Source organism: Puma concolor, chromosome B4, assembly GCF_028749965.1.
Source record: "Puma concolor isolate L17-30 chromosome B4, mPumCon1.1.hap2, whole genome shotgun sequence".
In the NCBI taxonomy this organism is placed as follows: domain Eukaryota; kingdom Metazoa; phylum Chordata; class Mammalia; order Carnivora; family Felidae; genus Puma; species Puma concolor.
Window position 1 is genome coordinate 123,008,686 of NC_141673.1, and position 536,708 is coordinate 123,545,393.

A 536,708-nucleotide genomic window follows, 5' to 3' on the forward strand; every position below is an offset into this window, starting at 1 on the left:
AGCAGGGTGCTCGGGGCGGGGCCGGTTTGGCCACAGGTCCCAGGAGGAGGCCCCTTTATAGACTGTAAAGGCGGTGGGTGGTGGCATGGGTCTGTCACGCAAACATGCGGAGGCGGCTCTTTCTTTTCAGCCGCTTGTGGCAGTAAACGGCCCGGCTTCCCCTGCGGGAGTCACACGCCGCTCCACCTGTAGCTCGGGGGGTCACCGCGGGGCTGGCCTGGAAGCCACCCCACTGTCTTGGCAACAGTCCCAGTCTCCTGTCTGAGCAAACGACTTGGCCTTCAGCCTCGGACTTTATTCACTGGGGAGCTAAATTAACACGCTGTAAAACTGAGCGGCTACGAGTATTTTCCTCGGGTGGGGGGCGGGGGGGAAGAGCGGCTTCATGCAGAACAGAAACAGGGCAATCACTCCATCAATGTGACTCCCAGGCGGAAACTCCTAGTGCCTCAAACAGCAGGGGTCCTAAAGGGAGCTGAGGCCCAGCATTGTGCCCTCCCCCACCACTGGGGGGTGGGGCGGACTCCCGCCTCCTTCCGGTCCCTGCACCTTGCGCTGCTCCTGGATCGAAGCCCATCCCCACATCCCGCTCCCTGCCTCGGACCCTCTGTGTATCCTCACAGCTATTCCAGGAGTGGAGGGAAAACACACAGTTGTTTCCCTCTTGCCTTCGCGACCTGTAACAAACAAGCCAGGTGTGTAAGGGTCCCCGGGGCGGTGTCTCCTGAAGTATTACAGGAGTTTAACTCAGTCAAGCCCATCTTCAGTCACCGCCATTTAAACCGAATCCTAAGTCTGGCAAAATGAAATGGACCAAGATGGGAGTGGCAGTGAGGGAGTCTTTCTCTTACTCGGTAGGTCTCGAGTTATAAAGGAAATGAACAGTCGGTTAGGTTTTGTTTTCCACCATTATTTAAAAAAAAATTTTTTTTAATTGGAAAATTTGAGATAGTATTGAATTGTTTATTCCAAATTATGTTAGTTCCAATCTGTTTCACGAAGGAAGATGTTACTGCAAACCAAGAGTAGATGTCTCTAGATATCAGCAGCTTGTCTCCCTAAGAGGCTTGGCTGAAGAAATTCCTATCCGAGGGGTGCCTGCGACCGACTTCGGCTCAGGTCATGATCTCACCGTTTGTGAGTTTGAGCCTCGCATCGGGCTCTGTGCTGAGACAGCCAGGAACCAACTTGAGATTCTCTCTCTCCCTCTCTCTCTCCGCCCCTCCCCTGCTCACTCTCTTTTTCTCTCAAAATAAATAAATAAACTTAAAAAATAAAAAGGAAATGCCTACTGGAAATCTCTTGGGTGAAGAGGAGATCTATCCTGTTATGTTAAAACTGGCATTTAAGAATTAGATGTGGACATCTTTGCCTGGGGTGGTCTAACCAGGAGGGGGCAGGGAAGATTCTGGTCGAAGGTGGGACAGGAAGGCAGGCAGTGGGAGGTACCGGTGACAGTGAACCCAAACTGGTTTTGATCCTCAAACTGTTGGGCCCCCCCACCCTCCACCTCCTCAGCACCCAAGAAACCTGCTCATTTCCAGCAAGCTACAGGGGGCCTGGGGACACGCCACCCTCCCTAAGAGCAAAGCCTGTGGGCGGGCAAGGGCAGGGTCACGGGCCACACCCCTGCCGAGGTGCGTGTCTCTAAGCCTGTTTGGTATCATTTTCCTGGTCTTGGGTTGGACATTGATTCCAAAAGCCAAACCCAAAACAGAGCTGCAGTAAGTTCTGATGGAGGAGTAAATGAAGGTCAGAAATCAAAAGAAGGAAACTTCCAAGAACCTAGGAAGTGGCAAAGCAGCAGGGCAGGGGAGGGCGGGGGCGGGCCGGCCCATGCTCCATGAGGTGGTCGCACCCACCACAGAGCTTGAGGCCAGCCAAGGGACACTCAGTCCCGCAGCAAAATCCAAGACTGAGCGTTTGTGTCTGTGATTACAACATCAAAGCTTCACGTCGGAAAGAGCGACAAGGCCCCCTGATTTGCAGCTGGGAGGACAGGCTCTCCAGCACCATGCCAGTTCTCGGGCGCGCCAAGTCCCACGGACAGGAACGTCCCTCCACAAGGCTCCAACCATGAGCCCCGAAGGAGGCGGGAGTTCCCAAGAGAGGCCGGGAAGGGGCAGGACAGCAGCCTGATGGCCAGTGGCACCCATAAGGGGGGCAGGGTCAGCAGGACCAGACTGCTGGAGTCCTCAGTCCTGGCTGCACGCTGGGCTGGCCCGGACGTCTGCAGCCGCCCCAAGGGCTCCGATTTTCCTGGTCCCGGCTCCAGAGAGCATGCTCAGGGTCCTAATCCTCAGGCGATCCCGCGGCTCCCGCAGGAGGAGAGCCACTGCATTTTGCAAAGCGGATGTACACCTTATTTTGGTCAAGAGTCCTCTGTACTCAGTCGACTGAGTCGACTACAGTCGAGCTGCAGAAGACACCTGTCCGTGCTTGCTCTGGGAGAGACCAGGAGAACCAGATAGTTGCGAGGGGAGCGGCAGCGATGCCAAAAATGTAAAATCTCCTAATTAATCCGTCTGCTTGCTAAGTGAGCCAAGTGAAAAAACACCAGATGCATCAATCAGAATTTAAGGGGAATCAAATTAACTTGATCAGCAAAAAAGTCAATTTCCTTTTCTAAACTTCACAAGGCACAATCAAAATCAGAATGCCGTGAGTTAGCTTCTTCATCGGTGGCTTCACCCTTGGCCGGGCCATCACCCGCCCTCCCTACCCCCCCCCCCCCCCCCCAACACACACACCCTGGGGCTTCGGGTCATGTCAACTCTGCCCGGGGTCATGTACTTTCAGGTGTGATCTCACGGTGCCTTTCAACCGCGGCGAGGCCTCCAAGTCCTTCTGGAAGAAGCGCATGTAAATAAATAAACCGGGGCGCTCCCTGGCTCGTCCCCAGATTCCTGTGCAAGTGACCCGAGGGCTCCAGGGTTCCCGGTTCCAGACCCGGCCGGGCGCCGGGCCACCGCTCCCCCGAGGTCAGACCCGGTGGAAGAGTCGGGGGTCTCCGGCCCCTCGCTCGCAAAGGAGGGGTTCAGTCCGCACCCCCGCGCCCGCCCCAGTCGAGAAGCAAGACCAGGCATACGAATCTCTGGCCTTCCTTCCCCAGCTCCCGGGTCCTGTCCCACAGCCACCAGCCTGGCGTGGCCCGCGTGTCGGGGAGGCGGAGTGACGACGGGCCTGTGTGCCCTGCGCGCTCCCGTGAAGCTGGGTCACACCCCGTCATTCCGCAGGGGATTTGGGGGGCGGTGGAGGAGCACCCTCTTTTCCGGGGTGATGCTGAAGTGCTTCCTACCTTACTCGCCTGGCTGTGTGTGCGTGGGGCCGGCTCACCCTGCGCCGCCCCAGGTGCCTTCCCTGCCGTGTGGACAGGGGCTCGCCGCCCGCCCTCGGGTCCGCGGGGGTGGCCTCGCTGACGCGCCCCCCAACTCCCACCCACGCCGGGCGGGTCGCCCCGGGAGCTGATCCCCGCCCGCCCCAGGCCTTCGGAAACCCTGAGTGTCGAGAGCCGTGAACTCCAGTCACTTGAAGCCGCTCGGGGGTCCGAGACTTTGCAGTGGAGGACGCACCCGTGAAGACGCGACCTGGCGGCGTGGGTTAAAGAGCCTGCTACCTCCTGACCGGATCCGGAAACGGGACGTTTGCCCTTCCGACTTGCACCTCCCGGCCCCCTCAACATCCGGTGATGTGCGTCTTGTGACCGTGTGACCGTGGGCTCCAGCGCCTCTCCAGGAGCCCACAGCACCTTTCCAGCTCGTGTTCTGGGCCCGTTCAATACCGTCCGAAAAGCTCACGCCCTCCTGTTTTCCACGGCACCGCACGGTCCGCCTACAGCCGCCTCTCTGTCCTGCCTCGTCCCCTCCCCTGAGCCCCGGACACCCTTCCCTGAAACAGAGGAAATCACCCACCCGTAGGGAGCTCCTGCTATGACATCCACTCTGGTAAAAAGGCCCGCCACCCCCTTCCCGCCTGCGCCGTAAATCCCCAGATGGTGTCAGGAGAAGGCCTTGGCCAAAAGCGATGGCTTTCCTTTTGAAGATTTGCTAATAATATTGAGGGTTTTGAGCTGTGGGCCCAAGAAACTGGTCATCAGAAAACACCCTTTCAAGAAACTCGTCATCAGAAAATACCCATAAAGACGACGCGCTGACATTTGTTGAATGGGACGCAGGTCAGGGGAAACTGCACATCTGACCCAGAAAATTACTGAGTTACAGCAGATACAAAATACAAAATTGACTTTCTGAAATGTTTCAAGTGTCACTTTTTACTTAAGTGACAAAACCAGGCCACAAAATTATGCATCGACTATGATTCAACTATGTCAAAAGAGTACACATAAAAATAGATCGGACTGGGGCGCCTGGGTGGCGCAGTCGGATAAGCGTCCGACTTCAGCCAGGTCACGATCTCGCGGTCTGTGAGTTCGAGCCCCGCATCAGGCTCTGGGCTGATGGCTCAGAGCCTGGAGCCTGTTTCCGATTCTGTGTCTCCCTCTCTCTCTGCCCCTCCCCCGTTCATGCTCTGTCTCTCTCTGTCCCAAAAATAAATAAACGTTGAAAAAAAAAATTAAAAAAAAAAAATAGATCGGACTGTTGGCTACCTGTGTATATTTTAATATAAAAATTGCCAGTAGAAGGATGGACTAAATAGGGCATTTCTTTCTTTTTCTAGTTTTCAAAGTTTTGACAAAGTGGTCATGATAACTTCTGTAATTTAGAAAATACTTTGGGGCGCCTGGCTGGCTCAGTCCGAAGAGCGTGAGACTCTTGATCTCCGGATAGTGAGTTCAAGCCCCACGGTTGGGTGTGGAGATTAAATATTTTTAGAAATATTTGTTACTGGGGCGCCAGGGTGGCTCGGTCGGTTAAGCGTCTGACTTCGGCTCAGGTGTGGGTTCGAGCCCCACATCAGGCTCTGTGCTGACAGCTCAGAGCCTGGACCCTGTTTCAGATTCTATGTCTCCCTCTCTCTCTCCCCCTCCCCTGCTTGCGCTCTGTCTCTGTCTCAGAAATAAACAAACATCAAAAAAAACTTTTTAAAAAATATATGTTACTGCTAGCACTTAACAGTGTTACAAGCACCCAGAAGGGATTTTCACGCTTGGACCCAACAGCTTGTCTGCTCCCCAGCTTGAGGCTTGGGACTTCCAGCAGGAAGCAGAGGGGGAGCAGAGCACCAGTGAGGATGCGTGTGAGGGTCCGTTCCTCAGACAGACCTGTGGAACCTGAGCTGTGACCAAAGTCCCCATCAAAGGAAACTCACATTTTGCTGTAAACTTCACTGTACTTATAGGACTGTAAACATTCAATTATCAGTATGAAGGCTTTTTTTTTTTTTTTTTTTTTTGGTGCCAATAACAAGATGAGGAATGGGACTAGAAGGGGAGTAACAGTTGGCATGACTTTTTAACAAGGTAAAACTACTTAAAGATATACGAGCTTCCAAATGTTTACAAAAGTTCACAACTACTTCACTTAATTTCTACAAAAAGATTGGTGCCATCACTGTAGGTTTTCATTAGTAAATAAAACTAAGGCTAATAGTACTGTTCTCATTGAGAGTTCTAAAATCCAGAGCAAAAGCCCATCCCCTACTTTAAAAAACAGAATTACAGGTCACTGGAAGGCAACCTTTTGCCTACAATTCCAGGGGCCTCTCCTGTCTACTTCAGAGAGAGTCTGGATACAGCGACTGTCGCATCTTTTGCCTGGTTGACAGGGAGCTTAAGACAAGTTGGCAACTTGCTTTTCTTGGCATTCATTCCAGTGCTTCCCTCTGGACCCTGACACCGATCACACACCCACAGGACTTATGGAACCCACTGATGGAAACCCATGTCCCCGCAGAGCAGCCTTTTCCAAGGGTCAAGGCCTGGGGGAAGGCTGGGGGGCAGCAGCTCCTCAGCAACTTCTCAGAGCAGAGAATCAGCCAACACCAGGGAACCACAGAGCAGCAACCCGGAAACCCAGGTGTGCTTCCTAGTGGAGGTGATGAAGCCACCCAGGGCCTCCAGGGAGTTAGAAACCTACGAAAGCAAGTGCAGCTACACTGAGATACTACTATTCAGATCAACAGCCAAGGCGAGAACGTGCATGGCCAAGTACTGTTCGGTTCAGAGTTGATTCTCAGAGAGTGAGTCATCTGTCGTGTTAGAGGAGCGACCTTCCCTAGTCCTTCGGGAGACAAGACTCTCCAGAATCAGGTATTTTCCATTTGTATATAGAAAAGTCTCTCCGGGAACCTAAACTTAACTCTTTAGTAACGTTAAAAGCCTATAGAACCAGTTTTCCTTGTTTCTCAACTCTTAATCACTAGGAGCAAATTACCCAGATCCCCAAATTCTGAAGTCTGAGCATTTGCAAAGCCCCACAGGTGATTCTGATGGAAACCAAGACCCGAGAGCCGTGAAGTATGCTTAAATTTGTTTCATTTAACTTTACCAAGTATGAATACTACTTTATTAATGTCCTATAATTAATAATCTCACCTGGAATGTATTTTCCTTTTATTTCCACTGTAATTATTTTCCTCTTCTTTGCATGACAGCAGTTTTCAGAGGGCACTCTCTCTGATTACCTAAGATTTGAACACAAGGTCCGTTTGCTCTGCAGAGTTTCTCACGCTGTGTCAAGTTTACTCATGAGCAAACTTTAGAGAACCCCCAAGATGAACTTCTACCGGTAAAGCACAGGCAGAAACTACCAGAAAACACTGGCACCTGAGGCACCCCACTCCCCAGGGCCTTCATTCTCCCCAAACAAGAAAGGCACAGAGTGAGGTCGCCAAGCTGGTGACATAGGTCATTCCTGACTTCACTCCCACCTCACAAAACAACTAACAATTACTCAAGACACCATTAAGAGAAGCCCAGAATGTGGGGGTGAGGCTGAAGTACCCTCAGGGACTGAGAGAGTCTGCATGGAAGGTCAGAGAAGCAGCCACGCGCGGGCGGCATCACCCCACGCAAGCACCCCCCCGCCAGAACAGCACAGCCCCGAGGCCTCCCCCGAGCCTGCCGCTCCCCCAGGGTGGAGAGCCCCGGGGGAGCACCCGGCCCCGGCCCCAGCACTGCGGGTCGCTTCATGGAAACGCATACCCTGGTTCCAACCCACGGGGACTGCAGAGGAATCTGCGGGGCTCGACCACCGGGAATCTGACAGAGAAGCGGGGAGGCACTTGGAAAACACCCAGCATTTGGATCTTGCCAGACGGAGTTCCTACCTGCAGCGCCCGAACAGTCCGAACCAGCATCTCTGCTGTCCGCAGAGCCACGAGACCGTGACCTGGGACCTCGGTGGGGTGCCGGTCCGCCCACCCTCCGGCAATGGAGCTATCACACAACTCCAGCCACTGCTGAGCGTGGCAGGTCTCTCCTCTGCTCGGGAGAGGCTGGGAACACCGGGAAGAGCAACTGGAGCCCAGGCAGGAGCGCGCCTTCACAGGCCCGCCCACTGCTAATTACGGCTCCCAGTCACCTGGCCAGAGGGCCCGGAAGCTGTGTAGGAAATCCTACAGGCAGAGCTGATCATCTGCAGGGCAGAGGGTGGCCCCGTTCAGCCAGGGAACGTGGGGAGCGGGCAGGCTTGGAGTCAAGACCACAAAGAGCCTTGACGAGCCTGAAGTCCATCCCCTGACTCTGCCCAGGCAGGGGAGCGAATTCTTAGCCCCACCTGTGGCCCAGAGTAGCTCCTGGCCCTTCCCAGCTGTGGGGAACACCTGGGAGGGGGCCTGGGACCCGCACTCCAGTCCTGCCCAGGCAGGGGAGCTAATTCATAGGCCCGCCCGGACCGAAGTACAGCCCCAGGCCCCCACCTGAACAGAGACCCTGGTCAGAACACCTGGAAAGCTGCATAGCACAGCAACACTCCATTCGGCCAGAGAACTTGGGGCAGGAGATGGCTTGGGTCAAGACCAGGGGTCCTGCCGGTCTTGGAGCCAGGTCTCCCACCCTACCCAGGTGGGGAGACTCACTGGTTGCCTTGCCCATTGCTGAACACAGCCTGCACACTGCCCAACCAGGGAGCCTAACCAGAGTGCACAGCCCTACTTCCGGTGTGGCCCCTCAATATGAGGGCACAGCCTGTGGTTTCCCCGCCCACTGGGCAAAACCAGTAGCCCTGTCTGGCCAGAGAATTCAGTGCCTAATCTTGCCTGATCAGGTTTCCCAGTGACCATGCGGGCCGTGGGGTCCATTCTGCTGCCCTGCGAGGTCAGGGAAGCTAACTCAGAGCCCCACCGACTACTGAGCATAGCACCCAGTCCTGACTGTCTAGGAAGCCGAACCAAAGAACCCAGGCAACAGTGGAGCCCATCCTCCAGCATCCCCCGCCCCTCACTCAGACCTAAGGCAACAGCCTCACCCAAAAATGACCCCACCCTGCCCGGTAGCAGGGCCCACAGCTGGACATTCCCAGCAGACACATTCAGAAATCCAAAGTAAGCTGACTGATGAACGGTCTCTGCCTAAGCAAACCTGCAAAACCTGGGAAAAGAAGACTACTTACTCATATGCATAGATACCAGTATAAAAAATGAACGATCACAAAACTCAGGAAACCATGAGGCTACCAAAGTAAACTAATAAAACTTTAATGACTGACCCTAAAAAAATAGAGATCTATGATCTGTCAAAGAATTCAGAATAATACCCAAACTTTAGTCAACTACAAGAAACACAGACCCCAAATGAAATTAGGAAGACAACGCATGAACAAAATGAAAAGTTCAACAAAGAAACTATTAAAAAACATTGGGGTGCCTGGGTGGCTCATTCGGTTAAGTGTCCGACTTCGGCTCAGGTCATGATCTCATGGTTCATGAATTTGAGCCCCACATCAGGCTCTCTGCTGTCAGCTCAGCGCCTGGAGCCTGCTTTGGATTCTGTGTCTCCTCGCTCTCTGCCCCGCTCCCACTTGCACTCGGTCTCTCTCTCAAAAATAAAAACATTTAAAAAATTTGTTTTTAAATAAAAAATAAAAAATAATAACATCAACAGGGGCACCTGGGTGGCTCAGTAGGGTAAGTGTTCCACTTCAGCTCAAGTCATGATCTCGTGGTTCGTAGGTTGTAGCCCTGTGTCGGGCTCCGTGCTGACAGCTCAGAGCCCAGAGCCTGCTTCAGCTTCTGTGTCTCCCTCTCTCTCTCTGCCCCTCCCCTGCTTGCACTTTGTCTCTGTCTCTCAAAAATAACAAACATTAAAAAAAAATTTATATAAAAAAAAACATCAACAGAAATCTTAGAGCTTAAAAATATGATGACTGAAGAACTCAATGGAGAGCTTTCAAAAGCAGACTTAACTAAGCAGAAGAAAGTTATCAGTGACCTAGAGGACAGGACATTTGAAATTATTCAGTCAGAGAAACAAAAAGAAAGAGTAAAGAACGCCTATGGGATTTATGGAACACCATCAAAAGAAACAATAATCACATTATGAGAATTCTGGAAGGAGAAAAGAAAGAGAAAAGGTCAGAATGTATAATTAAAGCAGTAATGGTAACAACTGAAACTTCCCAAACCTGGGGAGAGAAATGGACATCCAGTTCCATGAGGCCCAAAGGACCCCAAATCGGTTGAACATGAATAGGGCTACACCAAAACACATTATAATTAAATTGTTAGAACTGAAACACAAAGAATTCTGAAAGCAATAAAAGAGGAGAGAGCAATTACACACAGGTAAACTCCCTAAGACCATAGGCAGATTTCTCAAAGGAAACATTTCAGGCCAGGGGGGACTAGGATGACACAGTCGAAATATTAAAATAAATGTCAACCAGGAATTCTATACTCGGTGAAGTTGTCCTTCAGAAATGAAGGAGAGATAAAGACTCTCCAGAAAAACAAAAAGCTGAGGGAGTGCATCACCACTTGTAAGACCAGCCTTCTTTGAGCGGAAGTAAAAGGACACTAATTAACATCATAGAAACATTAAAAGGTAGTATAAAACTCACTGGAAATGGTAAATACCTAATCAAAGATTCTGTAATATGGGAACAGTGGTGTAAAATTCACTTACAACTGTAGGTGAAAAGTTAAAAAGCAAACAGTAAAAGTAACCATGACTATAATAAACTTATTACTGAATACACAATACAAAAAACATGTAAACTATAACATCAATAACCTAAACTGTATTAAACACAAATGAATTAAATTCTACAAAGTAAGTAAAATGGCTGAATGGACTCAAAAGCAAGTTACAACTACATGCTGTTTACAAGACTCACTTCAGCCTTAAAGACACACACACAGACTGAGTGAAGAGATGGAAAAAGACCTTTCAAGAAATGATAACAAAAAAAAAAAAAAAAAAAAAAGAGGAGCTGTACCTTTATCAGACAAGACAGACCTTAAAAATGGTAAAAAGAAACAAAGAAGGTCATTAAATAGTGACAAAGGGGTCAATCCACCAAGTTGATATAACAACTGCAAATATTTATGCATCCAACATCAGACAACCTAAATATATAAAGCAAAAGCTAACAGAGCTAAAAGGAGAAATAAACAGCAGTACAAAAACAATTGGGGACTTTAATATCCCACTCTCAAATCAACACGGATAAACAATTCAGACAGAATCAATAAGGGAAACAGCAGATTTGAACAACACAATGGAACAAATGGACCTAACAGACACAAAGAAATTTCTGACAGTAGCAGAATACACCTTCGTCTCAAGCACACACACAACATTTTCTAGCACACAAAATATGTTGAGCCACAAAACAAGCCTTGGCAAATTCAACAAGACTGATTATCATACCAAGTATCTTTTCCAAACACAGTGGTATGAAACTAGAAAATAACAGGAAAGAAATTGGAAACCTCACAAATAAATGGAAATTATACAATACTTTCCTGAACAACCAATGGTGTGAAAGAGAAATTCAAGAGGAAATTAAAGCAGCTTGAAATAAAAATGGAAACAAAACATACCAAAACTTATAGGATGTAGCTAAAGCAGTTCTAAGAGGAAAGTTCATAGCAATAAACACCCACATTAGGAAACAAAGATCTCAAATAAACCACCTAACTCTGTGCTTCAAAGAAGTAGAAAAAGAAGAACAAACTAAGCCCAAAGTTAGCAGAAGAAAGGAAAGAACAAACATTAGGGCAGAAATAAATGACATAGAGAACAGGAAAGTAACAGAAAAAAAATTAACAAAACTAAAAGTTGGTTCTTGGATAAGATAAAATTGACAAATTTTTATCTAGACTAACCGAGGAGAAAAGAGAGAAGACCCAATCCAATAAAATAATAAATGAAAAAGAAGACATTATAGTTGACACCACAGAAATACAAAGGATCATAGGAACCTACTATGAACCAACAAACAGGGCAAGAAGAAGAAACAGAAAAATTCTTAGAAACATAAAGCCTACCAACACTGAATTAGGAAGAAATAAAAAAACCTGAACAGCCCAATTACTGGTAAGATTGACTCGGTAATCAAAAATCTCTCAGCAAAGAAAAAAGCCCAGGGCCAGTTGGCTTCCCTGGCGTCCCCAAATATTTAAAGAATTAACAACAATCCTTCTCAAAGTCTTCCCAAAAAATCAAATAGGAAGGAATGCCCCAAACTCATTTTATGAGGCCAGCACTACCCTAATACCAAAGCCAGAAACAACACTCCAAAAACAAAACTACAGGCCAATATCCCTGATAAATACAGATGTAAAAATTCTCAATAAAATACTAGCAAACCTAATTCAGCAGCACATTAAAAAGATCACTCCTATGGAAGCCAGTTTGACAATAAATTATATTTAAAAAAAAACAGACCGGGGCGCCTGGTTGGCTCAGTAAATTGAGCAGCCGACTTCAGCTCAGGTCATGATCTTGCGGTCCATGAGTTCGAGCCCCACGTCAGGCTCTGTGCTGACAGCTCAGAGCCTGGAGCCTGTTTCAGATTCTGTGTCTCCCTCTCTCTGACCCTCCCCTGTTCATGCTCTGTCTCTCCCTGTCTCAAAAATAAATAAAAACGTTTAAAAAAATTAAAAAAAAAAAAAAAAAAACACCATTCACCATGATCAAGTGGGATGGTTCAACATACACACATCAATGTGATACATCACATTCACACAACGAAAAAAATCAGATCACCATCTCAACAATGCAGAACAAGCATTTGACAAAATTTAACACCCATTCGTGATTAAGAATTCTTAACCAATTCAGTATAAAAGAAATGTATCTAGGAGCACCTGGGTGGCTCAGTCAGCTGATCATCCTATATTAGCTCAGGTCATGATCTCATGGTTCATGAGTTCGAGCCCTGTGTTGGGCTCTGTGTAGACAAGCTCAGAGCCTGGAGCCTACTTCGAATTCTGTGTCTCCCTCTCTCTCTGCCCTCCCCTGCTTGTGCTCTCTCTCGCTCTTGAAAGTTTAAAAAAAAAATTTTTTTTTTAAATAAAAAAAAATTTGAAATGTGGGTGCCTGGGTGGCTCAGTCAGTTGAGCAACTGACTTCAGCTTGGGTCATGATCTCCCAGTTTATGGGTTCGAGCCCCACGTCAGGCTCTGTGTGGACAAGCTCGGAGCCTGGAGCCTGCTTCGGATTCTGTGTCTCCTTCTCTCTCTGCCCCTCCCCCACTCACATTCTGTCTCTCTCTCTCTCTCAAAAATAAACATTTAAAAAATGTTTTAAAAAAAGAAATGTACCTCAACTGAATAAAGGCCATACATGACAAGCCCACAGCTAAACTCACATTCAATGGCAACAGGTTGAAAGCTTTTCTTCTAAGATTAGGAACAGGACAAAGATGCCCACTCTCACCACCCCTATTCAACCTAGTATTGAAAATCCTAGACTCCACCAAAAACAGACCAAATCAATGAATTCAATAAAGTTAAGGATACAAAATTAACATACAAAAATTAGTAGTATTTCTATACAGTAACAATGAATTCTCTGAAAAAGAAATAAAGAAAATGATCCTATTTACAACAGCATCAAAAACAAGGAAATACTTAGGCATAAACTTAATGAAGGAAGTAAAAGATCTCTAACCTGCAAACTACAGTGATGAAAGAAATTGAAGACACAAAGGGAAAGGTATCCCACATTCATGGATTGGAAGAATATTGTTAAAATGTCCTACTACCCAACCACCATATATAGAATCGGTGTAATCCGTATCAAGATTCCAACGGCATTTTTTATGGAAGTAGGAAAAAAAAAACAATTCTAAAATCTGTATTTAACCACAAAGGCCCCTGAGCAGCCAAAATAATCTTGAGAAAGAACAAAGTGGGAAGCATCACACTTCCTGATTTCAAGCTACATTATTAAGCCATAGTTATTAAAACAGTCTGATTGGCCTAAAAACAGATACATAGACTAATGGACCAGAATCAAGAGCCCAGAAATAAATCTGTGCATGTGTGGTCAACTAGTATTTCACAAAGGAGCCAAGAATACTCAATAAAGACAAGACAGTCTCTTCAATAATGCCCAGCGCTGGGGAAACTGGACAGTCGCATGTAAAAGAGTGAAACTGAATGCCTATCTTACACAACTCACAAGAATTAACTTGAAATGAATTAAACACTTAAATGTAAGACTTGAAACTGTAAAACTCCTAGAAGAAAACATAGGGAAAAAAACTCCTGGACATGGGTCTTGGCAATGATTTTTTGGGTATGAAACCCAAAGCACAAGCAACAAAATAAAAAATAAGTATGTGAGACTCTGTCAAATTAAAAAGCTTCTGCACAGCAAAAGAAACCATCAGCAAAATGGAAAGACCTATGAAATGGGATTTGCAAACCACATACCAGATAAGGAGTTAATATCCAAAATATATAAAGAACTCATACCACTCAAAACACACGTGCACGCGTGCGCGTGCACACACACACACACACACTAAAAACCCAAATAATCCAATTTTAAAAACAGGTAAAGGACCCAAACAGACATTTTTCCAAAGATACACGTGGCCAACAGGTACATAAGAAAGTCCTCAACATCACTAATTAACAGGGAAATTCAAAACAAAACCGTAACAAGATATCGCCTCACACCTGTTAGAATGGCCATCATTAAGAAGACAAGAGGTAACAAATGCTGGTGAGGAAATGGAGAACAGGAAACCCTTGTGCACTGTTGGTGGGACTGTAAAATGGTGCAGCCACTGTGAAGAACAGGATGGAGGTTCCTCAAAAGTTAAAAATAGAACCACCATATGATTCAGCATTCCTACCTTTGGTAACGTATCTAAAGGAAACAAAAACACTATGTCAAAGAGCTTTCTGCACCCCATGTTCACTGAGCATTAGTCACAAAAGCCAAGACATGGAAACAACCCAAGTGTCCATTGACAGGTGAATGGATAAAGAGGCTGTGGTATACACACTCTCTCTCTCTCTCTCTCTCTCTCTCTCTGTCTCTCCCCCCCCCCACACACACACATGGTATGAAATATGTATATTACACACATATAACATGGAATAGTACTCAACCATAAGGAAGAAGGAAATCCTGCTGTTTGTGACTCATGGATGGAATTCGAGGGCATTATGCTAAGTGAAATAAGCCAGACAGACATAGAGAAATACTGCATGATCTCATACATGCCATCTACAATCTATTAAAAAAGAGCCCAAGAGTGAGAGAGCGATAGACAAACTAACTCATAAAGATCAGATTTGTGGTTACCAGAGGAAGGGGCTTGGATGAGAGAATTGGATGAATGTGGTCAAAAGGTAAAAATGTCCAATTTGTCTAGAATAAATCAGTACCAGGGAGGTACTGCACAGCACGATGACAGTTAACACTACGGCAGGACCACGTGAAAGTCGTTAAGAGAGTAAATACTAAGAGTTCTAATCACAAAGACAAAACTGTTTTCGTTCTCTTATTTTTGTACCTGCAGGAGACGACAGATGGTAACTAAATTTATTGTGGTGATCATTTCACAATACATAGAAGTCAAGTTATTGTACTGTATACCTGGGGCTTACCCAGTACTGTATGTCAATTATATCTTAATAAAACTGGGAAAAGGAAATGACACAGAGTTATAAACATTATTAAATTTTATTAACAAAAACTTTGTACATTTTCTTTAATACATGTGGAATTTTACATCTAGGTAAAATAACAACACATTCAAAATTTACCATTTATACAAATTGTTACAGAATAACAACCAGTGGGTTAAATAAGTAAAATAAACCACACCGATTTTTTTAATTATCTACAAAAGATTTGACTTTCTTTAAAATTCCCCTGAACATATAAAAATAAATTAATTTTACTTTTCAATTAAATCTACCAATTAGAAATATTACAAATCAAAATATCAATGTTATGAATTTTTCACAATACAAAACAGATTCACAAAACCTTATTTACAGAAATGAGGTAAGAACTGTGCAATGTTTAACCAAGAGACATATTGCAGAATTAACATGTTCTTCCAGCTAAGTACACAGTGGAGGTCTAATTACAGCTGGGTCTTTTCCACTAATAATTCACACATTTGAGAACAGTTCAGTGATTACATCCCCAATTGTTTAATTTCTACTCTGCCATACCGTCACCCCAGGGGCGTGGCTACCCCAAGTGTAAGGACTGTAAATACAGATTTCACCTGTTTCAGGAACTGCAGTTGTTCGGTCTGTTTGAAATCACTGTCAGTAAACGGGAAGTTGTTTAAATTAACAACAACAACAAAAAAAAACAAAGTAAAAAAAATAAACTATAAACCTTACCAAATCCACTCATTTTTCTTGTGACTCATTAGTGGATAAACACCCAGGTAATAGTTTTGCCTGAGCTATCTACAGTGGCATAGAAAGTTTTCAATCAAGGCAGAAGCACGGGGAAGGCTGCTGTGCGGCACCGACTGCTCCCACTACTCACAGGACTGACGACGCTGCAGGCTCGGCTGTCCAGAGCCGTTTCAACACAACGGAGGTACGAACAGGCACTTGATTCAGGCCAAACCCTGCCAGCAGTTTCCAGAGTGGCCCCTCTTTCTGAAAGAAATCTTTCACTTTGAATTGATCTGGTTCCCCCAGCAGCCTTAGAACTCACTTAACTCAAAATATGAGTAGTTAACTTTAAAACACGAGTAGGTCTAAGCACTTTAAAAAAAAAAAAAAAAAGTGTTTAGCAAAAGAAAATTACCTTTAGCAGAAGCAGACATTACCAGCCTAACTTGATTACCAAAATTGGCCAAATCCCAACATAAAGAAAAATTTTAGAACAAAGATTGCCAAGTCTCAGTTGATGACCTATTAATTTGCAATATTTAACCAACAAAACTCCAATAGAAGAAATTGGGACAGTTCCTTAAAATCTGTCTTAAGATCGGACTCACAGAGCAAGCATACTGTAACCCAAACAAAAGACTGTATTTCATATTCCAACTTGTACAACAAAATCAAAGTTTATAATGGAACACGTCTTTAGTTTTGCTGTTCATCTCTCCAATTTATAACAAAATGAGTTGTGCACCAACTATATTAAATTTCTCTTAGGTTGATAAATTCATTGCATGTAAATTATTTCATTGACAAAAGTTAGTTATTAAATTTTTTTCTCAAAGTTCAAAAAAATCTGGGTTGAGGGATGGGGGGCATGGAAATTCCATTTCAGTGCAACAAAGCAACAAGAAAATTAATCAAAGCCTTACAAGAATGTCCTTGTGGCAATTAATCCTTTGCTGTGCAGTTCATTTCTTGTCGCATTTCTTCATAGGTGTAGGAGGGCTGCAATGGCAGCCAGATCAAGTGCTAGAGCAGCAGGAGAGGCAATTTCTAGAGGTTTCTCAAGTGTCAACTTTTCTCTTGAGTGACAGGCCCAGTTTTATCACTAAGTCTCTGCAGTTAAACAAAATCAAAGGCATTAGCTAAACGAATTTGTGGCCCACACTTGAGGTAACCTTCTCTTAAACTGGGATTAAAACTGAGATAAATGGTGGTACATATGGTTATTCCAATCTTCTACAAGTTGGCATGACTACTTCTCCGCACAATATAAAGACATGAATTTACTGATAAACATTATTGGCTGCTTTATATTAACTTCAGCAGGGCACAAAGACAGAAGTGCCCACCTGAAGGTCAGAAGTAGAGAACGGATGTAAATATCATCCCCCAAATTGACTTTTTCCACAAAAGTAGTAACACGGTGTTGTAGAAAATGAACGAAGAAAGTCATAGTTCTGATCCCACATGTCCTATTTGTCCCTTAAGCTTTAATCTCTTTGAGTCTCCTTTTTACGATCTATAAAAAAATGTTAAAGTCTTCAAAGACTGAAATCACATATACTATTGCATCTAACGGAGATAACATTACAACACAGAGTAGGGTACTCAGAAATATTATTTCCCAGCCTTGCTTTTCTCCCATTAGGTCATACTGCTTATTTTCCTTATTTACTATTGTGGTTTTCCATTATTTTAAAACCAAAAGCTTTTCCATTAAAATATGCATTCCATTAGAAAATGCATCCCGGTACAACTCAGGAAAGGGCAGCTTATAAATCCACGCGCACCTCGTTTTGTTGCGCTTCGCTTTATTGCGCCCCCCCCCCCCCCTCAAACTGAAGGTCTGTAGCAACCTTGTGTCAACCAAGTCTGTTGCTGCTATTTTCCAACAGCATTTGCTCAATTCGTATCTCTGTGCCACATTTTAGTAATTCTTGCAGTATTTCAAACTTTCTCATTATTATTATAATCGTCAAGGGGGTCTGTGATCAGTGATTACAACTTGCCGAAAGCTCAGATGTTAGCACTTTTCCAGCAATGAAAAGCAGTTTCGATTTAAGGTATGTACTTTGTTCTCTTAGACATAATGCTGCCGCACACCTAACAGACTACGGTACAGTGTAATTTTTATATGCCCTGGGAGCAAAACAATTCATTTGACTCACTTTGTTATTGTTACAGTATTTGCTTTGTTGCAGTGGTTAACAGTGGCACTGAACTCCCACTACCTTCAGGGTAAACCCGTAATTTGCTTTTTTAACACAAGAAAAAATTGAGAAAGGAGAAAAACGGTGTAAGAAGTTCCTACATGAATACAGAATCACTGAAATTTCCCACGTCTGGGAAACACTGGAGAGGTGACTAGGTTTGTGATAATGACAGTATTCACCATCAGGAAGTCAGAGAAACAGTGGGGCAAAGGCACCGAAGAGTTGATGACAACCAATAAACCTGTATTTTGAACCAACTCTTGTTCACTAAAGACAGACTAAAGCTTCTGAGGACGAACAACACAGTAAACAGCAAGCTTTCAAAGTGACAGAAAAGAGCAAACATGGTGACTTTCCACACCGTTATCTGCCAAGTGTCCCACCTCATTGTTTCCCTTCTTCCTTTTCCTGACGTCCAGTCTCCATTCTCTATCCCAATATCCTTCCTCTAACACGGCTCTGCCCTGAACTCGAATTTAGGGGAAACATTTATACTCCAGTAAAGTAGACCTGATTGAAGGGGGGAATTAATAGAAAGAAACAGCCTCTAAATGTGTGCTGCTATATGGACAGTACACTGTCCCTGCATTTATTTTTAATTTATCTTCACGTGTACGGTGAAAGGGTAAGATGCTGTCAGTTAAAGGAAATTAATAAAAAATTTAAATTCCATTACAAGTGTGATTATGATTTACTTTCTTTTTAAAATTCATCTGGCAGAGTAACTGGAGTGCCCTAAAATTTATGCATTAATCTTATTATAAATATAATTCAGTTTTAGAAAGTACTTTAAAGCAAAATAGGGGCGCCTGGGTGGCGCAGTCGGTTAAGCGTCCGACTTCAGCCAGGTCACGATCTCGCGGTCCGTGAGTTCGAGCCCCGCGTTGGGCTCTGGGCTGATGGCTCAGAGCCTGGAGCCTGTTTCCGATTCTGTGTCTCCCTCTCTCTCTGCCCCTCCCCCGTTCATGCTCTGTCTCTCTCTGTCCCAAAAATAAATAAACGTTGAAAAAAAAAAATTTAAAAAAAAAAAAAAAAAGCAAAATAATAAAAATATTCCAAAATTATCTAGACTGGTTTTATAATTACAGATTAATTAGACAGAGATCCTCAAAAAACCCCAACTATTAACTTTTGAATGGACTGTCCCATACCACTTACTACATAGCTAAAATACATTTTCATTTTCAAATTGCTAAATTATAAAACGTCCTTCAAACCATATGCACAAATTTAAACCAATATACTCAGGGGACATAGAAACTGGCTTGGGTCCTTCATGTTTACACTGGCCAGCTGCTGAAACAACTGGTTTTAAGATGAAATTATCAGGGGAATAATACGTCTAAAAAACAGTAAGAGAGGAAAACTAGAGACAGTCATCTCTGATTAATCAATACAATTCTTTTCCTAATTCCACGAGACAGAATAAAGCAAAGACACTTACCGTTACTTTCTGACTTGCACCGTCGCCGTGGATGGTGAGGAAGGGGTTGGTGGTCGCGGGGTGAAGCGGCGGCGCCTGGGTGCCCGCGAGCAGGTTGTTGATCGGTATTTGCGTGGGCCCAGGCATCTGGAGCTGCTGTAGCTCAGGCTGGTGGTGCTGCTGGTGGTGGTGCTGTTGCATCAACTGATACAGAAGGGCCTGATGTTGTTCCTTAGGGAAGAACACGTGTGACAAGATGAGTTCCCAGGCACAGAATTCAGCAGGCAGTGAAGCCTGATTTTCTGTTTTCTTCTTTACATTAGATAATACTAGATATTTAAATAGAGGTCACATTCATACTACTAAGAAAGAAAACGAGCATCTCATCCAGAAAAATACACTGCACTAGGTAATAACCATCTGCTATAAAATGTCTGTATTATTAGCGAATGGCGTATTTTCAAAACAGGGCAAACCAATATAGGAGATCTCTATTCAAATTAGGTTATCCATGATAATGAAGGGCAGCAGCAGCCTAGAAGTCACAAGTTATCTGGATCTGACTTCAGAAGGTGGGCCATTCTCATTCTCAATTCTGGGAACCTAAAGACACTTTCCAATTTCTCATTCATGTCAACAGAGAGTGCTCTCTTGCTGTAGTTATGAGACTATTCTTTGCAGCAAATATGTATTTTATTTCTCGAGTGTTTTACTATGTGCCAGCCAATGTTTTGAGACATATCAGTGGGGGGAAAAAAATCTCTGCCCTCTGTGTCTCAGCCTGGTGGGGGGAAGAGGGAGAGACAAACAAAAATGTTACCATGTGATTATTGGTAAGGATCCGGGTAAACAGGAGGGTAAGACAGTACAGCAGGGGTGAAAGTCTGAAACACACTGGTCAGGGCAGTTCGCACTTAGACAAGGACTTGGGAGGCAAGGAGGGAATTCGCTACGTGGGTATGGGGGAAGGGAGGGGACTTCTAGGCCGATGAAGCAGCCAGTGCTAAGGGGCGATGTGGGGGTATACCCAGTGTGATCAGGGAACAGCCAGGGGCCCGGGGGCAGGCAAGAGACAAGTGCACAAGTAGGACACGTGGGAAATGTGGGCCTCACGGTGGTAGGCCGTGAACACTCTGGCTTCTGCTCAGAGGAATATGGGAAGCCGAGGAGGGATGCAGTCTGACTTGGGACTTCTTGATGGATTCAATGTGAGGCATCAGACAAGAATGAAGGAGGACTGCAAGGTTTTTGGCTTGAGCAGCTACAAGTACGGTGCTGGCTTTGGCTAAGGTAGGCAAAACTATGGGTGGAGCAGGTTTGTAATAGATCAGCAGTGCAGTGTTGGACGTGTTATGCTTGAAATGTCCGTTAAAATACCCAAGTGGAGATCTCAAATAAGCAGCTGGATACAGGAGTCTGAAATTCCAGAGAGGGGCCTGGGCTGACGAGGGAACATCCACACATATTTCAAGCTGGAATGCAGGATGGGATTTAAGTTCTTTGACTGGAGGAGGAGATCACTGAAATCTAGGATACTCTTAAAACTGAGAGGCTGAGGTGAAGAGGAGGAGGACCCAGGAAAGGAGGCTAAAAAGGAATGAATGGTTAGGTAGGAAGAACACCGAGATAATGTGGTATCCTGAAGGCTAAGGGAAGAAAGTTTGCAAGGAGCAGGGAGTGATCAACTCTGTCAAATGCTGTTGCCAGACCAAGTAGGAAGAAGAACGACAACTGTCCACTGGACTTAGCAGTACAAAGGCCATTCTGGCAAGCAGAAAAACGGGGCAGCAGTTGGTAGGGCTGGGGAATGGCCAAGCAAGAGTTTTTCTTAAAATGAGAGAAGTAAGTATGCCTTAAAATAAAATGTGATGCCTGTAAATGAACAAATGTCACCCCACAACCTTGGCCGACAAAGAAAAGGTAGAGTTTAAACCACTTCGGTTCTTGTGGCCTCTAAGCAACAGTATGCTAAAACCTCCTAATCAACCATGTTCTAGAAATGAGACTATTATAATCTTGATGAACAGGAAGAACCCCCAATAAACTGAATTTTAGTACTTCACATTAAGATGAGAAAGAGATAAGAAAACAAGGCCACAATTTAGTGCAGCCATTAAAGAAGAATTTATATACGATCTCTCTTTTTACCACCGTAAGAACAGTAACAGTGAAAATGATGATCCAGAATCAAAACAAGTATTTTCAATATATTTTTGACTAAAGCAAAAAGTGGGTAGATACATTTTATTTTCAAAGATTTTAATTTTTTTAAGAAGATTTAAAAATATGTTTTTAAGTTTATTTATTTTGAGATAGAGTGTGCATGAGCAAGTGGGGGAGGGGCAGAGAGTGAGAGGGGGAGAGAGAGAATCCCAAGCAGGCTCTGCACTGTCAGTGCAGAGCCCAATGCAGGGCTCAAACCCAGGAACTGGGAGATCATGACCTGAGCCGAAGTCAGACGCTTAACTGACTGAACCACCCGGGCGCCCCACTTTTTTCTTTTTAAGTAGGCTTCACGCTTAGCACAGAGCCCACAGCGGGGCCTGAACTCACAAATCCAAGATCAAGAGTCTGACACTTAAGTGACTGAGCCACCCAGGCACCACCCCCACTCCACCCAGGCAGTAGATACAATTTAGAAAAAAATTACAAAGGCTAAAATTCTGAGTTAATTAAATAGTGCATTCTCCAAGCAGTCCAACTCAATGAAGTACGCTAAGGAAATAGAGCTGGACAGTCACTGACCACATCTAACCCCGTCTCGCTTTAAGTTTATCACTGCACAGGGCCAGAGTTCCTTGCATGTGAGCCACACACTTCCAATCTTTTTTTTTTCTTTTTTTAAACACTTTGTTTTTAAGTAAATCTCTACACCCAACACGGGGCTCGAACTTACAACCCCAAGATCAGCAGTCATATGCTCTACCAACTGAGCCAGCCAGGCACACCCTTCCCCCCCCCCCCCCCCCCCCCCCGGCACACACACACACTTCCAATCTTGGTCAATTCTTCCTCTCTTCTTCAAGACACCTATTCCACGTTTACTTCTCACCAAAAGCACAACTGCCAAAAACCTCTAGACAGCCAAATCCAGTGGTCAGTTCTTGTCCTCCCAGAAACATTTTACACAACTTGAGTCTTACCTTTGTTCAGATATTTATATTTCTGCATCCTTTCCTTGGACTCCAGACTCCTACAACTGTCCAGTCCACATCTCACCTGAACACCTAAACACCCGTGGCAAACTCGGCCTGCCTGTAACAGAACTTCCGTTTTCTCGGCAAAACCTGCTGCTCCTCCGAGTCTTCCAAATCTCAGGAAGACTCAACACCCAACTGTTTAGGACTCCTCTTTACCTTGAATGTCTGACAAACAAGTCCTGTTGGTTCTATCTTCAAAATACACAATCCCCGACAGTCGCCTGCCCTTACTTACACTGTTCTACGACACCACATCTTGTCTGCGAACTACTCCAATAGCCTCCCTGTTTCTTCTTTTGCCACCATCTCCCCTCCCGACACATACAGACCATCTCCCACGCAACAGCTACGCCGATCTTTTAAAAATGTGAATTGTTATATCACTGTTATTCTGTTCACATCCTCCAATTAATTCTTTAAAATAATCCTCCAAGGAAAAGTGAGGCTATACGCAACAAGATTTTAAAAGGTGAGATACTTACTAAAACGAGGTGATTAGTACACTATATACTATTTTGACACATTTGACAATTTCCACAATAGACAAGCTTAAAAAAACGCGAATGGCTTTTCATCATACTTAACATCTAAATTTCCTGCCCCGGACGGCCAAACAAGGCCCACCTGTGACCTCCTTTCCTCTGCACCAGCCTCTCTCTCATTCTGCAGTCATGCCGGCCTTTCTAGTGTTCACAACATAAACACATGCAGTCTTTCACAACTGTCTCCCTTCCATTCACCCATGCCCCAAATTCACGCTCTTTCAACTGTTAATTCAGGTCTGTACTCAAAAGTCACATACGCGAAGAGGCAAGACTCTCTTATGTAGAAAGGCCCCCGTCCCACTGTTCCTCTGTCCCCTCATCTTCCTTTATTTTTCTTCTCAGTACCTCACTACCAAAAGCTATACATGTATTTATCGTCCATCTCCACTGTCAGAGCGAAACTCCGTGAAAATACAAAGTCGCCCTCATCACATCACCATGGTCTCCAAGAGGACCACGCTACATGGTCTAATATTCGTAAATGAATAGGTAATAATGTCGCCACAGGTACCACAGACTATACCAAATGGCAAGAACAAACTGTTTTTGGGTGACGCATCCCATAATGCTGTTCACAAAGTGGATAACCTATACCCACACTGAACGCCTATTACAACTTGGGTCACTTGCTCCTAATAAAAATCAAGTATTATCAAAATGCAGAACTTACTGGCGTGAGCTGCTGAGAATTTAACAACTGCTGAAACTGCTGTTGGTGAAGATATATCTGTCTTTGCTGGTCAGAAAGTAATCCTAGTCCTGAGGCACTGAAAAACGATTACAATTCTTACTTTCTACTAGATACCTTTAATGGTTTTTAACATGTAAAATGAAAGACAACTTTACAACTTGACGTTCAATAAGTTAGCAAAGTCAAATTTTTAAACACAACACTTTCTGATCACAAAATCATGTACAAATATCTTATTTCCCTTTCTCTCTGTATACAGATAAACAAGAATTCACATTGTCAAGAAACGTTTTGTTTTCCTTCTTATTATAAACCAAGAAGGCACTAAGTAGTTTATGGAATAGAAATTTAAATGTGTTTGTAACATGCATGTAATAATTTTTATTTGTTTAAGGAGAATTTAACCCATACTAAGTAAGACATATGTAAAACAAAGAAAGAATTTCAACTACTAATTGACTTGACCTAACCTTTTTTTTTTAATGGTCCCAATGGTCAGTAAAATTAAGCACCAATCAAAAGGGAGCCAGAAGAAATAGTTTACTAGTATCCCCTGCAATCCATTTAAAATGATTTATTCCTCAAAAGTATGTTCGTTAACAACATGGCTTTAGCCTCCCTATTTTGAAGTCAAATGGAATGCCAGTACAATGAAACAGTTTCACCCACTGGAAATTCAAGATAAATATTTGACCTTCACCGGTACCAAAAGCTTTGATTATAAAATTAGCAAAATTGCATAGCTCAATTTTAAGAAATCAATATTCATATGTGATCTCATTACAATACTGGTTTTCTTCGGAATTTATGAAACATGACGGTATTGTAAGGGGATGAAGTACAAGGGGAGAGAACACAGATCAAGAATGAAATTTTTCGCACAGAATATATTTCATGCTTTGCTACTAACAGTGATTTCTTTTTGTTTTAATCTGAATGACTTAAGTTTCAAAAACAGTTCTCGCAATAACACAGTTGGCCTAGAAGTTTGCTGGATTTTAATTTCTTTGACTGCATCTACAAGAAGCACATTAAAACTCCCAATCTAACGCATGGACAGCACTAGTACTGTGTGGCACGGAAAAACCCAAAGTATAATTAAGTGGAGTTTCTTACCTGTTAGTCAGTGTGGCTGGCATTGGATGTGTTGCATTAGGTGGTACAGTGGTGTGGGTGAGGGGGGTAGGGTTCTGTGATATTGTGACAGGGGTCTGAATAACCCCATTTAAAGCTCCTACAATGCCATTAATTGCCAGTTGGTTACCTGGCAAAGCTCCAATTATTCCACCCACTCCAGGCACTGCAGGAATGGTGGATGTTACAGTCTGCATTCCACCAGCCAGTGCCCCCACTGTCACACCATTGACCTGCTGAACTCCGCTAACGCCTGAGCCCGGCTGCGCTGGACTCTGCCCAGCGGGAGGTGGGGTAGAAAGAGCAGAAGAGCTGCTGGTGCTCTGTCCACTGGAGGTCAAGTCCTAATGCAAGAAGGAACAGAAACTTAAGTGTGGAAGAACACAGCAGAACTGTGTAATATCATTTGAAGCCATTCAATGGGATCTACTATTGTTCATCAGAAAAACACAGAAACTAACCACACCCAAATTACCTGATTTAACACAGGAAGAGAATTATCAGGTAAAAAGCTGTTTCCCAGATGAGGGCTCTTACTGCTGTTCAAGGAATCAGTAGTAGGAGCTAGAATAATAAAAGACAAAAAGAAACCTATTTACCCTGTTAAATTACGTCATGTGTAAGATGAAAGGCTTATCTAAAAAGCTTATCCTGAAGCCCATATTAAAAACACTTAAATATTAAGTCTTGCTATTTCTAATACCAGTTTAAATGGGAAAATCTATACCTCTATTGAAGACTATGGCTTTAAATCAATAGAGATCACTACACATTTAAATAACTATTATCGTTAAATTATGTACTAAAGAAGTCAGAGCAAATTCAAGTCGATCACTTAACAGATTCTTCACGTTCTCTGAGAATAAGCTATCATTCCTTCTCTTAACCATCTTCATGTAACTGGTAACCAGTTATTATTCACTTATTATGAAAAAGATATTGAGAGTCTATCCTACTTTCCCTTAGATACAAAATAAAACAAACAAAATTTCACACTTACCATTCTGTGCTGAAAATGCATGCATTTGATGAGATGGGCTAGGATTTGTCGTTATTGTTGGAAAAGGCACTGAGAGCTGTGCATTCAGTAACTGAAGACGTTCTTTTTTGGCTGTCAAGTTTTTAATCTGTTCTTCTAATCTTCGATTTTCAACTTGAAGTTGATGTAATGACTTCAGCATTCCTAAAACTAGCAAACATTTGGATGGCTTTAATAAGGACAAGTTCCCACACACGACTAAGTATTTTACAGACCTAAGTGTCAATAACTTTAGAAATAAGTTAAAATAGGAAAGCGGAAATTCTGTAAAGCACTTTTATATTACTAGGTTTTATTTCTAAATTTCCTTTTATTTCTAAATTTATATGTAGATATAAATTGGGAAATAAGTAAATACAGCATAACGTATGTGTGTGTATGTAAGCATAAAGGGATAGTGGGCCTGGATAATACCTTCTGGAAACTTTGTTGCCACGTATCAAAAAAATCCGCCCACCTGGTTCAGGTAATTTCCATTTCTCAAACAAAACTGATAGGACGTTTACGTTTTATTCTCGCCAAAATAAAAACCTAATCACAAAGTCCAAGTGCCTGCCCCAATCTTTCATTCAAATCGTAGTTCAGATGGGAAAGAATCCCTCCAATATCCCTCACCGCAATCAAGAGCGCAAGTGCGTGCGCGCTGCTCGGTTCCGCTCAGCGAGGGCGAGCCGCCCGGCCTGCTGCTGCTGCACACGTTGCCCAGCAGGGAGCAGTGTGCGCGCACCGCAGCCCACATCTCAACTCCCACAGGAAGGCGTGTGCTGTCTGTAAACGAGGCCGTTTCCATCCGGCCTCGTCACCTCAAATACAGTTTCGATTCCTTCCACAACTTGGACGTCTCGACTGACAACACAGAGTAGTTATGGCAGGGTGATGGACGCTTTAAAAGTTCTATGTACGTATTAAAAGTTGTATTTGTTTAACATGCCCTCAGGGCCTTCGGAAGACACAACTGTACTGGTACAGCCGTCTGTGGTCATTTCCCAAGGATTTAACTTTTATCCCTCCTCTTCAAAATCCCACAAAGAAGCCCTTAGTGTACCCAAATGAGATGCAATAAGACTAAGCTAAACCTGTCCTCCAGCTATCATGTTTAAAGGATTATCCCGGCATGAATTTCCTCACAATTAGCATTTTTTGTCAAGGCACCATTCACAAAAAAAAAAAAAAAAAAAAAAAAAAAAAACCAAACAAACAACAAAAAAAAACAATTTATGGCACTTGTCTACTAACAAGAAGCAAAATGTTTTGTTTTAATATAATAAAGCAGCAAAAGTTTATATTCCCAAATGATAAAAAACCATCTATTTTTTCCCCCAAAAATATATATCTTTAACACTATCCCAGCTTCTCCAGCTACCTACCACTTACAGGAACTTTGCTTTTTTGGCTTTTTTCACCCATGGCCCTCCATAATACTTAGCACTGGAAATACTAAATATGTATACAAAGATATATATATGGGTATAGATATAGATACATGATACAACTTAATAAGTGAATATTTAATGAATGAAAATTGTATGTAATTTAGTAATCGTTATTCTTGCTCATCTAAATTGTAAAATTAGGAAGACAGCTTGCCATACTTGACTATATGCATTTTTAAAAATGAATTCTCTAGAGGTAAGCAAGTTTTCTTCCAACAAGTGAAGAGAAGATGTAACTCACGTGTTTTAGTAAAATGTGAAAACTGGTAAGAACAAAGTACCAACGTTAAACTAATTCAAAAGAGTAATAATAACCACTCAACAGATAAGTGCTTACTATGAGCTAGGCAATGTTCTTCACATTTTTTATGCCATTTAATCCTCAAAACAACACTATGATATAGGTACATTATTATTCCCATTCTACAAATGGGAGATTAAAGCATACTGACATCAAGAAATTTGCCCAAGATCATATTGTTAAGAACAGGTAAAGTGAAGTCCAGTAGTAAAACTGTAGAATCCCTATTAAACCACCACTCTATACTTTCTCACCATATTACAGAAAACATATTTCATAATTTCACTGCTACTCCTGATGAAGTGTGTCTGTTACATCCATCCATCTGTCTGTCTGTCCATCTATCTTTCTGTAAAGACATGAAAAGAATACTTACTGTCACTAGGAGTACCCTGTTCTAATAAAAACTGCTGTCCTTCACTCCACTGCCTCTCCAAAAGCTGTTCTATGCTGGCTGCTACTGGAGGCAGATTTTCCAAACTGCTGTTGACTGGTTGATCATAGCGAATCTGTAAGCTGCTTACAGGAGATCTGTTGAAAATATTAACTCTCAGGTTAAACAGAAAGAGAGTGCATTTACGCTTCTTACCTTATGCTGGCCCGTTTCCTGTACAAGTTTTCTAACTCTAGGCTGCCTATGCTGGAAGAATGATAAAACCATTATCCACCCTAAAATTGAGTAATTACCATTCTTCCTCCCCAAATTATAAAAATCACAGGAATAGCTGGCTAGAGTCAGTAATTAAAAACCACTAGAACACATAAACACAACACCAATAATCTCTGAAATAAGCTGTAAAAGAACTTGATACAGCCTTAGACAAAGGAGGGAAAGATAGTATTAGAAAACTTTAAAATAATTAGCCAGAAAAGAAGAGTTCCACAATTCTGCTTTAATATGCAAAACACCAGAGGAACACTGTACAATTATAATAATGTAGAAAGCATTTTAATACACAATCAACAGAATCTCAAATATCAGTAAAAAGAAATTTTTAATGATTTTGAAGGAACCCTTTGTTTTAAAGTAAAAAATACTTATTTTCTAGTATTTTCAGGATTAAGGAGCATTAGCAAGACCAAAGTAAATTTTTATTTGAGCCCTTTATACACATTTTTCTAAAACGTCTTAGAACTGTACTTCAAATGGTAATAACTTAACTCTTTCAAAGCAAATATTACTTATATTAAGATAAATATATAATGTTCTCTCGTCCACTTTTTGTCTTAAATTAGTAAGCATGCCCATTTCTGGTCTCCAGCCTCTACACTAACATAATATATTAGTAAAGGGCTTTGGAGTTTCCAAAGTGTTTCCATGTAATTATCTCATATGATCGTCACAACGAGAGAGAGAGAGAGAGAGAGAGAGAGAGAGAGAGAAAGTCAAAAGCGTGGCTTATTGGTTCCATTTCTACAGGAGGAAACAAGATGGGGCTTTAGTGACTTGTCCAAAGACACACTGCCAGTAAATGGCAGAGCTGGGGCCACAACTCAGGTCTCTTAACAACCACCGGTGTTCTGCCACTGCCTCAGTATGCTTCTCTATAAAAATCTCTTTGAACAACAAGTTAGACAAATGAGGTTTTTTATTCTACACATAAACATCACATGCTACATATAGTTGACCATCCCTCTTCAAATAATACATTATGCCAGGATACTTTAGGCTATTACATGTCAGGCTGATTTTTAAAGGATAACATAAAGTTGGAAATATATGCTAAAAATAATTTAGTATGATTTATTGTTGGAAATTCCATTTAGCTAATGAAAACCTGAGAACTACTGTGCTAAGCAAAATAGCACTAAGGGATCTCGCAGAATTTCTGGGTAGTTTCTAGGATATTTTAAGAGGGGAACATGGACATGCTTCCTCCACTAAACACACGAGCAAAAGTCCGCCTAGTTTTCTACTTTGAAAAGAAGAATAATAGAATAGTACAGAAGTAATCACAGCATAAAATTACAAATTAGTCGGTTGATGTTATCGTGTGCTTCTGATTCCTAGTTTCAAAAGAAGAAATATTTCATTTCCTATAGTGCTCAATTATGAAAAATACTACTACTTTTAGGTCATCCAAGAATTTTATAGGAAAAGACACACCTAGTGGTACCACTAGAAAATAGCAAAATTCGACGTTACTGAACTAATCTACTGATAAAGATGTTCCTTAACAGACTTTACCAATATATCAGCAATACAACAACAGATACTAACAGTATCATCGCATGAAAAATTTAATTTTTAATAGAATTTTTAAGTTTGCATAGTTGAAAAAAAAAAAAAAAGACTCCAGAATGGGCTTTTCCCTCCTTCTGTTCTCCATTCTCACCAAGTCTAACCATGCTTGAGGCACAGTTTACAAAATTAGACAGCAGAGAGAGAGCAAACAAACTAGAAGAAGGTATAGAAGTTAAAAGTTGTATATAATTAATAAAAAGAGAGCTAGGGCCTAAAGTTCGACTGTTTTCCATAAGCTGGCACAATATTCCCTTCTGCCATTCTCCCCACTGAGAACAGAAGATGTGGGCATTTAGACTGTGCTCAGAAAAATTCAACCATTTCAGTAGAACTTTGCTAAGAGTGTCCTGCTAACTTCTTTATCTCCTATCAGAGATATTTAAGGCACCTAAGTTCGTTCAGATAATATCTAAGACAATTTTACAGAACGAATGTAAAACACTTATTATACTTTGATTCAAACAATTTTAGGAACTGGAGGGATTTTACTTTATTTTATTTAGTTTATTTTTTTTAGGCATCTCTACACCGAATGTAGGGCTCGAACTTACGACCCCAAGATCTAGAGTCCCATGCTCTTCCGACTGAGCTACCCAGGAGCCCCGAGAAGTAGAGGGAATTCAGAAATGAGCCCCAAGAACTAGGAACCAGAGATGAAAGGGTTCAAGTGCATTGCCTACAACAGAGCTAAAACTGGAACCCTAAGTTGAAAGCCTGGAGTCGGTAGCTTCAAGAGGTTTTAAAGACTATCTCATAACCAAAAAGAATTAGCCAAATTAACGTATTTAACAGTACCAGTCGCTAAATGTACAAATGATAAAAACAAGAGAGTTCAAATTGACTGGAAATCTAAGAAAAGGTAGGTCCTTCTAAAAGCTTAAAGTCTAACCATGTGTTTAAATTAATATTCAAATTAATTGAGAATCATTTTTCTTGACTGTCCAGACATGCTTCTTATCTACAGAATGCTTTTACAGCCTCACAAATGTGTGCTCTGATAGGAGATAAAGTAGTTTCCAAATCTCCAAACGTCTCCTTTGCCTCGCCTCTGCAGAGTAAACAGCGCTTACCGCGGTGAGAGACTTCCTCGGGGTGAGCTTCCTCTGCCAGCAAGGCTGCGGCCATTGTCTCCGAGATCTTGATCTGCAGTGTAAATATTTCATAGCTGATAAAGTGACTCTCACTAGATAAGAGGTTTTAAGCTCTTGCCCTGATTTTCCCTAAAACGTACATAAAACCTTTACCACTACTTTGCAGTTACTCTGAAAGTAGATCTAGTATGTTGCTAGTTCAGAATTGCTGAACTGTGGCATGTAAGGCGTTGTCCCTACACGTTTTTGTGGGTGTAGAAGGCCATGGATTATGTTCCGTTCTTTCATTCCTTTCAATTTTACAGCACAGAAGCGTGGTTTGCATTTGCAGTACCCTCCCCTCAGCCACTTTTAATTTCTACGGTTAAAGTAATGAATCACAGCTGTGGACAGCTAATCTGTATGCTTATCACAGCAAATCCTTATGCTTTGTATTTTTTAACACTTTGCATCCCAAGACAAGTCATCAAGTACATAGTGTACGACATAAAGCCACACACCATAACTAAAATTACACATATTACACGGATCCTCACACCAAGAATAAAGTTAAACATAACACTAAATATTTAAATTGACAAAAACAAGTAGGAAGATAGCATGCTGGACTTAAAAGGAAAAAATTAATTTCTTCAAAATAATTCTTAGGTAACACCAAATATCTCTGCTTGACAAGTAACCTGTGTCTCCCCTACAGTCAGTTCCTTATAAAATCACCCTATCTGGCCTCTTTCAAGGTTGTCCTCCCCTTATTCTGAGTCAGGTAACCTCTGACCTGAAAGGGTAAAGACATGACTGATCCATTCTTGGTGAACTGCTAAACCCATTCCCTTCCCCCAAACAGGCATGACTATTTGGACATGTCAACAAATCCTTAAGGATGGAATGAAACAAAGCAAATCCAGTGGCTCATTAAAACAGTACAAGAGGCAAATGCTACAAAATGTCAACTGGTAAAAATTCACAGGATTACTAAACACTGTAGAAATTCTCTAACAGGATTTTTTTTTAACCAAGTTTGTGTAATGCAATTTCATGAATTATGCAAATAAAGGTTTAGGCTATTCACAGGAAAGCCCAGTGTTATGTTACTTTCATTGCACAGAACTGAGAACTGAACACATCAATCACAAAAGTCACAGGAGACATTGTTGCATTCCTGCCTGCTGATGGCTCTGCTTAAACATTTACATTTCAGACAGTAAAAAAAAGCACATCACTATTTTGCAGCACCGCACACTATTTACTTCCAACTGTGACTCTTTTGGTTGGGGGTGGGGGGTGGGCACAATCCTGTATTAACCACACCTTTAGACTTTTCAAAGAAAATGAGCCAAAGGCAGGGATTGGGGGGGGGGGGGGATTTATGCTGGGGAAAGGCTGAAAAATTCTGGAAAACTTACCTGTTTGACTGTTTTCAGACTGAACTATAAGAGCTGCCATTGATGAATTTGGATTTAATCTATTGCCATACATATGAGATGGTGCCTGACTAAGAGAAGATCCAGATAGGGTATTTGCCTAAATGAAAAGAATTACAAAAATAAATGAATGATATTAGAAAATATCTTCACGCTTTTCCTAATAGACCTAGCAACTGTTTTCTCTAACCTAAGAATATAAGCAGACATTCCTGACTTTCTAAAGAGCAAATTTTATTCTTTCTTGTTTTACCATTCCAACATTTCAACTTTTTTGAAATAATTCCAAATAAAAAAAACAAAGACTGGCACATTCAAAGTTAACTACGCTAACTTTAATTTCAAAGTATCTAGTCACTAACAAAACCCAGTGGCATGGTAACCATGTGAACATATGACTAATTATTTAATCTTATTAAACCATTTACAAAATAAAGGCAGGTAGACAACAGATGTCTAACAAATGCTTCAGTCCCTTACATCACAGGCTGGCTAAGGAGGTCAAAAGGGCCAATTTCTACTTTTAGTATTTTAACTACACAGAGCTATATTTCCATTGCTTAACTCTGTCATTAGTAAAACCTGCACACTATTCTGTTACTTCCTATTTTGATAGACTTGGAAGCCTGCTGCTTTTTCTGTTTTGTTTTGTTTTTATTTTAAAAGAAAGCAAACAGGCATCACAAGTATGTTTTCTATACAATGCAGAGCTCAACGAATCACAGCTTTGCCCTGACCCCATATAAGGCACTGTCTTTTTGGCAGGAAGCCAGCTCCACTAACTGAAGAGCTGGTCCAAAGTTTGTAATTCATTCATGTTGCTAACCACAATTCTGAGGGCCTCTACTGGGCCTTGTGCCAAACAAGGGAAAATGAACCCTTAAACAGATGACGCTACGGAGGCTGGCCAAAGTCTTGCGTAATCCAATGTAATAAAAATGCCTTCTTTGATGTGAATACCTTCTCCCACTTTCTAAGAATATTATAACCTTAAAATGTGGCATTCTGGGAGCGAATCTCCTGTACACAAAATACTGTTACTCTAAGAAGGCTATTCCTAGCCTCAATACTTTTGAGATTTAACATAACCATAGATTTAAAGCAGACTTCTTATTCTTCTTCATGAATGAGATCAAACTTAACCTTTTATAAAATGAAATTATTGTATAGTTATTTCATAACAGAATTCTGGAAAAGAATTTCAAAGGCTTGAAGCAATTCGAATATAAAGAGGCTAAGTAATCGCAGGACAAAAGATGTGGGATGTTCTACCACACGTACAACTAACTACACACAGGAGACCAAGACATGTCGACACGGTAGTTATAAAAAGCAAAATATTACAGAAAATAAACTGGGTTTCTGGGAAGATTCAGACCCTGACATTATATATGGCTTCTGGCCAACTTACTGGGCATGAAAACTGGACTTTACAATTCACAGAAGTAGCCTGTGAGATAGAATCCTGTCCTTGCTTTCCACTGTTTCAAAGGGTATATTTCCTAGTTCATTCTTCAAGGTCTAAGTTTAATTGGTCAATTTCTGGGTTTCATTTTTCTTCTTATTAAAGATGTGTATACAAAGCCAATAAATTTATACCATAAAGTCTTGCTTAACAATCAATTAGCCCTCAGGAAAAGGTAAGTCATAATTTTAACTTCAAGATCATACTAGATGCTTACCAGGTATTTAGTAGTGTAGCATACTAAAATATACAATTCATAAATGGAAATATAGCTAGGTGTTTTTTTGTTTTTTTACCTCTTGGTTACTCATAAAATAACTTAGGGTAAGAAAAACCACCAAACAGACAAACAGAAAAGTACAGATGTTACTAGTCCCATATGTTAACATCTCAGGTACCTTACACTTAAAAATATCCTTTGCAGAGCCGATTTGCTCTTACTCTAGATACAATTCTAAGAAGATCATCTAAGCATATAAAAGATTAGAAAGTGGAAAATTCACTAGAAAGAGGAAGAAAAGTCATTTCTTGAGACATCTGCTGGCAGCAGGAATCAACAGCTGACAGGAGGAGAAGAAAGAGAAAAAGAGGAGTGAGGTGACGCTCAAAGAACATGGACATCTAGATGCCTTAAACCTGCATCTCAGCCTTCTGGCTCTCCTGTTTCGTGCAGTCGTCGTAACGGTTGAAACTTAACTAACGTTACACCAGTTGGGTTATCAGTTTTATGAGCTGCCTTAGTCTCTTGATAAGAATCAAAAGATCCTACTCCAATCAGAAATACCCTTTTTCAGGAAGAATTCTTCCTGCAAGGGCTTTATATTTATCCTTATTAGCTTTCAAATTTTTTGATACAGTCTTCAAATTATCTTAGTGTCTCTATCACACATTAGGCCCACCATACTACAGGATCAAAATGCAGAGCAGTACTGCATAATAACTGATTTGCATAATGACTAACATCAAGAAGAAGATAAATCATCTTTAGCATAATTCCAAAAGAAGAAAGTAGGTATTTTATAAAGGTGGCAGACAAAAGTAAAGTTAATAAAATAAAAACCTAAAATGGGAATACATTTTTCATCTTCCTAAATGATCAATTTCCCAAATTCCCTGAATGAGTAAAAATTACCTGGTAGTTTGTTTTTAAAGAATTATTGCATTTATTGAAACCAGAAACTTTGGAATGAGATTACAAGTTATTAACATTATCAGGTAGCATTTTATGGTGTATTAAAACATCTAAACCACTCTACATTAAAACTCAAGTCATTAACGTCATTTTAAGCGGTAACAAGAGTTATGAATCCACAAATGTCTGACACTGCTTAGCCAATACTTCTGAAATGATGTTTAGAATGGTTAATGTTGGGAACCCATGATAAGCTTGTTGCCTCCTCTGGGCCAAGAAACCCTCATCAGTTTAGTGAAAAGATTCTACAAGTTAGTAGCAATAAGAAGGGTGAGTGAGGTGGGCAGGGGCAACTTACTTAGGAGAGCATACATATAATGTTGGACATTCTGTAGACTCAAAATTTTCTGTTGTCTTTAACAAGTGAAAGCACTAAGATTCTGGAGGACAGAAGGAAGTTCATGTGAACCTAAAGAAACACTGGTAAAGAAACATAAAGGGCACTTGAAAGCTTTCATTGTAAAAGAAATCTGGAATAAAGAAAACAACATACACATACTTCTCCCACAGCGTATGTCAGATGGGAATTTTTAAAAGAGCATCAAAAGCCAATGATGCACACACCAGAAGTCTGCTTCAGGAGACCTGGGATAAAAGACAGGCAATTCTTTTTGGAGAGAACTACCCACCTTAGGACATTTCAATTTTATCTTGCCCAAGTAAGCGGAAGGGCTACTAGGGACAGAGATCCTCCTTGAATCTACTGGCACTATAAGAATAGCTGTTAACTCTGCGGAGGCCGAAGGAAGGAAATCTAAGATATATGTGAACTCTACTACTTTTGCAACTTTTCTATATACTGTACATCTATAATGATTTCAAAGTAAGAAGTTAAGGCATGCTTGGATGGATGGCTCAGTCAGTTAAGTGACCTACTCTTGATCTCAGCTCAGGTCATGATCTCTGCACTGACAGCACTGAGACTGCTTGGGATTCTCTCTCTCCCTCTCTCTGCCCCTCCCTTGCTCACGCTTGTGCGCGCGCACTCTCTGTCTCTCTCTCTCTCTCAAAATAGGTAAACTTAAAATAAAACAAAACCAAAATTAGAAGTTAAAACAAAACAAAAAAATGATAAGACAAACTAGTTAATAGTGTCTCGCTGAAATCATATCATCTAATCAACAGTGTTAATCGAAATAGTTAGATTAGATCAAGATAAAAATATTTAGTAAATATTTTAAGTTCATATTGCCATAATAAACTTTTTTTTTTAAGTTCGTTTATTTTAAGGGGGGGAGGGAACGGGAAGGAGGGGCAGAGAGGGAGAGAGATAGAGAATCCCATGCCGACTCTGTGTTCCCCAACTCGACATGGGGCTTGATCTGACGAACCATGAGATCATGACCTGAGTTGAAACCAAGAGTCTGAGGCTTAACCCACTGAGCCAGCCAGGTGCCTCGCCGTAATAAACTTCTGCTTTCATTTCCAATATATGATACCTCAGAGTTTTTGTTCCCTCCCCAAGATTAATTGAAAGGAACCACTTCCACCCAAGATGTTACAGAACACTTATTCTAATACTCTAGTAATAAAGCCTCAGTAAGAGAGGTATTTTACCAGATGGACCCAAAGGCAAGTAGAGGAAGAATAAATTGAATAATTATTGAGGAAAATTCAAGCTACTTTGAAAAAAAAAAGAGTATGTTTAGGTGCCTGAGTCAAAGAACCCTAAGCAAATTTAGAATAAGTTATACTAAAACACCTAGAAAGACACACAGGTCTCTACCAAGGCAGTATTCCAACTCAAAGCAAATGAAATCAAAGAAATTTATTGTTTCATAAGTAGACTCACGGACCATATTAAAATATTAACAAGATTAAAATGACATTTCAGCTTGAAATTGCCCCTGCTGTCAATAGTTCACCTCCTATATTTCAAATGTCTGCTTATGACCACGGAGAAATTTTAAAAGAACTCTAGCTGCAAAGCAACGCTACCCAATTCCTAGGCACTTGGCTCCTTCTAAAAGAGTCAGATTATGAAGGAAAAAAGTCAGACTAAGCCTACTCAATTATTTGAATATCAGACAAAAATGGATGCTGTTTTGTTAGGGCTTTTTTCCTCCCAAATGTTGGTAAAGGCAGAATAATACAGAATAAACAACAAAAATTCAGTTTGAGAGAACAGAACCTATAAAAACTTCACTTTTGGAACGTATCATAGCAATACCTAGAGGTGGATATGAAACTTTATACTTTGATCATACAGGAAAGGGTTATAGTAAGCTTTTTTAAATGCACAATTAACCTGTCAATAAACATTAAAATCACATGATTCAAACAAGCTCAAAACACAGTAGAGCTTCTTCAAGCATTCCAACCCTGACATATGATATAAAATATATTCTTTCAAAATCTTGTCGGATTCACTAAATTGAATATTACTTTTAAAAATTTCTATCTCATATATACATCCTTAGAAGAGAATACTTTTATCACTATATCTGCCATAAATCAAGCTTTCTCACCGAGGGCAAGGTACTAGAACCTCTCTGTCCTCAATTTCCAGTTGGAAGCACGGAGATAATGAGAGTACCCACCCTCATAAGAATACTGTGAGAATTAACTGAGTTAGTATACAGGGCTTATAAAGAATCCGTGGCACATGGTAAGCAAACTTTAACTTGTTATTTTAAAAATTATTTTCATAAGCTATTACGGCTTCCATTTTTCCATTAACTTCATTAGAGAATATAATATATCAATTATATTTTGATACTAATATGGCTAGACTTCAAAGATTAAAACATATTTCCTTAAGAAAAACTAGATGGTATAAATGTCTCATTATGCAATAATATTGTAATCTATGTATTCTTTGGTAATAATATAGCAATAGTGCAGGGGTGCCTGGGTGGCTCAGTCGGTTGGGCAGCTGACTACAGCTCAGGTCACGATCTCGTGGTCTGTGAGTCTGAGACCCACATCGGGCTCTGTGCTGACAGCTCAGAGCCTGGAGCCTGTTTCCGATTCTGTGTCTCCCTCTCTCTCTGCCCCTTCCCTGCTTGCTCTCTGTCTCTCTCTCTCTCAAAAATAATAAACATTAAAAAAAAAATTTTAATAGTATAGCAATACCGCAAATATAATAAAATTCAAATATTTTAATGATAATTTATACATCTTTTCAATTTGCAAACACAACTTGACCAGAAAAGTTTCCAGGAAAAATTAGAGAACAACGGAAAGTTTCAGATATTCTCCAACTCAATTCAAACTTTGCACTATGAAACATATTCTGATAACAGACCCCATTTCTGTGTCAGCTCCCACCAGTAAGGCTTTAATACTCAGCGTGTGATGAGAGATGAAACCAAGTGTGAACAACTTTCAGGTCCCATGAGTAGGCTGACTGTTAAAGCTGTCAGGTTCAATTGCATCATTCCACATTATTCAATGCCTCAAACTGCTCCCTAATTGTTAGGAGCTTAACGTATTCAAAACCATTGTTTAGGCTAATACTGAAATGCCCCACAATTGAGTTTCTATAAAGTAGTGGGAGGGATTAAATTATAGTTAAACCATCACTGAACACTCATGATTGGACAAGAGGATGGCAGAATAACCAACCAACTCTAAGCAGGTTTCCTAATTGGTTAATACCTAATCAATACATCACCCAACTTTAGGGGAAAAAATTTAGTCCCCAAGGACTAAAGCAGCTATTGAAATAATTTAAGAACTGGAAAAACCTCAGTCAACAGCTGAACCTAAAATGACTAAAATTCATATACCTATGTTAACATGGAATTATAAATCTTAACAAAAATTTTTAATACTATTTTTAGTAAGGGAAGTGCTTCTGTACAATTTATCTCACTGGTAAACAGGCTGTTTCTGTAACAGCCAAAATTAAGTCCTATAAAAATTGTAACATCAGTGTAATAACCTTTAATTCCAAAGTACTTTATGGTCTAGAAAGTATTCTCATTTGAACTTCATAATGTACCTGTCCCTATAGCCGGTAGGACAGGTATTTAAAGTATTTTATTTTACACATGAGAAAAACTGACACCCACAAATTTAAAAAGCCCCGCCCATAGTTATACTCGTGAGTAGGAAAGCTCCTGGAACCATGGATTTCTGACTCAAATTTCTGCTGTTTGGCATTATGGCACACAAATGGACACAGTAACATTCCTAACAATGTTTTTCAAAGAGATACCTCTTGACACAGAGGCACATCGCTGGGAAATTCATTTTTATGGGAGGGAGGGATTCAGTAAACCAGACAGCAGCCTCCAGAGGCAGACTGCCTGGCTTCCAAACTTAGTTCCCCCACTTCCCAGACAACCAACGCTGCACGGTTACTGAACCTGTACATCGCCCAATGGCAAGTGACATCACAAAGCACTTATAAAAACTTATTTTGCTCAGAATGTTAATGTCCTTGAAATTACACGTCATTATGAAACTATTTAAAATATAAAAGGTGAAACTTTCATTCTGACCCATCAAGTCAAAGATCTTCTGAAGTCACATCTATCTGCCTGGGAAACTGAGCCATTTTCTCAAACAGAATGGAAATGTCATATCAGACAGACATCATCTGAAAGGAAATTGAGGACTACACCTAAGACAACTCACACACACACACACACACACACACACACACACACACACACACCACAAAGTTATCATATTGGAAAACAAAGTATTCAAAGCTGCCTGAAATAAAAGTCTCACAGAAACGTGCGAAATATTAGTCCTTAAATTAACTGTACCTTAAAAATACTTAAACACCTGCATTTACTAAGTATCACATTAATAAAGCTTGAAAGTTCCTTCATCTAAAATTATTTAAATTTATTGTTTATGATAGTAAATACAGAGTTATCAAGAAACCAGGATTATATTTATGAAGTGTGTGCCCAAAAGCAAAACCCAGAATGCAGAAAATACAACTACTTTTCATTACATTGTCTTAAAATTTGTTTATTAAAGGAATCATCCTTCAAACAAAAGCACTTGAATTTTCCCAAAAGACAAACAGAATGAATGTAGAACTAGGACAGAGAGTGGAATTTGAAAGGCAAAATGAAAAATTAATGACACACCTACAGAAACTAATTTATACCTCTACTCATGATACAACAAGGGCAGAGCACATCATTTAAAATAAATCATATGAACAGTAGTTCTATCTTCCAATAATGTTAAAAACTATTAACTATATTGTTATCTGAAAGAATAATTACTCTAAAAACAAATAAATAAAACAAAAGGATTTAACACTGAAGAATATAAAACTAGCTGATCAAACATTTTTAAAAGGTGTTTTCAAATTAGGGCTGCTAAGCATCACATTTTCCCCTACAATTTTACAAGTGTCTCCTTTTTCCCCCATTAAGGCACAATTCTATTCTCAGTTTTTAATTTCTATTAAGCTCTTCCTGATCTTACCTCCCTGACCACTTTCCAAGGAACAATTCTTAAGACAGCAAATAAGCCAAACAAGAGGCCTGTCTATCTTACTTAAAAAACCGAGGCCAGAAAGATCAAGAATGACCCCTGGATTTTTATCCTGCTGGCACCAGGCCAGTCACTAAAAACTACTACCTTCATTAAATTTGGCAGGGGGGATGGGGGGGAGCAGGGCATTATTCAAATTTAACATTTCCATTATCTGTTTATATTTTCTAAAATACTTACTTGCTAGTGTGATGTTACAATTGTAACAAGACTTCCATAATCACATTTTAAATATCGGTAATTTTAATTAACCCACTTACAGCATTGCTAATCAGCTACCTGTAAAGAAACCCTAAATAACAGACTACGATTTGATTACCTAAACACAATGAATTGTGCAATTTGAAAACAAACAGGGCCCATATAAAAGTTAACCAGAAATAAACTTGTCAATTTGAAGAGAGGATTCAATCACCAAGTACATCCCAATTTGTCAGAGTCCTAGCTAAACGTTCCCTTTATTCTAAATATTTTTGTACCCTTTCCCTCACACATTGCCTAGAAAATTCACATTTTGCACATTCAATACCAATACTATGGTCTCAGGCAGCTAAATTGAAGTAGTTCTGCACTCAGTTCAACTGAGAGGTCAATGTGCCTCAGTTGCCTGGAGACTGATGGTTGCTACAGCAGCACAGATAAGCCAGGCTAAATAAGCTTCAGCTTGAAGGCAGAAAGCATTTACTGCCGGACAGAATCATAGATGCAGTTGTCTCAGCATGCAGCATTTGAGTCTAACTAGATGATCATATTTATAAGAGACCCATCTTACTGAACATGGAAAGAGGATAAACAGTAAGGATTTTAATTGGACTGAATCCTGGATTACTTGCAACTATGATTTCTTTGTTCTTCAGTTGAGTCATATGTTAAGTGGAATTTTCCCTCTAGCTATAAATTTCTCTTCACCACCACTTCCCCCATCTACCTCCCTAATGCCAACCCCCAAAACCACAAACATAATGAATGAGAAGAAATGAGATTTTTGCTTAATTCAGCCTGGAATTAACCAGAGAGTAATTAAAACAGACTTTTATAAAGAAAGAAAAGAAAAACGCACACTGGAAATGTTCATGTGAGACTTTGTCCAAGGATAGAAAGCTATCAACAGCATATGGCTACACTTAATTAAAAGAGATGAAACTATTTACAAGAACCATTCTCTCATTTATCCTTTCACCCTCTCTAACCCCACACCCCTGTTATGCTGCCTATCTCACCAGGGCTAGTGAAATGAGCTACAAAAAACTCTCCCAAATTAGTCAAACTCCCCTTATTCAGGTTGAGAGGTTCACCACATAGTTAACTTTCATTTTCAAACATGATACCACTAATCACACCACTGGTTTTCTGTGCTGAACTGTCTGTTGTTTATTCTAATACCTGATCTAATTATAATGGTGACTGCGCTGAGCCATTACGTATTTTTAAAAATAACTAAGGCTGTACTCTCATGTACAGCTTACAGAAAATACTTAAAAAGTGTGTATATATTTTTTTAACTCTTGTTTAATATTTATTTTTGAGAGAGAGAGAAGAGAGAGAGAGAGAGAGAGAGAGAGAGAGATGGAATGCAAGTGGAGGAGGGGCAGAGAGAGACACACACACAGAATCTGAAGCAGGCTCCAGGCTCCGAGCTATCAGCACAGAGCCCAACACAGGGCTCGAACTCACAAACTGAGAGAGCATGACCTGAACCGAAGTCGGACGCTTAACCAATTGAGCCACTCAGGTGCTCCAAAAAGTACATATATATTCTAAAGGCCTGGACAATGGAAATTATGAACACATATGGAAAGCATAAATTTATAGCAACTTACAAACAACTAGCTCATAGTTTGTAATTAGAAATTTGTCTATATGGGGCGTCTGGGTGGCCCAGTTGGTTAAGCGTCCAACTTCTGCTTAAGTCGTGATCTCATCATGGCTCATGGGTTCGAGCCCCGCATCAGGCTCTGTGCTGACAGCTCGGAACCTGTAGCCTGCTTTGAATTCTGTGTGTCTCTCTCCCTGTCCCTCCCCCGCTCACGCTCTGTCTCTTTCCTTCAAAAATAAACAAACATTTAAAAACAATTTTTTTAAAGGAATTTGTCTTTTATAAATTTCTCTAAATACTAAGATTTACTTCTAGAAGCTTGGATAAAATTAAAGTAAAATTATAAAGAATTCCAAATAAAAATATCTATATATACTTTAGGAATTTTAAATTATTACACCTTTGGTGAGGTGGTGGGGGAGAGGGAGTAGGTATGTGTGTACAGCTTTGCCAATTTACTGTCCTATTTATAAATACAAGATTATGGTTTTTCTGATTTGACTCTTGCTTTTAAGGATTCCTGAAGACTACTGGCCTATCAAGTTACAGGTCTAAAGTGAAGGAAAGGGATAAATTTATGCACAATCACCAACAGAGTCACTTATTTATAATATTCATGTACATTCTTTCCTCTCCCACTAGGAAGAAAACAATATAGTACTCAAAGGGATCGATCACTCTTTAACCTATATTCTCCTACACTGGTTTTTGAAAATTTAGACAGCAGACAATCATATATTATTTCTGTGATTTTTAAAATTATAAAAGGAATTTTTAAAACCACAAAATCGGTTCACACTTTTGAAGTCCTATTTTTAATTTTTTTAATTTTTATTTTTTAAGTTTATTTATTTATTTTGAAAGAGAGAGTGAGACAGGGGCAGAGAGAAAGAAGGAGGGAATCTCAAGCAGGCTCCGGTTTGTCAGCACAGAGCCCAGCGTGGGGTTCGAACCCATGAACCACGAGATCATGACCTGAACCGAAACCAAGAATCAGACGCTTAACCAACTGAGCCACCCGTGCACCCCAAGTCCTACTTTTTAAAAGAAAGAGTAAAAGTCCCCACCAAGTTACCAGTTTACATTAGGACAAAATTAGAAACTCAGAAACTGAAAAGAGTCAGTTGAAGACAACATATTCCTTTGTCGTCTCTCATAAATACCACGTAAATATGTCTATTATTTCCACTAACATGTCAAAACAAATTGAGGCATTTTAGAAATTCCTATAGGAAGCCCTATTTTCTTTCTTTCCTCTCCAATGGAATTCGCTTTCAGAAACGACAAACCCACCTACAGGTCACTTCACAGCACTGCAATAATTTACCTGAGTTGTAGCAACAGCTGGGGCTGCAGATGATGCTGCTGATGGGGAGAGAGCTCCCACTTGTTGCAAATGCCCAGAAGATTGCTGAGGTAAATGAGAACTGGAGACAGGAGTACTAGATCCTGAGCCAGATACTACATTTGGAAAGGATACTGCTACATCATTGCTGTTATAAATACCTGAAAGAAAAAAAATTATTTAAATACTTTGCAACTTAGCTGTCAAATTTGTCACAGGTACTTAATATTAACCATTAAGTCAGAACACCCACATTTCTTCCTGATCCCTCCCCTCAATGATAAATTTTATTGGTGGTGATAAAAAAAATGTATTAATAACTGACTAAATACTGACTTGTCATAAAACACTTGTTTAAAAAGAACCTAAGTCGTTTTTAATTTGTAACAAAAATGGCTCTGCCATGTGACTGGGATCACATCAGGAAGTGCCTCGTAAAAATAACAGTTAGTATTTTAGGAATCCCTAAGAGCAAAGAAATGTTTCTTAAAAAGGAGAATGAAGCAATTAGAGTTGCTTAAAAATCACCTGGTAAGCTTTTCAAAACGCAGATACTAGAGCCCCAGAATTCACGATTTAGAGAGAGGTCTGACATGGATGACTATGTTTTAGAATGGTCACCCAGTTTACAATATAGAAAATAGAAGAGAACTAGACTTGAGATTCAAAGATCAGTAAGTGGATTCTAGAAATATTCAAGAGGAAGAATGAACAGACTTTATGACTGAATGGGGCGGATGAGTAGGGGTAGGGATGGACGGGGAGAGAGGATTAAAACATGGTGGTGGTAGGGGTCACTTCAAGGACACAGGAAAAAGGATGGAGGCACGAAAGCACTTTCAGAAAGCATCATGGAGTTGGAAGAGAAAGAAAAAAAGGAAGGAAAGGAAAAGGAAAAGGAAAAGGAAAAGGAAAAGGAAAAGGAAAAGGAAAAGGAAAGAAAAGAGAAAGGAAGGGAGGACTGGGTGAAAGCAATCCATTCTGAAAAGCGGATGGGAAGAGGAAGGAGAGAGATGATGAGCAAAAGTTAAGGGGAAAGAGGAGTGACTAGAAAAAGATGTTGATTTTTTAAAGATGGGAGATCATGCTCATATGCTCCACAGGAGAGGCTCTTTGAGGATAAAGGTGAGAGATGGGAATATCAATAAACCAATAGGGTTCTCAATCAGGGATGATTTCTGCTCCACAGAGACATGTGATAATGTCTGAAGATATTTTTAGTTGTCAAAACTAGGGGGCACTACTGACATACAGTAGGTAGAGGCCTGGGATGATACTAAACATCTTAAAATGTACACGGCAGCTCCTCACAGCTAAGAATTATCTGTATTACAGTGTCAGCAGTGCAGAAGCTGAGAAATCTTGATATAAACCAAGGCTCCTGGGAGGGTGGGAGAAAATAAGACCCCGAGATCCTAAGAATTTGACACTGTAACAAGAGGAAAGCAAGAGAAAAATGAACCTAAGTGGGATGTAGTAAAAAAAAAAAAAAGAAAGAAAAGAAAGAGAGAGAAAGAAAGAAAGATTAGAAACTATAGCCCTTGCAAGCGACAATTATTTACATTAACAGTACAATGTATTTTGTTCTAGAGAACATAAGTATTATTGATTCATAATAAATAGAAGTACTCATAATCCTCAAACAAGAAAAATAAGGGAATTGTGACATTTGTAAAGGCCTTACAACTATAATTGAGGGTCCTAAGATCCTTTTTCTACAATTTCTCCAGGAAAAAAAGATAATTTATTCATTCACCAAATGCATCCATTCCGCAAACATCTGAGAGCTCACTGTTTGCCAGACATTATTCTAAGCCCTGGAGATACAAAGCCATTCAAGTAATGTGGTCTCCGCCTTCAAGAAGCTTAGTGGAAAAAAGAGACTATTACAAAAGACTGTGAAGAGTGCTATGATAGAGACATCCTCAGGGGCTCTGAGCACATGAAAAGGGGTATATAACCCAGACCTGAGGTGAGAGGATGAGGGTCAAAAAACTTACTGGAAGCGATGGATGCCTTTAGAGCTCATTTCTAAAGGAGCTGTAGAACCGAGGTGAAGGGTGGTTTGAGGAAGAAACAGAAGAACATGTAAGTACCATCTGGGTAGTCGAAGCAAGAAATGAGGCTAAAAAATGAGCAGGAATCAGATCAAGAACATTAAAAGCTAAAATGCTGGAAATCTGGAAACAAGAGGACGCCACTGAAGGACTGTAAGCAGAAGCATGGTGTGATCAGACTGAAGTTTAAGCAAGACATCAATCCATGACCCAAGTGGAGAACAGACTGGGGAGGGGATTTAAAGAGAGACTGAGAAAGCTGTTTAAGGGTTGCTACAATAATACCGATGGGCAAAAAAGGAGATTAAACTACAGTAATAGTAGTAAAGATACATTCTAAAGGCAGAGTTGATAGGACTGGTACCTAATAGGACCTCAAGAAGAAATAAGAGGGAAGAGTCGAGGATGACTCTTCAGTAGCAGTAAGTGGGCGTGTGGTGATACCACTCACTGAAACAGGGATAGCAACTGGGAGCATCTAGTACTGTACGTGGTTACTATATGCAGGTCACTGTGCTGGCGTAATAGCCCAATGAGGTAGATATTACTCCCATTTCACACAACAGCAAGCAGAAGTTTAAAGAAATAATCTGCTGGGGCATCTGGGTGGCCCAGTCGGGTGAGCGTCCAACTCTTGGTTTCAGCTCAGGTCATGGTCTCACAGTTTGTGAGTTTGAGCCCCGTGGGACTTTCTCTCTCTCCCTCTCTCTCTGCCCCTCACCCGCTTGCACTCCTCTCTCTCTCTCTCAAAATAAATAAATAAACTTTAAAAAAAATAATAAAGAAATAATTTGCTTAGTGACCTAACAGATGGTAGAATCGGGATTCAAACTCGCAGCTGCCTGATTCTAAAACTGCAAGCACTTTGTAAGACAAGACTGAAGTACAGGTTGATCATTCATGGTCTCTGACATGCCTGTGGAACACAGAACTCCCTCCTCTATAGTCTAGAACAGAACAGGATCAGCCTGGAGCTCAGCAGGAAAATCAGGTGTGGAGATACAAACCCAGGAGTCAGAAGAATAATAAAGTTAGCGTAAGTAAACATGAAAACTCAAAAAGGCTTTCTGTTGGCTTGCACTGTTTGAAATCTTAAACTAGTTCATATTTAGAAACGCTGAAACTTCACGTTTCAAAGCGAATTCTAATTTCTCCTGAAAAACTGAAGGTCTGTCAATATTGGACACCAAGTTCTGAAATAGCAATAATCTGCTGGAACTTTGGTCAGGGTATAGATTCTTTAACCCACCAGAGTCCTGTCATTCCTTATTCTTCATCTCTTCACTCATTTACATCACCTACCTGGCCCCTGTGAATATGTGATTTACAACTCCTGATATGGAAGCTGGTCAAAGCCAAGGAACAGAAAAATGAAATCACCTAGACAAAATTCTCAGCATGATCAAGAGGACCAAAGACAGAATCCTACAGAACATTACCACTGGAAGAGTAAACAACAAAAAATAGACCACAAAGAACAAAATAAGAAAACTAAGAGAATCTTAGGAACCACTAGAGAATTTCAAAGGAATAGGTCAAATGATTCCACTGGTCATTTAAAGTCAGGCCAGAAAAAGGAGTCACCAAATATGACAATAAATCTTGGCAAAAGTAACTGTTTTAAGAGGTTTGGCTGTGAAAGAAAGAAAAAAAGGTAGCATGTAAATGGAGCTTATAAACCTTACATTCCAAAAGACATGCACCTGAGAAATACAAGTTTTTAAAAAGTTTGTTATCTCATAATTCATTTAACAAATATTTATTGAGGTTCTTATTATTAAAAAACAAAAAAGGCACTGAAGATAACAAAGAACAGAAAGGAATTTTGCCTTCAAAGAACTAATAGTCTCATAGCAGAACTAGTAAGTGTTCATAAGCTAAAAAAATGCTAGGTACCATAAGGACACAGGACCTGAGGGATGACTGAGTTCAGAGGAAGAGACTAGGGGAGGTAGTTCCAGAGAGAAGCACTTGAACTCAGCCTTTGCCGCAAAGTACCTTAAAGGCAGAATGATAATAATCTAATTTTTTAGTGATGGAAAGCATACATGGAATCTCCAACTCTTTTTTTTTCTTTTTTTTTTTTCTTTTTTTTTTTTCAACGTTTATTTATTTTTGGGACAGAGAGAGACAGAGCATGAACGGGGGAGGGGCAGAGAGAGAGAAGGAGACACAGAATCGGAAACAGGCTCCAGGCTCTGAGCCATCAGCCCAGAGCCCGACGCGGGGCTCCAACTCATGGACCGCGAGATCGTGACCTGGCTGAAGTCGGACGCTTAACCGACTGCGCCACCCAGGCGCCCCAATCTCCAACTCTTAAAACTAAGATAACTGGAGACAGCATGCTAAAAAAAACAAAAAACAAACAAACAAACAAAAAAAACGGAACAAGTGTTTGAGACAGAAATCCTGGCTCTCTCAACTATGTGATCTGAATCAAATTACTTAACCTTTCTGAGCCTCCATATTTTTCTCTAGAAAATCAAGTAATCACTGGGGCGCCTGGCTGGCTCAGTTGGTTAAGCGTCCGACTTCAGCTCAGGTCATGATCTCACAGTCCTTGAGTTCGAGCCCCACATCGGGCTCTGTGCTGATAGCTCTGAGTCTGGAGCCTGCTTCAGATTCTGTCTCCCTCTCTCTCTGCCCTTCTCCCATTCATGCTCTGTCTCTCAAAAATAAATAAAAACATTTAAAAAAATTTTTTAAAAAACAACAAGTAATCACTACCTTAGAGCCTTTTATTTGAGAACATCCATGTAAAGGGTCTAGGAGTAAGTAAGTCTCCATAAGGGTAGCCATAACTATTTTAGAGTTATTGCTCTAATAAAAATTTTAGGTTTAAGTCAGCAAAGAACAGTATTAATTACCAGGCCCTCTAATGTCCCTAATACTCTTTCAAAATTGAAAATACCATTGCCACATGCAATAATATATCCTAAAAGTGTAATGCTGAGAAGCAAAACTGTGGTGACTGAGGACCTCCAATATCTAAACTTGTATCTGTTTTTACATTGCATTAGAGCATACTTAAATAGGAAAGTGCACAACTAAATATGCAATGTGGTGAACACAACTTTGAAACTGTGTCTGGTACTCGGGTTACTACTATAAATAGAACAGATAAAATTATCTTTTCTTATCCAGGCAGGGCAGTATAAATACCCAAATCTTTTTTTGAGTATGAGGATCACTGACTCTCCTAAACTTCCTCATACCTCATGAACCAACAGTTTACTAAGACCTCTAGAACTTTCAAAAGTTAAATGATCCTCCTTAAATTGTTCTGTGCCTGCTTTCTAACTTACTCTATTTCCATCTTTCACAAATTATATGTTATTTTTTAAAACTTTTTTTTTTAAAGGCTGTTTATTTTGGGGGGGGGGGGAGACTGCAAGGGGGGGAGGAGCAGACAGAGAGGGAGAAACAGAATCTGAAGCAGGCTCCAGGCTCTGAGCTGTCAGCATGGAGCCCAACATGGGGCTCAAACTCACAAACCATGAGATCATGGCCTGAGCCAAAGTCAGACGCTTAACCAACTGAGCTACTCAGGCACCCCTATGTTATTTTAATCTAAATCAAGGTGATATTCATGGAATTAAATAGAACTGAATCCTGTAATGCATAAACTCTAGGAAAATACCTGAAATTCATCTGTTCAGGATAAAGGGTAGGCACAAAGATATAGAATGATACAGAGGTTGGCAATGATGTACTGATCCATCCACCCAGCCATCCATCCACCCAATATTTATTGTGTGCCTACTAGAAGATAGGCACTGTGCTAGGAGCAGGGAAAGTAGGGAACATGACAGACAAGACAGACAAGATCTCGGCTCTCCAAGAGTTTACAAGTTAATTAGGGAGGCAAACAATAAAACAAACACATAACTATAAATTGTGACAAGTGTTGTGACTGAAGAGAAAGTACCATGAGAATGACAAATTAGGAAGCCGAAAGTATCTATCTGAAGAAAAGATACGTAAGCCAAAACCTAAAGCTCACACAAGTAGACGTTAAGTGAACAGAGTGAAGTAGAAAAGCTTGTTCAAACTTGACAATGAAATAGAAAAAAGAGGGAAAAAAAAGGTAATATGGATAAAGCATAGTGGAGAGAGTGGTGGAAGACAAAGCTGGAGAGAAGGGAAGGAACAGATTACACACGACCTTGCAAGCCATGTAGAGGTGTTGAGAATTTACACTAAGATCAATGGGAAGACACCAAAGGCAAATACAGCATGACTTGGTTTTCCAGAAGATCATCCTTCTAAATGTAGTAAATGAATTGAAAAGAGGAAGAGTGGAAACAAAAAGGTCATCTAGGAAGCTATTCCACAATCTAGATCAAAGATTATGTTCCTCAGGACCAAGGTGGTAGTGGTATGGAAACACTTGGAATGATATGGATCTAGAAGTCAGATGCACTCAACTTGATAGTTAGCTACATTTGATAGATAAAGTATTATGAATGAACTGGCTAGTGGTTACAAGTACCATTCACTGAGGCGGTGAAAAAAGGGAAAGTGCATTTTTGCTTATAAAAGAGGAAAACATCGGTCTAGGACTAAGTCCTGAAGACCTCCAACATTTCAAGGAGGGTTAATGGAAGAGGAATCAGTACAGAAAATTGGTATCAGTGAGGTAAGAAGAACACCATGAGTGCAGCATCACTGAAGTCAAGAAAAGGATCTAAAGAAAGGGCACATAGATGGTTATCAACTGATTCTGAATGGCTAATTAAGAGACAGACTGAAAACGTCCATTGGATTTGAAATATGGAGACAAATGGTGATCTTAGTGAGAACAGGATAGGGTGGGCAGAGCCAAGAAAACACTGCTGAGACTAAGCTTTTATTAGTGTGCCCATGGCAATGATATAAAAACAACATATAAGACAGAACTATACATGACCAGCGACATAAATATTAGTGTTCACCAACCAGAGTTCCTGACTCCCAATTTCAAACTGCCTAGGAGGCCAAATCAGTGCCACATCAGGTTGTTTGTCCAGCACTGAACCAGAGTAAATGAATGGGACAGTCTTGAGGAATATTTAAGCTAGTAAATGACTAAACCTGTTAAGTTATCCCTAACCCATATCCTATGACTGAATAGTCTTTCTGGAGGTTAATATGGTGTGAAAGTAGTTAAGTCCAAATCCTGCTCCCTCATGCAAATAACCTCTCTGGACCTAGTACACCTCATCTGTAAAGTGAGAATGGCACCAATATTTCACAGGGCTGGTGTAAGGATTGGCTAATACATGTACTAATACTATTAGTATGCTCTCCTACCACATAGAAAGCATTTGATAAACAGTAGCCATATTATTATAAAGGAGCGGTATCTATCTCCATGATAAAAGAAGTAAACAGAATCATATACACAACAATAGAAGATTCCATTGTAAATGTTCCACTGTAAATGTTAACATCCTTTCCCTTTGGCAACTAATGCATAACAGGATTATTTTGGTTTTCCCTTTCCCTTTGGTTTTAGATTGTGAAATTTATCTCTATATGATTAACACCTTCATTATTCAGAGAGGGTAAAATAAAATTTAGAAAAAGAGCTTTCTTTCCTGAGACTCTTGGCCACCTTGATGGAATACAGGTGTTCCAAAATCTCATTAGGCAAGCATTAACTATTTCTTAGGCTGCTCTATTTTTACAGAGATCTGAACAATTCTGTATTGCTTCTTTTGACTTTACCTATAAAAATACTACATACTAATTATTAAAAATCTTAAGTAGATGGCAAAGTAGGGAAAAATTCATCCACAAACACTGTTGACATTTTTATGTATTTTCAAATTTTTTGGTATATAGTTTATGGTTTTGTTTAGCTTTATATAGCTGCCTATGTATGAAACTAAACATTTTTAATCCTTGTATACTTAACGTATTTTCCTATTCCATTATAAAATCTTTACAAATGTTTTGAATGTTATTTTGACATAATCAATTAAATATTGCATAATTGATTCTGTTTTCCAATATTCTACAATTATTTATTGCCTAATGTACCCAGACAAAATACTAGATGAAGATACTACAAAAAACAAAAACAGGTATCACCCTTGCATACATGGTTCTTAAAATGAAGGAACCAGATATTAAGTAAGCACACAGATACCAGTGCGATGATGAAAAAGCAGAATGTACTGTGACCAAATCTAAGGGATAACTTAATTAAGATCAGCAGAGTAGGCTGCAGTGAAGAAGTGACACATAAACTAAAAGGAAGAGAGACCACTTCTATTGTTTTTACCTGCCCATAATTCTTTCCCGTTTTGTGTCCAAATAACATCCTATTTTCTGTCAGGGAAGTACCCTCCTCCATTTCATACACTCTCAGCCCAGAGATAAACATGTGACCCAAGCTGTAATAGTCTCTCCTGGGAATTAGTATCTTGAAGGCATACACACCAGGGCAGAAAATGGTCAGACCTGTTAGTCTAATGGTAGTAATATTAGGATTCTATTAATCCTTCTTTACCCAGCCCTTGAATCTACCCTATTTCTGTCCTCTCAGAGGTCTGGGAAGGGGTTTTTTCCTTTAGTTCTCTAAATAACTGTACCTATCCAACAAATTCTTTTTTTGTTTAATTTGACAGAATCCACTCTGTGACTTACATACAAAGATATAGCCAGTGTAGTATAATAAGCAAAGAAAAAAAATGCTTAAGATAAAGCTAGAAGTCAGTCCAAGAGCCAGCTCATGTGGAACCTTGCAGGTCATAGAGGACTCTCCACTTTCATCCTACTGGAAAGCCATTGAAGCATTTTAAGCAAGAGAGTGGCATGATTAGAACTTTACTTTTAAAAAGATCATTTTGGATACAATGTGAACAATGCCCTGAAAGACAATGGAAGAGTTGAATCAGGGAGATAATTTAAGTAGTTACTGTAATACGGTAGACAAAAGATTTTAAGCAGCTTAAATATGGTGAGAATTTTAGAGAAAAGGAGAGGCTCAGATTTAGCCCCAAGGAATTTCAACACTAAATTAGGATAAAGGTGAAGTAAAAACAAACAAAAAACTAGTTAAGAAATAGTCAAAACTGCAGGATAACCAAGTTAAGTATTAATGTTAGAAGAGAAGGGGGAGGGGAGGGGAAGGGAGGGGAGGAGAGGAGAGAAGGGATGGGATGGGAACAGGATGGGATGGGAACAGGATGGGAAGGGAGAGAAGGGATGGGAACAGGATGAGAGGGGAAAGGAGGGACAGGAACAGGAGAGGAGCTTCCAGTAGCAGGAAGTCCTGAACAAAAATAAATATGCTAAAAAGTCATCTAGGCTAAAGACGGAAAAGTAGCCACTTGATTTGGCAACGTGAAAACTACTTGTAGGCCGAGTAGAGTAGTAGTTGTAGAGCCAGTATGGGGGGTTTGAAAAATAAATCAGTAGGAGAATTTCTGTTTCTGGCAATGAGGCAGACCAGATAACCTAAAAACCTCCCCAATTAAAATGACCTCAAAATGAATAGCTGAGCCCATAGGACAGTGAGGGACATCCTTATGAATGAGGAGGGAAAAGCTTTAATAGGCTGCCCTGGAGGAGTCAGCCTGTGTCAGTAACCCTGGAGCTTGGGCTTCAGCGCCCACAAGAAAAAGAGACAACACATTGGGCCTCCAATGGCTGTAAAGTTAAAAGTGGTAAGACTTTGGTTATATAGATTGGACCTTCCAAGAGCTACATTTCTGGGGAAAGACAGACCAGCCCTTTCCCCCACTACCCCCACCAAAACCCTACAAAACCATCAAAACACAGAAATTACAGCACAGAGACAGGACAAGGAAGCTCATCCAATTAGATTTAAGCTCTGGATAGGGGATGAAAAGTCTGCACTTAGAATTTAGAGCCATAGCTTTGCCTTCAAATAGCTTTTTGAGTTTGATTTTTTTTTTTTTAATTTTAGAGAGAGAACGAGAGCGAGTGAGCTAGGGAGAGGGGTAGAGGGAGAGAAAGAACCTTAAGCAGGCTCCATGCTCAGTGCAGAGCCCGAGGCAAGGCTTGAGCCCGTGACACTGGGATTATGACCTGAGCCGAAATCAGAAGTCAAACACTCCTGAGTGAGCCATCCAGGTGCCCCAGGTTTTGGGGCATATGTGCCTAGTCTGATAGATCCCAAACATTAAATTAACGTAAGACGGGGCCAGCTGGTACTGTCACTTGAGTACACAGCGGAAGCAAACACAAAACCTCTCTGAAGCGATATAACCTCAATTCAGGCTATAAAATGAGTTCACAATCCACAATTAGAAAACACAGATGAAAACAATCCCCTTGATCACAAACTAGCAGACACAAACATTATTTGACTGTTATTCCAAGAACCTTAGAAAGAAAATAGAGCAAATAAAGATAAGACAAATATTTCAAATGACTAAGAAACTAAATGACTAAGCCAAGGACTCACAAGTGTAAGAAAGAAACAACACTCTGTCTATAAAAAAAGGTACCTGACATATCCTGCTGTGCTAGGCAGAATTCTAATGATGTCCACCCTCCATCCCAAGGTTCCCTTAATCAAGGCACTACTGTGAAGAGACTTGGCAGATTAAATTAAGGTACTGATTAGCTGACCTTAAAACGGGTGGATTATTTTGGATTATGTAGGTAGGCCCAGAGTAATCACATGAACCCTTAAAAATAGAAGACAAAGGCCAAAAGAGTCAGTGAGAGATGTAATAGCTGAGAAAAAAAGAGAGATACAACAGAAGAGGGAGTCAGAGCGATTCTAAGCGTGCAAAGGATTCAACTCACCTTTGCCGACTCTAAAATGTAGGGACATGTGAAAGGATGGGATAGAAGCCTCGAGGAGCTAAGGGAGACCCTCAGCTGTCAGTCAGAAAGGAAATGATGACCTCAGTCCTGCAACTGCAAGGAAAAATCTGAATTCTGCCAACAACCTAAATGAGCTTCTTGGAAGTGAATGAATTCCAGAGTCTCCTGATAGTAAGAGCCCAGCTGGCCAACACCTTGATTTTAGCCTTGTGCGACTCTAACAGAGCAACCAGATAACCAAACCCAGACATCTATGTGCTAATAAATCTGAGTGCCTGTAAGTTGCTAATTTTGTGGTAATTTGTTATGGCAGCAACAGAAGACTAATATACTTGCAATGCCAGAAAATAAGTGTTCAAAGAATAATGAATGGGGACAAATGTGCCAGCTTAAAGGGGCTCCCACTAGCTAAACTGTGAACAATTTGAGCATCACAATAAATACATCATACCCCCACACAAATCTGTAAATCCACACTGATACAAATTAAAAGTATGATGAGGAATGGGATATTTGTAGTCTCATACTTAATTCCACAATATACATAATTACAAAGAGGAAAAGAAAACCTTTTCATTGGAAATGCCTGATTATGTGTCATCTGATAGATGCAATGGAAAGATCACATCTATGATATCCTGCTCCAAAATAAATAAATAAATAACACAGCTCTAATAATGAAAAAAAATGAACCAAACCCAAAAATAACTAACCTGTAAAATTCTGAGACAACAGTCAAAATGTGAATGGCCATCTGACGAGTAGATGGTAGTAATATGGTGATATTAATTTCCTGTTCTTGATCACTGTATTGTGATTTTACAGTAAAATGTCCTTGTCTATAAAAACTAAAGTATTCTGGGCACCTCGGTGGCTCAGTCGGTTAAGTGTCTGACTTCAGCTCAGGTCATGATCTCCCGGTTCACAAGTTCTAGCCCTGCATCAAGCTCTGTGCTGAAGCCTGCTTCAGATTCTATGTCTCCCTCTATCTCTGTCCCTCCCCTGCTCATGCTCTCTCTCTCTCTCAAAAATAAACATTACAAAAATAACAATAAAATTAAAAAAATTTTTTTTTTTCAATGTTTATTTATTTTTGGGACAGAGAGAGACAGAGCATGAACGGGGGAGGGGCAGAGGGAGAGGGAGACACAGAATCGGAAATAGGCTCCAGGCTCTGAGCCATCAGCCCAGAGCCCGACGTGGGGCTCGAACTCACGGACCGCGAGATCGTGACCTGGCTGAAGTCGGACGCTTAACCGACTGCGCCACCCAGGCGCCCCGTAAAATTTTAAAAATAAAGACTGAAGTATTCAGGGCTAATGTGGCACTGTATCTGCAACTTATTCTCAAATACTCTGGGAACATACAGTTCTGTATATTATACTCTATGTAACTTTTCTGTAAGTTTGAGACTGTTTGAAAATAAAAATATTTTACATGTGAGAAAAGTGCTACATGTTCTTAAAAACAAGAAAGAGAAAAACAAAACCAGACCAGATCCATTTTAGAAAGGACCAAAAAGAATTCTAAAAATTGAGGGGCGCCCGGGTGGCTCAGTCGGTTAAGCGTCCGACCTCAGCTCAGGTCATGATCTCACGGTTTGTGAGTTCAAGCCCTGCGTCGGGCTCTGTGCTGACAGCTCAGAGCCTGGAGCCTGCTTCTGATTCTGTGTCTCCCTCTCTCTGCCCCTTCCCTGCTCATGCTCTCTTTTTGCCTCTCAAAAATGAATAAACGTTAAAAAAAAATTTTTTTTTAAAGAATTCTAAAAATTGAAAAGCACATTCACTAAAAATCTTTACCCATTAGGCAGGTAAAATTATAAATCAGTATAGCTGAAGAGATGATGAGTGAATATAAAAGATCAAAAGAAATTATCCAGGGGCGCCTGAGTGGATGGTTGGTTAAGCGTCAAGACTCTCGATTTCAGCTCAGGTCATGATCTCACGGTTCCTGAAATCGAGCCCCACGTCAGGCTCTGCACTAATAGTGCAGAGCCTGCTTGGGATTCTCTCTTGGACTCTCTCAGCCCCTCCCCTGCTCACTCTCTGTCTCTCTCTCTCCCTCAAAATAAATTAATAAAACCTAAAAACTACTATCCTGCTAGAGCACAGAGAGATTGATAAATGGAAATTATAAAAGAAAGGTTAAGGGACATGGAAGACAGAATCAAAGTCCAAATATGTCTAACAAAAGTTACTGAACAACAGAAAGAATAGGGAGGATCAATATTTTAAATGGCCATAGGAGCACCTAGGTGGTTCAGTTGGTTGAACTTCCGACTCCTGAGTTGGGTTCAGGTCATGACCCCAGGTTCATGGGATGAAGCCCCACATTGGGCTCCACACTAAGCACTGGAGCCTGCTTAAGAGTCTCTCTCTCTCTCTCTGTCTCTCTCTCTCTCTCTCTGCCCCTCTCCCCCTGCTTGCATGTGCTCTCTCTACAATAAAAATAAAAATAATAAAAATAAAAATATAAAAATACTTTAAAATGTAATGGCTAGAGTTGTGTCCAGAACTGACAAAAGACATGAATTCTCTTGGGGCACCTGGGTGGGTTCAGTGGGTTAAGTGTCTGACTTTGGCTCAGGTCATGATCTGAACCCACAGGTCATGGGTTTGAGCTCTGTGTCAGGCTCTGTGCTGACAGCTCAGAGCCTGGAGCCTGCTTTGGATTCTGTGTCTCCCTCGCTTTCTGCCCCTCCCCCATTCTCACTCTCTCAAAAATAAACATTAAAAAAAAAAAAAAATGAATTCTCTCAATTAGGAAGCAAAGAGGTCCTAAGAAGAATAAAATCACATCTAGACATACCACCCAGAACAAAGAGAAAATCTTAAACGAGTGAGTGAAGGTAGAACAGTTTAAGGGGTAGGCACATGAACAGCAATGTGTGATTAAAGGAGTTTGGGTTCTTTTGTTCAGGAGGACGGACAGGAGAGAATGCTTAGATGTAGATGGGAAAGAAAAGTGAGGGTGAAAGGGTAAGGAAACTAACATGACAAGGCCTCTGAGAGGGCACAGAAGGGTGAGATGTGGAGCACAAGTACAGACTAGCCTTGCACTGCAAGCAGGACTGGAGAGAAAGAAAAGAGGATGGATACAAACCAAGTAGGTTTGCAGAATTGGGGGACTAAAAGATGCAATTTTAACTGGCAGTAAAAGTTTTAAAATACAAACAATCATGGCAAAAAGAGAGTTTCCTAGAGATTCGTATTAACACTGCCAAGCAATTTAAATGTCAGTGAAGGCTAGTATCACAAATCTATAATGATATGCATGTGTACATGACGTAAATTGTATTCTCTAGAAACACTCAGCTCAGATGAAGGATAAAAATATAGGTGGTCAGGTTAATGAAGGACATATTTCAACTAAGAAGAAAACAGACTTACTGAAGTTATTATCAATCATAAGCCCAGATAACAAACATCATTGAGTACGTTACACAGTGATTTTTTTTTTTTTTTTTTTTTGTTTCTTTAGCTTAAGAAAATTGAAAGCGAGGCTTAGTAGGAAAAAATAAATTGCTAATTAAAATGAAGAACATAATCTTATTAGATGTGGCAGCTATTAAAACCATTTCCCATTTTTCATTAAAGGTTATCTATGATTTAAATAAAAACATACAAGTAATGACCATAATCAATTTTTTAAAATGAAGACAAGAAAAAAACTACTCTCAAACCTATTCTTTTAACATAATCGCCATGATAATTTTGCCTAACTTTTTATTCTGCAATTATTCATTTATATTTCTGACTCTTCCAATAGAATTTGAGCACCATGAAAACAGAATAAGAAATTGATAATCCTTTGTGCCATGTATACATTATTTTATACACAGTATACATACAATTTGTTGGGGTCAGGGAAAACCTATCACGGATATATTTCCAACTTGTTAGGTAAGCTACCTAAATACCATTTAATAATTGAATCCAGGAGGTGCTACAAGAAATGTAACTGTAATCTTTATACTCCCAGTATCTTCAATTATTTTTCCTATGATAATTAGCTCTGTTAAATCTAGACATTTCATATCTTGCACCACCTCCTTAGAACTGAAGTTATTTTTATGTAGTCTCCAAGAAAGACTTCATCTTAATAGTCCATGTTTTAGAATCCTTTCCTTGTCTGTGAGATTTTAAAATTTCCCCTATAATGTATCTAGATGAGAATTTTTCCTTCACTCTTTTTTCTTAGGCCCACTATGTGCCACTTCAAACTAAGATATCTCATCTTTTTTTTTTTTTTTTTTTAAATGAAATTTATTTCCATTATTTCTTCAGGTTATTTCCTCCTCTCCATTTTTCTCTCTCTCCCTTTCTGGAGCTCCTGTTACCTGGATTCTACTTCTATCCTCCATACTATATAGTTTTTATTTTAAATATGTATAAAACCCATTAATTATTTTGTTGTTCACTGTATCCACTGTTATTTGTCCTATCTATTGTGTTCTTTACTTTGACTATTACAGTTTTCCATACCTAAAATTTCTACTTGTTTTTTGTATCATTATTTTTTAGAGAGAGAGCAAATGGGGGAGGGGCACAGAGGAGGAGAGAGAGAATCCCAAGCATGCTCTGTGCTGGAGCCAATGTGGGGCTTGATCCCTCGAACCGTGAGATCATGACCTGAGCTGAAATCAAGAGTCAGACGCTTAACGGACAGAGCCATTCAGGTGCCCCTCTACTTGCTTTTAAAGATCTACTTTGTTTCAAATTATTATCTTCCCTCATGTCTTTCCTATCTTCTTTACACTGATTTATTTTCTTTCTATAATTTCTTTAGGACCTGGTCTGTAGGAAATCAGATTTCCTATTACTGCCAACATGGATTAAAAATTTTTGGTCTCTGGGATACCTCAGTCGATTAAGTGTCCGACTTATGCTCTGGTCATGATCTCACAGTTCGTGGGTTCGAGCCCCACGTCAGGCTCTGTGCTGACAGCTCAGAGCCTGGAGCCTGCTTCAGGTTCTATGTCTCCCTCTCTCTGTGCCCCTTCCTGCCTCTCTCTCTCTCTCTGTCTCTTTATCTCTCTCTCTCAAAAATAAATAAATATTAGAAAAAAAATTTTTTTTAATTTTGGTCTCCTAAATCTTGACACATCCAACAACTTTGAATATAATTTTTTATACATCTTTTTTTTTTTAATTTTTTTTTTCAACGTTTATTTATTTTTGGGACAGAGAGAGACAGAGCATGAACGGGGGAGGGGCAGAGAGAGAGGGAGACACAGAATCGGAAACAGGCTCCAGGCTCTGAGCCATCAGCCCAGAGCCCGACGCGGGGCTCGAACTCACGGACCGCGAGATCGTGACCTGGCTGAAGTTGGACACTTAACCGACTGCGCCACCCAGGCACCCCTTTTATACATCTTTTGAATGAATATATTAGTTTCTCCTAACATTACAAGCATAATGCCAAACAGTCTGAGAAGTATAATTCCAAATACCTAGTGATTATTATACAAAAATACCACCTGTCAATAGTCACATACATACACCCACAGATCCTTAAATAAAATGACCCTCTGAGTGTGAAACAAGTAATACAGGCCATCTATAGAAAGGGCTCACCATAAGACATGGTTTCTTTTTTTTTTAATTTTTTTTTACGTTTATTTATTGTTGAGACAGAGAGAGACAGAGCATGAACGGGGGAGGGGCAGAGAGAGAGAGGGAGACACAGAATCGGAAGCAGGCTCCAGGCTCCGAGCCATCAGCCCAGAGCCCGACACGGGGCTCGAACTCACGGACCGCGAGATCGTGACCTGAGCTGAACTCGGACGCTCAACCAACTGAGCCACCCAGGCGCCCCCATAAGACATGGTTTCTAACTCCAAGTTTAGTCATCAAGGTAACTGGGACATAGTTCCTGCAAACACAGGACTAGAAATTAATGTGGAAGGAAGCTGCTAAGAAAGCAATCAACTGCATTATACAGAAAGAAAAAGAACATTATCAAGATGGTGATAATCTTTTTTTTTTTTTTTTTTTTTTTTTGAGAGACAGGGTGAGTGCCTGCACACAAGAGCAGGGGAGGGGCAGTGAGAGAGAGAGAATCTTAAACTGGGCGTGGAGTCCTACACCAGGCTTGATATCATGACCTAGATCTCATGACCCTGAGGATCACGACCTGAGAAGAAATCAAGAGTTGGAAGCTGAGCTGCCTAAGCCACCCAGGTGCCCCAACATGGTGATAATCTTTAACATGACCTAACTAATTGTCCTTGTTCTGATGTCAGGTTCACTAATGAAGTAACTTTACAATTATAACTCGTTTTCCCAAGATTACTTTAAGGAAAAGTAAGATAAGCAATTCTGGGCAATTCTTGACAGTAATGTTTTAATCATAAATGATTAAATGACATTCATTTCTGCCATACTGGCTTGAGTTAGCCCACCTGATCAATTCCAGGTATACTGACAAAACCAAAAGGAGACATACAATAATGTGTGAAAGAAATGATAAGGATCTGTATCAACCTACAGCTGTGAGAAGGTGGGATTTTGAAAATAATAAATTAGATATAAAAAGTCATGTTTAGCTACCTTCAAATTAGAAGGTACCACTTGGTGACTAATTCAGTTGGGAGCAGGCAGAGAACAGAATCAAAGATGCACACAAGAGGAAAGGAGATAACTTCTCAGGAAACCCTGAGAATTACAAAATAAAGTCTTTACATATACAGGTATCATTATCACTATTATGTAATCATTAAAACATTTTTCTCAAGTACACTAACAGGACAACTTTTGAAAACACTCTCAAGTTACTAACGTGTACCTGAAAGTAATCATTTGTTTTGGAGAGAAAACCTACTTCTAAAATTATCTAATTCAAAAAAAAAAAAGGGGCGCCTGGGTGGCGCAGTTGGTTAAGCGTCCGACTTCAGCCAGGTCACGATCTCGCGGTCCGTGAGTTCGAGCCCCGCGTCGGGCTCTGGGCTGATGGCTCAGAGCCTGGAGCCTGTTTCCGATTCTGTGTCTCCCTCTCTCTCTGCCCCTCCCCCGTTCATGCTCTGTCTCTCTCTGTCCCAAAAATAAATAAACGTTGAAAAAAAAAATTTTAAAAATAAATAAATAAATAAAATTATCTAATTCATTAATTAACATTCATTAACCCCAAATTGTGGAGGTTAATTTTTTTCTTTTATACTCCATGTTTCCACAGCTATTCTGTCTTCCTTCAAGTTACTCTTCTACTTGTTCATCTATCCAGTTTCTTTGATTCATGAAATAGTCTTCTCTTGCATCTTAACCCTTTATCTCTCTAGAGTCTTCCTTTCCACTTATTAATACTTTTCTATTTTAAAATAAACCTGATCCAACCTGTCTTCTCTACCAACCTTGCTCAGCCATGACCAATTTCAGAGTTTATATTCACCCCCTATATGAATTTACTTCCAATTCTGTTTCACTCTACCCTCATCTGTTCATTTGCATGCTAAACATCTATACCTAAACATCTTGTTGGTAAATGAATACCCATCCTCCCCCAGCTACTGCCATTCAATTTACTGACAATTATTACCAGTTCTTCTTGAGTAACAGATGTCCCACTAGTCTGACTTCCATTGCCCTCACTCAGACCCTTAACACATTCAGCTAGATTACAAAAAAATCTAATTGGTTTCTCTGTTCTCTAGCTCCTTTCAATATTCTTATATGCTACAGCCAGATGAACCTTCCTGAACAACAGGTTTTATTTTTTTCCCCAACTCAAACTATTTCCCAACTACCAACTATTTTCAACTCCTTTGGCTAATACGTAAGGTTACTATTTTTCATACATTTCATATCAAATATCGTATCACCATCACTTTACACACCTATGTTCCACTGCTTGTGCTATCTGTAATTCCAGGGACTGGAGTCTACCCCTGATCCCTATCTCCATATAGCTCCATTTTACATATTCCTTAAGCATCAGGTAAAATGTTACATTCTCTGGACATCTCATTTCCTCAGCTGAAAGTAGTTTTCCCTGCCCTGAATTCTTTTTATACTGTAGATCATTAAAGAAGTTATAATTCTATGTCTTGAAATTATTATTTATGCACATATTTATCCTTTTAGATTTTACTGCTCCTGAAAGGATCCATTTGCAGTATAGAATTATTTCCCCAAAGAAAATGACCAGGATTTTTAGATACAGAAAGAACTTTATACTTTTCAAATGAAAAAAGACTAAGACACTTTTTAGAAGGAAAAGTTCCATAGTGCAGGTAATCACACCCACAAGATTAGTTTTATAAATATGTGAAACTGAGGTTTTTGGGGGAGGGAGTAGCTGCATACATTAACTGGTTAAGAATACTGGATTCAGAATGCACATGCTCACTCTCAACTGATCCAGAAGTATTTGAAAAGTACATCACAGAATTAGAAAAGTATTATAAATCACAAAATATGGTCTCAGATTCTTCTTTCCCTCAGTGAGACAGAGGGGTCACAGATGTACAAAGTGGTCTAGGCATCTAGATCCTGACAGGTAAATAACTTTAGAAACCCTAAAATCCACCTTACCATGTCTTAGGCAATAGGACAAATCCAAACAAGTACAACAAGAACATGATAACAGTCATCCCATCAACCACCCAGAATTATGGAGAATTCCTTTCGGTTATCATTTCTGAGACTACAGATCCCCATTACTGCTTTATATAGGAAGGTTTCTAAGCTTCGTTAGGATTAATTAACTTGACACTATTACCCTTTAAAATCATGCTTGAACTTGGTACATACCTATGAATTTAAGTTCCTGCTTTGTTAGTGTAGAACTGTCATCTCTGTCTAAAGAAAAGACACACTTTAATTTAAAATTTTTAATAACCAGTTCCTAAAAACTACCATGATAAGAAGTTGAGAAACTTAAAACACTGGGGGGGGGGGGGGGGGGGAGAAGGAGGGGACAGGAATCAGTAGGGTTAAAGTAAAACAAAACAACAAAAAAAAAACTGTGGAAAATTTAAATTATAAATTTGTTTTTGCTAAAATAAAAAGGCAGCACTCTAAATAAAGAGACTGTTAATGGCATTACCATTTAATTAATTTAAAAGTAATTCTTACAAATTCATTAGCATTTATACTAATCCCTTCCCTTTTCAGGTTCTCTCTTATAGTTTCAATGAAACTCCTGTAAGTTCATTTTGCTTTGTAGTAGTTAACATGCATACTGAAAATTACGTTTTCTTCCCAGTACTGATTCACCATCCAAATGTTAATATCCTTCTGTGTTTATCACTTAAGATGAAGCCTATCTTCCAGAAGCTTAGAAGTGATCCAAGAGATAAATACCTTGGCTGATTTGAAATGGAAAAAACCGTACCATCTTATGGACAGTATATGTCTTCTACTACTTAGCAAGGCTATATAGTATTAGCCAAATTCCTTCCAGCATAGGAACAAACACTGGAACAAACAGTAGCATTTGCTGCATCCTGGAATGTAACAATGTACTGTATAAAAATAAAGAATACGGCCTTCTACATCACGTAAAAAGGAAAAACAAGTCTACTGTGATTAAAAAGAAATGAGATCTAGAATCATCTAGATCTATGGTTCTCAATCTCCCTACTGTTCACAGCAACACCTCCTCCTATCACTAATACCTCATTATGTGCAGTGAATCTCAAATGATTAATAGGCTGTGGTGATGTCTGAAAATTGCTCATCTCTGTTCTCAGATCCCTACACCTTCTTAATGCTTCCCTGAAATGAAAAGGGGGCACATGTAAACAGCAAAGATCTAGTTTCCCACAAACTATTATGACAAACCTCAGTAGGATTCCATTCTTGAGGAAGAACGTTCATTCCTAAAATCAATTAGCATTCATGCTTATTCTAAATCCTATAGCAGATATTTATGAATAATTGGTTGACATTACTTTGCCTCCTCCATCAAATGAGATTTGTTTAATGAGCATGGTCATGACAAACCAGAAGTACCATAATTAAAGAAAATTTAAAAGCATAGTAAATGGGGCACAGAAATCAATTAGCAATATACTGCTGTGAAAACAGATCTAAGCACTTTAGCTACTTTAATCTACTATTTCAAAATTATATTAAAAATAGGAATTGCCAAGATAAACAAATGAAGCAAATGCATTATTGTAGGAAGAACCAAGTTACTACTCTTGAGAGAAACAAGACTGCCTAATGTAAAGTTTAATTTCCAAAGAAAATGAACATATTACCAAGAATATATGAAAACTCTTCCAGGACTATGTAGCAACTGACAATGATTTATTCATTCAATATTTATGGAGCATCAAGTAGATGATGAGCTAAATACCAATGAAATAAAGATGAATAAAACCCAACCCCTACTGTAAATGAGTTTATAGTCTAGTAAGAAAAACTTGTAAATAAATAAATTGTTAAACAACCTAAAAAGCACTAGAGTAAAATCACACCTGAAACAGAACAATTAGAACCAGGCAGATGAGATGTTAGTTTGCAACTGGACTATGAAAAGCAAACCATAATCCCCATATTCATATCATTTGTTTTATCATTTTAAATACACCTACTAGATGAAACCAAGAAGTCACACTTACACTTTAGAGGCATCATGAAATCTAAATTCTCCTAGTCAAGCTGGCTAGCTCCCAGGCACCACCATAAAACCAAATGTCACAAAACATAAGGCACTTCACTCCACGGGCACACCTATTTAAAGTTTACCTTCCATACAGTGTTCTTTAAAATATTTAAATGACTATTTTGTCTTTCCAAATTGTTGTAAAAGTTCCCAAAATGTGCTAGCAGAGTTTTACGTTTTATCTTTCTCCTACCGGTTCTCTTTTTCCTTTATTGAGACAGTAATTTTAATATTATTTCTCCTAAATTTCTCTGGTCACATAAAATTCATCCCACTGTGCCTAATTTGTTTTTTGGTTTTTATTTAGACTGGTTGAAGTGTTTTCCTAAATGTGTTTTTCTCTGTATTGATGATAATATTTCCTTATCAGAAAGTGCCAATTTTGGGGCACGTGGGTGGCTCAGTCAGCTAAGCGTCTGACTGGCTCAGGTCATGATCTCACGGTTCATGGGTTCGAACACCGCATCAGGCTCTGTGCTCTGTGCTGACAGTCTGGAGACTGCCTGCTTCAGAGCCTTTCTCTATTTCTTTCAAAAATAAAAACATTAAAAAAAATTTTTTTTCAAAAGTTTATGGAATAATTATACACACACACCCAGAAGAGCAACCACCATTAAGTCCTAGGTTCCTCTCTGAGAAATACTAAATTAAGACGTAGCTTAACACATAATGCCCACGACTATTAATTGATACACAATATTTCCTACAATATTAGCTACAAGTATGTTATACTAATGCAGCATAAAGTTGGAAAGAAGAGATAAGGCAGATTATGAAAAACTCCACGTGCCATGCTGAAAAATATTAATTTTTTTTTTTTTTAATTTTTTTTTCAACGTTTTTATTTATTTTTGGGACAGAGAGAGACAGAGCATGAACAGGGGAGGGGCAGAGAGAGAGGGAGACACAGAATCGGAAACAGTCTCCAGGCTCCGAGCCATCAGCCCAGAGCCTGACGCGGGGCTCGAACTCACGGACCGCGAGATCGTGACCTGGCTGAAGTCGGACGCTTAACCGACTGCGCCACCCAGGCGCCCCTGAAAAATATTAATTTTATCTCAAAAATACCAGATAATTCTTTGAGGATTTAAGTAAGACAGTGACACAATCCGATTTGCATTAGAAAAATTTTTTAATGTTTATTTTTGAGAGAGAGAGAGAGACAGAGACAGAGACAGAGACAGAGTGTGAGCGGGAGAAGGGGAGAGAGACAGGGAGACACAGAATCTGAAGCAGGTGCCAGGCTCTGAGCTGTCAGCATAGAGCCCAACCCAGGGCTAGAACTCACACACCATGAGATCATGACCTGAGCCGAAGTTGGACACTTAAACAACTGAGCCACCCAGGTGCCCCTGATTTGCATTTTTAAATTTTTTTTTTAAGTTTATTTATTTTTGAGACAGAGAGAGACAGAGCATGAACAGAGGAGGGTCAGAGAGAGGGAGACACAGAATCTGAAACAGGCTCCAGGCTCTGAGCTGTCAGCACAGAGCCCGACACGGGGCTCGAACTCAGGGACCATGAAATCATGACCTGAGCTGAAGACGGCCGCTTAACTGACTGAGCCACCCAGGTGCCCCTGATTTGCATTTTTAAGTAGGCCACTGATTCTAGCAGCAGCTAATGAATGAATTAGATAATGACATGAAGTTCAGGAAGCTGCTGAAAGAGTTCATATGACCCAAGTAGGGGCAGGGAAAACATAAAGGTAAAAAAAAGCGATATATAACAGGAAAAACTTTTTTTTTAATTTTTTTTTAATGTTTATTTATTTTTGAGACAGAGAGAGACAGAGCATGAACGAGGGAGGGTCAGCGAGAGGGAGACATAGAATCTGAAGCAGGCTCCAGGCTCTGAGCTGTCAGCACAGAGCCCAACGTGGGGCTCGAACTCACGGACTGTGAGATCATGACCTAAGCCGAAGTCGGCCGCTCAACCAACTGAGCCACCCAGGCGCCCCATGAAAAACTTTTAAAAATAAAATGATAACCAAGAAAATGAGAAGTCACGATGAGCTTAGTTTAACTCCGTAGCATAACAGATTTAGGTGGCTAAATCCCATACAGAGATAAGGAACACAAAAGAAGGAGCAGGCTTTGAATGGGAATGTAAGAGGAACAGAGATTTATTAATTTGTTGGAAATGGACTTGGAACTCAAGAGATAATTCGATATTTAGATGAACAGATTTGGGAATCTAATGAGCATCAATGATCGCTAAAGCTATAGATATGTGTTACAACATTTTCTAAGAGAATATGTGCAGGAGGAGAAGTAAAAAAAAAAAGAGAGAGAGAGAGAGAAAAGAGAAAAGAGAATACTGGGAATACAACAAAGAATACTCAAAATCATAAAAGATACCCATATGCCCTCATAAAGAAAGCTATAGCTGTAAAGGCCTATTAAAAAAAAAACAAAAAAAAACCTAGGGGTGCCCAGGTGGCTCGGCTGGTTAGCACCTCAGGTCATGACCTCATGGTTTGTGAGTTGGGAGCCCAGCTTTGGGGTTGCTGCTGTTAGCCCAGACCCCGCTTCATATCCTCTGTCCTCCTCTCTCTTTGCCCCTCCCATGTTTGTGCACTCTCTCCTTCTCTCTCAAAAATGAATAAACATTTTAAGAAATTAAAAAATAAATAAAATTTTAAATCAATAATCCTCCGGTTTAGAAACTAGGAAAAAAAGCAAACTAAACAGAAGCAAGCAGAAGGATGGAAATAATAAACAGCAGAAATGGAATAAAAACAGGAACACTTTAGAGAAAATGTTAAATGTTAAAAGCTGGTTTGAAAGATGAACAGAACTGACCAATCTTTCAGAATGACAAAGAAAACAGAAGACTCAAATTACTGAAATCAGGAATGAAAGGGGATTGTAAGGATATTCACCTTATCAAATTAAAAAGATTATAAAGAGAATACTATGATAACTGTATGCAAACAAATTAAAAAATGCAGGTGAAATGGGCAAATTCTTTGGGGGGGGGAAAGACTCCTAAAAACATAAAATTTTCAAGAACGGACACACAGAAAATAGAAATAGTCATTTCTCCAAAGAAGATCTAGAAATGGCCAAATAAGAGCATGAAAAGATGTTAATATCATTAGTCATTAGGAAAAAGCAATTCAAAACCACAATGAGACACCACACCAGCTTGGATAGCTATGATTAAAAAAAGAAAGGGGGCGCCTGGGTGGCGCAGTCGGTTAAGCGTCCGACTTCAGCCAGGTCACGATCTCGCGGTCCGTGAGTTCGAGCCCCGCGTCAGGCTCTGGGCTGATGGCTCAGAGCCTGGAGCCTGTTTCCGATTCTGTGTCTCCCTCTCTCTGCCCCTCCCCCGTTCATGCTCTGTCTCTCTCTGTCGCAAAAATAAATAAACGTTGAAAAAAAAAAAAAAAAGAAAGAAAGAAAATAACAAATCTTGGTGAGGACTGAAGAAGTTGGAACCCTCATAGATTGCTAATAGGAATGTAAAATATACAAATGCTATGGGAAACAGTATTGCAGTTTCTAAAACGTTAAATATACAGAGTTACCATATGACCTAGCAAGTATACTCCCAAGAATATACCCAAGACAAATAAAAACACATATCCACACCAAAACTTGTACATGAATGTTCACAGCAGCATCTTTCATACTATCCAAGAAGTACAAACAACAATGTCCACCAACCAATGAACAGATAAAATATGGAATATTCATACAATGTGTTATTCAGTCATAAATGAAGAATGAAGTACGGATGCATGCTACAACACAGATAAACCGTATGCTTAAATGGCCCCCTGCTGTACAATTCCCTCTATATGAAATGTCCAGAACAGGCAAATCCATAGAGACAGAAAGTAGAGTAGTGATTCCTGGGTGATTTTGCAGGGAAGAGGGGCTTGGGGGTATATATGATTTCTTTTTGGTTTGATGAAAATGTTCTGGAATTAGTGGTGACAGTTAATACAACATTGTGAATATACTAAAAATGTCCGAATTGTATACTTTTAAACAGCTTAAAATGGTAACTTTTATGTTATGTGAATTTTATCTCATTAAAAATTTAGGGGGGAAATGAGATAATGAGATAATGGAGAAGTAGAAGAACCACCATTTACTCTGACACAGCAAAGAATGAAACAGGGTAAGGGAATGTGCTTTTTATACATGCACACTTTCAGAATAGAGCAGAGGAATGATAAATGTAAAACTCAGGACAGTAGTTAAACTTTGGGGAATACAGTGGTAAAGAGCATGCACTAGGTTCAACAACATTAGTAACATTCTATTTCTTAAATTGGTGAAAGGTTCCTGAGTATTTATTATTGCATGCTACAGAGCTTACACATATTGCTTAAAATGTATCAAATATTTCATAAATTGGAAAAGGATCTATGAAAATATGGCAAAATATTAAGATGTTAAATTAGTAATAAATTCATGATGTGTATCAGTCTCTGTACTTTACGTAATTCTGAAATATTTTATTTAAAAGAAAGAGGAGACTGTTGTAGTGTATACAAAAAGGTTCAAAACAGAGTGGCCAACAATTATTCTGCAAGGAATTGGCAACTGAACTAGTCACTAGCAGTTTAAGAGAGAAAAGTTAACAAAAAGGGTACTAAAGCCAAAAATACTTCATAAATGCCACGTGCTAATGAAACCTAATTTTGGAAACAATTTATGTAATACCTTCTGGCATACTGATTTTGCATCCTGCAACTATACTGAATTTGCTTATTAGTTCTAACAGTTTTCTGATGAAGTCTTCAGGGTTTTCTATATATAATATGTCATCTGAAAATAGTTTAACTTCTTTTTCCATCTGGGTGCCTTTTATTTCTTTTACTTGCTTAACTGCTTTGGTTAGGACTCCCAGTACTATGCTGAATAAAAGTGGTGAGTGGACGTTCTTGTCTTGTTCCTGATCTTAGAGGAAAATCTTTCGGTTTTTCACTGTCAAGTATGATGCCGGCTGTGAGCTTGTCACATATGGCTTTTATTATGTTGAGGTATATTACCCTTTTATACCCATTTCGTTGATAGTTTTTATCATAACTGGATGTTGACTTTTGTAAAGTACTTTTTATCTACTTAGATGACCGTATAATTCTGTCCTTCATGTTGTTATGTGGTGTGTCTCACATGAACTGATTTGCAGGTGTTGAACCATCCTTGCATCCCTGGAATAAATCCCATTTGATCATGGTGTATGGTACATTTTAAAAAAATGTTTATTTATTTTCAAAGAGTATACATGTGTGTAAGTGGGAAAGGGGCAGGGAGAGGAGAGGGAGAATCCCAAGCAGGCTTTGGAGCCTGGTGTGGGGCTTGATCTCAGAAACCGTGAGATCATGACCCAAGCCTAAATCAAGAGTTGGATGCTTAACTGACTGAGCCACCCAGGCGCCCCACTGCACAATAGTTATAATGCGTTACTGAATTTGTTTTGCTGATATTTTGTTGAGGATTCTTACATCTATGTTCATCAGGGATACAGGCCTGTAATTCCCTTTTTTTGTGGTGCCCTTGTCTGGTTTTGGTATCAGGGTAATGCTGGCCTAGTAAAATGAGTTTGGAAGAGTTTTGCCACTTCTATCTTTTGGAAAAGTGTGAGAAAGACTGATCTTACTTCTTCTTTGAATGTCTGGTAGAATTCACCAGTGTAGCCATCTGATCACGGAATTTTGTTTGTTGGGAGGTTTTTGATTACTGATTCAACTTCATTACTAGTAATCAGTCTATTCAGATTTCTCATTTCATCATGATTCAGTCTTAGAAGGTAATATGCTTCTAGGAATCCACCCATTTCTTCTAGGTTATCCATTTTGTTGGTATGTATAATTGTTCACAGTGCTCTCTTATGACCCTTTGTATTTCTGTGGTATCAGCTGTAATCTCCTCTTCCATTTCTGATTTTAAGTCCTCTTTTGTCTTGATTGAGTCAAAAGGTTTGTCAATCTTCTTTATCTTTTCAAAGAACCAGATCTTAGTTTCACTGATCTTTTCTATTGTCTTTTTAAGTCTCTATTTCTGTTCTAATTTTCGTTATTTCCCTCCTACGAACTCAAGACGTCATTTGTTTTTCTTTTTCTAGTGTCTTGAGGTATAAAGCTACATTGCAGTTTTTGTTTCTTGAGGTAGGCATTAATTGCTATGAACTTTCCTCTTAGTACTGTTTTTGCTGCAACCAATAATTTTGGTATGTTACATTTCCATTTTTATCTCAAGGCGTCTTTTTATTTCTCTTTTGATTTTTTTCTCTAACCCATTAATTAATTATTCAGTAACAATGTTGTTCAATCTTGACATATTTGTGAATGTTCCAGTTTTCTGCTTGCGATTAATTTCTAGTTCCATATCATTGTGTTCAGAATAGATGTGTGATAGAATTTCAATCTTCTTAAATTTATTAAGACTTGTTTAATGGTTTAACATATCATATGTCCTGGAATACATTCCATGTGCACTTGAGAAGAATGTACATTCTTGTGTTTTTAAATGGATGTTCTATAAATTATCTGTGCAAGTCCATCCTGTCTACTGTGCTGCTTACGGTTGGTATTTCTTTATTGACTTTCTGTTTCAGTGATCTATCCAATGATGTAATGAGGTGTTAAAGTCCCCTATTATTATTGTATTGCTGTTTCTCCCGTTAGGCATTAATATTTCTTTTACATACTTGGTTGCTCCTATATTGGGTACATAAATATTTATACATGTTATATCTTCTTGTTAGATTAAGCAGTAATACTTACTTGTAATAAGGCAGTTAAATAACCATGAAGCAGATATGGTAGGCAGATAATACCTCCCCCCACCCCAAAGATAAACCTGTGAGTATGTTACCTTAAATAGCAAAAGGGACTAAACAAATGTATTTAAATTAAGAACGCTGAGAAAGACAGATTATCCTAGACTGTCTGAGAGAGCCCAATCAAATCATCCAAGTTGTCATAAAATTTGAATCTGAGAATCAGACAGGCATGAGCATAAGACAGACTCTACCCAACACTGATGGCTTTCAAGACAGAGGATGAGGCCGTTATGCAAAATAAGCAGGCAGCTTCTAGAAGTTGAAAATGGTAAGGAAACAGATTCTCTCCTATTACCTTAAAAAAAAAGAACAAAGCCTGCCAATGCCCTGATTTTAACCCAGCAAGTCCATGTCAGACTTCTAACCTACAGACTGTAAGATAATAAACGTATACTGTTTGACCATAGAAAATGACTGAATAAGATAAAACATAAATTCTTTTTTTATTCCTCTCTAACAAGTTTCAAGCTTTTTATTGCTTGATACTCAATTAATAAAGAAATAAAATATGTAAAGTCTAACATTTAACACCTCACACCCAGTAGTGTGGTTACTATAAAAAACAAACAAATGAGCAAAATAATAGGATGTGGAAAAATTGGAACCCTTGTGCACTGGTGGCAGGAATGTAAAATGGTGCACCCACTGTGGAAACCAGTATGACACTCTGTTTTAAAACAGAACTACCATATGATCTAGCAATTGCATTTCTGGGTAAAATGGAGATTCAAAGAGATTACTTGCACATCTACATTCAAAGCAGCTTATTCATAATAATCAAAAGGTAGAAGAAATCTAATGTCTCTCAACAGATAAATGAATAAAGAAAATGACAGTATATACACACAATGGAATATTATTTAGCCTTAAAAAAGGAAATTCGGATACATGCTATTACATGGATAAACCTGAAAGGCATTACTGCTAAGGGAAATAAGCCATTCACAAAAAGACAAATACTGTATGATTCTATTCTTATGACATATCTAGAACAGTCAAATAGATACAAACAGAGAGAACTGTAGTTGCTCTTGGCAGGGTGGAGAGAGAAAAGGAAAGCTGTTGTTTAATAACTACAGAGTGCCAGTTTTACAAGATTAAAAACTCCTGGAGACTGGTTGTACAACAATGTGAATATAACACTCAAAAATGGTTAAAACGGCAAATTTTATGTGTATTTTACAATTTAAAAAAATAAGCTAACACTTAAAAAAAAAGTGAGAGAGAGAGAGAGAACACAAACATGGATTTTCCCAACTAAATCCAGGTATTTCTCCCTCAAATCCTCATTAGGTTAAAATACCACTTCACCAGGCATCACTACTATTCTTCTCTTTGCAATAAAAAATATTAAGTCCAGAGCAACTATCAAGAAGAAGGAATTAAAACCATCCAAATTGAAATGGAAGAAGTAAAACTGTCACTATTTCCAGATGACATATTATTTATAGAAAACCCTAAAGATTCCACCAGTTAGAACTAATAAACAAATTCAGTAAAGTTGCAGGATAAAAAACCAACATACAAAAATCTGTTGTGTTTTTATACACTAAAAACAATCTACCAGAAAGAGAAATTAAGAAAACAATCCCATTTACAATTACATCAAAAAATAAAATATTGGGGCGCCTGGGTGGCTCAGTAGGTTAAGTGGCCAACTTCGGTTCAGGTCATGATCTCACGGTCAGTGAGTTCAAGCCCCGCGTCGGGCTCTGACAGCTGACAGCTCAGAGCCTGGAGCCTGTCTCAGATTCTGTGTCTCCCTCTCTCTGACCCTCCCCTGTTCATGCTCTGTCTCTCTCTGTCTTAAAAATAAATAAACGTTAAAAAAAATTTTTTAAATAAATAAAAATAAAATAAAATAAAATAAAATATCTAGGAATAAATTTAATTAAGGGGGTGAAAGATCTGTATACTGAGAACTAGAAGACATCAACGAAACAAACTGAAGACACAAATAAATGGAAAGATATTCCATGTTTATGGATCAGAATAGTATCGTTTAAATGTCCATACTACTCAAAGCACTCTACAGATTCAGTGCAATCCCCTATCAAAATTCTAATAGTATTTCACAAAAGTAGAATAAACCCCAAATTTGTATGAAACCACAAAAGACCTTGAATAGCCAAAACAATTTTGAGAACAAAGAACAAAGCTGGATCCTTCATGCTCCCTGATTTCAAACTACATTACAAAGCCATAACAATCAAAACAATATGATATCAGCATAAGAACAGACACACAGATCAATGAATACAATGGAAAGCCCAGGAAAAAAACACATGCATGTAGAGTCAAGTTATTTACAAGGAGCCAAGAATATACAATGGGGAAAGGACAGTCTCTGATAAATGATGCTGGGAAAACTGAACTACATGCAAAAGAATGAAATTGGTCCACTACCTTACACTGTACACAAAAATTAACTCAAAATGGATTGCAGACTTGAATATAAGACCCTGAGCCATAAAACTTCTAGAAGAAAACATAGGCGGTAAGCTCCTTAACATGAATTATGATATTCTGGATTTGACCAAAGCCAAAAAAACCCCTCAAGTACATCAAACTAAAATGGCACTGCACAGCAAAGGAAACCATCAACAAAATAAAAAGGCAGTGCACTGAATGGGAGAAAATATTTGCAAATCATATGTCTGATAATATCCATGTATTGTTGGTTTGTTTTTTTTTTAAGAGAGAGAGAGAGAGAGACAGTGGGAGTGAGGGAGGGGGCAGAGGAAGAGAGGGAGGGAGGGAGGAACTAAAAGAAAGTGAAAGAGGGAGGGAGGAAGAGAAAGCGAAAGAGGGAGGAAGAAAGGGAGGGAGGGAAGGAGGGAGGGAGACAGAGAGAGAGAGTGAATGAATGAATCTTAAGCAGGTTCCACAATCAGCATGGAACCCAGCATGGGGCTCAATCTTACCACCTTACAGTCCTGACTTGAGCCAAAAACAAGAGTGGGCCGTTCAACTGACTGAGCCACCAGGCACCCCCAAAACATACTTTAAAAACCTCACATAATTCAATAAGAAAAAAATCCTAAAACCATCTGGTTTTGATGGATATTTTTCCAAAGACAATGTACAGGTGGCCAAAAGACACATGAAAAGATGCTTAACATCACTAATCATCAGGGAAATGCAAATCAAAATCACACTGAGTTATCACCTCACATCTGTTAGAACTGCTATTATCAAAAAGTTAAGAAATCATAGGATGCGGAGAAAAGGGAACCCTTGTGTACTGTTGGTGGGAATGTAAAATGGTGGAGCCACTATGGAAAAGTTTGAAGTTCTTCAAAACATTAAAAGTTGAACATATATCCAGTAATTCCACTTCTGGATATTTATCCAAAGAAAATGAAAACACTAATTTGAGAAAATACGTGCACCCCATGTTCACTGCAACATTATTTACAAATAGCCAAGACATGGAAACAACCTAAATGTCCATCAATGGGTGAACAGTAATGAAAATGTGCTTTATATACATACAACAGAGTATTATTTAGCTATAAAAATGAACAAAATTTTGCCATTTGTGACAAAGTGATGGACCTTGATGGCATTATGCCAAGTGAAGTTAAGTCAGATAGAAAAGAAAAAGATAAATACTATATGATCTCAAATATGGAATCTAAAACAAAACAAAATCCAAAATACTCCAGGCTCATGAATATAGAAAACAGACTGGTGGTTGCTTAGGTAAACAGAAGCAAGAGAGGAGGCAAAAGGGGTGAAGGAGGTCAAGAGGTACAAACTTCTAGATATAAAATAAAATAAAGGAAGATATAAAAAAAAAAACATTATTTATTTCATGTTTCAAAATCATGTGACTAAGAACACACAAATATCTGACTATACTACCACAGTTTTCTCTCTCAAACACAATCTTTTAAAGAAACACAAAATTTTAAAGAAAACCTGTGTTCATTCTATTAATCCCAGGACATTAATTTCATTCACCTATAGAGAAAAACATGACAACTGTCCCATTAAATTGACATATTCCAGTACTTTGTTGGCCAACAATGGCAAAGGATTAATGTGACAATTCATTCTCAATCGCTCCCCACAAAATCTACTTTCTTATTATTCCAAGTATATGCTTTTCAAACTTTCTTTATGTCTCTAAAACTCTAATATTCCAAAATTAGACAGCCAAGTTTATGCAAACTGAAAAAGATGTTAAACCTCTTCTGTTTTTATGCTTCCCTACCAAAGAAGAGTAACATATTTAGTTTATTTTCAGGAATGCTTCCAATCCCTTTTTCCTCTAGATACCTAAAGTTCAAGAGTTCCATGTTATCTGGAGAATTCACTAAGAGTCTGCAATTCCGGTTACACAGGGAAGCAAAGATTATAAATAAAGATACTCATTAATAAAATGATCATTTGTAAAATGGGTTTCCCATCCTGACCACCCCAACCCTCAGAATCAACACAAATGTCTATGCCTTTTCATCATGCCATTGGTTTCTTGCTATAGATTTGTAAACATCTGACAATATACTCCAAATACAACACAAAGCGACTTGCAAATTAAGCTACATTATCAAAATATGCAAGATTTCATGAAGTTAATAAAAGTGTGCTCAAAAACCTCTTAGAATTACATAAACTATCTTGAGCAGGTAAGTTATGTCAGTTAATAACTGAAAACAAGCAACAAAGAGGACACTAGATTCAAAAGAGTTTTTTTGAACACTAAATTTTCTTCAAAACCAAAGAATCACTCAAACATTACTGCAAACGTGACTCTCATTATAATTACGCTGCAATACTGAAAAAAGCTAGCATTTGCCTCATGTCCTGATTTTAGAACCCAATTCTGCAGAAGATGCAGCTCCCCTGTAAAAACCTGGTTCCAAATTAAGCATCATTTAAAAGGCTATCTTCCATTTATTCAGTATATAAAATATAGGGGCAATGCAGTAAAAGTATTCTACACAGTAACTTTTTTAAATCCCAACAACAAAATTCACATTTCAAGTTGTGGAAGAAGCAGCTAATTCTTGACCTAAGTACCAATTACTAACTGCACTGCCACAAGAGAGCTCAAAAGAACTAGAAAAACTATTTACAAAAATAGAAAAAAAGAGTTTCATAAAGTTAGAACAACACTATTATCATTTTGCGTTCCAGAGAGAGACAATAAAAGCGAAACCGATGAACTATATTGACCTAGCATCCTCCTGTAGGCAATCTACAGAAAGTTCTCACTGAGGGGCTGAACAATTGCCTCACTGCAGAGCTGGGTTTCATTGTATCAATACAACATGCAAGCTTTCAACCCAGGTTCTCTATAAAAGGCAACCTTTGTGATAAATGAACCACTAGAGAAGATTCTAATAAAACTTACCATTGTGTATTGCATTCAGCAACTCTGAGAAAGCTTTTAAGTAAGGAAAAAAGGACTTCAGGTTAAGATCATTCTCAAACACACAAAAGAAATACATAGGCATAGACTGAAACAGTATAATAAAATCTCAGTAAGTATCATGTATCATTGTTTGAATCATTAAAACTGTAAGTTTGGCTCAGTTTTTATATGGTATAAATTTCTAAATATTGTATTTCATTTGTCAATCTATCACCTAATAAACTTAATATGTTAGATATATTGTCATAATAGTGACAAATTTTCTTAATAATACATATATAAAATTACTTTTAAAAAGATGTTTCATAGTCTGTGTAATGTCTTTCTTGCTAAAGTATCTGTAGGATTCAATTCTGTAAAGGTAAATCGATCACAACAAATTCTACACTCAGCAGTATTTATTATAAAGAAAAACTTCATTTTATCATCTAACCCAATCAAAAATTCTCATTTCCTAGACTTCAGTATAATAGTCTCGACATATATAGAGGTCAAAGCAAGAATTCTATCTAATGTCAACATACAAATATTAAAAAATTATATTAACATTAAGATTAGTGGGAACCAAATTCTAAAAATATTACTTCAACAGGGAACAGAAGTCACAAGAAACACCATATTAAAAAGCCAACAATACTTAAAATTTGGTCGCAATTGGACTAATATGGATCCTGACCACAAGACAAGCAGCAAGTTAAGATACCTCTGTAGGAGAAAAAAAAACCCAATTAAGAACCAACTGCATTATGGAAAATTAAAACTTAAAGAGGTTCAGGGGTGGCATTATATAATAGGAAAAAAAAACACTAAAGTAGAAGTCAAAAAGCCTGGGTTACCAACCCAGTTCGACAACTTACTAGCTGTTGGACAAGCTCCATCATGCCGATACTGCATGGAAATTTCTGTTGGGAGGGAGGAGAAAGGAATCAGGAGAAGTTGCCAGTGATTCGAGGGTAGAAAAAGAAAATAGGCCAGAAAAACAAGGAAACATTCACCTCAAAGTCTAGCTGAGAAGGGCAAACAGAAGTGTGGGAATAGAAATTATAAACCAGTATCTGGCATGTGATAATGTGATGGGAAGAAGGACCAAACACGATGGAATTCTCACAACTCTTTGATGGGATAGTGCGGGAATGTGTACACGTGCATGTGTATACAAAGAATGAGGAAAAGGGGCGCCTGGGTGGTTCAGCTGGCCAATTTAGGGTAAGGTCATGATCTCACGGTTCGCGGGTTTGAGTCCCATGTCGGGCTCTGTGCTGACAGGTCAGAGCCTGGAGCCTGTATCTGATTCTGCGTCTCTGTCTCTCTCTGCCCCTCCCCCACTCACACTCTGTCTCTGTCTCTCTCTCTGTCTCTCTCTCTAGGATAAATAAACATTAAAAACAATTTTTTTTTAATTTTTAAATGTTTATTTATTATTGAGATACAGAGAGAGACAGAGCATGAGCATGGGATGAGCAGAGAGAAAGAGGGAGACACAGAATCCAAAGCAGGCCCCAGGCTCTGAGCTGTTAGCACAAAGCCTGACACGGGGCTTGAATTCACAAACCTTGTGATCATGACCTGAGCCAAAGTCGGACGCTTAACCAAATGAGCCACCTAGGCGCCCCAACATTAAAAAACCTTTTAAAAAAAAGAGGAAAAGACATAAGGGCTTACAAATTAATCTGTGAAACAAGCGTGTAAAAAAAAATGGATTCATAATAAGAGGGAGTATAGTCAGCAATGTGATAAACTAATGTGTTTTATATAATTCATTAGACGAGAACAATTTGTCAAAAACATCTGAATTCTGTGGTCAATTAGACATTACAATTCAAGTACAAAAAATTAGTTTATATATGAGCAGAAATCTATGATTTTAATATAAAACTTGTCAAAACTACACCCAGCTTACTTTCTTGTACTTTTCTTTCATTTTTGATGGCGATAATGAATGAATAAGCCATCACTCTTATTCTTCTGCTCCACCCAAATGAAGAGAACAAGCAGAGGATGACAAGGCAATGAAACACTGCTAAAAGCAAAAGCTCCTGAGAAAATGAAAAATAAATTTCTGTATGGCATTCCAAAGGAAAAGCTAACTGACACAGGACTAAGTCTGTGACTCAAAGGACCTGGCCTGCTAACCAGGGAAACAACAGGTATTCCTCTGTGGATAACACAGTTGGGCTTTTTTAAAAAGAATATCTGGAAATTCTCTGGAATTACTTAACCAAAAATATGACTTCTAGGAATCATGTGTACAACGGAGTCTTCTAGGCAACCATCACTCACACATCTACACATATGCATATCTCAGAAGTCAAGTCCAATTATGGGCACCCTCCAAATAACTTGAAATAAGAAAGACAAAGCAAGGCAGAGGCAAGCGAGCACTCACTTTTAATCGTTCTAATGTTTTTTAAAAAAAGGAAAAAAACCTTCACATTAGCTACTGTTGAAAAACCAAACTTCTGATGAGTTTAATGAAGTCCTTTCCAGATGATACTCAAAAACTGAGACATGGTGGAAGAATTTGACATCTTTAATGCTCATTAACAAATTCAAGTGAGATTTAAAAAAAGAGAGTGAGGGCTACTGAAAAGATTGAAATGGTAAATTATAGAGAAATGGTAGTTGTCTGGAATGGTGCAGAAAAAGAACCAAAGGACACTCATAGCACCAAAAGGATTTTCTCTGGGGGGGGAAATAAACAGAATACGGCTATTCTGGCCTTTGATCTGGTACTTTTGCAAAAAGACCTACATGGTACAGGGCCAGCAAATTTTCAAATCATCAAAGACGAAAACAAAAATCAGAGGATTTTCTGAGGAAGCAAATTTCAAGGTATATTCTGGTCTTAGCAGCATCCAATATCCTATGATTTTCGTTTATGACCCAACATAATCAATATATATAAAACCATGAACTTGAGTCATTAAGATGGGTTTGAAGTATGTTCAAAAACTGTTAAGTCTACTCTTGTGAATTTATTAGATTATTTGTATCTTTATGATTCCCTTGTTTACAGAATCAGACTATTCCTAATTAAAATATTTTACCAGGAAAAGACTTCTCAATTTCATTTTAGTAACCTAAGTAGGATATAACATAAATAAGCATATATTTAACACAAACCCATTCATAGTTACATGGGCTCAAGTTAAACTTTCATAACCTTCACTTTTCAGTAGAAGTCAGAACAAACTTTTTTCTTTTAAAATTTTTAATGTTTTATTTATTGATTAATTTTTGAGAGACAGACAGAGCGTGAGGGAGGGGCAGAGAGAGAAGGAGACACAGAATCCGAAGCAGGCTCCAGGCTCTGAGCTGTCAGCGCAAAGCCGGACACGGGGCTCAAACTCGTGAACCGCAAGATCTTGACCTGAGCCAAAGTCGTCCACTTACCTGACTGAGCCACACAGGCGCCACAAGAACAAACTTCTCTTAAAGTGATCTATTCATATTAATAACTCATCTCCATGAAACCTCAAGACTTCATGACTAAGTACTCAAGGTCAGAATCAAACAACTGCCTTCCTAGAATCTCCTTTTACAGCATTTATCACCACTAAAGAATTCCATCACTAAAATACATTTCAAGTACCTTAACTTGCAAAGCTATGGCAGCGTCATATTAAAGAACTAGAGACTAAGATTTTTAAAAACAGGGGGGAGGGGGCACCCGGGTGGCTAGGTCAGTTAAGTAACCAACTCTCGGTTTTGGCTCAGGTCATGATCTCACAGTTCATGAGTTCGAGCCCCACATCAGGCTTTCCGTGGACAGCGTGGTGCCTGCTTGGGATTCATTCTCTCTCTCTCTCTCTCTCTCTCTCTCTCTCTCTCTCTCTCTCACCCCGCCCCCCCGCTCCTGCTCTCTCAAAATAAATAAATAAACTTTAAAAATAAATACAATTCAAAAATAAAATAAAAAACAGAGAAACTTTGAAAGGATGCTCAAAGAAAATAAGTTAATGCTAAACCATCAACTACTTATCATTTAATGAAAACCAGAATTTTCTCAAATGAGATGTTAACTTTTATGAAGAAAAAAATGTTAACTTTCACTTTAGTAAATCACAAACTCTTGCAATGTGGTTAAGATAAATAGGAAAAAAGGACAAATACAACAGGTCAACTTTTCCACATGCTGTATTAATTTTCAATGTTTCAAAAGCTCTACTTGTCTAGAATACATATAGGAAAAAAAAAAGGTTAACACAGGGGCACCTGGGTGGCTTGGTCGGTTGGGTGTCCGACTTCAGCTCAGGTCATGACCTCACTGTCCGTGAGTTCCAGCCCTGCATCGGGGTCTCTGCTGACAGCTCAGAGCCTGAAGCCTGCTTCAGATTGTGTGTCTCCTCCTCTCTCTGACCCTCCCCCCACTCACAGTGTCTGTCTCTCTCAAAAATAAAATAAAAACATTAAAAAAAAAAAAAAAAAAGGCTTAACATAATCTATACACCCAAACTTACAACCTTTAGTAGCCACTTAAAACAACACACTGATTTCCCATTTTGTACAAGTCACTATAACAGTAAATCACTTATCAAGATGTACTTCAACTTACAATAAAAATCTTACAATCCAAACCCTTGATCAGACAAGGAGCTTACAGATATTTTCTGGATTTCTACTCTGACAGGATCTGAAGTTCCTAGAAGAAATATTTTGCTACATACATGCTACTATAATTTGAATATGTCATGATAAAACTTTGATTACTATTAAGTCAATGCTTCTAACAATTTTAAGACAATCACATTACAAGGATCTGATTCTACTTCTGCTATATATCCTAGTTGTGGTAAAATCAGAGAAAATACAACAACGATAATAGCAGCTGCCCTATTTCACAAGGTTGTTCTTAGGAACAAGTAAGATACTAATTAAGAGTTCTTTGGAAACTGTTAGGTGCTTTCAAATATAGGACATTAACGATTACCGCAAGCTGATGGAAGCAATGTATTTTTTTCTGTCAATGAAGTTCTTTTAACAGGAAGTTGCCAGAATTAAGTCCAGGATGTCTATTCTAAGACCAGCCTGGAAGTTGGATTTCTTCGGCCTGACCTTCAACTTCCCACAAACTCATCCTGTCCTACTTAGTCCACATTACCTCCACCTATCCCACAAACACAAGTTTCTTGTTTCAATTAGGTTTATCCTTCAAATACAACTTTACTTTCTTTTCTGATACTGCTGTGGGCATTTCTCTGCCTACTCCGAAGTGTAATTCAAATCCCAACTTCTCTATGGTCTTTTCCAACTTCATTAACACATCCTAAACTGGTCTGTAATACTATATGATAAATAAATAAATAATTTCACTTGCAACCTGGCTATAAACACTTAGAAGTTAAAAATCACACAGGTACTACTAACCACATGACGTATTCTCGGTAATTACTAATAGTATTCATTCATTTAAAAAAAAATATGTTTACAATCTATTATATACAAAGCACTGTGCTGGCAGTGAGGAGACAGCGATGAACATGACAAACAGACCCCCTTGCCCCATGAAGCTAGGATTATATAGAGCATGTTATAGTCTAACAGCATAGCCAACAAGTGCTTACAAAGGTCACCTTCATCATTACTAAATTATCAACTTGTCGTGAGAGCAAACAAATCTTTTGAAAAGGTCATCATGCAAAAACAATTCTGGATAACACAGTATACAGTATACATTTCTCCCTCCTACTTACTTATATGGGAAAAAAGTTTCCCGGTTTTAAAACTACAAAACTACTAACTTCTCAATCTAAAATTAGTTCAAAGAAAATTTAGCATTTTCATACTAGTAAGACATTTAACTTTGCAAGTGAAATTACTGGCTCAAATTTTCTCACTGATTCCGCTGCTTAAAGTATGACTGACACTATATACTAGCTAGTGTGGTTTTAGACCTTCATCAGTAAACACCTCTTGAATATTATAATCGAGGGTCTCTCGAATCAAGGAAAATGCATGCATGGTTCCACCATACAGAGCTGTGAAAATTGCTTCCACTTCTTTACAATGAGTAATAACACTCAATTTCTATCAAGTGCTTAGACAACGTGTAGGGGGCACCTGGCTGGCTCAGTCGGTTAGGCAGCCTGACTTCGGCTCAGGTCATGATCGCAGTTCACGAGTTTGAGTTCCACCTTGGGCTCTGTGCTGACAGCTTAGAGCCTGGAGCCTGGTTTGGATTCTGTCTCCCTTTCTCTCTGCCCCTCCCTCCCCTCTCGCTCTGTTTCTCTCTTTCTCAAAAAAATAAACATTGAAAAACAAAAAGAAAACAAAAAGACATCGTGTAGTACATACTATGTGTCAACAGCGGTTAACAATTCTTAACTTACGATTTAGAGGGCATAATTCCTAAATATCCCTGGTATTTAGCCAGGTTCTTCTAAGTAAGGAATAGACTTTTTAGTAGTGAGCTTATCAATAAGGGTATGCTCTGATCTAGTCATAAAACTTTTATTAAAATGTATACTAAGGATATATTATCTCAAATCATTTTAAGTAATCTTAGTCCATGATTATAGCTTTAACAAAACATAAATCTTCAGTTATTTTTAAACACAATTTTAAGAAAAAAAAAATCTTGGCAAGTCTAAATTTACACCATTTACTTTAATGAAATAATATTTATGGGAGTTTCTCCCTAAATTTCTTTACCTAACGGTGAGGTTAAAAAGGCACAAATTCATGCTTTTCTCCCATAGATATACCACAGACATTGCCCTCAGAAAGTAATTATTGTGAAAAGAACACAATCTCCCATGGCTAAAATCTCCCTAAATCTGTAACAGGTAGGAAAATCTTTTCAGAGATGTAAATCGAGATTTAACTCCATTAACTTGAGGATGTGTATTTCAAACAGCATCTATTCGAATCAATGCAATTTCTGAAATGCAGTAATATTCAGACTATGCTTCTATGTATATAGGAAATCAGTGAGGATCTCTTCACAAAAGCAAATTCAGGCTTAATTTTCTCAGTAAGTTATTCACCTGATTACTTATGTCTCTTGCTAAAAAATGAGTATGAACTCCATTTTTTAAGTAAATTGTCTAAATTTATTTTGTTGTGACTAGGGGTTAATCCTAGCTGCTAAGCCCTTTGGTCTAAAAGAACACATATAAATAAAATGTATATTCAGATGTGCAATATAAATTTTTTCAATGGATTTCTTTCTCATTACAATTTGAATTATTCCCCTCTAAAATAGTGGGTTTAGATTTTGCACCCTTCCCCCAACATTTTTTGATGGTCACTACGGAGGGGTGAAGGGGAACTTTGGATGCTACTGGCATCTAGTGGGTAGAGGCTGGGGATCCTGATAAATGCCCTACAATGCACAGGACAGGACTGCACAGTAAGGAATTGTCCCGGCCAAAACGTCAACAGTGCCAAGATTGAGAAATCATGCTCTAAATCCATCCTTAATGCTTCTAATGAAACAACCCTGTCACGGTTTCTACTCATTCCTCAAAAACAAACAGATCCACTGTGGCAATGAAGCTGGCTAAGAAAAACGGAAAGAACGAGATTGCCCGTTGTGATCTTGGGCAATTTATTTTACCTATCTAAGCCTTGGGATTACCAGCTGTAAAAGGGGGAAATAAATAGCCCATCTTTTGTAAAACTTGTGTAGGGATTAAATAAGATAATAAACATAAAGCATTAACAGACCCTAGCACAAAGGATACTTATGGTTAATAATTTTCACTTCTGACATTTACATATGCTCTTTACTCCCTTAGAATGGGAGCAAATTCCCATTTACCTCAAATTGAAGAACAATTTAAAAGACAGATGTTGGCATTTAGGTAATATCTAAACTGTTAAGTTTTTGTCTAAAAACATGAACCTTAAAATCTGTAAGAACTGAAAATATTCATAATGCAAAGTATAGGTTAAACAGGCATCCCAATGATGTAACAACATATATAAAATTCATTCATACTACAGTAAAGTCAATGGTAAAAAAAAAAAAAAAAAAAAACAAAACTGCTAAACATACTTGACAACAAAATGAACATAAATCATTTCAGATATCTCCTGAAATAAAATATGACTGTTAAAGTCCATTTTTCAAATCATTTATTACTGATTAAAAAATATTCCAGATGGAGTACTTCAAGTAGAATTTGTGTGAGGAACTGAGAAAACTAAAACAATGTAAACTTTAGAGAACGGAAGCCCCAAAACAAGCACCAATCAAAAACAGTGCAAAACTATGCAAAACTCTCACACCTCAATTGTGAATTCTGAGTTGGTTTTAAAATACTTGCAAGTAAAGCAAAAACAAAAATGGGAAATTAATTCCAGGTATTTCATAAGAACTGAATGACCTGGGGCGCCTGGGTGGCGCAGTCGGTTAAGCGTCCGACTTCAGCCAGGTCACGATCTCGCGGTCTGTGAGTTCGAGCCCCGCGTCGGGCTCTGGGCTGATGGCTCAGAGCCTGGAGCCTGTTTCCAATTCTGTGTCTCCCTCTCTCTCTGCCCCTCCCCCGTTCATGCTCTGTCTCTCCCTGTCCCAAAAATAAATAAACGTTGAAAAAAAAAAAATTTAAAAAAAAAAAAAAAAAAAAAAAAAAAAAAAAAAAAGAACTGAATGACCAATAAATAAACTATTCAGCCTATTTTTAGTTAAGCAAACTATCAGATTAGTGCCAAACATCTTGTCCAAATACCGAACTAAGATCTTACATAACACAATTTTCTTTTCATTCAGACAAGTAAATGTCATTCAGCAACTCAAAGTATTAACATAATAATAGCTTAATTTCCCTTTTGGGGTACAAGAAAGGGGACGGGGGCATAAGTAAAAAAAAAAAAGGGGGGGGGGCCCAAATCCCTACCTGAACCAACTGGAGACGAGCCAACACTAAGACTTTGTAAACTTCCATTCCTGAGCAAGGTAGGAGATTTCTGAAGACTAGAGCTGGTTACACTTCCTGCAGCTGATGCTACCGATGATGTTGGTGAAGCAGAAGAAACTGAGAGATGAGAAACATTCTCTTGATTTTTGTTTCCTTTAGGTCTACCAGGCCCATGCTTACTTTGTTTACTTCCTTTTCTTTTCTTTTCCTTTACAGTTTCTTCTTCTATGCCAGAAGTTTGAGCCCGTTTATATCCTGCTGTAGGAAGGCTGGAATTACCCAAATCTCCAGGTGAATTTTCAAAGCTTTTAGGCTGTGAAATAACAGCTGAGGTCGAAGGGAGACCCATTATGGAACTAAAACTATTTACCCCCCCTTCCTGGCTTCCAGACTCTCCTTTATGTACATCTTTGGTTGATGATGACTGTTGGGAGTGAGTATAACTGTCATTACGCAGATCTGAGTCTGTAAAGCTCAAGAAATCCTGGGGAGACTGTACTGAACTTCCCGAAGATGATTTTACACTGCCTGGAGTTCCTGAAAAACTGCCTGTAGTAAAATAAAAAAGGGGGGGGGGGGATAGGAAAAGAAAAAAATTGGATGCAAAAGTTCCCATGAGCAATAGAAATGATACAATCATCAAAAAGAGATGGAGAAGAAAAAACTAACTATAAAACTTAGGACAACACTATGTAACAAAGTAGAGTTTAAAAAAGGTGATTATGAAATCAAGTTTATCTATAAAACTTTCTTTAAAAAATATTTGTCATTTCATAGTTATTAAACTGAGTATTAACTCTTAAATTGTAAGCTATTACTTCTACAATGACCAAGATAAAAGATGTGCTTTATTCGACCTACCTTTTGCTATGGCAACATTCCTCAGTGTTTCCCCAAATACCTGTGTATGCTGGAGGAAGGACTGAAGAACAGCAATTCTCAAAGAGAGTTTGACAAGACTACTACTGTTAATCTGAATAACTGGGAGAACTTCCTCTTTTTCAATTACTGAAGATTTAAATGTTCCCAACACACACCCAGAACCAGAAGACGTTGCTTAGATTTTAAGTTCCGAGTTTTAACTTCAAGACAGTGTTAGTGAGTATTGCTATTCAGTTCATCTACCCCACCAAAACATGGACTTGATAAAATAATAATGATCACATGGAACCCTAATCTATGTACCTTACATTCTCCCAGTCCACTTCCTCTGCAGCTGCATAAAGAAATCAGCCACTAACACTGTGCGATTGCTTTTATGAAAGTAAAATCATAAGAGAGGCACCCTAAGGAATCCCTTTCACAACTGCTTTTTCTCTCCTCACTCTTTAAAGAACATTAGTAGCCCACTATGCCATTGTAAAATAAAGGTTCTTAGTTACTTGGCAGAAAAACAATATGGCTGGGATGAAACAATAGTTTGGTCCACCATCCCAATTCACCAAACTGTCTCTAGGCTCACCAGACTCAGTTGTGACCACACATCTAATAACGTTTCATAAAACTTACACTGTATCATATTTTAATTAATGTCTTAAAAACAAAAGCTCAAAATAAAGTGTTGCATCAGAATGGAAGGGAAATTTCAAGCTAAGGGTTAAATTTTATTGCAGAGCACATTAAAATATAATCACACATAAATCCACCTAAATATTTACAACAGTATTTTCCCACACACACAAGAATTTCTTTTTAACTAAAGTTTCAAGGTTTTGAATTTTAAATCTTAAGCTCTTCTGAAATGGCTTATAAAGGAAGAACATTAATAGGTCTAAAATTTAACTCTTTGAAGAGAATATCCATTTTATTCACTTACAAAATTATTTGTACCTATGTGAGCATTTTCAAGTTATATCTGTATAGAAAAACATACATATTAAGAAGCCATTTACATTACATCAATCATTTAAGGATAACTAATTTGCCACTTAATTAGCAACTATAAAGAAATTCTTTATTATCCATTCTGATCTGTCACCATCTGTCTTTTTTCCACACATTTTTGTTTTTACAGCTGGTGTTAAAAGCTCACTACAGTGTAGCAAATACTTTCAAACATTTAGTATATGCAATACTTTAACATATATTTTCTAAAATTCACATATTGCCCACAATGAAAAAAATAAAACCAAGCATCTTAAATACCCTATCTTTAAATTTCAACTTTTAAAACTTTTATTGAATATTACCTCAGATATGAAAACATAACATCATTCTACCATGTCTCAACAGAGGCAGGAAAAGACTCTTCAACATTATAAACTTCAAGAAAATGAGGTGTTTCTTTTCTAAATGGATTAGTACTTCAAAGATTAAAAACCAAAAAATGCAATTTTTAACAGTGGAAAATAATAGAAAAGAGATAACTGAATTCGCTAATATCACATTCAAAATGTAAATAGTTACATTAAAAATAATTAAGGTTTTACTACTTATTTCCCACAGTGGAATAAAAATAACAACAAATATAAAGTAAATGTATTAAACTAAAACAGCAGGTTTGGCATTTTATTTCTTTTTCTACTTGTCTGAATTTTTTGTAATATATGGCAAAAATTAAAAAAAAAAAAATCTAGGACTTGAAAATCCTGAAGCCCAAAATAATTTACTTTAAAATATATAAACTTTTTGGGGAGCCTGGGTGGCGCAGTCGGTTAAGTGGCCGACTTCAGCCAGGTCACGATCTCGCGGTCCGTGAGTTCGAGCCCCGCGTCGGGCTCTGGGCTGATGGCTCAGAGCCTGGAGCCTGTTTCTGATTCTGTGTCTCCCTCTCTCTCTGCCCCTCCCCCGTTCATGCTCTGTCTCTCTCTGTCCCAAAAAAATAAATAAACGTTAAAAAAAAAAAAAATTAAAATAAATAAATAAATAAATAAATAAAATAAACTTTTTAATGAAAGATCAGCACTTAGCCGTCTCTCTACATATTCAAATTTTTATTAACAGCAAAAGCTGAAAGTAAAGAAAAAGACAACTTGTCCCCTCTCGTTTATTCCTAGGGGGCAAAAACTGGGGGAAGGAGGTATATATATATTGTACACTTCACTAATACATTTATCTCCAACAGTTTTTAACATTTATATTTCTCAAAATATTTATGTTCAAGTTAAAAATTAACACAAAATAGGGGCGCCTGGGTCACTCAGTCACTTAGGCATCCAACTTCATCTCAGGTCATGATCTCATCGCTCATGGGTTCGAGCCCCGCGCTGGGCTCTGTGCTGACAGCTTGGGGCTGGAGCCTGGAGCCTGCTTCGGATTCTGTGTCTCACTCTCTCTCTGCCCCTCCCCTGCTTGCGCGCGTGCGCGCCTTCTCTCTCTCTCAAAAATAAACAAACATTAAAAAAAATTTCTTAAAGATTAACACAAGATAAAAACCTAGAACATAGGGTTAATGGATTGTAAAGTTTAGCTGCGTTATTCTGTTCTCCATAAAATAGGGTTATCATATAGAATACAACATGCCCAGTTAATTTTGAATTTTAGTTAAGGAACAGATTATTTTTTCAGTATAAATATATTCCATGCATTTCTTTGAGACATACTGAAAAATAATGTTGTTAAACTAAAATTCAAAATGAAATGGGCATCTTGTTATAGTAGCCTTACTAAAAGAATATGCAAACTTAGCAAAATTCTACTTTAAACTTCAAACTTTGTAATAAATGCATTAATAATCAACAGCTACTATTTTCTGAGAACTATTTAGGTTCCCTACAAATTACCCAGTATTTGTTTACTTACTAAAAATATATGCTTTAACTATTCTAGTGTTTAATTAGGAAAGATAAATGATAACAATTTATTAAAAACAAAGACTGTTCTATAGAGCAGAAAGGAAAACTCCAGCTTTTATTCTTTTTTCTCCCCAAACTTAAACTTTATTCCACATCTATTTAAACATTAAAATTTACAATTCAGCTTTGGAAGCACATGTCATAACATAAAAGGTCCCAGAAACATTTTAACAAGGAAGACTAGTCTTAAGTAATCTCACTACAGCAACTATTCGTAAAATAATCTCCAATTATCCATTAGTTATAAAGAAAAAATAAATTATTTTACAAAACTTAACTGCTACTGATCATCGCAAGAACAATTATGTTAACTAAAACATCATAATTAATACCTTGCTGGAAAGGACTAGCTGCTGACACAGTCGTTCCTGGATTTCGGCCACCAGGCTTTCTTCCCCTTTGACCTGAGCTGTGAGCTGAAGATTTCTTCCCTTTTCCCTCTGACCCTCTAGCCTCTGAAACATCTTTTCCACTAGTTGTGTGCGCAGAGACTTCCTGGAAGTTTGCATTTGTAAATCGAGCTGCAGTATCTTCCAAACGCTTCAATGATCCAGATATAGAGTTGCTGCTAGTGCTTGTATAAGTCTAACATTTTGATTGAGAAAGGAAGTTGAAAGAAAAAAAGAACAGATTAGATTTTAGCTATAGGTGGGCGGAGGGAGAGGCATATTAATAATAATAAATAATTGTTCAGCTTCTAAGATAAACATATTAAAGTTTCAGTTATAAAGTGAGACCACCTGGGGCGCCTGGGTGGCGCAGTCGGTTAAGCATCCGACTTCAGCCAGGTCACGATCTCGCGGTCCGTGAGTTCGAGCCCCGTGTCAGGCTCTGGGCTGATGGCTCAGAGCCTGGAGCCTGTTTCCGATTCTGTGTCTCCCTCTCTTTCTGCCCCTCCCCCGTTCATGCTCTGTCTCCCTCTGTCCCAAAAATAAATAAACGTTGAAAAAAAAAAAATTTAAAAAAAATAAAAATAAATAAAGTGAGACCACCTAAGAAAATCACATGAAAACAATTATTTTAGTCTATTGCAAATATTTATAAATTGCAACAATAAGTTAAAGTACATATTAGTTATAGTTCTTCAGCAACACAGTTTTAGTATTGAAGGTACTTGCTTCTCAAGCAACACAATTTTCAATAAGAAAAAACTACTTCCTAGTCATGAAATTACCATCAGCTTTAACGTTCAGCACAAAGGCAACAATGAGCAAGAAATAAAGTGCTACAAATTCATTAGAGAGTAGATCCATGAGATTATAAGGCTTCAGCACAGGTCAGAGCAAGAATCTTTAATTCAGGTGAAGGCTACCTTCCAAAACAGAAAGATTAAAGCCTTTAAAACACAAACCATTTCTTCCAAGTATTAAGATGAAGGAACTGTTATACTTTGCAGTTAAGATTTTTAAAAATTAAAAGTATTGGGGTGCCTGGGTAGCTTATTCAGTGAAGCGTCCAACTCTTAATTTTAGCTCAGGTCATGATCTCAAGGTCGTAGGAATGTGCCTGGCATGGGGTTCTGCACTGAGCATGGAGCCTACTTGGGATTCTTTCTCTCCATCTCTCCCTCTTCCTCGCCTCCCCGAAAATAAATAAACATTAAAAAAAAATTGAAAGAAAGTATTATATACCCTAAAACGGATCTGTAATCACCCCCATGATCTAGATATGTTTAGGAAAAATACAAAATAAAGACCTGTCTAAACAATTAGTTTCCAATCATTTCCAATTAGTTTAACAATCATTTGTAAGACAAGGTATATGCAAATAATAGTAAATTAAATGACTATGAAAGGTGAGAACGTGTTCTAACAGATGTATATTAATCAGCATGCTTCAAACTAAAAGGTTTGGGGTGCCTGGGTGGCTAAGTCCGTTGAGCACCCAACTCTTGATTTCAGGCCAAGTCATGAGCTCACAGTTCATAGGATCAAGCCCCACGTCAGGCTCTACACTGACAGCATAGAGCCTACTTGGGATTCTCTCCCCACACCTGCTCCTCCCCTGCTCACGCTCTAACAAAATAAATAAATAAACATTTAAAAAAGAAAAAAGAAGTATAAGGTTTGTAAGTCCAATGGGTCAGGATTTTTGTTGTCCCTGTTTACGTTCACTAAATGCCTGAAAGACAAACAGCCCTAAATTTCTGCTGAATAAATAAATGAATAAATATTTTTCTGAATCATCTATCTAAAATCTCTGATGCAGGGGCGCCTGGGTCAGTTAAGCATCTGACTTTGGCTCAGGTCATGATCTCACAGTTCGTGTGTTAGAGCCCCTGCATCAGGCTCTGTGCTGACAGCCCAGAGCGTGGAGCCTGCTTCAGATTCCGTGTCTCCCTCTCTCTCTGCCCCTCCTCTGCATGCTTGCTCGCTTGTGCTCTCTCTCTCTCTCAAAAATAAACAAACATGAAATAAATTAATTAATTAAAAAAAAATAAAATCTCTGCTGTAATACAAACCACTCAATACAAACCATCAGATAAATGTGAAAAACAAGAAAGGGATGCTAAAATCAGGTGTCAAAATAGTCGGCATTTGTAGCAAAATCAACGTTCAAAATGCAGAAAGAAAGAAGACTTCAAATGCTCTGCAAATCAAACATTCTTCACTACTACTTGTCTGCTACTTGCCTCTTGATATTGTCCTCACTCCACATCATCACACTGTCAAACAGATTTTCATCAAGTACAAGAGACGTTATCTCATAAAAACAAACCAATCACTATTCTAATAACAGAGACTCCACAAATGAGAAAGAAAGGTCCCAGAGTAAGTTTTAGGAGAAAGTCAATCATGTTTAGGCTTATTAAACTTCATGGATTGCTTTATGTCCAACTTCGGCTCAGGTCAAGATCTCACGGTCCGTGAGTCTGAGGCCCGCGTCAGGCTCTGTGCTGGCAGCGAGGAGCCTGCTTGGGATGCTTTCTCTCTCCACCCTTCTCCTGCTTGCACACTCTCAAAATAAATAAATAAACTTTAAAAGGTGGGGGGGAGGGCTAGGTGGCTCAGTTGGTCAAGCATGTGACTGCAGCTCAGATCACAATCTCCTGGTCAATGAGTTCAAACCCCGCATCTGGCTCCGTGCTGCCAGTGCGGAGCCTGTTTGGGATTCTCTCTCTCCCCATCCCCCCGACCCGCCCCTCTCCTGCTTGCATACTCTCTCTCAAAATAAATAAATAAACTTACAAAAACAAACTTCATGGATTACTTTAGAAACATGAATGTTTCCATGCTGGGCAGGGTCACTTTGGGAACCACCTACTTTACTTTTCAAATACTTTTTTCTAATAACGAGTTGAGGTTCTCCATCCCATTCACATACAAGCCTAATGAAGTTTAAAAGTCATCTAAAGAGAACACAGTGATGTTCTTCATTCATGTACTTTGACCATGTACCAAATAAGCAAAGAAGAAAAAACTGGGTGGAGAACCAAACACAAAAAATACTATTTCCACATACCAACCTAAACTAGCGTTGGTCAATTTTCCCACTCATTTAATAGAATATCCTTGCTTACCCTTGAAGTATAAATATGTCCATAAACCCAATGAAAATATGCCACATGGAAGAAAAGGTATTACAAAGAAAGCAATGAATACAAATTAAGCAAATTTCACTGACAAAAGTCATACTAAACAAAATCGTAACATTTCTTTTTAAACGTTTTTTTTTTATTATTGAGAGACAGACAGAGACAGAGCATGAGCATGAGCATAGGAGGGGCAGAGAGAGGGAGAGACACAGAATCTGAAGCAGGCTCCAGGCTCTGAGCAGCCAGCACAGAGCCCAACCCGGGGCTTGAACTCACAGAGCACGAGATCATGACCTGAGCTGAAGTCAAATGCCTAACCGACTAAAGGCGCTCCCATAACATTTTCTTTTTTAAAAAGTTATTTCTAAGTTTTAAAAATTATCAAAGATTTAAGAAAATTTTTAGTTATTATATATTTTTGAGAGACAGTGCATGTGAACAGGGTAGGGACAGACAGAGTGAGACAGAGAATCCAAGTAGGCTCCACGCTGTCACAGTGCAAAGCCCAACGTGGGGCTCAAATCCAGGAACTGTGAGATCATGACCTGAGCCAAAGTTGGATGCTCAACCAACTGAGCCACCCAGGTGCCCCCCGAAATATCAGATGTTTTAACAAGAAAAATATAAAACTTTAGCTAAAGATTCTAACAGCTCTTTTTAAAAATTACACATAACAACAAGAGGGAAAAATCTGTATGATTTTACTCAAAAAGAAATCTCCACCTTAACTCCACCTTTCTAAGTTAATTCAAGAGTATCTGTTCCAGGGGCACCTGGGTGGCTCAGCTGGTTAAGCATCCAACTTCAGCTCAGGTCATGATCTCACAGTTCGCGAGTTTGAGCCCCGTGTCAGGTTCTTTACAGACAGCTCGAGGCCTGGAGCCTGCTTTGGATTCTGTGTCTCCCTCTCCCTCTCTGCCCCTCTCCTGCTTGTGCTCTCTCTCTCTCAAAAACAAACATTTAAAAAATTTTTTTTAATTAAAAAAAAAAAAAGGCGTATCTGTTCCATAATACACAGTTTAAATAATATGGAATGGTGGAATTCCATTACAAATACACAATCTAATCAAAATCAAGAAGTGGAAAAGAAGTAAGAGAGGGCAGTGGGGAGGAGCTGAGACACAAGGAGTAACCTAATGCCACAAATCTACTCTTTCCTTAGTTTCTCAACCTAAATAACTCTCGTTGCATGGCATCTCACTGCTCTGAGAGCAATTCTAGTGCTTAAAAATACACATCTTCCATGTAAATTAACCCATAAAATACAAACTACTTCATTTGGAACTTGTCTGAATAAAATACGGTCTTTTTTTTCCCCCTTTTCCACTGGAGATAAAACTGCATATTTGGTCTTATTGAGAGTCTCTAAGGAAATGCATACATATTTCGGTTTATGTTGTGATTTACATAATCACAACTTAATTAATCTTTTAAATATTTAGAACATGTGTGATTTTTTTGTTTTATGGCTAGCTACAATTGTTAGTCCTCAGATAAGATGCAATTGGTATACCTACTAAACAGTATTCACTGGAGCCAAAAATACATCCAACTTCAAAAAATTTTAAATTAGACTCACAAGTCAACAATGATTCTGTAACAGGCTAACCAAAAAAACAGATATTTTCAAAACATTGGTTGCCTGTAATCCACCTTTGGGAGAAAGAGGCAGAGGGAAAAGAAACAACCAACAGTTGTATGTCTTCTACCAACATGATCCAATGTAATAATGCTGGCTAAAATATTTTTTTAATTATGTAGTATTCAAGTGTCTGATAAAAGCCACAAATTTTTCACACACACAAGTCTAAGAACAAAGCACAGGAACTATCAAAAATGAAGCACAGAAGGGAATGAAGACTTTAAAAGGGAGTTTGGTGGTACAGGGATGAATCAGTGAGCTGTGGGACAAGATTAAGCAGCCTATGTCACTGGAGTACCCAAAGGAAAGTAGGAGGGAAAAAATGTGAAGAAGCAGGAAAAAAATTATAAAATTTGATGAAAACTATAAAATCTACTACTGATCAACTAACTCCAAGCGCAAGAAACATGAAGAAAAATCCACAAATCCACATCACAATCAAACTACTTATCATTAAGAACCAACAATAACAAGAAAATGGTAAGAACAGCCAGGGAGTTTTAAAAAAGAAAAAAAAATGCTTTATCTGCTAAGAAACAAAGTTAAGAATGAAAACAGATTTCTCATGGAAATAATGCAAGTTAGAAAACAAGAGTAAATAAAAAATTTTCAAAGACCAAAGAAACAGGGCCACCTGCATGGCTCAGTTGGTTAAGCATCTGCCTCTTGATTTTCAGCTCAGGTCATGATCTTACAGTTTGTGAGCTGCAGCCCAGCATCAGGCTCTGCACTGACAGCAGGGAGCCTGCTTGGGATTCTCTCTCTCCCTGTCTCTCTGCTCTTCCCCCACTTGTGCATACTTTCTTTCTCTTTCTCAACATACATGAACTTAAAAAAAAAAAAAAAAAAAAAACTTTTAACCTAGAATTCTATACCAAGCTAAAATATTTTTTCAAAAGCAAAGGCAAAATATATAGCTGACCCTTAAACAACACCAGTTTCAACTGTATGACTTCATTTATACAATTTTTTCAATAAATACAAAACACCACTGTGAATGTATTTGCTTTTCCATATCACTTTCTTAAAAACATTTTCTTTTCCCCACCTTATATTATTGTGAGAACACAGTATATAATACATATACAAAATATGTGTTAATTGACTGTTTACGTTATCAGTAAAACTTCTAGGTCAACAGCAGACTATTAGAAGTTAAGTTTTAGGGAAGTCAAAAATTATATGCAGATTTTGTACTATGCGGGGGGTCCTAACCACTACACTCTTCAAAGGTCAACTTTAATTGCCTTCCAGATTTTAAACAAACAAACAAACAAACAAACAAACAAAAAAAGCTAAAAGAACTAATCAGCAAAGCAAGACTACAATAAATGCTAAAGGCTGTCTTTTAGGCAGAAAGAAAACAACAAAAGAAATGTGGATCTACACAAAGTAATTAGGAACACTAGAAACAGTAATTACATGGGTAAATATAAAAGACTTCTTCGGGGTGCCTGGAGAGCTCAGTCAGTTAAACGACTGACTCTTGATTTCAGGGATGCTCTCTCTCTCCCTCTCTCTGCCCCTCCCATGCTTATGCTATCTCAAGATAAATAAATAAAGTTTTGGGGGGAAAAAAGACTTTTTAAATATTTAATCTCTTTATAACTGAAGGCTTAGAGTAAAATTAGTAACAATTGTGAGGTTTAATAATACATATATAAATTTTAAATATGACAAAAATAGCACAGAACCAAAAAAGGTAGAATTACAAGTTTCTTGAGAGAGAGAAAAAACACATGTACATGCATAAGCAGGGGAGAGGGGCAGAAGGAGAGAGAAAATCTTATGTAGACTCTACACTCAGTGCAGAGCCAGACCCAGGGCTCAATCCCATGCCTGGGAGCCCAAATTAAGAGTCAAACACTCAACTGACTGAGCCACCCAGGCAACCCTGAATTGTATATGCTTACACAATATGTGAAATGGCATAATATCATTTGAAGGCAGATTTTGATAAATTAAAACATGTATGACATAAACCCCAAAGCGATCAATAAATAAAATAACAAAGAATCATTACTAAGCAGCCAAAATGGAATCATAAAAAATATTCAATGACAAAGACAGAAAAAAAAGATGAAACAGGCCAATAATAAGGATTAGCAAATGATAGCTTTAAATACAAGAATATCAATAATCATATGGTAATTAAGTAAACACTCCAGTGAAAGGCAGAGATTAGAACACTGAAAAAAGAAACTCAAGACTATATGCTGCCTATAAGAAAACCACTTTGGGGCGCCTGGGTGGCACAGTCGGTTAAACATCCGACTTCAGCCAGGTCACGATCTCGCGGCCTGTGGGTTCGAGCCCCGCGTCAGGCTCTGGGCTGATGGCTCAGAGCCTGGAGCCTGCTTCCGATTCTGTGTCTCCCTCTCTCTCTGCCCCTCCCCCGTTCATGCTCTGTCTCTCTCTGTCCCAAAAATAAATAAACGTTGAAAAAAAAAATTAAAAAAAAAAGAAAACCACTTTAAGGGTGGCTCAGTTAGGGGAGTGTCAGACCCTTGATTATGGCTCAGTCCACGATTCCACAGTTCCTGAGATTGTGCCCCGCGACGGGGTCTGCACTGACAGTGCAGAGCCTGCCTGGGATGCTCTCTCTCCGTCTCTCTGTCCCTCCTCTGCTTGCTCTCTCTCTCTCAAAGTAAATAAATAAACTTTTTTTTTAATGTAAATATAAAGACACAAAGATATCAAAAGTGCAAGTGTGGGAAAAGAAATATCAATTTAACACTAAATAAAAGAAGGCTGAATTCACAACATTAGTACAAACAAAATAAATTTCAGAACAAGGAATATTACCAGGATAAAGAGACCTATTTATCAAGAGGATAAAAAATCCTAAACGCTTTTGCACCTAATAAGAGACCTTCAAAATAAATTAAAACTGACAGAAAAAGAAAAGGGGAAAAATAATAAAATCCATAACTACAGTAAGAGAGATCCAAAGCCTCTTCTCAGTAATTGAACAAGTACACAGAAAATATAAGTAAGCATATGGAGACCTTAAACAGTATAAATCAACTTGACCTCACATTTATAGAAAAACTCCATATACGAGGAGCAGAGTGAATACACATTCTTTTTAAAAGCACACAGGACATTACACACAATAATCCATATTGTGTGTCATTTTTTTTAATCTTAAAAAACTTAAGGGGCGCCTGGGTAGCGCAGTCGGTTAAGCGTCCGACTTCAGCCAGGTCACGATCTCGCGGTCCGTGAGTTCGAGCCCCGCGTCGGGCTCTGGGCTGATGGCTCGGAGCCTGGAGCCTGTTTCCGATTCTGTGTCTCCCTCTCTCTCTGCCCCTCCCCCGTTCATGCTCTGTCTCTCTCTGTCCCCAAAAAAATAAATAAATGTTGGAAAAAAAAAAAATTAAAAAAAAAAACTTAAAAGAAATTATATAACACAAAGATATTAGAAATCAGTATAAAAAAATATGTGAAAAGTTTCCAAATGTTTCAAAAGTAAATAATCTACTTGTAAATAACACATGGATCAATGAGAAATCAAAAGGAAACCACAAGGTATTGTTCAACTCAATAAAAACGAAAATACAACATACCAAAATTCATGAGTAGTGCTTAGAACAAAGTCTGTAGTATTAAATGCCTATATTAACACTTCTGGGATTCTGGTCCAGCATGTAAAAAAACTTAAGAGGACAGAAGAGATGGGAAGAGAAGAGGGGGGGAGGGGAGAGGAGGGGAACTTACGGGAGGGGACAGGAGAACAGAGATGCAATATTTCAATCAAAAAAGACTACAAATTTCCCAAATTAGTGTCAGAAACCATACCACAAATCCAGGAAGCTCTGAGACTACCAAGTAAGACACGTGTCAAAAAAATACACCTAGGTATGTATATCACAAACTACAAGAAATCAGAGATAATACACACACACACACACACACACACACACACACACACACACACGTACTGAAAGAAGCTGGAAGGGGAAAAAGCCTTATCCATGAAGTAGCAAAGATAAGAATTACATCTGACTTCTCAGAAATAATACAACCAAGAAGAGAATGATATGAAATAATGTGTTGAGAGGGGGAAAAGACCTAGCATTCTGTACACTGCAAAATCATCCTTCAAAAGTGAAAACAAAGACTTTCTCAAACAAACAGAAATTGAGGGAAGTTGTTACCACAGGTCTACCTTGCAGGAAATGTGAAAAATTCTTCAGAGAGAAGGAAATGATACAGCTCAGACATTTGGATTTATATAAAGAAGAGCATCAGAGAATGAATCAACGAAGGTAAAATTAAAACTCTGATTTTTCTTAAACTTACTTGATCTAACAGTGTTCAAAGTAATGATAGCAACAATATGTTTGTATAGTCTTAAGCACATATACGCTTACATGTGCTTCTGTATAACTGAAATGAATGACAGCATTTACAGAAAAGATGGGAGGGAGGAATTTAGGAATATTTTGTCATTATAAGGTACAGGTACTAACTGTGAAGTGGTGTAGAATAATTTGAAAGTGAACTTGGATTAGTTCTATATTTATATATACTGCAAACAGTAGAGCAACTATGAAAAAAGTATAATTGATATATTAAGAAATGAAAGAAAATGGAACCATTTAAAAAAAACTCAAAATCCTTAGGAGGAGGGTCACCTCTCCCCTTCCTCTCGCTGACAGATAACGGGGAAGTTGTACTTGCTCTGCTGCTTTCCCTCTCCCACAATATATCCGCTCTTCCCTTTCCAACCAGGGCCCGGCAGAATGGCTCCCTCAAAGAAGCCTGGCAAGAAGAAAGGCCATTATGGGACACCTGGGTGGCTCAGTCGGTTAAGCATCTGACTCTGGCTCAGGTCATGATCTCACGGTTCTTGAGTTCGAGCCCCTCATCAGGCTCTGTGCTGACAGCTCTGAGCCTGGAGCCTGCTTCAGATTCTGTCTCCCTCTCTCTCTGCCCCTCTTCTCTCTCTCTCTCTCTCTCAAATATAAAATTAAAACATTTTTTAAAAGTGGGGGGGGGGGGGGAGGGCATTCTGCCATTAATGAGGTACTGACCAGCTCAGAGCCTGGAGCCTGCTCTGGATTCTGTGTCTCCCTCTCTCTCTGCCCCTTGCCCACTCACACTCTGTTTCTCTATCAAAATTAACACTAAAAACAATTTTTTAAACTGAAAGAAAAACAAAAACCCTGATAAGTAGAAAACATTTGGAAGACAAAAACAGTACCAAAGATCTAGAGCAACAAATAGAAAACAGTTACAAATCTGGGAAATATTAACCTAACTGTATCAATAATTACCTTAAACATAAATAGTTTAAATATACCAATTAAAAGAACTGATCAAAAACAAGACTCATTTATGGGGCATCTGGGTGGCTCAGTTGGTTGAGCGTCTGATTTTGGCTCAGGTCATGATCTCACAGATCACAGGTTTGAGCCCCATGTCGGGCTCTGTGCTGACAGCTCAGAGCCTGGAGCCTGCTTTGGATTCTGTGTCTCCCTCTGTCTCTGGCCACTGGTGCTCGCTCTCTCTCTCTCTCTCTCTCTTACTCTCTATCTGTCACTCAAAAATAAATAAAAACATTTTTAAAAAACTTAAAAAAAAGACTCATTTATAGGCTATCTACAAGAAACACTTTAAATATGAAGACACTCATTGATTAAATATCAATGAATGGAGGGGTACCTGGGTTGCTTAGTTGGTTAAGCACCTGACTCTTGATTTCAGCTCAGGTCATAATCTCATGGTCATGAGATGGAGCCCCGAGACAGGATCTTACGGTTCGTGGGACTGAGCCCAGCTTCAGGCTCTGCACTGACAACAGGGAGCCTGCTTGGGATTCTCTGTCTCCCCTTCCCCTGATCATGCACATTCTCCTTCTCTCTCAAAATAAATAATCTTCAAACAAATTAATGTAATCCATCACATCAACAAGATAAAAAAAATCATACATCATATCAACAGTTGTAGAAAAGGGGCGCATGGGGGGCTCAGTCAGTTAAGCGTCCAACTTTGGCTCAGGTTACGATCTCACAGTCCGTGAGTTCGAGCCCTGCATTGAGCTCTGTTTCAGATTCTGTGTCTCCCTCTCTCTCTGCCCCTCCCCTGCGGGTTGCAGAAAAAGCATGTGACAAAGTACAATACCCATTCACAATGGGTGAAGTTTAAAAACTCTCAGAAAACTAGGAATAAAAGGGGAACTTCCTCAACTTGGTAAAGTTGGTTAACTTACAGCTAACATCATGCTTAATGGTGAGAAACTAGGTTTCCCACTAATATCAGGAACCACTCCATTACAACATCATACTGGAAGTCCTAGTTTATGTAAAAAGACAAGAAAAGGAAATAAAATATAAACTGATTGAGAAGGAAGAAGTGAAAGTGTGGTTTTTCATAGAGAACATGGCTGTCCATGTAGAAAATCCAAAATTACTGACCAAAAAATTCCTGGAACTAATAAACAATTACGTAAAGACTGCAAAACCAAGGTTAAATGAAAGAGAGAAACTGCTTTCACATATACTCACAAGGAACAAGTGGAATTTTGAATTAAAAACACAATACCATGTATAAAAGCACCTCCAAAAATTAAATACTTAAAGTTTTAATCTAACAATATGTATGAGGTCTACATGAGAAAAGCAACAAAACTTGTATAAACAAAATTAAAGAACTATATAAATGAAGAGATATCCCAACTTCATAGACAGCAAAACTTAATATGGTCAAGATGTCAGTTCCTCCAAATTGATCTATAGATTCAATACAATTTCAATCAAAATCCCAGCCAATTTTTGCAGATACTGACAAATTGATGCTAAGGCACATACGAAAAGGTAAAAAGATACAGGATAGCCAACACAAAAGTGAAGGACAAGAATAAAGCTGGAGTAGTGACATTACTCAATTTCAGACTTGCTTAAAAGCTACAGCAACTAAAAAAAAAAAAAAAAAAAAAAAACCCTCCAGTAATTAAGATAGTGTAGTGCTGTTGAAAGAATAGACAAACAGATCAATGGAACTGATTAAAAAAAAACTTCAGAAACAGACCCACATAACTACAGTCAACTAACCTTTGATAAAGGTGCAAAAGCACTACAATGGAACAAACACAAGCTTTTCAACAACTAGGGCTAGAACTGGTTATCCCCATGCAAAAAATGAATCTAGACATAAATTCATTTACACCCTTCACAAAAATTAACTCAAAATTGATCACAGATCTAAATGTAAAACACAGAACTACAAAACTCCTAAAAGATAACATAGGAGAAAATAGGATAACCTTAGGTTTGGCAATGACTTTTCAGATATAACACCAAAAACACAATCCATGAAAGAAAAAAATGGTAAGCCGAACTTCATTAAAATTAAAAACTTTTGTTTGGGGCTCCTGAGTGGCTCAGTCGGTTGAGTGTCCGACTTCGGCTCAGGTCATGGTCCTGAGGTTTGTGAGTTAGAGTCCCACATTGGGCTCAGTGCTGACAACTCGGAGCCTGAAGCCTGCTTCAGATTCTGTGTCTCCCTCTCTCTCTGCCCCTCCCCCAGCCATGCTCTTTCTCTCTCTCTCCTTCAAAATTAAATAAACATTTTAAAAACTAGTAATGAAATAAAATAAACTTTTGCTCTACCAAAGACATCATCCAGAAAATGAAAACATCAGCCACAGGCTGAGAAAATACTTAAAGAAGACATACTTGACATTTTTCACAAAACTAGAATAATACCAACATCCATATTGAAACACAAATACCCCAAATAGCCCAAGCAATCTTGAAAAAGAAGAACAAAGCTGGAAGTTTCACAATTCCAGATCTCAAGATACACTACCAAAGCTGTCATAATCACAACACTACAATGCTGAACAAAAACAGGCACATACATCAACAAAACAGGGGACACAGAAATAAACCCACACTTGTGTTTATGTGGTCAATTAACTCCATGACAAAGGAAGTCAAGAATATACATACAATGGGGAAAAGAAAGTCGCTTCAATAAATGGTGCTGAAACTGGACAGTGACATGCAAAAGGATGAAACTGGACCACTTTCTTACACCATACCTAAAAATAAGCCTAAATGTGAGACCTGAAACCAGGACGAAAACCTAGACGAAAAACATCTTTAACACTGGCCATAGAAACACTTTTCTAAATATGTCTCCCCAGGCAAGGAAAATAAAAGAAAAAATAAACTGTCAGGGCTACATCAAAATAAAAGTTTTGCACAGCAAAGGAAATCATCAACAAAACAAAAAGGCAACCCACTGCGGAAGAGTAGGTATCTGCTGGATCAGAGGGGTGGCTCAGTTGGTTGAGCTTCTGACTTCAGCTAGGGTCATCATCTTATGGTTCCTGAGTTCCATCCCTGCATCAGGCTCACTGCTATCGGTGCAGAGCCTGCTTCAGATCCTCTGTCCCCCTCTCTCTCTGCCCCTCCCCTGCTCACACTCTCTCAAAAAATAAATAAACATTAAAAAAAAAAAAAAAAAAAGAGTAGGTATCTGTTAATGATATATCTGACAAAGGGTTAATATCCAAAATATGTTAAGAATTTATACAACTGAACACAAAATAAAAGTGACTGCAGGGGCGCCTGGGTGGTGCAGTCGGTTAAGCGTCCGACTTCAGCCAGGTCACGATCTCGCGGTCCGTGAGTTCGAGCCCCGCGTCAGGCTCTGGGCTGATGGCTCAGAGCCTGGAGCCTGTTTCCGATTCTGTGTCTCCCTCTCTCTCTGCCCCTCCCCCGTTCATGCTCTGTCTCTCTCTGTCCCAAAAATAAATAAATGTTGAAAAAAAAATTTAAAAAAAAAAAAAAAAGTGACTGCAAAATGGACAAGAGGACCTGAATAAACATTTTTAAAAGAAGACATACAGATGGCAGACACACACGTGAAAAGATGCCAAATATCACTAATCATGACAAATATGCAAATCAAAACAGTATCACCTCACACCCATCAGAATGGCTAAAATCAAAAAGACGATAAACAAGTGTTGACAAAGATGTGGAGAAAAAGGGATCTTTGTGCACTGTTGTTAAGAATGTAAATTGTTACAGCCACAGTGGAAGATAGTATGGAAGTTCCTTGACAAACTAAAAATAGAATTCAGAAGATAACTAAATAACCCTTTTATTTACATGCAATAAAGTTTTCTATTCCTCAAAAAAATATAAAAATAGAAATACCATATGATCCAATAATTCCACTACTGGGTATTTGCTACCCAAAGAAAACAAACACACTAATCTGAAAAGACACATGCACATTCTATTCTTACAGCAGCTTTATTTACAATAGCCAAAGTACAGAAGCTATCAAGCGTCCACTGATGGCTGAATAAAGAAGATGTGATTATATATATATGGAATGCGATGGAATACACAACAGAGTATTGTGCAGCCATATAAAAGGATGAGATCTTGCCATTTGCAACAGGAATTAACCTAGGGTATTACACTAAGTGAAATAAGTCAGACAAATACAAATACCATATGATTTCCTTACGTGTAGAATCTAAAAAACAAATGAATCAACAAGCAAAAAGCAGAATCAGACCTAATGAATACAAGGAACAAAATGATGGTTGCAAGAGAAGAAGGGTATGGGGGGGATGAGCAAAATGCATAAAGGAGAGTGGGAAACACACGCTTCCAATTATGGAAGGAATAAGTTATAGGAGTTAAAAGATACAGCATAGGGCATACAGTCGATGGCATTTTCGGGACTATTATATGGTGATAGATGGTAACTACACTTGTGGTGAGCGTAACATGATATATAGAGTTGTTGAATCACTATGTTGTACAGCTGAAACTAATCTAACATAGTGTGTCAGCTGTACTCAAATTAAAAAAAAAGAGGGTGCCTGGGAGGCTCAGTCAGTTAAGTGTCTGACTCTTGGTTTCAGCTCAGGCTGTGATCTCATAGTTTGTGGCATTAAGCCCGGTGTCAGGCCCTGTGCTGACAGCACAGAACCTGCTTGGGATTCTCTCTCTCCCCTCTCTCTACCCCTCTCACACTTGTGCACGTGCATGCACTCTCTCTCAAAACAAATAAATACACTTATAAAAAAAAGGACATACCTGATAAGAAGACTTATCTAAAATATATAAAGAATCCTTCATAAAACAATAGCAAATGAACTGATTTTTAAAAGGACCAGAAATTCTGAAACCTCACCAAAGACGATATACAGATAGCAAGTAAGCACAAGAAAAGAAACTCCACATCCTATGGCAGCAGAGAAATGAAAATTTAAACAATGACATGCCACTCTACACCTATTAGGATGGCCAATATCCAAAAAACCAACAGCACCAGACGCTGGAGAGAACGTAGAGAAAAAGGAACTCTCAACTCATTGTTGGTGGAAATGCCAAATGATTCAGCCACTTTAGAAAACAGTTCGGCTGTTTCCTACAAAATTCAACATACTCCTACACTGTATTATCCCACAATTACATTCCTTGGTATTTACCCAGAAGAAGTGAAAAATTACATCGACACAAAAACCTGCACACAGATGTTTATAGCAGCTTTACTCATAATTGCCAAAACCTGGAAGCAACCAAGATGTCCTTTTGGATAAACAAACTGGTATATCCAGTCAATGGCTTATTATTCAGTCCTAGAAAGAAATCAGTTATCAAGCCTCAAAAAGATATAGAAGAATCTTACATTCATATTACTAAGTGAAAAAAGCCAGTCCAAAAAGGCTACATACTATGATTCCAACTTACGACATTTTGAAAAAGTCAAAATTATGGACACGGTGAAAAGATCAGTGGTTGCCAGGGGCTAGAGAGGGTGGGAGGGATGAATAGCTGGAAAACAGGACTTTTTAGGGCAGTGAAACTATGCTGTATGATCCTATCATAGTGGATACGTGTGTCACCATACGTTTGTCCAACCCATAGAACACACAACACCAAGAGTGAATCCTAACATCAACTATGAACTTTGGGTGATAATTAAGAGTCAATGTAGGTTCACCAGCAGTAACAAATTTACCACTTTTCTGAAGGATGTTGATAACAGGGGAGGCTATAAATGTGTGGGAATAGGGAAAAAAGGGATATACGGGATATCCTAGTACCTTCCTCTCAATTTTGCTCTGGACCTGCAACTACTCTAAAAAAAAATAACATCTTAAAAATATTAAGAAAAAGACGTGGAGGAAACTTTAAAGCATAAAACCACATGAAAGAAGTCAATATGAATAAGCTACACACTGTGTGATTCCAATTTTATACGACATTTTGGAAAAGTTAAACTACGGCGACCACTAAAAAGACTAGTGGTTGTTGGGGTTTGAAAGGAAGGAGAAATAAATTGGCAGAACACTGAGAAGTTTCAGGGGAGTAAAAGTTTTGTAGGATACTATAGTGATGGATACGTGTCCTCAAATAGTTACTCACAGAACCAAACATACAACACCAAGAGTGAACCCCAATATCAACTATGGACTTTGGGCAATAATGGTGTTTCAGTGTAGATTCACATATTATAATAAATGTATCACTCTGATAGTGGGGGAAGATGAATATGGGACAGAGGGTACACTGGAAATCTCTGTAATTTCCACTCAATTTTGCTGCGATTCTAAAACTGCTCTAAAAAATAAATGTGGGTATTGTCAGAGGCAAGGGAGGCACTGGGGGATTTGAAAAAAAATGGATGAACCGCTTTTGTTTTGATTTAAATTCAAATAAGCTGCATTAAAAAAAAGAAAAGAGCTATTTGTCTGCCACTAGATTGCAAGGCAAAATTTCCCCACCCACACGGCATTTAAATCTACCCATTTATCTATTCCTTAATTTTTATGCATGGAAACTTCCAAAGTTCCTTTATAAAAATGTCAGTGCAAAACAGGTATTATTTGTAGATTCTACACTAGAAAGTATGATTCCATTCTTACTAAAAATTTAATTTAAAAAATCAAAAAAATTAATTTAAGTTTATTATTTTGAGGGGGGAGTGCCTGGGTGGCTCAGCCGGGTAAGCATCTGACTTCAGTTCAGGTCATGATCTCACAGTTAGTGGGTTGGAGCCTCGCGTTGGGCTCTGCACTGACGGGAGCCCGGAGCCTGCTTCAGATTCTGTCCTCCTCCCTCTCTCTGCCCCTCCCCCATTCACAATGTGTCTCTGTCTCTTGAAAATAAATAAATGTCAAAAAAAATTTTTTTAAGTTTATTTTTTTGAACTGCTATATCAAAAAAAGGCCTCAAATAAATTAAATCATCTTATACCTTAAAAAATTAGAAAAAAAAAGAATGAAGTAAAGCCAAACCAAGCAGTAGGAAGGAAAAAATAAAATCAGAACAGAAAATAAAAACCTAAAACTACTAAAAACTAAAATACAAAACCTTAAGATCATTAGAAAAAAAAAAAAATCAGATTCCAAAAGCTAATAATTTAAGATCAATAAACTTCATAAACCTCTATCCAGCCTGGATTAGAAAAAAAAGATACAAACTGCCAAAAGTACCTCAAGAAGAACAGCCTAAATAGTTCTCTATCTATTAAAGAAATGGAATTATAGTTTTAAAAAAACTTCCCAAGAAAAACTCTATGCCCAGATGGCTTCAGAATTCTACCAGGGGCAGCCAGGGGGCTCAGTCAGTTAAGCGTCCGACTTGATCTTGGTTCACGTCATGATCTCATGGTTCATCATGATCTCATGGTTCGTGAGTTTGAGCCCTGCATCAGGCTCCACACTGACAGCTTGGAATTCTCTCTCTCCCTCTCCCCACCTCCCTCCCCCCCACCTACCCCCTCTCAAAATAAACAAACTTAAAAAAAAAAAAAAAAAAGAGGAAACTCTATAAAACACTAAGAAATAATACCAAATTTAGACAAACTCTTCCAGAAAACTGAACAAGAGTGAACATTTGGCAACTCATTCTGAGTCTAGCATTATTTTTTAACCAAATCCAAAGACATTCTACAAAAAAAACTATAGGCCAGTATCTCTCATGAATGCAGATGCAAAAATGTCTTCACATTTCAAAAATCTGAATTCAGTAATGTACACAACTGGTAATATATCAAGACAAAGTGGCATTTATCTGGCTTAACAGCAGGAAAAAAAAATCAACCAATGAATGTACTTCATCATATTAACAGATTAAAAAAAGAAAAACATCCATCATATTAATGTATCTATTAAAATATATAGAAAAATTATTTGACAAAATCTAATATCCATGGCCAATTAAAAACTCCACAAACTAGGAACAGAAGTAAACTTCAACATCATATACAATGTTAGAAGATTACTTTCCCCCTAATTTCAAGAATAAAGCAAAGATGCTCACTCTCACCACTTGTAGTTAACAATATAATAAGAAATACGGGGCATCCAGACCAGAAAGGATGAAGTACAACTGTCTTATTTGTAGTTGGCCTGATCATCTATGAAGAAAATCCCACGGAATCAATAAGCTACTGGAAATAAGAATTTTCAGCAAGTTTGCAGGACACCACATAAACATACAAAACTACAAAAATGTATTTCTATACACTAGTAAGAAACAATCAGAAATTTACACCTTAAAAAAGATTATAACAGCACCAAAAAACATCAAACATTTAGGAACAGAGCTGAAAAAAGATTTATAAAACCTGTATACTTGTTACTGAGATTAAAATACATTAAAGAGATATACTGTGTTCGTGAATCAGAAGAGTCAATATTGTTAAAGACATTAATTCTCCCTCAAAATGATTTGTAGATTCAATGCAGTTTGAATCAAAATACAGGCAGTTTTATTTCAACAACTTGACAATCTGATTCTAAAACTCACATAAAAACTGAACCTAGAATAGTCAAAATGACTTTGAAAGAGAAGAACAAAGTTGGAAAGTGGATCCTACCTGACCTAACTGGTTATTATAAAGCTACAGTAATCAAGATAGTGTGGTATTAAATGTAAAAGACAGGGGCACCTAGGTGGCTCAGTCAGTTGAGCATCCAAGAATTGATTTCTGCTCATGTCATGATCCCAGCATTGTGGGAATCAAACCCCACGTTGGGCTGTGCGTTGAGCATGGAGTCTGCTTAAGATTCCCTCTCTCTCTCTCTCTCTCTCTCTCTCTCTCTCTCTCTCTCTCTCTCCCCCTCCCTCCCTCCCTCCCTCCCTCTCCATTCCTCTCTCACACTCATGCACTCGCACACATAAATAAATAATGAATGAATGAATGAATGAATGAATGAATACTAGTTTAAAAAATGTAAAAGCAGACAAACAGATCAACAGAGAACAGATTCCAAAAAGAGACCAATATATATATGGTCAAGTGGGATTCAACAAATGTGGGTAAAGGCAATTCAGTGGAGAAAGAACAGTCTGTCTCACAAGTGATCCAGAAAAACTGGGTATCTATAATTCGAATAAGTGGACTCTGATGTATAAGTCACATAAGCAAAAATTAACTCAAAAGGGTAAATGTGAAAGATGAAAATATAAAACTTCTAGAAGAAAACATATTTAAAAAATGTATATACTAACCATTTAATTAAGATGTCTGCTTAAGGAGCGCTTGAGTGGCTTAGTCAGTTACCATCTGACTTCAGCTCAGGTCATGATCTTGCAGTTCACAAGTTCGAGCCCCGCGTCGGGCTCTGTGCTGACAGCTTGGGGCTGGAGCCTGGAGCCTGCTTTGGATTCTGTGTCTCCCTCTCTCTCTGCCCCTCCCCCTGCTCCTGTTCTGTCTCTATTAAAAATGAATAAACATTAAAAAAAAAAAAAAAGAAGAAGAAGAACGTCTGCTTAAGCCACTGAGTGGGAAAAATACCTGCAAATAATGTACCCGATAAGGGACTTGCATCTAGAACACATGTTGTCTCACAAAATTCAGAAAACAAACCAAGTCAATAAAAAAAGACAGGTGATGAACAAATCTGAGCAGACCTTCACCAAAGAAAATAAAGAAATGGCAAATACACACATGGAAAGACATTCAACATAATTTAATCATTAAAGAAATGCAAACTGAAACTTCAATGAGAAAGTACCCCACACCCACTAGAAACGCCAAAATTAAACCATACCAAGTAGTGCAGAGAATGTAGAGGAACAGACCCCTGATACACTGCTGGCAGAATCATTGAATGGTACAACTATTTTGGAAAATAGTTTGATAGTGTCTTTAAAACTTAAGGCTACACCTACCAGGTAACCCAGCTATTCCATTCCTTGGTATTTATGCAAGAAAAATCTGTCCATATAAAGATTTGTATTATATTCCTAGTAGCTTTGTTAATAGCCAAAAATTGGAAAACAATCTGAATGTCCATCAATTACTGAATGGATAATCATTATGGTATGTCCAGACAATAGAAAGTACTCAGCAACTGGGGCGCCTGGGTGGCTCAGTCGGTTAAGCAGCCGACTTCGGCTCAGGTCATATCTCACGGTCCGTGAGTTAAAGCCCCGCGTCGGGCTCTGTGCTGACAGCTCAGAGCCTGGAGCCTGTTTCGGATTCTGTGTCTCCCTGTCTCTGACCCTCCCCATTCATGCTCTGTCTCTCTGTGTCTCAAAAACAAATAAACGTTAAAAAAAATTAAAAAAAAAAAAAGAAAGAAAGTAGTCAGCAATAAAAAGAACGTACTGATACACACAACATGGATGAATTTCAAAGTATGCCGAGTGAAAGAAGACAAAGTGTAAAATATTGTATGTTTCCATTTTTAACATTCTAGAAAGTTCAAACTAGAACTTTCAGATTACCATGTAACTAAATATGATAGCTAGTCCTTATATTATTATGACACAGTTAACTTCTTTTTTTTCCTTTTCTTTAACTTCACTTCCAGCATATTCACATCTTCTTTGTGTTCTTCCAAACTCTGGCCCTCTTCTCAGTCTTATTTGCTAGTTTCACCTCTGCTCCAAGACCTTTCAATACTGGCAGCCGTAGGGTGTCCTAAGGCCTCTTGTCCTCACCACCTGCACTCACTCCTCCACTGGCACCCACTCTCATGGCTTTACGTAAACTCTTTATGCACACAGGTGCCAAAATTATACCCATAGTCTGGACCTATTTTCCAAATGCTACACTATGCATGCCACTGGTTAATTAACATTTCTACCTGGGTGTCTAATAAATATTTCAACCCTAAAGTAGGCAAAACAGCCCAGCCAAGATGTCCACATCCTAATCCCTAAAACATGTGATAAGTTATGTTACATGGCAAAAGGGTCTTTGCTAATTTAAGTAAGGCTACAGACTTTAAAATAAGAAAATTATTCTGGATTTTTCAGGCAGACCCATTCTAATCTCATGAACCCTTAAAAGAAGAGAACTTTCTGTGGGCAGAAGCAGAAAAGGTGCAGCAGAGAAGAAGTCAGAGAGATCCCAAGTATGGGAAGGACTCAATAGGCTAGTGCTGGCTCTGAGACGGATGGACATACGTGTAAGGGCTGAAGAGAGCCTCTAGAAGCTAAGGGCAGACCGCAGCTGAGAGCCAGAAATAAAATGGACATAAATTAACAACTTGGGGGTGCCTAGGTGGCTCAGTCGGTAAGCGTCCGACTTCGGCTCAGGTCATGATCTCGCAGTTTGTGAGTTCGAGCCCCGTGTCGTATTCTGTGCTGAACGCTCAGAGCCTGGAGCCTGCTTCAGATTCTGTGTCTCCCTCTCTCTCTGCTCCTCCCTCACTCATACTCTGTCTCTCTCTCAAGAAAAAATAAACATTAAAAATTTTTTTTTTGTAAATCAACAACTTGAATGAGCTTAGAAGCTCCTGCTCCCAGATAAGAACCCAGGCCAGCTTTGAGAGATCCAGAGGAACCAGCTGAGCCCACCAGTCTTCCAGCCTCCAGAACAGGGAGATAACACTTTTATATTGTTTTAAATTGCTACATTTGTTCTGGAAGCAAGAGAGCACTTATACCATATCCAAAACTGAATTCCTCATCTTGTCCTCAACCTAACACACCCCACCCACAGTCTTTCCCATCTTTGTTAACAGCAATTGCATTTTTCTAGTTATCTGGTCCAACACCCTTTGACTCTTCCTTGGATCCTCTCTTTCTCTCACACATCTCATCTTCTTTCTGAGAAAGCTACGTGGGTTCTACATTTAAATAAATTCAAATTCTCATAACCTCTCACCACCTCCCCTATTACCACCATCTCTCTCTGCATTATTATAATAATCTCCTAAGGGCTTCCCAGCTTCCATCCTTGACTCTCTAGTCTATCCAGAACAAAGCAGCCAGAGATCCTAATAAAACCTAAGTCAGATGGTATGCACCAATGGCTGGCTTTTGAATCAAACTCAAAAACCAAGTCCTTGCACTGGTTTGCACAGCCCTACGTGATTGGCCCCTTGGCCAGTATCACCTTCTGTGGTTCTCCCCGCTCCTTGCTCATTATGTCCCAGCACCTTTCCCTGTCCACACTTGTTTTCACATTAGGCACATATAACATTTACTATAATACTTCCTATGAACCAGATACTGTTGTAATTGTTTTACATATATTATCTTATTCAATTCCAATAATTATTTCACCCATTTTACAGATGATCAAACAAAGTTACAAAGAGGTTAATTAACACTCAGTGGTGATGCCAGAATTCAAAATCACAGGTGAACAAAGCCCACTCTATAGCCTAAATTCTTAATCTCAATGATGCCCCCCAAGTTGTTAGCCTTACTTACTATTTTTCAGAACTGAGTATAAACAGAATGTAAAATAAAAGACTAAGAAATGGGAATCCTAAAGTGTTTAACGTAGGGTTAAAGAGGGAAGAAAAGTTAAAGGGAACCAGGACACTGAGAACGATATTACTTCTTAAAGGTAAAAGAAAGCACATAACTAGTTATTATATAAAACAAAATATGGCACTTAAAACTTACTTTTTCTGTGGTAACAGTCAAAGAAGGAACCAACGCAGGTGATGGCTCTGGTTGCTTCTTGTGTTTTTGTTTGTGTTTGTCCTTTTCTTTATATTTCTAGAAACGCACAGAAATAAAATCCAATTTAAATTTAAATCATAAACCATGTATATAAAGATTAGATTCTTTCATAATTCTGTTTAGTAACTCAAAATGTTAATGAATACTTGACAAATAATAAAACATTACTTCCTCTGATTGTATTCATGTTATTTGATAAACAATACTAGTAAAATAGTATTATAAATACATTAAGATGTATAGTAACACGGGTAAAAATTATTTTAAGTGATTTCAGCTCCCTTATTCTTGACCAACCTAAAATAATATATAAACAACTGAAGTCTATAATTATTTGATACATTTATATCAGGCAACCTATATTTTTTCCTACCTAAAAACACCAAAGGGGTTCCTCAGTAGCTCAGTCGGTTAAGCATCCGACTCTGGATTTCAGCTCAGGTCAGGTTCCTACACTCATGAGACCAAGCCCCACATTGGGCTCTGTGCTGAGCATGGACCCTATTTATGATACTCTCTCTCTCCCTCTCTCCCTTCGCCCACCTCAACTCTCTCAAAATAAATAAACACTTAAAACAAAACAAAGGGGCGCCTGGGTGGCGCAGTCGGTTAAGCGTCCGACTTCAGCCAGGTCACGATCTCGCGGTCCGTGAGTTCGAGCCCCGCGTCAGGCTCTGGGCTGATGGCTCAGAGCCTGGAGCCTGTTTCCAATTCTGTGTCTCCCTCTCTCTCTGCCCCTCCCCCGTTCATGCTCTGTCTCTCTCTGTCCCAAAAATAAATAAACGTTGAAAAAAAAAATTTAAAACAAAACAAAAAAACATCAAATACTTTTGGTATATTTTATACACTGCACTTTAAAACTTCATAGCACTTTGACATACACTATCACATTAGAATAGTGTCAGATTCTACATCACTATGCATTAAATTGTATGGCCCACAAACTGGAAACCAGGCCACAGAAACTTAGGTTAAGAAATTTTTTCCTAGGTTTACTCAGAAAAATGTATGAATCAGCTATCTCAAACAAAAATAATTTAGGAGTGCATGGGTAGCTCTGTCAGTTAAGCATCCGATTCTTAATTTCGGCTCAGATCATGATCTCAGTCCACACTGACAGTATGGAACCTGCTTGAGATTCTCTCTGTCCCTCTGTCTCTGCCCTACCCCACTTGCACTTTCTCTCTCTCCGAAAATAAACTTAAAAAAATTTTTTAATCATTTAAAGTTTTGGTGTGCTACTTGCAATTTAAAGTACTAAAACTGATTAATTAAATATAAAAAGAATTCAATTAAATTAGAAATTAATTACATATTAGGAGACCAACTTTATTTAATGACAAAAAATTTAAACAAATTGTTTTCAATTGTATTGAAAGAATTGAAACTGAATTGAAAAAATCGGGATCGGGAGTAAAACTTACTATTATTTAAAGAGTTACATTTTAAGGATGCCTGGGTGGCTCAGTGGGTTAAGCGGCCGACTTCGGCTCAGGTCATGATCTCAGGGTTCATGAGTTTGAGCCCTATGTGGGGCTCTGTGCTGACCGCTCAGAGCCTGGAGCCTGCTTCAGATTCTGTGTCTCCCTCTCTCTCTCTGCCCCTCCCCCACTCGCACTGGCTCTCTCTGTCAAAAATAAACATTTTAAAATAAAAAAAAAAGAATATATAGAGTTACGTTTTCATTGCAACAGATCTTAGTAATGACCACCAAGGAATCCTGCCTCTGTTTCTTTGTAGCAGGATGTCACTGCTCCTCCCATCATAACATGCCCCCTTCTCCACCGCCCCCACCCCCCCATGAACCTACATTAGCTTTGTGATTTGCTTTGGCCAAGAGAATGTGCACAGCGACGTACAAGTTCAGGAGCCCAAAGCTTTACAAAAGTCTTAGATGGCTGCCACCTTTGCCCCTTTGATTCCAGTCACCATGTAAGTAACCACTTCAAGCTTTCTGATAACAGACAGCTTGAGAATGAGTAGAGAAGTAGAGAATGAGACCCTGTGGTGAAAAACTGAAGTACCCCAGCCCATAGCCAGCAGCATCTAACACCAGACATGTGGATAAGACTACCTTGCTGGAATAATTTAGTGAAAGTAAAATGACTTAAAATGTCAAAAGAATAAAAACAAACAAAACGCCTATCTTACACTACCCTGCCAGCCACCAGCTGAATATAGTCTCATAGGGAAACCCAGCTGATAACATGTGGAAGCAAGATGAATTGTTCCTGCTGAGCACTGCCTGTTATAAGCCACTACAAGTTGTGGGGTGGTTTACCAAGCAACAGTAGCTAACTGTAACAAGACTAGAATACACAATTGGGTAGTGAGAGTTAAAGAAAGTATAAATTACAGTATAACTTATAAATATGAGGTTCAAATGATCCCAGGTCTTTAAGTTCTGTATCAATATTTTTCTCCCATAAAGTTAATGAAGAAGCTTTTTTATCCTTCATGTTCTCCTTCGCATACTGGGTTTTATTCTTCAAGGGTTTTACTCTACAAGAGATGGGATGATTTAATAGTAAATAACCCTGACTAACAACAAGGTAGACAAACTCTTAAAATGTGGAAACTGCTTGGGAGTAAAAGGCAAAGAATGCACATGTACATGTATGAAAATACAAACATACAGAAATCATCATGGAATTACACAGAATTCTGGTTCTATGTGGTACATCAGGAAAGGTATCCTGACATGAGGATTGCAAGTGTTCAGTGGAAACAGACTGTGAACAGATTATATCACTAGTCTGTAAGATATGAATCAAAACAGTCCAATTATATTCACTAAAGAGATAGGCTGATTTTACTCCAGAAAACAATATGGAGTTTTCTCAAAAAGTTAAAAAACAGAACTACCCTGGGGAGTCTGGTGTCAGTATCCAGTATCCCACTCTTAATCTCAGGGTCTTGAGTTCAAGCCCCACGCTGGGGTTTAACTTAAAAAACAAACAAACAAACAAAAATAGAGCTACCCTATAATCCAGCAATTGGCCCTACCAGGTATTTACCCAAAGGAAACAAAAATAATGATTCTAAGGGATATACATGCACCCCAATGTTTACAGCAGCATTATCAACAATAGCCAAATTATGAAAAGAGCCCAAATTTCCATCAACTGGTAAGTGGCTAAAGATGTGGCATATATACACAATGGAATATTAGTCATCAAAAAGCATAACATCTTGCCATTTGCAATGATATGGATGGAGCTAGAGAGTATTATGCTAAGCAAAGTAAGTCAGAGAAAGACCAACACCACAGGATTTCACTCATATGTGGAATTTCAGAACCAAAACAAATGCACATGGGGCAAGAAGAAAAAAAAAAAAAAAAAGAGGGGGGACAAACCGAGAAACAGACTCTTAACTATAGAGAACTGAGGGTTACTGGAGGGGAGGACAGTAGGGGGATGGATTAGGTATGTGACAGGGATTAAGGAGGGCACTTGTTTTGATGACCACTAGGCTTCTATGTAAGCGATGAGCAACTAAATTCTACATCTGAAACTAATGTTACACTGTATGTTAACTAACTGGAATTTAAATAAAAATTTGGAATAAGATTTAAAAAAGAAAAGGGTGCCTGGGTGGCTCAATTGGTTGAGCGTCCGAGTCTTGATTTCGGCTCAGGTCGTGGATCTCCACATTCACGAGCTTGAGCCCCGCATCAGGTTCTGTACTGCCAGCACAGAGCCTGCTTGGGATTCTGAGTCTCCTTCTCTCTCTGCCCCTCCTCTGCTTGCACTCTCTCAAAAGTAAATAAACATTAAAATGAATAAAAATTTAAAAAGAGAGAGGCTGATTTTAATAGATCAACACAACAAGAGGAAACTGTAGAACAAGATTCAGTTATATGTAAACATTTAGCATATGATAAGGAAGGGTTCCAAATTTGCAAGGAAAGACTAAAATTACCTAGTACTGGTACTAGAAAAACTGGTTAATAACTTGAGCAAAAGTACATTATTCAAAGTATAATAAAATCCAGATGGATTATTTTAAAGAGTTAAATAATAATTAAAACAACCTAAATGGATGGGAAGACAGTATTTTTGAAATCTTTAACTTTTAAAAAGAAAAGACTCTTTTCTACATATAAAAACAAAGCAAAAATTATAAAGGGAAAAAGCAGGTTTAGCTACTGACATTTGAAATGCTTCTACATTAATTTAAAAACCTTTCAAAAGCAAAAATTTGGAAAATGAGTAAAATAAATATGTTCTACATTTTCAGCACTGTTTAATTTTTTTTACAAATCACTGAGCATATATACACATAAATGCCACAGAACAATGTAAAAAGGACAACTCACAAAAGACACAGAGTCAGTAAATAACAAACAATGTGAAACTCAACCTTTAAAGAATTAAAGGTAGTATTCTGCTCTCACTAGTAATCAAAATTGTTGAGTTTTGCTTTTTGTAAGACCCAATGTTGCTCAGGTTATGGTGAAATGAGCGCTTGCATATATTAGAGACAGTATAAATTGGGAAGGACAATTTTAAAAGAATTAGAAACCATAGAAACGTTCTCTGTCCTAGAAATTTCACCTCTAGGAGGTGAACAAAGGATTAAATACTGTTTATTACAGTACTATTTGCCATGAGAAAAACCTGCAAACAATCTGAGTATGCAACAACAGAGATGTGACTGAAAAAATCATTATAAAACCATACAATGGCCATTAAAATTAGTATGTTCTGAAGAAATGCTTAGAGATTTAGGAAAGTGGTTAATATATGCATGAATAAGAAACAACCAGAAGGAAATAAACCAGTATTGGATATTTTTTATATAAAGCCATAGGTCAGAACCAGTGTCACTCCCAACTGAATCAGTGAGCACAACTAACAATAAAAATAATCAGAACCATACAAATACATATATCTCATTTAATCCTTAAAAGAGCCCTGTGAGGACCTATTTTTATAAACCAAGTCACTTAATCACAGAGTAGACTCTTTTATCCACACCCTCAAAGAAACTTAAAAGAAACTTTTAAAAAGCAGACTTTTTTTAATTTAAAGAAAAAACAAATGGACAAGTTGGCTATGATGAGAAATTTTTACATGGAAAGGTCAAAGAGTGGAGAAAGGAAGGAAAAGATGAAAAGAAGGGAGAAAAAATTTTCAATTTTAAAGTAGCTTTAGTTCCAGAATGAACTATTTTTAAGGACAATGATACAGGAGTTTTTAACCTATGTTTAGAGTTCTTGTGTGCAAAGTGGAATGGGTAAAGAAATTCCTGATGGAAAATTAAGGGGCACCCAGATGGCTCAGTTGGTTAAGTGTCCAACTTCGGCTCAGGTCACGATCTCACAGTTAGTTAGTGAGTTCGAGCCCCACAGTGGGCTTTGTGCTGACAGTTCAGACCTTAAAGCCTGCTTCGGATTCTGTGTCTCCTTCTCTCTGCTCCTCCCCTGCTCCCTCTCTCAAAAATAAGTAAACATTAAAAAAAATTTTTTAAGGAAAATTAAAGTACACAACAATAGATAACCCTTAAAATAAACTCATGTGTTTAGACCCAAAAGAATCAGAGAGATCTTAGAGAATTTTGAAAGTACACATATAATCAGTGAACCACTGACAGAAATGTTTGGTGTAAGTTAAAAAGTGAATTCTAGAAGGAATGCATTATCAGGCGGGAGGTTACTTTCCAGAAAAAAATCTAAATTTTTAACAAAGGTTCACTGGTATGTAGCAAAGAATTTCATTATTACTAAGTGCCAAGAAGAGTTCACCAGGAAGCCGAATATTAGAAAGTAATTGTGTAGCCATAACAACATAAGAAAGAAAACGGGGGCACTGGGTGGCTCAGCTGGTTAAGCTTCTGACTTAGGCTTAGGTTATGAACTTGGAGTTCACAAGTTTGAGCCCTGTGTCAGGCTCTGTGCTGACAGCTCAGATTCTGTGTCTTCTGATTCTGTGTCTCCCTTGCTCTCTGCCCCTCCCCCGCTTGTGCTGTCTCTCTCTCTCTCAAAAATAAATAAAAACATTTAAAAAAATTAAAAAAGAAAGGAAATGAATATGAGTTATTTTAATATAACATAATTCTGTATTGGAACGGAGTGAATTTCTATTAAGTTGCCTATGTTCAACTAACTCTCAAGTGCTTAAAAATTAGGTGATGTAAAATCCCACCAAAATTTCCAACGTTAACCAAGTTAAAAACAAATGAACAAACAAAAACCAGTAGAAAAAAAGAAATGAAACAACAAACCCAACAGTAACTGAAACTGAGGAGACGACAAAAGCAGATAATAATGCATTAACAGGGGCGCCTGGGTGGCTCAGGCTGGTTACCTAGTTACCTATCCAACTCTTGATTTCAGCTCAGGTCATGATCTCACGGTTCCCTGCTGACAGCACAGAGACTGCTTGGGACTCTCTTTCGGTCCCTCCCAACACACGCACGCTCCCTCCCTCTCCCTCTAAATAAATAAATAAATAAATAAATAAATAAATAAATAAATAAATATTTTAAGTTATGATAATACTTCTATGTAAGAAAATAATAATGCATTAAACAAAAACTGGCAACCAGCAATAAAACAGAAAATTTTAGAAATAAGAGCAGAAACTGTCCCAGTCTGAGGTATAGAATTCAGCTCTTCATCCTGCTTCCAATTCCTTAGAATTCTGAGAATATCACAAAAACTCCCAAATCTGGAAAGAAGAGATCTTTTTATCTTTTTGCTTTCCTGCCCCCTTAATTTGTTATTTTTCTGCCTAAAGAGTAATACCAGCTTCAGGGCAGAAAAAGGAACAAGTAGGATACAAAAACAGGAAGAGTGAAGAGGTGCTGACTCTTTGGAAGTCAAGGAAGGATCTAGGCTAAGAATGAATTGTATAAAATCAGGGTATTCTCCCATAGGAATGAGACATCCCACATAGTTGACAGATTAAAACCTAGTACAAGGCATTTAATCAAGCATTAAAAAAGAGAGCTGAATCTGGGGTTTTACAAAAAAACTTATACCGCCCTAGCTGAAATTTTACACTGTACCCTTGCCATTCCCTCTGGCTTCCAAAAGAAGCAAAAATACTTATTAGCCCTCACCTACCTCAATATAATAAAGGCTTTATATGAAAAACGCACAGCCCATATCACACTCAATGGTGAAGAACTGAGAGCTTTTCCCCCAAGGTCAGGAAAAAGATGAGATGTTCAGTCTCACCACTTTTATTCAACACAGTACAGGAAGTCCTAGCCACATAAAACAACATAAGGAAACAAAAGACATTCAAACTGGTAAGGAAGAAGTAAAACTCTATTTGTAGATGGCATGATAACTACATATAGAAAACTCAAAGACTCCACCGAAAAACCACCAGAGGATAACAGCATACAAAATCAAGCATTGTACAGAAATCTGTGGCATTCCTATACACTAAAATTGGAGTAGCAGAAAGTGAAATTAAGAAAACAAGTCCATTTATAACTGCACCAAAATTAATAAAATATCTAGAAATAAACTTAACCAAAAGGTGAAAGACCTGTACTCTGAAAAACTATAAAACACTGATGAAAGAAAATCACAACAATGTAAAGAAACGGGTCAGAAGAACAAATATTGTTAAATTTTTTTTAAATGTTTTTATTTATTTTTGAGACAAAGAGACACACAGCATGAGCAGGGGAGGAGCAGAGAGAGAGGGAGACACAGAATCTGAAGCAGGCTCCAGGCTCTGGGCTGTCAGCACAGAGCCCGACGCGGGGCTCAAACTCATGGAGTGTGAGATCATGACCTGAGCTGAAGTCAGACACTCAACCGACTGAGCCACCCAGGCGCCCAGAACAAATACTGTTAAAATGTCTATACTACCCAAAGCAATCTACACATTTAATGCAATCCTTATCAAAATATCAACATTTTTCACAGAACTAGAACAAACAATTCTAAAATTTATATGGAACCACAAAACACCTTGAATAGCCAAAGCAATTGTGAAAAGGAAAAACAAAACTGGAGGTATCACAAATTCCAGATTTCAAGTTATATTCCAAACCAGTAGTAATTAAAACAGTACGGTACTGACATTAAAAACAGGGGCATCTGGGTAGCTCAGTCTAAGCATCCAACTCTTGGTTTCAGCTCAGATCATGATCTCACAGTTTCGTGAGTCTGAGCCCCAGGTCAGGCTCCATGCTGACCATGTGGAGCCTGCTTGGGATTCTCTGTCTCCCTCTCTCTCTGCCCCTCCCCCACTTGTGCTATCTCTCTCTCACTCTAAATAAATAAATAAACTTTTAAAAAGTTTAAAAAAAAAAGGGAGGGGTGCCTGGGTGGTTCAGTCTGTTAAGCGGCTGACTTCAGCTCAGGTCATGATCTCACAGTCTGTGAGTTCGAGCCCCACGTCGGGCTCTGTGCTGACAGCTCAGAGTCTGGAGCCTGCTTCCGATTCTGTGTCTTCCTCTCTCTCTGCCCCTTTCCTACTTGCTCTGTCTCTCTCTCTCTCTCTTTCTCAAAAATAGTAAGCATTAAAAAAAAAAAAAACTCTTTTTTAAGTTAAAAGAATTTTTTTTTTTTAAGTTAAAAAAAAAATCTTTTTAAAACAGACACACAGGGGCACTTGGGTGGCTCAGTAGGTTGAATGTCCGATTTCAGCTCAGGTAATGATCTCAGGGTTTGTGAGTTCGAGCCCCATATCAAGTTCACTGTTGTCAGCACAGAACCCACTTCGGATCCTCTGCCCCCCTTTCTCTACCCCTCCCCAGCTTATACTCTCTCTCAAATAAATAAACATTAAAAAAAAAAAAAAAAGACACATAGATCAATGGAAAAAAACAGAAAACCCAGAAATAAATCCACAATTATATGGTCAACTAATCATTAACAAAAGAGGAATGAATATACTATGGGGAAAAGACAGTCTCTCCAACAAATGGTGTTGGGAAAACTGGACAGCTACATGCAAAAGAATGAAACTGGACCACTTTCTTTCACCATACACAAAAATAAACTCAAAACGGGTTAAAGACCAAAATGTGAGACCTGAAACCATAAAAATCCTTCAAGAGAACATAGGCAGACGTTTCTGTGACATCAGCCATAGCAACATTTTTCTAGATATGTCTCTTGAGGCAAGGGAAATAAAAGCAAAAATAAACTATTAGGACTACATCAAAATAAAAAGCTTCTGCACAGTGAAGGAAACAAAACTAAAAAGCAACCTATAGAATGGAAGAAGAATTCTAAAGTTAAGGCAGGAATGATTTCCCATTATGAAAAAATTCAAGAGAATACAGGCTGTAAGAACTTATTTTTGAAAAAACTTGACAATAAAACTCAATCAATTTAACAGATGATATAAAAAACTTACTGGAGAAACTGTGGTAAGAGGCCTGGTAGTGACCATCTAACAAACTGAATACAGAACTCTGAGGAAGTGATTATGTTTTTACAAACCTGAAAAATGTAACATGAAAATTTTTTTTAAACATTGGATAGCAGAAATGGGGTTGCTAAGGTTTTTATAGCAGAACTCAATATAGATTTTGAAGCATTTAGTCAGAAACATAATAGTTTGCCACCAAACAGTAATTACACATAAATCCCTTCCTTGTAGAAGGGATTTTCTTTGGCTAATCACTCTCTCATATACTGATAAAAGTGGCCTCATACTCTAACCCAGACAGGGAACATGGGTGTGTCTGAGTCAATTAAGATAAATCTATTCTCCTTAGCCACTGACTGCTTTAGGTCTGGGATAGGTTTGGGTTGGGATAATAAAACAGAAGGGGACATTTTCTGTGAGATGACTATGAACTGAACATCCCATTCTTAAAAAGGTACTCCCTTCCTGCTTTGGGATGTTCAAGTATTAGGTCAAGATCCTGGGAATAACTGCAGCGACCTGGCAATCATGCCCAGAAAAGCCAAAAGAACCACAAAAACACAATGCCCTGCCACTCTTGGACCGACTACTGTGAAATTAACAATCTAGAAAAGTCTAGCCTCTGAACTTCTTATGCCAAATAATAAATTTCCTGTTCCTTTAGCAATATTCTCTAACAGCTGAGAGCATCTAAACTGGAAAGATAATGGTGTTTGTTTTTATAATATCCATTATTAAACTTAAAGTTATATTTACGGAAATAATATCCTTTGTGATAAGGAAATTTTATTTGAAGTTCAATTGTGGTATCTATTTTGCTTCACTTTTCCTTCTATGTACCTAAATCTGACTTTAATATTTTTTAAGTATTAACAGCATTACATCATCTTAACAAAATAACTTTTATCAACCTAACCATCCTTTTTAATGTTTCTACATGTATGTATAAAAATGACATCTAGAATGTTTTACTTAGTAAGAATGATGACTATTTCTGGATGGCAGATTCAGGAGTGGGTTTTGGGTTTTTTTATTATTATTAACTTGAAATGGTTAAAATGTTCTCTAGTTTTTGTAATTACCTATGACTTAACAAAAAGAATGGGCTAAAATGAGGTATGCCAGCTATCCACCAAACCCATCTCTTTATCTTCCTGAGACTATATATAACTAGACACTTCCCTCAGTTTCTTTTGCAGTTATATGCAGTTATAGAACTTTTGGGTTCTAGCCAAATGCAATCTGAATGAAAAAGCATGGAAGTCACCTCTGGGCATGGTCCTTAACAGCCCCCAACAATTAAGTGTCCATGCTCCTTCCTCTTCCAGAGATTAATGCAAATGACCATGGCAGCCATCAAAGCAACACAGAAAAGAAGGCTAAATCATAAGATGGAAAGAACCTAATTTCCCGATTCATGACCTGGAAGAAAGCTGTCTGCCAATCAAGATCACCGGTTTTGGACTTAGCTGTGAATGAAAAATTAACACTCTATTAAGCCAACTCATAATTTGAGAACTGTTAAGTGTTGGGAGACAATTCTATAGGAGTCTCTACTGTTTTCTCTGCATGTCTTAGGAGAGAGGCAATGCCTTAACCCATTGTTTTAGACTATCTTTTCAAGGTTGTATAATGAACAGAATCGTAAGACAGAGTGTCTACCTTAGGAGCAAAGGGCAGCCATGCTTACTGTCCATTAGAAAAGATTCAGATGCCCTAAACTCCAGGTTTTTCTACTACAATGCAACAGATGGCATAAGCAGATGTCACGTGGCCCTCTCTGTGTTGCCTTATGGAAACTGGGTCTTGGGGGAATGGTACAAAAATACTGATACTCTGGCCTGTGACTCATGTAAGTAACAAACTGGCCTTCATCCCTGACCCAGAATTCTTCTGTCTCCTAAGCAGTTACAAGTAGGGTAATCATGGACCTCTTTCACAGCGCCTGACAGCTTGGTGATGAGAACACGATGCCATTAGAGAGAGACAGGGGCTTCTGGAAAAGTAAGGATAAGGGTGCCACAGGCCAATTAATGGGATCCAAGAGAAGTCTACGGGAACGGGTAACAAACCTATCAAGTAAATTATGTGGGCAATCAGGCAGTAAATAAACCGTCCTCCATTTTATTGTTTTATAAGGAGAAGGATTTGAGGAGATGGTTGCAGGTTGAGAACTGGGAAATACAAAGAGAGCTGTCCAAATGATGTTCTGGTGGTTGCTAAACCTTCTCCAGAGAGAAAGACTTCCTTGACAATACACCAGTTGGCTTCAGTTCCATCCAATTTTAACAGTAAGATTCATTCATAGGTTCTATGATCTATTGATATAGATTCATCCTTGGAGGACAAAATGCTCCAACCCTCTTGAGGTAACAGTTACAGAGACACTGACCTCTACTGAATAGGAAAGGAGGAAAGCTGGCATGCAACCATAGTGGACAGAAAAGAGGCAAATCTTTAAAACTCTGATTCACTTGAAGGAAGAACGGCATCAGCAAAACTGTAGCAAAACACCTCCTGCAGGCTATCCTGCCAACTTGATTTTCATTTAGAGATGACAGTAAAAGATCTCAGTGGGTCCTGGCTGTTTAAAGGCAGTTCCAGTCCTCTCAGGGAGATTTTCCAGAGATAAACCAATTCCCATGGAAAATTACATTTGAGACCTTGACTAGTATTCAGGCTCTTAATGCCCCAGATTGGATTTAAAATGCTAACAGAGCATTTACAGTGTGATACAGGTCACCACTGGATAATGAGAAATCTAGCTAAATTCTTACCAGTTGGCAAAGCCACCCTGAAACACTCTCCCAGCCCTTATGAAACTACCACCTTACTGAAAGTAGGTGAAAACCTGAGAAGCTACTTTAGTAATGGGGTGGCAGATATTCCAGATTAAGGCAAGCTCTCCAAAAGAGGTCCCCACTATGTTAAGCCAAGATCTAGTCAACCAAAGGGTAGAATCTGGCTGCTAAGTCAAGGGGTTCCAAGGGTTGAAATAAATGGCATCGATCACAAGGACATCACTTAATAGGGCATTGTAAGTTCTGAAAAGATGGGAAATTTATTTGAGTGACTCATGAGCAGTCACCATGCCTTTCAAAATTGAAAGTAAATACAAAGGCATATTTAATGGTACAGAGCCACTCTCTAACCCCACAACCTCTCACTCTTCCCCAACCTCCTCATCCTTTAAGGCAACACCAGTTTTGTGAAGAAGAAAAATGATTAGAGATGGCGATGAGGTTTCCCTGTCACCAAGAAGGAATCAATCAATGACCATATATAACCATTCAAGTATGCTGAGGAATGTGGAGAGAAGATACCCAGATCACTATCTTATCTGGGCCATTAAAGAAAAAGGCACTAGGATTCAGTGGACAGATTCAGTAGGGCAAGGATGCTAACATGACTTTGTAGGCCAAGCCTTTGGGTAATTAACTATTCTTGTGCTGCTTATATACCTAAAAGTGTAGCAGGAATTGATATGACACCCAACCTAGCAATAATCTTTGTATTTTTAAAGAACTGTTAAAAATGGTAGGGGGTGGAGGTGGGGAGAGGGAATATGTGACAGAGGCTGTATGTGATCTGCGAAGGCTAAAATATTTACTATCTGGTTCTTTACAGAAAAAGTTTACAAACCCCTGTGTTATATGCTTGTCATTACCCACCTGTAAGTGCCAAACAGTATTCCCCCAATCAGGAAGTGCTAATGGAACATAAAAATAGTTTCCCAAACCATTTCCTTTCCCTCAGTGGCCCAAGAGAAATGGAACAGAAATTCCAGGAGGACAAAGGGAAACCACAACCTTGATTAAAGACTTACAGTAACAGATGTGCTACCTCAACACAAAAACCTTGCAAGGCCACTGGAAAAAAAAAAAAAGGTGAACAGGAGCTAGAGACTTAACAATAGTAAATTACTGTCAACTGAGTTAGTTATTGCTCTCACAGTCACAGCTGCTACAGACTTAATCTATTACAAGGACTGATGGTACTTGCTAAGTTGTCCTGGACACTGCCAATGCCTTCTTTGCCATACCACTTATAACCAGAGGATCAAGTCAGTTCATGTGCATACTGCAAGGCCTCCGATAGAAGTCTGCAGCGCTTCCTCAGGACAATCTAAATCCCCTTGCCAAATGTCACACCAACAGGTATGCCAGGATGTAGTGTCTCTCTATCCTCTGATTTCCAAAGCTTTCGCTATGGGCTGTTGAGTCAGCAGCATCACTCTCAACACTCTTCCTTCAATGTTATCACACCTCTCCCACCAAGGCCAGGTGAAAAACCACAATAAAATTCAGGGACCTGCTCAACAAGTGAAGTTATTTGGAACTATGTGAGCAGATTTACAATGTCTGATCCGTCATAGGTCTCGATACCCTACCCCACTATCAAAAAGGAGACTAGGCATCTTGTTGAACTTTTTAGGTATTAAAGCCTCTATATGATTCACTGGCATTTTACTTGTTCCTTTATATCAGCTCTCCTGCAAATATGCATTCTTTGAGAGGAGCCCAAACCAACAGGTTGTGCTGGAATCTGTGCAGCAAGCTATATTCTCTACCTTTAGGGCCCCTCATTATGCATTTGACCTAGAAGTTTCTGTGACTGATGATTTTGCCATTTTCAATCTCTGGCAAAGCACGCACATTGAGGTTTTAGACTTGTTGCTGTCCTGACACAGCTATCAGTGCACCGAACTATATGCACTTAAGAATGGTTAAGATAGGGGCGCCTGGGTGGCTCAGTCAGTTAAGCTTCTGACTTTGGCTCAGGTCATGATCTCACGGCTCATGGGTTCAAGCACTTCGTCGGGCTTTGCACTGACAGCACAGAGCCTGCTTTGAATTCTCTGTGTCCCTCTCTCTTTCTGCTCCTCCCTCACTTGTGCTCTCTCGCTCTTTCTCTCAAAAATGAACGAACATTAAAAAAATTGGAGTGCCTGGGTGGCGCAGTCAGTTAAGCATCAACTTTGGCTCGGGTAATGATCTCATGGGTCATGAGTTCAAGCCCTGCTTTAGCTAAGCTGGAGCCCCACTTTGGGTGAGCTAGAGCCCCACTTCAGACTCTGCACTCTCTCTCCCTCTCTCTGCCCCTCATGGGATTCTCTCTCTGCCACTCTCTCTCTCTCTCTCTCTCATGCTCTGTCTCTCAAAAAAAATAATAATAATAATAATTAAAAAAGAATTAGAGGATTGTCTAAAACAACAAACTTAAAAAAAATCTTGAGATGCTCCATTAAAAAAAAATGGTTCAGGGGCGCCTGGGTGGCGCAGTCGGTTAAGCGTCCGACTTCAGCCAGGTCACGATCTCGCGCTCCGTGAGTTCGAGCCCCACGTCGGGCTCTGGGCTGATGGCTCAGAGCCTGGAGCCTGTTTCCGATTCTGTGTCTCCCTCTCTCTCTGCCCCTCCCCCATTCATGCTCTGTCTCTCTCTGTCCCAAAAAATAAATAAATGTTGAAAAAAAAAAATTAAAAAAAAAAATGGTTCAGATAGTAAATGTTACATGTATTTTATCATAATAAACAGAATTAGGAGTTAGAACTACTATGGAGAGAGAAATATAGGGCCCAAGGCATTATCATTATCATAGGAGAAGCAAAATAAGCTTGTACAGAGAAGTACAAGTGGCTGGAGAGCTACCCCAAACTGCTTTTATTAAAATGTTCTGGGGCGCCTGGGTGGCGCAGTCGGTTAAGCGTCCGACTTCAGCCAGGTCACGATCTCACGGTCCGTGAGTTCGAGCCCCGCGTCGGGCTCTGGGCTGATGGCTCAGAGCCTGGAGCCTGTTTCCGATTCTGTGTCTCCCTCTCTCTCTGCCCCTCCCCCGTTCATGCTCTGTCTCTCTCTGTCCCAAAAATAAATAAACGTTGAAAAAAAAAAAAAATTTAAAATGTTCTGTCTATATGCTACATACTTCTTTTCCATACATTCTCCCCTCTTAAATGAAATGCTATAACTAAAAGTTTCAGATCAATTTGTTTCTGATACTGCCTATTTGTGAAGTGAAAAACAACAACAAAAATCACTTGCTTTTAAGATACAGCTATTATGACACAAAAGATCTGATAACACACTAAGGTATTGTAAAACTACTTTGTACTACTTCTGTCACAAATTATCACTTGAGGTTAATACCCCCTTTAAAATTTTAAGTGAATCAGGGGCGCCTGGGTGGCTCAGTCGGTTAGGCGTCCAACTTCAGCTCAGGTCTTGATCTCATGGTTCATGAGTTCAAGCCCTGCATCAGGCTCTGTGCTGACAGCTCGGAGCCTGGAGCCTGCTTTGGAATCTGTGACTTCCCCTCTCTCTCTGTCCCCTCCCCAGCTCATGCTCCGTCTCTGTCTCTCAAAAAATAAACGTTTCAAAAAAATTTTTTAATAAAATAAAATTTTACGTGAACCAATGATAGCGTGAACTATCAGTGATAAAAATACCTCACATGATACAATAAGGTAGTAGCATATAAAATTAACATATAAAAATCTATAGTCTTTATACATACAGATGATAAAATTACACAAGTAGAAAACTCCTTTTAAAATAAGAAAAAATAAAATAGTAAGAAAGGGAATTTGGTGGCAGCATATAGCATACAGTTTCCCAATCTGAGTCCCCACATAAAAAGAAACAGCTTAAACAAGAAAACCAAAATCCGTGGACTAACATTTACAACAAAACCAATTGTTCAAAATATCGCCATGAACTCCAAAATACAAGCAGGTTGGGACAAAGCCCTACAGACATGCATGGTAACAGTATTTGTGAGGGGAGAAGGAAGTAGCAAGTAAACCCCCAAATCAACAGTCTCCACTGGAAAGCACTGGGGGCCAGTGTGAGAACAGCATCTGAGACAAGGGTTTTGTCCTTGCCAATACTGGTCAAATGCAAGAGGCCTACAGAGAAGAAGGACTGATCTAAGTCTCAAATCACCCTTCCAGGCAGGGGTCCATTGGAAAACAGGGACACACGCCAAACAGAACTGGCTTCTAAATACCATCCCCAGTAAAAGAATATGATATGATGATATTTTCTTTTAAAGGAGGTGATGCACTATGAACAACACACCCCTTATGTGGTAATTCTATCAAATATATTTAACCTGGATCTAATCAGGAGGTGTAAATAAATAAGAAAAATCCCTGGAGAAGGATAATCTGTGAAACAAATGGTCTGGACTCTTGAAAAATATCAATGTCAAAAAGACAGAAAAGCCTGGAGACTGTTTTTAGATTATAGCAAATTAAAGAAAAATAACTAAATGCAATATCTGATACTTCACTCTATCCTGAGTCAATTTTTCAAATCAGCTATTAAAGTAAAGCTATTACTGGGACAAAAAGAGATATTTGGATATGGACTATGTATTAAATAGTGGTTATATTTCATAATTAATTATGTTTTATTTCCTAAGTATTTAATGTTATATCAAAGTGGTATTATATTATATTACACTAATATATTAAATATAATCATAGGTGATCATTTATAACATTAATAATTAATGAATAATATAATACATGACTTTCTACTACATTAATGTTATGTTTCTTAAGTAAGATAGTTACATTGCAGCAATGTAGAAGAATGTCCTTAGGAGATGCATGCCTATTTAGAGATGAAGTGTCACCATGTAAGCAATTAATTCTCAAATGGATACACAAGGTTTTTTAAATGTCTCTGTATTTTATGCATATGTATAAAGATAAATCAAATGTGGTGTAAAATGTCAACAATTGTTGAATCTAGGTTAAACCTACATAGCTGTTCATTGTACTATTCATACAAATTTCTTGTAATATTAAAATCTTTTAAAATAGAAAGGTAAGGGGTACCTGGGTAGCTCAGTCAGTTGAGCATCTGACTTTGGCTCAGGTCATGATCTCACATTCCATGAGTTCGAGCCCCACCTCTGGCTCTGTGCTGACAGCTCAGAGCCTGGAGCCTACTTCTGATTCTGTGTCTCCCTCTCTGTCTGCCCTTCCCCTGCTCATGTTCATGCATGCTCTCTCTCACGCTCACTCACTCTCTCACTCTCTCTCCTTCTCAAAAATAAACATTTAAAAAACTTAAACAAAAAATAGAAACGTAAAAATAACCTGGTATATAAGTTATTTAAAAACGAACTAAACAATATTTAGGAAATAGTCTTAAAAAAAAAAGCTAAATATAGTAGAGCTATCATGGTTAACACCTATTGACTTTTCTTCCAGTCTTTTATAAATAAAATTATTAAGCAAAATTAGGAATAAAATTTTTTTAATTAAAACAATTTTTAATTAAAGGGGTGCCTGGGTGGTTCAGTCAGTTAAGCATCTGACTTCAGCTCAGGTCATGATCTCACGGTTCCTGGATTTGAGCCCCGCATCGGGCTCTGTGCTGACAGCTCAGAGCCTGGAGCCTGCTTTGGATTTTGTGTCTCCCTCTCTGTCTCTATCCCTCCCCTGTCTTGTGCTGTGTTGAAAATAAATAAACATTTTTAAAAATTTATTTAAAAAGTGTTTTTAACTAAAAAAAATTTAAGTGCATATTGCATCTTTTGTATATATACTGCATCTTTTACTCCTATTAAAAGGCCCTTCCCCCATTATTTGTCTTTTAAAATCATGGATTTTAAATATAATAATATTAATAATATTAACTAACACTTAAGATGTCTTTCAGTTTTCTGCACGGACAACCAGATTTCCAACTAGCACTTCTAAGACATGCCAAGGCAGGGGTGGCACCTGGGTAGCCCAATCAACTGAGCATTGGACTTTGGCTCAGATCATGATCTCACAGTTGGTGGGTTCGAGCCCGACATTGGGCTCTGCGCTGATTGTGTGGGGCCTGCTTGGGATCCTCTGTTCCTCTCTCTCTGCCCTTCCTCACTCTCTCTCTCAAAAATAAACAAATCCTAAAAAAAAAATTTTTTTAAGAAGTGCCAAGGCATTTTTAGATGCATTAATTCACTTAATTTTTACAACAATCCTATGAGATTAAATACTAATATCACCTAGACACAATGAGAAATGTGAGGCACACATATCCCACTCCACACGAGTCATAACTTTTCGTTTATTCTTGGCCATTTATATCATTTCTAAAAATTAGGTGCTATAAGTAGCTAAATAGTGATAAATAACCATTTTATATATACACCTTAAAGTAATTATCTAATACTTATTTGGGGGAAAGAATATGAACTTTAAGCTCCTGACATGCCATATTTAACAGATTCTAAGTAACTTATTTAAACCTATAAAATGGACACGTATATTACGGTGATCCTATGTCACAATTTACTCGGCATCCTTTTTTCTTTCTTAGTGGTATGTATCAATCAGTGACAAGTCAAATTAGATGAAATACAGTAAACATCTTTTCATAAAACTTCACCTATTTACTCAACACTCTCACGGCTTGTAGCTCCATTTCTAAAACATACACAAGTCAAATGAACAGAGCACAAAAGTTTAAAAATATAAACTGAGCTTTCTCACTATTATGCTCCCAAGTGTATAACTTTGGACAAACTGTTTAATATCAATGAGACGCTCTACATTTTTAATTTGTTTTCCTAGGAAATGAGCATGGTGTCTGAAATTCAGTAGATGCTTCATAAACGTTTATCAATTAAACATGCATGTCCTTATTTCTTCAACTATGAAAAAGGAAATTAAACTAGTTTAACATAGATAATATATTGACAAATATTTGTATTATAATAGTAAAACAATTCCTTATAGTCACTTAATCTCCATAATGCTATGGTTTTTAGATAGCTGGAATATAACCCTAAACACCTAAATGTATGTAAGCATTTGAGTCTTTATGTCTTGTGGAATCTCAACCTTACGAAAAATAATAACTCTATAGACTAAAGAACTTAGCCTTCAACCAATTCAATTAGTCACAAAAGCCCATTTCATGGACATGCCATTTAATTGATGCACACTGTATTAATGTTTGTCTTCAACATCTAAATTCAAGAAAAATTTCAAAAAGGTTATTCACACCAACTTGTAATTTTCACTTGTCATCCATCCTCTTTGACAAGGTATCTATCCCTTCTAAGCTACACACTCTTTATAAATCCCTTCTCCCAAACATTTACTAGGCTAAATAACAACCTCCTGAAACACTGTATAAGATTCATAAGGAAGGGGCGCCTGGGTGGCGCAGTCGGTTAAGCGTCCGACTTCAGCCAGGTCACGATCTCGCGGTCTGTGAGTTCGAGCCCCGCGTCGGGCTCTGGGCTGATGGCTCAGAGCCTGGAGCCTGCTTCCGATTCTGTGTCTCCCTCTCTCTCTGCCCCTCCCCCGTTCATGCTCTGTCTCTCTCTCTGTCTCAAAAATAAATAAACGTTAAAAAAAAAAATTTGTTTAAAAAAGATTCATAAGGAAAAAAAAGATTCCCAAGATTCTTTGCACTAGCATTCTTTTTAGAACATGAAAAAACTTCACCATGTGTACTCATACAAAAGAAAAGTTTTGTAATATATCTGATTTATCTAACTTTTAAAGAAATGTGATTATTAAACCTCCAAGAAAAAGACAGGAAGATATATGAAAAATAATCCATGGACTTTGGGGTCAGGCATACTTGGTCTTAAATCCTGGCTCTGTCATTTACTAGTAGGTATCTCTTGTTTTTGTCTGCCCATGATTTTTCTTTAGGTAATTCTTCCCTACTCCATGTAAGACCTTCAACCACAGTATCCCAACAGCCCTGACCACAAGACCACAATTAGCCAAAATAAGGTTAATCCTAGGTAGACAAATCTCACAATTCCCGAACATCCTCAATTCCAATAGCATTCACTTAAATTCTCTCTTCTTCAATATGCGTATAATAACATCTTGTGCCAGAAATTACAAAGGGTCTACTATCCTATTTAACAAGTGAGCTGCCAGCTTCATGGATGCTGCAAAAAGATACTAGAGTCCTGGTTATACACAAAGGGCTTTATTACTCACAACAACAGGAGTAGCCAGAAATGTCAGCATTTCCACGGTTCCCCAAGTCCCAGTTTTAACACGATGACGTGAAAAGTGTCAAATGATGCTTGCATACATAGTGGGTTTCATTACAGGAGAGGAACTTTGGGCTTAGGAAACCCAATTCTGAACAGTAAGCAGGCCTACTGCCAAATACCCCCGAAAAAGATATTATCTCTGTATATTTTCCATGGCTATAAGCAAATCTGCCCTTTGCTCTTGATGACGGTGCCTCCATTTTCCAAGACTGTTCATTACGTAAACAACTCTGAAAAGATAACCTGGAACAAAGGCAGTCAAGGCCTCTATTCATAAGATGTGTACGAATCTGAGAGACCCATGGAGACCTGTCTCGCAATAACTGATGTCAGAACGACCAGTGAAATATTAAACCACTATGATCTATAGTTTCTCCATAACTTTGCGTTGATTCACACTCTTACTTGTTCTTGGACCTCACTGAGTCTTCCAGACCCTTGCTCCAACATTTTGTCCAAATCTATGTGACCCTGTCCCCTAGTTTCACTTCCATCTATTTATCCAACTTGGATCCCATGACTTACTACTTTAAACACTTCTGACAACAACTCACTTGTTCCTTTTCCTTATATTTACACCCAATCTGCATAGCAATATCTCCCTTAGGATTCTGTCCATACCTATTTTCTCTGCTTCATTATCCAGGTGACCAAGTTAAGGATCTAAATGACTCTTTCCTTCCTCCTCCCACAATACAGGAAGACAAAGTATTCTTCTTGTTCACTACTACACCTTAGTATCATGTATTCCTCCGGTTATTGCCCTATTTCCTCCCTCTTATTGACATCCAAGATTCTTTTAAAAGAGTTAAATACTCTATTTACATTTCCTCATATTTACTCTATTCATCTACCAACTTCAATTAGCTTCTCCTCTGACCATTACACTGAGACTGTCTCAAGAACTTCTTCAGCATTAAATCCAAAAGACATATACTTGCTTTATATTAGTTGATCTCTCAAATGCATCTAATTGCTGAGCACTAACTTTCTTAAAATATTCACATACCAGATCTCTCCTAATTTTCTTCCTGTATCTATGGCTACTTCCTTTATAGAATCCTCCCTTCCCCATTACTGATGAAAAACAAGAGAAAGGGAGGGAAGCTCTAATTTACAGAATACCAACTAATTAATGGATATAGAATGAATTATGGAAAATTATTTTCTGTCAAACACTATTTCAGGTAGAAGCATCAATGGATGCTAAAACCTGTAAGTGAAAAATTTAATAGGAAACAGGGTATCTGCCCAATTCTCAAGGTGGAATAGCCAGCCTCCAAGAATATCCCATGATCTTTGCCCATAGGTAGTATCCAAATACACTGAATAGGTTGCTCTGTGTAACCAACAGAATATTGCAAAAATGAAGTGTCTTAAAAGTGGTTAAAATGGCAAATGCTATTTTATATATATTTTACCACCAAAAAAAAAGTTAAAAAAAAAAGTCATTCAACAAGGGGGGTGGGAAGGCAACATGTAACATGCGAGGCTAGGTCACAAAAAACTGCAGCTTTCAGGGTGTCTGGGTGGCTCAGTCAGTTAAGTGTCCGACTTCAGCTCAGGTCATGATCTAGCAGTTCCTGAGTTCAAGCCCCACATCGGGCTCTGTGCTGACAGCTCAGAGCCCGGAGCCTGCTCTGGATTCTGTGTCTCCTCTCTCTGCCCCTCCCCTGCTTGTGCTCACTCGCTCTCTCAAAAATAAACGGTAAAAAAAAAAAAAAAATCTGCAGCTTTCACCTTGCTCTTAGATCACTCACCCTGGGGAAAACTAGGTGCCCTGTCACACAGCACCTAAGCAGCCCTAATGAAATACCCGCGCAGCCAGAAAGTGAGGTTCTTACTCAGCCAGCACCAACGTGCTAGCCATGGGACTAAGCCACCTTGGAAGCACATCCTCCAGCCTGAATCAAGCTTCAAGCTACTGTATTCCTGCCAAAATCCTGACCGCAATCGGATGAGAGACCCTGAGCTAGAAAAACCATAAGTCCAAATTCCAGACCCACAGAAACTGTGAGACAATAAATGTTTATTATAGTAAAGCTACTCAACTTTAGGGAAATTTATTGTGCTGCAATAGGTAACTGATTCAGATTTTGTTATGAGGCGTGGTACACTACCATCACAAAAAACCCTAAGATGGGGGAGTGGCATGGAATTAAGCAATGGGCAAAAGCTAAAAGGACTTTCAGGAGATTATGAGGAAAGACTAATGAATACTGAAGAGACTATTACTTGAAACCTTCTGGCCTTTCAGGAAGGCTGCTATCCAGAGCATAAAACAAAGTGAGAGAAATTTAATTGTATATTAGAGGAAAAGGGGTCCTTGTTATATAGAAGCTGAAAGTTTAACAACATTGTTGCCTGTGGTAACACAGAAAGTAGAAAGTGTATTTAATGAATTGGATGATTTAACTAAGGCGATTTTTTAAGTAGTATGTTGCAAGTGCAATCTGATTTTTTGTTTAAAAAAATAAAGGAATACAGAGATAAACTAAATCAGGAAAGGTTATTTGGTGGTCCTGAAAATTCATATACTATGCAAAAAGCAGACAATATAAAAGTAAAGAATGGCTTCCAGACAAAGATAAACAGTACCACTTTTTCATGAACAACTCAACTATATAAATGGCAATCTATGAGTATCAGTGTATGATGAAGAAAATTAATCAGCTGACTAGAAGTTGAGTATACAAAAATTAATGTCTACATAAAATTGGTAACACACTTTTAAAAGGAAACCAATTTCTGAAGAGTAACAAGGTACTGAAGAGTACTCTCAGAAAACCATTCCAGGAAGAGTAAAACAAGGGTGTGACCATAAAATCCACTGTTAAGATCAAAGCAATGTCTCCAAGAACCTGAAACAGGGCTTCATAGTCATCAAGGTCATGAAAGACAAAGAATTAAGGAAATATTCCAGAAGGAACAGACTGAAAAGCTGAGGAGACATGACAACTAAACGTGATCCTGGATTGGATTCTGACCCAGAAAAAGTTTCCCCTGTCAGTATGGAGGATATCAGTGGGGGAAATTTGAATGGGATGTGCAGATTAGCTAATGGTTCTGTAAAAAATGTTAATTTACTGATTCTGATAATTGTACTATAATCATGTAGGAAATCCCCCTTTTTATTAAAACTACACACTGAGTAGTATACTTAGGCTAAAGGGGTATTACGTTTCTAATTTATTCTCTAGTAATGCAGATAAAGAATATACAGAGTGAAAAAGAGGGACAGCAAAGAGGGGAGGGGAGGGACGACATGATAAAGCTTAAAACGTCAACATTTTGAAAATTTGGGTGAGTGGTACAGAGAAATGTGTAGTATTTTTCAACTTTTCTCAGAGTCTAAAATTATTGCAAAATCAGAAGTCAACAAAATTTTAATCCTTCTGGCTGGCTGCCCAACACCTCAGGATGAAGGATCAAACAAGCATCACTTATAAAATCCTCAGGAACTGCCCTTTTTTGACCAAGTGGTCTCCTGTCACTCTTCAGCCCCACCAAACACACACCCCAGGCATTCTTAACTGCTGTTCCTGAAAAGACCTTGCCCTCTCTTAACTCTTTGCACATGTAGAAGCTTAAAGCTTTAACTTGAGTGGAAGATTTCCAAAAGGAAAGTACACAAAAAAGGAAAGGGGATGACAGGTAGCTCTCAATGCTGAAAACTTTTAAAAAGATACAGAAAAGTAATGACAACTCTGTGAATGAGAGTTTGTCCTCTGAGAGCCACAGAAGTAGCCCAGTTCTCTTCAAAGAAATGAGTATTCCTGCAAAACGGTAAGTCAATATCTGTGGTTCACAAAACACTAACTGCAAACCTACCTCCCACAAACACCCAGCATACACTAACAATATTTACGTTGGCAAAAGCTCCTTTATCTATCGCCAATTGTTAGTAACAGTAAAGTAGAGCAAGTAAGGGGGGTGGAGAACATCCCTCATAGCTACAGTAGGGGACAGAACAATTTTCTAGGAAACCTACATGGAAATGAGCGCATTTCCACATAATACATTGTCACTAATGGTGACTTTGCTGCAAAGTATTGTTAAGTATAATACCACACTTTTAACACATCATGGATTAGTTAACATTAATGAGTAGGGAGAGGATGTGTCTGAGCATCATTTGAACTGCATTATCTCAATGCATTAAATAACCACAGATTTCTAAATAAAGACCCACAAATTAACTTTCAGAAAAAAATCCTTTCTGAAGCTGGGAACCTCACAATACAACCACGTACTGCCATGTCTGATACCCCTTCTCCATTTCCTAGCCTTGGCCCACAATCTCACTTCTGTAAACATAAAAATATTAGGCTTAAAAGAAAATTCTGTTTTATAATGAACATTAATAGTCTTAGAGGGTAGGGGCGCCGGGGTGGCTCAGTCGGTTAAGCATCCGACTTCGGCTCAGGTCATGATCTCGCGGTCCGTGAGTTCGAGCCCCGCATCAGGCTCTGTGCTGACGGCTCAGAGCCTGGAGCCTGTTTCGGATTCTGTGTCTCCCTCTCTCTGACCCTCCCCCGTTCATGCTGTCTCTCCCTGTCTCAAAAATAAACAAACATTAAAGAAAAAAAAAATTAAAAAAAAAAATAGTCTTAGAGGGTATTCTTCTTAAACAATACTTAAAGATACAAACTGTGTAATGACTGAATTAAACCCCTCCTATACATAGTTTCAATTCATTTCAAACACGTACTTTTGTTCCTTTAAAAATACATATATATGCCAACTTTTCCATTTGTATGGAAACTGTCCTTTATTCAAAGTTGTAACTCACTATTAATTTTCCTTTCTCACAGTTAATATCTAACCAGTATTAATATATCTTGGGTCACACATAAATTCTCTGAAAAGCAAAAACTATGCACTTTTTTATGTTCTCATAGTTACATAAAAAGGTAATTTATAAACTGTTGATTTCATTTTCAAATAAGGGATCTGGATAGCACAACAATCAGTATGAAATATTCTTTATGACCACTTAGTTATAACTTAATACAAAATATTTAAAATAGATTTTAAAATATATACCAGTATGAAGGTAGATAAAAAAATTCGAAGGGAGAGTGACTCCAACATACCTCATGAATAAGACCAAAATTCACCTCACAATATACAGTATTCTAAAATCAGAATGGATTGTGAGTGCTACCGTTCAATGCAACATTTTATAACAGGGTAAGAATATACTAGATAAACCTACTAGATATTAAAATCTTAAAAGAGATAAAGAGGGATAGAGGATGACACAGTCTATAACACCCAGTCTTTACAGCTGTATTATCATTTAGCATCATACCATAATAAAAAAAGTCCCTTCCCAAATATTCCCAAGGCAAGCAACCACGTCCAACAATAATAAATGTATACTATGTGTACCTCCTAGCCTTTATAGATTATCAGAAAAACTATTACAAAATAAAATGTAGAAATGATTTTAAGTTTGACAACAAAATCAAGTTATACTAATCTTACATATGCCAAAAACAAAATGCAAATAGTATTCATATACTAATGAAAATACCAACTGCTAAAATTCATAGCTAAACAGTTTGACTAAATACAATGTTGTTAACCTAGTATTCAACTGTAAAAACACTCATAAAATGAAAATCTCATTCCTACAACAAAAAAGATAAATATAGTCATTAGCACTGTATTTATTAAACACTGTACTACATTTAATAACTGACCATTAAAAACAACCATGACGGGCATATATTAGGATAAACATGGTCATACCACAAACACTTCTTTAAACAAGATAATGCTCATGAAATGGCTGAAGAGAAGAGTATCATCAGTAAGACTTCCCTCTTCATAATTTACAATGAGCCCTACCTATATCCCTCATTCGTGGATTAAAATAAGCTTACAAAAAATCTCACAGCGCTTCTTAGTAAAACTGCTAATTAAACCCAATCTGCCATTTTCCCATCAGTAATCCAAACAAGACAGCAAAATAGAACCCTATAATTGTCACTATCACAAAACCACCTCATTAAAGAAATCAAGATGAATATGTATACTTGCTGCCTATAAGGTCTATAAAACATATATATAAACCTAACAAATGCTATAAAGGCAAATACAAAGTTATAATTATTTCACTCATAACTGAAAACCCAAGTTCAAAATTAAAAATTTAAGCTTTAAAAATGTTTACCTTAAAAAAAGACACACACATAAATTCAAATCAAATCTGTTCCCAAATCCTAAGAATTTACAGACATGAAAAGGTTCCAAACTAGTTTATACCAAATGTTTAAGAGTAGTATTACTTTCCAATTGAAGATGTCTTTTTTATCCTCACTTCATTAAAAACAATTCACAGTAGTATCCTTTTCCTATGTTGGCAATATAACCTATGAATGATTCTACTGTACTTATTATTACTTCACTAAAAATTACTCATATCCTATCCTTTAAAATAAATAAAAACGTAAGCAGAAAAAAGGTAAGTCAGAAAAAGACAGATTAGTATCAGGCAAGCTTTTAGTGCTTTATTAAAAGATAAAATATTCTCAAATGATATTACATTTGGCCATTAAAAAAATAATAATAATAAACCATTAGCAGCACCACTGGGGGAGAAAAAGTCAAGAATATACAGAACTTCAAAACTGTTCCATTATAAAGTGAAAAAGATGATGAGATTTTTACTTACATGTGAAATAGTCAGTTAATAATGTATAGCCACAAATGCTGAAGTCACCTAAAGATTTCACAAGATGACCACAGTAACACATGCAAGAAATCTCTCTCATGCTTTCGGTCAAGCTGTATTTCAAATTTTCAGTTGAAACAGGTACATACAAACATATTCACAAATATGGCATTATTTTAAACCTACTCTTTGACTTTATACTCTCAATTAGTCAAAAATTTTCAGTATTTCCATGTCTCAATCCAGCTATCAAGAACTTAATTTTATATAAAAAAGGGAAAAAAAAACTATTAAGTAGATGTGCTACATACATAGCAACAACAAATCCACTTACTTTTTTCTCTTTCTCATGATGTTTATCCTGAGAGTGAGAGGAAGAATCACTTAAACTTTGATCATATGACCTATTAGATCCCCGTTTGCTCTTTTTCTAAAAAAGAAAATATATATACATACATGTATATGTATATAAAAATTTTTTAAATAATCTTTCTGTTAGGCTTAAACCAATTCAAGTGTGCAGTATTTAAAAATGTCTACTGAAGTAAAAACAAAAACAAAAAAACAAAACAAAAAAAAAAACCACCTTGCTATTTCAAACTATATAATCCAGTTTAGACACCATCTATATGCTGTCTATTGCATTATAAAGGAAAATCTAAACCTAAATTCAACATTAATGCCATATTTTTGTACATATATGAAAATGTGTGAAAATAGATTATATTTTCAAATAAGCAGGAGCTTATTTGTCACTTTATCACAAAACCACCTCTTAAAAGAAATCAACTATAATTTTTCATTGTCTTCTTTAAAAAAGAAAAGGAGTTCCAACCAAAATAGAGAATGCCATACTGAGGAAGGATGCCAAGACTAGAAGAAAAGAAAAGAAAATATTTGAAGAGTTACTTTTCTGCCACACTAGAAAAAGCAAGAAGCCTTTATATCTCATACTTTCAGTATTAGGGCATAGTTTTCTAAAAACTTGTCTCTGCAATTCATTAAGAAAAAAATTAAAGGAAATGTCAGCATTAGACCCATGCATTTCTCAAAGCAATAAAAGTATGCACATTTCTGTTTAAAATACTTAAACAATTTCATAATAAAGTATGACAGTGAGAGTTATTTGAGGTATTTAAAACTGGGTGGTACCATAACTAGTTCAAATTAGACAAAAATGACTATGAAAGGCATTCAAATTCTATGCAAATGTAGGTTAAATAATCTTATTAAATTATTAGACTTTTCCTCCCTAACTAGCAAATGGGACAACAACATGTCAATAACTAGCAATGAGAAAATTCAATTTACAGACTCTCATAATCCATTTTCATTATTTCTGAATTTTGATCTATATCATCTTCCATTTAGAAAACTAAGATTCCAAAATGCTTTTAACATCTAGAAAGCAAAATTTTCAATTTTACTATCTCAAAATTACTCTTAAAACACTTCAATATTCTTTGTCCTTAAAATAAAAGTTTTTGATAGCAAGCAATATATTTATACAATCTAAGTATTTTATAGGCATGAACCAGAAGAGAATCATGAGCTGATTTCATGAGTAAGAGGCCCTTACTATTTACCTAAAAGAAAGGAATAAAAAAATAGCCCCATTCACAAGGGAAAGTTAATAAAAATATAAACAAGACATTAAAAACAAAGAAAATTTAAACTTTCGTGTACAAATCTGTCATCATTGAAGACTAAAAAAAATAGACACTTAGGACATTAAATATCGATCCTTCAAAGGAAAACGGACACAATATATGTAACAACTAACCAAATTTTACCAACTCAATCATCTATGCTATTATGTAACAGTAAAAATTGGCAAAAATCTAAAATATTCCCAAAGTTGTATTTAAATACATTTTTCTCAACATCTTCAACCAAGAAGTTACAAAACAGCTTTGTTTCAATTTTACTATCTCCTAGTAAATAAAAATGAAAATAATAGTAATATAGCAAAATAGTAATATAGCAAAAAAGATGACTAACAAGTGAGAAAAATCACCAGAGTTAGATTATAGAGTTCTTTATACATGCTTTTTCTACTAAATGTATCCTAACATTTACTATTAATTAATAGAACTTATTTTATAATATTCATCATTATAAATGAACCAAAGCAAAGCAAAATCTTTAACAATTACTAGATCTTTTACATCCCAGGAGAGACCATGAAATTGCAAACAATTTCACACAAAAATCAAGAGAAAAGCAACAGCTATTATGCCTTTTTTATAAAACAGAATTTTGCAAGTTCAAGATAAATTCTTACCAGCTTGCTAAAATGGTATTTACAGTAGCCACAGTATTGGACATTATCTGCACCATTACCTTCTTCTTCACAAAGTAGTCCAGCAAACTGAGCACTGAAAATAAAAGCCAAAAAATATATATAAAAATATAATACGTATACATTAAATCTCAAACTACAGTTATGTATATATAAATAAATTAAAACTCACTTCCAAGCATGTAAGGTTTGTAATTAAACCTTATACATCTAAGAGTAAAGGGGGCAAATGTAAAGCTTTATTCTTACTGTGATCAAGTACATATTTTTTAAGTTATATTTGTAGCTTATAATAAACTTTTGATCCATCTACCTCTAGTAAGAATGAAGATTTATGTATGTTTTAAACATGCATATATATAAATGTTTAACATTACCAAATAGACATTAAATTGTTTTAAGATACCCCCCACCCATTTTACTTCTTCACTCTATTATCACAGGTACTAACAGAAAGGCCAGGCTTCTAAAGGACTGAAATGACTTGGGATGGGATGTGCCCCATAGATGCAGATTACGTACTGTTACAAGGAAATGCTTCAGTTCACAGAACCATACAGGAGGCAAGATAAACATAAGCTGTGTTTTCCAGTCAAAAACAATAGAAGAAATGGAATCGAATCCTAAAGTTATGATATTCATTTAAAAAAAAACCCACAAAGTGCTAAAGTTTATAATCATTATCTTGTCAATTTGGCCTTCCACTTTTAACATTCCAAAGTTACAGTAGTATTAGCATATATCTTTACCCAAGAAAGAATTTTCATCTTAGAAAAATTAAGTTCATTAATTACAGAATTTATACAACCAAAAGTCTTTTCCATTCCCCAAAATTAATCTAAAATGGACTTCTTAAATGCATACACTAAAAGCTCAGGAAATAAAGCATGTGTCTATACTGGCTGCTAAATATAGACTATTTCCTAAAAGTAACAAGTCCTTGGATTATTCCCAAACTTTAATTTTGAACTGTTGTCTATCATGTTGAATATTTTATTTTAGGATAATTTTTACTCTTGAAATTTTATGCCAAAAAAGGATCTTAAGTAACTTCTTAAGAAGTAGCCACCAGAATACTGAGAATATGATAGTGACTGCTTTCCCCCTCTCCCCCACCTTCAAACATGCAGTGAAGAAACACGATCATTAATTAAAATCCTTACTAATATTGCAGGCACCGCACTAAGTTTACCTACATCAGCTCTTTCAGTCCTAACAACAAATCAAAGGTTAGGTAACAAACACCGATATTTTAAACAAAATGAAACTAAATAAAACATGAGAACCAGAATCCACCTATTGAAAATCTGCTCTGGTAAATTCAATTATTAGAATCATCTTTATTAGAAGAAACTCTAAACACAGAAATCATCCCAATAAAATTTACTGTAAATATTTGAGTACCTAAGCCTTTAATTTACAAGGTATTTCCTTGTACGAAGCACAAGAATTTCGGTTTTGTACAACGACAGAAGCATACTTACCACGTCACGTGGAAAGCCTGCCGACATCCGTGTTTATTACATGTCATGCAAGCACCGGTAGCTGCTTTGCTTTCTCGTCCTTGTTCATCACAAATGTAGCAAGTCTTAGGATAGAAAAAATAAACAAAATTAAGCAAAAACCTTACAAGTGTTTTTATAGCAATGAATCTTAGGGGCACGTGGGTGGCTCAGTCGGTCGAGTGGCCGACTTCAGCTCAGGTCATGATCTCATGGCTTGTGGGTTTGAGCCCCACGTCGGGCTCTGTGCTGACCGCTCAGAGCCTGGAGCCTGCTTTGGATTCTGTCTCTCTCTCTCTCTCTGCCCCTCCCCTGCTTGTTCTCTCTCAAAATAAACATTAAAAAAAAAAAAATGAGTTTTACAATTATCTTCATAAGTCAAGATTAGGTTTACTGTCTAACCTACTTTACTTCAAAACATGAATTCATTTTTTCTGTCAGTAATCTGATTTTCACCAACATGCAGACATAAACAAGGATAGGTAAACAGTACTAGTGGAACTTCACAAAGACCCAGTCTTCCTTAGGCTCAAATACCCTGCACAGCAGCGAGAATCTTCACAGGCACCAAGGCCAGGGGCCAGGACATAGCCTACGACACCTTGGTCTTAAAACTTAGTCACCAATATTCAACTGATTTCTGGGACAAGAGTGTAAAAAAAGATTCGTCTTTTCCTCTGCTGGAAGTAAGCATATCTACGGGAGTTTGACACAAGGAGTTGGGACCTAAGAGATGAAGCATGGTCCTGGATGAGGAGCGAAATTTAGGCCATTTCGTCTCTTCACAAGAATCCTACTTGAGCTGCCATTCAGCCTGCCAACCTGACAGACTGAGCCTGCGGGGAAGACATTTTCGCTAAGGAGGTCAGAGATGCCCCCAGGAGACACTGACCAATAAACACTGCCACCGACTTTGACTTACATCTGGTCCTTTTCCCGGGTAAAAATAGCTGATAAACAGTACCACCTTTTCATGAACAACTCAACTATATAAATGGCAATCTATGAGTATCAGTGTATAATGAAGAAAATTAATCAGCTGACTAGAAGTTGAGTATACAAAAATTAATGTCTACATAAAATCGGTAACACTTTTAAAAGGAAACCAATTTCTGAAGAGTAACAAGGTATAAGCTAGCCAACTTCAGTGGGACCACATATATTTTTAAACTTAGAGAGCTTTCCTCCATTATGCACTGTGGTGCCAGAATAACACAATTCAACAATATTTACAAGAACACAGTTCTCAAAAAAGCCTAGTATCTAGTCAGGTAAGTTAATTTAAACTCCTCTGTTGAAATACAAGGATTCAGACTGAGAAAAATTATTTTTTTAAGATTATTTTATTTTTGGGGGTGCCTGGGTGGCTCAGTCGGTTAAGCATCCAACTTCAGCTCAGGTCATGATCTTGAGGTCCATGGGTTTGAGCCCCTCGTTGGGCTCTGTGCAGACAGCTTGGAGCCTGGAGCCTGCTTCTGATTCTGTCTCCCTCTCTCTGCCCCTCAACTGCTTGTGCTCTCTCTCTCTCTTAAAACTAAATAAACATTAAAAAAATTTTTTAAAAGATTGTTTTATTTTTGAAAGAGAGCACATGGGAGGGGCAGAGAGAGAGGGAGGAAGGGAGGGATGGAGGAAGAGAGAGGGAGAATGGAGGGGGGAAGAGAGAGAGAGAGAGAGAGAGAGAAATATTCCAAGCAGGCTTGGCACTGTTAGGGCGGAGACTGATATGGGGCTCGAACTCACAAACCGTGAGATCATGACCTGAGCCAAAATCAAGAGTCAGACACTTAACCGAGTAACCCACCCAGGTGTCCCTAAAATAATTTTTGTAGGGGCACCTGGGTGGCTCAGTCGGTTAAGCATCCGACTTCGGCTCAGGTCACCATCTCACCATTCGTGGGTTGGGACCCCACATTGGGCTCCTTGCTGACAGCTCAGAGCCTGGAGCCTGCTTCGGATTCTGTGTCTCCCTCTCTCTCTCAAAAATAAAATAAACATTAAAAAATTCTTAATTATTTTATACCTCTAACAAGTAAAATCCCAAGTTACAACAAAACCAAACCAGACACAGTGAATAAGAGCATCTCTATCCGTTCAAATTACAAAAACAAAGTATCAAACAATACAATGGGAAACTGTAACATACATTTTTTTAACCTACAAATGATCAAGAAGATTAAAAAAAGAAAAGACAGAGCAGACTGAAACAGTAACATTTTATATAGCAAAATTCATGGAAAATATGCAAGTGGGCCTTAAAGAATCTCTCAGTTAACTTCCAAAACAGTGAAAAGACACCACCTTTTGACAATTCAATAAAACTAAAAAAAATTATGATGAATATTAAAAAGAGAGAGAGAGAGGGGCGCCTGGGTGGCTCAGTCGGTTAAGCGTCCGACTTCAGCTCGGGTCACGATCTCGCGGTCCGTGAGTTCGAGCCCCGCATCGGGCTCTGGGCTGATGGCTCAGAGCCTGGAGCCTGCTTCCGATTCTGTGTCTCCCTCTCTCTCTGCCCCTCCCCCATTCATGCTCTGTCTCTCTCTGTCTCAAAATTAAATAAACGTTAAAAAAAATTAAAAAAAAAAAAAAAAGAGAGAGAGAGAGAGAGAGAGAAGGACTTCCAGACTCCTGGAATGGTGAAGTGAGAGCTCCATGGATCCCCTCTCCACTTCCAAGATTTGGAGGGCACTGGGGAGAGAGTCTCTGAAAATTATCCTAAAGACATGTAACAAACAGTGGAAAATTTGTTTTTTGAAAAAGTGTACTGAATCTCACTAAGAACAGTGAGAGTCTAGAATTTGAGGCATGATCTGCTCCCATCACCACCCTACCACACACACAGCTTCTTGTGATGGAAATTCCCCTCTGGGTGGGTGTGGCCGAGAAGATAAGGCTCCCTCTCCCCTCGGCTCCTAGTCTGAAGCTATCGTTTTACCCTAGAAGAACCAGTCTCCAGTGACTCTCATCCTACTTACAGCTGGTAGCTCTCACTCATAGAATCCCACCCTAACAACAGGCCACGGGTCCTGAGGCCATTATCATCCCTCCCCCTTTTGCTAGTAGAATGGAAGTTCCATGAGAGGAGGAAATGGGTTGAGAAAACCAGGGGGCTACTATACCCTTTCTTCCTCCCAGCACACTGCTGGAGTACCTGTGTCTCTTCAGGAGAAGCAGAGTGCTATCCCCATCCCCAGTTCCAGAGCAGTAATGTAGAGATTCTCAGAAAGGCACATGGGTATGGAACATCTTCAGAACAAAGAGCCCAACAGCTTTGCCTGAGAGGACTGACTATGTGGAGAAGCTTAAGGACACTGTCAAACAAAAACACCCTGGCAGAGGGGCGCCTGGGTGGCTTAATTGGTTAAGAGTCCAACTTCGGCTCAGGTCATGATCTCACTGCTCACGAGTTCGAGCCCCGAGTCAGGCTCTGTGCTGACAGCTCGGAGACTGGAGCCTGCTTCAGACTCTGTGTCTCCCTCTTTCTCTCTGTCCCTCTACCTCTCTCTCTCTCTCAAAAATAAACATTAAAAATAATCAATCACTCTGGTGGCAAGCAATTAAGACAGGACTGGTAGCTCCAAGGTACTAATAGAAACAAGTAAAACCAGCCTGAAATTTAACAGAGAGAATGAGAGAAAGACAAGAAATCAGGGCCCTCCTAGGATCACATTCATCCCTGGGGGTATAGAAGGCTATGTACATGAACTAAGTTGCACCCACTCAGGAAAAATCCAAGTGGGACTCGAGGCCGATGTAAAAGCATTCCCTAAAGCCACACACAGATCCATCAGCCAATAAGGCTCATAAGGCTTTAGTACAACCTATGACCAAAAACTGGCTGAAAAGTAAGTTACTGTGACCCAGAGGCAACTCCTGCGAATCTAGACTTGAAAATAAAATCACACTCACACGTGATGGTCTGAAAGATTGCATGCATGCTTAAGGCTGCACATGTTCGAGAACAACCGACAGAGAGAACCTCAGATCTCCTTAGAAAATAATCTCTAAATCACATACATATTAAGTGATAAAGGGTGAAAAATGTAACTAGCTAAAGGGGCTTAATTTAAACACAATCTTTGACTAATAAGTGGTTTATGTTGATCCACAGGCAACCCTAAGAAGTCAGGCCTTTTTTTTTTTTCCCCAGGACATTTGAGCAGGGCCACCTGAAGTTACACACTGTTGGGTAAACAGACATAAGAAAATTAGTCCAGCCAAGTCATTAAACAAATAAATGACAAAACAAACAACATGACCCATAAGAAGGAAGGATCATTCTCCAGAGTGACTATATTATCTAAAATGTCCATTTCAACAAAAAATTATAAGACGTGCAAAGAAACAGGTCAGTGTGACCTACACACAAGAATAAAAGTAGACATTAGAAACTGTCTTTGAGGAGGGACCCAGATGTTAGACTTGGAAGACAAAGACTTCAATCAAATGGAAATACTTGAGTTTAAAAAATTCATTAAAGAGGCTCAACAGTAGATTTGAGTTGGCAGTCAGAAAACAATCAACAGACTTAAAAACAGATCAATAAATGGGGCGCCTGGGTGGCTCAGTCGGTTAAGTGGCCAACTTTGGCTCAGGTCATGATCTCTCTCGGTCAGTGAGTTCGAGCCCCACGTCAGGCTCTGTGCTGACAGCTCAGAGCCTGGATCCTGCTTCGGATTCTGTGTCTCCCTCTCCCTCTGCCCCTCCCCCATTCGCGTTCTGTCTCTTGCTGCCTTTCAAAAATGAATAAATATTAAAAAAAAAAAAAATTAAAAAAAAAAACAGATCAATAAAGGTGTGCCTGGCTGGCTGAGGGGAGAGCATGTGACTCTTGATCTTGGGGTCATTAGTTCGAGCCCCATACTGGGTGTACAAATTACTTAAAAATAAACCTAAAAAAAAATATAGATCAATAAAGATTATACAATCTGAAGAAGGGACTTCTTTAGATTATACTACCTGAAGTACAATTTCCAAAAAATGTGGGACACCATTAAGTACACCAGCATACGTATGAGAAAACAAAGAGATGAAAGAAAGGGACAGAAACTGAATCTAAAGAAATAATGGCTGAAAATTTCCCAAATCTGGTTAAAACCAATAATCTACAATTCTAAAAATCTTGATAAACACTAAGAGATCCACACTCAAATTGGTCAAAGCCAAAACACACAAACAAACAAAGATATCTTGAAAGCAACAAGAGAAAAATGGTTCATCACAAGCAAGGAAAACTACAATACAATTAACACCTGAAGTCTCAAAGGAAACAATGGAGGGCAGAAGGCAGCAGGATAAGATATTCAAAAAGCTTAAAGAACAAAACTATCAACCAGGAGTCCAATATCCAGGAAAGCTATATTGCATAAATAAAGATGCAATAAGGACATTCCCAAACAAACAAAAACAGATATTTTGTTGCTCCAATCCTGACTAACAAGAAATACTAAAGGAAGTTCTTTAGGCTAAAATCAAGTGACACTACACAACAATTACAACACACAAACACACACACACACACACACACACACACACACACACACACACACACACACAGTCTAAGAGCTCCAGTCAATTTTACCTCAATAGAGCTGAAATCTTTAAAAAATAAATCTAACAGGCCAATTAATAAACACACATAAAAGGCTCTAACAAAGGTAATTATACAGAAAAAGATAAAAGACAGTATGATTAAATATTTCTCATTCTTCTCTTAATTCAAAAGGCAAAAGCATAAAACAATGCCCATAAATTGTATTGTTGGGCCTATAACAGAGAAATGTAATATATTTCACAATGACAACACAATTAAAGAGGGTGGGAATAAAGATATATTGGAGTAAGAAACACCAGATGGTAACTTGAACCCACATGAAGAAATGAAGAGAAACACAAATGGCAAATGGTATCTAGCAACACACACACACTATATAAATATATCTGTGGTCTTCTTCTCTTAGCTTTAAAAGATAAGGGGAGGCCTCAGTGGCTCACATGATTAAGTGTCCAACTCTAGATTACAGCTCAGGTCATGATCTCATGGTTCATGGGTTCAAGACCCGTGTCAGGCTCTGCACTGTCAGAGCCTGCTTGCAATTCTGTTTTCCTCTCTCTCTCTCTCTCTCTCAAAATAAATAAACATTTTTTTTAATGTGTATTTTAAAAAAGACTATACAGAGCAATCATTATGTTTTAATTTGAGAAAGAGACTCAGAGCACACAAGCAGGGGAGGGGCAGGGGCAGGAAGAAGGGAGAAATGAGAGGGAGAGGGAAAGGGGGAGGGGGAGGGAGAGAATGAATATGAATATGAATATGAATATGAATATGAATATGAATATCCCAAGCAAGCTCTACACTCAGCATGGAACCCGAACGGGGACTTGATCCCACAATCCTGGGATTATGACCTGGGCTGAAATCAAGAGTCAGACACTCAACTGACCAAGCCACCCGGGTGCCCTAACAGAGCAATAATTTTAACAATATATTATTGTTTGTAGTTTATACAAACATAATATCTCTACTAATAATAGCACAAAAAGGGGAAAGGAATGGAGACATATAGGAATGAATTTTCTATATCTTACTGGAGTTAAGTAGATTCTGATAAGATAAATATTGCAAACCCTAGAGCAACCACTAAGAAAATAACCCCAAAAAATATAATTTAAAAATCATGAAAGGAATGAAAAAGGTACACTAGAAAATATCCACTTAAGGTAAAAGAAGGTACTATAAAAGAAAAAGAGAGGACCAAAGCAGCCATAAGACAATGCAAACAAAAAGTAAAATGGCGGGCATAAAACCAACCATATTAATGATAGCATTGAATATGAATGTATTCCAATCAAAAGGCAGAGATTAATAGACCAGATTAAAAAAAAGAAAGTTCCATACACTGTCTGCAAGAGGAATACTTTAGATTTGATAGTACAAGTAAGTTAAAAAGATTAAAAAAAAAAAAAAAGATATAGTACGCAAAGAGCAAGTATCAGATGGCTGGAGTAGCTATCATTATATCGGACAAAAACAAAAAACAAAAAGAAAAAAATAGACTCTTGAAACAAAACATTACTAAAGATAAAGAGGAATATTTTATAACGATAACAGTCAATCCATCAGGAAGATACAATTATAAGCGTAAATGTGTGTATATACATGTACATATACAGAGAGAGAGGGAGAACAAGAGAGCCCCAAGACACATGAATCAAAGTAGAAAAAAGTAATTTGATTATTTTATTTTTTTAAATGACTTGGGCTGAAACCAAGAGTCGGATGCTCAACCAACTGAGCCATACTAGCACCCTAATATTTTGATTATTTTTAAATATTAGCTATTAGATTAAGAAGAAAATATGCAAAATAACTGAGGATTATTGAAAAATTGTTCCCAAACAAAATCATATCTAAATAAAATGTGAAGTATGTGAATAAAGCTATACTCAAGAGGCAAATTCATAGCCTAAAAAGTTTTCCGTTTTAGAAAATATTTTAACCGAACTATTTATTTTTTTAGTATGACAGAACATTTAATTACATCAGTTTCCCATCAATACACTAGTCATTTAATGATGATTACATAGGCCATTTCCACTGGTTGGCAGGAGGCTCTTCCACTAAAGGCTCCAATGGTTTTCATTATATCATTTTTCCTGCCAGACTTAATTCATTTTCAGCTTGAAGAGTCACCTCTTCCAGTTGCCCACCCTGAAGTTGGTCTAACTGCTTAACATCTGATTCCACTGTAACCATACACATACAAACACATTTGTAATCTGTTCTGTATATTTCCTATATGCTGCATTTTTAGGAATTTGCTCAAGAACATCAAGAATCTTTGTGTCCAATATTCTTAACCTCTCGTGTGGACTCTCACATACAGCCAATCCCACAAGGCCAGGGGTCTTCTTCAGCAAATCTGCCATGACAGTGCCAGTAGGCTCGGGACACACAGCCCTTTGAACCTAATTTTTTAAATTAAAGAAACAGGCCTCATATCAAAAGGATTCTGGGGCCAAATTCCAACCCCACCTAAGAAGTAGCTGAAAGCATCACTCCAAATATAACTTGAACAAGCCAGTTAAACTACAAAAATACAGCTCTTCTTGTAACTGAAAGATGTGCTGTTGTGAGGCAACCAAGTAGCCTGAAATCCAAGAGATGACATATTCTCCCCCCAACTTCCTAAGAAGCACAAAATGTTCAGACTCTCCACCACTGATACAGCAAGAAAGGGAAGACATGGAGAAAGACATGCATGTAAGAAGAAATCAGCTAAAATTTTAATACATTGTTGTTAAAGGCTGATTGAGGGCTAATATGATACTGCAGAACCACTAGAACCACTGATAAAAGAGTTCTCACTCACTCACAGGCTCTACTACATGAACTTTTATGAGGGGTTCACGGGGAAGACTGATACCAAGGAGACAAAACCACCAGAAAAAATCTCCCTTGAGGTTCAGGCATGAAGAAGAGGATCAGACTCTACTGATGGTAAGATATGAAATCCTACCTCTCACCCAAACACTCCTTTCAAAAGCATTTGGGGGACTGGAGCAAGCCCTGTCACATCCAAGACATGGGTAAGGCCCACCATGACTAGGAATACAAAGGAAAAACTCTTTACACCTAGGCAAGGGGCAGGAAAAATTCTCAAACCCAAATTCCCAACCCTGTTAGTAATAAAATTAAGAGGTCTTCTAGTGCTGGGGGTAGAAGCAGAAAGTTCTCTTCCTCACAAGTCTTTCCAAAGACACAAATATAAGTCTGCCATGGTGAGGAGGAAAGGAACGGTGAAACTGTGAGGCCCAGACATACAGGGCCTACCAAAGAGAGAGGGTGGACCAAAACAACAGAGAAATCCCAAGCCCAAAACATCAAATAACAAACAACGGCAATCTAACACTAAAGGAGAAGAAACAAAAGCATACCAGGAAGAAACTTAGCGTGTCTGACTCAATATTGTTTCTATTTCCCTTGCTGCCATGACCTAAAACAGAAACTTCTGCTTAGCCCTGCACATAGGAATGTTACAGCTAAGATTTGAAAAAAACTGCTTTTTAAAATCCAAAATCTACCTCACCCGAGGAGACAGAGGAGATAAGGAAGTACATAAATGACTATGCTGTGTTTAAGATTTACAGGAACAACATGACCAGATTCCTATACACAACAACAAACTGACCAAGAACAATGAAGTTACCTGACCTTCCTTGATGTCTACAGGTATCAGTCGCCTTTGACTCCAACTCCCTCCTACTTTCCCCCTCTTCTTAACATAAAAGAAGCTCAAATCTCTAGCTGAGGAACTGGCTCTTTGGGACAATAGTCTGCCATCTCTTTGGTCTGCTGGCGTTCAGTATCAAGTCTCTTCTCTACATCCACATCTTGCCTCTTCACTCACTGGCCTGTCACACAGCAAGCAGAACAAACTTGGGACTTAAAAATGTGGTAAAGAAACCACCCTCTGTGGCACTGGTGAACAGATACAGCTAAACGCTGGGGGTGGAACACAAACACTGTGAAAGCAAAGAACCTAATACTCCAGGGCTCCTGGGTGGCTCAGTCAGTTAAGCATCTGATTCTTGATTTCACCTCAGGTCATGCTCTCGCAGTTCATGAGTTCGAGTCCCTTAGGGTGAGCCCCACTTTGGGTGAACCCCGCTTCTCTCTCTCCCTCCCTCCCCTCCAAAAAAAACCCCTAATACTCTGGCCTTCCACCTAAACTTATAGTATCATTAGAAGACGACCAAGGGGCAAGGCCACCCCAATGGGCTCAGAGGACAGAGCATCAAGCCACGCAGAATTATTCTCAATCTTAGAACCTAAAAACTGTCCTGTTGAGTTACAAACCTGCTTTGCTTTAGTCCAGTAACCCCTTTTTGCCTTCTAACTTCTCCCTTTTAAAATGGGACTATCTATACTACACCTATCCTACCACTGTATCTTAGAAGCAGACACCTTTCCTATATTTCACAGGGTCACAGATGGAAAGGAATTTTGCCTCAGGATTGACCATACCCAGAATTTCACCCACATCTGATTTACATGATTCAGAATGAGATTTGGAACAATCTCATTGAGATTATTAATACTTAGATAAAATTCTGAATTTAAGAGTTGATGCTAGAATCAATTAACTTTGAGAAATCACAGGATGAAATAAAAGTATTTTGCACGTGGTAAGAACATGAAGGCAGGAAGATTACTATGTGTTGAACTGTGTCCCTGAAAAAAGGTATGTGAAGTCCTAATAACCCCAGTAACTCAGAATGTGACCTTATTTGGAAAAAGGGTCACTGCAGATATAATTAGTTAAGATGAGGTCACACTGGGGTAGGACAGGCCTCTAACTGAATATGACTGGTCCTTATAAGAAGATGGCCACTTGAGGACACAGAGGCAATGAAAGAACAGTGGGGTCAAAAAGCAGAGACTGGGGTGATAAATCCATAATCCAACGAATGCCAAGGATTTCCTGTCACCACAACAGGCTGGAAGACAGGCACAGAACTGATGCTCCCTCACAATTCTCAGGAGGAACCAATGCCAATAACTTAATTTCAGACTTCTAGCTTCCATAACTGTGAGAGAATGAACTTCTGTTGTTTTAAGCCACCCAATTTGTGGTACTTTCTTAAGGCAGCCCTAGGAAACCAATAACAGAGGCTGTATGAAAAACTGGCTAGGAGTTGGTTATGTTTTGCAGTTGGGTGATGAACTAGGAGGGATGGGAAGTAGTTTCATTCTATTATTATTTTCTACATATGACAATTTCCAAACCAAATACTTATATTGTTATAATATGTAGAATAAAAACGAAAACTTCATGTAAGCATAATTTAAAAAGTTAGAAAACATTAGAATAATAAAATTAGACATAAAGCCTAAAACTGTTCTTTATTATTAGGCACAAAACAGATCCATCAAGAGCTTAGATAAAGGTAAAAACCCCAATGAAATGTTTATGTGAAGAAAACCCAAAAGAAATGAGGTGACACAAAAAGTATTCAACACATTCAAAAAAGTAAATTAATTTGTAAAGAAAGCATCAAAATTATTTTATACTGTTATAAAGATCTATATGCCCCCAGTATCACACAGCACACCGATTTAGTAGCCTACTTTGAAACCAGACTTTTTGCAGCTAAGATATATTGCTTTGTTACCTCATCCTTGTGGAGGAGAGGAGGTAGATACAAAAGGTACCTGGCTTATCCCCTAAAAAAAAAAAAAAAAAAAAAAAAAGGTCACATGCTGTGTTAACTGGGGATTTGGGTAGTCACAATTTCAAAGCAGGCCAATGCTTTGAACTTTCAAAGGGAAAAACAAATCAGACCCATCATGGATTTAAAAAAATGGCAAACTGTATTCTACAACTTTGTACCTAGAGAAAAATCCCCCCCAGCAATAGTAACCTGATGACAATCAGAACTTGTTGCTAGGCACTCTACTTCTCTTTGACACTATTTCATGGTTTCCTATTACCTGGCGCTGCTGACATTACCGTTGGGTGATGAAATCTCATTATTCTAATTTCAGACCCAAATGTATCCTTATCATTTTCTTCTTAGATGTCTTGTTTTTTCCTGTATCTGGCATCTCTGATCATCTTATTACTCCTTGTAATTATAAATATGTACATGATATTTATATGATCCTGTAAAATAAAACTTCAAGTTTTCCTTCTCTTAAAATACTACTATAAGCTATGGGTCTCCCAACTTACATGACCTCCCCATTTCCATCCTCTCTCTTTGAACCTGCATATTCTACTGTCACCTTGCCATTTCCCTTTCTAACAATAAATTTTAACTTGCACTGAATATAATTTGGTCTAATAAAAATATTTCTGACAGAATAGAAGCCTGATCCAGCAGTAGGGAAGATAACCATGAAAAAGCCTCCATGCTGCAGGATGGATGAAGGCAGAGACCAGTCTGCTATAGTACGATACAATACGATATGACGCGATACGATACAATATAATATCAGTTTTTCCATAGCTGTGGAAAAAATACTGTCAACATATCCAGATATGCAATTCAACCATTCTTTCCTTCATGAAAAAAGAATGGACCATGTGAGTACTCTTGCACAAAAGACATTCACTTCTGACGATCCTTACATATTTTAATTTCAACGTTTTGGTTTTTAGTTTCCCTCTTAACAGACAGTCTTTGACAATGAGCAAAGTCATTTTCATCCTACATGTAACTTTGAAAACTGCAAGAGAAGTTGTATCACTTTGCCTTATAGGTCTCACAACATGCAGAAAATAATTAGATTTTAACCACCTATGGAGAAAGAGCCAGAGTAAAGGGTTACTCTGTCCATTTTCTGGAGCTTGCTGAATGATTTTGTAAATGTGATGTGTACCTTCCTTAGTCCCAGGTAGCTGCTCTGTGCCCAAGTGTAGAGATTAGTGTATAAAACAAGAGTAACAGGGGCGCCTGGGTGGCTCAGTCGGTTAAGCGGCCGACTTCGGCTCAGGTCACGATCTCGCGGTTCGTGAGTTCGAGCCCCGCGTCGGGCTCTGGGCTGATGGCTCAGAGCCTGGAGCCTGCTTCCGATTCTGTGTCTCCCTCTCTCTCTGCCCCTCCCCCGTTCATGCTCTGTCTCTCCCTGTCTCAAAAATAAATAAAACGTTAAAAAAAAAAAAAATTTTTTTTAAACAAGAGTAATACTGTTAATTGGTGCATACTCTATACAGCTGACCCTTGAACAACAAGGGGACTAGAAGCATCGATGATCCCCCATGCAGGTGCAGGTATAACTTCTGACTCCCCAAAAACTTAACTACTAACAGCCTACTGTTGACCAGAAGCCTTACCAATAACATAAAGAGCAGATTAACACATATTTTGCATGGCGTACGTATTACATACTGTATTCTTATAATAAAGTAAGCCAGATGAAAAGTGTTATTTAAAAAAATCATAAGAAGGGGGGCCTGGGTGGCTCAGCAGGTTAAGCATCTAACTTCGGCTCAGGTCGTGATCTCATGGCTGGTGAGTTCAAGCCCTGCATCAGGCTCTGTGCTGACAGTTTAGCCTGGAGCCGGCTTTGGATTCTGTGTCTTCCTCTCTCTCTCTTCCCCTTCCACACTTGTGCTTTCTCTCTCAAAATATGAATAAACATTAAAAAAAAAAACTTTTTTCAAAAACTCACAAGAGAAAATACATTTAGGTGCTGTACCGTACCATGCTGATCGGACGAAGTCTGCATGTAAGTGGACCTGCAGAGTTCACACCTGTGTTACTCAAGGATCGGCTCTAACCCTATATACCTTAATTACTTTGCAAAGATCCCATTTTTAATGACCTTGTTTACTGCCACCCCAAAAAAAACTACAAGGTGCAACTGCGTATCTATGAATATTTTATGGCACCAAAATGAAGACAAAGTGAAAAAAATACTTGTGGTATATACAAACAAAAATTTGTTATCACTATTTAAAGAGGTCATAACTTTAGAGGCTCCTGGGCAGCTCAGTGGGTTAAGTGTCCGACTCTGGGTTTCACTCAGGTCATGATCTCACAGTTCTTGAGTTTGAGCCCCACATCAGGCTCTGTGCTGACAGTGCAGACCCTGCTTGAGATTCTTCCTCTCCCTCTCTCTCTGCCCCTCCCCAGCGCACACTGTCTCTGTCTCTCTCAAAATAAGTAAACCTAAAAAAAATAAAAAGAGTACATAACTTTAGAATGCCTAACAGTTTAAGAGCTAAATGGGCAAAAACAGACACAAAAAGAAATATTATTCTGACAACCTGACAAGTAATCAAAAATTCAAATAACTGGATATCATTTATTATCAAACTGGCAAATGTAGAATATGATTTTAAAAATGAATACAGACAATGGTGTGGTAAAAATGGCATTTTCATAAATTATTAGCTATATAAATGTGGAAAACAAACAGGCAATCTTATCAGAACCTTACAAACAGGTATAATCTATAACACAGTAATTCTAACTCTAGAGTTCTAGCCAAAGGAAATCAATCTAAACACAGAATAAAAGGGTTGGTGAAGCAAGATTCTTGTCATGCTTTAAATTACAACAGAAAAATAGCCAGGTAATGTGGGAATGGTTAGGAAAATTATGACATAAACATCGAGTCATCCAGGGGCACCTGGGTGGCTCAGTTGGTTAAGCATCCAACTTCGACTCAGGTCATGATCTCACAGTTCATGGGTTTGAGCCCCACATCGGGCTCTGTGCTGACAGCTCAGAGCCTGGAGCCTGCTTCAGATTCTGTCTCTCCCTCTCTCTCTCTGCCCCTACCCCGCTCACGCTCTGTCTCTCAAAAATAATAAACATTAAAGAAAAAAAGAAAAAAAAAGTCATCCAAAGAGCCAAGAATAAAATCTGTATATTTGGCATTATTATAACTCATACTTACAGATTTTTTAAATGCCAAATATTTAAAAATGTTTATACATTTAAAATGTATTATTTTTAAATACATCAATTATTAAATCAATCATTTAATTATTTATTATTCAAGGTAATCTAAAATTTGGTAATCCTATGACAGGGAAGCAGAGAATTTGAGTATCAAGAAGTATTCTTATAATCCTTCAGAAAGTATATGTAAAACATTTTGTTATAATTCAGATGTATATTACTCTGTAGAAAGAATTCTTACATTTTATCAGAATCCCGAAGACCCAAAAAATGTAAAGAAGCACTAGTTTAGAAAAATCAGACATGCCTTCAAAGTGTCTTCCTGGACACCTGGTACACTTTGCTAAGATTTACTATTTTAAAATCAAGCAACTCAGGGGCATCTGGGTGGCTCAGTTGGTCAAGCATCCAACTCTTGATTTCGACTTAGGTCATGATCTCACAGTAAGTGAGCCTCACATCCAGCTCGTGCTGACAGTGCAGAGCCTGATTGGGATTCTCTCTCTGCCCCCTCCCCTGCTCTCTCTCTGAAAAAAAAATAAACTAAAAAACAAAAGTTAGAAACAAACAAACAAACAACTCAAAGAGATCAGTTTACTCAGTTTTATTCAGCATGATTCCATGCTGTCATAGAGTATACTAACAGTTTATGCCGTAATTCCATATGCTAGTGTTATATAATGAAAAAAAACATCCCAACATACAATTGTCCCTGGATCTGTTTTTTACGAAGTCATCAGGTGACCTTAAATCATCTCTTTTTAAACCTGGTCAAAACTCCTTTCTTTTTTAAAATTTATTTATTTATTTGGGGAGGGGGTGTTATTTGGGGAGGAAGGGGGGGGAGAAGAGAGACAGAGAGAGAGAGAGAGAGAGAGAGAGAGAGAGAGAGAGAGAGAATGAATGCCAAGCAGGTTCTGCGCTGTGAGCAAGACAGGGGGCTCAATTCCACAGACCTGAGAGATCATCACCTGAGGTGAAACCAAGAGTCATATGTATAAATTAAATGACTGAGCCACCCAGGCCCTCCGGCCAAAAACTCCTTTGTGAACTCCTTTTGAAAAAAAAAGACAGAAATTCTCAAGAAGGTTATGCAGAACACTACACTATTTTATAAAATTAAAGAATTAGCATATGCAATTTGGCACAGGTACATCAGGAACAGTTTATAGGCTTTTTTACCTAGTTGTTTAAATAGAATATTTACGAGGGGCGCCTGGGTGGTGCAGTCGGTTAAGCGTCCGACTTCAGCCAGGTCACGATCTCGCGGTCCGGGAGTTCGAGCCCTGCGTCAGGCTCTGGGCTGATGGCTCAGAGCCTGGAGCCTGCTTCCGATTCTGTGTCTCCCTCTCTCTCTGCCCCTCCCCCGTTCATGCTCTGTCTCTCTCTGTCCCAAAAATAAATAAACGTTGAAAAAAAAATTTTTTTTTTAAATAGAATATTTACGAGACATGAAGGTAAACAAGAGCACCTAAACTCCGGCGTCTTTTGTAGAAACTAACTGTGCTCAATTGTTTTTAATTTTTTATTATTATTTTTCTTTTTTAAGTTTATTTTTGAGAGAGCAAGAGAGACAGAGACACCACACATGAGCAGTAGAGGGGCGGGGGGGGGGGGAGGGAGGGAGGGAGGGGGAGAGAGAGAGAACCCCAACAGCCTCCATGTTGATAGTGTGGAGCCTGAAGGGGTTCAATCAAAAAACCATGAGATTGTGATCTGAGCCAAAATCAAGAGTCCAATGCTCAACTGACTGAGCCAAGTGCTCCTATTATTTTTCTTATTTTAGAGAGAGACAAGGTGTGAGAGTGGGGGAAAGGGACAGAGGGGAAGACAGAAGGAGAGAAAGAAGAGAGAGAGGAAGAGAGAGAGAAGAAGAGAAGAGGAGAGGAGAGGAGAGGAGAGGAGAGGAGAGGAGAGGAGAGGAGAGGAGAGGAGAGGAGAGGAGAAGAGAAGAGAAGAGAAGAGAAGAGAAGAGAAGAGAAGAGAAGAGAAGAGAAGAGAAGAGAAGAGAAGAGAAGAGAAGAGAAGAGAATCTTAAGCAGGCTCCACACCCAGCATGGTGCCAGATGCCACCAATGCTGGGATTCACAACCTGAGCCAGTATCAAGAGTTGGACACTCAACCGACTGAGCCACCCAGGCTAATGATGGAATGGTAACTAGGCATCTATGTTTTTCTAGGTGAAAATGGCTTCGAAGCCCAAGTACCTAGACCATACTTACTCTGTTAAAAATTTAGAACTTGGACACTGAGTCAAGTTACCTGTAGGAAACTCAGATAAAATGAGACACGGAATTAGGAGATGATGTGGAAACAAGAACAGACCACAGACAGAAAAGAGACCGTAGGACCCTCACCACAGTTGGAATGGATGGTAGTCAGCCTGTGACTTTCTAGTTCCAGGTCCAACTCCCCACATATGTTGCAGGAATACCTACTGTACTGGCCTTACAGCCAACCCTATTTGTACTTTAGCTAGTTTCAGTCAATTTAATTTCTGACTAGGATAAAGTTTTTGATCTTAACTCTAACCCTGTTATCATTTATTTTCCTATGAATAAACCAAATTTCTCAAGTATGACTTGCCTTGCTTTAAACTACTGCCTAGCAATGTAATTTCCCTTTAAGTACAGATGTTAACAGAATCTTATCCTAGCAGATTATACCACAGAAGCATCTATCATCTAGGAGTGCCCAAGACACCAAACAAACATGAAAAAAACCTGATACTGGCAATCTGTATGTTGGTGAGATTATTAAGTTTACTTCCATGAACAATTTTAACTTAGCCACTGTCTACTGGCATTTCCAGTTTAGACTGGACTGCTGCCTTGAAAAGAGGAGGGAAGAAATAACGGTGAAAGAAAGTACACTGCCATTCTTCCACAGTCCTTAATAAACCCTGCTTAATAAAACTGCCTCTGAGCCTCGGAGTTGAAAGAAGGCAATGAAGAATGAGGCTGAACACGAAAGCACAAATACACGAAAAGCAAATAAGAAGAAAAATAATTTACTATCCCCTGAGAAAATGAGAAACAATACCAAACAAAACAGAATACGTATACATGGGTGTACTGGCAAGCGGGGGAGAGACACAAACACTACAATACAGAGAAGCCTAATAGGGAAAGTGAGAATCAGCAGAGGTGCAAAAAAGGGCAAAAAGATTTTTCTATAGAGACGGTTACAAGATTGTTTTCCTTTTCCAAACGACACAAATGTCCACAAAAGAAAAAAAAAATTACGTGTTCATTTGAGTAACTAGGATACAAGTGCCAAGCAAAAACAAATATGTATTATATTAGATATATACAAAAGCAAATATTCAATGCTTCAGCAGAAATGTGAATTTTATCTTGGAGTCTTATAATCATATTGTTAATGTATGCTGGCAAACAACTTGTAGACTCAAGATTTGTTCTACAAACAAAGTAGTAAGTCCCACCAACATCTGCCAAGAATTTAAAGCTTAGTGTCTTTGTTCTAAGAAATGAGTCAATTAACTTGATGACTCTATATAGACTCTATCTCAGGTGATGATGATGTGCCCAGTACTTAAGTTCTTGAAACTGAAAGGCCAGTCTGATTTTTTCTTCCTCCCTCATCTGTGTGTCATCACACCCAGTCAATCAAACCTCTCATATGTTACCAAAAGATCTGCCCCTTCTTCCTTCCTAGTACTACTCTCCTACTTCAGGCCCTCATTATTACCTCTGGAACACTGCAAAAGCTTAAATAGTGTCTAAGTAACTCTTGTCTCTTCTACACTCCCTCTCCCAATCTTCCTTTCACTATCCTTTAGATGGTAGACCTGAGTACATCCCTCCCCAAGTAAATCTAAAAACCCTTTATGGAAATAGAACTCAAACTCCTTAACAGGACACAGGAGGCCCTTGAGAATCTCTCAGCATTTTACATATCACACTCAAACTCCTAGCAATAGTGCCCTTCTCCCTCACTACTATACTACTCTCACTCCCTCACCCTCTCCCTCTCAACCCTCCCTATTTCCCACTTCAGAGCTTTTATGCTCCTCCAGTCTGTAAAATTAATAGCTACTGTCGCACTCCCTCCTCTTTCCTCTCCTCACAGCCAACACCCAGAGACTTCTCACTCTTCAAAATTCAGAGAAGCTACAATCTTTTCTAAGATATACCTTCCCTCTCTTCAGCACTGTTACACTACACTAAGTAAACGTTCTCTGTGTTCTCTAATCCTCGCACATACTACACTAACAATCATTGATGTGTACATATCTATCCTACCACGTAGGAGCTTTATGTATTCCTTATGCTTCCAGCAGTGCCTGATAACAGGGCATGCCATACATAAACGTTGGCCCAATAAATGGATAGATATATGGAATGTTTAGCTCCACTCTCTGAAACCTAGCTTTTTAAATGGTACTAATGAGGAATCCCCCAATCAGAGAGCATATTTAGTCCTTTCAAACTTTCCCACCAGATGCTAAATATATTGATCAACACTTCTCTTGACAGCTATTTCACCACTACTCCTTTCAAAAAAGATTGAAGGGAAGTCGGGCTAGCAATTTCTAAGTATTCCTCCACCTTTAAGCTTCTATAGTTAAATGACACCATGCTTTTATCTTGTTTTTTGTTTCTCTGTTTGGTCTATTATGGTCCTACCTATACTTACATTCATTTCTTCGTGGTCATCGATAAATAAAGACTCTTCAAAAGCATATATATAGACAGAACACATGTATCATTTACCAACTATTCTCTGGAAATTGTAGCTTTCTAAAATAAATGCTTCCTGATGTGACACGATCTCGGGGTTGTAAGTTCAAACACCAGGTTGGGTGTAGAGATTACTTAAAAGTAAAATCTTTAGAGGCGCCTGGGTGGCTCAGTTGGTTAGGCGTCTGCCTCTTAATTTCAGCTCAGGTTATGATCCCATGGGATCAAGCCCCAAGTTAGGCTCAGTGCTGGGTGTAGAACCTGCCTGTGATTCTCTTTCTCTCTCTCAAAATAAACATATAAACATAAATAAATAAATAAATAAATAAATAAATAAATAAATAAATAAATAAATAAATAAAATCTTTAAAAATAAAAAAAATTGAAATTAAATTAAATAAAGGATTCCTTGACTCTGAATACAAGTCTCTATCCCCGAAAACTTCAAAAACAGCTCAAAAAAATCTGTTTCTTCAAAACTATTACAATTCTTCACATTTCTTCAAAATTATTAAGAGGTAACTTAAAGGTGACATATGCCACTCATTATTTTATTAACAAAATGTATATGTCAGTGAAATGAGGAACTGATTGCTACAATATGAGGTCAAAAAATAAAAACAAGGATCTGGTGACAAAATAATAGAAAAACTGGCCATTATGTATTTAATGACATGTAGAAAACTTAACAACATAATAAGTCAACACGATGAGTTCTCTGAAATTTAGATATACTACACAGATATTCTAGAAAATTTCCTTTCCTATCACTCACAAAATTTCCTTCGTGGTTTTTTTTTTTCCTTTCCTAAATCCCACTATGTTCCAGCCACACGGGATTATTTATTATTCTGTGAACTGCCTACCACCTTTCCTTTGCACTTACTATATTAGTTTATGTTACTTTCTCTGAGTGGAATTATCATACGATCCTTTTTTCCACAGGTCAAATTCCTAGTTATTCTGCAAAGTCCCTATAATCCCTTTTTATGTTTTACTCAACTCCTTAGGCAAAGGTAATCCCTCCTTTCCTTATGTTCCATAACACTCCACTCACATTTTTTATTATGACAGATATCTCCCATTTTTCGAAAGTCTGTGTTATGCCACTTTGATTTGACAAAAGGCTTACATTAATAACTGTTTTTGCTAACTGAAAGAAATCCGAAAAGAATTTTTGCTTTTACGAAAAAAGGTGAAAAGTGAAAGCGATGTTCAGCATCTGCTTTGCCACGAAGCCGTCACAGTGTCAATGTGCACCCAGAGCAGCAAGAGCGGCGCTGCCCAGCTCCTTCCCCAGGAAGTACCCTGAGCATCCATCTCAGCACCAGACCTCCAGAGCTTTGAACTATGTCTGGAAGCATCTGTGCTTTGTCTCGGTTTATTTCATGCGCTTGTTAGCAAGATGGGTCCTAAGTTATCAGAAAAGCCTAAGAAAGGTTATTTTTTCAGACTGGAAACACTCAAAACCTTTTCCACATAGAGTAATGGTAACTGCTTCCTCAGCTTTACACCAATTTCAGCTTACGAAAAGTTTCACAAGAATGCTTTCTACTTTTGGATAGCTGCAGAAACCTGTACTTATATATTATTTTTATACACTGTAATTACATTATTTACTCTTCTTTCTAATTGAGAGTGTCACATGAAGAAAAATCCTGCATTTTATACATCTTTGAATTCCCAGTGTCTAGCACAATGCTTGATATAAAGTAGGTCCACAGTATGAGCCCAGTATATTAATAAATGTTCTTCAATGCTCTTTACTACCATCCATTAAAAAGTGATATCTTCCAAAACTCAACAATCCATTTTCCAATTGTTCCTATCATTTCAGAATTACATGCCTCATATTAGCCACACTGAATAATCATGAAGAGAGTATTATTAAGCTTTCAAGGTTAACTATACAAATCGACATCCATAAAAATCCAAGAAACATAAACAAGAGAGTTGACCCATGACCACCATGAGTTTGAACTGCGCCTAATTATATGTGTGATACAGTACAGTATTGTAAGTGTACTCTCCTGTGATTTTTTAAAAAATTTTTTTAATTTTTTACTTATTTAAATTCAAGTTTCTTAACATATAGTGTAGTACTGGTTTTAGGAGAATTTAGTGATTCATCACTTACATATAACACCCAGTGATCATCCCAACAAGTGCCCTCCTTAATGTCCATCACCCATTTAGGCCAACCCCCACCTACCTCCCCTTCAGCAACCCTCGGGATGATTTTCTTAAGAATATTTTCTTTTCTCTACATTACTTTACTATAAGAATACAGTATCTAATACATATACAAAATATGTATTTATTCACTTTATTTTTTTAGTAAGGTCAACAGTAGACTATCAGTAATTAAGTTTTGGGGGGAATCAAAAGTTATACATGGATTTTCAACTGTGCAAGGAGTCAGCACCCATAACCCCTGCATTGTTCAAGGGTCAACTGTACAGCACCCCCATATAAGGAAAACTACAAAAAACAAAAAACAAAAAACAAAAAACAACTTGATGGAGAGAGACACCAAGTTTCTAGAAGTAAATATTCAATATTATAAAAAGATCAATTCTTCTAGGGGCGCCTGGGTGGCTCAGTTAAGCGTCCGACTTCGGCTCAGGTCATGATCTCGCAGTTTGTGAGTTCAAGCCCCGCGTCGGGCTCTGTGCTGACAGCTCAGAGCCTGGATCCTGCTTCGGATTCTGTGTCTCCGTCTCCCTCTGCCCCTCCCCTGCTCACACTCTGACTCTGTCTTTCAATAATAAATAAACATTTAAAAAAAAAATCAATTCTTCCTCAAAATAGTATTTCATTGTAATACTAATATAATCACAATTGTATTTTGTTAGTCCTAATGTTAATCTGGAAAAAGAAATCCATAACAATACTTGTTCTACCATGTACTATGGTGTATATAAAGCCACAATAATTTAGAATAGGTTTTAGGAAAAGAATAGACAGATGCAACAATGGAACAGAAAAAAAGTGTTCACAACATCCAAGAATTTAACAATGATTCAAACAGTATTTCATTTCTTTCTTTCTTTCTTTTTTTTTTTTTCCCAACGTTTTTTTATTTATTTTTGGGACAGAGAGAGACAGAGCATGAACGGGGGAGGGGCAGAGAGAGAGGGAGACACAGAATCGGAAACAGGCTCCAGGCTCTGAGCCATCAGCCCAGAGCCTGACGTGGGGCTCGAACTCACGGACCGCGAGATCGTGACCTGGCTGAAGTCGGACGCTTAACCGACTGCGCCACCCAGGCGCCCCTCTTTTTTTTTTTTAAAGTAACCTCTACGCCCAATGTGGGGCTCAAACTCACAACCCTGAGATCAAGAGTCTCAGGCTCTTCTGACTGAGCCAGCCAGGTGGCCCAAAACAGTATTTCAAATCACTGTGTAAAACACAGATCATTCACTAGTGTTGAAAACTGGACTATGTGGTAGGGGAAAAGTTAGACACATACCTCACCATATTATAAAATGAACTCTAAATGGATAAAAGATTTATACCTAAATAATCCTTCCTTCTTCCCTCCCTCTCTTACTCCTTGAATACATTAGTCTTAAAGCCTTAAGGTGGGTCCAGGCATGGCAGCATCCATGCCAGGGAAGGGAGAAGTCCAACACAGGTGTCAAAGCCCCAGCAGAGCTGGCTCCCACCGGGGTTTTGGAGGTAGAGGGGAAGGCAGTGCCACACCCTGAGCAAGGTGACGAGACCAACTATTTGAGGGATGAGGGAAGAGTGGTGGCCTGGAGCTGAGTGTCAAATACCACAACTAATACAAAGGGCAGCCGGTGCAGGGAAGCAACAGCAACCCAGAGTGATGTGTGGAATCCAAACCAAGTTAGGGTGGTCATTGCATTAGGGGATGGGAGCAACGTTAATACAAGAGAGATTGATCAAATAAGCAAACACACTGAGGATAATGGGAGTCAGATTTCTCACTGTTGGCGTGAGAGTCATAAACATAAAAAAGTTTATGTTTATGTTAAATTTGTGTTCGTAAACTTGGAAAATCCTGCATTGCTGGATTGGATTTGGAGAAATTACTAAGAGTTTATGGTTCTCTATATATACAGAAATACATATGTGTATAATGTATACCCATACACTGAATCGGAAGTATCACTGTGACTTAACAGTCTTCAATATATAGAGATAATCATTGAAAAAATACAGATGTGCATGTGCATATATCTCTGTATCTGTATATACACATATATTTCCGGAGAGGGCCAGGGAATAGCAATATCCCAATAACAACAAGCACACTTAGTGCCCACTTTGGTTTCTAAAAGGAATCAATACTCCTTGGATAAATGGTGATGATTCATGGCTAGCTGGGTCAAAAATGATCCAAGATGAGCCTGAACATACTGTAGTGTCAAAACTAAAGAGCTCACAACCTTATTAAAACACAAAGCCAGTCTGAAGGGAGTCCCAGCAGACAAACCTGAGACAAAATGATCATTAAAATAAATGGCAGTAACAGGGAATGACCCATTAAAATAAAATAGTTAACACAGAAGTCCATGTTAGTCCACACTTATATAAATGGGGACTGGAACAAGTTATTCCTTTAAGTGAACGACCAACTAAAAAAAATAAAAATAAAAGTGGAGTGTCAACCGATGAATGTAAAATAAATGATGGAAACAGAAAACCACTACTTGCTATCAATTACAGTAATAAACTAATTAAGCCAAGAAACAACAATGGATGCTAAAATCAGTGGGTTAAAGGCACAAGGAACAAGATATTTACATACAAAGCACTTCCTCCAAAATGCTTATTTATTACAAAGGGAAAGAAGATTAACTTCCCAGTGAAGAAACCTTACAGATACCACCTTAACCAAGTGATCAAGGTAACATCAAGTAATGGGGAAATCATGTACCACCTGACAGGACGCAATGAGAACACAGCATCACTTCTGTGACATTCCTGCCAAAATACAAGATCTAAAACTTAATCATGAGGAAACATCAGAAAAAGCCAAATCGTGGAATATTCTACAAAATAACTGGCCTGTAATCTTCAGAAGTATCAAAGTTATGAAAGTTAAGGAAAACTGAGTTACTATTTGAGATTACAAGACAAAATGCAATCTGTGATCCTTTTGCTATGAACGGCTTAACTGGGAAATGGAAACATGAATGAAAGTTAGGGAAATGATGAAGTCTGTGGATTAGACAGTAATAATGCATGAATTCTGATGGCTGTATTCTGGTCATGCAGGAGAAAGTACTTTCTTACAGGAAATGCATGTTAAAGCATCTGGGGTCTGAGTATAAAATGATAAATAACTCTGAAATGGTTTAGGAGAGGAAGAGCTCTTTACACTATTAATGCAACCTTTAAGTTTGAAGTTACTTGAAAATTGAAAGGAAAACCAAGTATTTAAAAACATGAACTTAGGTGCACTTGTGTGGCTTGGTTAAAAGGCCACTTTGGCTCAAGTCATGATCTCACAGTTTGAGTTTGGGCTCTGCGTGGGGCTCTGTGCTGACAGCTCAGAGCCTAGAGGCTGCTTCAGGTTCTGTGTCTCTCTCTCTGTCTCTCTCTCTCTCTGCCCTTCCCTCACTTGCAGGGGTGCGCGCACGCTCGCGCTCTCTCTCTCAAAAATGAATAAACAGGGGCACCTGGGTGGCTCAGTCGGTTAAGCGGCCGACTTCGGCTCAGGTCATGATCTCACACTCCGTGAGTTCGAGCCCTGCGTCGGGCTCTGTGCTGACAGCTCAGAGCCTGGAGCCTGTTTCAGATTCTGTGTCTCCCTCTCTCTGACCCTCCCCCATTCATGCTCTGTCTCTCTCTGTCTCAAAAATAAATAAACGTTAAAAAAAAAAAATTAAAAAAAAAAATGAATAAACATTTTTTTTTTAAAAAACACGAACTGGGGGCGCCTGGGTGGCGCAGTCGGTTAAGCGTCCGGCTTCAGCCAGGTCACGATCTCACGGTCCGTGAGTTCGAGCCCCACGTCAGGCTCTGGGCTGATGGCTCGGAGCCTGGAGCCTGTTTCCGATTCTGTGTCTCCCTCTCTCTCTGCCCCTCCCCCGTTCATGCTCTGTCTCTCTCTGTCCCAAAAATAAATAAAAACGTTGAAAAAAAAAATTAAAAAAAAAAAAACCACGAACTTGAAAGCACTAAAAAAAAAGTCTTATACAGTAACATAAAGATTTTCTTTGGAAGCATCTGACTTTAGCTCAGGTTATGATCTCGCAGTTTGTGAGTTCGAGCCCTAGGTTGGGCTCTGTGCTGACAGCTCAGAGCCTGGAGCCTGCTTCGGATTCTGTGTCTCCCTCTCTCTGCCCCTCCCCTGCTCATGCTGTGTCTCTCTCAAAAATAAATAATTTTTTTTTTTTTAAAAGAAAGATTTTCTTTGTATGGTGTCAAAAGCAGAAACAATAGAAGATAGTTGTGTAAATTATATAAAAATGTTAAACTTCTCAACTAGAAAAAACCCGCTAGAGTACCAACAATAATTTTTAAAAAATGAAGACATAATGAAAGTTAAAAAGCAAATGTTGAATTATGGGCAAAAGCATACACAGCAAGTACATAAGACAAATGAAAGAAACCTCTAATATAAAAAACACTTTGGAGGCACCTAGGTGGCTCAGTCAGCGTCTGACTACTGATTTCTGCTCAGGTTATGATCTCACGATTCATGAGTTCCAGCCCCATGTCTGGCTCTCCACTGACAGCGGAGAGCCTGCTTGAGGTTGTCAGTCTCCCTTTCCCTCTCCCTCTCACAAAAATAAACAAACATTTAAAAAAAAAAAAAAACACTTTGTTAAAAAATAAATAAAAACAGGGCTCCTGGGTGGCTCTGTCAGTTAAGTGTCTGACTTCGACTCAGGTCATGATCTCACGGTTCCTGAGTTTGAGACCCACATCGGGCTCTGCACTGACAGTGCAGAACCTGCTGGGGATTCTCTCTCTCCCTCTCTCTGCCCCTGTCCCAGCCTCTCTCTCTCTCAAAATAAATAAATAAACTTTAAAAAAATAAATAAAGCTCTACGGAAGAGAGCAAATTTTACAAGAAAAAATAGAAGTGCCTGGGTGGCTGAGTCAGTTCAGCGTCCAACTTTGGCTCAGGTCAAGATTTCATGGTTCGTGGGTTCGAGCACCATTTTAGGCTCTGTGCTGACAGCTCAGAGCCTGGAGCCTGCTTCTGATTCTGGGTCTCCCTCTCTCTGCCCCTCCCCTGCTTGCTCGCGCACGTGCGTGCACTCTCCCTCTCAAAAATAAGTAAAACAGTAAAAAAAAGAAGGAAAAAGAAAAAAGAAAAACATTACAATATTAAAACAAACAAAGAGCTTTTCAAGGTCAACAAACATGAAAGGCTTTTTTTAAAAACTGTAGGGGCGCCTGGGTGGCTCAGTCAGTTAAACGGCCAACTTTGGCTCAGGTCATGATCTCACGGTCCATGGGTTCGAGCCCCGCCGTCGGGCTCTGTGCTGACAGCTCGGAGCCTGGAGCCTGTTTCGAATTCTGTGTCTCCTTCTCTCTGACCCTCCCCGATCATGCTCTGTCTCTCTCTGTCTCAAAAATAAATAAACGTTAAAAAAAAATTTTTTTAAGTGTAAAATATTTAACCTTACTGTTTACTCAGAAAAAAATCAGACACTAATATTTTTCACTAAAAACAATAGCGAAGATTTTTTTAATGGTAATATATAGTGCACTTACCAGGATATAAGGTTATTAGCACTGTCACCTATTACTCATGTAGCATAAATTAGAAACTGCATTCCACAGTACAATTTCATACAATATATTTATGGAAGCTTACAAAACATTCGCACCCCTTTACACAGAGATTCTATTGCTACGTACAAGCCAAAGCCAAAGCCAAACCCAATCAAGGCCCTTCAACAGTTAGACATTCCTTAACCAGTTTATCAAAACTAATAATACTGTATATTACATGCTAACTATCCACTAAAAATAATGTCAAAAACGTAACTGATACAAAAAGATGTTCAGGGTTGATAAATTTCAAAAACAAACAAACCAGTATAAGCAATATAATCCAATTTTAATAAATATGTATTACATATAAAAATGTACACACACACAAAAATCTAAGAAGATCAGAAAGAGAAGATTAGGATGACTTCTGTCTTGCACTTTTCTATTGGTTTCCTGTATTTTTCAATTTTAAAAATAAATATTAATAACCTATATTGTAAAATGTTTAACACAAAAATATTTGTGTTAGAATTGGTGGTAGTGATAATTTCTCCCCACAAATGAAATAAAGTAACAGTACCTTAAATTAATGGTGACACCATACCTAAAGACACATTGGGTGAAAGAAAAATCATCTAACGTACAAAAAGAGAATGAAGCAATAATACATATATATGTACTATAAATCAAGAAAAAGATATGGGGGAGCAAAGCAAAGAAAATATTAACTAAGTTGTTAAGAAAAAGCTAACAACAAAAATCCTATCTTGGGGATAGAAAAGAACTGGGGAAAGGAAAAGAAGCACGTAGTATTCTGTAATAGGGTTATTTTTCAAGAAAGGATGTATAGTATCAAAACAAATGTTATACCAAATAATGATTAATTCGAATTTAATAGAACCTTTATGTTTGAAAGAACCTAAAAAGCCAGTAATTCTTAAAGGACAAATCTATATAAGGACGGAAATGTCACATAAACGTTAAAATGCTAAATACATAGGTGAGTATAAAAGGTAATATATTTTTGTTTGTGTTGTACTCCTGTGACTTTACAACATATTTTAATAAATGTAGTTTACCATTTAGTAATTATACTTTTTTCAAATCTCTCTGGAATCTGGAGGCCTATGATTTAAATTTTTTTAATGAAAGCCTATAATAAAACAAAATACAAAAAAAAAATCCTTTTACATTTCCCAGTTTTAGAACAAAAAAGTTGTATTTAAACATCAATAAAATAACATCCACTGTACCTTATTGTAACGATCATGTGGAACAGACTGTAAAACAATTGGTTCCATTGTAGAAACATTGGCAAACTGTACCTCTGGAATATACAGGGCACAAACCACATGAGCCCAACCTAAAAATAAATAAAAATAATGTCATTTTCCAGTTTTCAATAAAACTTTTTCAAAGATAAACAAAATCATTAACTTCCTAAAGAGATCCCTTCAAAGCCTAGTTAAGCAAAAGTACAACAAAAAGATGAACAAATTCTCATTACTGACTATAAATAGTCAAACCACTACTGATAAAGCACTCCATCATTTCTCCAGCACAACGGCACAAACAAAAGAACATTCTTAAAATGCAAATGCTAGCACGGACACTTCTTATAAGAGCACACTAAATGATTTGAGTCAACACTACTTCTGAGAACCACTATGAGAAAATAAGAAAGCTTTAGAGGCGCCTGGGTGGCTCAGTCAGTTAAGTGTACGACTTCGGCTCAGGGCATGATCTCACAGTTTGTGGATTCAAGCCCCCCTTCGGGCTCTGCGCTGACAGTGTGGACCCAGTTTAGGATTCTCTCTGCCTCCCACCGCCACTCACGCTTATTCTCTTTCTCAAAATAAATAAACTTTAAATTAAAAAGTAAGAAGCTTTATAGTTGAATACCTAAAATTAAAATTTTAATCTTAAATGTCAATTATTAAAATTTTAACTTTTATATTAATATTGATACTTTAAATACTAGTACTAACATTCATTATTTTACTGTTTCAATATTTAACTTAAAATATTTTAGTAGTTAATAAATATTAATGTTTGGGGGCACCAGGTGGCTTGAGTGAGTTAAGCATCCAACTCTTGGTTTCAGCTCAGGTCATCATCTCATAGTTCATGACTTCGAGCCCCACATCGGGCTCTGGGCTGATAGCACGGAGCCTGCCTGGGATTCACTCTCTCCCTCTCTCTCTGCCCCCTCCCCTGCTTGCTCTCTCAAAATAAATAAACTTAAAACAATTTTTTTAATAATAATAAATAAATAAGTATTGATGTTTTAGTTTTTGAAATGTGGCTGAAACTATCAAAGAACTGTGATAATGAGGAAATACTGAGCCAAAATTGGAAAATAATGAAAGTCCAAGGAGGTGAGTACAGCTTTTGGCCACTTTTGCCCCCCCACTGCCTATTTCACAGAAAGCAGGTAAAAAAGGTGGTTTTGACAAACTCAGAAGGCTGGAAATACAGGGATCTATGTCCACAGACAACTGAAGGAGAAGGGGGAGGAGTAAGCCCCTCCCTTCCTTCCAGCTGAGACACTGAAGGCTGCAAGCCAGAATAATCCAAGCACACAGGCCCTCAAAGAGATTGCACCTAGGCTTTAAGTTCATCTCAAACTCTGAAACTGGACTCATGTTATACTAAATTACAAGTGCCCCCAGGCACCAGACAGAAGCAAATTATACATCCTCTCTGGAGGAAAACAATGTAATCTTGACTACAAATAACTTCTACTATTGGTTCATTATCATTTTCAGCACAATAAAAGTACCAAACACATGAAAGACACAACATAAATGAAAACCAGCAGAAACAAGAAAGTCAAACCAGATCTATATTTTGGAGTTTTAGCCACAGACATTAAAATAAGTATACTTATTATGCTCAAATACAACACAAAGTTGAAAATTTTTTCAAAGAACTGAAAACTATAATAATAAATAAAAAATTCTAGAAGTAAAAACAAAAATTTGTTCAAAATCAATGGATGGGATCAACAACGGTTTAGACATAGATGAAAACAGAATTAGAAGGCAACAACAAAATAGGTCAGAAGAAAATGTCCAGAATGTTAGCACAAAACACAAAAGTGTGAAAAATACAGTAACAGGACAAGAAGCATGAAGAATATAATCAGCAGGTCTTACACACATGTAATTAGAATCCCAGAGAAATGTGAGAGACAAAGTAGCACAAAAGCAAAATTTCAAATGATAATACCTAAAAACTTTCCAGAACAGAACACAGCAAATCATGGACAGAAGAAACGCAGTAAATCTCAGAATAAATAAAAACAAATCCATACCTAGGCCAATTAGTAAACCTATAGAAAACCAAAAGAAAGAGATAAAAATCTTCATACAACCAAAAGGCAAGTTATCATCAAAAGAACAACTGGATATCAGAGTAGCTAAAATGAACAAATCAGGAGACTATAGATGCTGGACAGGATGTGGAGAAACAGGAACCCTCTTGCACTGTTGGTGGCAATACAAACTGGCGTAGCCACTCTGGAAAACAGTGTGGAGGTTCCTCAAAAAAATTAAAAATAGATCTACCCTATGACCCAGCAATAGCACTGCTAGGAATTTACCCAAGGAACACAGGAGTGCTGACGCGTAGGGGCACTCGTACCCCAATGTTTATAGCAGCACTTTCAACAATAGCCAAATTATGGAAAGAGCCTAATTGTCCATCAGTTGATAAATGGATAAAGAAGTTGTGGTTTATATATACACTGGAATACTACTTGGCAATGAGAAAGAATGAAATATGGCCTTTTGTAGCAACGTGGATGGAACTAGAGAGTGTTATGCTAAGTGAAAGCAGTCATACAGAGAAAGAGAGATACCATATGTTTTCATTCTTATGCGTATGCTGAGAAACTTACCAGAAGACCATGGGGGGGGGGGGGGAGGGAAAAAAAAAAAGAAAAAGGTTAGAGTGGGAGAGAGCCAAAGTATAAGAGACCCTTAAAAACTGAGAACAAACTGAGGGTTGATGGGGGGTGGCAAAGAGGGGAGGGTGGGTGATGGGTATTGAGGAGGGCACCTTTTCGGATGAGCACTGGGTGTTGTATGCAAACCAATCTGACAATAAATTTTGTGTTTAAATAAATAAACAAACGAACAACTGGATAAATAAAGTCCAAAACTATCTTTAAACAGATTTCAATTAAAGGGAACACTAAGTAATTTTCCTCAGGCAATGGAAAAATGAGCCAAGAAGAAAGCTCCAAGATGAAGTAAAAAAATGATAAGCATGTAGGTACTTTTAATGGCTAATGACTAGATAAAACAACAATATTCTCTTCCATGAAAATACATGACTGCTTACATCACAAGTTAAAAGTTGATCTGGTAAAGTTTTCAGTGTATATAAATTTAACACATATTAAAACTACAGTAAAGACTGGAGAAGAAGGTAAAAGAGATCTATATGGTTTCAGTGTTTTTACATTTTGTGTGAAGCAGTACACAGAGTAGTCTAAAATTATTAGTATGAGAACTGTAATCCCAAGAGCAACTACTATATACATAAATACGGCCAAAAAGGTAATTTAATGCAATTAATTAAATTTAAATGCAACGCTAAGTGCATTACTAAACTGATTAAATGCAATGCTAAAAAATATTCAAATAATCACAAAGAAGGGGGAAAAAAGGGAAGAAAGGAATAAAGTAAAAATCAAAGTTAAAGAATAGGTGGCACCTAGCTGTCTAGGTCAGAAGAGCATGAGGCTCTTGATCTCAGGGTCATGAGTTCAAGCCCCATGTTGGGTGTAGAGATACAAAAAATAAATAAACTTTTTTTAAAAAAGAAAAAAATAGCAGACTTCTTCTGGTCAAGATGGAGAAACAGGGACCATATTTGGCTTCTTGCATGAACAATACATATTTCCCATGGCAAAAAAAGAATAAAAAGATAAAATAATTGAGACAATGGTTTTCAAGACGCTGTGTATCAGATAACGACGATAGTAATCCCAAAGGAACAATAAACAAATAAGATGAGCTCTCAGTTTGCCCAGTTTAACATCTTGAGAATTCTTCCAGGCCAAGGCACAGGGAGAGAAGCTAAGGCCAAGCCCAGAACACTCCCAAAGTTCACATCAGGTAAGACCAAGGCAGCTAAAACTGTAAGGACAAAGCACCAGAAATGAAAACTCTTTACAGAGAGAACAAATGCTCACAGAGAGATACAGAGAACACCATTTGAATATTAAAGGACTGAACATATGAGAGAAGAAATTACCTGAGGTTGAAAAAAGAACCATCCAAAAAGAAGTAAAGGAAACTGTATCCAGCAGACAGGAAGAGCTAGGAACATTGCCTGGTCTCCTTAGCCAGACTGAAAAACCTCAACTCTCAGGACATTGGGTATCTGAATACTCAGAAAGATCTTGCCTCCATAGTGGGAAATAATTACCCCTAGACCAAGTACTGCTCCTAATAAATCATAAGAGCAGGACCTGACAGGATCTAACTATTTCTAAGGAAACTAACTGTATTTCAGAACAAACCTGAAGAAGATATAAAGGAAGGCAAAATTCCCAGACTTCCATCAGCCACAATAGTGGAGTAGGAAGCTCCAAGAGTACCTTCCACCATGGAAATATCACAAAATCACGCAGGAACCGTCAGAACCAATTCTGTTAGCACTCTGGAAAAGAGAATGAAAGATTTGCAGCAACCAAACACTAAACCAAGAAAAGGGCAACTTAAAAATGGCAGGAAAGCTTTGGGCATTTTTACTTTCCTATAACCCATGCCCACCCTACGTTTAGCAGAGGTCTTGAAGACAGCACTGAGTTTGAGTTTTCAATGCGGAACCCTAGTTCTTTCTCCATTCCGAAAGTTCAGAAAGTTAAGTACAGACACAAAAGATACAAAAAAGATCCACAGTAAACAACTGTTTAAACAAAAATACTGGGAATTTGTTGTGGGGTTTATAACAAAAATAAATGCATGACAACAATTGCATAAAGGCCAAAAAAAAGAGAAATGGAATTACATTATTTTGAGGATCTTATACTATATGAGTAGTAGTATAATAATAACACTTGATGGTAAACTCTACTGAGACAAAGATGTAAACTTTAAGCCCTAAGACAATGACTAACGTAACACAACAAAATTCATGGCTAATAACACAACAAAGTAGACAAGATGGAATCATAAACATTTCAAAAGAAGGCCAGAAAAGAAAAAAAGAGAACAAAAACAAATGGAGCAAATAAAAAACAAGTATCAGGGCACCCAGCTGGCTCACTCAGCAGAGCATGCAACTCTTGACCTTGGGGTTGAGTTCGAACCCCACACTGGGTGTAGACATTACTTAAAAATATAAAATCTTGGGGCACCTGGGTGGCTCAGTCAGTTAAGCAGCCGACTTCAGCTCAGGTCATGATCTCGCGGTCCGTGAGTTCGAGCCCAGCGTCGGGCTCTGTGCTGACAGCTCAGAGCCTGGAGCCTGTTACAGATTCTGTGTCTCCCTCTCTCTGACCCTCCCCCATTCATGCTCTGTCTCTCTCTGTCTCAAAAATAAATAAACATTGGGGCGCCTGGGTGGCTCAGTCGGTTGAGCATCCGACTTCGGCTCAGGTCATGATCTCGCGGTCCGTGAGTTCAAGCCCCGCGTCAGGCTCTGTGCTGACCGCGCAGAGCCTGGAGCCTGTTTCAGATTCTGTGTCTCCCTCTCTCTCTGACCCTCCCCCATTCATGCTCTGTCTCTCTCAGTCTCAAAAATAAATAAACATTAAAAAAAATTTTTTTAATAAAAAATAAAAATAAACATTAAAATAAATAAATAAAATCTTTAAAAAATAAACAAAAAAACAAGTATCAAGATGGTAGACCCAAATCTAACCATATCATTAGTCACACTAAATGTAAATTAACCAACCACCTCAATTAAAAAGCATAAATTGTTGGAATGAAAATAACAAGTGGTCAATAAGCACATGAAAAGATACTAGTCATTAGAGAAATGAAAATCAAAAACAAACTGAAATACCCTTCATATCCACCAGGATGGCTAAAACCAAAAGGACAAACATTAGCAAGTATTGACAAGGATGTGGAAAAATTGGACAACTAATGCACTACAAGTAGAAATGTAAAATGGTACCTCCACTTTGGAAAACAGACCAGCAATTTCTCAAAAGGATAACAGTTAACATGTGACCCAGGAAATACACTCCCAAGAATAATCCAAAAAATTAAAACATATTTCTGCAAAAAAATTGTAAATGCATGTTCACAGCAGTATTATTCGTTCACAGCAGTATTCAAAATAATCAAGTGAAAACAACCCAAATATCCATCAACTTTTGAATGGTTAAGGAACACATGGTATATCCATACACTGGAATATCAACTGGCAATTAAGTGGATTACTTAGACATGCTGCAACATGGGTGAATGTGGGAAATAGTGTGCTAGGTTAAAGAACCCAGTCACAAAAGACCACATATTGTATGATTCTAGCTATATGAAATATCTAGAACAGGGCAAATGGACACAGAATAGGTTAATTATTGCCTCGGGTGGAGGTGTTGAAGGGAAACAGGAAGTGAATGCTAATAATGGTGACAGTGTATCTTATGAAAATGTTCTAAAGTCGACTGTGATGATGGTCACACAAGTCTTTGAATATTTTTAAAACCAATGAATTGTGTGCTTTAAATCAATCAATTGTATGATGTGTAAAGGTATTATATCTAAACAACTAACAATAAGAAAAAATTCAATTTTTTAAATGGGCATTTGATTTGAACACACACATCACCAAAGAAGATACAACAATGTCAAATAACCACGTGAAAAAGAGCTGAAATTTTCTACTCATTACCAAAATGAAAATTAAAAGCAGAAGGATACCACTACATAACTATTAGAATGGCAACAACTAAAAAGAGTGATCATACCAAGTGTTGAAGAGGATGTAGAGCAACTGGAACTCTCATACGCAGCTGGTGGGAATGTAAAATGTTACAACCACTTTAGAAAATAGTTTGTCAGTTCCTTGAAGAATTAAACATGTGAAGTGAAATAAGTCAGAGAAAGATAAATACCATATGATTTCACTCATATGTGGAATTTAAGAAACAAACAGACACAGGGGACGAGGGGGAAAAGAGAGAGAAGCAAACCATAAGAGACTTTTTTTTTTTTTTAAATATTTGCTTGGGTTTTTTTGAGAAAGACAGAGAGAGAGCGAGCGAGCATGAGCGGGGTAGGAGCAGAGAGTAAGTGAGCGAGTGAGATACCGAGGATTCAAAGCGGGCTCTGCACTGACAGGAGAGAGCTCAATGTGGGTCTCAGACTCACGAACCATGAGATCACCTGAGCCGAAGTCTGACACTTACCCCTACCGGAATGAGCCACCCAGGCACCCCAAGAGAGTCTTAACTATAGAAAACAAACTGAGGGTTGATGGAGGGAGGGAGGTGGGGGGATGGGCTAAATGGGTAGGTGGTGGGTATTATCATGGTGATGAGCACTGGGTGTTACATGAAAGTGATGAATCACTAAGTTCTACATCTGAAACCAATTTTACCATATATGTTAACTAACTAGAATTTAAATTAGAACTTAAAAAAAAGAATTAAGCATGCACTTATTATTATAAACTAGCCATTTCATGCCTAAGTATTTACCCAAGACAAAAAAAGACTATGATTATAGAGAACATGTACTCAAATATTAACAGGATCTTAATTTGCAACACATAATACTAGAAACAATCTATCTACAGGTAAATAAACTGCTAGATCCATACAGGGGAAAAACAGTGAACCAAAAAGGGAATAAAATATTAATGCATGTCACAACAAGAATCTCAAATATTTATACTGATGGAAATAAGCCAGACAAAAATAGTGTCTGTATTACTATAAACCCATTTGAGTGTCTAGACACACAAGCACATACATTCCACTTAAAACACAAGAAAATACAAATTAATCTATAGTAATGGAAAGCAGATGAATGGTTACCTGGGACAAGGCTGGGGAGGAGATGGGTTGGTACAAAAGAGATACAGTACAAAAGAATAAGAGGCAAGTTTTAAAAGCGATGGATATGTTCACTGCCTTAATTATGTTGATTTCATGGGTACATAGTCAGAACTTAACAAGTTGTTCACTTTAAATATAGACAGTATACGGAATGTCAATCACAACTGAATAAAGCTGTTTTAAATACTTTTTTAAAGAACAAAAAGATCTCAATCCTAATTTCAATTCATACTAAATGTTAGTCATTTATATACAACAGGTAAGGGAGAGATTAAGAGGGCCAGAGTCAATTAAAATTTTAAAAAGACCATACTACCATATGCTGTCTGTAAGAGACACACTTTTAATAAAAAATGCTAAGTTTAGGGGCGCCTTGGGCTGTTCAGTCAGTTAAGCATCTAATTTCAGCTCAGGTCATGATCTCACAGTTCATGAGTTCAAGTCCCTCATCGGGCTCTCTGCTATCAACCCACTTTGGATCCTCTGTCCCCTTCTCTCTGTGCCCCTCTCCTGATCCTGTGTGTGTGCTCGCTCGCTTGCTCTCTCTCAAAAAAATGAAAAACAAATTTTTTAAAACCTTTAAAAAAATACTGGTAAGTTTAAAGCAAATAAAGCAAATGTATGGAAAATAATATATAATGCTAACAGTAAGAATACAAAGGCTGACATGACTATTTTGATGTCGTAGCACACTATGAAGCAAATACTCCATAGCTAAAAGGGGACATTTTCCTAATGATAAATAATTCATTACAAAAATCAACAATTAGAAAAGTATCTACACCTAATAAAAACACTTTAAAATACATAAAACACTTAACACTATTAAAGGAAGAAACAGACGATGTTCCAATCGTTACAGATGTTTAACACACCAGACTCAGTAACTAACAGATGAAGTAGACCTCCCCCCAAAAAATCAGTTAAGACTAATAAAAGAGCTTGAGTTCAACTACCTTATTCAACCAAAGAATATACATTCCTTTTCAAATGCATATGGTACATTCAACACAAACCATATGCTAATACCTAAAATAAGACTCAGTGAATTTTAAAGGATTAAAATCATCTAGAGTGTAATGAGTAACCACAATGAAATTAAATTAGCAACTAATAATAGATAGCTACAAAAACCCCTAATATATGGAAAATAATAAACTTCTAAATAATTTAAAAATCTAACACAAAATCACAAGGGAAACTGGAAAACATTTGAACTGAATGGCAACAATTCAACAATATGCCAAATTTTGAGACATGCTGCAAAAGCAGTCCTAGCAGGGAAACATATCTTTATATACTTTTACTAGAAAAGAATGTCCCAATTCAAAGATCTAAGGTGCTACCTTAAGAAGTTAACAAAGAACAAAATATACAAAAAGTAACTAAAAGTAAGGAAACTATACTAAAAGTAACTAAAAGTAAGGAAAGTGAAGATAAAAGGAGAAATCAATAAAATAGAAAACAGGCATATAACTTTAAAAATTAACAAAGCCAAGGGGCACCTGGGTGGCTCAGTCAGTTTAGCGTGCGAAACTTGATTTTGGCTCAGGTCCTAATCCCAGGGTCAAGGGATCAAGCCCCGAGTTGCACTCTGTGCTGGATATGGAGCCTGCTTGAGATTCTCTCTCTCTCCCTGTCTGCTCCTCCCCTGCTCTCACACTCAAGCACTCACTCTCTCTCCCTCTTTCAAATTAAACAAATAAACTTTAAAAAATAAACTTAAAAAGGTTTCTCAAATAAAAAAAAAAAAAGAAACAAAAGAACAAAACTGCAACTACCAACATAATTGAAAGTGAAATTTCAACACGATCCCTCTCAAGTGGAGAAGAAATAATGGCCTACAATCATCACTTCTATTTAGTGTTGTGCTGTAAGTCTTAGTCAATGTAGTTAAGGCAAAAAAATCATATACATTCATTTTTATTGTGAGTTTTTTAAAAAGCACATAACATAAAATCCACTACCCTAAATGTACAGTTCAGAACAATTAAGTATATTCACATTGTGAAAGAGAACTCCAGAACTTTTTTCATCATGCAATCTGAAACTCTATACCCAGTAAACAATCACTCCTTTTTGCCTGTCTCCTCAACTCCTATAACCACTATACTGTCTGTCTCTACAAATCTGACCACTAAGTACCTCATATGAGTGGAATCATAAAGTATTTGTCCTTTTGTGATTGGCTTATTTCATTTAACACAACATCCTCAAGATTCAACCATGCTGTGGCATATTGCAACATATTCAGCTTTTTAAAGATGGATAATATTCCAATGTATGTACAGACAACATTTTGCTTATCCATTCATCCACTTAAGACATTTGGGTTGCTTACACTTCTTGGCTATTGTGAATAGTGCTGCCATAAACATGAGTGTACAAGTATCTCTTGGAGACCATGCTTTTAATACTTTGGGATACATAACCAGAAGCAGAATTGCTGGATCATAGGGTAGTTGTTTTTAACTTTTTCAGGAACCTCCATACTGTCTTCCATAACTGCTACACCATTTTTCAATCCCACCAACAGTGCACAGGGGTTCCACATCAATACTTGTCATTTTCTGGGATGGGTTTTGTTTGTATGGGGTGGGGGTGGATTGATAGTAACCATTCTGCATGGGTGAGCACTGATTTCATTGTGGTTTTGATTTGCATTTCTATGATGATTAGTAACGTAGAGCATCTTTTCACATGCCTGTTGATCACCTGCATATTATCTTTGGAGAAAAGTTTATTGGTGTTCTTTGCCCATTTTTAAATCGGGTTATTTGATACTTTTGCTGTTGAGTACTAAGAGTTCTTTATATATTATCTCCCATTCTATTGCCTTTTCAATCTGTTGATTGGGTTCTCTGATGCACAAAAGTTTGTAAGCTTGTGTATGGTCCCACTTGTCTATTTTTTTCTTTTTCGTTCTTTTTTTAATTTTTTTATGTTTTATTTTATTTTTGAGAGAGAGAGAACGAATAAGTGGGAGAGGGGCAGAGAGAGAGGGAGACACAGAATCTGAAGCAGGCTCCAGGCTCTGAGCTGTCAGCACAGAGCTCGACGTGGGGCTTGAACTCACAGACTCCAAGATCATGACCTGAGCTGAAGTTGGATGCCCAACCGACTGAGCCACCCAGGCGCCGCCCCCTCCCCCTTTTGGGGGGGGGGGGGGGTCTATGCATTTGGTGTCATACCTGAAAAATCATTTCCAAACCCAAAGTCGTGAAGCTTTTCCCATGTTTTCTTCTAGAAATTTTACAATTTGAGTCTTACGTACCTAAATCTTTGATCTACTGTGAGTTAATATTTGTATATGGTGTAAGATAAGGGTCCAACTTCATTCTTTGGCATGTGGCTATCCCATTTTGCCAACACCATTTGTTGAAGAGACTGTCCTTGGGGCGCCTGGGTGGCGCAGTCGGTTAAGCGTCCGGCTTCAGCCAGGTCACGATCTCGCGGTCCGTGAGTTCAAGCCCCGCGTCAGGCTCTGGGCTGATGGCTCAGAGCCTGGAGCCTGTTTCCGATTCTGTGTCTCCCTCTCTCTCTGCCCCTCCCCCATTCATGCTCTGTCTCTCTCTGTCCCAAAAATAAATAAACGTTGAAAAAAAAAAATTAAAAAAAAAAAAGAAGAGACTGTCCTTTCCTCAATGAGTTGTCCTGGCACTCTTATCAAGGATCATATTTAAAAAAAAAAGGGGGGGGGGGTCATTTGACTAACATACAGAAGAGTTTATTTGTAGGCTCTCTATCCTATGCCATTGGTCTATTTGTTGTTATGCCAGTACCACCCTGTCTTGATTACTGTGGCTGTGTAACATGTTTTGAAATCCAGAAGTATGAGTCCTCCAACTTTGTTCTGCATTTTCATAATTGTTTTGGCCATTCATGGACTCTTGAGATTCCCCATAAATTTTAAGGTTAATTTTAGCATTTGCACAAAAAATGCTTTCAGGATTCTGAAAGGGATTATGTTCAATACATAGATCACTTTAAGTACTATAGACATAAGATAGTTTTCCATTTATTTATGCCTTCTTTCATTTCCTTCAAGAACGTTTTGTAGTTTTCAGTGTACAAGTCTTTCCTTCCTTGATTAGGTTTATTCCTAAGTGTTTCATTATTTTTTTTACACCTTTTCAAATTATTTATTGTCACTGTATAAAAACAGCTAATTTGGGGGGGGGGGGTGCCTGGCTGGCTCAGTCAGCGTAACGTGCAACTCTTGATCCTGGGGTTGTCGTTTTGAGCCTCAAGTTGTGTGTAGAGATTACTTAAAACTAAAATCTCAACAGCAACAACAAAAAGATAAATTATGCTTATTTTTTTAGTGCTAATAGTTTCTGTGGATTTGTTTGTTTTTGTTTGTTTTGTTTTTGGGTTTTTTTGGTGGGATCCTTAGGGTTTTCAACATACTGGATCATGTCATCTGCAAACACAGATCATTTTACTTCTTCCTTTTCAAACTGGGTGCTTTCTACTTCCTTTTCTTCCCTACCTAAGTACTCTGGCTAAGACTCCAATAATACACTGAATAGTGGTGAGGTGAGCAGACATTCTTGCCTTGTTCCTTGTCTTAAAGGAAAATCTTGTCTTTACTGAGTATGATATTAGCTATGGGTTTTTCATATATGGCCTTTGCATATATGTTGTACTTTCCTTCTAATTCAAGTCTGATGGGTTCATTTAACACAAACAGGTGTTGAATTTTGTTAACTGTTTTTTCTGCATCAATGGAGATGAGATTATCACATGGGTTTTGTCCTTCATTTTGCTATTATGGTATATTATGCATTGATCGACTTTCATATGCTGAACTATTCTTACATTCCAGGAATAAATAAGTCATATATGATCCTTTTAATATGCTGAATTCAGTTTGCTAGTATTTTGCTGAGGACTTTTACATCAATATGTATCAGTGATACTGGTCTGTAGTTTTCTGTTCTGCTTGTAATGTCTTTGTCTGGCTTTTGTTTTCAGAATAATGCTGGCCTCATAAAATGAGTTTCAATGACCTCCTCTTCAATTTTTTAGAAGAGTTTCCAGAGAATCAATTCTCTGGCAAAACCATCTGGATGTGGACTTTTCTTTGTTAGATTTGTAAATACTGAGTCAATCTCCTTACTAGTTGTTGGTCTCTTCAGATTTTTTATTTCTTCATGACTTAGTCTTGGTAGGTTGTGTGTTTCTAGAACTTTATCCGTTCTTCTAGGTTATTCAAGTGTTATCAAATTATTATTAAATTCTCTAATAATTCTTTTCATTTCTGTGGCATCAGCTGTAATGTTCCCCTTTTTCATTTCTAATTTTAATAATTTGTATACTTTTTTTCTTAATTTAGCTAACAGTATGGAATCTAAAACACAAAACAAATGAATAAACAAAAAAAGCAGAATTGGACCTATAAAATACAAAGAGCTAACAGCTGCCAAAGGGAAGGGAATGGGATAACAGGCAAAATGGGTGAAGGGGAAAGGGAGATACAGGCTTCCAGTTATGGAATGAGTAAGTCACAGGAAAAGGGTACCGAATAAAGAATATGGTCAGCTATATGGTGACAGATGGTAACTTACAAAGAAGTTCAATCACTGCATTATACACTTGAAACTAATGTAACATTGTGTGTCAATTATACTCAAATAATAAAATAAATGAAATAAATGTCACTCATGCCATAAAAAAATCTGTCAATTTTGTTCATTAAAAAAAGCTCTTAATTTCACTGCTTTTTTTCTGATTTCCTATTCTCTATTTCATTTATCTTTCAACTAATGTTTATTTCCTTCCTTCAGTTCACTTTGTTTTGTTTGTTCTTTTTCATCTAGTATTTTGAGTTCAATTAAGTTGTTGATTTGAGATCTTTATAACATATGCAAGAAAAAGGCAAAGGAGTGTAAGGTACAAAAAGGTGACAAATGTTATAATATTAATTATGGAGGGACTGGCAGAGGTAGGTTCACTTAGTGTTGCAGACAGTTGGAGAGGTGAAGCTGCCTTTAACTGAAATAGGCAGGGTAACAAAATGGAATGAGAAGGTCAAGTTCAGATAGCCATGGGGTTTGTTTGTTTTTGCTTCTATAGTATCTTTTTTAAATTGAAACACAGTTGACACATCATGTTACATCAGTTTCAGGTATACAACACAGTGATTCCACAACTCTATACCAAATGTCCATGTTGAGTTTATGTACCCATCACACAAGCAGATGATGTATAAGCAACTAGATATTTATGAGTCCAGAGTTCAAGAGAAAAGGCTGGAGATATATATTTGGATGCTATCCATGTATACATCACAGATGTTATTCAAATCCGTAATACTCAAAAAGTTCATTCTGGAAGTAAGTGTAGAAGGCCTACACTCTGAAGCACTCTATGTTTAGAGATAAATGTCCATAAGGGAAGAATGCAGAAAAATAAAAGGGGTAATCAATAAGGTCAAAATAAAAGACTGCTGTCCCAGCAACAAAATGAAGTGCTCAAGAAAGAATGATCAAATGTGTCACATGTTGCTACAAGATGAACTAACAAAGAACTTGAAAACTGGTTCAGCCACAGGGACAGCACAGATTACTTTACCAAGAACAGGCTTTGGTGGCTTGGTGGGGAAAAGCCGGACTAGAATAAACTCAAGAGTAAAAGAGATGTAAAAATAAGAAATGAAGTGGAGGAAACAAAATTGTGATTTATATACATTATCACTGTCTATATAGAAAATACAGAATACCAATTTCAACAACTTGCATAGACTATAACTAGTTCTTCATGTTTTTCATTTTAAATTTTTAACTCTTACCTTTAATGTAGAGTTTACTATGCCCAGGCCTTGTTCTACAACCTTCACATAGATTAACTCATTTAACTCTCATTCAATACAGTACATATTATTAAACACATTTTACAGACTTAGAGAAAACTGGACCATAAAGAAATGAATACAATTCTAAAATTTATATGTAAAAATGATGTTCTAAGACTACGCAAGACCCGCCTGAAGAATAACAAAGAGGCTCCTAGCCTGGAGACTTGAGAGCTTATTATAAAGTTGATTTCCAACACAGCAGCCACAGTGATCATGTTTAAAAACTTGCTTTAATCAAGCACCCCTCAGCTCAAATCACCCCAGTGGTTTAGCAACTTACCCTATGTGACACCAAATTATTACAGTGATTTCACAAACCCTACAAGACTTATGCCCACCCCCTCCTCCAATTCATTAATCTCAGGTCCCTTTTCAAACGTCACTTCTTCAATGGAGTCTTCCCTTATCACCCTACTTAAAGCTTCAAAAGCACATTTCAGATTTCGCTCTGCACCTCTTCTTTATTTTGTTCCATAATACACGTCATGCTACAAATTTTATTTACCTATCTCATTTATTGCCCAACTTCCCTCACCAAAATGTAAGTAAACCCTGAAAGGGCATGGATTATTAGCCTATTTTGCTCAATGCTGTATCTAGACCACTGCCTGTACATCGGAGGCACACAATAAATATCTTGTTTGAAAACTGTCAATTTTCCCTAAGCTAACCTATAAATTTAAGACAAGCATCATAAAAATACCAAAGGGATTTTTAAAACTTAGCCTGACAATATCATTCATCAGTGATGTCTCATGGACAGTTTTATACTCCCTGATACGACAAAATAAGAAACAGACTTAACCTCAGCGGTACTTTTTCCCAAAATCTATTAACCCAAGCTAATTATGAGAAAATATCAAGAGAAACCCAGACTTGGGGGAAGGGGGGCCAGTGAACATGTATCTGGCCAATATTCCTCAAGACTGCCAAGGTCATGAAAAACAAGAAAAGACGGAGAAACTCTTTCAAACCAGAGGAGACATGGAGACATGGCAATTAAATACAAAAGGGCATTAAAGAAAAAAATTGGTGAAATCCAACCCTTCCCCCCCCCCCCACCCATACAACCAATCATCTGGTGGGGAAAATGTCCAGCAATTCATACCACAAAGGACTAACTTCCCTAAAACATCAAGAGCTCCTACACAACAATCCAAAAATGTACCTCGAGGAATTTGCCAAGGGAAAACCGAGGTAAGAATATGAATGAATACTTCACATAATGGAAATATAAATAGCTTTAAGCATATGAAAAAAAAGGTGAAAAACTTCTCTCACAACAGACATACAAATGAAAGCTATACTGACATAATTTTTATCTACCAGATTGGCAAATATAAAAAGATCCTTAACAATGATGGATGGAAAGGGTTAAGAGCTAGACTCAGAATCCCTCCTTCAGGCTCTTGAGGAAAATATGGTAGTTGAACTTCCTGCAACATCAACCCTGAAGACAGATGACCGTACTCGGGGTCTGCCATGTACTAGTAACTTATCCAAGATGCTCTTTAGCCTGTTGCACTTGGTTGTCAGGAGTCTACATTATAGGAGTTATAACTTATAGTCCACAGCTACATTAAAACAGGATAGCTAGCCACTTACAAATACAGAGGATGTATAGCTAGCAGGCATTTTTAAGCTGAGGGTACACAAACCTGGTGTCTTCCCATGCTAAAGTGACCTGCATTCACATTAGCTTCTTGTCAACCTTACAACCAAACACTGAAGACATTAAGACTTGCATCAGAGTCTGGAGGTCTCTGAACGATTCCAACTGTATTATGCTTTTCCTTTATTAAGTATATCTGGTGTGGCATAAACCAACTGTGACTTGTGAGTTTGATGAATAATCCAAAATTGAAACCCACTCAGATGGTTGTGTGACCGTGCTGAGATTAAGCATGCTATACACAGTTTCTTCTCATGTATTGTGAATAAAGCATGAATTACTGCAATCTCAACAGAGGAGGATTTGGGGAAATCCACTAAAATTACAGATGTACATACCCTCTGATCCAGCATTTCCACTTGCAGAACTTTTGCCTATAACTAACGACCCAGTGTATCTATGATTACATACAGTAACTGATCACAGTCAGTTACTACAGTACTCTTGGTTAAAAAGGAAAAAAAAAGAGTACAGACAGAACAGAGAAGCCAACCTGAGAAGTAAAAGATGAAGCCCTCGATGCCTCAAAAACAGGAAACAAAATCCCAGGCAAGTGACACATATGTCTTGGGAGCAAACCTGCCCTGGAAATACAAGGCAATACCTCCAGATCCATGGACTAAAAGAGAGATCCTGGAGTGTGCTTCAGATTCTGGCTGTATTCCCAGAATTTCCATTTCCATGTGGCATATCTTTATGCTCACTTTGAGCATCCCAGTGCCCAGCTTATTGCTGGCTAGAGATACCTGAAAGGAGCTGGCATGGTAAAGAACGAAAAGAGAGCAATGCATTGTTTGAGACAAGCCTCCAAGGAGGACCATCCCTGTGATTCCTTTAACCTTGCAGTAGAAAAACTGATTAGGTCCATAGAAGTAGGCCTATTGTTTCAGGAAGCCAGTACCACCTTAAAGACAAGATGAAGGAGGCTAGTAATGCTTACACCATTCCTGTTGAAACTGGCTGAATCCTGTATTTCCCTATAAAATCCCCCAGCCCCTTCCTCGGGGAGGGCTTGCAGTTTTTCAAGGCCACAGCCTGCTGCAGTAATAAAGCTATGTTCCTCTTTATCACCAACTGACACCCCCCCCCACACACACACAAAAAAGTCTGACAGTAACTAACTTTCCATCAATAAGAAAGACACTGGTGAAATAAATTATGGTTCATTTACACAATTAAATATCAATATCACACACATGTATATGAGACAAAAGGAGAGCTCTTTATTATTATGCCCATGATATTCAACACATAATATTAAATAAAGAAGCAATTCATAAGGCATTGTACCCTACATTTGTTTAAAAGAGTGTTTACGCAGAAAATAACTGTGGACAAATATCAGGAATGCGGAGGCCTCCCAGGAAGGAAACCACATGACAAAGATGCAGGAAAGAGCTAAAAGCTGTACTATATCCAATGCCTACTGACATATATAATATTTGTCTATCTCACCATCACCTTAAACTCCACACACAACAAGTACATCTTGGGGCACCTGGGTGGCTCAGTCGGTTAAGCGTCCAACTTTGGCACAAGTCATAATCTCATGGTTCATCATTTCAAGCCCCCACATCAGGCCCTGTGCTGACAGCTCGGAGCCTGGAACCTGCTTCAGATTCTGCGTCTCCCACCCTCTCTGCCCCTCCCCTCTGGGACCTTGTCTCTATCTCAAAAATAAACATTTAAAAAAAAAAAAAGTACATCTCAACATTCTCTATTCTGCATATAACATCCTCTAATGCAAGTTAAGACCATCTACATTAACCTATCCACACAGGAAATCTGAGCAGCTCTTCTTCCTCATCTGGGCCCACATCCATTAAGTCATATGATACTATTGTAGATAGCCAAGATTTAAGCATGTTCAGTGATTAGTTTGTCTTCTTGCTAGAACACCACTCCTGAAAAGACTCTGTTAGTGGCTCTAGTTACTCCAAAAAGCTAGCTGCCTGATTTTCCCTGTAAGTCTGTGAGTTTATCATACCCTTCCATACACTTTTTGTTTAAGTTATCCAGATCTATTTCTGTTACTGACAACACCAAATAGTATGCTGCATTTTAAAAACTGGCAAATAAACGTTAAGAATAAAACATGTGAGGGCACCTGGGTGGCTCAATCAGTTTAGTGTCTGACTCTTAATTTTGGCTCAGGTCACGGTGTCAGGGTCATGAGATCGAGCCCCACGTTGAGCTCTGCACTGAGCATGGAACCTACTTAAAATCCTCTCTCTCTCTCTCTCTCTCCCCCTTTTGCCTCTTCCCTGCTGGAACACACATGAGTGCTCTCTCTCCCTCAAATAAAAAAGGGGGGGGGAACAGAGGAAGAAAAAGAATAAAGCATATGGAGTGATAGTAACTCCAAGTGCCTATCCTATTATAGAAACACTGAAATAGAGTAGAAAATGTCAGGATCAACTATGACAGAACCCCTGAAAATAGTTTAAAAATTATAGCAACCAAAAAATAATAATAATAAAACCTAACTTTACACCTAAAAAAACTAGAAAAAGCAAAGTTAGAAGTAAATAATAATACATAAAACCTTAAAGACTCCACCAAAAAAAAAAAAAAACTATTATAACTAATAAATGAATTCAGTAAAGTCACAGCATACAAAATTAACATACAGAAATCAGTTGCCTTTCTATACACTAATAACAAACTATAAGAGAAATTAAGAAAACCTCATTTATAATTGCATCAAAAAAGAATGAAATACCTGGAAATAAACTTAATCAAGGAGGTAAAAGACCAGTACTTCAAAATTATCACACATTCATGGAAGAAACTGAAGACAACATAAATAACAGCAAGATATACCATGCTCATGGATTAGAAGAATTAATATTTTTTAAATGTTGATACTACCCAAAGTGATCTACAGCTTCGGTGCAATCCCAATCAAAATACTAACAGAATTTTTCACAGAACTGGAACTAAGAATCCTAAAATTCGTATGGAAGAACAAAGTCCCTAAACGGTCAAAGCAATTTTGAGAAAAAACAAATCAGGAGGTAATCACATCCCCTGTTTTCAAACTATATTACAAAGCTAGAGTGATCAAGTATGCTATAGTACCAGCACAAAAACAGCCATATATATCAGTGGAATACAGCAGACAACCCAGAAATAAACCCACACATATATAATCAATTAACCTATGACAAAAGAGGCAAAAATATACAATGGTACTGGGAATGCTAAACAACTACATGCAGAAGAATGAAAATGGACCACTATCTTACACCATCTACAGAAATTAATCCAAAATGGATTAGAGAATGCAGGAAGTAATCTCTTTGAGATCTGTCATACAAACATTTTTCTAGATAAGTCTCCTCAGGCAAAAAAAAAAAAAAAAAAAAGAGAGAGAGAGAGAGAGAAAAGGCAAAAATGAACTAGTAGGACTACACAAAATAAAAAGGCTTTTGCACAGCAAAGAAAACCATCAACAAAATGAAAAGGCAACTGAATAGGAAAAGATATCTGTAAATGACTTATCCGATAGTAAGGTTAATATCCAAAATATATAAAGAACTTCTACAACTGAGGGTGCCTAGGTGGCTCAGTCAGGGCATTTGACTTCGGCTCAAGTGATGACCTCACAGTTCATGAGTTCGAGCCCTGCATCAGGCTCACTGCTATCAAGTGCAAAGCCCACTTCAGAACCTGTCTCCTTCTCACCCTTCCCCTACCCCACTTGTGCGCTTGCGCGCGCGCGCACTCTCTCTCTCTCTCAAAAATAAATAAAACATTAAAAACAAAAGGTATACAATCAACATCAAAAAACAATCCCATTAAAAAGTGGGCAGTCAAAGCATAAGAGACTCTTAAAAACTGAGAACAAACTGAGGGTTGATGGGGGGTGGGAGGGAGGAGAGGGTGGGTGATGGGTATTGAGGAGGGCACCTTTTGGGATGAGCACTGGGTGTTGTATGGAAACCAATTTGACAATAAATTTCACATATTGAAAAAAAAAAAAAGTGGGCAGAGAACCTGAATAGACAGTTTCCCAAAGAAGACATACAGATGGAGGCACATGAAAAGATACTCAGTATCACAAATCATCAGGGATATGCAACTCAAAATGACAATAGGTATCACCTTACACGTCACGCTGGCTATAACCAAAAAGAGAAAAAAGAACAAGTGTTCACAAGAATGTGGAGAAAAAATAACCTTCATATGCTATTAGTGTGAATATAGAGTGGTGCGGACACTAAGGAAAATGGTATGAAAGTTCCTCAGAAAGTTAAAAACAGAACTACTATACAATCCAGGAATTCCACTTCTGTGAATTTATCCAAAGACAATGAAAATACCAATTCAAAGAGATACACGCACCCCTACTGTCTTTTCGGCATTATTTACGATACCCAAGATACGGAAGCAACCTAAGTGTCCACGAAGAGATGAATGGATAAAGATGATGTGGTACACGGGTGCACACACACACACTACACAATGAGCTACCTCTCAGCTATAAAACAGAATGGAAACTTGCCATCTGCAACAACGTGAATGGACCTAATGTGTATTATGCCAAGGAAAGTAAGTCAGATGGAGGAAGACAAATACGGTATGATTTCACTTACATGTAGAACCTAAAAAATGAACCAAACAAGCAAACAAAAGGGAAACAGACTCATAAATACAGGAAACTGTTGGTTACCTTAGAGGGGAAAGGCTGGGGAAGATGGTGGGTAAAATAGGGGAGTAGGAGGTACAAAACTCCACCTCCAAATAGTATCATGGTGATGTAATGTAGCGCACAGAAACAACATTGGGGTTATTTTGTAACATAAGCAAATACCAAATCACTATGAAATACACATGAAACTAAGAGGATACTGCATATCATCCGTCCTTCCTTTTAAAAGGTTAATAGCTGGGGCACCTGACTAGCTCTGTCAGCACAACATACAACTCTTGATCTCAGGTCCTGGGGCTGACAGCGCTGAGCCCGCTTGGGATTCTGTCCCTTCCCCCTTCTCTCTGGCCCTCCCACTCTCACTCTTGCTCTCACCAAAAAAAGAAATAAAAACAAAAACCACAATGAGATACCACCTCACAACTTCAGAATGGCTAAAATCAAAACTCCAAGAAGCAGCAAGTGTTGGCAAGGATGTGGGGAGAAAGGAACTCTGACGAGAATGCAAACTGGTGCAGCCACTAAGGAAAACAGTAGGGAGTTTTCTCAAAAAACCAAAAATAGAACTACCCTAAAATCCAGCAATAGCACTACTCACTGTTGAGTATTTACCCAAAGAATTCATTCATTTGAAAGGATATATGCACCCCTATGTTTACTGCAGCATTATTTACAACAGCCAAATTACGGAAGCAGCCCAAGCATCCATCCAAGATGAAAGAATAAAGAAGATGTGGTATATTTACACAATGGAATATTATTCAGCCATGAAAAAGAATGAAAGCTATCTGCAACAACATGTAGGGATCCAGAGGGTATAATGCTAAGTGAAATAAGACAGTCAGTGAAAGACGAATAAAATATGATTTTACTCATGTAGAATTTAAGAAAGAAAACAAATCAACAAGAAAAAAGAGACAAAAAAAATCCAGACTCTTAACTACGAATACCAGAGGGAGGTGGGGGCGGGAGATAGGTAAAGGGGATCACGAAGACACTTATTTTGACGAGCACTGAGTACAGAATTCTCAAATCATTATGTCCACCTGAAGCTAATACAACACTGTATGTTAACTATACTAGAATTAAAATTTTGTAATTAAAAAAAAAGTTCTTAAACAAAAAAGTGTACAGCAACCAATTAAATAGTCAATGTGAGGCTCAAACTCACCACCCCAAAATCAAGAGTTGCATGCTCTACCAACAGAGTCAGCCAAATGACCCAACAGGCAACTTAAAAACAGTCAGTTTTGGGCTCCAGGAGTTAAGACTGAGGAAGTAGGAGGAGGACCTCGATTTTCCTCATCCCTCAAACACAGCTGTATTGAAATCAGATTACTTGGAACAGCCAGGAGATAGATCTGCAGAGCAGCAGAAGTATCTCCAGTGGGAGGGAGACAGCTTGGCAGGATCAAGGTGCATGTAGGTGAGCTGGGGGAGATAAAGCGGCAGGCCCATGGAGGAGATGGAACCCTTTCTGTGGAGGGACACAAGGCAGACAAAGAGATAGGGGTTGTGAAGGTGTGGCATCGAGTTAGCAACAAGAGACACAGACTAGGTAGCAAGAAGCACTGAGGATGCCAGCTCTTTTTGGAAACAGCCTTTGGAGCCAAAACACTGACCTTTTAAATTTTTTCTATTTACTGTTTATTTTTGAGAGAGAGAACAAGTAAGTGGGAGAGGGGCAGAGAGAGAGGGAGACACAGAGTCCGAAGCAGGCTCCAGGCTCTGAGCTGTCAGCACAGAGCCCAAAACGGGGCTCAAACCCACAAGCTGTGAGATCATGACCTGAGCTGAAGTCGGACACCCAACTGACTGAGCCACCCAGATGCCCCTGAAATGGTGAGGTTTTGGAACTGTGTGACTTTCTCTGGAGCAAAACCACAGCCCATGCTCCTGGGGAAGTGGGAGCTGGCCCCGGAGGGCACAGTGTGGTGTAGTGATCTCACAGGCACACTGGGAGAGAACAATCCCATTCCTGGAGTACTCTGGGAAGAGGGTTTATTGCCTCGCCAAGGACAAAATTCCTGGCATGTGCCCACCAAAGGCCTTTCATCAGCAGGGTGGCAAGGCTCTACTCCAGAGAGGAGATCCCCACTGTGCTGGGTCCTTTAAGACGCTGGGTTTGGAATCCCAGCCACACCTTGAGTTCCGGGTCCTTGAAGACTCCGGGTTTTGGGGCACCTGGGTGCCAGGCGTTTAGCATCCAACACTTGATCTCGGCTCCGTTCATGATCTCATAGTTCATGAGTTAAGAGCCCCACGTCAGGCTATCAGCACAGAGCCTGCTTGTGCGCTCTCTTTCAAAATAAGTAAGTAAGACATTGAAGAAAAAAGACGACTTCGGATTTTGAATCCCAGCTGCGTGCCAGAGAAAAAAACAGCAAGAGAGTTTGGGTGCAGGACAAGCTGGCTTCCCTCACTAATCTGCGAGGCCTGCCTGAACAGCAGGGGTTGAGATACCTGGTCACAGGACAAGAAACTGGGGTGGTGCCATCACCGCCCCCCAACACCAACATGGTGGGATTTCAGAGAGCAATACAGTGGCCGCCACTGGTGGCAAGGCCTGCTTACCCCAAACCCTGCCCAACCCTGCCTGGCAAATGCTCACTTACTGGGGCAAGAGAAACACTAAGCCAAGACAGCCAGCCTCTCCTCCTGACAAGCACAGCCACCAGCATAGCATCCAGGCATCCAGGCACTTTTTTCTTAGAATCTAATGTATACTTTTGATTCTCTGTTTTTTGTTATTGTTGTTCCTTTTCTCATTTTATAGGCTCCAGCTCCCTGTTCCCCGTTATTTTTTTTCCAGACTTACTTCAACAACAACAAAAAAAATCAAAGCACACCCGGTTAAAGGTCCAAACACTTCACCACTGCAAGCAAGGAGGAGCTCTCCAGAAGACTGACCAGTGGGAAAGAGCAGCCAAATCACAACAGCACAGTGCACACAGCATACACCAGAAGCACTCTGTGGAGTGCCAGGCCCTCGTCGGTGTATGACCCCTTTTTAATATAGTTGTACTCTCAGGTGCAGGAAACATAAGATTTAAATACACACAAAAGATGGAAATTTGGCCAAAAGGACAAGACGCAGGAATTCTCCACAAAAGAAAAATCAAAAATAAATCACAGCCAGGGACTTGCTCAAAACAGATATTAAAAATATATATATGAACAAGATTTTGAACCAAAGTCATAACCCTACTAGCTAGGCTTGAAAAAACGCATAGGGGAGGTGGGGGGAGGTAGGTTAAATGGGTGACGGGCATTAAGGAGGGCACTTGTTGGGATGAGCACTGGGGGTTATAGGTAAGTCATGAATCACTGGGTTATACTCGTGAAGCCAAGACTACGCTGTATCACTCTGTGTTAACTAACTAGAGAATTAAAAAAAAAAACAACAAAAAACATAGAAGACACCAGAGAAACTTTTGCTGCAGAGATCAAAGATCAAAGAACTAGTTAGGATAAATTTAAAAATGCTATAACTGAGATGCAAAACAAACAGGATACAGGGACAGCGAGGACCAATGAAACAGAGGAGAGAACAGGTGAAATAGAAGATAAAATTATGGAAAATAATGAAGGTTTAAAAAAGAGGGAAATGGGGCGCCTGGGTGGCTCAGTCGGTTAAGTGGCTGACTTTGGCTCAGGTCATGATCTCGCGGTCCGTGAGTTCGAGCCCCGCATCAGGTTCTGTGCTGACAGCTCAGAGCCTGGAGCCTGTTTCAGATTCTGTGTCTCCCTCTCTCTGACCCTCCCCCGTTCATGCTTTGTCTCTCTCTGTCTCAAAAATAAATAAACGTTAAAGAAAAATTTTTTTAAAAAAGAGGGAAAGGAAGTAGCTAGATCATGAAGAGAGACTTTAGAAAACGAAGTGATTCCATGAAATGAAATAATATTCATATCATAGGAGTCTCAGGAAGAGTGAGAAAAAGGGACAGAAAGTTTATTTGAACAAATTCTAGCTAAGAACTTCCCTAATCTGGGGAAGGAAACAGGCACCCAAGGACAAGAGGCACAGGGAACTTCCTTCAAAGCCATCAAAAACAGGACAACATCACGAGTTCTCATAGTGAAACTTACAATATACAAAGATAAACAGAGAATTCTGAAAGCAGCTAGGGACAAAACGTCCTTAATCTACAACAACAGACACATAAGGTTAATAGCAGACCTGTCCAAAGAAACTTGGCAAACCAGGAGGGAGTGATGGGAAATATTCAATATGCTGAATACAAAAAATGTGCAGCCAAGAATCCTTAATCCAGCAAGGCTGTCATTCAGAATAGAAGGAGAGATAAAGACCTTCCCAGACAAACAAAAACTAAAGGGGTTTGTGACCACTAAACTAGTCCTGCAGGAAATTTTAAGGGGGAGTCTGGGTGGAAGATGTTTAAAAAAAAACAAAGACCAAACATCAAAGACCACAGAGAACATCACCAGAAACACTAAACCTACGTATAACACAATGGCACTAAATTCGTATCATTCAACAATCACTCTGAATGTAAATAGACTAAATGCTCCAATTAAAAGACACAAGCTATCAGAATAGATAAAAAAATAAGATCCATCTATATGCTGTCTACAACAGACTCGTTTTAGACCTAAGGACACCAACAGATTGAAAGTGAGGGGATAGAGAATCACCTATCACACTAATGGAGATCAAAAGAAAGTGGGAATAGCCATACTTATATCAAACAAACTAGATTTTATTTTGTTTTTTTAAATGTTTATTTATTCATTTTTGAGAGAGAGTGTGCACAAGAGCACAAGTGGGGGAGGGGCAGAGAGAGAAGAGGAAACAGAATCTGAGGCAGGCTCAGAAACTGTGAGATCATGACCTGAGCCAAAGTCAGACACTTAACCAACTGAGCCATCTGGGTGCTCCCACACAAACTAGATTTTAAAACAAAGACTGTAGGAGCAGCTGGCTCAGTCAGTTAAGCGTCTGACTTCAGCCCAGGTCATGATCTCGTGGTTCATGGGTTCATGGGCTCGAGCCCCGCGTCGTGTCGGGCTCTGTGCTGACAGCTCAGAGCCTGGAACATGCTTGGGATTCTGTCTCTCCCTCTCTCTCTCTCCCCCACTCGCACTCTGTTTCACTCAAAAAAAAAAAAGAATAAACATTAAAAAAATTTTTTTAAACAAAGACTGTAATAAGAGACAAAAAAGATCATTATAACATAATTAGTGGGTATATCCATCAAGAACACCTAATCATTGTAAATATTTATGCCCCCAACATGAGAGCATATAAATCAGTTAATCGCCAACATAAAGAAACTCATAGATAATAATATCACAATAGTAGGAGACTTTAATACCCCACCTACAGCAATGGAAAAATCATCTAAGCAGAAAATCAACAAAGAAGCAATGTCTTTCAATGACACACTGGGCCAGATGGTCTTAACAGATATACTCAGAACATTTCATCATAGAGCAGCAGAATGCACATTCTTCTCCAATGCACATGGAACATTCTCCAGAACAAATCACATACTGGATCACAAATCAGCCCTCAACAGGTACAAAAAGACTGAGATCATACCATGAATATATTCAGATCACAACACTATGAATCTTTAAATCAACCAGAATAAAAAATTTAGAAAGCCCTCAAATACATGGAGGTTAAAGAACATCCTAATAAAGAATGAATGGGTCAACCAGGAAACTAAAGAAATTTAAAAATACATGAGAGCAAATTACAATGAAAACACGACATTCCAGACTTATCAAAAAGAAAGGAGAGAGGACCCAAATAGATAAAATCACCAATGATGGAGGAGAGAACACAACCAACACCACAGAAATGCAATTATAAGAGAACACTATGAAAAATTATATGCCAACCAACTAGACAATCTGAAAGAAATAAATTCCCAGGCACTTAGACACTACCAAAACTCAAACAAGAAAAAACAGAAAATTTGAACAGGCCCACAACCAGCAAAGAAATTGAATGAGTTATCAAAAATCTCCCAACATATAAGAATCCTGAGCCAGATGGCTTCCCAGGAGAATTCTATCAGACACTGAAAGAATACCTATTCTCAAACTGTTCCAAAAAGCAGAAATGGAAGGAAAGCTTCCAAACTCATTCTATGAAGCCAGCATTACCTTGATTCCCAAACCAGACAAACACCCCACTAAAAAGGAGAATTACAGGCCAATCAATATCCCAGATAAACATGGATGGAAAAATTTTCAACAACATACTAGCAAACTGAATTCAAAAGGACATTAAAAGAATTATTCACCATGATCAAGTGGGTTCCTGGGCTGCAGGGCTGGTTCAATATTCACAAATCAATCAGTATGATGCACCACATTAATAAAAGAAAAAGAACCGTATGATCCTTTCAATAGATGCAGAAAAGGCTTTTGACAAAACACAACATCCTTTCGTGATAAAAACCCTCAAGAAGTAGGGATGGAAGGAACATGCCTCGACATCATAAAAGCCATATATATATGAAAGGCCCACAGCTAATATCATCCTCAATGAGGAAAAACTGAGAGCTGTCCCCTGACAGTCAGGAACACAAAAGGGATGTCAACTCTCGCGACTGTTGTTCAACATAGTACTGAAGTCCTAGCCTCAGCAATCAAACGAAATAAAAGGCATACAAATTGGCAAAGAAAAAGTCAAACTTTCACTCTTCACAGAGGACATAATATTCTACAAGGAAAGATTCCACCAAAAAACAGCTAGAACTGATACATGAATTCAGCAAAGTCTCAGGATATGAAATCCATGTACAGAAATCAGGTACATTTTTGCACACCAATAATGAAAGAGCAGAAAGAGAAATCACAGAATCGATCCCAATTGCACCAAAAACCGTAAGAAACCTTGAAATAAACCTAATCAAAGAGGTAAAAGATCTGTACTCTGAAAAGTACAGAAAGCTTAAGAAATTGAAGAAGACACAAAGAAATGGAGAAACATTCCATGCTCACAAAAGGGAGAACAAATATTGTTAAAATGTCCATACTACCCAAAGCAATCTACACATTCAACGCAAACCCTACCAAAATAATACCAGCATTCTTCTAAGAGCTAGAACAAACAATCCTAAAATTTGTATGGAACAACAGAAGACCCCAAATAGCCAAAGTAATGTTGAAAAAGAAAACCAAACCAGGAGGCATCACAATCCCAGACTTCAAGCTATATTACAAAGCTGTGATCATCAAGACAGTATGGTACTGGCACAAAAACAGACACAAAGATCCATGGAACAGAATAGAGAACACAGAAATGGACCCACAAACGTATGGTCAACTAAACTTTGACAAAGCAGGAAAGAATATCCAATGGAATAAAGACAGTCTCTTCAGCAAATGGTGCTGGGAAAACTGGACAGCGACATGTAGAAGAATGAATCTGGACCACTTTGTTACACCATACACAGAAATAAATTCAAGATGGATGAAAGACCTAAACATGAGGCAGAAAACCATCAAAATTCTAGAGAAAGCAGGCAACAACCTCTTTCACCTTGGCCACAGTAACCTCTTACTAGAAATGTCTCAGAAGGCACGGGAAACAAAAGCAAAAATGAACTATCGGGACCTCATCAAGATGAAAAGCTTCTGCACAGCTAAGGAAATAATCAACAAAACTAAAAGGCAACTGACTTTTTAGAATGGGAGAAGATATTTGCAAATGACATACTGGATACAGGTTAGTATTCAAAATCTATAAAGAACTTATCGGGCTCCTGGGTGGCTCAGTTGGTTAAGCATCTGACTTCGGCTCAGGTTATGATGTCATGGTTCGGGAGTCCGAGCCCCACTTCATGTAAACGCGAGCCGGGCTTCGGGTGAGCCACTTGTCTAGCTCTGCCCCTCATGGGATTATCTCTCTGTCTCTGCCTCTCACTCACTAGCATCCTCTCTCTCTCTTTAAAAAAAAAAGAAAGAAAGAAAGAACTTCTCAAACTCAACACCCAAAAAGCAAATAATCCAGTGAAGAAATGGGCAGAAGACATGAATAGACACTTTTCCAAAGAAGACATCCAGATAGCTAAAAGACACATGAAAAAGTGCTCCACATCACTCGTCATCAGGGAAATACTAATCAAAACCACAATGAGATACCACCTCACACCTGTTAGAATGGCTAAAATTAAAAACTCAGAAATCAACAGGTATTGGTGAGGATGTGGAGAAAGGGGAACACTTTTGCACTGTTGGTGGGAATGCAAACTGGTGCAGCCACTCTGCAAAACAATATGGAGTTTCCTCAAAAAATTAAAAATAGAACTAACCCTGCAACCCAGCAACTGCACTAGTAGGTATTTATCCAAAGGATACCAAAATGCTGATTCAAAGGGGCACATGCACCCGAATGTTTAGAGCAGCACTATTGACAGTAGCCAAATTATGCAAAGAGACCAAACGTCCACTGACTAACGAATGGATAAAGAGTATATACTATACATATACAATGGAATACTATTCAGCGATCAAAAAGAATGAAATCTTATCATTTGCAACAACGTGGATGTAACTAGAGTGTATTATGCTAAGTGAAATAAGTCAGAGAAGACAAATATCATATGATATCACTCATATGTGGAATATAAGAAATACAACAAATAAACATAGGGGAAGGAAAGCAAAAATAAAAACTGAGAGGGAGGTAAACCATAAGGATTCTTCATACAAAGAACAAACTGGATTGCTAGAGGGGAGGCGGGTGGGGGGGATGGGCTAAATGGTTGATGGGCATTAAGGAGGGCCCCTGATGGGATGAGCACTGGGGATTATAGGTAAGTGATGGATCACTGGGTTCTACTTCTGAAACCAATACTACACTGTATATTAGAATTTCAATAAATTAATTTTTTTTTAAAAGTTTTATGTCACTTTTACTTGCTCTTGTTCCACCCCTCCTCAGATTGACAATGGTCTGGAAGACTGTATCCCGTGTCTCTAGCGTGGAACTCTCATCCCTGGTTCCAGAAGGGATACAGCAAAGCTTGTTCGCAAAGACCTGTGTTTTTTAACAGGCCTAACTGTATGACGGGCAGAGAAAGCACATGAAGGACTGACTCAAGGCATTTGCCTTTGTTTCCCTTAACTTGGCTATTTCTCCAAGTGGTATGAATTTAAGAGATTAATTGTAATCACCATGGTAACGACTTAAAATGTATATAAAAAATGAAATAAGAATTAAAATCTGTGGGGTACCTATCTGGCTTAGTTGGTGGAACATGAAATTGTTGATGTGAGGGTGGCAAGTTCGAGGTCCGCCCTGGGTATAGAGATTACTTAAAAATAAAATCTTAAAAAAAAAAAAAATTAAAATCTGTCACAAGGGATAAAGAAAAACATTATACATTGAAAAATAGGTTAAAACACCAAGAAGATATAACATTTATAAACATACATACACCAAATATCACAGCTCCAAAATACATCAAACAAAAACAAATCTAATTAAAGCTAAAGACAGACAATTCTTCAGTTGGAAATTTCGCTACCCAAGTTTCAATAATGGACAGAACTCTGAAATTCAATAGGGATATATAGAGAACCAAATAACACTACAGACCACCTATGCCTACTAGACTAAAAACAGCCCAATACACATTCTCCCCAAATACACAGGAACACTCTCCAAGATAGATCATAGGTTAGGACACAAAACAAGTGTCAATAAATTTTAAAACACCTGAGATCAGATCTTATCCAACCACAATGAAATGAAAACAGAAATTAAAAACAGAAAGCAGGATGTCTGGCTGGCTTAGTCATTAGAGCATTCAACTCTCGATCTCAAGGAGGTTGTGAATTCCAGCCCCACTTTGGGTACAGAGGTTATATAAAAATAAATTCTTTAAAAAAAAAGTTAAAAACAGAAGGAAAACTAGAAAATTCACAAGTATGTGGAAATTAAACAACACTTAAATACCCAATGAGTCAATGAAGAAATCACAACTGGAAAATAAGCAGTAAAACAAAACAAAGGGGAAAAAAAACACAACATACCAAATCTCATGTGATACATAGAAAGCTGCAATAAGAGATAAATTCATACCTGTAACACCTATGTTGAAAAAGAAGAAAGATGCTCGGGTGAGGTGAGGTGGGGTGAGGTGAGGAGGGGTGGGGTGGTTGAACAAATAAGGGGATGAAAGCTTAAAATCACAGGCTTTCCCTTCTAAAATGATGGAAATGGTCCCGGTGGAGTCGCCAAAAAATAAAAAATAAAAAATAAATTAAAAAAAAATAAAATGATGGAAATGTTCTAAAACTGCCTATGGAAGTTGCACATATCTGTAAATATGAAAAAAAACATGAATTGTACACTTCAAATGAAATATATAGTATATAAACTACATCCCAATTAAGCTGCTTTAAAAAATGAAGATCTCAAATCAATTAACTATATATATATAGATAGATATATATATAGATAGATATAGATATATATATATATCTATATATATATATATATATATCTATATCTATCTATATATATCTACCTACTTGGAGAAGAAAAAGAGCAAACTAAATCCAAAGCCAAACACAGGAAGGAAGATTAAAGATCACTGTGGAGACAAAAAAGAGAACAGAAAACCAATAAAAGGGGCACCTGGGTGGTTCAGTTGGTTAAGCATCCAACTTTGGCTTGGGTCATGATCTCACAGTTTTTGAGTTTGAGCCCCACATCAGGCTCTGTACTGACAGCTTAGAGCCTGGAACTTCCTTCTGATTCTGTTTCTCCCTCTCTCTGCCCCTCCCCCACTTGTGCTGTCTCTCTCATAAAAAAATAAACCTGAAAAAAAAAAACAAAAAAACAAAAAGAATCAACAAAACCTAAAAATCTTTGAAAAGATCAACAAAACTGACCAACTTTGAGACTAAAAAAGAAAATACTCAAATTACTAAAATTGGAAACAAAGGTGAGGACATTACCATTGACCTTACACAACTAAAATTGTAAGAAAATACTATGGGGGCGCCTGCGTGGCTCAGTCAGTTAAGCGTCCGACTTCGGCTCAGGTCACGATCTCATGGTCCATGAGTTCGAGCCCCGTGTCAGGCTCTGTGCTGACAGCTCAGAGCCTGGAGCCTGCTTCGGATTCTGTGTCTCCCTCTCTCTCTCTGCTCCTCCCCCGTTCATGCTCTGTCTCTCTCTGTCTCAAAAATAAACATAAAAAAAAAAAAGAAAGAAAAAAGAAAATACTATGAACAATTACACACCAACAGATTAGACAACCTACATGAAATGGACAAATTCCTAGAAACACAAAAACTAACAAAACTGAAAGAGAACATCTGAACAGATAAAGAGACTGAATCGATGAGTAAACAAAAATCTCTCAGCAAAGAAAAGCCCTGGATCAAATGCAGTCACAAGTGAATTCTACCAAACATTTAAAGAAGCATTAGGGGCACCTGGGTGGCTGAGTGGATGAAGCATCCAACTTTGGCTCAGGTCATGATCTCATGGTTCATGAGTTCGAGTCCCAAATCGAGCTCCGTGCTGACAGCTGAGAGCCTGAAGCCTGCTTCGGATTCTGTCTCCCTCCCTCTCTGTCCTTCCCCCACTCACATTCTCTCCCTCTCCCTTTCCAAAAATAAACATTTAAATAAATAGATAAGTAAGTAAATAAATACATAAAATAAAATTAAATTAAACTAAAATAAAATAAAATAAAATAAAAGCAACAAGCAAGCAAGCAACATTAACACAGGGGGCACCTGAGTGGCTCAGCTGGTTAAGCATCTGACTCTAGATTTCATCTCAAGACATGATCTCATGGTTCATGAAATCAAGCCCTGCATCCAGCTCTTCTGTGCTAACATCCTGAAGCCTGCTTGGTATTCTCTCTCACCCTCTATCCCTGCCCCTCTTTCTCAAAATAAATAAATAAACATTTTTTTTAAAGAATAAAATAAAGAAGCATTAACACAAATCTCAAACTCTTCCCATTAATAGAAGAGGAAGAATTAATTCATTCTATAAGGTCAGCATGTTATCAAATGCCCCCAGAGCCCGACAAAACATAGGAAAACAAAATTACAGACCAATATCCCTTATACATGCAAAAAATCTCAGCAAAATACAGTGTATTAGTACCCTAGAGCAGCCATAAAAAATATTACATCAAATTTGGTAGCTTAAGAAAACAGATTTATTCTTTCACAGTTTGGGACACAGAAATCCAAAATCAACAGGCTTCTATCCTAACTTCTGGTGGCTCTGGCAATCCTTGGCATTTCTCAGTTCACAACTAGGTAACTCCAATCTCCACCTTAGTCTTCACATGGCCATGTACTGTGTCTCCTGTGTCTTCTCCAATCATCTTTTACAAGGACATTTATCATTGGATTTAGTGTTCATACTAGGCCAGGATGACCCCATTCAAGATCTTTACCTTAATTATATCCGTAAAGACCCTTATTCCCAAATGTGGTCATATCCTGAGGTTCTGGATGGACAAATCTTTTGGGGGACAAAATTAAATAATTAAAAGAATTATACACCATGATCAAAAGGGATTTATGATAGAAATACAAAGGGTGTACAACATAAGAAAAACAGTCAATGTAATATATACCATTAATTTTTAAAAAAATTTAAAAACCACATCACCATCTCAATACAAAAAAAGCATTTGACAAAATTTGACACCTTTTCACAAGATAAACACTCAACAAAATAAAAAAAAAATGGAACTTCCTCAATATGATAAGGAGAATTTTTGAAAAATCTACTGGTAACAACTAACTCAACAATGAAAGACTGATACTTTTCTCCCTAATATCAGGAAGAAGACATGGACACCCACTATCTAGTTCCACTGCTATTCAACATTGTACTAGAAATGCTAGCTAAAGCAATTAAGCAAGAAAAATAAAAAACATAAAAAACATCCCAATTGGAAAAGATTAAGTAAAACTATCAGTATTCACATCATCTTACCTAGAAAAAAGCTTAAAGAACACACAAAAAACATTAGAACAAATTCAGTAAAGCTACAAGGTGTAAGAACCACAAGATATCAGTTTTATTTCTACATGTGAACAATGAACAATCCAAACAGAACATTAAAGAAAAAATCCTTTTGTATCTAAAAGAATAAAATACTTAAACAAAGGATGTGAAAGACTTCCCCACTGAACACTACAGAGCAAGGCTGAAAGAAATTAAAGACATAAATAAATGGAAAGACACCCCACATTCATACAATAAAAAACTTAACACAATTAAGATAATAACTTTACCCAAAGCAATCTACAGATTCAGCACAACCCCTTATCAAAATTCCACAGATCTTTTTTGCAATCCTCAAAAATCACATGGACTAGAACCTGAACAGTCAAAGCAATACTGAAAGAGAAAAATAAAATTGAAACATTCACAGTTCCCAATTACAAAACTTATTATCAAAGCTATGGCCTTTCAAAAGTTTGTATTGGCATTACAACAGACATAAAGACCAATGGAATAGTAGAGTCCAGAAATAAATCCATGTATCTACAGCCAACTGATTTTCAACAAGGGTACCAAGACCACTCAATGGGGAAAGAAGAATCTCTCCAACGAATGGTGCTGGGACATCTGGATATCCATATGCAAAAAAAAAAAAAGTTGGATTTAACTCAAAATGGATCAACAACTAAAAAAGTTCTAAAAAGAGAAGTCTTAGAAAGAAACATAGGTATAAATCTTACTGACCTTAAATAGCAATGGATTCTTAGATATGACACCAAAAGCATGAGCAACAAAGAAAAATTAAATAAACTGATACTAATCAAAGACTACTGTGAATCAAAGGACATTATCAAGAACATGAGAAGACAACATACAGAGTGGGAGAAAAGATTTGCAAATCATGTATCTGACAGGGATCCAGAATACATAAAGAAGTCTTACAGCTCAACAACAAAAAGACAGACAACCCAATTACAAAATAGAAAAGAATATAAATAGGGGTGCATGGGTGGCTCAGTCAGTTAAGCGTCTGACTTCGGCTCAGGTCATGATCTCACGATTTGTGGGTTGAGCTCCATGTCAGGCTCTGGGCTGAGAGCTCAGAATTGAGAGCGTGCTTCGAATTCTGTGTCTCTCTCTCTCTCTGCACTTCCCCTGCTAGTACTCTGTCTCTCTCTCAAAAATAAATAAACAATAAAACTAAAAGAGGGGCAGCTGGGTGGCTCAGTCGGTTGAACATCTGACTTTGGCTCAGGTCATGATCTTGAGGTTCATGAGTTCAAGCCCCACATTGGGCTCATTGCTGTCAGCCTGTCAGTGCAGAGCCTGCTTCAGATCCTGTGTCCCCCTATCTTTGCCCCTTCCCCAATTGCACTTTCCCCCAAATAAATATTAAAGGAAGGGAAGGGGAGGGGAGGGGAGGGGAGGGAAGGAACAGACTTCTCTCCAAAGAAGATTCACATATGGCCAAAAGGCTCATGAAAAAAATGCTCAACATCACTTATTAGGGAAACAGAAATTAAAACAATGAGGTACCACTTCAAACTCACTAGGATGGCTATAATTTAAAAATTCAGAAAAAAGTTAAGTGGTGGTGAGAATGAAAAGGAATTGGATCTCTCATACTTTGCTTGGAGGACTGTAAAAATGGTGCAGCCACTATGAACAGTTTGGTGGTTCCTCAAAAAGTTAAACACAGAATCACCGTACGACCCATCAATGCCACTCCTAGTATATACTCCTCAAATCTAAAAACAGATAAAATAGGTTCTTCTACAACAATGTTCACAGTAGCACTATTCAAAACAGTCAAAAGGTAGACACAATGCAAACATCCAACATAATGTAATCTCTCTCGTATGCATGTGCACACACACTCTCATTCTCCTTCTCTCTCTCTCTCTCTCTCTCTCTCTCTCACACACACACACACACACACACAAATATTCAGCCATAAACAGGACTGAAGTACTAATACAGGCTGCAACAGTGATGACCTTGAAAACATTATGCCGAGAAAGAAGCCAGACTCAAAAGGTCATACGCTGTGTGATTATTATACTTAAGTAAAATATACAGAATAAGTAAACCCATAGAGACAAAAAGCAGACTGATGGTTGCCAGGGGCCAGGGGAAGAAGGAAGAATGCACAGTTTCTGCTTATGAAAGTGTATTTTCTTTTAGGGTAATAAAAATGTTTTGGAAATAAGGGCAATTAGGGGCACCCGGGTGGCTCAGTCAGCTGAGCATCCAACTCTTGATTTCAACTCAGGTCATGATCTTGCAGTTTGTGGGATTGAGCCCCGTCTGGCTCTGCGCTGATGGTGTGGAGCCTGGCTGGGATTCTCTCTCTCCCTCTCTCTCTCTGCCTCTCCTCCACGCACGAATGCACTCTCTCAAAATAAATCCACTTTTCATTTTTTTTTTTTTAATTTTTTTTTTAAACGTTTATTTATTTTTGGGACAGAGAGAGACAGAGCATGAACGGGGGAGGGGCAGAGAGAGAGGGAGACACAGAATCAGAAACAGGCTCCAGGCTCTGAGCCATCAGCCCAGAGCCTGACGCGGGGCTCGAACTCCCGGACCGCGAGATCGTGACCTGGCTGAAGTCGGACGCTTAACCGACTGCGCCACCCAGGTGCCCCTAAATCCACTTTTCAAAAAAATGTTTTGGGGGCACCTGGGTGGCTCAGTTGGTTAAGCATCTGACTTCGGCTCGGGTCATGATCTCATGGTTCATGACTTCGAGCCCCATGTTGGGCTCTCTGCTCTCAGCACAGAGCCCACTTTGGACCCTCTGACCCACTCTCTCTCTGCCCCTCCCCTGCTCATGTTCTCTCTCTCTCATCATTCTCTCTCAAAAATAAATAAAACATTAGAAAAATAGTAAAAAAGAAAGTAAGTTAGTTAGTTTTGGAAATTAACAGGGGTAGCAGTTGACCAATACTGTCAAAGTACCAAATACCACTGAACTGTATATCTTAGGATGGTAAATTTTATTCTATAGGAATTTTACCTCAATTTTAAGAAAAAAGAATAAAAGATCTTGTCCTTCCTTCACAAACTATATTTCAGGATAATGAAATAATTGATAAGAAACAGGTTTTCTTTATAGAAGTAATCCTGCTAGACGGGATGGGGTGGTGGGAATAAAAGAAGTAATCCTAATGCATGATAGAATATCACAATTTATTCAACCTCTATTCAATAAAATAATGGTCTAGATACTGGTCAACAGCTGCTGATACCACAAAAAAGAAAAAAGAAAGTATCATATGCTTCATGAAGAAGTATACAACACCATGAAGTATTTTTAGCTGCCCCCACAATAAACTGAACGAACAAGCCTAACTACTCATGTACAGAAAATACATGGAACAAAGCAACGTGTTCACACACACACACCATCTGAGATGCCATCAGCAACATCTACTGTGAGAAACCCTGCAGGGCAAATGTCCCACATTTTCCACAAGTAAACCAACAAGGAAATCAAGGGGGAGGATTACAAAGAGACCTAAGAGATATTTTAAGCAATTGCAACGTAGGCACCTTATAGATCCAGCTTATGGACCTTATTTGGATACTGACTTATTCAAACATAAAAAGATAACATTTAGAGGTACCAAGTGGCCCAGTGGGTTAAGCGTCAGACTCTTGATTTCGGGTCAGGTCATGATGTCACAGTTCATGAGACCAAGCCCCACACTGGGCTCTGCACTGATAGCACGGAGCCTACTTGGGATCCTGTCTCTCCCTCTCTGCCCCTCCCCTATGCTGGCACGCATGCACATTCTTTCTCTCTCTCAAAACAAATATATAAACAATAAAAAAATTAAGAAAAAGATAAAAACAGAAAAAGAAAAACATTTAGGAGATCAGGAAACTTCAAACAAAGACTGAACGGTTGATGGCTTTAAGAAATTCTTGTCAATTTTTTATGTGTCATAATATATTGTGTATTTTTTAAATATCCATGCGTGTCAGTGATGCTCACAAAATTCAAAATAATCGTAAGAATGGGGTATGGAAAGGTATAAATGAAACAAGACTGGCCATGACTTGATCACTGTTAAAGGTTGGTCCCTGGGGATTCTCCCTACTTTTTTGTAGGCTCAAAATTTCCCATAATGAAATAGACATATAATTTTTCAATATACCTGTAAACTTTTACCACTTAATACCTCTGCTGTCCATTCCTTCATTTTTACCCTCCTACTACTATCTTCAACCAGTCCCTCATCAATCTCTCTCTTAGACTGCAATAAAGCAGAGTCTCATCTTGGCAAGGTTCAGATTCTAAAGCAAAAAATAAGCATAATCAAAACTATCCTTGGGGCACCTGGGTGGCTCAGTCAGTTAAAGGCCCAACTTCAGCTCAGGTCCTGATCTCGTGGTTTTTGAGTTCGAGCCCTGTGTCAAACTCTGTGCTGACCACTCAGAGCCTGGAGCCTGCTTCAGATTCTGCGTCTCCCTCTCTCTCTGCCCCTCCACCACTTGCACTCTCTCAAAAATAAATAAACATGAAAAACAATTTTAAAAAAAACTATCCTTGAAAGATCCCTTAAAATTCCAACAGAAAATGCATTACACTGTATATCATTTTGAATATATATAAATATCAAGATTCTGTAAGTTCTTCTCATCTTTCTGTCACATAGTGTCTACCAATGACCCTCAATTCATTTTGAAATTTCTTCAACAATTCAAGTAATAAATAATCCAATTAAAAATGGGCAGAGGACATAGACATTCCTCCAAAGAAGACATCTAGATGACCCACAGACACATGAAAAGATGCTCAACATCACTCATCATCAGAGAAATGCAAATCAAAAGCACAATGAACTATCACCCCACACCTGTCATAATGGCTAAAATAAAAAACACAACAAACAACAAGTGTTGGTGAGGATGTGAGGAAAAAGGAACCCTCGTGCACAACTAGTGAAAATGCAAAATTGTGCAGCCACTATGGAAAACAGTATGGAGGTTCCTCAAAAATTAGAAATAAAATTGCCATATGATCCAGCAATCACACTCCTAGGTATCTACCCAAAGAATACAAAAAAAACTCTGGTTTGAAAAGATATATTCACTTCTATGTTTATTGCTGCATTATTTACAATAGCCAAATTATGGAAGCTGCCCAAATGTCCACTGATAGATGAATGGCTAAGAAGATGTGGGAGTGCCTGGCTGGCTCAGTCAGAAGAGCATGCAACTCCTGATCTCAGGGTTGTGAGTTCAAGACCCACGCTGGGTGCAGAGATTGCTGCAAAGAAAATAAACTTAAACTTTAAAAAAGACATAGTATATACATATAATGGACTATTATTCAGCTGTTAAAAGGAATGAAAGCTTGTCATTTGCAACAACACAGATGAATCTAGAGTTATAATGCTAAGTGAAAAAAGTCAGAGAAAGACAAATACCATATTATTTTACTCGTATGTGGAATTTAAGAAATGAACAAACCAAAAAAAAAGACACAAACCAAAAAAAAAAAAAAAAGTACTCTTAACTATAGAGAACAAACTAATGGTTACCTGAGAGGAGGTGTGGTGGGAGGTGGGGGGGGGGGGGTGGTATGAAATAGGTGAAGGGGAAGAAGAGTAACACTTATCAGGCTGCCTGGGTGGCTCAGTCAATTAAGCACCTGACTCTTAAGTTTGCCTTGGGTCATGATCACATGAGATCAAGCCTGGGCATGGCACCTGCCTAAGATTCTCTCTCTCTCCCTCTGCCCTTCCCCCACTCAGGCTCTCTCTCAAAAACAAAACAAAACAAAAATGTGTAATACTCTTGATGAGCATGGAGTAATATACAGAATTGTTGAATCACTATCTTTTACTCTTGAAACTAATATAACACTGTATGTTAACTATACTAGAATTAAAAATTTTCTTAATTAAAAAAATAAATGAGAAGTAGCATCACCACCTCTTGCCTGACCCCTCAATAATATATTTCATATCTTTTTCAATGATGGTTGGGAAAGCCTTACAGTCATTCACAGGGAGTCCCATTAACGTTTGCCTAGAGTGTATGCTCACTGGGTAAAATGGCAAACTGAATTACCTCTACAATTTATTTATTTGCCTATATCTCTCCCCATCCCCCAGGATATATAGTTGATTTCAAGTATGTTTTTTTTTTTTTTTTTTTTTTTAAATTTTTTTTTCAACGTTTATTTATTTTTGGGACAGAGAGAGACAGAGCATGAACGGGGGAGGGGCAGAGAGAGAGGGAGACACAGAATCGGAAACAGGCTCCAGGCTCTGAGCCATCAGCCCAGAGCCTGACGCGGGGCTCGAACTCACGGACCGCGAGATCGTGACCTGGCTGAAGTCGGACGCTTAACCGACTGCGCCACCCAGGCGCCCCGATTTCAAGTATGTTAAATGCACTTATAATTCAGCTCCACTATTCTTTTTTATAGCTGGTGTAGTGTCATATCCTTCCAATCTATTCACCACAATGCCATCAGAGAGTGATCCTTCTAAAATAGAAATCTGTTACTCCTCAGCTTCAGTGGCTCCCCACAATCAACAGGATGAAGTCCTTAGGAGAGAAAAGGAGGTGGGGAAGGAGGGGGGGGAGAGGGAAGGACAGGAGCAGGGGAGGGGAAGGAATGACAACTTTGTGTGTATTATCGGTTTCACCTCTCAGAAGGCCTGCCATTCAAACCTTAGTCTAATTCCCAATTGTTTCCAATTCTGTATATCTGTGTCTTTATCATTTGCTTCTCCTTCTGCCTGTAATACCCCAACCCCACTTTTCACATACTAACCTATGTTAAGCTTAAGTATTTACTTACCTTTAACAACTGAGAACTACATACAGCAGCTGAGATTGAGAAAATTAAAAGCTGCATTGAGAAACTCCTCATCCTGATTGCCAGAAAAGGAAAACCTAAACTACAAACTTGTAATATACTTTCCAGCATGAAAAAAAGGGTATTAGACATTAAAGAACAGTTATTATCAATACTGTACCATCAGGTACATTGTGGGGTTTTGTTAACTACTCTAGAAATCTAATTAGCATTTCTATAGGAAAATGCATTCCAGGTTCCAAAATAATTTACAAATCAATTTTGGAACATAATTTAGTTAGAATGTTTTAAATACACATCAAATTTGGACTCTAACAAAGATGGCATTTCAAATCAGTGAAGAAAAGATGAACAGTTTAATAAATGGTGATGGGACAAATGGAAGCATTTTAGCATCTAGGAAAAAATAAAGTTGGATCCATACCTCACATTGTATTACCTGGATACATTCCAAATGTATCAAAGATTAAACTGTAAAAAAAAAAGAAACCATAAAAATACTAGAGGAAAATGTGAAAGAATTCCTTTACTAACTCTGGAGTATGGAAAGCCTTTCTAACTAATGGTTCAAAATACAGAAGCCATGAAAGACAAGATTAAAAAATAAACCTAAATAAAAATCAAGAACTTCTGCATGGTAAAAAGCCCCATAAGACTGAACAACTGGGAAAACCTGGTTCAACTCATATCACAAAACACTAAGGAATGAGGGACTCCTATGAAAGCTCCAACAAATCAAAAAGAAAATGATCAACAACCAAAGAGAAAAATCATATTAACAGATCACAAAGAGAAAAATGCAAATTGCTTTTAAAAACGTAAGATGCTCAGCTTTACTCATAATAAGAGAAATGTAAAATAAATGCTCTGAGATACCAATTTTCACCTACTGGATTACCAAAGGGTATGGAGAACACAAGTTTTTCATTCACTGCTGCTGGAAACAAATTGGCACAACCACTAGGGAGAATAATTTGGGAATATCTACCAAATTAACTGCAAAATCCCTCTCACCCAACAGTTCCACCCCTGGGAATTAATAATCCTACAGACATAAGCGCATATATGCAAAATGACATGTACACAAGTCATGAAAGCAGAAGATCAGAAAGTCTATCAACAGGTGACTGATCACACAAAAAAAGCTTTAAACTATTAATAGATAAATTTGTTCACTGGAAAAATTAAGATACTTAAAAATTAGAGAAGAAAATATTTGTTAATTCACGTTTATTTCTATATGCAAAAATAAAAAACCTAGAAGGATATGTAGAGAAGTAATAACAGCAACTATATCAAAGCAGGAAAGTTGTTGAGAAACTAGGCAAATGGTGAATGAACAAGGATAGGAGAAAAGGTTTCTAACATTTTTTAAATTTTGTACATGACTGTGTAACAGTCTAACCATTAAGTTTGTATACAAATAAATTTATGTAGAGCCAGGCAAAAACATTTTATTTTTCCCTTTCATTTACTAACATCATTACTCTATCCCAAAATGCTTTAGAATTGGCTGCCCAAAATGGAAGTGTACTAACAGTAGTTATAACCTGTGCTTTTAAAAGTTTCTTTATCGGTTAGTTTTCATAGTATGCACAATTTAAGACATTCATGTTTACATATTTAAGAATGGTACTGAGTTATAAAGAAACACGGATTTCTCAGAGGAAAGTAATGAAAAATGGAGATATAAATGAGAAATACACAAGGGTTCTCAGGAAAGCACACCAAAATTTAAAGACAGAAGTCAGTATTTCTTTATATTCAAGCAACAAAATTCCTCAGGGTGTTAAAATTAAGAATTCACTGGAAATATCATCTGTCTAGCAATACACAAAAGAGAGGGAAAAAAAGATTGTAAAACACTAGAGTTTAGCTCTAACAAAAAAAGTGGTTTATGTTTCCAAAAATATTTTCTAATATAAGAAACTGTACCCATTTTTTTTTAAATCAAGATTTTAATTAGAAGTATGTAGACCATTCTGCACAAGAAAAGTGCTTAAAAGTTTGCCCACGAAGTACGGGGAAGAAATGCATAAATTACATACACTACTATTACAATTATTTGAGTGGTAAACATTTATTTGATATTATAATATGAACTGCCAGATATTTTTAAATACCCCCCACTCCACTTTTCAATAAAAAATTTTTAAAAAGTCTCTGTACTTACCCCCATTATCTGTTCTTTTTAAAGCTCCATCCTTATGAGGACACAGTTCACATCTCTATGTAAAAAAAAGAAAAAAAGATTTTTCAGATTACCAAGCTATAACAAATTCTCTATAACTTCAAAACTATTAAAAATGTGGGAGTATGTGCACTACTTACCACTAAGAGTTTTTCAGAATATTCCTCACAAAGTAATTCTCCTCGACATGGGATCATCCTCAGAACACCAGATAATTTTATACACATCTATACATATGTGCGTATATAAATATATACACATATACACACATGTTTTAAGTAATTGCTACACCCAATGTGGGGTGTGAACTCACAACCCACAGATCAAAGAGTCACATGCTCTGACTGAGCCAACCAGGAACACCATCAGATAACAACTTTACAAAAGTATTACTCAACTATTACATTCCTGCCATGATTTTTTGTAACATGAATAAATACAAAGAGGGGGCTGAAGCACAGGTGTTTTTTTTGTTTTTTTTGTTTTTTTTTGGGGGACAGAGACAAAGCATGAACGGGGGAGGGGCAGAGAGAGAGGGAGACACAGAATCGGAAACAGGCTCCAGGCTCTGAGCCATCAGCCCAGAGCCCGACGCGGGGCTCGAACTCACGGACCGCGAGATCGTGACCTGGCTGAAGTCGGACGCCCAACCGACTGCGCCACCCAGGCGCCCCATGAAGCACAGTTTTTAACATTTGCCTCTATCCCTTTGCTTTCTGTCTAGGATTATCTAGTATTATCATAGTCAGTTAGGTTTGGTTTCTCCTAAAATAAAGAGCCAAAGTCAAAAACTTTGAATTTTGATTTAAATGAGGGGCAGCTGGGTGGCTCAGTTGGTTAAAACGCCCGACTTTGCTCAGGTCGTGATCTCACAGTTTGTGGGTTCGAGCCCCGCATCGGGCTCTGTGCTAACAGTTTGGACCTGGAGACTGCTTTGGGTTCTGTGTCTCCCTCTCTCTACCCCTCACCTGCTCACACACACTCACTCTCTCTCTCTCTCTCTCAAAAATAAATAAACATTAAAAAAAAATCGGGGGGGGGGCCAGCAAATACTGTTTCATATACTGTTGATAGCACTATAATCCAATTCTTTTGGAAAGCAATTTATAGCAACATGATTCCAGAAAAATACTAATTCAATTACTTCATTTCTAGAGAGCCAAAGTAAAAATATGATAGAAATAGGCACTAAGTACTATGTGTCATTTTTATATCATTTATATACTTTAATTTCAAGACATGAAAATGTATGTATATAAAAATACTTTATATGGCTTTTTATTATAACTATAAAAATTGTATGAAAAGTCTAACTGTATAACACTGAGAGAACTAATGTAATAGTACATTAACAAATATTTATACATAGAAATGAACTCTAAAATATACAAAACATATTAACAGGATTATGGTGAGGATGGTAAGATTATGAGTGAATTTATTTCTTTATTCTAAAATACTTCATTTCTTTTATAATTGGAATTTTTGTAGCAATACATTACTACATGTTATATCTTCCTACTAAAGATAAAAATAATATAGGAGACTTTAAAGAAAAAAGTTTCAGGAAAAGAAAAGAAGGTTAAGTTATAGTTAAAGGAAAAAGAAAAAACACCTTTAATTGAAATGGCCCCAACAAATGCCAAGTTACACAAGGTGGCTCTTTCTTTTCTACATCATATAGTATAGCAAAAAATGATGCAACTATTTTCCATCTTCAGAATGTAAATGTCAATTTCCAAATACTTTTACTACTTTATATTAGATTCTTCTGCCAAAAGATAAAACCCACTATATCAATTCACTAAATCAAGTACAGCCAACAAAAATACTGACCTTCAGGAAGCTGTGGTTATGTAACAATCTATTGCACTCATACTGGCTTGCCCACACTGTGATTACCATCATATTGCAAAAACAACAAGGTAATAAATGAAAATAATATAAATAGATAAAAATAAAATGATAAAAGAGAAGGTTTTAAGTTTGATCTTCCTCATATTATATAGAAGATATAACTGTGGCACACAGATGCATCTGTAGGATAAAACATTTACCATCACTATTTCTTTTTTTTTTTTTTTTTTTTTTTAAGCAAAAGATAAAAAATAAATCTAAAATAACCTATCTTGGGGCACCTGACGTGGCTCAGTCGGTTAAGTGTCCGACTTCAGTTCAGGTCATGATCTCATGGCTCATGAATTCAAGCCCTGTGTCAGGCTCTGTGCTGACACCTTCAGAGCCTGAAGCCTGCTTTGAATTCTGTGTCTCCCTTTCTCTCTGCCCCTCCCCTGCTCATGCTCTCTCTCTCAAAAATAAACATTTTTTTTTTAACTTTAAAAAAAATAAAACAAAATAATCTATATTCTCTTGTGTTTTACAAAGGCTCAAGGTTAAAACAGAAATGAGCAACCTAGTGCCAAGGTTGTGGTCTCCAAACAACATTTCCCAAAGGAACCAGGACCCCTAAGAGATGTAGAGAATTCTTGGTCTAGGTCAAGTAAGTCCAGGTAACTTGTTCTATCAACTAGCCAGGAAGCAATAAAAGACTACTGTAGTCATGTCCAAAGGATTTATCAGCCAACCTAAAGAGGTTCCTGCCAGCCAAAGATGAAATCATTTAAGACCAATAAAAGATAATAACTGCAATGAACTGAAACACACCAAATATTTTTAAATCTGTAATAAAATTCATTTGTACTTCCAAAACAGCTAAGTAAGGTTATAAGAGAGAAACTCCTATACAGATAAACAGCCAGATTCTGGTTTCCCACTAGAAGTCAAAACTTGGAAGGAACCAGCAAGAAGTCTCCCATTTTTCAGGACTTACTTTTAGCCTGAAGGCAAATTTGTACATACAGGATCTGTCTCACTAACCTTGGACCATACCTGCACAGAACAAGCTTGAACCCAATTAAGGAAAAATGAAATAAAAGAAGATTTAAGCAACTGCTCAAAATATACAATAAGCAGTTTGAATCCAACCAAATCAACTGCCTGATAAAAGCAGTAACAATTTCCTCAAAGGAATATAAACAGAATCAAGGCTTCCCACATACAACATTCACAACGTCTAGAAAACAATCCAAATTACCTAATCTATTACGAACCAGAAAAATGTTAATCATGCTTACGATAAACGACAATCAATAAAGGCCAACCAACCTTAAGATGACCTAGACACTGGATTAAGACTTTAAATAGCGATTATAATAGAGTCCTAGGAGGCAAATAAAATGTACCTCTATGAAGTGAAATAAGAAATCCCGGGGCGCCTGGGTGGCGCAGTCGGTTAAGCGTCCGACTTCAGCCAGGTCACGATCTCGCGGTCCGTGAGTTTGAGCCCCGCGTCAGGCTCTGGGCTGATGGCTCAGAGCCTGGAGCCTGTTTCCGATTCTGTGTCTCCCTCTCTCTCTGCCCCTCCCCCGTTCATGCTCTGTCTCTCTCTGTCCCAAAAATAAATAAACGTTGAAAAAAAAAAAATTAAAAAAAAAAAAAAAAAAAGAAATAAGAAATCCCAACAAGAAACTATAAAAAAGAATTCAATAAAAATTCTAAAACCCAAAGCTAAAATTTGTGAAGTGAAAAATTTACTGGACAGATTTAACAGAATCAAGATGACAAATAGAGTCAGTGAGCTTGAAGCTACACTAACTCAAATCTTTACTCTGAGAGAAAATTGTGGGGAAAAAATGAACAAGGCTTCAGGGACCGACTGAATGGTATCAAGAAATCGAACATGTATAACTGATGGTCTGGAAAAGGAGGAAGAAAAGGGGTAGGGAGTAAGAATACAGAATATGAGAATACCAAAAAGAGTTCTGAAAACTAGTGGATGAAAATTTTGATTTGAAGAAAGACAACTTTACGGATTCAAAAAGCACAGGGAATCCCAAATAGCCAAACTGGTTGCTGAAAAGCAAACGCAGGGCAATCTCTTCAAGGAGCCAAGAGAAAATGACACATCAGATACAGGGGAACGGTGATTAGAGAAATGGCTGATTTCTCATCATAAAGTATGGAAGCCAAAAGACAGTAAAATAAAATCTTTAAAGTGCTTCAAGAAAAAGAACTGTAGTTCCACCCAGAATTCTGTATGCAACTAATATATCCTTCAAAAACAAAGGTGAAACAGATATTTTCACGTAAAAGGCAGTAAACAGAATTCATCACCAGGAGACATGGACTACAACAAAGGCTAATAGAAGAAGTTCTTCATAATAAAAGGAAATGGTACTAGATGAAAATATAAATCTTTAGGAAGTGAAGAAGAGGACCACAAATGGTAAATATCTGAAGAATATAAAAAATTTTAGTTAAATTCTCAAAACTACAAATGATTATTGAAAGCAAAAATTATAATACTGTTTTCTGGAGGTTATAACGTATAGATCTAACACATATAACAAGAGCATAACTGACAGCAGACAAACGGTACATCAAACAATCTCTATGGTTGCAAGATTTCTACACATTCAAGAAGTGATACAGTATTAACTGTAAGTGGTACACTATATAAATACACGATAAAAAGCCAAGGAAAGATATTGAAATTGCTAAAGAAATAAATGCTAAAAGGAATAGCTTTACAAAACTGATATATTAAAGTTTTAATCTATATGCAGGGGTGCCCGGGAGGCTCAGTCGGTTGAGCGACTGACTTCGGCTAAGGTCATGATCTTGCGGTGAGTTTGAGCCCCTCTTCTGGCTCTAAGTTGACAGCTCAGAGCCTGAAGCCTGCTTCAGTTCTCAGTCTCCCTCTCTCTGCCCTTCTGTTCATGCTCTGTCTTTCTCCCTCTCAAACATAAATAAATAAACTTTAAAAAAATGTTTTTTAATAAATAAAAGTAAAACAAAAGACATGCAAGACCAAAGACTGAAAACTACAAAATATAGGGAAGAAAAAAAAAAAAAACAAAGATGATCTAAATAAATGGAGATATACCTTGTAATTAAGAGGAAGACTTGTGGCACCCAGGGGACTCAGTGGGATAAGTGTCCAACTTCAGCCCAGGTCATGATCTCACAGTTCATGATTTCGAACCCCGTGTCAGGTTCTGTGCTGACACCTTAAGAGCCTGGAGCCTGCTTCAGATTCTGCCCTCCCCCCTCCCCCCCCCCCCCCCCCCGCCACTCTCCCACTCACACTCTGTCTCTCTCTCTCTCAAAAATAAACAAACATTAAAAATATTTTTTTTAATAGGAAGACTCAACATGTTAACATGTCAATTCTCCTCAAACTGACCTACAGATTGAAAGCAATGATAATCATAATCCTATCAACCTTTTTGAAGAAACAGAAAAGCTAATATTGTAATTTATATAAAGTGCTTAAGACTTAAAATATGCAAAGCAATCTTGATAAGGATGGAAAAGGTTGAAGGACTTGCAAATCTAACTTCAAGACTTACTATAAAGTACAAATAATCAAACTAGTATTACAATGATATAAAGACAGACAAATAAATCAATGGAGCCGAATGAAGACTCCTGCAATAGCCCACTTACGCAGCCAAGTGCTGTTTCACCAAAGCAGTTCAGTAAGGAAAGGAGACTCTTTTCAACAAATGGGGCAGAAACTGGTTATCCAGATGCAAACAACAGACCCTACAAAACTTAACTTGAGATACATTACAGACCTAAGTATAAATTAACAAAAACAAAGTTTTAGATGAAACAAAGCAAATGACCTTCATGATTTCAGGGTTAGGCAAAAGTGTCTTAGCTCATAGTAGACAATAAAGACAAAAAACTGACAGACTTCATCAGACAAATATTTCTGCTCATCAAAAGCACAGTTAAGTAAATGAGATGGGGTGCCTGGGTTGGCTCAGTCAGTTGAGCGTCCAACTTCAGCTCAGGTCATGACCTCACGGTTCATGGGTTAGAGCCCGGCGTCAGGCTCTGTGCTGACAGCTTGGAGCCTGGAGCTTGCTTTGGATTCTGTGTCTGCCCCTTTCTCTGTCCCCCCCCGCCCCCACCGTTCATGTTCTCTGTCTCAGAAATAAATAAACATTAAAAAAGAAAAGGAAAGGAGGGAAAAAAACACAGACTTGGAGAAAGTACTTACAAAACATTTATCTAACAAAAGACTAGTCTCCAGGACATGTAAGGATCTTTAAAAAGACAGAATTAAAAAGGGGGGGGGGGGGATTTTACCAAACTCTTCACAAGGGAAAACACACAAATGGTCAACAAGCAAATTAAAATGTGCTCAACATCACTAGTCATTATGAAAATGTACAATAAAACCATAATAATATCACTTCTAGTCGGGATTGAGTAAAAGGGACCAACTTCAACCTTTTGCATAAGATAACAAAAACCTAACAAAATGTATATGAAACAACAGCACTGAAGATTTTGGAAAAGTAATGAAAGACAGTGATCCTGGGAAACAAAAAACAAACAACAAGAGAGGCCATACATTTGCCCAGCTTACTGCCTTGAGTTTCCAGGCCATGAACAAGGCAGAAGGAACCCAGGCAGGGCATGTGGTCTCCCCAAGTTGAAGAAATAATGTTGGGCGTCCAAGAAAGCCAAGGCAGTTAGAACTCAAAAGGAATACTGGCACTGAGGAGAGAGCTAGAGAAAAAGAAAAAGGAAGAGATCTAAGGAGGCCTGTCCTAGAAAATACTGAGTAATCAGTACTTGCATGCGAGAGAACTATTCAAGGCCAGGTAGAGAACCACCAGTTGAATCAGAAATAACCCCAGCACCAGAACTCACAGAAGGATGCAAATAATGCTTGTTTCGGAAAGTCAGAATTAAAACACCCAATAATTAATACTGCATCAAAGTACTAAGAAGGATTATGCCTCCGAAAGTGGGAAAAGTTAACCCTAGACTAAACTGAGCTCTGGTCTATCTAAACAAAACATAAAACCAAGACCCAAAAGGGACAAACTTTTCTAATAACCATGTCACAGAACAAAGTACAAAAAGTATTTTTCGGCATACTAAAATAGAGAACATAACAAGATAAAATTCACAATGACTAAAAATCAATACAAACTTACAAGACATACACACAGAAGCAACAAATTACATCCAATAATGAAACAAGTACCAGTCAAACCAATCTTGAAATGACACATAACAAATTTAGTACACAAATCTTATAAAACAATTATAGTGAATACACTCACTGTAAAAAAGGTGGCAAAAACATTAAACATGTTAAGTAGAAATATGAATAAGAGTTTTTAAAAATTTGAACTTCTAGCGATGAAAATGACCAAGGTCTAAGATGAAAAATATACTGAAAAAAAAAGATGAAAAATATATTGTATAAGATTTACAGCACAAGAAATCAAGTAATAGCTAATAACTAAAATGAAACACATAGAAAAAATACTTTAAAAAATTAACAGAGTATGGGGCACCTGGCTGGCTCAGTAAATGGAGCACATGACACTTGATCTTGGAGTCGTGAGTTTGAGCCCCAAGAGTAGAGTTTACTTAAAAATAAATGAAGACAGTTTAAGTTAGCTGTAAGTTAACTTCAAAAGGCCAAATATACTTGAATTTGGAGCCACTAACAAGGAGATAATGCAGGTGAAAAAAATCGGGAAAAATGTCAACAATTTGCCATTCTTAATGATATTGTAAGCATACAGAACAAAAGCACTCTTTAAACACCAAGCAATAGAAACATAATGAAATGTAAACCATGTGTCAATATATCCAAAGAAATAAATGTAAACTAAAACATATGATTACAATTGGCAAAAATCTTTATATATAATATACTTTTAAGTATCTTTAAAGCAGCCAGAGAAACAGTTCATATTACATCATGGAGTATCAAAAAAAGTAAAAATGGTTATATCAATATCACTTAAAGTAGATTTAAAAATCAATATTATCGGGATGCCTGGGTGGCTCAGTCAGCTGAGCATCTGACTTCAACTCAGGTCATGATCTCACGGTTCATGGGTTCGAGCCCCACGTCAGGCTCTGTGCTGACAGCTCAGAGCCTGGAACCTGCTTCAGGTTCTGTGCCTCCCTCTCTCTCTCTCTCTGCCCCTCCCCTGCTCGTGGTCTGTCTCTCTCTCTCAAAAATAAAATAAACATTAAAAAAAATTTTTTTAATCAATACTATCAGAAAAAGGAGGCTTATTTCACAAAGACAGTGGGTTTAACAAAGGTGAATTCTACCAAACATTTAAAGAAGAGTTAATACCTAGTCTTCTCAAACTATTACCAAAAAAAAAAAAAAAAAAAAAGGAAGTAAAGCTTCGAAATTTATTTTACAAGGCCAGCATTAACCTGATACAAAAACCAGATAAAGACACTACAAGAAAAGAGAACTACAATCCTATCTAATATAGATGCAAAAATTCTCAACAAAATATTACCAACGGAATCCCACAATAATCAATAAGAATCATTCACCACAATCAAGTGGGATTTTTTTCCTAGGATACAAGTGTAGTTCAATATTTGCAAATGAATCAACATGATACATCACATTAATAGGAGAAAGGATAAAAATGATATGATGTCAATAGATGCAGAAAAGGCATTTGACAAAGTACAACATGTATACATGATAAAAACCCTCAACAAAGTAGGTGTAGAAGGAACATTTCTCAACATAATAAAGGCCATATATGAAAAACCCACAGCCAACATCATAGTCAACAGTGCAAATTTAAAAAAAGCTTTTCCTGTTAAGATCAGGGAGGAGACAAGGATGTTCACTCTGACCATTTTATTCAACACAGTACCAAAGTCCTAGCTGCAGCAATCAGACAAGAAAAAGAAACGAAAAGTATCCAAACTGGTAAGGAAGAAGTAAAACTGCCACTGTTTGCAGATGACATGATACTATACATACAAAGCTCTAAAGACTCCATCATTTTATTATACTGTAAATGAATTCAGTAAAATCACAAGATAAAAGAATAATAGAGTAATATACAGAACTCTGTTGCATTTCTATACATCAACAACAAAGTAGAGAGGGGGCTCTGGGTGGCTCAGTCGGTTAAGCATCCGACTTCAGCTCAGGTTTGTGGGTCCAAGCCCCACGTCAGGCTCTGTGCTGATAGCTCAGAGCCTGGAGCCTGCTTCAGATTCTGTGTCCCCCCGCCCCCACCCCCCGCCCCTCCCCTGCTCACACTCTAAGTAAGCACACATTTGAAAAAAAAAAAAAAAAAAAAAAAGAACAAAACTGGACCACTTTCTTAGTCACCCACACACACAAAAAAAACTCAAAATAGATTGAAAATCTAAATATAAGACCTAAAACCAGAAAACTCTTAGAAGAAAACATAGGCAGTAATATCTTTGACATCAGCCACAGAAAAATTTTTCTAGATATGTCTCCTCAGGCATATAAATAAAAGCAAGGATAAACTTTGGGACTACATCAAAATAAAATGCTTTCGCACAGCTGAGGATACCCTCAACTAAAAGCAATCCACTGAACAGGGACAATGTTTGTACATGATAAATCTGATAAGGGGTAAATATTCAAAATATACAAAGAGGGGCACCTGGGTGGCTCAGTCAGTTAAGCGTCGGAATTCGGCTCAGGTCATGATCTCGCAGTCCGCGAGTTCGAGCCCTGCGTCGGGCTCTGTACTGACAGCTCAGAGCCTGGAGCCCGTTTCAGATTCTGTCTCCCTCTCTCTCTACCCCTCCCCTGTTCATGCTCTGTCTCTCTCTGTCTCAAAAATAAATAAATGTTAAAAAATAAAAATAAAATAAAATACAAAGAACTTACACAACTCAACACACACACACACACAAAAAAATCTGATTAAAAAGTGGGCAAAAGCCCTGAATGTACATTTCTCCAAAGGAGACATACAGAAAAAGAAACCCTCATGCACTGTTGGTGGAAACTCAACGGATGCAGCCATTGTGTAAAATAGTATAGTGATCCCTCAAAAAATTAAAAGTAGAAGTATCATATAATCCAGTAATTCCACTTGAATATTTACCGAAATAAAACAAAAATACTAATTCAAAAAGATACATGTACTTCTATGTTTACTGCAGTATTATTTACAATAGCCAACATATGGAAGCAACCAAAGTGTCTATGGATAGATGAATAAAGAAGGTGTGCATGTATGTGTAGGTAATGGAGTATTACTCAGCCATTAAAAAAAAAAAAGAATAAAATCTTTCCATTTGCAACAACATGAATGAATCTAGAGAGTATAATGCTAAAATAAGTCAGCCAGGGAAAGACAAATTCCATATGATTTAGCTTACGTGTGGAATCTAAAAAAGAAAACAGTAAGTGAACAAACAAAACAGAAACAGACCCATAAATACAAAGAACTGGGGGCTGCCAGAAGGGAAGGTGGGGAATGGGGAGTAAAATGGAAAACAGTAAAATGTAAGTCGGTAAAATAGATAAGAACAATAATAAAGGTGATTAGATTAATGATTATGTTGATGAGCACTGAGAAATGTATAGAATTGTTGAATAATATTGTACCCCTGAAACTAATGTAACACTATGTTAATTACACTTCCATAAAAAGACATAAAAAAATCAACAATATCAGGAAAAAAGAGGACCATTTTACAAAGATAAAGGCTTTAACTCATTAAGACAATATAAAAATCCTAAACATTTACTCATCTAGTAACAGCTTCCAACTACATGATGTAATAATAACAGAACTACAAAAAGAAATGGGAAAATCCACAATTATATATGGAGATTTCAACAAACCTCTCTCAATTGGTAGAACGAGTAAACAGAAAATCAGTAAGAATATAGTAACTTTGAACAACATTATCAACCAGAAGAACACCATCAAACAAACTGACATTAAGTGACATTGACAGGATACTCTACACAAACTAGCAAAATACACATTCTATTCAAGGACATATGGAAGATTCACCAAGACAGATCTATATTCAGGCCATGAAACAACTACTGATAAATTTTAAAGGTTTCAAGTAATACAAAGAATTTTCTCTGACGAGTAAGTCAAAAAAGAAACCAAAAGAGAAAATTGAATCTATTTTTAAATGAATGAAAATGAAAACAAAACTTACCAAAATCTGTGCAAGGCAGTTAAAAGCAATAATTGAGGGGAAAAGTTACAGCACTAAATACCTGTTAGAAATCTCAAATCAATGACTTCACCTTCTACCTCAAGAAATTAAAGGACAAAAACAAAAGAAGAAATAAGGATCAGAGCAGCAATCAATGAAATATAAATCAAAAACAACAGAGCCAACTCATTGAAATCAAAGGCTACACTTCCTCCATTTACTGGATGATGGAGATGTACTTTTCCCTCTTAGGCAATGCAAACAAAACCTGTAGACACTATAAATGAAACAAATACATTCTGAAAAATGTTAAGAAGGCAAATTAGCTAGAAACCACAGGACTCAAGGAATAACATGGCACTGAGGTTCCATAGGTTTTCTTTTTGCCTAATATATCCCACTCTTTGATTGGACAAAGTCAGCAACCCAGAAGCACCGACAAGCACAGAACAGACCCCCCCCACCCCCAAAAAAAGCTCAAATGAAAGGACTCCTCTCTCTTGCTAGACAAACAACCAGGAAGGGCTCATATTAGCTAGGAAAAGAAAACTTTTAGACAGTAGCTGCTCTACTCCAGCACATTACCACAGAAAAAGCTGATCCCACCCACTCCTGCAATGGTCAAGCAAGGAACCTAGACATCCACTCTTGTGAGATTATGAGTCATTCCAAGACTACCCCTGGGGTAGTGTAAGAGCAGAACAAACAGGGAACCAGAATTCTCAACCTCACTGGCTGGTAATGAGCATGTCCCCCCACTGTGTCAATGGAGACAACAAGGGAAGCCTGGACTTTCACCTCCATCTGGCAGTAACAAGGAAACTGATCCTGTCCCTGGGGTGGTGTCAGAACATCTAGCAAGGAGTTAGGAGTTTCACCAACACACAGTGGTAAATGAAGCCATATCCATTGTGGCGATCAGGTAGAGCACCATCATACGCACCTCTGCTTAGCATTAACAAGCAGCCTCCCTCAAATGTCAACAAAGGCCCAAGAGGGAATGTGAACTTCATCCCACATGTGGCATAAGGAGATGCCAACCACAACTCCTCAAATCAGACAAGTGTCAGAAAAAGCCAGCTAAAACAGGTTTGTGTAAGATGCAAAGTCCCAAAACATAATACAAAAACGTTCAGGTTTCAATCAATCATTTGTCATAGGGGCACCTGGGTGGCTCAGTTGGTTAAAGATCCAACTCCTGATTTCAGCTGAGGTCATGATCTCATGGTTTGTGGGTTTGAGCCCCACATCAGGCTCCATGCTGGCAGTGTAGAGTCAACTTGGGATTCTCTCTCCCTCTCTCTCTGCCCCTCCCATGCTCTCTCTCTCTCTCTCTCTCTCTCTCAAAATAAATAAAATCATTTGTCGTAACAAAAACCAGAAGATCTCAAATTGAATGAAAAAGACAATCAACAGATGTCAACACGTAAATATTTGTAATTTTAACATCTGACAGAGGTTACAATTATCCTTTTTTTTATTCTTCTTAAGAGAGACAGCATGAGTAGGGGTGGGTCAAAGAGAAGAGATGGACAGAGGATGTGAAGCAGGCTCTGCACTGGCAGCAGTGAGCCCAATGTGGGGCTCAAACTCACCAACCGTGAGATCATGACCTGAGCCGAAGATGGATGGATACTCAACCAACTGAGCCGCTCAGGCACCCCAGGATGTTAGAATCTTCTGATAAAGATTTAAAAACAAAACAAAAAAAAATTTTAATGTTTATTTTTGAAAGCGAAAGAGAAAAAGACAGAGTGCAAGCAGGGGAGGGGCAGAGGGAGAGGGAGATACAGAATCCAAAGCAGGCTCGACTCCGAGCTGTCAGCACAGAGCCCAATGTGGGGCTCGAACCCACATATCATGAGATGACCTGAGCCAAAGTCGGACGCTTAACCGACTGAGCCACCCAGGTGCCCCCTGATGAAGATTTTAAAGCACCCATAATAAAAATGACTAAATGAGGAATGCCTGGCTGGCTCAGCCGGTACAGCATACAACTCTTGATCTCAGGATTATAAATTCAAGCCCCACACTGGGTGTAGAGATTAAATTAAATCTTTTTTTAAAAAATGATTCCAGGGGCACCTAGATGGTTCAGTCAGTTAAGCATCTGACTCTTGATCTTGGCTCAGGTCATGATCTCACGGTTCTTGGGTCAAGCCTCACATCAGGCCCTACACTGACAATGCGGAGCCTGCTTGGGATTCTCTCTCCCCCTCCCTCTTCCCCTTCCCTGCTTGCATTCTCTAATATATAAACTTAAAAAATATAAATAAATAAATGATTCCATGAGCAATTACAAACACAGAAATGAAATATAAAAAGCCTCAGAAAAAAATCTAAAATATAAAGAACCAAATGGAAAATTTTAGAACTGAAAAGTACAATAAACAAAATTAAGAGCTCAATATGTGACTTCAATAGCAGAATCAAGGAAAGAGAGTAAAAGAATCCATGAGCTAGATGATATAACAATCAAAATTATTCAATATAAACAACAGGGAAGAGTGTGAAGAAATAAAAATGAACAGATCCTCAAAGACCTTTGGGACCATAACAAAAATTCTTAACATTTATGTCATCAGTCTCAAGAAGAAAAGGAGATATAAAGTGGGACTACAAAAGTACTCAATCAGTTGGGTGGCTCAGTCAGTTGAGCATCCAACTTTGGCTCAGGTCATGATCTCACAGTTCATGGGTTCGAGCCCCAGGTCGGGCTCTGTGCTGACAGCTCAGAGCCTGGAGCCTGCTTTGGATTCTGTGTCTCCCTCTTTCTCTGCCCCCCCATCTCTCTCCCAAAAATAAACATTAAAAATTTTTTTAAAAGCAGAAAAAAGAAAAAGTACTCAAACAAAGAATGACTGGGGGCACACAGGTGGCTGAGCATATGACTTTGCCTCAGGTCACGATCTCATAGTTCATGAGTTCAAACCCCACAGTGGGCTCTCTGCTGTCATCTCAGAGTCTGCTTCAGATCCTCTGTCCCCCTCTCTCTTTGCCCTCCCCCCCCCACTCAAGCTCATTCTCTCAAAAATAAATAAAACATTAAAAAAAAAGAATGGCTGAAAATGTTTCGTTTTGGTAAGACATAAAACTACAGAATCAAGAAGCTGAGCAAATCTCAAAAGGGATAATTCAAAAGGCAACTACCCCTAAACACATCCTGATTAAACTTCTGAAATCTAAAAACAAGGAAGGTATCTTGAAAAGAAGCCAGAGAAAAACATTTTCTTTATACAATAAAATTAACTTGGGAGCAAATTTCTCATCAGAAATCAGAGGCCTGGGGTGCCTGGGTGGCTCAGGTTAAGCATCTGACTTTGTCTCAGGTCATGATCTCACGGTTCGTGGATTTGAGCCCCACATCAGGCTCAGTGCTGACAGCTCAGACCCTAGAGCCTGCTTTGCATTCTGTGTTTCCCTCTGTCTCTGCCCCTCCCCTACTTGTGCGAGCGCTCACGCGCTCTCTCTCTCTCTCAAAAATAAACATTAAAAATGTTTTAAATAAATTAATAACAAAAGAAACCACAGAGGCAAGAAAGTGACACAATATTGAAAGAGGAAGTTGTGAAGAAAATGAAAAAAAAAAAAATCAACTCAGTGAAAATCCTAAAACCTGTGGGACATACTAAACCAGTAATAAAAGGGAAATTTATAACCATGCACAGAAAAGTCAGAGTCTCAAATCAATAATCGAAGCTTCTACCACAGGAAACTAAAAAAAGAACAAAATAAACCCAAAGCAAGCAGACAGCAATTAAAAATAAAGAGAAGTCAGTAAAATTTAAACTAGAAAAAAAAAAGAAAAATCAACAAAACAAGGAAGGAGCTGCTTCTCTGAAAAGATCAATAAAATTGATAAACCTCTAGCAACGCTGACAAAGAAAAGGAAAGGGATATCAGCACAGAACCTGCAGACAACAAAAAGATAATCGGGGAATACCATGAACAACTTCACACGCATAACTGACAGCTTAGAGAAGATGGATCCCTTCCTTGAAAAACACAAACTACTCTGACTCACCAATTATGAAACTGGTAATGTGAATAACCCTGTAACTATTTTAAGTTTTTTGGGGTTTTTTGTGGGGTTTTTTTGGTTTTTTTTTTTTAGTAATCTCTACATCCAATATGGGGCTTGAACTCATGACTCTAATATCAAGAGTCATATGCTCTTCCAAATGAGCCAGCCAGAAACTCATAGCCCTGTAACTATTTTTAAATTTTAATTTGTACCTTAAAAACTACCAAAAAAGAAATATGAAGGCCCAGGTAGTTTCAGTGGACAACTGTACCAACCATCTAAAGAATTAACACCAATTCTATACAATCTCTTCCAGGAAACAGAAAAAGCAGCATTTCTCCCAACTCATTCTACAAAGCTAGTATTACTCCAATACCAAAACCATATAGAACATGAAAAGAGAACACTACAGGGGCGCCTGGGTGGCGCAGTCGGTTAAGCGTCCGACTTCAGCCAGGTCACGATCTCGCGGTCCGTGAGTTCGAGCCCCGCGTCGGGCTCTGGGCTGATGGCTCAGAGCCTGGAGCCTGTTTCCGATTCTGTGTCTCCCTCTCTCTCTGCCCCTCCCCCGTTCATGCTCTGTCTCTCTCTGTCCTAAAAATAAATAAACGTTGAAAAAAAAAATTTAAAAAAAAAAAAAAAAAGAAAAGAGAACACTACAGACCAGTATCTCTCATGACTAGAGAGATGAAAAAATCCTTAACAAAATATAAATAGAATCCTGTAACACATAAAAAGAGTTATGTGCCATATCGAGCGGGGCTTACTCCACTTAAGTTAAATATTCAAAATCAATGAACGTAATCTACCATATTAACAGGTTTAAAAAAAAAAAAAGTACATCTATTAATGCCAGAAAAAGCACCTAACAAAATTCAACACCCATTTGTGACTTTTTAAAATAAATACATAAGAATGGGGCACCTGGGTGGCTCAGTGGGTTGGGCTCAGGTCATAAGCTCATGGTTAGTGCGTTCAAACCCTGCATCAGGCTCTGTGCTGACAGCTCAGAGCCTGGAGCCTGCTTCAGATTCTGTGTCTCCCTCTCTCTCTGTTCCTCCCTTGCTCGTGCTCTGTCTCTCTCTCTCTCAAAAATAAAGATTAAAAATTTTTTAATAAATACATACACACATACATAAGAAAAATAGGAATACAATGCAGGTAACTTCCTCAACTTCATACAGACATCTACAAAAACCCTACAGTGGTTTTCATCATCTACAAAAAAGCCTACTTAGTGGTTTTCATCATGGAATCAATCCTTTCCCCAAAGGTCTTAAATCTTAAATCCAAACCATGCTGAGATTTCTAGCCAGAAATTTCACTAAAGGCGTACAAATTGAGAAGGAAGAAATAATAATAACCCTACAAAGAAAATCCCAAGGAATCTGTAATAAAACTCCTCTAATTCATACAAGAATTCAGCAAGGTTGCAAAATCTAAGGTAAAAATCAATTGTTACTACCATGCCATGACACCAAAATTAAACATTCAATACTACTTCTAACTGCTTCCCCAAAAATTAAATACTTAGGTATAAATCCACAAAATGTATATAGGACTTGTAGGCTGAAAACTACATAAAAGTGCCAAAAGATGGGCACCTGAGTGGCTCAATCAGTTAAGTGTCTGACTTCAGCTCAGGTCATGATCTTGGCGTCCATGAGTTCAAGCCCGGCATCAGGTTCTGTGCTGACAGCTCAGAGCCTAGAGCCTGCTTCAGATTCTGTGTCTCCCTCTCTCTCTGTCCCTCCCCAAGTTGCACGTGCACACGTTTACGAGTACTCTCTCTCTCTCCCCCCCCCCAAAAATAAGCATTTTAAAAAATTATTTAAAAAAGAGGTCAGTGAGAAATACAATACTTATAGTAAAAATACTATGGACAAGGGAAAAAAGTTTCCCTCCACCAACAGTTAAGATACACTACAGGAGGGGCCCCTGGGTGGCTCAGTTGGTTGAGCATCCAACTTCAGCTCAGGTCATGATCTCAAGAGATCAAGAGTCGCATGTTCCATGGACTGACCCAACCAAGTGCCCCCACTATTTATCTTTTTATATTTTTGAACCATGTCAATATATCACCTTACCAAAAACTAAGTAAGTTAATTCAAGCTATTGCAATTCTCCAGACCAAAAAAAAAAAAAAAAAAAATTAAAGCTTAAATTATGCCAATGACTATAGAGGTAAAGAAATCAAATTAAAAAAAAATTTTTAATGTTTATTACTTTTGAGAGAGAGACAGAGAGCAAGCAGGGGAGGGGCAGAGAGAGAGGGAGACACAGAATCGGAAGCAGGCTCCAGGCTCTGAGCCGTCAGCACAGAGCCCGATGCAGGGGTCGAACCCACAGATTGCAAGATCATGACCTGAGCTGAAGTCGGCCACTTGACCGACTGGGCCACCCAGACACCCTGAGAAATCAAATTTAAGATGCCTAGGATACCTAGATACAGATATCCAGAAGGTAATTGCAAATATGGATCTGAAGGCTAGAAAAAAATTATTCAGGTGATATTATTAATACTTAGATCCCCAAGCATACATCATAATTTTTCACAGAGTTAAGATAATCAAACAAACAAGCCAGAAAAGCAATCGTGTAACTTAAATTTTAAAGGAAGGAAGGAAGTAACGCCAAACAGGAAACCAAAAGGCAGTATGTTTAAAGAGGTTAGAAGAAAGCAGCTTCCCAAAAGTCATGAGAAGAGAGAGTTGCAATGGAGTGATCAGTTTTTACAATGACACTAGTGATCACAGAGCAACTGAGTGATCACAGTTCTAAATGCTGACAAGTGGATCAAAGAGAATGAAAACTGAAAAAATGTTGGATTTGCCCATTTGAAGTTAACAGCATAATCAACAATGGCAGACTTAGAGCCAAATGTAATAATATCAAAGGTGAAATGAACAGGAGTTTGTGATATCTTATGCACTTATTTATTTACACTCAAATTTTTTTCAGAAAAGGATCTGAGGCAGTGCACACATTAACAACCTGTATTATAACAACAAAAAATAGAAAAATGAACATTGAAAGCCAGTATGAAGGTCATCCCCCTGATTTAGGGAAACTGCTCTTACCCCTGACTCCAACTATGTAGTTCTAGTGAGGGTTGCCATTCATAGTACCCTCCCCACTCCAGCCACAGGGATGGTGGGTACATGATCCAAGACAGGCCAATCAGAGTCCTTCCCAGGATTCTTCAAGAGAGCCCCTTCTTCTGGTAGAAGGGGCTGGGAAGATGAGGGCCAAGAGCTGCCAGCAGTCATGGTTCCAGCCTCATGAAGTAGAGAGTCTGTAGTATGAGAGAATGAAATCAACACGCAGAGAAACAGAGATAAGAGGTGAAGTCCTAAACCCCACAGGAGGAGAAGGAAGAAACAAACATACTAATAATCAGATTAATATAACTGATGTAACTAAAGACCAGATTTGGTTCTGGGCTGCCTGACAGCCAGAACAAAAAGAAAAACAGAATGTGTATCACCAGAGCTATCAAAAAGGAGGAAATATACCAAATCCTCAAGGGAGTCACTTTTCCTGATGCTAAGTTATTAAAAGAATTTCTGGTACACGAACTTTTATATAAGGATTACTAAAAGACGAAATGGACAAGTGTCCATGATGAGAGTCTTACAGCAAATACAGATTTCATACACAGCTGCTTAAAATGACAACAAAGTTGTATCTCAATCATTATGTACAACTAAGAGGCTAGACTATACTAGACAGGTGAAGCAGAAGTATCAACTACAGCTTTATTCTTCCAGGAAGCTCGCTAGGGAAAGAGAAAAGACAAGAAATGAAAAGGGAAAAATGTAAAGGGAAAGTAGAATCCATGGGAAGATTCAAAAATGTCTGTAAAGTGAGTAGGGGAAACAAATCAAGTAAAAAGGACAGACTAAAACATAAAACAAGACCCTGGAAGAAATGGGAAAAGACCACATCATGAGCACAGGTAGTTAATTCCACCCTCCTTCCTAGAACTCCAGTAAGTGAGGTAAAAGGACATAAAGTCACAAATAGAAAAAGAACACAAGAGAAGACAACAGCTATAAAATTTTGGAAACTAGAAAGGAGACAAGGAGTAAATGACTTAACAAATCAGAAAAGGTTGCTGCAATAAGATAAGCCCAAAAGCAATGTATCTTAGACTACATAGCACCAGAAACTGGAGAAACTTTAGGTACCAGGCACTAGGGGGTAGGAGTCACACATGCACACTGCTGGTGTATGTATCCAAAAAGAATGCGTTCAGGTGAAGCTAAAAAGGAGAGACGGGATATACTGAAAAACAACCAAACTCCCCTCTAATCTACTTCTCAACTACCCCCATCCTCAGAAACTGCAGAAAGGGTAAATGAGGAAATCTGGATTTGAGGATACCAAGCACAGCTGAGGAAAGGGGTACCATACTGAAAAAGAAGAATTAACTGAAAATCTAATTGTAAATAGGAAATTCCAGCAAACATCTGGCTCAAAGAATACTGGTAACCAGGTCTGTCAATCCCAACCAGATGAAAGACTTCCCTCTCAATAAACTAACCAGCTGGTGGTCTCCTAATAAAAGAATCCAGTTAGATCACCTAAAATGAAGGCAATCAGCAGCAATCCCTGCCCACGCACACAGAGCTTCCAATCTCAAATAGGTGCCTAAGAGTCACCACACTTTTTTAAAGGAATTCTTTTATTTATTTTTTATCGCTTCTCAGCCTTTTGGCTAAGATCAAGTGTAGGAATTCTTTTACTTTATTAATTTTTTCTGAGAGAGAGAGTGTGCACACACAAGTGGGGGAGGGGTAGACAAAGTGGAAGATGGAGCTCTTAGGCAAGATCCAGGCTAGGCGTGGAGCCCAACACCCGGCTCAATCTCACAACCTTGAGATCATAACCTCAGCCTAACTCAAGAGTCAGCTGCTTAACTAACTGATCCACCTAAGCACTCCCAAGAGTCACCAGATTTTTAAGCAAAGTCTCTAACAGGACAGGCCAAAACAACAATACAAAGAATTTCTGAGGAAGAGAGTCCCAGGAGCAGAAGAAAACTTCAGAAAACTGACACAAAACAAAACAAAAAAACCTTCTGGTTAATACCTTCACAATGAAGGGAAACACAACATTCAAGAGATATTCCATACTCATGGAATGGAAGAGGCAATATTGTTAAAATATCCATACTACCCAAAGCAGGCTATAATCCCTATCAAAATACCAACATTTTTCACAGAACTAGAATAAAACTAAAATTTGTATGGAAAACCACAAAAGACTAAATAGCCAAAGCAATCTTGAGAGAGAAGACCAAAGCTGGAGGTAACACAATCCCAGAGTTCAAGATACATTACAATGCTATAATAATCAAAACAGTATGCAACGGCACAAAAACAGACACACAGATAAGTGGAACAGAAGAGAGCTCAAAAATAACCCGACGCTTATATGGTCAAGTAATCTCCAACAAAGAAGGCAAGAATATACAATGGAGGAAAGACAGTCTCTTCAACAAACAGTGCTGGGAAAACTGGACAGCTACATGCAAAAGAACAAAACTGGACCCCTTTTTAGTCACAAACAAAAATAAACTCAAAATGGATTAGATCAAAATTTGAGACCTAAAACCAGAAAACTCCTAAAAGAAAACATAGACAGTAATATCTTTGACATCAACCATAGAAACATTTTTCTAGGTAGGTCTCCTTAGGCAGGGTGAAAAAAAAACAAAAATAAATTATTGGGACTACATCAAAATAAACCCTTTTAAAATTTTTTTTTTTTTTAACGTTTATTCATTTTTTTGGGACAGAGAGAGACAGAGCATGAACGGGGGAGGGGCAGAGAGAGAGGGAGACACAGAATCGGAAACAGGCTCCAGGCTCTGAGCCATCAGCCCAGAGCCCGACGCGGGGCTGGAACTCACGGACCGCGAGATCGTGACCTGGCTGAAGTCGGACGCTTAACCGACTGCGCCACCCAGGCGCCCCCAAAATAAACCCTTTTGTACAGCAAAGGAAACCCTCAACAAAATGAAAAGAAAAGGCAACTCACTGAATGGGAAAAAATATTTGCAAATGATGTATCTGATAAGGGATTAATAGGCAAAATCTATAAAGAATGGGGGTGGCCTGACTGGCTTAATCGACAAGAGCATGTGACTCTTAATCTCAGGGTCATTAGTTCAAGGTCCATGTTGGGTGTGGAACCTACTTAAAAAAATAAAAAATTAAAAAATATGCTAAATGAAAAAAAAAGAACTTAACACCAAAAAATCCAATTTAAAAATGGACAGAGGTTGAGGCACCTGGCTGGCTCATCTGGTGGAGCGTGTGACTCTTGATCCCAAGAGTTTGAGCCCCACGTTGGGTGTAGACATTACTTAAAAATAAAATATTTTTTAAAAATGGGCAAAAGACCTGAAACAGACATTCTTCCAAACAAGACATACAGATGGAACGACAAACACAATAAAAGATGTTCAACATCACTCATCATCAAGGAAATGTAAATTAAAATCACAATAAGAAATCACTTTACACCAGTCAAAATGGCTAGTATCAAAACCACAAGAAATAACAAGTGTTGGCAAGGATATGCACTGAGTAATGGGAACCCTTGTGCACTGTTGGTGGCAGTATGAATTGGTGCAGCCACATTGGAAAGCAGAATGGAGGTTCCTCAAAAATTAAAAATAGATTACCATATGACGTAGTAATTCCACTACTGAGAATTTACCCAAAGAAAATGAAAACACTAACCCAAAAACATATACGCACCTTTATGTTTACTGCAGTATTACAATAACCAAGATAACAGAAGCAACTCAAGTGTCCATGGAAAAAGAATGAGCCATAAAAAAAGAATGAGACCTTGCCATTTGCAACAACAAGGATGGCCCTAGAGGATATTAGGCTAACTAAAATAAGTCAGAAAAAGACAAATACCATATGATTTTGTTTAAATGCGGAATCTAAACAAAACAAATGAAGGAACAAAGAAAATAAGCAAAAACAGACCCTGAGGGAATGGGCAAAATGAGTGAAGAGGAAGTAGGAGATACAGGCTTCCAGTTATGGAATAAGTCACAGGGATACAAAGGCACAGCAGAAGGAATATATTCAGTGATTGTGTCACAGCACCGTAGGGTGACAGATGGCAGCTACACTTGTGGTGAGCACAGCATAACAAAGAGAGTCGTGGAATCACTATGTTGCACACCTGAAACTAATGTAACCTTGTATGTCAACTATACTTCAACTAAAAAACAAAGAAATAAAGACATCCAAGAAATAAAAACAGAAGATAAAAAATAAAAAACAGAACACAAGAGAAAAGTATAATAGACTTTAAAAATTTAAGTGAAGGGTCAGAAGACAAAGTAAGGAACTGCCTCAGAAAGTAGAACCAAAGGGGCGCCTGGGTGGTTCAGTCGGTTAAGCGTCCGACTTCGGCTCAGATCATGATCTCAAAGTTCATGGGTTCAAGCCCCACATCAGGCTCTGTGCTGACAGCTCAGAGCCTGGAATTTCCTTCATATTCTGTGTCTCCCTTTCTCTCTACCCTCCCCTGCTCATGCTCTCTCTCTCTCTCTCTCTCTCTCTCTCTCTGAAAAATAAACATTTAAAAAAAAAAAAAGTAGAACCAAAAAAAAAAAAAACTTAAACACAAAATATTAAAAATTGGAAAATTAGTTCAAAAATGCCAACATCTTACAGAGAACAAACTGAGGGTTGATGGGGGCTAGGGAGAGGGGAAAGTGAGTGATGGGATTTGAGAAGGGCACTTGTTGGGATGAGCACTAGGTGTTGTATGGAAACAAATTTGACAATAAATTATGTTTAAAAAAAAAAAAAGCCAACATCCAAATAAAGAAACATACAGGGATGCCTGGGTGGCTCAGGCAGCTAGGTGTCCAACTCGATTTCAGTTCAGGTCATGATCTCAGTGTCATGAGATCAAGTCCAGCATCCAGCTCTGCACTGGGCATGGGGCCTGCTTAAAATTCTCTCTCCCTCTGCCCCTCCAACCACCCCTGCACACACACGCATGCTCTCTAGATTAAAAAAAAAGTTAAAAATACTCAACATCACTCATTATCAGGGAAATACAAATGAAAACCACAATGACATACCACCTCACACCAGTCAGAACAGCTAAAATTAACAACTCAGACAACCACAGATGTTGGCAAGGATGCAGAGAAAAAGGATCTCTTTTGCACTGCTTGGTAGGAATGCAAACTGGTGCAGCCACTCTGGAAAACAGTATGGAGGTTCCACAAAAAGTTTTAAAAAAGGGTGGGGGCGCCTGGGTGGTTCAGTTGGTTGGACGTCCAACTGCGGCTCAGGTCATGATTTCAGGATTTTTAGTTCAAGCCCCTCGTCAGGCTCTCTGCTGACAGCTCAGAGCCTGGAGCCTACTTCGGATTCTGTGCCTTCCTCTTGCTCTGCGCCTTCCCCACTACCCACCCCCGCACTGCTATCGCTTTGTCTTGCTCTTAAAAATAAACAAACATTTGAAAAAAAAAAAAAGTTAAAAATAGAACCACCTACCCATTACACTACTAGGTATTTATCCAAGGGATACAGGTATGCTGTTTCCAAGGGGCATATGCACCCCAATGTTTATAGCAGCACTATCGACAATAGCCAAAGTATGGAAAGAGCCCAAATGTCCAACAACAGACGAATGGATAAAGAAGATGTGGTATATATATACAATGGAGTATTACTTCGCAATCAAAAAGAATGAAATCTTGCCATTTGCAACAACATGGATGGAACTAGAGGGTATTATGCTAAGAGAAATAAGAGAAAAATATATGACTTCACTCATGTGGAATTTAAGATACAAAACAGATGAGAAGGAAAGCAAAAATAATATAAAAACAGGAAGGGGGACAAAAATAAGAGACTCTTAAATATAGAGAACTAAGGGTTGCTGGAGGGGTTGTGGGTAGGGGGATGGCTAAATGGGTAAGGGGCACTAAGGAAGACATTTGTTGAGATGAGCACTGGGTGTTATACATAGGGAATGAATCACTGGAATCTACTCCTGAAATCATTATTGCACTATATGCTAACTAACTTGGATGTAAATTTAAAAAAATTTTTTTATTAAAAATAATAAGAAAAAAGAAAATAAGAAAAATACTGAAAAAAATGACAACAGAACTGATGAAATCATCAAAGAAATAATTTTTAAAAGTTCTACTATTGACCAAACTTAAGTTCCCTAACATGATTTGCCAAATCAAAAGGGCCATTGTATGCCTAATACAATGAGTGAGGGGAAACACACTACCATGAAAAATATCAGAAATAACCTGGATAAAAAAATACTAAATCCAGAAAGAACAATCACATACAAAATATTAGAAATCAGGACTTTACAACATTTCTTAACAGAAACACTGAAAGCTAAAGAGCAAATTGCCAAAATTCTAAAGGAAAATGATTTCCAACCAAGAATTCTATATTCAGCCAAACTATCAATCAAGATGATAAAGCCAACAATTTTATCAAACCTGAAAAACCTTTAAAAAATTATTCCTCACACACCATTTTCTATGAAGTTGCTAGAGACGCCCACCGAAACAAGAAAATAAACCATTAGAGATGAAGAAATCGGGAAGTGAGGTGTTACAAAACAGAATCCAAAATAAGCAAGAAACAAAGAAACTCCCAAGATTATAGTGAAGGGAAGATCCAGGCCTAAAGAGAAACCAGCCCAGATGACAGCAGGGAGATGGTACCCAGAAGGTCTACCGATTTAAAAAGGAAAGGAAAGTGAAAAGTGAAAGAGGAGGGAGAAGAGGAGGCAGAAGGAGAAAGAAAAGAAGGGGAGAAGAAAAGAAGGGGGAGGGAAAGAGAAAGAAGAGGGAGGAAGAGGGGAAGGGGGAGGAAGAAGAGAGGAAGAGGATGGAGAGGAAGAGGATGGAGAGGAAGAGGATGGAGAGGAAGAGGATGGAGAGGAAGAGGATGGAGAGGAAGAGGATGGAGAGGAAGAGGAGAGAGAGAAAAAGGAAAAGGAAAATTGAATTCATGGAAGATTTTACTAATACACTACCTGATTCATTAACCATTTGGAAGATTATATGAAGAAGCAACAGAGGGAAAAAATTTAGCCTTAAATAAAGAATACAAGAAAACTTAAAATACAAGATGATTATTAATCCCAAGGAAATGAAATTAATAAAAAAAAATCAGTATACTTTTGGCTCAAAAATGAACAAAATATTTAAGTAGTCATAATAATGTAAATATTACTGTTCAACACTACTGATTTAACAAAAATCTGTGATATACTGAAAGGCAACTACTAAAATTGATATGTCAAGAACAGCTGCTTATGGGGGTGCCTGGCTGGCTCAGTCAGTAGAGCATGCAACTCTTGATCTCAGGAGTTGGGTGCAGCTGGGGTGCAGAGCTTACTCAACAAAAATAAACTTTAAAAAGCAATAGCTGTGGGGCACCTGGATGGCTCAGCTGGTTAAGCGTCCAACTCTTGATTTCACCTCAGGTCATGATCTCATGGTTCATGAGTTGGAGCACCCAAGTCAGAGTCCGAGCTGACAGTGCACAGTGGGCTTGGGGTCCTCTCTCCTTCTCTCTGCCCCTCCCCTGCTCGCGCTCTAAATCTCTCTTCCTCTCTCTCAAAATAAATAAACATTTAAAATTCTGTAAATACAATAAACAATAGCTGCTTACACATTCCTTTTAGAAACGTACAAGTATCAGAAGGAACGGCCAAAAGAAGTTGCTTCTGGTAATGAGATGAGGGTTCAAGGGTAAAGCAGCAGGTACTGTTTTGTTTGAGTGAGAAAAGTTTTTGGTAATACCAGACTTAGACTATGTGCATTTATCGCTCTGGTAAACATAAAAATTAAATCCAAAAAAAAGGGAATAAATAGGTGCCATATGCTGGGCAAGGTATCAATTTCCTTTCTCTCACTAGTTACACAGGTGAAGAGTTACACTTGTTAATACAAACAAGTATTAAGCACCTACTTCATATCAGCCATTAGGTTAGGCTCTTCTCACAGTAAAAGAAGAATTCAAGATAGACCAGAGAAATTGGCCACTTACTACATTTTATCTATGGTGGTAAGCACTAAATCTGTTAACTTTCTAAAAGCACCTCTTTCAAAGCTGTAAGAACTTAATGTACTATGAGAAATTTAAAGGCAAATATTAGATATGAATCAGCAATAAGAAAAAAATGTTAGCAAATATTTAACTCTGAAGGCATTTTTTTTTTTTTAATGTTTATTTATTTTTGAGAGAGACAGAGTGCAAGTATGGGAGGGGCAGAGAGAGGGAGACACAGAAACCAAAGCAGGCTCCAGGCTCTGAGCTGTCGGTACAGAGCCCGACACAGAGCTTGAACCCACGAACTGTGAGATCATGACTGAGCCGAAGTCAGATACTTAACCGACTGAGCCACCCAGGTGCCCCAATGTTTGTTTATTTTTGAGAGAGAGAAAGACCGGGCACGAGTTGGGAAGGGGCAGAGAGAGACACAGAATCTGAAGCAGGCTCCATGACCTGAGCCAAAGTCAGATGCTCAACCGACTGAGCCACCCACCCAGGCACCCCAATTCAGAAGGCACTCTATTTAAAGTATACAAGCTAAACTCCTTGTACAGAAATAAAAGGGAGAAAGTTATATATGAAATTTTAACTGCCTTCTTGCACTCGGGAATCAAAGGTAAATTGAAAAAAAAAGAAATCAAAGATAAATTTGAAAACAATTTTTAATTATGTATATATCATGGTAAATCTCCAAGTGGCGGAAATAAAAAAGAAAAGTTAAAAGAATAAACATCAGTTGAAGCTGAGGCACTTAATGAAAATATCAGATCTAATATATAATACATACACCCTAGAGACTGGGGTGGACTATGACACCAGCATAGACCCTAGACACGTTAAAAAAAAAAAAAAAAAAAAAAAAAAAAAAGTTCTAACTGGGTTCCCTACATGAGGACAGGAGTTGTTAAGTGCCTATCCCACAACCAGAGGGGAATCTATCCTAGAAAAACATGGCCTAGACCAGTAAGACTAGAGATGCTGCACTGAAGATGTCTGTTCTGGACGTGAGGAGTCACTCTAGAAAAACTGGAAACTCAAACCTATGTTGAGGGAGAGTGGGGCCCAAAATCCATTATCTAAAGGGTCCTGGGACACCTGGGGGGCAGACTCACGATTTCAGCTTAGGTCACACAGTTTGGTTAGGGAGACTGAGCCCCACCTCTCACTCTGCACTGACAGCAGGGAGCCTGCTTGGGATTATCTCCCTCTCTCTGCCCCTCCCCCACCCACCTCCGCATGCATGCTCTCTCTCAAAAATATATATAAACATTAAAAAAAAAAAAAAACAGGGGTGCCTGGGTGGCTCAGTCAAGCGTCCAACTCTTGGTTTCAGGTCAGGACATGATCTCATGGTTCATGGGTTCAAGCCCTGCGCTGGGCTCTGGGCTGAGGGTGGAGCCTGCTTGGAATTCTCTCTTTTCCTATCTCTCCGACCCTCCCCTGCTCATGATCTCTCTCAAAATACATAAATTATTTATAAATAGATAGATAGATAGATAGATAGATAGATAGATAGATAGATAGAACTGCAATCCAAATCAAGAAACAAAAATCAGTCTGGAGCAATGAACTCCATCCAGTAGGCAAACTCTAATAGTCTGCTATTACCAACCCCAAAGCCATTCTCCAGATCTTCCCTAGTAACAAAACTCCAATTGTATTTGGTTCTCCAATTGACCCATATTTTGAATTATAACAATTCAAAGCCAGTAAAATTAAGCATAATCTGTTGCCTGGGGCTTCAAGAAAACTTAAGAGAATCAGTCAGCTGGGAGGAAAATCAATTTTCATTTTGCACCCCCCTTCTGCCTAGAACTTCTTTCCACAGTCACAATGACTGTTTCAGCTGCCATCCTCTCTCTGACTGTGGGACAACCCTGAAAACAAAAACCATGTGCTTAAGGTTGGTATAGTAGGAGGACAAAAAAAGCCTGATCCCAAATGATGTCACAAGAGCTGTCATAAAAGCTTTAAAAGGCCTTCTGAACTCCTTTTAAATGAAAGAATCTGTAAATCTGTAAATTCCTAATCTATAGAAGCCACTAGAATCTGGTCTTTGGTAAGGTCACACAGGGTTCTTCAGAGACAGAGCAAATGCAAACACTTTCCATAGTAACATCTTCACTGTGTTCCTAGAGGAACAGGAATCCCAAGGAAGACAACTCCTGAGGATTAGCTCACAGCCAAAAATTACAATGAAGACATCTACCACCAGAGTTAACAAACAATTCTAATTCTAATTTAGAGAAATCTAAAATCTCTAAGAGGTTTTAAAATAAGTATTTTTTTTTAAGTAAGCTCTTCGCCCAATGTAGGACTTGAACTCATGACCCTGAGATCAAGAGTCATGTGCTCCATCGACCAACCCAGCCAGGGGCCCCTAAAATAAGTATGTTTCAAATGTTCAAGTAATAAGGGAATATAATCCATAAGGCAATAATAGCAAAATATTATAAAAAAAGAAGCAAATGGAAACATAAAAACAAATAGAAAGTCTACATATACTTTACTCAGACAAGAAATTCACTCATAGGGTTAACAATATGCATAAATTTCAAGACAGAGCTAAAGAGATTATCCACAATAGACAGATAAGATAGAAAATATGATGAAAAAGAAATTAAAAGACAAGCAAAAAAAGAACAAGAATCTCAAGCATATACCTTAATTAACAGTTCCAGAAGAAAATTAAATGGGAAGGTGACATATGAAGAGAGAGCAGAAAATCTGCCAACATGTAAGAAAAACTGAGTCCACAGAACAAAAGCTGATCAGCTCTGAAGCAGGATAAGCATACTGTCAACAGATTTTCTATTAGCACAATTAGATACCAGAAGACAAACTAGAATAAATTCTTTACTTACAGGAAAACAATGATTACTCTAAAATTCAAACTAGCATATAAGACAGCAAAATAATAACATTTTTAGACAGAGATGAATATAGTTTGCTTACTGCTTACTAGGCACTGAACCCTAGAACTGTATTTTAAAAAGAGGGGTGCCAGGGTGGTTCAGTCAGTTAAGCATCCAACTTCAGCTCAGGTCATGATCTTATGGTTCATGGGTTCAAGCCCCGCGTTGGGCTCTGTGCTGACAGCTCAGAGCCTGGAGCCTGCCTCAGATTCTGTGTCTCCCTCTCTCTGACACTCCCCCACTCGTACTCTGTATGTCTATCTCTCTCTCAAAAATAAACATAAAAAAAAAATTTTTTTTTAAAGAAAAGTAAAGGACTATAAAGCAGCAAGGCAAACAAAAAACTGGGTTACACAAAAACATCAGTAATGTTATATCTAAATTATAAACCCCTATTTAAAAAAAAACACAATTTGGGACACACCTGGGTGGCTCAGTCAGTAAAGTATTTAACTCTTGATTTCGGCTCAGGTCATGATCTCACAATTCATGGGTTCAAGCCCCACATCAGGCTCTGTGCTGGCAGTGCAGAGCCTGCATGGGATTCTCTCTCTCCCTCTCTCTGCCCCTCCCCCACTCATGAGCTCTTTCTTTCCGAAAACAAACTTTTAAAAACTAAATAAAATATAAACATAAAAATAAGGAAATTAAATACACTGTGGCTCTATAACAAAACACTAAAAAGCAGATAAAAAGAATGAATTAGATCAGTATGTATTAATGCAGCTATATCACAATTTACAGAACACATATACAATGATACCATTCCTGTAAAATAATACTAGATGGTATTTATGAATATAGACGTAGTATAAGTACTAAAACAGATGGTAGTGTATGCATACAATGGAATATTATTCAGCCATAAAAACAAAGGAAATCATGCTGTTAGCAACAACACAGATCAACCTTAAGGGCATTATGCTAAGTGAAACAAATTAGAGAAAGACAAATACAAATCTTCCCCAATATACAACAGTGTTATGTCCCAATAAACCTATCACAAATTGAAAATATGATATAAGCTAAAAATGCATTTAATACACCTAACCTACAAACATCACAGCTTAGCCTAGCCTACCTTAAATGTATTCAGAACACTCACATTAGCCTACGGTTGGGCAAAATCATCTAACACAGAACCTATTTTATAATAAGGTGTTATGTATTGAATACTATACTGAAAATGAACAACAGAGTGGCTGTTAAGTATACTGGTTATTTGCCCTCCTAATCAAGTTGGCAGCTGATTGGGAGATGAGGCTCACAGGTGCTGCCCAGCAGCATCAGGAGCGTATCGTACCGTGTATCACTGTTCTGGGAAAAGATCAAAACAAAACTTGAAATACAGTTTCTACTGAATATTTACTGCTTTCACAACCACGTAAGGTCAAAAAATCCCAAGTCAGGAACCGTCTGTACTATATGCTCTCAACTTACATATGGAATCTAAAAGAACCACTCTCATAGAAACAGAGAACAGAGTGGTGGTTGCCAGAGACAATGGATGGAGGGTAGGGAAAAGGGGTGAGGTGCAGTCAAAAGGCAGAAACTTCCAGTTATAAGGTCTGGAAACATAACATACAGCATGGTGACTATAGTTAACAAGACTGTATTGTGTATACGAAAGTTACTAAGAGTAAATTTTTTTCAAGTTGTTTTTGTTTTTTGTTTTTAAGGAAGCTTTACACCCAAACATGGGGCTTGAACTCATAACCCTAAGATCAAGAGTCCTATGCGCTACCAACTGAGCCAGCAGGCATCCCAAGAATAAGTCTTAAAGGTTCTCGTCAAAAGAAAAGAAACAGGGCACCTGGTGGCTTAGTCAGTTAAGCACCCAATTCTTGATCTCAGCTCAGGTCATGATCTCAGGATGAATTCAAGCCTTACGTTGGGCTGCAAGTAGGACATGAAGCCTACTTAAAAAATAATTAAAAAAAAAAAAAAAAAAGAGGGGTGCCTGGGTGGCTCAGCTGGTTAAGCGACCAACTCTCAATTTTGGCTCAGGTCATGATCTCACAGTTTGTGAGATCAAGCCCCACATCAGGCTCCGTGCTATCAGCTTGGGATTCTCTCTCTGTCTCTCTCTCTCTCTCTCACAAAATAAATAAATAAATAAACTTAAAAAAGAAAAAGAAAATTGTAATAATGTTAGGTGATGAATGTTAACTAAATTCACTGTGGTAATCATTTTACAATATATAAACATATCAAATCATTACATTGTATACCTTAATACAATGTTATATGTCAATTATATCCCAATGAAACTGGAGAGGAAGAGAGAGAGAAACAGGCAGACGGACAGGTTGGTCCCAAGACACGCTAAAAGGTTAACGGATGACTCAGACTGGGGACAGTACAAAAGTATTTCAAGTTAATTTTTTTTTATTATTCTTTTTCAGAAGGTAAGAGTTGAGGCAAATATGAAGAATCAACATTAGTTCATTGTGAGTGAAGAGTATTTATGTTCTATATTCATAACAATTTGTGATAACTAAATATATACTAATGTAATTTTACTTAATAAAATTAAATAGAAATATACACTACAGTTAAGCATATAGTTTAGATGGTTTTATAGATATATAGGGACTTTTACATTATATATCTTCATTAAACAAACACTGAAAAATGTGCAACTCTAGGTCAATCCCCAAATTCTGGGTTTACATTCCATCTAGTAGTTCTTCCCCAACAATGTTAAGAAGCCAGGAATAAATACAATATAAAGAGGCAGAAGAGTAGGAAAAAGTTACATCTCACCTCCGGTAGAAATCGTCTTTTCATTTAGAGCTAGAATAGCAATACCTAAATAATGTAAAATCCTAATGGGCTTTTGGCCATTTTACTCTCTTGCACAATCCACTCTATGTTTTCAAAGTAGAATATTTAAAACCTAATATATCCTCATTATCTCATTAAAATTATATAAGTAGATAAAATTTCTAGTAAGTCTCCTCAGCCTGTGGTAATTAAAAACAAATACCCATTAAATACAAAACAGTCATCAGTGTCTTAATCTCTAACCACCAAGAAGTTAGTAAACAGTGCTAAGTCTAATCAAAAATCTTCAGGGGCGCCTGGGTGGCGCAGTCGGTTAAGCGTCCGACTTCAGCCAGGTCACGATCTCGCGGTCCGTGAGTTCGAGCCCCGCGTCGGGCTCTGAGCTGATGGCCCAGAGCCTGGAGCCTGTTTCCGATTCTGTGTCTCCCTCTCTCTCTGCCCCTCCCCCGTTCATGCTCTGTCTCTCTCTGTCCCAAAAATAAAAAAAAAAATAAAAACGTTGAAAAAAAAAAATTTAAAAAAAAAAAAAAAATCTTCAGCAAAAATACATGTTCACTTGAGATAAATAAGCAACTCAAGTGCTTTTTCTGAACAATGAATGCCTACCTACAAAGAGTTTCCCTTAAAAACCATCCAAACCTTCCCTCACTCTTTTACTTTCCTCTTCCCTTACTTTTTCAACATTCAGTCTAATCCTACAACTTCTACTCTCTTCAGTACCCTATAATGAGAGGTCTGCCCAAACCAGGGAACTACGACTGTGGTCTTAGAAACTTTTTTCAATCCTTCAGGTCCTTACAGCAAGGTTCTACTGCAGGTTCTCCTTTCCTGAACGTTCATGATCCGTTCGTGGTAACTTGTTCTCTTACTCTCCACAAGTGTGGATGGATATTCACCATAGCCATCTTCATTTTTCTTTTCTCTAACAAAAAAATGTCATTGGTTCCCAGTCTTCCTTCTAGGCAGCTACAACTCCAACTTAACTCCATTACATTAATCCTAAATTTCCAATGAAAACTCCCAGCAGCATCAAAACGAACATGCCCAAAACAGAACTTTACTCTTAAAGTTTGCTCTCCTTTTGCCATTACTCTATGACTATTTACGGTACCACCATTCCAGAGTGATTAACTTTGGTACTCAGAATTGTCTTTGATTACTCCCTTTCCTTTACCCAATATCCATGTGTCATTTCATCCTTTAAAATGTTCCCTCCCTTCCTTTTCACTCCCTCTCCTTCTTTCCACTCCCTCCCCTTCCAGTCTCACATATTTAGTGTAATATCCTGTGTTTCAGTTTCTAACTTCCCATTTCAAATCCATTCCATCCACTACCAAACTTCTTGTGTGAAATTACAACTTTATTACTCTGGTTTTTACTCTATAGTATCTGTCAAGGTACTACCAGCTCATAATTCCCTCTTCTCTGAGAAATGAGCTATCTCAAACCCACAGACATCTTGTGTCTTAAGCAACCTTACTGCCTAGCCATGGCTAACTGGTCCAGAGTCAGGCACCTCATCCAAGCCAACCCAGTTTCTTCCCTCCCCAAAGGAACAGGAGATTCAGATGGACATTTAGTCTCTTGAGACAGGAAACAGAAAATATTAGGAGCTGAAGTATGGCCACTTTTCACCACAGAAGGCAATACAGAACATGATGGTTGAGAGCTTAATCACAGCCCAGCCTCCAAATAGATACGCATTTCTCTTAAAATCATGATGTCTTGGGGCGCCTGGGTGGCTCAGTCAGTTGAGCATCCGACTTCGGCTCAGGTCATGATCTCACTCAGTCTGTAAGTTTGAGCCCCGTGTCGGACTCTGTGCTGACAGCTCAGAGCCTGGAGCCTGCTTCTGATTCTGTCTCCCTCGCTCTCTGCCCCTCCCCCAGTCATGCTCTGTCTCTCTCTGTCTCAGAAATAAATAAACATTAAAAAATTAAATAAAAAACATGATGTCTTTACCCATAAAATGTGAACAAAGTACCTCAAAGGTTTGATAAGATGATTAAACCAGATAATTGTAGAACATTTAACATAGTACCTGACAGATAGTAAACAGCTAGTAGCAGAGAAACCTGCAGAAAGGAAAAGAATAAAGCAGACAAAGAAAAGCAAAAATAAGATTAAGACTAATTCAATTCTGGGGCACCTGGGTGGTTCAGTCGGTTAAGCATCCAACTCTTGATTTCAGCTCAGGTCATGATCTCGCAGTCTGTGAGAGAGTCTGTGGGGATCCAAGCTGTCAGCATACTCTCTCCTCTCCTCTCCTCTTCTCTCTCTCTCTCTCTCTCTCTCTCTCTCTCTCTCTCTCTCTCTCTCTCTGTCCCTTGGGATAGTCTCTCCTCTCTCTCTGTCCCTTTCCTACTTGCGTGCCACACACTCACGCTCTCTCTCAAAATAAATAAACGTTAAAATAAATAAATAAGGGGCACCTGGGTGGCTCAGTCGATAAAGTATCTGACTTCAGCCGGGGTCATTATCTTGCAGTTTGTCAGTTCAAGCCCCACATCAGGCTCTGTGCTGAGCGCTCAGAGCCTAGAGCCTGCTTCAGATTCTGTTTCCCACTGCCCCCTCTCTCTGCCCCTCCCCCACTCACACGCTGCCCCTCTCTCTCTCTCTCTCTCTCTCTCTCTCTCTCTCTCTCTCTCAAAAACAAACATTAAAAAAAATTTTTTTTTTCCCCATAAATAAAAATAAATAAATAAATAAATGCGGGTGTCTGGGTGGCTTGGTTGGTTGAGCATCCAACTTCAGCTCAGGTCATTATCTCACAGTTTGTTTGAGCCCCATGTCAGACTTTGCGCTGGCAGTGCGGAGCCTGATCCAGACTCCCTGTCTCCCTGTCTCTCTCTGCCCCTCCCACACTGGCGTGAGAGCGTGTGCATGCTCTCTCTCTCTCAAAAATAAACATTAAAAAAATAAAAACAGGGCGCCTGGGTGGCTCAGTGGGTTGAGCGTCCGACTTCGGCTCAGGTCATGACCTCACGGTTTGTGAGTTCGAGCCCTGCATCGCATCCGGCTCTGTGCTGACACCTTGGAGCCTGGAGCCTGCTTCGGATTCTGTGACTCCCTCTCTCTCTGCCCCTCCCCCACTCGCACTCTGTCTCTGTCTCTGTCAAAAATAAATAAAATGTTGAAAAAAAAATTTTTAAATACATAAATAAAAATTAAAATAAAATAAAGACTAATTCAATTCTTGGGGTGCCTGCCTGGCTCAAAGCATATATGACTCTTGATCTTGAGGTCCTGAGTTTGAGCCCCACCGTGGGGGTAGAGATTATTTTAAAAATAAATAAATAAGCAAAGTAATAATGTAATTACTGAAAGGGAAGGATTTACTTTAAAAAAAAAAAAGACTAATTTAATTCCCTAAGTAACGGATACATTTCCATGTTAGGCTTCTTGGCTCCTCTATCCTCACATTAAAATGTCCTTGTGGATGGGGCACCTGGGTGGCTCAGTCGCTTAAGGGTCTGATCTGGAGGTTCGTGGGTTCGAGCCCTGCCTTGGGCTCTGTGCTGAGCTCAGAGCCTGGAGCCTACTTCGGATTCTGTGTTTCCCTCTGCCCCTCCCCTGCTTGTACTCTGTCTCTCTTTCTCTCTCTCAAAAATAAACATTAAAATGCCCTTGTGGCTCAGTCACTAGAGCATGTGACTCTTGATCCCCAGTTGTGGATTCAAGCCCCATGTTGGGTGTACAGATAAGTTAAAGATAAAACCTTAAAATAAACAATAAGATGACCTATCTCTGCCTATTTAAGCTTAGAATGAGTTTTTGTTTTTACAAAGGACCTTATCTTTTACAACTGTACACTACAGGAAATTAAAGGAAGTTGTGCCTCTTCTTTAGAACCTCGAATGGCCCCCACATCCTACCGAATAACACTAAAATAAAATGTGTTCTTCAATATGCCTTGTAAGGTAACTACCTCAATTCACCTTGATATCTTACCCATGCCCTCAGAGAATAAAGGGATAAAAACAGGCAACAAGTGGCATTTAAGGCAAATAATTTTGGCATTCTACTACTCCCCATTGACAGAGCTCTTTATCCTCTCTCAATATCTGCCTTCCTATTTTCTAATCTTCCTCTGGCCTTGAATCTACTGTGACACCCTCTGGAATAGCCTCACCTACTATCAATGTTTACTAATGAGTTAAAACATAACTTCCTTTGCTTGGTGACCCATCAACCCCAAAACTATAAAATGCTACAAAGAGGAACAAAAACCAAAAAGGAGACCTATGCATACATCAAATCCTAAAATTTATATGACTGATTCCATCCCCTACTTGCTAATTCCAACCATTGTAATGCTAGAATAAGCTATAATTCTGCTATAGTGTATTCTCACACACAAACAAAACATATGAACAGAATAATGCTCTGAGTTTCACAGTCCTAAATAGGCTACTCAGCTATGACTTCTAATCAAGAATTGCCTAGGCAAAAATAAAGTTTCCATGCTACTCATGCAGGTAGAAAAGCTGAAATGTTTGTTTTCTACCTTCTGTCAAATTCTCTAGTCAACACCAAAAAGGAACTATCGCATAGCAAACAGTAATACTTTTATATGATTGATGAAAATTAAGTTTATTTCTCCCTAATATTTCCAGAAGCTCAAATGTAAAAAATGCCTTGGGCCACAAAGAATAAACATATCTCCCTTATGATTACAATAAGTTTACAAAAGTGTTCAGAAAGAAGGTAGCCAGCCATGTGAAAAAGGAAGATTCTTATGTTGCTTTGCCAAAGAGACTAAATGTCTGAAAATATTGAACATTCAAAGTTAAAATATACATGTGCAATGCAGTAAAAATATGAGTGGTTAAACTCTAGTGTGTTTTTTTTATTCATTAAACAGACCCTAGCAGAATTATCAGCTTAACTTCCTTATGTTCTACTGCCATCATATTTTCACTAATGATTAACTAATTTAACCCTTCAAACCAGTAAAAAGGGCTAAAGCCCAGCTACAACTTTATGTTTTATCTGTTCAACATATAGTTATGTGGCTCAATTTGTTTTTTCAGAGTTTGTAAATTTGGTTTAAAACAGTTAAGTTGATATCTGGCCCAAATTCAAATTTGAACAAGACTGAAAACCTTTCAAACTGAAACATAAGTGTGTAGCATCCTAAGCTACTCACTGAAGTATTTTAATGTTTTTGATAAAACAGTTCTTACCACTCTGGCTGCTCTCTCCTGAGATTCACATTTCCTGCAAAACCATGGTCCAGTGGGTACTTGAACAATGCCATAGCAAGCTATTGGGAAATAAAATATTTTAAAATATATTAAAATTTAAAGAATTACAGAAAATTAAATACCCTTTCAAAGCCCTCTTAAAATAATTACCTCAGACTATTCACATAAAACACCTTCTTTGTAAAGAATTAAAACATTTTATATTTGTATTTACCACATATATATTACCACCACCTAATAAAACCTGTATGACATTTTAATAAAAATGTTAAAGGACCAGCCTTTTGTTATTTTATTTAAATAAGTTTAAGCATTACAAAGGGTACTTATCTGGGGAGCTGGGTGGCTCAGTTGTTTAAGCATCCAACTCCTGATTTCAAGCTGGGACCACCCCCCCCCCACCTCCCCTCCCCCCCCCCCCCCACACACACACACCCTCTCCAGTTCCACACTGACACTGGGGGGCCTGCTTGGGATTCTCTCTCTGCCCCTTCCCTGCTCACTCTCTCACACTCTCTCTCCCTCTCTCTCAAAATAAATAAATCTAAAAAAATTGTTTATTCTTTTATGATAGAAAAAATATCAAGTAAAAATTAACACATAGATTCTTTACAAAGAATTACTAAGAAACTCATTCATTCCTGTATCCTACAGTTTAAATAGAAAGCATTTTAGGTAAGGCTAATGAAAATACTTCTAAATCACCTGTCAAAATGAGCAACAAGTATTGCAGAAAAGAAAACGAAATGTAATGTTAAGCGTGAAATGATTCCATTTGTATAAAATGGAAAAGGCAAATCAACAGAAAGTACACTAGTGGTTGTCTAGGGGAGTTGGGGAGGTGTTGGGGGAAAAAAAAGGACAGTAACTGCTAACAGTCCATGGTTTTCTTGTTAGGTTGATGAAAATGTTCTAAAACGGAGTCTGTGGCAATAAATGCAAAACCCTAAATGTACTAAAACCAGTGAATTGTACGTTTTAAGTGGGTAAATTATTTGGTATGTAAATCACATCTCAAAGCCATTACTTTAAAAAGCGTGTATTTATTGGGGCACCTGGGTGGCTCAGTCGTTAAGCGTCCGACTTCGGCTCAGGTCATGATCTCGTGGTTTGTGGGTTTGGGCCCCACTTCGGGCTCTGTGCTGACAGCTCAGAGCCTAGAGCCTGGAGCGTGTTTTGGATTCTGTGCCTCTCTCTGTTTCTTCCCCGCTCACACTGTTTCTCTCTCTCTCTCTCAAAAATAAAGCTTAAAAATCTTTTTTTTTTAAGTGCATATTTATTTCTAAATATATGATGTGAATGTTCCAACAAGTGATCTGAGTATATGTAAATCACACTCTATTTAAAAAAAAAAAAAAAAAATTTTATTGGTATTTAACTAGGAATTGAAATTTTCCCAAAAACCTAGAACACTAATATCCAACTGACATTCTCGCATGAACTTGCTCACAAGAAGCTTGAAAATATCTTAAATATTGGAAAACACTCAAAGAATACAAAATCAACACAAATTTTTAAAGCTCCCAAAACCTAAACTTGAAATTCCTTTTAAAATTCATAAATATATCAGTGTAAAAACATTCGGTCAAGAAACCCTGCATGAATATCCAAAAACTTACATTTTAATTCAGAAGTACTACTTCCGGACAAGAAAATTTATGCTTAAATGAATGTCTTCCGTATTGGGAGATGACATTACTTATTAAAACTTGATAATTGAGGATCCAATTCATAAGAAATACGTCCACAAATGCGAACGAACACTGTGATGGAAATGCTATACATCATTTCTACAACTTTAAAAACAGCATATAGGTTTCAACACACATTGTTTTCACTCCTTAAAAAAGGAAGGTGTGCAGGGCGCCTGGGTGGGTTAAAGGTTCGACAGGGTGGTTAAAGGCCCAACTCTTGGTTTCCACCCAGGTCATGACCCCGTGGTTCCTGGGTTCAAACCCAAATCAGTCTCTGTCCTGATGGTGTGGAGCCTGCTTGAACTTCTCTCTCCCTCCCTCTCTCTGCCCCTTACTTGCTCACTCCCTCTCTCGCAAAAAAACAAAACACAAAGTTTAAACGGAAGATGTGCAATTAGGTTTTCGTTAAAACTGACTGCACCCCAGTAATTAATTCACTATCTCCTAAGTCTCCCTTCCCCATTCTGAGATTTCATTCTACGAAGAATGCACTTCAACCTCTTATGTTTCACACTGTCTCATTTGGTAATGTCCTTTCCATATACTACTAAATATCAACACCACTCGGCCAAATACAGAAACGGGAAGCGGGGCGGATTGGTAACAGGGACAATATGTGTAACAGACACCCAAAAATTATCTAGGTTTCCTTACCACAAGATACGGGAAAAGTCAGAAACTTCAATGGCCAGAAAACTCCCTAAGTGCCCTCGCCTTTTTTGTAATATCCAAAAAAACTCACCGAATGGAAACACCCAGAAATAAGCTAAGATGCTCCCCAAGTCACTGGCCGCACCACCACCTCCTCTTCTCTCCAGTCACTTTAGCTGAAGAAGTGGCCAGATACAGCCACTGAACAGCCTTATCCACCAGCCTAGGGCAGCTCAGCCAAGCCACTCCTGCAGCACACGACGGCGACGGCGGAAGGCCACCGTCTTCTACGCAGGAAGCTCCCAGTCCGCAGCAGCAGGGTCTCCGCCAGAAGAAAGCTTGGGGGTGCAGCAGTGGCGCCTTCCCTCCCTAATCTAAAGCGCCAAGGCCACCCCTCTGCCTCCGCGACCCGCCCAGGCGCAGCGAGTGGCATTCCCGAGCCCGACTCCATGCCACAGGAAGTCTCCAGATACACTGCGGCAGACAGGAGCAGCCAGTGAAGGGGGAGGGGCCTCCACGTTCCCAAACCCAAACCCACCGCCACCGCGACACCACCGAAGGGCGCACACTCGGTCCTGCCGCCGCCCCCGGGGCGCAGGCCGCGGCCCCGCACCCCCCCCCACCCCACCCCACCCCCTCGCCTCCAACCACCGCCTCGGAAAGTCTCCAGCCCCACGGCTCCGGGCGCAGGCGGCGGCCAAATGACACTTGAGAGAGTGAGCGCAGAATCACATGACAGCCCAGGCCACACGCACTTTCTCCCACATGCACAGCCCACACCCCCTCCGCCCCGCTGCGGACCCTCGGAGTCAATCCCGGGCCGCGGAACTAGGCGGGGGCGGGGGCGGGGCGGGGCGGGGGGAGGGGCGGTAGGAGAACTGGCAGTTGCTGCCAAGGTGGGGGAAGCGGTGACGGTTGGGAGCAGGCCGGGTTCGGCCCGGCGGGCGGTTGGGTGTTTACCTTGATGCACCGCGACGCTGCAGCCGTGCCCGTCGCAATAAACCAGCGGGTTCTCGGCCCAGCCTCTCTCGTCTGAGCAAACGCAACAGCCTCCAATCATCTCCTTCATACTATGGGAGACCTCGTCCTCCAGTGACACGGGCCGGTCGCTAGAGACCATCTAAGAGGGAGTTGGGGGGACCATTAAAAAACACATGCAAGCCAATTAGCGCTCTCCCCCCCCCCCCCCCACCGCACAGCCACCCGCGTCCCCGCTCCCTTCCCTACGTCCCCGGCCCCCGCCCGCCGCTCGGCCGCTCGCTCACTCGGGCTTTGCCGCTCAGTCACTCACGTTCCGCACAGGAGTCAGGAGCCATGTCCTTGCTGACTCCCCCCACCTCCCCTCCACCGCCTCCTCCGCCTCCTCCTCCTCCTCGTCTTCTTCCCTCCCCACCTCCACCCGGCCGCTAACGCTGGAGCCCGGAGAGGGCACACATAATCAAGTAGGCCTCCGCACAGGCGCACTGGGGGGGCTCCCGCTGGGGCAGGGGCAGCCAGGGAGGGGAAGGGGGCTGCGCTTCCTCCTCCGAGCGTCACTCGGCGTGCGCGCCCGCCCTGCGGCCGGCGTGAGGGAGAAGGCCCGGGAGAGGCAAGGCCTGCGTGCGCGCCGCCGCGTCCGGCCCGCAGCCCCGGCCTACCTCCCGGCCCCTTCCCCTCCCCCGCGCAGCTCGCAGCCGCCGAGGTGTGCTTGGGGAGGGGGGGGGGGAAGGAGGGGGTGGTGAGTGGAGCCGGCGGCGCGCTGAGGCCGGAACGAGCCAACGAGAGGACGCGGGGGCGCGCACGCGGGGGCGGGGACGTTGGGGCCGCCGTCTGCAGCGCCGCGCCGGTCGCGCGGGCTGAGCGTGCACGTCTGGAAGGGGCCTCAGAGGGAGGGGAGGAGGATGCCGAAGACCCGGAGGGAGGGTTTTTTTTTGTTTTTTTGTTTTTTTAATCGGAGTAGCCAGAGGGGACTGACTTCCCCGGGGCACCTCTCTGCTTTGAGAACCTACCTGCGGGCCTTTTCCTCAAGAGCTGGCCCGTGGGTAACAAGGGGTAGGGCAAGTATGCCAGCTTCCATGAAGGGTGCAGTGAAGCATGGCTTCCTGCAGTTGGCCGCGCTAACTTCACAGTGCTGCCGCAGCTTCTCCACCCATTAAATTCACATCCTGGACTCTACCCAAAGTTCACGCAGTGGAAGTGCCACCAGATCCGCAGCCCGTTTACACACCACATTGGCCCCAGTGACAAATGAAAGTGCATCACACACTGAAGGTCAAAAGCCTGGGTTAGGGTAATACTCAAAGAGGGAACACCAAGGCTACCTTTAGCTTGCTGTTAGAAGAACAAATGGTTGTTAATCAGGAATTAGCAATATAAAGTGATGACCTGGAAAATGCCGTAATGTGATACCAAAGGATGAAGGAACCCAAGTTCTAGTCGGTCACCAAATGATAACACCATGAGAGAGGGGAGCCCAGTTTTGTTTGAGGATTTCTCTGATCTGACTCTGTACTCCAGATTTACTCTCTTGAAAATTTAAGGTCACTTTTTTGTTTTTTCAAGGTGATTTAAGTGGCAGAAAGATGGGAGCTCGCTCTTCACATACAAATAAGAAATGGATTAGGCCTATCTGAATAGAGTAATTAGCCAGATACTACGCAGTTTTGAGCTGTAAAATCTTCCACTGTTGCCCTATCCCCTATGTATCCATGTAAGCCCAAGATTGATTTTAGACAAAAAGTGTCTAATTATGAAAATTTATCATGAATAGGAATATAGATTGTTAAAATGACAGGCATACTTAACAAGGTGAATTCATGGCTTTGGTTAATAACTTGCAGGTACAAAATGGTTGTTCATCAGGAATTAGCAGTATAATGTAAAGATACATTGGAAAATGTATGGAAAATGTAGCTATTCAATGATAAAGGATGAAGGAACCTAAGTTCTCTTAGTCACCAAAAGATGATTGGTTTTATCTTTAAAAGCATTCCAAATGTTCTCAGAAAGGAAAAAAAAATCGGTAGCATGGCTGTTTTTTCCATTTCAAATTAATTGCTAGAAATCTACTTAAGAACTACAATAGATACAATACAATGCAAGCATATGTTAGCAAGTATATTCAAACATTTTAAAGCTAAGTGAGATATCTACAGTAATGGAAATCAACTAAAAGTTTAAGGGAAAATGCACACTAAAGAGACACATAAAAATGAGAATTCTCTTTTAGCTATTAGTTCATTAAGAAAACATGACTAAAAGATTACATACCTATACAATGCACATTCTTTTGAGGGGTATGGCAACACTTAATAAATTTCTAAACATATAATAATTATGTTCTTAACATGTTTTTGATATGTCATTGATATTTATAAAGTTAAACATGTCATTGATATTTATAAAGTTAAAACCACTTTATAAACCATATTGATAAAGTTAAACATGTCATTGATATTTATAAAGTTAAAACCACCCTCAAACAAAACTGTATCATTTTGTGTATCTTTACTATGTATTTTATCTTTACCCTTTCACAAGGGATACCAAATCGACATCCAATTCCTGCTCAGGTTCAGACTTCTAATGAAGAGTAATCCTGAGTTAAAATCAGTGTGAAACTTCCCTTCCCAAACACTGCTGTCAAACCTTAATGCTCTAAATTATTCACATACATTCATTTTATTTTTAATACATTGGAGCCTAGTTCTTGTAATAGAATTAATTTATATGTAAAGAAGGATGGGTACTTTATCCTATTCTATAACACTTAATAAAATATAGGTAAACAGTCTATTCAAAATAAAACAAATTCATCACTCATAAGAGACTTGAAATTTAGAAAAATAGAGAAAATACACTATTTCATAAGAACAGGCCTGTATATTAAAAAATAGCATCTGAAGCAGAAATTTTATTAAAGATGTACATATAAATGTTGATAACATATGTCAAATTATTTAAAACATATTTAACATATTAAATGTTGAGTTATGAAAATTATAAGAAAAAAATAATGGGTATAAATAGGCCACTCTAACATCAACTCATGTACCAGATATAGAACTTTTCTTATGTTATCTACCAAAAGTGTAATATTTAATATGTTTCTATAAAACATTAAGTGAAAAGGAAGAATAACAGACATTATAAAATAGTTCAGATATACAATTCATTATTTATTCATTCAGTAAATATTTATTGAACATTTACTGTGAGCCAGGGGCTGTTTTGGACACAGGAAATATATCAGTGAGCAAGTTATATTTGTCCTTTGTGTGAGATATATACCCATACATGCATGCACACACACACACATATATACATATACACACATACATATATATACATATGACATTGACTGAATATGCTAATTCTCATATCTTAGAATGGATAAAACTTACCAATTGCCATTATCGTTAAAGTTCAAGTAAGTTTTTAAAAATACATGGTAATGGGGAAAAAAGTCCATGGGATTTATAAAATCACTTCGTAGAGAGGACAATCTCAATCTTAATATTACTCTTTATATCTGAGTCCTCATTCTCCAAATATCCTTTGGAAAAGTATATCTAGTACCTGTAGAATAAAACAAAAGCCTGTTTTCTCCAGTATTCTTCTTCACATAACAGCAGCTAACTCAGTACTGGCTCATCTATTTCTCTGAACTAATCATCTGAGGCAAACCACAAAAAACTCAAGTAAAGTATTTTATGATGTAACCTCTAACCCTACTATAATGGGAAACTGTATTTTTTTTTCTCTATGGGTAATATATCTTCTTATAATTTTCTTTATTCCTCAACCTAGGGACCAAATTTTCGGATTTCCTTTTCCATAATCATTTACGTAAGTGGATACTATGAAAGAAATAGTTAAAACCAAATTTGGTTCATGGGTTAGTATTGCTTATATTCATCTCCTTTTTAAATTGAAGTTTTATTTCTCTTCTGTTTGTGCACATATTTAGTCTACTATATCCATTGTTGATGTGTATCTCTATAATATATGGAAAATGACATATATTTCTATAATGTTAACAGTAGATGCATTTTTCTTAACTCAGATTCTTAACTTCCGTAAAGTGTTTAAAATTCTGTATTGGCTCTGATACGAAGGTTTTAAAACAAAAGCAATTGATACTATGGTTTTAAAACAAAAGCAATTATTAGATTTCATTCATCTACTTAACCTCATCAGAAACCATACCCTTATTTCTAAATAAAGTATTTGGAGAATGCAAAAAGGCAATTTCTTATGATCTGTACAAATTTTCAGATATGTCCTCTTTTACATAAAGGAATCCCTGAGTAACATTTTTCCTTGCTCATTTGTAAAAGGTTTCCTACCTTTTAAATGAAGAGTTTATTATGAACTGTATATTCACACTAGTATGATAAACATATTGAGAGACTTCTGCAACTAGTTTTATTTGTCTCACAATAAGTGAGTATTGTATCTTTATACTCCATACAAACACATACATGGCACCTATATTATGGAGTACTATTAGAAATTTCATTAAAAGGTATTCATTTCAATTCCATTTTCAATTGATATTCTGTTAATGGCTTTTGGGAAATTCCACTTAATGAAGCATGTTGATCTTACTAGGTGATTTTTTTTTTATTCACCATACCACCTAGCAAGTCTCTTGCACGTAGTAGGCCCACAATAAATATTCCTTTAATGTACAATGCTAGTGTTTAAAAGCGAATTGCAATCTGAACTTTATTCTTCAGAGTAAAGCAAGACTTTATTTTGTATGTACAACTGAACTAAAATTTCTAAGTAATGATTAACAGAAATGTTCAGATAAATTGGTCTCTTTAAGGATTTTTGATTGTTGCAATTCATATTGGTGAAGAGTTTTTATTTACCAGGTAGTTTAGAATTTATATTTTATTTAAGTAGCACTCAAATGTTAACCACCTTTTCATGTAAGAGTCATCATTTTCTTACAAAACAGACTGCGACTTAGAATCAATCACAATTAATATTGTGAGATACACTTAACTGTTGAAAAGTTAGGTAGGTCATCCTGAAATTTAAATTGTATGTAATCTAAATTTTAAAATATTTTTAAGAATCAAGGCCTAATATTTACTGTAAAGGGTTTGGCTTGGTTAATCTTGTGTTTGGCTTCAGAACTACTCCTTCTGTTATAAAATTGATATATATTGGTTGGATTTACATTTTTGGATAAAACACCTTGTACTTACCAGTAGAAAAATCGTATCTAAAAGATGACTTTAGATTTTCTAGGCATGGCATAAACCTCAGTAACATTTCAGAGTTGGACTATTTTTTTCCATGATGCAACGATATTTAAGGGTGTTAAGTGCCTGACTTTTCCGAGTATCATCAATATAATATATAAGAAGGGTGAGGTCCATATTCCCATTTTTTTAGTGATACTGAAGAGATGCATTTCTGTTATAATTTAAGTGTGATTAAAGTGACCTATTTAGGTGTCTGTTTATAGGAGACGATAACATTATGTAGGTGAAAAGATTCTGGACATAGAAAAGAGGAAAATCAGTTTTTGCACTGGAAGAGACCTTGAAGGAAATGAAACAAATCTTGGACTTAAAAAAGAAGAAGAAAATAAACTGAGTGGCTAAATACTATTTGGGCCAAAGAAGAGAACTTTTTAAGATTTAAATGTTTTCCTCTCTGAAAGGAGCCACTGCTTAGCAAATCCAGAAACAAGCCCAAGAATATGTTAATTAACTGCATTGTGTCCCAGAGAGAATGAGGTTGACAAATTCATTTTTTTTTTATTCCTTCAATTAATAAACTGTTTGCCTATTGCATCTTAGGTTTTTAAAAATCTATAATATGTATATTTATCTCTTGAAATTATACAGTAACAGTGCCAAGGTCCAACATGGCCCCATAGGGTGAATCTTAGGAAGCTTAACATTCTTGGCGAATTAAACACACAAGCCTCCGATCACTTATTGTCAGTCTTACTTTACTGTGGCGCTTAAGAGCCAGAATGTAAGCAATTTTTATATGGTGGCCCTTTACTCCAACTTAAAAAGCAATGATCTTTGGTACAAGCACAAGTGGAAAATATAATGACATAATATTAATGAAAGGTATTACGAAGACTGACCAGGAATGCTACATATCCCTCTCCATCCCCACCCCCATTCATGCCCTTTTTTCCACCCATTTGTTGTTTTTCTCACAAGTATATCATGACTTGTAACACATTTTTTTAATTTGAAATGAAACAAAAAATGTCTCAAACACCAAAAGATGTAAAAAGATTCACCTTCTACAATCAACTACATAGCAGAAAACTTCTAAAGCTATCCTAAATATTCAAAGACTTATAAATAAAAAATGTAAATTGAATCCAAGTAGTTGGGGAGGGGGACCATGGGAGGATGAGTGGTGTAAGGAATGAACAGATTGAGAATACCTCCTTTTCAACACCAATGTTTTTTTCTGTTCAAACCTTTCCATGGTTACACCTCCAGTGATTTCTTCTATAAGAATTTCTCCGTATACCTCGAAATAACTGAATGATTTCCAAGAGGAAATGCAAGTTTAAGGAAGAAGATCCGTAAAATGAAAGTGTGCAAAAGCAAAACACTTTTATAGCATTTCAAATGCAAAATCACCACTACCTTTAACTGACTCTTAAGGGTTCTTTTCAAACAGATGCTATATATGAACATCATCTGTTAACTTCTTTCTTGTAATTCAAAACTCTTGTCAAATGATGTTTTCATGATGACGTGCAAATATAATATTCCATTAGAGATCAATTCTAATTGGTTTTTTAAAATCCACCTTGGGAAACAGTGCTGCATCATACACAGACCAGTAATGGGGATTTTAGAAGGAATTTCCGCAAAGTCTATTATAAATCTAAGTTTAAATTACCCTCTTGCCCTAGTAAGGTTTGGGCCAAAGGATTGAAATCATTTCTTCCTGAGTTTTCACGCACGATGACTTTGGTCTTGTCTTCGAGACTCGCGAGCACTTGTTGGAAATCTTCATTTTTTAGAACTGTGACGTTTGCCAGAAATATTTTTTCCACATGTCTCACAAAGGAAAACAGGCAGAGTTTCGTAGGTGGGTTGCAATTGTTTCCAAAACGTGCTTTAAAAGCAAATGACACGTTTTTCCCTTTTGAATTTCACTGCTATTTTGAAAACGCATTTCACGTTAAGAAATCAAGCCTGTTTTTGTTCAGAGCAGCTCAGCCCTTGCTTTTAAATTTTACTGTGTATACAACAAAGAGCTGAATAAGAATAGAGACAGCGAAACATGCTTTTCCGAACTCCTTTGGACCCCGACATTCACTTTCGTATCCATACGTTAAAGATATTCAAAATGACACAATCTGCTCTAACTTTCCGGATCCTGGAAAAAAAAAAAAATGCCCACATTTGTCTCTACCTAGTTATCACTTTAAAAACATATCTGGGCTGCTTTCCCTCTTCTTTTAATGTGTGAGTTGCAGGCTTGCCCAGCTTCCTCCAATTTAGCGGCACGTTGTAAAGCCTTTCTACAGGCTCCTGAGTTGGGAACCCCTCGCTGGCCGAGTCTGATAATAAAACTTGCGGCGCCGACCCGGCCCGGCCCGAGCGCTGGAGTTCGGGGAGGCGGGAGTAGGGGGTCGAACTGGGCCGCAGGACCCCTCCCTCGCGAAGGACGCGCTCGGAGAACAGCGAACCGCAGCTAGAGGGACGAACAATGGGGGCGGCCGGGCGAGAGGAGCCCGGCTCCCGCTTCCTCGGCGGCGCCAGCCGCGCGCCCGGCCCCCGCCCACCGCGGCCCTCCCCGCCCGCGTTTTCGAGCTCGCACGGCCCGCCGCAGCCTTCCTCCCGAGGGCCGCAGCCCGCAGCCCGGCCGGGTACCCGCGCCCCGCGCCCCGCCGCCTCCGCGCGCCTCCTTTCCCTTCCCGGGCTGGCCCTCCTCCTCCTCCTCCTCCTCCGTCTCCTCCTCCTCCAGCCTGCGACACCGAGGCGCTCCCTTCGGCGACTTCAGCTTTCGCTGCGGCCGCCTTCCCGCTATTTCGTTAATATATTCTAAAAATTTCTCCTTTATTTTCAGAAGTGGTTGAAATGTCTCATTTCCACCTTGATTTTAATTTGCTATTTCCCTCCGGAAAATATTCCTCAGGAAATCCAAAATCTAGAAGGAAATACAGCAAATCCAATAAAACCCTGTAACTCTAAATACATTTCGTATTTTGTTAAATTTGAACGCGTTTATGTCGTCTAAACTGGCAAAAGAACTCTCCCCTCTCTTTTTATTCCCTCCTCTAAATACTGATATTTTAAACTCTCCATCAAATGCGTTTTGACGAAGAAGGCAGAGAATGTGTCCAGCAGCACGCAGCAAATCAGAGGTTTTATCTTACGCCTCCTGGGACGGAAAAAAAAGTGGAACGTGGACGAGGGAGCTTCTAGGGAAGAAAAGCAACCCAATTCGCTGGGGATGAAGCCGGGCCAGGCGGGGGGAGGGGGGGGAGGCCCGGCGGGGGCGTCCCGGGCCCTCGGGCTGTAAGCAGAGGAGCTGGCCGGGAGCAGAGAGGTTTTAAATAGCGGGGGCTGGGAGGGCGCTGGGCCCGCGCATGACGGTACTTTATGAGAAAGGTTGGGGCAGCGGATGAGATTACTTTGCTTTCTCATCCCCCAAGAAAAAAATAAAGTTAGAGGGAGGCGGAGAGAAGAGCCAGCCTTGTTTCCTCCCCACGTTTCCGCGGAAGGGCCGGGGCTGCGGCGGACGGGGAGAGGGCGCGGGACGAGGTGGACCAATAGCAGTCAACAGGTCCAGGCCTCGGCTGGGCAGCGGGGCCGGGCCGCCGGCCGCCCCCCCCTCCCTCGGATCTCCTCCCCCCATCCTCCCCTTCCCTCCCCTCCCCCGCAGGCCCGGCCCGGCAGGGGAGGCCGGCTCTGCGCTCCCCGCCCCACGCGGCCTCCCTGCGGCCGGGCGGCCCGGGCTCTCGGGGTGGGGGTGGGGCGGGAGTTCCCAGCCGGAGAATCCTCCCCCGGGGCTGGCGGCGGGGGGGTGGGGGTGGGGGGAGGGGAGGGAAATCGGGGAATGGAGGATTAAGAAGGACTCGAGCTCGGCACGAGCGCGGCCCGCGCGAGGGATCCTGGGTAAAAAGTGGCCGCGCGGCACCGGGAGAGCGCGGAGAGGAGCCGGGGTCAGAGGTCAGGGCCCTGGAGCCCCGCGTGCAGAGCCCCCCACGTGAACGCTGCGAGCAGGAGGAACCTTTTTGTTTTCTACCGCGCCAGCATGCTCCCCTATTGACCGAGCTGCTTTTCCCGGGCCGCTGGAGAGAGTAGCTCCGTCCCGGATCTCCTAACCCCACCCCCCCCTTCCACCACCAACACACTACCCAACTCGACCCTTCCTCTCAACTCACTTCCCAGCCCCCCGTACCGGGCTTGCAATAACGCAGTAAATTTGCTTTAACAACAAGTGGGGGTGGTTGCATTTACTCCTCCCTCTGCTCTCTCCTCCCCCTCCTCTTGCTGCGGCTCTTGACGCTACTACAAACCAGGACTATAAACATAAACATGTGTCACTGTAACTGGGCAGGTAATATACGGATTTGGGGTGGGGTGGAGGGGGGGCTTGGTCGCTGCTTGGGGGGCAGTAAAAAAATGTATGTTTCACGTGCTCGACCGCTTTGGGGGCTCCCCCCACACACCAATCCATTTATATAATGCCGTCGGCACTCGGTCACTTACTCATTCAGCCACAGAGACCCACAAAGGCGGACTTGCTGATAACCACCGTACCCCAAAGCAAATACATTTAAATACGAATCTCTCTCCTTTCCCAGCCACCGCTGCCACTCAATACTTGAATCCCCTTTCCTTTTTACAAAATTATTTTCCACATAGCAATAGCGAACAGTTTTTCGAGCAAAACAGTACACCACCCTCTTGCCATAGACAGTACTAAGGATTTTGTACGCAGAAATCCTTCCAGACAGCAAGAACGGCCATTTAAATGACTGAGTTCGAAATCTATACTGTAAAGGTTGTTTCCTGGGCTTTGCCTTCATAGATTTAGCAACTTCTCCTGTAAGTTGCTGCGACCGGCGCGGTGGAGATTCGCCACAGCACGCCTTTATTATTATTATTTAGTCTATATTTACACTGCCGCTCAACTTTTCCCCTCATTCTCAGTTCAACAAGGCTAGCAACAACTACCTAAGGTAGAGTAAAGCGAATCCCCTCGCCAGCTTTTTGGCTTGGAACGGAGGGAGACACAGAAAATATTCAGATGGAGAAGTGGTTCCCTTTGTTCTTTCATTGTTTCCCTACGAACTGGTGGATACAAGGACAAACACTTACCTTCTCTTCTTTTTGCTCCAAAAACCAGACGTTCCCATCAGCCTTAAAATACACAATCCACCTTGAAAGTAACTACGAATATCGGGAGAGTTTGTATTCCATTCTTTTTCGCTCTCTGCCCTCTTTTAGCGTAGGATTAAGTTGCCGAGCACGTTGCTGCAAGTGTAGCCCCCCGCCTTAGTGAATCGGTCACGTTTAGGACCCTCTAGGTCCATCCTAATTCTGCCAGTAGAATTGAGAGTATTGGAGCTCTAAACTTTCAAAAGGAAAGGGGCCTGCAACGACCCAGAAAACTTATGGATACCCTGAATTTTTTTTACCACTGTATTTTTGTACCACATCACCAAATAGAATTTGCCAAGAAACATTAGATATTTCTTCAAAGTTTTTTTTTTTTTCAGTTTATACCTAGCAATGTGCTACTTAGACAGATGGTGTTAAAAGGCAGGTTTGTAAGGGCATGTAACTGAGCCAGTGCGTTTTCCACAATGTTTGTTATGTCCTGTGTTTTTCCAAAACACAAACAAGACACCACTAGACCTGAAAAAGGAAAGAAATGAAAGTTTGAATCACAACGTTGTAGAATGACATAAAAAGAGGCGTGTATTTGAAATTTATTAGTGTAAAAATTGGCCTGAAAAGCTAAGAGTAAGCTTTTCGAAGTTCAAAGACTTAATTTTCATTCTGTGATTCAAAACAACAACAATAACAACAACAACAACAACAAGGACAACGACAACTTTTCTGGTTAGTGGGTGATACTTGTCAATGTTTAGTGCCCAGCCTGGTGGGTATTACTGCCCAAACCTTGTTTAAATCTGATTATGATGTGATTTGTTGGAGTCATGAATATGAAATGATCCTTGTGTATCTATAAATGCGAACTTGGGATTTTTTGATCTCCCGCTTTTTTTGTGTGCGCCCAGTAGCTGCAGCAGTGGAAGACAGTGATTGGCTCCAGTGCTCCTAGAAGGATTTGGGCTGAAGCCAGGGGAACAGAACCAGAGGATTCCCTTTCCAGAGACCATCAGGCCCCACATGTCTTATGTTTCCCTTCTCCCCTCTTGGGTGCTCAGAATTTCTCCATGGCTTCAGCAGCCTGTAGGTAGGCCTCAACACTCAGTGTCATCACTGCGGTTTCTACACATTTGACCCTTGTGCAAAATAAACACAAATTTGGGCAACACAAATAAATTGTAGGTTTTGATATTTGTGTATTATTTAATATATCAACACTGAACTCTACTTTCTCAGATTTTTTTTTTTTTTTCAACATTCAGGATCAATTGTGAGAAGCCCTGGTGTCTCGTAGGAAAATATTGCAACAAAACAAGATAATTGGGGGGAAAGGCTGTTGCAGTAGGAAAAGTGGCTTTTCGTTGATAGCATTTAATTGGAATTAAAAGATTCTTTAGCTGTAAACATTCTTTATTTATTCAGCACACATAAGCAGGCATTGTTTTTATCACCATCATAATTATGGTGTCCTTTAAACTGGCTGATAGCAGGAAAGATAAGGGAATGTGCGAGTAGATTCAGATCGCTTTTCGCTCGCTCCTCTCTTTCTTTCCCTTCCTCCCTCCCTCCCCTCTCTCTATGCCCTTCCCCCCACCCCCATTCCTTCCTTGGTCACTAGGGTCCCCCACAGCCCTTGAGATGAGGAGAGCAGGAAGATTGTGGCCTAACCATTTCTTACATCATGAAAGAGATTTGTACCACACTCTAATTTAATGCAATGTATAACCTTCTTGTCTCCCATGTTTATAACTGCTTTTTAGCTTACAATATATGTTAACTGGAGAGTTGTCTATTGCTCACCTGTATAAAATCTTGTCCACTAGGTTTTGTTGCTTTACCTTTGTCTAATTTAGAAAGTACACTCTTAGGGCTTTTTCAGAACAAAGCCTCACAAAAACCCCTTTACCTCCAAGGATTTGCAAATTTATAAAGCCTGCATTGAATTCAAGATGGGTCAGGGGGCAAAAAAAGGGTAGAAGGTCACTGCATTTTGATTATGGGTCAGTAGACAACATGGCATACACTCTGTGTCCCAAACTTCTATTAAAAACAGGATTTCAAAATGCCTAAGAACAGAAGGATGGGCCCTTTTGGAGACTTGCCTTGATTTGTGTGGATGAGACAAAAAGAAAAAAATTAAGGAAAATATACTAAGTTATAATTTAAGCTACTCCTTAATTTAGCATTTCCTCCTCCATTCTCATTTTCCCCTCCCCAGAAGTAGAAAACATGTGAAATTAGATGAATTTTGATGAGGAACTGTTGACTATCACAAGATTTTATTGTCCTATATCCTAAATTAATTCAGCCATGTGAGGCTTTGTATTATTATTATTTTAGAATGTGTTAGATGTATTATAATTACTTTTGGCTAACAGTACAAGGGGCTTCTTTTATTCTCCTAACCAGTATACTTACATTGTTGAGGCCTTTGTGATGTCCTTAGTCTTTTCTGTCTGAATTCACTTGGAACAAAATGTGCCCAGTAATCAGTAAAACAAATGTATATGGTGAAGAGTTAGGTGGTGGTGATGGTGATGTGGGGGGATGATCCTCATTTAAATTATATGTGTATGGGTGAAAGCTTGGAAGGAAAAGGATTATTTTAATGCTCTTCAATACTTTAATTATATGACAGTTGTAGTGTAGAAATGCAAAAGTACTCTTAGGTTTTCCTTCAGGTTTTCAAAAGAACTTTCCCCATTAGTAAACTACTCCTGCAAATTGCTACTGCATTTCCCAGCTAACCATTTAAAAGACTGTAAATGCCGTGTGCATTACTTCGCTCCAGAGGAAAGAGGTCAGACTGAATTGCAATGGTATTTAAACATAAAATACAGTGAAAATAAATCAAAATAGAACATCCGAAGGTAAATTTACCACATTCATACAGGGTAAGTAAAGACAAATATGTACATATCTTCATAACCCATCACTTTAAAAACTGAAAGTACTGTGTTTTTTTTTTCTACAACAAATGCAGAAGTAAGAGGACATTAAGAATATACTTCTATCTGTATTTGCCACAGAGGATTTTCCTTTAGCCAGCAGCTTTGTTTCCAAAGCTAAAATGCTTTTTATGATAGTGAGTAGATTGTGCATTCCTCACTGAGAAAATAATTACATGTAATTAACAAACTCCATGCTTATCATATATATTCCTAAATTCTCAATAAGGTAATTCTCTGTACTCTTAGAGATGGATACACACATAAATGTTAATTTGGGCATATCTGCCCACATATGTATATGCATTTGAGAAACAGAAGTTGATATATCTTTTCTTAAAAAAGAATTTGAATACAGTCCATCATCTGAATTGGGTTCATCTTTGATTGTTGAGGCGGCTGACATGGTCAACAAATTTATCAAAGAAACCCCCTGGCTTTTGAAGAATAGTACTTTATACATCTGGATCTGCACATCCAGGCAAAGTAAGTAAATTATTGCATAACTTTAAGCATAATTGATAACAGACACCTTTAATTTTTCATCCCCATTCTTTTGGCCAGCTTTCACATTAATAATCTAAGCCATAAATGTTGGTAGCTATTGATCGAAATCCCCTGTGTGCATGCAAATCCACCTTAAAGTCCCCTGCCTTTCATGTGTGAGCGCTCAGGGGCCTCTGCTAGATCTTTTTATCGGGATCGACCCCCAATGTGCCTGGAGAAGACCCCGGATATGCAACGTGTGCTGATGGCCACAAGAAAGCTGTCTGTCACATTCTATGTATGTGTGTGTGTGCGCGCGTGTGTGTGTGTGTGCGCGTGCATGTGAATGCACGCACTCGCGCCTTAACACACACACATACACACACACACACAATAATGGGGAAGTTAAAGGAACAAAAGAATGTATTAGACAAGAAGAAAGATATGTAATAAGAGTATTAAAAATGTATAAGTGTAAAGGTGCCTGAGTGTACATACAAAGATACCTGCATAAATTGTATATATAGACACATCTCCCAAGTCATCTGGCCTTTATTTTTCTTTCTACTTGACCCAACAGATTGTACCTTTGGTTTAAAAAAAAAAAACACAATATTCTACTAGTTTTAACAACCACCTATGTTGCCAGTGTTTTAAAGGTGGAAACAGAGGAAGGGAGAGAAAAAAAAAAAAAAGGTAATTTTGAAAAGGTTACTAAATCACGTTGCCATGTGCAAGAGTAGGAGTGTGTGTGTGTGTGTGTGTGTGTGTGTGTGTGTGTGTGTGTGTGTGTGCGTGTGTAAATCTAAATAGGAATGGAGGACAACTAGAACTACCTGGCCAAAAAAAAAATAAATAAGGATAAGGATGTTCTAGCCAACCTTTTGTAATGTCTTCTCAAAGGCTTTTTCTGAGTTTACTATTTCTTGGCTGTTTGACTCTTTGGTCGAAATCTCAAAGCTGGAGGAGGGGAATTGGACGGGGGTGGGGTTGGAGGAAGAGAGCTGCCAGTATATAAGTGCATCAGGAGGAATTTTAAAACGACATTATTGTCGCTGGCAATGGAAAGACTCTGGTCATTAGACTTTAAAAAACAAACACCAGCATCTGCTTTTTCTGGAAACTTTGCTTTCTACTTAAACCTTTCGCATTTTGCCTCCTGTGAAAGTGAAAGAGAAAAACGCGGTGTGATAGATCCAGATGCAAAAGAAAGCCAACTCGGTGGATGGTATTAGCTGTGACGAGGCATTGTTCATTGCTGCCTCTCGGTTACGTTTAAAGCCTGAAATATCACGAGATCCATTCAATGATCCTTCTCTCATTCAAGGGACAAAAATGTAATTTGCTGTAGCTCTGATTTCTTGGATGGAAATGCTAGCCTTAGATTTCAAAGGCAAGAACTAGACATCGTGGTTTGTACACACATTGATTAAGTTGAAGAGCGGCGATTACATCTGTGCTGAGTGCAACAGTAGTCCAGGGCTGACTTTTCAAATCCCAACCTCTGAGTTACAGACTCTCTTAAATAGACTTCCTTAATTTCCGGATGCACTTCTTGAAATTCCCAATTCTCTTCAAAATTCCTGGGAAATTACTAGGGAGATGAGGGTGGGGGTGGGGAACTATGGCCGAGATTTCATGCAAACTACCTTTTTATATGTCTGATTCCTCTGTTTTTATCTTTTTTTCCCTTTTATTTTGAGCCATACCTGCTTGTGCTAGCCAGACCAGAGCAGGGGAAACTGGAACTTTTGAATGGGAAGGAAGAAATTACTGTACAATTCTTTTCTTGCAGGCTCAGAAATATCCGTTTATTCTTTTAACCACACGGATGTGTCTATTTTTGGAGGAACAAGGAAACATATAAATGCCTGGGTTGCATTTATGCTGTAGTTGCAAACACCGAACAGTTAAGAAGATTTTGCCGAATTTTGCAAAGGAGCCAACAAACCACCTTGGGATCCTGATAATGCAACTGGGAAGACCCTTGCTCTCATTTGGCAATATTTTGGATATCCTTGAAAAGACACCAAAATGTGCCTTAACTCGACTAAGAAGAGGTTAAACAGCATTGATATTCATCCAAAGTGATTATTTTTTTAAGCAGATGCTTGGCTTTCATGGAAAAAATGAGAGTTGTGGAAGATTCATTTAAACTCGCAACCGAAAGCATCACAGACCACTGGAATAGTCTGCATCGTACATCAGCACTTTCTTTTCATCGTTATTACGTAAAACCTCTGGAAGCACCTTGGGCGTTTTACATTTTCTATTCTTCGCTGCAGAAGCAGTCTGCTCCCTGGAATTCTGACCTGTGGTGAACAGGACCCTGGCAAAGGCTGTGCTGGGGACTCTAGGACGATCTGGCCTCTAATCCAGCCTGGTTAATTGTGAAAAGTGTACACATTTCTGGCTTATCTATGCTTTGTTATGGGTCTGACGTGCAGCTACCTCGTCCCCACCCCACCCCCCAGCAGAGAACCCAAATCCAGTTGAATTGTTACAGTGTTTCGGAGCTGGAGCCTTGAACTGCTTCCTTGGTCAAATAACTTTGTTTCTGGTTGTAAAAGGCATTTCAGGAAAAAAAAAAAAAAAAAAAAAAAAGGAAAATCGAGAGAAATTCAAAACGTAAGTCTGTACTGGGGTGGTTCACTGCGCGGGTTTAACTTTGGAGCTCCCAGCCGGTCTCCTCCACTCCCATAAGGGAAATACCAGGCTATTCTGCACATTTTCGCTTAAGCTCCATTTTCCCAAGGAAAAGGGGGTGGGGTATGTCTATTTAGGCTTGATAATGTTTTTAAAATGCTTTTCTTTGAAATGATAATAGCTGCAGCGGTAAAATGCAAATAAAGGAAAAAATAGGCAATATTCCTTTAAAGGCGAATATACAGGGATTTTTTTTTTTTTTTTTTTTTTTTTTTTTTTTTTTAAGCGTACACACACTGGTTCAGATGAAGTCTGTGAGTCAGGCTGTTTCTGAGCTCCGATAGTTTAATGGAAAGATTTATATACCGACTGTATTATTTACTTTGGGAGGGGAGGTGGCAGTATAAGGGTATGCTAATTAGTGGGAGATTTTGGGGGGAAGGGGTGGAATATCAATTTTTATTGCATCACCTGTCAGGAGTGTCCAATCAGCGCTGGCTTTAGGGGAATTAATTGATGAAGGTGTCTCCGGACGAGCTCACTTCACTCTGTCATTTTATTTGTAGCTAAAGCAGCGGCGGGAATAGCAGCTGCATTTCTTTTCTCTTTCTCCCTTCACATTCCATTATCATAGTGCTCCAATGGAGAAGGAATAGAGGGGCCCAGGTACTGATCTGCATCGGGGACTTAGACCAACACACTGGCAGATCAGAAACCGGATGGTTTTTTCCCTCTTTTTAAAAAAATACGAAAACCAAAAAAAAAAGCAAGAATCAAGTCAGTGTAATTTCATGTTTTGTTTTGTTTTGTTTTTTTTCCAATAATTTTGCCTAGAGTTTGGCACTCCCTTCGCCGGGAATAACAGTCTTTGTTATTTTATTAGCAGGATGCCTTGAGACACACGCAGCATCTGGTGGAGGATTAACATACATACATGTGTATGTATGCGTCACGTATATATTTACTGCAAATGGTGGGGATCATTTAGTGCCCGAGATGGGAGACCTGAAGTCAGGTTTTGAAGAGGTGGATGGCGTGAGGCTCGGCTACCTCATCATTAAAGGAAAGCAAATGTTTGCCCTCTCCCAAGTCTTCACGGATCTGCTGAAGAACATCCCGAGGACGACCGTGCACAAGCGCATGGATCATTTGAAAGTGAAAAAGCACCACTGCGATCTGGAGGAGTTGCGGAAACTCAAGGCAATCAACAGCATCGCATTCCACGCCGCCAAATGCACTCTCATCTCCCGGGAAGACGTGGAAGCACTCTACACCTCCTGCAAAACCGAGCGTGTCCTCAAGACCAAGCGCAGGAGGGTCGGCCGGGCCCTGGCCACAAAGGCGCCGCCGCCAGAGCGCGCCGCCGCCGCCGCCAGCCCCCGCCCGGGTTTTTGGAAGGACAAGCACCAACTTTGGCGGGGCCTGAGCGGATCCGCGCGGCCCCTGCCAATCAGCGCGCAGTCCCCGCGCCCGGGCGCCGCCGCCGCGCGCCCCGCCGCCCATCTACCTCAGATTTTTAGCAAATACCCGGGCTCGCACTACCCGGAAATCGTGCGCTCGCCTTGCAAACCCCCTCTAAACTATGAAACTGCCCCGCTCCAGGGAAACTACGTTGCTTTTCACTCGGACCCTGCTTATTTTCGGAGCCTGCTGTGCAGCAAGCACCCGGCCGCCGCCGCCGCCGCCGCCGCCGCCGCCGCCGCCGCCGCCGCCGCCGCCGCCGCCTACTACCAGGCTTCGGCGGCCGGGCCCCAGCCCAAGGCGGCGGCGGCGGCGGCGGGCGCGGGAGGCCCGGTGAGCCTGACCTACCGGTGCAAGCGCAAGCGCGGGGGCGCCAAGGACTGCCTGCTCGCGCCCCACGCCGGCGCCCGCCGCCTGCTGCTGCTGCCCAGGTCCTACAAAGCCAAGGCGGCGGCGGCGGCGGCGGCAGCGGCGGCGGCGGCGGCCGCCGGGGCCACTTGTCTGGAGAGGTTTCATCTGGTTAACAGCTTCTGCCCGCCTCCCCACCACCACCACCACCACCATCACCACCACCACCACCACCACCACCGGGCCCAACAGCCGCAGCAGAATCACCACCCCCCTCATCACCACCGGCCGCAGCCCCATCTCGGCAGCTTTCCCGAGAGTTGTAGCAGCGACTCGGAGTCCAGCTCCTACTCGGACCATGCAGCCAACGACTCCGATTTTGGCTCCAGTTTGTCCAGTTCCAGCAACTCCGTGTCCTCGGAGGAAGAGGAGGAGGAGGGAGAGGAGGAGGAGGAGGAGGAAGAGGAGGAGGAGGAGGAGGAGGGGGGCAGTGGGGCCTCGGATTCCAGCGAAGTCAGCTCGGAGGAGGAGGACTCGTCCACGGAGTCGGACTCCAGCTCCGGCTCCAGCCAAGTGTCGGTGCAGAGCATCCGTTTCAGACGCACCAGCTTCGGCAAGCCTCCCAGCGTGCAGGCGCAGGCCAACTTCTTGTACCATCTGGCCTCCGCCGCCGCTGCAACCAAACCCGCTGCTTTCGAGGATGCCGGCAGACTTCCCGACCTCAAGAGTAGTGTCAAAGCCGAGTCGCCGGAGGAGTGGAATCTGCAGAGCTGGGCCCCCAAAGCGTCTCCGGTGTACTGCCCGGCCAGCCTGGGGAGTTGTTTCACAGAGATAAGGAACGATAGGGTATCTGAGATTACATTCCCACACTCTGAAATTTCCAGTACTGTAAAGAGAACTGACCTGACAATTCACTGCTTGGCGGAGGGGGCCTCTTCACCTAGCCCAAAGACAAACAATGCATTTCCACAACAAAGAATACTCCGAGAGGCTAGGAAATGCCTACAAGCAACTCCTACTACGCACTGTGCTGATAACAACACAATAGCTGCTAGGTTCTTCGATAATGATTCTTCAGGAGCAGCCGCAAATTCGGAAAAAGACTCCAAAACCCCTCATTGTGCTGCATTTGCTACGGATTTGTCCTCTTCCCAAACCGCTTCTGAGGTGGATGGAGCACCACCAGCAGGAGCCACGAAAGCTGAGAATCCGTGCACTAACGCGGGCGACAAGACCTTGCCATTTCTGCACAATATTAAAATCAAAGTAGAAGACAGTAGTGCTAACGAAGAATACGAACCTGACCTTATTACAAATAAGCTTAAGTGCGAGTGCAATGATACAGAGGGTGAGTTTTACAGTGTGACTGAAAGTAAAGAGGAGGACGCCTTGTTAACCACAGCCAAGGAAGAAGGTTTTGCATGCCCTGAAAAAGAAACGCTTTCCTTAAACCCACCGGCTCAGAGTCAGGGCCTCTCATGCACTTTAGGTTCTCCAAAACCCGAGGATGGGGAATATAAATTTGGTGCCAGGGTGAGAAAAAATTACCGGACACTAGTACTGGGAAAACGACCCGTACTTCAGACACCTCCAGTCAAACCAAATTTGAAATCAGCTAGAAGCCCTCGTCCTACAGGTAAAACCGAAACACATGAAGGAACACTGGATGATTTTACAGTTATAAACAGACGCAAAAAGGTAGCCAGCAATGTAGCATCAGCAGTGAAAAGGCCATTTAATTTCATGGCAAATTTTCCTTGTCCACCATCACTCATTATTGGGAAGGATGGGGATTTGTGGCCGGCGTATTCCTTAAACACCACTAAGGATTCCCAACCTCCTCACAAAGCCCATCCTATATGGAAATGGCAGCTGGGCGGTTCTGCAATACCTCTTCCACCGAGTCACAAATTCAGGAAATTTAATTCATAAAAGTGTTTTGGAAGATATTTTCTTGAACCATATTACCTTCCTTTTGTTGTATAACTGCACAGGATGGTTTGTACAAGTCCATTAATGTGTTACACCCCTTTTGGAGCCCTGGTTTATCGCATTTTGAAGACAGAAATCGGATTACTTTTTTTCCATTGCGGGTTTTTTTTTTTTTTTTTTTTTTTTTTTTTCCTGGAGGAGGGTGGGGGCGGGGTGGGAGAAGGGTTGGTTTACATTCCACAGACTACTTCAGGCTAAAGACTCAAGTAAAACTCAGTTATTAAGGTAGAGCTGGAACACTTTACTGTTTCAATGCTAATAATGCACCCGGTACCTCAATTCAACTGCTACAAATAAATGTCAAAAGGTTGAATAATAAATATTACAATGAGCCATTAAGTTTATGCACTAGATTTCAGACCTGAAAGTGTAACTGTTAATTCAGTGAAAGTTTGTTAGGTTACGTGGTTACACAGTGAGGTAGAAAGAAGTTTCTGTGAGCCCAAAATGTTCTTTTCTGGAGCTCTTTTTTGTGGGGTATCTTTTTCTTTTGCTCCCCTCATTCCTTCTCCAAGAGTAGTTGCACTTAATTTTCTTCCTTCCTTCCTTTCTTCTTTCTTTCTTTCTTTCTTTCTTTCTTTCTTTCTTTCTTTCTTTCTTTCCCTCTCTTTCTTTCTTTTTTTGAGTGGAAAGATTGGGGAGTCCTGCTTGAATGCTGGTAAAAGCTGCCTCATATATACTGAGTAAAAGGAATATGAGATTGCTTTTTTTTTTTTTCTTGTAAAGGATGGGATTTTACTCCTTGCAATTGGAAAAAGTCCTTTTTGTGTTCTCACCCAAAGGTTATAAATAAGGTGACTCTTATTCACTATTGTCCTGCTTACCTTGTGGTCTGACTCCTCAAGTTTGACTCCTCAAACTTGCAAAACAATTAAATAGTTCCCTTAATAGCAGGATATTTTATGGTCTGACTCTTCATAATGACAGAGCAGTAAATACAACCGAGAAAAGTACAATGGGTCAGAGTTCTAAGCATATCCCCAATGAAAAATAACAGTTATTTTAGGGCTCTTTGGTATCAGAACTCAGGCACTTGGGTTTTATTACCTTTTACTTTTTCCGCATCTCTCGAAACTTCTGTTTTCAGACCATCCTGTGATAAAGCAGGAGAGTTTCTACTGCAAGTGACAATCAGAGGTGACTATCTATATTTGCACTTAAAATCAAAGTAGTTCAACATGCAAATGGCTAGGGTCTAGCCCTTGGTAAGGGCCATGCTGGTGTGCTATCTTGTGATGATGGAAGCAGCAAATCAAAATTATGGAAATTTGCACTGTTGAAAAGCATGCTTTAGCTTTATTTTCAATTAAAAACACTGTTTAAAATTCCTGGTTCCATACATTTCTACTTATTCCAGATTGAAGAACGGTTAACAGGAATGAATGGTTTTGTTGGCATTTTCATTTGTCATGTTTTTGCCTGAAAGAAATGCATTTGTTGGGTGTAGTGTTTTGTTGTAACACCATGTGATAAGGCCAGGCAGGTTCTGTGCAAAACACTGGATTTCTTTCTAAATAACAACAGAACTTTGCAAACTTGTTCCAAATCAAGCGCAAAAAGTTTCAGGTTTAAGACAGTGAAGCAGAGATCAGTTGCTATTTTAATGAATGTTAAATCTGGCAATTTTTGGTCCACCCCCCTTAGTCTGACAAATTAATTATGGATCTCAGATTTTTGCCATCATAGTCCTAAGAAGTTGCATCTATAGGTCATAAATCGTAAAACAAAACAAAACATCAATGAGATGTTTACTGTGTGAATTTAAGTCACTATTTCTCATGGAAATGGACTCTTTTTTTTATTCCTTGCCCTTCACCTTCTAATTCCTACTCCCTTTGAAATTTTTCTTTTGTCTATAAATGTTTCAGTTAGATCTGGATGGTCTCAGCTCTAATTGCTGTATATGATCTGTGGTTTTACTCTTACTGTAAAGGACAGAGGCTGAGAATACCTGCATCCAAATACATTTGGGTGGAGTAAACACATGCTTTGAACTGCCTCCCTTCCTTTCCTTCTTGAATGGTGCCAGAGGTAGGTTCACTGGATCCTTTTTTTATTGGGATGATAGATATGGTCAAAGCAAAATTTGGGGGATGTCCTCCTTGAATTCATGTTTGTGTATCATTCCAAAGACCAGTACAAGTTACAGTTAAAGCCCCTAGAAAGCTGAACAATCAGCTTCACAGCCTGAGTTCTTGCCTCTTTGGAAGGCCATACAGAATTTGGGTGCAGTGATCTGTCCTGCAAAATCAGTCTGTAAAAAGTGTGATATACACACACTGGAAGTCTGTAATTTCTATTCTTTAATTACTGCTAAGTCAAGAGAGTTCAAAGTATGATGACTTCTAAGACTAGTACTTTTTCTTGTTGGCTATGGAATCATCGTTCCCATATTATAAATTGAGAATCTATTTGAAGTCTACAGATCTTGGGGTGTGAGAGGACCGCTAGGTAGAATAAGCACAATTTAAAACAAACATACCCAATGGAATTTCTGACATAAAATATCGGCTTCCAGCTTTGACACTTGGTCTCCAGCCCTCAGAGAATCAATAGTTTCAGTTTATAGGAGCTGGAGAAAGAGCAGCATGGAGGCCGAGGCATTCCAGAGTGATACCATCAAAAGGAAAGAAATTAAATAGTCAACACAGATTTCACCCCACAGTACTACAACAAGCCAGCCAACCACAGCAAAATCTGAGTTGGGGCTTCTGTTAGGAGAGTGTACCAAATAGTATTCAGTAACTTGCAAATACAAGGTATTCTTTAGTCCCTTAGCTGTTTTCCCATTCTGCTGTGGGAATTATTCTCGGTACAGTTTATTTCATTGTGGTTGTTTCATGATTAATGTTTTCTAAGATGCTAGAAATGTCCCAGTTGTTCAAAAAGTTAAGCCTTATTGAGAGAGAAACAAAGTTACCTCCATTGATAGATTGCATTTTTACCTTTCGATGTTTTCAGGTGATAGCATTTTTTTTTAAAGGCACTCTATGGTCCCAGGGTCACTTAGTCCTATGTCTAAAGCTCACCACCTACAAACATAAAGAAAATGAAGGAATCTATGACTCTTTGGGGAAACAAGCTTATTTTGGGTCTCCTGTAAAAATAGTTTCCTGATAAGATTCTGAAATGAAGACTTAATTATTTTTTTAAGAGATGTGTGCACTTTGTCTTCCAGTCAGGTTATCTGCCTTCTGAGAAAATGGAGCTTGCTCTTTTTCAACTATTTACTCTTTAAAGTGGGTGTTCTTTTCTACTGGCTTACTTGATTACAGTGCAGTAATCTCAATAATGGTTGTTTATTTTTAAATCAACAACAAGGAGCCACCACTAAACGGCAATAACACAAACTAGATGGGCTCGGTGTGTGGATTTTTATCTTACCCGTGTCTGGGTGACTTTCAATGGTCTAAAAAATTTTCAAAGTTCTGGTCACAAGAATTGAAGTGTCTGCTTGATAGGAGAATGATAGTTTTGTTTGAATGCAGGAAAAGATAGAGACTCATGCCTCAAAAGCATTTTTTTTCTTTCAAAGAAAGCAAAAACAAAAATCCTACATGGTAAAAAAACAAAAACAGAACCCTCACATTAAAAAAATAATAATAATAAAGCTTTAGTATCTACAAAAGCTAGAAAATGTGAGTTTTGCTTCACCTTGAAAATAACTTCCTGCTGATAAAAGATGTGAAAAAGAGTTTCTTAGAGCTAAACTGGAGGGGGGGGGTGGGAATTAAAGGCTCCCCATCAACTAACTTCAGGAAATTGACAAGGAGGAACAGGCCATCCACCTTAGGGAGTCCGCCCGGTCACCCAGGTCTTCCCCAGGATTTTCCCCTTCCTGGAAGGAAGAACTATTTTTAACGCTAGCTTTGGTTTTGGTTTGCTCCCTAGGCCAAAGGGCATTTGCAAACTAGCCTGGGGGGTAGGGACGTAGGGAAGCTCAAGGAGGTGGGGGGAAGGGCTGCATTTTACCTGTTTGGCAGGCAGTCTTTTGCAAAAAAAAAAAAAAAAAGGAGGGGGGCCCAGCTATCATTCTTTGCCCATGCCCTAGGCCCCCGCTCTTCTCTCGCTCCTTTTCAAACTGTGGCGGCCTCACAAGCTCCTACTTTAAAAGGCCTGAGATGTTTTGCATGAAGCCCTCACAATAGGGGTTGAGGGAATTGACAGTTTCAAAAACAAGGCGTTCAGTCCTTTCCAGCTGCCGGGCCCGCTCTCTCGCACCAACTCCTCGTTCCTCTCTGCTGGTGGCGTCCTCGGGAGAGAGCTGCCATCCCCCACCCCGCCAGCCCGCATTCCGGCCGGCCCCACCCCGCCCCCGGGCTGTGTTTGTAAACAGGGGTCAGTGTCCAGGGGCTGCTGGCGCGGGGCTTGGGACTGGCGGGCTGGTAGGGAACGCAGGGGACGGCCTAGCCGGCGAAGGGCCGACCCGGGGGACGTAGCGGCTTCGGGGTCCCTTTCCCCCTCGCTTTCCACCTAGGTGCCAAGCTCTGGCCACCGTGCTGACCCAGGGCAGCTCTTAGCTCTCTGGCCTGGGCCACCACACCGGAAAGATGTTTAAATGCCGCCATTTTGCATGGTGGCAAACAAATTTCTTTGTGACTCCCCCCCCTCCCCTGGCCAGATCCTGCTCTCCTCTGAATTTGTCACCTACTGGCTCCCCGGGGCGGAACAGCCCCGTACCCCTGAGCGCACGACCCCCAGCTCCTTTCCACGCAGCCTCCTGTCCCAGTGGCCTCAAGGCCAGGCCCACCGGGAGCAGAGGCGACAGGGCGCGCGGCCGGTCCTCAGGGACTGGACCGCCTCCTCTCACTTTGCGCTCCTTTTGTGTGTTCTGAAGTCATCTCCCACCCCGGCACACGCACACACTGCCTAGCCATTTCTCACCTTCTCGCCCAGGCCTCATCTCTCTGTCCCAGGCAAATGGGGCCCAGCTTTTTTGCTCTGGGCGGAGGGCTGGCCCAGGTCTCCAAAATGCGTGCCTGCGACGCAAGTGGCAAAGAGATGAGGCTTCACACTGGGCCAGCCAGCACGGCTGTGAACGCCTTCTGGGAAGTGGCCCAAGACCTGCGGGCCCGGAGTCTGGGGAGGGCACGGGTGCGCAGGCGAAGGCCCAGCAGAACTCCCAAAGAGGGGGGAAGTGTGATGGGGCAAGGCTTGCTTTTCTTTGGCGCCGTGGTTCCTGTCCTTGGAACCTCTCTGTGCCTCTGCAAGTGGAATGATGACCTGGAAACGGGAAACGGGCGACAGTGACCTGGAAAACCACCCTTGGTTGGGGAGGTGGGAGTGCAGCAATGCAAACAAAGCTGCTCCCGGAGGAAGAGGGGAAACAGAGGTGCACCGCAGATAGGTCACAGGAAAGTGCAACAAGCTTGCTTTTCCCGGGTGTTTAAAATGCAGCCCCAGTTGTAAAGTGTGTGAAATTACGCACTGGTCTCTTAAAGAGTGCCTAATTTATAGTAAATAGCAAGGCCTTTGTAAATGGCTTTATTATGTTGTTTTTTGTTAATTGTTGAGAAAATCCCCATTGTTGAGTGTGAAAGGCTTTATGAGCTAACCTGGTCCTCGGCGCAATCAGAGGGCAGTAAATGGCCGCTCGGCCTCGGAGGCCCAGCGCGGAAGCGGACGCCGGGCCGAGCGCGCCCGGGCGACCTCTGGAGACGGCGACTCGGCCTGGGAAGCAAGTGGAGAAGGTTTCCAGGCTTTCATTAAGGAGAAGGCGTGTTTTGAACTCGCGGGCCCCCGAGAGCGGCTCGCTAAGTGGGCCGCGGAGAACCGGGAGCGCCGGGGCTACCCAGGCGGCTTGGGCCGCGGGGAGGCGGAGCGGGGCCCGGCGCCCCTCTCCGCTCCCAGAGCCTCGGACACAGGCCGGCCGGGCCGGGCGCCGGCTCCAGCCGCGCCGGGGTGGAACTGGTTCTTGGGCATTGTCTCCACTTCTCCAGCCGCGTGGAGCGCAGGCTCAGGCGGTTTTGGCCAGGCCTGCGGAACGCCCGAAGATGCCGGGCCGAGAGGCTGGAGGGGCTCCGGGCGGAGCAGCCCCCCGAAGGGGAGCTCCAGACCCCTGCCTGCGCCTCCTTGTCTTTTGTTTAAAAGCTGTCTCTCTCCCTCTCTCTCCCCCACTCTTTCTTCCTTTCTCTCTCACGCGCGATCTCTCTCTCCCTCTCTCTCTTTCTCTCTCAGAAACCTGAAATGGACTCCGAAGAAATGAAAGGTTTTTGTGTGGGTGTGTGGGTGTGAGACAAGGAAAAGAATTTCTTCTTTGGTCTAGGATAAGATAGTCTTATCTCCTTTCCCCATCTTCTCCAGCTGTCCTTCCAGTGAGTTGGGACCCAGGAAGTGTATGGGCAAAACCAGGCAGGCGCTGGGGTCATTTGATGAACTTTGAGGCGAGGACCCCGCGGGGTCCTGCAGGCCTGGAGAGGGCGGACGGAGAGCGCCTCCCTGGGCTCGGTCCGCGGCCTTCCCGGGACTTGAGACCCGGTGCATCCAGGGGAAAAGCAGCAGCGGCTTCTGAGCTCTGGCAGTGGCCCAGGGAAGAGAATTTCTTCGTGAGCCTACTTATGGGAGGTGGGGGGGTGGGGGGGGCGGTGGAGAGACTGGGTTAGGTGGACTGTACGTCAGGGTTTGGACATTAGCAAATGCAAATCACAAGGAAATGTTAATTCCAGTCAGAAAAACCTATATCTTCCCTATCTTCCTGGCCTTCTAAGATGGCCCTCTGCTTGCGCACACTCGCTCTCTCACCAAATTAGCTATTACGTGAAATCCCCCTGGGTTTAAAGCACTTGTTTCGCGGATTCGTGTACAACCCATATTAACTATGCACTTTCTGCTATTCCTCTTGTGACTGTCCCTGTCTCTTTCCTTCTTTGAGGAGCGTATGATGCATTTTATTTTAGCCCAATCGATGCGTGCAAATACTGGGATAACACAGCCCACACTTCTGCGAGGGAGGCTGTTTTCAAAATTGAGTTTAGGGATCAATACGAAGTCGAAAAGCTCCAAATTGCACGAATGCACCAAATTCAAGCCTTGGGGCTCCCAAGCCCCTTTCCTGAGTGATTAACGCACTGGTGGGCAGTCACCGGCGCTCCACCGGTCCTGCTTTCTCAAAACAGGATGTTTTCATCATGTGTATTTGGCTTTCCCTGAAGATCACTCCAGTTTGCTTGGAAAAACACGACCCCAAAACGTGTGGAGTTAAACCCCAAGTCAGTGGCTTCATGCGGGGCTCCTCTCATGCTGGCACTGCTGACCTCCGTTCCTCTTTTTTTCTCTTCCTAGGACCTAACAGCAGCACCTAAAATTGCCATAGTGGGTGCCCAGAAAACGTTTGCCCAGTTGAATAAATGCTTTGCTGGCTGGAGCAGCCCTCTCCTGGACCACTATCTGACTCCCACGACTTCTTCGCCCAGAGCCAAGCTGTATGGTGCAGCAAGAGCTCTCTATTCTTCTGTGGCTGCCGCCATGGCTGCGGGGCTGACTGGTGTCTAACTGGGGGAAGGGCAGTGGTTGTCCCTTGCAAGGGACGTTAAGGCCAGAGAGGTGAAGGGACAGAGATTTTGGAAAAAGAATTAGGAGAGCGTGCTGCCCGCAGATGTGTGTGTGTGTGTGTGTGTGTGTGTGTGTGTGTGTGTGTCCCAGTAGTGTGAAGAGAACGTCTACAGGAGAAATAGACCAAGTACCTAGGATGCTAGGGTATCCCTATTCCTTAGTTCCTGCTGTTGGGATCTTCCTTTCCTTGAGAGACTAGAGCAAGACAGAAGGAGGTGGAGAGAGAGTGGCAGGCAGCCTAGAGGCTCTCCAGTAAGATCCAGTCATTCATCTAATCAGTGCCATCAATATGTTTGTGTTTGACCCTTTTGGATGGAAGAGGCTTAGAATCAATAGATTTAGACCCTAAAATATTGCCAGTCTAGCAGAGAGCAACTGCTCACAGGTCTGCAAGGGCCCACCCTGGCCAGGGTGCTCCGAAGGAAACAGAGGGAAACAGGAGGGAAACTGAGTGGCTGCCTACCTTCATCTCCAAGCCATCAAAACAGACAGACAGACAGACAGACAAACTCCAGTCTGCTGGAGGCTGGGCTATTGGACAAGCACGTGCTGGGCACCAAAAGGTTGGAATATAATTTCCATCGTTAGTGCTTGTCGTCTTTTAAATCAGTTTAGGTTAGCTCCAGGAACCACACAATACTTGTGATAAGTGCCCGGCAAAAGGGAGGAAAAACAGTGTAGAAGAGAGACTGCACTAAGGTTAGACAGCAGCCTTCCCTCTTTCCTGGGGAAGTTAGAAACGGACACAAACATGTAAGAGATCTTGAGGCTACAACTCGGTCAGTAGGTACGAGTTTCTGTCTCTGAAACGACTGCAAAGGACCTAGATTCTTGGATCTCCCAGGAATAAAGGCACATTTTTACATTCATTTTTCCTCATGTCTCTCTCACCCTCTCTCTTTTTCCCTCCTGTTCAAATGAATGAATACCCTGATTGTTGGTGGGGCAAATGTGGCAGATTAGTTTTTGGCCTCTACGTTGGGCCCAAATATGCAGACCAGTGGACGCTAAGCTTTCAAATGCCTGGATATTATAGCCATTCAAAGTAAAACCTGCATGATGCAGTAGAAATTGCCAGGACCAGGTTTATTCACCTTTTCCCTTTATCTTCTTTTTCTCCTCTCCCACCTTGCTCAGCTTTTCCTTTTCTCCCCCTCCTCCTACCTAACCTTTGTGCCCAATAGGCAGCAATACTTTCTCCAGAGGTGGAAGGAGGGTAAGACCTGGGCTTAAACCAATGCTGATGGAGGCAGTGTGGGAACCTGCAGTGACCCTGAGCTTCCTTGCTGGGGTGAGAGGCCAGGGCTTCCCAGCCTCTTGCCCTGCATGTGCTAAGCTATTCCTGTTAGGCTGTTAAAAAAAATAGAGTGCATCTCAAGACCAGGAGAGTCGACTCCATAAACACATGGCTGTGGTTCTAACATGTAGTGCATTGCCCAATGCAAATGCAGAGATGCTTTTAATTTGGTTCCAAGTGTGTTAGACGTCATGTGGCAAATTGGTCTTCAGAAAGCCAATTCTGATATTTTCTGTTAATAATAAAGGCTTTTCAAACGAACAACCTTAAACATATACGATTGAGAATGAATCACACTCCTACCAGTGTGTTTCTTATCTGAATTTACAAAAGAGAGGTCGTGCTTTTTACGCCCTTCTAAATAAGAAACATTTTAAAGTAGAAGACGTTGGTTAACATTTGGATTGTTCAGTTGTTTTGCGGCTCATATGATTTTAAGAAAATAAAGTATTTAAACCTTTGTGTTTTTTTTAAACCCTTTTACATCTTTACGTATTGTAAATTTAAAAGTAAATTAGGAAATTAGTTACACACTCCTGCCATCTTCTATAGAAAAGTGACCTCAGAAACATGTTTTACCTAAAATGTCAAAATTTCATATTATCTTACACAATTTCAGCCGGCTGCTTGTAATTTAATGCTACTATCAAATTGGAGGGAAATAGAACTTGCTTTGTATTAATTAAATGGGAGGAAAATATAGCTAATTTGTAGATTTAGGGAGGTTGCCAGCACTTCTAAAACCTTGTTCTTTGTATCAATCTCTAGCTGGTTTATCTGAATCCGATCCGATCCTATGTAACATGTGGACTGCCTATAATATTCTGACACAATGCAAGATTTCTAGATGAACTGAAGGCTCCTGACTGTGAATTTCCCATCTCTTACTGTTTTGAACCAATAGTTTAGTGTATACTCCAAAGTTGGTTTTTAAGTGTGATCTCCTTCGAGAAGAAAGTGCAAAAATAATTACAAAAAAAAACCCCAAAAAACCCCCACAGGAAATCTTTTACAACTAGTGTTGGGGCCGTTGATCGCCCGTTACCTGCTATAATGTGAATGGAATCATTATGGCTGTTCCATTGACACACTTTCTTCATTCAGGATTCTGGCCAAAGGAATAGCATGTCAACGTGTAAAATTCTAGCCAAAGATAAGCCATTACAATGGAAATCGCGATGTGCAAAGTCTCATTGAAGCCAATGAAATTGAGTGTAATATCCATACTGCATTCTCATCGGCTTGCCCCAGGATTTAGTATGCGGCTCCGCATTGAAATGAGATTATGCATATAAAATGCCAATATAGAATACAATGCCCAATAAAACATTAGAAAAGCAACTTACAGCCCATACACATGGGCTTTACTTAAATTCGAACTTCATGTGCAAAATAAGCACACCACCGTCGGAACACTAAATCTACAAAATGTCCTCACTCTGGTTTTTCATGCTTCTTTCTGCATGATTCCCCCCCACACCCCCTCTTATCCAAACACAATTCTTTTAAGGGCACTCTTCAAATCATCTAACAATTCCCAAAGGGTATTCCAGGAGTCTTTTAAAGTGTCTTTCTAAATTAAAAGGCCCCAAACAATTTAAGTGCATTTTTGAACCAAAAATATCAGAAAGCATTTGGATTTTGGCAAACCTAAGGGTTTTTGCAAGAAGAAAGGGACCAAAGAGAAAACACCCCCACAGTGGATTACAAGGTTAGGGGACAGGTCACTAGGAAAGGGAAATAAAACTGAATGTTAGGTTGGGCTTGTAAATTATGCACCTTTCAGGGAAAGCGGTTTTAAGGTCTCTTCACTCAAGGGTTTTTTTTTCCCCCCATCCATTTTGCTATTAATTCTTAACTCTTGGTAGGCAGCTCTTTAATGAGGCTGTTTGTGGCAGGTTAATTTTCTCCAATCTACTGAGCTCCTCGTTTTCCCTTTTAAGTGCACTGCTGCCTAGAGCTTTCTGCAGTGTCCCTACCAGAAAACAAAATACACGTGAAGTTGTTGGGCCAGGCTGAGAAATAAAGGCGTTACGAGGACAGAAAACCAGAGGGCCTGAACAGATTGGAGTAGGAGGGTAGTAACCCGGCTGAGTTGAGGGCGTGAGGGAGAGGGAATTCGGTCTTAGGAGAGCAATGACCCTGGGAGTGTAATATATTAAATATTGCAGCGATCGATTTCAATACCCCCAAGTGGACACGGGAATAAAAATTCACCAACAAGCTGAAGTGATTAGGAATGCTTTGTTGCAAAGGAGGGGGAAAAATGTGATTTTCTTCAGATCCTTTTTGTTCGGGTTAGAAGAGGCCTAGACAATCCAAGTCTAAGCCTGGACACTCAGTTTGGGATATAACTCTGAAGGTTAGTCATATCTCAGTGGTGCTTCTGCATAGTGAAAAGATGGGCCTTTGTACTAAGGAGGATTAAGCATCAACCACAATTATGGCTGGTCACTCTAGGAGCCTTCCTCCCAAGTCGGAGAGGAGTACATCTTGGAAGGGCTGCCCCTTTGCTGTGTATTAGTCTTTGTTTCAGCTCTGGGACAAAGCAGTTGCTTTTGCACAGTTCTTCTTTCATTAAAATCCAGGGGAAAATGCACAATATGGTTTACAGAAGGTTGATTCACAATAGCGGGACGTAAAACAGCCTTTGGTGCTATGGGGGGGGGGGGGGGAAGAAACATTTTTGAAATGTCATTCCTTGGCCGAAAGTAGGCAACTGTCCTGTATATTTGCACAAATACCCACTACCACACGTGATTTTTCGTTAGCGATTTCAGCATTGGGTGGGATTTTCTGTTCTTTTTTTCTACCAAATCTAGCTCTTTGACAGTCATGCTATGAACCGTGTGTCTCTCAGTCCAGGAATCTGCTTAGGGATTTGGGGTAGCCACTGCGGAACCTGCTTGGAGGGGGGGGGGTTGTTTTCAGTCACAGCCCTAATGGGCAAGGCCTGGGCTCTTCACACTGGGGATACCGAGTCTGCTGCTGGGGACACACTGCTGGATGCCTGCATGTAGCCGCAGCAGCCACAGCCACTGCCTGCCGCCCTCCTCCTTCGGTGTGGTCGCCACAAATCTGGGAAAGAAATGCAGCATCATACAAAGGATTTCTTTAATGAGGATGAGTTCCTCAGAGTGACTGGGGGCTGTGCCTGCTGCTCAGGCCTCTCTTTCCCTCTGCCAGATCTATCCCTCCCCATCATATCCTTCCTTATATACTAGCCTGGGGTTGGAAAGGGCATCCCCCCACCCCACGCCCACCCCCACCTCCTCTGATAACCCAGAGGCTGATTTCTACTCTACTCTGGTGGCTGAGTGAGGATGGACTGGAAGGTCTGAGGGGGAATCTCCGAGTCTTGCAAAAGTAAACATATGTGTATATATCTCTAGTGCCCCCTCCGTTCTCTGCCATCAGTCTTGTCTTCTATCCTAGTTATCACTTATCACTTATCCAAGCTGCCACTTGGAGCACGGTCCTAGGGACTAGCTATATTTCTGCATGAAGATCCTACCAGGGGAATGTTCAAGGCAGAAGGAACCCTAAGCCTCCCCATCTCCTTTGAATCTAATTTGGGCTGACCAGGGTATGGTTAAGGCCCAGGCTGGTTGTGAAACAGAGCCCTTAGGCTCCTGCAGCTTGAAACTCCCAGGCTCTCTGTGGAATGGTGACTGGTTACAGGGAGGCCATTTCTGCCTTAGAAAGCTGTTCGTCTCCCCTAAACCTACATGGCTCCTTGCTTTCTTCAGGGTGGGGAGAGAGGTAGGTCCAGGAGCAAAAGATCGCTCAAAAAAGTTACTTGGAGTTAGAGCCACTGAAACCAGTTCTCTCTCTTCTTGAGTGTGGGAAAGACTGGGTTGGGGGTTGGGATCTGGACAATAAAGGTATTGCTCTGTTTTGCTCTGGCCCCCCCTTTGGCTTTTTATTCTGCATTCTGCATCTCTCCCTGACTTTTGTCTTCTTATGCTGCTTCTCCTTGTCTTTTCCCTCAAGTCAGGTCAGGAAGAGCAAGCAGGTTGGAAGCATCAATGGACTTACGCTGCGAGGGCCAAGCCAAAATGCAGCCTGGCCATGTCTGGGCAGGTGGTTCAGAGCTCAGAGATTCTTGTGTGACTGAGGAGTAATTTGGAGAAAAGGAATCTCCTGGGGGTGGGGGCGGGGAGGTGCAGGTGGGGGCACTCTGTCTCAGGTCACTGAGAAGCGGGTTCTGCGCCCAGAGCCCAAGCTCTGGGATCCCGAGAGCCTGCCTTGCTGTGGAGTACCTGTTGCCTGAAGCTGCTTGGGGGAGCTTTTGGGCCTCTGCCCTATTGTGAGTCTTGGGGGTTAGGTCTGGCTTCCCCTGGGGCCGCTGGATTCACCTGTCACTACGCTCACTGCCCAGGGACCCTGACAAACCTCCACAATGTGGGCCTGAAAAAGGGCGCTTAAGGTTCACTGATCTGTGTGTAGAACTTTGCAAAACTGCAAATAAGCGAGAAAATTTGTCTATTCTTGTGGAGGGAAATACAAGTTTGCACTTAACATGGAAGCCTGAGAAAAAGAGGGGGGGAAAACACTTCTCCTGGCCAACAGCCCCACTGTAATCTCCAGAACAATTTCATTTCCTCTGCAGCACCCTGGCTACCCTAGCCGAGGCCTCGGAAAGGTCAGGGAAGAGATGGAGCTGAAAAGCGGGGGTGGGGAAGGAAAGCGGGGGCTAGGCCCTGGGCAGGGTCGCAGGTGAGGGCCAGGCCGGGTGGCGAGGAGGAGACTGACAGGTTGCAAGGCCACAGGACGGGAGGAGGGGGCAGAGCCGCGTCTTTTGGAAGGTTTGCGTGTTTCCGAGAGGGTTTTTTTTCGGAGGAATTCGCACCGCCCGCCTCCGGGGCAGCTTGCTGGCGCTCTCCCCCGCCCCTTCTTGCAGAGCAGGTCGCAGGGAGCTCGGGTTTCGGCGAGGCCCCGCGCCGCCAGGCCGCCCGCGCTCCGCCAGCCCCGGCGCGCAGGCCTTTCCCGCTTGCTGAGAAAGGGAAAAGCGCACGCCCGGGGCCCTGCGGGCGGGGAGCCTGTCGGTGCGGCGGGAGAGCCGCTCCTCCGCGGGAGCCGAGCCGCTGCGGCCCGCCAGCTCGGTCAACCCGGCCGGGCCGCGCAGGCTGCAGGGGCTGTGCCCGGGAAGGGTCTCCTGCGAAGGGCGGCCGAGCTCCCCCAGTCGTCGCGCGGCTGCTGGGAAGCCGCGCGGGCTGCAGCGAGCAGCAGGCCCCGCGAAGCTGGTCTGCTCCCCTGCAAAGGGGAGGTTGGAACTTTTGAACCCTTTGCTTAAAAGTGATTGATCGTGTCCCGCCAGAGAGCGGCCCCACCCCCTGTCCCCACCTCCGCCGCCTTCCCTGGTCACCTCGGCTCTAAGCGTGCGAGAGGAGACCGCGCAGGGCGCAAGGGCTGGTGCCTTTGGAGACGTGTGCAGCAAAGGCGAGCACATCGAGCCCACAGAGCCAGAGCGGCTGTTGCGATTCTGGATGAATCCCTTGTGGGAACTCCTAACGGGAGGGTGGGTTCCTGCCTCTTTCCCCACAGCCCTCTAAGTGAAAGACGCAAACGACAGCTTTTCCCCCTGAAACCGTCCCTGCACGCCGGCCTCTCCCTACGAGGAAGTCCTCGCAGGAGCCGGGCTCGGCTCTGGGAACCTTCAGGGAACTCTGCATGAAGGCTCGAGGCCTCCACGAGTTAAGTTGATTATTAATTTGGGCTGTTCAGGAGGAGTAACACACTTAACGCCTTTGGCTTTGGGGATTGTCCCGGAGCTGGGACCCAAGCACAGATGACCCAGGGTTGCGGATGGGAAATGCGAGTTGCCGAGACTCCCGGACGTGTCTGAGTGGTCTGGGTAGAGCTCCCGGGGCAAAGGTTGGCTCTTCCTCGCCCCCAAGTAAATTCCTGGTTAACTAGTGCAGACTAAATACCTTAGTATCACTAAATGGGGTAAAACAGACGGGGTTGAAAGTGAGGGCATGCCAACTGGACCCAGACCTGGTCATACTTCTCCACCGGTGATAAGTCAGGGTGCTTCAAACACGAACATAGAAATGTAACATTCAACTGGACGAATTAATTTTTGACGGATTTACGGTATGATTTTCTTTCGAGCGGTATTCATTGGTTCCTTCGAGCCGTAGTGCGGTCCGAAGACAGAAATATAAACAAGCACTTTCTGCTTTGCAGAAACCCCTTAACAGTATCTCCCAAAGAAAGATCAAGACACTTTGTGAATTTTCCCCAGATAATGCCTCATATTCCGAATGACTGATCAGAGAACTCCGGTATTGTTAAATAAAATGAGAGGAAGGGGAGTGACGTGGGAGCCGAACAATGGCATTTCTGAATCAGTTTGCTTGATTGACATTGGGGGCTTCATGACCCCAGGGAATAGGACTCATTACGGTGAATACACCAAAACATCAACCAAGATTAGAACTCTAGATCCTGTTTTAATCCCATTTCAGTCTAAATTATAGTGGGAAAATATAAAATCCAAGAGGAGAGAATTACTCCATCATATATTGACCTAAAGTCTTAATTGTTCAAAGGGGGAAAGAAAAGTGGAAAACCGATATACTTTTCATCACTTTAGAAGTGGCACTGACATTTAAGTCAAGTGTAAAGGTTTGGTAGGGTGGATACTAAGAATATTTCTGTGGTATAACATATACTTATTTGGGGGAGACATACTGAAGAAATACACAGGGAGCTTTTTGCATGTATGAGAAAAGCAGAATCCTCCGCCACTGGGTAAAAAAGAGGGATCATCAGCAAATTGATGCTGAGAAATAATTAGATACCTTAAAGGTGGAGTCTCAATTTCCACTATTATTTGGAAGACTTCTCTATTTCTTCGGAGAAGATTTCTATTTTTAAATGACAAAAGTTGTGTAAATTTAACCCTGTAAGTTGTTGAGAGCAGATCTTCAATTCAGGTTGGAGAAACAGAATGTGTGTGAGCAAAGTCTATTTTTAACCACAGAAGAGTGTGAGATACTGTGGGCTGTGTTAGATGGGAGTATAATCTATGGCAACTTCACTACAAAAATTTTTCATTCTTCATTGGAACTTATTCTCAATTCTCAGGAACTTGAAAGACTGGCGATCTTAAGTAATATACATTAAACTGAACCCCTACCATACAGAAGGACAAAGCTGTGGCAAAAGACATTGTAGTTATATTCTATTTTTTTTGTAGGTAAATCACAGCAAAGGGGGAACGTAACAGGAAGATATATATATATATATATGTAATGAAATAGAAAGGGTTGCTCCACAATACAGCTTCACATATTTTGAGGGGTGGATTTTAATGAGAAGCCTCTGTGTTGCATGGGAACTGGGAATCATAGAAATTATTTATGCAGCAAGAAGGAACGAAAATTAATTATTAGGAGCTCAGTAATCACCAAATAAACTCTGAGCTTTGAGGTTAAAAATAGACGACTATCTTCATGTTCAATTATACAGTATCACTTACTAATACAACTGATGTTTCAGCCTCTCGGTGAGACCAGATACCATCTTCTATGGAGATATCTTGGTATTAATTAATGACTGCTTTATTCTCATTATTCACAAGGAAAAATAGGGGTCGTGTCACATTAAAATTAAGATTATCTTAGTTTATCTGGGCTCTTAAACAAAGATCATTCAAAGTAATTATATTTTGAATTAACAGAGGTAGGCAATTTATCTCGTTGTTTTTTTTTTTTTTGTTCAAAGACAGAAAATAAAGATCAGAAATAAGCAAAGTTTCATTTTGAAGATAGAAAGAACCAAACAAACATGTCTTGACTTTTGCAATATTTCCCTTGCTAAAGGGGGAATGAGGGAACTGTAAAAGACGTGACTTTGCAAAGTCAAGTCCTTTTTAAAAGACTCGGATCGAAATTCTTGCTATGCAACAAGGATTCAGGTTTGATTAATTTTCTGCAAGCGACGTGACAGCGGTGTTTTAAAAGATTAATTAAAATTGAAGTGATACGGAGCAGGAATTCAACCTGCAGAGGCGTCCCTGGCGCCTTGGGGGGCTTTGCAAGCGAGTCCCAAGTCCAAACTGCGGGCTTTCCCGAGCCTGGGACGCAACTCCCCGTCTCCTGGAGAGGAACGCGGAATTTGGCAGGGCGCCCGCCTGGCCGCCTGGCATCCCGAGCTGGCCGCCAGCTCTCGGGGGTGGGGACGGGGTGTGTCCCGGGGAACCCGCTGCCCAGAGAACGGCTGGCGCGGCGCGCGAAGAGCCAGTGAGGTCCAGGGTCACACCAGAGGCCGGAGGGGATTCCAGGAAGCCCCGAGCTGACTGCCCCAGGCCGCGTCCACTTCTCCCGGGGGGGGGGGGGGTGGGGGGTGGGGGCGGGAAACCTACTTCGCGCCCCGGCTCCTCCGGAGCCCCCTCCACGGTCGCGAGCGCGCGGAGGGCGTAGATGGCACGCTGAGAAGGCTCATTCAGAGCTGAGGGCGTGGAGGGCTCGGCTGCTGGGCTGCGGCTGCCCGGGCCGGGGCGTGGGCCTGCCCGGGCAGTCCTGCCTCAACTGCCTCGGGACTCGGGACTCCGGGAGGCCGTCCACGCCTGGGCCGCCCAGCCACGTCCTCCTACCTCTCCGTTCAGTCTCCTGCCCCAGCTTCTGTCCCCCTGCATCCCTGTCCCTTGGCTTCACTTAGCGACGCCTTCGCCTAAGTAAGAAATGAAGCTGAGCGCAATTGTAACTGTACTCAAGAAGATACAATCGCGGGAGCCCTCGGGGTCGCGCGCGGCGGCGAAGCTACGCGGGTGGCGCCCCAGAGGGTGGGTAGGGGAAGAAGGGGGCGTCCGTTTGCAATTCGCCTTCCCAGGGCACGAACTACGGTGTCCCCTTTTCTCCAACTGGGGAGAAACGGCGTCCCCTTCTCTCCAAGCGTGGGGCTCGGGTGCCGACGGGGAGGCCGCGCACGGCGGGGCCCTCACCCCAAGGCTCGGGCGGGGTTGTGCGCCCTTGGGCTCCCGGCGACGCGGAGGGGGCGGCCTCCCAGCTGGGGCTGTCCCTTCGCCCTGCGGCGGCGCCGGGAAACCCCTTCCTCTGCGGCGGGTCCCAGGGGTCGGGGCCTAAAAAGCTCCCTGGGGATTCTCCGAGCCGCGGAGGCGACGTGGTTCCTCCTCCCCCTCACGTCTGCCTCTCCCACCCTCTTCCCAGAGACCTTGGAGGTGGCCAAGTGGGAAGGGAGGCGGGCAAACAGACGGTGGAGGCCTGGGAGCCGGAGGCTCGGGAGCTGGGGGGGGGGGGGGGGGGGGAGTCCGGGGCAGGAAAGAAGCATTAGGACGCGAAGGAAGGGGCGGTGGGGCGAGGAGGACTTAGCTGCGAAGGGCTGAGGGTGGGGGGGTGAGGCGAGAATCCCTTTCTTTCCGAGTGGCGCAGGGGGACCTCTTCCCCGGGGAGCCCCCACCCAGCAGCTCCCAACCTCGAGAACAAAGGGTCTGGGAAGCACGGTCGGGGTCGGGGAGCGGAGGTGGAGGGAAGCAGGAAGGCAGGCGGTGGGGGCAGGGGAGGGCGCTTCCCCACATTTCCTCTCGCGGCAGAATGACGGAAAGCTCCCTCCAGCAAACGCCTCACTGAGGCCGCTTCAAAATCCGGGAGGGCTCGGGTTCCTTACCTAACGGATGCACTCGCTCCCTTCCTCCCCCAGCGTCCCCACCCCCTCCGGGGACCGAGGCCCGCGAGCAGCGAGGCTGGCGGCGCGCCGCGGCGCGGGCGGAACCGCGGGGCAGCAGCGCCTCCTGCAGGTGCCTGGCGCCTCCGCAGCCGCCGTGCCGCGCGGTCTCTTAAGGTGGAACCAGCCTGGTTCCCCCACCCGCGCTTTCGGCTCTTCCGCAACCGTGATTCCACCCGCCGCAAGTCTCCTTCGCGAAGCGGGCCTGACTGTCCAGAACGGTCGGAGTCTGTTGGTCCCTGCTGCTATTTCCTTGATGCCTTGACTCCATTACCTGCAGCACCTCGTCCGAGGAAGCCCCGGTATCGATTTGGAAATTCACAATTGATACTTCCCTGCAGGTATAAAAGGCTGCGTAAGTCACGCTTCAGGGCGGAAAGACCAAAACGGCGTTTCTTTAATCTCAAAGCAAACTTTTATTTTGGTTTATTAAAACCAGAAGCCTAGCACGAAAGGATCGCCGAGAGTAGACCTGCCCAGGGGTCTTCTGGATCTAAGAATTCAGGATAAGATTGGCCGGTCAGAGGGTCGCATGCAGCGCCCACACCCCGCAAACTCGTGGGCAGCTGCGGGCGCAAATAGGCCGGGGAGGAGCGGCAGGACTGCGGGGAACCCCTCCTTGCGCGTCTCCCGCCGCCTCCGTTTTCAGCCCACTCTTTGTTTAGCGAAAAGCGGGAACGTGGGGAGGATAGAAGAGCAGTTTTTGTTTCTTTCCTCTTTTAAACTAAATGTGCGTGTGTCTGTGAATTCATCGTCCTTGAACTAAGTGTCCTCAGCGAACTCAACATTCTTGGGGGAACCCTGCGAGCTCTGAGCAGGACACGAACAAGCCAACTTTGGTTCCGGTGCCATGTGCAGTAAATTCTTCTCCTTTGCTCTTCCCTCTCTCCGCGTCACGGAGAGGGGGCCCCCTGGGGGCTGCCTCCGTACTCCCGCACCCCCAGGACCTGGAGCCGCGGAGAGCTCAGGTCCCAGAGCAGGGGCGCCAGGAGGTATCGGGGGGAGGGGAGACTAGCGGTCCGCCTGGGGTGTGAGCCTTACCTGCACCTTGGGAACCTCCTTTCCCCTGGACGCCCGGCCTTGGCTCCGCCCTGTCCGGCCCCGCCCCAGGGAAGCTGGGCCGCGGGTGGGGCCGCCGCGGGGACAGCTCCCAGGGGCAGGTGCCGCAGGGTCACACCCGCCCCGGGGGTTGCAAACCGCAAGCGAAAGTCGAGAGGGGCTGGAGCTTTTCCTTTAATCCGTTTTACACTGTGAAAACCGCAAAGCTGTCGCCTAGGCGGCCACTTTTTAATTGGGAGGCAAACAGACGAAAAACCAAAACAAACGCGCGAGCTGACTTTTCTTTCCCTCTGTTTTCTCCTCAACAAAAAGCTCGCTTTCTGGCGAAGAGGGAAACCAACGACCCGCGCTGACGCTTGCTCGCTTCGGGGCCTGGAGCGGGGCGCGCAAGGGGGCAGCTTGCGCCGTGCCGCTGTCTCCACGCTCTGCCCGCGTGGATCTCCAGCCGCGTCCCGCCTCTCCACGGGCCACGCCTGCCGCCCCGTCGCGCGCTTTCTCGTTCGCGCGGAAGGGCAGATGTGGGGGGACCTGGGTGTTGGAGGCTCGGAGGTCGTAAAATTGGCCCCAGGTCCGGGCTCTTCCGAAGCCCGGGGCCGGAAGAGCAGGGGCTTGGGCCGCCAGTCCGGGGAGACCTCCAAGCGGAACAGAAGGAGCACCTGCAGACGCTCGAAGCTTCCCCTGGGGAAAAGCATACGTCGGTAGACACGCTGCGCGGCGCCAGAGCTAACTCTCAATTTACCGCGCGTCCTGCCTTGGGGGGTGCTGAGGCCCTTGGGGGGAACCCTTGAGAAAAGCAGAGGACGCGGGAGACCGTCCGGGTCAGGTGGGCCGAGACCCACGAAGGTGGATGTCTGCTTCCCTACGTCCTGCGTAGAAAATGATTTTTAAACATTTTATTTTTGAAAATGATTTTTAGTCACACTTGTCGTGGAGTAGGAAAAGGGAGGGAAGTCAAAAGAAAGGAGGAGGCCGACCTTTATTTTACAAGAAAAACCCAGGAAAAATGGATTGGTCGAATTGTGGAGTAGGAGGGAGGGAAGGAAGGATGAAGACTTTCCTTCTTTGTTCTTAAAAGCCCGAGCACTTTGGTTTGTTTGTTTGTTTCCCAAAATCAAAATACAGAGAGGCAGTCCTTGTAGGGGCATGCTTATGCAATCGAGGGATGCTGCTCATTAATTAGTTCACTTTTAAAACATTTGCTGGGCTGAGCAAAGTTTTTAGAAGGTTCTTTCTCAGAACCCAGCCCCGATGTGAAGCTCAACTCGATTTAAGGCAGACCTAGGATCAAAATTTCAGACGAGATCATGCGTGTATACATCTGTACAAAAATACACATGCCACAGAGTTTGTATTCCTTCCAGGCTAAGACAAGAGATTCTATAGTAAATTATATGTGATGGCTGAGTTTTTTTCTGGTAACCTCTTGTCACCAGAGAGGAGTACTGAGTTATCTTTCTCTCCATTCCCAATTAATAAATCTACTGAGAGAGAGAGAACTCTCCTTATAAGAATGTGGCTTTCCCCCCCACTCTCTTTCTGGTTTAAACGTTCTTTCCTACACGTGAACACACACAGAATATACATGATAAGCAGAGTTTTCCCTAATCAGCCTGTAATGTATGATCTATATAAATCCATGCCCACTGTTGAGGACTTACTTCGTTCTTCACCATGTGGGCATTTCATTAGGAATCTTTGGTAGACCAATAAAACGATTATCTTTGCTGTGAATTTCTTTGTGATTAAATGGAAAATAGCATTAATGGACAACTTGAACAGTACTTTTTAATATCAAATGTCAACCAGTAAAAAAAAAGACCCATACTTGTTCCAAATATTCAGAATGATGGCTTCTCATTTGCAGTCATATTTTGGCAAAACTACTTCATATTAATGGAAAATTACTAAAAACAGTGCACGCATTCCAGATAGAGAGGCTTATTCACTGAGCTTTACCTCTAGCAACTTAAGCTATCTGGTTCAAATTACTTAAGTAGTTTCAACTGAAGGAAGGGCTGGAAAATTAGGAACTGTGGAATAATTTGTGTTTTGGTCTTTTCACGAAGCTTTAATCAAATCTGATTTTTGTGAAAACGAAAACAATACGATAATCCCTTCAGTGATCTTGTAGAATAGTGTGTAATTGTTATTAAAAAAGAAAAGCGTGCCCAAAGGATATTTTAATGAAATGAGATGAATACAAATACAACTATTGCTAAGTTGTTTTTCCAGTTATTTTTCTCTCACACGTAAGACATGTAGGACTCCAGAATATGCACTTTAATGTGTTGTGATAATAAGAAAACTATTGCTGGTTTTCTTAGAGGAGCACTGTTATCTAGGGGCAATGCCAAAATCATTAGATAAGCATCATCTTTCCTGTCACATCATTGTCTACATGAAATTCCATCTTAGGAAATATGCGGGAATATTATATTTGTTTCAAAAGCTTGAAAATACAATAGAATTTGAAATATTGAAAACATGATCCTTACTTGACAGTATCTTAAAAGTTGCAGAGGTATCTCTTTTTGAGATGACTTTAATAATGACTGACTTTAATAATGCTGGAACGTAAGGGAAGATTTCAACAGCAGGCAAGATGTGATGAACGGACACAGGAACAATGAAGCTATTGACAAAACATGCCAACTTTTAGAATTCTATTTAAATTATTATTTTTCCTTCTAGTGCAGAGGAAGACGCCCAAGTGCATCAATGTTCATCAGATGCAGGGTAATAAAAACGTGAGCGACGGTCAATGGACCGTGACTGTAATATGATTGTTAGTGTAGGTGGGCGAGTGCCTGTTTAAAGAAGGTTTGCAGTCCTCAATGGAGGTAGGGGAAGCTTGTAGAAAATTGAGATCGTGAAGAAGAGGGAAAGAAGGTTAATCAAAGAATAAAGCAAATTCAGTAATTAAAAAACTGTTTTCTATTTTTGATTTGACTTTCGTCAATTGTTCCTGCCAGCTATTTAGATGAAATAAATGGAACATCATTTAATAAGCGGATCCTCTGATACATTTTCCTCTTAAAGTGTCTGATTCCTGGCATCCAAAGGAAACTGGAATACAAGTTAGTATTAGAACTTGAATTTGTTCTGCCAGAGTGAAAATTGGTTCCATTAGGCATCAGTCACAGAACTCTTACAGACCTGGCTAGGGCCGTAGATATGATATATCCAACTAGCTGAAATAATAAAGTCTTAAGTGATGCTAGATGTGCTTTGGGAAACCATCCAGAGGGTTTTAATTTTTTTTAATGAAAGTTTCCCAATTTTACAGTCCTCATAAATCTGGAACAAGCCTAATTTAGGTCATCAGGGTGAGTGAAACCTAAATGCCTGACCCTTTGGAAATAACGTCATAAAAATAAGTTAAAACGTGAAATATTTAGTTGCGCACCATCTTTACCAAGGATTCATTCCTGGAAATTTTTCTTACTCACTTGCCCATACTTCCTTCTCATTATAGATTTATAGTGCTCTGCAGAAACCCTTGGAAGAAGTGATATATCAGAGAGATACACTTTCCGGAAGCTTAAAAGTTAGTCTGGCTATATAAATAAAAATCTAAACAACAACAGCCGTACACACACACACACACACACACACACACACACACGCACAAATCAACTGTATCTTAGATGAACAATTATATCTAATATATTAAGAAGGAAGGGGAAAACGTGCCTGTTATCCAAAAGTTCATAGTTTGTTAAATATAGGAGGGTTTCAAGTAAGTTCAATTCATAATACGCATGTGGATTTATATATATAAATATAATGATCTTTCATAACTAAAACTGATTGAAACCCCTGGCATATTCCTTATATGAAAATATTTTATTGCTATCATTAGATAATTAATTATACATTACAAGAATTTAAAAGTTACTAACGAGAAATAGAATAGACAGTAGAAAATAGAATAGACAATAGAAAAATTAAAATAAATTTAAATTCTTTTAAATGCATCACAGAAACCTGTTTTCTATTACTTTTTATTTTGGGCAGAAAATGTGTCAACTTATTATTTGGCATCAATTTCTCCTTCTATGTATTTTGCCTTATTTACTTGTGAACAGATGTTATTAGCTAAGTTAACAGTACCAAATTCAGTAATCATAAAATCTCAGAAGTAATGTTTTGACATGAATAGTAATTCAAATTTAGAAGTATTTATGGACAGCCTAGAAACCTTACTTAAGTTAATTATTTTCTTATTCTTCTCTTGCCACCGGATTAACTTCTTTTGTCTACAAATGGCAGATACCAATTTTTTTAAAACATGTGGAAACAAATGTTATCTCCAACAATTTTGGTAATTTGGGACTTGAACTGAGCTTGTCCAAGTTCTTTAACAAATGGTTAAAGTAGATGAAGTAGTTTGCATTTTTTTGCAGATTAAGAAAAACATTGAGGAATATTCCTCCGCATAAATGTAAGTATTTTTTAGTTCTTGCAAAATATCTGTTGGCTCCGAAACCATTAAGCAACAACAAAAAAGCCCCCATTAAAAGTTAACGAGTGAGGCGCCTCTGCGGCTCAGTTGGTTAAACCTCTGACTCTTGGTTTCGGCTCAGGTAAGGATCTCACAGTTTCGTGGGTTTGAGCCCCATGTCGTGCTCTGCGCTGGGAACATGGAGTGTGCTTGGGATTCTTTTTCTCTCCCTCTCTCTCTGACCATCCCCACTTGGGGATGTCTCTGTCTGTCTCAAAATAAATAAACTTAAAAAAAAAAAAAAAGTTAATGGCCACCTGGCTGTTTAAAAGTAGTTCCGTAGACTTGGCCAGAAGCTGCATGTGGGAGCCTAGCTCTTCCTGGTTTTTGTCTCCTTCCACATTCAGAGATTGCTTTGCCCGTGGCTCTTCCCAATAGTGTGGAAAAAAAAAAATGCAATAGGCAGTTTCAGGAGTGTTGCCTTTAACAGCGTGTCTCAGGGGACTTAATATTGGAGGTGGCAATTGGCCAAAATAAGTAGGAAACTTGGGGGAGCTGCCAAGCTATACTGCTGATGAAAGTCCTGCCATAACTAAGGAGAATTCGGAAGGAAAGTTTTTCCATGAAAAAGAGCTAGACGCCGAATGACTCGTGGGGAGGGAGAACTGCTCCTGGTGTGTGTGTGTGCAGGGGGAAGGATAAACATTTGTGGATCTTTAGAATCATCTTATAAAAAAGCTATTTGGGGGGCGCCTGGGTGGCTCAGTCAGTTGGGCGACCAACTTCACTCGGGTCATGATCTCATAGATCATGGGTTCGAGCCCCACGTTGGGCTCTGTGCTGACAGCTCAGAGCCTGGAGCCTGTTTCAGATTCTGTGTCTCCCTCTCTCTGACCCTCCCCCGTTCATGCTCTGTCTCTCCCTGTCTCAAAAATAAATAAACATTAAAAAAAAAAGCTATTTGGGAGTAGATTTTACTTTTTTAAGAAAATGCTTATTTATTTTTGAGACAGAGAGAGAAAAGGAGGGGAGAGAAGGGGAGGAGCAGAGGGAGAGGGAGAGAGACGACCTGAACGGGCTCTGTGCTGATAGCAGTGAGCCTGATGTGGGGCTTGAGCTCACAAACCCATGAGATCATGACCTGAGCTGAAGTCAGACACTCAACCGACTGAGCCACCCAGGCACTCCAGGAGTAGATTTTATAAAAAAAAAACCTTATAGCAAAGCTATTTGAAAATAGTTTTGTTGATTTGAATATTGCTTTTCTTCATGCTTTAGAAAACAGAATTTTACCATTAACAGTACTTAATAACATTGGTCTGAGCTATGAAAATAATATAATGTGGAATTACAACATTTATTTATTTATTTATTTATTTATTTATTTATTTATTTATTTATACTGTTTATTTATTCCTGAGAGAGAGAGAGAGAGAGACATCCAGAACATGAGCGGGGAGGGTCAGAGTGAGAGAGGGACACAGAATCTGAAGCAGGCTCCAGGCTCTGAGCTGTCAGCACAGAGCCTGACGTGGGGCTCGAACTCACGAGCTGTGAGATCATGACCTGAGCTGAAGTCAGCGCTTAACTAAGTGAGCCACCCAGGCGCCCCACAACAATTATTTTTTTAATGTTTATTTATTTTGAGAGAGAAAGAGAGGGAGAGAGAGAGAATCCCAAGCAGGCTCCACTGTCAGCACAGAGCCCCAGGGTGGGGCTCAAACTCGTAAACCGGGAGGCCATGACCTGAGTTGCTTGACTGTCTGAGCCACCCAGGCACCCCACAACAATTGTTTTAATGGCCACAAGTTTGGCCCATTCCAGAATGCACAGCCCTTCGTAATGTGACTTTGCCGCTCCCATCCAGAAGCAGAATCCATTTTCCAGCCCCTGTAACATAAGCTGGCCTCTGTGACTTACTTTGACAAATGTGATAGGGTGGAAGTGATGTTGTGCAAGTTCTAGAATTGAGGCCTTGTAAAGCTTTTGCAGCTTCCTCCTTTGTCGTCTTGGAACCTCATGCCCCCAAGAAGCCTGGGATTTTCATTGTGAGCAACTCCCACTGAGCCCAGCCCCCAGCACTCCGACTAGCTGGATGCAGCTATGTGAATGAGCCCAGGGAAATTCAGCAGAAGAACCACACAGCCAACAGAATCATGAAAGACAATAAATCATCGTTGGCTTAAGCCACCAGGCTTTGAGGCGGTTCCTTACACGGCAATAGATAACCATACTTGTCTTGTTATCTGCAAAGATCACAATCATACAAAGTTGAGAGAGAATTTGTTGATATAGCAAGTATTTAAATCAAGAGCTGTTTCTTTCTTTCTTTCTTTCTTTCTTTCTTTCTTTCTTTCTTTCTTTCTTTCTTTCTTTCTTTCTTTCTTTCTTTCTTTCAAGAGCCTGAGTTAGCATATGTGAAGTCATCACAGACCTGAGGTTCCTATCTATGTATGATTGTTATGGGGACATTTGATTTTCATCCCTGAGGTTGGTGAGATTTCAGAAAGTCACATTATTTTATATCATCCACAGAGCCACCCAGTGAAGCAGGCAATGTGTTTGCTACCTACATGTTAAGGTTGAATAAACGGGCACAGGAACACAACAGAAATCTGGAGACCAGCGTGTGGCTCCAGAAGGGGTATCCCCGAGGCGATGTCAATGAAATTCTTTTTTCCTACTTGGAAGTGGAAGAGATTGTCTTAGAGGATTTCTGAAGTTCCTTTCATCGTAGCAGAAGTCTCAGACTGGGCCACATGAATCAGAGCGAGTGGAGAGGAGGACAGAGCTGACCCCAACAGGAGCAGAAGCGGAGAGAAACCAGCTTGCGTGAGGCCGGGGCATCTGGATTTAACAGAAAGCTGTTCGTTCACTCCATTCACTGAACAAGAATTTGCAGATCGGTTTTTTTTTTTTTTCAACGTTTATTTATTTTTGGGGCAGAGAGAGACAGAGCATGAACGGGGGAGGGGCAGAGAGAGAGGGAGACACAGAATCAGAAACAGGCTCCAGGCTCTGGGTCATCAGCCCAGAGCCTGACGCGGGGCTCAAACTCACGGACCGCGAGATCGTGACCTGGCTGAAGTCAGACGCTTAACCGACTGCGCCACCCAGGCGCCCCTGCGGACCGGTTTTTATCTGCCCAGCACTGTTCTAGGCACTGGAGATGCAGTGGAGGCTAAATCCCATAAAGCCTCAGCTTCTATGGGAGTTCTTCTTCTTCTTTTTTTAACATTTATTTATTTTTGAGAGAGAGAGAGAGAGTGTGTGAGCCGAGAAGGGGCAGAGAGAGAGAGGGAGACACAGAATCTGAAGCAGACTCCAGGCTCTGAGCTGTCAGCACAGAGCCCGATGCAGGGCTCGAACCCACGAACCGTGAGATCATGACCTGAGCCTAAGTCCAGCACTTAACCGACTGAGCCACCCAGGCACCCCAGGAATGTTCCTTTTTTAAAATTTTATTTTATTTTATTTTATTTTATTTTATTTGAAAACCCTTTTTAAAAGTTATTTATTTTGAGAGAGAGGCAGAGAGAGTGATCAGGGGAGGGGCAGAGAGAGAGAGAGAGAGAGAGAGACAGAGAGAGTCCCAAGCAGGCTCTGCACTGTCAGTGCAGAGTCTGATGCGGGGCTTGAACTCACAAACTGTGAGATCATGATCTGAGCCAAAACCAAGAGTCAGACACTTAATCGGATGAGCCACCCAGGTGCCCTGGAATGTTCCTTAATTAAGGCCTGCACTGCAGAGTACTTGCTAATTCCCTGTTCTTTGAGGCTTTTAGTTCCACTTAGGGATCTTGGCTCTACTTTCTGAGATATCCTACTTTCCATAAAAATGGCTTGTGTTTGTAGCTGAGCAGTTTCCTCAGCCCTCTTCCTTCCCTAAGACCTGGGGACTTAGAGGGCTACTTGCAATCTGGACAAAGCTAGCCTCTTTCAGTCCTAGCTGATACAAGTCCCTTAAAAGGTGTTGTAGGCTTTCTATGTGTGAGATTTATAGGCTACTCCATGAGAGAAAAGCCACACCCACAATTCTTTTTGATGCAGGCCTACCCCTTAGACTTCTTCATAGCTATTTTGAAATTAGGCCTCTTCGGGACCAAGATTCCTGGTAAGATTCCTGGAAGCCCTTTTGTCTATTAGGTACCGCCTTTAATGTTTCTGAAGTTTTAGCAAAGGGTCTGATCGTCCAACCCTCAAGTTCCTCTTTACCCTGAGGCTATTTCTTACTCTGAGCATCTTTTGCTGCCCGGATCAGCTAGAGATGTGAAACAGTTTTGTTTTCCAACATAAGCAAGTCCTGGACTTCCTGTGAATTCTTCTAAATTCTACTTGCAGACTCTAGTTGCTTCTTTCACCCCCCTCTCTCTGGAAGGACTTTTATCCTGTGCCGCCAGGATTAGCCAGCTGGGACTTCCAGCATTCCACTTGGAAGTCAGTGTAGCTAGATTCAAAAGTTTATTAGCTGCCTTTTCTGTCTTCCAAGTCACCACAGGTGACAGCATTGCCAACTGTTTTTACTGCTACATAACACAGATCACCCTTCCACTTTTTCACTGCTTTTCCAATCTCTACTGATGATCCTTTCACTATTTTTCCAGGCTTTGCTAACAGTTTCCTTCTGCTTTTCCAGCCCCTACCCATTGCCTGTCCCCAAACCAAGTCTTGGTACTTTCAGGTTTGTCCTGGCCGCACTTCACTCACAGAACCAATAATTGCATCAGTGAGAGTTCAGTCAGGGAAGCAGAGGCGTCAAGAGCATCGGAAGAGAAGGCGTTAGGAATTTGAGACACAAATGGAAGACGAACGAGGGAGGTAAGCGGAAGTCTGGTAGGGGAGTTGAAGGATCAGAAGAAGAGTCATTATCCAGACTGCCTGCAGTCGGGCAAGTTGGAGTTGCAGAGAAATCTGAGAGGCCAACCACCGTTCAGGCTCTGAAATGGGACCACAAAGGGAGAGCTCACAGACAGGTCTTTAGAAGCTGTTGCCTCTGTGAGTCTGTGACTGCACATCTGGTGGTTTATCTGGGGCTGCTGTTAGTCTCCGGGCCAACAGTTGGGGAGATGATCCGTATGCAGGGGGAAGGAGAATGATGACAAGCCGGGGCCTGCCCAACCGCCCCCTCCGCCGCCCCCCGCCCCAGTCTGTCTTTTACCTTGTCTGGCTGGACAACCTCCTGAAGATAATGGCTGTTTTTTCACTCCTGCCTTTCCACTCAAGTTCCTCTTCTGACCCGTTCTAACTTGGAACCCACAGGAAAGGGGATTCTGGGAACTATAGTTAACAAGTGGGTAATAGCCCAGTCCAATGCACCCCGCATGCATTTTTCCATGCCTCTTGGGGGAATGGTACCACTTTACTGAGGTCTATTGTGAGAGGCAGAGAAGTCCAGACATCCAGGCATTTATGTGTGTGTGGGTAAGTGGAACAAAGGGAGTGACGGATAGTGCCATCATGATTTTGAGTGACTGGCCTGACTCTATTTTCTGTTGGAAAACAGAATCCAGCCTGTTCTTGGTGTCTAAGAATTATCTACAGCTGTGGTTTCCAACACTTGATTCACGTTAACCTCTAGGCCCACTGTCATCTGTCTCCATTAAAACCGATCTTATAGAGAATACTAATGACCTCCTTGATGCTAAACCCAATGGACGCTTTTCGGTTTTTATCATATTTCATTTTTGGGGGGGAGAGTATGAGTTGTCAGCCATTCCCTCCTTGGCGTTCTTTCTTTCTTGGTTCTTAGGATGGCTTATTCTTTTGGGATTTCTTTTGTTCTGTCCATCCCTTGAATTCTTTCTTGTGTGAAGGTTCCATGCAGGGCTCTCTTCTACTCAGGGCTGAGCCGGAGCTGGCCTGCAGCAGCTTTCAAAAACCGATCGGGTGCATCTCGTCCCAGTTCCGTGTTCAGTGATGACAAGTTGGTAGTTTGAAACTGACCACAGTGGGAGTATTTACACCACAGACATCAGCAAATGCTGCAATCAGGGCTCCTCTTGCTGGAGAGCGGATCGTGACACACTTAAGCAGCACATCGATGCTTCTATTCTGGCTCTTCACACGCGCTCCCTGGATAATCCACCGTTTTAGTTTCAAGGACCATCTCTGAATTGATGGCTATCACATCTTTCATCTCCAGTTGAGATCTGTCTTGAGGCCCAGCTTTTCAAATGCCTTCCGGCTTCTCCTGGCTGTCCCACAAGCATATCATATTTCCCCTTAAAATAGCTCTTTTTTTTTTTTTTTTTTAATTATCTGTCTCAGTGAATGGCACCATCCGTGCCCTTTCCCCCCCCCCCCCCATCTCCCTACTCCTTATTCAAACAATCATCAAATATTCATCAAATATGCTCAGTCACTACTCTGATTCTTCCTGGAATCCAGCCGTTCTTCCTCATACCCACTGCAACAGCCCTGAATCAGTGTTTCTCTCCCAGATTACTGCAACAACTTCCAAACTGACGTTCCTCCTTGTGGTCTTACCTCCTCCCAGTCTGTTCTCTGTGCTGCAGCCAGAATGATCTTTCAGGAGCACAAATATGATCATGTGACTGCCTTGCTTAAACCCCTTCAGCGGCTTCCTGCTGCTGTCAGCCTAGAAGTCGACTTTAATTTACATGGTGCACAAATTCTTTTTTTTTTTCTTTAATGTTTATTTATTTTTGAGAGAGTACAAGCGGGGGAGGGGCAGAAAGCGAGGGGGACAGAGGATCTGAAGCGAGCTCTGTGCTGACGGGCAGAGAGCCCCATGGGGGGCTCGACCTCACAAACCATGAGATCACGACCTGAGCCCAAGTCCGCCTCTCACCCGACTGAGCCGCCCAGGCGCCCCTTGGTGCACAAATTCTTTGTAATGAGACCTTGCTTACCTTTTCAACCTCACAGCTTATTACAACTTCCCCAGACAGTTTTCATTTCTGGGTTTTTGTTGTTGTTGTTGTTCTTTCTTTTTAGTGTTTATTTATCGAGAGAGAGAGAGAAGGAAAGAGAATCCCAGGCAGGCTCCATGCTTAGCACGGAGGCCCAAGTGGGGCTCAATCTCACGACCATGAGATCACGATCTGGGGCAAAATCAAGAGTCAGATGCCCAATCGACTGAGCCCCCCAGGCGCCCCACCTCTGGGTTTTTTTTTTTTTAATTTTTGTTTTCAACGTTTTTTATTTATTTTTGGGACAGAGAGAGACAGAGCACGAACGGGGGAGGGGCAGAGAGAGAGGGAGACATAGAATCAGAAACAGGCTCCAGGCTCCGAGCCATCAGCCCACAGCCCGACGCGGGGCTCGAACTCACGGACCGCGAGATAGTGACCTGGCTGAAGTTGGACGCTTAACCGACTGCGCCACCCAGGCGCCCCCACCTCTGGGGTTTTTAACACGCAGTGCTCTCTACCTGAACCACACCGCCTTTCTGCTCTCAGTTTCTCCGTTCACTCCCCTCATCCTTTAACTCAGAAAGCGCCTCTTCTGTGTGGCAGAGACAATGCTGTGGGCTCACCGAGGCATTTCATTTTCTTTCTTGGGCCCAGGAAACCTGCATGATCCGTATCTCTTGCATCGAGGTGGGGCCATGCGGCTGGTCCTGGTTAATGGAACGTGAATGAAAACTATGTGTGCTTTCCAGATGCAAGTTGTTAAGTATCTGATGTGCCTTTCCACCACCATCCCCATCCCACCTCACCCCTGCCCTATGCTGGACGACTCAGGGGCAGCCTTGAAGTTCTAAGTTTGTGTGGTCACAACATGGAAGCTGTCTGGGGCCCCTGAGACACCTTTGGAGGAAGACCACCAAGGAATCTGCCCAGGCTGAACAAAAAATACTTATTGTATTAAAATCACTGACATTTGGGGGTTGTTTTACCAGGTAGCGAGCAAGTGTCCTGATTAATGCAGTTTGGGAATCTGTTCCTACAAGCCCTTTGAGGTTTGGTCGAGTACTCGCCTACGTATTCCCGTACCTCTGTGTCCTTATCCCTCACAGAGACTTTCTCTCTATGTCCCATAAATGCCTATGCTGTGGTTTCTCTCCGGCAGCTGTAAGCTCTTGGAGGCCAGGGATTGTGTCTTGCTCATGATTGCCTAGCCCAGCACCCAGCAACTGATTTGCCATCTGCAACTGGTTTCCCATCTGCTACGCTAGTCCTTTCCTACCCCCTTCATTAACCAGTTGAGGCCTCCCATTTACATAAGTGCAGCATCTCTTGAAGCTGTCCCCTCCCTCACCCAGTCATCCAACAATACTAGGGGCTTATTCAGTCCAGACGGATGAGTGCTGCTCTCAAACATCAGGCAGAGAAAAAGCTGGAGGGTTGAGTCAGTTCACCTCTGGGCTCCCGGTTAGGACTGCTGTTCCTTAGATCATTGCTCTGTGATATCACTCTAGTCAAGGCCTGGCCCCCACTGCTATTCCTCCTCTGTGGCCTTCTAGGCCTGGATATGGGACCTGGATCACCTGTGCAGAATTCTCCTTCATGGTGAGTTCCCCTTTGAAGCCTCCCATGTGCTTTGTTCCTACCCCATCTCAAGCCTCTGGAGCGGTTGCCAGGACATTGAATCTCACAGGGAAGGGGTCAGGGTTTCATCACTTTCCTCCCAGGATGCTTCTTGGTCCCCATGCAAATTTACAGGGACCGCCTCCGTATACCAAGCTTTGATCAAGAGGCAACTTTTTCAGGCCACAAAAGGTCCTCTTATCCTTTCTCCCAGAGCAGCAAGTGCCTGTTCAGCACGTATTTATATAACTACTAAAGGCCACTCATGGGTTCTGGCCCCCTCCGCTCACCAATAGAGAGCAGATACATTCTAAATGACGTCCTCTGTTCAGCTCAACCAGCAGTTGTCAAACGTTTTTGTCTCAGGACCCATTTTTCCTCTTAACAGTGTTTATTTAATAACAGTTCTGTTTATCTATAGTTACAATATTAGAAATTAAAATAGAGAAACGTTAAAAAATACGTTCATTAATTCATTTAAAAATAACAATAATAGGGGTGCCTGGGTGACTTAGTTAAGCATCTGGCCCTTGGTTTGGGCTCAGGTCAAGGTCTCATGGCTCTTGAGTTCGGGCCCCACATCAGGCTGTGCTGTCATCCAAGAGCCTGCTTTGTATCCCTCTCTCTCTGTCCCTCCTGCCCCCCATTGCTCTCTCTCTCAAAAACAAAATAAACATTAAGAAAGTAACAATAATAAACCCTATGTTAATGCAAATAAAATGCATTTTATGAAAATAGCTATCTTTTCCAAAATAAAAAGCTTTAGTGGGAAGAAAAAAATTCACATTTTTGTAAATATCTTTCCTATCTGGCATAACAGAAAACGCTGGATCCTCGTATTTATTTCTGGATTCAATCTGCTGCAATATGTAGTTTTGGTTGAAGTACTTGGGAAAAAGAGGAATATTTTAGTAGCCTTTTTAGAAAATCATATATTATTCTTTGATACCACACCAAAACTCGATAAATTTTAATTTGTTAAAATTTAGTTTGTAATGTTGAATCTGAAATCATATCAAATCTGTTGATCTATTTTGCAGTTTGTCTTTTTTATTAATGTTACTTATTTATTTACTTATGTAAGTTTATTTATTTATTTGTTTGTTGAGAGCGCGAGAGAGAGGCAGAGAGAGCGACAGCGATGGAGAGAATCCCACGCAGGCTCCACGCTGTCAGTGCAGAGCCCCACATGGGGCTCGATCTCACAAACTGTAAACCTGAACTGAAATCGAGAGCTGGACATTTAACTGACTGAGCCACCCAGGCGCCCCAGTCTATTTTGCAGTTTGAATGGAGTTTTTGGGTGCAGAGAGAGAGAGGGAGAGAGAAGGAGTGAGAATGTGGAGCTCGGAGTGGGGCTTGAGCTCACCTGATGTGGGGCTCAAAATCACGAACCGTGAGATCATGACCTGAGCTGAAGTTGAAGGCCTAACCGACTGAGCCATCCAGGTGCCCTGGATCTTTTACCCATACAAAACTTTGTTACATCGTGTGCTGGGCACGTGGGAAATACTAGTCCCCTGAATTATGTAGATCTTTTGAATGTTGACACAAGTCACTAAACAATATTTATTTATTTATTTATTTATTAAAAAAAATTTTTTTTGATATCCTGAATTTTTTTTTAAATTTTATTAAAAAAAATTTTTTTAACGTTTATTTATTTTTGAGACAGAGAGAGACAGAGCATGAACGGGGGGAGGGGCAGAGAGAGAGGGAGACACAGAATCGGAAGCAGGCTCCAGGCTCTGAGCCATCAGCCCAGAGCGGGGCTCGAACTCATGGACCGCGAGATCGTGACCTGAGCTGAAGTCCGACGCTTAACCGACTGAGCCACCCAGGCACCCCTTAAATTTTATTTTTTAAAATTTACATCCAAATTAGTTAGCATATAGTGAAACAATGATTTCAGGAGTAGATTCCTTAATGCCCCTTACCCATTTAGCCCATCCCCCCCTCCCACAACCCCTCCAGTAACCCTCAATTTGTTCTCCATATTTATGAGTCTCTTCTGTTTTGTCCCTCTCCCTATTTTTATATTATTTTTGTTTCCCTTCCCTTACGTTCATCTGTTTTGTCTCTTAAAGTCCTCATACGAGTAAAGTCAATGATTTTTGTCTTTCTCTGACTGAGTAATTTCACTTAGCATAATACCCTCCAGTTACATCCACGTAGTTGCAAATAGCAAGATTTCATTCTTTTTGATTGCCGAGTAATACTCCATTGTATGTATATACCACATCTTTTTTTTTTTTTTTTATTTATATATGAATACCACATCTTCTTTATCCATTCATCCATCGATGAACAGTTGGGCTTTTTCCAAACTTTGGCTATTGTTGATGGTGCTGCTATAAATATGGGGGTGCATGTATCCCTTCGAAACAGCACACCTGTATTCCGTGGATAAATGCCTAGTAGTGCAATTGCTGGGTTGTAGGGTAGTTCTATTTTTAGTTTTTTGAGGAAACTCCATACTGTTTTCCAGAGTGGCTGCACCAGCTTGTATTCCCATAATTTTTTTTAACATTTATTTATCTTGAGAGACAGAGCATGAATGGGGGAGGGGCAGAGAGAGAGAGAGGGAAACACAGAATCCAAAACAGGCTGCAGGCCCTTAGCCGTCAGCACAGAGCCTGATGTGGGGCTTGAACCCACAAACTGCGAGATCATGACCTGAGCTGAAGTCAGACCCTTAGCCGACTGAGCCACCCAGGCGCCCCACTAAACAGTATTTAAAGAATCACATTTGTTGTCTTCATCATTTATCTCATCTGAATACCTTTAAGGATTGGGAAGCTGTTAAACTCATAGTGGCAGATACAAGTTTTCCAAAATCCTAATTTTCCCTTAAAAGCTCACATTTTATCTCTGGCAACCAACACTGTCAGTTGTTTTCTTTGAAGTGACAGGCTCACTTCATTTATGTTTGAGAAAATGTGCCAAATACCCAAGTCAAAATAATCATAGTACGTCTGTCAGTTCTTTTAAGTAAAAATGGTGTTCCATGAAAAAGCTGCTGGTTCAGCTTAGAACTCAAGCAATCACACAAGTGCTTTTCCCTGGGGCAACCAGGCTACTTTGGTATGCAGCAGAAATGTTATATTTCCATTTTGTCACATAGAATATTAAAAAGATGCATAATTAGAGTTAGGATTTAACACAATTAATAATTTTAAGTAAAAGTGGCTTTATTTTTATCTATCTATCTATCTATCTATCTATCTATCATTTTTTGTTTGTTTTTGTTTGTTTTATTGTGAATGTATGAAAATAGTTTGGTGCCACTGCCTTGATTTGTGCTAAGTGGCTAGCATTTTTACACACATTTGCTTTTGTACCATCAGTGCAAATGTAAGTAGTGGAAAAGGCAAATTGACATCTTAAGGAGTGTTATTAAAATACTTTGATCTTACATATTCCCTGAAAGGATCTTGGGTCCTCCAAGATTTTCAGACCACATTCTAAGAACTGTTGAGTTAGACAGTTCTCCTTCTTTCTTCTCCTAATTAAAACAAACAAACAAATAAATAAAAAACAAAAAACCCACAAAAAACATATTGAGGTATAAGTGATATACAATAAGCTGCAGATATGCTTCTTTACCTGAGAAAAATTCTTGAATTCTACCTTATCAGGCACCCAGCATGTGGAAACACTTATCCCAGCCTTACCATGTATTTCCTGCCCCTGACTTGGAATTGGCTATTTCTTCAAGGAGCCTTGCTTCCATTTAGTGAGAGATAGTATTTAGAACACAGAATCTGGGGCACCTGGGTGGCTCAGTCGGTTGGGCGTCCAACTTCGGCTCAGGTCATGATCTCAAGGTTTGTGGGTTCAAGCCCCACATCAGGCTCTGTGCTGACAGCTGAGAGCCTTGAGCCTGCTTCAGATTCTGTGTCTCCCTCTCTCTCTGCCCAACCTCCGCTTGTGCTCTGTCTCTCTCTGTCTCAAAAATAAATTTAAAAAATTAAAAAAAAAAGAACACAGAATCTGGGTACTAGGCATGCTTACTGCCACTTGTTTAAGACTGCTCCTAGGTACTTTGAGTGGTTAGAGCTAGGAAATATAACTATATATATCTCTATCTCTCTATATAGATGGATAATGGAGATACAACTATATAAATCTCCATATATCTCTCTATATAGACAGATAATATAGATATATCTCTCTATATAGATAGGAGGAGAAAAGATAATTTTCACTCTACCCTCTGAATTCTTGGCTGAGACTCCTGTAATAAAAGATTAACAAGAGAAGAACAAAGAGAAGTTTACTAACATGTATACTTCATGTATATATGGGAGATGCCTAGGGAAAAAATGAATAACTCTCAGAGGTGGCTTAGAACTCCAGCTTAAATATCATCTTCAGCTAAAGACAAAAGAACGGTGTGGAGGAGACCACTTATGTGGAACTTACCAGAAAAGGTGTGGTAAACAAGAGTATGATTTGTTATGCAGGTTTAAGTCAGTGCCTTCTTCATTGGCAAGTTGTCTCCTGGATTAACTTTTTTCTTTCTTGGTAGAAAGGAGAGAAGGGGCACCTTTGTACATGAATGTCTTGCTTTAGAGAGAGAGTAGAGAGTTTTCTTGCTTCTGCTTGTTTTTAATTGCTTTCAGCTCAAAATAATGCTATGACAAAGTGCAATATTTTGGGGTGGCATATTTTGCAACCCTTCAGTAGATAGATTTAAAAATCAAGCTTATATTAATATTTCCAATTCAAATTTAATAAGTTCAGTGTATTTATTTGTTTCTTTTATTTTATGCTTCCAACTCTTTCATGCTGAAATTCTTGGTACCAAACAACAGTAATGTAATTATTTATTTTCTTGACCTATATGTTTATAAAATAGTTTGTGAATTTTAAAAATAATTTTTTAATTTAAGCTCACCTATTTATTTATTTTAAAGTTTATTTATTTATTGAGAGAGAGAGAGAGAGAGAGAGAGAGAGAGAGAGAGATTGATTGAGAATCCCAAGCAGTCTCTGCACTGTCAGCACAGAGCCTGACATGGGGGCTCAAACCCATGAATGATGAGATCATGACCTGAGCTGAAGTTGGTTGGTTAACCACCAGGTTAACCACCTGAGCCACTCAGGTACCCCTAAAGTTCATCTATTTATTTGTCATCATTTCAATCATCTTCACAGCCTCTTAACCAGGAGTAGATTCCATCTCAAGAAACCATGTTCTTTGCTCATCCATAAAAAGCAGCGCCTCATCCAGTCAGGTTTTATCATGAGAGGGCAGCAATTCAGTCCCCTCTTCAGACTCTTCTTCCAATTCTAGTTCTCTTGCTATTTCCACAACATCTGCAGTTACTTCTCCCACTGAAGCTTTGAATCCCTCAAATTTATCTATAAGGGTTGGGATCAATTTCTTCCAAATTCCTATCAGCGTTGATCTTTTGACTTCTCATGAATCACAGATGTTCTTAATGGCATCTAGAATGGTGAATCTTTTCCAGAAGGTTTTCAATTTTCTTTGCTCAGTAAAGAATGCCCAGAGGAATCACTATCTATGGCAGCTATAGCCTTATGAAATGCATTTTTTTTTAAATTTTAGAGACAGAGAGAGAGAGAGAGAGAGAGAGAGAGAGAGAGAGAGAGAGAGAGAGAATCTTAAGCAGGCTCCACACCCAGTGATTCAGGGCTTGATCCCATGACCCTTGGGATCATGACCTGAGCTGAAATCAAGAGTCAGATGCTCAACCAGCTGAGCCACCCCCAAATGGCCCCATTAAATGCATTTCTTGAATAATAAGACTTGAAAGTCAAAATTACATTTCGATCCACGGGTTACAGAATGAATGTTGTGTTAGCAGGCATGAAAACAACATTAATTTCATTGTACGTGTCCCTCAGAGCTCCTGGGTGACCTGGTGCATTGTCAATGAGCAATCATATTTTGAAAGGAATGTTTTTTTTCAGAGCAGCAGATCTCAATGGTGAGCTTAAAACATTCATCAGCCATATTGTACACAGATGTGCTGTCATCCAGGCTTTGCAGTTCTATTTGTAGAGCACAGGCAGAGTAGGTTGAGCATAATTGTTAAGGGCCCTGGGATTTTGAGAATAAGTGAACTTTGGCTTCACCTTCAAGTCACCAGCTACATTAGCCCCTGACAAGAGAGTCAGCCTGTCCTTTGAAACTTTGAAGTTTTGAAGCCAGGCATTGACTTCTCCTTTCCAGCTATGAAAGTCCTGGATGGCATCTTCTTCCAGGATAGGGCTGTTTTCCTTACATTGAAAATCTGTCGTTTAGCATGGCCACCATCATTAAGCATCTTAGCTAGTACTTCTGGATAACCTACTGCAGCTTCTACATCAGCATTTGCTGCTTTTGTCTTATTGATATGGCTTCTTTTCTTAAACCTCATGAATCAACCTCTGCTAGCTTCTAACTCCTGTTCTGTGGCTTCCTCACCTCTCTCAGCCTCCAGAGAATTGAAGGGAGTTAGGACCCTGGTCTGGATTAGGCTTTGGCTGAAGGTTGTGGCTGGTTTGATCTTCTCTCCAGACCACTCAAACTTTCTCCACATCAGTAATAAAGCTGCTTCACCTTCTTACCATTTGTGTGTTCACTAAAATAGCACTTTTAATGTCCTTCAAGAAATTTTCCTTTGCATTCATGACTTGGCTGTTTGGCTCAAGAAACCTGCTTTTGGCCTATCTCAGCATTTGACGTCTTCCTCACTAAGCTTAATCATTTCTAACTTTTTTTTTAAATTTTTTTTAACGTTTATTTATTTTTGAGACAGAGAGAGACAGAGCATGAACGGGGGAGGGTCAGAGAGAGGGAGACACAGAATCTGAAACAGGCTCCAGGCTCTGAGCTGTCAGCACAGAGCCCAACGCGGGGCTCGCACTCACGGACCGTGAGATTATGACCTGAGCCGAAGTCAGCCGCTTAACCGACTGAGCCACCCAGGTGCCCCAATCATTTCTAACTTTCGATTTAGGGGTGCCTGGGTAGCTCAGTCGGTTCAGCGTCCAACTTTGGCTCAGGTCATGATCTCATGGCTTGTGAGGAGCCCCGATTCAGGCTCTGTGCTGACAACTCAGAGCCTGGAGCCTGCTTCAGATTCTGTGTCTCCCTTTCTCTCTGCCCCTCCCACCACTCATGCTTTGTCTGTCTGTCTCTCTCAAAATAAATAAATAAATAAATAAACATTAAAAAATTAATTTCTGATTTAAAGTGAGAGAAATGTGACTCTTCCTTTCACTTGAACACTTAGAGGCCATTGTGGGGTTATTAACTGGCCTAATTTCAATATTTTGTGTCTCAGGGAATGGGGAGGCCTAGGGAGAGGGAGGGAGAGAGAGAGAGAGAGAGAGAGAGATGGGGGAGTGCCTGGTTGGTGAAACAGAACACACATGTTTATCAGTTAAGTTCATCATCTCATATGGGCGTCGTTTGTGGCACTCCCCAAACAATTACTGTGGTGACATCGAACATCACCCATCATAGATCACCGTAACAAATATAATAACAAAAAAGTTTGAAATATTGTGAGAATTGCCAAAATGTGATAGACGCAAAGGGAGCAGGTGCTGTTGGAAAAATGGCACCAATAGACTTGCTTGACGCAAGGTTGCCATGAACCTTCAGTTCGTAAAAAATGCAGTACCGTGAAGTGCAACGGAAGGAGGTGTGCCTGTACTAGAACAGGAGGCGACTGGGAGAGATGTTAAGCCTTGCTTTCCCACAAGAATCCCTGGAGTTTTGGGGACAGACACTAGATTTCCCCCTGAATATAGGAGAGGACAGTGAGCCTTTTTTTTTTTTTTTTTTTTTTTTTTTTTTTAGGTACAATCCTATATCACATTATATTAGTTTTAGACTTACAACATAATGATTCAATGTTTACATACATTGCGAAACAGTCACCACAATGAGTGTAGTTACCATTCATCACCACACCTACGTATGGAATTTTTTTTCCTTGTGATGAGAACTTAAAAACATTTTTTTAAATTCCAGTATAATTAACAGACAGTGTTCTATTAGTTTCAGGTGTACAATACAGTGTTTTTAATAATTCTATATATTATTCAGTGCTTATCATGATGCATGTACTGTTGACCCCCTTGGCCTCTTTTATCCGTTCCCCCTTCACCTCCCACCACCTCCCCTCTGGCAACCACCAGTTTGTTCTCTATAAGAACTTTTTTTTTAATATTTATTTTTTAGTTTTTTTGAGAGAGAGAGAGAGAGAGAGAGAGCGAGCACACGTGTGTGCATGCACGTGAGCAAGGGAGGGGTAGAGAGAGAGGGGGACAGAGGATCCGAAGTAGGCTTTGTGCTGCCAGCAGAGAACTCCACGTGGGGCTTGAACTCTTGAACTTTGAGATCATGACCTGAGCTGAGGTCGGATGCTTAACCAACTGACTGAATCACCCAGGTGCCCCATCTATGGGAACTTTTAAGATTTACTCTCTTAGCAACATTTCAAATGTAGCTATTGTCAAATTACCCTCTAATAGGTTGTGCCAGTTTTCACTTCCAAAGGCTAATTCTAAATTATTTTTTAACATTTATTTATTTTTGAGAGGGGTGGGGGTAGGGGCAGAGAGAGAAGGGAGGCTCAGAATCCAAATCAGGCTCCAGGCTCTGAGCTGTCAGCACAGAGCCCGACGTGGGGCTTGAAACCACGAACTGGGAGATGATGACCTGAGCCGAAGTCTGATGCTCAACCACTGAGCCACCCAGGTTCCCTTCATAGGCTAATTCTAATCATGAACTGCCTGTTGACCCTAGATGACCAAAGGACTTGTGGACAGGCAGGCAACTGAATTTTGGGTTACATCCAAATGACCTGTTTGGCATAGCTTTAGAAACTTTCACTCCTGTGGCTACCCTTGTGGGTCATACCAGGTGGGCTTTGGTTACCTTGTCAGGCTCTTCATTAGTTTCTTTTGTTGGTTTCATATCCTCTGTCCACCCTTTAAGCTTCTTTCTTGCTTGCTTTGTATATTTGTCTGAGTGATTTGATTCTTTCTATGGCTTTGAGCTTTACAAGTTGATGCCTTCCAGATCTATACTTTCAGAGTTAAACCCATGTATTCTTTGTTGCCATTTGTTTTTGTTTTTAAAGTTAATTTATTTTTGAGAGAGACAGAGACAGCACCCAATGGAGGAAAGGCAGAAAGAAAGGGCGAGAAAGAGAATCCCAAGCAGGCTCCGCACTGTCAGCGCAGAGCCCTACACGGGGCTCAAACTCATGAAACCATGAGATCGTGACCCAAGAGTTGGTCACTTAACGAATTGAGCCCCCCTCTTTGTTGCCTCAGAATAAATAAACTTAAAAAAAAAAAAAAAAAAAGGTAGCAACTTGGCCACTGCCATAGCTCTGTGACAGTCCTCCCAGGTTCCAGTTTCTTCTTTTATAATCTAACCTCCAGCTCACTGTGAGAATTCTCTTTTTAAAGCTGTGTTTGTCTTTCTTTCTTTCTTTCTTTCTTTCTTTCTTTCTTTCTTTCTTTCTTTTTTTTTTTTTTTTTTTTTGAGAGAGACAGAGATAGCGCAAGCAGGGTAGGGGCAGAGAGATAGGGAGACAGAGAATCCCAAGCTGTCACTGAGCTGTCAGCACAGAGCCCCATGCAGGGCTCAAACTAACGAAGGGGAGCGATCATGACCTGAGCCAAAACCAAGAGTCCTACGCTTGACCGGCTGAGCCACCCAGACGCCGGAGAATTATCTTTTTAAATCCAAGTCCAATCCTCAGCTTGAATGTCTTACCTTTGTGACTTCCAGAATAAATCTGAGTGATTTAGCACAAGGTCATTAGCCATCTGGAATCCTGTCTGCCTGCGAGCTTCATGGTTTTCCATTCCTTCCTCCCACGCACTCCCAGCTGCCCTTATCCTTGAGTGCGGCGGCCACACTGAACTGGACTCTTTAACACCTCCTTTTCCTTCCCGGCTTACTTATTGAATAGGGATCTGGTTAAAAGGTAACCTCTTTTACAAATGCTTTTCCACCCTTTCTCATAAAGAATGGCTGTGACAGATAATCACTGTCTGCACTGCTATGAAAGTGAGGGCATACCAGCATTATTGTACTCACCACACCGGACTAGGACATCTGACTACCTTGCTTGACGGGCACTCCCAAGGGGGGCGGGGTCCAAGCATCCTGGTCATTTTCATAGTCCTGACTATTCACAATGGCTGGCCCGTGGTAGGCACTAAATACACATTTGTTGACTCGGTGAACGAGAACGAGGGTCTAGAGTAGCATATATGAGCTGGGGAAAATCCTTTATTCTCATCTGGGATCAGTGTTCTTTATTTGTAAAACGGTCCCTTCCTTTCTCAAAATTAAAAAAAAATTTTTTTTTAATGTTTACTTATTTTTGAGAGAGGGAGACAGAGTATGAGCAGGGGAGGAGCAGAGAGAGGGAGACACAGAATCCAAAGCAGGCTCGAGGCCCCGAGCTGTCAGCCCAGAGCCCAACACGGAGCTGGAACCGACAGACTGCGAGGTCATGACCTGAGCTGAAGTTGGATGCTCAACCAACTGAGCCCCCCAGGTGCCCCTTTCCTTTGTTAAAGGTTTATAGTCCTGAGAGGATAGATATGTCTCAACTCTTGAAATTGAGGATTAGGAGGTATTGCTTTTGCTCTTTAAGTGACTATAATCCTACTTCATTAATATGAGATCTGCCCAGCAGCCTGATTTCTTTTCTGCACGGCCTGGCCATTTCGGGTTTGCAATGTTGCTCAGCAACATTCTAGATTCACCACATCATAATCAAAGAGCTCAGTACAAGTGCATTATTTATTTATTCAGAACTCCTTCAATGTATGTCAATGTTTGTCTCATATTTTCCTGGTATTTTTGCCCTTGAATATTTTTCCCGCTTTATTAAAATATGATTGGCAAGCAAAAATTATATGTATTTAGGTTGTATAAACATAATTTGGGGGGAAATTTTTTATTGTGGTAAAATATGCATAACATAAAATTGACCATTTCAACCATTTTTAAGTGTTCCTCCTTAAATTTTATTGGCAAATAATTCAAGGATATCATTCCAATCCCCCCCAATGTTCAATAATATATTGAATATCTATCTATATAAATATATAGATTTCTCCTATAGCAGTGGAAATCTGCATATCATCTGAGAGGTTCAACACTTAGAATGAGCAAGTACAGGGGTGCCTGGCTGGCTCAGTCAGAAGAGCATGTGACTCTTTTCTTTTTTTAATTTTTTGTAAGTTTATTTATATATATATTTTTGAGAGAGAGAGTACAAACGGAGGAGGGCCAGAGAAAGAGAGAGAAGGAGAGAGAGAGAGAGAGAATCCCAGGCAGGGAGCCCTATGTGGGGCTCAAACCCACAAACTGTGAGATCACGGCTTGAGCCGAAACCAACAGTCGGGCGCTTAACCAACTGAGCCACTCAGGTGCCCCAAAGAGCATGTGACTCTTGGTCTCAGGGTTGTGAGTTCGAGTCCCAGATTGGGTGTAGAGATTACTTAAATTTTTTTTTTTCAACGTTTATTTATTTTTGGGACAGAGAGAGACAGCATGAACGGGCGAGGGGCAGAGAGAGAGGGAGACACAGAATCGGAAACAGGCTCCAGGTTCTGAGCCATCAGCCCAGAGCCCGACGCGGGGCTCGAACTCACGGACCGCGAGATCGTGACCTGGCTGAAGTCGGACGCTTAACCGACTGCGCCACCCAGGCGCCCCTAGATTACTTAAATAAATAGGACTTAAACAAAATAATGAGCAGGCATATCATTTTTCAGACCATTTTGTTTATAAGAATTCAATGACAATGCATAGTCAGCTCGTTATAAAGGCTTGAGCACCTTAGAACGAGGTCACTACTCAAAGCCAAACTGAATATTTTGGTGAGGAATGAAAGATTAATTTTAACATGAGCGAGAATACTTTGAACCTTAATTGGATTTTAGAAATAGTCTTTCAGCTTCTTTCTCTACATTTCACTCCGAGTTTCTATATATACATATAGACTGGTAGGAAAAGTGAATGCACTAATTAAGTCATGATGTTTTGAATTTCTGTTTTCTCTCTTACTTGGTATAATCCAAATTTCAGGAAAAAAAATTATTTTCTTAATTGGTTTTATTTATCACGAGAAGTCACATTCTTTAGAGTGAAAACAGCTTTCATAGGTAACAGCCAATGATCAAATCTGAGAATGCATTCCAATGTAAAAATATTCTTGCTCTCTTTCTAAAGTGATGCCATGCTGTTCAGGTTTAAGCAAGGAAGGTTTCTTTCCATTTCAGAGCTGGGGGGAGGGGGGGTGTTAGAGTAGACCAGTTCAGCTGTTTTTGTACAAAATGATTTTCAAAAATCCTGGTGACCTTTTCCTGCCCTCAAATAACTTTAAGAACGGTTGGACATAAAAACTTCAAACTCTACATATTCATAGCTCTCTGAGGAATATAATCATTGTTAGTTTGAGAAAAAGCTTACTATTTTTTTCAGCTGGAAAGCTCTAACATTACATGTTTGCACATGCTTGGTACGTAACTCCTAGTCTGCCGACGAAAAGTGATGGGAGACTTTTATAGCGTATGTGTAGATGCAGATTTTTTTACTTTATTTACCATGTCATAGAACTTATAAAGGCATATGGAATTTATGCTGTAACGCTTCTATCAAAATTAAAACTTTACATCTGTTCAGCCATATAAAAACAGGGATCCTGCTACGACATAGCAGAAGTCATGTAGAAAACCTTAGGGTGGCTAGTCTGAAGAACTCTCAGCTCTGTTCGTGTCCTCATCAAAGGAAGCCCGAGTCTTCCGGCACTCTATAGGAAAGGGTTGGTTTTTGTTTTGTTTTTTTGAGGATCCGTAAAAGACTGTCACACACACGTTCTGGTTAGAGCCCTAAGCAAAGATTGTTGATTGCTGGTGAGGTCAGGCTTCTGACACCTGGGGTTTAAAAATAACTTACATCAGAGTTCTTTTTTAGAACACTGAAGGTAGTTAATTCCTCAGTGCCTCATGCAGGACCCCCTGAATGTTTGGCTATCATCCAAATGCAAGCCCTTTGTATCATCCTCTCCTCTGGTTTAAATTCCACATTGTTCTACATTTCCTTTTCCCCATTTGTCTTCTAACTGCTGTACTCTGATCTCTGGAAGCTCTTCCATCAAAAGCAAACCCCCTGTACTCTAAGCGTCTTTCCAGAAGTCTTCCTCTCCCTACTCGAAGAGATCTACTCACTCATACTACATCCCTGACTGTTGCCAGCAGGGTTAGTTTCCTTGTAGTCTCCATTCCTGTGAAGAACTTTTCTTTCTTCTTTTAAGTAAACTCTACCCACAACGTGGGGCTCGAACTCACTACCACAAGATCGAGAGTCGTATGCCCCACCTACTGAGCCAACCGGGTGTCCCTAGAAGGCTTCTTAAAAGAAAATGAAAATAAAAACTCTCCCTGATCCCCAACCAGGAGATAAACATTGTTATGTTTTTTAGTATATCTTTCAAAACACAGGTAGTGAATTATACTGTATGTATTCCCCTCCCCCCCCCGACATATACTATACATTTCTTTAAAAATCTTCTACTGTAAGCAAGCCTGGGTGGCTCGGTCGACTGGTTGAGCATCCGCCTCTCGATCTTGGCTTGGGTCATGATTCCAGGGTCATGGGATCGAGCCCCACGTTGGGCTCCCTGTGAGTGTGGGGCCTGCTTGAGATTCTCTCTCTCTCTCTCTCTCTCTCTCCCTCTTGCCCCTTTCCCCCATTCACACACACTCTGTCTCTAAAATAAAAAATAAATAAATAAAATAAATTTTTTTACTGTCAATTATGTCAAAAATATAGAGAAAAATAGAAATATGAGGATCTCTTGCACACCCACTAACTGGTTTTATGAATTTGAATAGGCCATCTATTGGATATCTTCCGGTTATCACTCCAGGTTCATCCTTTACCCTTCTGTACCCTGCAGACTGCCCCAAGAGGCTGGCTATTATGGACTGATCTACTGCCTCGCTCTTTAGCTTCCACTTGGTCCATGGGAGCACCTATGGGAGGAGCCAACAGGAGGAGACAGAAGGGTAGGAGGTGAGTGAGGTCAGGATATTTATTCCTTCCACTCTCCAGCTCCATTCCTGCCGGGTTGCCGCTTGTTGACTGAGTCTTTTCACTGAAAGCCCTGGTTCCTATATGAGAGCTGTCTCTCTCTGGGCTCTGAGCAGCTCTTCATGCCTAGAGTTGAAACAGCTCTCTGGTGTGATTAGCCCCAGGATACTGTACTATCTATCTCTTGTTGGTTTCCTCAGATGCTGTCTACGGCTGTCATGGGTTCCGTTCAATTATATCCCCTCCCTCTCCCCGCCATTTATAGAATCTTTACAGAGGGAATCAAATTCAAGTGAGGTCAACAGGGTGGGACCTAATTCAATATGATTGTTGTTCTTCTTGAAAAGAGAAATTTGGACACAGACATGGAGGGAAGGGAATGTGAAGGCACAGCGAGAAGAGCGGCACGGGCAATCCAAGGAGAGAGGTCCTTCCCTCACAGCCTTCAGAAGAAATCAACCCTGCCAATACCTTGATTTTGGACTTCAGCCCCCAGAACTGTGAGACAATAAAATTCCAGTTGCTTAAGCCACCTAGTCTGTGGTATTTTGTAATGGCAGCCTTTTATAAATACTCTTTTCATTTAATAATATTTGAGTATCTAGTTTGTGTTATCTGTTTCCTGTAGGAACAGATTGATCTAGGTCTATAATCTATAAGCCTGTCTATGCCTTATTTACTTTATTATTTATTTATTTATTTTTAAAAATTATTATTTTTTAACATTTACTTATTTTTGAGAGACAGAGAGAGAGCGCCAGCAGGGGAGGGTCAGAGAGAGAGAGGGAGACACAAAATCCAAAGCAGGTTCCAGGCTCTGAGCTGTCAGCACAGAGCCCGACGCGGGGCTTGAACATACGAGCCATGAGATCATGACCTGAGCCAAAGTCGGCCTCTTAACTGACTGAGCCACCCAGGCACCCCTGTCTTATTTACTGTAGACTGTGTTTCTTTCTGTTAAGAAATTGAACACTATAGATTTGTGAAGTGCTTTCACGTCAATACACATGTTTGCACAACACTCTGAACATACTAAGTGTGACCTAGAGTACTCCCCTAATACCAGCTCATATCTAGACTTTTCCACACACAAGGAGATAGGACTCCTCTGGAGCTGTTTGTCCCTCCAAGATGCTGTTACTCATTGGTCACTTTGACCAAAATCATCCTTGGAATCACTCAGTAACGGTGCTATTTCTGTGCATATAAATGTTTTAATCACCCTCCAAAGTAGACCTGTAAGCAATTGTTGGCTTCTGACAACTCGCACATCTGTTTTGTGGAAATCTCTTTTATTGTAAAGAGGCAATACAGTTTGTCTGAATATTTCACTTCAAGCCTTTTTATTTCGAAATTGTTATTTCTTTGTTTCCAGTAATTCATTAGCTCTATTTTTTTTTTTTTTTTTTTTTTAAAGAACACCACTAAAGAACAGAAAACTTTTAGTGCTCTGATTTTTAAAAGGGGAACAAGGGGTGCCTGGCTGGCTCAGTGGTAGAGCATGTGGTTCTTCATCTTGGGGTTGTGAGTTCCAGCCCCGCGTTGGGGGTAGAGTTCACTTAAAAAAACACTTTAAAAAAATAAAAAGGGAACAAAAATGCCAAGAGCTTTTCACTGGAAATACCCTACTTAAAAAAAAAAAAAATACAAACAAACAAGCAAACAAAACCACAAAAGCTCTCTCTGCCAAATTAAGTTTTAATGATGTCAAAGGTGGTGAAGTCAAGCTTTATGTTTTCTTTCCTGTCTTGGATAGGATTATCTTGGATAATTAGCAAAGCAGGTCTTTCAAACAGAATTAGCCAAAGAAGAATGAACAGTTTAGGAAAAAAGAAATGTAGCGGTCTTGGGGAAAATATAACTAGAAATTGAAAATTCAATCTGTGTTACATTTTGTGCTACTGAATGTGATTTGACTGTATGGGAGAGTGGCCTGGTAAATCCCTCCAACCACTGTCCATCTTAAAACATGGCAATGCTTGTCACTTAGGTTAGTATTTCACTGTGGCTTTCAAGATAATATGCCGTCCATTTTTTAATAACATTTAAAATGTTCATCTCCTTTTGACTGGGCACTTAGAGCAAAATTATTAGTGCTTACGGCTTACTGCAGACAGTATTTATGCTGCTTTCCAGAAGCTACTTTTATCTGTTGGGAAAAAAAAATCTCACTGTAGGATTTCCAACCTTTTAGGCTAACGTCTGACTCTATTAGCTCCTAAGGAGAAGGACCATAAATAATCTCCCCATTTTATATTCTATGCTTTTAGCCAAAGCATTAATCACAAAGGTTTTTTTTCTTTGCCTCATGAGAAAAGCCAGCCTTATGGTTTGAAATTTTGGTTTACAAAATATGGTTTTTAGGGTAGGCAGGCATGGGGGTAGGATGTAGAAAGAAGAAGGGGTCTTTGCTGGGCTTTATGAGTAGAAAACTTTGGGAACAAATGAGTTCTTTTCTTTCCGGGGCCAGATAATATCTCAGGGGTCTCCCACTTTTGTGGGGAGGGGAATCTTATTAACTCTTTCAGGTCAGAAGGGTGCCATTTATTCATCACAGTGACAATGCACTTGAACCATCCTGAGCAGTTGATGTGGCTCCCAAAGGGCTTAGTGTTTAAACCTACTGGGGCGGTAACCTTAGAACAAGATTAAGGCTGATTAACTACGCTTCTTTTTTCCTGGGCTTTCTCTGAAATTCGCATGCATACAATTTAATTATTATTGTCATGATCTTTCTTGTCATTGAAATGATAGGTATTCTTAGATGTACTTCATTCAGTAAATAGGCATTTTCTTTTTCTTACAAGATGATCATAGGAAAGCAGTTTTTAACACAATTCTCTCTCTTTCTCTCTCTCTTTTTTCCCCCTTTTTTTTCAAAAGGCACCCCATCATCAGTAGGAGTTAGCGTGGCAAGGCTTGATGGTTCAACCATGAATTCCTTACGTCATTTGCTTCTTGAACTAGGTTTCTGCCAGGTCAGTAACTCATTTCTGAGCCTTGAGAATTGCTTGTTTGATTTGATTTTACTTGCTGACAAAATTTGCCTTTTAATTTTGTTAATGCCTTTATACTATCTCTGACTTCAGTTAGCTCCGACTTTCAAGGAACAATTTCAGTTGATTTGGATTAACAGCGGTAATCATTTACTAAATGGCAGTGTTATTCATCCTTAAATATATATCTGGTCTTGAAGTTTCCAATTTCTGTAATAGCTATAAATGGGAATAAAATGACCAAACTACCACATACAAATTTTCCCTACACTCCTCAAAATCGCTTTAAAGAAACAAATACACCAGATTTTCTTTTTATTTTTCATGAATCTCAAAGAACTTTATCACACTGTTGTTGTAACTTCAGTATCTCTGTTACCTCATTCTGTTCTCCATTAAGCTGTTATTCTCCAATCATTTAAATATTACTGTTTCCAAGAGACTCAACTTAATTGGTAAATAAGATTCCCATTAAGGAATCGTGTATTTTTTCTTTTCTGAGACACCCAAGTTTCCTCCTCCCATTGGCTGTTTGGGTGCTAAGAACAAAATGTTCTCCATTCTTAGAAATATTCTTTCTTTCTTTCTTTCTTTCTTTCTTTCTTTCTTTCTTTCTTTCTTTTTTCTTTCTTTCTTTCTTTCTTTCTTTCTTTCTTTCTTTCTTTCTTTCCTTCCTTCCTTCCTTCCTTCCTTCCTTCCTTCCTTCCTTCCTTCCTTCTTTCTTTCTTTCTTTCTTTCTTTCTTTCTTCCTTCTTTCGTGTATTTATTTTGAGAGAAAAAGAGAGAGAGAGAGAGAGAGAGAGAGAGCTTGTGAGCGGCAAAAGGGGCCCAGAGAGAGGAGATATAGAATCCACGCTGACAGTGCAGAGCCTGATGCGGGGCTCGGTATCACAAACCGTGAGATCAAGACCTGAGCCGGAATCAAGAGTTGGCCGCTTGAACGAATGAGCTTCTTTTTTCTTGACGCTTACTTCCTTTTGTTATGTTTTAAAACTACATTACAGGTATCTTTGTTATTCAAATAATCTATTCTTTAACATGCTTTAGTTTGTACTTTATTACGTATGTATGTATTCGTGTTGTATCGAGGTATAGGAGACACGCGATGTTACATTAGTTTCAGGTGTACAACATAGTGATTTGATAACTCAAATGTTATGCTATGCTCCCCCCAAGTGTAGCTACCGTCTGTCACCATGCAACGTTGTTAACAATAGCATTGACTATAGTCCCTATGCTATGCCTTTCATCCCCATGACTGACTCATTCCATACCTGGAAGCTTGTACCTCCCACTTCCCTTCACCCATTTCCTCCATCCCCCACCCTCTCCCCTCTGGCAACCACTAGTTCTCTGTATTTATGGGTCTGTTTCAGCTTTTTTCGTTTTTTCGTTCATTTGTTTTGTTTTTTAGATTCCACGTACGAGTGAAATCACGTGGTATTGGTCTTTCTCTGTCTGACTTATTTCACTTGGTATAATACTCTCTAGGCCCATCCATGTTGTTGCAAATGGCAAGATCTCATATCTTTTTGTATGATTTTTAAAAAATGATTTATTGGGAGCCTGATACGAGGCTCGAACCCATGAACTGTGAGATCATGACCTGAGCTAAAACCAACATTCAGACGCTAATTGAGCCACCCAGGCCCCCAAATGTGAGATTTTAAAAACTGTATTTGGTACCCTGAGAAATAAATCACTTCTCCAATGCCAAGTTCCCTGGCATCTTGGCACGACAGGGAAGGGGATGGGAAATCCTAACAGGTTAATATTACCTGTCAGATTAGTGGAATGAGGAGTCATAATGAAAATTAAGTTAAGGTGTAGAAAATAAAGAAAGTTATATTTCTTTTTTAAAACTTATTTATTAATTTTTTTTTAATGTTTTTAGTTTTGAGAGAGAAAGAGAGGCACCAATACACTCAATGAATGGTAGTTATTACTATTTGGATAAATACTTCATAAAAGGTGAGTGTCAATATTGAGCAAGGCTAAAAATGTCATGTACTTGGGGGCACCTGGGTGGCTCAACCAGTTGAGCGACCATCTTTGGTTCAGGCGGTGACCCCACGGTTCATGGGTTCCAGCCCCCTGTCGGGCTCTCTGCTGTCAGCACAGAGCCCGCTTCGGATCCTCTGTCCCCCTCTCGTTTCTGCACCTCCCCCTCTTGCCCTCTATCTCTCTCAAAAATAAATAAACATTAAAAAAAAAAAAAGTCATGTCCTCCAAGAAACCATCTTTGAACCTCAGTTTAAATCACATTCTCTCAAGCTGCGTGTTTTCCCCTTATAGCCTTTGCTGCCATTGGTAACCATGCATTGATTATTTCTGTTACTGTTCAACAGAGTAGTTGCAAACTTAGTGCTGAGCTGGGGAGATCACGTGTGGACTGAGAAGAGCTCCATGTCTCTAACCAAGGCAGTTCCCACAAGGGTGTGTCAGTTGTTCTTTTGAGGGAGTGAGGGGCTCAGTGCTCCTGGATTTTCCAGTTGTTCATATAACCCGGAACCTTGGCTTTTTATAGGAAATGACTTGGTCTGAAAAGGTGGGGAAAGAATTCAATCAAAAAAAGACATGGTGGGGCACCTGGCTGGCTCAGTCAGAAGAGCATGCGAACTCCTGATTTTGAGATTGTGAGTTTGAGCCCCACTTTGGGTGTGGAGATTACATAAAATAAATAAATAAACATTAAAAAAAAAAAAAAAAAGACAAAGATATTGTACGGCCAACCAAACTCATCTGTGTGGTCACAAGAGATCTGAGAGCTGCCAATTCACAATCTCTGGTTTGTTTTTTCTTTTTCTTTTTTTTAAGACAGAGGGAGAGTGAGCATGAGTGGTAGAGGGAGAGAGAGAGACTCTCAAGCAGGCTCCGTGCTGTCAGTACACAGCCCAACATGGGCTCGAACCCGTGAACCGTGAGATCATGACCTGAACTGAAATTGAGTGGGACCACTAACTGACTGAGCTACCCAGGTGCCCCCAGTCTCTGGTTTCTATTTGTCTCCATGATTAGACTGTATTGTTTGTATAGTGCCTGACAGAGTAGGGGTACACAGTAAGCACTAGATGTTGAAAGAAAGAGAAGGCAGGAAGTAAGAAAGAATAAAAGACTGCAGTTGATTTCTTTTTTTTCTTTATAATAAATTACATTTGAAAAATTGCCAACCTCGAGGACATTAGACAATCTGAGCAAGTTGATAGATTTCATATTTAAGAGTTCCATGTTAATATAAACTAAGAAAGAAAAAGCACTCACCCCTTCTCTGTATAATTTTCAGGAAAAAGTAAAAATATGAGGTTTGTGGGGCACCTGGGTGGCTCACTTGGTTGAACGTCTGACTTCGGCTCAGGTCATGATCTCACAGTTTGTGGGTTTGAGCCCCGCATCAGGCTCTGTGCCGACCGCTTGCTCAGAGCTGGAGCCTGCTTCAGATTCTATGTCTCCTTCTCTCTCTGCCCCTCCCCCGCTCATGCTTTGTCTCACTCTGTTTCTCAAAAATAAATAAATGTAAAAAAATAAAAAAAAAATGAGGTTTGTTGCATTTATAACCAAATGGTAACAAAATGAAAAAAATGTTTTGACTACCTCAGAAGCAACATTTGCCATGTGTAAGTATTTTATTGAAAAGACTGTTGGTCGCATATTGTCAAACCAAGTTTTGTTTTCTGGGAAATAGAATTTAATCTCTGACCTCAAGTTTTATTGTGTAATGAGCTCACCAAATACACTGAATTGCAGATTTCCATGGTAGTATGATTTGTGTACTGACATGAACTCTGGAAGTCATTGCAGCTGTCAGTTGGCGAAAAATAGGAAAAGAGAGGCTTTGGGGAGCTTAGATTTCTAGAGCCAATGGAAGAGGGAAAACCTTAAATGCCAGATTCTTTAGAAACTGTCTAAATTGAAGTGGCTGTCTTTGACATATTTGTAAATTTAAGGATTCTTAGAGATTTGCCTTTGGGGACACAGAATATGCCTCAGAAAGTAGAGTGGTCTACCGATCAGATCCCTGAATTGCAAAATTGAAGATCAACAAATGTTCCTAACAGATAGTTATATATTCTGTACTACATCAGGCACTATGGCCCCAGAAAGTAAGTATTAGAAGTAATGGTGGCCGTGGGGCGGGGGAGCATCTGTGTACTTAGGGAGTTTCATTCTAGCTGGGGAAAAAAAAGACCAATAATTGGGAAAGGATAAAAGACTCTGTGATTCAAGGCTAAGCCATGTGTTAGACTATAGTGTAACAGGAAATCAGAGGGTAAAAATCACAGCAGGCTTCATAGATTAGGTAAGACTGCCACTACAACTTCCAGAAAGTATTATGACTTAGAGAAGGAAAGAATACATATCCCTATCGTGATCCTCTCTGCTTTTCTGAAAAAATTTTTTAAAATATTTATTTACTTTTGAGAGAGAGAGAGAGAGAGAGAGAGAGAGAGCACGAGCGAGCAGTGGAAGAACAGAGAGAGAAGGAGACACAGAATCTAAAGCAGGCTCCAGGCTCTGAGCTGTGAGCACAGAGCCCGCCCAGGGGCTCGAACTCACGAACCATGAGTTCATGACCTGAGTCGAAGTCAGACACCTGACTGAGCCACCCAGGCACCCCTCCTCTCTGTTTTTCAAAGTATGTTAATTCTGATCTTGGGTTTTGTTTTTTTGGTTTTTTTCTTGAGAGACAGAGAGAGAGAGAGAGAGAGAGAGAGGGAACAGGTTGGGGAAGGGCAGAGAGAGGGTGAGAGAGAGAGAATCCCAAGTAGGTTCTGCACTGTTAGTGCAGAGCCCCAAGCCTGACTCAGGGCTCAAATTCAAACCTTGAGATCATGACCTGAGCCGAAGTCAAGAGCCAGAAGCTTAACCGACTGATCCACCCAGGCACCCTGATCTTGGGATTTTTGAAAAGCGACAGAAAAAAAAGTGAAAGTTGTTTCTTTGTCTACTATCAATTTACGTATTTAAAATATTTTTCTGTAATTCCTATATGTAACCAGTCAACAAGTCCTATGATTTCTTTGTTCAAATTGTGTTTCTTGTGGTAATACCCTTGCTGAGGACTTTAAAATTTCATGCAGAGATTTTGATTTGTCTAAGTTCACTTTGCGAGTGGCAAAGCCAAGAGTAGAACCAAAGTCCTGTGCTTTGTCTTTGACCCCATATGGTATGGCCCACCCTCTACAATCATAAACTCGTCTCTATTATTGGTTAAAGAAACCATAGCACATTCTTCTGATGAAGTAGCATGCAGCCATCGTAAATTATGATTTATACTTACATTTATTGCTGTGGAAGTTGTTCATTGTGTATTAGCAAATGAAAAAAGCAATCAGCAAATATGATCCCATTTTTGTAAACATTTATCTTTATGCATACGCTTGCATGGGAAAGATCGGGAAGTTTTATTCTAACACATTAACAGTAGTTGTTCTGAGTAGTGGGATTTTAGATAATTTAGATGTTTTCTTTGTAATTTCTCATCTTTTGACATTGATCATGTGTTAATTGTGTAATTAATAAATCCCATGTTAACATCCCCTCTTTTAAAAATCATGGAGGGGGGCGCCTGGGTGGCGCAGTCGTTAAGCGTCCGACTTCAGCCAGGTCACGATCTCGCGGTCCGTGGGTTCGAGCCCCACGTCGGGCTCTGGGCTGATGGCTCAGAGCCTGGAGCCTGTTTCCGATTCTGTGTCTCCCTCTCTCTCTGCCCCTCCCCCGTTCATGCTCTGTCTCTCTCTGTCCCAAAAATAAATAAAAAACGTTGAAAAAAAATTAAAAAAAAAATCATGGAGGGCTCCTCTTGCTTACACAAGCAGTAATAAAGATTAAAAACCCTGGTTGCATACGTTAATCATCTGGGTTATTAAAAATAAACATACTGGTGCTCAGGTCCCACGTTAGACCAATGAAATTAAAATCTCTGAGGGGTAAGTCCCTGGCTTTGGTTTTTCCAAAAAGCTTTTTAGATGGTTCTAATGTGCATCCAGTCTTACCTGGGAATATATGACAACTACAAAATCTTGGGTCCCACCCCAGATCTGCTAAGATGGAGACTCTGGAACTGGGGTGTCACAAGCTGTTATACCAAGTTTCCTGCCAAAATTCCAGAACCACTACCATTGAGTAAAAGCTCAGCTTGACACTAGCCTCAACATCCCCAAACTTACTCTGTACCATTTCCAACCTTCCACTTGCACTCCAACCAGACAAGTTGGTTGTATGTCTCCTGAGGCTATGTGGCTGGGTCTACCTCTTCTCCCATGCTCTTGACTCTTCTGGCATACCTGCATGCCGTCCTTGCGAGCCACCCACGTTTTAACTCTTCCTCAAGGCCAAGTTCATGTCTTGCAACCTCCATGAAGCCTTTGTGCTTCTCGAGTCCTGTCGCTACTAGATCTCCATTTTCTCTCACATTTATTTATTTCTTCAATAAGTATTTATTTCATGCTTGTTGTCTGCGGAGTGTTGAGTGAAATACCAAAGAACTACACCAGGGCCTTTTAGAGGGTTTTTAGTTGTTTATATATGAGATTAAAGGTGAAAAAGTGGATGTGGGAGGAGATGAAGTGAGAGGTGATGGGATGCAAAATTAGGAGGTGTGATAGGGTGGTTAGAAGAGCGTGGAGATAGTGGGGTTGAAAAGTATAATGTGAACCATTTGCTCCGGGAGATGACCATAAGAAGACGGGAGAGGGCAAGTTCTCCCATGCGCCGTACCTTTTAAAGGAATACGTTTTCAGGGTGGCTTAGTTGGTTGAGCGTCTGACTGTTGATTTTGGCTCAGGTCATGCTCAGGGTCATGGGACTGAGCCCCTCGTTGGGCTCTGTGCTGAGAGTAGAGCCTGCTTAAGGTTCTCTCTCTCTCTCTCTCTCTCTCTCTCTCCCTCCCTCTGCCCCTCTCCCTGGCTCACTCTCTCTTTATCTCTTCAAAAAATAAATGAGAGGAAGGAAGGAAAACTAAAAAATAAAGAATACTTTTCCTCTTTACAAAAGTATTTGTTTATTGCAGAAAACTTGGAAAATATAAAAAAATCGAAAAATATCACTGACATTCCTACTACTTGAGGACTGGAATGGTTACTTCTTTGTTGTGTATTTTTTTTCTTTAAAAAATGACTAAATGCACATAGCCATAGATAAAATATATTTTACAATAAGATCATATTAAACATACTGTCTTGTTACTTGAATTTTTTTGTTACTTGAATTTTTAAGTCAATACACTTTCATATGTCTTCCTGTCATTAAGTTTCTTTTTTTATTAAAAATTGTTTTTAATGTTTGTTTATTTTTGAGAGAGACAGACAGACAGGATGTGAGCAGGGGAGAGTCAGAGAGAGGGAGACACAAAATCTGAAGCAGGGTGTTGGCTCCGAGCTTCAGCACAGAGCCCAACATGGGGCTCGAACTCACCAGCTGTGAGATCATGACCTGAGCTGAAGTTGGACGCTTAACTGACTGAGCCACCCAGGCGCCCCTGAGTTTCTTTTTTTTTTTTTTTTTAAGTCTATTTATTTATTTGAGAGAGAGAGAGAGAGAGAGAGAGAGAGAGAGAGAGAAAGAGGGGGGAGAGAAAGAGGAGCAGGGGAAGGGCAGGGGAGAGCGAATCCCAAGCAAACTCTGTGTTGTCAGTGCAGAGCTCAAAGTGACTTGGGGCTTGATCTCACGAACTGTGAGATCATGACCTGAGCTGAGATCAAGAGTTGGATGCTTGATCCAACGTGATCAAGCCAGCCACATGCACCAGGTTTTAATGATCATATCTTTGAGTGATCTTTGAGTACTTCACAATTTAATCAGTCCTTCTATTATTAGATTTTATCCCCCATTTGTTCCTTTTTCTATTTGTGGGTTACATTTGTTCTCCTAAAATTCTCCTTTAAAATGCTCAGGCAAATGTTATTTATCACAAAATATTTTCTTTAACACATTTTCCAGTACTGTATAGTTGTTTGGAAATCCAACTCTCACTTTAACACCCTTGTATATTTTTTGCTCTTGTTTCTGAGAAATGTCCTCAGTGTTAGTTTTCAATGTTTCTACTGACTTTTTTACCCTCTGATAACATATTTATAACTTCTAACAGCTTTATTTTTCCTGATATCTCATTTTTTAGACTATTCTGTTCTTGTCTTGTGGTGCAATATCTTATCTCTCTGAGTTTTCTTTTTAAATTTTCTTCTTCCTACATAGTTTCTGTTTCTTCCAACTTGCTATTTTCCATTTCTTGCTTTGGTGTTTGTGAAGTTGGATGAAATAGTGCATAAGACCACCTCACTTCTGAAACCAATTACAAGTTCAGGGGCTCTCAAGGCCACCTTAGGTTTGATAATTCCTGAAAAGGGCTCACAGAAGTCACTGAAAGTTGTGTTTTGGAAAGAAGAAGGATGAGAGGGTGTGGAACGATGAACCTTTGATTCCTGGATGACTTCAAGGTCACGCATGGTATAGAATTGCAGTTCTGCCATCGGTTACTGGAGGTCAAAGTTAACAATGGAACTTAGAAATGATGGATCCAGTTCCAAGGACCTGGCTCACTAGATGCATACAGAATTTCAGAGTAACAAGAAACAAGCTAAATATACAACCCTTGGTTATTGTTATCTGTAACAGCCAAAATGAAAGTAAAGGAGATTGTTGGGGTTGATCTTGGCACTGGGCCAATCATGGATTCTGGTTTGTAATCTGAATCTGGTTTGTAAGTGGGCCAAGCTTAGATTCTCAGCTACAGCTGCTAGCCTCTGGGTCATTACCAAAGAGAAAAGTTATGTTGAAACAACAGATAGTGAAGATTAGAATAATTCATAAGAGAATGGGAAAGAGAACGAGGAAACTTAAAGAACTCATCCCAGCAGAGGAACACTCTTTTAAATGTAATTAAGAAATGACACGAATATGGGGTGCCTGGGTGGCTCAGTTGGTTAAGCGTCCGACTTCAGCTTGGGTCATGATCGCATGGTACATAGGTTCGAGCCCTGCATTGGGCTCTCTGTGCTGACAGTTCAGAGCTTGGAGCCTGCTTTGGATTCTGTGTCTCCCTTTCTTTCTGCCCCTCCCCTGCTTTTGCTCTGTCTCTCTCTGTCTCTCAAAAGTAAATAAACATTAAAGATAAAAAAAATGAATAAATAAATAAACAAAAGAAAGAAAGAAAGAGAAAGAAATGAGATGAATGGGCACCTGGCTGGCTCACTTGGAGGAGTATGCAACTCTTGATTTCAGGGTTGTGAGTTTGAGCCCCATGTTGGGTGTAGAGATTACTTAAATAAAACTTAAAAAAGAAACAAGGGGTGCCTGGGTGACTCAGTGGGTTGAGCGTCTGACTTCAGCTCAGGTCATGATCTTATGGTTCATGGGTTTGAGCCCTGCACCGGGTTCTTTGCTGTCAACACAGAACCCACTTTGGATCCTCTGTCCCCCTCTCTCTGTGCCTCTCCCCAACCTTCTCTCTTTCTCTCTCTCTCTCTAAAAAAGAAAGAAAGAAAGAAAGAAAGAAAGAAAGAAAGAAAGAAAGAAAGAAAGGAGATGAATAAAGTAGACATTGATAGGGTCAAAACAAAGGTCTTCATGAAGCACTCTTGGAATTTAGGTGTACTAATAAGAGTTTCTGCTGGTCCCCTAACTCTGAAAGGTTCTAAACAAGTCTACTCTATTATGCTAGTTTTGAGAAATTTAGAAGGCCAGAAGACAAAGATGACAGGCAGAAATCTGATCTCTAGTCACTCAGAGTGACAGTTCCACAATCTAATTAAGATAAGTATTGACAAAAGGGCCTGGGTCCCTTGGCCCAAGCCCTGTCTGAAGACTCAAGGTCATATGCACTTGAGTGGGTGACATGGTCAGAGGATGGAGAAGAGACTTTTCTGGGATTCCTTGACATGGGAGCCCAATGCACTGTGGTTCCAAATCTGTTGGTAAAAGCTTAACAGGGTTACATTTGGATTGGCAGGATATAGAAATACAGTGTTTGATGGGATCAAGAGGAACATATGGATGAAAATTGGGATGACTGAACAGATTTCTTTTTTAAAAAATTTTTTAAAGTTTATTTATTTTAAGAGAGACAGAGTGAGTGGGGGAGGGGTAGAGAGACAGGGAGACAGAGGATCCCAAGCAGGCTTCGCGCTGCCAGCGCAGAGTCCGATGCGGGGCTCGAACCCACAAAACCATAAGATCATGACCTGAGCTGAAACCAAGAGGCAGACACTTAACCGCCCGAGCCACCCAGGTGCTCCTGGACAGATTTCAGTGTGAAGTATTTGTGCCTTCGTTACCTGAATGTATTAAGGGGATGGGTATGCTGTCTGATGGAGGAGTACCTTTACCTTGTATTATAAAACGAAGGCATATAAACTTGCCCTTCAGCCAATATGGGTTTGACATGCTTAAAAGAAGCCTGTAAGATTACCCAAGCCCACACAGGTTGTTAATTTGAAAACATATAGACTATTTGGTAGACAAAAAGGTTATTACTGTATACAATTCCCTGTTAGAAGCTGGAGGGCACAGACACATTCTCTCCACAGTAACCCTGTGGGGAGCACAGACTAAGGTTTAAGGTAAAAGCCAAGGAGCACCACCCAGCAGTGACCACTGGGATTTTGGACCATAAAATTCCCATTTGAAAGATCACTAGCTTGTTATGAGACATTAATTAACACTGCCTCAATGACTGAAGTACGTAAAAAAAAATCTTGAAACCTGGGTAGCTCAGTCGGTTAAGCATCTGATTCTTGATTTTGGCTTAGGTCATGATCTCACTGTTTGTGAATTTGAGCCCCGCATTGGGTTCTCCGCTGTCAGCACAGAGCTGGCTTCAGATCCTGTTTCCACCCCCCGCCCTTTCTGCCCCTCCCCCATGTTTTCTCTCTCTCAAAAATAAATAAACTTTTAAAAAACATCTTGAAACCTGAAATACCCAAAATGTCTTGGATGATGTTGAAGAAATATTTTAATAGGAAGGGAGGTTCTCAGAAGTGTTAAATAATAAAATGGAAAAGATTTGTGTGGGGACATGTCACCATGGGAATGCTAGGGACTCATTGTTTTGTTGTAAGAAAGCTTTGGCAAAAAACCAAGGAGTGGCCTATAAAGTAAAGAATTTAGTGTTGCCCAAAGAGAGTTCTGGCCTTTGCCATGGGCTTCTGGGAAGTAATTTCCAAGCCCTTCAATGTCATGCCAGTAGGAATGTTTTTGTATCTTTGGGGGCCTTTGAGCCACACCAGTGACATGATGCAGGGTGGGTGCTTTGGTTCATGCCAAATCATCTTGACCTCCTGAGGGGCTGGAGACTGAGGTCAGCCATGTGGATAGTCAGCCGTGCTTCTAAGATGGAGCCCCAATAAAAACTCTGGACTCAGGGTGAGCTTCCCTGGTTGGCAATACTCTGTGCGTGTTGCCACACATCATCAGCGGGAGGAGTTAATGGTGTCCCTGACATCATGGGGAGAGGACGACAGGAAAACTCTGCGTTTACACTCTGCCCTATGCACTCCCTCCCTTGGCCTACTTTAATCTGTGTCCTTTAGCTGTAGTAAGTCATATTTCTGAGTATAACAACTTTTAGTAAGTTCTGTGAGTCCTCCAAACAAATGATCAAACCCAAGGGTGGTCTTGGCGATCTCCAAATTTACAACTGATGTCAGAAGTGAAGGCGGTCTTATTTGCAACAGTGTGGATGGAACTGGAGGGTAGTATGCTAAGCGAGATAAGTCAGTCAGAGAAAGACAAATATCATATGATTTCACTCATATGTGGAATTTAAGATACAAAACAGATGAACATAAGGGAAGGGGAGCAAAAAGAATATAAAAACAGAGAGGGAGACAAACCATAAAAGACTCTTAAAATTGGGGCGCCTGGGTGGCTCAGTCAGTTGAGCGTCCGACTTCGGCTCAGGTCATGGTCTCACAGTCTGTGAGTTCGAGCCCCACATTGGGTGGAGCCCCTGCTTTGGATTCTGTGTCTCCCTTTCTCTCTGCCCCTCCCCTGCTCATGCTCTGTCTCTCTCTGTCACAAATAAATAAACATTAAAAAAATTAAAAAAAAAGACTCTTAAATATAGAGAACAAACTGAGGGGTGCTGGTGGGGTGTTGGGTAGGGGGAAGGACTAAAGGGGTGATGGGTATGAAGGAGAGCGCTTGTTGGGATGAGCACTGAGCGTTATATGTAAGTGATGAATCACTAAATTCTATTTTTGAAATTATTACTACACTCTATGTAAACTAACTTGGATTTAAATTTAAAAGATAAATAATAAAAAAATAATAAATTAAAAAATAATTCAAGCAAAAAAAAAAAAGAAGGGAAGGCAGTCTTACGGACTGTCACTTCTAACTTTGCAGGGTCTGTCTTTGCTATTAGAGTCTTTCTTTGGATATCTGTTGATATCTGAGAATCAGCTTCCACCTAAGCAAGGATGGCTAAAATGTTGTGCATGGTATCTATTCACAACACTTCACAGCAGGCTGACTACTTAGGGGGGAACCTCCAAGTAGGTCTTTGCTCTTGGGCTGGTCAATTTTTGTAGAAAAGACTCTGTCACATCCCACATGAGGGAGAGAGCTGGTTGTCAAGGTTCTAGAAGTTGAGGAGGAAAAAGGATGGCAGTCTCAGTAACCAGTATGCATTCCTTAGCGTCCTCACTCCCAGGTCCCTCTCCATTTCCCCTCCAGAAATAAAGTCTTTTGTGGGGAGGAGGCAGTCGCCTGTCTGTTGGTAGCTGGGAAGGGGAAATGAGGATCTGATTGCTTCTCAAGGAGACTTCTAACAGTCCCTCTTCTTTTCTTCTCTTTCCCCACTCCACCCCTACCCCATTTTAGCTCCACTTCCTGCGGTATCTGGTGCTGCCCTTTCCTGAGACTTTTGGGGCTTCTCTGCTGTGGATCTACTTGCTTCTTGGCTTTCTTCACTATCAGCCTAGGATGCAGTTTTATCAGAGTGTTAAATCATTTGTCACATTACTATCTGCTTTCCAGCTTTCACAGTTTTGGTGCTTTGTTTCCTCTCCTCTTGTGTGTGTGTGTGTGTGTGTGTGTGTGTGTGTGTGTGTGTGTGTATTTTAATAGTTTATTTATTCTGAGGGAAACAGCGAGAGAACAAGAGACAGAGCTTGCGCACGAGCAGGGGAGGAGCAGAGAGAGAGAGAGAGGGAGAGAAAGAGAAGCCCAGGCAGATTCTGCGCAGTCAGCTCAGATCTAGGTCTGATCTCACCAACCTCGAGATCATGACCTGAGCTGAAATCAAGAGTTGGGCACTTAACCAACTGAGCTACTTAGGCGCCCATATGAGTTTGTTTGTTTATTTATTTATTTAATTTTATTTTTATTATTTATTTTTTTAATATATGAAATTTATTGTCAAATTGGTTTCCATACAACACCCAGTGCTCATCCCAAAAGATGCCCTCTTCAATGCCCATCACCCCCCCTCCCCTTCTTCCCACCCCCCATCAACCCTCAGTTTGTTCTCAGTTTTTAAGAGTCTCTTATGCTTTGGCTCTCTCCCACTCTAACCTCTTTTTTTTTTTTCCTTCCCCTCCCCCATGGGTTCCTGTTAAGTTTCTCAGGATCCACATAAGAGTGAAAACATATGGTATCTGTCTTTCTCTGTATGGCTTATTTCACTTAGTATAACACTCTCCAGTTCCATCCAACGTTGCTACAAAGGGCCATATTTCATTCTTTCTCATTGCCACGTAGTACTCCATTGTGTATATAAACCACAATTTCTTTATCCATTCATCAGTTGATGGACATTTAGGCTTTTTTCACAATTTGGCTATTGTTGAGAGTGCTGCTATAAACCTTGGGGTACAAATGCCTCTATGCATCAGTACTCCTGTATCCCTTGGGTAAATTCCTAGCAGTGCTATTGCTGGGTCATAGGGTAGGTCTATTTTTAATTTTTTGAGGAACCTCCACACTGTTTTCCAGAGCGGCTGCACCAGTTTGCATTCCCACCAACAGTGCAAGAGGGTTCCCGTTTCTCCACATCCTCGCCAGCATCTATAGTCTCCTGATTTGTTCATTTTGGCCACTCTGACTGGCGTGAGGTGATATCTGAGTGTGGTTTTGATTTGTATTTCCCTGATGAGGAGCGATGTTGAGGATCTTTTCATGTGCCTGTTGGCCATCTGGATGTCTTCTTTAGAGAAGTGTCTATTCATGTTTTCTGCCCATTTCTTCACTGGGTTATTTGTTTTTTGGGGTGTGGAGTTTGGTGAGCTCGTTATAGATTTTGGATACTAGCCCTTTGTCCGATATGTCGTTTGCAAATATCTTTTCCCATTCCGTTGGTTGCCTTTTAGTTTTGTTGATTGCTTCCTTTGCGGTGCAGAGGCTTTTTATCTTCAAGAGGTCCCAATAGTTCATTTTTGCTTTTAATTCCCTTGTCTTTGGGGATGTGTTGAGTAACAAATTGCTGTGGCTGAGGTCAGAGAGGTCTTTTCCTGCTTTCTCCTCTAGGGTTTTGATGGTTTCCTGTCTCACATTCAGGTCCTTTATCCATTTTGAGTTTATTTTTGTGAATGGTGTAAGAAAGTGTCTAGTTTCATTCTTCTGCATGTTGCTGTCCAGTTCTCCCAGCACCATTTGTTAAAGAGACTGTCTTTTTTCCATTGGATATTCTTTCCTGCTTTGTCAGATTAGTTGGCTATACTTTTGTGGGTCTAGTTCTGGGGTTTCTATTCTATTCCATTGGTCTATGTGTCTGTTTTTGTGCCAATACCATGCTGTCTTGATGATTACAGCTTTGTAGTAGAGGCTAAAGTCTGGGATTGTGATGCCTCCTGATTTGGTCTTCTGCTTCAAAATTACTTTGGCTATTCGGGGCCTTTTGTGGTTCCATATGAATTTTAGGATTGCTTGTTCTAGCTTTGAGAAGAATGCTGGTGCAATTTTGATTGGGACTGCATTGAATGTGTAGATCGCTTTGGGCAGTATTGACATTTTAACAATATTTATTCTTCCAACCCCTGAGCACAGAATGTTTTACCATTTCTTTATATCTTCTTCAATTTCCTTCATAAGCTTTCTATAGTTTTCAGCATACAGATCTTGTACATCTTTGGTTAGATTTATTCCTAGGTATTTTATGCTTCTTGGTGCAATTGTGAATGGGATCAGTTTCTTTATTTGTCTTTCTGTTGCTTCATTATTAGTGTATAAGAATGCAACTGATTTCTGTACATTGATTTTGTATCCTGCGACTTTGCTGAATTCATGTACAGTTCTAGCAGACTTTTGGTGGAGTCTATCGGATTTTCCATGTATAATATCATGTCATCTGCAAAAAGTGAAAGCTTGACTTCATCTTTGCCAATTTTGATGCCTTTGATTTCCTTTTGTTGTCTGATTGCTGATGCTAGCACTTCCAACACTATGTTAAACAACAGCGGTGAGAGTGGACATCCCTGTCATGTTCCTGCTCTCAGGGGAAAGCTCTCAGTTTTTCCCCATTGAGGATGATATTAGCTGTGGGCTTTTAATAAATGGCTTTTATGATGTTTAAGTATGTTCCTTCTATCCCGACTTTCTCGAGGGTTTTTATTAAGAAAGGATGCTGAATTTTGTCAAATGCTTTTTCTGCATCGATTGACAGGATCGTATGGTTCTTATCTTTTCTTTTATTAATGTGATGTATCACGTTGATTGATTTGCAAATGTTGAACCAGCCCTGCATCCCAGGAATGAATCCCACTTGATCATGGTGAATAATTCTTTTTATAAGCTGTTGAATTTGATTTGCTAGTATCTTATTGAGTATTTCTGCATCCATATTCATCAGGGATATTGGCCTGTAGTTCTCTTTTTTTACTGGATCTTTGTCTGGTTTAGGAATCAAAGCAATACTGGCTTCATAGAATGAGTCTGGAAGTTTTCCTTCCCTTTCTATTTTTTGGAACAGCTTGAGAAGGATAGGTATTATCTCTGCTTTAAACGTCTGGTAGAACTCCCCTGGGAAGCCATCTGGTCCTGGACTCTTATTTGTTGGAAGATTTTTGAGGACTGATTCAATTTCTTCGCTGGTTATGGGTCTGTTCAAGCTTTCTATTTCCTCCTGATTGAGTTTTGGAAGGGTGTGGGTGTTTAGGAATTTGTCCATTTCTTCCAGGTTGTCCAGTTTGTTGGCATATAATTTTTCATAGTATTCCCTGATAATTGCTTGTATCTCTGAGGGATTGGTTGTAATAATTCCATTTTCATTCATGATTTTATCTATTTGGGTCATCTCCCTTTTCTTTTTGAGAAACCTCGTTAGAGGTTTATCAATTTTGTTTATTTTTTCAAAAAACCAACTCTTGGTTTCACTGATGTGCTCTACAGTTTTTTTAGATTTTATATCGTTTATTTCTGCTCTGATCTTTATTATTTCTCTTCTTCTGCTGGGTTTGGGGTGTCTTTGCTGCTCTGCTTCTATTTCCTTTAGGTGTGCTGTTAGATTTTGTATTTGGGATTTTTCTTTTTCTTGAGATAGGCCTGGATTGCAATGTATTTTCCTCTCAGGACTGCCTTCGCTGCATCCCAAAGCGTTTGGATTGTTGTATTTTCATTTGTTTCCATATATTTTTTAATTTCTTCTCTAATTGCCTGGTTGACCCATTCATTCTTTAGTAGGGTGTTCATTAAAAATTTTTTTTTTCAACGTTTTTTATTTATTTTTGGGACAGAGAGAGACAGAGCATGAACGGGGGAGGGTCAGAGAGAGAGGGAGACACAGAATCAGAAACAGGCTCCAGGCTCTGAGCCATCAGCCCAGAGCCCGACGCGGGGCTCGAACCCACGGACCGCGAGATCGTGACCTGGCTGAAGTCGGACGCTTAACCGACTGCGCCACCCAGGCGCCCCATAGTAGGGTGTTCTTTAACGTCCATGCTTTTGGAGGTTTTCCAGACTTTTTCCTGTGGTTGATTTCAAGCTTCATAGCATTGTGGTCCGAAAGTATGCCTGGTATGATCTCAATTCTTGTATACTTATGAAGGGCTGTTTTGTGACCCAGTATGTGATCTATCTTGGAGAATGTTCCATGTGCACTCGAGAAGAAAGTATATTCTGTTGCTTTGGGATGCAGAGTTCTAAATATAACTGTCAAGTCCATCTAATCCAATGTCTCATTCAGGGCCCTTGTTTCTTTATTGACCATGTGTCTAGATGATCTATCCATTGTTGTAAGTGGGGTATTAAAGTCACCTGCAATTACCACATTCTTGTCAATAAGGTTGCTTATGTTTGTGAGTAATTGTTTTATATATTTGGGGGCTCCCATATTCGGCGCATAGACATTTATAATTGTTAGTTCTTCTTGATGGATAGACCCTGTAATTATTATATAATGCCCTTATTTATCTCTTGTTACAACCTTTAATTTAAAGTCTAGTTTGTCTGATATAAGTATGGCTACTCCAGCTTTCTTTTGACTTCCAGTAGCATGATAAATAGTTCTCCATCCCCTCACTTTCAATCTGAAAGTGTCCTCAGGTCTAAAATGAGTCTCTTGCAGACAGCAAATAGATGGGTATTGTTTTTTTTATCCATTCTGATACCCTATGTCTTTTGGTTGGCGCATTTAGTCCATTTACGTTCAGTGTTACTATAGAAAGATATGGGTTTAGAGTCATTGTGATGTCTGTATGTTTTATGCTTGTAGCGATGTCTCTGGTACTTTGTCTCACAGGATCCCCCTTAGGATCTCTTGTAGGGCTGGTTTAGTGGTGACAAATTCCTTCAGTTTTTGTTTATTTGGGAAGACCTTTATCTCTTTTTCTATTCTAAATGACAGACTTGCTGGATAAAGGATTCTCCTGCATATTTTTTCTGTTCAGCACATTGAAGATCTCGTGCCAATCCTTTCTGGCCTGCCAAGTTTCAAAAGAGAGATCAGTCATGAGTCTTATAGGTCTCCCTTTATATGTGAGGGCACGTTCATCCCTTGCTGCTTTCAGAATTTTCTCTTTATCCTTGTATTTTGCCAGTTTCACTATGATATGTCGTGCAGAAGATCGATTCAAGTTACGTCTGAAGGGAGTTCTCTGTGCCTCTTGGATTTCAATGCCTTTTTCCTTCCCCAGTTCAGGGAAGTTCTCAGCTATAATTTCTTCAAGTACACCTTCAGCACCTTTCCCTCTCTCTTCCTCCTCTGGGATACCAATTATGTGTATATTATTTCTTTTTAGTGTATCACTTAGTTCTCTAATTTTCCCCTCATGCTCCTGGATTTTTTTTATCTCTCTTTTTCTCAGCTTCCTCTTTTCCCATAGCTTTATCTTCTAGTTCACCTATTCTCTCCTCTGCCTCTTCAATCCGAGCCGTTGTCATTTCCATTTTATTTTGCATTTCGTTTAAAGCGTTTTTCAGCTCCTCCTCGCTGTTCCTGAGTAACTTGATCTCTGTAGCAAGAGATTCTCTGCTGTCAGCTATACTGTTTTCAAGCCCAGCGATTAATTTTATGACTATTATTCTAAATTCACTTTCTGTTCTATTATTTAAATCCTTTTTGATCAGTTCATTGGCTGTTGTTATTTCCTGGAGATTCTTTTGAGGGGAATTCTTCCGTTTGGTCATTTTGGATAGTCCTTGGAATGGTGTGGACCTGCAGGGCACTTCCCCTGTGCTGTGGTGTATAACTGGAGTTGGTGGGCGGAGCCGCAGTCAGACCTGATGTCTGCCCCCAGCCCACCGCTGGGGTCACAGTCAGATTGGTGTGTGCCGCCTTTTCCCCTCTCCTAGGGGCGGGATTCACTGTGGGGTGGCGTGGCCGTCTGGGCTACTTGCACACTGCCAGGCTTGTGGTGTTGGGAATTAGCTGGGGTGGATCGGCAAGGTGCACGGGGGCAGGAGGGGCAGGCTCAGCTCGCTTCTCCTTCGGAGATCCGCTTAGGGAGGGACCCTGTGGCACCGGAGGGAGTCCGACCCACCAGAGGGATGGATCCGCAGAAGCACAGCGTTGGGTGTTTGCGCGGTGCCAGCAAGTTCCCTGACAGAAACTGGTTCCCTTTGTGGTTTCGGCTGGGGGATGGGCGAGGGAGATGGCGCTGGCGAGTGCCTTTGTTCCCCGCCAAGCTGAGCTCTGTCGTCCTGGGCTCAACAACTCTCCCTCCCTTTGTCCTCCAGCCTTCCCGCTCTCCGAGCAGAGCTGTTAACTTATAACCTTCCAGTTGTTAAGTCCCGCTCGCTGTCGGAACACACTCTGTCCAGCCCCTCAGCTTTTGCAAGCCAGACTCGGGGGCTCTGCTTGGCCGGCGGGCCGCCCCTCCACCCCGGCTCCCTCCCGCCAGTCCCTCCCGCCAGTCCGTGGAGCGCGCACCCCCTCGCCATCCTTCCTACCGTCTTCCGTGGGCCTCTCGTCTGCGCTTGGCTCCGGAGAATCCGTTCTGCGAGTCTTCTGGTGATTTTCTGGGTTATTTAGGCAGGTGTGGGTGGAATCTAAGTGATCCGCAGGACGCGGTGAGCCCAGCATCCTCCTACGCCGCCATCTTCCTAGAAGCCCCCTGAGTTTTTTTTTTTTTTTTTTTTTTATTACTGTTTTTATTTATTTTTGAGGCAGAGAGAGACAGAGCATGAGCAGGGGAGGGGCAGAGACAGAGGGAGACACAGAATCTGAAGCAGGCTCCAGGCTCTGAGCCATTAGCACAGAGCCCAATGTGGGGCTCGAACTCACAGAGTGTGAGATCATGACCTGAGCTGAAGTCAGACGCTCAACCGAGTGAGCCACTCAGGCGCCCCCTGAGTTTGTTTTTTTAATTGAAACCCTTTGGGTGAACTGGGTCACTTCTGTTGGGTTCAGCAAGAGCTGAGTTTAGGATTCTGCTTGATTTTGCCTAAGATTTTAGCACTGAGACAAGAAGCACTCAAAATTGGAAGGGATGTGGGAGATCATATGGGGTCTGCCTTCTCCTTTCCCACATGGTGAAGTCAAGGCCTCTAGATGGGAAGGGACTAGCATGTTATCATGCAGCTGCCAGGGGCAGGGCTGGGACTGGAGCCTGAATTTGGTGATTCCTGGATGACCAGTTCTTGCTACTAAGTTCACTGTCTTCTTGGAGATGAGAAGAAAGCCCCATCACAGAGCTCGTTCCAAAGTTTTCAACCAGGGTCTATAGAGATGTTTTTGGGTTCTGTATATGCTTAGCTCAGATTTCATTTTAAAGCAGATTTAAACCATGAATGTTCATATTTTGCCAATTTAATAAGGCATTACTTTCATTGGATTAAAAAAAAAATTCCTTTACTGTTATTTTAGCACGATTTTAGGAGGGAGAAGTAAATGCCTTTCATCTTTACCCAGAAGTGGGGACTTCGTTTTCTGTATCTTTCCTGTTCTTTGCTATGATCTAGAGTGGCAATGAGGACCTTCAGGATAGATAATAATGATCTTCATTAACTTCTCAGAAAGTAAGATAAAATGATTTCATTATTTTTTTGATAAGTGGTGATAGGGTTTAAACATTTTCTTATTGGACGTTTTTTTTTTTAATTTTTTTTTTTAACGTTTATTTATTTTTTTGGGACAGAGAGAGACAGAGCATGAACGGGGGAGGGGCAGAGAGAGAGGGAGACACAGAATCAGAAACAGGGTCCAGGCTCTGAGCCATCAGTCCAGAGCCCGACGCGGGGCTCGAACTGACGGACCGCGAGATCGTGACCTGGCTGAAGTTGGACGCTTAACGACTGCGCCACCCAGGCGCCCCTTTATTGGACGTTTTAAAAAAAATTGAAGTATAGTCGAAACTCAATGTTACATTAGTTTCGGGTGTACAACATAGTGATTTGATAACTCCAAATGTTATGGTCTGCTCATCACGAGTGTAGTTACCATGTGTCACCATACAATGTTATTACAATACCATTGACTACCTTCCCTACGATGTACCTTTCATCCCCATGACTTTATTTATTCCATAACTGGAAGCCTGTATCTTCCTTTCCCCTTCACCCGTTTCACACACAGCCTGTCCGTCAAACCCTCCGTCCCTCTGGCAACCATCAGTTTGTTCTTTGTATTGTTAACATTTAAAATTTTATCCTTGATAATCTGGGTTTATGCTGTTTGATCACCCCTAACCTGAAAATGGAAAATGGGATAGCAAAGTGTCCAGGGGAAGAAATAACAGAAGGTAACTATTGAAGCTACAAGTAGAAAACAATAAAGAGGAAAAAGTGAGAAAATGTCCTTCTCCTGGCTTTCTTTTCTCTTTCTCTCCCCCTCCTTTTGTCTCCTTCTCTTTCTTTTTGTGCTTGGGGAGCACAATCCAATTAGGAATTCATTCTTGGGGTGCCTGGCTTGATCTTAGGGCTGTGAATTCAAGCCCCACGTTGGGTAGAGAGCTTACTTTCAAAAAAAAAAAAAAAAAAGGAAAAAAATTCCTTCTCAGTGCTTAATAATAATAAAAAAATTAAAAAAAAATTTTTAATGTTTATTTATTATTGAGACACAGAGACAGAGCATGAGCATGGGAGGGGCAGAGAGAGGAGGAGACACAGAATACAAAACAGGCTCCAGGTTCCGAGCTGTCAGCACAGAGCCTGACGCGGGGCTCGAACTCACAAACTGCGAGATCATGACCTGAGTTGAAGTCGGACGCTTAACCAACTGATCCACCCAGGTGCCCCTAAAAAAAACTTCTATGTAAATTTTATAATAGGTCCTTAAAGAAAATTAACATCTTGTAGTTGTTCTATGTTGTTGGTTAAAAAGACTTGAGAGAATTTGTGTCTCTTAAGTACATTGTTATGTATTAAGAAACACAGCAATTACTTAGGGTGTGTGGACCTTGTTTGGATCCTGATTTGAGCAAACCGGCTATAAAATGTCATTTTTGAGCCAAATCAGGATATTTGATTTTGGAGTGGGTATTAAATGACATTAATTTTATTAGTAGAACCAGTAATATTGTGGTTTATACAGAAATGTCCTCATTTTTTTATAGATGCATAGAGACAATGTACGAAATTTGCTTGAAGATATTAAAAAACCACTGCGCAAACACACATAAAGGGAAAGAATGCAAAAAAGGAGTAGCTGGAACAAGAATGACAAAGTGGCCACGCCTGAATTTGGGGAGGAGTTTGCTATGTTATTCTGTTCGTAATCTTTCATATTAAAAAGTTTAAAATGATATTTAAAGTCCTGCAAGTTACCCCTGGCCTCTACTACTGAAAAGATTTTACTGTGCTTGCATTAAATGGAAACTCAAAAGCATAAAACAAGGGCAAATGTAAATCTTTTAGGTAAAACAGCAAATGAAGTTATGGATGCTGACCCCAGGCAGGAAAGGGAGCTCTGGAACAGTGGTAATTTGTAGAAACAAGATGAGAATAGTAATGTTAGCAATAAAAATAATAGCTAACACTGACAATGACTGAGGCTTAGCAATCCTGCAGCTGTGTATCAGGTACTGTGTTTATCTCACTTCTATGACTCCAGAAGCTTATGAGCTAGATACTGATAGCACTGCTTTTCTACAAATGTGGAAACTGAGGTACAGATCTTTTAAGTAACTCACTCAAGGGTCCCACACCTGGAAAATGGCAAGCCAGGATTTTTGTCCTGCCCAGAGACCGTACTCTTTACCTTTATTTTTTTATTTTAATTTATTTTTTAATTTTTTTTTAACATTTATTTATTTTTGAGACAGAGACAGAGCATGAACAGGGGAGGGTCAGAGAGAGAGAGGGAGACACAGAATCTGAAACAGGCTCCGGGCTCTGTGCTGTCAGCACAGAGCCCGACGCGGGGCTCGAACTCACGGACCGTGAGATCATGACCTGAGCCGAAGTCAGCCGACTAACCGACTGAGCCACCCAGGCGCCCCCATACTCTTTACCTTTAAAAACCTGGCCCCTAGGAAAATAACTATTTTTGGAACGCACAAAGTCATGGCTATCTTGACAAGGAGGTTTTTGTTCAATGCTTTATAGATATAATTCATTGTACATTTTTTAATATTTACTTTTGAGAGAGAGAGAGAGACAGAGTGAAAGTGGGGGAGGGGCAGAGAGAGAGGGAGACACAGAATCTGAAGCAGGCTCCAGGCTCTGTCCGAGCTGTTAGCACGGAGCTGGATGCGGGACTTGAACTCCTGAACCGCGAGATCAGGACCTCAGCCAAAGTCAGACGGCTCAACCAACTGAGCCACCCAGGCGCCCCTATTGTACATTTAAAAAGTGGAAATGCGCCTGCAGCCCCTCTCCTGTGCATGTAGTTTCTGGAAATTTGTAGGATGTGTATGACTTGTTCATCTCTAGCATTTGTGATTTGATTTCTCCCAGGTGGAAAATATGTCCTTCATCACACAGTAGTGAGTGCCAGGTAAACTTGGTGTTCCCGAGCCGCCCAAAGGGGATTTCTGGGAGAAGGGGAGGGGCTGGCTAGAACCGGAGCAACTGACACCAGCTGGCTCCCCTCTACCTAGGGCTTCAGTTGCAAACATTTTAACACTATTTTTTCCCCACGGCAAGCGAATGATTACAGAAATTAGCTGCTATCCGATAAGACAACTGTGGTTGAGACTGTTGGAAAGTGAAATCTCTTTGGGAGAGTAGAAGCAACGTCTAAATGAGCTCTTCTGGGGGTGCCTGGGTGGCTCAGTCGGTTGGGCGGCTGCTTTCGGTTCAGGTCATGACCTCTCACTCATGTGTTCGAGCCCAGCTTCGAGCTCTGTGCCAACAGCTCGGAGGCTGGAAGCCTGCTTCAGATTCTGTGTCTCCCTCTCTCTCTCTGCCCCTCCCCTGCTTGCACTCTTGTCTCTCAAATATAGATAAACATTAAAAATAGATAAATGAGATCTTCTGTTCATTCTGGACTGTTCTGTCCACTGCACATGGATGGGCCCATAGTTAACAAGCTCTTCTCACATAAAAAAAAAAAAAAAGGCAGCAGGTGCTCTTTAAAAAAACAAAAAGAAAAGAAATATTAGTGATTTTTTAAAAAAGACCTGAATCGTACGTGTAGGTGGCTAAGAATGACTTGGGTATGTACTCCAGGCCTGTGTTTTCAACTCTGACTTTTGCACGAGCAGGAAGAGAAAGAACCAATTCTGTTGATATGAGATAAAAGATGTCCTCACACGTGATGAGTGTCATCGGCTTCACTAGCCAGCATCTGAATTGTGAATTTTGCAGTTGCAGAAAGAGAAGAATGAAAATAAAAACAAGGAGCGAGGGAAGATAGAGGAAGATTATAGGTTATGCCTACACAGTTTATGGCAAAGGAAAGCAGTGGAATCTCGCTCAGGACAGGGGTGTGTGCAGGGTATAGCTGTAGGTAGTAATTGAAATTTATATAGACTTTGGCTAAACTGTGACCACCACTCGTATTATCTCCATAATCTCCCGGGCCAGACGTGCTATTAAGTATGATACGATCACTCTCACAACAGGGGCTGCTAGTTAGAGAGAGCTCCAAGGTGGTTACTGAAATGTCTGAGGAAAACAAAGGACAAAAAGAACAACGCTCTGATGCACGGAAAGAACAATCAGAATTGGTCTGGCGGCACGGCCTCTGGACAAACGGCGAGGCAACGTGAGCGCCGTTCCCCCTTCGCAGGCCTTCCGGGTCAGGATCTACGGGATGTAGAGCAGAGAGCGTCTTATGAGACTACGTGTCAGTGACTATATTTATGATGGTATTGCAGATTTTCTTTCTTTCGCAGTAGCATAGGCATGCCCTATATGGTCACTAGTGTAATAATAAGCAATGAAAATAATCATCTACTGAGTGATCACTGTGAACAGACACAGTTGGGTCCATTATGCTTTTCCATCCTGGGAAAGATGTGAATCCCCAAAAGAATGTCAATCTCCAAAGGAACGGTTGCTGCTTAGACCAAAATGACAGAGGCCCACTACAGTATGACCATTCCCATTCAACAGAAAAAGAATCTGAGTCTCAGAGGTGTTAAGTAAGTTGCCCAAGGTCACACAGCCGGCGTATGAAGAGGCCCTCACCTGTTCTGCTTTGTAAGCTCAGGCTCTTGATATCTCATACTTGGCGGACTATGCGTGGACATATCCAGGGGGCACATTTCTGGGAACTGTGTCCTTTGAACACGTTTGTATGGGATGTTATACTTTTAACATATTTAAATAAAACATCAAATGTACTCTGAGCATTTGTTCCCACTGTTTTTTATCAGGGTGCTTTTAGGTTCCAGGTTCTGAATCTTTCCTTTTCCTGCAAATGAAGCAACGAACTTCCTCCCCTACCTCCACTACGGGCAGAACCCTTGAATTCTGGTCTTAGTAAGTGAATTTGAGGAAACTTGGCCCAACAAACAGGAACCAAGTGCCCTTGTTCTTTGTTTTGGTAACCTGGTTTGATTTCTCATCTCATTCTGGTACTTGGATTTTTTAGCACCTTGTGTCCAAGTACCTACCATCACCACGGGTTTAGATCCTAGGCCTTCAGGGACTTGGATACTCTTGCTTTTGCCAGTTCCTTCCAGGAACACCTGGCCAGGCCTGGCATTGTTGCTGCCCTACTTATGTTATGTGTTCCATGGCCTCTCAAAGTACCTGGTCCTAGATTTGGCCTGTCCATGGGTCTTCCCATTAACACATGCTGGACTTTTCCAATGCTGGCCATTTGCCTAGACCACCACATTTTCTCTACTGACATGAGTTTGGACTATAAAGTTTTGCACGCTTCTGGGGTGACTTTCTCTAGGTCCCAGAAGCTTTTTTCTTCCTCAGATGTGGTCCTACCCAAACGGGCAACTTACATGGAGTTCTGTGGTCTTCCCTCCTACCCTCCCTGGCAACAGTTAACCAGGATCCTCATAATTGGGTTCCAAGTTGTGAAGTTTTCTTCTTAGCAATGTTCTTTCGGGACGCCTGGGTGGCTGAGTCTGTTGAGCATCTGACTACTGATTTCGGCCCAGATTATGATTTCACAGTTCATGAGATGGAGCCCCGCCTCAGGCTCCACACTGACAGCACAGAGCCTACTTGGGATTCTCTCTCCTCTCTCTGCCCCTCCCCCACTTGTGTTCTTTCTCGCTCTCTCTAAATAAATAAATACACTTAAAAAAAAATGTTCTTTCTCTATCTTCTCATTTCTGCATATGCAAATCCAGCTGACTAGTTAAGGAATAGCTCTGAGGTCACGTCTTTTTTTTTTGAAGTGTGATCCCACAACTGGCAAAAGTATTTCCTGCCTTTGTCATCTCATGGCATTTTATTTTCACCTCTCTGATGGCACTGATTACAAGCTCGTGTATATTGGGTTTCATTCAACTGTAAGCTTCTTGATGTCAGGTAGCACTGCATGAACACCTGTAAATGAGCTGGTGCCACCACTGGCTAGAGAGTTCATCTCATAAATGTTTGTCAAATGAATACATCACTTGCATAGCTACTTTTCTCTTCTTTGGCTTACTTTATTTTTTATTTATTTATTTTTTTTTCAACGTTTTTATTCATTTATGGGACAGACAGAGACAGAGCATGAACGGGGGAGGGGCAGAGAGAGAGGGAGACACAGAATCGGAAACAGGCTCCAGGCTCCGAGCCATCAGCCCAGAGCCTGACGCGGGGCTCGAACTCACGGACCGTGAGATCGTGACCTGGCTGAAGTCGGACGCTTAACCGACTGCGCCACCCAGGCGCCCCTCCTTTGGCTTACTTTAAAAAAAAAAATGTTTATTTATTTTTGAGAGAGAGAGAGAGAGACAGACAGACAGACAGAGCTCAAGCAGGGGAGGGGCAGAGAGAGGGGGAGACACAGAATCCGAAGCAGGTTCCAGGCTCTGAGCTGTCGGCCCAGAGTCCGACGCGGGGTTCCAACCCATGGGCCGTGAGATCGTGACTGGGGCTGAAGTCAGACACTTAACTGGCTGAGCCACCCAGGCGACCCTCTTTTCTTTAGTTTAAAGCAGTGAAAGAAACACAAGTAATGAGGCTCAAATTCCGGTCTTAGCATGGCTGCCCACTTAGTCCACCACCTTGACCAAACCACCGCAAAGTATCTTTATCTCAGTTTGCCCACTGAAGAAGTAGCAATAAAAATACTTCTAACGGATCATGTGTATGTGTATACAAGACTATAGATGTTCTAGCTCAGGCTTTCAACAGGTAAAGATTCCTACAAGTTGCCCTTACTAAGACTGGAAATAAAATGGGGTCCCGAATGGGAGCGGTGGGTACAGAAGCATAATGGACTCAATGTTAATCTCCAGTCTCTGATGCGAAAGAAGATTGGGTTGGGGGCCTGGACACCATTCTGTGTAGAGAAAGGGTTATAACTAGATTTCATGGATTAGTTAAGCCAAAGTCATATATGTAGGAAGGGCAGAATGGATGGAACACTGTGGGTCTCCATCACTTCATGTGGACATGGCCCTATTGTGGAGAAAGTCTCTTTTGAAAGCCCCCAGACTGCCTCTTGGGTCCTCCTTAACTGGCCTTTGGTGAAGTTGTGATATTGTGATTTGCAATAAGAAATATATATTTAGTCTTTGTCCCTACTGGTGGCACAGAGCTCCTAAAACCCTTGGAGTTTCCTAAGCAGTTAATGAGGTGACTTTGGAGGGAACCTAGTGATGGGTGCTGGTTGCCAGGGGAGTCAACCATGTGACGACTGGGTTAGAGCTTTCAGTCCAATCCCCCAACCTCTGGTGGGGGGGTGGTGGAGAGGGGCTGGAGGTAGAATCGATTGCCAATGGCCAATGATTTAATCAATCAGGCCTATGTCAGAAAGTCTCCATAAAAAACCCAAAGGACAGAGTTTGGAGAGCTTCTGGGTTGGTAAACACATGGAGATTTGGGGGAGAGTGGGATGCTTGGAAAGAGCATGTAACTCCCCACCCCTTCCCCATACCTTACCTCACGCATTTCTTTTATCTGGCTGTTCCCGAGTTATATCTTTTTATAATCAGCTGGTAATCTAGGAAGGAATATGCATCTGTGAGTTCTGTGAACTGCTCTAGCAAATTAATCAAAACCCAAGGTGGAGGAGGTCATGGGAGCATCCAGTCTGTAGTCAGTCAGTCAGTCAGTCAGAAGCACAGGTAACAAACCGGGCTTATGACTGGGGTCTGAAGTGGGGGCGGGAGAGGGGGCAGTCTTATAGGACTCAATCCCTAACCTGTGGAAACTGACTCTATCTCTGGTTCATAGTATCAGAATTGAGTTGAGTTGTAGGACATCTAGTTGATGTCCGAGAATTCCTTGGTGTGGTGAATCCCCTCCATCCCATACATTAGAACTGAGTGACCATGCTAGGGGTCCTCTAACCAGGTTCCCTGACAGGGCTGATAACTCAACAAGGGTCAAAATATGTGAGTTCTAACCAGCTATGTGTCCACGGTAAGTTACTTTACCTTTCTTGAATATTTATAGTCTCATCTTTAAAAGGGCAATAAACATGCCTGTGTCTTTAAGAAATTTAGAGTGATCAAATAATATGTGTGAATAAAAAGCATTTGGCAGAAATGTATGGTATAATGGGAAACAAAAGTAGATTTCAGTTCTTTTGAAATGAATGCCAATTAGGCAGAAAATAGTAAAATAACACTTTGTGTGTTTGGCATCATTGGGGGATTCATAAAAGTGAATTTTCTGGGTTTGCTAACCCCTTGAAATGTCAACATAAGAAAATTATACTATACACAATTGATCGTACATTAAGTGAAAATATCCCAAATGATCATGAGGTCACTTTATCCCCCTCTTCTCACCCCCTTGGGGCCAATTACCAATTAAATTATACTCAAATTTGCAATTTTGCATTATTGTGAGGTTTTATTATACATGCTTTTCTGTGTTCCTGACTTGTATATATGGAAAATAATTAAAGATTTCTGAGGTCTTGGTTATGAATACAGTTGGGATATGATACAGGATATTCTGTCTCTACAGTACATGACCCCAGACTGTTACGTTTTGTTGAATAATTGAATTTGCTCTTTATAGCTTTTCTGAACTCTCCTTTTCCGCCTGGTTTTCTATGGTCATTTTTGCTTTTGTCAGAGAACTGAGAGCCAGTGGTTGTTTTCTTTCTCTTTTATTTGCTCCTTTTAATCTGCTATGGGTTAGAAAGCCAGTAAATCAAGCTTATTAGAATTATATGTGCTTCCCAGGCCACAAGCCAAGGGGAAAATACAAGGTCATCAAAATAGGTTGTACAACAAACAAACAAACAAAAAAAAAAAGAAACAACCTAATGATGATAATATTTGATGTCTCAACTCTTACGTGCTTAACTATGAAAACTCCAAATTCATTCAAATTGCCCCCTTTGAGCTAGAAAAAGCAGAGAATTTTTCAGTTACCATCCACACTTCCTTCTTTATTCACCAGGCCACGGGTTCTTGCCTTGGATGTGCCCGATGTGCTGGGCCACTCATTCCGGAGGTACGGGGATGGCTGATGCCTGGCTGTGGCTGTGCTAGCGATTTATACTCTGTTGCACCTGCCGGACTAACCCTGACCCCAGCAGTGGACGCCAAGGTAGTGTGGTCAAGTATTATAATCACGACCTTAGTAAGCCATGCTTCTTGTGTCCACAGTCTCTCTGTAATGTCCCTCTGCTGCTCCCTTCATCCAAAGTAGAGTCTGCTACCCCATCTCTTGTCTTCAGGCTGCTTTGTGATTTGCTTTGACTCACGGGATGGGGTGGAAGTGACACTGGGCGACCCCTCAGGCTGGGCCTTGCGGTGTCGTGCAGCTTCCCTTTCGCTGTCTTTGAAACGCTGCTGATGTGTGAACAAGCACGGGCTGGCCTCTTTGAGGACCAGAGACGAAGAGAGGGAGGCACAGCTGTCCCAGCTGAAGCCCCAGACCTGTGAGTGGGTACGTCCCAGATCAGTCTGGGCCAGCCAGCCCCCTGCCAAGCCATCAGCTGACTACAGCTGCACGGTCAGCCTTGCTGGGACCAGGAGAAAAACTGCCCAGCTGATCCCAGCCCAGATTGCAGAACTGCGGAAAGAGAAATGGTTTGTTGTGGGAAGTCACTAAGGTTTGGGATGATTTGTAACGGAGCAAAGGTATAACTGAAACAGGGGGATAGGAAAATGCTTCTTTCCCGGCAGCCTCCGTGGTGTTTGTGGTATATCCCAAAATGCTGTCTGGAGTTATTTTCGTTTATACAGAATAAGTGATAAAGATTTTGGTTTTGTTGTTCTTCTGTTTTATTGCATTGCCCCTAGAACGCTGGCTTTTCTTGTTTTCTTTTTTTAAGTGTTTATTTATTTATTTGAGAGAGAGAGAGAGAGAGAGAGAGAGAGAGAGAGAGAACCAGCAGGGGAGGGGCAGAGAGAGAGAGAGAGAGGGAAAGAGAATCCTAAGCAGGCTCCACACTGTCAGCACAGAGCGTGACGTGGGGCTCGATCTCACAAACTGCGAGATCATGACCTGAGCTGAAATCAAGAGTCAGATGCTTAACCAACTACGACACCCAGGTGCCCCGAATGCTGGCTTTTCTTAAAGGGAATGCACGTGCTGTCATCCCCAGTGCTCATCGGAGCCTCCGCATGACTTTCCTTACCCAGGAGCGTGCATGGGGTTCCTACTCCCTGTAGCTGAGGGGTCTTACTCTATGGCTGTTGGTAGATCTCAAAAAACCCTTAGGAACATGGAGAGTAGCTACCCCAAAATACCCTCCCGGACACTGGTGAATTAGTCAAATGGACCCAGTTTTCTCTCTGTCTGCTGGGACTCCATTCCATTTATCAAAAGCAAGAAAAAAATGTATTGATGGTAAGGCCTGAATGGTTCTCTTTTGAGCAGGTTATTTCTTCTACTATTTTTCTGGCTGGCCAAAGGCCTTTTTGGATTGTCAGGATACTTGGCTCTATTCTGGTTAGCTAAGGTTGCTTGATAAGTGATGACCTCCAGATAAATTGTTTTCTGTGTAAGACGCATCTATCTTATTTTATTTTTTATTTTTTAAAATTTTATTTTATCTAGTGTTGTTAACATACAGTGCTATATTGGTTTCAGGTGCACAACATAGTGACTCAGCAATTCCATATATTAAGAAGCATGTAAGGGGTGCCTGGGTGGCGCAGTCGGTTAAGCGTCCGACTTCAGCCAGGTCACGATCTCGCGGTCCGTGAGTTCGAGCCCCGCGTCGGGCTCTGGGCTGATGGCTCAGAGCCTGGAGCCTGTTTCTGATTCTGTGTCTCCCTCTCCCTCTGCCCCTCCCCCGTTCATGCTCTGTCTCTCTCTGTTCCAAAAATAAATAAAAAACGTTTGGAAAAAAAAAAATTAAAAAAAAAAAAAAAAAGAAGCATGTAAAATTAGAATTCCTTGTGTTTTTTATACTCTACGATGGAAAGATTAGTTGAATGAGATTTCACCACGAGCATAACTGTGTAGAAAATAGCTTCCTGGGGCGCCTGGGTGGCCCGGTCGGTTAAGCATCCGACTTCGGCTCAGGTCACGATCTCACGGTCCGTGAGTTCGAGCCCCACGTCGGGCTCTGTGCTGACAGCTCAGAGTCTGGAGCCTGTTTCGTATTCTGTGTCTCCCTCTCTCTCTGCTCCTCCCCTGTTCATGCTCTGTCTCTCTCTGTCTCAAAAATAAATAAACGTTAAAAAAAAAAATTAAAAAAAAAAAAAGAAAGAAAAAAAAGAAAATAGCTTCCTAAGATAAGCCCTGGATGGCCTTGTTTCAGAGTGGGAGAAAAGGTAGAAATCTTCAAATAAAAATAATATGAATTTAAAACTCTTATTCACTGCCATAGTTGTAAATTTTGCCACCCAAATGTAAGTCAGAGAATGACACAATGGAAGCTAATAATAAAAAAAAGTGTTTTTTTTTTTTTTTTCTTTCGTTATTGAGGGGCGCCTGGGTGGCTCAGTCAGTTGAGCATCTGACTTAGCTCAGGTCATGATCTCACTGCTCGTGGGCTCGAGCCCCGCATCAGGCTCTGTGCTCAGAGCCTGGAGCCTGCTTCAGATTCTGTGTCTCCCTCTCTCTCTGACCCTCCCCTGCTCGTGCTCTGTCTCTGTCTTTCTCTCTCTCAAATATAAAATAAAACATTAAAAAAAAAAAGGAAATAAAAGTCGCTTAATCTCCCTTCCAGGAATAGGCACTATTAATGTTTCTTAATATGTCCTTCTAGACTTTTTGAGTGCATACACTCATTTAGGAGGAGTGTCCTCAAAAGTTGGAAAGCAAACTTTCTTCCGCCTCCAACTCGTATTTTACTCCAATTATTAGGTTAAAAGTTCACCAGGACTGTCTATTTCCTTTTAGACAACTAGGAAATTTTTATGGTGGCTAACTCATCATGCTTTGGGGATGGGGTAAAATATGGCCCGTGTATGACCAGTGAATTTAGCTGTCTGGGTTTCGTCATTGTGTGATGATGCCTGCACAACCAAGAAAACACTTGTCGATTCATTTAAGCTAAGCGGACATTAAAAAACAGACTTGTTGGTGTCCATCAGGTCAACAACATAACCTGTCAGTTGACAACACTTTCCCTCTTCCGGATCTGGACTGTGTTCGTATTGGTTAATGTTCTCAAAGACGTGAATATTACTCCCAAAGAATCACGTTTACTCAGCCTGGCTCAAGTGTGCTTCAAGGCGTTCACAATTTATTGGAATCTGAAATGAAATGAAGAAGGCATGAAAGCTGCTTTAACTAACAGATGGCTTTCATTAAATACAACCATTAATCTTGTCCTGATTATTTACTGGAATGTGTTAGACTGCAACGTTTCCTTAATCTATTGATGAACTATCACCACAAAATATGTCACTGAAGTAAAATAATTGTTGATGTGCTAATGGAAACCACCAGAGAGACCCAGGAGCCTTCCCTGTGTAGAATTACGGCGAGGAAGAATCTATTTAAGAAGAAAGAAAGGGTTGCTCTAGTATCAGATTGAACTACCTCTTTGGAGCCATTTTTAAGACTGGGGAACCAAGAGTGCAAAGCTGTGTAAATGATCTATTGAATTACAGGAGCACTGCCTTTTTTTTTTTCCCCCTTCAATCAAAATTCCCACATATTTATTCCTGAACCAACCTACTGGGGCAGAGGCAGAGTAACAGATGAAAATGATTTCCTCCATAAAACATATCTATTGTTCAGGTAGTAGGGGCGTTTACAGAGCGCTAGGAGAGGCACATGTGACTTTTTTTTTTTCCAACGTTTATTTATTTTTGGGACAGAGAGAGACAGAGCATGAACAGGGGAGGGGCAGAGAGAGAGGGAGACACAGAATCGGAAACAGGCTCCAGGCTCTGAGCCATCAGCCCAGAGCCCGACGCGGGGCTCGAACTCCCGGACCGCGAGATCGTGACCTGGCTGAAGTCGGATGCTTAACCGACTGCGCCACCCAGGCGCCCCACATGTGACCTTTTTACAGCATAAGTATGTGTGCCATCTCATGTGTGATCCCTTATAGACCCAGCTTGGTTCTTCTCCAGTTGTGTCTGATTTTATTACCAGTTTTCATCTGAATCCACTGGGGAATAGGATGATTCTACTTTTGTTTCTTGGCCAGGATTCGCTTGATCCTGAAAGTCTCATGAGAAGATGTGGACTGAGCCACCCAGGTGCCCCTTTTCATTTTCTAAATAATTTACAATATAGTTAATAACACCACTGTATTATGTACTTACAAATTTGCTAACAGGGTAGATTTTATGTTGTGTTCTTAATAGTAATAATAATAATGATGATAAATAGGGTGGGAGGAAACTTTTCAAAGTGACAGGTTTATAACATAGATTATGGTGATGATTCATAAGTGTTCGCTCATCTCCAAACTCATCAGGTTGTGCACATTAGATATGTACAGCTTTTTTATGTCAATCATATCTCAATGAAGTGGTTTAAAAACAATAACAATAAAATTACATGTAAGAACAACACACACAAAAAGATTCACAGAAGAATTTTTATAAAGGATTTATCATCTAGTAAATTTAATATAGCATTTAGACTTTAAACTCCTATCTGTAACATATTGGGAACATATCTAAAGTTAAAGTAAAATGAACTGATATGATTCATAAAGTTTACAATGGAGGAAGCAGGTGGGATTATGAAACCCCTCAGTTTCATCTGTTGGGTTCAGAGCACCTTTTACACACTGACTAACAAAGGAGAGGTTGTGCTTCAAGTATATGTATTTCTTCTCTCTCTCTCTCCATATATATGGAATTGGAAGGGGCTCAGTGAAACCTTTTTTTTTAAGTTTATTTATTTATTTCCAGGAGTGGGGCAGAGAGATACATACTCTGAGTATGTATTTCCAGTGAGTATTTATTTCCAGGAGTGGGGCAGAGAGATACATACTCTGAGATACATACTCTGTCCCCAGGAGGGGGCAGAGAGATAGGGAGAGAGAGAGAGAGAGAGAGAGAGAGAGAGAATCCCAAGCAGGCTCTGCACTGTCAGCACAGAGCTCAACGTGGGGCTTGAACTCACAAACTGTGAGATCACGATATAAGCTGAAATCCAGAGTTGGTTGCTTAACTGAATGAGCCACCCAGGTTCCCCTGAAACATTTTGTACTAAGTAATCACTGAACCCAGAGAAACAAAGAGATTGTCTAAATCAGTCAGCCAGTGAATGGCCAGCTATTACGACAATCAGAAGCCCAAGTTCTGGCATTTGACTGCTGGGTTCAAGCCCTGGCTTCTCACCCTATTAGCTACATATCTTTGGTAACTGATTTCATTTCTCTAGATCTAGGTTTTCCTATGAGAAAGCAGAAGCTAGGATTATCTACTGCCAAGGGTGGTTGTGAGAATTAAGAGATTCTCCAGGTGACTCTCTTAGCCAGGTGACTCTCTTAGCCAGGTGCCTTCCTTATTCATAGCAAGCACTCAGTGAATGGTTACTGGTGATTGCTACAGTAGTCTTTTTTTTTTTTTTTTTTAACGTTTATTTATTATTGAGAGACAGAGAGAGACAGAGCATGAGCATGGGAAGGGCAGAGAGAGGAGGAGACACAGAATCCCAAGCAGGCTCCAGGCTCCGAGCTGTCAGCACAGAGCCCAACGTGGGGCTCGAATTCACAAACTTCGAGATCATGACCTGACCTGAAGTCGGATGCTCAACCGACTGAGCCACCCAGGTGCATTATTCTTAATAAGGACAAGGACCAGAACTCAGCTTTCCTGACACCCATCCAGGGTCCTTTCCTCTACTCATGTGACCAGGTGGTATTTATCACGGCTGGGGTACCAGGTAGTCAGACTGAACTCACCCAACCATGGTGGCCACCCTGGCATCCTCCTTCCCGCAGGGATCGCCCCACTTAAAATCTCACTCAATACAGTGGATGTCTCCACAGCTCTTCGAATGCATGTGCAGAAACTTTGTATAACTTGGGGGAGGCATTCACCACCGGTGGGGGGGAAATAGGAATCGTTTGGAGTAGGGCTGGCCCTGATGGTGGCACCTTGACTAAGCCATACAACCTCTCTGTACCTCGCTTTTCTCACACTTAATACTCACATGCTGTGCAAAGTTGTTACGGGGATCAACAAGGGTCAGCAGTGGGACAGCCCTTTGAGAAAGGGTAAACCATTACACAAATGCAGGAGATTTGCAAAATACCTAAACCTTCAAGAAAACAGGTTCCAGGGGGGATATCAGCCCAAATCTACATATGTCTCCCACATCACTGTCACATTTTATGCTTAGCTTGTCTCTGAGATTTAAAACATCCCATTCTATTTCTTCATTTTTATATTGGCAAAGTCAATCAAAATGAAAGGTTTTCTGTCCTTCTCTTCAGAAATGAGAATCAACTTCTTCCTATTAACAAGAAGTGATAAATGGGGAATCATTTCCCTGAGAAATGGAACGCACTATTTTATGATAGCTTAGGTTAATGAAAATATCACAAATTAAGTCCATGAACTAGAAACTCATTATGCTCTTCAGCAAGTTTTTTCTTAAGCCTAAACTCCTTTCACATGTGAATAATGAATGTCTAAACCCACTCAGGGTTGGTAAACACTGTTTTAAACCCTGTTACGGAGTTGGTGATTTTTAAACATCAGAGCGGCTTAGCAAATAGTTATAACTGGTGGTAAACATGTATTTTCAATTTTTGACATTTGTGCCTCTTCAATAAGATGTTGGCTTTTTTCCTCTTCTGACTCAATTTCCTTTCTGTTTCTTATTCTTTTTATAGATTGTTTCAATCTGTCTCACTTCTGAGCCAACACTTTTGAGATCAGGATACCATTTGGGAACATTCCCCACGTCTTGCATACACATGCCTCTACGATCGTTTACAAGGACGCACATGCACACAGAGCTAATTACACCAGGGCTCAGCTCAAGCCTTTAATCACACGGGTACTCGCAAATATCCAAAGTGCCACTAGGAAATAATGAGACAGCTTTCATAAGCTGCTCACAAGAGTCTGTTTCTTCCCTTTATAGTGAAATTGTTTCTGCGAATATGTGTAATCAAAGAATGGATTAAGACCTTTTGAGGCCCACATCCTGCAGAGATGATGACATCTCAAAAAAAAAATATATATATATATATACACATGTATATATATACACGTGTATATATATATATATATATATATATATATATATATATATATATTATACAAAGAAAACCAAATAAGAATAATTTAATTTCCACAATGAACCCTCACTTTTTAGATTCTCTCTCTGTCTCTCTCTCTTTCTAATGTTTAATTTTATCTTTGAGAGAGAGAGCAAGTGGGGCAGGGGCAGAGACAGGGGGACAGAGGATCCAAAGCAGGCTCTGTGCTGACAGCAGCCAGCCCAATATGGGGCTCGAACTTGCAAACTGCGAGATCATGACCTGGGCTGAAGTCACGCTCGACCGACAGAGCCACCCAGGTGCTCCGAGAATCCCAAGCAGGCTCTGGTTGTCAGCACAGAGCCTGACGTGGGGCTTGAACCCATGAACCATGGGAAGATGGCCTGAACCAAAATCAAGAGTCAGATGCTGAACCGACTGAGCCGCCCAGGCGCCCCCCTCTCTGTCTCTCTTTAGTACTGCTGCTTAGCTGGTGGCCGAGGCACGTACTTGGTCCTTTTCTGGAGTTGTCAGCCCCACATAGGCCCCCAGAACCACACAGGAATAGGGGCTTCCTTCAACCCTCCCCCCAGGCTCCAGGCCTCAAACCTTTCTGCTGGTCTTTATGAGCCTCTGGGAAGGTTCTACTCTGCTGTACCTTCTTCCTTCCTGCTTTTCTTCTCACCACTCAAGCCTCCTAGCTCGGAAACTTCTTCGTGCCGTCGCCCCCATCTCCTTGCTATTGGGGGTTAAGGCTGATAGGGTTCAGGACAAGCAACCCCAAAATAAGATACTTTGGCTGATTGAATATTTGAGTTGAAGGAATTTGGGAGGTACAGGTGCAGGAAGGACTCTGATGATGGTCCCTGTGCCCTGAAGCAGGTCATGGGACCCTCACATGAGAGATGCCGTCCCCATATTCAGAGGGAAGGAGCATCCTTATCTCTCTCTGTAGATGGAGAGATGCCCGGAGTAGCCCGAGTGAACAAGCCCTACCAAGTTTCCCCACTCTACCCCTTTAGTCCATTCTCTCTTGTCCAATCACCTTTTTTCATGACCTTCCACTCTTCGTCTCCTTACGAAGGCTCCTATGACACATAAAACTTGTGCGAAATGAATTTGTAGGTCTTTCTTTTCTTTTTTTTTTAAATTTTTTTTTTCAACGTTTTTTTTTTAATTTATTTTTGGGACAGAGAGAGACAGAGCATGAACGGGGGAGGGGCAGAGAGAGAGGGAGACACAGAATCGGAGACAGGCTCCAGGCTCCGAGCCATCAGCCCAGAGCCTGACGCGGGCTCGAACTCACGGACCGCGAGATCGTGACCTGGCTGAAGTCGGACGCTTAACCGACTGCGCCACCCAGGCGCCCCTTTCTTTTCTTTTTTTAATGATTATTTTTCTTCATTTTTGAGACAGAGACAGAGAGAACGAGCGCACGAGCAGGGGAACGTTGAGAGAGAGAGAGAGAGAGAGAGAGAGAGAGGAAAACACAGAATCTGAAGCAGGCTCTAGGCTCTGAGCTGTCAGCACAGAGCTCGATACAGGGCTCGAACCCATGAACTGTGAGATCATGACCTGATCCAAAGCCGGATGCTTAACCAGCTGAGCCACTCAGGCACCCCTTAATTTGTCGGTTTTTCTGTTCCGAGTCTGTCTTTTGTCAGTTCTATATGCAGGGCTCCTGACGCGGACCAGACGGTGGGGACAAGAAGAGACTTTTTCTCCCTCCCCTACTAGGCCGCAGGTTTGTGCAGAAGGAGATAACCGTTCTGCACCAGGGCACCGCCGCGAGAGACCCCTGAGGGCTGTCATTCCATCTGTGTTGCTTACCCTCCGTCCTCTGATGGTGGGCCGGGGGGGGGGGGGGGGTGGGGGGGGGGTGGGGGGGGTGGGGGGGGTGGGTGGGTAAAGGTTCACTCGTTTGTCCATCCCTACACTTAGTTTTCTCATCCATGATTCAACTAACACGGGTTTTGAGTGAAGACTATATTCCAGGTGCTGTGCTATCATCAAAGGAAACCAGGGCCGGATTCCGCTTCCAGCTGTAAAAACACATTGCATTCAGGAACTGTCGCAATAGGGAAAGAGATAGCTCAGCATAAAACTGGCCTCAATTCTGAATACAATGAGGAAAAGTGGGAATTTATAGCCAAAGAGCAGGATGAGGGTCAGTGGATGGAAATGACTAAAAGGAAACATCAGGAATAAGGAGGGATTTTGGTTCAACAAAACCGAGCAGGATGATTGCTGAGGACAGGCCACAGCGATCAGATATCATCTGGTGGGGGTCGGGATGAGAAATGTGATCGGATACCGACGGTGGGGGATTCTCTCTTAACCGACTTAGCAAGATTCTTGCTGAAACAGGGCAGTGCTGGCCCAACATGGATGGTCTCTGCTGCCCGAGGTTGAGGCTTCATTGAGAAAGAGCTTAGAGCATCCTGTCTCTGGAGAGATCCCTTGTCACTGGGCACTGGGGAAGGGCGTGAGGGGCAAAGGGAGTCCAGGATGCTATCCCTTCCTTAAGAAGCAAGCAAATGCGAGCAGATAATCGCATCCTAACCGTGTGGTCAGCGCGCGTGCTAGGTGCTTTAGTAGAGGAAGCAAATCACCTTGCGACCGAGCCCCATTTCTTCTTCTTCTGGGAAGGGCAGTTTGAAAGACTGGTCCCAGGACCCCCCAGAGAAGTCCTTACTCCAGCAGAGGAAGGGGGGGGCCCCTCACGAAACAATGCCAGGGTTCGCTGACTTGCTTTGAAGTATAAATTCAGATCTTTCTGGCCAGTTGAATTTCCGACCGTTTCAAGTTTTTAAAACAGGAAGATGTTCAGATGTGAAACATAGCTTGCTCATGCTTACTTCTCCCCTTTAGTGGGCATTTTGCCTTTAAATGTTGTACAGATGCCTGAAGTATTCCCACTGTGAGAGTCAACTGGGACGTGCATGTCGTAGTTCTAGATGTGTTTGATGTTCAGTCTTGCTTTGGATACTTGGCCTCATGAGTTTATATATCTAGGGCCTCCTAAATCAGAGGCCAGTCGTTAACATGGAAAAGGCAGGAAGATAACGTCCCAGGTTGAGAGGAAGAAATGTAAAAATTCCACTTGGCTTTCTTTATTGTTCTATGGGTGGCATGGAAATATTTTTTATAAAAAAGACATCCGGGAACTAGATTAAGATTCCTGTTTCTGTTACTTTGGGTCAGGAAATAGCCTTTTTTTTTTTTTTTTTTTTTTTTGAAATCTTTTTTGATGTAGATCAGATTTGTTTTGTTTGCTTTGGTGTGTCTTATGTGGACCAAATAAGTGGTCTGTGAGGAACTAGATGGAAACAGTCCCTGCTTCCACTTGCTTTGTTATACCTCTGGGTGGAGAGTTAGAAAATGAAGCCACGTTTAAAAAAAAAAAATGAAAGCAGACTTCAGGGTTTACAGATGTTTGGTTGGGTGTTCGTTTGCATCTGTACAGACTCCTCAGTGGGAGGCAGGGTGCTCAAGTCGCTGTTAAGTAGCAAAGAACGTTTCTTTCTGATTATAATGAACCATTTGGCAGAGTATTTGGAAATGCTAATGGCCTTTGACTTACTCCATCCAGATAAATCCTTTTGTCCAGTTGGAATTATCCCTTTCCCACCAGGTGCGGGGGGGGGGGGGGGGGGGGGGGTCCAGTGGAACTGCCCTGTATGTACCCCGGGAGGTCCTTACTGGGAAGCAAGCTCTCCCTTGGTCACACTCAGGGTCAATAACACGTAGTGTGCTGTTTTTACAGTGCAGACATAGTCTCAATTAGGACAACACACACACACACACACACACACACAAGGATAGCCTAAAAACAATGCCTAATTGGAAGAATATCTTTTTTAAAGATACAAATAGAATCATGTTATCTTTATAGTAAGAGGAACACCATTTAGCGTAGCTCAGTTTTATTCTTCATCACGTCATTGAGAGGCCAGCCCTGCCAAGGCATCTATCTCTTCTTTTTGTTTTGACCCCCTAGATGAGAAAGCGAACCCTGAAAACAGGCGCAGGTAATTCTTATTAATTATTTTGATTTCATTGGGGGTAAAACTTGAGGAAAACCCCTTATAACCAGAGCTAAGTGAACATACACATTCTTTCCCTGCAGAAAAGAGACCCTCCCACGCCACCCCTCAATCAGACAAAGACAGTCTACAAAAGACGGCCCTGTTACATGAAATTTCTTTCAGGTTTACCAGTTTCTTTCTTCTTTTCCCTTCTTCTTCTTCTTCTTTTTTTTTTTTGGTTTGTTTAGAGCTAAATGACAGGCCTTTATCATATGTAGGCATCAAGTGCTTACTTTCTCGGTTGCGATTCCATCACCCATAATGGCCTTTGTATACATATACATTGCCCTTCTTTAATAGAAACCTGATGAACTTCAGAATTTCTGTGAAATATGTCTTCAATATGAACCTCTGTTCATTTTTTTTTTTTTTTTTTTTTTTTTTTTTTTTTTTTTTTTTGCAGAAGCAGAGGAGCACAGCGGCCTCCATTTGTTTTCAACATCGTTTCTGGTCTCATCTCATTCCTTACAGCAGCCCTGTTCACAGGCTGAATGGAAACGTCGACACACGTGAAGCCGTGCTCAATTTCTCTAATAATCAAAGAAACGCATATTAAAATGAGATGGTATCATTTCTCCTATCATTGTGACAGAAATGAAGGATGCCGATCATGCCCATCGCTGGTGAGGGAGTGGGGCAGAGAACCTGGGAGAACACTGCTCCCTTCCCCCAGCGTCCCAGGGCCCACCCTTCCTGAAGCCCCTGCTCTACTCCAGCCCCTGGGAGCTGCAAATCACATGTTCTTGCAATAAACCCTTTTTCTTTTTTTGCATTTGTTTTTGACTTTTTAAAAAAAAATGTTTTTATTTATTTTTGACAGAGAGAGAGAGAGAGAGAGAGAGATGTGCATGAACTGAGGAGGCGCAGAGAGAGGGGGGACAGAGGACCTGAATTGGGCTCTGCACTGACAGCAGGAACCCCAATGCGGGGCTGGGACTCATGAACCCTGAGATCATGACCTGAGCCGAAGTAGGACACTTAACCCACTGAGTGACCCTGGTGCCCCCCACTTTTTTTTTTTTTTGCAAGTTAAGAGTGTTAATAATACCTTTGCCTTCATTTCAACCTATTTTCTCTTGATGGTATTTATTACATTAGCAGATCATCACCGTGCGTCTTCTTGCCTTCGTTGTACTAAGGATACCAAACCGTTTTCTAATATCTTTTCTGGATCCTGCATACAGTCATTTTCAGCTGTAGGCTTAGATTTTCAGTGAGCTTTCTGGGCATTTCCCCCTTTTCCTTTGTCTAAGCGTGATTTCACAGATCTCAAGTTTTGTCTCCCCACACCCTCCCTTTTTTGAACTTCAAACGAGAGATTGCTATCAGATCTTTAATTGCTATTAAATACCCTTAGCTCTACCCACTGGGTACTTCCCCCTCTTAGATCTAGAGCTGGGGGGCAGACTGATATGCTGAGCTCTCCTCCCCCCCCCTCCCCCCGTGTCCCCAGAGAGTTCCATCTAGGGAGGCTCTTGAGGTACCAAAGTATGAGAACTTCCTGACCCCCCTTTATCTTGCCCTTTGGTTCTTTGAACCACTGGAACATGGGAACAACTGTAATGGACCTCTCTCTCCAGGACAGATTGCGATCCCCATGGGCTGTCCCCCGGACTCTTCTCTTCTCTGACCCAGTCCACAGAACTTCGCCTGTGGGGTTATGCCTCCCAGGATGCAGAGCACCATTGCTTATCAGTTCTTTCTTGCCCTGAGTTTTCTGGCAGAGAGACAAGGTGCATACGGGGAACTTACTCTGCCTCACGGCTCATTATTCGGTTTTTTGGTAGCCACAGACACTCAGTCTCTGAGACAGGAAGGAGACTCCGAGGGAGGTGTAACACGTCTTAATGCTTTTCTTCGGTCTGGCTCTGGTTAGATTGTTCTCAACCTGCCTCCACGGGCAATAACGGTGGGAGGAAATTTCTAACAGGTTTTGGCATTAGATGGTCTCTCAGTGTGAGTTGTCAGTAGATAGGAAGGAAGCTGATGAGGAATCCAGCGATCCTTTGCGTAGGACCTGCCTGCCCACCACATGAAGTCTGTTGTACTCCCCATGGGCTTTAGTGGTCTGCAAATGGGCCCAGATCCTGTAATCTATACCCTCTGCTCCAAGCAGCTGGCCTCCTTAGCCTGTTTATTCCTGTCTCTCTTCTTCCTGGCGGGATCCCTTTCTCTGTTCATGTTTCTCTGTTTCATGTAAGGCTACCATAAAGTTCCATCTCCTTCACGAAGCCTTTTGATGATTCCAGTGTACGTCCAAGTCCTCCATTTTCTTTCATTCATTCATTCACTCATTCATTCACCGAACACGTATTTGTTAGATGCTTATGCCATGCCAATTACCATGCTTATGTGGGACTCCCACAGCAAATAAGGCAAACTTGTTCCCCGCCTTCGAGGGGCTGAGAGTTTAGGCATTGTACAGATGCAAGAATCACATAATGATAGATTCTTTCCTCCTTATAATCTTTGTTTATTAACCAGGGTAGGTTTTGTTGTTGTTGATTTTTGGCTTTTGGCAACCGGTAAAACCCAGTTAGGAGTACGGGCCCAAATGTGGATTTCTTGTGGGGACAAGATTCTGGCTCACAGACCAGGTGGCAGGCAGAGAGGCTCTCCAGGGATCTCGGCAGCAGAAATCTTTAGGCTTTGAGGCCACGGCCCCAGCTTCAACAACTGATCCTTCCCGCACGTGAGCTGAATTTCAAGTCTCTAGAAAAACCTGGGATGTTCAAGCGTGAGTCAGGTTATTTAGATCATGCAGTCAGGTGGAGGTGGGTGAGGGCGCTACGGCCACTGGGGGCCTCCCTTGTGAGTGGGGACCTCTCCCAGAGCAGGGGAAATTGTTGTGACCTGCAGCCATCCCCTGTGGATGACTATGCTGCCCCGATTCCTCCTTCAAGGTTGAAGAACTTGTCCCCCAGCTGCTGGTAGTGCGGCAGGCCAGGCGGGGAGCCACCTGGCTGTCAGGGAACCCTGGGAATTGCCTCTGCTCCAGGGGCCACCTTGCTCTAGGTCCCAGTCCCCACCTGGGCATCCTGCACCCAGGGACTGGTGGGAATGTGTGGGGCGGCCTGCAGGCCCAGCGAGGGCAACTTTGAAGGGATATTTTAGCTTCAGAGTTCCCCACAGAGGGCAGGGGTGGGCCCCGAGAGCACTTCCCAAGATCTTCCTGTGCCTTAAATTCCACCTCAGAGTCTGCTTCTTGAGGAACCCAACCTGTGACGCACCTGGCAGGATTCATAATGCCCACGACGGTCACACACTCCCACCCCTTATCATATATTACCTGGAATAGTTCGCTAATTATTTCACATTGCTTATCTCTTCCAAACTAGACTTCAGACTTCCTATGAATATAGAAACCTTAACTTCCCCGGCATCCAGTCCTCAACCCCAGTTGCAGCAGGAGATCATACGCGTCACTCAAAATTACATGTTCCCGCATGGACGATCCCAGGTGAGGGTCAAAGTCGTGCTAAGTCTGACGGGTCAAATGTTGCTGTGTTAGACGGACCAGAGATTCCACACTTCAAAAGGACCTCTTTTACAAGGGTTTCAGACTGCAGTCAAGAGGTTTTGGTTTATTTTGTTTTTATTTGCTTTCATTTAGTTAGCGGCCAACTCCGTGATTTTAGGGCGGCAAATTCTGATCGCGGAGAATAAACCCTTCTGTGATAACACCTTTTCTCTCTCTACCGGTTGGCTTTCCGTTTCTTTGTTCCCTGGGGGGGTGCAGCCACACAATCTTACAAAACCTGCTTCAGCTCATGATCTTGAGAGCTGTTTCCTTTCTTCGTGAGCATGTGCGGGTGTGTGAGTGTGTGGGGGGCAGACAGAATGTGCCCTCTAGACTGTGACATCATACGTCTCAATGACCACAGTAGAGAGCTGGCCGGGTCCACAAGAGCCGCGTGTCAAGAAGAATGGAAAGTTGGTGAGCGGCTCCCAGGCTTTGAGCTTTAAAATAAGAATTTTTTTTCGAGAAGGGGGATTTAGGAAAAAGCCCTCTCTGCAAGTACTTCTGTAATCATCCCGGTTCTCAGACAGATCAAGTAAGATTCCTTTGACTTAGAAAATGTTCAGTTTTCAAAATCAAATAAAGGCACGCGTTTCTAGTTCTTTCCCCAGTCCCTTAAACAGTCCCGTGCCCATTTGGGGAAAACAGCTCCATAAGCTTAAACAGCTCCATTTGGAGCTGACACTTGCAAAGGGAAGGTATTGCCTCCTACCCACGAGTTTCTGTCTGACTCTGATAATATAATAATATTTCATGTGGCTACCCCGTGATGCAGGCACACTTTCTACACTCAGGACACATGGGCCACTTCCTTTCATTTTGGAAAAACTGTGCTGTGAAACACAGCAAGGAGAATAACCCCTGTGTTTTTCCTCTTCTAAGGAATGTGCTTTTCTGATATATTTTTTAATTGATTAAAAGGTAAGGGTAATAAATGAACATCTGATCCAAGTTTCAGCAAAAGACCCTTTATTGAAGTACAGACTCTAAAAAGTTATTTTAGGCAAGTTCCCAGAGGCAATTTCTTAAACCATAAGGCTGGATGAGGAGACTGTGATTCTAATAAATTCTGCCATTCCTCAGAAATAAATTAAGAGTTTCCTTCCAAGTGGGGTAGCTAGTGGGCCGAACGATCATATTTTAAAATAGCTGAATCCAAACATAAGCTGGATTTGCATTTTTTTTTTTTTTATAAAGCCTATAGTTTGCTTTTCACATTTTCTCTCTTCCCCAGTGACTCTGGCATTGTATGGTCCAAGTTGCTTTCTTGCAAAGGTACCTTGTACTCACTTTATGAGGTGTGGAATAGAGAGCCAGCCTGGTGCTTTGACTGGCTGAAATTTCCATCCTGCCTTAAACAACCTGGGAAAAGTCAGTGTGATTTATGATAGTGGTTACCACTACCCCTTGACGTAGCCAGGAATATTCTCATGCTACTAACGGCCTCCCCCCACCCCCCCAACAACAAAAAAAACCCCAAACTGGCACATTTTGAACCACTGTCATTTCTACGTCTTGCCTAGCCATTGGAGCAATTAATAAATTAAATACATTTATGCCACTAAGGAGCCTTCCTTGTAAGTGAGGAGCAGGTGAAAATAGGTGACTGCTTTTTTTTTTTTTTTTTCCTAGTTACATCCAATGCAATGTCCAAGACAGGGAGAGGCTACTGAAGAGATACATGGTGCCAGACTGCCAGGTTGTTTTCGTGAATTATGTCCAGGTGTCAGGCACTCAAGCCCAAGATCACGCAGCAGGTGCTGGTGTCTATAACATTCACTGGGGACTTTTCATGCCAGTGTTTTAGGTAGTGTGATTCCATGCAGGAGAGATGAAATTAGGTACACATACATGCACCCCTCTACCCCTCCAACAGATGCTCCCCCCAGATGTTTCTGGAAGATTAGGATTCTAGGCATGTGTTTGTAAAAAGTCACTTAGAGATGATATCTTTACGATTGTATTGTGCCTTTCTCTTCCAGTAGCTTAAAGCACTTCCTTTATATCTACTATGTGTTTGGGAATGAAAAACTCCTATGTTGCATAGAGGTTCAAGCCACATGCATCAGAATGTGGCAGATGGTCACTCTCAGGTGTACTTCCCACTACTGATGGGAGACAGGCATCCCTCTCCCTATACTTCTGTCCTGTATTGGCAATTCCCCGCATCGGACCCCAAAGAAAGCTTGTTGGGGGGGGGCGAATAAATGAGGTTACAGTTAGTTGGGCTAATGGTGACTCTTCTCTCATTTTTCCCCCACCCCATTTGTAAAATAGTTCATTTTTGGGGCACCTGGGTTAAGCGACCGACTTCAGCTCCTGATCTTTTGGTTCGTGAGCTCAAGCCCTGCCTCCGGCTCTGTGCTGACAGCTCAGAGCCTGGAGCCTGCTTCGGATTCTGTGTCTCCCTCTCTCTCTGCTCCTCCCCTACTCGCATTCTCTCTCTCATAAATAAATAAAAAAACATTAAGAAAATTTAGTTGATTTTTTCTTCCTCTAATTTTTTATTGTGCTAAAGTGCACATAACATATAATTTACTATCTTAACCACTTAGAGTGTATAATTCAAGGTATTATATATGTTCATATTATTGTACAACCATCACCTCTATCCATCTCCTTTCATCTGGTAAAACTCCTTTCATTTGGTAAAACTGAAACTCTACCTGTTAAACACTAACTCCCCATCCTCCCCTGGTCCCAGCCGCTGGCGACCACGAGTTTCTCTTCTCTCTATGATCTTACCTACCCTACGTACACGAGTTTCTGCTTCTAAGATCTTACTTACCCTACGTACATCGTATCAGTGGAGTCATACAGTGCTTGTCTTTTTGTAAACGGCTGATTTCACTTTGCAAAATGACTTCCAAGTTTTGTCCCTGCTGCAGCAGGTGTCAGGATTTCCTTTACTCTTAAATCTGTTAATATTCTGTTCTATGTGTATACCACATTTTGCTTATCCACTCATCCGTTGATGGACACCTTGGTTGCCTCTATGTTGTAACCATTGTGAATAATGTTGCAATGAACATCGGGCGTACAAACATCTCTTTGAGACCCCGTTTTCAATTCTTCTGGGTTATATTCCCAGAAGTGGGATCGCTGGATCAGAAGGTAGTTCTATTTTTAATTTTTTTGCAGAACGGCAATAACTGTTTTCCAGAGCGGCTGCATCATTTTACGGTCCTTCCAACAGTGTATGAGGATTACAATTTCTCCACATCCTCACCAAAACTTCTTATTTTTATATCTATCAATCAATCTATCATCATCTATCAACTATCTATCATCTATTGTATTTATTTTGATAGCAGCCATCCTAATGGGTGTGAAGTGGTAACTCATTACAGTTTTGATTTGCATTTCCCCAATGATTAGTGACGTTACACATCTTGTCATGTGCTTTTTTGGCCATTTGTATATTTTCCTTGGAGAAAGGTCTGTTCAAATCCTTGGCCCCTTTTTAAATTGGGCTCTTTGTTTTTTGTTGTTGAGTGGTAGGAATTCTTTTTTTTTTTTTTTTTTTTAATTTTTTTTTTTTTCAACGTTTATTTATTTTTGGGACAGAGAGAGACAGAGCATGAACGGGGGAGGGGCAGAGAGAGAGGGAGACACAGAATCAGAAACAGGCTCCAGGCTCCGAGCCATCAGCCCAGAGCCTGACGCGGGGCTCGAACTCCCGGACCGCGAGATCGTGACCTGGCTGAAGTCGGACGCTTAACCGACTGCGCCACCCAGGCGCCCCTGGAATTCTTTATATAGTCTGGATATTAATCCCTTTTCAGACATGCGATTTGCACAATATTTCTTCCTGTTCTCTGGGTTACCCTTTTACTTGTTGATATTATCTTATTTTTTTTTTTTTTTTAAATTTTTTTTTTTTTTTCAACGTTTATTTATTTTTGGGACAGAGAGAGACAGAGCATGAACGGGGGAGGGGCAGAGAGAGAGGGAGACACAGAATCGGAAACAGGCTCCAGGCTCTGAGCCATCCGCCCAGAGCCTGACGCGGGGCTCGAACTCACGGACCGCGAGATCGTGACCTGGCTGAAGTCGGACGCTTAACCGACTGCGCCACCCAGGCGCCCCTCTTATTTTTTTATTATTATTTTTTTTAATGTTTATTTATTTTTGAGAGAGGGGGAGAGAGGGAGAGAGAGAGAGAGGTCGCGGGGGGAGGGGCAGAGAGAGAGGGAGACACAGAATCCAAACCAGGCTCCAGGCTCTGTGCTGTCAGCACAGACGCGGGGCTCGAACCCATGAACTGTGAGATCATGACCTGATCTGAAGTTGGACGCTCAACCGACTGAGCCACCCAGGTGCTCCTACTTGTTAATATTATCTTTTGATGCACAAATTTAAAACAACTTTCATGAAGTTCGTTTTGTTTATTTTTGCTTTTGTTGCCTATGCCTTTAGTGTTACAGCCAACAAATCAGTGCCAAATCCAGTGAAGATTTTGTCTCGTGGTTTTTTTTCTAAATTTTACAGTTTTAGGTCTTACATTTAGGTCTTTGATCCATTTTGAGTTAATTTTTGTATGTGGTGTTAGGTAAGAGTTCAGCTTCATTCTTTCACATGTACGTTTTCCTAATACTATTTATTGAAAAGACTGTCCTTTCCCCCATGGAATTGTCTTGTCACCCTTGTAAAAAAATCATTTGACTATATGTATTTAAAGGTTTATTTTTGGGTTCTCTATTCTATTCCATTGGTCTATATGTCTTTATGCCAGTACCACACTGTTTTGATTACTGAAGCTTTGTAGTAAGTTTTGAAATTAGGAGGTGTAAGTCTTCTAACATTGTTCTTTTACAAGATTGTTTTGGCTGTTTGGGGGTCCCTTGAGATTATGTATGAATTTTAAGGTGGGCTTTTTTGGGGGGAAAAAAAGGAAATCTTTGGGATTTTGATAAGAATTGCATCGAATATGTAGGTTACTTTGGATATTATTGACATTTTAACAGTATTAAGTCTTCCATTCAATAAATATGGGAAGTCTTCAATCCATGAACATGGGATATATTTCCATTTATTTATGTGTTCTTTAATTTCTTTCAGCAGTGTTTTGTGGTTTTCATTGCACAAGTCTTTTACCTCATTGGTTAAGAATTCATGTGCTGTAGTAATCGGGTGGAGTGTTCTGTGTATGTCTGTTAAATGTAGTTGGTTTATTGTGTTCTGTTCTCTATTTCCTTACTTACCTTCTGTCTGGTTTTTCCCTTCAATTCTGTCAGGTTTTGCTTCATATATTTTGGTGGTCTCTCATTAGGTGCATAAATATTTATAATTGCTATAACTTTTTGCTGTATTAAAACTTTTATTATATTATAATATCCTCCTTTGTTTTTTATTTGAAGTCTGTCTATTTGCATAGCCACTCCTCTCTTTGGGTTACTATTTGCATAGATTGTCTTTTTCCATCCTTTTACTTTCAATCTCTTCCTGTCTTTAGATCTAAAGTGAATCTCTTGTAGGGAAGATATAGTCAGATCATGTGTTTTTATCCATTCTGCTAATCTCTGTGTTTTGATTGGAGAGCTTAATCCTTTTATGCTTAAAGTAATTAACAATACACAGGGACTTACCTCTGTCATTTTGCTGTTTGTTTTTTGTATGCCTTAGAGGTTTTTTGTCCCTCATTTTTTGCATTATTGTCTTCTTTTGTGTTCTTAATGTTTTGTTGTGAAATATTTAAATTCTTGTCTCATTTCCTTTTGTGTATATTCTATAGCTATTTTCTTTACGGTTGCCATGGGGATTGTACTTAACATTCTAAATTTATAACACTTGGATTTGAATTTATGCCAGCTTAACTTCAGTAACATACAAAATTTTTGCTCTTTTACAGCTTTGTCCCTTTTGGTTGCTAATGTCACAAAATTACATGTTTATTCATTGTGTGCCCCAAAATACAAACTATTAATTCTTTTAAAAGCATTAATCTGTGAAATTATATAGAAAATGTATATAGAGTTACCAACTGAAGTTTAAGTAGTAATAAAGTTTAATAGTAATAAAAGTTCAGTAGTAATAAAACTAGACAAATAATTATTCTTTAAAAAATATATTAGACTTTTAAGTCATGTTCAAAACAAAACATGGAGTTACAAACCATTGACACAATAATACTAGCTTTTATTACTGCCCATGTATTTATCTGTATTGAGATCTCTATTCATAGGTCTTCTGTGGGAAATCAAATAGCTATGTCCTGGTTGAGGAGATTATAGGGAACCCATCACACTGCTTTCTGGCCAAGCTGAAAACAGCTGACCAATATCTAGTTAATGCATATTTAGGGGTTGGGTCCTGCTTGTGCTCGTGAATTCCTTAGACCACGTTATCTATGGAATATCTTCTCTTGTTCTCCACCCTGCTTTCAGCATTTGCTGTTTTATAGTCTTTGGAACACCTTGTTTTTATGCACACTTTCTATATGTTCTTACTCGCATGTAGCAATGGATATATTGCACAATGTTTTCCCTATAAAGTGTGCCTAATAAATATGAAAGCTTGAGAGCAGTTCGGGGAGACTTCCCTTAGCTTCCTTCTCACCTCTTTTGACTTGCATGGAGTCTTGAGTAATCCTTTTGGCTGCCCTTGGCTTTGCTGGACAAAGTTGAAAGCTGAACCCACAATTGGTGACTCCAACATGATAAGCTGAACCCACAGGGCTTCAAGTTAGTGTTTAGTGTCATTTCATTTCACCCTGCAAGACTTCCTTGATTCTTTCTTTCTTTCTTTCTTTCTTTCTTTCTTTCTTTCTTTCTTTCTTTCTTTTTCTTTCTTTCCTTCCTTCCTTCCTTCCTTCCTTCCTTCCTTCCTTCCTTTCTTTCTTTCTTTCATGTTAGAGAGAGAGAGGGAGGGAGAGAGAGAATGAGCAAGGGAGAGGGCAGAGGGAGAGAAAGAGAGAGAGAGAGATAAACTTAAGCAGCCTCCACACGTAGTGGAAGAGCCCTGACTCAGGGCTCTATCCCATGGATCCCTAGGATCATCACCTTGAGCCAAAATCAAGAGTCAGATGCTTAACCAACTGAGCCACCCAGGCACCACTTTCTTGATTATTTCTTAAAGGGCAGAAATTGTTCTCTCTCTCTCTCTCTCTCTCTCTCTTTTTTTTTTTTTTTTGTTTATCTGTTTATCTTAGGTTTTGTTTGTCCTTCACTTTTGAAGGACAGTTTTGCTGGATATAATATTCTTCTTTTTTTAAAGTTTATTTATTTTGAGAGAGTGAGCACAAGTGGGGGAGGGGCAGAGAGAGGGAGAGAGAGAGAGAATCCCAAGCACTAGTAGTGCGGAGCCCATTGTGGGGCTTGAACTCATGAACCGTGAGATCATGACCTGAGCTGAAATCAAGAGTCAGACTCTTAACCGACTGAGCTACCCAGATGTCAATGGATATAGTATTCTTAGTTGATAATTTTTTCTTTTATCACTTTGACTAGATGGGCCAACTGCCTTCTGGCTTCCAAAGTTTTTGATTAGAAATCTGCTGATAATTTGTTGAGGATCTCTTGTTTGTGAAAAGTCACTTCTCTTAATGATTTCAAGATTCTTTGTCTTTCAACAGTTTGATTATAATGTGTCTTGGTATGAATCTCTTTGAATTCATTTTAGTTGGAATTTGGCTTCTTTGATGTTTATATTCATGTCCTTCATCAAATTTGGAATTTTTCTTCATTATTTCTTCAAATATTCTCTCTGCCCCATTCTCTTTGTCTTCTTCTTTGGGGACTCCCACAGAATATATGTTCCTCTGTTTGATTATATCCCGCTGGTCTCTTATGCTCTATTAACTTTTCTTCATTTTCTTTTTTCTTTCTGTTCCTCAGATTCAATTATTTCCATTCTCCAACCTTTAGTTCACCAATTCTTCTGCCTACTCAAATCTACCTTTGAATTCCTGTATGGAAATTTTCATTTCAACTATTGTACTTTCCAACTCCAGAATTTCTTTTTGGTTTCTTTTTTATCGATATTTCCATTTTGTTCTCACATCATTGTATTGACTTTTTCTGCATCTTTTCTTAGTTCTCTGACCATTTTTAATATATTTATTTTAAAGTATTTGTCTAGTATGTCTGCCATGTTTTTTCAGGGACAGATTCTGTTGATTCTATTTTTTTCCTTTTAAAAAAAAAATTATTTATTTATTTTGAGAGAGAGAGAGAGAGGCAGAGAGGGGGAGAGAGAGAATCCCAAGCAGGCTCTGCACTGTCAGCGTAGAGCCTGATGTGGGGCTTGAACTCACGAACTGTGAGATCATAACCTGAGCCGAAACCAAGAGTTAGCCACTTAACTGATTGAGTGACCTAGGCACCCTGATTCTTTTTTTTCCCTTTAAATGGGCCATACTTTACTGTTACTTTGTATGCCTTGTGATTTTTTGGGTCAAGAACTGGACATTTGAGTTTAATAGTGTGGTAACTCTGGCAATCAGATTCTTCTCCTTCCCCAGAGATTGCCACTTTTATTATTGTTTTTGTTTATTTGGTTGTTGTAGGCTGTCTCTGTGCTGAGGATCAGCCTGAGATATAAAGTTAAGGTCTTCTCAGATTTTTTTTGCGACTTTCCCTGGGTGTTCTTGCTTACTTTCTAATTTTACCCAAAAATGCAGTTATTTTTGGGTGCCATAACCTTTATTTAAAAAAAAAATTTGGGGGCTCCTGGGTGGCGCAGTCGGTTAAGCGTCCGACTTCAGCCAGGTCACGATCTCGCGGTCCGTGAGTTCGAGCCCCGCGTCAGGCTCTGGGCTGATGGCTCGGAGCCCGGAGCCTGTTTCCGATTCTGTGTCTCCCTCTCTCTCTGCCCCTCGCCCGTTCATGCTCTGTCTCTCTCTGTCCCAAAAATAAAATAAAAAACGTTGAAAAAAAAATTTTTTTAAAAAATAAAAAAAAAAATTTGATGTTTATTTATATTTGAGAGAGAGAGAGAGCAAGCTAAGGAGGGGCAGAGAGAGAGGGAGACAGAATCTGAAGCAGGCTCCAGGCTCTGAGCTGTCAGCACAGAGCTTGACATGGGGCTTGAACCCACGAACCGTGAGATCATGACCTGAGCCAAAGTCGGACACTTACCGACTGAGTTACCCGGGTGCCCCTTGAATGCCCTTACCTTTAAATGTCTGGATCCTAAAAGGGGAAAAGGAGAGATGTGAAGTGGGGGAAGGGCACTGGCTCTTTACATTTTTTTGGAAGTCACTTCAGCTAGACAGGGACTTGCAACAATGGAAGGAGGTGCAACAATGATGGCCACCTGCCTCTTCATCTGTATCTGAGATTAGAAGCAGCAATCAGTGACTGGAGCACACATCCTTGATATTTGGAGGATAGGGTCATTTTTGCCCATCTTTGCACCCTTAAACTAGTGTGGGCTGCTCCAGGAGGACATGCCCAGGCTACTGCCATGTGGCTGGGGATGAGAGATGGATAGCTGCTGCTGCGCTAAGAGATGAAATTGACTGAAATGAACTGCAACTTACCATGTAAGTCTTACCCCGGAATTTGCAAGCCTTCAATAGACTCTAGAGTTCCAAAATGGTTACCTATGATGGATTCTGGTAGTGTAATTGTTGTCTAGCTCAGGAGAAAGTCCCCGTACTTCCTATTCCACCATCTTCCCAGAATTTTCCCCTCCTCTCATTTATTTTTTGCAAAAAAGAAATATTTGGCAAAAAGCGTTAGGGACTAGCTCCTTGTGATGTATCTCACAATTGATGCCAATAAGCCCACATGTCAGGACCTTCCTGTTACGGACTTTTGCTCCCAAATAGTCCAGTGCAATTGGATCAATCAATTATGATTGTATGGGTTTTGTTTACCATTTAGCAGGAAATCATTTGCTCTTCAGGGATAACCTGTCCTTTGTTTCTAAAGGTAAAAACAGTTCTAGTCCTGGTGAAAACCCATTCTTATTTAATAATCATGATATGTCTGTTGCTCAGCCTTAGTCTGTATCAAAGCCTCAAATAGAGGAGTTACAAGGGTGATGCACAAATTTTTGAAATATTCTATACTTTTCAGCCAGGCTAGATTATGTAATCTTGATAGAGTCCATACTCTTACCATTATGCGTATTGGAAAAAATGTTGTTTCAGTATGAGAATGCAATTCTTATCTATGCTTGAAATCCTAACATGCGTCTCCCTTGCCTGTGCTTTGGTTCAGTGTTTCCTGACTTCTTGATCTCTCTTTTCTCTGAAATTTCACTGCATTTTAATCATTCTTTTATGGCATTTAATATGTCCTCTTTTGTAGTATTGGTATTTGTGTCTGTGCTGTAATAGACTCTAACTTACAGGGATCACCCAATGCTATCCCAAAATATGCTACTTTGGCATAAGAATTATTTTGAACTGAAGGTTATTTGAGTTCCTGAGATCCCTTATCTGCCTGAAAGCAGAACGTCCTGAAGTAACTAAGTTGTCTTAATCCTCTACAGCAAATCTACTCTTCTCTCTTTAGAGACGGAGGTCCAGAAGTTGGCATCATACCCAAATTATCATATTTCCCATCTAATCTCTTAAGGTCTCATTTATCTTTCGAAAAAGTCATTTATGTTTTCCTAAGTGCCTTTTCTGCCCTGCCTTCTAAGAAGTCATTTATTCTCTCAGATGTGGCCCTTGCAGTTCTTCCCATCCCCGTTCTAACCACCTCCTTGAGTCTTTTTTTGTGTATGTGAACTCCTGTGTATGTACATAAATACAAATCTCACTTTTTTCCCCCGAATTTGCCTTCGGTCAGCTTAATTTGCAGGCCCCCAGTCACGAACATAAGAGGATAGAGAAAAAGTTGTTGTCTTCTCAACATAGCTTTCTTGCTGGTAAAAGAGGAGGTCGTATATGTAGTGGTAAAGATTTGGAGAGATGGGGTTGAGTATGTTGTTTTAGACTTTTTTTTTTTTGAAAGAGCGAGCAAGTGCGGAAGGGGCAGAGGAAGAGGAGAATCTTAAGCAGGCTCCACGCGCAAGCATGGAACCCACTGAGGGGCTCAGTATCACAAGCCTGGGATCATGACCTGAGCCGAAATCGAGAGTTGGACGCTTATCTGACAGAGCCACCCAGGTATCCCCAGGGTTGAGTATTTTTAAATTCCTGCATTGCCATCTATTTAATTAAATTACTCAGCTTGTCTAGCCCCCCTTGCACTTCATCTGTAAAATGGGAATAGCAATTTTACCTACTTCTCAGCGTTGTTGTGAGGGTTAAAACAGATGGTGTATGTAACGTGCTTAGCATGGTGTTAGGCACATAGCAAGTGTTCATTAAATGTTAGTGTTGGCTACTGTTGTTCATTGTGATGTTTGTAGCCTTCTCAGCAAACTTTTTGTATTTAATGACTTTGATGACTATGGAATTAGTTTGGATTGAATTTGGCACATTTGGGCCTTAGGGGAGGAAAAATAATTTTCCCTTTACCCTCCTGAGTTGTTGGCAGAGACCCTTGTAATAAAAGACAGATTAACAAGGGAAAAAGAAACAGAAGTTTATTAACATGTATGCCTCATGTATACATGGGAGACACCCAAGGAAAGATGAGTAACTCCCCAAGGTGGCTTAGAACTCAAACTTAAGTACCATCTTAATAAGGAAAGAGGAGAGGGAATGGAGGTCTCTTAGGGGAGAGCAAATAATTTTAGGAAAGATGAATGGGGCCTGAGAAAAATAGATGGGAGGTATGATAGCTTGTAACAAAGTTTGTCTAGTCTTCTCTCCTGTGATAAGAGTCAATCTTCGTAGGTTGATAAAACTGCCCGGCAGGGGATCTTTGACAAATCCTCTTGAAGGATCTGTCTTTAAGCAGATAAAGAGAATTCAGGGAAGGCTTCTCCTGCATTGGCTGTTTTCACGTGCCCGCAGCTCAAAATAACCTACATACCAAAGTGGCATATTTGGGGGCATCATGTCTTGAACTCCTGTTTTGGAGTGACATATTCTGCTACAGGCCTTTACGCAGCCAAAGAGAATTAGAAAACTAGCTACAAGAGAGTTTTCATTCTTTCCCTCCTCTGGACCCCTTTGGCCCTTTGAGCATGCGTTTATTTATTAAAGCTTATTTATTTATTTTGAGACAGAGAGAGAGAAGCAGAAAGAGGGGGAGAGAGAGAATCCCCAAACAGGCTTTGCACTGCCAGCGTGGAACCTGATGCAGACCTCAAAGTCATGAACCGTGGGATCATGACCTGAGCCGAAACCAGGTGTCAGACCGACCGAGCCACGCAGGTGACCCTAAGTACTCATACATTTAAAAATATTTTTATCTTATCTCTTTTTTTTTTTATTAAATTTTTTTTCAACGTTTATTTATCTTTGGGACAGAGAGAGACAGAGCATGAACGGGGGAGGGGCAGAGAGAGAGGGAGACACAGAATCGGAAACAGGCTCCAGGCTCTGAGCCATCAGCCCAGAGCCTGACGCGGGGCTCGAACTCCCGGACCGCGAGATCGTGACCTGGCTGAAGTCGGACGCTTAACCGGCTGCGCCACCCAGGTGCCCCTTATCTTATCTCTTCTACTAGATCTTAAGTTTCTTGAGCATAAGTACTATCAACCTGTGTGTCTTTCTGTTAGTTCACAACCTCCTTGAGTAAAATCTAAAAGCGCCCACCATATGTAAAAGCGTCCCCCATATGTGGAGGGCAAGGACAGACTGAAGAACGAGGCGGAACACCCCAGATTGGTAGGTGGCAGATCTCATAAGCAAGGGCTTGCTTACGAGGCTTGTCTTGGACAGCCGCAAGACAAGTAGATTTCCACACCTGCCTTCCAGAATCTTAAGTTTGTATATATTTTATAGAAAGACTTAACTGCGTTCAGGCATGTAGGCAGGAGGCCTTAACTGGATTCAGTCATGTACCCAGTCCAGACAGCCTCAACACCATGTTTTTATCTCAGGGCTGTATCCTTGGAGTAGCTTCTCAGAGTGGGGAAGGCAAGGGGAACGCACACTCCAAGGATAAGGTGGGCGGGAGCCTTCAGTTGGGCTGGGTCCAGCCTGCAGACCAGCCTGCGGTCATGTCTTCATTTCTTTTTTTTTTTTTTTAATTAAAAATTTTTTTTAACGTTTATTTATTTTTGAGACAGAGAGAGACAGAGCATGAACAGGGGAGGGGCAGAGAGAGAGGGAGACACAGAATCTGAAACAGGCTCCAGGCTCTGAGTGGTCAGCACAGAGCCCGACACGGGGCTCGAACTCACGGACTGTGAGATCATGACCTGAGCGGAAGTAGGACGCTTCACTGACCAAGCCACCCAGGCGCCCCTGCGGTCATGTCTTCTTAAAGACTTTTTCCAACAACCGCCTGCAGGGTATAAAGTAGGAATCAATACACCTGTGCTTCGTGAATGCATGATTCTCTTGCTCTACTTTGCCCCGAATTTGTTAAATCCACCAGATAATTTATTTTGTGTTGGAGAGATTTGGCCTGGTTGCTTTTTTCTTTTTTAGTTTTATTTATTTATTTATTTGAAAGAGAGAAAGAGAGAGAGAGAGTGAACAGGGGAGGGGCAGAGAGAGAGGGAGAGTGAGAATCCCAAGCAGGCTTCGCGCTGTCAACGCAGAGCCTGAAGAGGGGCCTCAAACTCACGAACTGTGAGATCATGACCTGAGCTGAAACCAAGAGTCAGACACTTAACCGACTGAGCCACCCAGGCGCCCCTGGCCTGGCTTCTTAATAATTGTTCCTACCATTAGAGAGGCATCACTGTCTTTACTGAGGTCAAAATCTTTCCTTGAAAAGAAACCATTAGAAGAGCCAGCAATGGAATTCAGGGGTCCAGACCAATAGTTACAAACATTTAATCTCACTTTTTATGAATGAGAACTGAGAAGGACAGTGAAAACCCTAGAAACTGCACAGGGTTTCAGCCAGCAGCATGCCGGTGTGGGTGGGGAAGGGGGGCGGTGCACATGTTGCGATCAGGTCAGGCATTGGTGATGGAAAAGGTACACAAGGCCGTCCGGCCTCTACTGGCTCTGGTAAAACCATAGGGTCAGGGCTAGTGGGTGGCTGTTCTTTTTACTTTGCAAAATAGGAATGGAATGAGAAAGAAAAAAACTTTTAAGGTAAATTTGCATGAGAATAGAGGATTGGCGAGGTGAGTGATGTCTGGGAAACTTGTAGTACTCTAAAGGCCACTGGGGTGTGTGAGAAATACTATGTTAATCAGAAACAGAGGGAGCACAAAGAGAAGACCACAACAATTTAAAGTCTACAATATCCTTCTCTCTGATCTAGAAAAAAGACAGATTTCTCCCAGTTGGTAGCACTGAAAACCTTTGATTTGATCCATCTTCTTTTTCTTCTGGAAAGAAAAGTCAAAAAAGTATTAGTACTCTTAGAAGTACTAGTTGAAAAAGTGGGGCGCCTGGGTGGCTCAGCCGGTTGGGGGTCCGACTTCGGCTCAGGTCATGATCTCACAGTCCGTGAGTTCGAGCCCCGCGTCGGGCTCTGTGCTGACAGCTCGGAGCCCGGAGCCTGCTTCTGATTCTGTGTCTCCCTCTCTCTCTGCCCCTCCCCCTCTAGTGCTCTGTCTCTCAAAAATGAATAAAATGTAAAAAAAAAAAAAAAAAAATTAAAAAAAAAAAAGAAGTACTAGTTAAAAAAGTGTATTTCTAAGGAGCTGTTACATGCTCCCCACTCACGATGTAGGATGAGGGATGCTTCCCTGGTCCACTCCTTCGAGGCACCAGAAGCTGGACCATCGCCGTCAGGGTTTTCTCTGAATATGGCTGTGACAGTACCTGGAGGGTTCATTAGTTTGGAATTTTACAGAGTTAATAAGGACATTAATTAAGAACGCCAAAACTCACACGTGGAAGGAGACACGGGTCTAACTTACTCTGCTCTAAATGTAAGCACCATTTTCTATATAACAACTACAGATACCTTACCGTGTGGTTCCGCTATTAATTTATAATCCTTTGCTGCTGGGGCCTCGGTGAAACCTTTGTGTGCCTAAGGGAAGGGTTTGTGCTGTGCGTCTATTCTTCTCTTTTGTTAGCCAGGTTCTGTGTTTTGTCTGCTGACCTTTCCAGAACGTCCCATGCCACTCTCATCGTGTGCCACGTTGCTTCAGTCTATCAGGGGCCTTTTCTTTCTCTACTACTAATTGAACATCTCATACTGCAAAAACACTCAGTTTAGAGCTCAGAGAACACAGTCCTTATTAACTGAGCAAAGGCTGTTAGCCATGCACCACCGTGCGTGGCCAAGTGCCTGTTGTCTGTGCCTGGAAAGTCTTTTCTCTGTGTCTTTTCCCTTTCAGAAATAATGCTGGAGCTCTAAGTTCTAGGCAGATGTGGTCTCCTGCCTCCTGGTACTGTTGATGTTGACGTTTTCATGAGCTCTTATCTACAAAAATGCCCTTCCACTTTAGCCTGTAGTACAATTAAATCATTTATTGTGTGGCTGATTGTCAACTTATTCTCTCCCATGCTAAGGTGCCAGAAGGGCCGAGGCAAGTCTCTCCTGCTAATTTTTTTTTTAATGTTTATTTATTTGAGAGAGAGAGAGAGAGAGAGAGAGAGAGAGAGAGAATGAGCAGAGGAGGAGCAGAGAGAGAGGAAGACACAGAATCTGAAGCAGTCTCCAGGCTCTGAGCTGTCAGCACAGAGCCCAATGTGGGGCTGGAACTCATGAACCGTGAGATCAAGACCTGAGCCGAATTCAGATACTTAACCGACTGAGCCACCCAGGCGCCCCTCTCCTGCTCATTCTTGTATCTGCAGCATCTAGACCAGCATCTCGCCCGCAGAGGGCATTTGATCAATAGTTGTTGAATAAGTGTCTCCTTCACACTGGGGCGTAAGGGAGGAGGCTATGTCCTTGCTTATTTTATGGGGAAGAGAAACTTCTAGGCTGAGTTGGACTTGAAAGAGCAGACCTAGGCCGGCCGACTAGTGACTATGTCCCTGACATGGCCGCAGAAAGAGGTTCCCGCTCAAACCGCAGACCACGCCTCCTCCCCTTGAATAACTTATGTTTTCTAAGAAAGCAGGCTACTGATTGATGCATTCTTCCGAAGTCTGAGGTGGGAGGAAGGGGAGTGTGAGAGGCGTAGAAAGTGTGAGTAGAAGAGGGAGGGCTTCTCTCAGGTCGGGGCCAGAGGCAGGAGCCCTCAACCCTGTCCAGGCTTAGAATGACCTGGGAGCATTTTACCCCTCCCCAAACCAATTAATCAGAGCCTCTGGGGATGGTGTTTGGTGCTAGGTATTTATATAGCACAGCAAGGCTGACAGCCAATGGTTAATAGGTGACCAGTGAGAAATGTTCTGTATACACTGAGGCCAAACATGTTAGAGATCCTCAGACACAGTGGTTCTTAAACTTCAGGTGCATCAGAATCTCCTGGAAGACTTGTTCAAACATAGATTGCTGAGCCCCACCCCCAGAGTTTCTGATTCAGTGGGTCTGTAACCACCAGGCCCAACATTTGCATTTTTAACAAGATCCAGGTGATGCTGATAATTGCTGATCTGGGACCACACCTTGGCAGCCATTGTTCTATCCTTCCCCAGCCAATCGGCTGAGGCCATGACCCTTCCTCAGCCAATCGGCTGAGGCCACGACCCTTCCCCAGCCAATCGGCTAAGGCCATGATCCCTATAAAACCTTTGTGCTTTTGAAACCCACTCTCTCTCTCCGGTATCTCACCACTTCGTCAGTGCAGGTAAGGGATTGAGCTCGAGCTAGCTCGAATAAAGGTTCTTTGTTTTTGCATCAGACTCGGCTCCCTGATGGTCTTTGGGGATCACGAATAATGGGCATAACAAAACGATTTCCCATTAGGCAGGTTCTACACTGTGATAAATTGGATGGTGTGCTAAATCAATGCAGCTTTAACTACAATCCTGCAAGAGTTTTTCGGGTTAGTCGTTTCATACTCATGGTCTGTACAGTCTCTCATTATAATTTCAAAGGGGGAGGGGCGTGAAACCAGTGAACTAAAGAATATGGAAAGTTATCCAGCTAATTCAGGACAAAGATGTGTTTAAATGTGTGTTTAAGTGTTTAAATTTAAGGCGACACTGAGTGTAACGTTTCAATTGTTTACAATGAGAAGCTTTGTTTTCATCAGCTTGAATATACAAACTTCTAGGAATATAGAAGAAAGTCCAATGTCTACTCGTAATATTGAATTTCATCAAACAATTATAATTTAATTTAATTACACATTTCCAACGTACTATTGAAAGTATTAAAGAAGAGACAACAGGCCCAAAGTGGATAAGCTCCATGTGAGCGAACCAAGACTTAATTCCAAACCTAATTGTGGTTTCAGCCTTTCCCAGGAATGCAACCTTCACCTAGTCAATGTGGAATTACCTGGTCAGTCCTAATGAGGTAATCTGCCCAATAGACCCTGTCTGTCCCCCATGGGAGACCCTGCCTGATACAACCCACTTTTTCTTGTCCCCTGCTCCTTCTACCCTTCCTGCCTATGAAAGCCTTCCATTTTGAATAGCTCTTCAGAGCCCCTTCCTGTTTGCGGCACGCTGCTCCATTCATGATCGTTGAGTAAAGCCCATTAGATTTCCAATGTACTCAGCTGCTTTTTGTTTTTTAACAGATTTGGTGGCAGTGGCAGGATCTCAAGTGAACTTCTGATGGCTTCGGTACCAACAAGAGACACAGTTGGAGTACTTGTTAACTCTTGGAGTTCTCTTTCTCACCGTTGGTAAGTTCCTCTTGGTTTTGAGCTCTGCTCTTTTTTTATTTTCGTTTTAATGTTTCTTTATTTTTGAGAGAGTGAGAGAGAGAGAGACAGAGCGAGAGCAGGGGAGGAACAGAGAGAGAGGGAGACACAGAGTCCGAAGCAGGCTCCAGGCGCAGAGCCCAACGCGGGCCTCAGACTCATGACCCGCGAGATCGTGACCTGAGCCGAAGTCGGACGCTTAACCGACTGAGCCACCCAGGTGCCCCTGAGCTCTGCTCTTTTACCTCAAGTTTGTGATCTAATTGGCTTTCTAGCTAGTTCCCCGTTTGATTGGAATCCCTGGTTCCATGTTGGGAACTGCTGGTGCCATCTCAGGTTCCCCCTTTGTTTGGAAACAGCCTACAATCCCCATTCTGCGGGTTCAGTCCTTTCTCCAATTCCCAGTTCCGTGATGGGAATCATCGGTGGTGCACGTGGGGCCTTGAGGGCCGGCCTTCAGTAACCTCTCTGGCTACTGCTGGTATGTCAGTGTGTACATGCTTGTCTGTCTTGTTTTGTGTACGTAAGGCGATTGTCCTTGGGGATCCCAGAAGCCCCCAAAACGGAAGAACAGCTGCAAAATCTGTGGGCGTGGGTCAAGCATGTAAAAGCTGTATAATATAGCTTTGTATCTAATTTGAAGGCTCTTAAGATAAATTGGTCACAGAATGGGTTAGATTGACACTAGGTTACCTGCTACCCTCAGGAAAACTTCCATGCAACAAGGTAGTCTGTAAAGCTTCGTACAACTTCCAACCCAGAGGCACATCCCTTCAGGTACTAGTTTGGCTCTGAGAGACTCAAAGACTTAGCTAAAATAATAACAATACTAGGAAATAAGAATAAAAAATGAGATCCTCATACTCCAAAGAGTTGAACACGCTGCCTTCTAACACGCCTGCTTGCTTTTCGTCTAAGAACTATACTTCCGGAAACGATAAATATCTGTAAAAAAAAACCCCAGTGAAATCTCGCTAAAAACGACCTAGAATTACAATGGCCGTTATGGGGAATATTCCAGTTACACATGGTCACTTAAGAAGTGTACTTGAGGGGCGCCTGGGTGGCGCAGTCGGTTAAGCGTCCGAATTCAGCCAGGTCACGATCTCGCGGTCCGTGAGTTCGAGCCCCGCGTCGGGCTCTGGGCTGATGGCTCAGAGCCTGGAGCCTGTTTCCGATTCTGTGTCTCCCTCTCTCTCTGCCCCTCCCCCGTTCATGCTCTGTCTCTCTCTGTCCCAAAAAATAAATAAACGGTGAAAAAAAAAAATTAAAAAAAAAAAAAAAAAAAAAAGTGTACTTGAAAGCAAGGACTCTCAGGCCGAGCAAGCAGAGTGGGACACCTATTTGAATTGTCACATGGAAGCCTCTAAAAAGGCTTCAAAATTCTGAAATAGCTCCGTTGAAGAGTTTGCTGTAAAAGGCTAATGAAAAATTAAGGACCCAAGAGGCACCTAAAACAAAGAGCCGTAAGACTACTGTTCCCCTCTATCCTCCTCTTCTTGAATACTTATTTTAGGAATCCTCTAAATTGTCTTTCCACTCTGAAGAGACCACATGACCAGGCACCCTTATACCTGCCCTTGAAAGATATTTCTGCCCTTGAAAGATCCCCAGGGTGCCCCCTCAGCTGATTTGCTCCCAGGGATTTCTCTGGTAAGCTGCTCCTAGTAATTCCCTTTCACAGCCAAAGGGAAACTAAAATGAAAATTAATGAAAAACTTCGCCAAATTCTGGGAGATGCTGGAGCTATGCTCTCTACTTGAAGTCCCACTTGGAGCCTGCAGATAGGATCCCAGAAACACCAGCGGATGCTGGCAAAGGATGAGAATTCTTACCGGACTCAGCTCTCTCAGATCTCTGTCTGTTAGTGCCTGCTAAAGAGCATGTCGTCTGCATCCTCTTTGAGGACTCCTCTTGGGTCCACAGGGTTGTTTAGCACTGCCAGAAATATTTGCTGTTTGTCCCAGATGAAACCTGGCAAGGCGTTTGAAAGGATTTAAGAACTCTCTGATTAGAAATTTGGCCAAGTTGGAAACTGATATTCAGAGACCGACAGGAATATGTTTAGACCTTTCCCCCTAATCTAAATGGACCTAGAAGGAAAGGAAGACATTCCAGCATAGGTAGATGGGTGTGTCAGTCTTCCGATATTATTTAGGCTACAACCCAAGTCTTTGAGGAATTAAAAACAAACATCCCTTCCTTACAAATCTTTGTAAGACCACAAATGGAGCACTCAAAATAATTCAAAGCCCGCCTGACCTTTCTAACAATTAACCTCTCCTATTTGTCTCAAAGATCTGTTGGTAGTTATTGTAAAGATTCTGGTCGGGGCGCCTGGGTGGCTCAGTCGGTTAAGCGGCTGACTTCGGCTCAGGTCATGATCTCACGGTCCGTGAGTTCGAGCCCAGCATTGGGCTCTGTGCTGACAGCTTAGAGCCTGGAGCCTGTTTCAGATTCTGTGTCTCCTTCTCTCTGACCCTCCCCCGTTCATTCTTTGTCTCCCTCTGTCTCAAAAATAAATAAACGTTAAAAAATTAAAAAAAAAAAAAAGATTCTGGCCTTAGGGAACTTGCATTCTTTCCCTGTACCTTTGAGATATAAATGTTCTTTCTGGTCTACAAACTTCAGAGAGGTAATTCTTGTCAGAAGAAAAACAAAAGGGGAGAAAACAGGTTTTTTTTTTTGTTTTTTTTGTTTTTTTTTTTTGGAATTTGGGCGAATGAAATATCTTAAGTGTCTTCTCCACAGATATTAATAAAAGCTTTATCCATTGGAGCAGATAAGCTTCACTTATTTCAACTGTTCTTTTATAAGCTAGTGAGTTTTTGCACTGTAATCCCCATCTCATAGCAGTAATTTTAGAACGAAAGCTGTAAGGTCCCCGTTTGCATCTGTCTGCATGTTTATGTGTGTCTATCTATCATCTATATATCTATGCATCTGTCTATTATCTATGTATCCATTTGTCTATCATCTATCTATCTATCATCCATTATAGATGTATGATATTTTCAACTTCCAGGTAATATTACCAAAATCAATTTGTAAAAAGCTCTATTTAGTTGGTCTAAAGAAAATTAAGGTCTTAGGGGCGCCTGGGTGGCGCAGTCGGTTAAGCGTCCGACTTCAGCCAGGTCACGATCTCGCGGTCCGTGAGTTCGAGCCCCGCGTCAGGCTCTGGGCTGATGGCTCAGAGCCTGGAGCCTGCTTCCAATTCTGTGTCTCCCTCTCTCTCTGCCCCTCCCCCGTTCATGCTCTGTCTCTCTCTGTCCCAAAAATAAATAAACGTTGAAAATTAAGGTCTTAAATGAGTTACGGATTCATAAAATTCTTTTTTTAATTTTTATTTATTTTTGAGAGAGACAGAGACAGAATGCAAGTGGGTTAGGGGCAGAGAGAGGGAGACACAGAATCAGAAGCAGGCTCCAGGCTCTGAGCTGTCGGCACAGAGCCCAACGCGAGGCTCGAACTCACGAGCCGTGTGATCACGACCTGAGCCGAAGTCGGACGCTCAACCGACTGAGCCACCCAGGCGCCCCGGATTCATAAAATTCTTGGAAATATAATAAAAACTAACCCAAATACTGTTCAGTTCATGTGATCTGAGATCATCTTTAGTAAATAAGCTAGTTTAAGTTTGTTGGCCTCACTGAAATAGACATGTCTTTAGAATTATTGACATTAAAAATAATGTAGACCTACTACATAAAAGTAGATATACTTTTATTCTACCTGGGTTTACAAGTCAAATAAATTAATGATATCTCTGTTATAAAACTTATTAGTGAGGAAGTAACTTGCTATGATAACATTTTTGTAAGTAATCTAAACATAATTGTTGACCATGAGTGAATCAAATGGATGTAAGTGGGATAAAAGTTTTTGGGTGAATTTTTTTTTTTTTTAATTTTATTTTTCAACGTTTATTTATTTTTGGGACAGAGAGAGACAGAGCATGAACGGGGGAGGGGCAGAGAGAGAGGGAGACACAGAATCGGAAACAGGCTCCAGGCTCTGAGCCATCAGCCGAGAGCCTGACATGGGGCTCGAACTCCTGGACCGCGGAATCGTGACCTGGCTGAAGTCGGATGCCTAACCGACTGCGCCACCCAGGCGCTCCTTGGGTGAATTTTTTAACATTGTTTCTTCAAATCTTTTTGGTAACCTGAAACCTAAAAGTTTTGATAAGTTGGGGTGCCTGGGTGGCTCAGTCGGATAGTCGTCCGACTTTGGCTCAGGTCATGGTTCGTCGGTTTGAGCCCCGTGTAGGGCTCTGTGCTGACAGCTCAGAGCCTGGAGCCTGCTTCAGATTCTCTCTCTCTCTCTCTGTCTCTGCCTGTCCACTGCTTGTGCTCTCTCTCTCTCTCTCAACAATAAATGAACGTTAAAAAAATTTAAAGTTTTGGTAATTTAAATTAAATGATGGATAGTCATTAAATATGTAGACCATTGGGGTGCCCGGGTGGCTCAGTCAGTTAAGCGGCAGACTCTTGATTTCAGCTCAGGTCATGATTCCAGGATCATGAGATCAAGCCCTGTATTGGATTCTGTGCTCACTGTGGAGCCTGCTTGAGATTCTTTCTTCCTCTCCGTCTGTCCCTCCGCAACTTGTGCTCACACACTCTCTCTCTAAAGGAAAAAAAAGATGTTTAGATCTATTAGTAAAACATTTTGTGCCAAAAATAAAAACAAAAAACAAACAAGCAGCAAAAAACATGTTTTGTGCCACACATTAAAAAATAAAAAGTTAAAAAAAAATAAAAAGTTAAAAAATGAAAAATTTACTATGAGAAAGCATATGTGTCTCGATATTGCAAATGTATTTATAAATATGCCAAGCTACAGAATGCTAATGTAAAAGACAGTTTACAATTGCTTACTTCTCAGTTTTCACTGGACATTAAAGCTTTCTAAGGGTTAAAAATTCCAGGGGCGCCTGGGTGGCTCAGTCGGTTAAGCGTCTGACTTCGGCTCAGGTCATGATCTCACGGTTCGTGAGTTCGAGCCCAGCATCGGGCTCTGTGCTGACAGCTCAGAGCCTGGAGCCTGCTTCAGATTCTGTGTCTCCCTCTCTCTCTCTGACCCTCCCCCGTTCATGCTCTGTCTCTCTCTGTCTCAAAAGTAAATAAACGATAAAAAAAAAAAAATTAAAAAAAAAATTCTAATACATGTAATTAAAACTTCTAGAAATAACCAGGGAGACATCTCTGTAATACAAGGAAAGTAGGATATATGTTCTTATCAAAAGAAGGTATGAGTAAAGGAAATGCATTTCTTTTGAGGGAAAATAATTTTGTCCTAAAGTGAGTTTGGTTACTTCAGAAGGGAAAAGAAGAAACACATAGGACAAGATCTGAATGTGGGGGCACCTGGGTGGCTCAGGCAATTAAGCATCTGACTTCAGCTCAGGTCATGATCTCGCGGTTTATGAGTTCCAGCCTCACATTGGGCTCTGTGCTGAGAGCTTGGAGCCTAGAGCCTGCTTCAGATTCTGTGTCTCCCTCTTTCTCTGCCCCTCTCCTGCTCATGCTCTGTCTCTCTTGCTCCCGAAAGTAAGGATTAAAAAAAAAAAAAATCTGAATGTGAAAAAGAAAGTTGTAGAAGGTTTGTGGAAAAAGGATCTATGGAAAGAAATTTTGATGTGTACTTCAGCTGGCTAATGTTAGAGTGAATTTAATTAAGCTAAATGAATTTTAATATGAAAAGTAAGCTGGTGCAAAATTAAAATTTGGTTTTCTCTCTGTTTAAAGGATAAAGTTTTCTTGAGCGATTTGTCTGCTTTTGATCAGAGAATGTAAATGTTTTTCCCTTTACTTTGTAAGTAATCTGGCTGGAAAACAAAGATTTTGTGTCCTACCAAAATAATTTCCTCTGTCTTTATCAGATCATTGATTACTTAAGAAAACTGAGTCTTGTCTATTAGAAGAGCTAAGGTCAGAGAGAGGCAGAGAACTACCGTGATTTGTAGTTCAAAATAAAGTGACAAAGAATACTTTGCAATATGAAAAACTTCATAAGGACTCAAATATAAAAATGTTTCATCTTTTTGAGGGTTAATTCTGTAAACACCTACGCTTGCATTTCAACATGAAGCATTTTCTACTTGGTATTTTGGAGCATTCCCTGTGACGTAGATTTGTCTCTCTGTTTAGTTCACGGGACCATTCTTCAGTTTTCAACCTCACCTTAAGCAATCATTAACAAGCAAATATTTAATGTGTAGTATTTAGTGAGTGATTTTTAAAAAATAAGTGCTTTGTCAACGGACTTGCTAAAAATGAATTGGAAACTTGAGAACACTTGCAGTTTCTCTTTTTTTTAAATGTGTCTTTATTTATTTTGAGAGACATTGTGAGAGCATGTGTGCATGAGAGCGGGGAGCGGGAGGGGCAGAGAGAGAATCTCAAGCAAGCTCTGTGCTGACACCCCCACTAGGGGCTCCATCTCGTGGACCCTGAGATCATGACCTGAGCCGAAATCGAGTCAGACGCTTAACTGAGAGAGCCACTCAGGCACCCCTGCATTTTCTAATTGTTGTCTCCCTGAGCCAGTCCTTGTCTTTCTCCGTCCATCCCTAACACAGATTTACAAATGATTCAATCAACAAAATATGGGACTTAGCCCAGAAGCAAGATTCAGGAGCTAAGTCCCATATTTCCTTGATACCAACATTTAATCCCCCCCCACCCCCCATTTTAACGTCTCTGAAATCAAGATGCATCTTATAGTTGTTGGTATCCAAGTTGCAGCTGTAATGTGGTGGAAGGAATCTGGTCATAGCTATCCATATTGCTGTCACTTTAACTGAGTTATATGCATTTAATTGTCATTTACAATGTCTTCAAAATACTTTCAGTATGATTTGGCATTGAAACCAAAAGTTATTGTAATAGCCAAAATGCCTTGTGATATATAATGAAACTCCATGACTCTGGGTGATATAGAATGAAACTCTATGACTAAATAAATCTCAAAGACCTTCGTCCATATGTAAAAAAAATAATTTTCAGTGATAAGAAAGCATTGTGTCAGAGTTTAACTGGTACTGTTTTCTCTCTTTTAGTGCGACATAGTGAGATATCTAAAGATCAAGGGCATCGTAGACTTAATGAAGTATGGTAGTATTTGCTTCAGACTGAAAATCTGAATCTCATGTCCTTTTCTTGGTAAATTTCTCGTTCTGATGTGCTTCATGCATTCCTAGCTTCCAAGAGCACATTTAAAGGAAATTGTCTGTAATCTGTTTACTACAAACTTTGTTCAAGTTCAAACTGCAGATTTTCAATCATACTGTACTTCAAAGCCTTACACAGGGGGACTGAAAAGTCTGGTGAACACGTTGCAGTGACGGGAAGTATTAAAACCTATAAAGGTACAAGAAGATTTGAAATTATAGGAACATCACAGCTAAATAAAGTACATATTGCACAGTGTGTTTTCTAAAAGAAAAAAAAAGAAAGAAAATCTCTATGGCTTCATAAGGAACTGTTTAAAGCTTTCTAAACAAGATTGGAGCCAGTCAGTTAATCTTCAAGCACACATTTGTCGTGAAAATACTATATGTAGGGCTTGGTGTTCATTCATACCTAATATTTAGTGAACCTACTATATGCTGGATGTTGCACTGGTCTCTAAGAATAAACAGTAAAAGAGAGGGTCACAGTCCCCTTGGAGCTTCTGTTGAGGGAGGCAGATCAATGTTAGCAAGACACATTTCTGAGTTTTGTAGATATTTCACTCCGATGAGCCTGAAAGCCTCGTCTGACACTGCCCTGCAGGGTGGACCATGAATGAGGAGAATCAGTCAAGGTTCTGGCAGGAAGCAGATGGCACGCGGAGAGCAAAGACTTTGCAGATAGTTTGCTAGAAGGACTCTTTACAAAGGTGTAAGCAGCGTATAGGGAAACCACGGGATAATTTTGTACATGAGGAGCTAGGAAGAGTCACAGAGGAGGGGAGAGGTGGGACAGAGTAGAGGGTAAGGGAGCAGGATCCCCACCATCAAGCCTTACCAGGAACAGTCAAGGGAAAATTGCAGATGCCAAGGAAAGAAAGTTTTTCAAGTATTTAGAGAGGCACTTTGAGGGATGCCTGGATGGCTCAGTCAGTTAAGCGTCCAACTTTGGCTCAGGTCATGATCTCACGGTTCGTGGTTTGAGCCCTATATTGGGCTCTGTGCCAACAGTGTGAAACCTGCTTGGGATTCTCTCTCTCTCTCTCTCTCTCTGCCCCCTCCCGCCTCATGCTCTGTCTGTCTCTCTCTCAAATATAAAAATAAACATAAAAAAAATTTTTTTTAGCGAGGTGCTTTGATGTGATTAAAAAAGAAGGCTCTGGGTCCAAACGGACCAGGATTTATAGCTCTTTGCTTATTAACTGGTCTTCTGAGACTGTTAACTCTCCCCAGTAGGCGTTTCCTCTCCTTCTGTTCCATAAAAGCATGTTCTGGAGATTTTGCTGGTCACACAGTATCTCAGCTACAGGCTGTCTTGCCCAGCTAGCTCTGGACATGTGACTAAATTTGGATCTGTGGGATGTGGGCAGAGGTGATGTGTACAACTTCTGGATTATCTTCTTAGTGACATTTGATTCTAACTCTCTCTCATCCTTGCCACTGGCCAGGCAATGGCAACGACTGGAACCCGTTAGGAAGCTACGTGATGAGCAAAGCGACCTACCTCTCACGTCCAGATTGTCGTGTGACAGAGAGAGAAATTTCTGTCTTATTGACCCAGTGTACATTTAGGTCTTTTTGTTATAGCAGCTTAGCCAATCCCTTAATGAATACATCATACGACTTGGATAAATGATATAATTTTGCTAAGTCTTGGTTTCTTTACAGTAAAAATAATTTTCTTTTCATAGGGTTTCTGTGAGGACAAAACAAGCTAATGTATGTAAAGTAATTAGCACGGGACTGGGCACACGCTCACTGAAACCCGGGATGACTGAGGACTGGGTGTTGCAAGGAACAAGGCAACCAGTGAGAAACCTGCCAGGGGTATGGGAAATAATAAGAAATATTGGTTTCTGCCCCCGGTTCCTGCTAATATTTGGTCTTTGACCCCAGTTCCTGACACAGAGCTCCTAAAACACTTGTAATTTCTGGAGTATTAGAGTGTCTGACATAGAGCTCCTAAATCCTGTGGAATTTTCTGGATCATAGGTGTATCTTTGTGTTAATGAAGTGACTCCCAGTGCACTTCTGGATAGAGGCTGCTCACCAGAAAGACCAAGCTATGATTAGAAGCTTGAAATTTCCAGCCTCCCCCCTATCCCCCATTCTCTAGAGAAGGAAGTGGGGGCTGGAAATTGAGTTAATATTATCAATCATGCCTACCCGATGAAGCCTCCATAAAAATCCTTGAACATTCAGAGAGCATTCAGAGAGCATCTGGGTTGGTAAACACATCTGTGTCCTGGGAGGGTGGCCCCCTCCAACTCCAGAAGGACAGAAGCTTCTGTGCTGGAGACTCTTGTGGACCTCGCTTTATGTACCTCTTCATCTGGTTGTTCAGCTGATTCCTTTATCATATCCCTTATTATATAATAAGCCAGTAATTGTAAGTAAGTGTTTCCCTGGGTTCTGTGAGCCATCCTAGCAAATTATTAAACCTGAAGAGGAGGTCATAGGAACCCTGATTGATTGACTAATTTTTATAACATTAAATAATTATTTTTAAGATTTTTTGAGACAGAGAGAGCACAAACAGGGGAAGGGCAGAGGGAAAGGGAAGAGAGAATTCCAAGTAGGCTTCATGCTCAGTGCAGAGCTTGACGTGGGACTCGATCCTACGACCCTGGGATCATGACCTGAGCTGAAATCGGGAGTCGGATGCTCAGCCAACTGAGCCACCCAGGTGCCCCACGGGAACCTTGACTTATAACTAACTAGTTGTTTAGAAGTGTTGGTAACAATGTGGGACTTAAGATGGGCATCTGAAGTGAGGGCATTCTTGTGGGAACCTTAATTCGTGGGATCTGACGCTAACTTCAGATAGAGCGTCAGAACTGAATTAAATTGTCAGAGAATTCTGTTGTCAGAGAATTGGTTGGTGTGGGAAAAACCCCACTCGTCTGGTGTCAGAAGTATTGTAAATACAAGAGTAAAGGAAAATTTAGTGTATTTTCCCTAGACAGGGTGACTTAAGAACAAGAATGAATAAAATGTGAGCCGAGCTATTTGCTGTGAGTGTTGACCCACATACTTTTAGTAAAAGTTTGCTTGTTTTTGCCAGTGGTCGATTTTGAGGGAATCTCAGTATAAGGGGTTGCCGCTTACATGATACTGTTTTCAGAGTGGAGATAAAGAAACAGCAAAATGTAGAGGCAGGAATTCGAAACTAGAAATGGCCAGAAGAATAGAAGATGTACTGGGAATTTGAGGAATTCTTGGGAGGTGGGTATAGGGGTGCTTTGGTCCTCTATGGGGCTTTCATCTGGTTTGCATGGATCCCAAGACAGTGGGTGACTCGAACTGACATCTTGGTGACACAGAGCGTCTCTATCCTTGCTTAATATTCTTGTACACATATGCAAAAGTAACTCCATGGTCAATTTCTGAAAGTGGGGGTCAAAGGGTATTTGATTTTAACGTTTTGGATTGCGGTTGGGTTGGCTGATTTTAGGTTGATTGATTGGATCTGATCACCTTACCTGCACACCAGGTACCTTTCCTGCTCTTCTACCTTCTCTCAGCGTTCTGTTTTTTGTCTGCTTTGGAAACTTCTGGCTGCCTTAGGGGTAACCAGTGGCTGAGAAGGGCCGTAGTCCCATCCGGATGAGCAGATTTCAGTCACGCAGGCCCTGGGTTGTTGCTGGACCAGCCTGTGAGTGTGTGGAACATCTAAGCTGGGGACACAAGATATAAATACTCATGTGACTTAGACACTGGGTTTGGAAAACTTTAGGGGTCCAGTTAGCTAAAGGGATGTGGTTTCATGACACAGCCACGGAGGCGGTTAGCACTGGTGCTTCACATACGTGTTGGCGGACTGGTGTGAAATGATGGTGTGCCAGGTAGGTAAGTGTCAGTAGCAATTTTGGGGATTATCGGAGATCCTGGCTCACACCTGGATTTAATGGGAAAAAGATATTATCTCCTGTCGAATGCTTACTGTAACCAGAGTCTTTATGGGGTGTTCTGAGAGGCAATCCCAGCATTTCTCTGTTTGTCTCAATTAGGGGCCAATTTTCTCTTGAAGCCTCTGACCTTGTGGCTGTGTAATCTACACCCCTGGGACCACTATTGGATTTCTAGCAGGCAGTATAAAATGCGTCTTCATCTTGGGGTCATGGTTAACCAACCACCTTGCTAGAGTAATTTAAAACTGGCTTGCTCATTCTTTGGCCACCTTACCTAGCAGATTTTATCTGCTTATATCTATCACTTGCTCACCCCCTCCTGCACTTGTAGCCCAACACGCCCCCTCCCCATCCTCTTCAACTTGCTCTTTGCCTTCATAAGACTTGGAAATCTCTTGAGAGTCCTCCCACTTGGCTGAATTCCTGGCCTCAACCTATCCCAGACATCTTCGTGTTATTAACAACCAGGCCCTGGTAGGGTCTGCGATTTTCTGGAGCTTCCTTCAGGTAGGTCAGGTTTCTGAGAAACAGACTCCAAGATGGAGATTTGTGCACAGAGGTTCTACTGAGGAGTGCTCTTGGTAACAACAGCTTTGAGAAGTGAAGGAAGCAGGTTGACCAGAGGGAGGAGTTGAGCTGCAACGTAGTGACAACAATAAATGCAGTCTCCGTGGATCCCAAGAGAGCTCAGAAGCTGGGATGGACCTTTGGAGTCGTCCCAAGTTGGGGAAGGGGGCTGGGTCTTTGTACCAGGTCGCCAGCCAATCACTGGCTGTGGCCTTCCTCTGGGGAGGGGTTGCAGATTCAGCTACGATCTTCAGCTGCCAACACTCCCAACAGCCACAGGAGTGATGCTTGTGCTCTCTTGCCCTCTCTGCTCCCCACCCCACCAGAGGGGATGTGGGCGGGGCACCACAATGGGCACTGGAGGACTAAGACATTACTTACTTTCATGGCTTCTTGGAGCCCGATCTGATGCAACTGGTCAGAGAAACCCTCCTCTCTTTTGAAGTGTATAGTCACATCTTTTATTCTGGGAAATTCTTTCTTCTGATCGTAACATCTTGGCTTTCAAGTTTTTATTTGTTGTATTATGTGGGAATGATATTATATGTGATGCACTGCTCTAGGCTTGACGAGGGCTGGAAAGATGAATTACATTAGGTGGTTTTCCTTAAAGGGATTCCTAAGTTGGAAAAGGGAATGGAACAGGGGGGCCGTGGAGAGGGTCACAGAAAGTGAGACTAGAGAGAAGGGCTTTGTGTAGGCAAATTGAATGAGTCTTCAGCTCTGAGGACTAAATTCTAACACTGTCTCACTGTAAATTTTGCCTGACAGCATGGTTGACACGGCCAATCCTCCCAGATGTGGGCTCGGAGGGCAGAGTTGGAGGAGGACAATCTCCTTTTGAACTCAAAAGACCAGGCATAAGAAAGGACTAGAAAGGGGATTAAATGAATATCTGTGATAGATGTCTATCTAGAAAAACTAGAATATGCAGAAAGTGGAAAGGAAAAAAACCCACGCTCTCCCTATCTAGAGAAAACCATGGTCCATCTTCTGTTGCATTTTTTCCCTCTGTACCCCTCTCCTTTTTTGAAAATGTAAGAGAGATGATCTTTTCCTATAATCTTGCATCCTATATTTTTTACTTAACCAGTGGTTAAGTGCAGGCTCTGGAGTCACACTGTCTGGGTTCAAATGCCCATTTCCTCTTTAGTTTCTGTGTGATGTTGGTCAAGCTAGTAACCTTTCTACTCCTTTCTCATTTCTAAAAAGAGGACAATGATAGGACTTTTCTAATAGGAAGATGGAATGAGCTAATGTGTGTGAAGCTTAAAAAAATTTTTTTAAAATGTTTATTTATTTTGTTTTTGAGAAACAGACACAAAGCGTGAGAGGGGGAGGGTCAGAGAGTGAAAGAGACAGAATCCGAAGCAGGCTCCAGGCTCTGAGCTGTCAGCACAGAGCCCAACACGGGGCTCGAACTGACGAACCGTGAGATCATGACCTGAGCTGAAGTCGGATGCTTAACCGACTGAGCCACCCAGGCACCCCTGTGTGAAGCTTTTAATACCATTCCTGGCTTTCAAAAAGTGCTCAGTAAATGTTAGCAATCATTATTTTCTCCTTATTTGAATCTTTCCATATATCATATACTACTATGTATATGTTCTGTGGTTGAACTCTGATTTACTTTTTGTTGGACATCTAGGCAGAATCCACTTTTTTATCGTTATAAAAATTGTTATAATGAACATTTTTGTATATAAACAATTTATGAATTTTATATTTTTTAGGCTAAAATTCCAGGAATAGAATTATTAGGTCAAAAGGTAAGCTCTAGAATCTGCATGTGTGCATTTTATGGAAAATTCATTTTCTGTATTTAAAGTTTAAAAAAAATTTTTTTTTTAACGTTTATTTATTTTTGAGACAGAGAGAGACAGAGCATGAACAGGGGAGGGGCAGAGAGAGAGGGAGACACAGAAACTGAAACAGGCTCCAGGCTCTGAGCTGTCAGCACAGAGCCCGACACGGGGCTCGAACTCACGGACCGTGAGATCATGACCTGAGCCGAAGTCGGTCGCTTAACCGACCGAGCCACCCAGGCGCCCCTGTATTTAAAGTTTTAATTGCAGTAAAGCCTATGACATATTATTAGTTAATTTATTACATATGTTTCTTAAACATTTACTAAAATGTCTAACTTAATGTTTTAAAAATAGTTCAACCCTTTTTTTTTTTTAATTTTTAAAGTTTATTTATTTATTTTGAGAGACAGAGATAGAGCAAGTGAGGGAGGGGCAGAGAGAGCTGGGGAGAGAGAATCTCAAGCAGGCTCCATGCTGAAAGTGTGGAGCTTGAACTCATGGACCGTGAGATCATGACCTGAGTCGCAACCAAGAGTTGGATGCTTAACTGACTGAACCACCCAGTGGGCCCTCAACTCTTTTTTAAAATCTTTATTTTTAATTAATGTTTATTTACTTATTTATTTATTTATTTTCTATAAATTAAAAATTTTTTTCATGTTTATTTATTTTTGAGAGACAGAACACAAGCAGGGGAGGGGCAGAGAGAGAGAGACAGAATCCAAAGCGGGCTCCAGGCTCTGAGCTGTCAGTCCAGGGCCCAATGCAGGGCTCAAACCCATTAACTGTGATATCACGAGCTGAGCTGATGTTGCATGCTTAACTGACTGAGTCACCCAGGCACCCCTTTGTTTATTTATTTTTGAGAGAGAGAGCACAAGAGTCTGGGAGTGAGCAGGGAGAGGCAGAGTGAGGGGGAGACAGAGGATCTGAAGTGGGCTCTGTGCTGACAGCAGAGAGCCTCATGCAGGGCTCGAACTCACCATGAGATCATGACCTGAGCCGAAGTTAGATGCTTACCAACTGAGACACCCAGGTGCCAACTTCTTTAATAGATGCAAAATTATTCAGATTATTTATTTTGTGTTACTTTTGGGAATACATCTTTCAAGAAAATTTTCTTTTTTGATTTGTCATATTCATGAGCATAAATGTTTTCATAATGTTCCCTTATTTTTTTAATATCTGTAGAATTCAGTGTTTACTCTTTCATTCCTGATATGATAATTTGTGTTTTATCTTCTTTTATCTGTGATCAATCTATCTAGAGGTTTATCAATTTTCTTTATCTTTTCCAAAAACCAAGTTTTTATTTCACTTTATTCTTTGCCTATTTCTAGTTCACTGATGTCTGTTTTTATATTGTTTTGGTTTTTTTTTTCATTTTCTTACTTTTATGTGGCTCTTTAGGTTCTCACCTAGCTTCTTAAGGTGAAAGCATAGATTGTTGATTTTAAGCTTCTTCTTTTCTAATATAAATATTTAAACTTATATATTTCCTAAACATTGCTTTAGTTTGTATCCTACAACTTCTGTTTTTGTTTTTTTTTGTTTTTTTGTAACTTTAATGCCAAATTCTTGGTCTTATGATCCAAAATAAATAAAAGAATATGGACATTATCCCCCTAAAACTGATGCTGACTTAAAAGTTAATATAAAACATCTATTACTGTTTTAAACCCACATGATAGCAAGAGAATTTGGTTTTCTTATTAACTTTTTTTAATTTAAAATTTAAAATTATTTAGAATAAACAAATTCCAATATAATTAGCATATAGTATTAGTTTTAGGTGCAATTGCATCCCACAACTTCTGATATGCTATCCTTTCAATATCATTCAGTTCAAAATATTTAAAAATCTTTTAGTTTCTTTTTTGAGCCACACATTATTTTACAGTATGTTTCTTAGTATTAAAATAATTGGATATTTCACATATTTCTTTTTGTTATCAATTTCGAACTTAATTCCATTATAGTTATAAGGTGTACTGTTTATTATTTCAGTTCTTCTGAATTTATTGAGATTTATTTTGTATCCTAGCATATGGTCTCTGCTGATGAATGCTCCAAGTCACTTTAAAAGGCCATATTCTACAGTTGTTAGATGTAGCTTCCATAAATGTCAGCTGAGCTATTTTGATTGATTTTGTTAGTGAAGTTCTATTATATCCTTACTGATTTTCAGACACTTGTTCTATCAGTTACTGAGTAAGGAGTGTTGTGATGTCATATAGCAAATGTGGATTTTTATATATTTGGTTCTATCAGTTTTTGCTTTATAAATTTATAAATACATACACATTTGAAATCACTATATTATTGTGGTGAATTGACCTTTTGTCAATATGAATGTCTCTTGGTTTCTGATAATATGTCTTAAACTGAAGTCTGCTTTGGCTGATATTAATATGGTCATTCCTCCTTTTTTTTTTGACTAGTGGTTGCATTCTATATCTTTTTCTGATTGTTTTATTTTTAATTTATGTCTTAATGTCAAAGTGGGTTTCTATATGGATTGCATGTAGTAGGGTTTTGTTTTTTTTTTAAATCTTGTCTGTTGGACAATCTCTGTCTTACAGTTGGAGTGTTTAGTCTGTTTATACTTAATGTAATTATTGAAATGCTTAGGTTTAAATCTATCATCTGGCCATTTTTTTAGTTCTATCTATGCTTCGTTATTATTTTTCTTCTCCTTCCTGTGTTCTCTGACTTAATGGGGTACTTTTTAGTATTCTATCTTATCATTTCTCTATTGGCTTATTGACAAGGTAGCTCATGTCCAAAGATGATCCCCAGTGAACCATTAGTCCTGTGTGGATCCACTCCATTAGGGATAGCCCTGTGACTCATTTTAATCAGTAAAATTTGGTAGAATCAATGTTCTGCCAGTTCTGGGCCTATGTCTTAAGAAGGCCAGGAATCTTTGTCTGTTGTGCCTTTGGGATCCTAAGCTTCCGTGTAAGAAATATGATACCTGTATATGAAGATCAGCCACACTTCACTATTTTTCAATTGTTACGCCTTTCATTTCCCTCCTTCTAATGTTACGGTGGTTAAGAATGTAGGCTTTGGGTTCACATCAGCACAATTCTAATCTTGGCCCACTGACTCTTTAGCAACATAGCTTGGGCAAGTTTCTTAACTTGTAGTAGTAATAGTAGTAGTAATAATAATAATAATAATAGCATTAGCTTAAGTGTTATTTTGATAAATAAATGAAATAATTTATGTACAGCATTTAACCCAATGCTGGCATACAATAGGTGCCCAATAATGGTTAGCTATATTATTATTATTACTAAATTTATGATGTATAGGAAAGCAGACATCTGTCCCCTACAGAAACTCTATTTTATTTGGATTTTTGGATAGTATAATATTATTTATCCCATATAAATGATACATGAGATGTCCCTTAACTATATAATCAAGTCACTAAATGTCAAAAAGGGATCTTTTTTCAAGGGACAGGGCTGCAGTGGACTATTCTTCAGAGAGAAACTGAACTGCCTCATATCTCAGAGGGATAGGAAATCTCATGAAGGAATAGTGGGATCATAAAATGTCAGAAATGGAAAATTCTTATTTTGTAGATGAGAAAACTGAGCCCGAGAAATCAGGTCAGTGAAATTTCCATCTTGTTGAAGGCTGTCACCACCGCACCCCCCCCCCCCCGCCCTGCTCCCCCCACCAACTCCACTCTGAGCTGAGAAAGTCTGTTTTCTTCTCTGATAGAGAACTTTCCAAGGTCAGATCAGAAATAGTTATGAAACAATCTGCAAGTGGGAATTAGATGGTGTGAATGTTCCACTGGAAAGTGTTAAAAACAAGCTAGTTGGCCAGAAATAGAGAAAAGTCTCCTGCTCTGAGTGGAAGTTTAGATGAGATCCATGCTACTAAAATGATCTCTGGCAGATAATTAGTGTTTTTTTAAAAATTCCAATCCATTTTGGACTGATACTTGGTAAAAGACATTAAAAATAAATTTATTAGAAAGATAAAGTTAAAAAGCAAAGGCATGCAAAATTCAAGTGTAACTTTTTCTTTATTACTAATCCAACACATAAATTTAATCTGCCAAATTGCTACAAAAGCTACTAAATGCTAATCTTACTTGACTATCCTGTTGTGGATCAGTAACAAAGAGTTTGCAAACTGAGCCTAGATTTCAGTGACCTCTTGCGGTCCTAACATTCTGTGCTCTTATTTGAAGTCCAAATAGCTGTGCCTTGAATTTACAGGGGAACTCCTCACCCACACATTAATTAATTAAGCAGATGTATTAACTAAAACATGCTTATTTAAAACCTATTACATAGGGGCTAAACACATGCCAGATATAAAATTGCATCAGTACTGGTTCAATAGCTTGCAGTTTACCTGATTGGGTTGTTCAGAGAACTAGAGATAATGTATATACATTATATTGTTTAAAAAATGTAATTGTAATTACATGACAAAGCACTGGTGCATTATCTGATGCACAGTAAGGACGCAACAACGTGTGGTAATTATGTTGTTAAGTAGCTAGCTGGGGACCTGTTTGGGGGAGAAACAGAGCTGTGGTGAAGGTCTTTTTTGAGGAGGTAGAAGCGGGTTCTTTCCAGCATTTCCCCCCCATTCTTTTGGTAACTGTACCTCCCTTCCCCCGGGGCAGCTCTCCCTACCCACCCCCACACCCCCTCTTCCTGCAGGTCTCACTGGTCTGCCTAACCACTGGCCACAGGGATCAAGTGTGAGCGAGATCTGGCCAATTCTTGTACCCCCTTCCCTTAGCCACAGTGATTGGCTGAAGGATGGGCACTGAGTTGCAATCCGAACCAATTAGAATCTTTCACTGAGGTTTTTCTAGATGCATGTTGGGAGAAAAAAAAAATTACATTTTCTTTCTTTCAGTGTTTTTTTTTTTTTTAAATGTTTGTTTATTTATTATTTTTTAAATATTTGTTTTTGAAGCGTGTGGGTGGATCAGTTGGTTAAGTCCAACCTCAGCTCAGGTCACGATCTCACCGTTGGTGGGTTCCAACCCCATGTTGGTCTGTGTGCTGACAGCTCAGAGCCTGGAGCCTGTTACAGATCCTGTGTCTCCCTCTCTCTCTGCCCCCTCCCACTCCACTCTGTCTCTCTGAAAAATAAATAAACATTAACAATATTTTTTAATGTTTATTTATTTTTCAGAAAGAGAGAGAGAGAGAGTGCATGAGAGTGGGGGAGGGGCACAAAGGGAGACAGAGGATCCAAAACGGGCTCTGTGCTGGCAGCCGAGAACCCGATGTGGGGCTTGAACCCACAGACTATGAGATCATGACCTGGCTGAAGTCAGATGCTTAAGCAACTGAGCCAGCAGGTGCCCCTATTCATTATTTTTTTAATGTTTATTTATTTTTGAGAGAGAGAGAGCGAACAAGCACAAGTGGGGGAGGGTCAGAGAGGGAGACAGAGGATCTGAAGCAGGCTCCTGCGGACAGCACAGATCCCCACTCGGGGCTCCATCCCACCACCGTGAGATCATCACCTGAGCTGAAATCCAGGGTCGGTGGCTTAACTGACTGAGCCACCCAGGTGCGTCTTTTTCAATGTTTTTAAACTATGCTGTTGAGAGCTGGGCCTCACAAATAGCAAAATTTAGAGAGATGGGGAAAAGGGGAGGGAGAGAGGGGTCTGAGAACATCATTAGGTCTCCGATTTTATACCTCAGCTTGCCAGTTATTTGAATTAATACATTCCAATTCCCTGTCACTTGCAATCCTGACTAATGCAAGGACTGACTAACTCAGGTTTCAGATTCTGTCTCAATGTATTATTCTTTAGGTTGGGGCTTTTCAAGGAGACATCTCCATGATTTCCTAATTAGTTAAGATTATTTAGGACAGATTCTAGCATGAAGTTGTTGAGTATAGAGAGTAACAAACACGTGCCTTTGCCCTGTAAGAGCCTCGCACCCAGTCGGGAGACAAAATACTAAAAAGTAACCAAGAAATTAAAGCAAACTACGACAAATAAATACCAACTGAGTTGAAGTGCTCTGAGAGTCCAGAGAAGGAGAGAATGCCTGTGATCTTTGGGGGGCCCTCAGGGAAGAACCTTTGAGGAGGAGGCAGGGATTTGAGCTGGGTATTTGAAGGACAGTTCAGAAAAGTGCTGGAGAGAATTCAAGAGAGTGTTGTATGGCTGTAGGGCTGTGCAGTGAGTGTAGGGCTGTGTATCTACAAAACTAGGCAAGGATATCTAAGTTGGAGGATAATCCTTATACAGCAAGGATATCTAGGGTGGGGGGTTTCTGTTGAAGGGTAGTGGGAGATTTGAGTGGAAAGGTAAAATGGTGCTTCACGCACTTTTTGAAAATTCTGTTATGGAAACCTCAAACTTACTCAAACCCAGAGGGAATAGTACACTGAATCACCTGCAGTCATTAGCCGGCTGCAACAGTAATCAATATTTTATCATTCTTTTTTCTACCCACCGTACTCTTCATCATCTTCCTCACCTCCCCATCCCACTGGAATATGTTAAAGCAAATCCCAGGCATCAGATTGTCTTGCCTTTAAGTATTTCATTATTTTTTTTTATTAAAAAGTTTTTAAAAAAATCTTTATTTATTTTTGAGAGAGAGAGAGACAGTGAGAGCAGGGGAGGAACAGAGAGAGAGGGAGACACAGAATCGGAAGCAGGCTCCAGACTCCGAGCTGTCAGCACAGAGCCTGACGCGGAGCTTGGACCCACAAACCGTGAGATCATGACCTGAGCTGAAGTCGGACGCTTAACTGACTGAACCACCCAGGTGCCCCAGTATTTCATTATTATCTTTGAGAAGTAAGGACTTCTTTCCCCAATCTAAGCACAATATTATCATACCTTAAAAAAAGGATAATAATTTCTTTTTAACATTTTTATTTTAGTTTATTTATCTTATCTTATCTTATCTTATCCTATCTTATCTTATCTTATCTTATCTTATCTCTTATTTATCTGGAGAGAGAGAGAGAGCAGCAAAGGGGAAGAGAGATGGGGAGAGAGAGCCTCCCAAGCAGGCTCTGCACTGTCAGGGGGCTTGATCTCACGAACTGTGAGATCATGACCTTGAGCCAAGACAAAATCAAGAGTCGAACACTTAACTCACTGAGCCACCCAGGCACCCGATAATAATTTCTTAAGATATTTTCTAATTCTCAGTCACGTTCAAATCTCTCCAATTATCTCCTTTGTACAGATGGTTTGTTTGAATCAGTATCTAAAGAAGGTCCACTTGGTTATATCTCTTAAGTCTCTTGTTACCTATAATAATTCCCACTATTCCTTTTAAAAAGTATGTATTAGGGGCACCTGGGTGCCTCAGTCTGTTAAGCGTCCAACTTGGGCTCGGGTCATAATCTCAAGGTTTGTAGGTTCAAGCCCTGTGTCGGGCTCTGTGCTGACAGCTCGGAGCCTGGAGCCCGATTTGGATTCTGTCTCTGTCTCTCTCTGCCCCTCCCCCACTCACGCTCTGTCTCTTTCTCTTTTTCTCTCTCTCTCAAATATAAATAAACATTAAAAAATTTTTTTTTCTTTAAAGTATGTATTAGGGGCGCCTGGGTGGCTCGGTTGGTTAGGCGTCGGACTTCAGCTCAGGTCCTGATCTTGTGGTTCGGGGGTTTGAGCCCCATGTCAGGCTCTGTGCTGACAGCTCGGAGCCTGGAGCCTGCTTCCGATTCTGTGTCTCCCTCTCTCTCTGCCCCTCCCCCTCTCACGCTTTTCTTTCTCTTTCTCTCTCTCAAATATAAATAAACATGAAAAATTTTTTTATAAAGCGTGCATTAAAGGAAGCTGGCCATTCATCCCATGGAATTATTCACATTCCGTATTTGGCTGATTATGTCATCATCGTGTGGTTCATCATGCTTCCCTGTTCCCTGTGTTTCCTGGAGACTGGTAATAATGAGGTCGAGGGGCTTGAGGAGATTCTGCTTCAGTTATTGTTATGATTTTGTGGGGGTGGGGGGCAAGAATACTTGGCAGGTGGTGCAGAGAACTCCCAAACACAGCTCATTAAGAGACACATAATGTCTGGCTGTCCCCCTTTCAGCAATGTTACCGTTGATCAGCAAATTTTAGTAAAAAATGCGGTTGTAGTTTTTTATGTCTCTCTCTAGGATTCTGACCTGAGTCCGTGGGGGCTGGGCTGGTGGACAAATCTAATTCACAGAGCGGGCTGCACTCAGTATCACCCTTCCTCTGGGACCAGGGAGGCATTGTTACTGGGCTCAGCTTAGGCTTGACCTTTCCAGAGCTTCCCTTGGGTGGTAGAATTTCCCAGGAAGCTATTCAGGCAAATAAGGTTCCTGCTGGCCTGCCCACCAGTCTGTCAGACACTTCTGAATCTTTGAATGAAGTGAGGAAAGTCCAAAGAGATTTGTCAGGATGTGTGATATTAGATTTCTTTAGCAAGAATGCTTGTCACTTCGCCACTTTCCGATGAAAAAATTCCCACTGATTGTGTCTAAAAATGCAAAATGAAATGAAGAATCAAGGCAATTTCACACGAAAATATTAAGCCACGGAAACTTACTGAGCGATACAGGAGGGTTTTTCTTTTCCTTTATGGTCTTGAATTATACAACTTGCCCTTCAAACTGGATAATTTGATTATGTAGTCAGCTCCCTTGGGCAATTCAGCTTTGCCCCCTCGATTATTATGACCTCCCTCCCCTCTATATTTGAAGATAATTGTGTCAGCTTCAGACTTTTTAAGCCTATAGTAGAATTGGGATTATGGTAGGCTTTAAATAGAGAAAAATTGTTTTATCTAGATTGATGAAAATGGTAATTTAGTTTTTAATTCATTTGGCTCAGCTGCTAAAGAGAGTTGGGCTTTAGAAATTAAGCAACCCTATACACGTTTTGGTCTTTTATATGCTTTTGAGATCCCTCGCAAAGCCCAAGGTAACGGGAAGCGCATGCATCTGCCCTGGCTTCATTTTCCCCTCATAATATCTTGTGTTTTGGGAAGTTTCGTGCCTGTGTGTGTCCTGGGGGCATGATCTGTGTCAGGCGATATGCCGGCCTTCTCCTGGCTCGATTTCCACTCTCAAGAAGCCTTCCTTTTCTCATAAAACACTTGTTTTGTTCACGGACGGTATTGAGATGTTTGGAGAGTACAAAGTATTTCACGTGTTTTTCCTCATCTTTGTATAAAGTGGACTTCTCCAATTTATTTATTCCGTCTCGGGCCTTCTTTCTTTTTCTCTCGTACTGAAAGCTGAGCTAGACAAACCCCCCGGGGGGAGCTTTATCTTGACATCATTGTTTCCCCAATTCTGCGCACAGTGCCTGGCCCATGGCAGGTGTCCAGTGAATATTTACTGAAAGAGTTAATGAGTGAAAACGAACTGCGGCCCTCTTTCCAACCCCAAATTCCCCAAATAAGGCACCCTGGTTTATACTGGGTTTCATGAAACTCTGAATGCTGATTATAGCCCCCTGCTTTTGCCCAGAGAGATTCAGAGATTTATTTTTCTTAGGTAAATGCTCAGCTCAATTCAAATCGCCAACTCCAATTTATAGGTAATACTAGGATCACAACGTTTTGGCCAAGGGCTGGGGCTATGAAAAACTTCTGAGACTGAAGTCAAAGGCAATGGCATTGTCTTCATTTCCTGTGGCTGCTATAAAAATCACCACAACAGGGTGGCTTAAAACAACGGAAATTTCTTCTCTCACGGTTCTGGAGGCCAGAAGTCAGAAATCCCTATCCACCGGGTCGTTCCCTCCAGAGGCTGTGGGGAGAACCTGTTCCTTGCCTCTCCTGGCTCCTGGTACCTGCCAGCACTGTCCCACTGCTGCCCTAAAGTATTTATCAATCGTATTTTGAAACTGGGTGGCCAGAAAAGAATGCAAATTTCCACGATAGAAACACGCCATCAAAAATTTCTCTCTGCGGGGGGAACTGTAATCGTCTGCCAGCCGCCAAGTGCCTGCTTCCTTTTTGTTATGTCCACCCGTCTCCCCGAGTTTCAGCAGGTACAGGCTTCGGTGCCCAGGTGGAGATGATGGTGTCCAGGTATGGTCTCTTTTGCGGCAGGTGAAGGTAGGCGACTGAGCCCTCGCTGCCGAGTTGGGAGTGAAGTGATGTGGGCGACTTCCACGCCACTTCCTTAATGAGGAAGGGCTTGCCTTCTACGTCTTTCTCCTTTGCCTTCCCAAAGGGAATGCACATGTGAGGGTGAGCCAGCCTGCCAGACGGCAGAGCGATGAGAAAGATGGCCGCCTTACCGCCCTGTAAGGCCCAGGTTCCTGTAAGGCCCTGTAAGGTTCCTCTGGAACCACAGGAAAGGGGAATTAGCTGTATTGTGTGAGTCATTATTCTGGGTTCCCTTTGTTACAGCAGCTTTGCTTGTGCAGGAACTAACACACAGACAAGATTAGGAAAGAAGTTCATTTCTTGTTTTCACTTACTGCTGTTTGTCTATCTGGTAAGACATGCTGGAAGACAGATTAATATGGCTTTGCATTGCTAGATAATTTTCAAAAAAACAATTCTCCTATATACCCCAAAGGAAAATCGTTATCTGAAGCTGTGTCTGTGTAAGCTGATTATTTCACCTCTTCTACACGGGACTCACTCAGTGCCTGCTTAGGAAGAAGTTCTGTTTTACTCTGAGTTGCTAGAGTGAACTTTTCATTAGTTAGCATAAATGTGCCATCACTCTGTGTCTGTCTTGCAATAGGCTGCAGGCAACTACTTAATAGCCTTCATCAGAAACACCGAATTAATGTCTCCTAAGTGTGTTTAAATTCATAAAAATAACCTCTGGGACACCAGCTGAAGAGAATCTCTCCTAAACACTGTGGGAAACAAGCCACATTTTCTTCTTTTATACAATAAAAAGATTTTTAAAATTTTATTATTTTTATTATTTATTATTATTAAATTTTTTAAAAACATTTATTCATTCTTGAGAGACAGAGAGACAGAACATGAGGGTCAGGGGTGGGGGTGGGGGGGACACAGAGTCCGAAGCAGGCTCCAGGCTCTGAGCTGTCAGCACAGAGCCCAACATGGGGCTGGAACTCAAACCGTGAGATCATGACCTGAGCTGAAGTGGGACACTTAACTGACTGAGCCATCAGGGAGAGAGACTCTTAAGCAGTCTCCATGCTTAGCACAGAGCCCGACTTGGGACTCGATCCCACCACCCTGAGATCATGACCTGAGCTGAAATCAAGAGTCTAACACTCAACCAACTGAGCCCCCCAGGTGCCCCTTTACAGTTCCTTTTCTATTTATTACCTTTGTATATTCACTAAAATCAGACTATATTGTATATAGTTTTATAGTTTCTTCCTTAAAAGAAAATAAACAAAAAAACCCCAACCAACCAACCAGAAAAACAAACAAACAAACAAACAAACAAAAAACCAACTCAAGTATTTTAGTGAACATCTCAATTCGACTGAGTAAGGTGACTACCTTGGTTGCGACGCCAGGCTGGACTGTCACAGAGGGAAGGCAGATCTCCTATGGGGTGAATCTGGGCCTAACACACAATTCCATGCATTTGTCAATGGTGTGAGGTAGGGATAAAGGAATAGTGCAGACCTATCTATTGCTTACAGAAACTTTGCTCATGATTTATAAGCATGAGAGTTCCCTTAGCCTGTTGTATGACTCTGTTCAACTCTGCATTGCAGGCTATTCATTTTTTCTTTCTTTTTGATTATGGTGATGAAAGACTTATTTGCCTAGTCCATTCAAACTAAGACTCCAGTATTGCTCCTATGCTTCTAACAGCTTTTCCTTTTGAAAAAGCAAGAGGACTAGGATGCAGCTGACCTTCTGAGTGTTTCCCATGCATGAGGCACCGTTTAAGCACATCACCGTTTAAGCACTTCAACCACATGAAACCTTATGGGGTAAATAGTGTCAGTCCCTTAACCCTTTCTAATTTTTCCCATCAGAAAATGGAGGCACAGAGAGACGAAGGAACTTTTCCAAGTTATTAGAGCTTGTAAGTGTCAGAGCTGACATTTCAACCCAGTCTGTTACTCCCTGAGCTTATTGTCTCTGAGAGTGAGACGAATTTATTTTTGCATCTTATTCTTGAAATGCCCCAACTGTGTTAAATCAGTGATACCATGGATTGCAAGACCTATCGTTATTTCATATTCCAATAACAGAGAAGTGCTGCTGAGTGTACCTGTAAGACGCATCTCGATTTCTGAGAAGTTAATAACGTGAAGGGAGCGCCTGGGTGGCTCAGTCAGTTGAGCATCTGATCTTGGCTCGGGTCATGATCTCACAGTTCGTGAGTTCGAGCCCCGCGTGGGGCTCTGCGCTGACAGCTCAGAGCCTGGAGCCTGCTTCCGATTCTCCCTCTTTCTCTGCCCCTCCACCGCCTGTGCGTGCCTTCACTCTCTGAAAAATAAATAAACATTAAAAAAAAAATAACGTGAAAAGCAGGTAAGTCTTCGAATCAATGAAATATGATAAAATTGCAGAACTCTTTCTTATAGAAATAAGTGGCTAATAAGTGCCCACTGCATGGGCAGTGCTGACAATGTGACTTCTCGGTGGATCGAGTATATTCTCGCGGTGAGCTGTAGCAGGCAAGGCCATACACAATTTTCAACTCCCTTGCAGAAATAGTGGCTGTGTGGCTGGATTTGCTGCTGCAGTTGGATAAGTCATTATTATTCCTGCCAATGGTCCCAGAAGCTTGGGAGTACCAAGCTGCCTACAGCTACTTGAAAATAATAGAAAAAGGAGAAGAGGAGAATAATGGATGAGGTGTGTGTAGCACTTTGTATGTGTGATTCTGAATGTGGGACATATACAACTAGCGGCTCTTTCCCTGCGATGATGTATTGAACGACTACAATAGCTACATTTTCTAATTTCTAGGAAATATCAGCCGAAAAATTATAACTGAAGAAGGAAATTAAATCAGTCCGGCAGAATTATTCCAGGAGCGCTGAGCCCGGAGAAAAGCCCGCAGTGAGGAGGGAGAGAAAGAAGAAAAGGAAAAGATGGGGGAGGGGAGGGGGAGAAAAACAACCACAAAAGGGCTAAATCACCGAAGTCCAAAAGAGGCAGAGTTTCTTAAAGGCAGAGGTGGTCACTGGGGGTCAAATGCCGGAGAAGGGCTCATTGACAAATGACTGTTTTTGGCCGGGAGTTAATAGATCTTGGGCCCGTGGGGAGAACAGAGGGCAATTTGAAGGCAGAGAAAACCCCTTGCCCTTTATTATTTTATCAGAAATGTTAGAAAGGTAAGGGTGGGATGCTCTTCCCACACCTGGCTGGGCAGATCTACACGACACTCATTCTCGTCTTCTCTCTGACATCCGAGCTCACTCTCTTCCACCTTCACAAAGCCGTCCCCTCCCTTGAGACCAGGACACCTCACTGTCCGGATTCCCTCCTATCTCTCTGGCTGGACTTCCTCCATCACTTCGACCTGATTCTTCTCCTGCTTCCACTTGCCCCGTTGACTTTCCTCCTGATTTTATCCTTAGCCTTGTTCTCTTCCCCTACCTTGCACACGCTGTCCTTGGGAAATCTCATTTCTACCCTATTTATTCTTGATGCCTAAAATGTCTTCTCGCCCAGGCTGGTCGCTGGGTTCTCACTCAGCTTTCCTCCCTCCATCCCTCCCTCCCTCTCTCCTTCCTTCTGTTCTTTTATTTGACACATTCCACAGGCTACCATTGGCAAGCCCACATGGCCCAGGAGAATGAACTTTAGATCCTCATTTTGCCTTCAGTGTCATCTTATTTTTTCTGCCCTTATTTGCCCTCTCACTCCCCACCATCTCTTATTTACGCTTCAGTACTTTTCCTGGTTTTTTTGTCCTGTTTCATTTTAGTTTCCTGGGTGTGAGCTCTGTGACAGGCACATCAATTCTAGTCTGATGAAAATTCTTCAACCAGTCTCACCAGTGCATAAAGGTTAAAACAGAAACACCTTTCCCCTGGACACCAGTCCCTTTGTGATCTGGCCTCTGTCTACTTATCTGATTTCTTTTGTCTCTTTTTCCATTCATTCATTCGTATAAAAAAAAGCTAGTTCTAGTCCCCGTTTCCAATCATTCCTTCATTCATATAAAAAAAATCTAGTTCTTTCTTTTTTTTAAGTTTATTTTGAGAGAGAGAGAGAGAGAGAGGAAGTGGGGAAGAGGCAGAGACAGAGAGAGAGAGAGAGAGAGAATCCCAAGCAGGCTCTGTACCACCAGTGCAGGACCCAATCCAGGGCTTGAACTCATGCCCTGTGAGACCATGACCTGAGCCAAAGTCAGACACTTAACTGACTGAGCCACCCAGGTGCCCCTTGTTCTTTTTTTGAGGTCAATTTGGAAATACTATGATTCTTGTTTTTAATAAAAAATTTTTTTTAATGTTTGTTTATTTTTGAGAGAGAGAGACAGAGCACGAACAGGGGAGGGGCAGAGAGAGAGGGAGACACAGAATCCGAAACAGGCTCCAGGCTCTGAGCTATCAGCACAGAGATCGAGGCGGGGCTCGAACCCACGAACTGTGAGATCATGACCTGAGCTGGAGTTGGATGCTTAACTGACTGAGCCACCCAGGCACCCCTAGAAATACTATGATGCTTTTTATGAATCCAGCAAATCTCAACATGTTCAGTGGTGGCTTTAATTAGTATTTTGTCCCACTTACAGATCTAAAATTGTATATATTTGAAACTGCAGTTGTGACCAATAAATATGTTGATTCCCTTCTAGAGTACTTCAGATGTCTGGCTGTTAATTCTTCTTAAAATATTTAGTTCCTATAAATCTGATAAATAGACATAAATATAGCCAGCCTTAATTCTAAGTGTCAATATGATATACAAACTTCATAAAATTTCAATTTAAAATCATATGTCTAAGGGCTCCTGGGTGGCTCAGTCGGTTGAGCGTCTGACTCTTGGTTTTGGTTTAGGTCATGATCCCAGGGTTGTGGGATTGAGTCCCACGTTGGGCTCCATGCTGAGCATGGGACCTATTTAAGATTCTTTCTCTGTCTCTCCCTCTGCCTCCTCCCCTGCTTGCACTCTCTCCCTCTTAAAAAAAAAAAAAAAAAAATTAGTTAAAAAAAAAAACAAATAAAATTGTAAGTCTAGGGGCTCAGACCTGGCTGGCTCAGTCGGAAAAGTATGTTACTCTTGATCTCAAGGTCATGAGTTCAAGCCCCATGCTGGGTGTAGAGATTACTTAAATAAATAAACTTAAAAAAAAAAAAAAAGAAAAAGAACACTTAAAAAAAAAATCCTAAATCGAAATTAATTCAGTTACATATGTTAAATAGGAATTACAAGACTGACAAATAACTAAATGACCAAATTCTTTTAAGTATTTTGAGTACTACACTATTAATATATACATATTCTTTAATATCAACACATTAGCAATACAAGTTTCGTTCTCTCAAACATTTCTGTACATAATTCTAAGTCCTCCCGAGGTTAAATAGGCTTACGCACTATCGAATAGTCATGGTTAACGGATTGCCTTCCCGAGATATTTTTTTGGGGGGTAGAATGTAACATAATTCATGTCTGCAACATGGTAGGACCCTGGCACGAACCTGGTTGTTATGTCAGTGACTCTAAAACTTAAAGAAGGTGGCCACATAACTCCATAGCCTTCAGATTCAAGTTATCACCAAATCTTCTATCTGTTTATAGTGCGTGTAAGCCTATGTTTGTTGACTGGACTTTGCATGCTAATCTTTTCTCCTACTTCTGAAGACCCTCCAACTTGACAGAATTCTGCATTTCCCACCCATAGGCTACCTGCCTGGGTGAAGCAGACAGTTCTTGCAGACACTAAAATGACTTCCAAATTAATTGATTCTTCAGGTCCGTCAACCGAAGAGTCACAACATTCCAGTCATTGCACTGTTACCCGGGGCACGTAGTACGTGCACAATAAATGTTGCATCGATTAATGCCACAGCTGGGGGTGTGAATGGATACCAGGTAACACAGAAGAACTTTTACAACCGCTACTTCCTTCCTCCCCCTTCAAAGGATGGCAGAGTGGCATGAGCTTTGCCACAGACGGTCCCGGGTTCACAGTTCTGACACTTACCAGCTGCGCGCTGTTGGGCGAACTGTTAAATCTTTCTGAGCTGCAGTTCCACGTCTGCAGAATGGAATAGCAGCATCATTCCAGGGTTGTGGAAGATGAAACGATACATTTAAATGCTTACAGACTGACATAGGTGCTATAAACAGAATTGTGCTTCTCCAAAGTTCATATGCTCAAGCCGTAACCCTCATTCCTTCAGAATGTGACTGTATTTGGAGATAGGGCCTTTAAAGACTTAATTAACATGAGGATATTAGGGTGGCCCTAATCCTATGTGACTGGTGTCCTTATAAGAGGTTAAGACACATACAGAGACCTCAGGGGCATGCTTGCACAGAGGGACAGCTATGCAAAGGGACTGCAAGACCCCACCCCCGCTGGCCCTCTGATCTTGGACTTCCAGCCTCCAGAACTGGGAGAAAATAAATTCCTGTCGTTTAAGCCACCCAGTCTTTGGTATTTTGTTGTGGCCTCCCAAGCAGACTGATACATGTGGATGTGTATGTATTGCTTAGCACAGGGCCTGGCTTAATAGAAGGCAGCCACTTTTGGTAACTATCTGACTTTCTCAGTGAAGCTGTAAGAAAATGAAGGTTATCCTACGCGTCACATGTGAATTGTTCGTTGCTTGCTGAGTTCAGTGCAAGCTAGAGGAATCCCCTCGCTCCCTGTCTGCCTCAGCTCCAGCATCTGTGGCCGTGGCCGGGGGCAGCCTCCTTCTCTGAAACGTGGCCTGGACTCTTCCCCAGGCCCTGCTGTCATCCGGCTGTAGAACGCCGTTGCCAAACTGGGTCTTGTTCATGATGGTATCCCGGGCACCTGGCACCCTGTGTCAGGGAATTTAATTCAATGAACTGTGAGGTAGGTTCATGGAGAGTTTAGGTGTAGAGTGTTTGTAAGGACCAGATATTTCCTGTACTTTTGTTGCTGTTTATGATAGTGACCCGCACATGTTACTGGGGAAGATGGATTCTGTCATTGGACGCTTTAGTCCGTGTGTGGGACAGGGCAGGGTGCTTACATTGTGTTCTCCTTGAAGGTCGTCTTGAACTTCATATGTGCCCTGAACTCTCGTTCCAACGAGCATCCGCAGCACAGCCTCTTGGCTGTATCTTACCTGCTTTTGGCAACAGCGAGCTGTGCGCCATCCCAGCACAGAAATGGTCCAGGTGCCTTTTGTGTCTCTGGCGACTGTCACATCGCTCTTGGCTTTCTTCATCTGATGAGACGTTAGCGTAGGAAAAAAAGATAATGGTTATCTTCGCGCGGTATGTAGGTATTTTTACAAAGCAATCTTACACGCAAAAACAATTTTGGAATACATTAGGAAAATATAAAGGGAAAATATAAGGAAGAGGGAAGAACAGAATTGCTGTAATAAAATGTAAACAATCATACTTGCCATAAGAGAAAAATCTACGGTGTAATTAAGTGAGTCATTATCAGAGTGTTTTTCATCATTTAAAAAACCGTTTTATGTATGCTACCGCTGCAAATAGTTGGTGGGAATATAACAGATATAATATAATCCTTTCCTATATTTCTCTCTTACATGTCGTCGTACAGGTGTGCTACTGTTTTGCTTCCCACACTCACATACGCACTTAAAGAATTAAGTACTATCCTCAAATAGGAGAAGGACAAAGTATATCATGTATGTGCACTGCCTCTTTAACGTCTCTTTATTTCAACATTAGCATGGTATCAGTAAATTCAGGAAACAGATTATATGCTAACAGGATAATGGTAATTTTCATCAACTAGGGTAAGTATTTAATCAATTCTTGTCTGTTTTTAAAAAAATGTTTATTTAGGGGTGCCTGGGTGGCTCAGTCGGTTGAGCGTCCGACTTCGGCTCAGGTCACGATCTCGCGGTTCGTGGGTTTGAGCCCCGTGTCGGGCTCTGCGCTGACAGATCAGAGCCTGGAGCCTGTTTCTGATTCTGTGTCTCCCTCTCTCTCTGTCCCTACCCCGCTCACATTCTGTCTCTGTCTCTCTCAAAAATAAATAAACATTAAAAAAATTTTAAAAAAATGTTTATTTTCAGGGAGAGAGAGTGTGCACGTGAGCAGGGGAGAGGCAGAAAGAGAAAGAGAGAGAGAGAATCTCAAGCAGGCTACATGCCATCAGCACAGAGCCCCACATGTGGCTGAATCTCACAAACTGTGAGATCATGACCTGAACCAAAATCAAGAGTCAGACGCTCCACTGACTGAGCCACCCAGGCACCCCATCAATTCTTACATTTTAATCACAGTTTGGAATAAATACTAATCTGATCCAGCCATAAACTGGGCACTTGCTTTTGCAAAAAGAGGGAGTCAGGTGTTACCCACAGAGCTATCCGCTAGGTGAAGAAAAACCGCTCGCTGTCCACTGAACTCCGGTCTCTCTCATTCTTCATCAGAACTAGCATGGGAGTGGGATCTTGGCTGCATTTCCAGGGACCGCATTTCCCGCCCGACCTCCTGACTTTGCAACAAAGTGTGACCACGGCCGACTCAGCTCTCAGCAATGGAATACAGGCAGAAAGGTTGGGAACAACTTTCCAGTTCACTGGCCAAGGAGGAAATCTCTGGCCCTGAGCTCAACCCTCTCCTCCTTTCTTGCAGCCTGGCTTGGCTACACGTTAGGCAACCTTGGAAACCATGTGTTGAAGAGCCATCCTGGAATTCTCCAGATGGACTGTTAGATGAGCAAGACCTAAAGACACTAAAGTCATTGAGTCCTTCCCCCACCCCCCGCACCCCCCAAATATGTTGTCTTTTAGTATCTTTCTCTAACACCACTACTTGAGGTTGGGACTGTCTCACTTTTTATCTAGAGGTGTATTTTGGGTTCTTATTGGGCACCACCTCCTTGGCACTTTTCTCTTCAAACCCACCCTCTGCCTGACAGCTGAGTGAACTCCCAGAAATGACAACCCGATGTGGTCACTTCCAAGCGAAGGGCCGTGGCATTTGCTCGGCCTGTAGGCATGCCTCTCCTCTCCAGCCTGGAAAGCTCTCCTCCACGGAAGCTTTTCCAGGTAAGAAATGAATTTTAAAGAAAAACCCTGGCACGGTCTCATTATATTCTAAAAATTAAATACATTTTTAAAAAAGTTTATGTCTTTATTTGGAAAGAGAGAAAGAGAGAAAAAGGAGGAGGGAGAGAGACCACAAGCACGGGAGGGGCAGAGAGAGGGAGAGAGAGAAGCCCCAGCAGACTCTGCCCTGTCAGCACAGAGCCTGACATGGGGCTCGGTCTCATGAACGCTGTGATCATGACGTGAGCTGAAATCAATAGTTGGACGCTTAACTTGACTGAGCTATCCAGGTGCCCCTAAATACATTTTCTTAAAGAACCACAAAACCGTGGTCACATCTATCAAAATTATTAAGAATTCCTTAATATCATCTGGTAGCCAGTCCATAGTAGATTTCCTGCTCTTTCCTAAAATTTTATTTTTCCAGTTGGTTTTTTCAAATTACTATCGACAGTCCTCACATTTCTTTTGATTTTTTGTCTCTTAAGTGCCGTATTGGTGTTCATCTCCCATTCCCTACTTTCATTGATTTGTTGGGAAAACTAGGTCCTATCTAATGAATACACCCTGGATTTGTTGGGTTTCTTTGTTGTGGTGTCCTTAAACTTGTTCCGTATCAGATCTTTTAGCAGACATCTTGGTTTGGCCAAGAGAACAAGCTGTGAGTTCCGGTTCTGTTACTGACCGTGCTACTCTGGGTAAGTTGCTTATATTATATCTCCTCCCCCCACACCCAACCTTGTCTCAGCATGGCTTCATTTTTCTCTTTGAAATGAGGAATGGCAAAAATCTCTTCTATCTTCAGGATGCCCCGAGAATGAAATGATGTACTCCATGAGATAAGAATTAATGTGTGGCTCAGTCAGTTAAGGGTCCGATTCTTGATTTCAGCGTAGGTCATGATCTCACCGTTCGTGAGATCAAGCCCTGAGTCAGGCTCTGTGGTGAATGTGAAGCTTGCTTGGGATTCTCTCTTTCTCACTCTGCCCTTCCCCTGCTCACTCTCTCTCTCAAAAAAAATAAACATTAAAAAAAAAAAGATAGTTTATTTAAAAAAAAAAAACATTCTTGCAAAGAAAGCACTACCCAGGAATGGCTGGACAAACTTTCCTTAGGCCGGTGGGAACATAGTGAATTTAGAAATACAAAAGCTTTTGTGACACGTGGGAGAAGGCACAAATTCACTGGATGTAGAGATCAATGTTGTTCTCTTCCTCTTTGCATACATATCAAGGTTGCTAGATCTAAATGGTAAAGGAGGGTGCAAAAAAGCAATACAATTCAATTAGATGTGTCACATCACATTAAGCTTACTCTGCTTGTTTTCCTCATTACTACTGCCAATAACCATGAGTACCAGTGGAGAATCTAGCTGCTTCTTTACTCTCGATGGGGTGATAACAACAAAATAGGATGAAAAGGACATTTGGTGTGGGAAACCGTGTTGCATGGGGGCGATGACGTTGATGTCTGAATAGGTGACAGGCGACTTCCCAGCTTGCATCGACAGATCCCGAAATCTCACGTCATAGACTGCCGTACAATCTAGTAATGGTCTCTTGTGACCTCCTTGCCATCTGCCTGCCGGCCGCAATGTTCTCTTTACAAACCCAGGTTCCTGAGCGCGGTCTGATGCTGGATTCCCTTTCTTGTTCCACTCCAGGCCTTTACTCAGCGTCTCCTGCCCGAGGAGAACATGGGAGCCGTTGGTCACACAATGGTTGGCTGCAGTGTCTTCTGTTGGGATTTCACACCAGAGCCAAGAGGAAAAGCTCAGGGTGGTCTCTTGTTTGGGAGACCGAGAAATAATTTCCATATTTAGAACCTAAGGGAAAGTGCTTGTGATGTGCGGACACTGCTCACAAACCCTAGCTCCCCCTCCAGTGACCACGAGGCACCATTTAAGAAAGAACCCCTGGGTTACTCAATCAGCATTTGCCAAAGGTCTGTCCAGATGGAACATGATATTGGGCAAGGAAACTTTTTTTTTTTTTTGAGAGAAAGAGAGGGCACAAGTGAGTGAGGGGTAGAGAGAGAGAGAGACGGAAGCAGGGCTCACCTGGAGTGGGGCTCAAGCTTACCCGATGAGGGACTTGAATTCACAAACTGTAAGATCATGACCTGAGCCAAAGTCAGATGCTTAACCGCCTGAGCTACCCAGGTGCCTCAAGGAAGCTTTTTATTTAGTAGAGTGCGTTGTATGGTGTCCTCCCAAAAGATACATCTACCTGAAACCTCAGAATATGTATTTACTTATTTGGAATGGGGGCCTTTGTAGATGGGATTCAGGTAAGAACCTGGAAATGAAATCACTCAGTATTAGGGTGGGCTCTAAATCCAATGCATCTCATTAAATGAGGCAGAAAAGGGGAACACGGAGAGACACAAGGGAGGAGGCCATGGGAAGACAGAGGCCAAGATTGGTGTGATGCCACCATGAACCAAAGAATGCCTTGGACGAATAGAAGCTGATAGAAGCAAGGAAGCGTTCTCACCTCGAGCCTTTGGAGGGAGTGTGGCACTGCTGACACCTTGATTTCAGGATTGTGGCCTCCAGAACAGTGAGGGGATACATATCTGTTGTGTTAAGCCACCCACTTCGTGGTAATTTGCTACAGCCACCCTAGGAGACCGGAACACTTGGCCCGTGTGAAGACTTTGTCTTTTGCCTGCCCCTTAATCCCTTGCAAGGAATTTAAGTTAGATAAATTATTTCCCTGTTCAGGTAAGCTCCAAATCATGCTTTTCCGTGGACAGAAGCTGATAGTTCTTGGAATGGCTGAGGTTTTAGAGACAAGTGGTATAGAGGTTGGCCATCTGGCCATTTAGAAGGGACTTCACAGGTTTACAGTGTCCTGGTGAGACCACCATGGTCCAAAGTTATGTTCTCAGGTTTACAAATCCAGAAACATTATCTCATTAGCGTGCCTAGAGTTGAATACGTTCTTAAGGGATGAGTTGCAATAAAAGGAAAGTCATGACAGAGAATTATAAATGAAAAAGATCATGTGTCATTTGATAGGAGACATAGTTCTCTAGTGATGGAAGTACTCAGATACATTCCTCTTTTCTAGATTTAGAGTATTGGTCTAATACTAAGCAAACTAAATTATTGGGAAATAATTGGGAAATTGCTTGGTGGGAGAGTAACTGTTGATGCACACCCGCATCCATGTCCTCCCCCCCTTTCTTGGTTGGCATGGGGTCACGTGAGTTCTCACCATTAGAATGTGAGCAGAAGCGAGGCATTGCCTCTGGGCCAAGAGTCTAAGAGTGGGTGTCCTCTCTCTACTCTCTCCTTCCCCATCTCCAACCCTATCCACTCAAAGGACAGTACTCTAAGGACTTGGGAGGCCACAATATTAAGTGGTCCTGAGTCCCTGAATGACTGTCAAGCAGAGCCTACCTGTCACATTGGAATGTGACCTGAACGGGACATAAACGTTTTATTGCTTTAAACCAATGCGATTTCAGGGTTATCCGTTACATAGCATAACTTACGCTAAGCAATGCATTTGGTGAGCGTGAAATTAGAGTGAAGGGATTTGGGTAGTCATAGAGAATGCTGCATCCAGATGGTGATAAATCTGATGAATTGCTCCTTCCCCACCATCGAGTCGGCTTTCCAAAAACAGTGTAGTGTACTGTACGTATGTACGTATTTTTTAGTGTTTGTTTATTTTTGAGAGAGAACAAGAAAGAGATTGTGTGAGCTGGGGAGGTCAGAGGGAAAGGGAGACAGAGGCTCCGAAGCAGGCTCTGCGTTGTCAGGGCGGAGCCCAATGAGGGGCTTGAACTCATGAACCTTGAGATCATGACCTGAGCTGAAATCAACAGTCAGATACTTAACTGACTGAGCTACCTGGGAACCCCAGAAAAAGTGTATTTATGTTCTCAAACCTAGTGGCTCTCTACCTGGAAAGTACTGGATAAACACTGACAATTCTTGCTCCACGGGCCTCTCATTTTTCCGATCTCCACGCCGAGGATCCTTGTTCTGCTAAACATCCTCATCATGGAGGGATCTAAGTGTGAGTCTTATCCCCCCATGTTCCCTATGCCCCAGTCAGGTGGATTAGATGTGGAGATTCTCAAAACAGCTTCTTAGCGGGGAGGTTTCAGAAGGAAGGGAATGGTCATCAGGGAGGTCAGGTGTGGCCAGGCATGTTCCCAGCAGGTCTAAGAATTTGTCATTTTATTGGAAAAATGTTCACAGTTGAGAGTGTGCTCCCAAGCCATGGAAGCGCAGAGACCTAATTCATCAACCCATGAATTGTGGAGAGTGGAACGTTTCTCACTGGGGAAGGCCCGTGAACCAAACTCAGGGAAGGATGGAGAAGGCAAACAGACTGCCGATTTATTACCGAAAGGGCCAGGCGGGGCCAAGTACTGGCAGCTTCTGGCCAATAGCAAAGGCAGGCTACGTGGAGAGTCCTATTCTCTAAGAGGAAGTTGCTTAGTGACTGCAGAAATTGGAACAAGGGGAGTTAGTTCTGCAATTCGGACGTTCGATGACTCCAGACTACGATGACCTGATGAGTCCGTCTCCACAGTGGGAGGTACATGCCATCCTGCCCAGAAGGGGAGAAGTGTCAGGTGAGAATGGCTGCCTCTCCCTGGCCCAGGCCGAGGGGCCGCTGCCAATGTTTGCCTCTGACATTCTACTTTTTAGAAAAAGATCCTATGGCTCACCGTAATCTTAGGAAGACTATGCCGGGTTAGGTTGAGCTGGGGGGTCTGGGACTCATCCCATCTTTTCAGAGCAGCGTTTCTCAAAGGGTAAGCCTCTGAATCCTTGCATCAGAATTGTGTCTGTGTGTGTGTGGGGGGGGGGGGTGCTGGATACACATGCAGATTTCTGGATCTCATCCCCACGTGTGGTCTGAGTGTGGGGTTTCTGGGGACCGGGCCTGGGAATCTGAATTCTAAATCACCACACCACTTGAGTCTAACATGCGAAAAGTTTGAGGATTATTGTTTTGGGGGTCACCTTGCCTATCTCTCATCCACTACGAGTTGATTTTAGGGTGGGTCATCTAATATCTAGGTGTTCATGGAAATCCTTGGTACTGATGGTTCTTTTGGTATCTTCATTATATCTTGGGTGAAAAACTCTATGGAGTTCTGCTAAATAGATTCTCAAGTGGGGTAATCCTATCTAATGAATACATTCATGACTCTGTTCCAGGTATACATAGGCTTTTCATGAGTTCTGTCTTAATGAGGCTACTTTTTGTCTTGTAACCACCCTTAGTTGATATAGCTTAACTAATTCTTTAAATTTTTTTTAATGTTTACTTATTTTTGAGAGAGAGAGACAGAGCATGAGTAGGGGAGGGGCCGAGAGTGGGGGAGACACAGAATCCAAAGCAGGCTCCGGGCTCCGAGTTGTCAGCACAGAGCCCGACGAGGGGCTTGAACTCACAAACCTCTCGATGATGACCTGAGCCGAAGCCGGACGCTTAACCGGCTGAGCCACCCAGGCGCCCCACTTATTAACTAATTCTTATAATAAAGGACTAGGCTCTTAAATGATTAGCATGTCAGATAGTACTGTACACAGGGCTGTTACTTATTTTGTTTTCCTACTGCTCAATATCGCTGATGTTAAATTGGTTAAACAAGGTGGCCATTTGGCTGAGGTGGCTCTAATGCCATGGCGACCTACCTAAGCAAACCCAAATCTAAGCCTGTAAATGCCTCAAAGTTATGAAATTGAAGCCTCAGGACAGCCAATCATAAGAGATAATTAGGCTTTAAGCTACGGCCAATCAAACAATTTCCTTTCTTTGCTTCTGTCTTTTCTCTATAAGAGTCTTTTCCTTGGCTCCTGTCAGAAAAGCACTCTAACTACTTCTCTTTTGGTGCTGCCCAATTCCAATCCATTTATGCTCAATAAACTCTTAAAATTTTCCATATGCTTCCTTTCATGGTGACCACTGGAGGTGTGCACAAGCCAAGGGCCTTTCAAAGAGCTCTGATAAAACCGTTATTCATTGGCTTGTCATAGGAAGGTCATCCTAACGGAAAATCTGGGTTGTGGAAGGAGGGAATCCCCACCAGGAGCTGAGCTCAGAAAATATTATGCTGGTTTCGATGAGGGTAAATGAATTCTAATGGTTGCCTAGAAAGCAGAGACCATTTCTTTTCTTCAGTAGGATAGTTTTCTGGTTCTCCCTGCCTTTTCCCATTCCCTGAGATATCTCTGACCACCCCGGGAGGGTCCTAACTTCCCATTATCTCTTCTCTACATAATTATCCCCTGGCCCAGGCACTCAAGGGGTTAGGCTCATTTTACTGACAAAGACTCCCGGGTCAGCTACAGTCACATGAGGACACAGGAGCAATGGCAGTTCTCAACCCGATTAACCACAGGTGTGTGATCCCTGGGTCCCAGTGACAGCCTTTCTGAATGGGAGAATTTTGATTTAACATCAGATGGAAACCAACCGGCATCACTAATGACAGTTCCTACAGACGTTAGCCTCTTAATTCGCCAGGAAATGCAAACCGCAGAACATTCTTAAGGCTTTACTTTTGACCTCTTAAGACAATCATGTGATTTGAGAAGGGAGGGAGAAGTGTGAGAGTGAACTTTCTGGCCAGATAATGTGGTATGCTGCAAGGTGACTGCACCTTAGAAATAAAAGAAACGACGACAACAGTAACAGAAATAAAAGAAACAACAAAAAACCAAAAATAATGCTGATTTTGTGTATATTACAGTGAAAGGAGTTCTATTTTTATGTTGTATCTTGTATAAAGTTAGTAATATTAGTTGCCTTTACAGTGGGTTTTTAAAATGCTGATTTGAAATGTGTTTACCTATCCGTTGGGTTAAATTAGTCCCCATTCTGAAAGCCTGTGTGTTATGGAGGTTCACTCCTTTCTGTGTCCGTGGGGAAGGAAGTTAGACACTGACATTTTTCTGAAACGTTCCCCCGCCTGATGCAAATTTCCTATTGCTAATCCCTTATGCTGATCCCTCTCCTAGGGAGTCTTGTTTAACCCCAACCTGTAAATCTTCTGGGTAAAGAATGTTGGCTGAGAAGGCATTAGGTTTAGATAGGAATTTTTGTTCCTATCTTCTGGTGAGCCGCAAGAAGATTTTTATCAATTTGATTCATCACCGTGAAAGTGATCTCATGATAGATTGAATTTCCTCTGAATTTTTAAAGGGGCAAATGAATAAATTGATCCTTTTTTTTTTTTTTATTGTCGGAGAACGGTTGCTGTAGTTACTTTTTTTTTCCCCCCCTGCATATAGCTTATGTATGTTGTGAGCTTATTCATAGCAATTCAATTTCTTTCTGTACCTTGGGGGCAGTGATACCTTCCTGATTTTGTTTTAAGATAATGATACATTTATTCTTAAAAAGTGTGTGGGAGATTAACATTTGTAGAGCCGTATTCTTGTATCGTTCTCTTTTCTATTGTAGTTCTGCACATTGGCTTCCATTTCTTGGGACCATCTTCCAGCCTAAATCATCCTTGGAGCTATATTTTTCCTTTTTTTTTTTTTTTGTTCCCTAAAAGAAAGACTCTTCACTAATAACTAGGGAGATGCAAAGCAAAAACACAATGAGATACCACGTCATACACATTAAGATGCCTATGAAAACAAAAACAGAAACAAAACCAGAAAATAACAAAGTTGATGAGGATGTGGAGAAACTGGAAGCCTTTTGCAGTGCCGGAAGGAATACAAAATCGTGCGGCTGCTGTAGAAAACAGCATGGAGGTCTCTCAAAAATTAAACATCGACCCACCATATGTATCCCGAAAGTATTGAGAGCAGGGATTTGAATGGATATTTGCACACCCATCGGTGGACAAATAGATAGAAAAAAATGTGGTATAGAGATGCAATGGAATATTATTCAGCCCTAAAGAAGAAGGAAATTCCAACTCATGCCATAAAATGGATGACACTTGAAGGTATGTGCTAATGAAATCAGCCCATTCACAAAAGGACAAATACTATATGATTCTACTTATACGAGGTACCAGAGTAGTCCAATTCATAGAGACAGAAAGTGGGACATGGAATGGTGGTTGCTGGAGAGGGTGGGGGAGGGTGGTGGGAGGAATGGGGAACCAGTGCTTCATGGGTACAGAGCTTCAACTGGCGAAGAATAGTTATGGAAATGGATGATGGTGGTGGCTTCATAACCATGGAAATACATGAAATAGCACAGAGCTGTAAGCTTGAAAATGGTCGCAATGGGGGCACCTGGGTGGCTCAGTCCGTTGAGCGTCCAACTTTGGCTCAGGTCATGGCCTCCCAGTTCATTGAGTTCTAGCCCCACGTCAGACTCTCTACCCTCAGCACAGAGCCTGCTTCTACGGTCCTCTGGCTCCCTCTCTCTCTGTTCCTCCCCTGCTCATTCTCTTTCTCTCTCTCTTGCTAAATAAATAAATAAACTTAAAAAATATTAAAAAAATAATAAAAGTGGTGCATTTTATGTCATGGAAAAGAAAGGCTTGTACACTGTGATTTTACAAAATGCAGCCTTTCCAGTGACTCTTCCATATAAATCACAGTGGCGGACATCACTGAGACCATGTAATGACGCAAAGACTCATGGTTACCTCTTCCGTAGGGCTTGCTTTAAGCTTCACCTCCTCCAGCCCATCCAGGAAACTAAAAGGTTGGGCGATGCATGAGAACGGCTGACCCTTTGCAGGGATGCAGTGGTCCATTCTCCTTATGTGAGACCAGCGCCTGGCCCTGAACTGTGTTGGAGTCAGGGGTGATGGTATCCAAACAATCTGGCCTGCCATTTTGCCGAAACAGGGTGAAGAAAAGGGTCCAGTAGAGGGAAAGTAAACTCGTAGTTTAGACATTGTAGGGCAGGTCAGTGTTTCCCAAACTTGCCTGATCATCAGAATCATTCTGGATGATTGCAGGGCTCCGTCTCAAGCTTCTGAAATCAGAACATCCATGGGCAGCTACATGGTTTTGTTTGGGTTTGTTTTAATCAAGTGTTTTAGGGGATTCCTAACGATCAGGAAAGTTTGGTATTATGGACTGAATGTTTGTGTCATTGCAAAATTCATACGATGAAGCCCTAACCCCCAAGGTGATGGAATTTGGAGATGGGCCTTTGCGTGTAATTAGGGTTAGATGACGTCATCAAGGTGAGCCCATGATCCTATAAGTCTCTGTGTAAGAACAGACATCAGCGAGCTCGCTCTTTCTCTCACCAGGTACACACATGGAAGAAAGGCCATGTGGGCACACAGTGAGCAATCAAGCCAAGAAGAGGGTTCTCATAAGCAACTGAATCAGCTGGCACCTTGATCTTGGACTTCCAACCTCCAGAACTGTGAGGAAATCGATTTCTGTCGTTTAAGCCACCTACACTACGGTATTTTAGTATAGTAGCCCCAGCCTACGAAAATGTTTGGGAAATGCTAATGAGCAGTGAGAGTGTGGGCTTGATTACCCTATAAAAGGAGCAACAACCTGGAAAGCTTGAGGCTTATTTTTTCAGATGCGGGTTCTGTTGCTGCTCCACAGAGTCCCTGTTGGAAAGAGGTAGTTGGGATGAGTCCCCCAGAATGTAAGGGGCTGCTTAGGCTGGTGAACTTTGAGGCAAAGCTCTATTAAACACAGATGCTGGTAGGGTGCCTGGGTGGCTCCGTCGGTTGAGCATCCGACTTTGGAGCAGGTCATAATCTCATGGTTTGTGGGTTTGAGCCCCACATCGGGCTCTGTGCTGATGGCTCAAAACCTGGAGCCTGCTTTGGATTCTGTCTTCCTCTCTCTCTGCCCCTCCCCTGCTTGTGTTCTGTCTCTCTCTCTCTCTCTCTCAGAAGTAAACATTAAAAAAAATTAAAAAAAAAAAAACATAGATGCTGGTGGCTGACTGCAAGTGTGTCTTACTTAAGGGAAGGGATGAGGTTCCCGCCAAGCTGTTATGCTTATGGTGACTTCTGGAAGATGCTAAGGGTCTCCCCTGCTCCCCTAGCACCGAAGCACATCAGTTAGTTGAAGCAGTGTGTTTGGTAATAAATACCCGTAATATAAAAAGTATTGTGCTAGGTATTGGAAGGTCCACATGAACCTGAGATAGAAACACGGGAGATAAAAAAATACACGAACTTCCTGTCCTCCAGAAACTTAAAAATAGCCATTCTCATCTTAGCTTTAAACTTGAAGAATTAAAATGTCTTATATTATGTTATATTTGTAGGATGCATTTTATACTTATTAAAGTAATTATGTGCAAATTGCAAGCTTCTAAAGTTCTAAGAACTGGCAGCTATTTTCTTTTTGGAAATTGAGAGGATGAGAAAGAAAAAAATAAAAATGAAGCTTTTATTTTTCCATTTCAGCGAAGCCTCAAAATTCTAGGGACAAAGACTCTAGATTTTGTAAGGTTTTTGGATTTTCTTACGTTCAGATCTGACTAGTCCTGTTTGGTCGGTATATTTGAGTTTATACTAGTACGTACTGGCTCTATTTTTGTTAGGCTAACTTTTTTTCTATTTCTCAAGCTTAAGAAGTTAGTTTTTTGGGGAAAAATTGTTTTCCATCAAAGACTTGGATAAGTCATTTGGCCTATGCCAAATCTGCCCTCGGAAAATTTCCTTTCCAAAGTGATTTTTTTCCCCTCACTTGGTATGTGCATCTTCTCAGTTTTTTAAGACATGATTTTTTTTGTCTGAAAGATCAGGTGAGTAAATGAGTGCATTCATTAGAATAAAAAATGTTTGCTTCTGGAGATATTCGTCACCAGGCAGGTTGGATTTGTACCTGAATATGCATTAAAAGAAATAACAGGGGTGCCTGGGTGGCTCAGTCTGTTAAATGTCTGACTCTTGATTTCAGCTCAGGTCATGATCTTTTTGGTCATGGGATCGAGCTCAATGCTGGGTGTGGAGCCTGCTTAAGATTCTTTCCCTCTGTCCCTCCTCTGCTTGTGTGTGCATGCTCTCTCTCTATCCTTCAACACACACACACACACACACACACACACACACACACACACGAAAAACAATAGCACCATTTTCCTGCCTCAAAGGGCAGTAAATTATATCCCTCAAAAAATTAGGAATCTCATATTATGGTCCTTGATCAGGTGTGTTCTTATAGGCTAACACAGATGAAAACATATATGTGCTTTTGGGGGAATTATTTTGGGCAAATGAAGCAATATTTCATAACTTTTCATTTTTATGTTCAATTTATGGAGCTATTTATCGCTAAGCTACTAATTAAGAATAGCTATGTTTCTTTAAAAAAAATTTTTTTAGGGGCGCCTGGGCGGCTCAGTCGGTTAAGCAGCCGACTTCGGCTCAGGCCATGATCTCGCGGTTTGTGAGTTCAGGCCCCGCGTCGGGCTCTGTGCTGACAGCTCAGAGCCTGGAGCCTGTTTCGGATTCTGTGTCTCCCTGTCTCTGACCCTCCCCCGTTCATGCTCTGTCTCTCTCTGTCTCAAAAATAAATAAATGTTAAAAAAAATTTTTTTTTAAAAATAAAAAAATTTTTTTAATGTTTATTATTTTTGAGAGAGAGAGAGAGAGACAGAGAGCAAGCAGGGGAGGGGCAGAGAGAGAGGGAGACACAGAATCGGAAGCAGGCTCCAGGCTCTGAGCTGCCAGCACAGAGCCCGATGCAGGGCTGGAACTCACAGACGGCGAGATCATGACCTGAGCTGAAGTCGGCTGCTTAACTGAGTCACCCAGGTGCCCCAGAATAGCTATGTTTCTTATACAACTCAACACCCCAAAAAGCAAATAACCCGTTTAAAAAATGGGCAGAAGACATGAACAGACACTTCCCCCGGAAGACATCCAGATGGCCAACAAACATATAAAAAGATGTTCATCATCACTTACCATCAGGGAAATGCAAATCAAAGCCACGATGAGCTATCACCGCACACCTGTCAGAATGGCTAAAATTAACACCACAAGAAACAACAGGTGTTGTTGAGGACGTGGAGAAAGGGAAACATTCATGCACTGTTGGTGGGGATGCAAACTGGTGTAGCCAATGTGGAGAACAGTATGGAAGTTCCTCAAAAAGTTAAAAATTGAACTACCCTGGGGCACCTGGGTGGCTCAGGTGGTTAAGCATCTGACTTCAGCTCCGGTCACGGTCTCACAGCTCGTGAGTCCGAGCCTCGCATCGGGCTCTGTGCTGACAGCTCGGAGCCTGGAGCCTGCTTTGGATTCTGTGTTTCCCTCTCGCTCTGCTTCTTTCTCTCTCAAAAATAAATAAACATTAAAAAAAAAATAGGACTACCCTATGATCCAGTAATTGTACTCCTGGGTATTTACCTAAATAACACAAAAACTGTAATTCAGGGGCACCTGGGTGGCTCAGTTGGTTATGCGTCCAACGTTGGCTCAGGTCATGATCTTACGGCTCGTGGGTTTGAGCCCCATGTCGGGCTCTGTGCTGACAGCTCAGAGCCTGGAGCCTGCTTCAAGTTCTGTGTCTTCCTCTCTCTGTCCCTCGCCTGCTTATGCTCTGTCCCTTTCTCTCTCTCAAAAAGAAATAAGCATTACAAATGTAAAAAAAACCCCTAATTCAAAGGGACACATGCACTGCTACGTTTATAGCAGCATTATTTACAATAGCCAAGATGTGGAAGCAGCCCAAGTGTCCAGATACATGGATAAAGACGGTGTGGTATATATATATACATAGAATATTATTCAGTCATAAAAAGAATGAAATCTTGCCATTTGCAATGACATGGGTGGAACTAGAGTAAAATGCTAAGTGAAACAAGTCAGTCAGAGAAAGACAAATACCATACGATTTCACTCCTGTGTAGAATTTAAGAAACAAAACAAACTAGCAAAGGGGAAAAAAAGAGAAACGAAGAGACAGGCTCTTAACTACAGAGAACAGACAGATGGTTACCAGAGGGGAAGTGGGTGGGGGATGGGTGAAATAAGAGAGGAGGATTAAGGAGTGCACTTGTTGGGATGAGTACTGGGTATATGGAAAAGTGTTGAAATCACTATATTGTACACCTGAAACTAATACAACACTGTATGAACTAACTGGAATTAAAATAAGAACTTTAAAAAAAGGATAGCTACGTTTAATATTAAATCTATGTCATTACTAGCATTTACTGATGATACGACATCAATATTCTAAGACTTTGGCTGCCTTGTGCTTCACGTCGGTAACATTAAGGGAGTGCTGTGTAGACACTCAAGGGATTCCTGCCAACTAAGGCAAAATGCTTGGTATCCTTGTGTTATGTGCGGTTGTGCTTTCAAATGGCTGCTGGTCATGCTTTTCAATAATAAGTTCATGTTAGTTTGAGTGATGTCTGGTGATCGTGTTTATGGTGCACATTTTCACGACCACCATTTTTGGCCTGCGACTTTCCAGTAACTAGTCTTGAATCCACACATGGATGTGCCATTGTTTTAGTGCTGTTCATCCAACGTGTCTTTTACTGAAGTCGATAACATATCATTCTCCTAACATTTCTGTTCGCAGGGATAGCTCATTCGTGATATGCTACCGATCCATTTGTCCTTTAAATACCTTATAAAACACTAGCAAATTATACAGTTTCTGGGTTACCTTCCAGGTACAGGTGGCATTGTTTTGAAACATCAACTCATGTGATTGTTGCCTTTCCACTAGACTTCTTTTCTACTGGTAATTGGGAATGGGTGAGGTTGGGCGGGCTTTAAGATCTTCTCGCTTTGCCTCTGAAGGATGTGGTTGGGAGCCATTGCTTTAAATCAAGACTTCCGGGAATTGACTATTTGAACGTACGTTTATCATGAATGATTTTCCTATAAATCAGTGAATCTCAAGCCTGACTGCACATTAGCGTCTCCTGGGAATTATGTTTAAAATATTGATGCAGAGCCCAACCTCAGACCAATTGAACTGAAATATTGGAAGGTGGAGGCCAGGCACTGTGTCTTCTAAAGGCATCCTAGATCATTACAAGGCATCGTGAAGGTTGAGAATTCCTATAAATGAACACCTCGAGCTCCTTAGGTCTAGAACAGGAGTAGCTACTGCCATCATTCTCCAGAAACAGAAATCTTACAGAGATGAAAACATTAAAAAAAAAGCATTGTTTTAGGAGACCTCATTGGTTAAAAAGGCACTAACTGTATGACAGTAACAGTAAAGAAAACAGGTATTTATATATAAAATCTAAGTGTGCCCTTTGAACTTATGACTTGTATTGTCAGATGCTCCCCTTAGAGGTGGAAGGAGACGAAAGTCGTGGGGGAGGGGAGAATGACCGGTGAAAGAAATGAAGCAGGCAGAACCTGGTATCAGGAGAGGGGGGCTGTGGGGAAGAGTGACATTTGCAAGAGCAGGTGGCGAGGGTTCTGGAGACCAGCAAGAGGCAATCGGTGGGGTTGGGGCAAGTGGGGGCAATCGTGACAGAGGGGATTGGCAGCAGGCTGTGGATGAAGTCTAGCAGTGGATCAGAGGCTGTGGGACATAGGGACGAGGATTTGGGGGCAGAGACGGGGCAAGAGAAGCCAAAGAAGGAACTGGAATCAGGGGCAGGTGTCACACACCCCCGCCACTGAAAGAGTTGGAGTCGCAGATCCTCGGACTGGAGGTTAAGCACAAGGGCTCCATCCCATGGAGTCAGTGGAGAGCCCAGCGCCGGGTGCACAGGCAACAGAGAGGGCTGGGGCCAGCCAAGTGGTGACGCAGAGCTAACCCCAGAAATCCTTACGTGTCCCCTCATGTGGAACATGCTTGGGACCAGAGCCTGCAGGTAACAGTATAGAGCACCTATCTTTCAGGTTCCGATTGAGCATAACCCTCCCAGAGCTCAGTCCCAGTAAAGATGGCTTCCCTGCAGGCAAGGGAGCTTCTATCAGCTTCCTCTTCTGGCCCAGGCGTTTACAAGTCCAGTTCCCACCATGATGCCCAGCGCCTGACATTAAGGAATGTGGCTTGGTCTCCTTTGCTACCCCTCTCTGAGATAGAGAGGTGCTAGGATTTCTTGAATTGAATAAATGAAATTTTGCAATTGCCTTTCTCTTCGCTTCTCTTCGCTTCTCTTCGCTTCTCTTCGCTTCTCTTCGCTTCTCTTCGCTTCTCTTCGCTTCTCTTCGCTTCTCTTCGCTTCTCTTCGCTTCGCTCCTCTCCTCTCCTCTCCTCTCCTTTCCTTTTTAAACTTTACTTATTTTGAGAAATACAGCATGCACGCTCGAGTGGTGGGAGGGGCAGAGAGAGAGGGGGGAGAGAGAATCCCAAGCAGGGTCCACACTATCAGTGCCGAGCCCAGCGTGGGGCTGGATCCCACAAACTGTGGGCCACCAGGCACCGCTGTAATTGCCTTTCATCCCCTACTTCCTAACAGAGGAAAAGCCAAACTCATGTTAGTTAGGGGATTCTGCTTTGGGGTGTCCACTCACACATGACTCAGGAGCACAGACGTGGGCTCATCCTGGAAATGGCAGATAAGGCTTACTGATGCTGACAGTCAACCTGTGTAACTTGATGAGCCAGATTCCCTCCTGGTGGGCAGAAAAGAGTTGTAGACGGGTGCCTGGGTGGCTCAGTCGGTTAAGCGGCCGACTTCAGCTCAGGTCATGATCTCGCGGTCCGTGAGTTCGAGCCTCATGTCAGGCTCTGTGCTGACAGCTCAGAGCCTGGAGCCTGTTTCAGATTCTGTGTCTCCCTCTCTCTGACCCTCCCCCATTCATGCTCTGTCTCTGTCTCAAAAATAAATAAACGTTAAAAAAAAATAAAAAAAAAAAGAGTTGTAGAAAGAGGGGAGAGAATGGAGGTCCATCAGCCTTTAGGGAAGCCATTCCCAAACTGGATTGTCCAAATCTCTCGGAGCGGTTTTAAAAACTCAGAGTCTGGGGTGCCTGGCTGGCTCAGTTGGTTAAGTGTCCGGCCTTGGCTCAGGTAGTGATCTCGCTGTTCAGATCCTCTGTCCCCCTCTCGCTCTGCTCCTCCCCTGCTCGCACTCTCTCTCTCAAAAATAAATATTTTTCACAAATGCAGATTCCAGGGCCTACCCTTTGTGATCTGGGCCAGGGCGCAGCTGATCTACTTCCAGAAAGCTCCCGGGTGGTTCAGGGACACACACAGCCAGGTCTGGGAGCCGGAAGTGCCACCAAGTGGTGGTTTTCACCGCCTCTCACCTCAGTACGGACTCCGAGAGCACAGCCTGGCTCCTTGGGCGCTGAGTTGCTGGCAGTCCCAGGCTGGGGTGACGTCAGGGCTCCCTGGGGCCCTCCAAGCATCACTGTCTTGGGAGGGCCAGCTCTGTGCTCATCCTGCTTGGGTTGGGCCGTGTGGGCATGAGCTCCTGCGGCAGCCAGCAGAATCTGCCCTTGGCAAATGCACGCAGCTCTGCTCTCAACGGGTTCTGCTACAGCTGGCTGTTTCTCGGCACCGATGCAAGAATTCCGGCGCCCTGGAGTTTCTCCTCTGACTCTGGGGATGAATGCCCATTGCCAAGCAAGGGAGGGGCTGGTGCCGGAGGGACTTGGGGGAGAGGTCAGCCTCAGGCCTAGAATCCGAGAGAGAGAGAGAGAGAGAGAGAGAGAGAGAGAGAGAGAGAGAGAAAACACACACACTAATTCTTTATTACCCAGTAGCATTTCAGCATGGACTAATTCACAAGAAAAGGTATTTATTCCCAGGCGAGGAAATGAGACATTGCAGATGGTCTTCAAGGATTCCGACAGGGGTGGGAAGGGCCCTGTACTGAACTTTCCAAGCCTAGAATGGAGGCCAGGAATGGATGGTCTCCAAGGCCTGCTTCTGCTCAGGCATCAGTTTGTCCTGTGACTATTAGTAGCGACTTGTCTCCCACTGTGTGCCAGCCACTGTCCTGGGCACCAGGGACACGCACAGTGAAGAAGACAGAGAAGGTCCAGCCCCGGCGGAGTTCACAGCCTGGTACCTGTGACTGCCGCTGCCTGAGGAAGGTGGTCCTGAGGGTGGGCCCTCCATGGGCACACCCTTGGACGCTGGATGCAACTCTTGAGACAAATGTCCCTTCTTTCCTGAGTGGAAGCGGACGCCAGAGACAGACGATGTCACTCTCCCACCCCACGAGTGCAGCCATCCCTGGCCAGCTCCCGGAGTGGCCCTGCCTCCCACGGGGAGGTGGCGTTTCAGCCCAGCCAAGGATGGGTGTGGCTGTGCCCGGAGGGCCATCTGAGTCAACGACACTGGCTCTGGGGACATAGGATCATCCCTTAGTATTGGACAATAAGAAAGCTGAAGGCTGGAGAGACACCCAAAGGCCTTAGAGAATGAAAACTAAGAAAAACATCTAGGAATTAAGTGCTGGGTAATGTCATAGCAAAGATTTTGGCTTTGGCTTTGCAAAGTGCTTGGATTCAACGGTAAGAATCCGTCTCTGGCTTTTGTTGTGCCGGAGACTGAAACAGGCTAATTCTGGAGGTGTAAAGGGAGCCTACAAAGGGATGCCAGGAAACCTGGAAAGAAAGGAAAAGAATGGCCAATTAGTGTATTTATATGGAAGCTAATTTTCATATGAAAAAGTGAGAGATTCTTACCTAGGAAAAGGGCAGTTACTAAGGGCCTGCGGTTAGTTACCTGCGGCGCCTCCTTCCCTCTCCCACGGAAAAGGACTCCATTTCTCTTCCTCGTTCTCATTCCTGGCATGCCTTCCCTTTTACCTCTTCCCTGACTCAATTCTGCGAATGCCAGAGTCCAAAAACCAGGTATGCGGCGAGGACAAAAGCGCAGAGGCTCTGGGTGGAAGGAAGCCGCAGGGACGCGGGGACACTGCGCGGGCCTCCCCTCCCTCCCCCTCCCCGGCTGACCTGACGGGGTCGCCCCGACCTGCCCGAGAAAATGGGCCCCCCCTCCCTTCACTTGCCAAGAGCTCCAGAGAAGGAGAGGCCCCGATTGCCCCCCTGATAACTTACCCCAGGTTCGATGTCCTCCTTGGCACAGATTGTTTTCTTGCTGGAATCACTCATGTGGAAGCCGGCAGTGCGTTTCCTTTTGTTCGGTCCTCACTGGAGACAGTGAGCAGCTGGCCTGGCCCCCCCCCCCCCCCCCCAGGAATATCCCTTTAAACCTTGCTGGCCATTGTTAAATGGCCTCTGGGCCTTCTCTCCCTCAGACTAAGAATCCTAGCTTCTTTCCCCCATTCCTCATGGGTCCTATTTCCCAGCCCCTTTCACATCTTTGTTCTTTGAATGCTCTCAGATTTTTCTAAGATATTCCCCTTTGGAAGTTATTTGAAGGAGAGCAACAGAAGGGTCTTTAGATGTACTTGTACCGGCGGCCCGCTCACCTGACCACAAACCTGGCCGCTCCTGCTGGCTGGGTGGCTCGGGGCCCCGCAGCCTGAGGACCCAGCGGCCTGTCCAGAGGCCAGGGGGCTCACGGGTGACCACAGGCCGGGAGCAGGAGGCCCCAGCCCGGCAGGGCTCACCCGAACCGAAAACAGGGTCTCACATTTGTAAGGCTCTCAGAGACTTGCCAGGTGAACTCGTGTCCCTGTGTTGTCTCGTGTGAACTTCTCTGGGACAGAACGGGCAACTGAAGTCCTGATTGCTTGTGGTAAAAGATCCCTTTTCTAAGAAAGGCCAGAAAAAACGAAGCTGGGAAAAGTCTGATGGTTATGTTCAGAACGCAGCTGCCTCTGGGCACGTTGCCTTCTTAGTACGGATCTGGGTGGAGTTAGGGGGCTCTGGTGCCCCAGGGTATGAGGTTGAGGTCCTAAGGTGCGGGACTGGGGGGTGAATGACTGTAGTTAGAGGGGCAGAGGTTTAAGGAGACACTGGCTCGGGAGGCTTTGGAACAAACTCTGATAGAGGCATATGTAAATATGGAGTAGCTCAGGGGAATCAGAAGTGGGGGGAGGGGTAGGGAGAGGGGGAGAGATTAAGAGGAAGATAAAGTCTAACCTGAGGTCTGAGATGGGGGCAGGAGCAGTGAGGATACTGGCAAACTTAGCCTACGGATGGCCTGCAGGGGAGGGTAAGGAAGACCGGAGAAGCCATACACAAACAGCTTTGCTCTGCAAGAGACCAAGGAATTAAAAAAAAAAAAAAAAAAGCTTTATTTAGAGGCTGGGGAGTCTGTCTCCCCAATACATTCACAATGGCATTAAAAAAAAAAAGGGGTTCCCCGGGTGGCTCGGTCGTTTAAGCGTCCGACTTTGGCTCAGGTCGTGATCTTGAGATTCGTGGGTTCGGGCCCCGCGTCAGGCTCTGTGCTGACAGCTCAGAGCCTGGAGCCTGTTTCGGATTCTGTGCCTCCATTTCTCTCTGTCCCTCCCCTACTTGTGTGTCTGCTCACTCTCTCTCAAAAATAAATTAACATTACCCAAAAAAAGGGGGGGGGTGCCTGGGTGGCTCAGTGGGTAAAATGTCTGACTTCCGCTTGGGTTATGATCCTGTGGTCTGTGAGTTGGAGCCCCCGCATCGGGCTCTGTGCTGACAGCTCAGAGCCTGGGGCCTGCTTTGGAGTCTGTCTCCCTCTCTCTCTGCCCCTCCCCTGATCTCACACACACACACACTCTCTCTCTCTCAAAAATAAACATTAAAACAAATTTTTTTTTTTAAAGACAAAATGTCAGGGACCACAAAGGGATGAGATATTCTTATAAAGGTCAAGTTAATACGGAGGGAAATAGTGTGGTTACTTCCTGCACCAAGGTCTCATGTTATTCCTCTGGGGACACACGGATTTCATGTAGATACTGCCTCTATTCCTAGTAGCACAGTCCTGCTGACTTACATCCATATATGTGTGTGTGTGTGTGTGTGTGTGTTCTCAGCTTTGGCCCCTGTATCTTTTTCTGCTGTTCTTGGTCTGACAACTTGTGAAGGATGAATATAAGCAGCCAGACACAGAGTGTTTTGTGAAGGAAAATGCATGTGGGAGGGCTCTGAAGAAAGGAAAAAAAGGGTATATATGTAGTTAGATAGTAGTTGAGGGAGAGTGGTCCACAAAGGTGCTGAGCTGTGCATGAATTAACTCACTTGGTCCTCACAACAATCCTAGAAAATAGGTATTATTATTATTATTATTATTATCCACTTTTTAAAAAGTTTATTTACATTGAGAGGGGAGGTGAGGCAGAGAGAGGGAGACAGAATCCAAAGCAGGCTCCGTATAGACAGTGCAGAGCCCGATGCGGGGCTTGAACCCACGAACCGTGGGATCATGACCTGAGCCAAAATCAAGAGTCGGATGCTTAACTGACTGAGCCACCCAGGTGCCCCTGTTTAATGTTTTCTTATTTATTTTTGAGACAGAGATAGAACATGATTGGGGAGGGGCAGAGGGAGAGGGAGGCACAGAATCTGAAGCAGGCTCCAGGCTCTGAGCTGTCAGCACGGAGCCTGAGGCGGGGCTCGAACCCATGAACTGCAAGATCATGCATGACCTGAGCAGAAGTCAGATGCTTAACTGACTGAGCCCCCCAGGCGCCCCTGCATTCGGGCTTTCAATACCTTAAAGGACCTTTAAATACCTTAAAGCATAAAAATGTTTCTGGAGTGGGTGGCACATCTCATTCTTGTCCTTCCACAGCAATACATTGGCACTCCAGCGAAATTTCGTTTGGATGCTATTTCGTTTCACCTCCTTAGACCCACAGGACGTTAACTCTTAGACTCTGAAAATAGCATTGCTGTCATCTCCTCAGCCACGATTTCTGAGTTCCTACCTGGTTCTGTCTTCAGCAGTGAACCATGCCTCCGTCCCCACTTTGGGCCAGTTACTTAAACACCCTGAGCATTAAAGAACCAGTCAGGTCTGTGTGGTTCCGCCTCCAATAAACAACACATTGGCGGGTAACAGGCGCTCTCTAAGCTAAGCTGCCGGAACCTGTTGGACCACCTCACGGATTCCCACTCTGGAAACTGCACTACGGCTTATACTTGCTTAGCGGGGCATCAGCCATGACACCAGACACGTGTTACGTATATAACTATTTTAAGTGAATATTTTTATTTGTTTTATTTTATTTATTATTTATTCTGAGAGAGAGAGAGAGAGAGAGAGCGCAAGCAGGGGAGGGGCAGAGTAAGGGGGGGCCGGGAGAGAATGTTAAGCAGGCTCCCCACCGAGCACGGAGCCCCATGCAGGGCTCGATCTCATGACTGTGAGATCATGACTTGAGCCAAAATCAAGAGTCGGTCGCTTAGCCGACTAAGCCACCCAGGTGTCCCTTGTGCGACTGTCTTTTAATGACACCTTGACATTTCCCTCTTCCCCATTTCCCATATGCCATCCATCATTAGCGCCCTGGGTCTCCTGTTTTGGGGCTCTGCTCCCTCTCCACGCTGCCACTCCAGGCCTGGCTTCATTATCTCTCCTGTGAGTTGCTTCAGTAACACCCGAACGTATTTACCTTTCCCACTCGGACCCCTTCCTTTCACAGTCCCACAGCATGTTATTGAAAACAACCATCTCTGGGCACCCGGGTGACACGGTCGGTTAAGGGACCGACTCTTGATCTCAGCTCAGTTTACGATCTCATAGTTCGTGAGTTCGAGCCCCACATCGAGCTCTGCACTGACAGCACGGAACCTACTTTGCATTCTCTGTCCCTCTCTCTCTCTCTCTCTGCCCCTCCCTCGCTTGTGCGCGCGGCGCTCTCTCTCTCAAAAACAAATAAACATAAATAAATGAAATAAATAAATAAAATAACCACCTCATCACAACACTCTCCTTCAATGGCTTCCTGTTACCCTGAAAAGAAGTGCTGAGCTGGGAACCAACCTAGAGATCCCTGCACATTGGCGCCCCCTTCTGTCTCCAGCGTCGTCCTGCTGGCCCCATGCTTCTGGTGCCCTGTGCTCCCCACGGTGGCCTTCCTGGCGCCCCTTGCCATCCATTTCTGCCCATCACAGCGCCTTTCCAGAGTGGTTGCCCTCCTTGTACTGTCTATTGCTCCCTCCTCTCCTCTCCTCTCCTCTCCAGATGCTCCAGTCCTCCTTCTCAGCTTGGGGGGGTCACTTCCTCCAGGAAGCTCTCCTTGCCTTAGTCAGCATCCTCTATCTTCAGAAGTTGCAACTTTACGTGTGCTTTGCATCACACTCACATTACTCTGTATCACAGATTAGCGTAACGTCACGTCATACTTCCGTTCACTTCTTCTCGACGGTACCCTCACTCCCTAGCCAGAGGCTGGCCTAGTGTTGGGGCTAGATAAATATTTGCTGAGTGAAGTGTGCAAAGTCTTAAAAGTAGCTAGGCATTGTGTGCAAGTCTGTTGGAATGAAACTTGGCTAATTCTAAGTGTTCTTGGAACACTGTCCCGTTACGGCACTACGCCGGGGTGTGGAGGGCCCTGCACCAGGAACCGGAAGCCATGGTAAAACCGGGATGTCTCCAGCTCCCTCACCTGCCCTGAGGGCCTGATGAAGAAATGTAGGCGAAGCACTTCATAGGCTAGAATGTTCTCTGGAAATTAGAAAATGCAAGATATTCTTCTGGGTCAGATTTAAGAGCTGCATCACTCCTGTTGAAGACATGTTCATAGATTATACTGAAAATTAAGGTCTACGTTGTCTTGCATGAGTAGAAAAAACGTTGGGAGCTCTTTGGACGGATGTCTCTTTTTTGAAAATGGGAGCCAGAAATAGAACAGGAAGCTACCAATATGAGAGGTCCTCAGAAGGCCATAACTTCCCCGGATAACTCACGGTTGAGATGCAGTTTGTTTGTTCTGTTTTGTTTTTCATTTACTTTTGAGAGAGGGCAAGCGGGGGAGGGGCAGAGAGAGAGAGGGACACAGGACCCGAAGCTGGCTCTGCGCTGCCAGCAGTGAGCCCGATGTGGGGCTCGAACTCACGAACCGCGAGATCATGACCTGAGCCAAAGTCAGACACTCAACTGACTGAGCCCCCCCCCCCGCCCCCGCCCCCGCCACGGGCACTCCTGCAGTTTGTTTCTTTCAAGTGCACGTGCTTCCAAAACCCCTCTTTCCCCTCTGTCTGGGAGCAGATGTGGAGACCCTATTTCCGGCAACCGTTCTGTGGGGCTTGGCACCCCATGTAAGGGGTGGTGATCCCTGAGGCTGGGCCACTGGGGCAACAGGACTGCTGAAGCCCGTTTCTGCAGAGAGAGCAGCTGCCCCAGCTTTGGAAGAGTGAGGGACCAATCCTTGTATGGGTTGGGGGAGGGGACACGACTAGAGTAGGGGGTGAAGGAGGACCAGAAAGCCAAGACCAACATAACCAGATGCCTTCTCTTCAGGTAGGGGTTTGGTTCTCTGATTGCTGCCTTTAATAACGTTGACATTTTAATGGCAGGGGAGAGGGTGGAGGCCGCGGGTGGGTGACGGAGTTCTCCGGTTTACTGCTGCCATTGTGGGGCTCTGGGCTATTTTCTGCAAGACTGCATGAATACAAAGCCTTCGCTGGGATGATGTCGGAAACTTAATTAAAGTAATAAGAAATAAGACATACAGCAAAGGGTGATGGTGAGGGGTGGGGGGTCGAGAAAGATCTAATTTCTTGGTTTGCACGGTGCTCTGGGGAATCATCCATTTATAAGCTGGTGGGAAAGCCCTTTTCCTGGGACGCTTTGCTTTCCCGGTATTTGTGTTGTTCTTGGAATTCTTTGGAACATAAGGAGACCGGCCCTGGATTCTGGCCACTGAACTTTAAATCTCCTCGAGTCAAATATAATTAAGACATCAAAGGGCCCAGTAGGTAAATAGTGTATGACCAATAGACTGTATAGTCTAACTTGACAAAGTTACACAGATACTAAGAACTAAGAACTAAGATACTTAAACCAAGATGAAATGCCTGTGATTGATGGGAACCAGGCTCACTGAATTCTCTTCTACGTTCCATTTCCGTGACAGTAGCTGACCTCTGGGTATCAGTTAAGTATTTAACCACTCTTGAGTTTCCAGCCGTCCAGTTTCCCAACTGAGACAATGGAAAAGTGTTTCAATATTCTCTTAAGAAAGTGTAAGCATTATTAAAAGGATTGTTTCTGGTGTGGAAAGTTGACAGTGTTTATGTGTTGATGCAGGACTAAAGAACATTCATTCTAAGAGAGAGAGAGAAAAAAAAAAATCTATCCTAGAGCACTCCATTGGCCTACTGGCCTTGGTTCATTTATCTCTGGCCTATCCCTTTGCCCTCCCCAACAGCTATCATCAGCAAAGTCCTGGTTCCCCTATCTCTGATGAGGAAAGAGGTCCTGACCGTTCCCCACTTTGAGAGGACAAAATTCAACAATCCTGAGGTTAGAACATAGGCCCCTTAAAGAACTATCTTCTGAGATTTTAGAAAATAATGCAATATGCAGGACATTTTTTTGAGGAATTAAACATAATTACATATTCTTAGATGGGAACATATATGTTTTATCAGATCATTTCACAAAATCTGAGATCAAACATGTTTTCATATGTTCAACTTAAATATGAATGGGCTACCATTGGAAAAAAAGGCTTCTGATGAGAAGAAGGCAATGTTAGGGAGAAAAAAACTTTTCCTCAATCCTCTTAAGTTCTTGCTCAGGGGGCCTGCAAATTAAATCGACATAAAACAGATCAGCAAGAGAATAAAAGATGTAATTACCTACTTAGGCATGGGCGTTCACAAAGAAATGCGACTCTAGGAAGTGGTTAGATTTGGGGGGTTATGTACCTTCATGATAGGGGAGGGGGAGGGGCCAATGGACACCTCTGGGAGAACAAATGATTTTGAAAGATAAATGGGACCTTAGTAAAACAGATGGGAGATAGTTTTGTAGTATTGTCTGCTTGGGTGTGGTACTTCTCTCTCCTAGAAGAGATTAGAGTTGCTCTCTGGGGAGGGACTTAAGACAATTGAGTTATTTTGGTGCTTTTAGGCCGATAAGGGATTTCAGGGACTCAAATGTCTTCCGCTCAAAAGCATTCTTATGCCAAAGCGGCATATTTTGGGGTGGCATGTCCAATGTCCTCACTGATGTCCTTAACCCTGATACTAAACACTCTCGGTTCAGAACTGTCTAACGTCTCATTTTGCTTAGCAAAACGATCTGAATCTTTCTCACAGCCCTTCTCCTCGAACTTCACCCCCACCCAGGGCTGCTCCTCAAACAGGTCAGGGGGGCTCCTGCCTCTGGGACCACGCCTCCCAGATTTCCTCCTGGGAAGGCAAGGCCTTTCCTGGCACTTACCTCCGGATCCCATTCCTGTCCTTCCGCTTTTTTCTTAGCTCCTCTCACATCTGATGTGTGTTTACCTGTTTGGGTGCCCAGGAATGCAAGCTGCCTGGGGAAAGGGACTTTATTTCACTCACTTTTCTGACTCTGCTGGACACGGAGTGGGTGCCCAGTAAATGGTGAGCAGGGCAGACTCGTCTGCTTACCGTTTGGAGGGAGAGCTAGACAAGGAAAAGATACGGAATCTATGGCCACGGTTAGTGCCTGGCGGGGACAGCTGTGTCCTGAAGCGGGGGGGCCTGGAAGAGGAAAAACCCTGCAGAGCACGGCAGCACGTTGGGATTGCTGTGGGGGCAGAAAGAGGGCATCTCTGGTCCTTCCACCTGTCCATCCGTTCAGATGTACCGGGTCTCTAGAACCAGACTGAGTGGTATGCCGTTCCTTACGGAAGACCCCTCAGTATGAGTGGTTGGGCTGGTTTCGTTAAATCCCGTGTAGATCCGAGTGTCGCCATTTTATCCATTTAAAAAATAACTTCTTGTTCCTGTGCTCGTCTCGTTGAACTTCTGGTGTGGTTGTTATGAAGGATGACGGTGATGTTATCCGTTGGGGGGGTGGGGGGGGGCTGGTGAGCCCACCAGCGGTTTCCCTTCTTTCTAGAGAGCATGCACTCCTCCGTCATCCCACGGGGTATACAGCTGCTAGAGCATTCTCCAGCCATCTCGACCGAGGTTCTGTCGCTGTGCCAATGGCAGACTCGTACCTGGACTACATTATGTCGACAGTGGGTTCATAAAGTAATTGCATGAGGGTCTTTTTTCCCTAACCTTTGTCTCTGTCCCCCTCAACATTTACTATGGCATTTTACCCAGAAGGGGTGTTCAAAAAGGTAGATGACTTGATAACTTATCACACAAACACACAAAGAGAACAGAAAGTGGATTTTGACAACACCTACAGTCTCCGATAAGCCTTAATTAGGAGCGTTTTGCTTCCTCGAAAAATCCAGTGACGGCCGCATACGTCTTCCAGAAGAATTGTTTCTCATTTTATCTTGGCTGAGGCCGTCCTTTAGTTGCTTGCAAATAATTTTCTTACCAAAAAGGCAAGAAGGCGCGCCCTCGGAAATGCATCCCCAGCGTGAAGGACGTGGTGCGGGTTGGCGGGTGTAGCAATAACACCACAGCATTGACAACTGTGCCTTCACAATTAACGTCATGAAGGAATTATGGTTCCTGTGTGACCAAAGAGGAAACAGAGGTTCAGAGAGCCTGTGTGATTTAAATGAAAATCGGGAGCCAGAGCTGGAGAATAGCCTGGAATTCTTGCTGGGCTCCCCTGGGAGTTTTCCCTGTTGCAGGGGGAGGATCATTAACCTCTCAAGGGCCTTCTCTTGCAGATTTGGGATTGTTCTGTCGTCGCACAGGGAGGCCGCGGGCTGAAGGAGATTTATAATTGGCTTCAAGCTTTCTAGGCTCAAGGTGCCTGGGCGAAAAGTCAGGGGCCCTGACGGTTTCCAAGTCCATGTGGCTGGACGAGCTTTCCGAACCGGAATCCAAAACACTTTACATATAGGGCGGAGCTGTTCATGTCTGGAATCTCCTCTGTGGAAACCCAGTGAATAGTTCTGGGGCAGTCAAGTGATGGCTTAGCCAGTACAGAGCCATTTCACCCTGTGCCCTTCTGCCAGGAAGTGAAGCAAGACTCCCCTGCCCTCGCCCTCATGGAGAAAACGGCTCCGGCCCTGAAAGCTTGGCAAACAGACCTGCGGGCTGTAGGGATCTCTCTTCTATTTGTGTTGACTTTTTATTTATCTTTTTAAATTAATTAATTTTTTTTAATATATTAAATATAATTTATTGTCAAATTGGTTTCCAGACAACACCCAGTGCTCATCCCGACAGGTGCCCTCCTCCATGCCCATCGCCCGCTTTCCCCTCTCCCTCATGTATTAATTTTTTTAAAGTTTATTTATTTACGAGGCAGCTGGGTGGCTCAGTCAGTTAAGCGGCCGACTTCGGCTCAGGTCATGGTCTCACGGTTCGTGGGATCGAGCCCCGCGTCGGGCTCTGTGCTGACAGCTCGGAGCCTGGAGCCTGCTTCGGATTCTGTGTCTCCCTCTCTCTCTGCTTCTTCCCCTCTCTCTCTCTCTCTCTCTCTCTCTCAAAAAATTAAAAAAAAATTAAAAAAGAGTATTTATTTACTTAGAGAGAGAGAGGGAATGTGAGCAGGGAGGGACAGAGAGTGAAGAGAGATAGTATCCCAAGCAGGCTCCACAAGGTCAGTGTGCAGAGCCTGACATGGGACTTGAACCCACAAAACCATGAGATCGTGACCTGAGCTGAAATTAAGAGTCAGATGCATAACCCACTGAGCCACCCAGGCACCCCAGGATCTCTCTTTTAAAACAGATCGCTTTTGACAGCACTGGAGCTGCACCTGAAATCTGTGGTGCTGTGAGAAGGCGATGGCCTGCAGGTGGCATTGTGTGAGGCCGCCTGGCTGGGCCTCACGTGAGGGTTGAGCCTGCGGAGGACATTCGCCCTGTCTGGTGATTTTCCGCAGCTGTCGTGTGAAGTGAAAACCTGCTCCCACAGTCCCGTGGAAGAGGTGGAGGGGGAGACGGAGGGCAGTGGGGACAGGAGCACCCCCTGGACCAGTGTGGCAGGATTCTTTACCTCCATGCCCGGGGTTCGTTGTCGCGATGCTTCGAAGAGTGAAGAGGTGGGCATAAAATGAGCAGCGGGCAAAAGATTATTAGAGTATCAGATCAGATAGGAAGAATGGCAGGCAAGCTCTCTTTATAGAGAGGGGGACACTCGAAAGTGAGTGCCCGTGCCTGCAGGTAGGCAAGGGTCCCTGTTTTATAATGTTTTGATCCCCCCCCCCCCCCCCCCCCCCCCCCCGTCTTTCCTTCCCTCTTGTTCTGTCTCAGGTCCTACCCTTATTTGGCTGGATGACTCTAGGTGCTGGGTTGTCCGTTCCTGATTGGCCCCATCCCATTGTCTGAGGGGTGGTCTATGGGCATATCATTCCTAGTGGGTCATATATTTTATGGTCTACTATTTATTTGTAGTTAGGTCTTTTGTCAAATGCTGGAAGGGAACCTAAGGGGGAGTCACGTTACCTTCTCAAGAGGAACCTTATGCCTGAGGGGGTTTACTCTGGTCAGACATTCCCAGCAGTGTTCCAGAATAGGTGTTTTTCCCCACCCAGGGACATCAGGTCCTAATCTTTCCCTCTCTGCCTACTGAATCTTATTTTTTTTTAAATATATATATAGCTATAATTTATTGTCAAAGTAGCTAACATACAGTGTAGTCTTGGCTTCAGGAGTAGATTCCCATGATTCATCACTTACATACAACACCCAGTGCTCATCCCAACAAGTGCCCTCCTCAATGCCCGTCACCCATTTCCCCACCCTCTTAAGCCTTCAGTTTGTTCTCTGTATTTAAGAGTCTCTTATGGTCTACCTCCCTCTCTGTAACTTTTTTTTTCCTTCCCTTTTCCCTTTTCTTTCCCCATGGTCTTTGGTTAAGTTTCTCAACTTCCACATATGAGTGAAAACATATGATATCTGTCTTTCTCTAACTGACTTATTTCACTTAGCATAATACCAGTTCTACCCACGTTGTTGCAGATGGTAAGATCTGAATCCTATTTTAAAAAAAAAAATTTTTTTTTAACCTTTATTTATTTTTGAGACAGAGAGAGACAGAGCATGAACGGGGGAGGGGCAGAGAGAGAGGGAGACACAGAATCGGAAGCAGGCTCCGGGCTCCGAGCCATCAGCCCAGAGCCCGACGCGGGGCTCGAACCCACGGACCGCGAGATCGTGACCTGAGCTGAAGTCGGACGCTCAACCGACTGAGCCACCCAGGCGCCCCTGAATCCTATTTTTAATTATCATGCCAGGTCCTGGTTATTGTTAGCATCTTGGTGTCCTGGGTGTACCAGGTTGTCTTTCCTTCTTTCTGCCATCTTGTTTTTACTCTTTCCCCCTGATTGCATAGAAATATCTGATTCTGGAAATAGGGAATTCAAAAACTGCCCATTGTAGGGAAGGAAAAACGATTTTCCCTCTATCCTTTGAGTTCTTGGCTGAGATCTCTGTAATAAAAGAAGATTAACAAGAAAAAACAAATGGGTTTATTAACATGTACATCTCATGTATTGGGGGTGGTACACAGGGAAAGATGGGTAACTACCTGAGGTGGGTTAGAATTCAGGCTTAAATGCCATCTTAATAGCAAAAGCGAAGGGGAGATGTAGGTCTCTTAGGGGAGAGTAAATGATTTTCAGGAAAGATGAATGGGCCCATAGAATAGATGGGAGGTATAGTAATCCCCCCATATCCACAGGGGCTATGTCTCCAGACTGCCAGATAGCACTGTTAAGAAGAAAACCACAGGCCCGAGGTGGAGTTACTTGCCCTCAGAAACAGCAAGCCAATGCTTAATTGCAGTGTAAACCTTTCCTGGAATGGGATTTTAAGCCAATCAACCTGGAATTTTCTGGTCAACACCAATGGCATAATCTATCACATGAGCCCTCCCCATGCCTGCCCCTCCCTACCCCTTAAGGGAAGGTAACCTGGCCAGAAACAATCTTTTTTTTTTCTTTTTCTTTTTTTCCTTTGCTAATAACTTCTTGTCCCACCCTCCTTCCTAGAGAAATCTTCTGTTTTGTACAAGTCCAAGTTCATGGCGCTTGCTGGATGGGGTGCTGCCAGATTCATGAGTCACTTAATAAAGCCAATTCGATCTTCACGTTGACTCAGGTGAAATTTTTTAACAGTACCGAACCCTCTGTATACTGTGTTTTTTCCTTTCCACACATACCTATAATACATTTAATTTAGACACAGCAAGAGATTAACAACAATAGCAGATAATGAAATTGTTGCAACCGTTGATCTCACGGTCGTGAGTTGGGGCCCCTCATTGGGTGCCGAGACTACTTAAAATAAATAAATAAAACGAAGGACAAACAAATAGTAAAATAAAACAGTCATTAGCAATACACTGTAATAAAAGTTCCATGACTGTGGTCTCTCTCTCTCAAAATGTTTTTGATGCTGTACCCCCCTGCCCCCCCCATGATGATGTGAGATTAGATGCCCCTGTGATGAGGTGAATGGAGGGCATGATATGTTAGGCTACTAGTGACTATCATCTCCTTGTGGACTTGGCGTTGATTATGGGTGACCAAAAATGCGGAGAAGATGGGGGCTCTCACTCCTCTATGGTAGACTGTGACAAAGTGTCCATGTCTCGTCTCTTCTCCTGTGATAAAGGTCAGCTTTCCCTGGTTGATGCAACTGCCCAGCGGGGCATTTACGAGCACTGAGTTCCTTTTGGAGGGTCTGTCTCTAGAAGGATAAGGGGAGTCCGCAGAACGCCTTTACTGTATTTGTTGTTTTTCAAGTGTTGTTTTTCTTTTTTTTTAAAAAAAATTTTTTTTTCAACATTTATTTATTTTTGGGACAGAGAGAGACAGAGCATGAACGGGCGAGGGGCAGAGAGAGAGGGAGACACAGAATCGGAAACAGGCTCCAGGCTCCGAGCCATCAGCCCAGAGCCTGACGCGGGGCTCGAACTCACGGACTGCGAGATCGTGACCTGGCTGAAGTCGGATGCTTAACCGACTGCGCCACCCAGGCACCCCTCAAGTGTTGTTTTTCAAGTGTTTCACGGCGCAGAATAATCGTGTACCAAACTGGCATATTAGGGGGAGGCAGGTCCTGAGCTCCCATGGTCATATTTTGGGACGACATGTTGTGCCACCCTTCACCATTGAGAACCTGATCTCTGGCGGTGTTCGCGTCAATGGATCTGTTGGAACCAGCCGTCTAATGGAGAAAAGTTCACCTGCGCATTTTTGACTCCACGTTCTGGGCCATTTGGTCTCCACAGAGAATGAAATGTACGCTGTATCTTGGAACGGACGGGCTTGAAAAAATAAACGCAACACATTGGCGTCAATTTTAGAAAACAATCATTTCTTTGCAAAGATGTAAACAGTAATTAAAAAAAAAAACATTAAACAATATTTCACAAGGCAGAGAGAACATTTTAAGAGGGAGGGAGGCTGCTAACGGAGTGTTTGTTATTCACGTCCCGCGCTGCTTCTGAGGAAGAGCTGAATTGCTCCGAAGAGAAAGCTCTGGCGCCTGGGTGGCTCAGTCGGTTAAGCAACCGACTCACTGATCTCTAGGTTCGTGGGTTCAAACCCCGTCATGGGCAGTGCAGGGCCCGCTTGGGATTCTCTCTCTTTCCGCCCCTCTCCTACTCTCTGTCTCTTTCGGACACACTCTCTCAAAATAAATAATTAAAAAAAAAAAAAAATATATATATATATATATAGAGAGAGAGAGAGAGAGAGAGAGAGAAGGCCCCATCTGTAACCTCACTTAAAGCCCCGGTTTTACTCCAGGTCCAGTTGGAAGGGACAGAGTTGCCACTGTGTAACAGCTATTGCTGGTGGGAAAGAGGGAACTGGGCACTCATACCTGTGATCACCTCAAGTGGCCGATGTTGGGACACGAGTCCAGATCGACTTGCATTACCAGGCAAATGCCCCGATAAGTCAGTTATTCACCAGAAAATTCATCAGGTTATTTTTTTTTTTTTTCTACCTTACTACCTCGAAGGTCCTCATAGCAGGGAATCCATAAATGCCACGTGGACCTATAAGAATGGTCTGCCACCAGAAACTGCCCGGTGTGATGTGGCAGTCCTGGATGCTTCTTGCCTCTTCTTGATTATTGCCAAGTACGTACTTGGTTTTCTAAAGTCAGCCAGACTATTTTCCTTCCAGATTGGTCGGGGGCGGGGGGGCGGGGGTGAATTCCGTTGTCTGATACCCTGAATAAAGCACCACGATAGCATGATAGGGGCAGATTTCACTTTTCTCTCTCTCACCTTTGAAATAGTCGAATGCTCATCAGTGGATCAGTTGGTAAAAAGCCAACCTGGTCTGGTAGTCGATTGATACTGAAAATGAACCAAGTTAACCTACTCTCCTCTCTGGGGACTGAGAGTTTTGGAAAAAATCGCCCTGTAGACATTCAGACAGTGTTGTCGTAAAGATGCGTTCTCTCTGTCCTGATGGGGAATGCACAGCCCCTATCTCCCCAGGCGGAGTTAACGAGGTTTACGGGACATATACGCACGGCTGTTACTGAGCTCTGGAATGTACCGGCCCATCTACAGCACCAGAGAAATCCAGATTCTAATGGATTCTAATGGAGACGCTGTGGGAAGTGCCGAATTTGTGGCAAAGTACGTGTCAGTCACTGGTAATGGGCCATGACCAAAGGGACCTTTCTGCCTCTTTCATCTTTACCCTGAAGATTTTTTTCCCTAATGAACATGTGCTGGGAGGGAACAGGGTTGGGATAACAATTTCCTTTCTCTCCCTCACCTTGGCTTGGCCAGGCAACTTCTCCTTTAATAAAAAGCATGACAGAGGCGCCTGGGTGGTTCCCGCGGTTGAGCTCCGGCTTCGCATCAGGTCATGATCTGGCCGTTTGTGAGTTCGAGCCCCACAACCCGCTCGCTGCTGCCGGTACGGGGCCTGCTTGGGATCCCTCGGTCCCCCTCTCTCGGCCCCTCCCCCACTTGCCCTCTCCCCAAAGTAGATAAAACATTAAAAACAAACCAACAAACAAAAAGCACGATGGGCATGTGGGAGAGCTTGTAGCTTGAAGTCAGAGACAAAACCCCGTCGGAGAATGCCAGCCGTCCAGCAGGAGAAATTGAAAACCGACTCCTTTCCCCACCCAGGGAACAAGGGGGCACCCCCGCAGCCCTCGCTCTTCTAAGCCCAGACCCTTGAAGCTGAAGATTTTCAAAGAACTAGGGTGTGTCGCTGCGGCTGCCGCATCAAACAAAAGCAAACAGATTAAATTAATTTAGGCTTCAAAATCAGTCCCATTCTCTAATTCATAAAATACTTCAAACACGGCGAGAAATGTCATCTCCCAGATGATTGAGGCTAATCCACTTTATCTCTTTTTCCTCTTGCATCTGAATGCAAACTATCAAGACCCACCTCAGCAGTCAAAATAAACCCCTCACTCCAAAACGCGGCCGTCAGCTTTGAAAAAGAGTCTTCTCTGCTCTGTACACAAAACAAACTCCTGTTTGCGACAGCCGAAGGGGGCTGTGTGCAAAAAAAAAAAAAAAAAAAAAAAGGAACAATGTACACATTACAGTCTGTTAAGTTGCCAGCACTCGGCAATTAAAAGGTATGGCCGGTGGAAACGCTGCAAAACAGCAGTTAGTGCCATTGTCTTCTCATTAACAAGATTGTTATTTTAGCTCTCCAGGTATCAGGCTTAAGAAACAAAACATTCTTGGCTCCTAAAGCACTCCAGGAAAATAAGAAGTTGTTGACAGCTAGGACTTGCAGAAAGCACCGTTTATACTATAAATAAATTTGCACATCCTTGTGGTTGCAATAAATACACTTCCACACCCGTGCGATTGGACTAGATGCAGAAACCATTGAAGGGGACGTCAAAGTCCTTCTGGAGCAGCCGGCTCTTGTCTTACTTATGATGTCAAAACGGGTGCTGCTGAGTAATGAATGCCTCCCCTCGAGACACGGAGATTTGGAAACAACACAGGACATGGTCTGTTGTTGACACGGAGGACGGAGCGCTAGAAGGGACCACGGAGACTTCTTCACGCTTGGCCTCAGCGCCTCGCTGCTTGGTAATCATTTAAAAGTGATGACCCAACTCTTTGCCAATTGCCAAGTGTGAGTATTTTGTGGCAACCGGGGAATGCAGCTCTTTGATTCCTGCATTCCTCCTGGTTTCCCTGTGTGGGTGGAAAAATGGTCAAGAACGTTCCGAAGAAACCAAATGAAACAGTATATCTTTCCGATGCTGTCGATATATACGATTTGACGTTTGACGTGCGTGTGCTTTCCTTTCACAACACAGATACTTCCGTAGTTTTTCTTATGATTTCACTAGAAAATGTAAAGCACTGATTTCCTTTCTAGGTGAATGGCGGGGGTGAGGGGAGTCCCTTTTGAAAGACGAGGCACACGGGATTTAAAGAAAATTAGAAGGACGGTATTTTCTGTAAGATTAAAAGTATAATTGCAGTTGCTTAAGGCTTGAACAGTTTTCCCTGCAGAAAAGTCCCCAAAGTTACTTTCTCAGTAAATGTCAGTAAATTTCTCAAAGGGCCTGGTGTTGATTTTACCCCGACCCATAAATTTTCTTCCTAAGTGCCGTCTTTTGCATTGAGACTAAGAATAAGAAGATCATTGTGCAATTTCAGTAATATGCTGGTTTACGCTTTAATGGCCAACTTGCATTTTTCAGGATTTTGCTAGATAAGTCCATACAATGCTTTGTTAATTGAAACTTGATTTTGGAAAACATGTAAATCTTGTACAAAATAAACACACACCCTTGCATTGGTTGCTTTTGATGAAAGACTCCCCAGAAAAACCCTGCGTGGAGAGAGAGAAAAATAAAACCACTTTCAGCTAGAGGGAACTGGACCTCAAATACCTTGAAAATCAGATGTTTTGCTCCTCATTAAGTGAGATTCAAGAGCATTACTAAGTTCTAGCCTGACTGATTTTTCACTTTTTTTTTTTTTGGAAGAGAAACAAGCCTGGGCATTAAACTCATAGCAGCAATTATCATGTGCATGTGGGTTTAATTATGAAAAAAATTAAGGTTTTTACTTTTCATAATTGTCATCATCGTGATCCAATTTCCATGTTGAGCCTGGCGCTGAGTGGGAAGGAACACTCCAGCTCTCCTAGCCCTAAGCTTCCGTGGCACGACATCCTTCTCTTTGCCTGGCATTTCTTCTCTTAGCTTCCAGTGGGACCTGCTGAAAACTGATTATTTGGAGGAACTTAGTAAAGCTCTTAAGAAGAAGGACAACTTTAGTGAGGTCTAAGAGAGAGGAATCCTTAAGACCCAGGACTGAAATCTATGATGGGGAAATGTGATAATTCTTTTTGCTCTGACTGTAACGGCCTGCATCAGGGTAGAATATCCATGCAAACACCAGGGAGGGGTTGTTTCAATTTCCTGCAGTCTTGTGTGTGCGCGTGTGCGTTGAGAACTACAATGAATAGGATGGCCTCTCTTTAATGTCAGAGTGTTTATAACCTTGCTTTCTTCCAAAATGGATTTGACGTGGCTTAGGAAACACACAACGGGGTAAAAATCAAGAGAACAAGGTTGGAAGGAAGTACGTCTAGAGCAAGGGGTGACAAACAACTTCTGAAAGGGCCAGATAGTACAGACTTTTGGCTCTTCTGGCCACACTGTTTCTGTCTCAACTATCAGTTCTTCTGTTGTGTCATAAAAGCAGCCATAGGAAATCGTCAAATGGATCAGTGTGTTTGTTGGAACAATAAACAGGCAGTAGGCTGGATCTGCCCATGGGCTGTAGGTTTCGGGCCCCTGGTCTAGATCCAGAGAAGGCAGAGAGAGAGGGAGAGGATCCGTGCAGGGCTCGAACTCATGAACCATGAGATCACGACCCCAGCCGAAGATGGATGCTCAACTGACTGAGCCACCCGGGTGCCCCTACAGCATCGTATTTTCAACAGCTAGCTTCAGAGGGCTGCTGTTAAGCATCCCTTTAAGTGAGCCAAGGGCACGATGATTCCAGAGCGCAGTTCAGAAAAAATTTGAGGACATAAGGCACTGCATTTGGATTGCTGGCCGTCTGGGCTTGAGTCAATGTAAAATGGAGACCATTTAGCTGAAGAAATGAGCCGCATTCTTGTCTTCCAGACAGTCTGCTGTGAACACTGACTCGTTCTTCTCACACCCAGCTTCCGGCAGGTGTCAGGATTGCCCTGGAGCTACAAGGCCCTCGTTCAACCGAGGGCAATTACGTTCCTGTTCCTGTTCATTCTTTCAGGTTCAGGATCCATCAGGCTTTGGTCCGAATCCCCATTCTATCATAAAGCATAAAAAGGAATCAGATGGCAATTCTTCTCATATCTTGTTATTGCTTCACCCCCTAGAACCCACGTCTTCAGTGGTTTCTAGGTGCCGGATACTTGGCTGAGCACACTATAGGCACAAGCCCATTTTATTCTCACACCCTCTGGGGGACACAGGCTACTGTTGGAATTCCTGGCTTTCAGATGAGAAAACTGAGCTCAGAGAGATAAGTAGCTTGCCCAGCGTCATCATGTAGTATATAGATAAGGATAGGCTCTATCTGACTCTTAACCAAGGCCCTTAACTACCGTCTCTCTCAACAGAGCTCTCTTGACTTCCTGGATTCCCGACCTTGACATGCTTCTGGTGACTTCCTGGTCTTTACGACTTTCTGGATGCCAGGCCTTGCTTGTCTATCGTAGTTACTTCTGGTTGTGGCTCTTCAGCTCCCAGAACCTTCAGCTCCCAGAACCCTTACCAGCTTCCAGAACCTTTGATGTCTCATTATAGAATCCTGCTCAGGTTTTCACCTTACTTTCTCAGATCTTGACCCTTTATTGGTTTCTACTTCTGGTTTTCCTCTAGTCCTTAACTTTCTGCATCTGGACCACCCTTTCTTGGTCACACTTGTGCCCAAGTGTGCTCCAGTGTGAACAAAGAAAGGATTTTCAGTTTCTATACGATGCCTACAATCTTAAAAGCTGTCGTCTACCTCTGGTTTTCTAAAGGCCAGATGAAGTCTTGAAGGGATATTCAACCTCGTGGTGACATGTACAACATAACATGCAGTAACAGAATATCTTTTTTTTTTAATTTTTCAAAAATTTTAATGTTTATTTGTTTTTGAGAGAGAGAGAGAGATACACACACAGAATGCGAGCTGGGGAGGAGCAGAGAATGAAGGAGACACAGAATCCGAAGCAGGCTCCAGGCTCTGAGCTGTCAGCACAAAGCCCGACGTGGGGCTCGAACTCACCAACTGTGAGATCATGAACTGAGCCCAAGTCGGCCGCTTAACCGACTGAGCCGTCCAGGTGCCCCTAGAATATCTTTCTTGATGTGGCAATTCTCCTCAGATATAACATCAATGGAGACTTCGTGATAATGCTGGGAGCAATTCATTGGCCTGGCCATGCCCCACAAATGGAGAATGTTAGTAATTTTCCAAGACCAGTTCTGGGCTACAAAGAATGTTATTAAACAAACCATCGGAGATATAAAGATTCCTGAAATGGCAAGTATTTTCTGTTCCCAGTGATGAAAACGAAATATGCTGTTCACATTGTAGGCATGTGTAACCTATTGGACTGTTTCAAGAACACAACGGGTTGGAATCAGTGACTAAGAGAGAACTGAGAACAAAATCCATTCATTTACCCAGGCACAGATAGGCTGAGAGAGAGCCAAGGTCAAAGCTAGGAAGATAATCTGAGGGCCAAGTCTAAAGAGAGGGGGGAACCAAAGATGGAGAATAAGCAATGACATAAAAAGCCAGAGGGCATGAAAGCTGCATGGAATGTGGCCCGAGGAAGGGGTCAGGGCAAGAAGTTAAAAATTAAGACCCTGGACAGTGGAAGCACTAAACTCTTATGTGGCATGGGGGCCAGCCAGCATGGCTGGCTTGAGCATAGAGAGCAAACATGATGACTCAGTGGCCCCTGAATGGGATGATTCACAAGTTGCGAGAGTTACTCTTTGCTATGCCAATTGATGCCTTATTCAATTCTTACAAGATCTGAAATCTCATTAAAGTAATAACTGTAGACACTTCCTGGAAGTGGAATGGCTTACGCTGAAAGATTTCCATGGAACCATACAGGTTGCACCAATTATCAACTGGTTAACGGCACATTTTTGTGACGCTGAATCTATTCTCCAAGAAGTAGAAAATTCAAATAGTCCTTTTCACACGGCCAACTTAAACTTTAAATAAGGTGGTAGCGCCCCTTTTAGGATGGCGCGTCTTAATGCAAAATGCTCAATCAGTTCACGAAAGCGGGCTAAAAAATGTCATAACCTGGTGTAAGATTTGTTAACTTTACGCAAAACACAGTAGAATCTTAAACCCTTAATGTTGGAGAACCAGGTGGTGAGATGTTGGCTTGTATATGATGGGTGTTCAGTCTTTTTATTTACCCAGGCCTGAGGAAGGAGAGAGAGAGAGAGAGAGAGAGAGAGAGAGAGAGAGAGAAAGCAAGCCTCCCTAAGCCCTTGAGGGGAAAACTTCTTCAGAGCAGAACGAAGTTTGGCAAGTCTCTGAGGTCTGGAGTGAAATACAATAAAATTTGCATTTATATAGCCCTCCTTATGCTCCTGCTTTATATGTGCTATCCATATTAAATAAAAACACAATTAAGAGTTAGTTCTAAAATACCAGGTCAAACATATCAAACAAAATCAGGAATGGCAATTAGTGCTAGAATACCAGAACAAACAGATGGCTATTGAGTTTGGATTTAAGAAGAGAAATGGAATGTGCCAGTTGCATATCAATAGAGGAGTAAGTCTGGAGTTTGGGCCGAGGATGGGGGGCTGGCGGTCGGGCTACAGAAAGAGCCAAGTTGGGACAGTGAGCAGGCCTGTACAGAGGAATTATTAGAAGTGCAGCTAATAGGGGCGCCTGGGTGGCGCAGTCGGTTAAGCGTCCGACTTCAGCCAGGTCACGATCTCGCGGTCCGTGAGTTCGAGCCCCGCGTCGGGCTCTGGGCTGATGGCTCAGAGCCTGGAGCCTGCTTCCGATTCTGTGTCTCCCTCTCTCTCTGACCCTCCCCCGTTCATGCTCTGTCTCTGTCTCAAAAATAAATAAACGTTAAAAAAAAAAAATTTTAAAAGAAAGAATGCATGCACGAGACCCCGTGGGCACCTTCACTATTTGTGGCAGCATATGATTTTAGCCCAGGTACAAAAATAAGCCCATGAGGGGCGCCTGGGTGGCGCAGTCGGTTGGGCGTCCGACTTCAGCCAGGTCACGATCTCGCGGTCCGGGAGTTCGAGCCCCGCGTCGGGCTCTGGGCTGATGGCTCAGAGCCTGGAGCCTGTTTCCGATTCTGTGTCTCCCTCTCTCTGCCCCTCCCCCGTTCATGCTCTGTCTCTCTCTGTCCCCAAAATAAATAAACGTTGAAAAAAAAAATTAAAAAAAAAAAAATAAGCCCATGATACAGGTACAAAGTCCAGGTACAAAAATAAGCTTGAACTGCTCTGAAAACCAAAGAGCTTTGAACACCCAAAAGATTTTAGGACGAAGCGGAAACCTTGTGATCTTCATCTATGTCACTTGGCGTGAATATTTGTATGATTCGTGGCAGAAATATTAATATGTGTGATCATGGGGTCTTCTTCCGAACTCCGTTGGGTGTGTTACATCGAATCTAATAAAGTATGGGCACCGTATCACCTTTCTAAAATCCAAAACAGTCTGAGTTCTGAAATCCATCAGACTTCGAAGGTTTTGGACAAAGGGTTAACGACCTGTCATCAAATGGTTTTGTTTTTTTTCCCCCCAGCCTCCACTTGTTCACTAGCAATTCCTATCAATTCAGTATTTGGCTTTGTTCCCCAGGCTCCCGCTGAAATTGCTCTCACCGGTGCCTCTTTTTGCCAGATCCCCTACCTATTTGTTTGCCTTACTTCTAGATCTGGTGGCAAAGGCCTGACATCCGCTTTACTACTGGCTCTTTCCTTGACTTCATTCCTTGAGGCCCCAGGATTTACACTTCCCTGCAGCCTCTTGACCAAACCTATTTTGTTCACACCTTTCCTTAGGCCAGGCGGTGCTCCCCACAGGGTCTCATTCAAAGTAGGATCTAAGAAATAATTGTAATGAAGGCATTCCCCAAGACCTGGATCTCTGATCTTGTACTCACTATTCTCCCCGGGGAGAACTCCATTCCCAGCTGTCACCTGGGCAGAGGGGCTCTTGAATCTACACATTCTGGTCCGTCTTGTCACCGCACTTCCTTTTCCAACTGCTGTGGACACTTACTGATCTCTTCACCTAATGAATTGTCTTGCTAGCCCCTCATTTTCGAGCTTCCCCTCAAAAGTCACACACACCCTCACGAACTTCCGAATCGGTAGAAAGTAGACTTTGGTGGAAGGAGGGAGACTTTCTTATTTATTTATTTGTTTTGGAGACGTACTGCATTTATACTTATTACCGTCAGTATGGACAAACTGATTATTTGTAAGAGGAGGAAATAGTCTGTTTCTACTCGGGTCTGTCCACTTACCCAGGCTGGAGCTGTTGGAGTCGCTGTTGACTCTGGTCTGTCCTCCAGGTCTGGTGAGCCTCGGGCCTCCCCACCTTTCCTTTGGAAGAGCATTTGTACCTGGCCTTCTTCTTCTATTTCTTCTATTTCTTCTTCTTCTACTTCTTCTTCTTCTTCTATTTCTTCTTCTTCTTCTTCTTCTTCTTCTCCTTTTCTTCTTTCTTCTTCTTCTTCTTAATGTTTATTTATTTTGAGAGAGAGGGAGAGGAAGGACAGAGAGAGAAGAGAGAGAATCCCAAGCAGGCTCCCTGCTATCAGAGCAGAGCCTCATGGGGCGGGGCTCCGTCTCACGACCCTCAGATCGCGACCCCAGGCAGAATCAAGAGTCGGAGACTTACCCAACTGAGCCACCCAGGCACCCCTGTACTTGGCCTTCTGATGTGACGTTGGCCACCTCTGTGGCTCAGGCTCCCTTCAGGTCATTTCTGAAATGGTTTCCAGAATTAGACATTCTGCCTCTTTCTCTACCAGTCTGTACAATATTCCCTGATTAAATGCATTCGCCTGCTTTCCTCATATCATTTCTTTCCTCTTCAAGTTTTGGGCTTTTTCTTGCCTCTGGGAGACCCCAGTTCACCATCCATACCTTCTTGCCAAATGTCTTTTTCACCTGGACCAATACCTGTACTCCCACCCCCACCCCCCGCCCCCAATCCTATCTGTCTCGGTCACCTCTCCAGTCTGGAAATCCTAGAATCTTCTTTCCCAGTCATCATGCTGGCTCATTGCATCCCAAATCCAACTTCTGTAGGGGCTTAGGTCTATTTTGTTCTCCTAGTGCCTCGGGCAGTGCTGTAAACCGAACACTGAACTCTGATATTGTCGGTTTGGTGTTTATGGGAATGTGTGGGTGATCTGTTTTACAGGTAGAGACAAGAACTGCACACCTGGAAGGGACAGCTGTGTGTCTCCTGCCCATGTGTTCTGGAGCTCGGCTGGTTCCAACTTGCTGAAGGGGCATAGCAGGGATTTCTGCTTGGTCTGGAACAAACCCTGGGGACCATAACTTGCAAAATCTGTACTAGGCAGCCTTAAGCAGAAGCTTATTTCAAATCTGGCTCCTTCTCGAGGCTTTAGGGGACGTTGTGACTTTTCCAGAGAGGCAGGGGTGTTTTAGAGGTTGGTCATCACAGTATAAATTTAAACTCTCTGAATTTTGGTCTGTGTATTTGTAGAGAGTGGGTTACTTTCTGTTTTGTTTTTTAAAACTTTTAACGTTCATCTTTTTAATTTCCAAGACCTCTCTTTTATTCTATGTCTGTCCTTTTCTCATAACACCTTATTTTATTTATTTATGTACGTATTTATGTATGTATTTATTTATTTATTAAATTACATCCAAGAGTGGATTTTATATTTGCCCTCCCGTCTCTCCATCAACTCTGACAAAGCTCGAGTGAGACAAGAATATGAACAAATCTTTTGGACCAGGGGTCAGCGGATTGCAGCCCCCAGGCCAAATTCGGCCTGTGGGAGAGCCTGCAAGCTAAGAATGGTTTTTACATTTTTAAATTGTTGAAAAAAATTAAACAAGGACATTTGGTCACATGTGAACACGAAATGAAATTCAAAATTCAATGTCCATAAGTAAAGTTTTATCGGGACACAGCCAATAAATACTTTTTGTCTGTGGCCCATTTTTTGCTACCACGGCAGAGGCGAGAAGGTGTGAGGCTTGAACGGCCGGGAGGGGAGGAATGTTAACTGTTTGGCCTTCGCACGGTACACTTGCCCCCCTCTGATAGGAACACACAGGCGCAGAACACACAGAGGACCTTGTGATCTTTCTGCAGGCAACTGGGGCTTTGAGTTTTCCAATTGTCAGGTCCCAAAGTTGCCTGACCCCAGGGAGGGGCTATTCAAATAAAATACAATGGGCATAGCGCCCCCTGGAGGAGGCCCGATCTGCAGCAGCCGCGTGTGGTGGAAAGGCCCCTGTACTGTGAAGAGGTCTGACTGACTGATCATGGCCAGCTAAGACTTCCAAGGCTGAGCAACTCAGGTGGACCACCTAACCGCCCTGGGCCTCAGATCCTCAACTCTGTAAAAAGGGGGAGCGATATCGTCCTCTCAGTGATTCTCAAACTTCCTTTCTCTTTCCCTCCTGGCTTCCTTCTATGCCTTCTTCTGAGCAGAATCTTTTACTCAAGTGCATTCTCATCTAGATGCCTAATGCATTACACAGCTGAAAGCAGAGCATCTCTGCTAGAAGAGGGTACCAGCCCGAGTCCCTCAGTGGGAGACTGCACAGAAGAAACTCAAAGTCCTTCCGGCCCTTAGGGCCTCTCACTGAGAGCAGCCCAAACCCAAAGCTACCTCAGACTAGTTCTTTTCAGAGAGCTCGTTGGGACCCACCGAGCTCGTATGGGTCCCACATACTCTGAGACCTAGTGTTCTGGCCAATCAACCAGAATTTTCCCTGGTGCCGGCTCTTCCCCTCAGGGAATCCATCATCGCCCAGATGCTGTTACCATAACAACAGCTAAAATGTACTGAGTACTTACTACTTGCGGGACACCGGACACCGGGCTAAGCCCTCAATGATGTGCCTTTTGTCATTTCATGCAGAGCACCACCCAGAGAAGTAGGTCCTAGAATTACTCCCATGTCGTGAATAAGGAGGCAGTCCCGGAGAGGGTCTTGCACAAGGACATTGGCCCTTTTAAGGGTGCAGAGGCTGGGAATAAACCCAGGGAGTCTGACGTCAAAACCCATCCCTTTAGAGGGAGTGTGGAGGCCTCATTCCTCTGGGGCTACCTTTAAATCAACAGGTGTGAAGATTTATTTGTTGCTCACTTGCTGTGTGACTTTGGCCACGGACCTAACCTTGCTAAGCTTCATTTTCCTCAGCGGTCAAATGGGAGTAATGACAGGATCAATAACACCGTGCGGATTAGTGGGATAAAACATGTAGTTAGTGCCTGGCATTACTCAGTGCTCAGTAACCATCACCTTCTTTTATTATCACTGGTTGTCGTCCACTGCCTCTCTCCTTTTCTTTTAGTCCCAGCGAACCGTTCCTCTGAACGTTGGGTTCCGAGCCTTTCCATGGTAACACAGGCTGCCTGGACCAGCTTTCAGGTCATGCCCGCACATGTCATGGAGGTCATTTTTGAAAGACCCAGTTCAAGGTTGCTTTCGTGAGGGGGCCTAACTCTTTTCACTTGCCCTAATGGCCAAGGTAGCATCTTGGTTTATTGAACCTCTATCAATACTACCGTCATGCTCCTTGATTGTTCTCTGTGTGTGTGTCTTACCTTTTCATCCACACCACAAGCCCCACTGTGCTGGGACAGATGTTGGCTACACAGGGGCATAGAAAAATCATAGGCCTTTTACTCTGAAAGACCAGGGTTTAAATTCTTCATCTACCCTTGACTAACCGTGTTCTTACTTCCTCCGCGAAACAGGGGCAGTAATTCCTCCCTTACAAGTTACTGTGTGATTGAGGTGGTCTCCTGAAAACTCACCTGTGCCCGGCCTGCCCATAACTGCTTCCCTCTTTTTTGCACCTCCGATGGGGTTTTGCGCTCCATAGTTGCTCTCTGAAAACCGGTTCGTCAGCTGGTAGTTAACGTTGTAAGAAGCAGGTTCAGTTTAAATATTTTTCCACTCTTCCAACCAATGGCGGAATCCGCCCCGGGGTGGCTGAAGTCAGCTTGCCCTTTCTCCTGAGGAGTTTCATCACGAAGGCACCGCATCATGAGGTCTGTAAAGATCAAGGCAGGTCCTGTCTGGAGTTTGGAATCTTTAAAATTCTTCAATAGAACTTTCTGCAGTGATGGAAATGTCTGATACTGTAGCCACTAGCCCCAGGTTACCAAGTCCTTGAAATGTGGCTGGTCCAACTGAAGAGCCGAGTGTTCATTCACTTAAATTAAAATGTCAAATAGCCGCGTGGGATTTGCGGCTTCTGTGGACTGGCCTAGAACAACTAGGGAGAGATTTCTATTTAGCTAAGCTCTCTCTGTGTATAGCTTACACTTTTTCATTTAACCCTCAAAGCAGTCCTGTTTGGCCAATGAGAAAGTGAATCAGCCCAGAGGGGTCAGGTAACATGCCCACGGTTTCCCCTGTGGAAACCATGGGAATGGCTGGGCAGTGGGGCACCTGGGTCACTCAGTCGGTTGGGTGCCTGACTTCAGCTCAGGTCATGATCTCGCAGCCTGTGAATTCAAGCCCTGTGTTGGCCTCTGTGCTGACAGCTCATAGCTTGGAGCCTGGAGCCGGCTTTGGATTCTGTCTCCATCTCTCCGCCCCTTCCCTGCTCAAGCTCTCTCTCTCTCTCTCAAATATAAATTAAAAAGATTAAAAAAAAAAAGAGAGAGAGACATGGCTGGGCAGGAACCAGGCATGATGCTCTCATCACTGTGAGAAGCTGTGCACAGGTGGGGCCCAGGTTGAAGACTGGATACCAGAGAGTTTCTTCTTCAGTTATCCCATGAGCATGTAGAGACCCATACATGCCTGCTGATGAAACTGAAAAGTTGGGATGCACTTACCCAGCCCTGCCTGGGAATCACGGAGCTGCTGGACCCTGAATTGCTGAATTCAAGCCACACAGCCTCAAATGGGGCTGAAATGGCCACCGAAGGACCTTGGCCACCTAATATCAAATAGATCAACAGTGAGTTTTGGCCAAGAAGAAGGTTCCAGAATGAAACCAAAGCACTGTGTTTTGGGAGGTACAGTGGGGGAGGCCTGCTGGGGGGCCCTCCCTGAAGGAGAGGTTTGGGGTTTGAAGAAATGCTGGCAGAGGACAGCAGCTCCGATTTGCCTCACCTCACTGATTGCCAGCCTGCAGTAGGGCTCTGTCTATTGAGGTTTTGGTAACATACACACCATATTTAGAGACATAAGGCCATATTATTTGCAGTTGGGATCTTTCCTGGAGGAATCAGAACAATAAGCAGGCCCTGCAGAGTCCATGGAAATGTGCAGAGGCATCCTTTAGAGCTAAACCCACAATGGAGATGATGGGTCTCAGTTTCCCAGAAGAAAGGCACCAATCCAACAAGGCCGCCTTTGAGAGAGGCTGTTGAGAATGAGACGTTTGTTGACAACCAGAATGCGTTCTCACTTGCCCGTGGGAGAAGATGATCACAGGGGCAAGGCCAAGGAGGGAGAGAATGAGAGTAGCTGAGAATCTTGCACTGAGGAAAGCCCAGAAGGTCTTGTCAGCACCCGAATAAGTATCTGAGGCTGACTCCTCAACGCAGACTCACTGTGGCAGAAATAAGCGACAGGGGGAAACTGACGGGGCCTGACATTACAATGGCTTGTAAGCCTTGCCAGTTGATGACAATGGTTTTCCCTTCCCCGCCTCCCTCCCGCAGACTTTGAGATGCCTGCAGGCAGCTTGTGAGATATAAAATGTCGCTGGGTGCCTAGAGTTGAGGTCCTCCCTGATGCCTGTGGAACACATGCCTCATCAAATTAATCAATGAATGAGCAGAACTAGAAGCAAAACGAGAAAAGCGGGGGGGCTTATTTTGCTTAGTGTAGACAGAACGGTTTTGAACTAAGATTTGTGTGAGAGAATAGGGACCCTGACCTTGGGCCACGTTCCTACCTGCAGGCCATGGAGAATAAGGTTTGAGGACACATCACCATATTCCTTGCAGCTTAGTTTTGGGGGAGAAGAGGCTTCCCTGAGGAAGATTTTTTGGAAGTGATGTGGGTCTTGTGGCCAGGACTTGTAAAACTGCTCGGGCCCTCTAGGGGGGCGGGAGGGGGTGCTGGAGGGGGATCTGGGGTGTTTGTGGTGGGATGAATCTTTTTTTTTTCTTCGCCAAGCATGTGAGTAGACTTCCTAATGGCAGAGCTCTGACACTTAGAGAAAAGAGTGTAGGTTTTTTATAAACCCAGGATGTTGGCGAGCCAATAGGTCTATGTCAGTTTAGGTTCTGACTTAAAGCAGACAAGCCTCGGGGTGCCAGTAGTTTTGTCAGAGGGAATCTCAGGAGACACAATGAAAGAGTGGGCGGAGTGAGAAAGAGAAGGGAGAAAAGGTAACGTATGTTACTGAGTGAGTTACCTCTCTGAGCAACTGGGGCCCAAGTTGCTAGGAATGCACCAAGATGGTGTACTTGGAGTCATTTCACTTAAGGTGAGGAAGCTGTGGAAATGAAACCAACTCCAACAGTTGGGGGCTGCTCCTTCATTGTTACCTGCTGAGGTCGGCATGCTTCTGAGGCCAGAGAATGTCCTCAGGTGGAGAGATGCAGGATGCCAGGATATTCATTAAAAAGCTTAAAATGGGGGGCGCCTGGGTGGCGCAGTCGGTTAAGCGTCCGACTTCAGCCAGGTCGCAATCTCGCGGTCCGTGAGTTCGAGCCCCGCGTCAGGCTCTGGGCTGATGGCTCAGAGCCTGGAGCCTGTTTCCAGTTCTGTGTCTCCCTCTCTCTCTGCCCCTCGCCCGTTCATGCTCTGTCTCTCTCTGTCCCAAAAATAAATAAACGTTGAAAAAAAAAAAAAAACAAAAAAACAAAAAACAAAAAAGCTTAAAATGGTTTAAAACAACACACATTTATGATCTCATTGTTTCTATGAGCCAGGAATCAGGACACAGCTTAGTCTGAAGACCCTCTGCTTCACGGTCTCTCGTGAGGCTGCAGTAAAATTGTTGACCAGGGTATGGGTCTCATCTGAAGGCTCAGCTGGGGAAGAAAGCACTTCTAAATTACTGACGTGATTGTGGGCAGGATTCGTGTCCACGAAGGCTGTTGGACTGAGAGCCTTGGCTCTTTGCTGCCTGTTGGCTGGTTTCTGCTCAGCCTTTTTTGATGCGAGCCTCTCCAAATTGGCAGCTTACTTGTAAAGCCAGCAAGAAGGTCTTCTAACAAAATGGAAGTTAGAATGTTCTGTAACCTAATCATGGAAATGACATTTCCTCACCGTTACCATATTCTGTTGGTTAGAAGCAACTTTTTCAAGGGGAGAGGATTACAAAGGCCCCGAACACCAGTGGGCGTCCCTGGAGTTGTTCTGGGGCTGCCTTCCGCAGCCAGGGTGGGCAGAGAGAACGTGGGCAGAGAGAATGTGGGCGGAACTGACAGTGTCTATTGGGGAGGGTAAGTACATTCTGGCAGAGGGGAAGGGGTATGATGAGGCAGGGGAAGGAGTGAATTATCCACACAGTAATCCTGTGTGGATAGGCCAAGCACCCCAGGGAGCCTTCAGGCCCCTGAAGGGGGGAGTCCCCCTCCCCTTGGCTGGGCAGAACAGTTCTCAGATGCACCCTAGCTGCTGGGTCTGCCTAGAATTTGCACTCTGATGGAGGCTCTGCTCTCTGCCTGGTGGACTTTCTTGTGTTTCCCTACAGAACTGTCACCATGGAACCACAAAGCAACACTTGGTACAGGTAGGGCAGGGGAGGAACTGTCTTCTCAGTCAGCAGAGCTGGGACACAGGATCCCTGAATCTCGGAATGGATCACAACCCAAGACTGGCACTACCAGTCCCACGATGCCTAACCCTCTGCCCAGCTCAGTGCAAGGGGGCCTGCAGGCTGGGAATTCTCTCCCCCCCCACTATCTCTAGAACTATTACACAGAAATGAAATCTATTTCCCTGAAGCTCTGCTTGGTCTTAATTCCCCTTCAGAGAAAGTCAATTGCGTTTTTCCCAGGTCCAGCCCTTGAAGAGAGAAACCTGCTTCTTTGAATTCTTCATCTTGGCTGCTTTTTTTTTTTTTTTTTTAGAAAGAGTGTAAGTAGGGGAAGAGGGGCAGAGGGAGAGAGAGAGAGAGAGAGAGAGAGAGAGAGAGAGAATCTTAAACAGGCTCCATGCTCAGTGTGGAGACTTACGTGGGGCTTGATCCCACAACCCTGGAATCATGACCTGAGTTGAAATCAAGAGTTGGACACTCAACCAACTGAGCCACTCAGGTGCCCCCATCTTGGTGAAGTTTTAAATGTGGCACTCAGAGCTGCATTTTGTGTCCTCTCTGTGGTCTGTTCAGGGCACACACTGGAAGAGTAAGGGGGAAGTCCCGCCTCCCCACAAACCACCCTTCTATTGACCTTGTCCAAGAGCCCACTTTGGCTCTCCACCCCCGTTGGCTGGCTGTCGCATCCCATCATTTGAAACCTCCAGTCAATAAATGACTCAGGTTGTTTTCGGCCAGCAGCTGCTGAGTCAAACCTTCTGTCTCTGGTACCTGAGCATTTGCTTGTTTATTTTGGTTGGAGGGGAGTAAAAGCAGATTTGGCCACTTCGCACTCCCGAGGAGAGAAGGCTGGCATGAGCCTGGGTTTAAGGGAGAATCGATCTCTCACTTTTATGGTAAGATGGCCATAACGGATATAATGACAACAACTTAGAGCAGAAATGCATACCGAACTGCCCAAGGAGGGTGGACAGAAAGGACACCAATAGCAACCAACAATGACCTGTTTACACTGCTCTTCTATTCTCGTGACCTCGTTTCTTCTTCAAAACAATGTCGTGATAGAGCTGTTAATGTGCCCAATTTACAGACAGAGAAACCAACTTCCGGGGTCCCAGTGCACATAGTTATCCGATGGAAGATCTGGAACAAGGACTCTGGAATTTCGCCTCCAAGTTCTGTACACGCTATTCATTGCACAGTTCCGTTCTCCTTAACTATAGATGCTGTCTTCTGTAAACTATTCAGTCCTTAGCAAGTTGTTATTGAGAACCTACTAAGACAGCAGAGAGCATAGGGTATATAACAGTTGAAAGACATGTCCTCAAGGAGTTCATGACCTTCTGGAATGAGATAAAATCTAAACACCAAACCACTAAAAAAGTATGGAAAATAAGCTCAGGCTCTCTCAGACCATAAGCTTGTAGGACGGTCTGTCAGTGCTATGCTAATCTGGAGATGTGCCTCTTAATCGAAGATGCTTCATGGAGGGAATTTCAATCGCTTACAATAACTCCCGAGTGATTCAGCGCAATTAAAACATTAATATTTTTCACAGAAAGATGACAAAAACTTGAAGGGGAGTTGCAGTATCACTTATGTCCACCAGATGATGCCACTATTCAGGGGAATTCTAGAGTTTTTGCTTTGGGGATACAACTCCAGTTGTGGTAAGTTTGAGATAATGGCTAGACAGTTATTTTAGCCCGTTTCAGACATTTGTCACTTTCGTAGCGTAACTTTACACGGAGTTCACGCACATTAACAACAGAGAGTCTGAAAGGAAACAAAGGACAAGTCAAATTTCGCTTACGTAAATTTTGTACCTTGACTCATTTTCCTAGCTGGGCCTCACTCCCTTTTAGCATTTGCTGTGTGCGAGTCAAGTGACCAAGAGATTAACAGAAGGCAGCAGAGAGCTGTTTCTGGAGACCAAGCCTGGGAGGGTAGGTCACCACGTTGGAGGTAAACTTTTCACTCTATTCGGCATTTGCTCTGACTATATATGCAAATATATTCCCTACAGCAGATCTTGCTAAACAACAGATCTGGCCCAGTGGAAACGCCAGGATGGCCGGCCCGATGCAATTATATTCAGCATTAATGAGCTGTGGGCTCCATTCTAATGTGTAATATTTGTACATTAATGTGTAATTTTGTAATATTTGATAATGAAAGAGAATAGAGCCTTTGAAGTCAAAATGTTCTGGTGTTGCTGGATTATTTTTAACCACGAACATTCATTATTTTGTTTGACAAATTGGCCTGCTTTGGAATATTAAACACCCAGTCTTTAGGGGGTGAAGGAGATAAAAGCAGTTACAACTGTTGTGCTCATTGAGAAGATTTCCCAAGAAACCCAAAGCACTTGCAAGGTTTTATCTGGCAGATCCCACCTCTGCGAACCCAGGCCTCTCTCTCTGGAGGTGGTCGTGACAGAGATGTTCAGGTGCACCCTCATCTGGCCGGAGGAGGGCTTGTGGGCTTGAGGCCGGCCCGTCTATGTCCCGGGGCTCCAGGGCTCTGTGTCGTAGAGCAGCCGGCCCCAGTCCGGGGACTCAGAGACCGCTGGGCACCAGATGGCTAAGACGCTGTTGGGAATGCCCTCATGGAAGGCCAGCTGGAGAGAAGAGGTGACACATGTCATCTGCAGCTCTTTCCCACAGATCTTTCTGTGATGATGAACACGTTCCGCACCTTCCTATACGGTAGCCACTAGCCCCATGTAGCTACTGAACACATGAAACGTGGCTAGTGTGACTGGGGAACTGAACTGTAAACTGTACTTAATTTTCATTCGTTTCAAAGGAGACTTAGAAAGCCCTGTGTAGTTTAATGGCTGCTATAGTGAACGATGCGGTTCTAGAGCATAAATCCGTACCAAGTACCCTCCACTGAGAACACATTTAGGAGAGCAGGCGTGTGCTAGTCACAGCCAAGAGCAAGCAGCTGTGAGCCCCCAAAGCCACATGGTGTTTGAGGAAGAGTTGCCCTTCTCCAGTTTGCATAAAGGTGGGGTGCAGGCCGACAGCAGCTCTGAACGGGCTCCACGTCTGGACGATGAGACAGGAGGAGAGGGCTGCTGGAGGCTTCCGAGAAAACTTTCTTTTCCCGAATCAAAGGAGGTATCTCAGAAGAAACAGCCCCACCCCCACTCTTTTCCCCGGATGTTGCCATTATCTAGATCAAATGTCTGGAATTGCAGCAGCCATGGTGTTACCAGCATGAAGATGCAGCCAGCGTGCGGAGAAATTGAACGAGAGCCCTGATGGACCAGGCTTAGAGGCTGCCCTCGTTTTGGATTTTTTTTTTTCTTTTTTTGGTCATGTGAGATTAAAAAATAAATCTGCTTATTGCTTAAGCCACTGAATTAGGATTCTCCGTGCTTTGCAGCTGAGAGCACCCTAACAGACACTCCTCTATGTGTTTCATTGTTTATTTCTTTGTCTCTTTCTTTATCTTGTGTCTATGTTATTGATCCTGTCTTCCAGATGAGATCAGTCGGTCTCAGATTTTGCATGTCCAAGGTCATGAAGCCAGTCCTTTTTGCAAATTTGGGTGAGAGACAAATCCAGGTCTGTCTGACTCCAACATTCACGGTCTTAATTACTGTGCTGTGCTAATCTTCCGAATGGATTGCAAATCCCTCTGGTTTCAAAAGCAACGTGTAGCCTTTTGCTCCATTTCCTGCGAACGGTGTAAGTTCCTCCCTCTGTGCTCCTGATGTGGGTTGCCTTCGAGCTAGAGACGTTGCTTCCACTGGATCTGTCCTGTCTTCTGTCTGTTTAGCCATCTGTGGCCAGGACACAGGTTGGAGAGATGCCCATCCCCGTGTCCTGCCCCACTGAGGGCAGGTCTGTGGGAGGTAAGGCTGCAGGGCAGCAGCTAATGCCCCTAGTTCTCTGCAAGCTACCTGCAGACCTGACTGCCATGTGAAGGTTGTGACTGAAAATTCTCAGAGTCTAGAAAGTGTTGCACGCGTAGGGAGACCGCTTCTTCAGGTGACTGTGGAGGGAGATGAGACGTGGCGGCAAATCTAAGGGATCCAGTTTCAGTGATCCTGAAAAGCACAGGCTGGTGGCTGGATGAGTGGGAGAGGGTGGCGGCTGACCAGACCTCTCTGCTTCCGGCCTTTTTCTCTCTCCCTGGCCGATGGCAACCGTGCTGGAGCGGCCGTGTCTCTGTGTGCAGAGGACTCACACACCTCCTCTCCTCCGGGCTCCAGCTAAAGGGCTCACGGCTGCGTATTTGAAAGCACTTCAAACTCCAAAGGTTGAAAACCAATCTCAAAATTTTCTCTTCCGTTGAGTTTGGGGATGTTAACCACTGTGCTTTCCCTAAACGTTCAAGCCTGTTTGAGGAAGGTGGGGAGGGGGGGCATCGGGGAGCACAGTTTGGGTCAGACTTCAAGTCTCATGACAAGTCAGCTGGCTAATGCTTTGAACTGGAAAGAGAGTTGAGGCCAATGCCTGCAGAATGGGGTCAGCTCGCTCCTGTGCGGGGTGCCGTGGCCCAGACCACTCCTGGGATTGGGATCCAGTCCCTGGCATGGTGGCCAGATGCTGCCTGAAAGGCCCCGGAGGGTGGCCCATCCCTGTCCCAGACTCCAGAGAGATGACCCTTGTGTCCCCTGGGCTTTTCCAGCTCTCCTAGGCTATGTCCGTATGGGCCACCTCAGCTGAGGCCCAGGTAAAGGGGATGTGTCTCAAACCCCAAGCGCAGTCCAAGCTTCTCAGTGCAAGACTGGGGACAGTTTCTTCAACTGCGGTATCTGGAAAACAAGAATGCCTCAAGCAGAGAGTATGAGGATTAAATGGGCTAATACATGTAAAAATATTTAGTACTTAAAGCCTGGAGCATAGGAAGCGTTCAATTGTTGCCGTTAAGATCACGCTTGCTTTATCCTTATAACGAGATCACCAGATACAGAAGTGAATCTGTGCATCCAGCAAAAACCCAAAGAGGATAATACATTTGTGTGTCCTTAACCGCCCACCCCCCCGAGGGATGTGGGAACTGTTTTCAGATGGCCTTTCTGCCCCTGATACTGGAAGAGGACCCAGCTCCCTGTTAGTTACTGCGTTTGTGTAATCTTCTGTCTGGGTAATTGTCTCCAAACGTGCTATTTAGAATGTCTACTGTGCATTTAAAGAGTGTCTTATAATCATGGCGTACTGGAAATCACTACACTTGCCAGCAATTATCACAGAATCACAGGCTGGAAGGAACGACAGATGTCATTAAGTCCAGCCCTCAGCCCCCAGCCCCCAGCTCAGACACAGGCCTGGCCTTATCTCACAAATGGGGCTTTTCTGGGGAAATTCCTTTAACCAAACGTGACCGTGGGTCTGATCACTTCCTGAGAGAGAGAACATCCGGCCCTGTACTTAACTGCCCACAGCTTTGCTTTGGTTGAAGCCCGCATTTGCTTCCTATCCCAGACGACTTGCTTCCCGGGTCCACCCTGGTTTCCAGGCCCTGGCGCCGTGGGCCTTGCAAGGCTCACTTTCTTCAGAGGCCCAGTGTGCCCCAGGCCCGGCGCCTCTGTGCCCTGGAGCAGGCGAGATTCACACAGCCAGGGTCCCCCAGCGGAGGGGAGAGGAGCATCGTTATTTCTAAATCCTGTGACCCGGGAGGGCAAGCTTCCCGCCTTGACTTCAGGACGCAAAGGCACACTGTCAATGAGTTTAACCTCCTCCCCAGCTCGGCTTTACATGACGGCAGATTCCGGGCAACATCCATCCTCCTCCGACATCTTCCCCCGGGGGCCGAGGTCCTTCATTCTTGGGGTTCATTTGAGCCGTTTCCATAGCGACAGCCACTTGTTGAGTTTTGAATCTCCCATCGAGGTCCTTGCAATTTGCCAGCTAAGCCACCGATCGCCAGGCGTGTGTGCCAGGTTAATAAGACAAAGTCTGTTTTATTTTACCCTTGCCTTTTTTGTCTGCCTTCAGCTGGGGGCAGCCTCACAAAAGAGAGGGCCTTTTGGCTTTCAGCATTCTTCGGCCTCTGCTCATTATCCCGGGCGCTATCTGGGACTGAACCAGCGTGCGGTGCGCGTTTCCCTGGCTGTCTCTGGGCCGCGCGCAGCAGCCATGGCAACAGGCTGGGGGCGTGGCCTCGCTCGGACCTGTCACGTGGGGCTGCTTTTCATGCGCACGTGCGTGCGTGTTGGGGCCGACAGCCCTGCGACTGTGTGCCAGAAGTAGGGGGATCGGGAGGAACGTAGTTCCGTCGTGTGGCTCGGCGGCCGTTATCGAGGGCTGGGATCAAAATGATTTTGCTTTCTTTCTAGAGAATTCGCTGTGACCCTCGGTCGGCGACCCGCAGCAGAGAAGCCTGGAGCCTCGTGCACTCCCACCGCCCTGCTGTTTCCTGTGTGCACAGACGAGTCATTCTCTATCCTCCCCCCTCCCCCCCCCCCAGGGTGTGTTCAGTCTTACAGGTGTAAGCCAAGACCCGCGGAAGGTATTAGTGATTCAGAAGAACGCCTATCCCCGTAAGTAGAACAATGGATGGAAGAAAGCCGATAAAGGGATCAGCAGATCAAAGCGCTCGCTCATCGCCATCAGCCACCCCTTCTTCCTGACTCAGATGAAAATGCCTCCCGTCCTCGCCGTCTCCCGCAGCGCCTCTGCACACCTCCGTGGAATTTTTTAAGGACCTGGGCAGCTCGTTTCTCCCTGTGTTTTGCAAGTTATTTTGCAAGATTTTCTGGTTGGTTGCTGTTGAGCTTTCAGAAAAATCCCCACAGAAAAATTCTCTGATCCAAACGATTTGCTGTTTTGTGAGTGTGGCTGGAACTGCGGTGAGGACACGCAGAAGGGCGACGTTCTTCCCTTTGAGGAGCCACCGGGTGCAAGTGCAGGCTGACTCGGGCGCAGAAGGGAAAGGCTGGGCCTTCAGAAGAATGCCCGAGAGCCCTGCCTGTCTGGTTTCATCATGGGTTTTAACTGAGTACTTGAAAAGGGAAAACAGAGGGACGTAATGATCCAGAGCCTAAGGCTTCTTGGCTGCAAACACACCAAATACTTGGACAAAGGAACACAAAAATCAGGGTGGTTTATAAAGCGGTGTTACAGCACAGATCTGTTTTCAGGCGGGCGGAAAGAAAAAGAGGGACATTATCTAAATTAAAAGGAAATGTTTCTAATTGCAAATAAGAGAATGGAAAACGTAACGACAGAATAAAGAAACCCATCAGACTGTGTCTGGAGCCAGTAAGCCCTGCCGGCAGCTTTGGCACATTATAGGCCCTGGGCTCTCTCCAGAGCCTTCAGGGCCTTTGGGAAAGTGGCTCTTAAGCAGATTGGGTTGGATGACCCACTCTGGTCTGGGGTTGTCCTCAAAGGGCCAGAGACTGCCGAAGTCTGGACTGGATTCTCAGATGGATTGTTTCGTTCTGGGGTTTCCAGGGGACTTCGATCATGAAGGAATCCTCTTGTTTGCACATGACCCCATTCAAACTGGTTTAAGCAGTAAGGAAACATACTGATTTGCCTAACGAGAACGCCCAGATGTAAGACAGGGCTAGGCTGGTTGGACTCCGTGGTTCGGTGAGATCACCAAGGACAGGTTTCTTTCTCGCCTTCTGCTATGCCTCCAGTGGTATCAGGTTTATCCCAAGGCTGGCTTCTGTCCTGGTTGCAAGGTGGTTGCCAGCTGCCTTCAGGGCAACGTGCTTACTCATCTGTGTTCAGAAGAGAGTGAGTCTTCAAAGGCTCCCATTTTCTCAGGCCTCCCGAGGTCAACCCCCTGTTCACCAGAGGAGCTCCCTCAAGGGAAAATCTGGGTGTTGTATGCAAAAGGGACACACACGAGGGGGTTGGATGCTGGTGAATCACCAATGTCTTTTCCAATTCCTGATGTTTGGGGTAGGAAAAATCCAGGGGGCACGTGTGTGGGCAAGCAGCAGAGGGTAGAGTTACATCCCGAACCCAAGGAAGCAAGTGTGGGAATGAGCTAGGAGCCTGTTGGAGTCATTTTCATAGCCAGACCTCACTTCTTCCTCCACCCATGTGCTTTCTTCTTCCTCAAAGAGGGACCAGCACAGCCTGGCGATTAGAGTGGGTGCCCCCAAATGGGCACCACCACCAGCTGTATAGCTTGGGGCAAGTTACTTAACGACTCTGGCCTTCAATTTCCTTGTCTGTAAAATGGGCACATTTTATCTAATAGTACCTCTCTCACAGGATTGTCAGGAAGTTTAAAAGAGTTAGAACACTGAAAACACATAGAACCGCGCCTGCCCCAACGTGGGTCCTCAGGAAATATTAGCTGTTATTATTCCATTAAAAAAAAAATCTGTTTTCTTGTCAGGCCCAGCATTAGACAAGGGCAGTCTTTAGATTTATTTAACTTCATGCACGCGGCTACCAGTGGTGCCCGCCCCTCAGTAGGTCTGTGCTGAATGAATGAATGCGTGGATGACGATAGCTTAGGCAGTGGCTTAACAGACCCTAAGCCTGGGCAGAGTGTGGTTGAACTGGGCTGGCGCTGTTGAAGTGCCCTCTGGCATAAATGAGGTAACTGTTGGTTTCTGTGTTACAGTTGGCCTGTTATGAAGGTAGTTTGGCCTCTGGCGCCTCTCTATGCGGCTCTTACTTCCTGCGTCTCCCTTTGACAAAGCTGGGTCGCCTCCTCTCCGTGCTTCGCCAAACTCAAGCCCACTTCGCAGCCTTTGACCACACTGTTTCTCCGTTCAGCACGTCCTCTGACTTCCTCTTTCCATCCGAATTCCGCCATCTTGCCAGACCCACATCAGACCTGGCTCCCCTCATGAGCCTTCCCAGGCCAGGACGATCCCTTTCTTCTCTGAACTTCCCAGATACGTAATAATATTACCTCCTGCCACCCCCCTGGGCCCCTCTCACTTCTGCCTCAGCCTCAGCGGCAAGTTCTGTGCAAAGCACCCCAAGTCCACAGCATCCCACCTCTGGAGCATGCCTGGGATCGCCCTGCTTTTGGCCCCAGGAAGCCTCTCCTGGAGGCTCAGGGGGATTAAACCCCGAGGGGCCAAGTGAAAACCACAATGAGGTGCTATGTCACACCCGCTAGGGCAGCTATAATCAAAAAGTCAGATAACAACAGATGCTGATGACGATGTGGAGAAATCGGAACCCTCATATACTACAGGCCCGAATGTGAAATAATGCAGCTGCTGTGGAAAATAGTCTGGCAGGTTCTCGGAAAGGTTAAGCACATGGTTACCATTTGACCTGGCACGTCTAATCCCAGGTAGATAACCAAGAGAAATGAAAACTTCTGTCCACACAACAGCTTGCATTATTTGTAATAGCTGAAAAGTCAAACCACCCAAATGGCCATCAACTGACGAATGGAGAAACAAAACTGTGGTCTTTCCACCCAGTGGAATATTGCTTGGCAATAAAGAGAGATGAATTACTCACACATGTTATACTGTGGATGGATCTTGAAGACACTACACTAAGTGAAAGAAGCCAAACACAAAAGAGCACTTATTCTATGATCCCAGGCAATATCCAGCATAGGCAAATTCATAGAGATCGGAAATACCTTGGTAGTTGCCTAAGTCTGGGAGAGAGGAACGCTGTTGAGGGGAAATGAGGAATAATGCTAATGAGTACAGGGTTTATTTTTGGAGAGACAAATATGTTTTCCAACTGACCGTGGTGATGGTCACACAAATCTGCGCATGTACTAAAAACCTTTGCCCTGTACGCTTTCAGTGAGTGAATTGCTTGGCGTGTAAGTTATAACAACAAAGCCCAATAAAGCTGTTGTAAAAACAGGTAAGCAAACAAAAAACTTAGGGAGGCATCTTCCCCCCTGGAAGATGAGAGCTGGTGAACATATGCCTTGCCCGCCCATCCTTCAAATGGACAGTTCTGGAGGAGGGCATTCTTGGATGTTTCTAGAAGGTTTGGCCTCCAGAACCCCTCCTGTGTGTAGTAGTGGTCTTGATAATGTTTCTTGGTGTCACCTTCCAGATAAAATACCTGCACCACGAGATGTTATCTCAGGCTCTGCCTTTGGGATCATCCAAGCGAAGTCAGCATGCAATTCAGACATAAAGATGTTAAACACTATATATATATATATATATATATATATATATATATATATATACATATATATATAGGCGAGTCCCACGGGGCATATGTATATATGTGTGTGTGTATATATATATATATACACACACACATATATATATATTCACACACACACACACACACACACTTTCCCTTTTTTATTTCAACCAAATTGTTACGTCTTGTAGAAACAGACCATAAAGAAACTAAAAACTAAAAAAAAAAAAAAAAAAAAAAAAAAAAAAAAGAAAAGAAAGAAAGAAAGAAAAGACAAAAGGAAACAGACCATGACTTAAAAACTGCATTAGTATTTTTCAATGGAGAGGACCAGTGCTTACCAGCTGCTGTGTGCCAGGTACTTTACATAGATTTTCTCATATAATCCTCAAAAGAACTCTGTGAGGATCTTATTATTATTCCATCCTGCCAAAGAGGCCTTGGCTCAGCTCAGAAAGGTTAAGTTAATCAGATTTATTGAGGACGCACAGCCAGAAGGTTCACTGAGGTTACTGGGGACGTACAGGCTGGTGAGAGTGAGGATATTTATCCGGGTATGTTTGAACCTCAGTGGCATAGAGTGGATTGAAAACAATACTGGATGGTAGACCGTAGCCAAATTGATATCGTATTCTTTTCTTGGTGGTTGGTTGTTTTTTTTTTAAGTTTATTTTTATTTTGAGAGAGAGCAAGCAGGGGAGAGGCGGAGGGAGAGAAGGAGAGAGAATCCTGAGCAGTCTCCTCGCTGCCAGCGCAGAGCCCGACAAGGAACGCCAACTCGCAAACCGTGAGATCATGCGTGACCTGAGCTGACAGCGGGAGTTGGATGCTTAACCAACTGAGCCACCCGGGGGGCCCTGCTTGGTGGTTTTTATTCCGGGAGCCAAATCGTATAATTTTCATATAAAATGCTGAATGGATAATACATGGTGAGAAAGCAGTCGTGGTGTGTTGATAAATGTTTAGCAACTGGCACTCTCGGAAAAAAGGCCTATATTTAGTGGTTGCCAATTTCTGGAGTGTCAGTATTCCCACCAGGGCCGATACCAAGCTGTTGGCGCGCTTAGGAAAAGATGTGCCATTGCACGCCAGAATGCCGTATTCTTCCTTGGAGATGCACTCGACGTGTAAGTAACCCCAACGGCACAGGCGATAATGAAATGCAAAAACATAGCTAGGGAGTAATAAGGCTAAGTATTTGTTGCCTTTGGTTTTAATGCAATTTATTTCATTGCAAACGTATATACTTTAATTTTTAGTAACGGTTCTGTTTAGCATCGGGCTTGCAAAATCCCTGAAAACTGAACAGCTTTCAGGGGCCAATATGAGCCGCCTCCCCATACCTCTGGACTGTGGCCTGGAAGGGAAATGAAAAGAGATGTTACCAACGAACTTATCTTCAAAATTTCTCTTGAAGGCGGGAGGTGATTCACTCGCAGTTGTTGGACGACTCCCCGAAGCTAAACTCTCCAAGTAAATAGTAGTTAAGAAGGAATGTTTTGGATGCGGCATTGCCCCGTGGGACTCGCCTATTATTACTTATCCAATTGAACACTGTCCAGTACAGTAGGCACTAGCCACATGTTGGCTCTTCGAACACTTGAAATGTGACTAATGAATTTAGATGTAAAATTAAGTAGCTGCAGGTGGTTAACGGTTACCTCGTTGAACAGCACAGCTTATGCTTTGATAAATAATTCTTAGTGGGTCTTTATTATGAAAGCACACGCCCGCTCCTCAGTTGCCTCACCTGCTTCTGGCTGTCTTCGCCTGTCTACTTTTATTGCTTTCTACTCCCAACTTGGTTCCTGTACGCCCCTCCACCGGTCTTGTTTCCATCCCTAACATGCGTACTCGGATGATTCTCCTATCTGGCCTTTGGACGTGGTGTTCTTTCTCTCGTTCCCACGTGTGCCTCTCATGGGTTACAGACCGATGTCTCTGAGTTACTGCTCTTTTCAGTTAGGCTGGAGCTCCTGGGCAAGTCCCCCGCAGGCTTAAGTTGACTTGTCTGGGAGGGTGCCGTGGTACCAGAGTCTGACAACCGCCATATGGGCCCTTAGGCAGGAGGGCTCCAGTGAACATCAGCTTTCCACAGATCCACCGTAGCACTCCTGCGTGGCTGACGACGTACTCCTCCGTCAGGACTCTGACTTCGGCAGCCAGCCACAGAGTGAGACACTGCCTGTTGTGGACAACTGGCTTTGGTGTGTCCAGTTCATGTTCTAGGTCCCTAGGAGGTAAGGCACGGCCCAAGGGGTGGGGAGTCAAGGGGGTACACCCCACGTGCACTCTGCTGGTTAAGACTTGCGTCATCACTCTGAAATTCTCCCGGTAAAAAGTTCTGATTGAATTAGAAATCCACCTGTATCATCATAAGGCATTTAAGTGTTGCATTTACCAATAGAAAAACGAAAGCACTAATAGTCCTGAATTCCAACCGTTGCGCACTTTTGACAGTTGTAAAAATAGTTTTCCGTTCTTTAAGTTCTATCCCATATTTGTGCAGAGTTCCTCACTGATGATGACTTGCAAGAATTTGAAGACATCATCCTCAAAAAGTTGGTGTTTTGGCCATCATCGGCGTAACTTGGTGTAAAAAAGTTACATTCTTGCCGGTAAGCTCAGGCTTTCGTTGAAAAACCTCAAAAAGATCTATTTGGAATTCATGCAAATTCATATTTAGTATATTCCCTAGTTATTGCCTTTTTTCTTTTTTAAAAAAAATTTTTTTTTTAACGTTTATTTATTTTTGAGACAGAGAGAGATCATGAACGGGGGAGGGGCAGAGAGAGAGGGAGACACAGAATCGGAAGCAGGCTCCAGGCTCCGAGCCATCAGCCCAGAGCCCGACGCGGGGCTCAAACTCACGGACTGCGAGATCGTGACCTGAGCTGAAGTCGGACGCTTAACCGACTGAGCCACCCAGGCGCCCCGCCTTTTTTCTTATTATAATTACATAAGGTTAAAAAGTAATAATCTTTTCCCACTAAGTACTAAATAAATGGCCCCCTCCCTCGATCTTTTCCAGTTTATCCCTGCTCTCTGAGCCAGTATTTCTTTCTCTGTGTGCCCTGACTTGAAAAAGGCTGGGCAGGGGCGCTTGGGTGGCTCCGTCGTTGAGCGTCCGACTCCGGCTCAGGTCATGATCTCGCGGTTCGTGAGTTCAAGCCCCCCGTCGGGCTCTGTGCTGGCAGCTCAGAGCCTGGAGCCTGCTTTGGATTCTGTGTTTTCCTCTCTCTCTGCCCCTTCCCTGCTCATGCTCTCTCTCTCTCTCTCTCTCTGTCTCTCAAAAATGAATAAACGTTAAAAAAAATAAAAAAAAAATAAAAGAAAAAGCCTGGGCAGCCTAGGTTATCTTCCCCCCTTCCACTCGGCCACTCTAAACCTGTCTCCGTGACTCATGCCCTCCCTGCTTCTGGATATTCCACAGCCTGTAGACTGGTTTCTGCCTTGCTGTGGTAGGAAGTCCATGCTACTTGTGTGGCTCCGTTATTGTTCCATACGTTCACATCTTTTCTTTCCGATGAGGGTGTACATTCTTGAAGTGTAGTATCTATGGGTACTTCTGGATAATTCAGTTCCTTAAAAATTCTCGACAAGAAATTACAAGATCCGAAGCTAATTCACCTAAAATGAAGAACCGGAGTTTATTTTCTTTCTATCTCCCTGTAAGGAGGTTAATATAAAATTATCTATCTATCTATCTAATCATCGACTAACATATCCTGGCATTTCTTGTCTGCCTTTGGTGCTTGCGTGCATTTCCACCTATTCTGCTGGGAGCACTTACTTGCCTTGGGGAGGATTAGGATTATTACACAGATGTGCAAAAAGAAAGAACAAATCAATGGTAAGTGTTTGATATCCAAAATAGGATGTTTGAGACCATGACAAATCTGTTGAAAACCAGGCTTTGAAATAGAGGAAATGTTTTCTAAGTTTGTTAAGCTCCTTTTAATGCATCAAAAGCTTGGAGACTTGAACGTTAGGCTTTTCTATAAGCCAAGGCTATGATGCATGTGGGAAGTTGGAGAAGCTGGTGCCTTTGAGGATGTTGAACAGCCCTGAGGATGTTGAATGAAGAGGCCCAGGAAGAGGAAGGCAGTGCCAGGCACCCAAGTCTGGAATCCTCTCCTTGGATCAGCGTCCTTGGATGTGGGGCTGGTTTTAGATGGGAAGAGGAGAAAGATGGAAGCTGAGGAGGCTCATCATACCCTGTTCCCCATTTATTGGTCTCTTAGAAAATGAGAAGACGTAAGATTACATTTACAGGTTTTGAGTGAACGTGAATTTTGGGGGGATACTATTCAAACTACTACACCGGCAGAGGAAAAATAAAACACTGAACATTCACCCAAAAGAGAAGGACCTAACTGAAAGGGACCCTTTCAACCCGATGAGGCTGAGACACCATGAACTGGCAAGTGTCAGTTGCCTTCCCCCACCCTGGCCACTACCTAGAAGGACAGGGCGGCAGGGGGGTGGGGAGCGGGGGCAGTGAAGAAGATTAAATGGTTATAGAAAACGAACAAGGTACATTTTCTGTTTGTATCTGAACCGTGTTGAAGTTAAAATTGCCTTGTCACTATATCTGGCTAGCGACTGCTCCAAAGGGAAAAAAAGGAAACAGAAACTACCAAATCATTAGAATCAAGGCAGGTGATCATAAGCAAAAATAGTGCAGTTTGTGGAAGCACAGAATGGGGGGGGGGGGGGGGAGGGAAGGAAATGATTACACTAGAAAACTAGGTTTAAGAGGAACAATTACAATTCATCAAACAGTACTGCTTCTTAGCCCTGAGTTTCTTGGCAACCAAGAAAAGAAAGGAAAAATGAAAGATTATAGGACCTTATTATTTAGTATAAGGAAGCATGCCATAATGCCACAAGATTAAAAAAAATATTTTTAAAATACTGGATCTGAGAGAACTCGGTCATAAAGGGCATTTACAGACTACCATGAAACGTGATTTCTTTAATAGAAATTCTGCAGGAAGTTCAAGGACATTTTTTTGTGTAGCATTTCTTGTATCTACACTTGATCTAGCTAATTTGAAACTCAGGGTATAGTATCAATTTGAAGTTCTGAAGGCTTTTGTGTGAAAAGCTAGAATAATACATTCTGAATATATCACTTTTTGGGAAGGAAGCTTTGAGAACCTAGGCATTGCATTGTCCCGTATGGTGGCCACGAGCCACACAAGATCACTTCGATTTAAATTTGAATTAACATAAAATAAAATAAAAATCCAATTCCTCTTTATACTGGTCATGTTTTGAAGACTCCATGGCCACCTATGGCTAATGGCTACTGTTTTAAACTGTGCAGAGAAATTTCCATCATTACAGAGAGATCTATCGGACAGATCCTAGGGGGATAGATTGGATGTACCTTTTGGGTAAGAGTTGTTTTGCAAACAATTCAATACTGCGATTGTTTGTGAGAAGTATGTCAAGATACAGGGTTTTGGATAAATTCAGGAAGTATTGTAGATAAAGATAAATTTAATATTTTAATAATTGTTTTATTATTTTATTTATTTTTTAAATTTGTTTTATTTTTGAGGGGCAGAGAGAGAGTGCGAGTGGGGGAGGGGCAGAGAGAGAGACACAGAATCCAAAGCCGGCTCCGGGCTCTGAGCTGTCAGCACAGAGCCGGAGGCAGGGCCCGAACTCACCAACAGTGAGATCATGACCCGAACTGAAGTAGGACGCTCAACCGACTGAACCACCCAGGTGCCCCTTAGTAATTATTTTAAATGTGATACTAAATAAGAATTAAATAGAATGTTTAAATAAGAGTTTTCCCTTACCTAATACCATACACAAAAATTAACTTAAAACAGATCAAAGACCAAAAAAAAAAAAAAAAAAAAATCGAAGACTTAAATGTAAGATGTAAAACTATAAAATTTTTAGAAGAAAACATTGGGCAACAGCTTCATGGCATTGGATTTGACCAATGTTTTTGACGTGAAAGCAGAAGCGCAGGCAACAAGAGAAAAGAACAGGCAAATTAGACTTTCTCAAAATTAAAACCTTTTGTGTGACAAAGGACACTATCAACAGTATTGACAAAATCAACCCAAAGAATGGGAGAAACTATTTGCAAATCACTTATACGGTGTTAATATCCAGAATATATAAAGAACCCTGGACTCGACAACAACAAAACAATCCAATTCAAAGTGGGCCAAGGACTTGAATAGACATCTCTTAAAAGACTATCTGCAAATGGCCAATCCGCACATGCAAAAATGCTCGGTATCTTATCGCTTATCATTAGGAAATTCAAATCAAAACCACAGTGAGATACCACCTCACACCCATTAGGATGACTGTTGTCAAAATAACAAAAGCAATGAGAGCTGGGGATGATGCAGCGGAATTGGAACTCCCTGGCGCTTCGCTGGTGGGAATGTAAAATGGCGCCGCTGAAATTCACCCAGCTGCTGGTGGGGATGGCAGTTTCTTAAAATATTAAACATAAGATTATCATTTGATCTTGCAATTCTCTTTCCACATAAAAGATTTGAAAGCAGAGCCTCAAACAGGTATTTGAGCACCAATGTTCATAGCAACATGATTACAACAGCCGAAAGGTGGAAACAACCCAAATGTCCATTGATGGGTGAGTGGATAAACCAAATGTGTTATATACATACAACAGAATACTACTCAGCTTTAGAAAGGAATGAGACTCTGAAACATGCCATAACGTGGATGAACCTTGAACTTTATGCTCAGTGAAATAAGCCAGATGCAGAAGGACACATATTGCATGATACCTCTTACACGAGGTCCCTAGAATAGTCAAATTCATAGAACAGTGGTTACCAGGGACTGGTGGGAAGGGGAAATGGGGAATTCTTATTGAATGGGTACAGGGTTTCAGCATGGGGTGATAAGAAAGTTCTGGAGATGGGATGGTGGTGAAAACACAACAATGTGAAGGTACTTAATACCACTGAGCTGTAGATTTAAAAATTGTTAAAATGGTAAATTTTATGTATATTTTACCACAATTTAAAAAATCTTGGGGATGCCTGAATGGCTCATTTGGAAGAGCGTGTGACTCTTGATCTTGGGGTCATGAGTTCAAACCCCATGTTGGGTACTGAGATTACTAAAAAAAAAAAAAAATTAAAAATCTTGAATAAAAAGAGAGAATCATGAAGGAACAAGCCGTCTCTCTACCGCTGGCGATGGTTGTACCCGAATGAGCCACGTGAACTGCCACAATTATCTGGGAACCAGGAGCGGCCTGACCTGTGGACAAGCCAACATGCTGAGGATGATGAGGAAAATGGAAAAGGCCATTGTCTCTGGAGGTGCCTGTGAGACGCTGAACCAATCCTGGAACTACCCTACCTCCATGTTCCCTGATATCTAGATTTTCTTTACTCTTGAAACAAAAACACAAACTTCACACATTTCTAGGTGACTTTTAAATGGTTCACTTATATTCAACAAACTGAAAAAAATTACCATACATAAGATGGAGCTTTTTCCTTTCGCTGTACAGTTCTGTGAGTTTAAACCCATGTATAGATTCATGTTCCCACCACCACATTGTATACAGAGTACATCCATCACCCTTCAAACTCCCGTGGGCTATACCTTTACAGTCACATCCTTTCCCTACCTCAACTACAACTATGATTTGTCCTGCATCACTATAGTTTTGTCTTTTCCAGAATGTCAAGGAAATAGAATCATACAGTATGTAACCTTTTGAGATGGACTTTTTTTCCTTCGCATAAATGTCTTTGAGATTCATCCAAGTTGTTGTTGCATATATCAATAGTTATTTTATTTATTTCTTTATTTCTTTTAGAGGGAGAGCGAGTGGGGGAAGAGGGGCAGAGGAAAAGAGAGAGAGAATCCAACGCAGGCTCCATGTTCAGTGTGGAGCCTGACTTGGGGCTTGATCCTGTGACCCTGGGATCATGACCTGAGCTGAAATCAAGAGCCAGTTGCTTCTGGCCCCTGGGTGGCTCAGTCCCGTTAAGCGTCTAGCTCGGCATTTCAGTTTAGGTCATGATCTCATGGTTTGTGAGATTGAGCCCTATGTCAGGCTGTGCGTTGACGATGTGGAGCCTGCTTGGGATTCTCTCTCCCTCTCTCTCTGCCCCTCTCTGCCCCTTGTGTGCTCTCTCTCTTAAAATAAATAAATCAATAAACTTAAAAAAAAAAAAAGAATCAGACACTCAACCAACTGAACCACCCCGGTGCCCCTATGTTTGCTGAAGAGTATTCCATTGTATGGATCCACCACAATTTTTCAAATCCATTTACCAGTTATTTCTGGTTTTTGGCAAATATAATTGCTATATATTGCAAATAGAATTGCCTTAAATGTTTGTGTACAGATATTTGTGTGACCATAAATTTTCCTTTTTCTCAGACAAATACCCCCGAGGGGGCTTGCTGGATCATGTGGTAAGTGCATGTTTGAAATAGAAAGCTACCGGGGCGCCTGGGTGGCGCAGTCGGTTAAGCGTCCGACTTCAGCCAGGTCACGATCTCGCGGTCCGTGAGTTCGAGCCCCGCGTCGGGCTCTGGGCTGATGGCTCAGAGCCTGGAGCCTGTTTCTGATTCTGTGTCTCCCTCTCTCTCTGCCCCTCCCCCGTTCATGCTCTGTCTCTCTCTGTCCCAAAAAAATAAACGTTAAAAAAAAAATAAAAAAAATAAAAAAAATAGAAAGCTACCAAGCCATTTCGCAGAGGGGCTATGCCTTTTTGCATTCCCACCAGAAGAATGCCATTTGCTTCACATCCTTGTCAGCACTTGGTGTGTTACAAATATTTTTTAAGCACCTGGCCTGGTACAAGGTGCTAGAGGTGGAAAAGTAGGCAAGACAATTTTTGCTCTTGAGGCATTTGTGGTCAAGTTTATTAAAGCCTGCGAGCAATGACTGTACCATATAGCATGTTCCCCTACTCATTACTAAGTTGTTCTGCTAAAGCAAAGGTGGTTGTGTGTGGAGACACAAAAGGAAAAAAGTAAAATACTTCCTAAGGAACCAGGAAAATTTTGTTGTCATAGCCATATACTCTGCTGTGAATGGCTTGACTCCAAAGCATACATTGTTGTCTTTTTTATTGTTGTTTTCGTCTTGATTGTGATGGCATCCGATCATGATTTTGTAGTGGCCACAAACAATATACCATCAATTTCAGAAATATTTTTGTTTTTTGCCATTTGGAGAGCTGGTACATTCCCCACCTGCTTGGTCCAGGCGTCTCTATTACGATAAGATTGCCCCTCAGTTTAGAGCTTATTTCAAGATAATGAAGAGACATGAGCAAATTCGAGAAAAATCTACTACTTCTCATGAGGGCAAACTGCTTGCGTCAATAATTAACTTGATAAATGTGAGAAATAAGCCCGCTGACCCAATCAAAGGAGGGACGTGGAGACTCCGAGCATAGTGAAGTGAGGCTTTAATCCGCATTCTTGTAAAAGCAGGTGTCTGATGGACAGGCACACTCAGGGCAGTTACAGCAGACAGTTTATCTCCTAGTGTTCAAGTCCCTCCCCTGGTTCCTCATTGGCTGAGCACTACAGAGGTAAGTCCCTCCCTTGGTTCCTCATTGGCTGAGCACTACAGAGGTAAGTCCCTCCCCTGGTTCCCCATTGGCTGAGCACTACAGAGATTGCGGCCTGACCCAGGCCTTGCCTGTGCCCATGTAAGGAGAAAAGTAGTCTGATTGCAACAAATGTAGGTTTCCTTAGAAGAGGCAGATATTCTCAGTCCCTCCTTTGTTCTTTGGCACGTGCTCATTGCAAAGTCCCCCAAATAAGCCCGCAAATCGGAGAGGGGAAGAAGAACAACCAGGAAGTGATGTGTCTAAAGGTTTGGGACTCCATTGTGGGGGTGTGGTTCCTACATATTTCCAATAAGTTGTAAACCTATGGTTAACTAGGCAGCACAGCTTTTATTTGGTGTTTCTGAAAAGAATCATCTCCCTTACTTCTCACGATAAATATTATGAAGTTGGTATTATCTTTCAGTAAGATATTCAGAGTAGAATAAAACATACAATAGGTCAACACGTGTCTAGTCTAAATTGCTAAATTCTCTGATGTTTCTCAGAAGCATGGGCCAAAGTCCCTGTGTCCACTTGTGCTTAAGCTTTTTGGGGTTTAGTATTATCTCATTTTTCCCAAATGTTTTCTTTCAAGATATAGACCTTTATAAATGCTGACGTTTTTTTGCTAGATGGAGTTGTGGATTTCGCTTTTGGACTGAGTCAGGTATGGTGCCTCCTTTTACCACTAGGGTTAAATTCAGGCACCTCTCTCATCTTGTTTGCTCATTGTCAACTGATCGCTTTGATCATAAACAAGGGTCATCCATGGCTGATTGTAAATTAACGGTCACCATGGCTGATTGTAAATTAATGGTCACCAGCCAGAGACCAGATTCTTGGTTCAGCTCTTCCTTTCTGGAGGCTTATTCAGCAACACGTGGTTTATACTGAAAGTTTTCCTTTAGAAACTAGTAACTTTTTGTAGTATTAATAAGGCTGTTCAGATATAGGCATTGGAAACAGTTTTTGGCTTGTTTGGTTTTTTCCTGATCCTCTGAATCTCTTCTCAGGCAAAAACTAGACACTAAACGGGATGGAGAAATCACTCATTTTTCCTCCTTCCAGACTGACTGCCTGGCTCAGCCAGGGCCTTCGGAGAATGGTCCATGGTCAGGGGGAGGCTGAGCAAATGTCTCACATACTCTTCTGCTACCAGACTGAGGCGGCCCTGACCATTCTCAGGAATTCTTAGTGGTTCCCAGAGAACCTCCTGGGTGTCTGTGAGGAACTGATAAGGACTGATCTGTGGACTGATAGGAAATGCAAATTCTCTGGCCCCATCCCAACCTACTAAATTGGAACATCTGGGAGTGGGGCCCAGGGAAGGTTTAACAATCTCTCTGGGTGATTCTTATGCATATTAATGTTTGACAATGACTACTTTAGAGGTATCCGGTTTCTGCAGACAAAATTGGACTCTTAGAAAATTGTAACTTGGGTGTTGGCATTATCTTCATGGGAAAACAGAAGATAGGCCCTAAAGGCAACAGTCTTAAATTTTAATCCTAGATCCCCCCCCTTAATAGCTGTGTGAATGTAGGCAAGCTATTTATTCTTTCTAAGCCTCGATTTTTTGTTTAAATCTCTAAAATAGGGAGAGTGAATATAAACTTTTGGACCACAAACTCAGGCCCACCAAAAATAACATTCTTTTTTTGATAACTGATCTTTATTGCTATCTTTAGACTGCACTCTACCAGCTGAAAAAAAAGCTCATATATGTTAGTTAATAAAGACTAAAAATTATTCAAGAAAGGAAATTTAATCATAGCACACTACTTGGCCATGCAGTGAAACAGTATTCCTAAAATCAAATAGTGTAAATATGAAATATTGACTTTTTTTTTTTACTAAATATTTTTTTAAATGTTTATTTATTTTTGAGAGAGAGAGGGAGGGGCAGAGAGAGAGGGAGATGGACTCCGAAGCAGGATCTAGGCTCTGAGCCATCAGCACAGAGCCCGATGCGGGGCTTGAACTCACGGACCTCGAGATCATGACCTGAGCCGAAATCGGACGCTCAACCGACTAAACCACCCAGGCGCCCCATAAAAATACTGATTTAACTAAAGCCTATCATATTTTGGGAGGTTGGAGGATGGGAAAGTGGTGGTGGCAGTGTGGACAACTACATGTTCATCTATCATAACTGGAAGTCAATAGAAAAATATCTAATATCGAGAAGTCATTCTATCGCAGCATAAACATATAATTTGGTAGTAAGAAAATAAATGTAAGAATAAGCTTAAGGAGTTGCAAGTTGGGACTCAAGATTTAGGCTAGGGAAGAGCGGGAAGGAGTGGGCTAGAAGATTATTGATTTTTCTAATAATCCTTTTTAGAAAAAATTTTTTAAATGTTTATTTTTGAGGGAGAGGGAGAGAGAATAGGGGAGGGGCCTAGATATAGATGGAGACACAGACTCCGAAGCAGGCTCTAGGCTCTGAGCTGTCAGCAAAGAGCCCGACACCGGGCTGGAACTCATGAACGCAAGATCACGACTTGAGCCGAAGTCGGATGCTGAACCGACTGAGGCACCCAGGTGCCCCTTTGTTACAATTCTTCTAGGTCAAAATAAAAAAATAAATTACATCTTTATAAAGATACCCTTTTTTCTCAAATTATTTTCTTTGAGTTCCAAAACTATATTTGGAGACTGAGAATAGACTTTTTCTTGTGCATTTCTGCTGTAACACCTTTACGCTGAGGGGTGTGAGTATAGAACACTCTCATCGCTGCTACATGGGGGGGTGAGATGGAGAAAGGGGCCCAAGGCTGCTATTTGTACACGTTCTACCAGATGGCGATAGAGTGGTGGCCTCTACCTCATACGGTGGCTGTGAATATTTAAGGAGATACTGCATGTAAAGTGCTTGGCATGGTTCCTGGCATGTTGTAAAGATCTGATATATGTTGTTAGTTAGTAATAATATTAATGTTATGATAAATCACCCGGGAGAGCTTACCTACAAAGAGGCTAGATTATGCTTGATCCTGCAGGTTGACAGACTGGTTATTATTTCTTTTCTGTCAGAGGTCTGGACATCTTGAATGGATGTCCACAGTGATTTTAATCCCCCTTATTAGATACTGTAACAGATTCTAACTGGAGACTCACCCCTGGTGGCAATTAGCTCTCTTATTAAGTCCCCTGATCATTTGTTCCTTCAGGTGCGCATGGTTGAGAAAGCGGAGGTCAAAGGATCCTGAGACCCTCAGAAGATTAGAAATGCTACCGTGTATATCTCACACTCTGCCGCTGGTCCTCCCTCTCCTAGCCCTTGCTAGCATTCCATATGTCACTGTGCCCTCGACTTAGTTTATAACTCCCTTAGATAGAACTATCTGGACAAACTAGTTCTTTCTCCAGTCCTGGCTTGAAAAACGACAGTCAATTCTTTTAGCCATTTGATATGTTGAAATGTTCTTCACGCTTTGCAAATACAAACTACCTATAGAGTCATTAGCAAAATGCCTCCTTTCCCCTATTTGCCCAGGTAAGTTGTATATCCTTCAACCAGTACAACAGAGCATCTCTTACGTGAAATATGAGACAACTCGAGAACCACGATGTACCGAGACAGGTGTGAGACGCCAGGTCCTGGTCTGATTTTGCAAAACATCGTAGGCTTTGTCTCTCTTAATTCTTCTTTAATGCTGGATAGGCTTGTCACCACCTTCCTGACCATACTGGACCAAATGCGCCTGTGACCTGATTTCCCCATAGGCACAGGAACATCTTCACCCAGGTGTGGAGGACCATCTCACACGTCCTGCGTCTTTCCAGCCTCTGGCAAATGCCTTCTTGTGAACACGCAATTAAGCATCAACCACAGAACACTGGGGAGAGAGTAGACACTAAGAGCATTTTTCTAGCACAAAGGCAGAAACATCAGGCAGGATCGTGTTAGTGCCGTGTCGACTCCTTTGCAGAACATCCATCACTCTTGGGGCTTGGTGTAGGAGAGATGTTTCCAGATGCCGCAGGAAGCAGAGCAGCCCCAGACGGGCCACGGGAGCGCAACCTGGGAGCCCATGGCAGCTTGGCGGCCTGGCTCAGGCTGGCCAGACCTCTTGTTCCTGTTTTTGTTTTTCTTTCTGCTGACATTGGAGCTTTCTGGCTTGTGACTCTGTGAAGGAGGAGCTCTTTCCATGTTTGAGAGATACTAACATAAAACTGGGACATAAGCTTGAATGTATGCCCAGGAATAAACACGTGAAGGGTAGAGAAACATGCTTCAAACTGGGAAGAAATTCTCTTTTCACAAATCTGTGCGGTTGATAAAAATAAATCAACAGAAGAAGCAGAAAATATGAGAGTGAAAACCCAGAAAGTGGGGCCCAATAGAAAATGCTGCACATGCCAACAGTTTTAGACAGTTTGGGAGATGTTCTGATACTCTGTTTCTTGCCCTGTTCTGTTTCTGAAAACGAGTAGCCTCCCCTTTTTTGGGGGGGACATCATAGAAGACAATCGGGAAATGTAACTTTGTTATATACATTTTCTCCTAACCCTTAGATTTATCTTACTTGTTGTAAAATAGCTAAAACTGAGAAAAGATACTTTCAATTCTGAGCTTGTAACTCCACTTGTTAGAAATTTAAGAAACATGGCAAAAAAAAAAAATCCCATAATGACTGGTAATGATATTAAATGTTATTTTTATATTTCATATATTCAAGATCATGACTTTTTAAATACATATTAAATATAAATATATATAAATAAATATATAAAAATATAGAAAATAATGACTTTTTTTAGTAAAACAAGTGATTAATATTCTTCAGGCTGATTTTATATGCAATGAATATGTATAATTCTAAACTAATAAAGGAATTTGCAGTGTGTGAAACGTATTGAGAGACTATAAAGGCGGGCAGAGCCCAACTTAATATTTCGTTTCAAGAATTCGTAACTTAGCTGCTTTGAACTTAGAAATGTTTCTGACGGTTGGGTGCCTGGGTGGCTCCCTCGGTGAAGCGACCGGCTTCGGCTCAGGTCATGATCTCGTGGTTCGTGGGTTCCAGCCCCCCATGGGGCTCTGTGCAGCCCAGAGCCTGCTTCAGCTTCTGTGTCTCCCTCTCTCTGCTCCTCCCCTGCTCTCTCTCTCTCTCTCTCTCAAAAATGAATACACATTAAAAAAAAAAAGAGAAATGTTTCTGAGAGAAAGAGTGGTATCAAGCATAGATCGGTGGCTAGGCCAGTCTACAAAGGTCTATTTAGCTCATATTCTGTGGTACGAACAGAAACACGGGTATTAATTACCACTTACAACACTTTTTTTTTTTTTTTTAAAGAGACAGCGTGCAGGCACGCAGGGGACGCAGGGGAGGGGCAGAGAGAGAGAGAGAGAGAGAGAGAGAGAGGATCTCAAGCAAGCTCTGTGCTATCAGCACAAAACCCAGCCAGGGACTCTATCGCATGAGCCGTGAGATCATGACCCGAGGGCGAAATGAAAAGTGGGACGTAGGCACACCAAACACTTACCAACATCTTTTAATGATGTCCTTTTAATGATGTCCATCTTTTAAGTCTGTCCTGAGTTTTGACTAGGCTGGCCAAGATCACCATTCCTTGGGCAGTTTTTGCAAGAATGTTCGGGGCCCCAGCAGTTCTGGCCGATGGAGGGGCAGTGTGGGGTTCACCCAGAGCTTTTAGGGGAGTAGCACCCAAGAGATTCTAGGTTTGGAGCTCTTGCCAATAGGTCCTTCTCAGGAACCTGTAAAGTGCCGGAAGGGACTGGGGCTGGTGTGGGAGGCAGACGGGGGCTGCTGGTGTGGGGTGCGGGGTTCAGAGGGTCTGTTTCCCTTGGTGTCTGTAGCAATTAACCAGATCCTCGAGAAAATAATTTGATCTCTTCAATGACTACTTGTGGGGATTTTTATTTCTCATGAAGAGTGACATATTCGGCATCTGAACATTAGGTCAAAGCTAACTGTAACGTGCTTGTTAAAAAAAAAAAAATACGTAAAACGCGCCCTGCCGTTTCACCAGCGCGAATTGGAACAAAATAGGGACTATTATTCAGGAATTTTGGGCACTAGAGATAACCCACCCAGGCAAGTCAAGATAGGAGGTTTGGTGTGTCAGAATTATTAAAGCTGTGTAACTTTACCCATGAAACAAAAGATCTATTTACCTGAAAGACCATTTCTGGTGCAGTTTCAATATATCACAGAAACGAGAGTTTCAGGCATGGAGTCCTGATAAAATGGACTAAATCCACGACGGCTTTGAAAGGGAATTTAGAGTCAAACGTGTGCAGGCCCGGGTTTCCTGTGTTGTCAAGGTAACCAGAGCCTTCTTTTTCTTGGTAACTTGAACCAGCCAAATCAGCATAGACACCTCCCGTGTCAGCAGGTCAACCACCTGCCACCGAGTTGCACGGTTTTCTGTGGGTTGCGAAGCCTAAAGGCCCGGTTTTCCTTCGTCTTCTCTACCTTCCAACCTTCTCTGGTCGGGCCTGAGTTTAGAGAGAACACTCCTCCATCACTTTCATGAAATTGCAAAGTGGAACTATGTCTTTAAGCTCTTTGGAAAAAAGTGCAAGTATTTGAGATATCTGCCCAGGCTACGGGGCAAGTGCCGATCCATACGCTTACCCTTTGCCCTGAAAGGCCTTGAGACAAACATGTGGGAATCCTTTTTTGGCTTTTTCCCAACTGCTGTCGAAGTTGACCTAATGAAGGCCAGGCCACGTGGTATTACACCTGAAAGTTGAGCCTCTGGTTTTGTTTTGCGCCTCGGGAAAATTCAGATCGCAACAACGAAGAATGTTCATTAAGTGAACACGTTTATCCAGAGCCCCCGCGTTCAGGGAGACTGCTGGGTTCCTGCATGGGATATAGGGTTGAAGATGAGTTAGTCTCTGTGTTCAGGGTTTTGTAGACCAATGCAGCGTCTAAGACAAGGAAAACAACAACAACAACAACAAAAACAAAACCATAAATGAAGGTGGGATGTAATTAGAGTCATCAGGGAGATACGAAGACATGAAGAAAATGTGGTCTGTGCTCCAAGGAAGACTGGACAGGAATTGGACGCATGTTGCCAAGGAGGCTCGTGGAAGATGGGGTATTTGAAACAGGCTTTGACAGAATTTCCGTGATGGATTTCTTTTGAGGAGGACATTCAAAAAGTCCGGTAAAGAAGGACTCACAGGGTTGCCTGGGTGGCTCCGTCAGTTGGGCTTCGGATTTCTGCTCAGGTCATGATCTCACGGTTGGCGGGTTCGAGCCCCGCGTCGGGCTCTGTGCTGACAGCTCAGAGCCTGGAACCTGCTTCCGATTCTGTGTCTCCGTCTCTCTCTGCCTCTCCCCCACTCGCACTCTATCTCTCTCCAAAATAAATAAATTAGAAAAAAAAAAATAGAAGGACTCAAGAAACAGGCAAGTTCAAAGATGTAAATGGTGAGGCGTGTAGGTTCAGGCTCCAGGCCGCCTGGGTTTAAATGGAGCTGCACTGCCTTCTGTGTGTGACCTCATGTCCTCAACCTCTCTGGGCTCCAGTCCTCTGTCTGTAAAGGGGAGGGATAACAATAGCACCTCACTGGGTAGTGGTGAGAATTAAATTATTTAAAACATGCGAACTCTTGGAACTGTTCCGGATTCATAGTAAGCGCTTTAAAAGGGGTAGCTATCACGATTGCTTTTGCTGTGAGTGGAGTTTCGTGGGAGGTGAGGTGCTTCTGAGACCACAGTGAATTGGGCCTCGTTTTGTGGCCTAAAATATAGCAGATTTAAGTTTTATTTTAATTGGATAGGCAATGGGGGAAGCACCGTCAAAATTGGTTTTTTTTTCTTAATTTTTAATGTTTTAAAATTAATTAAAGTAGGTAAGTAACAGCACCGGCACGACAAAATATCAGGAGGCAACAGCGATGTAAAATTCCATTGTTAAGCACGGGGTGTCGTTTATTTGTTGCTGTATTTCCAGCCATAGCCCCCAAGTGCTAACCGTGTTAACTTTTCCCTTCGGTGACTGAGAGTGTGAATTAATTTGATACAAAACACCTGTAGAAAGAATCACTGAATGCTAATCTTGTCCAGGTGAAGAGGAAATCGATTCAGAGACGAACAACTTGTATTTTCTCATATAAATACAAACCATGGGGGCTATGAACGTCAAAGCCGGTGGCCTTGAACCCTTCTCTGGCATAAAGGGCTACAAGACTGTGCAATATATCATTAAAAAAAACAAGTCATTTCTTTTCCATTTTGTAATATGTTCTGGGAGATTTGACTGATGACCTATATTTCAGGAAGCATGAATGATTTCCACATCTCTGATGAGATAGGTATGTCATAAATCAATACGTGATGCAGTAAAATACTTTTCTTCCTGCCTTGACACAGCCTTGATCCCTAATTATAGGTGAGAACAAGGTAAATATATTTTTTTTAACAGCTAGCAATCTGGAAGAATTTTATTGACCCCAAATGTTTTTATTTGCCATTCTCAGTTCATAGATGCTGTTTAATCGACTGCGTCGAATTGCTAATGCTCCCTCACATTCGCTTTTGGGAGAACATTTAGTTGAGTTCTAAGAACGTTCCTGCTTCCGGTTTTTCTGACCGCTGGATACTATTTTTGTGACCTCTCCCTGGCCCTCCTTTGATCTCTGTGGGTCTGCTCCTTTCTCTCTGATCGGGAGGCCTCCGGTGCTGGTTGTATCTCACCGCTAAGCCTGTTTTGGCCTGTGCCAGCGGAAGCCAGCTGCCCCATGGCGCTTCCCTTCAGACAAGTCAGTGACTTTCAAGTGTTCTGAAACTAAGGGAGAATGCTGTGAGCGACAGTTCACTGGGGGGGGTGGGGGGGGGGGTCCTGTGGATGCAGCTGTCTCCTCTGGAGCCATGAAAGCTGATATGGTCTCCGTTAAGGAAGCTACGTAGATTCGTGATCCGCGCCCGCTGAGGGTATCTTGGAGCTGGACAAAAAGGTGGGCTGCAGAAGAGAGAAGGGAATGATGAGCATGTTAATACTTAAGTGTGGAGGAGAGGAACAATATCTTTTTTCCTTCTCCCCTTCTAGATGCTCAACTGGGTCTCTGTCATGAAAGGCAAATGAGCAAGAGAAAAGCGCACAAATGAAGGAAGTGAAGACCCCAAGACATGGTTACATCTGCGTGTTGTTACGCTAGGTTTGATGAAGAAATATCATAGGACATAGGTGAAAAAATCTCATAGGACAGAGATGAGCCAAGTGTGGTGAACTGGGGAAAATTAGCAAGCACCTTCTAGGAGGGTCTTATGACCTCCTTCAGGGGAAGGTTAGAGAGTCCTTCGTGCATCTGACATTGCTCAAATTCCCTCAGCTTATGATAGTCAATATGCCCAGATGCCCTATTTTGGTGTGGTGTGTCCTAAACCCCGTTAACAAGAATGGTTTGATTTCTCTAAATCCAACCTGGTAAGGCATTGGAAAGTCAGATCCATTCACCCCCATCAATAGGTCTTTCCTTGTATTCTCAACCCTAAAATGAATATTTTCCCAGACTGTTCAGCTTTTTTGCAAATATACGCTGATGCCAGATGGATGTTAGGATGGGAGAGTCCTTCTTCTTTTTATTTTCGAGAGAGAGAGAGAGAGAGAGAGAAAGCAAGCAGGAGAGAGGGACAGAGGGAGAGCGAGGGAATCTTTAAGCAGGCTCCACACGAGCCTGACACGGGGCTCGATCCCACGACCCTGGGATCGTGACCTGAGCCAAAATCAGAAGTTGGACGCTCAACCAACTGAGCCACCCAGGCTCCCCGAGTCCTTAAATTATAAGCAGTAAAGGTCGGAAGACCAGACGCACTCTTAAAATTCCGAGCAGTGTGCCTGGAGTTTGGAGCAAGTTGAGACGTGTATGGGCAATAGGAAGAAAAGGTGTTGTCATTGTTGGAAAGCACTGAAGGCCAGCAACTCAGAGGGGCAGTTTCTCTTAGCTGGGCCCCAGAAATATCTGGATGGAAGAGTTTTTTATCGACACCCCTAACAGGTGACTTTTTCATTTTGAAAGAATGATAGGTTCACAGGAAGTTGCAAAAATAGTACACGGAGTTATGTGTGGTCTCCGTCCAATTTACTCCAACGGTGACATCTTATTTAAAATGTTGCAGTATAGTATCTAGGAGACAGATGTAGTAGGTGACACTTCTTTCTTCCATTTATTTATTTGTTTGTTTATTTTATTTTTTAAAAATTAAAAAAAATGTTAATTTATTTTTGAGAGAGACAGAGACAGAATGCGAGTGGGTTGGGGCAGAGAGAGAGGGAGGCACAGAATCCGAAGCCGGCTCTAGGCTCTGAGCTGTGAGCGCAGAGCCCAATGCGGGGCTCGAACTCACGAGCTGTGAGATCATGACCTGAGCTGAAGTTGGACGCTTAACCAATCGAGCGACCCAGGCGCCCCTCTCTTCACCATATTTTAAGTTTTAATAATCCATGTCAAAAACTCAGAAGCACAACATGGGAAGGAAACCGACATTTTTCTTTTTTTCTTTCTTTCTTTTTTTAAGTGAGCATTTACAGTACCCCCAGGTAATGGCTCTTTGATATGCATACTTAGTTCATTTTTATGACTGTGTTCCAGAATGGGTCTTATTACTCCTTGTCGGGATAAGGAAACTGAGAATTAGAGAATAACGTGCTTGCCATAGGTCACAGTAAAAGGCAGAACGGGTCTGGGAGTGGCCTCACGGACTCCCAAACCCGCGTTCTTTCTACCTCCTCACACCGCCTCCCATGGGGAAAACCAGAGGGAGACTCTCATAGGTATATCTGAACTATTTTTATGGGCTATCAAAATTCCAATTTAAAAATGGAATTGAATGTTTGCATCTAAAAATGCCACAGCAGGGATCTCTAACCCAAGAGATGGAATTAGCTGATGAGCCATGAACTGGAGAAAGAAGAGTTGATGCATTTTGAAAAACATCGTCTGCCCACCGCGTTTGCAGAGAAGCCACGCCACGCAGAAAACACCGTGCTGCGTAAAGCGGGTTCGACGGAAAAGGGAAGGTTCCTGCTCCGAACAATTTCTGATATCGTCAGGCCCCCGGACGAGGTTCACCGTGCATCCGTTAGGTTTACCCCCCGCCAGGCTCTGGGCTGGCACGTATTATTCCCATTTTACACATGAAGGTACATGACATGCTTAAGGTTACCAGCTTGTGTGTTACAGAGAGGCGACTGAAAGTCAGGTCCAACTGCTCACCTTTTCCATTTGGACAGACCCCCTCCTATGTACTCGAGACACAAAGAATAGAAATGAAACAGTTGGGAACGACACCATGTCAAATGACACCCTTCGCCCTCCGGTGGTCCTAGGAGAGCCGAGAGGGTTCCAGTAAATGGTGAACTCCGTGGCGATTAGCTCGAGAGCAGACCCTTGTCAAAAGTTAGTATCTTTTTCTTGAAAGTTCTGTAATTTGGAGAAATTACTAATTCATTCTGGCTTATCTTTTTACGGTATTCCAAATCATTGAAACTTTATGGGGAATGGTCAAGTCAGGAGAGAGTAGACTGTACTGTGGTAACAAACAGTCCCAAATCTTAGTGGCCTAAGGCAACACGACGTTGTTTCTCTCCTTGAAAAACCAAACGTGGGTTAGTTGGCGGGGGGGTGGGGGGCTCTGCTTCGTGTTGTCTTTGTCTTTACTCGGGGAAGCAGGCTCCGACAGAGGGAAAGAGAGCTATGGAAATTCTCACGTGTCATTTCCATGGGCCATTACAAGCTATTGGGTCCCACCAAACACAGGGGCCATAGGAAGTGCAGACAGCTAGAAATATTCCGCAGGGAGAAAGAATCACTACCACAAGCCTGCAGTGAGGGGGAAGTTTCATGATGTGAAATTATGATGTATCTTGAATATCAAAGTTTCTAGCGTGATTATACTTTGGAAATTACACTTATGGAAAATAGGCTAAGATTCAGGTTAAACGTACAATGTCCGTATTTGATTTTTAAAAATTATTTTGTTTTTCATTGATCATTTAGAGTGGTTCTTAAAAATCATTTTGTTTTTCAGGGCTCCTGGGTGGCTCGGTCGGTCAAACGTCTGAGTCTTGATTTTGGTGCAGGTCATGATCTCACAGTCCGTGAGTTTGAGCCTGGAGTCAGGCTCTGTGATGACAGTGCAGAGCCTGCTTGGGATTCTCTCTCTCTCCCTCTTTCTCTACCCCTCCCCTACTCGTGCTCTCTCTCTCTCAAAATAAATAAACTGAAAAAAAGTCATTTTGTTTTCAATTTGATTCTAATTTTAAAAACTGGGCCAGCTCTATACCTGCCTGTAGAGCATAACCCACGTGGAAGATAAGCCTGAGAATCAGCAAGATGGTACCTGATTGTCTTTGGGCGATTCAAAGTAACACTCATTGAAAACTTTGGATTATTAGTTCTAACTTCAAGTAAGCAGAGTAAAACTATCCTTTCCAAATGAGAATGCTACCATTCTCGGCTTTTCTAATTCCAGTTCGCAAAATCTGAACATTCCAGAACCACCTTTGAAAAATTTAAATATTTACTTTAAGAATCAGTGCTTGTCGCAAGATCGTGCGCCTTAACATGGGTGTTTTTTACCACAGCTCTCTCTCAAGGTGTCCTGGCCAAGCAAGTGCTTCCGAATGACCTTAGTGACACTTGAGCACAGTGCGATATTTCTTGACAAGGTAAAATGTACTTTGGAAAAGCTTATAGCTTTCCTCTGACCTGGGGGAGATGCTTTATGGCCAGAGAGGGTGAAAAGCCAAACACCTCCGAGAGGAATGTTTCCCTATGCCTGGAGACCACTTACAAAGATCACAAAGGAATCAACATTTTGGATGCAAAATTCATGTTCATTGCTTGTATTTTATTTTATTAAAAAAATTTTTTTTAACGTTTATCTTTATTTTTGAGACAGAGAGAGACAGAGCATGAGCGGGGGAGGGGCAGAGAGAGAGAGAAGGAGACACAGAATCTGAAGCAGGCTCCAGGCTCTGAGCTGTCAGCACAGGGCCGGATGCGGGGCTTGAACTCGTCAACTGTGAGATCGTGACCTGAGCTGAAGTCGGACGCTCAACCGACTGAGCCACCCAGCTGCCCCTTATTGCTTTTAAATTAGCAATGGGCCATATGGCATTTTTTTTTTTTAAAGGAAAGGATACATAAATAAATAATGATCTAATGCTGAATCTCCTAACAGTTTGAGTTCTTTCAATAAGGAAAGAACAACAGCCCTGAAATAAGGAATTAGCTGAATGGAGGTAGGGGGGAGCTCTCTAGGTGAGGGAGGTTGCAATGAGATGAAGAAAGCATCCTATAGGTGGGCTTTTACGTTCACAGATCAGAACATTTCCAATCGGGAAAAAAAAAAAAAAATTATACTTAAATCTACCCACCCAGCGAAGAGCAAAAAATTATTACTGTTTTGAGATTTCAGTTGTTTTGTAGGGAAGTGTATTAAGAATTAAATTGGGTGAAGGGGGCACGTGGGTGGCTCAGTCGGTTAAGCGTCCGACTTTGGCTCAAGTCATGATCTCACAGTTTCTGAGTTTGAGCCCCACGTCGGGCTCTGTGCTGACAGCTCAGAGCCTGGAGCCTGCCTCAGATTCTGTGTCTCCCTCTCTCTCTGCCCGTCCCCTACTCGTGCTCTGTCTCTCTCTGTCTCTCAAAAATAAATGAATGTTAAAAAAAAAAAAGAAGAATTAAATTGGGTGAAATCTTACCTGTGAGATTCTGGGCTGGGGGAGGGTGAGGAATGCATATTTTAAGAAAATGGTGAGTTGGCCGGGTTAGAAATTTTAGGTTTAGCAGCAATAATGTATTAGCAGCAAAAAATTTCTTTTAAAGTTCTCTCAACCAACGGCAGCAATTAACCAGTAGATTTCGTAGGAGAAAATGAGACTCGAAGAGTCAAAATAAAACAAACAACACAAAGCGAAACCTGCAACTGGAATGAGTTATTCTTTAAGATTTCAAAAACAGGGGAAGCGAAACTTAAACCAAATCATTCAACTTTGCAAAAGCCCCGCTCTGTGTTGGATATGCCTCAACTTGAAGACGTAAACTTCGAAATAAGACCCTGGTCTAAAACCCGTTGAGGTGAGCAGGGCAGAGCTCCCTGCATCCCTCGCCGGTTACCTGCTTCCCCAGGGCCTCCTATGTCACCACCACTGTCACCGGTGCCAGGGGTTCCTAGACTCGAATGTGTACGTGCAAAGGTGGACAGCACAAAGATCGGTAAGAGAGGACAGAAGCCAGGAAACACACAGTATCCTGAAATGTAAACACCCAATCCTCTGATAAAACTTGCTGCCATTTTGTTTGAAAAGTAGAAAGACGTTGGGCATCTGTTCTCCCTGTAAGGTAGGCACGGCTCTGAAAGAAAGCCCTGGTAAGTTCCAGACAAATGAAGGCTGACAGGCATATATAGTTTGGCATGCTGTGGCTGCCAGGGGCTTACTTCTAACAAGGGTAGATGAGCACATTTATATCGGTTATTTTTTTAAATGCCAAAACGGGGATATTTGGGATAAAAACAAAATGATAAGAGGCTAGGAGTACGGACAGGTTTACATACTTTAATGCTCCTGAATCTCCCTGGGTTTCAACTCCTAACATACACGTTTTAGTAGCAGACGTTCTAGTTCTTAAATCGGTCCTGGCTACTCTGTAATTTACGCAGCCCTCGGTTATATTTTATTTATGACTGGTAATCAATGCTTTCTCCTCTCACCGCATTTCCTGCTCTCGCCAAATACACACCGCATCGTGCTTCCTTAGAAAGTTTTTCTTTTCAACAAACCAAAGACTGAGGCAAATGTCAACTTTTTAAAAGTTTATTTATTTATCCTGAGAGTGACAGAGGCAGCACGAATGGGGGAGGGGCAGAGAGCGAGGGAGACAGAGAATCCCAAGCAGGCTCCACATTGCCATTGCAGAGACCGATGCAGGGCTTGAACTCATGAAACTGTGAGATCACGACCTGAGTCGAAACCAAGAGTCAGGTGCTTAACCGGCCGAGCCACCCGGGATCCCAGCGAATATCAGTTCTTAGCCTGACCACACACTCCCAATCTGCGGTTGGGGTTTTAATCCCTACTTAACAAGACGGGCTTTATTTACTTGTGTAACAGGCAAGGTCAGCAAACATTTAGGTGTTTTCTCAGTGTCACGGCAAAGTAAACGGAAAAGACAGTTTTACAGTAATGGCTACTCTTTGCTGAAAATTTCGTTGGTGACAGAACCATCACAAATGTCATGAACCCTCATCAATCCTATAGAGTGGGTATTAGGATATTTTTTAGTTTTGAGAGAGAGAGAGAGAGAGAGAGAGAGCTCAAGCAAGGGAGAGGGGCTGAGGGAGAGAGAGAAAGAATCTTAAGCAGTCTCCACGCTCAGCACAGAGCCCAACGTGGGGCTCGGTCCCATGACCCTGGGATCATGACCCGAGCGGAAATCAAGAGTTGGACACCCAACTGGCTGAGCCACCGAGGCACCCCTAAAGTAGGTATTATTAAACTCAGTTTACAGGTGAGGAAACTGAGGTTGGGAGCAGCTACGTTCTTCACCGGGGGCCACTCAGCCAGGAACCAGCAGAGCCTGGATTTGAAGGCTCGGTTTTGTGAGACCCGCATCTTCCCAGCGGCCGGGTTCTACCGGGCTTCAGGGTTTCGGGTTAAGGGAAGGCAGCCGGCAGTTCGAACTTGCTGCCCTCCCCGGCAGTATCCGGGAGAGCTGCTCACCACCCTTAAATAAATAAATAGCTGTTACTCCTCCCGCCAGAGCAGGCCATATCGAGTTACTGCAAGGAACAGCTCCTTTGCAAATCCAGGCCTATAATTTGGAAATGGTCCCTGGTGACTTTTCACTGGGGGCTCCTGTTTTAGCTTGTTTTCTCTGTTCCTAGCTGTGGCTGGCCTCTTAGCTCTCGGTTTGGGAGGACCTTCTGGCACTTCTTTCCGGGACCTCTCGAGTAAATTTTGTGTTTCATCTAATTTGGTGACTACCCCCTCACCGGGTTTTAGCTTTTTTGAGGGGGATGCCAGCTTCTCTGGGTGCCGCGCAAAGTACTCCTCAACAACTGTGAGTATACCCTCGGGCCGGAAGTGGATTAACCGGGAAGCTGATGAGGCTTAATCAGGATCCCAATGTGAATGACCCCTTGCTTCCCAAGGACATTGAGTTCGTAGGGTAGTAGTGTTAGTAAAATTAGCAAAAGGTGTTTCAATTGCCGGTGGTTAGGACTGTTGTGTCTTTCTTTTGTTTTTTGTTTTTTAAGTTTATTTACTTATTTTGAGAGAGAAAACGAGCAGGGTAGGAGTAGAGAGAGGGGGAGAGAAAGAATCCCAAGCAGGCTCTGTGCTGTCAGCGGGGAGCCTGACGTGGGGCTCGAACTCAAGAACCGTAAGTTCATGACCTGAGCCGAAGTCTGACGCACGTCCGACTCACATCCCCCCTGACGCACATCCAGGGGACAGTGGGTTTCTCCTTTAAATTCTCCCTTCCCTTCCCCTCCCTTCCCTTCCCCTCCCTTCTCCTCCCCTCCCCTCCCCTCCCCTCCCCTCCCCTCCCCTCCCCTCCCTTTCCTCCTTCCAAAGAACACAGGATGTTCTCTTCAAAGAGTCTAATGCTAAGGATCAACCTAAGAATATCAACAGTGATTAATTCTGAGAGATGTGAATTAGAAGTGAGTTTCCTTGTTTTCCTTTTTATATACACAATAAAACCTTGATTTGTGAGCATAATTCGTTCCTGAAACATGTTTATAATCCAAAGCACTTGTATATCAAGCAACTTTCAAAAACCATTGGCTCGGTTGTGATCATGTGATGTGTGACGTCCCGTACCTCGTATCGCAAGACGTCGCTCGTGTATCAAGTTAAAATTGATTAGAAATGTTTGCTCGTCTTGCGAACACTTGCAGAACAAGTCACTCGTGATCCAAGGTTTTACTGTATACTTTCTGATCTCTCTGTAAATAGAATGTATTAGCAATAAGAAAAAGAAGCACGTGAGACCCCTTCCCCCACTGCACCCACAACCGTGTGTGTGTGTGTGTGTGTGTGAGTGATTTTACTGTGGAAATCATTTTCCTTCCTTCCCTCCCTACCCTTCTCCCTCTTTTCCTTAGCATAAATGCATAAGGGCTTGCTGGCATCTTAATAACTCTCTGGGAACTTCAAAGAACGCCTTATTTCATACCTTTTAAAACTGTGTGCGAGATAGAAATTTTTAATTTGAGAAAACAGAAGATAGGAGGCAATTTTCTTTGACTTTGACTTTTTGCGTGTGATTGTCAGATATATGTAAAGGGGAGGTCCATGAGTAAACTGCCCGCTAGCAGTTGGGACCCGAACAACACGGAAGCAGAAATTAGGATCTAATTACCTGTCTACATTATTGTCATTCAAGACACGAGACTGCTGAGGTTTATAATTGTGGGGGAAATCGATTCCCTTAGTGCGTTGAGATTTTTGTGGAAGTCCACGAGACGCGGTTTGGCTGCCTGTAAGGACACCCCCTGTCTCTCTTCCACTAATGATGAGTGTGAGGCAGGTACCAGCCCTTGGTTGCACGTCCTCTGGGCACAGAACTTAGGTACCAAGCAGGTGTACAAGGTGTGGATGTTTCAGTAGTTCTTTCAAAGACCAAAATATTTATGGTAAAAATGGAATGCTGTATTTAGAACATAAGCTGAATCCCTATTACAATCAACAGCTGCCATAGAAAGGTTTCTAGGATTGTCTTTATTTACTCTCTGCATTTTGGGCCGCCCCAGGCCTTCTGCCCTTGCTTTGTGCCTCAGGACATTCTCATTGCAAGGTCCTTAGAGCCCTTGCTAAATGGCTCATTAACACTCCCCGGCTACTTGTTAGTGTCTCCTCTGGTTTCCTTAAGGTCTCTTGGTTAGCCCTGTAACTGCACACAGTAGGCATTCAGATGGAGTTCTTTCAAATACGCATCACAATCACAAAGTCCTCCAGGTTGGACACAGGACTCTCCCCGGTGGCCCCACCCTCCCCTCCCCTGTCCCTTCCTTCAACCAGCCCCACCTCTCCGCCTGTGTCTGGTCCCCTCCCAGGTCCACTTTCTCTGTGTGCTGATGTTTTGAGAGGGGGCACTGTGCTCCCGGATTTCTGAAAGGAGCCATGCCAGCTTGCAACAAAACCAAATACAAGCTACAGGCAGGTAAACCATTAGGCGAAACTTGACTGTGAAGCCTGTTTTTTTTCTACATTCTTGGAGCATTAGTGTGTGAATAGGAACTCCATAATGAACTATCACTTTCTTTCTTTCCTTTCTTTTCTTTCTTTCTTTCTTTCTTTCTTTCTTTCTTTCTTTCTTTCTTTCTTCTTTCTTTCTTTCTTCTTTCTTTCTTTCTTTCCTTTCTTTCTTTCCTTTCTTTCTTCTTTCTTTCTTTCTTTCCTTTCTTTTCTTTCTTTCTTTCTTTCTTTCCTTTCTTTCTTTCCTTTCTTTTCTTTCGTATTTTTTTCCTTTCTTTTCTTTCTTTCTTTCTTTCTTTCTCTTTCCTTTATTCTTTCTTTCTTTCTTTCTTTCTTTCTTTCTTTCTTTCTTTCTTTCTTTCATTATCGAAATGGCCCACAATGTTAGGTTAGTTTTAGGTGTACAAGATGGTGATGTTATAGTTCCATACAGTACTTGGTGCTTGTGAAGATCGCTGCGGTCCCCGTCTGTCACCGTGCGACGTTGTTACCGTATTATTGACTACGCCGTACTTTTCATCTCTGTGACTTATTAATTTCCAACCTGGAAATGCGTGCCTCTTACTCCCCTTCACCTATTTTGCCCACCTCTCCACCCACCTCCCCTTCTGAGAGGCTGTTTGTTTGTTCGTTTGTTTTGATTTCATCCTAGCATTGACAGTCTAACTCCAGGTGACGGTCAGCAGGGAGGGCTTGGAAGATTGTGCGATTAAACGAGCTAAAATGTGGATAAACTGTCACCTGGTGCTTGGCACGCGGTTGGCCCTCCAGTAGTATTTCATTTTCTTCCTTTTGTCACGGTGGTCCGGTCACATTTGTAGCCCTGTGACAGTGCGTAGCTCTGCTCCATAAAGAATCACTTAGAACTTAATGAGCTGTCTTTCCTCCAATGCCATGGGCGGTGTCAACACAATGCTAAACATTGTGACAATTTTTGACTGAATTGAGTTAACTGACTGAATGTTTTGAAGTATTGACACAGCAGCTACAAGAGTGAGAAATGTAGTCAAGCCAGCTATTTGGTACGATGAGAAACGGCAACCGTTTCAAGAGTAAACTAGCAAAGAACAGGAGAAGCCAGTGGGTGTTAGGTGGCCACAGGGCTACCGGGAAGCATTTGCCAAATGACCCGGTTTAGGGGACAGACGGGGGAAGTGGAAGTCTGAAGATGTCCCTGGATCACCTGACAAGCAGAGCAAAGCTGAGGGACCACGCGGTCTCACCCCTTTTTTACCAAAGCCTCTTTAATCGACGCCAAAGGAACGGCGGTAGAGAATGGAAAGTCTTCGTGAATGTTTGAGAAATGACAAGTGACGATTTGTTTCTTCCTTCTGTCCTTTTCAGCCACCGTCTGCCTTTAGGTCCCTTCATCTGATGGCCCTGAGGATGGGTGTCATGCTCTCTAGTGCTGGTGGCCCACAGATGGGCTGGGGGTGGGAAATCTTTGCAAAGAAAGTTGGGGAAAGGATTGTTCTGATTGGGAAATACTTGTTCCGCAGTTCAATTTTCAGTGAATATTTTTTAAAGATTAGAAACATTGTGTTTTACAGGTACATGTGAATCTATAAGTTGTTACACAGACATATAAATAATGTATAATCAGTAATATAATTCATATTATCTCTCTGCTATATTATACATATAACATATACGGTATTATATATATAGTACATATACAGTGTTATCTCTCAGATGGGCAGTGAGATAACATAGTATATATACCATGTATAAAATATTGCATGTATTATATGTATAATGTGTAATGATACATGGATAATACATAATATATGGGGCAGGGAGAGAGAATTGAGTAATTTTATTATTATTATTTTTAATATTTATTTTTGAGAGAGACAGAGACAGAGCATGAATGAGGGGTAGGGTCAATACAATAACTCTGTGTGAGGAACCTCCTCTGGCAAAAAGAGAGTTGGGAAAGTCCAACTTAGTTGACCCAAGAGACATTCAATATAACAAAATTTTACTTGAACCAAAGGACCTGGACAGGTTTGTGAGGTTGCTGTAAGAGATTCTGGCATCTCCGTGTGAGGAGACCACAGCTGGTTCACTGTCCTCACCAGGGAAGCCTAGTTCAGGTCAGACTGGATCAAGCAAATGAAGTAACTATTTTGACTGGTTTTTCGCTCTAGGACCTTCCCTCCTTCCAGGGCATTGGTAAGAATGATCGAATCACTTTGTGCAGTCATAGACTCGAGACAGCCTATCGCTTGTGGCCTTTATTCCGATTCATTCTATGGCACACAGCTCGCGTCACAGAGAACCCGGTTGAGGGTATGAACCATTTTTTTTTTTTTTCCTTTTTCCAGTATTTTACGGTGTCTCCACAAACCTAGAGGGCCCGCTGGAAACAATAAGGGCAGCCCAGCTAAAATGCACTCCTGCCGGCGAGGATAGCTATAAATGTCAAGCTACAGGATTTTAAAGACTTACCGTAAGTAGCTCATACCTAGCTTGTACATTTATAAGCATTATTCAGTTGGAAGATAATGACAGTCACATGTTGAGAATAGAATATGACATCGTAATGTCCACTCCTCTTCTCTGTGAGTCTCCCGAGTCCAATTACTGAAACCTAAAAATGCAGCACTTTAGTGCATGAACTACAGAGCCAGTGGGAATAATTAATACTAAGAATATTTATTTACAGGCCTCACAAAACACAGAGTAATAGGGAAAAAAAACCATGCTCGACAAAGACATTTAATTGTACAATTTTCACTTTGAACTTTTGTTTACAAAAATGTACGTATTCCTACTGCACAAGGCCGGCCGTGTTGTTTCGCCTAATGTTAATTTTATTTGTGTGTCTTGGCATAATGAGAGAACTGTTGTCAAATCTGTTAGAAGTATAGGAACTGTGCTGGAGAATCTGCTTTTATCGGTTAAGATGTTCTCCCTACAAAGAAACACTCAAGTCCAACTCAAATGATCTTAAACAATAAAGACATTCATTGGCTCATGTAACTAGAGGGATGGTGAGATTTAGGGTCACTTAGCCTGGTGGGGCTGTTGGTTTTTTTTTTTAATTTTTAATGTTTATTTAGTTTTGAGAACGAGAGAGAGAGAGAGAGAGAGAGAGAGAGACAGCACGAGCAGGGGAGGGGCAGACACAAAATCCGGAGCAGGCTCCGGGTTCTGAGCCATCAGCACAGAGCTGGACACGGGGCTCGAACTCACGAACCGCGAGATCATGACCGGAGCTGAAGTCGGTTGCTAAACCGACTGAGCCACCCAGGCGCCCCAGGGGCTGGTTTTGTTTGGGGGAAATTCATCAGCTGGACCCTCACTTGGGTCTTGATTTAATTCTCGGGCTGCTTCCCTCATCCTGGCGAAGAGCCCCGGCAGTGCTCCTGGCTGCACACGTATAGTCATGGAGAGCAAGGAGACAGGTACCAGTTGGCACTATGTTCTGTTATAAAAAAAGAAAGAAAAAATAGGGGGAGGAAGAAGAAGGGGCATGGAGAGAGCGAGAGAGAGAAAGAAACAAAGAATGAGCTACATAGCGACTGCCTCCAGGGATGGCAGTTTGTCCTGGGTCTTAAGAAGCCTGGGCTGAGGCAGTCCATCCGGTTGGGACCCAGTGTGGCGATCCCTTCTGGACCCACGTTCTTTCCATCGTTCTGTTGCCGGGCCTGTGAGACTCATGTCTACAGTTCAGAAAACAGTCAAGTCCGTCCTCTCGTTTCGGGAGAAAGACAAAACTTTCCTGAAAGCCACCCCCAACAGACCGCCACTTCTGTGCTATTGGCAGGTGTTGGATCATTACCCAATGTCCATTTTTCCTTCTTCCTTATCGTCAGAACCTTGACTTTTTTCCGGAGAGGCAATGCGGCCGTTAAAAAATACACATGTCCCCATGCTAGCTACACTACGGACAATAGCCAAATTGTGGAAAGAGCCCAAATGTCTATGACTGATGAACGGATAAAGAAGATGTGAGATACACACGCGCGCGCGCGCGCACACACACACACACACACACACACACACACAATGGAATATTACTCAGCTATCAAAAAGAATGAAATCTTGCCATTTGCAATAATGTGGATGGAGTTAGAGTGTATTATGCTAAGCGAAATAAGTCAGTCAGAGAAAGACAGATATCATATGATTTCACTCATATGTGGAATTTAAGAAGGAGAACAGATGAACATAGGGGAAGGGAAGGAAAAATGAGATAAAAACAGAGAGAAAGGCAAACCACAAGAGACTCTTAAATCCAGAGAACAAACTGAGGGCTGCTGGCGGGGAGGCGGGCGGGGGGGATGGGCTAAATGGGTGATGGGCATTAAGGAGGACACTTGTTGGGATGAGCACTGGGTGTTACATGTAAGTGATGAAGCACTAAATTCTATTCCTGGAAAAAAAAACCAAAAAACCAACATATCCTCAGGCTAGACTTTCCAGATTTAGCAAAAACAAACAAAAACAGGATGCCCAGCATGGGACAGACATACTTATACAAAAATTATCTGTGTATCTGCAACTCAAGATTAGCTGAACGTCCTGTATTTTATCTGGCAACCCTACCTTAGATTTCCTTGAAGGTAGCGTGGCCGTGAAAGAGACATCTGCTAGATGGGGTTCCAGAAAAGCTTTCTGAAAAGGGACTAAACGCATCAGACATGATCCTTTTGTCCTTTGCACCTTGCCATCCCTGCTTCATCCTGCCTGGACTTTGGACAGAATATCCAGAACTGTTTTGTAGTCAAGAAATATGCTTTTTAAATGTTGCAGAGAAAATAAGGGGGGGAAGTCTGGTTCCTTGAGCATCTCTGATTCTACCCCCAGATTCTTTACTATCCGAGACCAAATAAATCCCTTATTTGGTTAAGTCACTATAGTTCAGTTTGGGCTGCGTGCTTCCAAATGGAATCCTAACTGATATCAGCTACCCCTTGCAGGAAGAGTGAGGAAGAGGCTGGCTGGTGGTTCTACCAAACGACTCTGTTTTCTTGCTCCCTACACACCTAGACTACATTCCCAGCCCCCTGCCGCTAGGTGGGGCCGTATGACTGAATTCGGGCCAATGGAAAGTGAGTACAGGTCTTGTACCTAACTTCCAGGCCCGACTCATGATCCTCCCTGTCCTATCTCTACATCAGGAACAAGGGTCCTCAGGGAATAGTGGAGACACTGGATAAAAGCAGCCTGGACTGTTGATGACTTTGTGGACTAGACTCCTTCTGCCTCATGCTGGCACTCATTGTATTGTAATGTGAGCAAAAGATAAACTTTTCTTGGGGTAAGCTACTGAGATGTTGGGTTGCTCGCAGTCAGCCAAGTGAATGATATCTGGCCTAGGAGAGACTGCTTCAGGCCTAGAATTCCAGGCAAGAATCCCGAGATTCACTTTCATTGGTTTACACATCCGTCCACCCCTTCATCAGTGCAATGGAATGTTCTGATTGGGTTAAACGGATCCTGATGCATCCTGGAGCCGGAGCTGGGGCTGGGGCCAACTTTTCCCTGAGGCCCACGGTCAGCCAGCGTCCCAGCAGGAAACAGAGTAACTTGAGGAGAGTTTAATAAAGTGACTATTTGCAAAGATGGAGGTGTGTAGGGAATCCACACAAGAGTGCAGGACCCTGTAGCTGGTAATATCAGCACCTTAGCACCCCCAGTCCTGAAGAGTGGGTTGGTGAATGGTTTCCAGAGCCCCGAGACAGTACCATAGATACAGATAGCTAGTGGGGAGAGGGCTGCTTGTCAAGGCTCATGACGTTAGGCACAGGGAAGCAGCCAGCCTGCACAGTGGAGCCAGAGAGAACAGCTACCTTGGCTTTACTTTCCTGCTTTCTGATCTCCTTCGGGGCTCCCCACTGGCCAAACCAAAGTGGAAGCCCGAGGTCATCAGGGCCCATAATGTAGTCCCTACAGGTCAGGTTCCCAGGAGAAAGGAGGGGGGAGAAGGGAGGAAATGGGTCTGGAGGGGGCAGGTAGTGCAGGCTGTGCGTGCGAAGGGTCCACACCCAAACCAAATCTGGGTTCTGTTGGGAAGGCGAAAGAGGGTAAGGAAGCGTGGGCAGCAATCTATAGTTTCTTCCTCGCTGGTCACATCTCAGGGCCTGGGGATAACTTATTATTTTTTTTAGAAAGCAATCTTTTGGGCCTATAACAAGTCCATAGAAGGAATGGCTTTTGCATTTTCACGCACATGATAAATTCCAAGTTCTGGGAGATGTCGAATAACTTATTTATCAAAGCATTAGAGTTGCCAGGACAACAGAATTTAATTTAGTGGTGTTCGATTTACACATTGCTCTAATTCTTCTGTCAGGGCCATTTGTTTCGTTCTGTCTCCTTTGGTTTGGAAAGCGTTCCTGCTAAGAGCAATTATAATATCAGTAATATCCACTGCTTTATTAATATTTTTATATAATGCAATGCCTGCTTTCTTGGCCAGGACTTTTTGATCTCTTGTAATTGGTTTTATTCCAGGACATCTTGTTGCAACTGATGCTGAAGACAGTCTTAGGTTTGTACTTTTAGTACTGAATAAATTCTCGTGTTGATTCACACTTGATGGCTAATTGTGCATAATCTTAGCATTACTTTGGGGCCTGCTGATATTAATCATAACAGCCGTAGTAATGCGTTGTTAAATTGTATGTTAAGTGGTCTTGAAGATTTTCATGCGTCCCCTATAGAAGCTTTCCTTAACTGCATGCTTATGAAATTTTTAGTGACAGTCATGCTTTCCTACACTATACTATCCCTGTGAGTTAGGTAGAGCAGGTATGATTATTACATAAAATTTTGGTAATTCTTATTATAGAACAGTCATGGGGACTCCTAGTGGCTCAGTTGGTTGAGTGTCAGACCCTTGATTTTGGCTCAGGTCATGATCCCAGGATGCTGTTTAAAATTCTCTCTCTGGGGCGCCTGGGTGGCGCAGTCGGTTAAGCGTCCGACTTCAGCCAGGTCACGATCTCGCGGTCCATGAGTTCGAGCCCCGCGTCAGGCTCTGGGCTGATGGCTCGGAGCCTGGAGCCTGTTTCCGATTCTGTGTCTCCCTCTCTCTCTGCCCCTCCCCCGTTCATGCTCTGTCTCTCTCTGTCCCAAAAATAAATAAATGTTGAAAAAAAAATTTAATAAAAAAAAAATAAAAAAAAAAATAAAATTCTCTCTCTCACCCTCTCTCCCTGCCCCTCCTCCACTTTCTCAAAACAAAACAAAACAAAACAAAACAAAAAAACAGTCCTAAATATATCTAAGTATAAGGTGAAAATAAATATCTTTGTTCTACCAGTCAAATATAACTTTGATTAATATATTGGTCTATATCCTTTCAGAATTTTCTCCAAGATTTATGTATTTTTCTTCTTACAAAGATGGGATCCCACTGAGATACTGTTTTTCTGATTTTTTTTTTTTTTTTTTACTTACATCATGAACATTTTTTCATATTAAAAACCGAACTTCAGGGGTGCCTGGGTGACTCCATCAGTTAAACATCTGACTTCAGATCAGGTCACGATCTCACGGTTCATGGGTTTGAGTCCTGCATTGGGCTCTGGGCTGACAGCTTAGAGCCTGGAGCCTGCTTCAGATTCTGTGTCTCTCTCTCCCTCTGCCCCTCCCCCACTCATGCTCTGTCTCTCTCTCTTTCTCAAAAATAAATAAACATTTAAAAAATTAAAAAAAAACAAAACCCGTACTTCAGAAATGTCACTCTTAATAGCAGTAAACTATCCCACTACAGATATATTGTAATTTGTTACTATTCCCTTAATTTTGATTTTTGATTTTTTTGTAATTTTTTGCTATTATCCACAGTGCCTGGAAAAAAAAATACTGTGTATTCATCTTTGAGCTCTAGTCCAGTTATTTTGTTTGGACAATTATCTAAAAATAGAACTGCTGGGACACATGTTAAACAAAATGTTAAAGCTTTTGATACATATTGGAGCAGATACTGTCATCATATCTTGCAAAAAGTATCTCTTCAGGGTCATCTACTAATTTGCTTTGCTTCAGTCATGAATTAGTTTTGCTTTTGTGATTTTGAATCGTAAGAGGCAGATGACACTGGTGAATTCTTGTTTTCATGTGTAGATTTAACTTGGAGTCTACAGTGAACGTTCTTTTTTTAAATTTTTTTTAACACATTCATTTTTTTGAGAAACAGACACAGAGTATGAGTCGGGGAGGGGCAGAGAGAGAGAGGGAGACACAGAATCCGAAGAAGGCTCCAGGCTCTGAGCTGTCAGTGCACAGCCGGATGCAGGGCTTGAACTCACAAACTGCGAGATCATGACCTGAGCTGAAGCTGGACGCTTAACCGACCGAGCCACCCAGGCGCCCCTACAGCCAACGTTCTTAGTTGCAAGCAACAGAAATGGAATGGACCGATCGATGCAGAAAAGTAATTTATGGAAAGGTAGCTCTTGGAATCCTGGTCAGGGCCGGGCTGGGGTAACCCTGGTGCAAAGCTAAGGCGCCGGAAAAGGTAATGCAAATGATGAAGCAGAGCTGGCCTGCCACAAAACACTGAATGTCATCGTTTCGTGGCTGCCCCTGCAGCAGCCCCTGTCGGTGCTCCGCCTCAGCCCCTTGGCACCCACTACGCCTTCCAAGGTCATGGTTTCTGAAAGTCCGCGTGGCTCTCCACCTGCGGGCTTCCTCTGGCCCTGCTCTGCCCACCCCAGGCGGGGAAGGCTGGATGCTACAAGAGGATAAGTGATCTTAGGACAAAGGAGGATTGAAGAATGTATTCTTCTGCTTGTGCTGCCAGAACAAATACCGTGGAGCGGGTGGCTTAAGAGAAATTTACTTCCTCTCAGCTTTGGAGACTGGAGTATCCCAGATCAAGGCACAGGCTGATTCAATTCTTGGTGGGGGCTATTCTCTGGACTTGAAGACAGCTGCCTTTTGGCCGTGCTCACATGGCCTTTTCTTTTTTTTTTTTTAATTTTTTTTTTTCAACGTTTATTTATTTTTGGGATAGAGAGAGACAGAGCATGAACGGGGGAGGGGCAGAGAGAGAGGGAGACACAGAATGGGAAACAGGCTCCAGGCTCTGAGCCATCAGCCCAGAGCCCGACGCGGGGCTCGAACTCACGGACCGCGAGATCGTGACCTGGCTGAAGTCGGACGCTTAACCGACTGCGCCACCCAGGCGCCCCTCACATGGCCTTTTCTTAAGTGTGCATGGAAAGAGAGAGAGAGAGAGGGAGAGGGCTCTCTGGTGTCTCTTCTTCCAAAGACACTAATCCTACAGATAAGGTCCTCACCTCTATGACCTTTACCTTTAATTACTTCCTTATTCCAAATAGAGCCAGAATGGGGGTCAGGGCTTCAACACATGGATTTTGTGGAGGATTCAAACTTTCAGCCCACGGACAGGAGACATAGTCCAGATTTCTCCCCATCTCCTCGAGGTCCCCAACAGGACTGAACCTCTTGGGCTCACAGGGGTACCCTGTTCCCCGAGGCACCCTGTTTGGTTTTCTTCTGTTCTCCAACTTCTTGACCCAAGGTGCTTCCTGAGATCATGGCCCAAATAAACCACTTGTTTTCAAATTCTTTTCTTTTTTTTTTTTTGAGAGAGAGAATGAGCACAGGAGGGGCAGAGAGAGAGAGGGAGAGAGAGGATCCCAAGCAGGCTCCACACCATCAGCGCAGGGCCCGATGAGGGGCTAGAACTCACAAACTCCAAGATCGTGCCCCCAGCTGAAATCAAGAGTCGGAGCCTCCCCAGGTGCCCCATCTTCTTATCTCAGGGTCTGCTTTGGGGGGGGGCATCCAGTTTGATAGTTTGGGTCAAAGGACGTTCCTGAAACAATGCCCCTGACACGGGGAAAGAGCATGCTGCAGTGTTTCTGCTTCTTGTGTTCTGGGTCAGCATCGGGGAGCGGGCACAGGGTGACCCAACAGCACGCTGGCTGCAGGGATCCTGGGAGAGCAGGTATCTTGAGCAATCAATGGAGTTTCAGGCCCTCAAACTCAGGAAGGAGGTTCAAACACTGGCAGTCAAAGAGAATAAAAAACGTTTTTTTTTTTTTTTTTTTTTTTAGTTTTTATTTTTAATGTTTATTTTTGAGAGAGAGAGAGAGACAGAGCACAAGTGGGGGAGGGGCAGAGAAAGAGGGAGACACGGAATCTGAAACAGGCTCCAGGCTCTGAGCCGTCAGCACAGAGCCCAATGAGGGGCTCAAACCCACAAACCGCAAGATCCTGACCTGAGCCAAAGTTGGATGCTCACCCGAGTGAACCACTCAGGTGCCCCATGCTCTTCTTCTTCTTTTTCTTTTCTTTTCTTTTCTTTTCTTTTCTTTTCTTTTCTTTTTTTAAGAATACTAAATGTTCTTTAGGATGGGTCACCTGTGTATTTTTGCTGGGTTCTTCCATTTTCCCGTTATGGAAACCGGTTGCATTCAGACCTGTTGTAAAAGCCACCGTTGGCAGAGAAAATGCTGATATTATTTTCTTTTTTTATGCTTCTGTATCATTCAGCTCCGCTCTTGTGTTTCAATTACAGAGGCAGTAATGCAGCATTTGCTGCCATTCCACAAAGGTGGAAAATTATCTACTGGCCACTCATAGGCTAAAAGAGAAACAAAGTGAGAAATTCTTCTACCCAGAGAAACACCCATGGGGGTTCAGTCCACAAGTTGTAGAACTTTTTTAGGAAAGCAATTTCTCAGTTCTTTTCACACTGACTTATATAGATGATTGTGGAACCTCTAGGGAAAATACTGAGCTCAGGATTTCTGAAGTTCTGATGTAGGAGCTCTTGGCCACCTGGGCCTGGGTGGTGACTGCAAAGAGAAGGTCTTGGGAGAGACAGATGAGTTATTGGCAAGGAGGGAACAGCATGGTACCGTCTTTCTTCCTTGTCGAGAATCTTTGATGCGAGAGAATGAGTACCATATTAATCAATGCAGAGTTTAAAAATATATATATTTTATCATGTGTATTCATTTTTGGGAGAGTGTGAGCGGGGGAGGGGCAGAGAGAGGGAGACACAGAATCTGAAGCAGCTTCCAGGCTCTGAGCTGTCAGCACAGAGCCTGATGTGGTGCTCGAATCCACACGCTGAGAGACCATGAGCCGAAGTCGGATGCTTAGCGGACTGAGCCACCCAGGCGCCCCTAACCAATGCAGTTTTCAAAGTACCTACAGCAATGAGTTGATCCATCATACTCCAAGAGCATAGAGACTTTATCCCCAATCTTGGAGCGCTAATTTCTTTTTCTTTTCCTTTTTTCTTTTAGACAGAGAGAGAGAGAGAGAGAGAGAGAGAATGCACATGAGTCAGGGAGGGACAGAGGGAGAGAAAGAGAGAGACAGAGAATTCCAAGCAGGCTCCATGCTGTCAGTGCAGAGCCCCAGGTGGGGTTTGATCCCCCTGAGCCTGGGATCGTGACCTGAGCCGAAATCCAGAGTCAGATGCTTAACTGACTGAGCCACCTCGGTGCCCCTGCGGTGCTAAGTAAAAAAAAAAAAAAAATTAAATTAAAAAAAATTTTATATTTTTTGAGAGAGAGAGAGTGCGAGCCAGAGAGGGGCAGAGAGAGAGAGGGAGGTGCAGAATATGAAGCAGGCTCCAGGCTCTGCACTGTCAGCACCGAGCCCCATGCAGGGCTCGAACTCCCGAACCACGAGATCATGACCTGAGCTGAATTTGGATGCTTCACTGACTGAGTCACCCAGGTGCCCCTACGATGCTGATTGTTAAAGTGAATTTGCAAATATGCTTCCAGTAAGTGCGTTGCCAAACCTGCTTACTCTGATAAGGCACCCTCATTCCTCAACCGTAGGGAGTAATTTATCCAGCTCCTGGAGCACGGAAATGCTCCAGGAGCTGGATAAATTGTCCTAGGTGTACATTTGCCAATCATACAAATTACTTATTTAAGAAAACTTTTGCAACATTTTAATGTATACTGAAGAAAACAGGTGAATCGATTCTATTCTATCCAAACCTTCGCCAATTGCTTTGAGATATGTGTTTCTAGAACGTGGGTGAATTGAGAAGACATCACAGACAATGCAACAGAAATTCTCAGGGCATCCTTTGTTACCTCACAAAGATAGCAATCACGATAAAAATCTTACATTAAAAAAACTTTTGGGGGGCGCCTGGGTGGCTCAGTTGGTTAAGCGTCCGACTTCGGCTCGGGTCATGATCTCGCGGTCCGTGGGTTCGAGCCCTGCGTCAGGCTCTGTGCTGACGTCTCAGAGCCTGGAGCCTGTTTCGAATTCTGTCTCCCTCTCTCTCTGCTGCTCTCCCACTCGTGCTCTGTTCCTGTCTCTCAAAAATAAACATTGAAAAAAAATTAAAAAATTTTAAATGTTTATTTATTTTAGAGAGAGAGACAGAGCATGTGGAAATGAATAAGGATATTGTTACAGTTTCTTTTTTTTAATTTTTTTTAATTAAACAATTTTTTAAAATGTTTTTATTTTATTTTTGAGAGAGAGAGAGACAGCGTGTGAGCGGGGGAGGGGTAGAGAGAGAGGGAGACACAGAATCCGAAGCAGGCTCCAGGCTCTGAGCTGTCAGCACAGAGCCTGACGTGGGGCTTGAACTCACAGACTGCGAGATCCTGACCTGAGCCAAAGGGACACCCAACCGACTGCACCACCCAGGCACCCCTATTATTACAGTTTCTAAATTTCGAGATGTCAGTGTCATTTGTCACCTTTTGACATTTGTAATTTTTGGTAATTTTTTTCTTATGGAGCGTAAATACGTTCACGTCTACTTTTGTATTTTGAAGTTTTTATTTTTATTTTTTATCTTTTTTTTTTTTTTTTTAATTTTTTTTTTTTTTCAACACTTATTTATTTTTCGGACAGAGAGAGACAGAGCATGAACGGGGGAGGGGCAGAGAGAGAGGGAGACACACAGAATCGGAAACGGGCTCCAGGCTCCGAGCCGTCAGCCCAGAGCCCGACGCGGGGCTCGAACTCGCGGACCGCGAGATCGTGACCTGGCTGAAGTCGGACGCTCAACCGACTGCGCCACCCAGGCGCCCCTATTTTTTATCTTTAAAAAATTTTTTTTTAACATTTATTTATTTTTGAGACAGAGAGAGACAGAGCATGAATGGGGGAGGGTCAGAGAGAGAGGGAGACACAGAATCTGAAGCAGGCTCCAGGCTCTGAGTTGTCAGCACAGAGTACGACACGGGGCTCGAACCCACGGATCATGAGATCATGACCTGAACCGAAGTCGGCCGCTTAACTGACTGAGCCACCCAGGCGCCCCTCGAAGTTAATTCTTTTCCCTGGAGAAGCGCTCCAGAATTATGTTGACGTTAGGACCCACAAAACCTGGGTCTTTCTATCCGTGAATAGAAATGTGCTAGTTATGCTCAAGATCAATTCTGGTGCCCCCAGGGGAGATGGTCTTCAGATTAGGTCTTTAGAATTTGGCGTCTAAAAAAGCGTAAAGATGACACTCTGTTCACCCGGTCACCAAGTCAGGAAGCAACCTTCTTTTTTCCATCCCATACTTAGGGACAGAGCCCAACACAGATAAGGAGAACAGGCCCCTTTCTGAGAAGAAGTGGCAATTGTATCCTTTGATTGTGAATTAGGCAGGTAGTTGAGGTCAAGCCACTTGTGTCTTGGCGCCCTGCCCTTAGCCTGCGTCCCTGTTGGTGTGGCACACAAAATTCTGCAGAAGGAGAGAACGGGCCAGCCGCTGCCAAATCTGCTTTTTTGTATCATCTTTCTGACCGTCGGCTCAGCCCCTAAAATCCAGGATGACGGTCCCGGTGCGCTGACCGCCCACACGTGGCCTCTGTTCTGATCCGTGGGTGCCACGCCCTTGCAGGGGTTCAATATTGTGCACACCCTCCTGCAAACCTCTCTGGAGTCGTAGCCATTACGAAATCAGGCTTTGGCACCTCCTGCTTCACGGAATCAATTTTGACTAATCCCGTCAATAAGTGTAGCCAGTTGTCTTCGGTGCGGTTTCCTGGGAAACAGACCCGGAGACCCCGAGTCCCCGGGCAGACAGTTGCACCCGTAGAGCACCTGTAGAGCGGGAAAAGCACCTGTAGAGCGGCCGGGGGGAGGCGGGGTGGGGCCCAGGCAGGTACCAACACACCATGGTGGTGTGAAAGAATGGATGGAACATTCTAAGGTGCAGTTAGTAGGGTATTTTCAAAGCGTTTGTGGCAGGCCTTCTTTGCATTGATAAAATCTCTCCAGAGTTCAAGAAAGCTTACAGGTTTTGAAAATTTCGATGATTAATTCAGGCTGATCCCTGCTAGGTGTTTGGGAACAAGTCTGATGGACAGAAAGCATTCATTTGATGGCGAGTGGAAAGAAAATGGTTGCCTTGGATTACCAAATAGCTGGATAGATTTTCAGGGCCTAATGGGGGCGGGGGGGCCATTCACACAGAAGCCTCTGGTTGATGTGCTGATGGAGGAAGAGCTCAATCACTCCACACCGGAAAAGTAGCAGGACCCGGGGCCTGGGCCGGCAGCGGGAGGGGAGTGGATGGGGGACCGGGTGACAACCGGCAATGAGCAGGGCCCTACACGGAGGAATACAGAGGGGATCTTGGCGTAAGAATGGCCAAGGGGCACCTGGGGGGCTCAGGCGCTTAAGCGTCTGACTCTTGATTTCGGCTCAGGTCATGATCTCATGGTTCGGGAGTTCGACCCCCACATCAGCCTCAGTGCTGATGATGCAGAGCCTCTTGGGATTCTTTCTCCCTCTCTCTGCCCCTCTCCCACTTTCTCTCTCTCTCTCTCTCTCTCTCTCTCTCTCAAAATAAACACATAAGCAGCAACAACAAAAAAGAACGGCCAAGAGACTTTTAGAACAGATTCCTAGTATTCAAGTTGGGATTTTAAGCAAATTCTGTTGCTCTAAACTCGCACTCTACGTTTGCTACCAACCCCGTTGTGACTGGTGCTGCTGTAGGGAAGGATGGTGTCACCACAGCACCTGGCGGGTGGGAGAGCACTGAAGGGGGCAGCGCGAAAGAGGCAAAAGCAGGAGAGCCGGGAAAGGAATCGAGAAGAAGGGAGAATTTGAAGACTGCAGTGGACTGAGTGCGTCCCCTCTTGAATTCGTTCGCTGAAGCCTAATCCACAGTGTGGTGATATTTGGCGGTGGGGCCTTTGGGAAATGATAAGGTCCTGAGGGTTGAGTCCTGGGGAACGGGACTAGTGTCCTTGTAAAAAAGAGCCCAGAGAGCTTCTTGCCCCTCTAGCGAGCAAGGACACCGTGAAAAGATAGTTGCCCCTGAACCAGGAAGAGGGCCCTCAGCAGAGACAGAACCTGCTAGCACCTTGATCTCGGACCTCGCAGCCTCCAGCACCGTGAGACACAGATGTTTGTTGTTAACGCACTCAATCTATGGTATTTTTATTGTAGCAGCCTGAACGGACTTAGGGAAAAAGGCGAAGGTCTGTGACTCCCGTCTCCCCTTCCAATAAGTCCCAAAGATAAGGGAAAGACCTCTGAACTTTTCCCCTGTTGAAGAATGAGATCTACGGACTTGGGGACATGCAAGCAGCCGACAGCTGTGCCACAGAGGGGAGAAGCCGGTGAAGGGGGTGACAACCGGGTATCAGACTCTGCAGAGGAGCAAGGTTATGGTCCTTGCTGTCTGTGTCTTACATCGCCCCTTCTCCATTTGGGTTGCTACGTAAAAACGTGGGTCAATGTTGAGTTGCTGCTTTCAAAACTTAGGAGCTAATTCATCCTTATACCCCGGTCCCTAAGAAGAAAAGCTTTCAGACACACTGTAGAACAGTGGCTCTCGATGCTGGCTGCCCATCAGAATTACCTGTGGAGCTTTTAAATATACAAATACTAGCTGCAGATGCACACTTTCTGGTAGCAGGGCCTTGGGCATCTGTATGTTTAAACAACCTCACAGGGATTCTGATGCATAGCCAGGGCTGGGTGCCACGGCCGTAGAAAACCATTTGATAGAACTCACCCGAAGAGAAATAACCATTTTCCGCAAGTTGAAGATCAAAATTAAATATGTCATTATTTTTAGAGGAATCCGTGCCACTGTATCCTCATGATGCTTTTCGTTTGTAAGTATGAGATCCATCATCGCTGCTAACTAGCAACGTGAGAAAATGAAAGAACATCCTAGCAAATTGCGCCTCACGGAGATGCTGCTGTGCATTTTCCTTCACAGCAAAGCTTGAGTTTAAGGAATAAAGGAAAAAAAAAATGAGAACACGATCCTGAGCTTTTCATGCTCGATGATGTTACTCAAAGAAGGGTCAATTATGAGACTGGGTCAAAGTGACACCAGCGGGTGGCTTAGGAAAAAAAAATCATTCTCAAATCGGTTGTTTAAAAGCAGCCTGATACAGGAGAGAAGCCAAGCAGTGTCCTTGAAGCCAATGGAGAAAGAGTTCCAGAAATAAAGAGCTATCACCAGCATCCATAGTGTTAGAGTCAATGAAACAAAAACTCATAGCAGAGTTCGATATAGGTATAACTTCAATCGGTTGCTTGAATTTTGGCTGTGTATGGATATGGCCCTTGTGACATCAACTTCAAAAAGATGTTTGCAGAATCCCTGCAATTGATATAAAACACCACCAATATTTCTATTTGATTACAGCATATTTTGGTAATGTTGGTCTACTTAGAGCTAATAGACTAATAACGTGTGTTTTAAACTCCAGGGATAGTGAGAGGGGGGCAGGTTACGTGTTACATGGTACAAAATGATCCCAAATACTCTTGGAATTATGGTTCTGCAATTAAATGGCTGGCATCCAGTATTTAGCTAGTCACTGAAAGCACCTGTCTCAAGTCTCGGTGGCCTGGCAGGTTCACAGAGGGAATATATTCAGAGGGAATGAAAGTCCTTTCTGGTGACGGAGAATTGATTTAATTACTAGAATATATTGTATGTTTGGATATGTTGTGATTCTTAAGCTGAACACCACCCTGACAACTTGGAGATTTATGTTTTTAGAAAACCTCCGAAGTAGAGTTAATTTTATGGCTGTCACTCAAGTTGAGCCAGGTATATTTCCTCACTTATTATCGTCTGCTTTTCTTCCTTGTGGTTTAATCCTGCTGAGTGCGGTCTCTCCAAAAATGCGAAGATCTTCCTTTCACAAAGATGGCAGTCCCTATCTGACACTCCAGGGTGACTGGAGTGGTCTCACAACGATCTTCATACGAGGAAAGAGAGGGAGCCAGGCGTAGGAGATTTCTAACTTTGTCAGTTAACAACTTGTGGTATTCTAGAAGGTTCTTAGAAATGCACGTCGGTTTAGATTACTCCCGTTCCCTCCTTGCCGGTGCTCCATCAGTCTAGCCAGGTCCCATTTATCCAGGGTAGCTGTTGACCACCTGTGGAATCCATGCCATCCCCACCTTGGTGCTTTGGGCAGGTCAACCCCATTGTTTTTCTTGGACTAAGTCATTGGCTTTCTATCTGGTTTCCCTGAAGTGAGTCTTGTAGGCCTGACCATGCTGTTCTGTAACAGTGAGGATTCCTTGGTAGCCAATATTGAAAACCCGAACCAAAGCAGCCGATGCAGAAAAGGAATTTATGGGCTCATATAACCGAATCGCGCAGACTAGACTTGCCAAGGCCTCAAAGGATGGGCACACGGTTCGCTTTTTTTTCCTCCATTTTTGGCTCCTCTCCCAGGGTTGTTGGCTCATAAAATGGCTCTGTGAGACTTAGAAAAAGGTGCCCTTCCCTTAGGTAAGCAAGGTTTAAGTTAGTATGCTTGGTTTCTCTAATAAGAACAGTGATTACAAAATCATTTTTGGAAAGTCACACAAGTAAAATTATTGAACACAAACTGATAATAAAATAGTAATCACTTGCAAATCAGTAACGAGAAAATTGAAATCTGGGTAATTTGATAATCTGTTGTAAAGTAGTTTATGTGTCTTGCTTTTGGTATCCATGTTACCTTGCTTCAATAACTTGTTTTCGATTAAAAAAATTGCTAGATTGGGGTGTTTTATGTAACTTTGAAGAGTTTAAATATTTAAAAACATTTTTGTTTTAAGAAGCTACTTCGTTGGGGAGAAATATAATAGCTTATCATTTTATCTTTGAATCTGTAACATTTATTTATTTTTAAAATTCTTTATGTTTATTTTATTTTTGACACACACACACACAGAGTGCGAGTTGGGGAGGGGCAGAGAGAGAGGGAGACACAGACTCTGAGGCAGGCTCCAGGCTCTGAGCTGTCAGCACAGAGCCCGACGCGGGGCTTGAACCCACCAACTGCGAGATCATGACCTGAGCTGAAGTCAGCACTTCACCGACTGAGCCACCCAGGCACCCTACATCTGTAACATTTAAAAGTAACATGCATGAGGGGCGCGTGGGTGGCTCAGTCGGTGAAGTGTCTGACTTTGGTTCAGGTCATGATGTCACAGTTCGTGATTTTGAGCCCCACATGGGACTCTCTGTTGTCAGTGCACAGGGTCCGTTTCAGATCCTCTGTCCCCCTGTCTCTCTGCCCCTCCCCCCGCGCCTGCTCACTCTCTCTCCCTCAAAAGTAAACATTAAAAAAAAAAAAAAGTAACTTGCGTGTAAAAGCTGCTAAATTTTAACAGCAGCTAATGTTTGCACTAAAGACATCCCTGAGACTACAAATAAACTGTGCTACAGTGTAAGTCACAGCCCGTGCGGAGTTCCTTACAGAATCATTTAAAGATTTAAGGGCATAATGCAGGGGAAATGTGTGATACTGTGCTTGAGTAAGCCCTCAATCAATATTAGCTGTAATTATTATCAATTCTTACTCAGACTTAGGCCGTGGAAGCCACATCTTTCCTACTTTTGTCATTCTGGCTCTCGGTGGTTGCTCTAGAATTTCTATAGAGAAGGGCTTTTGGAAAGCAATCTGGTTGGAAAGAGCTCTGTAGGACTTGGCTTGAAACAGTGTTTGCACAGCAAGCTCATCCCTTCTTCAAACTTGGATTGTAGGTTGGGGGGATGGGAGAAGCTGAGGGGGATTGCGGTGGGGACGGGGACTGCAGCTTTCCCTGCGCACTATCGGATGCCCCCTTGCTGGTCTGGGGCCATCTCACGTTTTGGGCACTGGCTCCCTGAACTCGTTGCGGTCATCAGTAATCATTTCCTGTCCACTTCTGGCTACTGGCGGCGTTTGTTCAGATATCAGACTTCCCTGAATCCCTAGGTTTCTGCGGCTTCCAGGTCCCCGGATGCCGACCCATTGCCTACCCCATATTTCTGGCTCGTTCCTCTTTCCCAGTTCACCCTTCTGTTCTCATCTTGGTGACTGGCTTGCTGCCTCGTGAGATCATGGGCAGCTCCTCAGTGCATGTGGACATGCTCTTCATTCTATCTGGGATACCCTGTCCCCTCTTGACCGCCTAGCCAACCTCTCATACTTGAACTGCTCAGCTCTGAGTCGGTCTTGGAGATCTTCCACCCCTGGAGTAAGGTGTGCCTCTAGGGGGCTCCAATAACATGTCTTTGGGATTGAAGATGTCTGTATATTGTTCATGTCTTATTGTTTATTTATTTATTTTGAAAGAGAGAGAGAGAGAGAGCGAGCGAGAACATGCGTGTGTGCACGCGCAGGGGAGGGGCAGAGGGAGAGGGAGAGAGAGAATCCCGAGCAGGCTCCTCCCTGCCAGCACAAGCCCGACCTGGGGTCAGTCTCACCACCCTTGAGATCGTGACCTGAGACGAAATCAAGAATCAAGTGCTTAACCGACTGGAGCCACTCCGGCGTCCCTGTACGTTTTATCGTTTTTAGACTGTGAGCACATGGAGGTCAGGAGTTTTGTCCTGTAGCTTTTTATTCCTGTGCTCATCGCTATGACTGCTGTTTGAAAAACAAAAAACAAAAACAAAAAAAAACATTGGTTGAATGGCAGAATCAATGAAGCGCCTGGAAACTTCATTGTCTAGAAGAAGCCACCTATTCAGAAGTAGATTTGTTAAGAACACAGGAATGATGAGTTACCCATAAGACATCCTCTACTGCATAAGTCATTAAGAAAACAAAAACCTGGGGACCTCTTTGAGAAGAGCAATCAATAACCCTCTTCCCCATAATGTGCCTGCTAAGTCTGTAACAGAGATACTCTAAAGACTTGGCTGTACAGACCTCTTACTGTCTTTCTTTCGGGGCCTCCCCCAACCCCCAGATCTCCTGTGCAATTTCCAGCTTTACGAGTTGGGGAAGTTTTCTATCATCAAATGTTTAGTGGGAAAGCATGTCAGTCCGTCAAAGGGAGGGGCTGGGAAAATGATCTTGAAGTCAATGGGATTTATTTTTTGATAAGAATGACTCAGTGTATAGAATGCCTTTAGCTAAAAACAATAATATTTTAATAATGTACCTATTGTCAAAGGCTTTGGGCATTGGGTCAAATGATTACATAATGGGATTCCAGAAGCCAGTAGCAGATGCCGGGTTCGTACTTTTCTTGTTGAACAGGCCTCTCTGACATATGCAGAATAACAACAACAAAAGTTCCAACCAATCAATAAACTCAGTTATTGTCCTGGCAATAGAATAGGATATTCCACAGATGAGAGCTTTCATTGGTGGGAGAAATCTTAGGTCTGACTTCCTAACCTGGTATGCAGTTGCAACACAGAAGTTTCAGCTCTTTCCGATATTGGACAGAGGGTAAGAATTCAAACTCCAAAGTCAGATGGCCTGGGTTGACGTCCAAGTTCTTGCACAGATTACTCCTTGTCCACACACCTCATTTTTCTCATCTATGAAGTGGGTTTAATCACAGAACTACCAGTGTTCTTGGGAGGAGTGTAGTCGCCAATATATGCAAAGTGCCTGACATATCACAGGCATCTGAGAAGTGTTCGCTGATGTTATGCTAGATTTAGGAATGCTTGAGGGTGGGGCCACAGGTGGGAAGTTGGCAAATGGAAGACAAACACTTGCGGATGCTCCTGAACTAAACACTGAACGTGTTTAAAAGCTGCGTCTCCCTCTCTCTATTCAAAGTAGCTGTAAGGTTTTCTCCATCAACAGAAACAGTTTAAAGCCTTTGTCGATTATAAAGGGGGAAATGTTACAAGCAAAAGAAATGATCAGTTAGCAGTGCCCAATTCTTTTCTGAAAACCTACCTGCTCTCAGTTTTCAGAGACAGGGGAAAGCTGGATTCTGAGGAGGTAATTTGGAAGCATTCAGCTCTTATCACTTCCCTCTAACACCAGAATATAGCTGGTTAATAGAAAGGACGCATCTATTGCCTGGCTTTATTTACCTGCTGATTACATTTTTATTCTGTAAGTTTTAGAGCGGTTATTCTATGTTCTAGAGTGTGTTTCAATTTCAGTAACAGTTTGGATCTTTAGATCTTTTGTTCTTAATGAATCTGTTCTTAATGATCTTGTGAATGTTTGGTATAAGCAGATTATGACACCCAAATTGCATTAAGGGATTAATTACACTGTACAATCCACTTCTAATAATCAACAAATGGATCATCTGTACTCGTTGAGGCTTGGATGATCCTGCTTTCCAAATTCTTATTAACTAGTCAGAGAGGTTACTGGATCTAGCGTTTTTTGCTGTCTTTTCTGCCAATTGATAGAAAAGTACTGAGTGCCTGTAATGGGCCAACCTTCATGCTGGGCTAGCAACATGAATTACCCATACTATTCCATCACTCAAAGAGTTAACAATTTAGTAGAGGACATGCTTCTTTTTGCCCTAAAGCAAAAAAGGCCTTTTGATCCCAACTATCTCAATTCTGGGATGATGTCTAGAATCTTGAAAAATTTCAAAAGGGTAACTTGATTCCAGCAGTGATTTGGCATCAGCCACAGGTGAGAAGCCATGTCAGGGCAAGAGCTCTGAGCAGAGGAACAGAACGAAAAAACTGCATGCTTTAGAAAACTCCTTTAAATATGCTAAGGCTTTGGGGTGCCTGGGTGGCTCAGACAGTTAAGCGTCTGACTTTGGCTCAGGTCATCATCTCATGGTTCGTGAGTTTGAGTCCCGCACCAGGCTCTGTGCTGACTGCATGAAGCCTGCTTGGGATTCTGTCTCTCCCTCTCTCTCTCTGCCTCTCTCTTGCTTGCTCTCTCTCTCAAAAATAAATAAATAAACTTAAAAAAAAAAAGAAAAGAGTGAAATATGCTAAGGCTTTAATGGAAAAAGTAGAAAACACACAAGAACAAATAGGTAATGTAAGCAGAGAGATGAAACCTCTAAGATCGAATCAAAAGAAAGTGCTAGAAATGAAAAAACACTGTAACAGAAGTGAAGAATGCTTTTGAGGGGCTGCTTAGTAGACTGGATGTAGCCGAGGAAAGAATCAATGAGCTTGAAGAAATGCCGATAGCATCTTCTAAAATTCAAATTCAAGGAGAAAAAAAAAAAAAAAGAATGAGAAAGATAGAACATCTAAGAACTCTGGGACAACAACAAAAGGTGTAATGTAATGGAAATACCACCAGGAGAAGAGGAGGAAGAGAAAGAAACAGAAGCAATATATGAAACAATAAAAACTGAGAACGCCCCCAATTAATGTCAGACACCAAATCACAGATCCAGGAAGCTCATAAAATATCAAGTAGGATAAATACCAAAAAAAAAAAAAAAAAAAAAAAAAGAATCACATTTAGACATATCCTATTTGAATGCAGGATATCAAAGACAAAGAGAAATCTTGAAAAAAAATAAAACAAGAAGAAAAAAAGTCCCTTACCTACAGAGGAGCAAAGAAAGGAATTGCATAGGACTTCTCATCAGAAGCCATGCAAGAAAGAAGAGAGTGGAGTGAAATATTTAAATTGTTAAAAGAAAAAAAAAATCACTAACCTAGGATTCTGTATCCAGTGAAATTATACTTTAAAAATGAAGGAGAAATCAAGACTTTCCTAGACAATCAGACGTGGAAGGAATTGTTGCCAGGGGATTTGCCTGGCAAAATTATTTAAAAGAGATAGTTAAAGAGAAGGAAGGGGCGCCTGGGTGGCGCAGTCGGTTAAGCGTCCGACTTCAGCCAGGTCACGATCTCGCGGTCCGTGAGTTCGAGCCCCGCGTCTGGCTCTGGGCTGATGGCTCGGAGCCTGGAGCCTGTTTCCGATTCTGTGTCTCCCTCTCTCTCTGCCCCTCCCCCGTTCATGCTCTGTCTCTCTCTCTGTCCCAAAAATAAATAAACGTTGAAAAAAAAAAAAAACAAAAAAAAAACAAAAAAAAAATAAAGAGAAGGAAAATGATGGGTATCAGAAACTCAGATCTATGTAAAAAGAGCATTAGAGAAGGAATAAATGAAGGTAAAATAAAACATTTATTTTTCTAATTCTTAATTGATCTAAACAGATCTAAACAGTCGGTTCAAAACAATAGTAGCAGCAATGTATTCAGTGAGCATTGTTTACGGGTAAGTAAAATGAATGAGAGCAAAGTTATAAGGGACAGGAGGGAAACACTGGGAAAACTCTGTTTTAAGTTGTTTGCATGTCTGTGAAGTGTTATAATATCATTTAAAAGAGGGCTTGGATTAGTTGTAAATGCATGTTGCAAACTCAGGGGCAACCACTAAAAAAAGAGTTAGAAAAAGAAGTGTAACTGAGATTCTAAGAGAGGAGAAAAAAATGGAATCATATAAAATGCTCAAAACACAAGGCAGAAAAGAGTGGAAGGAAAAAAGAAAGACACTAACAACAAAGACAATGAATAGAAAACAGTTACAAATATAGTAGATACTAATCTAACTATATCAAAAAGTCTTTCTGGATTTTGTAATCAAAACCACTCCCTGCCTAGTGTTCTGGAATTTGCTTTGTTTTTTTAAACGCTCTCCATCTTATGCATCATTTTCAAAGGGTAGAATAATAGTACCAATCTAATAGTATTGTTGTAGGGTTTATGAGATAATATAGGGGTACCTGGGTAGTTTAGTTCACAAATCATCTGACTCTTGATTTTGGCTCAGGTCATGATCTCATGGTTCCTGGGATCAGCCCCTTGTCTGGCTCTGTGCTGACAACACGGAGCCTGCTTGGGATTCTTTCTCTCCCTCCCTCTCTGTCCCACCCCCACTTAGGCTCAGGCACACAGTGTCTCCCTCTCAAAATAAATAAATAAACAAACATTCAAATGAGATAATATATATTAAGCTTTTAGTATAGCATCTGGCATACAGTAAACAATAAAAGCTGTCTGCTATTATTTTCCAATAGAATTAGATGTTTATTACATTTACTAAATGTTTATGAAAATGTTTATTAAGTGCCTACTCTGTGTTAGGTATAGTATAGGTGATATGGTGATACAATTTGGATTGTGTTTATTTTATTAAATAAAAATACTATACAACATGTGCACATAGAAAAATTAGAAAATACGTCAAGAGTGTGTGTGTGTGTGTGTGTGTGTGTGTGTGTGTGTGTGACAGAGAGAGAGAGAGAGAGAGAGAGAGAGAGAGAGAGAGATGAGGAAGAAAAAAGTCCTACCATTCAGCAAAAACTATTGTCAATGCCTTGGTAAACATCTTTTTAGACATTTGAATGTATGTATATAAAACACAATTTCTTTGATTTATGTATTAAAATTTTTTTTTGAGTTTATTTATTTATTTTGAGAGAGACAGAAACAGCATAAGTGGGGGAGGGGCAGAGAAAGAGGGAAACAGAGAATCCCAAGCAGGCTCTGCACCGTCAGCGTGGAGTCAACCAGACGTGGGGCTCAAAGTCATGAAACTGGGAGATCATGACCTGAGCCAAAATCAAGAGGAGGACACTTAACTGACTGAGTCCCCCAGACGCCCCTATAGAAGGCAATTTCTTACAGAGGCTATTGCATGCATATTTCATTATGCATGCTGTGTTTTATTTCCTCTTAAATGTTTATATTCAATATATCTGTACCAACTTTCTATGCATAGACACATTTTTAAGTTTTGAAGCGTGCATTCATTTTACCCGAAGTCTTAACAATTTAAGTCACTTTTTTGTTTTCCTTTTTCTTAAATACTAGGAATTTCGAGAGACGCAAATGGGGATTATTTTATCAGAAACGAAAGCCTCTGTAGACCCAGCTCTCTGATGTCTTAAGTGAGCTTTGTTGAGCATTCAGGCAGCGGCAGGAATATAACTGAATTCTCCATTTTCAGCTGAAACGTTGACAAGTAAGAGAAAGACAAAATGGAAGGTCTACAAAGGTCAGACACGAGCATTTTCCAAATAGCAAAATCTATTGCTTATACCGCTGGAATTTTATGAAGGCCACTGTCCGTATGGGTGGGGTGGGGGGTGGGGCGAAGGGAAAAGGAACGGGAAGAGAAGGTGAAGTTCTCTGCGCATAGCTGGGTGGTGAGCTTTGAGGAGCCCCACCCTCCTTCAGCCCTGGCCACCTGGAGTCCCACAGGATGGCGGGGAACTCTCTCTCACTCCCAGCAGGTCTCAGCCGTGTGGGAACCGACCTCTCCACACCCTCAGGCTCTTGTCGGCAGCTGGAACCAGGGCTGTGGGGTGTTACCAGCCACATTCTTTAAAATGTGAGCGAAACAAAACAACCAACCACACCCTGAAATCTGTCCTGCAAACTGCCCATGACTTCTCCACGGTTCCACCTTTCTCTCTAATGGAGCAAATGAAAGACCACTGGAGTGACAAGGAGAGTTGCCACTTTCAATGGCTGTCGCCGAGCCGGATGGAGCCCCCTTGCGGTGGACAAGGTGAAGGTGGGGAGAATATTAGACAGCCGTCTCAAAAACAGAGCACCCTTATGTTTTATAAAAGAGTTTTGTTACGATGATGTGTTTTGTAGACAATTGGAAAATATGGATCGAAAAGAAAATGCAAGCCCACGGTAATCCCACCTCTGTTGACATTTTAGTGTGTGCCCCCGTCCAACGTTTTCTGTGCACATTCACTTCCCTAAAAGGAACCAAAATGAGATCATAGTGAACCTTTGTTGTCACAACCTGCTCTTTCCCCCGTAACGGAATATCGGAGACATCTTTTCATGTCATTAAATCCTCTTTAACATTATGTTTTTACCTTTTCACTGTAATTTTTAAGAGGTACTCCGTTGTACTCCAACATTACATCTCTGTTTGGCTTTATTTGAGCTCTAACGCGTGTTTTTATTGGATGAAGCTCCTGGAGCAAAAGCTGGGGCTCCGATTTCTTTTCTTTTTTTCTTTCTTTCTTTTTTTTTTTTTTAACGTTTATTTTATTTTTGGGACAGAGAGAGACAGAGCATGAACGGGGGAGGGGCAGAGAGAGAGGGAGACACAGAATCGGAAACAGGCTCCAGGCTCTGAGCCATCAGCCCAGAGCCTGACGCGGGGCTCGAACTCACGGACTGCGAGATCGTGACCTGGCTGAAGTCGGACGCTTAACCGACTGCGCCACCCAGGCGCCCCTCTTTTTTTTTTTTTTTTTTATATAACGAAGGCTCTTTCCTCCATTCGTCTCCGTGTAGTCGGTTCCATTCCTTTCATCTACCTTCTGTTACAAATGCTGCAGGACACTTACTGGCCCTGGGAGCTACCGCTAATGGGCACCAAGAGCGTGTGTAAAGGGGCTAGGTGTAGACGCCACCGGTCCCTGTTTGATGAGTCACTGTAAATGGAGGGAAAGCCACCTCCCCGCTCTTCCAGTGAGATGCCAGCCCCTTCGTGGAGCGAGGAGCCAGTGCATCAGCGCCGTGTAGTCTGGCCGCAAGGCAGGCTTTGCTGCAGCACCTGCAACAGGGAAACACCTTCCGATGGGGCGCTTGAACCTCAGCCGCCTGAAAAGTGATAATCACGGCCAAGGACACACGAAAACAAAACAAAAAGCAACAAACAAAAACTGTTGGTCGCTTCAACTGCTGGCTCGGTTTTCCTTAGGGTGAGTCTTGTCTTCACCCCTGAAAAAACCTGCCCAGCAATTATTTTCTCCTGGTGCGAGGCCTTCACACGGAGCTCATGACCAGCAGCTCAAGTAGATTAAGCGACTGTATTCATTTCTTGATGGAAAGCAACCCATAGTCTATGTGTCCTTGACCTTGCTCTGTTGATTTTTCCAGCTCTTGATTTTTATGAACTGCACTTCTGGGCCCGGCTGACTCCAGCGCGCGCACAGACCTGTCTCCCCGGGTTTCCCCAGGCCCCTGCCTTTGGCTCTGTGTTGCGCATGCTCAGAGGTCCCTGCCCCCCGGGGCTCCCTTCTGCCTTTTCTGTTGCTGTTCAAACCCCCTTTTGACCAGTGATCCCTGCAATCCCCGCTTCCATCTCTCCACACTCACACCTTTCTTTCTTCACCTTCTTTCTTCCTTCCCCACCTTCTTTCGTCTTCTTCCCTTCCTCCATGGTGACTCATTCACCTTCACCTGCGACGCCGCCTTTTTCGGGTGCCCGCACCCCGTTCTGACTGGAGATGAGCAGATCTGCTGTTTAGGATAATAATATAATAATAATCTTATATTTATCATGTTATTATTATTATATTATGTATTACGTTTATCCAAAATATAATCATTATAATTACAAATATTTACAGTTGTAATATTATTTTTATAGAATTTAATAATTAAATTAATTTTTAACATTTGATTCTAAACATGTCTAATTATATAACTATATCTTATATTTCTATTTTGCAATAATGATATCATAAATATAATTATGCATACTTATAAATAGAATAATATTTTGGATAAATTAGGCTAAGTTCCTTATTATAAAATGTAGCTACGAGAAAATGTGAAATTATGCATGTGGCTCACGTTTGTGATTCTCACTAAATTTCTGTTGGACAGCACACATACAGACCTTTGCATGGTTGCTTGGAACTTGCGGTTTTCCAATTGCTAAGAGCTGAGAGCTTTCTTTGAGGCCATTGCGGCTTCTTTATTCTTACTTACTTTTGCTTCTTAGAAATGGGAACAGCATATCTTAAAGACAAGAATAAAGTATACTTCTGTTTTAATTAATTTATTTTTTTTTTTAAATTTTTTTTCAACATTTATTTATTTTTGGGACAGAGAGAGACAGAGCATGAATGGGGGAGGGGCAGAGAGAGAGGGAGACACAGAATCGGAAACAGGCTCCAGGCTCTGAGCCATCAGCCCAGAGCCCGACACGGGGCTCGAACTCACGGACCGCGAGATCGTGACCTGGCTGAAGTCGGACGCTTAACCAACTGCGCCACCCAGGCGCCCCTGTTTTAATTTATTTTAAATTTAATTTAAAAGGGGAAAAAAAAAACCCCATAGCCACACCTTCTCTGTGGTCAGATTTTGGTCTATAACGACATCTGGATTTAAAAAGTGAGCGTAGCCCTTCCCTCCTTTTTGTTTTTGAGCTTCCCTTAATATTCTCCATAGGTCAGGCCATCAAGCGAGGCTGAGGCCTGGCCACAGCCTCTGTGGAAGGGTTATTCCTTGTTCCTGTGATTCTGTGTCTCCTCCCCACTTCCCCCAGAGCCGCATAGACCTGACTTCAGGACAATGAAGAGGTGACCCAGAGATGTGAACAGACAAGTTGGGCTGATTAGCATGCTTTTCTGAACTGGAAATAGGGAAAAATAGTAAGGCTGTTATTTATGGGAGGTGAAGATGGAAAGGGGCTGAGAGAAGCACTCAGGGCCACGTGTGGTCATGGCCAGCCAAATTTATAAGGAGGAAATTACGAGTAAGCAAGATCTGTGAGCAGGGAACCCTGTCTATGGAGAAGCACGTAAGATAGGCAAATGGGGGTGAGAAGAAGCAAGTTGGTAGTTACAGAGAGAAGCGGACGAGTGGAGATCAGCTGAATTTTCCTAACAACAGATGTTGGCACACTCAGGCTGCTGTAACGGGAAAACCAGGGACCCGGAAGCTTACACACAACAGACGTTATTTCTCACAATTCTGGAGGATGGGAAGTCGAAAATGAAGGCACTGGCAGAGTCGGTGTCTAGGGAGGGCCCTCTACAGGGGAGCACCCTGAGGTGTCTCTTACAAGGGCACTGAGCCCATTCATGAGGGCTCCCAAAGGCCTGGCCTCCTAATGCCATCACCTTGGGGCAGTAGGATTTCAAATATTCAATGAATATATGAATTTGGGGGGAGGCGTCAACGATCAGACCACAGGTGAGTAAAGTAAAGTTTCTTGAACTGATTCTATTATTGGATCTGATTTTTTTTTTTTTCTTGTGGCTTCACAAAGATTCCGTCTTTTTTTGGAGCTGAGTTGTTCAACTTTTCCTGGGTTTTTGTATGAAAGGATCATTCCTATGAGTCTGTTTTTTTTTTTTTTTTTAACATTTTTATTCATTTTTGAGAGATAGAACACTAGTGGGGTTAGGGCAGAGAGAGAGAAACGGAGACACAGAATCTGAAGCAGGCTGCAGGCTCTGAGCTGTCAGCACAGAACCCAATGTGGGACCGGAACTCATGAACTGCGAGATCATGACCTGAGCCAAAGTCGGATGCCTAGCCGACTGAGCCACCCAGGCGCCCCACTATGAGTCTGTTTTCACTGAATGTACTGGCGTAGCTCTCTAAAACATTATCTTCGTTTTGGATAAGTTTTAGAGTTAATATCTTTTCCCCCCCTAAAATAGCTTTGGTTGTCACGTATATTCCATCCCCTCCCTTGCCCACCCTTCTGTTAGGTCCACGCAGATTTTTAATCAACCCAATCTAACCCTAGTTGTTTTTTTTTTTTTAAACACCTAAAACAACCCTATTTTGACAGCTTCTAACCCATATAATTTCACATTACTTTCTAAAATGATTAAATTTTTATTTGCTTTTGTGTGTATTGAGAAGAAGATGATCCTTTAATTTGTCACCGAACATAATTGCAATTCTTGCCAGGCAGGTTGGAAATCTACTTTCTTTCGAAGTTCAGAATTGATGCGAATTAATGAGTCAGAGCTTTGGTGTGAAAAGCGTAAGAACTTACTACCAGGGATAGAAAAAAACGTATCTTTATTTCTGTTGCTACTGTCATTGGGCAAGTACATTTTCCTCGTGCTAGTTCTTGGTTGACTGTAAGCCAAGTTGAGGTAGTAGATTAGTTAGCTCGGCTGCCATGATGCCGTGCCATGGACTGGGTGAGTTCAACGGTGGAAATTTGTTTCTCACAGTTCTGGAGGTGGGGAGTCTGACATCAGGGTGCCTGCATGGTTGGGTTCCGGTGAGGGCTGTCTTCCTGGGTTGTACATGGCTGCCCTCTTGCTGTGTGCTCGTGTATGGGAGGGGGGCTGGAGAGAGAGAGAGAGAGAGAGAGAGAGAGAGAGAGAGAGAAAGTAGTTGGAGGAGGCCATTGAGAGGACGTGACTGCTTATGGACCCATGAGCTGGACCCGGCGACAAGAGAGCTCCTTACGTCCTGCCCTGTTCTCTGTTTGTATGTTTCCCACACCTTTCTTGTACTAGGGCAGGTCAACTGCAAGATGTGGTCTTGACACAGGAGGGTGTCATTCTGGACTGTGTACATGGCTGAACCTCGCTGAGGCCTCTTTATACACCTGGCAGGAGGGTGTAAAGACCTACTCATCTTGCAGCTGCAAGGTAAGTCTCGTGTGTCATGTCCATTGTTATGGCCAATCTGGAGGGTCTGCCTGATCTCTCCTGACCTTTCACCTACGAGGACCAGTTCCAGACTTCATCCTGGAAACACCCAAGGCTGTGCGTCAACACAAGCTCCGTGGTGTCTCTTCTTCTCGGGGCACTAATTCCATCAGGAGGGTGACCTCATCTAAACCCAATTGTCCTCCAAAGACCATTTCCGAATACCATCCCTCAGGGGTTAGAGCCTCAACATGTGAATTTTGCACCTATGTAACTCAGTTCATAGCAGGTGTTAAAGGCAAATTACACTTTTAACAAACTGTAGACTTTTTTTCCTCATGTATGTTAAGCAAAGTATTATTATTATTATTTTTAGTTTTTTTTTTTTTTTTTTTAATTTTTTTTTCAACGTTTATTTATTTTTGGGACAGAGAGAGATAGCGCATAAACGGGGGAGGGGCAGAAAGAGAGGGAGACACAGAATCGGAAACAGGCTCCAGGCTCTGAGCCATCAGCCCAGAGCCCGACGCGGGGCTCGAACCCACGGACTGCGAGATCGTGACCTGGCTGAAGTCGGACGCTTAACCGACTGCGCCACCCAGGCGCCCCTATTTTTAGTTTTTTTAAAAAGTGTATTTATTTTGGGAGGGAGGGAGAGTGTATGTGTGTGTGTATGTGTGTGTGTGGTGGGGGGAGGGCAGAGAGAGAGAAAGAGAGAATCCCAAGCAGGCTCCACACTGGCAGTGCCGAACCCCATGCAGGGCTCGAACCCACGAACCGTGAGATCATGACCTGAGCTGAAGCTGAGGGTTAGATGCTTAACTGTCTGGGCCCCCCAGGCGCCCCTTATTATTATTTTTAAAGTCCGTCAGGCAGGGCCTTTGCTAAGGCTGCCGGGCACCAGTGCAGGAACCGATCTAACGGGAGCCAGCAGGCGTGGGCTGCTACCTTCCACTTTCCTCAACCCTCCCTCTTCCGGGGCCGTGCCACTGTGCTCTCTGGCTGCCAGTCTGGGATCACCAAGGCATCAGGCATCCCGTGAGCCCTGCCGTGGTGCCACACCACCACTGTTGTCCTTGCCACC

The 536,708-nt window shown here is 41.6% G+C and overlaps 2 protein-coding genes, 5 long non-coding RNA genes and 2 pseudogenes across 26 annotated transcripts; 3 read left to right on the plus strand and 6 right to left on the minus strand.

The window, feature by feature from the left end:
- Positions 1-15,027: 15,027 nt before the first annotated feature.
- MLLT10 (MLLT10 histone lysine methyltransferase DOT1L cofactor) lies at positions 15,028-256,128 on the minus strand. Of its 16 annotated transcripts, none has more exons than XM_086714783.1 (24): positions 255,824-256,128; positions 255,391-255,550; positions 252,065-252,144; positions 215,017-215,071; positions 172,070-172,179; positions 143,977-144,080; positions 142,475-142,568; positions 140,525-140,620; positions 113,076-113,171; positions 90,373-90,625; positions 86,226-86,795; positions 78,243-78,287; positions 77,365-77,397; positions 63,338-63,385; positions 43,729-43,907; positions 32,442-32,559; positions 31,018-31,090; positions 28,079-28,233; positions 25,930-26,118; positions 25,405-25,493; positions 24,912-25,273; positions 23,775-23,871; positions 19,381-19,590; positions 15,028-16,836 (listed from the first exon to the last, which is right to left on the minus strand). In XM_086714783.1, exons 2-24 carry the CDS (start codon positions 255,548-255,550, stop codon positions 16,792-16,794), a joined length of 3,261 nt encoding a protein of 1,086 aa, XP_086570909.1. In that variant the 5' UTR covers positions 255,824-256,128; the 3' UTR covers positions 15,028-16,791. The 16 variants fall into 16 exon arrangements, with proteins under 16 accessions (XP_086570909.1, XP_086570918.1, XP_086570906.1 ...); XM_086714792.1 differs by having other exon boundaries at positions 86,226-86,363; positions 255,696-255,830; XM_086714780.1 differs by having other exon boundaries at positions 255,696-255,830.
- On the minus strand, positions 81,505-86,216 carry LOC147579480 (uncharacterized). The gene is made up of 2 exons (XR_015253996.1): positions 85,984-86,216; positions 81,505-85,715 (listed from the first exon to the last, which is right to left on the minus strand). It is a non-coding gene; the product is annotated as an uncharacterized LOC147579480 (long non-coding RNA).
- On the minus strand, positions 145,125-150,111 carry LOC147579481 (uncharacterized). Its single transcript, XR_015253997.1, has 2 exons — positions 146,613-150,111; positions 145,125-146,363 (listed from the first exon to the last, which is right to left on the minus strand). It is a non-coding gene; the product is annotated as an uncharacterized LOC147579481 (long non-coding RNA).
- On the minus strand, positions 150,143-155,157 carry LOC147579482 (NADH dehydrogenase [ubiquinone] 1 alpha subcomplex subunit 5 pseudogene; annotated as a pseudogene).
- On the plus strand, positions 234,790-234,876 carry LOC112868063 (U2 spliceosomal RNA; annotated as a pseudogene).
- Positions 234,838-240,013, minus strand: LOC147579483 (uncharacterized). Its single transcript, XR_015253998.1, has 2 exons — positions 236,081-240,013; positions 234,838-235,843 (listed from the first exon to the last, which is right to left on the minus strand). It is a non-coding gene; the product is annotated as an uncharacterized LOC147579483 (long non-coding RNA).
- An 8,681-nt stretch (positions 256,129-264,809) lies between the features above and the next one.
- SKIDA1 (SKI/DACH domain containing 1) lies at positions 264,810-284,952 on the plus strand. Of its 5 annotated transcripts, none has more exons than XM_086714801.1 (3): positions 264,810-264,981; positions 270,993-271,825; positions 272,727-275,739. In XM_086714801.1, exon 3 carries the CDS (start codon positions 272,840-272,842, stop codon positions 275,582-275,584), a length of 2,745 nt encoding a protein of 914 aa, XP_086570927.1. In that variant the 5' UTR covers positions 264,810-264,981; positions 270,993-271,825; positions 272,727-272,839; the 3' UTR covers positions 275,585-275,739. The 5 variants fall into 5 exon arrangements, with proteins under 5 accessions (XP_086570927.1, XP_086570926.1, XP_086570928.1 ...); XM_086714802.1 differs by lacking the exons at positions 264,810-264,981; positions 270,993-271,825 and adding exons at positions 272,278-272,620; positions 282,926-284,952 and having other exon boundaries at positions 272,727-275,288; XM_086714800.1 differs by lacking the exon at positions 264,810-264,981 and having other exon boundaries at positions 270,849-271,825.
- Positions 284,953-322,035: 37,083 nt separating this feature from the next.
- On the plus strand, positions 322,036-322,800 carry LOC147579485 (uncharacterized). Its single transcript, XR_015253177.1, has 2 exons — positions 322,036-322,254; positions 322,620-322,800. It is a non-coding gene; the product is annotated as an uncharacterized LOC147579485 (long non-coding RNA).
- A 113,408-nt stretch (positions 322,801-436,208) lies between these two features.
- Positions 436,209-437,583, minus strand: LOC147579486 (uncharacterized). The gene is made up of 2 exons (XR_015253178.1): positions 437,496-437,583; positions 436,209-437,039 (listed from the first exon to the last, which is right to left on the minus strand). It is a non-coding gene; the product is annotated as an uncharacterized LOC147579486 (long non-coding RNA).
- Between the last annotated feature and the right edge of the window lie 99,125 nt (positions 437,584-536,708).

What these genes read in the sequence shown, in the direction of transcription:
- MLLT10 (XM_086714783.1), bottom strand. Translation starts at nt 255,550, where the DNA reads ATGGTCTCTAGCGACCGGCCCGTGTCACTGGAGGACGAGGTCTCCCAT. An exon ending in ATCATGAGAAAGAGAAAAAA is followed by an intron (nt 113,172 to 140,524) that starts GTAAGTGGATTT and finishes GTGCGTTTCTAG; the next exon opens with AAATATAAAGAAAAGGACAA. An exon ending in TGACTGTTACCACAGAAAAA is followed by an intron (nt 90,626 to 113,075) that starts GTAAGTTTTAAG and finishes TCAAAATGTTAG; the next exon opens with ACTTATACAAGCACTAGCAG.
- SKIDA1 (XM_086714798.1), top strand. Translation starts at nt 272,563, where the DNA reads ATGGTTTTTTCCCTCTTTTTAAAAAAATACGAAAACCAAAAAAAAAAG. An exon ending in AAAAAAAAAGCAAGAATCAA is followed by an intron (nt 272,621 to 272,726) that starts GTCAGTGTAATT and finishes TTATTTTATTAG; the next exon opens with CAGGATGCCTTGAGACACAC.